The sequence below is a fragment of the Antechinus flavipes genome, chromosome 2 (genome assembly GCF_016432865.1).
Source record: "Antechinus flavipes isolate AdamAnt ecotype Samford, QLD, Australia chromosome 2, AdamAnt_v2, whole genome shotgun sequence".
Lineage (NCBI taxonomy): Eukaryota > Metazoa > Chordata > Mammalia > Dasyuromorphia > Dasyuridae > Antechinus > Antechinus flavipes.
This window is the reverse complement of record NC_067399.1, coordinates 602,832,265-603,371,664: the sequence shown is the minus strand read 5'-3', so window position 1 is coordinate 603,371,664 and position 539,400 is coordinate 602,832,265. Positions and strand designations below refer to the sequence as shown.

General features: G+C 35.8%; 3 protein-coding genes across 16 annotated transcripts; 1 reads left to right on the top strand and 2 right to left on the bottom strand.

The window, feature by feature from the left end:
• Window positions 1-55,870: 55,870 nt before the first annotated feature.
• Window positions 55,871-161,026, bottom strand: BTBD16 (BTB domain containing 16). Of its 2 annotated transcripts, none has more exons than XM_051981588.1 (16): window positions 160,802-161,026; window positions 158,624-158,690; window positions 157,336-157,484; window positions 151,687-151,760; window positions 147,395-147,538; window positions 143,812-143,901; window positions 139,889-140,003; window positions 127,492-127,561; window positions 124,750-124,880; window positions 116,357-116,476; window positions 76,002-76,093; window positions 71,986-72,068; window positions 69,634-69,660; window positions 63,071-63,169; window positions 60,306-60,494; window positions 55,871-56,029 (listed from the first exon to the last, which is right to left on the bottom strand). In XM_051981588.1, exons 2-16 carry the CDS (start codon window positions 158,633-158,635, stop codon window positions 55,961-55,963), a joined length of 1,464 nt encoding a protein of 487 aa, XP_051837548.1. In that variant the 5' UTR covers window positions 158,636-158,690; window positions 160,802-161,026; the 3' UTR covers window positions 55,871-55,960. The 2 variants fall into 2 exon arrangements, with proteins under 2 accessions (XP_051837548.1, XP_051837547.1); XM_051981587.1 differs by having other exon boundaries at window positions 69,583-69,660; window positions 160,802-161,025.
• An 8,915-nt stretch (window positions 161,027-169,941) lies between these two features.
• On the bottom strand, window positions 169,942-398,689 carry TACC2 (transforming acidic coiled-coil containing protein 2). Of its 12 annotated transcripts, none has more exons than XM_051981574.1 (21): window positions 396,634-398,682; window positions 395,916-396,026; window positions 330,514-330,636; window positions 311,539-311,685; window positions 246,136-246,272; window positions 223,924-225,238; window positions 221,290-221,325; window positions 219,142-219,202; window positions 216,335-216,638; window positions 206,527-206,588; window positions 204,648-204,763; window positions 203,117-203,282; window positions 201,049-201,189; window positions 200,007-200,096; window positions 192,297-192,440; window positions 191,735-191,811; window positions 188,169-188,212; window positions 180,972-181,132; window positions 179,889-179,995; window positions 175,556-175,676; window positions 169,942-172,427 (listed from the first exon to the last, which is right to left on the bottom strand). In XM_051981574.1, exons 1-21 carry the CDS (start codon window positions 398,589-398,591, stop codon window positions 172,362-172,364), a joined length of 5,487 nt encoding a protein of 1,828 aa, XP_051837534.1. In that variant the 5' UTR covers window positions 398,592-398,682; the 3' UTR covers window positions 169,942-172,361. The 12 variants fall into 12 exon arrangements, with proteins under 12 accessions (XP_051837534.1, XP_051837537.1, XP_051837542.1 ...); XM_051981579.1 differs by having other exon boundaries at window positions 171,865-172,427; window positions 216,437-216,638; window positions 396,634-398,681; XM_051981577.1 differs by lacking the exon at window positions 200,007-200,096 and having other exon boundaries at window positions 396,634-398,683.
• A 108,412-nt stretch (window positions 398,690-507,101) lies between these two features.
• Window positions 507,102-531,577, top strand: NSMCE4A (NSE4 homolog A, SMC5-SMC6 complex component). Of its 2 annotated transcripts, XM_051981572.1 has the most exons (11): window positions 507,863-508,722; window positions 510,707-510,787; window positions 513,231-513,361; window positions 521,514-521,665; window positions 524,077-524,176; window positions 525,367-525,457; window positions 525,710-525,804; window positions 527,463-527,511; window positions 529,503-529,594; window positions 530,063-530,142; window positions 531,412-531,577. In XM_051981572.1, the coding sequence occupies exons 1-10, from the start codon at window positions 508,464-508,466 to the stop codon at window positions 530,123-530,125; spliced, it is 1,113 nt and encodes a 370-aa protein (XP_051837532.1). In that variant the 5' UTR covers window positions 507,863-508,463; the 3' UTR covers window positions 530,126-530,142; window positions 531,412-531,577. The 2 variants fall into 2 exon arrangements, with proteins under 2 accessions (XP_051837533.1, XP_051837532.1); XM_051981573.1 differs by lacking the exons at window positions 527,463-527,511; window positions 531,412-531,577 and having other exon boundaries at window positions 507,102-508,722; window positions 530,063-530,115.
• The last annotated feature ends 7,823 nt before the right edge of the window (window positions 531,578-539,400 follow it).

Here is a 539,400-nt window from a genome sequence, read left to right as displayed (position 1 = left end):
AAGGTAGAAGAGGCTTGGATGTCAAAGTATTTTGTATTTGATTCTAAAGGTGATAGGAAATCACTGGAGTTAATTGAGTAGGGGGATGACATGAAGGATCCAGAACCATGGAGAGCAGGATGAGCCCTGCAAAAAGCATCTATTGTAACCTAAGAATGAAGAGGACCAGGGTGGAGAAAATTCCAGCCTCCTCATTTGCTGAAGCCTTACACACAGCCCACTACTATAAGTCATGGAGATTTTACCTGTCTTTGGGAGGAGGGTTACCCATTGTGCATGAAATAAGGTGATAACTCTTTGTGTGGTTAGATGAGTATTTTTTTTTCAGTATTCATTACTTTGTAAAAAAAAAAAAAAAAAAAAAAAAAAAAAAGGCTTTGAGCCCTATGAGGTTGAGCACTTTTAAGAAGAATTAGAAGTATAACTTTTGGGAAGTACCAATGGCTGACAAATTCTGTATTAGAAGTAAAGTGGTCTTTCACACCTGTCAGATTGACTAAGATGACAGGAAAATATAATGATAAATGTTGGAGGGATTGTGGGAGAACTGGGACACTAATACATTATTGGTAGAGTTGTAAACTGATCTAACTAGTCTGGAGAGCAATTTGGAACTCTGCCCAAAGGGCTATAAAATTGGCATACTCTTTGATTCAGCAGTGTCTCTCCTGGGTTTATATCCTAAAGAGATCACAAAAAAGGGAAAAGAAGCCACATGTGCAAAAATATTTGTAGCAGCCCTTTTTGCAGTGGCAAAGAACTAGAAACTGAGTGTATGCCCATCAGTTGGAGAATGGCTGAATAAATTGTGGTATATGAATGTTATGTAATATAATTGTCCTATAAGAAGTGATCAGCAGGCTAATTTCAGAAAATCCTGGAAAGACTTAACATGAACCGATGCTGAGTGAAGTAAACAGAACCAAGAGAACAACAATATTTTGTGATAACTGTGATGGACTTGGTTCTTTTCAACAATGAGATGATTCAAGGCAATTCCAATAGACTTATGATGGAAAGAGCTATTTGCATCCAGGAAAAAAAAAAACAAAAAACTATGGAGACTGAATGTAGATCACAACTTAGTATTTTCACCTTTGTTGTTGATGATGTTTGCTTGTTTTTTTCTTTCTTTTTCATTTCTCATTTTCTTTCATTCTCATCTCATCTCTTGATCTGATTTTTCTTGTGCAGCATGATTAATGTGGAAATATGTTTAGAACAATTGTAGATGTTTAATCTATCCTAGGGGTGGGGAGAGTTTGAGAGGGAGGAAGAAAAAATTGGGACACAAGATTTTGCAAGGGTAGATGTCAAAAGTTATTTTTGCATGTATTTTGAAAAATAAAAAAACTATTATTAAAAAAAAAGTTAAGTGGTCCCTAAAGTGCTATTTAGGCCAGGAAAAAGTTTCTGATACAAGAGGGCACATGTAAAAAAAAAGGGATAAGATTTATTGTGTTTAGCATAAATGAGTAGAACTAAAAGTTTATAGATAGAAAATTCATCTTTCATATAAGGAAGTGTTTCCTCAAAAATTATTGGAATAGATTGCTGAGAAAGAAGTGAATTCCCCATTGCTTAGAGCATTCAAACAGAAAAACATATAGTCATATGTTTTTAAATTCTATAAAATAGATTTGTGCACAAAAAAAGAAAGAATTGGACTAACAGATACCAAAAAAAAAAAAAAAAAAAAAAAAGATCCTCTACTGTTATGGGCCAGAACTCTGAACTTGAAACAAGGATTCTTACAAGGTATTAATTCAGTGGAACTGATGAGACAATGGTTATCTAGTTTAGCATGATTGATTTAATCGTACAACAAATAATAGTTTCCTAATGATATGATAATTGATTTATACTCAGTGTAGAGTATATAAACTAGGAGCCTCAGCCAGGTTCACTCAGATTCATACAGAGCTAGAGAAGACAATCAGACTGAAGGCTGAAGTACAAGCCTTTGGACTCAGATTCATTCCTCCCATCTCACACCACCTTGGTGGCAGGCTCTCCTCCTCATTTTTTCCATTGAGACCAAGACTCCAGAAGGCCTCTAAGAAAGCTTCAGAGAAAATAAAGGATTTGGACTTTAACCCCTGGCTACTCTGTGGTGATTACTGAACTGAAAGGAAGGCTGCCCCAGAGACCCCCAGGAAAACCCAACAAAGAACATTACACTCTACAATTGTCAAAATCTGTAAGTCATTCAGAGTGACCCTACCTAACAGTACAGAAAATCACAGGCATCCAAACTTAAGACAAGTCCACTTTTTAAATATCACATCATCTATCATCTCAGTTTAGACACTATTTCACTAATTATTCATGGATTAATAATCATAACATTTTATGTATATCTCATGAGATCACTGTTTTCGATCTAAATATGGCAAAGAAAAAAAAAAAAACAGAAGCAAAGACAGGCAAAAAAGGATGAATTAAAAAAGTGTGATATGATGAGGAAATTTGATTCCAGAGTCTCTTGCTAATTTAGGTTCCATATTGTAAATGAGACTGTACATAGGTCAATGGTTAACAAAAGAAGATTTACTTAGCCATAGCAGAGAGGATATTCAACAAGTTTGCTAAAGTTTTTAGCCAAGGTAGACTCAATCCCTTTTGCTTCTATGTGAAATTTAGAAATGTGTCTGGTTTTCAGGGAGGGGTGTGGCATCTTAAGATATCCATTAAGTGAAAAGGACTCTGATTCTGAATGGGGGAATTTTTATGTCCTTTCATGACCAAGAAGCCATGTCAATCTGGCCACAGGCCATCAGGAAGCTCCCTTCAAGGTAAATGCATTTTAGCCTTAGTTTTCTGAGCCAGTCCAGCGCTAAGGACAGTTTGTTTTCTTTCAGGGAAAAAACTCACCTGATATAAATGACAGAAAAACTGGCCTTACAATGAAACTACATTGTAGTTTCAGAGGGTCCTCAAACTATAGCCCATGGGCCAGATGCAGCAGCTGAGGACTTTTGTCCCCCTCACCCAGGGCTATGAAGTTTCTTTATTTAAAGGCCCACAAAACAAAGTTTTTATTTTTACTATATTCCGGCCCTCCAACAGTCTGAGGGAAAGTGAACTGGCCCCCTATTTAAAAAGTTTGTGGACCCCTGAACTACAACAACACAGGGATTTCATTTTTAGCTATATTGGCAGAAAGAGAAAAGCATCAAACTGTGGACTGTAGGACTATGTCTTCTGGTGCAGAAAGCACAGGTATATGTCATTTTTGAGTCAGCGACAGTGACCTTTGAACATTTGTAAAAAAACAGAAGTAGAATGTCAGGATTTGTAGAAGAATAAATTACTTTATTTTCAGAAAGAGAAAGACAGACAGACAGAGAAAGAGATAGAGAGAGATAGAGAATAATTATTATTGCCATAATAATATAATAATGCTGTGATGGGACAGTTTTAATTCAAGACAATTTCTTAAGTCACTTAAGTACTGTCCTGTTTGATGCTTCAGTACAATGAAGATGATTGCTGCTCATTCGGTAACATCAGTTGCTAAAGACAAAGTGGCACATAAATTCTACAAAATGATAAGACTCTCTAGCAGATCAATAGACACTCTCATACTTGATAATTTTAACACATAAATGGGACTAGGTTAAAATAAAGAGAAATCTATAGTTCCTGATAAAAAGAAATGAAAAGTCAAAAATTTACAGATTATTAAAAACTAGATGTCTCTATATCATGCACTTTTAAAAGAAACATAATGGGTAGGTATTGAACTTGGTGAGCACCAAATAACATCCCAAAGAAAGAAAATGAAAATGACTATATTTTAATAAACAGGGAAAATTGCAAACCTGCAGTAAATTATATGAAGAAAAGTAACTTTGAAATGTCTTCTGCTTGATTGTGATTTCTTTGGGTCAAACATTTGAACTGAATGAATGAAAACAATTCAATTTGTCGATATTTTTATCTCCCAGTTTTGCTTAGCTTCAGTAGCTTTAGAAATAGATAAATTTAGTTTAGAAGGAAGGAAGGAAAGAAAGAAGGAAGGAGAGAGGAAGGGAGGGAGGGAAGGAAGGAGGAAAAGAAGAAAGAAAGAAAGAAAGAAAGAAAGAAAGAAAGAAAGAAAGAAAGAAAGAAAGAAAGAAAGAAAGAAAGAAAAGAAAGAAAGAAGGAAGGAAGGAAGGAAGAAGAAGGAAGGAAGGAAGGAAGGAAGGAAGGAAGGAAGGAAGGAAGGAAGGAAGGAAGGAAGGAAGGAAGAAGGAAGGAAGGAAGGAAGGAAGGAAGGAAGGAAGGAAGGAAGGAAGGAAGGAAGAAGGAAGGAAGGAAGAAGGAAGGAAGGAAGGAAGGAAGGAAGGAAGGAAGGAAGGAAGGAAGGAAGGAAGGAAGGAAGGAAGGAAGGAGAGAGAAAGAGAAAGAAAGAGAGAGAAAGAGAGAAAGAAGACAGAAAGACAGAGACAGAAAGAGAGACAGAAAGAAAGAAAGAAAGAAAGAAAGAAAGAAAGAAAAGAAAGATAGAAAGAAAGAGAGACAGAAAAATAGAAAGAAAGAAAAGAAAGAAAGAAAGAAAAGAAAGATAGAAAGATAGAGAGAAAGAAAAGAAAGAAAGAAAGAAAGAAAGAAAGAAAAAGAAAGAAAGATAGAAAGAAAGAAAAGAAAGAAAGAAAGAAAGAAAGAAAGAAAGATAGAAAGATAGAGAGAAAGAAAAGAAAGAAAGAAAGAAAGAAAGAAAGAAGAAAGAAAGAAAAGAAAGAAAAGAAAGAAGAAAGAAAGAAAGAAAGAAAGAAAGAAAGAAAGAAAGAAAGAAAGAAAGAAAGAAAGGAAAGAAAGAAAGAAAGAAGAAATTAAACTTTGCTTTGGCTCATGGTTCAGGAATGAATTTTCAGGTTCAGCTGCAACTTCAGCAAATTAATGCCATTCATTCCAGAATTCAGCTCTCCTTTCTATTCCATCCAAATACTTGGTCAGCACTTTTCTTTTTTTCCAGTAACTTTTCTCTCCTGAAGTTAAGGACTAGAGCTGGGTGAGGCTACGGGAAGTGGATTTTTTTTTAATGCTTTTACCAGCCAGCCAGAACTGGCAATGAGACAGTCTAATCAACCTACTTTGCCTCTGGCAAAGGGGAGGGAAAAGAATAGATTCTAGAATTAGTTAGTCAACCAACCACTCACAGGTTGTCCTCTGCATTTAGAAAGATAAAGATATTTCAAGGAGCCTAAGGCTTGTTAGCTGATTGAAACAGGAAGTACATAATCTCTCCTGGCCTTTAGGGTCAATTGACCCCAGGTAAAAAGCAATATATGTAAAGGGTTTGCCTGGGAGATCATGTTTATATACCTGAAAAATAGAAGTTCTGGTATTTAAACAATTTAAAAATATCATTTTTACTTTCCTAGGGTAATACCCTATTTCATTGTTGGGGCAAGTTTATATAGCAAATTTATGCATCTGTACACTGTATGTTTCTGGAGTTAGAGACCAGAGGATGGGAAGATATGAGCCCACATTGTGGTTTATGAACTCAAAAATGAGTCAGCTTGAAAGGCCATATACCATAGAAGGTTTGATAATGAGCTTCTCTCTAGAATATGCTGGAAAGCAGCTGGTTTTAATCTCAGAAAATCTCTTCTAGTTGGATGATGTTCCAATCATTTCCAATTAATGCTAGTATTATCTCTTCAAGTTTCTTCTCTACTAAGAACATTTACCAAGACCAACATACATGTTATATTATAGTTCTCAGTCAAAATTAGGCAAAAAGTTTTAAAAAAATCAGTTCAGTATAACTGAGATGTTCTTCAATCATACTTTTTTTAAAGCTTTCATGGTATGGTAGAAAAATCAATGTATTTGGAAGCAGAAGAGATCTAGACTGGAATTTTACCCCTGACATTTACTAGCTTTTTGTGACCATGGGCAAGTCTTAACCTCCCTGACTCTGTTGGCTCATATGTAAACTGGGAATCGTCACACTTGTACCACCTGTTTCTTAGAGCTGCTACAAGCATCAAAGGAAATAACGTCATAAAATGCTTTGTAAATGAGGAAGTCTATATAAATGTCAATTCTTATTATGCAATAAGGATTTTCTCAGATCTCCATATAGCTTTGGGACCTCTTAATACTTCTGAATACTGCTTTAGGTCAGCAGCTATTCCAACCCATAAACACTTCAAACTTGACCCATCCCAAAGTGACATCAGTATGTTCCCCTGCCAACCTTCCCTTCTTCCTGTCTCTCCTGTTACAGTCCAAGGGTACCACCAACCTGTCAGTAATCTCTGCTCTCAGGTAAGAGTCATCCTTCGCTCCTCACTCTCTCTTACCCCCCACATCCACCCAGTTGCAAGTCCTATCAATTTCATCTCTATAATATCTAATTTATACAAGGATCCTTCTCCCTTCTAATACTTTCACTGGTGAAATCCCTCATTACCTCATGCCTGGTTTGTCTCCCTGCTCCAAGTCTCTCCCCTCTGGTTTATTCTCTCATCTGACAAACTGAACTTCCAGAAATGCAAGTCTGACCATGTCACCTTCCTCTTCAATAAATCCATTAGCTCTGCATTACCTCCAGGATCCATACAAAATCCTCTGATTGGTTTCTATGCCAGCCTAGCTGATGGTCTCCATCCATGCCCTCAGCATGATGTAGGGGTAGCCACCCTTTCATTCCATCTCCTTATTCTTCCAACTGGGTCGTGTGATTGTCATAGGAAGCCACAAATTACTTCAGTAAGAGCCTAGTCACTGCTTTAAGCTGCCGATACAGGATCTGTATAATGTGGTGGCAAAGTAGCCAGGTTAGGGGCTTATTTAAATTTAAGTGCAACTTTCTGAGAATTTCAGGATGAGAATTTTCCCTAACGAATAAGGCTTTCTCTTTGCCCCAAATATTGTTGTGTCATTGAATCCTTCCACAAGCATAACCTTTTACAGGAAGAAATAAAATACAAGGTCCTAGCATGTTAGAGTTAGAAAGAAGTTTGGGGAATAGCTGATTTAATCTATGCATTTATAGAGAAAGCAAATGGGCCCTCAGAAAGAAGAGTGACTTGACTCAGAATCACACAGTGGGCTAGTAACAGAACTCAGAAAGAACCCAGGTCTGCTGACTTCCACTGGTTAGCATATCAAGTAAAGGAGCTAGTTCCTTGAATTGTGGATTCCTTCAACAAATTAACAAGCATTTTGTTAAGTACCGTGATTTCAAATATAACTGTGCTACCCTCATGAATACTATTATTCTCCCTCCGCCTCCTCATTCTGTATAGGTTCTTCTTTGGTAGTTAGATTGTGATATTAAATAACTAAAAAATTAGTTTGGGTAGCATTGTCATTTTTATAATATTGATTCATTCTATAGATGAATAATATTTTCCCAATTATTTAATACTGTATTACTTTTGTAAACAGTGATTTGTAGCTGTACTTATTTAGTTTTTGTACATTTTGCTAGGAAAATTCCCAAATTATTTTAGAATTCTGTCATTGTTTTAAAATGGGAGTTTTCTATTTCTTTATGATGAGTTTTATTGGTATTACATAGAAATGGGGATGACAAGGATTTATTTCATATTCTCAAAGTTTCTTATAGTTATTTTTCAATTAATTTTACTTGGCTTTTTAGAATTCTTTAATCACAACACATCATCTGTGAAAAATGATATATTTATTTATTCTTCTTTTCTATGCTTATTACTATAGCCAGTATTTCTAGTGCTGAGTCAAACAGAAAAGATAACAATGGAAATCTTTATTTGACCCTGACTTTATTGAAAAGGATTCTAGCTTACTAAGTTTATCTTTTTATTAGAAAGACTTCTAGAATCGCATGTTTAGCCTATATAAGATTGTTTGCTGTCTATGGGAGAGGGTGGAAGGGAAAGGAGGGAGAAAAAGGTTTTGCAGAGGTGAATGTTAAAAACTATCTTTGCATGTATTTGGAAAAATAAAAAGCTACCAAAAATTCTATTTTGGCTATTATACATACAGTATTAGTCTTTAGCACGCACACACACACGCATATATTATCTTATCATCAAACAAAAGGTCACAATGAAAAATAGGGGGAAGAAAGAGAGCCAAGCAGCGCCAGCTCTCAAAATGCACTAGAAAGCAGTAATTCTCAAAACAATTTGAGAGGTCACTTAGTGAAGTTGATTAGGTACATAACATATGGAAGCAAATATATTTAGCATTCGATAAACTCAAACACAAGTTACTAGATTGAGAACTCACCATTTGACAAAAAATACTTCTGTGCAATCGTATGGGAGAAATCAAATGTATATAAATGCTTGAAACTTTTAAACCAAATGCTCCAAATGATGGGGCAGCTAGGGGTGCAGGGGACTGAGCATCAGACCTGGAGTCAGGAAGATGGGAGTATATTTACCAAATGTTTGACCCTGGGCAACTCATTCATGTTTGCCTCAGTTTCCTCATTTCTAAAATGATCTAGAGAAGGAAATGGCAAACCATTCTAGTATCTTTGCCAAGAAAACCTCATTTGAGGTTATGACAAGCTGTATATAATCAAAATACTCCAAATGGGTATAAGACCTAAATGCAAAAGCATTTAATGTAAGCAAATTAGAGAAGATTGAAAAAATTGTTTAACAGTTATGGATTTTAAAAAGTTAATGACTAAAAAAAGGATATAGAAATTGCAGAAGAGAAAAAGATCATTTTAATTACATAAAATAAAAAAAGTTTTACAGAAACAAATTCAACAATAAAAATATTAAATGGAAAAGAACTTGGAGGGGCACAGAATCTGTTTAACATTTTTATCTGAAAAAAATTTATCTTGTTTCCAAGACAAATTGAATCTAATTTATAAGAATAATAGTCATCCCCCAATGGATAAATGATCTATGGATATGAAAAAGTGCTTGCTTTTTTAGTAAAGAAACTCAGGTGACTTATAGATTTATGAGTGGGAATGTTGCTAATTAGAGAAGGACAAATTAAAGGCAATTCTGAGATTCCACTTCACACCCATCAAATTAGCAAAGATGACTAAAAAAAGAAAATGACAAATGTTGGAAGAGGCTTTGGGAAAACAGGTACATTGATTCACTGGTTGGTGAACCTGTGAATGAGTAAACCATTCTGGAAAGAAATTTGGAATTACATATTAAAAGTCACTAAACAGTATTTTTCCTTAGATGTAGCTTTGCCACATCCAGGCATGTATCCAAAAAATATCCCAAAAAAGGAAATGGTCCTTAAAGGTACAAAAATATTTATGGAGTTCTAAAGGGTGGCCCATCAATTGAAAAATGACCGAATACTTTGTAGTTTATGATGTGATCGAATACAATTGTGCTGTAAGACATGAAGAAATAAATGATTTCAAAAAGGCACGGAAAGATATGTGTGAACTGAAACAAAATGAAGTAAGCAGAACTAGACAAACAACACATTGTAACATCAAATAGTTTTAAAATGAACAATTCTGAAGATTTTTATAAGGTGATGAAGAATAAAATGAACAAAACATGAACAATTTATACAATTACAATTATAGAGATATTCTGGAAGCTATAATAATTTTGATCAATGTAATGACAATCCATGAATCCATATGATGAAATACACTATCTACTTGTTTGACTTGACTACATATATGCTAATAAGTTCGTTTTTCTTTCCTACTTTTTAATGAGGTGACAGAGAATATAGATTTTTATTAATTTTTTAAAAAGTTACAACAGCTACAGATGTGGAATGTTACATTCATTTTAGATGAGATCCTTCTATTGTTAATTTTACTTAGTTGTTTTAGTTTGTGCAAGAGGCTTTTCATGAAATGGCGTGAAGGGAGGAGGACAATCTGTAAATGTTTATTACATAAAAACAAAATATATCAAACAAACTTTAAAAACTCATTCTGAGAAGCGATCCACAGGCTTTACCACACTACTAAAGAGTCCCATGACACTCATACAAAAAAACCCAAAACTGTTCTAGAAGGATGCAACACTTACAGAAGAGTGATGACCAGGAAAAGATTTGGATTAGGATGTTATCAGTCACAACGATTGTGAGTGGGACCAATGTGGGAAGGGAATAAACATTTATATAATGCTTGCTGTGTGTCAGGCTTTACAAATATTATCTCATTTGACTTTCATAACAGGGCCCATTTTACAATTAAAAATAAAAACTGAGACAGGTAGAATCACATAGCTAGGAAATGTGTGAAGTCCTATTTAAACTCGGGTCTTCCTGAATCTAGATTTGGCACTCTATCATTGAGATATCTGTTGCCTTCCATAGGAAATTAAATTATCATGCCATTTCCAACATCAATGATAACATTGATTCAATTATTTTTTCCAGAGCAAAAGAAAGACATGGAATGGAGTGGGAAATTATATATTGTGTGACAGGGGAGATGGCAAGATAACAAACTGAGTAGGGACTGGTGAGGGGCTGGTTCAGTTATGAAGCAGGGTCTGAGGGGTTGAACCAGATATAATAGGTCAGTTCAGTTTTCACTACTCACTCATATTCACTAAACTTAAAATCAGAAAATTTTCACCCCAGGAAAAAATGTTAATCCTGAGTGATTAGGGGAGGGGGGAGGGAGTTGGGGAAGAAGGGGACTTTGTCCCCCATCAAAGTTTTAAAAGAATAATGGAAACTATTTCACATCCAATTATTCCTATTCTTGGCTTCGAATCCTAGAGTGGTAGACCCTTTATCTTACAGAGAAGAATGAATACCAAATAGATAAACTGTCTTGCCTAAGGTATAGAATTCAAATATCCTAATGCCTATTTTAGGGTTCTTTCCCCTAATACTACTAATATTTCCAACTATTTCAATTGAGTATTGTGATTTTTCCCCAAATTCTCAGACATAGATAAGACATAAACTTAATTTAAGATTGCCAGAAGCAACCCTGTTAGATAAGCAAGGATGTATGTATCCACAGCGCAATTTTAAGTTTAATGTGCATCTTTCCCATCACTTTCTCAAATCTAGACAATCAACAAACAAATCCAGCCCTGATTCGAAGTCTGCCAACTTCTGAGGTGTAAATACTCCCAATGAAAGATCTAAAGATTGGCTCTCAAAGATTGGTTGGTGAGAGCCAGCTCTGGCAGACCCCTGCTTAGAATCATTCCTCATATGACCATGATGTAGTGGAAAGAGAAGGGGGATTTAGAAGAACGCTAGCTGTCACTTATTAGCAATATGACCTTGAGCAAATTCTTGGCTGCCTGGCAATCTCCTCTGCAAATTTTATATTTGAATGCTCTGTCAATGGGAATGCAGACACAGAGAAGATTAAATGATCCAGTGCTTGACCTTTCTATTTGGGTTAAAGAATTGGACAACAGACTCATGGGAATAAGAATACAGTTATTCCTTCCACATCTCAGGGCTTAGCGGCACAACACTCCTGAGATCTGGAAAATCCACATAAAATTTTTTGGCCCTCATTTTGGACCAGAGGAGCCTGAATTTTTCCTTTTTCTTTTATGGGGTGCTTATAATAACTTATTGTAAAATTTAGGTTAAGTATTTGTCCATAGGCTGTGTCATCTGCTGGCCTCCAAGTGTCTGATGCTTCTGTAAAATTCTCCTCCCTCCCCCCAAAAAATCCATTTAAAAATAAAATTCTTATATTTACCTGCCATATATTAAAACCGAGATGAGGAGAGTCACAAATGTGGAAGGAGGGATAACTATATATTCTAGGGCTATTTGGAAGATTAAATAAAATGAAGTTTTGGTGAAGTGCTGTGTTAATTCACAGTTCTCTGAATACTTTGTGCCTCTCATATATTTACTATTTTCTTCCTTTTAAATGTAGTAGCCTTTCTCCTATCTTTATATCAATTAATGGAATGACAGAGAGAATGATGACCTAGGAGTTAGAAAAACTTGGGTTTATGTCACATTGGCCAAACTGCTTAACCTCTCAGTGCCCCAGACAGCTCAAGATTAAATTGTAGTACAGTTGCAAACCTAAATTGGTAAAGAGAATTCCCTAATGACCTTGAGCAAGTTCTTGGCTGCTCAGCTATCTAACCCTCAGTCCCCTATGCAAATGAAATGGCAAGACTGAAGTCTCTATCCTACTTTGTGGACACACAGTAATGACATCTTTACAAAATGAGCAATCAGCATGAATTTATTAAACATCTATTATTCTATCTTCAGTGGGAAGCCTGACTAAATCTCTCTTAATTCTAATGTCTCCCCACTCTTATTATTGTCTATTTATCCTGCCTATAGCTTGTTTGTATATACTTGTTTGTTGTTAGACTGTGAGCTCCCTGAGGGTAGGGACTATGCTTTGCTTCTTTCTGTATACCTAGCCCTTAGCTAATAGGAGATATTTAATAGATGTTTTTTGATCCACCGAGTTTGTCTTTGTGTATTGGACAGAGAACTCTTGCTCAGGAATCAAAGGGACTTATCCTGCCCTGATGCTATGTCTCAACACCTCAATTTCCTTGTCCATTAAATAAGTGGCTTAGCCTAAATGGCCTCTGAAATCTTTCCTGCTGTGGGCTATGATCTTCACATACCTGGCATCTGCTGTGTGCATAATAAATGCCCGTTGAACTAAAATCCAGCTGTAATTCTATGATTCTAGGAATTGAAGCATTAAGTAAATGTGAGCTGTTTTAAGATAGGGAAAGGGACCCCTAACCCCACTGCCTTGCTCATTTACTTACTGGGTGAGGAATAATTAAATGACTTGCCCAGATTACACAGCCAATCAGGTGACTGAAGTGCCTTCCATTAGCGTTACTAATGCTTGTGGCAGCCTGGCTGGGAAGGAGACCTGCCCTTAGGAAACAGAAAAAAAAAAAAGAAAGAAAAAAAGGCAGCTACGTCAATTTCCTGGGAATATGGAAAATCATTCCCAATCCATGTTCCCTAAAGCCAAGGGAAAGGAATTCTCATCAGGCCAGCAGACAGCCCAAATTCCTGGAGCTTTAAGAAATGTAGAGGAGATAATTCTGTCCTAGACTTCTGGAGAGTTGGCTCTGTCTCTGCTCTCACTAGGACTCTGATCTGCCACGTAGCACATGATACAGGCTAAGGCTGAAAGTATGTAACAAAATCCACTGCCCAGCTCAGAGGACCTGGCTCGGGGTGGTCCCTGGGTCCTGGTGAGTGAGGGTCACAGACTCATTAAACACTCTGTCATTAGATCAGGCTTTAATTATCCAAAGCCTCCTAGTTTAATTCTCACTCACTGCTTGTAAACCCTCCAGTTGCCATGCACAGAATGTCTGCTATCATCCAAACATGTAAACTCTTGCTCCAGTGGCCTGAAAACTTGAAAGGCAAGATTTTCTGAATCCAGGCTACTCATCTGGGGCCACAGCTGGCTGGTTTACAATTTGAGGTTATGATGGCCACTCCCTAATGGGCCCAGGAGAGGGTCCTAGAAAACCCAAGTTCATAGTTTTCAGTTTCTGAAGATTTGTGGTGGTGCTTGCTTTTTGAGCTCAGTTCCTTTCGCTACCCATTGTGCTATGTCTCTTTTATCTCCAGAGTTTTCTCGCTCCCCGTATGAATTTTTACTTCAAAAGTCTTATACCTAGTGGGCAGTCAATAAATATTTCTTGAATGAATAAATGGTCGCTGTGTTTCATAAATATTTAATGTGCTCTCTTTTCACCACTTACCATAAGAGTTCATTTATACTAAGCAATAATGTCTTGCAAAGGGGAACAGCAGGAGTAAAGGCAAGAATAGACATGGTGTGAGGTACTGAGGAGATAGATTTATGTTGGGTGGCAGTGGGAAGGAAGGTTAGATAAGGGAGGAGGTGAGGGGAAATACTGAGTTGTGATATTTTCTGATTTTCCATTTCAAAATTGAGAAATGAGATAGTTAAATGTTCCTCATCCTAGGTGAATGATTAAGATAGAGTTCTTGATTCCTGAATCCTACTTAGTTCTGAAGCTTCGAGTGCTGTAAAGAACAGTGGACCAAGAGAGCCAGGATATCTCACTCCGGATCTTCCAGCAGTTTGCTATAATGATCAAACAATTCATTTATTCTTTCATTGTTTTAAAATGTTTTATCCCTTCCCTTCCCCACTTCTATCAACAGATGGAGTAATGAAAAGAGTGACAGACTGAGAGTCAGGAAGACTTGGATTTAAATCACGTACATGATCAAAGCTTTATGGCTGGATGGAAACTTACAGGCTAAGAAGTTGAACCCCATCATTCTACAGATAGGGAAACTGAGGCGTGGCTAGGATCACAAAGCTTGTGTCAGAGGGATTTGAATCAGCTCTTCCTGACTCCAAGTTCAGTGCCCCATTCATTGAATCACATTGCCTTAAGTCCCAATAATCTTAACTTCATTTTTCCTTTATCTTCAATCTTTAGACTAACTCACTTCTTAACTCCCTTCTAGTTGGAAGACTTGAGAATTCTAATGATTAAATGTCAAAAGAAGAGTGACAGTGTTATATAGTAGTTACAATGCTGGACTTAAGATTCATTCAGACCTCCTCTCACACCTTCTTACCTGTGTGTCTGTGATCCTCTCTGACTCTCAGCTCTCTCATCTTTAAAATGGGGATAAAAGTATCTATTACAAGGATCAAATAAGAAACAGTAAATATAAAGATTTTTTTGAAAACTTTAAATTACTATATAAATGTCAGCATTCTTCATTTTAATAAATATTCATTAAGCACCTTCTGGGCAAGTGACTTTTCTATGAGCAGTTTAGAGAAATATATTACATAATGCTTATGTACACACAAATCCACAGTATATCCCAAAAACCTTAGTAAAGTTTTAAGCTTTTTTATAACTTTAAAAATACAAATGCTACAAACTTATAAGAAAATCTTTTGAAAGGTTAATTATTTATATTTCTTTTACACTTATCTAGTTTTTGAGCTTTAAATAATACATTCAACTTTTTTTTTTTGACAAGACAAGTCACCCTGTCATTATTCATTGAAGATATGACAGTTTCTGGATGATATTTCATCAGAAGTATAGATCAGTAGAAGAGGCCCTCTTGCTTGGCAACTTCAGTCACCTGCTCTATCTCCATTAGACTTTGTCCTTGTCAGATCATGTCAAAACAATCATGTATGCATCAAAACCTTCTTCTTCGGATGACTTAAGGCTATGATTACAAATGCAGTTTTTTCAGTCACTGAGCGACAGCTGATGAAAGTTTTTACCCAGTTCAAAAATCAACCAGAGTAATATATAACACAAGACAGAGATTATATTGAATTTTAAAAAGAAACATATCAATATTTTAAAATCTTAAATAATTAACTTTTGCTCTTTATGAATTTGTAACATTTATATTTACACATTGTTAGAGTACTGGGCATGAAATCAGGAAAACCTGTGTTTAAAACAGACCACCGACTATAGCAGTGTGGTCCTGGTCATGTCACTTAATCTCAGTTTTTCTCAGTTTTCTCAATTTTCCTTAAACTTCTAATATCATTAAATATATAACACCAAGACTTCTGGGGTATACTGTGTAGTACCTCAAGTTACAAACAGAAACCAATATATCTTACTTTTGTTCCTTAAGAGTCATAGTAAAGAACTAGTAAGTGGAGAAATCAAGCGATTTCTTTTGATAAAGAAACTGGAATTTTAAAAAAATCATTTAAAATCATTTAAACAAATATAATGTAGAAAAAGAAAAAGGGGAAAAGAAAAAATATTGTCATGTCTACTGCAGAACATAAGAGGATTCAAAATATTGTAACCAATACATTTCCATTTCAAGAAAATATATATTATAATAATAAAAAATTGTATGAAGAACTATCCATTTTTGTTTCTTTGTAGGTTTTCTTTTATTCTCTGCTGTGCACTTTTATGTTACCTTTTTTAAAAAACTTTTTTCCTTCCTACCTCCCCCAAGCAGGCTACAGTTAAAGCATAGATATATTTGAGTATAGACATGTGTATTTACACACATACCCAAATATATGCATGTTAATATACATATGCATAGATAACTATAATAATAGACATTTATACACATATACATTTATATACATCTATGTAACCTTGTACTATTCTTATTTGTCTTCTGTTTCACTGAAAGTGAATAACATCATCTTCTTAGGTCCAAATCTTTCCATATTTTTCTAAATATATCAATTTATCATTTCCTATGCCACAGCAGTATTCCAACCTTATACTATCAAGTTGTTTTGAAAAATCTAAAACAATATTAATATGGCTGACAAATAACATAAATTTCTCTATTTTTAATTGAAACTTTTTAAATTTTAGCTTTGAGATCAATGATTACTACCCCTGATTTTTTCTCACAAGTTCTCCTCCTGATCATTATTACTGTGTTTGTATATCCCTACTGACTCTTCCATTTTATTTCTTCCCACTAGTTTGTCTTGATATTACTTAACCTCTCTCTTCACACTTTGACAAGATCTCTCCTTTATCCTCTCTCTCCTATCATTTTCTTCCCCTTTTACTCCATTCCTATTAAAAATCTTTTGTCAAAGAATAACTAGAAACTAAAATCTTCAGTGAATCTAAAGTATGGAGTGTGTCTATAAGGTTCATAGTTCTATACTCAATATTATTGATTCAATTAATATCAATGATAAATTCTCTCTAAATTCATTTAAGAATGAAAATTCAAAATGACAAACATGACACTTAAACATATAGACATACTACAGGTGATTAATTTCAGGAGCAAGGAATAAGACTTTGTCATAGGGTAGTCATCATCTACTTGCATTCTGAATCATATAACATATTAGATCTGAAAGAAATTTTAGAGCTGATCTAGCCCAGTGGTGTTAAACTTAACTAGAAATGGGGACCTAGGGCAGCTAAATGGCACAAGAGATAAGAGTGCTAGGCCTGGAATCGATAAGACCTGTTCAGATGTAGTCTCACATACCTACTAGCGGTGTCATTCTGGGCAAATCACTTAACCCTGTGTGCCTCAGTTTTCTGATCTGTAAAATGAGCTGGAGTAGAAAATGGCAAAACATCAAGTATCTTTGCCAAGAAAACCCTGAATGGATTAATAAGGAGTTGGACGTTGCTGAAAACGAATAAGCAAAAAACCATACATACTGATTTAGAAAAACTACATATTAACATTACTGATACTCTTGGTTGCATGGCCCTCTGGCTGCATGCTGGATACCTCGGATCTCATCCACTAATCCTAAAGCAATCAAGTGACATATAGGGAAATTAGCAAGGCCTGGAATGGTAAAGTAATTTGCTCAAGATCACATAGCAAATTAGTCTAAGAGCTAGGACTCAAACGTAAGCCTTCTAGTTTTCTGATCATTACACTGCACCAAAGTGCCTAGTACTGATTAAAACTAAACAATCAAGGAATGCAAGAGTGGAAAGAAGACTTAGAAATAATCTGGTTTAGCCATTTCTTTAAACAAAGAAGGAAACTAAAGTTTCATAGAAACAAAGTGAGTTGGCCAAAACTGAGCAGCTATTTAGTGACTGAATCAGTACTAAATTTCAATATCTTTAAGTTCATATCCCGTACTCTTTTCACCCAGAGCCTAAATGTCATTGCAGGCATCAATTCTGCTCTCCATTTCTCCTGAGTCCCATCCCCCAAACTTAAAGCTGTGACATCTCCCAAAATAGAGTGCTTTTATTCACTCCTTGCATGTAAATACATCTTTGTTCCAGCCTGGCATTTAATAACTGTACTTTATATCAAAACAAAAGCTGTAATCAGAGTCTAACAATGAAAGCTGCAGTCAGTTCTGAACAATACTTAGAATTCCCAGGGTAATTTTTTTCCTATCAACCCTCAATGGGCCACACAATCCACAGCTGTGTGACCCAGAAGTTTCCAGCCTGAACTCCATTCACAATTATTCGCTCCATTTTAATGAGACTTGCTTGTTTAACTCCTTCCCTTTTTCCTTTGCCTTCTTGAGAGGGTAAGAAGAGATCAAAAGCTGCTTTGCCTGCCAAAGGCAACCAGTGCAGGTGTGCACGGCGGGGGCAGCGCCACATGGAGCATTCGAAATATCAAGCCTTGCTGAGCAGGACCACCCCTGAGGCTGGGAGACTTAAATATAGTCGTCTTTGGCACCGGCATTTCATGCAAGATTTCCTTTCAATAAAAGACTCGTGATTGTTTCAGGGCTACAGTACTGTATTATGTGCTGTGGGGACTATTATAAGCTCAGCTGAGTTTTCCCAACTCACTTGAGTACAAGAATGCTTGACATTCCCATCTTTTTCTGGTTTGCTTCTCCATCAAACTTGGGCAAATATGAAAAAAAAAAACATACAAATATTAGGAAGCCTGTTTGATGTTCTCAATTCTTTTCCCCTTATTGAGTCCCCGCATCTCTTCTTACCCTCTTGCTCTTGTCATTCATTGAAACAAATATTTGTTGAACACCAACTTTATTTAAGATTCTGTGCTAAAATCTTTGAAAGATATAGGGTTGAATGAGGTATACTTATAGAGGAGACAGCCATATGCAAAAGAAGGTATATTAAAATACCAAGGCAGTTCAAAAGAGGGAGAGGTCCCCTGTCAGCATGGTGATAAAAGAAGACTTGGTGGAAAAGGATGCTTTCAAGTTGGTCCCTAATGGATGGATAAGAATTAGACATACAGTTGAGAGTAGGGAAAAGGTAGAGTGTGGAGAGTCAGGAAAGAATAGAGGGAGCTTGTGGGACAGCAATAGTCTATTTTGAATAGACTGTAATTGACCTATGTTTGTCTTCTTAATTAGTTCCTTATTCTTTATTCTTTTTCTGCTTACTAAGGTGAATGTTTGCCAACTTTCTACCCTTGGACTTTTTTCTTTTTAAAGTTTTTTATTCCCTTAACTTTAGGTATCATTCCTATGTTGACGACTCCTAAATCTATTTTTCTCTAGCTTTGAGCATCAGACCCACAATTCTGCTTTAAAGCACTTTTAATTGGAGCATTGGTTACCTATATACAGTTTGATGTAAAAATACTCCAAATTATTTGAGAAACAATTGGTGATAGGGAAAGGAAAGGTTAAGAGAAGAAGGGATCTAAGGGGGGAGAGTAAAAGAAAAGTAAAGAATTAAAATCTAAAGAGGATGCTCATCAACTGGGGAATGGCTGAATAAATTGTGGTATATGAATGTAATGGAATATTATTAAAATATAAGAAATTAAGAAAGGTAATTTTAAAGAATCCTGGTAATATGGATTGATGCATAATAAAATGAACAGAGCTGGGAGAACAACATTTACAAGGATGATGATATTGTAAAGATTGTTTAACTCCAAAGTTGTTTATCTTTGAAAGACTTAAGAACAACACGTCAGTATAATGACTAACCATATCTTTAGAGGAACGAATTCCTGACAGAGAGCTGATATATTCCAATTGTAGAAAGAGATACATGTTTTTGTATGTGGTGGTGTAGATGTATTTTGCTTAAATATGTTTATTTGTCATGAGTTCATTTTTTTCTATCAGTTTTTATTTGAGAAGGGGATTAGGCAATTAACATTAGTGATACTCTATCCTCCACCCCATTAAGAGATCCATTAAAAAATTATTCACAGAAAAGAAAAGAGAGTTCAGAAGGAAGTACACACAAGTAGGAGAGTTTGGAAATTAAATGAGAAATTTATTATATAATTCTTTTTAAAGGCAACACTATGAAATAGCTTTCTATTTCATATTTCATATGTGATTTTTATGTTCTATATTTATACACATTTTATTTTGTTTAGTATTTAAGTTCAAATTTTTTTAATGAAAAAAGAATCACTCATTTCATTCAAGGTCAGCTCAAGTGCTAGATTCTACATGAAACTTTCATGATCTTCCCAGCTGCTAGAGCCTAACCCAATGAAGTTATTTTGTATCTCTCTGAATATGTACACCTAATCTCCTCTGGCTACGTTGCAGACTGTTTCACTTTTGTCTGTCTCAGTGCCTAATAGAAATTCTGGCACACAGTAGGCATTTAATAAATCCTGAACAACAGATTGATCTTAAAAGATGTTGCCATTAATTATTAAAGAATTAAAAAAAACTTCCACATATTTTTAAAGGCTCTTTTAAAGTCAGAAAATGCACTGTTCTGAAACAAATGGCTAAATATTCCTATCTTTTTTATCTAGTGTTTCTTGGTTCAACAGCCACAGGGGGCCCTCCTCTCCACCCTCCACCCCCTCATTCTTATCTTCAAAAATCCAAATTCAATTCTCTGTGGTGGCCTGGAGTGCTCCTTTCTCATTATTCTGAAATCTGTTATAAACTTTTCTTTCCCCCAGCACCCACACATAACAGTACCCTACAGAACCAGCCTATTGTTTGTTTTAGATAAAGGAGACCTGGCCAAGAAATAACAGATCTATCTATTCTTTTCTCTCGAACAATGCATGTATCCTTGAGTCATCCCGCCTGCACACAGGGCACACAAGTTTATAAGCATTCACCCTATAAAGGGATTATTCAGTGGGCATGATTGTGCTTTCCATTGTTCCAACGTGTCAGTAAGAGAGTGTTACCTGTCTCCAAATAAACTAGTGATTTTGATCTTAAAGAATTGTATGCAACTATTATATTGGTGGGTTTCATAGTTAAACGGTTTCCAACTTAAGGAATATATCTATTTCATAAAGTCATGAAAGTCCCCTGTCTCATCTCTACCAATAATTCTATAAGAAGAGTCCCTGAAAATCACTGAATAGAATTGAATGGAATTGACTTGCAGGTTTAATAGGAATGGAAGGAAAAATTTTCATTATTAAAATCAGTAATATCTTTTCCAACTGTAAAATTAAAATAATACCAACCACTACCACCACAATCACAATAATAACAATCACTTATATTTTAATTTTTGTTGAATTCAATTCACCAGAATTCTCTATTTATCTGTGCCAGAATCCTAGGATGCAGAACTAGAAAGGAACATGGAAATTATCTAGCCTAATTTGTTCCTTTTTACTGATGAGGAACATCAGTTCCAAAACTGAGAAAGGATTTGTCCAAGGCCACTTAAGTAATAAATGGCAGAAAGGAGACTGAAACTCAATTCTTCTATTTCCAAATGGAGTGCTAATTCCTCTAGACTCTTGTCTTGTTCAAACTGTGTTGAGAAGGTATACCCTCAATCTGTACTTCTAAAGTTATCTCCTGCTGTTGCTTCAGCGGTCAATTTGACCTATTCATTCTAATGACCATCCTTTCCAATGTACCTTGCAATTATCTACTTCCACACTTTTGTTTACACCATTTCCCTATCTTAAAATGCTCTCCTTCTTTCTATTCATCTACTGAAATCTTTCAAGGCTTCCTTCAAAGCTCAATTCAAAGACTATTTCCTCTGAGAAGTCTTTCTTGATCACTCAGGATCACTTGTTCTCTTCTCTCAACTTTAGCTCAGTGTGACTGTATCCTTCATACAAGTACTGCCTCTATCTTGGCTAGCATTATTAAGATAAAGTGTCTTATCTCCCTTTTAAGAACAGGGACAGTGCTTTAAGCTGCTTGTATCCTCTTCTCACCTACATATGGCATATATGTGTATAAAACATATACATACATACACACACATATATGTGGGTATATGTGTGCTTGTATAACAAATGTATATTGACTGGTCTTGGTCAGACTCTACCTCATAATACCTAGCAGGAAGCCAATCACTGGCAGAAAAATAATAAGGTGCTAATGGACTTGAACATCCTTTTGGTAAGAAGGGAACACAAAGTGTACCCAGTTGAGGTGGGTCTAGAAGTTATCTAACTTTATCCCACAATCAGTGGAATGCAATATATTCCAGATTGCTTTAAAATAGGCTCATTGAAATAAACATCAAAATATATTCCATCCTAGATGTTTTATAAACAAAGCCATTTTCAGTGTTCCAGTTAAACAACCCAATCACTGGACTAGTTATTTCCCAGTACCATGACTTGAAAAGATTACATACATACATACATATATTTCAAGCATTAGTCACATAATCAGCTAATCTTCTATATAGATGTACATCAAAAATTTTCATGGAAGAGAGCTAACATTACCACATTACCATCTTAGAACTCTGGCTTTGTTTGGCTTAAGATGCTCCTATTTGGAGAAACAATGACGTCAACAGGCTTGGGGAGGGTCCTTTGAACCCAAGGAGTAGGAAATAGAGAGGGGAGACGGGATGTAGCTCCCATCCTGCTAATTGTGAGAATCTACATCAGGAAATAACACCATTCCTAACTTGGACTTTGTCTGAGAAGACATACACACCCCTTTCTGCAGTATATAATGTATGGGCTGTGTCCATATAACCAGGGCAACCTACCCAATCAGGACAATGACTAGTCAACCTGGCAGTAATGGATGTTTACATATAAATTCAACATCCACTTAAAGACACAGTTTCAAAAAGATCCCATAGTTTCTTGCAAATTGCTTTTTCTTTAGACAGTCCTGGAAGTTGAAAGGAGAATGGTAAAGTCACTTCAGAGGGCATTTTTCAGATGAGGAAAATAAAACTCAGCGAAGTAAATCTATTTGTCAGAAGTCTAACAAATAGTAAGTGACAGCGCTGGGATTTAAATCTAGATTCTTTGATCTGAGCTAATTGATTTATAATCTCCATTTGCTGATGGACAAATTGAGATGATGTGGGACCATTGTGAATTTACCAAAACCTCTTTCATTTCACAAATGATTAATATAGATTAGAGGCAGTGGGTGGTTCGGTGGATAGGGCATTGGGAAGTTAGGAAAACCTCAGTTTGAATTTAATCTCAGACACACACTAGTTGTGTGATCCTGGGCAAGTCATTAAACCCTATTTGTCTAATCCACTGGGGATAGAAGTGGCAAGCCATTCCCGTATCTTTGCCAAGAAAACCCCATATAAATTAACAAAGAACTGACACAACTGAATGACTGAACAACAATCTCAAAGGCAGGAATTGTTCCTTCCCCCCCCTTTTTGGGGGGGCTCTGTGTCCCTAGGGCCTAGGAGAGTGTCTCATAAAATGCTTAATGAATGAATTTTTTAAATTAAAGTAAATTTTTTCATATTACAATAGTCAATGCAATAGTTTCATGCCTTTGGGGAGAAAAGAATAAAGAATTCTTTATGGTTGAAAAAATCAAGGCTTAAATCAATATCCTTCTAAATTGTTATAGAAGCCTTGGATTTGTAAGCATTTGATTCATAGACTTGAAAGGGGGCCACACACATGGTAAAACCACTATAGTTTAGTACTTATGCACAGTTAGTGTAGCTGCAAATTGATCTATAAGCTCTGGAAAGCAATTAGGAAATTATATGAATGAAATCTTTAACTATTCATACACTTCCACCCACTATTGGCCTAATATTGCAAAGAATAATAACACTGAACAACATTATTTTGTAATCATTGTATATTTTGTTCTTTTGATTCTGCATCACTTCATACCAGTCTTCCCCCAAGTTCCTCTAAATTCCTCACTTGAATTTGTTCAGCAACTCAAGAACTAAACTGTAATCCTAATGAATAATCTTAGTCTTAGGAAACTGATAATGAAACATAGCTTCCTCTGGTACTTAAAGAATAAGACATGTATACAAGCAAGTCAAAACAAAAAAATAGATACATTATGAGAGGCAATATGGTGCACTGTGTAACAGTTCTCAAACTTTTTGGTCTCGGGGCCACTTTATACTCTTTTTTTACAAATGATTACAAATCCACCTCCTGCAAAGAACTTCTGTTTTCAGATGAGCTTGTAGCTACCAATATTTATAGTACTAGAAATTAAAATGTCTTAGTATTATTACGAAAATAGTTCTGACCTTGTAGATGTTCTCAAAAGGTTTAGGGGATTATATTTTAAGAATCATTGATGCAGTAGATACAGAATCTTCCAGTACAACAAGAGGACAGAAGACTTGGGTTCAAGTTCTAATTTTGTCATAGAGTATAGAGAAGAGTAGAAAGGAAGAAGACAAATGGATAACTTTGAAAGAGTTGAGAGTGATAGGTAGTGAAGAGATGCTTAGCACAATACTTCGCAAATAGTAAGAGTCTGATATATGTTGGCGTGGTTTTTTTTTTTTTTCATTCATTAATTTATTCACCTAGACATTCACAGCTTTATGGAGCTACTGGTGAAGTTATACTAGTTTGGGTTACCCCATTCCAGTGTTTATTAATCTTGGGGTAAGGAAGTCATTTTCCTGTTTGTAACCCAAAGTTCTCATGTTACATTATAAACTCAATTGTCATGTTTCATCCTTATTGGAAATGGAGAACCAGTTTTCAGCATGAGAGTCTTTCATACATATACTTGGATACATTATTAAATCAGTGTTTTGTCTTTTATTCCTCCAGAAAGAGAAACCCCATTAACTTTTATTATAGATCTTCATTACCAACCCTGAGATCATCTTTGTGTAACTTGAACCCTCTAAAAGTTGTCATTGTCTTTTCTACATTTCAGAATCTGGATAGAACTGGACATCATGCTCTCCTTAGCTCAGGAGAAAGACTTCATGGAAAATCTCCCAATATAGTTTGGGGGCAAATAACTATTGCCCTGCCTTGTATTGATTTGACTTCTGTCAACTCTGGTAACAAATAACCAAAGAGTTACAGAAGTTTTGCAACCATTGTTAACTCCAAAAATACCAAAGAGTTCACATAGGTTAAAAGCAAAAAAAAAAAAAAAATTCTTTATTCCATTAAGGGAGAGAAATTAGACCCATGTATTAGGAGCCTCTTCTAATAGGAGACCTGAGGCAGTGGGGTTAAACCTTGAATATATCTGTCGCTAGATAAGGAATCAAACAATACAGTGTAGTAACAGTGGTGAAGCACAATTACAACAGTGAGGCAAGGTTGTCTAGTAACAAAAAGTCCATTCAAAGCAATGCTTCCCAAACTCGGGGACCATCAGTTCCATGATTTAGTTGCAAGTGTTCATCTAGAGGGTGAGTGCAAAGGATTGGTCTTATGAAAAGCTCAGGGCACAACTTGATTACTAAACCTTAGCTTGGAAAACAGGGTGTGTTCTAATAGTTAAAGGAAAAAAACGAGGAGTGAAAAAGAGATCCTGACACTTCTTTTCAAGTCCTTGTTGATCTGATGGAGAACATACCTATATTAATAAAATTTCAGATCCATTAAAACATTGAAGACATATTGACATATTGTTGAAATATATTTGTTTTATTTTTGGTCACTACTTTAATTTTTCATCGTCCAATTTCACTTCAGTTCTATCCTTCAAAATCCTTCTTCTCAAGCCTGACATTGGAGTCACTTGAAAGTTAATAAGAACCCTATCTATTTCCTCGTCTAAATTAACAATGACTATATTAACCAGCTAACCTCTGCCTGTTTACTCCATTCATGTAATTAAATTAACACTGGTTTTCTGAGTGGTTATCACAGACCCTTCAAGGGCCCATCTATCAGTTGGCCATTATCTAATCAGTAACCAAAACAACATGGGGTCTCTCAATTCTGTGTTGAAGCCTCCAATTTCCTCCTGACTGAAAATAATAGTGGGATGACAATATGATGCAAGGGCTCAGGCAATTATACTGATAGTGATCTGAAACAAGCCACAGATTACAGTGAAGTTATTGTGAGACTTTTGCATGAAAAGTAAGGGAAGTCTAGGTCACCCAGCTTCATCAGGAAGGGTCTTTATTTAAAAATGAGAAGATATCAGTCCTGGGTTGGGCTCTTTTTGAAAATGTCCTACTGCTTTTCCAGTGTCTCCCCAATTATTTTTAATAATTATTATAGTGATAGTTCACATTTATGTAGTGATCATGAGTAAGTCACTTAATCACCCAGGACAGTTTCTTTGTAAAATGAAGATCTTGACTTCTGAGGTCCTTTCCAAGTTTAAATCTATGATGGTATCATCCTAAATCATTTTAGAATTTATAAGGCACTTATCTCACAACAATCCTTGTGAAACAGATAGTACAAGTATCATTCTCATTTGACAGATGAGGAAACTGAGGCTTAGAAAAGTTAAATAACCTGCCTGTCACAGGCACAGAGAAATCACAGCTAGAACTTAAATATAGATTCTGACTCTATAGAGTTCATTTTAATTCTTCTACTTGGGTTATTTTCTCAACTAGTTAAAAATTCTTCAGACTGTGTCTAAAATCCATCTGTCATTTCCATTTTGCTGTTTCCTCATTTTCCAAATAAGAATTATCAGAATTATCAAAATTCACTTTTTTTTATTTCAGTTAAGAATCAAGCACTCCTGGCAACTTATTAGCTTTAAAACATCTCTTTGAAGCTTCTCCCACCTCCCTCCTACTCCCCTCCCCCCCCCCCCCCCGCCTCCACCCTCCCATCAGAACCAGGAAGTTTACAAGCCCAATATCTCGAGTGTGCTAAACATCAGCCTCCAGCTTTTAAGGCAAAGTACAGTTTACTCTTTCTCAGGGGAGGGAGTAGCCAAAGTTAAACTACACTCTGAATTCCCTCAGGCTCCCTCTCAACTGACTCTTTTTATCACAGATGTAGCTACTTTTTCAAAAGCTTGAGTGGTGTATTGTTTCTTGTCTGTATTAAATTCACTCTAATGACCCATTCCAGTGTTACTCTGAAATGGTAAGTCTGCTGAAATGTCCTGTTCAATGTCTGCTGCTCAATGTCCATTTATTTAGGGCAGGGCAGGAGTAAAACCAAGAGCAGTGAATTAGGAGGCAAGAGACTAGTCCCAGCTCCACTGCGCGTTGCTTTATCACTGTTTGGTTGTTATCCTTTGTTCTCCATGAGGACCAAAATGACATCACTATGTTACAGTATGTCGGACCATGGTAGATCAGACCAATACAAGTTTGGAATGCTCTTTTATAGATGGACCACAAATAGCCATATGAACACTTGGGGTGCCTTCTGTAACTTTGTGCATCTCCCTTTTCTCCTGGGCTAATTTAATTCTGCTTTGCTCATGGAACCCAGAACCTTCTCTGATGAGGGCACGCCATGCTGGGTGGTCTCGTGTTAGTGTCTTCCATGTCATACAATCTATTCTAAAGTTCTTAAGAGATACCTTGAGAGTGTCCTTATCTCGCTTTTTCTAACCACGTCTACGCACTTGTCCAGTGTGAATTCTCCATAATATATATATATTTTTAAATGCATATTTGGCATTCAAAAAACATGGCCAGCTCCATGGAGTTGTGCTCTTTGCAGTAGAATTGGAATGCTTGGCAGTTTTGTTTAAGAAAGGACCTCAGTATTTGGTATCTTATCCTGACAGGTAATTTTCAGGTGATCTTCCGAATCTTCCTAAAACAGTTCAAATGGAAGCAATTCAGTTTCTTGGCATGGCACTGGAGCAACAATGAGGTCAGCACAATGGTTCTGTAGACCTTTAGTTTGGTAATCAGTCTAATACCTCTCTTCTAATACACTTTGCTTCAGAGCCTCCCAACACTGACCTAGCTCTGGCAACGTGTGTGTTAATCTCATAATCAATGTGGACATCCCTGAAAAGTACACTGCCAAGGTAAATGAACTTATCCACAGCATTCAAAACTTCATTATTTTCTATAACTAATATTCCACATATGGATAATCAAGCCAATTTACCTTTCTCAACCTTGGTTTTCTGAATCTGTAAAATAAGAGGATTGAACATTCCAGCACTAACATTCTGCTATTCTTATTTCTAATGGCAACAAATCCCAATAGGATAGTATGTTAAGAAAAGGAAAGAAGTATTGGGTTTGAATCCAAATCTATTTAAACTGTGTCTATGGGCAAATCACTTAATCTTTTTTGAGCCTCTGTTTTCTTATCTATATAATGGGAATAATAATATCTGCCCTTCCCTAGTCAGTGGTCTGGGCTAAGAGGATGCATGTCAAATGTTTTTAAACCACAAAAATGGACTTTGAAGGACACAATTAAAATGAAATAAGAGCATTAAGTAGACTTGTGTATCTCATTACCCCCTCATGATCAACCCTGTCTTCCACTTACCTAACTGCCACAAAATGTTAAGGATGCATCCTCAAAGCAAGTACTGACATTTAATAGAAGATGTCAGTGATATGATGTGAAAGTGAACTGGACAGTTTATAGTCTTATCTTCTCCAGGCTAAACATTTACATTCTGCAAAAGAAATGGCCCCAAGGCAAAAACCGTAAGAAGTTTCAACATCAACAGATTAGATCTGTTAGATTAGATTAGATACCAGTGAATAAAGAGTTCATTGCTGACCTAGAGGAAAAGCTGAGTTAACACCCAGCAACAATGGAGCATAAAAGGAATGGATAGCTTTCAGAGAATTGGTGTACAGTTCTACATTTGCAGATCTGGGCTAGAATACTTTCACATATCAGAAAAGAACTGATTTTTTAAAATGTGGAAATTCAGAAGATGTTAAATGAAAAACAAGAACTTCACAGGATTTACCAGCAGAATAGTTTGTACATCTCAAAGAAAGTAGCATTTAATTCTTTCAAAGGGCAAGTGAAGGTTAGAAAATGAAGAATTTTTGGCTCAGTAAAGAAGCAGATGAGATTCAACTTTACATTGATCAGCACTTCTATGATGCTTTGAAGACTATTTATGAGTCAAAAAAGCCTTTAGTGCATCTCAACTACTCAGCACTGGTAGAGCCACATTGATCATTAATAACAACATTATTTTGGAGAGATGAACTGAATACTGCCAGAATATTCTCAACAGACACCATTATCAACCAATGCTGGAGCTACTGACTATTTTGCTTCAGTCAATCCTTTTCTGGCTGAACTTCCAACTGAAGAAGAATATAATGCTATCAAGGTCTTCTTGAGTGGTAAATGCCTGGTGCTGATTCCTTAGAAGCTGACTAAAATCTTCCAGATTATATAGCAAGAGGACATTACTTCTAGGAGATCAAGGCTGCGTCTATTTTTCATCTTCACAAAGAAAAAGGTCACAGGTTGTCTTGTTTCAACCATAGAGGGATCTCTCTTTTAGTCATTGCTGGCAAGAGTCTTGCCAGAATCCTCCTCCATACCATGTCACACACATCATGCACTGCCATTTCACAGCACATTGTCATATTAAATCACACTAATCATTCAAACATCATGCCAATGACACAATATAATATACAGTGTCAGTCCATGCTTTGTATCATGCCCTATGGCAAACATTAAAAACAGAGAGGTGAAGGTTATACAGTTGTAGGAATTAGAATTTGGTTGTTCTGACTTCCAATACAGGGCTTTTTTCCATTGTAACACACGTTAATTACTACACAGCTTTTGCCTTCAGTGATATTTTAAACACAGGGAGAAGGTCCTAGCTTTCAGAATTCTGGAGACCTGTTCCTTTTTCTGCTCTAACTCGCTCATCTCTAACATGAGTGGTTTAATTCAAGGCAATTCCAATAAAGTTGTGATAGTGCCTTCTGCGGCCAGAGAGAGAACAAGAGACTGAATATGGATCAAAGCATAGTGTTTTTACCTTTATTGTTGTTGTTTACTTGCTTTTCTTTCTCATATTTTTCCCCTTTTGATCTGATTTTTTTTGAACAGCATGGTGAATATGGAAGTATGTTTAGAAAAAATTGCACAATCTGTTTGACCTATATAAGATTGCTTGGAATTTGGAGGAGGGGGAAGAGGGAAAGTGGGAGAAAATTTGGGATTACCAGGTTTTGCAAGGTGAATATTGAAAACTATCTTTGCATGTGTTTGGAAAAATAAAATATTATTAAAAATAAAATGAGTGGTTTGGGCTAGATGGTTTCTAAGGAACTTACCAGTTCTAAATGTATGACCCTACCATCCCATCAAGACCCTTCCTTGGTCTCAGTTTCTTTTTTAAAAAGAGAGGTTCAAAATAGATGATGTCTGAAGACTTTTCTAGGTATAAAATTCTGTAACATTTCTCTTTTTTGGGTCTTAGAAACTGAATATGGGGCATAGATTTAAATTAATACCAAGAGTTCTAACAGATTCCTATTGGCATTATGGAATTATTGACTGTTCTCCCACAAATGGTCTTTTATCTTCTTCCTAAACTTGATGGAATAGCTGATTCATAGATAGGTAATAAATGGATAAGATTTTCTTTTTTCTTTAAGGGCTATTTTGGTCAGTGTAGAAAATAAAAATGACTCACATTTTCAATACTCATTTCATTGTCTGATCATATTCAACAACCTAATTCATCACATGTTGTAGAAACATGGGCTGGGTTGCTTTTGGGGAATGAGGAAAAATGAGGAAGCATTCAATGTTGTAAATGTGACAAAACAGAGGTGGGAAAGATTATTGGTATTATTTGACAAAGCCTGGGGTTGCAGCTTAATTCAAGGGGGATCGCTTTTTTTAAAATGCTCTAAAGTTAATTCATAAATATGTAAAATTAGAAAGCTATTGTATGAGAAAAAAACAGAAGAATTGCTTAGAGTTCTAGCTAAGAATGAGGCAGGATTTGAATTCAGGTCTTCCTGACTCCTTGAGGTTTCTATAGCTAAGGTGGGATTTATGTTGAGCTGACTGAGCTGTCAGGTGGTATCTACATATGGAGCCAATAGATATAGACTAGATTCATGGATATAGTTCAAACTCAGAAAACCAGAGACAGAACTAGAAGACTGCAAAGGGATGCTAACAGTCTTCACTAAATAACCCCTAGTTCTGCCAATGTTGCAGGTATTTTCCTATTGTTATTGTGTTTGTTCTTGCTAATGAATTTGGGTTTGAATCCCATTCATACCTTTTCAATAGTTTTGCGATAAATATATTTGTTGAATAATTCCATTATATCATAGGTGCTTAACAAACAAATAGGTACATAACATAGGGGCTTGTTACTTGATATTCTGGATGTTTCTTATTTGCCTTAGCTGCTATTAGGTAAGCCATCCTGAATGCTGTAGGACAGCATTCTTAACCTTTTTTTTTTTTTTGGTGTGTGTGTCATGGACCTCTTTGGTATTCTGGTGAATACCATGGAACCCTTCTTACAATAATGCTTTTAAATAACTGGAGGAAATTCTGAATTTCAGTAAGGTGTTTAGTGAAAGGGAAGATGCAATTTATTTGTCCCATCTCAGCTCATGGACCTTCTGAAATCTATCTACACACTCAAGGAACCAACGCAGACCTTTTAGGAGGAGATGAGGGTATGTTATTAAGACCCTAAGACTGAAAGGAGTTCACTTACCTTCATTTACCAGAGAAGTCATATTTTGGAGGCTCATTTGATTTACTTTTTAAAAAATAGTCTAGGCTACCAAAATTAGATAACTTCCTTTAATGTAGTAGCAGTCATGAGACCTAGTTATTGGAGAACTGGAACATAATGTTTGCTGTAGATCTTGACCAAAGTATGACAATTTGAGAGATGTCTATGAATTAAAATTAGAATGCTATTGAAAGGATTTTTTCCAATTCTATAGGCACTTGAGCTAAGACTGATAAGTACTCAAAATATTCAAAATGTTGATAGTGTCTTCATTGTGAGCTGTCTGAGATCCTGGAGCTTTCCCAGGAACAGTAAAAGTTGTCTGGAGTTGAGGAGAGCAGCTCCATAGTGGATAAAGAGCTGGTCCTGGACCTGAGTTCAAATGCAGCCTTAGATACACTTATTAGCCATGTACACCAGGCAGGTAATTTAACCTCAAATGCCTTTTTAAAATTATTATTTCCCCAGTTACATGTAAAATCAAAATTTTCTTGGCTATGCATATACATTCATTTTTTAAAAATATTTTTTTCTTATGAATCATATTGGGAGAGAAAAGTCAGAGCAAAAAGGAAAAAAACCACAAGAGGAAAAAAAGCAGAAGCAAAAGGCAAAAAAGGTGAACACAGTATATCTTGATTTACATTCAGTCTCCTTAGTTCTCTCTCTGGATTTGAATGGTATTTTCTCTCCGAGGTTTATTAGGATTGCCTTGGATCACTGAACCGCTGAGAAGGACCAAGTCTGTCATAGTTGATCATCTTACAAACTTACTGTTGCTGTATACAATACTTTCCTGTTTCTGCTTGTTTTGCTCAGCATCAATTTATATAAATCTTTCTAGGCTTTTCTAAAAATCAATCTGTTCATCATTTTTTATAGAATAGTAATATTCCAATGTTTTTATAAAATATAACTTATTCCACCATTCCCCAATTGATGGGCATCTATTCATTTCCCAATTCTTTGCCACCATAAAAAGAGCTGCTACAGACATTTTTTGCACATAAGGGTTCCTTTCCCTTCTTTAAGATCTCTTTGGGATATAAGTAGTAACATTGCTGGATCAAAGGGTATGCAGTTTGGTAGCCTTTTGGGCATAGTTCCAAATTGCTCTCCAGAATAATTGGATCATTTCACAACTCTACCAACAAAATGTTCTAGTTTTCTTACAACTCTTCCAATATTTATCATTATCTTTTCCTGTTATCTTAGCCAATCTTAGAGGTGTGAGGTGCTACCTCAGAGTTGTTTTAATTCAAATTTCTTTAATCAATAGTGATTTAGAGCATTTTTTCATGTGCCTAATATATGTCCTTAATTTCTTCATCTGAAAATTGTCTGTTCATATCTTTTGATAATTTATCAACCCAATTGCCTATTCTAAAAAAGTTATTCAGAAAAGTATTTCTTAATAACTAGTTACTATGTTCTTTATTTCCAATCAGAAATTGTTGAATATAATAAAAACAGCATTTTTCTTCTGAATGGAAGAACTTTGTCACATTCAACAATTTATAATTGGATTAAGTTAAAACTGCATAAGGAGACTGCTAGGGAGATGCACCTCTTTCTTTTTCGGCCAATGACTCCATGCCAAAGAAGACAGTCATTCAGCTTATGGATATTGCTAGCCAAATGTTATAGTTTTAGGAGACCCAGTAGGGTGTGGGGCATATTCTATGTGCCTAAGTGGAAATAACTCCAATAAATGGTCTCTGATACCTTGCTAGAATCTTTCACCAGTATGAAACTGGAGTGGTAAAGAGCTGAGTCAGGAAAATGTAGGTGATTATCTTCAAGCCTGGGGACTTGCCTTCGACATTATATGGACCATAAAGATGTAATATTCCCAGGTCACAGCACTGGACATTTGTGGAGAGCTGTGTGACTATGAAAGTTCAGAAGATACCTGTTTAGTGTTCCTAATTGTCTCTCAAGAGGGAAGGGGGAGAGAGAGAGAGAGAGAGAGAGAGAGAGAGAGAGAGAGAGAGAGAGAGAGAGAGAGAGAGAGAGAGAGAGAGAGAAACAGAGAAACAGAGACAGAGACAAAGAGAGAAAGAACGAAAGAGAAAATGAGAGAGAAAGAAGAGAGAGAGAGAGAGAGAGAGAGAGAGAGAGAGAGAGAGAGAGAGAGAGAGAGAGAGATCCTCTAGTTTTGATCTGAGGTTGAAAGGTCCATAACAGAGGGGAGTTATCAAAGGTACAATGCCTGCCAAGTATTCACATGACCTCGAGAAGATGATTTTCTCTTGGAGAGTCTATGCCAAGGGAGGGCACCCTCCTTGTTATTCCAAACTATTTCAATCAGTCAGAGAGGTAGAGACAGCACTCCTATACTCTTTAGGCAACAAAAATAGGGTTCTCCCAAAAGCCTATTGTTTAATATTTAGTGTAAGTCTTTGTATGTCAAAAATCAGCAAATGCTACAGATGAGGGCTTCACATATTGTGTTATTGATTATCTAGACTTAAAAAAGTAATGCAGAAAATATTAATAAGACAGGTTAAACTTAAAAGTGTATTCAGCATATACCTTTCTCCAGAAAACTTGTGAAACATTTGCCAGCACACCATTTCCAGAGGTGTGCTTCTTAGAATCCAATTAACCAGGCCTTCCCAAACCCTGCTGGATCCAGGCCTATTGGACAATACGTTAGTGTAACTCAAGCTTGTTTTCAGAGGGGCAAGGAGGGTCAGGAACAAAAGTTAAGAACACCTGCTTCATTTTCTTAAAGTGGCAACACATTTCAAATATAGGTTCTTCAGCACTAGTTTCAGAAAAGCTTATCTTTCCCTCTACTTCCCTATGATCTCCCATACACCCCCTTCTCCCCTTTCATAATCCGTTAATTTAATAAGCATCACCAAGAAAGAGGTCTCCCATCCCTACCCAGCATAGTAAGAAGCTCTTTGGATAGTGCTCTGATCCAGGATTTCATAAATAATTTCCTTAGTTTTCCTTCTGACATCTTTCAATTATCTTTCAAATAATTTTATTGGTCTGGGTTACTGCTGGAAGAACAGGTTTCATTATGATTTTCTAGAAATAGCCCAACTACTTACTTTAAATTAGGTGCTGCCTCAGTGTTCCATCTAGGAGGTAACATAGGTTGACATCAGTAAAAAGAAAGAACTCAGTGCTTCAGACTGCCTCTAGTCTGACTCCCAAAGCTTCTTAATCATAGGTAGCTCCTAGCTGACTCATTAATCTCTAATATGCTGAGCCTATATCTCAAAAAAAATAAATATCCATTCCATATAAAAATTAAGAGATTATTTTTGTTTCCTAAACATCACAGACCCAGAAGTGATCATTTTCCTTTTCCCTTCCCACAGTGCGTTCATTTGCTCTTCATTAATACCCTAAATAACAACAAAAGTCTTTACCATTCTGACCTCCAGAACATTTTGAGGAAGGGAGAGATCTTCAGTGGGAAACAACTTCGTGGCCATTGTCTAAAAGAAGTAGGTAAGTGTTGTATCAAAAAAAATAGCTCTATACAAAACATTCTAAAGCTTATAGAATGGACTCTGGATATTGTCCTTAGAAAGGTATTTGGAGGTGGATAATCAGAAATAAAGGGAGCCTATTCTGTGCCTGTTAGGTGATGTTTTTGGATATAAGCTTTGGGACAACAGGAAATCCTGGATCAGAGCACTATCCAAAGAGCTTCTTACTATGCTGGGTAGGGATGGGAGACCTCTTTCTTGGTGATGCTTATTAAATTAACGGACCATGGAAGGGGAGAAGGGGGTGTATGGGAGATCATAGGGAAGTAGAGGGAAAGATAAGCTTTTCTGAAACTAGTGCTGAAGAACCTATATTTGAAATGTGTTGCCACTTTAAGAAAATGAAGCAGGTGTTCTTAATTTTTGTTCCTGACCCTCATTGCCCCAAAGAAAAAATTGGGATAATGACAAAGCTTTCAGAAGTATACTGAAAACTCGAGTTTTGTGTCTCATTGTTGCATCCATTAAAGGGAAATTTAAAAAAACATTAGGGAGAATGTGGAGAAAAGAAGCTGGAAAGAGAAATTCAGTTAGTCCATGGAAAAAAATCTGAGGAATTTGGTATTAATGAAGCCCCAGGAATATAAGCACATGAAAATATACACAAAGGCAATAATATGCTGATCTTAAAATCTGTAAGATGAAAGCCTGAATATCACATACAATTCCCTTTTCTTTCTCCTAGTGTTTTTGGCTGCATGATCTAACCAGTCAGAATTAGTTTAACAGTAGGGCCCCCTATAGACTATAAGAATCTGAATCAGGAGTCCCTTCTTACTTTCCTCAAATTTAGGATAGCTTTATTTTTTGGTAATTAATTCTGTCAGTCATAGCTCAAGTCCCCACCAGTGTAATAATTTCTATTACAGACTATATGTGTCCCAAATCTTAGAGTAAAAATTTACTTAAGACATAAAAATCAATGTAAATAACACAGGTAATCAGAAGCATCATGATTTACAATCCCATAAACAAATATAGTGGATAGAATGCTGAGCCTGGAGTCAGAGTGTCTCATCTTCCAAGTTGTAATATAGCCTCAGATGATTACTAGCTATGTGACTCAGGGAAAGTCACTTAATTCTGTTTGCCACAGTTTCCTCAACTACAGAAAAGAAATGGCAAACCACTCCAGTATCTCGGCCAAAAAAACCCAAATGATGTCAGGGAGAGTCAGACAAGATTAAAAAACAATAACAACAGATGCAATTTCATAGACTCTTTAAGTTATTTAGGATGACTGGGGTAGAAAATTCCTGGGAAAAATTTCCAAGGACATAGGATATGGCTGGATAAGGAAAAGTGTCAGTTATTCCCAGATTTGTTCTCAATGGCCAATGTGATCTACTATAAATTCTGGAAGCTGGAATTGCTTCATCTTGTGGCTCTGCAGTGCCAGATTCTTCTATGTGGAATTGATCTCTTGAACATCTATCCTCTGAATGTAGCTTCAGGTATTATACTTCCTGCTTGCTAGACTATGTCTCAGCTATTAGACTGTTACAGTTTGGATCTCTACTCATGGTTACTCAAGAACATCCTGGGACCACCCATTCTATATGGCTATATCCTTTTGTTCTTTTTTATATTTTCTTCTTAGAAGCGCCCCCCAACCCCTTTTTTGAAGGAAGTTCTCTTTCTGTCTCCTGATGAAATCCCTTCTTCAAGAGATTCTGTTTTCTGAAATTTTATGTAATGAACAAAGAATTTAGCCCTTTTTGGAATTTGGAGAAAGTCTCCATTATGGGTAAAAGCAATCCCTGCTCATATTAAATCAGCATTTTTTGATGTGCCTTTAACTTTTACTGATTCCTTTTGTTTTGATCTCACTTTTATTTCTGGATATATGTCTTTCCTCCCTTTCCTATCCAGTGAGCTCTCTCTTGTGAAAAAGATTAAAAGAAAATAAAGGAAAAAAAAAACAGTTCAACAAAACCAAACAACACATTGACCAAAACTGATACTATATAGTAAATTCCATATCTGTAATCAAGGTAATGAAGGAAAAGAGGGATCAGCAATGGTTTTAATTGATTGTTACAGTCTCTGGTTGGCCAGATACTGATTTATGTGTTGTCTGCTAGTGACCAGGAAAACAGAATCTCTTAGACTTGACTGAATGTCTTTTATCCCCAGATTCAGCACAAGAAGAATTTTCTAGACTTGAGAATGCAAACAGTCTTTTTGCTTCTATAGAAACATTAGGTCCACAGGATAGGGTGGGTATTTCCCTCAATAGCTGCTGCAGAAATAGAGATAGGATATGGATAGATTGGACTTTCAGCTAAGGTTCAGAGATCTCCCCCCAAAATAACTTCAAATGTCTTAATGTAATAACATTAAAGAAGGGCTTTAGAAATATAACAATTATAACAAAATAATTTAAGTTAGGATCCAGTAGTATGGAATAAGATTATGTTGACCATGAACTATGTGGAAAATTAAACACTGACATATCAAGAAAACTATTTAATCAATAAGCATTTATTAAGCATTTATTATGTGTCAGGTACCATGATAAGTACTGAAGATAGAAAGACAAAACAATCAGTTCCCTCTAGGAACTTACATTTGGAGGCGACATGTACAAATCTATATTCTCATATCTAAATATACACAAAATAAATACAAATATGCCAGAATATCTATAGTTATCTGGTATGATCATCAAGGACACTGTAACTTCCACTTTTAAACACTCAGTATCCAACACAATAAGTGATGAACTGCAAATGACATGTAGGAAGACACAGATGGAAAGAGTATCTGGAACAGAACAAGGACTGACAATAGGAACTGACAATAGAAAGAACACAATTCTGAAAACACCAAGAGAATAGTTTTGAAGGTAGTCCAGGGAATGAAAAATATCAAGTGACCAAAAAATTATAAACAGTATTATTCAATGAAGGCATCTGAAAGGACAAAAATTACCAAACCCATATTGTTATGTTTTTATTTCTAGAAAGTCTTTATTTAAAAGCATTTGCCAGTGTATTGAATATATTTGATGAAAATGTAAGAAGAGATTTTAAAAATTTCAATTGTATTTTATTTTTCAATTTCATGTAAAAATAGTTTTCAACATTTATTTTTGTAAGATTTTGAATTCCAATTTTTTTCTCCCTCCTCTCTTTATCTCCCTCTCCAAGACAGTAAGAAATATGATATAGGTTCTGTATGCACAATCATTTTAAACATGTTTCCATATTAATCATTTTGTGAAAGAAAAATCAGAACAAAAGGGAAAAACCATGAGAAAGAAAAAACAAACAAAAAAAGTGAAAATAGTATGCTCCAATACTTATTTAGTCTCTCTATAGTTCTCTCTCTCTGAATGCAGGTGATATTTTCTGTCCCAAGTCTATGGGAATTGTCTTGGGTCAATACATTGCTGAGAAGAGTCAATTATATCACAATACATTATTCTGGCTCTACTCGCTTCCATCAGCATCAGTTCATATAAGTCTTTTCAGGCTTTTCTGAAATCAGCCTGCTCATCATTTTTTATAGAGCAATAAAATCCCATAACATTCAGATGCCATAACTTATTCAGCCATTCCATAATTGATGGGCATCCCCTCATTTTCCAATTCTTTGCTACCATAAAAAGAGCTGCTACAAACATTTTTATACATGTAGGTCCTTTCCTCTCTTTTATGATCTCTTTGGGACTCAGATCCAGTATGAAAATGCTGGATCAAAGGATATACACCATTTTATAGCCCTTTGGGCATAATGAGGAAAGATTTTTGTAGACATTTTTCTAGAGAATTGCATATCTTTAGCTATACAATCTACTTAAAAGATAAACAGAATCCTGTTGTGTTTATTGTTTACTGATTACTACATCTATGTATCTATGCACACACACATATTATAGATATATATATCTATAATATGTGTGTGTGTGTGTGTGTGTGTCTTTGTGGGTATGTATTAGGAAAACAACCTGCAATAAAATGTCTTTGATGTTTATTCTAAGATCATTACAAGATTATTTGAGAGGTTTAACCACAGTGGAACTGTTTTATAAAAATAATAGTAATAACAATTGTAATAGCTAAAATTTATATAGTTTGTCAACGACATTCACCATTCTCATGGAGAATGACTTGACCAAAAATGAATGATGACATCAGTGTAGAATTTTTTCTATTAATGTTATTAATAGAAAAAAATTCAATGACATACTCATCCATATGATAAAATCTTCTACAACATGGATATAATATTTTCTTTATAGGGTATAATATTTGGGAATATATTTTAACACACAACTTACTTGGAAAAATAAATATAGCTGTTTCAATATGAGAACCATATGGTTCTCATGGTTTTTTTTTAATGCCTTTTTAAAAAAAAGAAATACTATATTATACTAGCATTAAAATATCTTATGTTAAAACTGTTTTTAAAATTTAGTTAGGTTATTCTCACTTAAGTGGGCAGCTAGCTGCTCCAGTGCCAGGCCTGGAGTCTGGAAGACTCATCTTCCTAAGTTGTATGCTAGTTGTATGACCCTGGGCAAGTCCCTTAATTTTGTTCACATTAGTTCTTCAACTGTTAAATAAGATAGAGAAGGAAATGGCAAACCTGCTTAGTATCTTTGCCAAGAAAACCTCCAAAAGGGTCATGAAGAATTAAATATGATTGAAATAACTGAACAACAACAAAATCCTCATTATTTATTGGTACAGAAGAAGAAACTATGGTCTTGAAAAATCTGAGTATTGAGTATTGATCTCAGCTCTATTACTAATTAGCTGTTTGAGCCTGGGCAAAGCATATTATATTTCTGAGCCCCAGTTTCCTCATTTGTAAAATGAGAGAAGTTTGCCACAGATAAAACGTAAGCTCTGAAGGCAAGAACTATTTCCCTTTAGTCTCTGTATCCTCAGTGCCTAGCAAAGTGTCTCATGCAAAGTAGGTGCTTGACAATTGACAGAATAGTCCCAAAGCTAATAGAAAGACATAGTCATATGAGATATATTATCCAAGAATTATCTGATTAGAAAAGGAGGTAAAGCCAATAGACAGCATAAGTACAGAAGCAGTAGCCCCTAAATATCATAAGACCAGAGGACGACATCCAATGCACAGAAAATAATCTCTACAGAGGAATTATGGAAGGATACTGTAAGTTGCACAGTATGTGAAAACATCAATAGCTTGCGATCTGAATCACTGAAGGGAATATCAACCCAGCACCATTGGAATATTGAAATTTACTGATTACATCTGAGAAAACTAGTCTACACTAGTTTGCAAGAAAATAGTCAGGACCTAAAAGAAATATGACATCAGGCAACTGAATATTGGATAACAAATAGAATAGAATGATTCCCAGTCCTAATTCAAGGTTATAGCAGTCTATTATTCTTACTGTCATCAAATCCAATACTGCTTTTAAAAAACTCTTAAGTTATCATGAAAATGAGAAGTAATAGATATATTCAGTCATGTATATATTGTCACAGATAGTTATAAGATGATTTTTTACTTTCCTTTCATTTATCCCTTATTCATCAAAGTTTATTGAGCCTATGTTATATATTCAGTTTTGTGGTGAGTGTACAAGAAATGAATAAAAAACATCATCCCCACACTAAAACATTTTATAATCTAGTAAATGGAAGGACAATGAGTTAGGATTCAGAACACCTGGGTTAACTTTTGGATGGTGTGATCTTAGGCAAGACGCTTTAGCAATAATAAAATGAGAGGGATGAATTAGGCTGATCTCTGAGATCTCCTCTGTCTCTGAATTCTATGAACCTTTAAACATGAAGACAATGTTCTATATACCTTTATAATGATTGGTTTACTATTCCCTCAAATGAGTTAAAATAGATAAAGCCATTACTATCCAATGTGACCTTATAATAATAATAATAATAATAATAATATATAATAATGATAATACCAAATATATAGTGCTTACTATATGCTTATCACTGAGCTAAGCACTTTACAACTATTATGTCATTATTTGATTCTCATAACAACTATAGGATGTAGGTGCTATTCTTACTCTCATTTTACAGATGAGGAAACTGAGGCAACAGAAGTGACTTGTTAAGGGTCACATAATAAATGTAAAAGGATACAATTCTTTCTGACTTCAGGCCCAGCACTATAGTTTCTGACCCACTTAGGTGCTCCCAAAACTCAAAGAGCTAGAAATGACTTCTTTTATTATTCTTTTAACTATTTACACACACAAGCCTCAGGATTTGACTCGTTGACCTTGTCTTGTGGTTTTCCATCACAAGTTTATCTGGAATGAATGTATTGAGGAGTAAGGAGAACTTCCCTATAAATAACCTAAGATTAGGCTCCAGTGCTGATCTTCTATCTGCTTAGGGACATTTCACTAAAAGAGAATGTGAAAATAATATAAGGCACTGATAAATGTTGTATAAAGTCAGATAAGGGAGAGATTATCTTTTGCTGGGGGAATCCAGGAGGGCATAACAGAGAAAGTAGCATTTGAATGGCGATTTGAAAGACTGAGATGAAAAGTTTCATGTATTAATTCTATCTATCAAGCAATAAGCATTTATTAAGCATTGTAGTTGTTTCTGTTGTTGTTGTTTTTTAAGCAAAAACAATCTTGGACCTCAAAGAGCTTAGGTGAAGGGGAAAAGAGGGAAGGGGGCCGAGAAAAAAAGGCAAAAGGAGGGGAATCAACACCTTCTTACTCTGGGTGTTCAATAAATATTAAAATATAGCATTTCTCTTTCATTATTGAGGGATCTAGAAGTACTATGGAGCAAGTTGACTGGCAGAACTTAGGCTATTTCTTTTTTTTTTATTTAATAATAACTTTATATTGACAGAATCCATGCCAGGGTAATTTTTTTTACAACATTATCCCTTGCACTCGTTTCTGTTCCGATTTTTCCCCTCCCTCCCTCCATCCCCTCCTCTAGATGGCAAGCAGTCCTATATATGTTAGGTATGTTGCAGTATATCCTAGATACAATATATGTGTGCAGAACCGAACAGTTCTCTTGTTGCACAGGGAGAATTGGATTCAGAAGGTAAAAATAACCCAGGAAGAAAAACAAAGATGCAGATAGTTCACATTCGTTTCCCAGTGTTCTTTCTTTGGGTGTAGCTACTTCTGTCCATCATTTATCAGGATTTAGGCTATTTCGACAATTGTGTATTAAGTGCCTATTATAGACAAGATACTCGGTTAGGTACTGAGGCTGTGAAGCAAAAATTAAAAAAAACAGCAATAATATTTGCTTTCTGGGAGCTTACATTCACATATATGACATGTATAGTTAATTAAACAGCAGATATTTTGAAGAAGGAGATAGTATTCAGGGGAACCATGAAAAGACAGAAGAGGTGACATGAGCTAAATCTCTAAGGAAACTAAAGGCTCTAAAAAGCAGAGTTGAGGAGAGATTGTGCTCCTGGCATGGAGGATAGTCTCTGCAAATGTATGGGGTGAGAAACTGAGCACTCAGTTTGCAATTAGGTCAGACTTAGGGTTCAAGGAAGGAACTTTGCATAGCATTTTACAATTTGCAAAAGGATTCTAATTTTTAGAGGAGAACCCATCTGAGACTTCCTTCAAATAGTTTTTCCTAGTACATTTTAGCTAGGATTCAATCACCTTTTCAGAATTAGAGCCATGGCATAAAATGAAGCCCAAATATTTGGGGCATGGAAGGGCTGGAATGAAAGGTAACAAAAGGCTTATTTAAGGAAAAGGCATTATCAAAAGCTGAAATTCTAGAGAGGATCACTGATTGTAAGCAGGTAAACTGTACCTGAAGAGCAGCAGATACTGAGAGACCGAGGAATGGGTTTGAGAATGGGCTGCCATTTGAAAAAAAAGATTCTGTATTTTCTCTTAAAGAGCTCTACTTCTTTAGTGTACTCAAAAAGGTCTTTTCCCTGGTTATTTTCACCCAAGGGTTAAGAAACTACTGTTTGTCTGACCCACAAAGGGATTTACCCACAAACTGTCCTGCTTAAAAGAGTGACCCACATTAGGAGAAAAGAGCAAGAAGGCAGGAGGCCGAGTTCAAATTCTCATATCTGATTTTCTAGTTTGATAGCAATCCAAGGGCTGCTCACATAGAGTGTTTGTAGTCTTCTCAGTTTTGGTCAATATGTTTTCTGATTTAACTAACACATCATGAGTTTATGTAATGTGATAAATTTTCAGGCCATCTTAGACTATTGGACATCATGATGATTGCCACAGACAATATGAGATTTTTAAAAAAGATGGAGGGGGAGTGGAGAAAAGACAAAGGTTCTTGTCCCCTTAGTCTTACACTATGGGGAAAGGGAAGGGTTTCCTCATTTGAGAAATAAGTATATTAATATTGTTCTCTGATTGGGTTCTGAAACGAAGGGAAGCCACCATTGATAGAAAACTTCCTATTTAGAATTTGGAAGGCCTACTATACTGGATGGTATATTGGATGGATTGTAGTGACTCAGATTTCAATAGGATGCAAGACTAATGTGCAGAATGGATATATTGGGACTTTGGTGGGGAAGAGATTCTGACATCCTTATCAACACAGAAGCAGTAATGAAACTAGGGATTTAAAGCTGGAAAAGCTCTTAGAGGCTAGCTAGTCCAATCCCCTTATTTAACAGATAAGGAAACTGAGGACCTGAAGAGGTTAAATAACTTGTTTAAGATCACATAAATGGCAGGCTAGCCTTTAATTGATGCATCTGCCCAGGAGCAATCTTATGAATAGTCTAGTGTTTGCTAACCCAAACCCTATTCTGAGCTGGAAAATCTCATGTGTCTTCTCAAATCATTCTTTCTTGGAGATTTGGGGAGCTAAACCTGACAGCTTGTAAAGATGAGTGAGGCTGGGACAGGGGAAATGAGGAGGGGGGCTAATTTAATAAATGTCTAAATATTAAGACACAGGAACTTTGTAGGTAAATGTTTCTTGGATTGGTTTTGTTATAGACTGTTGGGAAACACTGACTTCAAACTTCTTTTTTATAGATGAAAATCTTGAGGTCCTAAAGAGGGAAATTACTTTGTTTGGGATTACAAAGCCAGTTAACAGCAAAATATGGACTTCATTCCACTTCTTCTAATGCTCAGGACTGTGCTCTTCTCAAAATACCAGGCTGCCTTCCTCAAAACAATACACAGTTTCAGTCTTCATAATAATATCAGACATTTATTATACAGCATTAAGACTTACAGACTGTATTCTCTATAGCACTGGGTGGAAATTAGGAAAAGCTTTACTAAGTTAACAATTATTTGTAAGATTGTATTCAGAATCCTTCATCAACTCCTATGCTTGGTTTTCATACTTTTTTGTCCCTAGAAATTGAGGTAGAATACAAGAAGTTAGGAAACAAGTGAAAGTTCCATAAAATTTGGGACATGCCTAAAGAAACTCTATTGTGGCACATCATTTGAGGATGACCTATTGGGATCTTGGAAAAAATCAGGTAGGGCATTATTCAAAGATGGTGCATTCCCGGGGCTTCAGAATTGTTACGGGACATCAAAATATAATAACTGTCAAGAACGAGAAAGAGAGGGATACAGCCTTCCCAGCTGGAATGGAGGCATCCCGTAATGGAGCAATTACTTGACCCCAAAAGTTGTAAAATATTGTTATAAAAGGCTGGAGACCTAGATTCAGAATTCAACTCAACTCAATTTGATAAACATGTGCAAGGCACAGAGTGCATGTTATCTCCTTACCTAGAGCAAAGCAGCATATACATTCTTGATTTAACCCAATGATTTCATTCTTCTTCTTCTTCTTCTTCTTCTTCTTCTTCTTCTTCTTCTTCTTCTTCCTTCCTTCCTTCCTTCCTTCCTTCCTTCCTTCCTTCCTTCCTTCCTTCCTTCCTTCCTTCCTTCCTTCCTTCCTTCCTTCCTTCCTTCCTCCCTCCCTCCCTCCCTCCCTTTCTTCCTTCCTTCCTTCCTTTCCTTTTCTTTTTTTTCTAAAAAGGCTCTCTGTTTCATTTATTTATTTAATATTTTTCCCCAATTACATTCAAAACAAAAAATCATTTACATCTGTTTCTAAAATTTTTGAGTTCTGGATTCTCTCCCTTATCCCCACCCACAATTAAGAGACCTCTTGTGAAGCTATTTCCATAATTTCCATAAAACATTTCCATAAAAGTCAAGTTGTGAAAAAAAATTATAGATCTAGCAAAATCATTCACAGCTGGTCATCCCAGAACATTGTTATACTTTGTATATAGTACATTTCACTTTTCTTGAGTTCATGGAGGACTTTCCAGGGTTTCTTTTTTTTTCCCTTCCTGAGAGCATCCTGTCCATCATTTCAAATATCAATAATATTCCCTCCTAAACACATACCATAAATATACATGATTGAGCCATTTCCCAATTGATGGCTATCCTCTCAATTTCTAATTTTTTTTTTTTTTTTTTTTTGCCCTGAGTAAGAGAGAAGAGAGCTGCTGTGAATAATTTTTGTACATACAGGTCATTTTTCTTTTCTTTTTTTTTTTCTGAATCTCTTTTGCTACTTATGTCAAGTAGTGGTGTTGTTAGGTCAAAAGACATGCATGAATTTATAGTTCTTTGGATACAGATCATATCCTTTGATCACTTATCAATTGGGGCATGGTTATTAATTTTTTTTAATAAACTTGACTCAGTTCATTCTATGTTTGAGAAATGAGGCCTTATCAGAGAAATTTGCTTCAAAATTCTTTTTACAATTACTATTGCTAACTGTATTTCCCCCCATTTATTCTTTCCTTTCATCCTGTTCCTCCTCAAAAGTATTTTGGTGCTGACCACTCCCTCCCTCAATATACCTTCCTATTTTTCTGCAGGGTAAGATAAATTTCTATACTCCTATTGAGTGTGTAAGTTATTTCCTCTTTGAGCCAATTCTGATGAGAATAAGATTCACTTTCTCACCCTCTCCTCCCCTTCTTCCCCTTTTTTTACGGCAGATAATTTGCACCATTTCTCTTTTCCCTTTCTCTTTCTCCCAATACTTTTCTCTCTTACTCCTTAATTTCATCATATTTAAAAATATATTATCCCTTCATATTCAACTCACACATGTGATCTCTGTCTCTCTGTCTCTCAGTCTCTCTCTCTTTCTCTACACACACACACACACACATACACACGCTCCTTCTAACTGTCATATTAATGAGAAAGTTCTAATGAGTTATAAATACCATCCTCCCAAGTATGGATGTAAACAAACCCCAATATTAAATTCCTTATGATATCACTTTTCTGATTACTTCCTTATGCTTCTACAGAGTCCTGTATTTGAAAATCAAATTTTCCATACACCTCTGGTCTTTTCATCACAAATGTTTGAAAATTTTCCTTTTTCTCTGAAGGACTGTATTCAGTTTTGCTGGGTAGGTAATTCTTGGTTGTCATCCTAGCTCCATTTCTCTCTTAGGTCCTTTAATGTAGAAGCTGCTAAATCTTGTGTTATCCTGACTGTGGCTCCACTATATTTGAATTGTTTTTTTGCTGGATCCTTGCAATATTTTCTCCTTGACATGGGAGTTCCAAAATTTGGCTATACTATTCCTGGGAGATTTCATTTGGGGATCTCTTTCAGGAGGTGATCAGTAGATTTTTTTCTATTTCTATTTTGCCCTCTGATTCTAGACTATTAAGACAGTTTTCCTTGATAATTTCTTGAAAGATTATGTCTTGGCTCTTTTTTTGATCATGACTTTCATGTAGACCAATTATTGTTAAATGATCTCTCCTGGATCTATTTTCCTGATTGTTTTTCCTATGAGAAATTTCACAGTTTTTCCATTTTTTTGTTTTGCTTTATTGTATCTTGATTTCTCTTAGTCATTAGCTTCCATTTGCTAAACTCTATTTTTTAAGGAATTATTTTCCTCAGTGAATTTTTGTACCTCTTTTCCCAATTGGCCAATTTTGCTTTTTAAAGACATTCTTTTCATTAGCATTTTCTTTTGCATCACTCTCAATTCTTTTCCTATTTTTTCCTCTATCTTTCTTATTTGATTTTCAAAGTCCCTTTTGAGCTCTTCCATGGCCTGAGCCCAAGTCTTATTTTTCTTGGAGGCTTTGGATGTAGGAGCCTTCACTTTGTTATCTTCTATGTATTTTGATCTTCCTTGTCACCATAACTTTCTGTGGTCAGAAACTTTTTTTGCTGTCTGCTCATTTTCCTAGTTTATTACTCTTTTAACTGTTAAAGGCTCTATTTTCAGGATGGAAGGTGCACTGTATCAAGTTTAAGATGTTTTCAGAAATCCTTTAGAGATCCTTTGAGGAACCTGATCACAAGCTCTCTTTTCTGTCCTAGAGCTGTTAAAAGTATCCCTGCTTCAGTAGCTATAAGATCTAGTGTGCTGAATAAACAGAGTTCTGCTTTGCTGATGCATGCACCCTGGGATTGGGGCCAGGGCTGTGCTGGCACAGCCTGCACTGGGACTGTACTGGGACTGATACCCTGTACCAGACTCCTATCTTGTTGCTACAATACCTCTCCACTGACCTTCCAAGTTTTCTGTGGTGTTCCCAGGCCAAGAGATCCAGATGCCTCTAGCACTACTGCTTATTCAGAAGACCCAATTTGCTGATGCTAGGAGTCCAGTTGAGGCTAGGGTCAGGTTGGGGCTGGTCAGAGTTGGGATTGGGGCTGTGCTGGTATAATTTATGCTGGGATTACAAGCTGGGCTCCCACCCTGGTTGCACAGATTTTTTCAAATGACCTTCCAAGTCCTTTTTGGTGTCTCTGAGCTAAGGTCTGGAAGCCACCAGTATTGCAGGTGATTCACAGGTCTGGCAGGATGCAGATCGGGGGCTGGGGCTGAGTCCAAGGGTGCAGCCTGCACCAGAACTGCATGCTGGACTCACCCTGCCCCCAGTGTCACAGACCTTTTCTGTTGACCTTCTAAATTAGTTTTGGCTGGAAAATGTTCTAGTCCATCGTTTGGGGTGTTCTGGTGCTCTAATTTATTTAGAGTCATTATTTAAAGGAATTTGGAGTGGTTTGGGGGAGAGATTGGGCAGGTTCCTATTTTTACTCCCCCATCTTGGCTCCACCTCTTGCATTTTTCTAAAGATAAAAGACACAAAGAAGGGGATGGCTTTCCTGGACTTCATTCTAATAAGGAAGAACTGGTTGCTAAAGTAGAAATGATAGAAACTTTGGGAGGAAATGACTTTTCCATCTGAAAGTCTATGGTAGATAAAGGTGGGGACCTAGATTTAGAAAGGCTGACTCAAAGAATTTAGAGAAAGAAATCTCTGATCTTATAATTGGCCCAACATTCCATAAGGTTAAGTCAGCCCATAAAAGTTAGGTTGCTTTCGAGAAAAGAGTTGTGATGATTAAAGCAGAAATTATTCTGGTGAATTAAAAAACTTTCAAGCCCAGAAATTTATCACTTTTTGTCACATTATCTCTTAGGCAATTTGGCAATTTGGCAATGGGTCTATAGACCCATTTTTAGAAGACCAGAGGGAAAATCTGTTTTCAAGTATTTGAAAGGCTGTCTTATGAAAGAAGAATTATATTTTTTCTACTTAATTTCAGGGCCAAGTCCCAATGCATGAAAGTTCCATTGAGATGAGTTTGTTGAGTTATATCTCACTTTTCATGACCCCATTTGGACTTTTCTTGGCAAAGAAGTATGTTGCCGATCCCTCCTTCAGCTCATTTGACAGAGGAGAAAACTGAGGTAAACAGGGCTAAGTGACTTGTCCAGGCTCACACAGCTAGTAAGTGTCTGAGGCTGGATTTGAACTCAGAAAAATGAGTCTTCCTAATTGTAGGCCTGGGATTGATATAAAAAAAATATCCTAACAACTAAAACTATCTAAAAATTGAAAAGGCTACCTTGAGAAGTATTGAAGTCCTCATGACTGTAGATCTTCAAGAAATGCTTGAAAGACTGCCTGTTGTTAAAGGGGGGTGCCTATTGAGGCCTAAATGACTTGTGAGGTCCCTTCTGTCCATAGAGATGGAAAAGAAATAAAGAATGCAAGTAAAGGTAAATAATTGGAGGGCAAAGAAAATTTTTTTCCCTTTGAACTTTCAGAGCCCAGCAGAATTCCCATCACATTGTAGTTGTTGAATCATAGTGGATTAAGAACACTGCACAGAAAAGGGGTCTAGGGTGGTCCTGCTAAGCAGTGTGAGAAGGCAGCAGAAAGACATTGTATCTCTAGGAAATAATTATACAAGGTTGTAAGCAAGAGCCCTGAAGACAAAGGTGAGGTTCAAATGAGATGATGGAGGTAAAGCACTTTACAAACCTTAAAATGCTATGTAAACATTATTATTGTTATGATTATTATTAGCCTCTAGTAATCAAGTCTCCAGGCTAGTGATGATTTCATTCCCTTAGCCTACTACTGTACTTCTGCTAAATTCAAGCAATGTTTACAGAGCAATACAAGAATATGCAAGTAAATGTTTAAAACCCAGGCTCTCCAAAAAAAAAAAAAAAGTATGTACTTACTACTTTTAAGTTTAATCTGTACTATTAACACTTTCTTAAGTCTAGACAATCAACAAAACAATAAAACAAGCCCTGATTTGTAGGTTGCCAGTTTCTGAGGCATCAATCCTCACACTGAAAATTGAACAATTGAGTTCTCTTTTTGAGCCTGTTAGAGCTGGCTCCAGCACACCCTTGATGGTATCATTGTTTTGTTTATGGTGAGTCCTGCTGCTAAGCAGCTCTATTCCTCCATGTGTTGACTCATCTAATGAGGAAGAAAATAAACTCAAAGTAGGGGGTCAAGTAGCTGAGTGTCTAGTCCCAGTTCTTCAACTAACAAGTTGTGTGTTTAAGCAAAACACCTCCCCTCAGTGAGCCTCAGTTTCTTCATCTGTCAAACATGGGATGGGTGTGTGGAATGAGATGATCTATAAGTTCAATAAGGGCTGACAGTCTATAATTTTTTATTAGTTTTATTTACACCCAATTCAGATGATTTAATTCAGATGTTTTTATTAAGTATATTTATGGCTATTTGGATGAACACACATACTCTCAAAATTCCCCAGGGTGAGACAAAGGAAAGTTGACACTTGACACATGTAACAACACATATTAACTTGATTATCCTTATTGCTACACAATTAGTCTCTTGCTAGTTATTTTCTACTGGAAAGTATAGGGTTTTTACTTTTGAGGGGGGACTACTCCCTCTAGTGGGAAATGATGGAATTAGAGGGTTACCCAGAAACTCATATATTAGAACTGGAAGAAACCTTGGGTTAGGTCATTTTATCTGACCCTCTCACTTTACAAATGATTAAACTGATGCCCAGAGAGGCTGAATCATTTGACTAAGGTCATATAACTAATTAGAAATTGAACTTAATTTACCTAATTTCCTTCAGGACCCGGCTAAGATCCCACCTTCTTGCAAAAAGCTTTCCCAAATTCCCCTTATTCTGGTGACTTCCCTCTAAGATCATCTCTAATTTATCTGATATACATTTTGTTTGTAGGTTTGTATGTATGCGTATGTGTTGTCTTTCTCACTGAACTGTGAGCTCTTGGAATATGATTTTTTTCTTTCCTCACATTCACACTGCTTAGCAGTGTCTGGAATCTAATTAAATGCTTATTGAATTCTACTGATACCTAGTTCAGTGTCTTCTCTAGAATACTACATTGGAGATGGTGAAAGAGGAGTGAGAAATATGAAACTATAGAGAAGGCATAAATGAAGGGAAAAAACCCAACAATGAAAAAAAGAGCCTTTGAGAAATGCATTAAGTTGTTCATATGAGGAAAGCTTACATTTCCCTGGTTGTAGCTGATTGGTAGTAAAATTTGATTTCTCTAAAATTCTCTTACCTGGAAACTTAAAAGTTGTTGAACGAGTAGAGCTGGATTGGAATTATTACTCAGATACCCATTAGGAAAAGATCCTCTTCTAGGGAGCCAAGTTTCTACTGTTTTTAGAAAAGGCTATTTGCTGTCTTATGCCAAAAAATTTCAGTATTGAAGTTTTCCCAAGATATTCTAAGGTGTCCCCTCCATTCTGTCTGTAGGGTTGTTGTGCATGATCATGATTAAGCACTCTGCAAATATTGAGTAAGGGAGCTAATATGGATGATTATTTATGGATTGATATTTCTTTATCCCCCCAAAAAAACAACAAAATCTTCCCAAGGTTTCACAATTGTGAACTCATCATCTTTGCACTTTTCATCAAGCTTTGGAGATTAGTTCACTAAAAGTTTCTTCCTGTTTACACATCTCAGGGTATTCTTAAGCCAGACATTAATTCAATGAGTAGTTCTGAAGGTGCAAAGAACTTAGTAAAAATCGAATATTTCTCCAAAATGTCAGTTTGACCATATCACCTTCCTCACTCCAGTCAAATTATTATTTTTTTAATTATAGCTTTTTATTGACAGAACATATGCATGGGTAATTTTTCAACATTGACCCTTGCAATCATTTCTGTTCCAACTTTTCCCTTTCTTCCTTCTGCTTGCTCCCCTAGAAGGCAGATAGTCTCATATATGTTAAATATGTTAAATATATATGTTAAACACAATATATATGTACGTATTTATACAGTTCTCTTGTTGCACAAGAAAAATCAGATTTAGAAAGGTAAAAATAACCTGGGAAGAAAAATAAAAATGCAAGCAGTCCATACTCATTTCCCAGTGTTCTTTTGCTGGGTGTCATCACTGATCAATTGGAACTGAATTGGATCCTCTCATTACCGAAGATAGTCACTTCCATCAGAATTGATCCTTATATAGTATTGTTGTTGAAGTGTATAATGATCTCCTGGTTCTGCTCATTTCACTTAGCATCAGTTCATTTAAGTCTCTCCAAGCCTCTCTATATTCATCCTGCTGGTCATTTCTTATAGAATAATATTCCACAACATTCATATATCATAATTTACTCAGCCATTCTCCAATTGATGGGCAGCCATTCAATTTCCAGTTTCTAGACACTACGAAAAGGGCTACTACAAATATTTTTGCACATACAGGTCCCTTTCCCTTCTTTAATACCTCTTTGGGATATAAGCCCAGTAATAACACTGCTGGTTCAAAGGTATGCAGAGTTTGATAACTTTTTGAGTATAGTTCCAAATTGTTCTCCAGAATGGTTGGATCCATTCACCATTCACCAACAATGCATCAGTGTCCCAGTTTTATCTCATCCCTCCAACACTTGTCATTATCTTTTCCTGTCATCTTAGCCAATCTGTCAGGTGTTTAGTGGTATCTCAGAGTTGCCTTAATTTGCATTTCTCTGATCAATGATTTGGAGCACCTTTTCATATAAGTAGAAATAGTTTCAATTTCATCATCTGAAAATTGTCTATTCATATCTTTTGGCCATTTATCAATTGGAGAATGGGTTGATTTCTTTACATTAGAGTCAGTTCTCTATATATTTTGGAGGTGAGGCCTTTATCAGAACCTTTAACTGTAAAAATATTTTCCCAGTTTTATTGTTTCCCTTCTAATCTTGTTTGCATTAGTTTTGTTTGTACAAAAGCTTTTTAACTTGATCTAATAAAAATTTTCTATTTTGTGATCAATAACACTCTCTAGTTGTTCTTTGATCACAAATTCCTTCCTCCTTCACAAGTCTGAGAGGTAAACTATCCTATGTTCTTTTATTTATAATCTCATTCTTTATGCCTAAATCATGAACCCATTTTGATCTTATCTTGGTGTATAGTATTAAGTGTCCTTGCCTAGTTTCTGCCATACTAATTTCCAATTTTCCCACCAGTTTTTGTCAAACAGTGAGTTCTTATCCCAAAAGTCGGGGTCTTTGGGTTTGTCAAACATTAGATTGCTATAGTCATTGACTATTTTGTCTTGTGAACACTGATCAACTAATCTATTTCTTAGCCAATACCAAATGGTTTTGGTGACCGCTGCTTTATAATATAGTTTTAGATCAGGTACAGCTAGGACACATTCATTTGATTTTTTTTTTCATTAGTTCCCTTGAAATTCTTGACCTTTTGCTCTTCCAGATGAATTTTGTTATTTTTTCTAGGTCATTAAAATAGTTTCTTGGGAGTCTGACTGGTATAGCACTAAATAGATTAGTTTAGGTAGTATTGTCATCTTTATTATATTCCCTTGGCCTATCCAAGAACACTTAATATTTTTCCAATTGTTTAGATCTGACTTTGTGTGGAAAGTGTTTTGTAGTTTTGCTCATATAGTTTCTGACTTTCCTTTGGCAGATAAGAGTACCAAATATTTTATACTATCGACAGTTATTTTAAATGGAATTTCTCTTTTATCTGTTGCTGTTAGATTTTGTCAGTGATGTATAAAAATGCTGAGAATTTATGTGGATTTATTTTGTATCCTGCAACTTTGATAAAGTTGTGGATTATTTCTAATAGGTTTTTAGTAGAATCTCTGGGGACTCCAGTCAAATTCTTGAGGGATTGGATCATGATCAAAAAAGGCCCTTCACAATCACTCCCTTTTCTATCTTTCCACTTTTATACTTTACTCTCCTTTGAATTTTTTTGCTGTTTCTTCTATGCCTTTCTACTGGCTATCCTGGCCCTTCCAGCCCCAAATATCTGGAATATTCATCTCCACTCACCTCTACCTCTGCTGTAATTGAGTTTGACTAAGATGGTACCCTATCCCTGCAATGCCATCTTTCTGAGATTTATCTTCCATTCACTGAATATATCCTCCATGTGCCTAGTTGTTTTAATATTGTCTCCTCCATTAGAATGTGAACTTCTTGAGAGTAGACATTGGATTTTTTATTTTTTATTTTTTTTGTATCTCTAGTGCTTTTTAGACAATACATTTTAATAAATGCTTGTTGACTGGCTGATATATGAGCCCTTTCTGTGATTGTTTCAGGACTCTTAGAAAGAGTAAAAGTAGTACATACAACAAAAGAAATAAACATGGTATGAATTACTTGCACTGATAAACATATATACATGTATTTTTAATTTAATTTTTTATTTTGAATTTAACAAATAGATCCACATGTACTAAGAGAATGTCTCCATATACAAAATAGAACACAAAATATGAAGATATATTTTTAAGTCACTTGACAAGAAGTATATGATGAGGAACTTTTAAAACAATACATATACTTTTAAGTACCATGTTAATAAAATAGTTCAACAGGACTCAGTTCTGCAGACATTTACTGTCCTTAGCTAGAATGTTTCTCAATACACACATCTGCTTGAAGATAGAGTGCACCCCTCAAGATTCAATAGATTTATATCCAAGCTCAGTTTCCTTCCAATCACAGAATTCTGTGCTTTATTCTTCAATGGATCAGGAAGATTAGGTTAATTTTGTTATATTCAGAGACACAAACTAATTCAGGCACATACAGGGACCAAACAGACTAACCAATTTTAATGAAGGATTTTCATAATTAGTGATTAAAATAGTGAGAGTATCAGATTTTCTAATCAGAAAATTTAGCTTTGAGTCTGATTCCACTATATTTTAGTTGAATAATCCTAGACAAATCCTCTATCTACCTAGTCTGAATTTCCTAATCTATAAAATGAGCTTATTTGGACTAGATGACCTATAAAGTCCCTTCTAACTCTTTAAAGTTTATAAAATAGTTGTTCTGAACTTTGCTCTTTTTAGACAACCAACAAAGTCTTACCAACTCCAGGCATATGAAATATGGCTCCATATACCACATGTACCATATACCATCAGTTCTCTTCTAAGGAGATTATCCATAAACTTCCTCTCAGTGCTTTCATAGCTCATCATTTTGGTTACTTTGATTATTGTGACATGTTGCTAAACATTCACTACTAGCTTATGTGGAAATTTTTGTCATCCCTTCACAGTGAGTGATATTCACCAAAAAATTCTGGATTATTATTTTAACGATTTTTATGTGGCTTCTTCTATATTTAGAGATGTGTTTGCCAGAGAATGGCAACTGCCAAGTAGTGGGGGAATTGAATGCTTCTCCACGTGATTATTACGCATCCTGCTTTTAGAGGATTGCCAGAATTCATTAAGATGGGCCCCAGATGATGTAGGCCTTTGATAACCACTCTTTGGGTGGTGTAGATAGAATTGTGCTTCTTTCTGCTCACATGTGACTGTATCACAGAATCTTTGAGATCATCTGGTTCGACTTCCCACCCATTGCAGGAATTTCCTCAACATCATTTGTGATAGTTGATTATTCAGCCTCTTCTTGGACACACAGAGATCTGTGTTTCTTCCTTAACATAATCATCCTCATTTGGGCCCTGAACTTCTCAGTCTTCTTTGATAATATCATTTCTCCCAAGACCTCTTTTCCTTCAATCCTTTTTTCACATTATAGCCAATTTTCCTCCCCAGGAAAATTTTCCCAATTTTCCTCTCCCCTATCCATCTATTCTTCAAAAATCCAGCTGCCTTTTGCTTCTCTTCTTATTTGTTTGATCCTTATTACCTCATATAATATTTCTTTCTCTTTCTTTCTCCTTATCTCTACCTACAACTAATTTACCAACTCTGCCATGAAGTGTGGAAGTTACTGACATTTCCTGTCTCCTTTTGCATAGTTCCCTTCATCCCCCAAACTCAGCATAAAAGACCAAACTTAGGTAACATCATCTCATTCTCAGTATGTCCTTTTCTAATCTTTATTAGTTCTCCATACCCATAGTAGATGTTTTCTATTTTTGGAATTAGATGCTATACAAAAGTGGAGGAGATGGTATCCTACTTTTGGGGTAGGATGGGTGAAGGAGGTGGTAGATGAGGTGATCTGAAACCTTCCTGATACCTTTGAGTAAGTATAACAATAAAAAGACAAATCATCTTATTTTCCTCTTGTTGAAGCAGAACACAATCTTTCCATCCCCTTTCCTCCTCTTATCTCGTTGTAGCAATTGTATTGTCTAGTCAGATGCCTACAATGCAGAGGCAGATGTTGGTTTGCCATGTCTTTATGACTGCAGAGAAACTTGGAAAGGGAGAATGAATTAAATACAATATAATAATGCACTGGCTGCTATATTTTTCAAGCCTTTATGCCCCAACTCTAGAATGGAATAATATAGAAAAGAGTCATCTGCTATTCCCCATCAACCTGCAGATAACGGTGACAAATACAAGTCCAGTGGACTTTTCACCTTAAACAGACCTGAATGTGGGTCAAAGTCAAGAATGGGACAAATACCAATCAGCAGCATAGGTTTTTCATTTGAGTGAGCCCTTTAATAGTTTGTTTTTCTTTTTATGTTGATCAGTGGTAGTAGAAATCCCATCATTTCTTCTGGAAATTGTCATGATATCGGAAAGATGAACACAAAAGTCACAAAGATAGGATTGCCCACAGTCTCGATTTTCAAGCTCTAAAACAGGAAGCAAAACAAAGGAAAGGTAAGATGGAGTAATAGTTTCATAACGTTAAAAAAAAAAAGAAAAGAAGGAAAAGGAAGGCAATGCCTTCATCAGTGTCAGGTAAAATCATGTTCCTTCTGTTGGTAGCTTCTATTGTCTTAATTTTGATATCCATAGGTTCCTAGCAGAAGTGCAAGCCCTGCAGTCCTCTTAACAAGTGCTGTGCATGAATTAAGACAACTCTGAGATACCACTACACACCTGTCAGATTTGGCTAGAATGACAGGGAAAGATAATGGGGAATGTTGGAGGGGATGTGGGAAAACAGGGACACTGATACATTGTTGGTGGAAATGTGAACACATCCAGCCATTCTGGAGAGCAATTTGGAACTATGCTCAAAAAGTTATCAAGCTGTGCATACCCTTTGATCCAGCAGTGTTTCTACTGGGCTTATACTCCAAAGAGATACTAAAGAAAGGAAAGGGACCTGTATGTGCCAAAATGTTTGTGGCAGCCCTGTTTGTAGTGGCTAGAAGCTGGAAAATGAAAGGATGTCCATCAATTGGAGAATGGTTAAGTAAATTGTGGTATATGAATGTTATGGAATATTATTGTTCTGTAAGGAACGACCAGCAGGATGAATACAGAGAGGACTGGCGAGACTTACATGAACTGATGCTAAGTGAAATGAGCAGAACCAGGAGATCATTATATACCTCAACAACGATACTGTTTGAGGATGTATTCTGATGGAAGTGGACCTCTTCGATAAAGAGAGCCTTAATTGATCAAAGATGGACAGAAGCAGCTACACCCAGAAAAAGAACACTGGAAATGAATATAAACTGCTTGCGTTTATGTTTTCCCTCCCGGGTTATTTATACCTTCTGAATCCAATTCTCCCTGTGCAACAAGAAAACTGTTTGGTTCTGCACACATATATTGTATCTAGGATATACTGCAACCCGTTCAACATGTAAAGGACTCTTGCCATCTCGGGGAAGGGGTGGAGGGAGGGAGGGGTAAAATCGGAACAGAAATGAATGCAAGGGATAATGCTGTAAAAATTACCCTGGCATGCGTTCTATCAATAAAAAATTATTAAAAAAAAAAAAAAACAAGTGCTGTGCATGGAAATGCTGTCAGACAGCTCTGCAGAGATCCTTTGAAGTTGAAGTGTTCATATGTTGGTTTCTATTTAACCAAATAGCTGGGTATGTGCCAATGTATACTTGAGTAGAATGGACTATGGCATCAATTTACCTCCCAGGGTACTGATTCTACAAGTCTACTCATGGAAGTTTACTGCTTTAGTTACAATTTGTATTACTTCCCCTCAAATTATCATTTTATATTTTAATCAGTTCTACTTTTTTTGCTCAGGCCCATTTCAACTCAATTAAACTACTATTTGATGCATGTGGATGAACCTTATATAGGAGAAATCCCCACATTATTCTCCACAAGCTCGCTAAGATCCTCAAATTTCCAACATTTATTTTTGCCTTTGCCATTTCCCTCTCCAGCTCATTTTACAGATGAGGAAACTGAGGCAGAGTTTAATGATTCGCCCAGGGTCACACAGCTAGTTAAGTATCTGAGGCTGGATTTGAACTCATGTCCTCCTGATCCCAGGCCTGGCACGCTATCTATTGTACTATCTAGTTACCCCTATTTTACTTTCACTTAAATTGAAAATCTGGCTCTCCTTTGACACCATACTGCTTCTCAGTCTTCACTAGTGGAGGTCATTTATTTCATTCAGTTTACATGACTCATGGGGCCATTGAGGAGAACTGATACATTTCTTTTTTATTAATATTTCCAGATCACTTCCCTAATACCAATCTTTAACAATCTTTCCTTTTTTGAAATACATGCTATCCATTTATACCACCGCTCCCTCTTTACATTGCTAGTTTTGTATCCTTGTATTTTGTTTTTATAGCCCCGGTGCTTAGCACTTTATAAATACTTATTGTACTAGATTGCTGCTATCTTCTCATTTTCAGGTAATTTCTACAGATTTAGAGATTTAGAGAAAGAAGGGACCTTAGAGAATATCTAATCCTGATTTTAGTATAGAGCTCATAGTCATCCTCTCTACCTTATCTATAATGACTTATTCTATAAAAGCAATTCCATTAACTTTCTTCTCTATCCCATCTTCAGCCATTTGTAGTACATATATTCTTTAGGCCTCTTGAAATCTATAGAACTTGGAGATTATACTATCCAACCATAACCTCCTGTTTTTTGCCTTTCTCACTAAGCCTAGTGTTAATACTTGCCTGATTTTTGACCTCATTTCTAGTCTCTTAATCTATCCCTTGCTTTAGCTTTACTTGACGCTATAGAGTTTTCATTCTATTTTAAAGTTTCACTGGCTGCTATCCGATAATCCCTTGCCTCCTAAACCTATGAGGTCCTCAAAATACATGTTCTTATATCTTGGTATCTTCTACTATTTGATTTCTCTAATTTTGCTCTAGGGCTTCTGGATAGTATTAAAGAAAGTCACAAAATTGAACTTTTTTAAAAACATTTTTTTATTATAGCTTTTATATACAAAAATATGCATGGGTAATTTTTTTTTTTTAACATTGAGCCTTGCAAAAATTTCTGTTTCAACTTTTCCCCTCCTTCCCTCCACCCCCTTCCCTAGATGGCAGGTAGACTGACTACAAATTTATAGTGCTCAACCTCAGTGGGTTTCTTTTGCTTTTCTTTGAGAATCATCTGCTATATTATTAATTCCCTATTTCATTCTCCAGACTGACCATTCTAAACCTTTTTCTCTCTTTTATATCCAACCCTTCCTCTAATTCAACCCCACTCTTACAGAAGAGTTTTCTTCCATAGATTATCCTATGTGAAAACCTTCAGTCTTTCCACTCCTCAGAAAGTCTCAGTATTAATACCCACTCTTCTCTCTATTCACAGATGAGATATCTCTACTCTTCCAAACATTGATCCCTCCATTTTATTTAACCTTATTTCCTTCTGTTTACTTATTGACTTTGTTCCAACAATAATTTTTTGTCTTATACATTTTCATCTCATCCTTACCATGAACTCCTTTCCATCTGCCTATAAACATTGTTTAAATTTATACTAATCAACTCTAACTTGTTATTCATCCACCTCTCATTTCTTTCACTCAACCTACTCTTCATACTTACCCCAACTCTAAAAAAATTTCCTTTAATCCTCGTATTCCTCTCAGCTACTATTCCCTTTTCTTCTCCTTAAATTCTCTGACAAATTCATTTACCCAAAATATTATTATTTCCAGAATTTCCTTTTTTTTCTATGACCAATTTAAATTTGGATTCTATTCCCACAACTCTAGTGCTCTTCTCCACTATCAACAATCCACTAATAACAAAGTACAATATAGTTTTTTCAATCTTTATTATCTTTGACCATTCAGCAGAATTTGACATAGTCACCTGAGACTTTACATTTTTTTAGATTTCTTTTTTTTCTGACCCATTCTGTGCCTCTTCATTGTCTTTCTGACCCCTTAAATGAGTATTTCCCAACAATCTATCTTTCTCCTCTTTTATTTTCTTTTTAAAAAATATGGCAAATCACTCCAACATTTTTGTTAAGAAAACCCTAAAGGAAGTCATGAAGAGTCAGACATGACTGAACAGACCAAACAACAACAAATTAAATTCTGGATCCCTATGCCAAAATTTTCCAAGAGGTCCTTCCTCTTTGTAATTTGTAAAATATCTAGTAGTGAGTACTTTTTTCATCTCCCCAATTCCCCACACTTTTTTTCCATCATAGTGCAAGGATGATGAAAATATCATTTATACAATATTGACCCTTGTATTTGGGTCCCATGTGTGCCTACTTTGGATTGTATTAATTGATGCTGATAACTCATTATTTGATTGGGCTTTTGATGTTGTACAGATATGGTATTGCTAGCTCAAAATAACTTCATAAATCACCATCAACATAATGTTACAAGGTTGATGCTAGGTGTTATGGGTGTAGAATGCTGGGCTAGGAATCAAAAAGTTGAGTTCAGACCCTGCCTCATACACTTACTTGCTGTGAATACCCTGACAAGTCACTTAACCACTTAGCCTCAGTTGCTTCATCTATAAAAGAGAATAATAATAATTATAGCATCTATTTCACAGGGTTGTTTTGAGCATCAAGTGTAGTAACTTATGGAAAGCATTTTATATTGACACTTATAACAAATGCTAACTGTTGCTACAGTTATTATTATTATTATTATTAATATTGAAAGTAGAAACTTACATGGCTTTTGTTATTTGACTTGATAAGTCCAAACTTCTGGGTCAGTGTATTAGTACTGAACTCCTCCCAGTTTCCATCCACCAGGGATTGTGCTCTGATTTCATATTTTATTAGGCGTTCTGGTCTGAGGCTAACTGGGCTCCTTTCATATACAACAGCTGGTAAGTTCATTTCTGAATATTTGATTCTCTGAAAGAATATTAATTTAATTAAGCAAAATTAAAAAGTTTGACAAAATGAAAATTATTTGTACCTACTCGAATTTCTGTGGTTCTTCTGGCGGCTTTTTTCAAACAAGAGTCATTTGTTGATGTGTGACTCTGGGCAAGTATCTTCATTTCTCTGGGGCATCCAGAATTACAGAACCTCAGAAATGGGGTGGACCTGGGAGAACATCTACTCTGACCTTTACCTTATCAAGTTTTCACTTGACAACATAACTAGGTGAACACAATGTTACCCAGTTTTTTGTTATAATCACTAAAGGGCACCTCTTTCCTCCTACTGTAGCCCATTATATTTTTGGAGAATAGTAATAGTTAGGGACCTTTCTTCTTAAAGCAACCTGAAATCTTTTCTGGAAACATAATGCTTTTAGCTTTACAATCTGGGGCCAAGCAGACAAGACTACTGCCTTTTTTCACTGCCTTCAGGACTTGAAGACAGCTCACAAGAGATCCCCTCAGTCTTCTCTTTCTTAGGCCTAATATTTGCAGTTATTTTCACCAATCTGTATGGCATGGATTCAAAGTCCCTCAGCCTCCTGATGGCCTTTCTGTGGTCACTCTATAGATTATTATTATTATCCTTAAATGTGGTACACAAAACTGAACTTCCAGATATTGTATATTCCAGATGTTGTCTGATCAGAGTAAAATACACTGGAACTTTCATTTCACGAGTCATGATTACTATACCTCTCAATAAAGCCCAAGATAGCATTAGTTTCCTTGACTGCCATATCCCATTGTTGACTCATCTTTAGAATGCAATCTGTTAAACCCGCTAGATCTTTTTATACAGTTATAGCTGTCTTCACCATCTTTTGTCTATGATTTTTTAAAAAAAGTGTAAGTCTAGGGGCAGCTAAGTGGTGCAGTGGATAGAATATCAGCCTTGAAGTCAGGAGGATCTGAGTTCAAATCTGATCTCAGACATTTAAGACTTCCTGGCTGTGTGATCCTGGACAAATCATTTAACCCCAATTGCCTCAGCAAAAAAGCAAAAAAAAAAGTAAGTCTACATTTATCCTTATGAGATTTCTTTTCATTGTATTCAGTCCACATCAGTGGACTGAAATGGAACACATCAGTCTCTGAAGAATTGAAATGAAAGGCACATAGAAGACAATGTAGAGAAAGCACATGGTAAGTGTGAATAAATGGCAAGACACATCCAATGAGGAACTCTGAAGAACACAAGCAAATGAGACCAATTGGAAAATGTATGATAGCAAATGAAGATGGACTGGTGAGGATAAAGGATAGGACAGAGAGTTTGAAAGCTCCACTGCTGTCCTTATGATGGCAAAAGAAAGAGGGAGGGCTTCTGGCATGGTGAATTAGAGAAGGTATAAATAAGCATTGTGCAGGATTGGTAGATAGAGATAGACTGTGATCTGTGATCAATGAGATCTCAGATCATTCTGAATAATCAAGTATTCAAAAGATGTAGCCCAATGTCAATGCCTGTCAGGATCTTTTAGATACTGACTTTGTCATCCAAAGTTAGCTTTCTCTGCCAGTTTCACACAAACTTCACAAGCATACTATTTATGTCTATATCCAAGTAATTTGAAAAAATCACATAGCACAATAACTCAAACTACTAGGGACCTTTTTCCAACTTGAGATTAAACCATAAATGACCACTCTTTGGAGCTGGCCATTTAACCAGTTCTCAATCTACTAAAATACCCTGTCATCTAAATCTCTCTCCATACTGCCTCTAAAGACACTGTCAATAGTTTTGTTAAGATTTGATTATATTGCATTCATGGTATTTCCTGATTTATTAGTCTAGTAATCCCTATGCTGATGACGAAGGTGAAGATATAGCTAGCATTGAAATTGCTTTAGCATTGAAATTGAAGCACTTTATAAATATTATCTCATTCATCCTCACAATAAATCTGGAAGATGGTTGTTTTTATTTACCTCATTTTATAAATGAGGATACTTAGGCAAATAGTGGTTAAGTGACTTGCCTTGGGTCACACAACTACTAAATGTCTGGAGCTAGATTTGAACTTAGGTCTTCCCCTCTGATATCTAACTTCTACCTAGTTTAATTTGATATGACTTGTTCTTGATGAAGCCATACTCAAATCTTCACCATCCCTTTAATTATAGTTTTTTAGAATTTTACCAAGCTTTTTAGCCAAGTTTATTGACATAATTTGTCAACTACATTTTCTTCATCTTTTAAAGATTCCACTTATTTTCCCTTTACAAACTGAAAAAAAAATCTCAACAAATCATGTAAGGCTGGGAGAAATGAAATGACTTGACCAGGGTCACATAGTTAATTTGTGGCATAGGATAAAAATCACAAATCAAATCTCCTGACTCATTTTCCAGGGCTCTTTTCCACATCACCATGCTCCCCCTTCAGACAAAATTAGTCTTCTTTTCCATTTGTCTGACACTAAATATTACTCATTATGGCAGGGTGATTTTTTTAAAAGGTCTCTTTTCTCAGTCTTAAGTTATTCAAAAGCAAGACTTTCACAGATTTTACTATTCTGAATGTTACCCACATCTTACCTGCATGGAAAAACTATAGGAGCAGTTACCATGTTTGATTCCCTTAATTTCAAAGAAGAATCCATAAACGCCAATCATTTCTGAGTAAATCTTGTTTTCCTACATTATGTTGAAGAGTAAAAAGATGAATGACAAAATAAAGAAAAACTTTTACTTTATTCAGGTAAATTATTCAATTGACACTTAATTTAAAAGTAAAAATCTATACTTTCAACTTTCAGATAATATGAACTACAATGAAACCCACACTGTAGCTAGAATCCAGACTGTCATTCAGTGACAAACCATGTTTGTTTGGAACCAGTTTGATCTGTTTCTGAGTGACAAAGAGAACACCATCAGGCAGGCTACCAAATGGACAAGCTATTGTTTTCTGACTTTTGGAAATAGAACACCTCAATGGATTTCTTTAAGTCCGGATAGACTCTCTAAATACATCACTGTTGCTCATCTATGATGCTGCACATCAATTTTGATTGGCGAGTTGGCCACTGAAAGTACTGTAAATGCCAGCCAAGCATGTTTGTGATCTAGCTACATGGAAGGTAACCAACAAACAGATATGGGCCCAGAGCCTGTAATTGCAGATTTGGCTGAGAGATGGGGTAGCCTTCCATAGAAGGTACTTGAGGTAATGTAGAATGGGAATGCAGCTGACAATCAGAATAATAACAAGTTTTTTTTTTTAAAATCCCAATCAATTTAAATAGCATTTTAGTGTTTGCACAGTACAAACAATATCATGTAGGAAAAGCAAGTATTATTTCCCCTATTTTAGAGATGAATAAATTGAGGCAAAAAATTTAAGTGACTAACACACAGTCGCATATCTAACAAATACCCAAGTGCTAAAACTGAGCATCTAATGAATATTCTTCCTCTTTGTATATTATCTTGGGCAAGTTAATTGATCTTTATGAAATTCAGTTTCTTTTCTTTTTTTTTTTTTAATAACTTTTTATTGATAGAACCCATGCCAGGGCAATTTTTTACAGCATTATCCCTTGCATTCACTTCTGTTCCAATTTTTCCCCTCCCTCCCTTCACCCCCTCCCCCAGATGGCAAGCAGTCCTTTATATGTTGAATAGGTTACAGTATATCCTAGATATAATATATGTGTGCAGAACCGAACAGTTTTCTTATTGCACAGGGAGAATTGAATTCAGAAGGTATAAATAACCCGGGAAGAAAAACAAAAATGCAAGCAGTTTATATTCATTTCCCAGTGCTTTTTCTTTGGGTGTAGCTGCTTCTGTCCTCCTTGATCAATTGAAACTGAATTAGCTCTCTTTATCGAAGAGATCCACTTCCATCAGAATACATCCTCAAACAGTATCATTGTTGAGGTATATAATGATCTCCTGGTTCTGCTCATTTCACTTAGCATCAGTTCATGTAAGTCTTGCCAGTCCTCTCTGTATTCATCCTGCTGGTCATTCCTTACAGAACAATAATATTCCATAACGTTCATATACCACAATTTACTCAACCATTCTCCAATTGATGGGCATCCTTTCATTTTCCAGCTTCTAGTCACTACAAACAGGGCTGCCACAAACATTTTGGCACATACAGGTCTCTTTCCCTTCTTTAGTATCTCTTTGGGGTATAAGCCCAGTAGAAACACTGCTGGATCAAAGGGTATGCACAGTTTGATAACTTTTTGAGCATAGTTCCAAATTGCTCTCCAGAATGGCTGGATGTGTTCACAATTCCACCAACAATGTATCAGTGTCCCTGTTTTCCCGCATCCCCTCCAACATTCCACATTATCTTTCCCTGTCATTCTAGCCAATCTGACAGGTGTGTAGTGGTATCTCAGAGTTGTCTTAATTTGCATTTCTCTGATTAATAATGATTTGGAGCATATTTTCATATATCTATAAATAGTTTCAATTTCTTCATCTGAGAATTGTCTGTTGGAGAATGGTTTGGAAATTCAGTTTCTTTATATATAAAATGTACTACTTCCCTTAATGGGATTGTCAAAATCAAATAAATATCATATGAAGTAGTTAAAAACTACAAAACTCTATAGAATTGTAAGGAATTACTATGATCAACAATAAAATAAATATATTATCCTGCCTCTGATACTCTGAAATTGGAGTTTAGAGGTTGTTACCAGGAGTGCTATAAATAAGTACAGGGAGAAAAGTGATTTTATGCAATAGCTTTGCTTATTGTAGGCAATTACTAAGTCTGGTAACCAGCAAGAAAGATATTACTGTGATTGGCTCTTGGCTCTTGGGATTCTGACTACCATATTTATATCGAATTCTATTTATTCTTAGCTCTGAAGAATTAAGCTTTTTGCAATCTTCAATATTGATTCAAAGTATAATAGAACAAATGAAGCTTTGTCCTACAGTGTCCACATTTGGCAGGAATGGTGTATGCTTCCTATAATTATTGCTGTGAACCTTACTTTATAATCTGCCACCCCAGTGTCAAAGTTTTCAAACTTTGAAGTGTCAAAGTTCATTTGGGTCAGTACAACCAACTTAGAATAGCCATCTTAAGTGAACAGGAGGCACAGAGGATAGAGCTAAACTTTGAGTCAGTAAGACCAGAATCCAAATTCAAGTACTGTGTGATGCTACCCAAATCATTTAACTTTGTCTGCTTCAGTTTCCTCAGTTGTAAATGGGGACCATAATTGTTGAGAGAATGAGATATTTCCAAAGTACTTTGTAAAACTTAAAATGACATACAAATGTTAGTTGTCAATTTTATATTTGCTGTGATTGGGCCTATTGTAGGCTCTCCACACTCATTCTACCTGTCCCACTTCCAAGATTTAGGTTGGGTTTTTTGTTTGTATTTTTCCCCCAGCTGAAAAAAATTCCTACTGAAACATTTTTTTGGGGGGGAGGTGGTAAGTGAAGATGCAGTTATTAATTTGTTCTATAGGTTAGTCTGGGGAAGTTTACAATCAGAAATATAACATTATTGAAGGATCTACCTGAACTGTGGTTGATAATTTTTAGAAGTGTAAACATTAGAGCAGGATAATCTGGATAATTAGATAATATTCAATCCAACTTCCTCATTCTATAGAGGAAGAACATAGAAGATATGTCAGAACTAGACTCCAGATTGCCCAACCTCACTCACTGGAACATTCATTTAACATTTGAATCTTTCCTGAGATTCTTTGTTCGTGCTCTCTCCTTGCTCAAGTCATGATGTATTATTCATATTTTGTTTTGCTTTGTTTTGTGAGCAGCTGGGATTAAATGATTTACGCAGAGTCATGTAGCTAGTAAGTATTAAGTGTCTGAGGCTAAATTTGAACTCAGGTCCTCTTGATTCCAGGTCCAGTGCTCTATCCATTCATATTGTTTAAAAGTTACAAATATCCTCCCCATAAAGTGTAAGATTTTTGTCGGCAGGGACTATATATTTATTATATATATTCTTTATATCCCTCAATGTCTTGCACAGGGTACATATTCAATAAATGTTTGTTGAATTGAACTGAGTTCAGTAGAGAGGTCACCAGTTCATACTTCTCTCACCACCTTCCCATCATCCTGGATCAGAAAATCCACAGAGGTGGGAAAGAATGCGGTACGGATGATTATCATAGCTTATTCTACTATCCTTCAAGTCCCAGCCCCAATGCTACTTCCATGATGCATTTCCCGATCCTGCCAGCTGGAACTAACTTCTCCTTCCTTGGATGGAATGGAATGGAAAATTATTTATTAAGCACTTACAATGTGCCAAGTACTGTGTGTGCTAAGGGCTGGGGATATAAATAGAAAACCAAAGCATTCTCTACTCTCAAGGAGTTCACAACCTAATTGGGAGAGACAGCACCTAAAGGGAGGCTCTTGGTACCTTTGTTGAACATCTCCTACTCATTCCTTATATTATGATTTATATTACAATTATTGGCACACACATATCTTATCTCTTCTCTAGACTGGAACTTCTTGGAAGGTATGAATTATGTCCTGTTCAGTGTTTTATCTCCCTCAATTCTTTATTCATACAGGTACTCTTTGTTTTGGAGTGAGGAGAGGGATACACACTTTTGATTTCAGCATTGAAGATGGGAAAATCCCACCAGTAAAGACTTGCAATCTACTTTTACTTAGAACCTCAGACAATTGCCTGGAGAACCAGGAGTAACATGTTACACATTAGAACTGATTTATCAGAATCTAATTAATAAAAATAGCCAACAGTTATATAGTACCTATTATGCAGCAGGCACTATGTTAAATGATTTGCAAATATCATCTCATTTGATCCTTGGAAGGTAATCACAATTACTATTCCCATTTTACAGATGAGGAAAGTAAGGCAAATAGATGAGGTAACTTTATCCAGGATGATCCAGCTAGTAAATGTTTGGGGTCATAGTTGAACTCAGGCCTTCCTGATTCTCAGCATAGCGCTCTCTCCACTATTCCACCTTTGTTGTTGTTTGAATCATGTTCTACTTTCCATGACCCCATTTGGGGTTCTTGGCAAAGATATTACAATGGTTGGCTGTTTCTTTCTCCAGCTCATTTTTTACAGTTGAAGAAATTGAGGCAAATAGAGTTAAATGACTTGCCCAAGATCACATAGCTAGTAAATGTGTGAGGTGGTATTTGAACTCAGATATCTATGAAAAATCCAGGAAAAAAAACTAAAGAAAAAATATTCTTTATTTCATTTAATTTTAGTCTTAGTCAAAAGGGTTGCTTAACATTTCCTAATGGAGACAAATATTTCAATCATTTCATAAATATCAGAATACCTACTATGCAGAAGGCACTGGGCTAGATTTTATAGAGAGCCAACAGAAATAGAAAACTTATCTTCCTGTTCTTTAAGTGCTCACAGCCAGGTTGGGAAGGTGTCACACACAATTAACAAATATTTATAAAGACCCCAAGTGCTAATTACTTGGTAATAAATAGGAAATCTGAGAAAAGGAGATAGTGGTGGAGGAGGGGTCCTTCTGGCTTCCTGGAAGAATTCCAGAATGTCAGAAACTATCAAAATCATCAAGTCTTAATCATTTTTTTTTCAGATGAAGCAAAGAAGCATGGGTAAAGGAAATAACTTGCTTAAATTTTTTTTGCTCTTAATTATGTGAGATGCTTGGTGGTTTAATCCATGTCTTCTAAATCAATGCTTTTTTCTTAATAGAATTTTATTTTTTTCCCGTTTCATGTAATCAGTTTCCAACATTCATTTTTGTAAGATTTTGAGTTCCAGATTTTTTTCTACTTCTCTTCCCTCACCCCTTCTCAAGACAACAAGCAATCTGATATAATTATATATGAACAATCATTTTAAACATATTTTCAAAAATCAGGATTTTGTAAAATAGGCAATCAGGGTTAAGTGACACATCTAGGGTCACACAGCTAGGGTCAAGTATTTGAGATCACATTTGAACGCAGATCCTCCTGATTCTAGGACTGGTACCTATCCACTGCATCACCTAGTTGGCCCCATAGGTCAATGCTTCCTACTACACCTTGGAAGTGAGTTTTAATCTGGCATTGAAAGATGGTAGAATGTAAGGAAGTAGAGGGGGGCATTCCAAATGAGAGGATAAGCAAAGGTGATTTACACCATATACAAAAATACTTAATTGAATTAAAAATTCTTTAAAACCCTACTGGATACCTAGTATTATTCTAAGTCCTAGGGTACAAAGACCAAAAATTTCAACAAAAAACCTGTAATCAGGGAATAATTCTTATCCCTAAGGAGCCAACATTCACCTGGTGAGATATAAGGTATAAATAGGAGAGAAAATACATTTGTAGAAGAAAAACAGTTGGAATAGGGAAAATTGCTGGGAAAGCTGGGTAAAGCTTCATGGAACAAAAGGTAATGGAGGGAGGAACCATTGCAACAGGGCTGTCTGTCCTTTGCCTCAGTTTCATCATTTGTAAAGTGGGGAGAAAGGTACTTGAACTACCTACTTCACAAGTTTTATGTGAGAAGAATAATAGAGGAACAAATCACTATTCCTCTATTATTATGTAACTTATTCATTATAAATAAATTATTATGTAACTTATTAATAACTTAAAAATTATTTTGATTTTTACTAATTCTCCCAACAGAGTGAATTGATGTTTTCAGTATATACTGAAAGTTTCATGTACACATACACATATACACACTTGTATAAAATGTATATGTTACAATTGGATTCTAAACAACTCTTTAAAGAGTTGGGAGATCCAGTGGCTTATAGATCATTGTTCTGGGTATTTAAAGACATTGCATATTGAAGAAAACAGTTGAAAGTTTATAGTAAAACTACAGTGATGGAAAGAAACTCGAACATCATTTAATCTAACTTGTCATGCTATATAGGTGGGGAAACTGAGGCTAGGGAGTTGAATGATATTTCTAAGGTAACAAAGTCTATTAATAGCCCAGCATAGTCTACAGCCTTTATTTTGGGAATGCCAGTTCTACACTTGTAGAATGATGGTTAGAGGTTAATAATGATAGGTTACCAGATACCAACCTGGATATTACATACCTGATTAATTAGGAGACCAAATCTTATACCTTGAGTAGAAAGATCTCTCACCTGAAACATGTCTCCACCACTCTCAAGCTGAAATATACACAAATTAGAGAGAGCAAATGCCCTTAAGATTGGTATTTGCCATGTTTCCTTCCATCCTAAAGTCCACTAATTCTAACTCAACCCCCAGAATGTTGCACTATGAGACTTCATTCATTCATAAAGGAATCAACAGCTAAGAAATAAGAAGGAGGAAGTGAGGGGAGAAGGTAGTTTTTAAGGCAGTTCCTTCTCCGTCATCTTTGTCATGTATGTACACACACGAACACACATGTGTATACATGCACACACATACTGCACATTTATGGGTATATGTGTGCATTTGTGCACAGTGTAGATAGGTATGTATGTATACCTACTGTGTATATGTGAATAAGCATACATGTGTATATCTGTATGTGCATGTGCATATACATGTACATATGTAGATATAGATCTATTGTATATATTAATACAATGCACATGCATATCTCTGCATATGCATGTATATGTGTATTTACATGCATAAAGGTAGATATATATGTGAATATGCATATATATGTATATCTTTGTATATGTGTATAAACTTGGATATGTGTGGATATGCATGTATATCTAATGTGTATATGTGAACAAATATGTATATCTCTGTATATATTAGTATATATGTGTGCATGTGCATACTCAGTATATTGCACATGTTCACACAGCATATACATATATGTTGCATAGATATACAGTTATGCTAATGAATGACTATAAAGCAATAATTTTTCATCTTTTTTGGTGTTGGGACCCCCTTGGACAATTCATTCTGGTAAAGCCTATGAACTCCTTCTCAGAATGTTTTTTAATATATAAGATAAAACACATAGCATCACATAGAAAATAAATTCTATTCAATTCTATTAAAATATAATTATAAAAATATATTTTTAAAAACACTAAATTTGTAGTCTCCTTTGAAATCTAATCATCACAGAATCCAAGATCCCCAGATTAAGAGCTCCTGCTCTAGACTTTATCATCTCCCTAACTGAGAGTTAAATCAGTAAACATGAAAGTTTCATGTACCCACACACATACACACACAGACACTTGTATAAAACGTATATGCTTACAATTGGATTCTAAACAACTCTTTAAAGGCTTGGGAGATCTGGTTGCTTATAGATCATTGTTCTGGGTATTTAAAGACATTGCATATTTAAGAAAACAGTTGAAAGTTTATAGTACACAAGATACAAATCTTCAGAATCTGTAAAATAACAAGGCATCTTCATCTCTAAGAATACAAAGCTGAAAATATATCAGAAGCATATTTATTTCCTGGGACAAGGACATCATCTTTTAGGCATGTTGTTTAAGAGAAAGACAACATGGTCTAGTTAAAGAAAAAAAAGTCTACCTGAAGAGTAGATTTTGAGATAGAATACTCAGTTCTGCCATGCAGCAAAGGCATGATTTTAGGATAATTGCTTAACCTTTCTGGTCTGCATATATATACACATACACATGCACGTGTATATATATACACACATGCATGCATTTATGTATATATGTAGACACAGTATACATATATGTATATTTAGTGTACAGTGTGGATACGCATATGTTCCTATATTGTGTATAGTATGTGTACATGCACACATGTGTAGGTGTGTATGTTGTATGTATGTGTGCAATATAGAATGAGTGTACATGTTCATAATCACACATGTATGTATTGCATAGATACACGGCACTGTGCACCTATATAGATATGGTACATGTATACATCTATATGTCCATGTGTGTATATATACATTATCTATACATGTACATATGCATTGTGTATGTGTGTGTATACATGCATATATAAATCCTGGATCTGTTTCAAAATAAAGAAATTCTGGATGTGGAAACTTCCTCCACAAAGCAGAGAAGCAGTTCTCTAACTTCATCTTAGACTTACCTAAGACAGTGAGAACTGAAAGCATTTATCTGAGACCACGGGACTAATACGTGTCCAACCCTGACTCAAAATCACGTATTACTGACTCCAAAGCTGGCCTTAGGACTCTGCTACCAGTCTTGTCTTTCGAAGAACTATACAAACACGAGCTGTTCCCGTTCACCTGTGTGCAACCTAGCAAACCAGAATAGTCAGCTTGAAACGATGCTGAAAAGCTCTTATCCCAAAGGTTATAGCTCCTTTCCAAGGTTATTTTGCCTGTTCCTTGCATAAGGCATGCTCTAGATTCATCACAATGCCAAAGATGCAGATCTCCACTATGGTTGCAGATGGGGGGGATGTGCAGGAGTGAATTGAGAAAAGGGAAAGAGAAAGGCAACAAATCCATAAAATTGCTTCCTTTTCTAAGCAGGGCAACTCACTGCATGGTAATGGTTGGCTAAGATCCGGACTATCCATGTCTCAGGGAAGAAGTTAATGTGTTTTATATTCTCCAGGTCTTTGCCTTGGGAAGAAAACAAAAGGAAAATATTTGGAAGGTTATTCACAACAAACTCCACAACAATTTCACATGTAAAAATAAGATTATGAGTTGAAGGGTTAAAAAAAAAAAGAAATGGGTGTTTTTTTCAAAATAAGTATGGTAAAGCTCAAAAAGGGTTTGTTGGACTAATATACTGATGTTTATTTTCAATTATTTTCATTCCAAAGTCATGCTGTTTTTTCTCTTTAGATTTGTCTACACAAACCTCACATGTGATAAATGAATTAACTCTAATTTGAGTATTAGTTCGTGTTTTAAAGAGGAACTTTTCTGGACTGTGTATAGATTTACCTTTTGAGATCAAGTGTCTTAAAATCAATGAGTCACTGAGAGTTAGGAGATACTTCTTCCAGGACCATAACAACAGGAAGCTATCATGGTGAGGGGAGGATGACCCATTGAGGGATCCTTGGGTCTCAAATAGAAGATTTTTCTATTATCACTCCTCTCTCAATGGTGTCTTCCTTTATGCATCTCATAATTAGTTCTTGCCCATTCCAAATTTTCATGTATCTAGTGTTAAAATTGCATCTTGTTCTGGTAACCCTGACCACTACCACCCCTCCTTCTAGTCAGCATAGTAAATAAGTTTATAGTATAGCCAGTGTAAAAGGGCAATAGCAGGAAATAAGATTACCAATGGCAAACTGCAAGTCACTCACAGGCCATCCCAAAGACCAAAGGAGCATAATTTACAAATTGTATTGCACATGAATCAAAATTCAAATCCTGATAATATGCTGAATCAGGGATTCCACCTCTAAACACTAAGGGTTCTGGTCCTGTGGTGATAGGTAAGTTCTAGACAAAATTTAGGCCACAGCCAATCCAGAATAGAATACCAAAAGGTGCTGATAACTTTGGGGTGACAGCTTTGAAGTTTTACTGATAATTGTGAGGTGATTTAGATATTTTAGATATGGCACCAATAGGAATTGATTTGTTTCCACAAAAAGCCTTATAAAAATGAGACCCCAAAGTCTTGTGCTCTATTGGATCCATGCTGCCTAATGCTCCCAGCTCAAATTCATGGCTAAGTGATAGTCTCTGCTTCTCCATCTCCCTCGTCCTTTACCCTATCTGCTTTCCTTTACCATCCCATCATGTGTTCCACTTATCACTGTTGGTCTCTGTCTTTCTGGGCTTTTTGCCCCCATATCTCCTGTTTTTAATTGAAGTATAATTGCCACTACCTTCCTGCTGCTAATTAGGATCTTTCCTGATGAGTACCTCAAGAACCATGCACATCTACCCTTACTTCATCATTTCATAATCTCACAAATTAATTATATTCATCCCTGATCCTTTTTCAGGTTATGGACTATGTTGACAGGGCAAAATATCTAGAGGATCACTCCCACTTGGCATCATCAAGGCCAAAATGAACAGCACCAGCATCCATGGGAAGACCAGCAGTGATAGCCATGAGACAAATGGCTCTTGTCTTCCATAAGATAAGTAGTTTGAATTGAGATGGTTAGACTGGGAGGGACTATGGGGCTCAGCTAGTCAACCCTTTGATTTTCAAGTTGAGGTGGCTTAAATCATGGAGAGGAGGTGATTTGTCCAAGATCACACAAGATCACAAGTTCATAGTCACTCTTCTGCTTCCAAAACTCTCACTTGTCCTTCTCAAAACTTTCTAGGTCTCTGAGTTTGCATTTGGTCCCATTTCTTCCTTGACTCAAAGTCCTAAGGACCAGAAGAGGTAGGTAGAAATGGTCTCTGCTGGGACAGCTAGGTGGTGCAGTGGTTAGAGCACCAGCCCTGAAGTCAAGAGGACCTGAGTTCTAATATGGCCTCAGACACTTAATATTTCCTAGCTGTGTGACCCTGGGCAAGTCACTTAACCCCAATTGCCTCAGGGGAAAAAAAAGAAATGGTCTCTGCTGATATCCCGAGTCTGCTGTATGACTTTTCTTTGGGGGGAGGAGTCCCCCAAATATTTGCCCCAAACAAAAGAATATTAGAATTATAATATTATTATAATGTATAATTATATCATATATCAATACATATTATATTAATATTATACATTAACATATACTATAATTATAATGTAGAATTATAATATAATAAGAATTATAATATTAGAAATATTTACTCTACAAGAGAGATGCCCAGCCTCCAGGGGAGCTTTTATAGGCTACTAGAGAATCTTGGACCATCATTTGAGAACCACTTTAAAGCTGATTTCTGATTTGAGAAGTTATCAACATGATCAATGAATGTTCTTTGTATTACTTTTTTATTCCTTCAGATATTATATCCGGTAGTAAAGGAGAGCATATGTGTACTCTTGAGCACTTGTTAGTCTCTTTACATCTCAGTTTCCTTATTTGTAAAGTGGGGCTAGTAAACATGCACAATCAACTTCATAGGATTATTGTAAAGATCATATGAAATACAATATGTAAAGGTTTTATGACAAATTGCTAAAGAAAGATGAGTGATAAAGGATATTTTGCGGGGGGGAGAAAGTCTTTTTTAAAAAACATTTTTTTTAACCTTAGCCTTCCCTGAACCTTTATTCAAGGGCCATCAAATTTATAAGACTTATAGAATATTTATAGACTAAGTAAATATATATATGTCATTATATATATATATATATAAAATGACAATGTCCTCTCCCTGAAAATATCTGTGATTTCTGACCATAGTATGTGTTACATTAAAGGCAATTCTAGACTGATGAATTAGTTTCTTATATGCAACTAGAAAACAACTTGACAAAGTTAATCTGATCCATTTATAGCTGTTGAGTACTAAGATTCTCTTTATACATTTTGATAGTAGAAATGAACTTTAAAAAGTTTTCAAAGTACATGGGGCTTACATAAATCTTATTCCATGTCCTTCTCAGAGTTATACGTACATATTCACCCATGTCACTTCTCCCCTCACGTACATCTTCAGGCCATTGGCGCCTTCTCCTCCTCTTCCTCTTCCTCCTCCTTCTCCTTTTCCTCTTACTACACCCCATGTCACTAGGCCAAGTATTTGGCTTAAGTTAATAGACCCAGTATTCCCCTCAAAAGTACCTGTCACATTATCTTGTGTTGTGAAGCATAGAATATTGGACTGTGAGAATTAAGAGGCCAGAATTAAGCAATCTCAATTTTATTAATAACTGAACATGTGACCTTGATCACACTTCTCTGGCTGGTTGTGAAATCAGTCATTTTTCAGTTCTATCTAATTCTTCATGACCTCATTTGGAGTTTTCTTGGCAGAAGAGTGTTTTGCCATTTCCTTCTTCAGCTCATTTTATAGATGAGGAAACTGATGCAAATAGACATAAGTGACTTGCCCATGGTCCCACACAACTACTATGTGTCTGAAACCAGATTTAAACTTGGGAAGATGAGTCTTCCTAATGCCAAGCTCTGCACTCTGTGCTACTTAGCTGAATTGAATTAAATTCTATCTAAAGTCCTTTTCAGTTTGAAATCCTAATGTACTTTTGAGTCTTTCTAGTCCCAGTATTCTAGGATTCTGGGAATACTGTATAAACAGAGAGAGCACATACTTCACTTCAAGGTTTTGGTTTTTTTGCTTATTTCTTTTGGTCACAAGCTGATTTCATTCAGGCCCAGAGACTGCAGATATATACTTGCTTGGGGTTTTAGGGTATAGTAGCCTAAAGTATACCTTCTCTCTTTCCCTTCCCTCCTTCCTTCCTCTCTCCTCCTTTCCTTTTTTTTTTTTTTTTTTTTTTTTGGTAATTGTCAATTAACTTGCTGAGGGACACATAGTTAGAGAGTATCTAAGGTTGGATTTGAACTCAGGTTTTTGCCACACTTTGTGAAGTCAAAGGAATAAAGGGATGCAGGACCCCTCGTAAAGGAATCATTCTATAAAGTGTACACATAGACACACAAAGTAACTTACTGTTAGTGATGCCATGTAAACGCAAGCATTGAAATACAGGCAGGAATTTCTGTCCCAGTTCCCGTTCCAAAAATGGACATTTCTTGGGGAAGCTTAGAAGAAACACAAATAAAGGATAAAAGGCCTTCAGAAATTTCCTTTTCAGAACCAGACAGATTTAGGTCTAGTTGTTGATACAAATGAAATAGCAAGGCTTTTCTTTGGTCCAGATTCTTCTTGTCATCTCTTAATCTACAGTTGTAAGCCATTATTCTCCCTTACTCAGTGGATTCAGTAGCTGACTCATAGCCTTATCTTTAAGTCAAACTCTTGCCCTCCCATCCTTATTGACTTTCATATTCACAAGAATGATCCTTTGCCCATTTCAGTTCTCATGATTTTTGTCTACACTTGACCCCAGCCCTCGACAAGAGTGATGATTATCCTTAAGACCACTATTTCCTAAAACTAGAATTCATTGAGTGAAGACTTTGAGCTCTGCAATTGCCCTCTCTGATCACAATCTCCTATCCTTGCACCCTCCCTATTGCTTCACTCCTTCCAAACTTGTTCTGTGATCTCCTTGTAATCTTTTAACAATTTAAGAAATCTTTTAATCCCTCCCTCTTTTCTCCATCTATTACCTTAACCTACTTTCACTTTTCACTCTTCACTCATTGTAGCATCTTGGCTCCAGTGTTAAAGTTTCACAAGGTACAATTGTCTACTCGAGACCCCTATCACTTTGTCCTCTTTCCTGAGCCTTTTCTATGTTGTTCTTTCTTCCTTTTTTCTCTTCTTTTCCTTTCTTCCTTCCTTCCTCACTCTTTCCCTCCCTTTTTTCTTCCTTCTTTCCTTCCTCTATCCCTCCTTTCCTTCCTTCATTTTGGAAATTGTTGTCAATTAACTTGTTGAGGGACACATAGCTAGAGAATATCTAAGATTGGATTTGAACTCACGCCTTCCTTATTCCAGAGCAGGTTATTTATTCAGTGCATCACCTAGTTTTCCTCCTATATTACTTTTCAATGTCAATGGATGACATAACTCTTCTCTTTTCTAAACATAGTATGTATGTTCATGCCCTTGAGACTGTCAACTCCTATTTTAGTAGCTTGCTTTACTGTGACTCTACATATCAACTCTTTCCCCACCCTCTACCAGCAAATATGCTCTTCCTTTGCTTCAGTCTAAATTCACTCCCTCCATTTTCTTCCCAATCACTTGTTCCTGAACAAGTTCCTTGCAATCAGACATCCCTACTCTATTGACACCATTCTTTCAAAGGTAACTGAATATATCTTTTATTTAAGTTTTATTGATACATTTTGTTTTTGTTAACTTCACTTCTGAATATTTCCTACTCTTTTTTTCCTATCTCTATAGCAAAAAATAAAAAAAGAAAGAAAAAAATAATAGTTCAACAAAACTAACCAAGACATTAACCAAGAGAATGGATGGAATATGCCATACCTTAGTCTTATACCCATGAAGAAAGTAAGTTTTCTCAACTCTTAATTCAGGGTCAAGTTTCTTGATCATTGTTTAGTGTGTGATTTCATTTTGTTGTTTCCATGTACATTTTTGTAGTCATTGCATATATTGTTTTTCTGAATCTATTGTAAGACTTTCCATACTTTTCTGAATTCTCCATGTTCATCATTTCTTATACTGCATATCATATTACATTTAAATATTACAACAGATACAGTCATTCCTCATTAAGTAGATATGTATTTTATTTCCAGTTCTCTGTTATTGCAAAAGTGCTGTTATGAATATTTAGATACATTTCAGAGCTGTGTTTTCATTTTTGATCTGCCTAGCAGCAGAATTCTAAATAAAAAAGTATAGACAATCTACTCAGTTTTTTGAGGGAGGGTCATAATTCCAAATTGCCTTCTAGAGTGATTGAACCATAGTCCTACCACAGTGTACCATTGATCTCCTAAATGCTAAATATGCTAATTCTCAATCCTCTTCCCTTTCATAGCATTTCACATTATAGATCATCCTTTCAACTTTGGTGTTCATGACATTTCTTTCTCAAGGGATAACCTATCATCCTCAGGATCAAATATAAAATCCTCTGTTTGCATTTAAAGCTCTTCATAGCTCAAGTCCTTTATAATTTTCTGGTCTTATACTTTTTTCCCCTTCCCTGACTCCACTTTCTAACTACTCAAGCTCACTTGCTACTCTTTGAACATAACACTCCATCCCCTATGCATATGCATTTATATTTTCTATCTTCCATATATGGAATACTTTATCTCTTCCATTATACTTCTTGGTAAAGCTTGCTTCCATCAAGATTCAGCTGCAATCTCACTTTTAATAGGAAGCCTTTTCCCATACCCTTAATGCTAATGCTTTCTCCTCTGAGATTATCATTTATCTCTCTATATATGTATATCTTGCATATACTTAGTTTATACATATTTCTAGGAAATTTATTTTCTCAGAATTTAGCACAGTGCCTGAAAAAGAATAAGCTCCCAATAAATTGTTTTTGATTTACTGATTGAATATGACTTTCTTTCGCTGTACTCCATGTAAGCAACAATATCTTGGATAAATCAATCAGAATTGTGTGGAACAGAATTGTATGTCTCTTGGAATCAATGAAAGCCATTGAGTGAGAGATCCAGATCTAAGAAATTTGTATAAATCTCAAAACCGTATAGATCTCTTGATATTTGCCAAAGGTTTCAAAGTAGAGAGGTAGGAGTTTTCTTTAAAAACTGTTTATAAAGAACTGAGCCAAGAATTGACATCCTTGGGGTAAGCAATGAAAGAAGAAAGAAAAGGTAGCATTGGGCTTTGGCAGATGAGGGAAAGCCAATAGCATTAAAAGCACTGGGAAGCAGAAGACTCAGACTGTTTCCATTACTGAACCCACTTATTTAGAGATTGGAGCAACTTCTCAGAAGATATATTCTCTTTTACCAGTTCCTCACTTGGTGTCTATCTGTAGACACCATAATATAATCTGCTTTTTTTTTTCACCCAAACACTTTCAGTAATCTGATTTTTTTTGTCTCAGCCACTAAAAGAGAACTTGGATTAACTAGAAATATATGTTAATTTAAGCAAAGAGTCCAATCTCTGCCTACATTTTCCTATCCAGGATATTAAAGCAACTATGATTAAATTCATAATTTTTCATCTAAAATAAAATTCCAGATGTCCATCAATTGAGGAATACCTGATCAAGTTGTGCTATATGAATGTAATGGAATACTATTGTGTAATAAGAAATGACAATCAACCAGATTTAAGAAAAACTGGGAAAGATGTACACATAATGATGTAAAGTGAAGTGAGCAAAATCAGAAGAACACCACTTAGTAAAGGCAACATTGTGTAGTGATTAACTATAAATGACAACTCTTCTCAGCAATACAATGATCAAAGACAATTACAAAGGGACACAAGATGAAAAATGTGATTCATAGGGAGAGAGACACAGAGACAGAGTGAGAGAAGGAGGAAGAGAGGTGAGGGAGGTGATAGAGAAAGAGAGAGAGAGAACTATTAAAGTCTAAATGAAAATCAAACCATATTATTTTCACTTTTTGCATATATATTTCCTTTTGTTCTGTTTTTTCTTTTATAATATGACTCATATGGAATGTTTTACATGATTGCACATATATAACCTATATCGATTTGCTTGAGAGCAGCTAGATAACATGATGGATAGAGCACTAGCTTTGGAATGAGGAGGACTAGAGTTCAAATCTGGCCTCAGATATTTAATACTTAATAGCTGTGTGACCCTGGGCAAGTCACTTAACCTCAATTACCTTACAAACACAAAATCCAACTTTTTGCTTACCATTTTAGGGAGGGGGGAAGGGAGGATAAGAGAAAATTATCTATTCAAATTTTTTAAAAAATGAATATTAAAATTTTTTACACTGAAAGAAACAAAATACTATTAAAAATAAGACAAACTCCCTAAAACTATAGAAAAGGAAATTACACATTATATTGCCTCTTGATTTAAAATGAATTTATTATTATAACAGAGTATCACAATGGAAAGAATACTGGCCTTAAATCTGAGTTTAAATCCTACCTTTGATGATCTTGCATTTCACTTTCCCCATATATGCAATGGAAGGATTAAAGTAGAGAGTTACTGAAGTCCTTTACAGCTTTTAAATCTATGATCTTTCAATGTCTAAATTTCTTTGCACAGTATCTTGACCAGCATTGTAAGAGTCTGAAAATCACAGTGGTTTCCCATTGCTAGGGTTAAGTTCAAGTTTCTTAGCCTCCTAAGTGAGACCTCTAATAATCTGGTTCCAACACACTCCAGCCTTAGCTTGTGCTCCTTCCAAGCATAAGCATTCCAGGCAGCATGGAGACATGGAAGGATTTAAGGCAGAAGATTGGGCTTTGAGTCCCTGCTCTTTTACTATGGTTTTGGTTAAGTCCCTTTCCTTGAAATTTTAGTTCTCACAGAAAAAGTGGAGGTAATGTATTGCAAAGGAAAACTTTTTTTAAATGAAAAGCGATTATTACTATAAGCCTCTGTTCATAATATTCCCTTTGATTTTTTAAAATCCTACCATTGTTTCATGGTCAAGGTCAACACTTCCTTTGTAGTCTTCCATTACTCCTCTAACACTTACTGATTTTATCCTTCTTTAAACTTTATATTATTTATGACCTGTACAGCTCATTCTGATACTTGATTAAAGAATTCAATTTAACAAGCACTTTTTTGAAATACGTATTATGTTCTAGGCACTGTGCTAGGAACTAAGGATATAAAGATGAAAATGATTATAGCCCTTACCCTCAAAGAGCTTATGTTCTATTGAAGGAAACTCATCTGCACACAGACAAGATATAACAAGGAAATACAAAATAATTTGGAGGGTGGGAAGTTCTAACAATAAGGGAACCTAGGAAAGCCATGAATTGCTTTGAATTGTTCCTCAGCTGCTTCATCTTGTGCACATCTGGCTGCCAGAACAGATTGGTCTGTTCTTAGAGAACAGAGATGGAATGACTGCACGTTACACTGTGTCTCTCTATGAGGCATCTCGAGCAATGCTGTGCATACAATGTCATCCTTTTGGATGAATGAAATAGAACTTCTAATGTATTAAAGAGTTTGCTTAAAAAGTTGATTAAAAGAGCCCAATTTTGTTAAATACTAATGCATCTGATCCAGACATAGATGGTTTTCAGAAATGGGTTGACTGAATCATAAAGCTATTCATACAGACACATACCCAGGAATAAGTTATTTCTAAAATGGCTCCTCCTAAAAAAATAGGGGGGAGGGGGGGAATTGTGCCAGACTTTCCAAGTCCCGTTGGAAACACAAAGTCACTCCCTGAAGGCACATCCCAAACAAGACGGGCCAAGGACACTTTTAGATTGTTTTTCCATGAATCAAGAGTGGTGCCCAAATCACAAAATGTCCCAGCTGAGTCAAAGGCATGATGGGGTTCTGTGTCCCACCCTTGCCTAGTATTCTTTTTTTTTTTAATTATAACTTTTTATTGACAAAACCCATGCCTGTATAATTTTTTTATAACATTATCCCTTGCACTCACTTCTGTTCCGACTTCTCCCTCCCTCCTTCCACCCCCTCCCCCAGATGGCAAGCAGTCCTATACATGTTAGATATGTCACAGTATATCCTAGATACGATATATGTGAGCATAACCAAACAATTCTCTTGTTGCACAGGAAGAGTGGGATTCAGAAGGTAAAAATGACCTGAGAAAAAAAACCAAAAATGCAAACAGTTTACATTCATTTCCCAGTGTTCTTTGAGTGTAGCTGCTTCTATCACTGATCAATTGAAACTGAGTTAGATCTTCTCTTTGTCAAAGAAATCCACTTCCATCAGAATACATCTTCATATAGTATCATTGTTGTATATAATGATCTCCTGGTTCTGCTCACTTCATTTAGCATCAGTTCATGTAAGTCTCGCCAGTTCTCTCTGTATTCATCCTGCTGGTCATTTCTTACAGAACAATAATATTCCATAACATTCATATACCACAATTTACCCAACCATTCTCCAGTTGATGGGCATCCATTTATGTTCTAGTTTCTAGCCACTACAAACAGGGCTGCCACAAACATTTTGCCTTGCCTTGCCTAGTATTCTGATCAAATTCCTTAATAACTATTTTATTGCCATGATCTCTGGAGACTCAAAGGGAAATATGTTAATTTGTCCAGACATCAACAATTGACTTCTTTACATAGGTCAAGAGGACTTGAAGCACATTATGAGGAGGAGGGAGAAAAGACAGCAAATAGATTTGGTGATGTTCACTGTGGGGGAGAAAAGCAGTTGGTACTATATTCAATCCTTTAATAAGGATAACCTGAGAAATGTAAAAATGTCAAGTAGGTAGATGTCTTCTTTTATATAAATTTCTACCTTATCTAGTTAGACCTTCTAAAAATTGTGACAAGAGAAGATAAGATGCTTGATTTGAATCTTATCTCCTTCATTTTCCCTCCCTGGATAATCAGTGAAATCACCCAATTGCAGGAAATAAAGAAGGTAGAAATGAATCATTTACAGTCTTTGAGATCATCTCTTAAAAGGCCAAGAATTACCTCTATTTAGGATAAAAAGAACCCAAGACTTAAATAAGAAATTTTCTTGGGAAAATGGTACAGAAATGAGGATGAATTAAGTTAAACACAGTTATGATGTGTCAAAGGGAAGGATAAAGATGAGAAGAACGACAATTTGTTTGGATCGGTAAATTATCTAGCCTCTAGTTCCCCTCTTTTAGTAGCTTGAAGTGGTGGGCCATGATGGGAAAGCTACTGGACTGTCTGAGAAAGAAATTTGTCATAGAAGCAACAATTTGTTTTCTTTGAGATTATATTTAAAATGTCAAAGTATTTCCTTTCTAGGACTTCTCTATATAGACACTCATATATCTGAGATGTTTTTACTATAACTCTTATTATAGGCTAGGGGATAAATGTATTGATTTCCTACTATCTCTACCAATCCTATAATATGTTCCATTTATGAGGCAAGTGTCTGCTGTGTTATTGACTTCCAAAGTTTATATAAGCCGTTACAAAGGGATACCTGAATGCCAGAATGTCTTTTAATCACTAATAGTCCAGTACAAAAGACCTTACATCCAAGGAAAAGGTGAAAGACTCTCAAAGCTGCCTTGGACATTAGCATCTCAACCATTAAATTGGACTCTTCTTTCCTGCTGGCATTCTTACATCAAGGCAGTTGGAAATAAGACTCACAGAATATTTTACAACTGAAAGAAATGCTAACAGTTATTTAGCCTAACTTTTTCTTTTAAGATGAACTGATTTTCCCAAAGTAGAGGAGCTAGGTACTAGATTCAGTTTCAAGGATCTTAACATTACCCCAGGGTATGAAATTAATGCAATGGAGTAACCATATTGTCTGCTCTCATGATTTCCATAATAGAAATTCAAATACTTTGATTATAGTTCATAGGATTCACCAGACTCACAAAGAGGTTCAAGCCAGAAAAAAATGGTTAAGAATTCCTTTAATGTCCCGACTGACCCTCAAATAGATCTCAGTTCCTTCTTATTCAAAACAATTTTGTATATTAAGCTTCTGAGGTTTCCTTTCTGTGATGTGCTACATCTATATCTTCAGAATCTAGCACAGTATCTGGCATTTAATAAACACTTGTTGAATATTGATTTTCCCTTTCACCTCAACCTCTACAAATAAAGTATCTGTGTTTCCCAATTATCAGGTATTCATATTGCTTTGTAAATTTAGAGCTGTTCCCAATATTAGCCTCACTTCCTCCATTCCGCCTTCTCTTGGGAGCCGTTTATAATTTCTGTTAAAATCCTAGTACAAAGTCACTTGCTAAGAACTTCCCTTTTTCAATGGGCACTCTTACTAAGTGACTCCTAAACAATTTTTTTGAAAATAGACGCATTTTGGCAACAGTTTACAAAAGGACAACTTGCTCCTTTTGCAATGGACAGTTCAACCCTTCAAAGATTATCACAACAGTCCTGTAAGGAAGATAATTGCAAATATTAATATTCTCATTACCTAAATTCCCCAAAGAAATATAAAGTCACTTGCCCAGAATCACATGGCTATTAAGTGGTAAAGACAGTAATAAAGACCTAAAGCTTGGGTTTTATATTTATTCTGGTGCTCTTTTTACAATATCAGATACCCAATATATATGAAATTCTGGCCATCTAGTTGTCAACAGAGATATAGAGAAAAGGGCCAGCTTCTGCAAGGAAGACTTAGATTCAAGTCTCACTTCTGATACGTGGGGACTGGGTAACCCTGAGCAAGTGACTTAATATCTCAGTGTTCCAAGAAGCAATATAAAACATATGAAGAAATTGTTATTCTGTGTTAGTGGGAGGAGTTTCCTTTTTAGGAGTTCTTGACACTAATGAAATTTCATATCTGTTCCAAAAAAAGTTCAGATCACTTTTTAAATGGTCCAGAGATGCCTATCATTTATATATTTTTTTTTCATTTTGAGAGATTGTATTTTAAAAAGTGTAGTAATCCCTTTGGGATAACTTTACCATGTTGAATGATATTACTTAGGATTCTAGAAATAACCCTGAGGGGACTAGAATTTTAATACTGTTGCTCACTAGTACTCATGTGATTGCTTCTCATTGGTTTTCAAACTAGACTTAGTTTTTAAAAAAGATATATTTTTTTTATGTCCAAAGAACATGCCCTTTGATCCAGCAGTGTCTCTACTGGGCCTGTATCCCAAAGAGATCATGAAAAAGGGTAAAGAACAAAATGTTTGTGACACCCCTTTTTGTAATGGCAAGGAACTGGAAACTGAGTGGATGTTCATCAATTGAAGAATGGCTGACTATGTTATAGTATATGAATGTTATGGAACATTATTATTCTATAAGAAACAATCAGTAGGATGGATATCAGAGAGACCTGGAGAGACTTATATGAACTGATACTAAATGAAGTGAGTAGAATCAATCATTGTACAGAGCAAAAACAAGTTTAAACGGTGATTAATTCTGATGAATGTGGCTCTTTTCAACAGCAAGGTGATTCAGGTCAGTTCCAATGGTCTTGTGATGGAGAGAGCCTTCTGTAACTAGAGAGAGGACTGTAGGACTTGAGTGTAGATCACAACATAGTATTTTCACTTTTTTGTTGTTATTGTTTGCTTGTATTTTGTTTTCTTTCTAATTTTTTTCCGTTTTGATCAGATTTTTCTTGTGTAGCATGATAATTGTAAAAATATGTATAGAAGAATTGCACATGTTTAACATATATTAGATTATTTATCATCTAGAAGAGGAGGTGGGGGAAAGGGAGGGAGAAAAAAATTTGGAACACAAGGTTTTGCAAGGGTAAATATTGAAAACTATGCATGTGTTTTGAAAATAAAAAGCTTTATAAAAAAATAAAAAAGATATTTATTAATGCAGATATACCAAGAAGAATTGTTACAGAAATTAACCTCAAGTTGGAAGTGCACTCTCCTTTTGTATATATTAGGCCTTAGGGGGAGAGAACTCAAATTTATAATAAATAATATAATAAATAATTCCTTACATGTATAAGGAATCCACAAGGAAAAAGAGTAACATTTTTCAGGATTGCTAGAAATTCTATTCACTCTTTTTGTAGCCTTCATGAAATTCTCCTGAGGAATATTCTTTGCTAGGTGCTAAAGGTCAATGTCCTTATAGAATTCTGAAGCCGAATTTCCTTGTTGTATGTGGTAGTCTTAGGTACTGACACAGATACTGCCATCAGCCACTGATACTCTAGAGATGTAGCTACTGACTCTTGTAGATACTGATGTACTTCCAGGTCTTTTGGATTTTTGAAATTCACAGGGTCATAACTTGGTTCAGTCTATCTCTGGAAACTTAATTATCTTTTCTCAGGAGAACTTCTATTTGTCATTGGCATATCTCTCGTTCTCTTTATCTCTTTTTTTCCTTGCTCTCTCTATCCCCAGAAAGATGCATTGATTTCTACTAGTCCATTTTTTATTTTATTTTATAATAACTTTTTATTGACAGAACCCATGTCAGGGTAATTTTTACAACATTATCCCTTGTACTCACTTCTGTCCCCATTTTTCCCCTCCCTCCCTTCACCCACTTCCCTAGATGGCAAGCAGTCCTATATATGTTAAATATGTTGCCTACTAGTCCATTAAAAAAAATAACATAGTCACTATATGCCAATGAGGAGGGGAAAAGCAAAGAAAGGGAAACACTGTCTTCTCTTTCCCCAAGTTCAATTCTCTCTTATTGGCCTGGGATCCTTGAATATAAATTTTAAAGTTTTCTCCTACTCAACTGAAATAAGATCCATTGTAATATGAAGCCCAAGAGGAATGATTTAGTTTTCTCCAGTCAAAGAAAAGATTCTTCCTACATGAAGCCATATGTCCTTATTCAATTACCCAAAGTCCCTATGATCTTTTGAAACTGATTAAGGTCTGTCTTATACTTAACTTTTGATTGATTGCTTTAATCAAGATATCTGGTATCTTTTGCTCTGATAAATCAAAGGAAAAGACAAAAAAGAAAGCAACTGAGAAATGTTGGGAAGTATTAAATTATTCAGGAAATTTGAAAATGAAATAGTAAGGGAGTTAGGTAGAACAGAAAAGATATAGAACAGAAAGGTGGGGATCCTAGGTGGGGTAGATGTGAAGAATGATACAGCAAAAGAAAAAAGAAAGCAAAAAGCGAAAAGAAAAAAAAGATAAAGAGAGGACTTCTAATCCAAAAAATATACCAACCATTCACACATAGGACATGGAACAACTTTGAATGAGATGACTTAATGGCCCCATGTCTGTGATTCATCATTATTTCTGGTAAGAAGATCATTAAAGTTACCACAGTTATGTATGACTTTGGATCCATGTTGGCAATTACCATTAATCAAAAGAGCAACAAGACCCTTTTCAGTGTACCCTTGGGAATATAGTATGATATAATATTCTAATATGTAAAGTAGAAGCAAGGGAGGAGGACATGTACACAAGGAGCATAGGCCATATGAAAGCCAGAGGTCTCGATATTTTTAAGTATTACGTTCAATAGTGTTGTAGGAGCATCTAACATCATAACTAGCATACATCAGATTAACCATGTCCCACCACAATGAACACTAGAATATAGAATTCTCTTGTGAAAAATTGATTATCTTTCTCAGTTACAATACTTAGTATGTGAAGAAAGAAAATAGAACTCTACTTTCAGACAAGACTCTACTTAACCTGGCTGGCAGATTGTTCTCATTAGTAGCAACTACCACCACTGACCTGATCAACTGCCTTGTTTATTGTTTTTATACATAGAAAGACAAAGATTTTTTCCCCAGGGACCCTGTTCTTCTAAGAATGTACAAATAAGACCTAGACGCAGAACCAGATCTTCAAGGAAAAGTTCCAAGAGAAACACATTAACTCATAAAACCAAATAACAAGAGGAGGAATCGAGACTGTTGACTTTCCTAAGTTGATTTTAATCATTCATAAATTAAGCATTCATTTAACATTCTTTGTATAGCCCATATGCAGAATAAAATAATGTTTTATTAGATAAAATATATAAATAACAAATGTATCATCTCAAGTGAAACTTTATATCTATGTGCATACACACATATAATATTGAAAAGTTTAAGTACTAAATAAATATCTGAAAGATATATATAGTGAAAAAGAGAGTTAGAAGGGTCAGTCATATAACAATAATCAATTAGTCAGTCAATTAATAAGCATTATCTACTATAGAAAAAAAATAGTAGAAGGTTTAGGATAGAGTCCAAAAGTATAGCTGTGTTTAGACGATAGGGATTGGATAATCCAAAAAGATTAAAAAGGATTGGTTAGTCATATAAAAAGCTAATTTAAAAGAGTAGTATCATAAAACCTCAGAAAATAGAAAATATTCAGAAGGAGGGGATGTTTCACAACATCAATACTTCAGTGCAGTTTTCAGTAATTTAGAACTGAGAAGATCAATCACTGGAGACTTGAAGAGAGGGATTTCAGTCATGTGATATGGATAGATACCAGATTGCCATGGTTCAAAAAGTGAGTAGGAGATGAGAAAGTGAAAGCAATAAGTACAGACAGATTTCTTTGTGGAGAAATTTGACTATGAACAGAAGACATAAAGGATGGTGAACCTTAGAGTCAAATAAAGTGAGTTTTTTTTTTTTTAATGAATGTGGGAGATTTGAGCATCTTTGCAGGAATCAGGGAAGATACTAATGGACAAGAAGAGGTTGAAAATTAAGGAAAGAAAGGATATGATGGATAAAAAGGAAAATTTACTGGAGAAAATATAAAGGAATGAATCAAGGACACAGGGAATGGGGTTAGTACTGGCAAGGAAAAGATCCAAATTATCTTTCAAGGGTGGGATGATGGAGAATAATATTGAATTTATTGGAAGTATGAAATTGAGGAGATGAAGGAATTTAGAATAGAAGTGAAGTCCTCTGCTAAGAGGGAGGAGGAGGAGGTGTTTGTAGGTGACTTCAAAAGAAAAGAGATTTGGAACAGTCGCTGTGAAGAGTCAACAGAGAATTAATTAGTGAAGGGTGAAAGGTTTGGTCAGTAGTGCTGAGGGCCCCGTTAAGGATGTTTATCTACCTAAGGTAGTTTACCACTTTCACTCTAGTCATGAGACTTCCTCCACATCTGCAGAAGTGGAGGAGGAGGATGATGGGAATAATCCAGGTACTTTAGAAGGGATGAGCAGCAATGCCATCTGTAATTAAGGATCAAGATTTTAAAGGAAGGAAAGTGAGAACAGAGTAAGGAAGAAAGCTTTGGGAGAAGTAAGACAAAAGGATAAAAGACTTTGGTCAAAGAGGAATATCAGGATTACAGATGATGAAGATAGAAAACTGGTGGATGATATAATCAAGATATGATCTTTATGTGTAACTGGAATGATATGAGGGTGCAGATGACGGAGAACTCCCACCCTCTTTTCAACTTTTGCTGTAAAACATTACCAGAAAATGATGTACATTGTGCCTATGGTATTACAGGAAACTGCTAAAGATAGTCTCTGCCCTCTAGAAGTTTATACTCTAACTGGGAAATATGATGAACAAAAGGAAGCTAAAAAGAAGAGGGACCTGGGGAGGGGGAGGTTGGTGAGAGAAGGGACCCTAGGCATCATGAGGGTGGAGTGAAATTCAAAGAGCTCGGGTGATGAGAAATTAAAAGTTCAGTGAACTGGAGATTTTAAGGGGAGTTTTTTGCTTCATCTTCCAGCTGTCCACTCATCAGAGGGGCAGAAGCTATTGAAGGTTCTGATGAGGTGAGTGTACCAAAGTTGAAGCAACCTGTGTGATGATGTCTTTCCTGGGGATTGTTCCCCCCCCCCCCCGGGATTTGGGGTATGGAAAGAAGTTGTGATGATGGAATGGAATCAAAAAAGTGCAGCTGATTAGAAGTTAGGGTTTTAAGGGATTATCACTGTGTTAACTGAAGTCCCCAAGTATGAAGTTGGTGTGGAGTTAGGAGAGGAAACCAATGAAGCAGATATTGAACTCACTGAAAAATATTGGAAAAAAAAACTTAGATAGAGACCAACAGAAAATAGCCACCAGGATCTTGACAGAATGTTTTATATAGATGTACTAAATCTTAAAGGAGGAGAGGCCCTTGATGGATGATGATAGAGAGAGGGCCTAGAAATGTTGGGAAGCAACCAAAGATTCCAGAAATTAGGAGAAATGAAGATCAAGAAGCATGCTTATTCTACTTCTTAATCTAGCTTGTCAGAGGAAACAAAAGAAAGAACATCTATTAGTGAAGATGATGGCTAGGAAAGTGAAATGACAAGAGATCTACAACCATCCTATGTAGTTAATGGTAGTCTGAGTAATTAAAAAATGCTTTGGAGAGGACCTTTATAGAAGATCTATGGAAAAACATGAGTAAGAATTATACAAGATAAGAAAGGGGGGATGTGATATGCATTAATTGGGGGTTGATATGCAGTATCAATCAATAAATTAATAATCACTTAGTAGGTGCCTGCCTTATGTCGAGCATTTGGCTACACAAATAGGGTAACAAAAACAACAAAATAACCCTTGCTCTCAAGGAACTTCTATTAAGGAAGATACCTGTGATTGTGGATGTATACAAAATAAATACAAGCTGGTTGAGGGAGATGGAATACTGACAGCTAGAGAGGCTTCAGAGTGGAGGAAGTCCCATAATTAAACTTCTGCAAAGAGAAGGAGTACATTCTAGCAGAGGAGCATGTCTAAATGCATGGAAGCAGATATTGGCATATTGAGTTCAGGGAATAGTTAATCATCCAGTTTGATTGGAATATATTGTTTATGAAAGGCAGTCATATGAAGTAAACCTGGAAACATAAGTCAAGGTCAAATTGTATAGGGTCTTAAATCCCAAATAGTTCATCCTTTGAAATATAGGGAGTTACATAATAGTTTGTTTTCTTAAATAAGGGAATGACATTGTCAGACCCTTGTATGAATTTGGAAGATTATTTTGGAGTGAATAACAAATTCAAGATTTAAGTCTAGTTTTATCATTAAGTAAATATTAACCTTAGCAAATTGACTTCTGTTATCTAATTCTCAGAATCCTCATCTGCAAAAATGGGAATATTAATATTACCTCCTATGCCTACTTCACAGGATTGGTGTGAGGATCAGATAAGATAATGGATATGAAAGCAATTTTTAGACTATAAATAGCCATAAAGATGTAAAAGATTGTCATTATTATTTACACAAACCTTAAGTCCATTCATGTGTGTCACAGACATTGAAAAAACAACAGTATTTGCTTTGAAATGAGAACTGAGCAGCATTTTCCAATTAAAAACTTACAATTTTTCTCATTGAGGTATTTATTTATTTGGCAATAACTGTTCAGTGGCTTTTATTCTTGAAATAAAGTATTTCAGGAAAGAGTCCATCTCCTCAAAGTCAATGTTAATTAAGTTCACCATGGTTATAAGACATAATAAAGGCTTCAGAAAAAAATCGGTTTTGTTCTGAATGCTAGCCAAGTGAATCTTGAGGAAAGAAAAGCCAGTTGTTCCTGTCCTCTTGAAGCTCATTACAAAAGACAGTGTTGTAGTTACTGTGCTTGGGCCATGATCTTTGAATTACTAGTCTGGCTTTCTTGCTCATAAAAAGTTATCATTAGACAAGACATGGAGTAGGAAATGAATTATGAAGTGGAAGGCTAAAATTTAGCTCTGTTGCTGTTAACTCATTTGAATTTATGCACATCACTTCACCTTCATTGACCCCATTTTCCTCATTTGTAAAATTCAATTCAACAGGTATGTAAATTAAGCTCTCCGTGTGCTAGATCCTGAGAATACAAAAATATAATGGAAATTTGTTCCTGCCTTCAAGAAGCTTCCATTCTACTGGGAAAATGAAAGAATCGGACTTGATGAATTCTCTAAGACCCTAACTAGCCTCCAATTTTCTGATTTTGTGACCTTAGAAATCCCTTCTCCAAGAGTCAGTATAGATTTCTTCTTCTGATGTCAATGTTGAGACAATATGTAGTAAAAAAGAAAGAAAGATACGATGGATCCAATCCATTCTTTTAGTTAAAAGAAATGATTTATTTTATAAAATGAAAAAAATGAAGCCTTAACTCTCACCCAACTTAAATTCGTTATTTTATAGAAGAAAATTTGAGATGAAAAAAGGTAAAATGACTTGCCCAAATGATAAATAACAAAGATAGTAAGCAAATTGGGAATCAAGTTCAATTCTTATCACTATATTCCAGGTTATCTCCATCACTCTAAATGGCCTATTTTATGAAATATATTCTTCACACTGTGTAAGTACATATTTGCATGGAATTTTTTTCTTCATCTGTATTTTAGAAGTTTACTGATTTGGCCATTTGTTAGAATTTTAAGTAAGAAGTGTCTCACTTGGATGCAAGATTTTTGTGAGATAGGTCAATGATCATTATTAAACTGTTGGGAGTTTTGAACTGAAAAATCTAAGTTTTTTTTTTAAATAAATGTACACAGGACCAAATTAATCATGTTTCATTTGACCTAACTGGTCAGCAAGTTCTTATTGAATGTCACAAGTGTTTTCTTGACTTCAAACACAACACATACCACTTGTACTTGCCATTTTATTCCATTCTTGCTCCACCAGGGCACACTAATTGGAATCATTCCCAGGCTAAATAAGAGAATGTTTCTGTTCCAAAGCTAGCAATGTGATCAATGATTAATCCCTCAACCTCCCACATTCAGTTGTATTGCATTATAAATGCATAAACAAAGGGGAAAAGTTAAAAAGTTGGATTCATATATTTAGAAGAGTGTCCTTGCCTAAGGTATCATAAAAATAATTCCAGGTTAAGACAAGAAAAAAAATGGAAAGCGGTCAGGAGAGCTTTTCAGGTTTATTCAGCATGTCCACTGGACTTGGTTGTTCAACTAAGATGTTACTAAGTGATACAGAAACAGTATCTAATTAGCAACTGTGTTATATGATGAATGATTAATAGAGTATTAACTGGCAGGTAAATTCTTCCTGTCAAACTGAATGATCAGATCACAGATTTTTGAGTTAAAAGGACATTAAATGATGATATTTATTTTGTTTGATTCCCTTACTTTGAAGAGGAGAAGAATGACAATAAGAAAAGGGAAAGGGATTTGCTTAAGGGCACAGAGCAGCTAGGTGGTACAGAAGGTAGAGCACTGGACCTGAAGTCAGGAAGATTCATCTTTCTGAGTTCAAATTCAATCACAGACATTAACTAGCTGTGTGACCCTAGGCAAGTCACTTAATCCTGTTTGCCTCAGTTTCCTCATCTGTAAAATGAGCTAGAGAAGGAAATGGCCAATCACTCTGGTGTCTTTGCCAAGAAAATCACAGATGGAGTCATGAAGAGTTGGACACAAATTAAAATGACTCAACAATATCAGGCTAAAAGTATTAGAATAGAATAGGAAAAGAATGCCTGTCTTCCTTGTCCATGTCTGGTACTCTTGCCACTAAAGGAGGCTATTGGTTGTGAAAGGCTATTTTGCAAATAAGGTCAGTTTGTTTGTTTGTTTGTTTTCAATTGGACCTATATAGGAGAAGTTCTGATAAGGAAACTCTTAATCTATCAATGCAGATTTGTACCTGCTCTGTAGTTATAAACTCAGAGAATTGTCTTGGATCATAGACAGATTTTTTATGACTACCCTTGTTGATATCTATCAGAGGTAGGACTCAAATTCAGGACTTTCTGACTTCGATATCAGCTATTTATCCAACATGCCAAGCTGTCTACCTTGCCAAGCAGGACTAAATGAAATCTGGAAGGACTATTGATCTAGAACTACAGGAGACTTCAGCAGTTATCTCATCCACTTCCTCATTTTACAAACGAGGAAACTGAATCCAAGAGAGGTTATGACTTGTCCAAAGTCACCAGGTAGTAAACATCAGAAAAAGGATTTGAACTCTGGTTCTTTGATTATGGAGCCAGTCTCCTTCTACTTTATATGCCTCATAATAATTCCAGCATCTAATTATTGAAAAGATCCCAACTACTAGATTAATGAAGTTTGTGTCACTAGTTCAGATCCTGGGTCTTCTATTTATTTCTTGTGTGACCTTGGGCAAATCAATTTTCTACTTTGGGACTCAATTTCCCTCTCTATAAAAATGAAGGAGTAGTATTAGATAATCTCTAAAGTCCCTTCCAGCTCTTTATTTTAGGACCTACTGACATTCTGTTGTTTCAAAAAATAAAAGCAAACTAGGTTGAAAGTAGGCTGGAAATGATTTGATGCTGTTTGACAAAGCTAATCATCATATTACTCTCATCCAAAGCTTACTCATCTACTGCCATGCACGAACCCTCATGGACAATACTCTGGACCATCATAATCAAGAACAGGTGTTGGAAGGCTTGGTGCTTAGGCTCTTTTGGGATGGAGCCTCAAGACCTGGTTAGGAGCTAGGATTGCTACAGCTTGTGGGGAATCTGTTAACAGGAACAGACAGAAGCCTTACTGTGAATGATCACTGTTGAATGACTTGCTCGTGAGAGCACCTCAAACAAGATAGTGACAAAGAAATCTAGAATAGCTTCCCCTACAGGAAAAAGAGCTAGTCATTATTTTGATTAATAAAGAAAAAAACATGAACTGAGTTTATTTAGTCACTACTCATTCCTTACCCAGTCTGTTCTTTTTCCTTGAGTTGAATGTAATATTTCATTCCATACTTTCTCTCATTTAAAAAAATACTAAATTTTTTTGGCAATATTATTACGGTCACTTTATAGAGCTCTGGATTTGGAATAAGCAAGAGTTCAAATCCTGCTTCAGATGGGAATTGGCCATTGAGATGGTCAGATGTTATGTAAGACAAATTACTTCTCAGCCTCAGTTTTCTCAATTGAAAAATAGAGATAATAAAAGTATCTAAGTGTATGAGGATGGATTTGAATTTAGTGTTGTTGTGAAAATCAAATGCAATAACATATAAAGTAAAAATAAACATATATTTAAAAATTGAAACTTAAAGTACTATATAAATAATAGTGTCATTATTAATACTGCTATTACCTATGAGATACATTGCTCTCTAGTCATGTATCAATCACTCAATCATTCAATCAATGGACATTTATTATATCAGTAATATTGTTATATACTTCTATAGTAATGTTTGTTGTTAAGTCATTTTTAGGGCTATGTACAATTATCTATGACCTCATTTGGGATGTTTTTGGTAAAGATATTGCTGTGGTTTGTCATTTCCTTCTCTAACTCATTTTTTACAGATGAGTAATTGAGGCAAACAGGGTTAAGTGACTTGCCTAGGATCACACAGCTAGTAAGTGTATGAGGCTGGATTTGAATTTATGGAGATGAGTCTTCCTGATTCCAAATCCAGTGCTCTATCCACTGTATCACCTAGCTGCCCATTGGTACATAGTAGTGTATTAATCATATTTAATCAATGAATATTTATTACCTACTATATGCCAGTAATGTTGTTATTAACTTTGAGATATATTCCTCTACAGTAATGTACCAATCACTCAATCATTCAAGGAACATACATTAAATGTCTTCCATGTTCCAGATGTTTAGCAACTTCCATCCTCTAGGGCATCAAGATGGAAAAGCAGCACTTGAATATGATAATGGCAATGTACCAAAATTTGTTTTGGAAAATACACACATACACACAAAACATCCTTTCGACTTAGAGCAAAGCAATCCTCCTTTGATACACATAGAATAAAATCCTAGAATTGGAAGATTCTTAAAATACATGTTTTCTAAACCCCACAGAAACATAAATCCCTCTATAACAACTGCAAGCTTCCCTTCGAAGACCTTCTGTAAAAGGGGACTCATTACCTCATAAGATTGGATAGTTTAAATTATTGGACACTTTCTTCTAATCTTTAGCCAACATTTGTCTGCTTCTAAATTCTACCTCCTGTTCCTTATTATGCATATTGGGTTGTCTGATCCTGTTCTACACAATAAACATTGAATATGGTGATCATGTCCTTTCTAATTACCTCTAATAATAATAGTTTCTTTGATTAAATCTCATGACACAGCTTAAGTTTACTCAACATCCTGGTCATCCTTCCCCTAGACATCTTTCGGCTTGTCAAATATCCCTCCTGTATTGTGGTACCTAGGACCAAATCCAATGTTTTATTATACTTTCCCATTCATTGTTGAACAGAGGCAACAGATCAAAATGCAAGAAGACTGTACACAATGGGGTTTCTGACATGAGTAAAACTAACAACTGCTAAGATGACCTAGAGGAAAATGACCTATAAATTAAAATGCAAAAAGAACCAGAAAAGCACAGTAATATATCTGTATGTACATATATATTATTGTATGGGATAAGGGAAGTGAACAAATAGTTTATGAGGGTATTAATATATTTTAACATAACACAATAATGTTCATAATTGGGATCCTGTACCATCAAAAATGATTAAATAATGTATCCCTAATATATTTTAGAAAGGCTTCCATTAAAATGATTAATTAGAAAAAGATTTGGACATTAAAGTACTATTGGTAGAATTGTGAATTGATCCAAAACAATTTGGAACTATGCTAAAATATTGCATACTCTTTGACCTAGCAATATCACTATTAGGGCTGTATTCCAAAGACATTTTTAAAAAAATGAAAATGACCTATATATACAAAAATATTTATAGCAACTTTTTTGTGGTGACAAAGAATTAGAAATTAGGGAAAGGCTGAACAAGTTATACTACATGATTTTTTTAAAAAATAAAAGCCTTTTAGTTTTTAAAATACATGCAAAAATAGTTTCAATATTCACTTTTACAAAACCTTGTGTTTCATATTTTTCTCCCTTCCTCTTCCTTTCCCCCTCCCCTCAGATAGCAAGTAATCCAATAGCACCATATGATTTTGAGAGAATACAATTTTGCTATAAGAAATTTCTGAAAAACCTGGAAAGACTAACATGAACTGATACAAAATGAAATGATCAGAACCAGGAGAACAGTATGCACATTATAATAGCAATACTGTACAATGATCAACTTGGAACAACTTTTCACCAATACAATGATCTGAGACAACTATGAAGGACTTAGGATGATGAAGAATGTTATTTAGCTCCAGAGGGGGGAAAAAAACCTGATGAAGTCTGAATGTAGATCAAAACATTTTTCCCCTAATTTTATTTTCTTCTTCTTGCTGTTGTTGCTGTTATTGTGGCTGGTTTTTTTTTTTTTTTTTTTGATCTGTTGTTTTCTTTCACAGCATGACTAATATGGAAATGTGTGTTGCATGACTGCACATGTATTATCTGTATCAAATTGCCTGTCATCTCAGAGAGCAGGGATAGGGAGAAGGAAGAGAGAATTTAGAACTCAAAATTTAAAGAAAAACCATAAAATTTTTTGCAGGCAATTTGCAGATAATAAAAAGAATAAATTAAAAAGATTTGCTAATTAAAAAGGTTTTTACTTTATATATTTTATATATATTAAAGTATATACTTCATATATGTATATTTACTTTATATACTTTTTTACTTTATATATATAAAGTATATACTTTATATATTTACTATATATACAGAACACTCAATCTCCTATAATGCCAGATAACTGAAACATAATTCTAAGCAGGTATCAAACCAGCCAGGGAATTAAGATGCATTCCTTCTTCATCCTCTCCTCATCTCTTCTTTCAGTACCCAAAATGATCTTGAATGTTTTTGGCTTTTATATTTCATTTAACATGTGGCATCATATGGGGAGTTGCTGTATCAGAGCCCCAGGCACTGTCATCTGTCTTGCTACCAGCCCTAAAACCCTCTGGACTTCCAGGCTTTCATATTAGCAGTACAATTGAACTCTCTTAAATGTGTTATCTTCCTTAATTGAATATGAGCTGTTTGGGAGCAGAGACTGCTTCACTCTCTTATTTATATCCCTAGAGTTCAATGCAGTTTTGGTGGTGGGGCACATAATAAGTATCTGATTTGAGACTATTGCCTTGACTTTGTATCTCTCGAGCTTAGCAGAATGTCTGACATAAGTCTGATACAAGGTACTTAATAAATGTTTGTTTGTGAACAGACCACTGCTAATTTTCTCCCTTCCCCCCACTCCCTCTCCTATATGGCAAGTAATCCAATATATGTTAAACATGGTAAAAAAATATGTAAATCCAATATAGGCAAATGCATTTTTTACAATTATCTTGCTGCACAAGAAGAATGAGATCCAAAAAAATGAAAAAAATATTAAATTTCAAGCAAAAAACAACAAAAGAAGTGAAAATGCTATGTTGTGGTCCACACTCAGTTCCCACACTCCTCTCTCTGGGTGTAGATGGCTCTCATCATCACAAGATCATTGAAAGTGGCCTGAATCGGATCATTGTTGAAGAGGGCCACATCCATCAGAACTGATCATCATATAGTCTTGTTGTTGCTGTGTATATTGATCTCCTGGTTCTGCTCATTTCATTTAACATCAGTTCATGTAATTCTCCCCAGGCCTCTCTAAAATCATCCTGCTGATCGTTTCTTTTTTTTTTTTTAATCTATTACACTTTTTATTATAGCTTTTTCTATACAAAACATAAGCATGGGTAATTTTTCAACATTTGACCCTTGCAAAAACGTTTCAACATTTCCCCTCTTTTCCTCCATCCCCTCCTCTAGATGGCAGGTAGTCCCATACACGTTAAATATGTTAAAGTATATGTTAAATACAATATAGGCACACATATTTATACAGTTATCTTGCTGCACAGGAAAAATCGAATATAGGAAAGAAGGTAAAAAAAACCTGAGAAGAAAAAACAAAAATGCAAGCAAACAATAACAGAAAGGGTGGAAATGCTATGTTATGGTCTATACTCATTTCCCAGTGTTCTTTCTCTAGGTGTAGCTGGTTCTATTCATTACTGATCAATTGGAACTGATTTGGATCCTCTCATTGTTGAAGAGAGCCATGTCCATCAGAATTGATCATCATGTAGTCTTGTTGTTGCCATGTATAACGATCTCTTAATTCTGCTCATTTCACTCAGCATCAGTTCATGTAAGTTTCTCCAAGCCTCTCTGTATTCATCCTGCTGGTCATTTCTTACAGAACAATAATATTCCATAATATTCATATACCTCAATTTATTCAGCCATTCCCCAACTGATGGGCATTTATTTAATTTCCAGTTTCTGGCCACTACAAAAAAGGGCTGGCTGCTACAAACATTTTTGCACATGTGGATCCCTTTCCCTTTTTCAATATCTCTTTGGGATACAGACCCAGTAGAAACACTGCTGGATCAAAGGCTATGCACAGTTTGGTAACTTTTTGAGCATAGTTCCACATTGCTCTCCAGAATGGTTGGATGCATTCACAATTCTACCAACAATGTTCAGTGTCCCAGTTTTCCCACATCCCCTCCAACACTGATCTTTATCTTTTCCTGTCATCTTAGCCAATCTGAGAGGTATGTAGTGGTATCTTAGAGTTGTCTTAATTTGCATTTCTCTGATCAATAATGATTTGGAGCACCTTTTCATATTACTGGCAATGGTTTCAATTTCTTCATCTGAAAAATATCTGTTCATATCCTTTGACCACTTATCAATTGGAAAATGGGTTGAATTCTTATAAATTTGAGTCAATTCTCTATATATTTTAGAACTAGGCTTTTATCTGAACCTTTAAATGTAAAACATTTTCCCAATTTATTGCTTCCCTTCTAGTTTTGTCTGCATTAGTTTTGTTTATACAGAAACTTTTTAATTTAATATAATCAAAATTATCTATTTGGCATTCAATAATGAGTTCCAATGCTTCTTTGGTCACAAATTCCTTCCTTTTCCACATATCTAAGAGGCAAATTATTCTATGTTCTTCTAATTTGCTTATAATATCACTCTTTATTAAATCATGGACCCATTTTAACCTTATCTTGGTTTATGATGTTAGGTGTAGATCAATGCCCACTTTCTGTCATACTAGTTTACAAATTTCTCAGCAGTTTTTGTCAAAGAGTGAGTTCTTATTTCAAAAGCTGGGTCTTTGGGTTTATCAAACAGTAGATTGCTATATTATAGACTATTTGGGTCCTGTGCACCTGATCTATTCCACTGATTGACTTATTTCTTAGCTATACCAAATGGTTTTGATGGCCACTGCTTTATAATATAGTTTTAGGTTTGGCACAGCTAGGCCACCTTCTTTGGCATTTTTTACATTAATTTCTTTGAAATTCTTGACCTTTTGTTCTTCCAGATGAACTTTGTTATTAATTTTTCTAGGTCTGTAAAATAATTTCTTGAGAGTTTGATCAGCATGGCACTAAATAAGTAGATTTATTTAGGTATTATTGTCATTTTTATTATATTTGCTTAGCCTACTCATAAACACTTGATATTTTTCCATCTGATTAGATTTGACTTTATTTGTGTGGAAAATGTTTTGTAATTGTGTAATTGGCAGATAGATTCCCAAATATTTTTTACTACAGAACAGTTATTTTAAATGGAATTTCCCTTTGTATTTCTTGTTACTGGATTTTGTTCGTAATGTATAAAAATGCTGATGATTTCTGTGGATTTATTTTGTATGCTGCAACTTTGCTAAAGTTGTGAATTATTTCTAGTAGTTTTTTAGTTTATTCTCTAGAGTTTTCTAAGAATACCATCATATCATCTGCAAAGAGTGATAATTTAGTTTCCTCATTACCTACTCTAATTCTAAAGCAGTTCAATGTTATTCTTAAAGAATCAACACCAATGGTTCAGTTCTGCTTATTAAGAAAATAAGGAATGAAAGTAGAAGTATTTTAAGGTGATTTAATTCTTTTCAGTGCAAATCATGGAATATTAAGATCTCAGAATTAAAATTATAAGTTCCCCAAAGGGCAATAGACAACACAGAGGGCAGAAGCAGGCTACATACATTATGTTACCCTTTATGACTTCTACACAAACTAGAAAATAAAAGAAATTGATTGGAAAGTGAGAAGGGTTTATCAGTTATCAAAAGGAGACACGGTCCTTCTGATTCACAGCTATACTCCAGATACTAAAGACACAAGATTCACTCCCTATGTGAGGTGAGTCCTCTCTAAAGGATTAAGGGCCAATTGTAGGAAATATTCAATGGAAAAAGTGTAATGTCAGGGAAACTGAGGCAAGACAGAGATTGTTTTTCAATTTTTTAATGTGGAGAGTTTTAGGCTAGCCCACTGAATGGAACTCATATTCAAAAATCATTCGGCCTTGAGGAACTGAGGCAGGGAACTTATATAACTAACTAGGGTTTGCAAACAGAATACATAACCTGAGTATACAATCTTATAGAGGAAACAAAGGCAGATAAGGGGGGCAAGGGCACTGGGTGAGTGGACAAGCCATAATTACAGGAAAGGATCATAACTTAATCCTGACAGGTTAAGAGTCAAGATAAGAAGATCAAGGGCAGGAGACAGTGAGGCAAGGGGCAATACTCAAAAGGAGGAGGAGTTATTCCAGCAAGGATTGAAATAAAGCACCTGGAGTTTTTATGATACAATGGTATGTAAAGTGGCCAGAGCTTCAAGGTTTTTCCTGATTCAATTTTCCCAATCCTAATGGCAAGGAAGAAGGTGGGGAGGTTATAATAATTTTATTCAGGGCATAACAAAAGAAAGTTTGAAAAAGTTGTGATGTGTATTTGTGACAAAAGTACATAACACTGATGAAATAATAGATTTTTCAACATACCAAAATATTTTTTTCACTGAGAGTAAACTGCTTTGTTTCTATTAGACCACGTGTAAAGCCAAGTGGGAAGAATAACTTAAAGAGATTGAAGAGGTTCTCAGGATAATAAATTTCATGCTGAAAGAAACCAGAGGGATCATCTAATCCAATTCACTTATTTTGCATATGAGGAAACAAAGGCTTATAGTAGGTAAATGATTCTCCTAAGGTCAGCAATAGCAAAGCAAGAATTTCACTTTAGGTCCTTGATCTCCTGCCACCACACTTCACTGACCATGCAACTGGGGCATCCAAAAGAGGAAAAAAGAAACTTAAAGTATCGTATTTGTTTACATAGTTGTGGAAGCAAGAAGTCTAAAAACTGAGTTCTGAAGTATTGCCCCTACTTCCACCTCCCACCTACCTTATGTCTACCACTCCCATGAACTATTATCCATTTACATGCAAATGAAATTTCAGTTTAAAAAAATAACTACTTTACTTGTCAAAAGCCAAGGAAAAAATATTTAAATAAGCCCTTATTCTGACACTAAGAATCTTGTCATAACCAAACTTGAACAAAAATTTAAGTTTAAAATTATCATTAGTAGTAGGCCCTTAATTGCTATTTTATGCTTTAGTTGAACCTCTCATGGATACAAAAGAAAGATTTTCCAAGGCTTTGTTCCAGTATCAATGAGCTTACTTCTCATTTGGCTTTTCACAAGAATACTGTAAACCCTCATAAGTATAGTTGTGAAATTTTTCTATTGAATGAGGGCATGCATCTGAAAGTATGGGTTTTAAATTAGATTACGGCTACCTTCCCCAAAAATATGGGTTAAAAATGTGGAAGCTCTAATGAAGAAGATAGACCATTCTCCTACCTAATGACTCATTAAAAGGAAGAAAACTAAATACTAACAGCAGTAATCCGTATGGCAGAAAAATATTTATTGTTTTTTTTATTCTATCTGAGTTGGGAGAATCTCCATGTTCAGAAGTGTTTTATTATCAGCAGCTTATTAAAGAAATAGTCTTCCTGAGGCTGAAATAGAATGATAATAAGAGAGATAATAAGAGTAAAAATAGAGAAAATGGAACCTGGAAATCTTTCCAAGATGAGAATATCATTCATTGAATCCAAAAGATGAGTTTCACATATTACTAAGGAAAGCTGAGGAAATTGTTGTTGAAAAATAACTCCAGCCCAGTTTCCAGGGCTAGGACAAAGTGGTTCAATTTCTCCTTCCTGTAGCACTGGCCTTGTATGGAGTTCCCAGTGATTTTGAAGGAGTTTTCCAAAGAGAAAACATCTTGGAGTGAGAAGGTTGAGCATTTCTGTATTCCAGCGTATGTCTCGGCTGGGAATAGAAGGGCAGGAGAAAAGAAAACATCATGCTGAGGTTTCAGTTTCAGGTTTTTCAGTTATGGGCAAGTGAAAATGCAGAAATGCTGAGGACAGTTCTAACTTTAGAATGTGAGATTGCCATGTGGTTAGTACAGGTGGGACCGTGTTCAAAAACAAAACTCAAGGCCAGACAGGAATTAGCAGATTCAAAACCTGACTTCCCTTCCACTGGGATCTGTTCCACACTGAGACAACTCCACTGTCTTTTAGATGAGATAATTGAGGGGAAAATTGTTCTAAATATTTGAGAGTTTTCATCTCTTTTCTGAGTAGGCATATTAGAGAATAATAGTCTTCTATTTTCTCCTTCAGACTCCCATGTTTCTAACTTATTTGGGGGGAATGGGAGTTACTCAAAAAGGCATATTTTCAGACTCATTTCCTCATTCAATTGGAGAACCTAACAACAATTACTGGTTTGGGAGCTTGCTGAATAGAATGAAATAATGGATTCTCCTTTCACGACCAAAGTTGTATCTTTGTTCATTTTTAGTTTTTCCTCCATACTCATATTGCATTTCATTCTGGGCAGTCCACAGGGTTTTTCCTAAAACAGGAGCTGCCAGTAGAAAAACCCATTAGACAAATATCTTGTCCCCTTTTTCTGGGAGCATATTTATAATATTTTGAGAGACACAATACATATTTCAGGCAATTTTTTTCTTTCAACTTGGCTTTTTAAAAATTAAATTAAATTTCTCAAAATACACATTTCTTTATGAATCATGTTGGGTGAGAAAAATAAGACAAAAGGGAAAAACCACAGGAAAGAAAAAAAAAGAAGAAATAAACATAGCATGTGTTGATTTACATTCAATTTCCATAGTTCTTTTTCTGGATGCAGATGGTCTTTTCTATCCAAAGTTTATTGAGATTACCATGAATCAGCTTAGCTTTTGAATGATTATATTGGAAAAACTAAAAAATATATTCTTATTGTTCTGTTTGTTCATTCTCTAGGAGATGGAATAAATCCTACAAAGACTTCCTGGAGATGGTTTTATTCTCAATTCTGAGAAAGAATTGAAGATACTTTAAAAGATTTCTTTTAGTTCATTCTACTATTTACCTTAGGGATGCTTTGCCTTTTTCTCAGGCTACACATTTAAAAAGGAACAACCCCTGCTTTAACCTAATTCCAATTAAATGTAACTGTTCTTTTTGTTAAATATTTATGGAGCATAATTATTCCACATAGTACTCTAGGAACAAATTTACATTTTAAATATGGCCACTATATAATTATCTTAGAATTCATTCTCCTGCATAGAAAAAAATAGTGCTGCTATTTCTTATGGTGTAGTAGTTATTTAGTTGAACTTTGGGCTATTCCCAAATAAAAATGTGTCTCAGATCACTCTGCCTTCCTAAGTATCTATAAGTGAAACTTCATAAATCCTTACCTCTACCCAACTTGAAGCAACTCTCCCTTAGTCATCCTAGAACTCTTGAAACTCAGCAGTGCATGTATATCAGCAAAAGGCCCAGTCTAGCATTCCATTCCCTTAGGTGTCGTGGTTCAGGATTGGCCCTGGCCAAACATATTCCATCAACAGATCTCAGTCCCTACTGATTATTGATCCTAAACCCATCACAAAATATGATGTAAATTTTCAAAAGATTATATATTCCAAGAGCACTACAAATATTAGTTCTTATCCTGTAAAAGGTTATTTATCTGAGAATAAAAAATAATCACTCTAAAGTCATTAAAACCAACTGAAATGTCAACATGCTTTAGGAAAGGTTTAGGAATGTCAATTTGAGTTGCTTCTGACAATCAAATAGAAATTAAATAATAGCCCAATGGGAAATATTGAAAAGACATTGGGGAAAATTACTTATCATTCCAATTCACTGTGATGTATTTGAAATGCTAGCTTGTTCATCAAGCCCTTCAGTATTCACCTAAGAGGAAATGTAGGAAATGGAACTGATGAAAGATAGTTATGACTTATGAATCACTATCTCTTGTAGATGATTAAGAGAAGAAATGTTATAAACAACTTTACAAATCAAGTCAAGATATGCCTTGATACTCAGTGACTTCAATGAGAATATAGACATAGGGGAAGACCACAAAAATTTTGAAAAATATGATTCAGAATTAAGAAGTAAAAGAAATCAAAGATTTGTGATTTGTTCAGCAGTCTAATGCTAGTATATCAGAATACATTCTTCAAGAAATGAAGTCTGATTGGTAAAAATGGGGAACGCAAAAAAAAAAAAAATCACCGAAAAATAAATTGACCATTTTAACCAATGTGAAAGATTTGGCAATCCACATGAGAGTCATAGTCAGATCACTGGATAGGCAAGGGTCAAAACTAAACATATATTAAAGGAGGAAAAAAGAAATATTAGAAGAATATATTCAATTAAACATTTTAATCTGATTTAAATGTTTTTTATCCTTAGTTCTCAAAGAGGACCAATGACATCCAGAGAGTGATGTGTTAACACGTGAATTGGATTTAAGTGAGGGAGAGCTGTGCCGTCTTTGGTCTCACTCTTTCTTCCACAGTCATAGAATCTAGAGGAAAGACAAATGTTGAGATGATTTGGGATGGTTCAGGGATACAATGGGTGATGCTGGCCTTTTTAAATTAAGATCTTTCCCAGGCTTTGGTTTGTCTGAAGGAATGTTCAGTGACTAAGGGCTTGGTAAGAATTGAAACAAAAGATGGTCTAATTTATTATCATAAAAATTTCAATATCAGAGGGGAAGACTCTTGAAGTTTCTTGTCAGAGGCTTATTTAAATAAGTGATTATCTTTGAAGGAAAAGAAATTTTAAAAAATGTTATCAATCAACTCTGACCAACATTTCTTGAAAAAGCAAGATACAAAGTAATCACAAGAAGATCTTAAAGGACTTTCTTAGCCAATGATTTAAAAAATAAATTCAAAAGATTATAAGCCAGTATTGTCTCACAAAATAATGGAAGGAAAACAAGACTGCAAAGATTATGGCCTCCAATTCAAATAAGTCAGATCATTTCAGAATCAATTACCGATAAAACTGAGAAGGAATTAGCCAATATTTGTGAAATGGAATAGCTCTGCTCATATTTCTAAAGTGATCTATTTTTATCACTGATAGACAGTGGAGGTTCAATATTAAAATTCCAACACCTCATTATTTCATGTGCCATATAAAGAGATGAGAAAATGGTAATCAATAAAACAAAATTGGAAAGAGTGACTGCACCTATTAATAGAGAGGAAACCAGAGGAAGTCAGGTCTGGAGGCAGCTGTATTTTCAAAATACTTAGGGTTGGATTTTCAAGATATATTAAAGAGGGAAGATTTTAAAAGAGTATCAAAGATCATAGACAGACGTTATATAAAAAAGAGTGATTAAGAACACCGATGGCTCCTGAACAATAAGTCTATTTATTCTTTTCTATAAAGTGCTTATGAGATATATTTATTCTCATTTTTGACTGGAATTAACAGTTTTATTTGTGAGGTACCTTTTCTGAAACTCATTATCCTAGAGTGTGACCAAGGACACTTAAGAGGCTAAGTGACTTGACAACGTCATATGAACACTGTTTCAGGTAGGATTTGAACCTGGTTCTTCCTTATTCCAAGACCTATGTTCACTAAAGGAAATCTGTCAGATATTCACTCAACAAACATTTAAGTGTTTGCTATGTAGCAGTCAGTATGCTAAGACCTAGAGATACAAAAAAAGACTTCAGTGAGGGTATATTCTAATGAAAGAGACAAAATGTAAAGAGATAGACACACAAGATACATATGGAGTAGATGGAGCATCATTTGAGAGGAGAACATATTAGGGCTGGCCAGGGGAGAGGAGAAAGAGAGATGGGAAAAGGCCTTGTGAAGGACCTGGGATTTGAGCTGAGTCTTTAAATGAATATTTACAAAAATATGAAATATTCTAATTAATAAAATGAGAAATAGAGAATTTAAATAACCTCACTTCAGAGAAGAAATGGAATAAGCCATAAATAAAACTTTCAAAGAAAAAACAAAAATTACATGACCAGATGGATTCATAAGTAAATTCTATCTAACATTAAAAGAACAATTATATAATTATTACATAAACTGTTTGCAAAACAGCAGAAGAGATCCTACTAATTTCTTCTATGACACAGATATGGTTTTTATAAATAAACAAGGGAAAGTTAATAGAGGAAAAAAACCTATATCCTAATATCCCTAAGGAATTCTGATGCAAAAATGTTTTTAAAAATATGACAAAGAATTTAAAACAACATATCATGAACATTACACACTATGACCAAGTTGAATTTTTGTCAGGAATATGTGGTTATTTAATTGCACATAAACTTAATTAACTTCTCTAGTAACAACCAATAAAAATTATATGATTATATCAACATGCAGAAAAAACTTTCTGACAAAATACAATGTGCATTTCTATTAAGAACAATATAAAACAGAGGAATAAATTAACCTTTCTTTCCTTAAAATAATAGCATATATCTAAAACCAAGACCTGCTATTATATACAAAAGGAATAAATTAGAACCATTCTTAGTAAATTTAGAAGTAAATTAAACAAGGATATCCATTGTAGCCATTCATTTAAAATAATATTAGAAATTCTGGTTATAGCATTAAGGCAAGAAAAAGAAATTGAGGGAATAATTGTAGGGAAAAGAAGAAACACATTTATCAGTTATTTTGCAGATGATTTGATGACAAACTGGAAAAACTCTAAAGAGTCAACTAAAATTAATTGAAACAATAACTTGGGCAAACACAGTGTATTATATAAATCCGTAAACCATCTGCAGTTTTATAAGACCTGGCAGGAAGTTCTAGAAATTGACATTCTATTTACTACAAACACAGAATATATAAAATCAAGAGTATACTTACCAAGATATACACAAGAAATATATAAATACAATTATAAGTCACTATTTACAAAAATTTAAAAAAACAGACTTAAAGAATAGGGAAAGATATAAATTGTTCATGTGATACTGATTCAATATAATGAAACAACCATGTTCTCTAAATTTATTTTTTCACTGTCATGCAGATCTAATTAACAAAGAATTACTTTATAGAATTGGAAAGATAATAAGATTAATATGGAAACTAAAAAGGTCAAGAATTACAAAGGATTAATAATAATAACAGATTATTATTTATAATACAAAATAATAAAATTAACAATTAATAATAAAAAATAATATGCTGCAAACTGTACCATAAATCAGTGATTCTCAAAACAATTTTTACTGGCTAAAGATAGACTTATCAGTGAAACAGATTAGATGAAGTAAATTAATATGTAATCTAGAATTTGAAACACAAAGATCCCAATTCTTGGGGTAAAGATTCAGTTTTTGACCTAGACATAAAAGGTCACATCATCAATAAATGAGAAAAACATGAAAAAATTATCACCTTTTTGGATACAGTAGAAGCAAAGTGAATGATCAAATAAGAAACAGAGAAGATCATGGAAGATAAAATTATATTTTGCACAAAATAAAGTTGTACAAATACAATAAAAGTAAAATTAAATGGAAAACAATTACATGTGTGGGTGGGAACTTTTTTTTTTTTTACAGTGAAGCCTTATTTTCAGGATATATAAAGAATGGATTAAAATTTATAAGAATGCAAGCCATTTCCCAATTGATAAGTGGTCTAAGAATATGAATGGGCAATTCTCCAGAAAAGAAATCCAGGCTACCTATAACTATATGAAAAAATGCTCAAGTCACTAATTTTAGAAATGCAAATCAAAGGCAAATCTGAGGTTCAACCTCAAATCCATAAGATTGGAAAAGGAGACAAAAAAAAGAAAAAAAAAAGAAAGATGATGATTAAACATTAGAGGGACTATAGGAAAATATCATGTTGGTGAGTGGTGGACTTGTGAATGAATATAACCATTACGGAAAGCAATTTAGAATTATACACAAAAATTATCAAACAGTACCTCCTAGCTATAGTGATCTAGCTATAATGATAATAACTAACATTTTATTAAATACTTATTACATGCCAGGCACTTTGCTAAGTGCTTTGCAATTGCTATCTCATTTTATACTCATTCGGAGAGAGAAATACTTTTATTATTCTCATTTTACAGAGGGGAAAAGTGAAGCAAACAGAGGAAAGTAAGATAAATCCTGTGTGCCCAGGGTTACATGGCTAATAATGTCTGAGACTGGATTTGAAGTCAGGTCTTTCAGAATCTAGGACTGGCACTTTATTCACTGCCTCACCTGGATGTTCTATTCATACTAGATCTATACCCAAAAGAGATCCAAGAAATGTACAAAAATATCAACAGATTTTTTGATGGTAGCTATGAAACTGAAAACTAAAGGAATATCCATCAGTTGAAGGATGGGCTGAATAATTCATAGGATATAAAGGAGATGGAATATCATTCTGTTGTAAGAAATAAGGAAATGGATGATTTCTAAAAGACAGAAAAAAATTCTATGAATTGATGCAGAACAAAGAGACCCAAAGCAGAAGATCAATATATACAGTAGCATTAATATTGTAAAGGACAAATAATTTTATCCTTTCTAAAAAATTAATATTGTAAAGGACAAATAATTTTGAAAACATTGAGAAACTGAAAGATGAAATCAACTACACCGAGAACAATTTTTACAATAACAACACTTTAAAGATAAACAACTCTCAAAGCTATAAGAAAACTATGATCAATACAATGACTTTCCATGATGCATGATTCATGATGATAAAACATAAGAGGTAATAGATTTAAAGGGCAAAATGAACATACAATCTTTTTAATAGAGTCAGTGAGGTAATTGGTTTCACTTGGTTATGTGTGTTTACTAACAAATAAAAATTTGTTCTTCTTTTCTCTTTTTTCAATCAGATGAGAAGAAGGAAGGAGAGAAAATAGATTTCTGTTTAATAAAAATGTTTTGAAATGGGGAAACTACAGGTATAGAATGTTGGATAAATTTTCAGATGAGATCATTGCTTACCAGTTCATTGTGTTAAAAAGAGTTCTCATAGGGTAGGTATAATTTGGAAATGTTTGTAATGTAAAAACAAAAACCAATATTGAAACAAAGAAAAAGATAGCTATTATATCTCCCCTTAGCCAAACAAATTCAAATATTTTCATAAAACAGCAATCATGGATAAGCAATCGAAATATTACAGAGGTAGTTTCAAAATATAAAAGACCTGGAAGAAATCCTTCAGTATATGAGAATAAACTAATATGAACAAGATTTTTACAGCAATAGAGCTGGATGGGCTACAATCTGTACTAGTGGAGGAAATTTCTATCCTGATGTTAGATCTCATGGCACTACTGAGTTACTAGAATATTTTGATAAGCTGGAGTCAGAGCTAATGCTTTTAAATAAATGTAAATCTTTCTAAACTGAAAGGTCTAGTTGGTATATCTACCTCTAAAACAAGATTTATTTGATATCATGGATAGATTACAGGACATGGAGTCAGGAAGAAGTGAATTCAAACTCATTCTCATACACTTATCATCCAGGTAACTCTTGGGCAAGTTGCTTAATCTCTACCTGCCTCAATTTCACCATTTGAAAAATTAGGATAATATCAGCACATATTTCCAAGGTTATTGTATGGATAAAATTAGGTAATACTTTTAAAATGTTTTGCAAAACTCAAATTTTTATAAAAACTCCTGGATTTGGGAAAGATTAAAACATGTGGATTGAATTTCATAAGAAAAAAGAGAACCAAAGAAGACTATAGAGTAGAAAAAATAAGTTGTGACTACAGTTCAGCTATTAGAAAAGCACGCCTAAAGGAGAAAAAAAAACATGAGAATAGTAAATGAGTTTGAATACATGAAGGAAAGTATTAAAAAATTGTTTTTATTCATGTCAATAGGTGTATGATGGGCAGTGATGTGACCCAGTGAAAAGAGTGCTGGGCCTGGTATCAGGAAGAACTGAATTCAAATTTGATCTCAGACATTTATTAGCTTTGTGATCCTTTACCCAGTATTTCTTCCAGTAATGGACTACTAATGTGCAATGAATAAAGAACTGGGCTGGAAATCAAAAAGACTTATCTTCAGGAGTTCAAATCTAGCCTTAGACATTTAGTAACTGAGTGACCCTGAGCAAATTTATTTAACATTTCTTGCCTCAATTTTCTTACTTGTAAAATGAACTAGAGAAGGAAATGGCAAATCATCCCAGTATCTTTGACAAGAAAATACCAAATGGAGTAATTACTGGAAAAATAAAAACAATACATTTTTGCCAAGAAAATCCCAAATCAGGACACAAATGGGGAAACAACTCAACAACAATAATGGAAAGAAATTGTTGAAAGGAAAGATAGAAGAAGAGCCAATGTTATATGTAGGAACATACCTAACTGAAAATTAGTAAGATTGTGGGGAAAATGAACTAGAGCTACTACAGTTTAGCTGAAGTCAGCTCCTCTAAAGAACATAAATTGTCTGTTTAAGTAAAGGGTTCTTAACCTGTGGTCTGTGAACTTGGTTGAGATTTTGTTATAGCCAGATTTCAATATAATTGTTTTCTTTTATGATCCTATGTATTTTGTGTGTTCTGAGAATAATACTGCTTTAATTTTTGTGAAGTGCTTTCAATATGTAATCTCATTAGATCCTCACAACCACCTTGTGAAGCAGGTACAGTACTGTCATCATTCCCATTTTACAAGAAAAAGGGAACCATCGGCTTCATTAGAGTACCGAAAAGGTTAATAACTCTCTCATTTTATATATATATATATAAAACCCTCCCTCTTCCCACTGTGCTGCATGCTGAAAAGAAGAGGACATCATAAGAAGACTAGTAAGGTTAATGGAGGTGGAAATTATCAGAAAATGGTATTAGAAATTTCTAAGCCAAATATACAAGAACAAACAGTTTCATCCCCCCAAGAGACATCATTTGCTTCAAGTTATGACACTAGAAATCTTTGGGGAAAATGAAATGCAGTATAATAAGGTAAAACATAATAAGATTATATAATTTAAAGGACCTATGTCTCAAAAGGCTTTTAAATCAATGCATGCTACAATATGCTAGTTATAATGTGGTTTTTAAGAATTATCAAGATATCTTCATGAAGAATAAAAAATGTTTGAGAGGGGAAAAAATTTGTGCACACTGTGCTAAACTTCAGGAATAGCCTTTGAATGAGAGTTTTAGGAAGCATATATTAAGGCCATCAAATGAAGCACATTGTCATATAATAAATGGAAGGAGATCCACACCATCACTTTCTTATTTCCCACTGGTTTCTCCCACAGTAAACACAGCCAGAGTTCCTATGAATCATTCACATTTTAGCTCATTTCCTATCTCTTAGTGTGGAGATGTTGTTTCCAAAATGACAGTCTAACTTCGAGCCAAACAGAAATTTCTTATGGTGTATATGACTCATAGGAAAGAATGTCTCATGGGGTATCAGGAAGAGAAAAAAAATAGAAAGTGTAAACACTTGGGTTCAAAGTAACATACAAAGAAATAGAGCAAAATATGTGTAATTCTGACAGCTGGACCAAAAAGAGAAGGCAATAAAGATGGATGCTTCGGTTAACATGGTGCACAGCTGTTCCAGAAATCTGACTCATTGCTTTTAAATGATACACCAACCTAGAAGAACTTTGATTAAAAATGGATGCCTATATTGGGCATTTATTAAATGTACAAAGCAACAAATAGGAATAGGGACTAGAACTGTGATTTCATTGGGATGGAGAACACCCAGTTGGGGAAGTTCCCTTTACTAATGCAGATCTACACTTTGTTTACAACATATGATCTTAAAGTCTTGTAGAATACCCAGAAGTTGTAACTTGCTCAACAATACATAGCCACTATTTGTCAAAAGTGGCACCTAAATCAAGTTCTTCCTCTAGCTATTACACCACACTATTTGAATTTAACAAATACCTATTATATTCAAGAAAGTGTGTTAAGTGTTAGAGATATGAAGATTAAAAAAGTCTCAGCTCTCAAACAGCATATATTCTGTGTAAGAATGGGCTCATTCAACTCTGAGATACCACTACACACCTGTCAGATTGGCTAAGATGACAGAAAAAAATAATGAATGTTGGAGGGGATGCGGGAAAACGGGGACACTGATGCATTGTTGGTGGAGTTGTGAACAAATCCAACCATTCTGGAGAGCAATCTGGAATTATGCCCAAAAAGTTATCAAACTGTGCATACCCTTTGATCCAGCAGTGCTACTACGGGCTTATACCCCAAAGAGATACTAAAGAAGGGAAAGGGACCTATATGTGCCAAAATGTTTGTGGCAGCCCTGTTTGTAGTGGCTAGAAACTGGAAAATGAATGGATGCCCATCAATTGGAGAATGGCTGGGTAAATTGTGGTATATGAATGTTATGGAATATTATTGTTCTGTAAGGAATGACCAGCAGGATGAATACAGGGAGGCTTGGAGAAACTTACATGAACTGATGCTGAGTGAAATGAGCAGAACCAGGAGATCATTATACACTTCGACAATGATATTGTATGAGGATGTATTCTGATGGAAGTGGATTTCTTTGACAAAGAGACCTAACAGTTTCAATTGATAAATGATGGACAGAAGCAGCTACACCCAAAGAAAGAACACTGGGAAACGAATGTGAACTATTTGCATTTTTGATTTTCTTCCCGAGTTATATTTACCTTCTGAATCCAATTCTCCCTGTGCAACAAGAGAACTGTTCGGTTCTGCAAACATATATTGTATCTAGGATATACTGCAAGATATCTAACATATATAGGACTGCTTGCCATCTAGGGGAGGGAGTGAAGGGAAGAAGGGGAAAAATCGAAATAGAAGCGAGTGCAAGGGATAATGTTGTAAAAAATTACCCTGGCACGGATTCTGTCAAAATAAAGTTATTATTAAATAAAATAAAATTAAAAAAAAAAAAAGAATGGGCTCATGGATAATCTGGGAAGAATTGTTACCCACGAGGCATGGTGAATTTTATTCAGTGAGATAGTGCAGAGATCTGGTGACTCTGGTGTGCAGAAGGTCAACTCATCCTGGGGACTCCAAACTAGAAACTTTCCTAATCCTAGACTACTAGCACCCTATGGGGAGCCTAGAATTGACCTTGCCTCTCAGAAGGCATTGGGATATTTAGCCTAGCCCCAGGTAACATCATAACATCATGAGGGTTGCAATTAGATCACTGATTTGTAGAACCTATCTTTTTTTGTATTTGGAAGGAATGATTCTTATTCCATGACTTATGACCTTGGAACAACCTGAGAAGTCAGACACATCTGGAGCCCTTTTCTATCAAGCACAAAATTTCTCACCACTAACCTAGTGGACAGCATTCACTACCTTCTCCTTCTGGAGACTCTCTTTTACAGGTTCTGATGACACTGCTCTTTCCCCACTTCCCTCTCTCTCTCTTTCTCTTTCCCTCTCTCCTTCCTTTTGTCTTCTTCCCTCCCTGCCTTCCCCTTTTCTTCCCTTTTTCTTCTCCCTTCCCCCCTCTCCCTTTCCTTTTTCCTCCTTCTCTTTCTCTTTTCTCTTCTCCTTCCCCTGTTTTCCTTTTACTTGACTTTTCCTTCTCAAGTCTCTTTCTTGGGTCATTGTTCATCATGTGAGTATGCCCCAAGGCTCTCTCCTGGAATCTTTTCTCTCCCTACATTTTCTTGGTGACCTCATGAGTTCACATGGGTTTAATTATCATCCCTCTGCCGATGACTACCAGATCTGGATTTTTGGCCTTTTTTACCTGGGCTCCAGACCTACACAATCAATTGCCACTGGGCATTTCAAACTAGACCTCACACAAGTATCTTCAACTAAACTTTTCCCAAAAAAAAGAATTCATTTTCTTTCTCTCCAAATGTTCTCCTTTTCTAAACTTCCCTGTTTCTATCAAGGATCTCACTATTCTTCCAATCTCCATACTGAACTCCTTACTGTCACTTTCCTCACATTTGCATTCAATTGCTAAATTTTGTCATTTCTTCCTTTAAAACACTCCTTACATCCTTCTTCTTCTTGGCAGTCCCATGACCACTGTCTTTTGCCTAGATTACTGCAATTGCATCCTATTTTATCTCCCTATATCATCTCTCTCTTTCTTCCATCAATTCTTCATATACCTGCCAAACTGATTTTTCTGAAGTATAAATTTGATCATATATCTTCCCTACTCATTAAATACTGTTATCTCCTTATCATTGCCATGATTAAATATAGTTAGAATTTAAAGTTCTTCACAACCTGGGCTCAAACTACTTTTTAAGTCTTATTTTATACATATTAGTTCCTTTCATGCACACTTCAGTCTAGACAAACCAGACTCCTTGATATTCTTTATATATGGCCCTAATTCTCCCATTCCTGTATTTTTGTACTGGCAGAAATGCACTTCCTCCTTACTGCTATCTTTCATAATATTTGGTTTCCTTCAAGATTTAATTTCAACACTACTTTCCACATCAAGGCTCTATCCACTGTGCCTTCTTGTTGCCCCAATTTAATTAAATTTAACTAATTTTTTATGTACTGCAATATGTACATATTATTTTAGTCTTCATATCACAGTGTAGTTACTCAGAAAATACTTAGTAAATGAAGCTGAAAGAACTGTGGATTACAGACTTGCTATGTAGAGCAACAATGATATTTTATTTCCTTCTTTTTTTTCCACAGCCTCTGCAAAGCCAATTAATAACTGAATATATGGAAGATCATGACCTCATCAGAGCCACAACAGTGAATGACTGTTCATTCAAACTCAAAGAGAAATAGAAAGCCTAGATATAGCTATTAATAAGTGCAGAATGTTATCTAAAATTATTTGCGTGAACAAATTAAAATCAGGCATTAATAAACACTGGAATAAATAAAAAAGGAGATGGGACATTTGGCAAGAGCAAGGGACAACAAAGATATGACCCAAGTGCTTACCTGGTATCCATGAAAGACTAAAAAATTTTTTAAAACATTTTTTAAAAAACAGAGAAAGGCCACTATCATATTGGGTATGATAGATTACAATTAACACTGGTAGGAGACTTTTTAAAAGATCATGTCAAACACTGACATATCCCCAAGAAACCATTCTAAGATATCTTTTCCATAGTCTTGTCTAAAAGTCTACAACACTCCTCTAAGATATCAACACTATAACCCATATAAACAAAGTTCTTAGGATCCTCAATTTTTTTTTTTTTTTGCCAAGGTGAGTGGGGTTAAGTTAATTGCCCAGGCTCTCACAGCTAGGAGCCCAATAGCCTCAACTTCAATATTTTGATCTCCTAATCATTGTCCTTATTTAGTTGCTTGGTCACCATATCCTATTCTGTTCTACTAATATAGATTAAATAACGATAATAGTCTAATTAAAATACATTTTTCAATACAAGGTAAAGACTAATATAGTATTTCTTTTCAGATATATCTCTACCTTTTAGTGCTTATTTCTGAACATAAATTTATAGAGTCATATGGTCCTCTTATAACAGCTATATTGACACTTCCAAGTAATAACCCCAAATATTGTGTTCCATAATGAAATTACATTCTCTTTTTACTGAAGGTCTTAGTTTCTTCATCTGGGAAATCATTTCATTGAAGGGACTTATTGTTGTTGTTTTCCATCATAACATTAACATTTGAATGTTGTTACCTGCCAAAAAATGCCAGGACAGTCTCATAGATTGGAATTGTCTGAAGTTTGAGGTTTAGTTGGAGATAAACCCAGTATAGTGCTGTTTTTAGAAGATCAAACTCATTGAAAGTGAACAGCCTGAGAGAGAAAGAGAGAAATTATTTAGAAAAATAGATACTTAATAATCTCATCCATACTTATAACTATGTTGAATGTTAAAACTATTCTAGAGGAGAGCATCACTTACTCATAGGATTTCTTTTTAAAAAAATTATAGCTTTTTATTTACAAGATAAATGCATGGGTAATTTTTCAGCATTGACCCTTGCAAAACCTTCCAACTTTTCCTACTCATAAGATTTCAAACAAGAAAAGCCCTTAGAAATCATTGTATATCTCCAACTTCTTCATTATCATCTCCTATTACCCCTCTACCCGATATATCCTTCCATTTTATAGATAAGGAAAGAGAGGTCCAGATGGCTACATTCAATAGAATGTAAATTCCTTGAAGACAATGTCTGTTTTCTTTCTTTTTTTGTCTTTGGATCATAGTACCTAACTCAATACCCGGAACTTAATAAAATTCTTGTTGAATTAAATTGAATTGAGTGATTTGTCCAAAATCATACAGATAATACTAAGAGACATCTATTATCACACATTTCAGAAAATGCAGACTAGATAGAGTAAAACCAAAGGAGGTTGGCTAGATCTGGAAAGAAAACTTGATGGTAGAGAAATCCTCATTTGAAAGGCTAACATAATTAAAATTATTATAGTATTATTTTACTATATTAGAGTAATATATTATTATAGAATAATTTAATATGTAATGTATATTTACATAATAATGTTATACAACTATAATTATTATGTATATTATTTTACTATTATAATGCTGAAATAGAAGATTAAATTTTAGCACTATTTAAGAAGTATGGAATTTGTTTCAGCGTTTCAATAAAAATGTAAGAATTGCCACATTGGTAAGACCCATGGACCATCTAGCCTATTATTTGCTCTAACATGTATGTTTTATGTGATAATGGTATATGAGAGAAGGTGGTTGCTCTCCATGACCACAAGCTCAAAAGGCAAGGAATGTTTCAGATTTCCCCTACCCCAAATTCAAACTTTCTTAATCTACTGTGACACTATAATCAATGAATTTAACTTAATTGTTCTTGGACTGATTCACATTCTGTATTATTGGCTGATGGTCAGCTCCTTCATTTCTATTTTGTCCTATACATGCCCATATATTCACTGCTTTGTTAATACCTCTTTCATCTGCCACTTTTGGTGGCAATGGTGGATGGAAAGCCTGTGGAAAAAAATAAACGTTTTTAGAAAGACCAGTGGAAATAAATATCACCACCATCTTATGCTATTTTTGGCAAGTGCAGAAGTGACTTTTGCTGGGTATCTGGTTTTTATGTCATCTGCTTGTACATCTGGATTTGACCTTGGTAAGAAAAAAAGCCATGTAATAATTTTAAGGCAGAAAGGGAAAATTCCTGCAGAGCTCAGTGCTGTGCTGTCCCATGGCAAAGGAATTTTTAAGATTTAAAGCACCAAGAAACTGTCAAATGATCTGTTCCCTTTTGTGGTCTAAATTAAATTGCCCAAGTTTGAGTTATGTAAGTCTATAAGTTAAGTTTTGACATGTTTCTCACTAAACAAACACATAAATTAAGATGTTGTTTCAATTTGTATTGTGGACAATAATTAATTAAACAAGACTTTCTATTTTGGCTGCTCTAAGGGGAGCCAGTGGGTTTATGCCCGTATCTGGGTGTGTCAGTGTTTCCACAGAGAAATGATGGCCTGTTAAGACAATACTTTTATTGTAAATTTAAGAGAGGATTTATTGATGAAGAGATCTGACTGAGATCACCGAATGACAGGCTCACTCATCAAGGTTCAGAAGGAACTTCATCATAAACCATCTAGTCTCAGGTCCTGTTTTTATCGATGAGGAAGCTAAATGCCTTGCCCAAGACTACTCAAGTAATAATTGTCAAAAGTAGATCTGAACTGAGGTCCTCTGACTCTTTCTATGGTACCAGAGGCACAGTGCCTTATCCTTGAAGAAAAAAAATCTCTAACAGTTAATTTATCCCATACAGCACAGCCCAGGGGCTGAAAGAAAACTCTCCCCATCCTTTCTCAATCCCCATTTTATATACAATCCAATGCTGAAATAGAAGCCTAAGAGCTTCAATGAAGCATCATAGGAGCTCAAATATGGGATATTTTAATATGTCTTAATGACTCTCTCTTCTAGGTCAAGATTGGTAGTTTAAGATTGCGAGTTGGGAAAAACGGTCTCTGCTTACATAATTTGCAGGTAATATGCCAGACAGTATGTGTGCATTTACACCTACATACCTATATTTACAAATAGACATATACATATGTGTGTTTCTATATGTGTGTGTGAATCACATAAATATAAAATAATGATCTATGTATGTTTCTTAATTATGCATGTTCTTTCAGCTTTGGAATGGTCTAACCGTGGGTACTGCTCATAATAAAAGCAAATGTTAATATATTTTAGGAATACAAATATATAGAATGACTTCCTGGCTTGTCCAATTGTCTTTGAAGTAGCATAACTACAGGTGCGAGTCACAAAAATAACGTTAACATGTTTTAGGAACATTATAAGACAGTGAATACTGGTAAAATTCTAAACTGTATTATTATAGGGATTGCTGGGGAATATCTAGAAAGGAAAGCAGTGAACAAAAAGAAGCTAAAAGATGAAACTAATTTCATTTTTAAATTATTTTAAAATATAATTCACGTTAATATTTATCAGAATAAATATACAATTTTCTATTTTATTTGAAAATCAACCTCACCAGTATGACATGGGAATGTAAGTAAGAGTTCATTTGAAAAAAGAATTATCTGGATTAAGTATCAATATTCTGCAAAGTCAATATGAGTCAACAGGGGTTGATGGTAACTGAAGAGTATATATGATTGTAAGGCTCTATTGAGAGACCTGGGGTGGTAGATGAGGGAAGAGATAACTTTGTGGCTGTAGTCAACTCTATTCAGTGTGCATTTATGTTTAGCTCAAACTAAAGATACTATGTTTTAGTATCTTTTAGATTCCTTCAGTTGTTAGTACTTTTACCTGCTTCAGTTTCTTAGTACTATATTTCTACACAAGGAATACTTTCCTTGTGACTCAGGATCTCCTGCATCCAATAAATTTTGCATACAATAGATGCTTAATAAATATTTATTGAACTGAATTAAATTTCCAATACCAGAAGAGTTTAGTAAGTGCCTACTATGTTGTTATTGTTGTTGTTGAGTTATTTTTCAGTCACATCTGACTTTTCCTGACCCCATTTGGACCTTTTGGCAAAGATACTGGATTGGTATGTTATTTTCTTCTTTAGTTCTTCTTACAAATGAGAACTGAAGCAAACAGGGGTAAGTGACTTGTCCAGAGTCACACTGCTAATAAGTGTCAAGGATCAGATTTGAAATCAGGAAGATGAGTCTTCCTGATTGCAAAGCCAGGAGTCCATTCATTTTACCATTTAGCTTCCCCATAAGTATCTATTATAGCATTTTACAAATTTGATCATATAGGTATAATTATTATTCCCATTTTATAGATGAGGAAACTGAGGCAGTAGATAAGTGGCTTGCCTGGGGTCACACAGAAAATATTTGACACAGTGTAAAATCAAATATATAAAATTCTAACTTTTTTTCAGGGTAGGAGGAAGATGGAATAAAAAGATCTGCACAGAGAATAATCAATAAATTACTATAGACATTTAAAATATTAAAATCATGTTTTCAAATATAGATAGATGATATTTTATTGCTAATGCTTAAAATTAGGTTTATATGAATTTCAAATAATACCAAGAAAGAATTTAAATGTAGTTTTATTCTCTCAAGGACACTAATAGTTAAATTTAATGAATTTAAATTTTGATGGAATCTATTTAAATCTGCCCCCTTAAAAAGAAGGAAGAAAAGAGAGTGTTTTTATAATAAAGCAGATGTGGTTTTACACTTAATTGGAGTCAACAGAAACTTGGGCTTGAATCCCACCTTGAACATTTACTAGCTGTGTCATTACTTAGCCTCTCTCCAGCTCAGTTTATTCATCTGGAAAATGGAGATAATATCTGTAGAGTTTTTGGGAGGATAAAATGAGGTAACACTTATAAAGTGCTTCACAATCTCAAAGAGCCAAATAAGTGTTGACTGTTTAACAAAAGAGAAAACAGGGTCCCAGTTTAAGGATCAGCTACAGAAGTTAGCCAGTGTTTGGTTTTTAGCTCTATAGTCTAATACCAATCTACAATAATGTATCTTTCTAATTGCTAAATAACAAAAGGGTTCAGAAATCATTAAGCTTCTTAAAGGATCCTTTTAAGATTAGGTATTTTGGCTGGATCTGAAGGCACCTACTTATGAGTCTTACAGTCTGGGAGGCAGACGAAGTTAGATCTCTTAAATTTAAGGGTTTTGAGCTACAGCACTACTCTGGTGAGTTCCCAGGAGAGGGACTATCAGTTCACCAGAAATGACCTATCCCAACTTGGAAAAGGAACAAATCAAAGTTGGACAACTAGCAGTAGTATCTAAGTGACCTCTGGACCTCTGGCAGCCAAAACAAAATAGGAAGACTCCAATCTTAACAATAATAACAACAATGATAATAATAATATCTTTAAAGGAGCTTAGTAAATTAAGCTTCAAGTCATGGAATACATGGAGGTCTTCACCTTAGTAAATTAAGCTTCAAGTCATGGAATACATGGAGGTCTTCACCATCAAGAAGGATATTTGTTTCCATAATTAGTACTTTTAGTATAGACACTACTTATTGAAACACTGATTTTTTTTTTTTTAGAAAGTGATATTATTCTGAGATGGTGTCCATAGTCTTTCATGGAGAATGAGGATTGGGTTTAGAGACATTTGGAGAGGTTTTCTCTGGTCTTGTCATTCCATAACAACTATGTGTTCCAATGAAAGACATCTAAAAAGGAACTGGGAGATTATAAAGCAGACTAACCTGGAGGTGACCTCTCAGAAGAAAATTAATTTTGAACTGAATGCCCAAGTAAACATGGGGAAAAAATACTGGAGAAGAAGTTCCAAAAAACCATGCAGATTTTGTTTCAGGCTGTTTACAGAAAGGAGAACATAAATCCCAAAAGGAACAGAAACCTATGTAATGTGGAGCGGGAGATTAGGGGAGGGAGAGGGAAGCCAAGTGGCCCCTCCATCAGCTGAACAGAGTATTTGTTGACTAGCATCTAATGAAAAAATAGAGGGACAGCTACCCAAGATAGCCCTCATTCCAAATATTAGTCATCAAAGGCTCAAGTAGTCCCCAAAGTATCTTGAGGACATTTTGTTGAATAGGGCACTCTGGCTCTCAGATGGAATAATATTGATATGTTATGTATAGAAAATCAGAATATTTGATCCAGCAGAAGGCGGGGTGTGGGGGGGAACAAGTGTACTAGCACATAAACGCCCAACTGTCTCAACATGATCTAATTTAGAATCAGGGGTGGTGATTTCCAGTAAGGTAAGAAAGAATGATGAACCTTGAGGATGGATGATAGTATTCATATGGTACTTTAAGGTTTGCAAAATGCTTTATATTTATTGTCTCATTTGATCCTGTGAGGTAGGTACAATTATTAGTTTCACTTTATAGATAAGGAAGTAGATAGAGGTTAAGTGACTCACCCAGTTAGTGATTGTCTTAGGCAGGATTTTAATTGTTATCAAGGATAGCCATTTATCTACTGTACCTCTGATTATTTGTGGTTAGGTGAATGAATGAAAAAATTCATCCTGGCATCTTCACACAAAACTCCTTTTATCGCAAAGATTTTCCTTCATAGAACAGGCCCATCTTTCTAGAATTTTTTTAATGCATTTTGCACCTGTACTAATTCACCAAGTTAAGTCAAAGCATTTATTAAGAGTTTACTCTGATCATTACATACTTCAACAACAATACTATATGATGATCAATTCTGATGGACCTGGCCATCCTCAGCAATGGGATGAACCAAACCAGTTCCAATGGAACAATAATGGACTGAACCAGCTACACCTAGCAAAAGAACTCTGGGAGATGACTAAGAACCATTACACTGAATTCCCAATCCCTATATTTTCGCCTGCCAGCATTTTGGATTTCCTTCACAGGCTAATTATATAATATTTCAGAGTCCGATTCTTTTTGTACAGCAAAATAACAGTTTGATCATGTATATTTATTGTGTATCTAATTTATACTTTAATATATTTAACATCTACTGGTCATCCTGCCATCTAAGGGAGGGAGTAGGGAGTAGAAGGGGAAAAATTGGAACAAAAGGTTTGGCAATTGTCAGTGCTGTAAAATTACCCATACATATAACTTGTAAATAAAAGGCTATTTAAAAAAAAAAAAAAAAGAGTTTACTCTGTCAGGCACTGTGCTAAACACTGGAATACAAAGAAAAGGCAAACACAGAACCAGCCCTCAAGGGGTTTACATTCTAATGGAGGTAGGTAATTTCTAAACAAATAGGTACACACAAAATCCAGATACAGGAGATGCAAAGTAACCTCAGAGTGGAAGAAAAATTCTAGCTGAGCGACTGAAGGGGAAAGGTCTTCTGCAAAAAGTGAAATTGAAGAAAGCCAGGAAAACTAAAAGCTGGAAAATCAATATTTTTAACAAAGTGAGCTGATCAATCGTACATCCTGCTAAGAGCTGCTTAGGAACCTTTGTCCCCTACCCTTTCTGATAACTCTTCACATTTCAACTTTGGAGATCATTTGGATGACAGCATGAGGATTTGGGTTGGTTATACGTTTTGGTCATCTGACTTTGTCTTCCCATAGGCCTTGGCCACTCCATCCCTAACTCATGCAGGGATAGGTGCTATTTACGTGAACACTAAAGTTAGTTTGTAGTAATTTTGGTACTTGCTGTGCAGACAGAGCTTTGGACTGGACAAAAGGAGAAAGGAGCCAGTTTATACAAGACAGTCACATCTACCCTAGTTTTGGAGACGAGACGCTAGACATTTCAGTTTCTTGGCTTCTTTTCCACCCCTGCTGTAATTTTGAAATTAATTCCTCATCCTACCTCCAGTTTTCTGGGTTATGGTCAAATGCTTCCCCTCTTCTCCCCAACCCCACCCCACTCCACTCCACCTCACCCCACCCCACCCTTGATCAAATACTACCAGGGTACAACAGCACACTCTTTCCAAGGGAGTGGGAATGTTTTGAAAGTGTAAGGGAAGACATGTTTATCTTTAATCCAACCGTTTCAAAACATTTTCTTCTCTCTACCCAGACACAGAGAGGATGATGTATTGAGCAAAGTCTTCAGCTGGCATCAGGTCTTGGGTTTTGAGTTAGTAAGGGCTTATTTGATAACAAAGCATCCTCCAGCAGAGAGGAAAAGAAGTATATTCTTCCAAGCTCATTCTCCATTACAGATGGGAATGACAGCCAACTGTCTATCCCTGAGAATACTTCATCCTGGAATTGGAACTGATTAATGATATGACTCTTAAGAGCTGTTTTGCTGGTGATTTTAAAAAGTTATCTTCAGTGAGGGGATATGAGGAAAACACTTATTTCTAATTTCACATCTGAATTCTAGTAGGATCCCTAATCAAAATTCACTCCTCCCCATTAAATAAATAGCACTCTAGGGAATTTGGAATGTTTGATCTAGGAGGAGGGGAAAGAAGTGGAGGATCACATATCCCCAATTATCTCTATAAAATCTAATGTGGAATCAGGAGGTAGAGATTTCTAGCAAGATACAGTGGAAAGAATGAGGATGCTCTGGGATAGATCATAAAAAGATGACTCCCACATCCATCCCTGAGAGGAACTCCACAAAGGTTCCCAGATCTTACTATCTGCACAACTCTGGGCTAGTAATTTAATCTCTCCCTGTTCCTCAGTTCCTTCATCTGTAAAATGAATGTGTTTTACTAGATAATCTATAGTCTCTTCCAACTTTGGATCGATGACCATAACTGAGACTATGGTCTGTTCCATCTTCCCTCTTCCCTTATCTATAAAGAGGAGAAATAAAGTCTGGGGCCTAAATAGGAGAAAAGAATTTGTTTTCTTTTAGGAAAATGAAAGCAAGATTGTAAGAGGTCTCCATATACCATTCTACATCATCCCCTAACCTGGAAAAATCTAAATTTTTAGGGAATAAGAGTGAGGATGCTAAATATTAGCAACTTCTTAAAACAAACAAAATCCCCCCTCCCTCCTCCTTTCACCATCCAATATCCAGTTCTGATATATTTCTATCCCCGTCCCAAGCCTTCAATCCTCAATCAAAGGAGATGCCCACTAAGGAGCCACCCACTGACCTTTGGGACTTCAGCACTTTCTGGAGTAGCTCTTGTGGTATTGTCCGGAGATAAATCTGCTTCCCGATCAGGGGAACCAAGTTCATTTCTAGCCACTTCTCACAGGCTGTGACCAGTAATTCTTCATTGTACTGATTGAGATGGAAAAAAATGGATTTGCCAAGGCACTTAATGAGCTCTGGGCACCACCTGGTGGTGAGACCTAGCATTTACTAAATCATTAAAAAAATAAGTGTTTTGTGAAACTGGTATGGAGCTCACCAAGAACACAGATGATTTTATATATATTTCAATTAATAAGCATTCTATTTTTTCTCCTTCTCACTTCCCCCACAAGAAACGGCAAGAAAACCAAGTCCCTATAACAAATCTTCATTGTCAAGCAGTATGGACATTACAAAAGAAGATAAAATAGAATGACAAAGGAAATTAAATATTTGCAGTGGTTCTTTTATAAGTTCTGTACATGACAGGAAACACTGGAGAAAGATAGAAAAGTCTGTCATTCTTTCAATAAAGTTTCAATGGAACTTTAGAGATCATCTAGACAAAATCCCTTGCTTTATAATTGAGATCCAGAAGATCACACAGCTAGCAGGCAGCAAAGTCTTAATTCAAATTCATGTTCTCTGATCCCTAATTCCAGCAATATTTTCACCGCGCCCAGGGGAAATTAGACCCTCTGTTTTCTCTCATTCAGTAAAGTTATTTAAACATTTTGTGCTTCAGTATTCATCTCCAAATTGGGATTAACTCTACTTCCTGACACCTATTTCTCTCATAACACTAGATGTGGAGGATCCACAAGGTCCTAGATGCAAGATTTGAAGTAACAAGCATTATTATAGGTATTTAGTTGAGGATTTTCATAATTAGGAGAAAAGCCAATCCTTTTGAGAAAGGCTACATGATGGAATGTGTTGGTAATTGTTTAATAATGCGTTCTTTGAAAACTGTATATATGACACACTTTTAAGTCTAATCCAAAAAATTTTTTTTTATTTTATCCTTTACTTTTTAAAAGTCTAGACAATCAGCAAAACAATATATTAAGTTCTGATCTGTAGTATTTACTTATTTCAGAGTTATAAATGTATGTGATTTGAAAGGTCCTTCAAAACCATTTCCCCTATTTGCCTCATTGGCTAATTTGACATTCTCATCAATCAGAATCACTTCCATATTGGTTAAGACAGCATGTATCCTACAGCAGGGATAGAATAACACCTGACAGCTACATTGCATCTTTTGTTTCAAGTCTTTTACAAATATCATTTCACTTGAACCTCAAGATAGCAAGTAAGTGTTTCATAAATGTTTTATATGTTTTATAAATGAGGAAAACAAAGGACAAGGAAGTAAAATATCTTAATGAACTAGTAAATGGCAGTGCTCAGATTCAAAACCAGTTCTGTCTGCTGACTAACTTTAGTGTTCTTTCCATTAGCATCCATTTCCATTAGTAGTATTCTAGTAAATGTTTAAAAATTGGTTCTCCAAAAACCAATCTATACACAATGAAAAGTTTACAATCAGCTTTCATGTGCTGGTCATGAACCGGTCAGGACACTCCAGAATATATCAGATTAGCCTTTTTAAAGCAGAGCTCTAAAGGTGTGGGGCAGAGAACAAATAAATTTTTAAAGAAAGAATGGGTTGGAAATGTTTAGAAAATAAAGGATTTGGGAGTCTATCTTGAATCAACTTGAAAATTCTAAAAGGCAGAAGAGTTCTAAAAAGGAAGGTGTGATACCATAAGAAAGGGAGGTTCTGTAGACAAACTTCTCCTATGTGAAAATAATCTTAGACTCTAGGAATCTGGAGTTCTGACTTTGAGCCCTAATGCTGCCACTATGTGTCCATGGAAAATTATTGCTGCCTCTTTTGGGTCTCAATTTTCTCAAATGTAAAAATAAGAGATTGAATTAGATGATCTCGCTAATATCTGTAAATTATAACATTGAGTTCCAAAATAATCCAGTAAGATCTTGGCAATTTAGAATGATCCAACATGAAATTCAACATGAAAATTAATATAAGAATAAATGTAAAGCTCTACTTATTGGTTCAAGAAATCAGTTGCAAAAGTAGGCGAAGTTATATGAGTTGATGAGGGTGAGGGGAAAATCCTTATATGTATTAATCAGCCAGGTGACATAATATCTAAAATGGGGAGACAAGAATCCTGTTGTACTTTGTCTTAGTCAGACTCCGGAGTGATTTATCTGTGAGGTTTCTCCTGTTTGGGTAGTAGAGGAAATTCTGATTCAAGAATGGGTTGAACTAAAGAATTTATGAAATCATTTCCAACTTTTCAAACCACATTGTTTTTGTTTAGTAATTTTTGTCATGTTTGATTCTTCTTGACCATATTTGTTTACTTGGGGGTTTTTTGCCAAAAATATTGGAGTGATTTGCTATTTCCTTTTCCAGCTTATTTTACAGCTGAGGAAACTGAGGTAAATGGAGGTAAGTGACTTGCCCAGGGTCACATAGCTGGTAAGTGTCTGGGGCCACATTTAAACTCAAGAAGATGAATCTTTTTAACTCTAGACTTGACATTCTATCCACTATGCCACCTAACTGCCCTCTATTTATATATTTATCTCCAAATGCTAAATAAAACACACACACACACACACACACACACACACACACACGTTGAGTATTGAGTAGAGCTAATGCTAGAAATATATAAAAAAGCTAAGTCCCCTTATATGGTAAGTCCCCATCATGAGTTACCTTGCAGGCAGCTGTGTAATAAGGCTGAATGGTACAAGGAGAAATTCCATCCTTCATCAAGGATACACACCTAGAAATAGAGAATCAAGAGTATTTCTATTATAAAAGAGTCCAGGAAGACATCAAGTGTCACGATTTAAATTTTTTTAAGGTGATATAGTATGGTGTGGTGGATAAAGAGGCAGCCTTGGAGTCATAATTACCTATGTTCAAATATTACCTGTGAAATATACTGACTGCCCTCAATGTCACTAAAAACTTCCTAAGAAGAAGAATTGCAGATATGTAGAGGAAATTGGAATTAATATTCTGGACAGGTTCTGGACAATATGAAAGGTAGAGTGTTGGACCTGCAGACAGGAAGGCCAAAGTTCAAATCTGACCTCAGACACTTATTAGCTATATGATTCTGGACAAATCACTTAAGTTCTGTCTGCCTCAGTTTCCTCATCTATAAAATGAGAATAATTTCTCTACCTCTCGGCATTGTTGTAATGATAAAATGAGACAACATACATATAGGTGCTTTGCAAACCTTAAAGCACTATATAAATATATATTTCTCACTGGAAGTTTGTCTGAAAAAATAGAAAAAATAGCAGGAGGAGGATGACCATGACATCCTGAGCAAATAACCTTATGTATCTCTCTTTCTTGATTTTGTCTCTAGGGATGGTATGATAAAATTCACCCAAGGAAGGTAACATGAAAATGCTGAGTTCTTTGGATGACTTGCTGAAGAAATGCTAAGTTTTGTGATTGCTACAATCCCCGTGGTTCAGTACATCTTTGTCTTGCAACTGTCACAAATACTCTGTCCTGCAAAAAGCATAGATCTTCTTAGAGTCAGATTGATTTTTTTTTACTACCAGACCTGATTTATAAGATCATTAGAAAAGCAAGATTTATAAGTGATGTGACCAAGAGCAAATCACTTAAGTTTCAGTTTCTTTATATGAAATGTATTTCATAATACTTGCACTACCTATCTCACAGAGAGAGCATTCTTTAATCCTCTGAAGAATCTGGGATTTCATCAATATAGATCTTCCCCCAATGGTGTACAACCCAACCATGCCTTTTCATGTTGTCAGACTTGTCTGCTTCTGCTTATAAATTTTCCCCAGACCATTCACACAATATACTAGAGACCTTCCCCAGCATCTCTTTGCAAGTTACAGAAACCAGTGGAATACGTTATCTGTTAAATCTCCTTTGCTTTTGTTATACAACCATGCCATTTCTTTTTCCCAATCATACATCTCATTCATGATGTCCTTTATTAAATTTCTGAATAATTCTTCATTGCTAATATGTGCAGCACATTTTTGACCACCTTTATATTATATTAATATACCAATCTTTATAATACCCTTTTGGTGAACCATAGTTTTAATATATTATCCTCTTACTTTTAGATGTATAAGACAATCAGCTCTTCCAACTCTTTTGAATACAAGTGAGTTATCCTTTGTTGTGAGACACAGGAGCCACCTGCCAGTGGCTGCTGGAGGTCTAACTAAGACCTGTAGAATGGATTTCTTCATGTGAGATGAATGATGATGATGATGATGATGATGATGATGATGATGATGATGATGATGATGATGATGATGATGATGATGATGATGATGATGATGCAAGGATAATGAGAAATAATTACATTCTCTGACTCTCTCCTTCTCCCTCTTGCTTCCAATTTATTTCATTCCCAATCCACAAGGAACATCTGTGAAGGCTGCTTTGCTCATCTTCAAGTTTATGATTCACAGCTGTGAAGGCTCTCAAAGAACTGACCTGTCCCTTCACTTAGGCATGGTCTTTAACAATCTTTCTGTTTAATCCCATTGTCCTTTTGTTCTCTGGTTTCGTTTATAACAATAGCATCAAGATGAATTTTATTCAGCTCCTTCAATAATATGTTCATTCATTTTATAGGAGGGGAATGAATGGCTCAGAATGGAAAAACAGTCTGTTCAAGATCCCAAACAATACAGTCAGAGGTCTAATCCACATTCTCTGGCTTTGGAGCCAGTATTCCTTTTATCATATAATTCTAACATTTTATGTAAATGTGAATTATGAATTGTTCATATGTATTCTAGAAAACAATGCCAAATATTAATATTTATGAATAAGAAGTCAATTTAACTCTCCATAAAGAAATTAAATATGTGTCCCTTTATACATATTATTATATTTGATTCTTCTGATATATCTACAAAATAGGGAAAACGAGCAATAATATACCTATATTACATTTAGAGAAACTCAGAATTAAAGTGGTTAAGGGACTTACTTTAGTTTGTATGTCAAGTAGCAAGACTAGTCTAAGCACGCAAGATTTCTAAAGCTAAGTCTTATGCTCTAGACACCACATCACAGGGTATCCTCATGATATGAGAGAGAGAAAAAGAGAGAGAGAGAGAGAAAGAAAGAAAGAAAGAGAGAGACAGAGAGACAGAGAGAGACAGAGAGAGAGAGAGAGAGAGAGAGAGAGACAGAGAGAAATGAACAACTATCGCAAATTTTAGATTTTAATGACATTTTTATTTATCAATTTATGATAGATATAATGAATTCATGCTTTACACAAAAGAATATAATGTAAGAAATTTATTATCTCCCAACTATATATTTTCAATATTTGTATACATCTGTTAACATCATTGAGGGGATTCATGTAAATGGTAAAGATGATGAAGCTTGAAACTCATTTACATATCTTATCTTGTTTAAATTTTTAATCTGTGTCTTGTCTAAAATATTCCATAGGGAGTAGCAATAGGCTAGGGATTTTCCTTTGGGTCTTTTAATATTATGTGAGTGCCAATGAAGAGCTTAGACTGACTAAAAATTAATCTTCACTCTCGGCTAGTTCATTTGGACCAGTTTGTTTGGAAAACCAAATACCATTTAGATGTTATTTTTTATGTTACCTCTTGCACGCAAGTCTTCACTGGTAATTTGCTACAACTTACACCCAACTTAACTTTCACCATTGTCTTTTAGGTTACCCACAATTTTGATTCTTTAGAGACTGTTTCAAATTCATAACCATAATGCATAGCTAATAGAATTTGATGTTAAAAAGGTGGGTTTTTGTTTCAGGAATAGTTTGGGATTGTTGACAATGCTGTGAAATTTCCCTATTAAAAGCTAAGTCTCTCTCTTCTTCCTCTTTAATTCTGAGTCCAGTACACTGCCTATCAATAGTATTTGTTCAAGGTGTATGCACTAATCATTGATTCATTGCCCTATCCACCCCAGCTTTTTATCATATATAATTTGAAAAATTGGCATTACACACTGTTTATTCTCTGTGAACTATTACACAGAATTCTTTTGAGTAGTTTCATATTCTATGAATAGGTTGCATAATATAGATGTGATACAACCTGTACAATGTTATCTATATACAGAAGCATCAGGAGAATTTTATCACCTATTAAGAATCCTTTTTTTATTTGGACTCTATAGTAGACATCTTCCTTGAGGAATTGAGCAGCTTAGATGAGCGTACATGTTCCTGTTTTCTGCCTTATTTAATATAGTCAGAAAAATGCTAGATCAGTCAATAAGCATTTATCAAGCACCTATAATGTCCCAGGCACTAAGAATACAGACTAAAAATGAAATAGTCTCTGTCCTTAAGAAATGTATATTTTAGTAAATGCATATGTCCTTAAGGAATGAATAGTTTAATGAATGTTTTATCTATATGTGCGTAATATAAGCATATTTATACATACTTATATATGTACATATATACACATATGTATACATATACACACACCCATAGACACATACACATGCAACCTAGCCATTGGGCATCTAGTGTTGTAAGGGATAGAGTGCCAGTCCTGGAGTCAGGAAGTCATCTTCCTTAGTTCAAACCTGGTCTCAGAAACTTATTAATTGTGCAACCCTAGGTAAGTCATTTAATCCCATTTGCTTTAGTTTCCTCATCTGTAAAAATGAGTTGGAAAAGGAAATGGCAAATCATACCAGTATTTCTGCTAAGAAAACCGCAAATGGGATCATAAAGAGTCAAGCAAGACTGAAAATGACATACTTATATTTATATGTGCATATGATTATATATACAAAATTTATTTATTTAAAAAAATTTTTCCTAGATATACATATATATATTAGCTTTTTAAAGTATACATTTCTTTATGAACCATGTTAGGAGAGAAAAATCAGAACAAAAGGGAAAAACCGTGGGAGAGATTTAAAAAAAAACCAGAAAAAAGTGAATATAGCATATGTTGATTTACATTCAATCTCCATAGTTCTTTTTCTGGATGCATTTTATATTCAAAGTTTATTGAGACTGCTTTGGATCACTGAAGCACTGAGAAGAATCAAGTTTTGCATAATTGTTAACTGCATAAACTTGCTGCTTCTGTATACAATATATTCCTGATTCTGCTTGTTTTGCTCAGCATCAGTTCATGTAAATCTTTCCAGGCCTTTCTAGAATCAGCTTGTTCCTCATTTTTTATAGATATTCCATTACTTTTATATACCACAACTTATTCAGTCATTCCCCAATTGATGAGCATCTACTCATTTTCTAATTCTTTGCTATCACAAAAAGAGCTGCTACAAACATTTTTGCATATGTAGGTTCTTTTCTCTCTTTTATAATTCCCTTGTATAAACAAAATTTATAAATAATTTTTTGGGGGAAGGAGCTAGCAACTAGTATTTGGAAAGACCTGTAGTATGAGAAACCACTTGAGTTTCAAATACTTGTCAATAGAGAAAGGCCTGTTGAGTAGTGATTTCTTTGACAAGTATTTGAAGAAATCTTATATGATTTTAACATATACATAAAAGATAACTTTTTGAATGAGAGCCTATATGAATCAAAAACATTTGATTACTCATTTGATTATTACTCAAATACTTTAATAAAAACCAACAAACAATAAACAGTGGGATCTGCAAAAATGTGTTTGCTGTGGAATATAATTTGTGATAATCTGCCTGTCTCTTTTTCTGTTTGTCTGTTTCTGTCTTTGTCTGTTTCACTGTCTCTATCTCTATGTCTCTCTGTTTCGTCCCCCTCTCATCTTCCCTTCTCCTTCCCTCCCTTCTTCTCTGTCTCTGTCTCTGTCTCTGCCTCTGCCTCTCTCTCTCTCTCTCTCTAATCAACAGATTGTTCAAATAAATTTCATACACATAAAAAGCACAAAAGTCACTCCTCCCAAGTCATTTTGTGCTTTCTTTTCTTTAGAATATTTTTAGAATCTATGCATTAATGTTTCAAAATTAGGTTGCCTCTGGCAGAAATTTCCTCTGTATATATTTATTGCAGTTGCTATTCTCTTTGTCTTTAGTGCCATTTCTATTTCATGAAATTCAAATATTGTGGTCACAATATCACTAGTAAAAATGTTATAGAAATGCAAAATATCTGCTTGAATTTTCATCTATTTATTGATTTGTTCAAATTTCATCTTTAAATGTTCTTCAGATAATCTGATTTAGTGGATTTCACATCAAGCTGTCTGCAAAACTTTCCCTCTCTATTGCTTTTCATTGTTTTGTGAGACACTACTACTCATAATCTCTTATTAGTCTCCTTTGAAGATTTGTAAACCAAAGTCTTTTTTTCTCTAAATTTAATTTTTCTAAATCAACATTGCCTTTGACTTTCCATTTAGGTGGTAGATCAAACGTTTGCTGGTTAAGGTGGTTTCATGACTTTTTTATTGCAACAGTTGTTTTGTGTCTATAAAGCATCTCTGTGACAAATTGTGACATTCCCTTTCAATATATTTTCCTCATTCCATTTCACACTTTTACTCTCAGTGGTTTATTTAAACAGGTTAATTTGGAGCTATCACTATTATATGTTGCATCCTCTTTATACCTTTATTCATTGTTCTAAACTGGCAATATTTTTAATCTTCATCTGAAGCAATCAAGTGTTTGATTTTCAGGTCATTTCAGTCATGTCCAACTCTCTGTGACCCCATTTGGGGTTTGCCATTTACTTTTCCACTTCATTTTACAAATGAGGAAACTGAGTTAAGCAGGGTGAAGTTGATGGAGTGCAGCTTCTAAAGGGAACTATAGCAGTAGTGCTGAAGCCCCCTGACCTTAGAAGGGGTTGTGTTCTGTTTGTCAATGATCCTAAAGTCTCCTGGCTTTAGAAGAACTATAGTATAGTCCTACAAACATTGCTCATTGCCAGATAACAATCTGTTGGTCAGGGACAACAAGGTTTCTGAGACAAATGGTGAAGTGCATACCAGACCACTCTTCAATTCTACCTTTAAACCATAAAATCAGCACATTAGTGACATGAAACCTCTCTGTCTTTTTCCTATGAATTTATCTTTTTGGTTCTTTGCTAAATAATTTTGGAACTTAGCCTGCTTCAATTGGCGTTAAAATTGTAATAAACTTTGCCCCCTTGCCTTGGAGATGGGTTCAAACCTACAAATTCTTTTGAGATATCGGTCTGCAATCCCAACCGTTTGGGGTCTCCTTCTGAACCTCAATAAAGTGACTTGCATAGAGTTAAAGTGTCTGAGGCCAGATTTGAACTCAGAAAGATGAGTCTTCCTGACTTCAGGCCCAGCTCTCTATCCATTGTACTGCCTAGGTGTCCTAACACAAATAGCAAATTCCGTGACTAAGATTCTACGTTAGGTCATTTCTTCTATTAAAGAAATTTTGTTAAATTGACCAAAAAAAAAAAAAGGAAAATAATTGATGTTGGAGGGTCTGAGAACAAGTAAGCATATTAATGTACCTTTGGTAGAGCCATGAATTGGGATAGCCATTCAGGTAAGCAATGTGGAACTATGCCTATAAAACTCTTTAGGTATGCATATACCTTGTGATTTAAAAATATCATTATTAGGTCTATTACTACCAAAGAAATTAAAGAAGAAAATACAAAGTTATTTATAATTGCTCTTTTTGTCATATTAAAAAACTGGAGATTAGGGGATTCCTCTCAGTTGTGGAATGGTTGAACAAAATATGGTATGTGAACATAATGGAATTGACCTAAGAAATGAATAAACAAACAGTTCCAGACAAACCTTGGATTACTTTTATGAAATGATTCAGAGTCAACTGACTAAATCAAAACAATTTTAAAAAACAACTCTCAAAAACCTAAGCTTTATGATTAGCATAATGACTAACTATGATGCCAAAGGACCAGTGATAAATAATGTTGCTCATCTCTTGATATAGGGTTGATAGACTAAATATGCAGATCTAAACATACAATTTTGGGTGAGAACATAGCAACATGTGGTTTGACTATGCATTTTTGTTATAAAGGTTAAAAAAATTTAGTGATAAGAGAGAGAAAATAAATATTTTTAATTGAAAGAAAATTTAGAATGTTTAAAAAAAATCTAATCACTTTCATTTTTTTTTTTTTTTGGTTCTTGTCATAGCCAATGTCTTTTTACTCTTTATAAAGAAGAGTATTCATGATTTTTAGGCATAAGTCTTCAATAAATCTTGAAAAACCTTGGCCTTTTTTGTTTCTTAAATTGCACAACCATGTATTACATCATTTGATCTTCACAAACCCTTGAGGTAAGTATTATTATTATATGCATTTTATAATTGAAGAAACAGCCTAAGAAAAATTAAATGGCATGCTCAGGATAATATCTGAGATAGGATTTAAAGTCAGGTCTTCCTCACTCCAAATCCTACTCTCTTTCCTATTGGCTTTTAGAAGGAAATACAGTGATTCCTTCTGCATTGTAAGAGGTGTTTAGGGGCATGGCATTTCCCATATCCTCACACTCTCATTCTGGCAATTTGGAAAGTCTTGCAAATTTTTTGACCTTCCCTTTGTACCAGAGAAGAAATTCGAATTATTATGGTATTAGAAGATAAATTATGTTGATATTATACAATACTATACATGTTGTATTTCTGAGTTTTGGAATTTTTTCATTGTTGACTGTTGGTCTTTATGTGTTAACTGTGGCTTTTTCAAAACTCTCCAAAAATTCCCATTTAATTTCTTATGCTAAACCACAATATATTGAAACAATGATGGGGAAAATTGTGATATGAAAGAGATAACTGTACAACTTCTGTTCTTTTCTTTTCTTTTTCCTGAACATGTAAACTTGAAATTTAGTTCTTCCTTGGACTTCTTGGGGAATCTCAGACACTTACCAGCTGTAAGTCCCTGGACAAGTTATTAATCTTAGTTTAAGAGAAGTTCAATGTACAAGAAGTCCATACACCAGTGGTGACAAACTCAAACAGATGTAGATTTCTGCGTCAGCATATTGCCTTAGAATACTTCTCACTCTGTGTGTGTGTATGTGTATGTGTGTGTGTGTGTGTGTGTATTTTGACTATTTCCTAATTATCTTTTAATGTGGTTGGGTCATTCTAGAGAGTTTGTGAGCCTTGGGATCATGAGTTTGATGCTGCTGGACCCTGGATCCCATTCACCTCACATTTGGGAGTATTATGTTCAGGTCAAAGTACCACAAATTAGGGAGAACATTGATAAAATAGAGAATAGCCAGAAATGAACAATCAAGATGGTGAGTGGCCTTGAATCCATGCTATCTGAGGATTGGTAGAAGGAATTGAAGATAATTAGGACAAGAATTGCCAAAGAGAGAATGGTAGGAGGAAGTAGGGGACAGGATAAAGGGGTCTTCTGCACAAGAGTGACTAAACTTGCTAGTCTGGGCATTAGAACTAACTAGAAATTATGGGTGGAGTTACAAAAAGCCAAATTTCAGCTTAACATAAGGAAAAGTTTACTAGTGATTAAAATTATTAAAAAGTAGAATGAATGACTGAAGTAGGAAAGGGGTTTATCTCCCTTGTCAGGCTCTTGTCAGGGCCATTTTTAGGTAATGCTTGTTCAAGTACATCTGGAATAGGTGATCTATGAGGTCCCTTCCACATCTAAAAGGCTATGATTATATGGTCTGAGTTCAAATTTTGACCATGTCTCTCACATAAATCTAAGTGATCCTGTCAAATTGGCTAAACTCTCTGAATCTCATTTTTCTCATCCATAAAATGAATGAAGTTGGATCTGATAATTTCTAAGGTCCCTTCCAACTTTAATATTAGAAACCCTGAAGTCAGCTATGATTGCTCTAGGTTTCTATTGTCTTTATTCTTTTTCTATCTTCTCCCTACCAAGCAAAACTCTTTGGACTTACAAATAGCCAAAAGTAAAAGAGGCTTGATTTTCACTTCTTTACAATGGAAGAAACATCTCCTTAGTATCAGAATACCTAGGTTACAGTATCACCTCTATTAGTAACTTCACAAACTGAGTTTCAATATCAAATGTAGCTTGAGAATAAAAATGTAGCATACATTTTACAGAGTGCTATGAGGACCAACTTAAATATTTAAGTACTTCATAATTGTAAGGTGCTACACAAATATGAACTGTTACGCTTAAAAATAACCTATATTGTTCCTTTCTTGATTGCAATGTCTGTGCTTTTCTAGATAGACATAGAAGGGGATTGCATGGATTCTATTTCCTGTGGGATCTTGCAATCTCCCATTGATAGAGATAGAAACAGGGGTTGGAGACAGGAAAATTACCATGATGACCTCTAATATTTTTCTCTAACATTCTGACTCAGAATAAAGGAACCTAAAGAGACTTAAAAATATTTTCCCTAAGACATGTGTGTTTAAATGTCGTCTAGCCATTTATCTAGTCAAGAGACTGAGGTGTGAATTCCCACATTGCTGGATGAGTCACCAGAATGACACCTGGTAGCTTCCATCATAACTGCTTCATGAACTGGACACCCAAGCTCCAGTGGAATCAGACCCAAGAGGATTCAGAAAAAATCCTTGCATTTGGTGGCAGGATTGAACTAAGTGACCACTATGGTACCTTTCAATTCTAGGGTTCCGTGATTTCAAGATTACATAGGAAGGAACAAGGGGTCATCTCTTTTTAGCTTCACAAACTAAGGCTTGCTGTTGTCAATTTTCTACCTAATTCTTGCATCATCTTTACGAAAAAAAAAAAAGGTAAAACACAACTTACTTTCTGACCTATATCTGCCCTTTTCTCTGACTTTGAATATTCTTACTATCAAATGACTGTCCTAATCCAAGTCCAAATCATTTTATACTTTGTACTATTCCCTCCTATTTTTAAAAATTGGGGGGGGGAAAGGCAGAGGAATGGGAGAAACCATATGAAAGTCAACTGATGAAAGATATAGAACATAAGCCTTCAAATTAAGATACAATCTTACATTTTAATTCAAAGTTAGTAATGATCAGTCCCTACAATGAAAGATAACAGAGTCTTCCTGATTCCAAGCCTTGTGTTCTATTCATTATGCCACTCAGATGTCCCTCAATCTAGTGGTAATTTAAAACAAAATAAAACAAAACAAAAACAAGCCACATAAGTCCTACAATGTGTAAGTACTGAAATGGGCAGTAGCATTTACCCTTGAGAAATTTAGAACCTAGATGAAGATACCAGACAATCATGAATGGAGAAGTCACCCATTTTTTATAAAATTGAGATAATCATCATTTAAGTATCTGATAAAATGGCAGAATAGAGGAAAAGAAGCAATACTTGGAAGAGACAAAATGTCATTCACAGTAACTTTGTATGTTCCATATGTATACATGTGCACGCATTATACACGGTTCACAAACATATATGTATGCATGTATAATACCATAGCTATTTACCTATGCATAGGTATATACATTTTTGAATTACCTATTTGCAGAACACTGCAATCACCAACTACTTTAAGGTCAGAGTATTAAAAAAAGATGGTAGGGACAAGAGCCGTGTATATATAAAAGACTCCTCACACCCTAGATTCTTGTAACATATCTTTTTCAATTGCTTTCACATATATATATATATATATATATATATATATATATAAGCCCTTGAAACAGATTAAGTAGAAATTATTAACTCCACATATAGATGAAAAATGATGTGGTCTGGAGAATTCTGATTCACATAGTCAGTCAATGGCAGAACTGAGCACAAATCCTAGATCTACTGACTCCTATATCAGGCTCTTTCCATTATGTCTAAAATAAAGTCAATGACTTTACACACAAACTATAAATAACATGTCTGCCTTCCTGTCTGAAAACATTCCGGCCACATTTCAAATAACATTTAGATACAAACTGACTTTAAAGGCATTTCTCTATGACCACACTTTAAATGGATCAAGCCTCTGAAATAAATGATTAATAGTAATAGCTAGTATCTGTATATCCCTTTAAGGTTTGCAAAACTCAGGGTCATACAGCTAAGAAGTATCTTAGGCCAGAATTGAACTAAAATATTTTTGATTCCATGTCCAGAGCACTTAAGCCCTATACCAGCTAGTTGCTTAACAAATTGAGTCCTTTCTGGCAGCAGAATTCACCAGGTAACATCTGAAAGGATCAAGTATCCAGGACACTAGTCAATTCACTTGCAAATACTCTCTTCTTTTCCAGCCTTTATCCAATCCCATCTGCATTGCCAACAGACAGAAGTATGACATAGGATCACTCCAGAGTCTTAATTGTAAGTGTTCCATTTGAAATTCCTAAATAGGGAAGGTTAATAAGTGAGGGAGAGGAAGGATTGGTGTAGTGTGTAAAGAGCTGGCTCTAGAGACAAAAAAATTGGATTTGAGTCCTTTCTTGTGTTACCATGGCAAGTAACTTCCAGGGTCCACCAGCAGCTCCTTAAAGTTTTAAGCTGAAGAGAAAGGGCTGGCCTACATTGATATAGGGAGTTTCATCTTTTAAGAGTTCCCTGTATCTGCTGAGAACTTGGCAAACAGGTTCCATTTGAGCAATGGGAGGAATTATCTATTACCTGTGACAACAAATGAGAAGACTCTTCTGTCTAAAAACTCCACTGAAACCTGAAATATTTTCTTTAGAAATGACTTCATTTAAATTTATTTTATCCCCTGTTAATATGAAAAAAATCACTTGATAATTAATTCATATTAAATAGAATCATTATTTTTCATGTAAGAAAACTAATACCAAGGAGGAAATGTGTAACCTTAACTCAACATTAGACAATCTGTCAGTGACTGACTCTGAATCAGGACCTAGATCTTCTTATAATAACTTTTTTTTTCTGTCTAATCTTCCATAAAACTATAAAAATTCATCACTAGGAGGGACTTTAGAAATTATCTGTCCTAGCCCCTCTATTTTTCCTTCCAAGGCATTGGGCACTGTCCAAGGAGGCAAATCAGAGAGGTCACTTGCACTTCTGGATGCAGCTAGAGAGCATTGGGCAGATGCAGTGGAAGAAAAGCCAGTGTGTTACAGAGTGAAAAAAGAAGGAAGGCATCAGAATCTCAGCTTTATGCATGTTCCTACCATGTTTCCTTACCTTTTAAACAGACTAGAGAACTGGAGAATGTGAGCAGATGCCAAAACACCCAGGACATCATCTATATGTAATATTGTCTCATTGCTGTAGAGACTCTTCAGGGCTGTGGCAAAGGCTGCAGGAAGCAACAAAGGGAAAACTGATTCAGCACGAGGTTCCTTATGGATGAACTCCTCAGTTGCCATCATCTAAAGGCTCCAAAAAAGTGCTAGTTGTCATTCACTGATCTTTTTTACTGCAAGGAGGATAGGAATGACAGTCCATGAGCAGAGTTCAGTGAAGACAACTTTTTGTACTGAATTTAAATCATTTAGACCTTTATTTGGAAAGCTAGAACAAATGGAAGAGAGGGACTTTGAATTGCTCTCTCTATATTAAATAAATGCTGGAAGGTAGAGATAGTACCAAAAAAAAAAAAAAGAGTAACTCAGATATATATTGGACATTCCCTCTTACCTTGATTTAAGATTCCATGCTGTGAAATAATTTACTGACAAGGAATTTGGGTGTTTAAATAATGAATTCTCCTTAGATGGGTTTAAAATGTATTTACTTTGACCCAAATTAAATGAACAGCATCATTGTGATACTCTGGCATACTTAATGTTCATTGGGAATGTGAGGATGTACTCAATGAGTTCAACCATTCTGACTAATGATTTGACCACATCAATTGTTTCCCATCCTGATCAATTATCAAACTGGTTTATGGGTACATTCTTGAGATAAGTAATGACACTTTGCTATCACAAAAAGAGCTGCTACAAACATTTTTTGCACATGTTGGTCCTTTTCCTTCCTTTATGATTTCCTTGGGATACAGACCCAGTAAAGGCACTGCTGTGCCAAAGGGTATGCACAGTTCTAAAATGGACATAGTTCAAACTGCTCTCCAGAATAGTTGGAACATTTCACAACTCCACCAACAATATATTAGTCCCAGTATTTCCACATCCCCTCCAACATTTGTCATTATCTTTTCCTGTCATCTTAGTCAATTTGAGAGGCATGAGAGAGTTGTTTTAGTTTGCATTTCTCTCATCAATATATTCAGAGCATTTTTTCATATACTATAGTGGCTTTAATTTTGTCATCTGAAAATTAGTTCATATCCTTTGATCATTTATCAATTAGGGAATGACTTTTATTCTTATAAATTTGATACAGTTTTTTGTATATTTTAGAAATGAGACCTTTATCAGAAACATTGGTTTTTAAGATTTCCCCCCAGCTTTGTACTTCCATTTTAATCTTCTTTCTGTTGGTTTTGTTTGTGCAAAAAATTTTAATTTAATGTAATCAAAGTTATCCATTTTGTCTTTCATAATGTTCTCTTATTCTTCTTTGTTCATGAATTCCTGCCTTCTCCAAAGATCTGATAGGTAAATTATTCCTTGCTCTCCTAATTTGTTTATGGTATAATCTTTTATGCCCCAAACATGCACCCATTTTGACCTGATCTGGTATGAGGTGTGAGATGTAGGTCTATGTCAAGTTTCTGACATATTTTCTAATTTTCCCAGAAATTGTTTGTCAACTAGTGAGTTCTTATCCCACAAGTTGAAGTTTGGATGTTTATCAAATATTAGATTACTGTAGATCTTGATTATTGTGTAGTATGTATCTTATATCTATTCCACTAATCCACTACTCTGTTTCTTAGCCATTACCAAATGATTTTGATGACTCCTGCTTTATAATATAGTTTTAGGTTTGGTACAGCTAAGCCACCATCTTTTTGTATTTTTTTTCATTAACTCCCTTGATATTCTTTACCTTTTGTTCTTCTAGATGAATTGTGTTATTTTTTCTAGTTCTATAAAATAATTTTTTGGTGAATTGATTGGTATGACACTGAACAAGTAGATTAATTCAGCAGAATTGTCATTTTTATTATATTAGCTTGGCCTATCCATGAGTACTTGATATTTTTCCAATTATTTAGATCTGACTTTGTGTGAGAAGTGTTTGATAATTGTGTTCTTATCATTCTTGGGTTTGTTTTGGCAGGTAGATACCCAAATATTTTATTTTGTCTACAGTTATTTTAAATGAAATTTCTCTTTCTATTTCTTGCTATAGGGCTTTGTCAGTAATAAATAGAAATGCTGATGATTTGTGTGGGTTTATTTTATTCTGCAACTTTACTAAAGCTGTATTGTTTCCAACAGGTTTTTGGATGATTTTCTAGGATTCTATAGGTATATCAACTTATCATTTGCAAAGAGTGATGGTTTTATTTCCTCATTGCCTATTCTAATTCCTTTAATTTTTTTTCTTATTGTTAAAGCCAACATTTCTAGTACAATTTTAAATAATAGTGGTGATAATGAGTATCCTTGTTTCAGTCCTGATCTTATTGGGAATGCATCCAGCTACTCTCCATTACAAATAAGGCTTGCTGTTGGTTTTAGATAGATATTGCTTATTATTTTAAAGAAAGCTTCCTTTATCCTTATGGTCTCTAGATATTTTTTAAAAAGGAATGAATGCTGTATTTTGTCAAAAACTTTTTCCTGCATCTATTGAGATTATCATATGATTTCTATAGGTTCTGTTATTGATATGGTGGATTATAGTAATAGTTTTCCTGATATTGAACTAGCCCTTCATTCCTGGTAAAAATCCCACTTGGTCATAGTATATTATCCTGCTGATAACTTACTGTAATCTCTTTGCTAATATTTTATTTAAAACTTTTGCATTCATATTCATTAGGGAAATTAGTCTGTAATTTTCTTTGTTTTGGCTCTCCCTGGTTTAGGTATCAGTATAATATTTATGTAATAGAAGGAATTTGGCAGGACTTATTTATTTTTCCAAATAGTTTAGATAATATTGGAATTAATTGTTCTTTAAATGTTTGATAGAATTCACTTGTGAATCCATCTGGTTCTGGAGATTTTTTCTTAGGCAGTTCATTAATGACATCCAATTTCTTTTTTTTCTAAAATGAGACCAAGTAATTTATTTCCTATTCTGTTAATCTGGACAATTTATATTATTGTAAATATTCATCCATTTCACTTAAATTGTCATATTTGCTGCCATGCAGTTGGACAAAATAGCTTCTAATTATTGCTTTAATTTCTTTTTCATTGGTGGTAAAAGTTCATCCTTTTCATTTTTGATGCTGGTGATTTGGCTTTTTTCTTTCCTTTTTCTAATCAAATTAACCAAAAAGTTTATCTATTTTGTTTTTTTTTTTTCATAAAAAACTTAGTTTTATTAAGTAGTTCTGTAGTTTTCTTAATTTCAATTTTATTAGTCTCTCCTTTGAGTTTCAGAATTTCTAATTTGGTATTGAATTAGGGGCTTTTAATTTGTTTTTTTTCTAGACTTATTAGCTGCATGCCCAATTCATTGATCTCTTCTTTCTCTATTTTGTTCATGTAGCTATTTAGAGATATAAAATTTCCCCTGTTTTGGCTGCGTACCATAGGGTTTGGTATGTTGTCTCATTATTGTCATTCTTTTAGATGAAATCATGGATTGTTACTGTGATTTCTTGTTTGATGCACTCATTTTTTAGAATTAGATTATTTAATTTCCAATTGGTTTTTAGTCCATCTTTCCCTGACCCTTAATTGAATACAATTTTTATTGCATTGTGGTCTGAAAAGAAAGCATTTACTATTTCTGCCTTTCTGCATTTGATTGTGAGGTTTTTATTACTCTTATTAAATGGTCAGTTTTTGTATAGGTGTCATGTACTGAGAAAAAGGTGTATTCTTTTCTGTTTCTATTCAATTTTCTCCAGAGATCCATCATATCTAGATTTTCTAGGATCCTATTACCCTCCTTAGTACCTTTCCTATTTATTTTGTAGTTAGATTTGTCTGATTCTGAAAACATTGGTTCTTCATACATGTAGAAATTTGATTCAATGACATTCTTAAAAAACAAAAAACAGTTTACATTACCATTTTTAGTGACTAAAGGATCATTAATCTTCAAAGAAATGACTATCTTCTTTACCGGAGACTTTTTTGTTTGTTCTTTGGGTGATTCAGCTAAGAAATTAAATGAGATATGCATGGGGTGAGAATAGTGAAAATGATACCTTTCCAGTCATAATCAATGTTCCAAGATATTTTCATGAGAGCCCACCTTCCCCACACCCAAAACATTAGCTAGGAATTATGAAAGCTCACAAAGCGTCATCACTCTTTAGTCAGATGGTCATAGGCATGTGATTGCAGAAGAGAGAGGAATATTGCTGACTGACAATAAATGTGGCTGTTACATTTCCTCCTACCTGTTTAGAGATTTAGGTTCATTGATTTAGAGCTACAGAAGACTTGCAAGAAGCTATCTAATTTACCAACTACTTTTTTTTTAATATGTGGGGAAATCGAAGAGTCATCAATCCAGTCAGTTAGTAATTCAATCAATAGGCATTTATGAAATGCTTACTATGCAACAAGCATTGTCCTAAGCACTGGTGATACTAAAAAAAATTCAAAATACACATGTATACACACATAGAAGTCTTCTACATAGAGATGATAATTGAACATATGGGAGTTGATGAAATCACTGGGATAGTGTGGATTGAAATCCAAACCCTAAGCCTCTGCAGTAGCAGTAAAATTTGACAGAGTCATAGAAATAACCATTAGTATAATATTGTGACAGTGGATATAAAGCTGGCTTCAGAGCCTTAAACATATGTAGAGTGTATGATGCTGGACAAGTTCATCAACTTCTCAGTGTTCTAAGCAATCCTTTAAGACCATCATTGCAGACACAATGCTAACCTGCCATGGTAAGAGGCAATCTCCTCCACAATTTCTTTCTTTTTTTTTTTAAATAACTTTTTATTCACAGAACCCACACCAGGATAATTTTTTACAACATTATCATTTGCACTCACTTCTGTTCCAATTTTTCCCCTCCCTCTCTCCACCCTCTCCCCCAGATGGCAAACAGTCCTTTACATGTTAAATAGGTTACAGTATATCCTAGATACAATATATGTGTGCAGAACTGAACAGTTCTCTTGTTGCACAGGGAGAATTGGATTCAGAAGGTATAAATAATCCGGGAAGAAAAACAAAAATGCAAGCAGTTTATATTCATTTCCCAGTGTCCTTTCTTTGGGTGTAGTTGCTTCTGTCTATCCTTGATCAATTGAAACTGAATTAGATCTCTTTATCGAAGAGATCCACTTCCATCAGAATACATCCTCAAACAGTATCGTTGTTGTCTCCTCCACAATTTCATGAAATCAGATTCCAGCCCCTATCTGTATTCTGTGTTGCTTGACATTTTGTAGCATTTTATATAAACATGGTCTGAACCTGGATCTGGAGTCAGAAGACCTTAATTCAGATTCCTTCTCTGCTACAACCAGACGTCCCAAATTCTTCATTTATAAAATGAGAGAGAGCATGGGACTAGTATATCTGCAAGTTCTCATTGAGTTTTAAGACTTATAAAATACTAATTATGATATAGGCCCTTCTACATACTGGAAAAATTTGATGTCAGTTTTTGGGAGCCGCAATCTCTAAGCTGATTGGCAAAGCCCAGCACTGTGATCAAATGTGCACAGCGCTCATGCAGGAACAAAATTCTCTTCTATGATTCTCATTATTGGACTACTATTTCTTATATTATTTATAATTGGCTTGATTACAGCACTAAACAATATATTAAAATATATTTAAAAATCTGGTGAGAAGGGGAATTTGGGCAAGTTAACTAGAAATGATTCCACATGCATATTCTGCCCTAATAAAACTAATCTCTCACTGAGAAAAATGATAAAGGAGAGAACACATGGAAAGCATTGTCCTTATGGGAGAGAACCCAAAGGTCTAGGAAATAATGGTATTTACCAATTTAGATTCAGAAAAGATCAGTATGTCTGGGAACCAAAAGATGGTTAAAGTATAACTAGGAATTGCCCTAAATGCCTATGTACACAGTTCTAAGTCATGGAAATAGAGGAATCAAACAATCCATAGAATTGACAAAGACCCCTTCAATCTCCATAGGCAAACCAATAAATTGGGTGCAATGGGGAAATAAGTCCTGGATTCTCTTCTAATTAGGTAAAGACAAATATATTTGAAACATATAGCGAATGGAAGGGAAATGCTTAAATTAAAACTTTCTGGGACCTCTGTGAGAATCATAGAAACAAATCCTAGAATTTGGAAATTTCTTAAAGGCAATTAAGTCCAACTTTTTCAAAAACAGAGGCCTAGGGAAGCTGATGGATTTCCTGCAGTGGTTAATCTCTCAAACCATTATTCCATGTTTATCTACGACTCCTGGCAATTGTTAATGCAAGTACAATGTTCCTGATGGGCAGCCTTTCTCTCTAAATGAGCAATAGTAGCTCATGACATGGGAATCCATGGCCATTTTCCCCACTCATCAGAAGAATTCTCTAAGCCATGGAGCACCTCCAATGACCCAGCGCTTTGCCGCCTCCCATTCGAAATACAACTCAAACTTGTGGCACATTGGCAGGCTTTGGTCTCTATGGATTTTCTGGGACCACCTGCTTCTCATGCTGGACAGGAGCCTGTGCTACACAGTGCCAAAGGGCAGCACATGGCTACATGTGGCCAACTGGGAATCAAGCTAACTGTGGAGACAAAGTGGGGGATGTTGTTTTTTTTTGAATGACAAAACTTGATCAGCACAATTTGGACCTCTAGATACAAAAAGGCAGAATGCAGTTCTAGGGTCAATGCTTCATAGGCTTATGCCTTTCTGTTAGGGACTTACCATGGGACACTGGAAAGAGCACAAATTTGGATTTTAAAAAACCTAGATCTGAGTCCCTTTGCCATTTGTTAGCCATTTCACTTCACCAGTCTCTCAGAGTTGTGAGGGTCAAAAAAATATGAAAGTGAAAACCATTTTGCAAGCTCTAAAACACTATACAAATATGAGGTGAGAGGAGAGACAGTGTAATCTGGGAATGGACAGAGAGCTGGATATTGAGCCAAAACACCTGAATACAAATATTCCTCTGAAAATGCCTGATATAAAATACGGGCTTAATAAATACTTGTTAATTGATTGAGTGACTGACTGATACAGATTATCTGACACAAGATAAGGGCTTAATAAATGCTTGTTAATTGGCTCTCTGATACAGATTATCTGACACAATGGTAAAGGCTTAATAAATGTTTGTTAATTGACTGATTGAGTGACTGATACAAACAGGTTATATGACCTTGAATGAGCCATTTATCTAAATCTTTTGGTGTTTTCAGAAATTGTCAAAACCATAATTTGAAGAGTCCTACAATCTGAATCACTAGTGGGAATTTCCATAAGAGGAATTCCCCACATGGATGAGATCATACGTCTAAATAAAAAAGTTATTGATAAAGGAGTCCTTCTTCTTCCAGCTGCCTAAAGGGAATGTCCATCCTAGATCTCTTTAGGAGAATTACATCCCGCCTCCCCCACCACACACTTGCCACCCTTTCTAAAACATAACCCAATATAGGGCTCTTGCTTCAGATGCTAACATACTTATCAAAAGTTTCTCCAATTCTCTCAGAGGATCTGTGTGCTTCTGGGACAGAGCAGATATGTAGAGCTTGGTTAGGGTCCCTGAATGGAAGAGCTGAGGCTGATGGAGTTCCCATTTGAAGCCCAAACATTCAAGTGTCACATCTGAAGGAGATAAATCATTTTAATCAAAGCATTCCACAACCTTCCTGGCTAGAATGGTCTAAGGGAAAGATCCAATACAAAAGCCTTTTCTCATTCCTTATCCTGCTGACCCTCTCTGCAGCATATGGCACCGCTGATGCTTTCTCCTCCTGAGTACTTCCTCCTTGCAAACTTTCATGATGTTGAGCTCTCTTGATTCTCTCCTCTCTGCTCCTCCTTTATTTCTTTTCTTGGATCTTTATCCAGATAATTCTCAGTAACTGCGGGTATTCTCCTAAGGCTCTGTTCTAAACCTATTCTGTCTTTTCCCTTTAAATATCTCTTCTAATTAGTCTCCCTGAATTTTTTAAAATCTAAAACTGATGTAGAGCAAATAGGTGGTACAGGGGATAATGTGCTGGACCTGGAGTCAGGAAGACTGAGACACTTACTAGCTGTGTGACTCTGGGCAAGTCATTTAAGCTAATTTGACTCAATTTCCTCATCTGTAAAGTAGCTGGAGAAGGAAATGGCAAACCACTTCAGTATCTCTGCCAAGAAAACTCCAAATGGGGTCATGAAGAGTTGGATATGACTGAAATGACTCAACAACAACAATACTATTGATGTGGATTTATCCCAGAGGTTTGGGTAACCAGACCGAGCCAGTCAGGAAAATTTCTATGAGAGGAAGCATGGTATAGTAGATAGAATTCTAAGTTTATCATCAGAGGATTTAGGTTTAAATCTCAATTTTGCCATTTGCTATTTTTGCAACTTTGGGCAAATAATTTGATTTTTCAGGGCTTGAGTTTTCTCTTCTCTACAGTGAGGACTTTGGACTCTCTAAAGTTCCTTTCTAGCTCTGGATCTATGATCCAATAACTTACTCATGATCCTTATCAACTCTGAGATTTCATTACAATTCTGAGTCTGATACTCTTTCCAACAGAAAAGCCAATGACTATGACTAGACTTTTGAGATTCTTTGGAATTGGCAGCTGTTGCTGCCCTCCTGTTCTTTTCAAGTTTTTTAAGTGTTGGTGCCCCCCCCACCAAGTCATGGGTCATTGTTGTTCAGTTATTTAAGTTGTGTCTGACTCTTTATGTCCCTATTTAGGGTTTTCTTGGCAAAGATATTGGAGTGATTTGTTATTTCCTTTTCCAGTTAATTTTACAGATGAGGAAACTGAGGCAAACAGGGATAAGAGACTTGTTCAGGGTGTCACAGCTAGTAAGTGTCTGAGGTCAGATTTTAACTTAGATACTCCATGCAACCGAGCTCCAAGCTACTAGTAAGCAAAAGTTTTCAGGAAAAAAAAAAAAAACTTTCTCATTTGTTAGGGAATGAAGAGAAGTAGATAAGAACTGGAAAGGATTCTAAAGTGAGGAGAGGAAGAAAACCCAAAGTTGGTGAGGGAGGATGCAAAAGCCACTGGTAGAATATTATGGAAAGGCCAAAAATGTAATGGCTCCAATGTTAAAAATATCAGTGTTTTCTAGGTAAAAATAGGACTAAAATTCAATGCTTCAAAAGCATGAATATTAAAGATTTAAAATCAATGTAATGCCAGTAAAAAGTTTTCATGTGCTAAGAAAAAAAAGTTACTTTATATATACAATGATATAGAAACTAAAAGGCCTCTAGGGTCCTTGTTAACTTTAATTCCTATAACTCTTATCAGTATTCCAGAAGGTATATTCTCAATCAGCTCTAGGGAGAGGTGATATCTCACAGGACAATTCCTGAGTCTATTAGGGAGCACTTTCAGTTCCACTCCCAAGTAAATTCATTTCAGTCCCACAGCCATTTATCAAGGCCTACAATGTCTAAGGTACATGTTAGGCTGGCTGGGAATACCAAAGAAAAAAAATTAAATAATGTCTTTTCTCAAGTTTATATTCTCCTAGCAATAATGGCCTTCTGACATGTCTATGTTTTAGGAATGAAAAAAGAGGAGAAAAAAAAAGCTTTCCCTAGACTTAATGATTAAAAAATAAATAAACTGCTTTCATCAAGTTCTGTTTTTAGCAGACGTGGCACTTTTAAAATATCTTACTGTACTTTTTTATTTGGCTTTGTTTCACAGACCTACTAGGACAGGGCAGCAGGACTTTGCTTCTAGCTTAAACTGTAAGTTCTTTTTGTTTTGTTTTTTTTAATTCTTTTTTTTGTTTTTGAATTTCAATTACAGATTCTATCCTTCTTCTTACCCCCTCCTCCACCCTCTAAGAAGTCAAGAAATACAAAACTCATTACAAATAAGAAGTTATGCAAAAAGACTGAAAGTTTTTTGAGAGCTAGGATCTTGTTCATCTGTGTATTTTCTACAATTAACAGAATGATTTACATATGGCTGGGACCCAGTCAATATACATTGAGTGAATAAACAAATATACCACAAATAAGACTGGAGTCCATATAATGTACTCATGGAATACGTTGTGGAATAACAATAACTTACATTCTTGTAGTGCCTTAAAATGTTCAAATTATTTCCTTTCCATATTTCATTTCATTTGATCTTTAGAACAACCCTCTGAAGTAGGTAATATGTTATTCCTCTTTTTGTAGATGAGAAAACTAAGACTAGATGAGATTAAATGAAATGTGATTCATTTGATACCAGTGTTAAGTTCTGAGGTCCTTACCAAATCTGAAATTGTATAAAAATTCTAAGTCTCTGAATATGGATCAAAGAATACTATTTTCATCTTTTTGTTGTTGTCTTTTTTCTCTCATTTTTTTCTTTTATTCTGATTTTTCTTTCAAAATTATCAATATGGAAATATTTTAAATGATTGTTCATGTATAATCTATATCAAATTGCTTGTTGTGTTGGGGCAGGTTGAGGTTGAGATTGAGAAGGGAGAAAGAAAAAATTTGGAACTCAAAATCTTACAAAAATGAATGTTGAAAATTATCTTTGCATGTAATTGGAAAAATAAAATACCATTGAGGCAAAAAAAAAAAAAAAAAAGAAAATTCTAAGTCTCAGGCTCTTTATAAGCCAAGGGGTGATATGAGTAGAAAATAAACATTGTCACATCTTTCAATTCTCCTTTGCTTTTTTCCCATTTCTCTTTCGTTCCTTCTATGTTCATTTATTGAAAATCCTTCTCTTGTTTCAAGGCTCAGTTCTGGTCCTACCTTCTTCGAGAAGTCTTTTCTTGATCTGTCTTGGTATTCACTTAACTTGTACAGGTTGTATTCTCCCAGAAGAGGAGAGTTCTTACCTTATTGAAGATAAGAACTATTTTTATTTCCATTATGGTATTTCAGGTATTTCAAATTCCTGTGACTTAGTAGGAGCTTAATAAATGTTTAGTGAATATAATTCACCAGAAATTTGTGAGGTCTTTTGTAGAAGTAGGAAGAGAGGAAATGAAAAAGAAAGACTTAAGAAGACAAAAGATGGAGGAAAAATCTAGGTGTGTTGGCTGAATACTGGTATTTAGAAAACTGAATCCATCACATTCGAATGGAAAAAGTCCTGAGTGGAAGTGAAGTAATATGTACTTCATATTAATATAGGTAGGATCAATTTCCCAAACAAATAGAATTTTCATAAAATCTTAGGAGTTGTGTTATGGGAGAAGTATTCCCTCCCTGAGTTTATGAGGCTGATAACTGCTATTAAATAGATATTTACTACAATGCAGAAATTATGGAGGTAAGAGCCTAGGTTTTTATTATTATGGTTAAGCATAAGTTCAAAGAAAACCCGAACAACTCTTAGCTACTTTAAGACAAATGTTCTTGTGCATGGATATGTGGATGTATGGGATGGACAGCTTTTGCAATCTGTTTAAACCTAAGGAACCTTTCTTAGAATAATGTTTTGGGTGCAGAAAATAAAATGACTTAGTTCCAGATTTCTTTACAGAAAAAAAGTCTTAGTAAAATATATATTTCATATTTAATCTTTCATAACTTAAAAAGGAAGGATAGTTAGTATATTTATAAATAGTATTTTGATTAAGTTGTCCATTCCAAAGAGGAGTTGTTTGTAGATTTTTGACAATTTTCTTGTGACTATAACTACATGAAAACATATTTGTTGGATTAATAGGAAATATAGATCCACTTTCATGAATTTAGGACCCTATTCTATACATATAAGTATATTGTAATTTAAGTTATTCTTATCACTATGATAGGGACTTACCTGCCAAGGTATCTTGGCTGGGTTTTCTCTTGATGGAACCAGTTAAGATTTTCTGAAGTTGTGGAATGTGTAACCTTAAGAAGAGTATTTTTTAATTTAGTAATTAATATTGACATCTGCTTTGCAAAGGCAATCATCATCATTGCCTCAAATTAATGTGATCCTATAATAATAATAGATGGCATTTAATATTAATAACATATTAATATGACTTATTTGCAAAATGCTTTCCTTACAACTACCCTGTGAGATATATAGTACAACTACACAACTACTATTTCTTTGTTACAGAGAAAACCAAGGATATAGAAGATATAACTTATAACTTCCAATGCTAGGATTTTGGCCCCAGATTTCTTGTCTTCAAAGAATAGTGTTGTTTTTTGTAGTTTGCAAAGTTCTTAATAGAAGCCAACTCATTTGAGCCTCATATTAACTCTTTGAGGTAGATAGTATTTAATTTTCACTTTACAAATAAGGAAACTGAGGGCTCAGCTATTTGACTAAGGGTATCCAACTAGTGAAAGTCAGAGTCAGGATTTGAGCCCTAGTTTGTGTTTTTCTATATTGGGTACAAGTTACCCCATCTCCAGTCACCTATTATCAAGGCATAAAGTTTCCCTATAATATTTTCTTTTTCACATTTGGGAGAGTTTGTTAATTTCACCAAGATCATATCCTCTGTTTTTGAAAGTTGACAGGAAAGTTTACAATGTCTTCATCTGGTTCTTCAATATATGATCAGATCTCATCAGAAAGTCATTGTGGGCAGCAGACTGGCATTCTACTTAGCTGGTATCTCATTTAATGAACTACTGTCAGATAATCCATCACGATTTCTAATCTAATATGAACTGTGCTAGGTGTTGGTCATCTGCCATCATCATGTGGAGTGAATTAGTCGTTGAGAAAAATATGATACTGAAATCATAGCTACCCACCTCCAACACCTCTTAGGAAAATAGAGCCAGTAGAGACAGCCAAACAACCAGCATTAATGAGCACCCTGAAAGATTTACTCTAACAGGGTTATGTCACATCCCTGAAGCTCATGGATAGAAATCATAATGAGGGCTAAAGGCAGGCTGGAATGGTGTTGATAAGTTGTCCTTTCTAAGCAGAGATGACCCTCCTGATTCATCATCTAGTAGATTTTAGCCTTTGAGATATTTTCTATTTTTAATTTTTTTTTGGATTAGACAATTGGGGTTAAGAGACTTGCCCAGGGTCACACAGCTAGGAAATAGTGTCTGAAGCCAGATTTGAACTCAGGTCCTCCTGACTTCAGGGCTGGTGCTCTATCCACAGCACCACCTAGCTGCCCTCTTTGAGGCATTTTCTTATCTGGGAAATGGGTTTATCTGGTCAACTGCACTCATTTGGCTCACCTTGTAGCCAAAGTTATATTTTCAAGACTGCTGGCAATGATTAAAGGTACAATTTGTGACCGTGGAATGGATCAAAGCTCACTTGAGAATTCAAGGATTAAATACATGATCCCAGGTACTAACTATAATCTAACCAACTGAACTAGAGAATCGCAGTTACAACACGAATTGTTATATATTGTATCTCTTGTTAAGTCACAAATGATGCAGGGACATGATTTCTTTTTTTTTTTATTAGCTGTATATCCTTTTTTTGTGGCAGATATATTTTTTTTATTATAGCTTTTTATTGACAAAACATATACATGGGTGATTTTTCAGCATTGATCCTTGCAAAACCTTCTGTTCCCTCCTTCCCCCTACCCCTCCCCCAGACGGCAGGTAGACCAATACATGTTAAATATGTTAAAGTGTATGTTAAATGCAATATATATATATATATATATATATATATATATATATATACACACATATTTATACAGTTATTTTGCTGCACAAGAAAAATCGGATTTAGGGGCAGCTAGGTGGCGCAGTGGATAGAGCACCAGCCCTGAAGTCAGGAGGACCTGAGTTCAAATCTGATCTCAGACACAACACGTCCTAACTGTGTGACCCTGGGCAAGTCACTTAACCCCAATTGCCTCAGCAAAAAAAAAAAAAAAAAAAATCGGATTTAGAAATAAGGTAAAAATAATCTGAGAAGGAAAACAAAAATGCAGGTGGACAAAAACAGAGGGAGTGGAAATGCTATGTTGTGGTCCATACTCATTTCCCAAAGTTCTTTCGCTGGGTGTAGCTGGTTCTGTTCATTATTGAACAGTTGAAACTGATTTGGTTCATCTCATTGTTAAAGAGAGTCACGAGGGACATGATGTGTTTGAGGTTTTTTGAAGAACCTAAACTCTCAGGGTGAACTATTTTAGTGTCACTAAAAAGAAATGGGCTTTAATTTTCATCCTGTACAATTAGTAGGTACTAAGTGAGGATTTAATCCTAGCTAAGACAACAGGCATGTAGGCATGTAAAAGCTTGTAGGAGCAAAGTGAGAGAACATAGAGACCACTGCATTTGGAACCAAAGGATCTGTGCCCAAATTTCCAATGCTGCACCAACTTCTCCTGCCTCCGATCCTTACTCAGCAACTCTGTGTCATTACCCTATGCCCTGCTCACAAGCCCTTTTTTCTCCATCTGTTAGCAGAGTCACCTTGTCTTTTTAGGGGGTGATTATTAAAAATTATTTTTTTAAGTCAGGAAGGGTTCAAAGTCAAAAAGCAAGGAGAGCTACTTGTCAGCTTTTCACTTTTTGTGCCTCAGTCCCTCTGACAAATTCTGTCATCTCCCAGTCAGCCAGCTCCCTCTGATTTCCCAATGCTCCATTTTTCACACTTAGTAGAAAAACATGGATCCATTTATGTTTAAAAAAAAAAACCCACTGTATCTCTAAGGAAATAATAGTTGGCTGATAGTGTTCTCAACTTCTTCCTTATTTTTCTACACTTATTAAAAGGCACAGTTTTGACTAGACTGCTCCCCTACTTTCCACAGTATTTTCAAGAGCTCCTTACCAACTTTAGGAAAATTTATTTAGCTTTGCTTTTAAAAATCTACCAAAATCTAATTTCAAAGTAATTTTCCAAATTTACTTGGTATTGTTATCTTCCCTATACTTTGCATTGCAACAAAATTGAATGACTGGCAACTCCTTAATATACCATCTCCAGGTTATCACACAAGCAGGGAATGAAATCCTTGCTCATCTCTGAGTTCAGTTCTTTATCTTCCCAAGCTCAGTGTTACTTTCTGTGGTTAACAAGCCTTGATCTTTTCAGCTGATCATGCTTTTTCCCTCCTTAACTTTTTCTAAAATGCTTTGTCTGATTTCTTTGTCTTACATTCCATACCTCATCTGTATATGGAGCATTTCTTTCTTGCACAATGTAAGCTGCTTAGGGATAGAGATGGTTCATTTTTGATTTTTGTATCCCTATCACCTGGCATAGTAAACATACTCAGATGCATCTGAGTTAATTTGATGCAATTAATGAGATGCAGGCTTAACTGTTCCTCTCAATGAAGGGAATAGTCCATTCTTGGCTGCCCACACTGTTAAGCTCTTTTCCCTCCCATAGGGAATTCATCCAAAATTATGAAGGCCTTCCTGACTCTCTCCTCATTGGGGGAAATCAGTAAAATACCTAGGTTGCTCAGCAGAAGCCCCTTACTTGTAATATGACAGAGAACAAAATACAGAACTGAAAAAAATTCAGAAAAAATATTAAGTCATCAGGCAAAAAGAAGAGCAGAAAAAAGAGTGGCCTCCTGTCCCTCCCACAATCATTTTAAGTATCAAATTATATGGTTGTTTTTTTTAAAGAGCAAGAAAATAGTAGCTGATTGGCCAGCAGAGAACATTTTCCAGAGAAGACACATAGGTTGCTTGAGATTTATGGCAGAAAGCTCCTTACATTAATCTTCAGAAATCTGAAAGATTTCTGGTCAGCACAATCTAGATCCTGAGTTAAGCATTAAGAAACTCTGGTCTCTAAGTAATAATTCTAGTTTTTCAGCCATGTGAGGATAGGTTGAAACAATGCAATTAAGCTTTCTCACATTCGAACCATATGAACTCAGAATCTTCTTTGTTGATCATTTGATGAGGTCGTTTGTTCTCTTCATTGTAGTTCCTTGTTATGTGTTGCAGTGTACTTCTACCTGCCATGCACTTTTCCATTACTATCTGAGATACTCGTTTTTAATTCACTTGGAGACCATATGACTCAGCCATCTAATAATAATGGAAGGGTGTGAGCCTTTGTCAGGGAGGACCTGGGAGTTAGTAAAGGAATTTTCCAATTTCCCAAAGAAATTTGCACCTGTCCTCCTTCCTGTTTGAAACATCTAATATACACCCTAGTGGATATTACAGCATAGGCTACTTGTCAAACTGAAATTCTGAATGTGGCAATGACCATTCTTCACCCACTTGGTTTTTCCTGGTGGATCACTCTTTAGAATGGTTACTGATCCCTTTTAAGAGACTCTGAAATGTTCTGAGGATTTATCCAACTAGAAAAAAAAATGTCATCTTCATCAAGGAGCATCCATAGGACCTTACCATCTTTAGGAATTCTTGTTCTAAGTGGACAGTGCTGTCTCTTTTTCATGACCAAGGAAGCAAACAATTTTATGCTTGCTTGATATTAATGAGCAGAGGCCTTTGGATGTGCTCCAAAAATGAAATCCTCCAATTCCTTCATTTACCTCTCCAACCAGAACCCAAGCATCAACTTTCCATTTAGCTGTTAACTTTTTATTATTGTCTTGTTGGTTTCAATTTTAGTAAGAATGACAAGATTTTGATAATTCAATTCTTCTATTACAGTGTCTATTCATTGATAAAGAACTTTTATTTAGAGTATTAATAACTAAGGTAAAGTTTATGGAAAGTCTAAACCGGTGTGAATCTGAGTATCCTCTGCCTCTTGTCTGCCACACTGTCCTACAGAGTTGAAGGAAAATTATACAAGACTAAGGATGATTTTTTAGGCTATCATAGTTAAAGAACCAATCAGCAAATGGTCAGCTGTTACCTTCCTATTGGGGAAGATAGAGCCTGGAGGTAAAGTGTATCTGGAAAAGAAAGGAAATAGATATCCTCATATGAGAGAACTTATCTATAACTCTCCGTACCCTTGGATGGTGGACAAAGTCAGGAGAGTCAGGAATATTAAAGATGTTAGTGCTCAAAATCCTACCATCCTTTTATAGAAGAGTACCTGCAGTTTTTCAAATGAGTCTCTATAGTATGAACAGAATAAAATTTAAGTTCTGATTACCTAACAGGCAGATGTTTAGAAAAGAACAGCTCTTCTCTGTGATCATTAAACACTAACTCTGCTACAAAATCCTATAGTGTCCAAAGCTTAGTGTGTCCAAAAAAAATTAGAAAATAATGCTAATAGTCTATTTTGATGAGTGTAAGTGGAAAGTTTTACTCTGTAGCTTTCCCATTCCATCTAAATAAATTTAAAAGAAATAGCTCCATCAGGATTTCCTTAGGTACATCTAAATTTGCCATAGCAAGACTAGATTATTTCTCTAATATATGTCCCTATTCTTGAGTCCTTAACAACAAAAATGACAAATACAAATTCCTTCATCCCAATTAGAATAAGTTTAGGAGTTTGACCAAGCTACTTAAAAAAATGTCTTGTAGAAGTGGTATTCTCTGTGGAAATATATGTTTACATTCTCTCTACCTGTCAAGCATCTTCAGCTCATCGCTGATATCTACTCCTGTTGCTCTAGAATACTGGGAGAGCCCCAGAAGGTCTCCTAGGTAATGTTCTCTTGGGAAGCGCCAACGATCATTTAATCCACTGATTTTACGGTCCAGCCTTGGTGGATGCTAAGTTGAGTACCCAAAGAAAGAAACAGAAAATTTTATTAACTCTCTTTTATCGTTTGGGGCTTCTAACTTGCTTCTGTCATTAAAATATTAGTTCTTACAATTATTTATTTCTTGAAAATAAACACTTTCTGAAAAATAAGTGCCCATCAAGTAGGGACAATGAATTGCTCAAATTGTGGTATATAATGAAATACTATTATACCTTAAGAAATGATGGCTATGGAAAATTTAGAAGATGAGGAAAAGGGCAGCTAAATGGTACAATGTGTGGAGCATTGGTCCTGAAATCAGGAGAACCTGAGTTCACATCCAACCTCAGATACTTAACATTTATTAGCTGTGTTATTTTGGGCAGTCACTTAACCCCAATTGCCTCACCAAAAAAAAAAAGCCATGGGAAAACATATGAACTTATATAGAATGGAATAAAGAAAAGCAGAGCTATATTATATACAGTGACTCAAAACCATGCAAATGAAGAGAAAATTGAAACTTAATAGTGTAGAACTACAATGACAAAATTTGGTTCCACGGGAGAGTTGAGAAAATGTGTAACACCTCACTTCATTACAAAGGTGAGAGACTACTGTCAGACATGATTGATGCATTGGTTGGTTTTTCTGAGCTGTTTTCCCCCCTTTCTTTCTATTTCTTTTTTATTGTTGTTACAAGGGAAGGATTGCAGGGTCAAGAATATATTTGGAAAAGAATGTGATGTAGAAACAAAGAAAAAAAAACTATCTGTAAAAACCTTTTATCCTTAAGGAAGAAAATAATGTCATACATTTTTACCTTAAAATAAATGTTTAATAACCTTTTTAAAAAAGTAGTAGTTTTGTAATCAGGGGACAGATGTCTTCAAGCTCCTAAGTAACACATAATCTAACATAAGAACATCATTAGCAAAAAGTAAAAAAAAAATTAGCTATATAAGTCAGAAGATATATTTTTAGTAGAAGTTTAGAAAAATTCACCCTCTAAAGATGAGATTATCTGTATGGAAGATATTGTGGGAAGTAACTATCTGTGAATAGGATTTGAAAACAATTTCCTGGTGAAATTTGGACCCACTTTGCAAATCACAGGTTTTCTGGGTCACAATTTCTTGGGTTTTTCCAGGACACTGATCTACATACCTGACTCAACATTTTGTCCACTGATGTGATTTTCTCAAAGTGATATTGAAAGAGTCTGGACAAGGACCTGGAAGATGGAAAAGAGGTAAAGTTGAGGCAAAACCCCCAAAGGTTTTCTTTGCACGGATTCTGCTTCCTGTGAATTTTTTCCCAGAGCAAATTAGAGGTATATCTACATTAACTGTTCCAAATAGAAGAAAGAGAATAATTAAAATTAAATGCATGTTTCTAGTAGAACTGCTCTTCTCTTTAGCCACTCATTTTTGCTTAGTTATGGCCATCCTTTACCAATTTAAGAGCAATAAATTTTAATTCCACTCGGGACTCAGATAGGATCATATCAACCATGAACTCTAGGCTAGACAGTTCTCACTGTGTTCTCTCTCATCAAGCAGAAGACATCTTGATAGAAAACTTCATGGAATCAAAAGTTCTCATGCAGGTTGAGCTTTAAGAGACTAACTGTAAAGCGGTTCATATTATGCAACTCTTAACTCTATTCTTTTTGTCTACCAATAAGCCCTAGGACATAGCTACCCATGAAATAACACTGTTTGCTCCTTCGTGTACTCTTTCTCATTCCTCAGCTAAATCCTGGCTCTGAAAAGAGATTTAATCATTCTTTTAGGGCATTTCCCCACATCTTCCCCACAGGAAAATGTAGATTTCAGTGTATATGAAAATAACAGTGTGATTGAGTCAATTAACTTCTCTGAGTCTCAGTTTTTTAACATGTAAAATGAGAGGATTCTCCATTCTCTACAATAGAGATTATTAACCCTGGATCCATGAACATGTGATTAAAAAATCTTTTTTTGATCACTGTATTTCAATATCACTGGTTTCTTTTGTAATTCTAGATATTTTTATCTTATGAATTTAAAATATTATGAACAAGGATTCATAAGCTTCTTATCAGAATGACCTCCAATGGGACCTGTGATACTAAAATAAATAAAAATATCCAACATGACTTTGAATCCTGGGAAACATCTAAATTACAAAGTTTGTAAGGGTTTATAGAACTGGTATGTCTGAATATGCAGGTCAGCTAGGGATTTTTCCCTTTCTCCACCTTTGCCTAATGGACCTCTCTTTCTCTCATGTCTTAATTAGGATGCTAACCTTGTCCTCCTCTTTGGACTAAGTGATAAATCTAGTTGTAGGTCTTGCCAATATAGGTGTAATTTCAGCAAAATGTTAGATACCTTGTACCTCCTAGAACTGATTTCCCTAGGTTTTATAAAGCAATGAATAAGGATAACAACACACTTTTACACAGCACTTAATAAGAATATCAAATTCAAACAGAAATGGACCCCTGCAAGCCTCTTATTGATTTGGTTTTTTTTTTTTGTTTGTTTGTTTGTTTTCTTGTAGGCAATGATTTCAAGGATCGCACAACTAATAAATGTCTGAAGCCAGATTTGAAGTCCCCTAGACTCCTAGGCTAGTCCTCTATCCACTGAGCCCCCTAGCTGCCCCACTCTTGTTGACTTAGAAAATCATAAATTATCTATATTGTATGACATTTTTTATTTCTTTTGTGACACATTTCCCAATTACATTTTAATCTGATTCTTTCCCACTGTGGAATTCTGTGGCTAGTAGGCTGCAAGTTTGAAATTTGTTTTAAGGTTTGCAAAACACTTTAGTCAAAAAAAAAAATACAAGGAGGTAAGTGGAGCAAGCAATATCCTCATTTTATAGATAAGAAAGCTAGAACACTGATAGGTTTTGATTTACCTATGGTCAGAGCCCCAGTGAAATCTGGACTTGGGAGAAAGAAAAGGAGCAAAAGGAAAAGGAGAGAAAGAAGTCAACTGACTTGCCTCAAGTTATACAACATTCTTGTTAGAATTGTGTTCTAGTTGTTAGAATTGGCATTTAAGACCAGTTCCACTTGAGTCCAAATCCAGAATACTTTCCTTTTTCTGGGCCCCCTTACCCTTTCATATGAGAAAATGAAAATGATTCCTTGTTCCTACTTTACCTTATCTTTCTTTCTATTAACTTTCCAAAGATGCTGGTTTCACTTTAAAATTTAATTTTAATAATGCAATCCATGTCTGGTTCATCAGTGATGGAAATAATATTTAGAAGCCCTGAGCATTTTTGTGCCATTCTTATTGATCTGCTTTTCTCTGAAATGGAATAACAAAACCAAGTGAGAGTTACCTCTGGCCAGCTCTAGAATCCTTGGATTTGAAGTCAGTAAATTGGAATAAAAATAGAAGCTGGCATAGTGTTGGTATTTAAGGACGCACTTTCAGAGTTGTTGGATTTTGGATGGTCCACCTTCCCAGTCTGTTTTTGCGGGGGGCTCATGACAACTGGAGGGCCCTTCCTTGTTTGCCCATTTTAAAATTGCAGTAAGAATTAGTCTCCTCGGTTCCCTGGGAGGCAGTTGTGGTCTCCCTGGAGATAGTAGGCAAGGTTCTAAGTAGTTCTGTCCAGTGTTCCCCTGCTCACCAATCAGCAGCCCCTTGGAAGGGAAGTCATGGGCGTCTGGAAGAAACGACCCAAGGAGATTTCTTAATCTGATACAAGGGGCTGCTTCCTAGAAAGCCTTTCCCTCAGATAGCCATTCTGATAACCTCAGATAAGGCTGAACTACATGTCCTATCTCAATCTATAATCTGGGATATACCTGTGTTTAAAAAATGGTAGTTTTAAAAATGTTTATAACAAGTTTTTGTAGTGGTAAAGAACTGGAAATTGGGTGGATGCCCAAATGTTAGGGAATGGCTGAATAAGTTATAATATATGAAAGTAATGGAATATCATTGTTCTATAAGAAATGATGAGCAGGCTGATTTCAGAAAAGATCAGAAACACCTGCTGAGTAAAAAGGGCAGAACCAAGAGAACATTGTACCCAGTAACACAAGATTATGTGATAATTAACTGTGATGGACGTGGCTCTTCTCAACAATATGGTGATTCAAGGCAGTTCTAATGGACTTGGAAATGTGTTATCCACAAGCAGAGAGAAAACTATCACGGTTGAATGTGGATCAGAGCATAGTATTTTTGTCTTTTGCTTGTTTGGTTTTTTTCCCCTTGTTTTTTTTCCCCTTTTGATCTGATTTTCTTGCAGAATATGACAAATATGGAAATATGTTTAAAAGGATTGCACACTTTTAACCTATATCAGATTGCTTGCTGTTTTAGGGAGGGAAGAGATAAGGGAAGAAGGGAGAAAAATTTAGAGCACAAAGTTTTACAAAAATGAACATATATTTATAAAAATAAAATACTATTGAATAAAAGGGAGAGCTCTAAAGAGGATGAAATGGGGAAATTTGACTCTGTGTCCTGCCATAAAAAGGCAATGTTAGTAACATATTCATAAGGTACTTTCCAGATTACAAAGCCCTTTCCAATGCAATCTAATCTAAGAAGCATTTTTTTTTAAAGCATTTAATATGCTGATTGATAAGAGGGGCTATTTCACTGTTTTTTTGTATATCTAACGTCCATAAGAGCTCTTGGCACATAGAAGGTACTTAATAAATGCTCATTGATTGATTGGTTGCAAAGCAGTAAAGATGCAAAGAACTCCTCGGGATAGATGGTACAAATTGTACCATCTCAGCTAGTATCTCCATTTTACAAAAGAGGTAATAAGTTCAAAGAGGTTAAGTTTTGGGGTTAGTGGTTGGAGGACTGGGTCAGAAATCAGGAAACTGTGAGTTTACATTAGGTTTGGATGCTTAGTAGCCGTGTGATCCTGGACAAGCCACTTAACCTCTGCCTGCCTCAGTTTCCTTAAGTATAAAATGAAGATAATAGCATCTTCGCACTCCACTCCCATGGTTGTTGTGAGGATCAAATGAAACAATATTTGTAAAGAACTTAGTGTCTGACACAGAGTAAAATTAAATAAATGCTTGTTTTCTTAAGAGTCGTCTACAGTCACACAGATAATGAAATTTATAGTTTTATAGATTGGGATCCCGAACATGATCTAGTCTAACCCATCTTTCTCCTTCCCTTCATAATCCCCACATTTCAATGAGTAACTGAGATCAGACAAGTTAAGAATTTGCATTGAAGTACACAGGTATTATAAGACCAGGCTTAGAAACAGGTTTTCTGGTTCCAAGACCAATATTTTCTATGATACCAAATTGCTTTTCAATAGCGAGTAGGACCTCAAGGAGAAGCTAGTCTATGAGATTAAAAGGAAAAAAAAAAAAAAACAAGCCTATAAACCTTGATCTCATGTGACTATAAGGATAAATCAAGGAAAGAAAGGAAGGATTTTAGGTGAGAGTGGTGGAAGTCAGGCAAATAAGGCTTATTGGACATCTTGACCTGGATGCCCTGGATATCCCAGAGACATCTTCAAACTCAAAATGTTCCAAATTAAACTCATTATTTTCTCTCCAAATCTTTCCCTCTTCTTGACTTCCTTGTTACTCTTAAAGGGACCACCATCTTCCCAGTCACCAGACTCACAATTAGGGATCATCCTCAACTCTTATTTCTCATGTCCAATCTGTCCTCCAGTTCTGTCATTCCTATTTTCCCAACTGCTCCCAGATAGCCCTTTTTGTCATCTGACACTGAAATCTATTATTGCAATAGTTTTCAATTTGATCTCTTTGCCTCGACACTCCAGAATCCAGCTATTAAAATGATCCTCCTAAAATGCAGATCTGATTGTTTCAGTTGCCTATTCAATAAACTTCAATGGTTCCCCAATAAACTCCAGAATCAAATTTAAAAATACTTTGTTTGGCTTCTAAAATTCTTCCTAAACTGGGTGCTTTCTAGTCTATTCCTCTTTTTCAATTGTCTTGATTTGGCCTCTTTTTGGATTTTCTTGGTACTGGAATAGTTTATCATTTCTTTCTCCAGCTTGTTTTACAGATAAAGAAACCAAGGCAAACAGGATTAAGTGATAGAGTCATATAGTTATTAAGTTCTAAAGCTAGATTTGAACTCAGGAACATGAGTCTGTACCATCTAGCTGTCCAATTTCTTAATTAAAAAAAATTAAATATTTTAAATCAACTTTTTAATTTTTTCAATTAAAATGTAAACTAAATTTAAAAATTAATATTTAAATTTAATTTTGAAATATAAAGTTTTAAGCTTTAGTTTAATTTTTTAAAAAAATAAAATTTTAATTTAAACTTCAAAATTAAAATTGTAAAAAGTTTTTAAAACTTAATTTAAATTTTTCAAGATTAAAGTTTTAATTTTAAAATTAAAAATTTTAATTAAGTTTTAAAGATTCTTTCTTTCCAGTCTTCTTACACTTTATTCCACTTAATACACTTTGTGAACCAGTAACATTGATCAACTTATCCTTCCTCACACAAGATGACTCTGAATTTTCACTATCTGTTCTCTATTCCTGGAAGGCTTTACTTCCACCTGCTGTTATCTCTGACTTCCTTCAGTGCTTAATTAAAATCTTATCTTCTACAAAAAAGTCTTTCCTAAACTCCTTTTATGCTTTGTCTTATTCTATGATTATCCCCAATTTATTCTATATGTTTACATGTTATCTCTCCCAATTAGATTGCAAGACCCCTGAGGGTAGAAACTAATTTTGCTTTTGTAGCCCCAGTACTAAGCACAGAACTTGGCACATAGTAGACCCTTAATACAAGCTGTTGACTTGATTACTGTTAATAACTTAGTATATAGGACCAACATTAACTAATTAGATTTATATATCTCCTCTTTGTTAAACCCTGTATTTTCATGTGCTTTTCTAAAAAAGAAAAAAAAAATTTTGAGTGTTTTTTATACACTCTCCTAGGAATCAGGAGCTAGTCTTAAGAGGCAGAAACTTAGGGTGGAAAGCAGGGTCCGAAGAGTGCTGAGATATAATTCAACCTCCCCAACTACTTGGACTGGGAAACCAAAGGCTAGTGATGGAGAGAGGGAAGTACCTCGTGATCAATGGACCAAAAGGCAGAGAATCTGAGGACTTAATACATCTTGAACACAATAGCACTCCCTGCTGGCCACTCGGTGATTCAAATAGATGAAAGAACAGGAATAATTCACAAGTCTGTAAAGTTTTAAAAATGAAATGGATCCTAGAAATTATGAAGCAAAATTTTCTTAGTTTCATAAAAGAGATAAAAGAAGCCCATGGGAGCTGGGAGTCCTTCCAATTCTCCTACAGTGTAAGGACTTGACCCTTTAATAATTTAACTTGCTTATAATTGGAGATCAGGTAGTGGCTGGGATTATGAAGCTAAATCAGGCCTCCTGCCCCCTGGACTAACATTCTGAATTTCCCTAGCACCTGATACAGTGCTCAGCCCACCACAGGTCTTCAGTAAGTATCCGTTAAATATTAAATATTTATTGAATGAATCAGACCCCTTTATCTCCACAGCTGCAAGGGTTTCTGGTAAAGTTCCTAAGTTGTACTGCAAGATGTCAAGCTCAAAACTAGGACATTGCTGGGGAGGTCTGTCCAGGAGCAGCAGGCCAACTGGGGGTGGGGCCCTGTCAAAGGAGGGCAGGAAATCATGCAAGTAAACAAGATGTGGCTGAAGTTTTAATGGAACCATGGCACTGTAGGAGGTCAGCTTGCTCACTGAACCACATCATAAGAGCTGTTCTGAAAAATGTGCTTTGCCTAAAATGTGGGAATAATCCACATCTCTGGTGGCTGGGCCCATACAAATCTGCATATTAGGCCAAAACTGCTCAATTTTTTCCTTTTAGGGAGAGCAGATAAAGAGGGTTGCATTTTCTTACTTTAAAATATTTTCTATTATGCTTTTAACATACATCAACAGACATGAATATTTTATATACAAAGAAAAGGAATTGAATATAAAATTGTGAAGTTCTGATATATATACATATATATTTATATATTTTATTCATTCATTCATTTATATTTATAATTTTATATATAATAATTTTATAATTATATTATATATGTGCGCAGAGAGAGAGAGAGAGAGAGAGAGAGAGAGAGAGAGAGAGAAAGTTAGGTTTTCTTTGAAGCTTTACTACCCAAATAGTCCTACAATATAATATTTCTGCTCACCACACTTCTGCCCTAGGAAACTACTGCAAAAAAAATTGTGGAAAGGCTGTTACAATCTGTTGCCCTGGAAACATAACATTTTAGGCATAAAAACTCATCAGCTTCGCTTCTTAGAGTTAATTCTCATGTCTTTTTCAGTTGGTGTATTGTTAAGCTAAAAAAGGCAAGATATTTTATAATCTATGAAGACAGTAAGGGACTTATTTGAACCTAAATGACAAGATCGCTCACTAATTTAGCTCATTAAGGCATAGTCATAAAAAAAACTGTAATTATAATTTTTTATATCATATATCCTGCTGGATTAAATTTTTGTTCCATCTCACATTTGAGTAACTGGAAAAAATAAAATGTGTTGAGGGAGTGGCAAGGAGGAAAGAGATCTGACAGTGTAAGAGGAAGGAAGTAAGAAAGTATTGTCTGGGGCAGCTAAGTGATACAGTGGAGAAAGCATTAGTTCTGAAGTCAGGAGGATCTGAGTCCAAATCCAGTCTCAGATACTTGACACTTACTAGTTGTGTGATCCTAGGCAAGTTAATTAATCACCACTGCCTTGCCAAAAAAAAAAAAAAAGAAATTGAAATTTAATAAAACTATCAAAAATTAATACATTTTTTTCTTATTTTTTTATTGAAGCTTTTTATTTTCAAAACATATACAAGGATAATTTTTCAACATTGACCCTTGCAAAATCTTGTGTTCCAATGCCCCCTTTTTCTCACCCCCTCCCCTAAATGGCAAGTAATCCAATAAATGTTAAACATGGTAAAACTATATGTTAAATCCAATATATGCATACACATTTTTACAATTATCTTGCTGCACAAGAAAAATCAGATCAAAAAATGAGAAAATAAAATTCAAGCAAACAACAAAAAGAGTGAAAATACTATGTTGTGATCCACCCTCAGTTCCCCCAGTCTTGTCTCTGGGTGTAGATGGCTCTTGACATCACAAGTCTTTTGGAACTGGCCTGAATCACCTCATTATAGAAAAGCCACGTCCAGCAGAGTCGATCGTCCTATAATATTAATGTTGTTGTGTACAATGATCTCCTGGTTCTGCTCATCTCACTTAGCATCAGTTCATGTAAGTCTCTCCAGGCCTCTCTGAAATCCTGCTGCTGGTTGTTTTTACAGAACAATAATATTCCATAACATTCATATACCACAATTTATTCAGCCTTGTATATTTCCTTGTGTAGCCCATATATTCTCTGGGAGTCCTCATTCCAAAATGTACTCCACTGGTATATCCTTAGAATACATATGAAAAATGAAGAAAATGAGGCTCAAAAAATAGGGATGACCTGCCCAAAGCATATTGCTAGGAAGTAGCAGGTCTGAGATCCAAATTTGGGTCCTCTGTCTCCAAATCCATCACTCTCCCCCGCCCCTCAGCTGCCTCCAGCTGAACACAGGTGGGTACTTAAAATTGCTAACAACCTTTTCTAAGCTCTTATATAAGATCACTCCTCATTGGAGGAGTAAAGACAAAAAAAGTGAGCTGCATGTGAAATATTTACATAAGTATGATGTGCTATAGGGTATTCCCAAAGTCTAAGCTGTTAAAGTTCAAACCATCTAAGACTTTTGGGACACCCCATAGAAAGTGAGCTGAGGTTGGCTAGGAATGATGGGTCTGGAGGGAAATCAAATATTAGAATTATTTTGCTAATCAATGAAGATTGTATTTACCATATGCCAATTACATCATGAGAGATGCTAAGAGGGTTACCAAAGTTACATATCTTCCCATGGAGTCTACAGGATAGCAGAGAACTGAGAAAGACTTTGATGAACTCATGCAGAATGAAATGTACTTTAAATAAAGTAACAGTGATAATATATGATCAGCTGTAAATGACTTTGCTGTTCTCAGCAAGACAATGATCCAAGACAATTCTGAAAAACTTCTTTTGATGAAAAATGCTACCATATCCAAGAACTGATTGTTTGTGAATACAGATTAAAATATACTCTTTAAAAATTTTTTTCTTGAGGTTTTTTTTGGGGGGAATATGTTTTCTTTCACAACATGACTTTCGTGGAAATGTTTTGCATAGCTCTACATGAGAAAGGTAGAGATGGGAGGAAGAGGAAGGGAGAGAATGTGAAACTCAAAGTTAAAAATAAAAATGTTTTTTAAAAAATGTTTTATTTGTAATAGAGGAAAAATAAAAAAATATAAATTGAATGGGAAAAAAGCAGGGAAGCAAGATACAAACACAAATAATATCAGTAATACTTGAGAAATAATAGAAGTATTATATTAAGATACAAAGAAGTAGAATCAGAAAAGGCTTAATAAAAAAAAATCAAGATGTCATTTAAGTTGAGCTTTTAGAAGGTGGATGGGAATTCATTAAGGGAAACAAGGAGATGGCAATAGAATAAGTGTAAGCCTGTAGTAATCCACTACATTAACAAGCTCAAACTCACCCAGCTGGCTCCACAGGCCATCACCGTATCATCTACTCTGACATCACAACTTACCTCATTCTCCCATCCCAGTTTACTACCTCTTGCATTGGGCGGAGAGATCAAGTCAATTGTATCATTACTTGTTTCTTAACTTCCCAATGACTCTATTCACTATTCCCGAGGCTCCCCAAAGTAAAACTACCTTCCCTTTCCATTATATATGTTCTCTTCTGCTTTCAGACTGTATACTCAGCCCACTATTGATAGAGAGGTGATGGATTAAAAATCAAGAATGGACCGCCCATTTTTGGATAAGGCTAATATGAAATATATTTTAGTTGGCCATGCAGATTCGTTACAAGAGGGTTGGTGTGGTTTTTTTTTTTTTTTCCCTTTTGGGGGCAGTGGGGAGATGGGAGGGAGAAAAAGTAAATGATTGATAATGGAAAAAAATTAAAGAAAATAAGCTCTCTGAGGGCAAAACTGTCAAACATAACACAGTGATATCAGGAGGAGAGGCAGATTTGGGGGCTGGAGGAGTTTTGGACATGTTTATGATGGACTCTACAGAACTATACTTAGCCTTAGTTATAGTCAATGTCCCTTGGTTTTTAAACAGTTTTAGAGGGAAGAAGACAGAGCGAGCTGAAAGAATTCTTTTTGAAATGTTCATGAAAACATACCTTATGAAACCTAGACTTCACAGAGGGGAGCTAGTTTATCTAGATTTTCAACACCATGTCAATGATTTCTTTGGGACTAAGACAATGGGTGGAATGGCAGCAAGATACTTGCAGGGGGTCCATTTGTTTACAAAAAAAGGGTATTCGGGTACTATGAGTCCTGGGGGTGAGACCAAACCAAAGATTTCAGAATAAACCTGGAGCATGGACAAAGCTGGGCATCTGAGTGGAAGGACAGACACCTTCAAGCCAGGTAGAACATAAAGGCTGCTTGGTTAGTGTCAGGTCTGATTCAGGATGGAGGGCATAGTCTGGAACGAAGTCCAAAAATACAAGCCTTAGAGCTCACAATTTGGGCTGATTACAGGGATCACAGGGTCAGGTAGGGATTTGACTTATGATTTCATATGTAGAGGAAACTCTCAGACAAAGAAACTCTTTACCAATTCAGTTCAGCACTTCCTTGGCAATTTAATCTTTGCCTGCTGCTTAGATTAGTTTTCAAATGTACTGCCCTCTCCCAAGTGGGCCCAAACCAGATTAAAATGAAATTGGGAAATATTTAACAAAATAATTTAAAATACAATAAAATATAATATAACATTTAAAGTCAATATGTGATCAGAAGGGATCCTTATGTAAAAATTAGAACCTATTTCTAACACCAGATTGGGAAAACTTGGCCAGTGTTTGCTAGAGATGGGACTGGAATACAGATTTTTCTGGCTCTATTCTCTGTGAAACTGCCTAAAACAAGCTTTAGCAATATAAGGGGCCCCCAGTGGCTATTTAGCCCATACTCCTCTTTTAAAAACTAGTCCCAAATTACATAGCATGAGAAGTGGGATTTGAACCAAGAGTCTCTGCCTCCAGAGGCACTCATTGTGCCAAGGAAATAGATACAACTATAATCAAGGTAAAGCTTGGAATGAGCTTCTCCCGGAGCCTGAATAAGTGGGAAGGTCCCCGTGACACAAGTGTAGGATTGCCTACATGAGACACTTTGTGCTCTCATGCTGGTGTGGGGGAGAGATAAGGATTAGTATGGCCTGTGGCTCTCCAGAGCGAGGCGGGATCTTGCAAGAGCAGGTCATGGTAGCTGAGAAGCAGGGAAACCCCTATAGTTACAACAAAAATCAAGAAAAAAATGACCAAGTACATACAGCCCTTCTTGGGCAGGTGGCTTTTCTACAGACTTTTAAGTTTTATAAAACACTTTCCTCACAACAACCCTGTGAGGTAGGTAGAGCAAGTTTTAAAGGCGGCAAAACCTTAGACTTGGGGTCGCAAAGCACGGGTCAGAACTGATGTCTCCCAGTTGCAAGTCCAGCACTCATGGATGGCACCATACTGCCTTGGAACATCAGGGATTTTTTTTCTTTTTGAGGTACCAACCAGCTGTACAACTCGATGCATTCAACAGGTCAGATCTTTACTTCACTCTGGCAAAAGAGAGAGAGTCAGGGAGGCTGACATTGTCCACTCTCTGGATCAGGGGAACAGATTCTACCTGAGTCAACAATACGACTGACCTTTCCTCTTGAAGAGACAGATGAGCTAATAAATAGGAAAACAACTGGTCAACGTTCTGCTGCTTCCATTGGTGAGAGAAGGCAACCCTGAAGACCACAGGTTGGGCTGGAAATGCCTCTGATTTCAATTCTTTCAATTCAATTCAATTCCAGTTCACTTCAACTGAATTCAAGCCAATTTAATCCAACAAACATTTGTTAAAGCACCTACAGTATGTCCAAGGCACTGTGGTAGATGCTAAGATACAAAGAAAAAAAATAAGACAGTTCTTGCCCACTGGGAGCTCACAATCTATCTGAATGAATAAAAACAAAGTGAACTGAAGAGAGAGAACCCTGATAACTGGAGGATCAAAGAAAGTTTCTAGTTATTATACTCCATCCTTCCCCAACTAGTCCATTTCCTGTTACTTCTACCCTTACTCAAGTAAAAGTTTAATCACCACCTTCTAATTTGGTGATTCATAATTTTGAAGCAGGAACAATTAAAAGAGTATAATGACAAACATCTCATGGGCAGTTAAAATATCTGTTTTGAATGGAGAACTGGAAGTTCTTTTCTAATATTTCAATGTTAAATTAAATAAACCAACAATGTTTTAATATTGTTAAAAATAATTAAAATAAAATCAACATTAAAAGTACAAAAAATGTTTTAGCACTGTGAAAATTAAAAATTTAATTCATTAAGCTAAAATCCATGTTAAAAATGACCGAAAGTGTCATGAAAAGATATTGATGAGCTGCGATCTACTTTATTAGAGGGATTACCCACATTATTGAGATCACAGATTAATTTGAATTTAAGTAATAATACTGATAATAACTGACATTCAAAGAGTGCCTTAAAATTTGCAAAGCATTTTATAATACGTCTAGGAGTAATACAGTAGATAAAGTGCTAAACCCGGAGTCAGGTAGACCTGAGTTCAAATCTGAGCCCAGATATTTACGAGCTATATGATCCTGGGCAAGTCATTTAACTATTTGCTTCAGTTTCCTCATCTGTAAAATGAGGATAACAATAGCACCCACTTCTTAGGAGTATTGTGAGGATACAATGAGATAATGTTTGTAAAGCACTTAGTACAATGTCTGGCACAGAGTAGGCACTGTATAAATGTTAGTTATTATTATTACTACAATGTTTATTAATTAAGGAAATTGTTTAGAGGAAGGGCAGTCTTTTTTTTTCTTTTTTCAATAAATAAAAGAGAAATTAGATTTTAAAAACCAAAAGTTTTTTTCTTATCAAGATCTAAACCATTTTGATTAATTCAGGAATTCGGCATTTTCCAGTAGCTTCACGTTATAGATAATGTATGAGAACTTCTCATATCTTCCAAGGGATACCTCTTAAGTTACAGATAGACAAATGAATACTAAATCAAAGAAAAGAACTCCATCCTTACATCCTAAGAAGCCTGAAAGAACTTTTGAAATCTAGTCTACTCTTCTTCCTTTAAAAAAGAGTAATCTACCTCTTTTCTACTAGATTTTTTTCAGGATATCAAAAGGAAGAAGGGGGCTTGAAAGAAAATGTCTTCATAGAGGATAAAACATAGCCACACTTGTTTCGAAGTTTCAAAGAAAAAAATTTATTTACAATAGAGAATTTTATTTGAAACATGCATTTTTCTTTTTCTTTTCTTTTTTTTAAACAAATCAGCAAATGCGGATCAAGTTTACACTCCTTAAGGCAAGAGTCCCCATGCAAAGTTATACGTGTTCATATTAAATCCAAAAGACACCCAACATGGGAACTCATGTACAAAGGGATAAGCTAGGATCAGCAATTTGTCATTTATTAGAGAATTTGACAATCTCCCTGATACAGGAACTCTGAGATCAACTTGCTATGAATTATACTATGAAAATGCAAACAATAGCAAGAACTTCTGATAGTCTTCTGAGAACTGCATACAATTAAATCAACCTTATTTAGAAAGAAAATACAGTAGTGCATACGAAAAAGTGAAAATATAACCTGTCCACATAAAGGTATGGACATCAGTGTGCCAATGGTCATATTGCACTCAATAGTGTAGTCCAAAAATTTGGTTCAAAGTTAGCTTTTTCCCATTTTGGCAATCAGTTCATCACAAATCTTGGTAAGTTCTTCTATTTCTTTATTCTGAAAGTAAAGGAAAGAGACTATTAGTATTAGTAAATTATTACTCTTAAAATATTCCTCATCCACTATATTCTGCTGATCCCTAGAATTACTTGCTGGCAAGAATTTCTGAGAAATATCAGAAAATAAAGCAATAAGACATTCCATGTAGACTGCTATATAACACTATTTCTGCTGGATCCAGACATGAAAAAATAAAACAAATTATGATTGCTGAATTGAGATTCTAAACTACATTGTAGATAATGTGATTGTAGAAGGAAACTAAAATGGCATTTGAATCTTTCTAAGACCTTAGTTTGCTAGTTTTTTCCTAAGCAAAAAGTATATACTAATTACTGACAGAAACTTCAACAGCCCCCCAGCCAGAATAATCCTATGTTTTCATGAACCAAAAAATATGAGAAACTTCCTCTTCTTTCTATATTGAAAGGGAAAAACAACAACAACTCTGAATAAGCTTTCTAGACAATATTATAAATTAAAAATCAGTTGTCATCCAAAGGTCAATTAAATGCAAATCTTTCCACAAACAATTTGTCTAAGTAACTGGATTATAATCGATCTCAGTGGGAGGCACCCAGTTCAACCATAAGGGACAACTCTAATTATTTGGAAACATTTCGGAGCGAGATGTGCCTTGCACCAGAGGGATTACTGATACAATAATCTGCATTAATAATTGGCCATGTCACTTTAATAAATCACATATATTTTCTATCTCAACATCTTTAGAAGATACCAGAGATTCTCTTCTCCCTCGCTCCTTCTGATTCCCAAGTAGAAACGAATCATTCTACATATTCCCAAGTATTTGATTAACCAGATAAAGTTGAATAAGACCCCAGGAGACATCTTGCTTTTAAAACTTAACCATACTAGAGCTTCTCCTCTTATATTCCAGGGCCTCATGTTAGCATGGAGTTGATGATGGACTGAATTCAGAGGGGCATATAATGAGAAAGTTGGCCAAAAGGTGCTTTTTTTCTCCCACAGGAATTCCATCTTCTCCATATGGAAGACGAATTACTGAAGTATGGATGAGTTGTGATCTACACTAGCTAAAAGCAGCAGCTCGGTAGTGGAGTGTTTAAAGCACTGAGCCTGCAGTCAGGAAGATCAAAGTTCAAATTCACCCTCAGACAATTACTAGATAGGTGATCCTGGCCAAATCACTTAGTTCCTGTCTGCCCCAGTCTCATCAACTGTATATCAGCTGTACAAGTGGGATAACAATAGCATCTCCCTTGCAGAACTGTTGTAAGGATCAAATGAGATATTTGTAAAGCACTCAGCACAGTGCCTGGTACGTAGTAGGCACTTTAATACATGCTTATTCTCTTCTCTTTTCATCAACAATATCAGTGATAATCATCTCACTAAATGATAAATTAGAGCAAAGATTCCCAGAACAAGGGTTTTTCCATTATATCATAAAAGTTAAATAATATTTGGTCATTGTCAAATGATCACAGTTCTTTGTCTTGGTTCACCCTCATTCCTTCACAGAATAAATGAGAAACTGAATTTATGCCTTTAATTTCACTGGATCTCTTGCCTTCATTTCAAAGCTTAACTTTTGTTTATGTCACGGATCTCTTTGGTAGTCTAGGAAAACCTAAGAATCCCTACTCAAAAATGTTTTCAAATAAATAAAATACACAAAATTACAAGGGAAACTTACTATATTGAAATACACGCACACACACACACACACACACACACACACACACACACACACACACACGTGTGTATAAACCAATTCACCAACCCCAGCTTAAGCTCTTTTGCCCTAAAGAGAATAAGAGACTGAGACTTTCCAAATGAATATTTCCTAGTTATCTAACAAAGGCAACTTTGGAAAACCTTGGAAGAAATGCTAGAATGCTGATGTCTTCAAGCACAGAATTCAGATTAATGCCACTAGATAAGTAGGCCCATTCTCTCTAAGGCCAGCTGGAAAAATAAAGGCTTCTGGGAAGTTTCCTTGGGTGTCCCCATATTGGAAAAGTATATCATGATATAATGGAATTCTGGATTGAGAATCCGAAGAACTAGATTCAATATCTGTGTGGCACTGGCAAAATCATTTAATTTAATTGGATCTGTTTCTTCATGTGCAAAATGAGAGCATTAGAGTGGACCAGAGATTCTTAATTCTTTTTGTGCCATGGACCCCTTTGTCTGTCTGTGAAGATGATGGACCCTGCTCAGAGTGCAGCTTTTAAGTAACTAAAGAAAATGCTAAACCTCAGTTACAAGTTAGTTTAAAAAAGAGAAAGATGTAATTTTTTCTCATTGTATTTAGAGATAATCTGAAATCTGTCCATGGACCCCAGATTAAGAACTCCTATATGATATAATTTGGTAAGGATTATAAGATCATAGCAGGCAGCTAGATGGCACAATGGGATAGAATGCCAGCCTTGGAGTCTGAAGGATCTGATGTCAAATGTGAATTTAAGTAGTTACTAGTTGTGTGACCCTGGGCAAGTCACTTAATTCTGTGTGCCCCAGTTTCCTCATCTGTACAATGAACTGGAGAAGGAAATAACAAACCCTTTCAGTATTTTTGCCAAGAAAACCCAAAACAGGTTCACAAAGACACAACTTTTTAAAAAGAGATTGATCGAACATAGATTTGAAGTTGGCGAAGGACCTTAGAGGTTCCTTGAGTAGAACCCCTTCATTTTAGACGAAGCCGGGGAGGCTCAGGGAGGCTAATTCCTGGCTCAGTTTGCATAGCTGATCAGAGCCCACAGCAGGATTTCCTCGTCTCCCTCCCCCATACCCAGGGCTTGCCCTACACCTCTTTCCCTTTCCCGCTCTGGACCCTCTGAGCAGGAATACTCCAGAGCCTCTCGGGCCAGTGCATTTCAGCTTAATAGTCAGTGGCTAAGGTTTTGGTTGAATTTATGATTTCTGGATTGAAAGACTACATGAGGGGGCTTTTTAATCTTCACGTTCACTGTTGTTACAATGGGAAGCCTTTATTCCTTTCGTGGTTTTGACATTCTCTGCTCAAGGGTAGAGTTGAGGCTACCAGAGAATTAAAGAGTCTCAGGACATCAGGAAACTTACTGCCAAAAGAGACGTTGGGAAGACAATGAAGTTACTTAACAAATTACCTTTTGTTCCAGTGTTCTTTCTAGAGCATCTACTTTCAACTGCTCTTTCCGAAGGCTGGCCTGATAGGCTGCTTGTTCCTGCTGAGCTTTTCCTCGGACTTGGGCAATCTCAGCATTAGCTCTGGAGAAATATTTCATTTACAGATGAATATTATGCTTTAAGGAAACTCTAATATTCTACTTGCCTTTCTATGATTCAATTCAATCCTATATTGTATTATATTTATTATATGATATCACCAAGAGGCTACAGAATATAGTGAATTAAGAGGAATTAAGAGCTTGAATTCAGGAAATATTGGCTGTGTGACCCTGGGTAAGCCAATAAACCTGTAATGCTATAATCATATAAATAAAGGCTTCTGGGAAATTTCCTGGGGTGTCCCCACACTGGAAAAATATATCATGATATAAACAATTCTGAATTGAGAGTCTGAAGGTTCAGTATTGGCAAAGTCATTTAGTTTAATTGGATCTGTTTTTTCAACTGTAAAGTGAGAGTGTTAAACTAGACCACAGCTTTTTTTTTTTGCTCCATGGATCCTTCTGTGAAGGGTTTGGTGAAGCTGATGGACCCTGCTCAGAATCCAGCTTTTAAGTCACTAAAGAAAATGTTAAACTTCAGTTACAAGTTAGTAAAAAGACAGATGCAAAACTCATAAGGACCTTCTGTACTAACTACTTTAAATTGCAGAGAACGACAACTAAAGAATTCTAGTCACCTCCTAACAAAGCCCCTCTGTTAAGAGATAGGTAGAATTCTTCAGTGGTTTTTCTCTGCTCTGCTGATCAAAAACAATCAAAGATTGTTGATTCTTTATTTAAATTTTTTTCATTTAATTTTTATTTTTAGTTCCACATACACTTCCTATTTCTATCCCTCTCTCTCAATAAGAAGGCAAAAAATAGGATATCCATTATTATATATACAGTTTGACCAGAGTTTTTAATTCTTTCCAAATTATTCATTTTTATAATGTTGTTGTTATTGTGTAAATTGATCTCTTGCTTCTTCTGCTCATTTCATTCTGTATCAGTTCATAATAACCTCCCTAGATTTCTCTGAAAACATCCAGCAAGGAGACTTTAGATGGAGTGGCTGCCTGGTCCTAAACAGATTCTTATTCATAATAATCAAGGCATCACATTGTTGTCGTGAATGCATCCAACCATTCTGGAAAGCAATCTGGAATTATGCTCAAAAAGTTATCAAACTGTGCATACCCTTTGATCCAGCAGTGTTTCTATTGGGCTTATATCCCAAAGAGATACTAAAAAAGGGAAAGGGACTTGTATGTGCCAAAATGTTTGTGGCAGCCCTGTTTGTAGTGGCCAGAAACTGGAAATTGAGTGAATGCCCATCAATTGGAAAATGGCTGGGTAAATTGTGGTATATGAATGTGATGGAATATTATTGTTCTGTAAGAAATGACCAGCAGGATGAATACAGAGAGGACTGGAGAGACTTACAGGAACTGATGCTAAGTGAAATGAGCAGGGCCAGGAGATCATTATATACTTCAACAACGATACTATATGATGATCAATTCTGATGGACGTGTCCATCTTCAACAATGAGATGAACCAAATCAGTTCCAATGGAGCAGTAATGAACTGAACCAGCAGCGCCCAGGGAAAGAACTATGGGAGATGACTATGAACCACTACATAGAATTCCCAATCCCTCAAATTTTGTCCGCCTGCATTTTTGATTTCCTACACAGACTAATAGTACACTATTTCAAAGTCTGATTCTTTTTGTACAGCAAAATAACTGTTTGGACATGTATACGTATTTTGTATTTAACATATACTTTAACATATTTAACATGTATTGGTCAACCTGTCATCTGGGGGAGGAAGTGAGGGGAAGGAGGGGAAAAATTGGACCAAAAGGTTTTGCAATTGTCAATGCTGAAAAATTACCCATGCATATATCCTGTAAATAAAAAGCTATAATAAAAAATAATCAAGGCATCATAACAGAAGACAAGACATCATGGGACAAAATGACATTGAGACCATCTCCATATTCCAAAAGTCTATAATGCCCATCTTTTCTGAATATTCTACCTTTAAAAAGGGATAAGATTATTTCTTGAGTGGTTTTTAAGTATATTTGGAGTCTGAGAAGATCTCTACTCTACTTCTGGTATTTTCTTATAATTCTAAAAGCTTCATGGGCTTGTTGTCTCTCATAACATGCTCTGACAACTACCTTGACAAAGTAACATTTCTTTTCTTAATGCCAATTATTATCATAGCAAATAATATTCCTAAAGCACATTACTTTCAAAAATCTTAGATATTTTTGAGAGACAACCTGAGTTACTGAGTTAAGAAGAAAACTTGCTTTTTGTTCAGTAGGAAAATCACTTTCCTTTCAGAACCAAGTATATGTTAGTTGATTTTCTGGGTGGTTCTCTCTCCTGTCTCATCTCCCAAATCAAATGCATGGACCAGACAGCTTAATTTACAAACTAAGAAAGGTCATTATATACTTCAACAACAATACTCTATGATGATCAAATCTGATGGACGTGGCCATCTTCAACAATGAGATGCTTTTTGTAAGCATCTCTCCTTTTCTTTTAATAATGAGAAATTGTAAACAAACTACCTATCCAATCAGCAGAAAATGGTTGGATAAATGTAGTACTGTAAAAGATTTAAACTTTGTAGAGTAAGATAAATATTTCCATGGATTTTCTTTTAATATATTTTGCTAATTTGTTCCATCTAAGAAAATATGTTTACATATGCATCCAATAATTTATTCAATCTAGGAAGTTATGTTTACCCACATTTATGCGTATGTATATAAAGTTATTTCTGCCCTTCCATGGATCTGAATGCTATCCTGCTGCCTTCTTTAGTCATGTTGATTTGTTGTTATTGGATTTCCACAAGAAAATTAAATTACCAGTTTTTATCTTTAAAAGCAAAAGCAAAAGAAAAAATCCCTTTGACATGAATGTTTTATTAAATTTATATAGATAAGTTGGTAAACCTATACTATAAAGGATTTTGATATTTTTTATAAAAATTCAAAACAGTCAATTATTTTTATTTACCTCTTATTTTTGATAGGCACTGTACTAAGTACTAGGGATCAAAAAAAAAATCATCCCTCTTCTCAAGGCAATCACAGTGTAATGATGGAGACTACATGCAAGCTATATATATATATATGATAAATTGGAGAGAATCTCAGAGGAAAGGTTTAAAGATTAACATGAAGAAAGTCATAATTTGTGACTACAGCTCAGATTTGAAGGAAGCCAGGGAAGCTCAGAGGTGGAGATGAAAAAAGACAGAATGTTCTAGGTCTGGGAGATAGACCAGGACTTGGAACTTCTTGTGGGAGAGCAGCAAGGAGGCCAGCATCACAAGGAAGAAGGGATAAGAGGAATGGAAATGTTGTAAAGGGCTTTGAAAGCCAAACAGAGAATTTTTATTTGATTTATATTTCAGTGATAGGGAGTCACTGAAGATGATTAAATAAGAAAATTAGATGGTCAGACTTGTGTTTTAGGAAGGTCTATATGACAGCTAAATGGAAGAGACTGAAGTGAGAAGACTTGAAACAGGGAGACCCACCAGCAGGCTACTGTAATCACCTAGATAAAGAGGATCTGTGCACCAGAATGGTGATAATGTCAGGGGAGAGAAAGGGGCATACTCAAGAAAAGTTTATAAAAAAGGCATATATATTTGTGACTCAGTTACCCTTCATTGAAACTGGTTTCACTAAAATCCACAATTGCATTAGTTTTAACAAATATCATATCTGTGGTCTCAATATAAAAATAACCATATTGGGTCAGAAATGGTCCATGCAGATCAACTGTGTCATAAAGGGAGTCAAAACCTTCCTTCCTCCTCCCCAGTTAGTTGTTTGCTCTACATGACTCTGTATAAGTGTTTTTAAAAAAGATTTACATTGTATATTTTAATAGGACAACAGTACTACATTTATCCAACCATTTTCTGGTGATTGGATAGGTAGCTTGTTTACAATTTCTCATTATTAAAAGAAAAGAAGAGAGAGAGAGAGAGAGAGAGAGAGAGAGAGAGATAGAGAGAGAGAGAGAGCGAGAGAGAGAGAGAGAGAGAGAGAGAGAGAGAGAGAGAGAGAGAGAGAGGAAGGGAGGGAACAAGAGAGAGATACAAAGAGAGAGAGAAATAAAAAGACAGAGATAGAGGAAGAGAGAGAGAAAGAGTGGGGGGGGGGTGGTTTAAGACAACAAACAATAGGACCTGGTCACTGATTGAACATAGGAAGGTGAGAGAAAGTGAAGAACGAAGGACAACATACTGAAAAGAAATTTACCTGTCCAGTTTTTCCTCTGCATGTACTTTAAGTGCCTGGTACCGCTGTTCCTCTTTTTTCACACGCGATAGATACTCTTGAGCACATTTCTTAAGCACTTCTTCATTCTAACATAAGGAAGGAAAATGACATCAGATCCCAGAGGCAGAAAGAGCTCCACAAGCATGAAGAGTAATTTGGAGATCTCACTCCACCTATCAAAAACAAAACCACTCGACTCCACAGTTCTGTAGCTAATTTTAACTCACATTTGACTGTTTTTTCAAAATTATTTCCCTGAAGCATCTAGTAACTCATTATTTTTCCCAACATGATCATTTCTAACACTTTTCACTTCAATCTTTTCTGCACACAGTCCCCAATAGCCAATTCGGAACTAGATGTACATAGCTAAAGATTTGTAAATGTTTTAAGTACGTTGTCTCATTGAGTCTCGTGCAATCCTAATGCAGTGCTGTGAGAAAGTTACTATCAGTATTTGTATTCCTTATTTCATGGGAGAGAAACAGAGGCTCCCACACCACTAGTGAGTGTTGGGGACAGAATTCAAACCAAGACTTCTCCTGACTGAAGACAGAACATCAGCTCAGGACACAAAAGGTAGTGTGGCAGAGTGGACAGAGTTGCACTTAAAATCATAAGACCTGGTTTCAATTCTTGCCTCAGATACATAACAACTATACAGTCTTGGGCGATTTACTGAATCCTTCTGTGTCCTTGATGTCTCTAAATCTATGACCTTACACTCTGTGAGCATGTTCTTTTTTTTTTTTTTCTCATTTATACTATGATCATGACACTGGTTCTACTTGCTGTTTTTTCCTCTGAGGCAATTGAGGTTAAGTGACTTTCCCAGGATCACACAGCCAGAAATGTTAAGTGTCTGAGGCCAGATTTGAGCTCAGGTCCTCCTGACTTCAGGGCTGGTGCTCTCTCCACCGCACCACCTAGCTTCCCCTTGTGAGCATATTCTTACACAATTCCCATGTCCACTAGAAAATGAGATTGAGGTAAGGAGAACTCAGCCTGTGTTCACTGAACAAATAATGCTCAGAGCTACAAGGCTCAATTCCTGAAACCTACCTTGCGGAACCCCTCCAGGACCTCTTTCATTTTTTCATATCTCCTAAAAAGATCGGCCAAAGATTTTTCCACCGAGTTGAGGTCAGCCAAGGCTTGCTCCTTCTCCACAATCAGCTGCTGGACAGTATGATGGGAGACCGACTTTTCTCTCTGTTCATCCTCTGGTTCAAAAATAGAAATAGCCAAAGAATTGAGCTTATGGCTTATACACTGCCTCACTCATAGTCTTGCTGCATGTAACTGACCCTAATGAGCAATATGCTGTTGCTGTACACTTTGAGACAGAATGACTTTCTAAAAGCTACCTGCATTCTCCCTTTGAAATGGAAAAATAAAAGGAACTCTATCCAACTGAATACTGGGCCTGATATGAAGTGGAAACTGGGTAACTTTTTAAAAATCAACTTTAAGTACATATTAAGCACTTAGGATAAGCATTATGGGAGACAGTAAGGTTAGGTAAGTCAGTCTACTGTGACAGAGCTATCAATCTAAAACAAGCGCTTCAGACATACACAAAGAACCACCCTAAGATGATACAAGATTCATCTGTAAAGAACTGCTTATCATGTGCTTCTTAGAAAGGGAATTATTGCCTGGGGTGGGGGGATCAGGAAAGGCTTCATATATGAGAGTTCAGCTTTAAAGAATGGATAGGATTTTAAAAGGTAACTATGGGAGGATAGAGAGGGGAATTCTATGCATAGCGAACAACATAAGCAAAGGCACGGAAGTTATATCACACAGAGCATCCTTCTGACATAGTCTGGTCTGGTGGATAAGTCAAGGGATAGTGGGAAGTAAGTCTGAACAGAGAGGGAGTTGACAGTTTGAAGAGAGTCTCTAATATCAAGAAAAAAGGAAAGCAACAGCGAGCCACTGAAGATCATGGGTAAGGAAGATCAATCTGGCAACAATATGAAGGATGGGTTAAAGAGGAAAGAAGAGAGGGCAACAAGGATGGTGAAGGCTTTTGAGTTGATGATATCTTGAGGATTGGTTATGAAAGCTGGTTGAACATTGAGATTATTTGGTCTGGAAAGACTAAAAGACTCATGGGGAATGTGAAGGGCTACCCTATATGAGAAGGATTAAATGTGTTTTCCTTAATAGAGGCCAGATGATCATTTGAGGCTATACTATAAGATAGGGGGTTTTATGTATGGGTCGAATTATATAGTTGATGATACTCTTTTCAATTCTCAAAATCTGATTTTCTTGGAAGTCAAGATGTAGAGCTGACAAAAATGGATAATTTATGGGACGTATTGGAAATTGGGCATATTGCAAAAGCCAAAATTAACATCAAGGTGTTAAAGACAAATGGCTAGATAAATGATATCATTTGTCTAAAACAGGGATGTCAATTTAGTGATCAATTTTTGGTAGCAGGGAGAAGATGATAAAATTGGTTTATAATAGATTAAATCCAAAGGGCTAGTTTAACATCTATGTGAAAAGGTATTGATTCAATTATCTGAACTTGGGAGAAAGGTTTGTACTAGAAATATGATTTTTGAAGTTGGGGTTGCCACCAGAAGAGAGAGGTAGAATGAGAATGAATACACACACACACACACACACACATACATGTATGACATATAAGATCAGTTGAAAGAAGGTGGATACTTAAAGAAGAAAAGATTCAAGGAAAAAATAGTAGCTGTTTTCAAATTTTTTAATGCTATCAGTTACAATATGGATTAGAACTTTTTCTGCTCAGCCTCAGAATCTAGAACTAGTTTCAGAAAAAAAGCATATTAGGCTCAAGGTGAAGAAAAAAGCCTTTTAACCACTAGAGTTATAAAAAAATGAACATCAGACATCTTCAAGTAGAGACTAGAGATGATCATTTGTTGTTCTTGGTCAGGGAGAAGTTCAATTAGATGCCTTCTAAAGGCTCTGATTCTATGAAAACTTTACTACATTTTAGGCTAAAACCCAGCCCTTGGATCAAAGTCCCATTATGCTGTAGTGTGCAGGTAGTTCTATCAACACTTAGATGAAAAGGAAATAAATGAGGAGGGAGAAGAAACTGTGTGCCCTTTCCAAAATCAGAACCCCTAAAGAAGCGCATAAGCTTTGGGCTATTTATGATAAACTAAGACATGGCTTTCTTGGAATAGTGCTCTAAAATGAGACTGACTTTTGGCCTAGATGTGAGAGATTGCTTCAAATGAAGGAAACCAGAAGAGATAATCTTGGATAAATTCATCTGTCTTTGGTCCTTCCATGCCAACAAGCTTTTATGTTCCTTTCAACCACTGCTTCCTGGGATTATTTTTAGACTAGAATCTAATCAGGAAATTACACTTGTCTTTTTATCAGGACTAAAGTCCTATAAGCTCATATCATTTTACAACTGTTAAATTGAAATTTTGCTGTGTCCTTTCCACTTGGGAATATTTATTTTTTTCACAGAATTTTTATTTCTTGAATTAGTCTTTTCTTTGACAAAATGACTCAAGAGAAGGGAGAAAGCAGGAGAAAGCAGCTATATGTGAAATTGTACACTGGGGACTCCATTGTGAAAACTGCAACATCCCTAAAGTCCCAGGTCAAACTAGGTATTGAGATACATTAAGTAAAGTCAAAACTTGGCTGCAGTGGAAAGGTTCATACAAGCCCTTGTTGAGACCAGAAAGAGTTCATTTTACAGAGGTAGTAATTAGTTTTGCTTTAAACTGGATTCAAGGGCTGATATCAAGATGTCTTTTTTTTCTTGCTATGCATTAGAAAGGCATTTGATGTTTTAAATCCCCATGTTTATAGAAACCCAGTCCCCTATATGGTGCAATTCATTTGTCTACATTCAGGAGATACTGGAGCTTGTTTGAACTTTGGAATTCAGTACAATTTTTTTTTTCTATTTAAGAAGTGAAGACAATGTCTTGCAGTGGAAAGATGAGCAGGCTGAAGGCCAGGATACCTGACTTTTCATCCATCTCTGCTGCTTTCTCGCCTATGTGAACCCTAGGTAGGTCATTTTATCATGTCGGACCACAGTTTCCTCATCCTTTTTAGAAAGTTGAACTACATTTGCTCTAGGTCTCTTTCAATTGTTAAATGTTACAAATTTGAGCCAAATTCATTACCAGAAATCCTAGAGGAACCTTGTTACAACTGCTATACCACAATTCCATAGCACACATGCCCCATATTGCAAAGTTCTAGTAAGCTATGAAATAAAGAGATCAGCCTCTAATGAGACAAAAAAAGGAGAGATCTAGAATCCCCTATTAACTCTTTAAAGTTTTATCAAGAGTCACAATAAATAAAAGGATATTTGGAGTTGCTGCAAAGGTCAAATTGCTTTCCCCTCCAAGTAGTTTAATATTTTTCTTCCCTAGATACCAAAACATATATTTTGGCTTTATTTAAATTTCATTCTGCTTTAAAATTTGTCAAAAAAAATTTTTTTTAAAACTCTTGTGTTGGACTTAGTTTTACAAGCTTTGCCTAATATCATTCCAGCCTCAATTCTAAAATAGAATTTTCTGTTCCCATGATGCTGAAGATGTAATTATTTACAAACATGAGCTTGTGTTTGTGATTACATTTTTCAGTCAGAAAATTGGCCCTTAAGTCTGACAGGTGCTAGAAAGGACAGGACAACTATGACTCCTATTTGTTCCATCTTTAGTTATACAAGAGCCCCAATGATGGAATTAAATATTTATAAAAATTATATAAAGGTGTACATTAGCTCTGGTAATGGAGTTAAATGCTTATCAAAAGTTTCAGGGAATGTAGCAAGTACACAAAATAAAAGCAAAGACAGCCAGACAAGATTCAGAGATGCTTAATGCAGTGGGGGAGAAGCGTTACTTACCAGGCTTGCCTTTTTTGTTTTGCAAGCAAATAGCAAGAAGCAACAAAAACGAAAGCAAAACAGATAATCAGGGAAATTGTTAGGAAAGCAGAAAAAAAACAGCAAAACAACCTGTAATGCAGAAAGCACAAAAGTTTTTCTTTTTAATCTTGCATTGTTAATATATAGGCTTAAGAAGTGTTAACACTTAAAACAAATTCTGGTGGAAGTCGAAAATGGCAGAAATTGAAATGAGGATGCAAGAGAACTCTGTCATTACATGCAGTTATCTGGGAACACAAAGGATTTGGTAAAGACAGACAGAAGCATTGGTTACAGCCACAAAGGTCCTGTCTGCCTAAGGAAGCTGGTTTTATTTTGAACAAGTTTTATTATAGTCCTGAACCCTGACTTTGTGGCTCCAAGCTTCCCTTCGGCATCAATTGTTAGTCATGCAAAATGCTTATAGATAGAAATGTCAAAGATGGATGAAAACAGAAACAGAAGCATGCAAGATCTATTTGTAGGATGAATGGATGAAAACAGAAACAGAGCCATGGAATCGACATAAAATGAAATTTTTTTTTCTATACAGAACTTCATGCAGTGCTTAGAGATCCCTAGAAAACAGCCTTGTTATCAAGTCTGTTTCAATTTTCAGTTAAATGAGTATCACACCATTGTTCCAAAAAGAGCTCTAAATGCAACAGTGACCTTTAATCAATTATCTACATGATCGATGTTTCTATGTTTCTGATTTTTTAAATAAAAGTTGTAAAAAGTGAAAAAGCAGATGGATGTGCATGAATAAAAATTCAGGAATGGAGGGTGGAACACACAATGGAATTTTCTTTTCAAAGGGACCAATACTTCCAAAAGACAAACAGAAATCTTAAGAAAATCAGACTGAGTGCAGGAAAGTAATTAGAACACCAGACATTGGGAGAAAGATTTGAAAATATCTACAAATGGTCATAGATTTATCTAAGTAATACTGTCTCCATGTTGCCTGGTAATATAGATCTTCGGGTGATACATTTATAAACTCTGGTATCAGTGCAGGATGAAAGGAGACTTAAAATATTATGAAAGAAAAAATTCTGATTCTTTAGAAAAGCTTAATTAGAATTCATCATTTTTGCCTAGATCTGTCCATATTCCATGAGACTGAATGGAGAGGGAAAGAGAGAAATACTCATTGGCTGGATAAAATATCTCAGGAGATTATGCTATAAAGAAGACAGCAGTATGAGAAATACCTTTTGTATCAACTAGGGCAGGCCACAAATCAGAATGTTTGTCTCATTTTCTTTTTTATTTGTTTTATTTTTTTTCTGTGTGTGTGTGTGTGTGTGTAGGGGAGGGGTAAAGAAGCAAGCAAGGAAGCTTATTAAAAAAAAAAAAAAAACAGCTGTAGAAACAAAAGGTGCCTTTGGGCAGAATTTCATTAACAAGCAGAAACTCCCCCTTTATTTCAATATTTGCTTATAATCCACACTAAAAGCAATACTAAGAAGCTATCACTCATCTGTGAAGAGATAAATGATAATGGGTTTTACTGATGTGCTCACATCAAAAGGTTTTATCAGAAGACCTTTGGGCCTTAGTAAGTTGCCAAACACTAGATAATAGAGGACACTAACCTTCTATGTTATCACTTTCAATAACATTTAACTCAAGAAAGGATGAAGCTCCATTTGCCATCATAAATTGTTAGAATAATAAATAATAAATTAGCACAAATATAGAACATTTAGCTATTTTCCCCTCTCGAAGTCACTGAAGGGAATGGACCCTCTGTTTTAAATCAGCTCATCAGAATGGCAAATGGTAAAACTAATGCCTTCTTCTCAGATGCCAAAGCTATTATTATATTAATCTTAGGCCGGGTGAGATTTTTGCAATTATTATTTTAAAAGTTTTCCTAAGTGGATCTCTTTGATAAAGAGAGCCTTAATTGATCAAAGATGGACAGAAGCAGCTACACCCAGAGAAAGAACACTGGGAAATGAATATAAATTGCTTGCATTTTTGTTTTTCTTCCCAGGTTATTTATACCTTCTGAATTCAATTCTCCCTGTGCAACAAGAGAACTGTTCGGTTCTGCACACATATATTGTATCCAGGATATACTGTAACCTATTCAACATGTAAAAGACTGCTTGCCATCTGGGGGAAGGGGTGGAGGGAGGGAGGGGAAAAATCGGAACAGAAATGAATGCAAGGGATAATGCTGTAAAAAATTACCCTGGCATGCGTTCTATCAATAAAAAGATATTAAAAAAAAAAAGGTTTTCCTATCGTCCACCAAAGGCAACTTTTCATCATGTCATCACACAGTAAAACCTTCATTACTTGGAATGCAGCAACATAATCTTCTATTAATCAGTTCCACATCTTCACACTCCCCTTTCTCAGGAGGAAGAAGACCAATAACAAGAAAATATCTAATAGCATTGATTTAGACTAAAAGGTATCTTTTTGTGGTTAATGCGAAACCTGTTATATGCACAATACTGTACAGTAATAATTAACATTAAATGGTGATCAGATGTCCTGAAAAAATGTTTAATCACCCAAAATTTGCCTTGTTTATGATACTATATTTACTAAAGAAGGGGACTTAAATCATAGTAAAAAAATTTCTCAATAAGAGGAAATTAAATGAAATACCTTTCCTGTTTTGTTTTCAGTTAATTTGCATTACAGTTCGTCCAGATATTACTGTATTCACACAAAGTTTTTACTTGGTGAGGAAATGATGCTAAGGCTTCTCGAGAACACCACTTGACAGGAGCTAAGCTTTATGGTGAAGGATTGAGACTAAACTTTGAAGGTATGAATTGGGTCTTTTCCTAAGACTTAGAACTAGAATAAAATAGATCTGGCCAGTATGTCTCTTAAAGATTTATTTTCCTTTAAAGATAGCCTGGAATGAATGCAATCTACTGTAACCTAAATTTGTTCTTTCATATGAACAAAGAGGGCACGTAGATCATAGAATACTGGCCCAACTCTATTCCTGATCAGGTAGTTTAGCTGGATTAAACAGCAGTCATAAAGATTATATCATTATTTCAGGAAAACAATTAATTTTTCATTCACATGCTATAGGTTGTATAAAAAGGCACTTTAATGATGTTTGCCTATCAAAGTGGATTTTCCAAATCAGTTATTTCTTTGAGGTAAGCATATTTTCTATAGTAGAGATCATTTGGTGGGACAGAAACTAGAATGTGAGAGGCTTATGATACCTTATTGTATCCTTAGTTCTTTTACTGGAATTTGGAGCTTGATGATTGACATAATCTTCAGACATATTTCCCCACAAAGCTTTTTAAAAATCAGGATATGAGGATGATACCCATCAGAAAGTTATTACCTACCTATCATCTGAGCGATGGTCTTTTCATACTCTGCCACTATTTTCCTGTAAGAGAAATTAAATTAGTAAACATGTTTTCCAGGGGTCTTCCTGATCCTTATGACAAATGATTTTATTTCATGAGGCCAAGAAGTCTTAGGCAGTTATGACACTGATAATGAATATTTATGGCTAAGACTTGGGCTAATATCTCTAACAAGGAAGCAACTTATAGAAATATCATTCAATAAAATAGTGTTTACATTTTTCTGATTGCAATAATTTTCATAAAATTATAAATTTTCATAAAAACAATTCTAAACATTCATCCCATCCACTTATTCCAGAAAATTTTAGGAGCTCCATGTTATCTTCAAAGGAGTTCAAACATCTTAATTTGGCATTTAACTTCCAGTATGATCCAGCCCCTTCCTACCACTTCAAACTTATCTCCCATTTCTTTGCTTAATGACAGCCTATGTCTACGACAATCAAGTTAAACTACTTGCATTTCCTGAGTAGTTACTCCCTGTGTTTCCCACACACATATTTCATTCACTGATGTTGACCATGTAACAATTTCACAATTATTGCTAGATTACTTCCTAATAATAAACTTAAACTAAAATTTCTTATTCCAGTAAGAAAGAGAACCATCATCATTATAAGTCACAATAACCATTGCATTATGGTTATGACATACATTCAATTATATCCTATAATTCTCATTGCAGTCCTAGAATAGATAGTACAAACTGTATTATTTCCATTTAACTAAACAAACAATAACAACAAAAATAAACAAATAAAAACTCTAAGGGCTCAAAGCATTAATGAGATTTTCCAGGTCTTCTGACTCCAAAACAAAACTTCTTTCTTCTATGCCATTCAGTTTTTCTATTAGCCACATTTCCCATTTTATGTAAAACCCATCACAGGAAAATCATTCTGTTATTATATTTTGGCTTACCAATCTAATTTAAACCACATAGATACATGTTGTATTTTCTAAGAAGAGCAAAAGACATATCTTTTCAAGCTAATTCCTTTGCTCCTAGCATTCATTGTAACAGTCACCCTTCAAGGTCTTTTCTAACCACATATCTTGAGTTTTTCTTCTTGAAAACAGGTCAGGCAGCTGATTCATTCCTGTCTAAACTTTGCTACATCAACGAGATGAAACCAGCTTCTTGTATGCTATGAAGAATGAATTAATTACTGAACTCAATCCATTCTACAAAATAAACCAGACACATTCTGGGATTTTCCCAGGATTTTTTTTTGGCTTGGATTTATTCAGAATCATAAAACTTTCTTTTTAAAAAACCAGCACAATTTAAAAAAAAAAAACCAGGACTTTTTAGGAAAAGAGAATCATAGGCAAAAAGTTGAGGAAAAGGAAAGAACAAATATCAATATTCCTAAGAAACACTGAGACAAAAGCTAGATCAAATAAATCTAAAAGGCAGCTCTAGCTTTTAAAAATATTTTTCATTTAGGAGTTGAAAAGGTGGGGGGGGGGCAGTACCCTACACATAAATAATAGGATGATGATTTTCATCAACTTGACCAGGAATCATCCTGCCCACCACTAATAAATATCTCAGATGCAGGTCTGAGACATATGGTTGACAAGCAGAAATGAGCCACTGGCACTTATCACAGTACCCTGGATAGCTGCTTTTTCAAATTTCTGTGACTATTCTGTGACCCACCATGAGGGATGGGACAAGTTACACTACCAAAGATCAGGCCATATATTAAGAACAGACATTTGCAATTTCAGATGTGGCCAGAAAGAAGCAATCAGAAGACATATGTCATCAATAGGAGGGAAAAAGAGATACTTTTGCGAGAGTGGAGCCAAGATGGCAGAGAGCAGACACAGCTTTCTGTGACCTCCTCCTAGCTTTTCTCAAATTAACAGTAGATTAAGCCTTTGAACTGGTTTTGGAGTGACAGACCCCACAGATATTTGGAGTATGACAAATTTCCAGAAGAAGACGCTTTGGAAGAACTTCAGAACAGGTCTGCTTCAATCAGGTAAGGGGAGAGAGCCCAGACCTCAGCTCAGGGAGTCTGGGACAAAGAGCTGGGGTGGGAGCCAGGGCGTTGTGGGGTCCACGCCCTGGAAAATTTGCTGTGAGGCTCTTAGGCTACACTCTGTCCTGGTTGCAAACAGATGGTTTGGCAGATTTGCTGTAAAACATCCAAAAGTCAATACAAAAGAGAAATTGTGAGCCTCTGAGGTCAGGAAGAACTTAGGATCAGCCATGCTTACCCAGACCCAAAGTCAGTCAGCAGAACTGCCCCAGGGCAAAGTAAAACAGCTATCACTCCTTTGCTTTAAGAGTAGACCTTTACCCTTCAAAAAATGAGCAAAAAAGCAAAAAGAACTCTGACCATAGACAACTTCTATGGTGAAAGAGAACAGACCTCAACCCTGAGGATCCTAAAGGCAAGTCAGCTCCAGATGCAGCCCCAAAGTTTGATATGATTGGTCCCCATTTCATAAGGCTCTCTTGGAAGAATTCAAAAATGATCTTACAAGAGTTAGAAGAAAAATGGGAAAAGAAAATGAGATCTTTGCAAGAGATTATAGAAAAGGAAAACCAGAAATTATCTGAAGAATGGAAAAAGCATCTAACTCCTTACAAAATAGATATGAAAAAGAAAGAAATTCATTGAAAAAAATTGAAAAACAATGCAACAAACAAAACATTTCATATAAAAGAGATATTTTTGCTACCTAATGCATATAAGAGAAAGAAAACAATCTATATTAAAGTCTAGCTGCCTTGTTTGTTCAATAAAATAGTAACAAATAATGTGTTGATTTAGGGGTTGAGGTTTAAAGTGAACTTAACAGTTTTACTTTGAAAAGCCTTAATGTGAAGAAATTCCATATATACCACAGAAGCCATATAGAATACCGAATAGAGGAAGAACCCAAGAATCAGAATGATCTGGATTCAAATCCCATCTTAGACAGACCCTCTCATTGCTTCTGGTGAGTCTCCATGACTATAAATTGCAAAACAGTTGTGATCTGTATTAATGGAGGGAATTTTCTCACTGAGGGTTCCCTACACTGAGAAACCACATGTCTGAACAAAACAAACATGCTATTTCTAATCCCAAAAGAAAAAGACAATGAATTTTGCACACAAGACTTTCTAAAAATAATTCATGTAATATTCTCAGTAGAAATAAAAGAAAAAAAACCAGCTATGACACATATACTGTATAAGGATTACTCACTTTTTGGAGTGGTTCAAGCTTTGTGATTTCATCAGTGTGGAAAACTTCCAGTGTGGAAACGCCTTCCACTGATACAGAAGAACAACTCGCCTGTAACTTACAGTCTTTAAGAGAGCTGTCTGGTGCACTGAGAAGTTAAGTGCTTGCCCATTGTCACACAGCTAGCATGTGTCACAGGCAGGATTTGAATTCAGGTCTTCCTGATTCTGAGGCCAGCCCTCTATCCACTACTCCAAACTGCCTCAAATGGTTACTCATACCACAAGAATTTTCAGGGCAACAAGAAGACATATCTTTCAATTCTGGCTCTCGGACTTAATCACTGACCTCATTTCCATCACTTCTCGTCTACTTTCTTCATACTTGTCTTTCCATTCTGAGACCTCTCTTTCCTTGGTGATAATCTAGTATTGGAGAAGAAAATATTAAATATGTTAGTTTAGACCCAAATAATGTTTATAGAACAAGATACATGGGGAAACAAAAAAGCAATCCAATTAAACCTCTCTTGAGAGGAATAGTTTATTCTAACCAAGCTGCACTTGTGACTAGGGAACACTGGGTGAGACAAATAATATCTATATATCTATCTACACATAGATAGATATATAGTTTATATATGACATATCTAATTTATATTGGGCAATGTCTGATCACAGAGAAGGGAGACTGGGAATATTTCTGGTCACAAATCCAGTTAAATCCCATGGATCTATTTCACAGTGATTGTGTCAAAACCATCAAAACCTAGCTTCCTCATCCATCCCTCCGCCCATGGTATCCAAAGTAAAAATAAAATTGTCAGAGGCAGCCTTTGTTTATAAGTTGTGGGAACCGGATTGTTAATGGGACTCCTGAAGGGCTTCTCCAAATCCCACACTGGAAATACCTCTTCTCTAGCGATTCTCAGTGAAGCATCTAAATCCGACTGCTGATAAAGAAGGGCTGGAGGTTTCTCCGACTCAGAGGTCCCAAGGCGAGAATACAAGGCAGTTTTAGAGATGGGGACATCTGCTGGGAGTGCAGCCTCTCTCTGTGGAATTGTTGTTAATTAAAAAAAGTAAACATTAATCATAAGACAAAAGATCACATCAGTCCAGTTCATGAATGAGTCAATTGTGTGTGTGTGTGTGTGTGTGTGTGTGTGTGTGCGCGTACATTGGGAAGGATGGGAAGGGAGAGCAATGGGTTTTTTATGTTTGCTTTTTTTTTTTTTTTTGGGTAAATGATGAACACAAATAACTATGAGAAAATGTGAAGAGTCATGATAATGGATGGGAAAACTGTGAGACACAACCCATGAAAAATCTATCATTGTGCACCTGTGCAGGAAACAATGAAGTTAGATAGGGGTACAGTTTGCCATTAAATAGACTATATGAGAAGTCTGTTTATCATATCCATTTATCAGGAATAAAAAAACATTTAAGCAGAACAAGCATGAACAGAGTCATTATTTAACAGGATCCTGCTTCTTCAGCACACATATGATAGAAAAAGAGAAGAGGGAAGCAGATGTTGGATTTCATTCTAGGTTTTCCTACTTTATAATGGATGTGCATTTGATCACCTTTGTTAGACTGCCTACATTTCACTACTATGCATGCCCTTGTGAGATTCAGCTTCTAGATCAGGCAGTATCAATGAAAGGTTCCCAGCGGAGTAACTTTCCATCAGATAAACTTCCGAAAACATTCTATAGTCAATCAGTTTGATCTTGAAAAGACATTAATATTCCCTGTTCATTAAAAGGTTGGCTGATTATGACTGGCTGAAGCAATGCTTTCATCATAGATAGATTTACATGATTAAGAACTGGAAAGCAAAACTTATTATGGTAACTAATTTTTTAAATACATCTAAACAGGTTGTTTGTTGTTGATGGGTGTTTTTGTTTTGTTTTGTTTTGGTTGGTTGATTGGTTTTTTCTTCTACTGACCAGCTAGATCAAATTGACTGGGGATATTTTCGATATGAAGTCCTTACAGAACCAAGATGGTGATAGAATATTAATGACAATTCTGTCCTGTGATCTCCTCTCCCAGTCTTGGGTAACTTTCTTCTAAATACTCCTATGACAATGTTTAGGACTGTGAGAGATTGTGAAAGCATGGGTATTGTGTGTAGAGACATGACTGGAACCAGACACTAGTAGAATGAATTATGGAAGTGAGAGGTTTATATACTTCATTGCAAAGTAAAGGATGAACCAACTATGATTTCAGTCCCATTCATTAACCTTTAGCTGCTGTTGTTCATTTTAAAGAAGAAAATATCCACTGTGGCTGCCAGAACTGGAGGAAACAAAAAGAACCAGCCCAATTCTACTCCAAGTATTACTGGCAGGTGTAATCTCACAGGTTCAATGAACCTCACTGGATAAAGAAATACATGAGAATAAAAGGATCTGTTCTGCTCCCTTTGTAGCTGTCATATGTAATTTTTTAAATTCTGTGATAACACTATATTATAATATTGGTAATCAAGAAAAAAATGTATCATTTAAAGGTCAACAGTCATAATTTGAGAACCACTGTTCTCAAATAGTTCTGTGAGCAGAAAGGTAATAGCTAGAAACACTAAAGAATAATTTCTTATTTTGTCTTTCGAAAAAAATTCAACAAGTGGCATTAGTATTGGCTGAATTATTTTGATGAAAATATAGACTGCCAAGCATAGTCTCATTACATTAAGGATAATTACTTCACATAGTAAAAATAACAAAACTGAAACAAAAGTTTAATGGATAGGACTGGAGGTGTTGAAGCAATTTGTTATGTCTAGTTAGTAATACTCATGCAAAGGTAATAAAATTGCTTGAATTTGGATTAGAGATGAACTTCTACTGGTTTGGTTTTTCTCTTATAACTTGACCAAGAATACTCAGCAATGAAAAGACTGCCAATTTTATATGGAAATGTGTCTAAAACAACTGCTTTTTTACTCAGATGGTGGTATCCCTAGACCTCAATTTTTAGAATTATAGAGATGAATTTGACATTCTAAGTAACATCCCTATTAATACTTAGAGATGCACAAGCGTGCAAAATATTAAGATGTACTAAGAACTCACTCATATCACTAAACTATCAGAGGAAAAGTCCAAATGCTCAAAGTCATACATGTAGAGGTAAATTCCACTTTTCTTAAAATGTCTTTCAATTTATTGAGTACAACAAAACTTAATTATCAAAAATAGAAGATAATAACACAGAATTTAAAGCTAAACACATGAATAAATTAGATAAGATCATAAACAAAAAACTTCTGTATGAGTCTTATTAGGCTCATCGATCTAGATAGAGCTAATGGGATCTTAGAGGTCATTCAGTCCAATCCTCTCATTTTACAGATAACAAAAGTGAGGCACAAGGAGATACAGCAAGTTGCCCCACATCACACCAGGTAATAATAAACATCAATGGTAGGTTTTGAACCCAGGTCCTCTGACTCCAAAGCCAGTGCTCTTTCCACTATATAATGTCACCTCCCCTTTTACTAACAAAAAGTCATTTGTCCACATGTGCTAAATGGTCATATTAAACAAGAAAGAGATTAAGGTGGTAGAATTTCAGAATATCTGTGTTGGAAGGGACCTTAGAGTGCTAATCCCCTTCTCTTATGGATGTGGAAACTGAGGCCCAGTGAAATACAAGAAAACTGCCTAATGGTCAGACTGCTGCAATTATCAAATGAGTCAATCTTGAATGAAAATCAAACTCCCTGACGCATAATCTCAGATTAATTGAATTTAAGATATTTTACTAGTATTAGTCTGAAACCAATGATAGTTAGACAATGATGAGCTTTCTAAACAAATGAAAGCTAACCCTGGCAGGCACAGTGATTCACTGTCACCTTTCACAGCAGCCACCTGGTGTTTTCTGTAAAAGGAGAAATGATCTCACAACCAATTTGAATGAGTGAATGTGCATCTGTTTGTTAATGAAATGCAGCCGGTGAGCTCTGGGTTTCCTGACCCCAAGGATTTCCCTTTCACTGAAGTTAACAGCTTTGCCTCTCATTTATAGTGTTTTAAGATCAGATTTAGATTAGGCTTTTGCTCATTCAAACAATCCTGAAATTGCTCTTTCAGAGGAACAAGAAAAGTTAACAGACCCACAAACCATGAACAAGCTTGCCTTCGAAGAACAGTTTATGAATCACACACACTGTGATTGCCAACCTGGCCACAACTGGCACTGCTAATTTTCTACACACCTATTCAACTGCTTGAATGAAAAGATCTCTTGATGGTTTATTATTTGATTAGATAAATGTTCTCTGTACCTGGGAGCTTTATCAATGGCTGAATTATTTTCATTAAAAAAATAATAAATCATGGAAACTCCATTATTATAAAGCACAGAACTGATAGATTACTGATTGAGACAGACCAATGAAGTCTTTTGAATAACCTTATCAGACAGATTAAAAAGGCCTTTCTATGAAAGCAAATAATTTCATTATCTTCAACATGCTCTTTTTTGCTTGGGGCAGGGAAGAGGGGAGGAAGGGGAAGCCAGAAACTCACTTCAATAGTGTAGGGAAATCCTAGGCTGAAACTCCCTTTAATTTATGAAAAAAAAAAACCAAAAAACAAAAAACAAAAAAAAGCCAACTTATCTATCCTAGAAAGTTGCCTGCCACTTAAGAAATTTAGTGACTTGCTCAGTATCTCACAACTGGTATTAGTCAGAGTATTATGGAAGGAATTTAGAGATGATCCAGTCAAGCACCCTCATTTTACAGTCCAGGACCTCCTGAAATCCTTCTTCATTTCTGCTTTCATTTAAAAAAAAAAATTCAGGAAAATGAGAAAAGAAAACATTCACTTTGGAAAGTCTTATGTACACTAAAATATATATAAAATTATTTTCATGGACTTGACCAAAGATCCAGCCAAATTTGTTTTTTGGTATCATGTAGGTAGTAAATTTAAATAGTAGCCTGATTTTTTCATTTTAAACAAGTTCTTACACAAATATAGCATGAGTAACTGTTGAAGTATTCACACAATATTGGCTGCTTTGAAGATGTAGCTTCCAGGTAAAGCATAAAAATATTTCTTTGGAATATCGTCAATATTTTCAGTTTTTAGTTAGGAAGTCTTCCAGGACAGACAAAACCAAATATATACATATTTGGAAAGAAATTATAAACTGCTTGCCCAACTTAGTCGAATATCCATGATGCGTGGGAATTATAAAACTTAGTAGATCTGGCAAGAAATGATGGCATTTGATCAAAGTTGTCTGGAGCTGCCAGGTGTGGAAATCACTATATTATACCCACTTGTTCTAGTATTGACTATGTGAAATAGCTATTGCCCTATCTGACCAGGAAGGCCAGTCATTAGCTCCATATCAATAGAAAGGCATTAATAGCCTTCCTCCCTGCTGTAAATTCTCTTCTGTCTCTTATTTATCTCTTTTTGACCATCTTCATTGAATCCTAATTTCTATGAATGATACTCTCCAGTCCTTGATGACTCAAAATGGTGAGAGTCCTGTGTCAAAATCAGGGTCTTCCTATCCCTCAATGTTTTCTTTCTAACTTAGCACAGTTCCTATTATACGAAGTGCTTAATAAATGCTTGTTGACCTGACTTGACTTCTGTTTACTTAACATCATGGTTCCAGATGCCTTTTTTTGGCTTTCCCAAATCCAGCTTACCACCCCCACCTATTTGTCCAATATCCATGTTGCTTGTATAGATTATGTTTTCATTAATTTGTTCTAAAATTAGACAATAAGAGAAACAAAAGTAGTTATCCTCCCTCCCACCTCTATCTCACGCCAATTTATTTTAAAATTTGATTCGTAATCATACTTTAGAGGCATTTTTTTGAATTTCACAGTGTTGATTCAAGGGCTAGCATCTAGCTCTTGTCACAATGTGCAGTTTGCACATTTCTGTCATCAAGAGAAGAATCTTAGAGGAATAAGCAATTCTCATGGAAAACAAAATATTTCTCCTAATAATATGCTTCTTATCTTGTTTCTTCCAAAAACATATTCATAGAATTATCTGGTGATATGCACAATTAGATCTTTTAAAATTAGTTTCCTGTTCCAGAAAGGCTATCTGTTTTTAACCAGAATTGGTTAAATACTTATTTGAAATTTATGTCTTCATTGTTAGTATCTCATGCAAACGTGTGCAGAAAATACATTAAGGTTCTGTTTATATAGAAAGCAAAAGAGCAAGCTGAAAAGCTCAGTGTCAAATGTGATCACATGAGGATAAATTAATAAAGTCTACCTTGTTTTTTTTTTAAACTGAATTCAAAGATGTTTAGAGAGATAAAGATAAAATTCCAATCAGGCAGTCTGACTGCTATTGATGTTTCCTGATGGGGGCTTCCTTTTTAATGAAAGTCAGATAAATCTACTTGTTTCCTGAAAGATTATGTTCCTATAGCTTAATTGGTGTCAGTCTAATACAAATTGAGTCTACTTTACAAAACTGTGTGTAATTCACACCATATTATATTTCATTATCACTTACATATACACAAAATTTTAATTCCAAGAGATCCCAATTAGTATTAAGTCTGAACTGGCAGAATCTATGTTATGTCAACCTACAGCAAAAATACATTTGTAAGAAAAAGAACAAATAGTATAAGCGGCTGCTGTTTTCTTTTTCTATGTATCAGCACTTTCCAATAGAATTCTGTACCTATATGCTACATAGAGGAGATCATAGAACAACTTGCCTATGAGCTAGAGACTCAATGGAATCTTGAATTTATATAAATTGAGTTACTCTCATATTACTGCAGCTTAGGGAATGACTTGTTTTAAAAATCATGGATTGTTGCAAAAAGTTAAAGATGGATACTTCTTCCACTTTGTATCATTATAGCACTGGACAAATAGCTCACTGAGTTAAAGCCCATTAAGTGATTCCAAATTTATTCTTTAACCTTATTTTTTTTATATTAATTTAAAAGAAGTTTGAATTCTCAGCAATTTTCACCTAACAACAGCAGATCAAATCATGACTTGAACATGATCCATAGTTCCAAAGAGGTAAGAGATATCTATTCCTATCAGTATTCATTATAAGTAGAAATTAACACTATTTAGGGAAAAAGTCATACAAATTCACTTAGGTGAAACAACTCCTTTCAGAGCAAATTCATTTTATGATAACAGAGAAATAAATCTATCTGAAGCAATTTCCCCTGCTTTCTTCAATTTTAGAGTCTCCTATTTCAAAAGAATTTAAGTCAATAAAGAAGTTGGGGGTCAAACCAGCAATTCTTTGTTTTGGTAATAAAAGGAACAAGATATATACTGAAAAGGAACAAGATATATATAAAAGGAACAATAGCCAGTAATTGTGACAATTTTCCCCCCTGGGTCTGATATTGTCCAATCTAAATGCTAGAAGCCATAAACATTCTCATTAAATTGTAAAGTTCTCCAAAACATTCTTCTTGAGAACAAGACATCCCACTTGCTCATGGGCATTGTTTGAACAATGAAATTATAATCAAACAACACCTAGATACTTACAACTGGCATATCAGGAGCAGGTGGATAAAATGAAGAATTGCCTGCACCATTAGGAACAGAATGGTTTGAACCAGGATGGAAAGAGCACTGTGAGGAATCAGGAGATTTAGGGTCTGGTCTTGGTTATAGCACTGATTCAGTGCTTATTCTCTGGCAACTCACTTATCTGTAAAATGGGAGTAATAATATCTCTCTAATTCACTATTAAGATGGAATAAAATAATGAATATATCAAAGTACTTTGAAAAGTATAGGTGTAAGCTAATTATATTTCTTTTATCATTAGCATTATTATGATGATCATTATAATTATGGATGTCAGTGATGAAAATAACAAAGATAACTACCCTCAAAAGCTGGACTGAGACTCTATTAGTGATCAATCTCCATTATTATAATCACAAACCATATGGAATTTTAGAGTTGAAGAGGATAAAAGAGATCACCAACTTCATCCAACATCATCCTTTCGTAGATGAAGAAATTGAGAGAGGTGACATGATTTGCCCAACATCAGAAAGGGCTGAGACTAGAAACTTCTCTTTAATCTCAGATTTTAATTGTCTAGGGCCGAGAGAAGCATTGAAACTTTAAAATCCAAATAATTAGTCCTTTTTCTCAGTGACAGATCTGTACTCTACTATCAATAAACATGTATTAAGTGTCTATTATGTGCCAAGTACACACAAGCACGTACACACACATATAGCTGCTCAAGAATAAACTCTGCATTTAGGACTTAAAATGGCTTTTCATCACCACTAAATTACACTGGCCCGTAACTGCTGACAGCATTCTTGCACCGTATTAGAGGAATCTGGCCGAGGCCGAAGAGTTCTGCAAGCTGTGCCGGGATTTAGCTCCTGAGTTTAATCTGCAGGGACTGTGTCGCTCTCTGCTCCTGCGAACATGCTGTTTTGCAGGCTCCCGGCATCACACCTGTGCATCACACCTGTGCATCACACCTGTGCATCACACCTGTACATCACGGTTAGGAAAGCTGCCTCCTGCCTCGTTACTGACACACATGACACACCCAGGTAGCAGTGCATTCCAGGCAGGGAGCAGGTACCTTGGTGTCTAAGGAGCTGAAAGAAGCCAGGGCAATCTGTCTGGCTAGCTTCAGCGCTTCTATCCTCATGACCGCAAACTCTAACTCCTCCTGTTGGGTGGTGGCGTTATGAGTAAACCGTGGGGAGAAAAATGCATTAAGACAGGATGTAAATGTTGTCCACATCCAGAGAACGGATGCCACACTGAAACGCGTTGTGATGACAATTCAGATATAACACACAGAGTCAGTGTTCTTTTCATGAGAAACACCTCAGCAGCCCAGAACAACAGAAGGCTGAATTCTTAAAAATTAAAAACAATGCAGAAGCCTTTCAAATAAATAACTGCCAGAAGACAAAAGTATTGCACTTCTAAAGATATAATGATTTTTTTTCAAACTTTCTAATTTTGTGAAGTTTTTGGTTGTTTTTGTTCCTTTTCCTATATGTCCTAAAATACATTTTTAATATAGTTTCCCAATAATTTCAATCACTTAAGCCTTATCTCTTACACTGCTCTCATAATCTCTAGAGAGCTGTTCATTAAGAGAGTCCTCTCACATAGTGAAAAGCAATTCAAATTGTCAACTTTAAATTAGATGCTAGATAATTATTTTGGTTCCAGATGTTGTACCATATCCAGATATTATTGCAATGGGAGTTAGAGAAGTTCTCTTGTCTATAAATAGCCCACTCAAGGGTGATTTAATACAGTCTGTCCAGTGAATAAATTACTAGAAATGTCTTTAGGGATATTGAAGTGACCTCTGAAAAATGGAGCCGTAAGGTCTATCCCCAGATTTAAAAGTAATTGTCTTGTTAACAATATAATCACAACATTCATATCATTTTGACATTTATAGAGGTAAAAATTACATAACTGGCTATGAAGAAAAGATTTTTATTTGGAAGACTTTTGACTATCCCCACCTCCTTTTACCCCCCTTTTCATACCCATTTAATTCATAATTTGGTTTTCTTTAGTGTATAGGACTTCATTCTCTACTGAGGTGTGATAAACTATAGAAAGGAACACTGACAGGATACACTTGGGCTACAAACCTGAAGTTTCTGAGCAAATATTGGGGGATTCTTTTCTGCTAAATCAGGTTCTAGATATTCAAGCGCATCACATATTGAGGTTTGATGAGATATCCTATTGAGGAGAGCTTCAGCAGAGACATAGGAATCTTCAGGAGCTGTCTACATGGTAAGGAGGATATAGAACAGAAAATAGAGGAGAGAGAGAGGAATAGCAAGTCTAGGTGAGCATCATCTACTGACCTGATATTTTTGGTTTCATGCTAAAGAAATTATTAAATTCATTGCTAATTCTTTAACAGGTATGTAGAGATTAGTTAGGTAGCAGGGAGAAGTAACTGCTATTTGAACTGTTTTGACAGTCAACACCCTCCCTCCTATGACCCATTTGTAAAAATAAAACAAAAACTAATAGGCAACTTGACTACTGGCTACAAACTGGATGGGGGCAGTTTAGGGCTGGGGATGGGGAAAGAATTGATCCATTTATTGGCTTTTCAAACTATAAGTAATAAACATATAAGCACCATCATCAAATTAAGTAAGTTTTAGCTAGAAAGGTAAATGTATTGAAAAACAAGAAAAGAGGTTTCAAATAATAATAAAAATAGCTGGCATTTATATAGGACTTCAAGATTTGCAAAGTGCTGTATAAATTTTATTTTATCTTCATAATACTCCTAAGAGGTAGATACTACTGTTATCCCCACTTTACAGATAAGAAAATTGAGGCGGGAAGAGGTTAAGTGACCTTTCCATGATCACACAACTAATGAGTGTCTGAAGTCAGATTTGAAGTCTGACTTCAGGTCTTCCTGACTCAAGGGCCTGCACTGTATCCACTGGGTTATCTAGATGTTTCTCTAAAGAAGGTAGGAGATCATTAAAAGAAAAAGTCAGCTTTTCATTTAAAAAAATGTATTCAGTTCAATAAAAGTAAAATATTAAATCTTGAAGGACACTGGTTTCAATACGTGTGTGTGTGTGTGTGTGTGTGTGTGTATATATATATATATATACACACAAACATACATATATACATATATGTGTGTGTACACACACAGGAACACAGTAGTATGTGTGTATATTATGTATATAAAATATGTATCTATTTATCTATCTATAAGCAATGAGCTTCTATATTTACTCTAGCCAGCTTCTTTTCTTATAGATTACTGGCACATGAAGGAGGAAAGCATAAGGGAGTGACTAGTGGATTCAACCTCTATCTTCAGAGAGAACGAAGAAGAATATAAATATATTTGTTTATGTATGTGTATGTGTGTGTGTGTGTGTGTGTGTGTGAATACACACATGCATACAATTACTGGAAACAGAATATCCTTCAAGATTTAATAATTTACTTTTATATATTTATATATGTGAGTGTGTATGTATACACACACACACACACACATATATATACATGTATATCACACATATAATGGGTGTTACACAGGGATTTGAACAATAGATAAAAACTTTTCTGATACTTAAGAAAGCCTATGGATAGTTGAAGAGAATGGACTTCTCTGTGTCAAGTTTCAAATTGAATTTACCACCAGTTACCTCTAAGCTCTAAGATTTCAATGTGCAAAAGGAGACAAGAATCTTTTGTTTTATATGGGTTCTAAATAAATCCCTAAATGAATCAAATGGGATCCCAGGCCTGGTTCAATCTATTGCTCACTTCAGAATATTATCTTTCTTCCTTAGCATACCTATTAATATCCTAAACAACCACTGTAAAGGATGCTAGGGAGAGTAAAAGATCAGGAGATTTATGTCTGTGACAATCTAGCCATAAGGACTCAGAATAGAAAGCAAAAACATCATCATGGTAAATAAAGCAAAGAAAAATTTAAAATAACATAGATTTACTCCTAGAATGTTCTTCTCTTCAAAGGTAATATTAAAGAGATATGACAGCATATTGTTGTTAGGCTTTGGAACTCACTATCTACTTAGTTTTTTGGATGCAGCTTGAGATGTTGCTTTTAGTCCACTGGATGCCTGCATACTTATGAGATCTGATTATCTTAGACCTAAATTTGCAGTTGTCCTTTGGACTTATTAGGTCACTACTTACTCTTTCGAGAGCATCTGAAGTCGTTCCTAAGTTCATGGGCTCTTTCTGATTTGATTTCTCTGAAGCCTGTAAGTGTGTCTCTTGATTGGGAACCAGGACTCGTGAGACCGGATGCTGGATTTTCATGCCAGCATTCACCAGAGCTTCTGTTTCTTCAAAACTTGACCTAAGAGGAGGAAAAAATTGTCTTTCATCTTTTTCTTTAGAAATCTCTCCAAAGTCAAAGAGATAATAAGCTATCATTTAGGCCTCCTCCAAGAATATTTAGCTTTCAAATGTATTCTCCCCAAATAAGATGGCAGATATTAGGGAGTCCCTACAATTTGGTACAAATTGTACCATGCACCATGCATCTATATATGGTAGAACTAAGAGAAAGCAAGAGCCTATCTACACCTCTAAGAACTGAGGGCTGCTTTTAAATCATCACACAAGGGTGAGGGGAGTCAGCAATCAGCTTCTAGATCTCTTCCGGCCAGATGCTTTTCTTAAAGATTATTAGCAAATAAAGAAAGCAAATAAAGTTTTTTGAGACTCCGGGTCTATCTAGTAACATACATTATTTACATCAGAACATGAACTAAGGTTATATATATATATATATATATATATATATATATATACACACACACACACACACACACACACACACACACACACATATATACTAAAACAAAATTAAAAGGGAGAAAAAAGTCCCACATGAGAAGCAACTAGGTGGTTCAGTGGACAAATACTATGCCTGAATACTGAATACTGCCCTGAAGTCAGGAGGACCTGAGTTCAAATCTGGTCTTAGACACCTAACATTCCCTAGTTGTGTGACTCTGGGCAAATCACTTAACCCCAATTGCCTCAGCAAAAAAAGCAAAAAAAAAAAAAAAAAAAAAAGAAGTCACACATGTATATATTTTAAGAGATTTAGCCTTAATTCAAAGCATACTTATTCTCAAAATGATAAATTTTGCTTATCAGGTCTGGTTAGGCTAGAGGTTGGAATAGGGGTTGAAAGGTCAATAACACAGAACCACTTCATTTTGCTGCTGTTTTTAATCAAATTGGATTCTTTGTGACCTCATTTGGCAAAGATACTGGAGTGGTTTGCAATGTCCTCCACCAGCTAATTTTACAGATGAGGAAACTAAGGCAATAAGGTTAAGTGATTAAGACCAAATTTGAACTCCGGGACATCTGACTGCAGGGCTGGTGCTCTATCCACTGTGTCATCTAGCTCCCTTAAATGATGATAATTCCTAAAGGTCACTTGGACCTTATTATGCACTTTGAATTTGAACTTTTCCATAAGTGGCTTCTTCCCAAATAGAATGTAACCTCCATGGAACAGGAAGAGACTTACTTTTTTATTAATATCCTCCCCAGTTATTATCACAAGGATTGGACCATAGAAAGCATTCAATACTTTTTCATTCATTCATTAAAGTAGAAAATATTTTAGTATCATTTATTTACATTTTTTAGTAGCTATCAGTATTTAGTAATAGGCTTTTTATTTCACATAAGAATAACGTACCCTGAACATGGAGTTGGGGAATCAGATAACCGAACTGGAGGAGATTTGACTGGACTCTCCTGAGGGGCATCGAACATAAGATACAAAGATTGTTTCTTCGGGGTTCCATCATCATGCTGTGAAAAGAAATGAAATTAATTCTAATTATTAAATGAGTACAATATGGGTAGAAATCAATGTGAGAGAGCAACTGGTGACAGACAAGAGCAAATTATTCCCTAAAAGAAATCACTTTTTAATATAAAGTCTTTACATCCTTTGTTAAGCAATCAAATAATTATGACAAACAACAATTGGATCTTAAACGGATGAGTTAATACAGCCACTATCTATGCCCCCAATTCTAGTTAATTTCTCTGCAGAATTGATTTGTATGCAATACAGTGGATTCCTCTTTAGAATCTTCTCTTCTATGGGTCAGTCCAATTGAGGGTTGGATAACTCTTTAGCGGTGACAGAAGAAGTAAAGATAGTGGTAATGACAGATAGTTGCAGATTCCCATTTTATAGAAGCAACAACATGTCTCTCTCTATTCCTAAATGTACAGATACACTGTGGCCTGAGGAAAGTACTAAAGGAGTAAAGTATGTGGACTAAGAAATATAGATTTATTAGATAAACAAGCTATGATAAACCAGGGTTTGGACCCATATACAAACAAAAGAAAACTAAAGAATTCACACAAAACCACAATCTGGGCCCAACATGCCGAGTCATAAAGTTCAAACACAGAGTAGGGCTGCATCTGTTGCAATGTTAAAAGCTTTACTAGAACAGGGACACTGGGCTCAGACAACCACTTGTAGGGGGAAGTGGTCAGGATGGTAGGATGGAAGACAGAGACATGGAGGCCTTTAATTATAATTATATTTACATATAATTTAATGCAAGCCAGAGGAGCTAGGGAGTTAACTAAAGGTCAGGGGTGATAAAGAGCTTTCATTACCCAAATTTTAACAACAATGATAGTAATAGTAGCCGACAATTGCGTTGTTGGCTAGATGGCATGGGCAGCCAGGGGCTGCGGCCCATAGAGTGATGGGCTTGGAATTAGGAAGACATCTTCCTGGGCTGAAATCTGGCCTGAGACACTTCCTAGCTAGGTGACTCTGGGCAAGTCACTTAACCATTTTTGCCTCAGTCTCCTCTTTTGTAAAATGCATTAAAGAAGGCAAGGGTAAGCCATTCTACTATCGTTACCAAGAAAATTCCAAATGGGGTCATGAAGAGTCAGGTCCAACTTATTTGACTCAACAGCAAGAAATTAAAACTTACTATGTGCCAAGAACTGTGCTAAATGCTGAACAATTATTATGTTATTTACATGTTACAACAATCCTGGGCCATTATTATTCCCCTTTTGCAGATGAGAAAACTGAGGCAGACAAAAGTTAACTGACGTAGGTAGATTCAAACAGCTGGTGTGTATCAGGCTGTATTTAAACTCAGGTCTTCCTGACTCCAGCCCCAGTTCCTACCTAACTGCCCTGAAGAACCCAGGGCCACCTACAAGGATGAGACATCAGAGTAGATTCTATTGGATGGGAGTTTTGTTTATCTTAAATAAAATAATTCTCTTCTCAGAAAGCTTAAACTTTAATTTCACAGAGTAAAACACTCATGTGATGTGATTTTGTGGAAGAAAGTGGTCATACTCCCTTATTTATTTCTTAAGATTACTTTGATTTATGCTGGCTACTAACACAGACACTAAACCCTGAATTTTCCATTGTCATGCTTTTATTCTGTCTGTAATAAGAGAAACACACTCAACCTACCATTTGCTCTTGATTCTTATGTTCTCATAACATTTACAGTATAGAACAGTAAATAGAAGCATAATAACTGATGTAACATTTAGCAGGTAAAAGAACTTACAGGTAAGTTGGAGCCGATTTTCTCCATATATTCTATTTCATAAGAGTTTCGATAATCCAGCTCTGCAAAAGGAACAAAGACCAATGTCAAGATCATTGAAAAAAAGTCCACTGGCCTATACCCTGCAAAGTGGGGACAAGTCTTGTTTTCAAAAGAGGCCATCTTGCTCCCTCCCCCTGTTTCAGCGCTGGTACCCTTATAACAACTAAAAGCCTAAATGCAAGAAAAAGGAAATCATTTCCCTATTTGCTGTTGATAATCTGCCGAGAAACTGCTGCCATATAAGATCAATAGATGCTTTAAGTAAATTAAATTGTAAGTTAAAACTGTCTTCATGTATGGAAGTGATCATATCTCTTCTTAAGTTTACAGGATTACAGAAAATTGGGGTTATGTAGGCTAGGAATTCTTAACTTGGCATCTACAAACCCCTAATTGGACTCTTTGGTTGAATAGGAAAAAAAAAGTAAATATGGAGAGAAGAATTGGTGAATTATCAGAGTGAACTTGGATGTGAAAATAAACAAATTATCCCCTGATAAAAAAATAAAAAATTAATATTATTTTCACTAACAACTAAAATTTAAATTTCCTTTAATTATGAATTTTAAAAAATCATTCTAAGAAGGGGTTCATAAGTTTTACCAGACTGCCAAGTGACACAAAAAATGTTAAGAGTCCCTTATTAATAACAACCCTTTTACTTAACGAAGAGGAGACTGAGAGCTATATATCATATGATCATAAATTTAGAATCATATCAATCCTCTCATTTTGCAAATAATGGAAAGTAACTTGCTCGAAGCCACACTGGTAGCAAGTAACAAAATTATATTTTCAAATCACTTGCTCAATCAAAAAACTCAAACATATAGCTGATTCTATTGTATAGATGATTCACATGAGCATCCAACTTTTTTGAAACAGTGGAATTTCCTTGAAATGCTTACAAATAGCACAATTGACTCTTCTTTGAGCTCTCAATACACTCCTGTTTAAGGGTAGGCATGGAACTTTTAAATTTAGACTTTTATAACTTCTTCCTGGCTACCTTAGGTAATAATGATATTTTTGTCAATTGTAAAGACAAAAATTTCTCAGTTGGATGGAGAATACACTGAGATTATTTCTCTAGTCTGCTTTTTGTTCAATCTCATATTTATTTGAAAATAAGCTCAGAAATTTTAGGAATATGTTAGAATATTGCCAGAGTCCTAAACCAGATCTGTAATAGGCAGCTTTAATTTTCTTTAGAGAAATAAGGATTGATATGGAAAATCCTAATCTTACCTGGAGCACTAGATCTGTCTTTTGTTAGTTGGAGATGGTAGCTCTGACTAAGGGTTTTCAACTTAACTTTATTAGGGAGAAATTTTGGCCACTATATCCTAGCTGAGATGGTTGTCCTGGTCCTGAAGGAATGAATGTGCCATTGCATATTATAAAAAAGCCCAGAGCAGCAAGGGATTCAGTGAGGAGCAAGCTCAGATACCATGCCTAGAAGAAAAGCCTCAGAGACCCCAGCGCAGCAATTTACCAAAACAAGAGCAGGCACATTAAGTTCAATAGAGCAGTGAGTCAAGTGAGGAGCAAACACAGAAAAGTTTAGTAAAGCAGAGATCCCAAGCAAGATAAACAGCTATGTGAGGACATCTCTAGACGTCATCAGAGTTCCTTCAGTGAAGGAGGAGTTAATCTCTCTTCCACATACATTCCTCTTATCTGGACCTCTTACATGTAATCTCTATTTATAATCATTGTCTTCACTTATGGTATATGTATTTATGGCAGTCTATGTCCTATCCTAACACAAAAATGTTCAATTGCAAATCTTTTTTTACTCTCCAACTTCATTAAGGGTCTGTGCTTTGAACTAATACTACACTTTGAACTACCATACTACACTGCTTTATGACCTTAAATATCATTTGAAACATTTCTAAAATTCATTAAATTATTTTAGAGTTGATCCCATTCATAGGTTTGGATGTCTACTTAATTTCCAACCCTTTTAAGGTAATTTTTAAAACAGATATAACCAGACAGTAAAGAAGAATCCTCAAACATTTTTACCTGAAATATACAATTACAACTTATTTCAATTTCTTAGACTCAATAAATAGATCATTTATGTTTACAGACTTAGTCTAAAATCCTCAGCATTAACACCTCAGGGAAGTTCCTCATTGAGTTCTTTAATTTTTATTGATTAATCCTTGGGAATATAATTTTTAAAATAAAATATTACTTAATAGGATTTTAATACAATTTCTCTTATGTGTTGTCAAGAGTCAATAAATTAGGATGCCAAAAGATGTCAGCAGTTGTCAGGACTCCCTCTATTTCAAATAATTTTTGCTTTAAGGAATCAATTACTCTTGAGAACAAAAATAAATATGTGAAATAATGGAATCTAAAAATAGTTTCCATCTTCTTGTAGGCCTTAACCATTATTGATTTGTATTTCTTGGTGAATCACTTAAGGAAAAAATGATGGAGAATTAGACTAGCTGGCGTCTCACTTCCTTTCTAGCACTATTGTTGAATGATTTTATAATAAATACACACATATAATATGATGTTGACAAATAAGAAAAATGTTATGAACAATATTCTTTATAATCTAGGACCAAGATTTGTCTGTTGCTTAAATCATAGAAGTTATGTTATATGAGCACTTTCAGTCCTACTGCTTTTTATTAAATTGGTGAGAAGAATAAATGAATTAGCCTGTGCCCAACCTCATGGTATTGTTAATGTGACCCTGGAAATGTATGTCCTTTAATTATTCAAAAGCAATAATCTAGATCCTCTTACCATAGCTGAAAGCATGTATATTAAATGTGATCCCCAAAAGGAAATAAAAAGGTTTTCCAAGAGACTTTTCTTTCAGTTTCTAATCATTGAATCTGAGTCAAGTTTCAAACCTTCCATCTCATCTGATTTATTTCTCCTGTACAACTGCCCAATTTCATCTGTTTCCTTCCCAGCATGGGAAATGTTAATTCAAAAATAGGGCATTTAGACGAATAATAATGTGTTGAGTCAGCTTAGAGGAAGCTTAATTTTATATATGATCATCCCTTCTAATTATGATTGGACTTCTCTATGAACCTAAAGCATTCGTGTATCTATGTCTCATTTTTAGCTATATTCGGTCTCTTATATATAATTATAGAATTATGATTATGTCTATATCCAAAGTGCCTTGTACACAGCAAACTGAGTACATAAATGTTTGTTGAACTGATGAGTCAAGTTAAGACCCAAAGATTATGAGGCAGCTCTTCTATTTAGCAATGCCCTTTCCATATAACTTTGAGAAAATATCCCAGCTGACTTGGTGTCCATATTTTAGTGGTGTTTCCTTTGCCTTCCCTCCATAACCATCAAAGGAAAGAGGGACCACATTAGATGTACATCAACCCCAAGACTGACATTGAACATCATCACTATGAATTCTGGAGACTGAAAAACCTTAACCTCACTTCCTTCAAATACCAAAAACTCTTGTCTCATTAAAGGAATAATACTGTTATTGTTAAATATGGATGTTTCAATCACGCATGCTTAAAGATGAAGAAAGGAAAAGAAAGTGAGAAGTTGTTTCAAAACAAGTCCCATCAGTGATTTCATCACAAGATTTTTGGTGAGTGAGCATTTGGGATCATGACTAATTCACCTTTGTGGGACAACTCCAGAGTCATGGCAGAACCTTTATCATAGTAGAGTAGAGGGGGAAAAAAGAGCATAGTGGAGGACTTTTAAAGGAAATCTTCATGATGATTCTTTACTTTTCTTATATCAAGGTACTATTGGGGGTAACTAGATTTTCAGAAAAAGGCTTGAGCTAGTGAAAAATTATCAATTCTAATTTCTGGATGGTTTAAAAATGCCCTTACATTAAGGAAGAGGGATAGACCAGATCAGTGTTCCTAACTCCTTTTTTGCAGAATTTTCATTATTTTAGACAATTTTTGCTAACCCTATTTTAGGACTTTTAAGAAAATGGATTTAGAATTAAAAGTGACCTCTGAATTCAACAAGTCCACCCCTTCATCTTACAGAGGAAGTAAGTGAGGTCCAGAGAGCTTAAGGGATTTGGACAAAGTCACACTAATAGCAAGGAGAGACAATATTCAAACCAAGTCCTCAGACTTAAAATTCAGAACTCAGGAGAGTGTGCTATACTGTGTTGAACTTGAAAAATGGGAGAAAAGAGCTTTTTCATGGGAGAAAAGCGCTTGAGGAGACCTCATAGTGTAGCTAGTCCATCTCCTCTCATTTTACAGATGAGAGAGGTGAAACTAAAAAGAGTAAGTGTTGACCCATGGTCTCATAGTAGGCAGAAGACCCAAGATATTCTGATTCCCAAGTCAATATTATTTCCACTGTATTAAGTCTTTACTCCTGGGTTCCTAATTCTTGCCTCTGAGCTAATATATGAAAAGGTGTGTTCCATCATGTAGTAGGGATAGAGAAACACTGAAATGGATGGATTTCAAAGTGCTTTCTAGAGTTGGGATTCTAAATACTCCTGGTCTTCATTAGAAAAAAAAAAGATTCAAAAGACACATTTACAGGGTCTCATGAAATGAAAGGAGACGTCAGAATCATATAAGTTTCTTCCTCAAAAAATCATTTGTATGCATTTGGCTTGACCTTGAACCTCTCTCACTTCCCTTCCCCATTCCACTAGCTTCAGTGACTTGCATTTTCAGCATAGACTGATGCACTCTTGAAATCCCTGATTATAGCACCAATCTTCAAGTAGATATAAAGTAGATATAACCAATGATTAAATTACCAATACATGGTCATATACCTGGTATTGTTGGGATATACCTGATTATATCCCCAAGTATCATGAATTCAACAATTCAACTTCTGCCTCCATATACTTATACAAGTTATTGCTCAGCCCTGGAATCTATTCCCTATTCACCTTTACCACTTAGAATTTTTAGTGTACTTTGAAGCTCATCTCAGTTGTCACCTCCAACTCAAAATTTTCTTAATTCTGGCAATTATTGGTGATCTTCTTCCTGCTCTCTCCCTCTCCCCACTTTGTCTTTTTCTGCTTCTCTTTTCTTGTCTTCTTTTTTCTTCTATATTCATCATTTTTCTCCTCCCCTTTGCCTTCCTCTCCTCTCCTCTTTCTCTTTCTCTCCCTCTCCTTCTCTTTCTCTCTCTCTCTTCCTGGAAAGTAGGGCCTTCCATTTCTGCCTTTGTGTGTCCACCATCTAGCATAAAGCTTTGTACATGGTAAGCATTTCATGAATATCTTTTGAATTAAATGGATGTAAATGTGGAAGATGATCCAGTAAAGTTTTGGATCTAGTTTTTCCATCATTTCATTGAAAACACACATAATCAAAAAGTAGTTTATAGTGGTCAAGACATCACTGGATCATAGATTTAAAACTAGAAGGTATCAATCTCCTAGTTTTCTAGATGAGAAACTGAGGGAGGCTATAGAGATAAAGTGACTTGGCCTACCAAATGGAAGGGCTGTGACATGAAGCAAGGTCCTCTGATTGTATCCTTTCTCTGTCCTATGATGTATCCTAAAGCTGTAATTATTTTCATCCAAATTACAACAGACTGCTAATTTATTCACTATGTATTAGCACTTCACAATTATATAAATGGACCATTTTCAACTCCAATGCTCATCACAAACATTTACATGTTGGGAGCATTTTGTTTCTGCTGCTGCTGCTGCTGCTAGAAATGAATGCCTGTTACATCAATCACAGCTGGAGCGAAGCTATTAAAATATTGGGAGATAAAGATGAGTTTCAGCAGCCAAAGTTTAACAACCTACTATCCTATAAACTTCTGTTAGGAGGCTTTTCCCCTCTTGAAAAAAGTGCACATGTTTGATTCCAATTAATAAAACTCAGACACAAAACATACACATCAGAATTAGTTTGCAGATTTGTTAAAACCTAGTTGCAACAGCAGAAGAATAAGAATGGTATTGAAATGCTTTTCTTAGTTTAATGTTGTCTGAGAGATGAGAATGTTTAGTATATAGCAAACCCTAGGGAATAATTAACCAGCAGAAAATCCCTTAACACAACAGGTGCCATTGAAAATATCAAAATGGACATGTGTACCTGCTGATATAACAGTGTCTTTTGTCCCTGAGATTAAAAACCTTTCCTCTTTCCAGACATCTAACTCCATTAAGTGGTCAAGTACCAACAGTACTGCCAGTAAGCTCTCTCCTTCAACAGTGGAGGAAGATTGTGCTTTGTTGATGAAATATTCCCAATCTGAATGTAGTAAATATGAGGAAGACAAGTTTCCTTTCAACAACTACCAAAATAATTAAGGGGAAAAAATTCCACCCTCTTATGAGAGTTCAAGGAGGAAAAATATGGGGAGTGTGCTTTTTGTCAAGCTCCATAAAGGCAGCTTTCAGAGATATTCACACAGTAACAGGGAAATGTATTAAGTGACTCACAGAGGAAATTTTTTTGTACAATTCAGAGATTTCCCATAGTAAAAATCAAACTACCAAGGGGAAGCCCAGTTATTTAAGTAATCTCAAGAGGAAGCATTGTATGATATAATTACTGTTATCTGGATTTTTTGGAACATCACACCACTCAGCACATAAGGATGGTATGGTCATTAGCATTTAATTAGAATCTTGGTGCTCTTTCTATTATTAGCAAAACAGTTGGAAAGAATGCCTTCAAATGGAATAAAAATTCAAGTTTCTATATCACTGTAAAGTTTAAACTGTATTTTCCTAATAATAATGTTATCCTTTCTGGTACTATTTCCCAAATGGATTTTGAAATCATTTTCAAACCAAATGTTATTATTGAGGCAATTCTTGTGTTATAAACAATAATGAGAAGTTAAAACTGCTCATGGAAAGCACAGGTTACTATGTAGTTACTATATACTTTACAAGTTACTATACTATACTATATAATATTAGATGGGTTTCTACTGTATTAAAAGCTTAATAATATTGTGATTAAATGTTACATGTGTAAAGGGCTTACTTAGCACAGTACCTGGACATAAATATGGATGTTTGTCCATTCTCCCTTAATAAAACCATGGATGGAAGAGTTAGGACATTAGTAAGGACTTAAGTAAAGCTTCTTTAAGAGTAATTAGTTTATTACCACTCATATGAAAGAGTGTTCCAAATCATTATTGATCAGAGAAATGCAAATTAAGACAACTCTGAGATACCACTACACACCTGTCAGATTGGCTAAGATGACAGGAAAAAATAATGATGAATGTTGGAGGGGATGCGGGAAAACTGGGACACTAATGCATTGTTGGTGGAGTTGTGAACGAATCCAACCATTCTGGAGAGCAATCTGGAATTATGCCCAAAAAATTATCAAATTGTACATACCCTTTGATCCAGCAGTGTTTCTATTGGGCTTATATCCCAAAGAAATACTAAAGAAGGGAAAGGGACCTGTATGTGCCAAAATGTTTGTAGCAGCCCTGTTTGTAGTGGCTAGAAACTGGAAAATGAATGGATGCCCATCAATTGGAGAATGGCTGGGTAAATTGTGGTATATGAATGTTATGGAATATTATTGTTCTGTAAGAAATGACCAGCAGGATGAATACAGAGAGGACTGGCGAGACTTACATGAGCTGATGCTAAGTGAAATGAGCAGAACCAGGAGATCATTATACACTTCGACAACGATATTGTATGAGGACATATTTTGATGGAAGTGGATTTCTTTGACAAAGAGACCTGAGTTTCAATTGATAAATGACGGACAAAAGCAGCTACACCCAAAGAAAGAACACTGGGAAACGACTGTAAACTATCTGCATTTTTGTTTTTCTTCCCGGATTATTTATACCTTCTGAATCCAATTCTCCCTACGCAACAAGAGAACTGTTCGGTTCTGCAAACATATATTGTATCTAGGATATACTGCAACATATCCAACATATAAAGGACTGCTTGCCATCTAGGGGAGAGGGTGGAGGGAGGGAGGGGAAAAAAAAAATCGGAACAGAAACGAGTGTCAATTTAATGTAATTATTAAATAAAAAATTAAAAAAAAATTTTATCGATGTTCCACTAACAGCTTAATCATTATCTCTCTTTAGAAAACTCCCAGATCTAGATATCCATATCTCATCTCTCTTCTGAGTTCTAATTCTATATCACTGATTAATTATAAATTTGTCAAAGAAAATTGGTTTGGCAAAAGTATTGGAGAACTTTGTATAAGAAATGTGTATTTCTTTCATATTTGGTAATTAAATATTGTATCAAAACCGAGAAAAAAAAAAGAGTAATTAGTTTATCTCTTAACAAATTTCTGAGAGTCCTTTTTAAACTGGCATGACTATGGCTTTATCTTGGGGAATTGAATTCTGAGAGCACAAAAATTTAACACATATATTCCCTTAGTATCCTAAGAAGTCAATATAATAATTAATTCCTCCTCATCCACTCAAATGAACTTGTCATTATTTTTTTTTATTATTTTCACATCATAAATTACAAAATTGATTTTTTTAGGATGCAATTTATGCAACCAGTACAGGTTATCAAAAGTCCTAATTGCAACTCTAACTTTCAGGAATGGATCACTATGGTCAAAGATTTTATCGTTCCATAGACAGTCTAAAGAAGTCTCAATCTATATATTACTAGGACCACATTCAAATGATGTCTATTCTGGTCAGACCTGGCAAAATTTTCATTCTGATAGTCTAGCTTTGGCCAACCAAGTGTAATCTTTATACCTTCATGAAGCATCAGAGTAGGAATAATACGCTTAAAAAGAATAATGATAACACCTTCTCTTGATGTAGGCCTTTTTTTCCAAATACGTGCAAAGATAGTTTTCAACATTCACCTTTGCAAAATCTTGCGTTGCAAATTTTTTCTTCCTCCTTCCCTCCCTCCACACTCCCACAAACAGCAAGCAATCCAATTTAGGTTAAATACGTGCAATTCTGAAGCATTTATTAAGTGCCAGGTACTCTAAGTGCTGGAAAAATGAAAAATACACGTGTGTTTGCGTGTATATGTGTGTGTGTGTTTCATTATTATAGGGAACTCTTCGTGTAGAAAGAAACTCCCCATCTTGATAAGGGTCATTCACATCTTAGAGAGTTATCTGGGCCACTGGGTTTTTAGAAGCCTGATTATGGTCAGACAGTTAGAAGGTATCTGAAATGGGACTTAATTCTAGGTCTTTCTGGCTGATGTATGCACTGGGCCACATCTCGAGATACGTATTACTAATCTTGTTTTACAGCTACTGAAACTAAATCTCTGAGAAATGAATGAAACTGCTTCCCCACGATCACAAACAGGCAGGTGTCCCAGTATGTACCTCTCCTGAATTTCAAAAATCTGTGCCTCCAATTGGGTAGGTAATATGTTTTTTGATTACTTTTGGCACACTTTATACTCATTTGAAATTCATTTTTCTCACACTCCACAGAATTAGGAAGAAATCTAGGAATCCAAGAGGAAGTTGCAAGTTTGTTTAGATTTCCTCTCTGACTGTGGGTTCTCAATTGAAAATTCTGACCTGGTCATTTCAACTGCCTCAGTCCCCACACCTCGGCAGCCTCAGGGATCATTAGGAAATGCCAGGAAGCGTAGCAAAGGCCAGCCTGGTGCTCAGTGCCTCTCCCCTTCGGGCCTGGGCCCCTCACAATCACCAGCGATGCATACATAGAACAGCAAAGCTCGGTCAGTTGCTGGGCTCCACGCATGTACCAAGTGTAGCTTTAGTCTTCAGGACTCAGAAAGAACATGCAAAACGGTGGCCCAAATTACCTGGCTTCTGATTTTCTTTATGGTCCTTCACTGCCTGTTGCTCTTTTGGAGCAAGTTTTTCCAGGTTGGGGTTGGGGTCCATATGGCCATTAATTTGCTTACCCTCTGTGGGAGAATTGAATTTGGTCTCATTTACAAAAGTTGACAGGTCAGAGGGCTGGGGGTAATCTTGCTTGTCTGCATCTAGCTCCACTGTCATACAAGTCCATTTCTGATTGGTCACTGCTAGTTTTTCCTCATCAGTTGCATGCACCACAGTAGAGATCACTGGGGGTGTTTCTGGCGTAGGCAGTGGAGTGGGATCCTGCAAAATACAAATAACAGCCGGTTTTTATTCATTCTATTTTCAGTCAAGAATGTCCTTTCCCTCCCAGAGCTATGGGGTGAATCCTTCAATGGTATATTTTATATTAAATATTTAAATTCCTCTTCCTCAATTTTTCCTGACTTTTTCAGAGTGTAAATCCTGATTAAGGTTTACCATTTTGGTAAAGGAAATAGACCCCACTTCATTAGAATTTGTAACAGTCTTCACTGTTGAGAAATATAAGAAACATATATAAAGACATTATTCAACTTTGAAAATACCTTTCTTAGCTTTGTGAAGGTAGAATTTGCTTGTTTCCACTACCCATAGGAAAACTCAAATAATGCTTTAACAATTTATATACTTGTAAGGCAGCAACTTCCTCTGTTATCACTAAAAACAAACACAAAAATGATAGTATAATAGCTTTAGAGCTGGAAAGGACCTTGTATCTAGCTCCATCATTTGAGAGATAAGAAAATGGAAGCTGAAAAAGGTCAAGTGATCTGCTCAGAATCCTATAAATAGCTAGCAAAAAGGGTCAGCTTCTCTGTCTCTGAATCCAGGGATCTCTCCTCTGTCATTATGCCTTAGAGAGCTAATTCCTTGAGAATAAAATTGTCAGGAGGAAGAAACTCAAATAAGAAGTGCCTAAAATGTCAGAAAATGAGCTACATATCTATATTCTTTAAGAAATTATTTCTTTTTCCTCCCATCAAAACTATATGTTTTGAAGGAGAAGAAAATGTAGTTATCTACATAATTAAAGTCTTCCTAGAAATTCCCCTAAGCAGTTTTTGAGCAGAAGGGTCTCTCTCTCTCTTTCTTTCTCTCTCTCTCTCTCTCTCTCTCTCTCTCTCTCTCTCTCTCTCACACACACACACACACACACACACACAGTGCTTCCCTAACCATATTAAAATGTAATTGGAAGATATTTAACAAAATAAATTAAAATGTAACACAATATAGATAATGTTCATTTGTGGTTTTCTTAGTCAATATGAGTTGCTTTCAGGGATCTGTTTCTACTTAAATTGGACACCAATGGTTTAAAAGTTTCCTTTTCTTTCTACAGATCGTTATCATTTATATGCTCACCGTACATTTCCCTGTCTAGTCTGACCTTCAAAACTGAGAGATTTTCAAGTACTTCAAAGACTAGTCAGAATAGACTATAACAAAATACACTGCACTTGTTCCTTCAGAGGCCCAACTAAAGTTTTCTGAAACTATCTGCTTATTATCCAAAAAAACCTGATCTTCCAAAATTAGAATGGATCTAAATAAAGTTAAGGGACAAGATATGAATAGAAATCATTGTAACATGAGCTAGAATAATATGAAAAGGACAGGTCAAAGAGAAAAGGATGTCAAGGATGGAAGAACCTCTTCTGGCAGGGAGATCTTGAGGCAAATCCAAGGACTAATTCTTAACAGCCTATACATCAACCCTGGGCAATAAAAGGATGGAAAGATTTCAACAGAAATGTGGCAAGAGTCTTTTCCAGGTTCAGAGGATAGGTATAATACAAAATTCATGGAAATCAGAGAAGAAAGGACACACTTAGAAAATAAAGGGAGTAGTGAAGGCCTTGAATGTCAGTGAAAGTTTATGTTATATCCTCTATGTGATAGGTAGCCAAGGAAGAAATAAATTCTAAATAGGAGAGTAATGGGTTTGTGGGCTATGAAAATTATACTGGCAGTAATGAAGGGTGTATAGGAGAAGGAAAAAACAGAAGGTTGGGAGACTAGTCAGGAAATTATAAAATAGTTTAGAAAGGAGTAGGTGATTAGGGCTTAAATGAGAATGAAGGCATCAGAACTGGCAATAGGAAGGATGGGGAGGGAAACAGCATATAGACAGAGTCTATGGGGCATGGCAACTGAAGGAGCAAATTTTAGTTCAATATGAATTAAACTTTCCTAATAATGGAAATTACCCAATGGGTGACCTTGAGGCAAGTGGTATGTTGCCATCTTGCTAGAAATGGATAACAAGCAAAGATTTGATGCCCATGTGTCAGGATTATAGCAGAGGGAATAACTGCAGGACCGGGTTAGGCGAGGTGCTTTCTGAGGCCCTTTTCATCATTGAGATTCTGTGAGTCTGTCATCCAAAGCAAGCATATTAAAGCTCACAACAACAGCCCTGATACCCTAATATGTCTTGCATATCACAAAGTTTTTACAAAATATGTACACATCTATTATTTCATTTGAACCTCACAGCAATCCTGTAAAATACACCAAGACCTTTTTTACAGATTCTTTTTTACAGATGAGGAAACTGAGACCTAGAAGTATCATGTATCAGTGCCAGAGCCAGAAAAGGTTTCTTCACTAACCCCTCCATTCTACTTATTCAGCCCTCCCCACCATGAAATTGATCCAGACTGATGGAAAATATACACAGTGCTGGCAGTAAAGGGTTAAAAATATCAGATCTTCCCCATATGAGCAATAAAATTATAAAAACAAGAAAAATGTTATATACCTGTGAAGGTGGATCAGACAGAGGAGACCGTTTTGGCGACTTTTTCACCCTAAATGTATCACTGGAAACAAAATTTAAAATGTAAACACAATAGCCAAAGGTACAGAGAACCCGCCACAATACAAAGTGGACTACAACCGCCATTCCTGCTAGCCCAAACTGCTCCATATTCCCATATGCACCACACCAGCATCTCTCCTGAAAATAAATGGTATTTTTAGCAACTACTATTTATTTGTCCCCAAAAAAAAGTAAAATAAAGCTGCACCTATAACAAAGGGATGCCATTTTGGAGAAAGGATCCAGAAAAGTGAAGCTGATTTAGGCTAATCTTGGGTCATAATTTCCAAAAGCCAATGGTTTAGCCAATTAATGTACTTGTTTCATAAAAGAATATCAGACCAGGAAAAGGGAGGATAGATAGACTCGCCTAATTTTTAAAACATTCTCCATTTAGTGGATGTGCCATTTTGTTCTTGATTGTTACCTTGCTTGAATTCACAATGTACTTATGAAGCAGGTATCACTGTAGTCTTTTTATGGTTGGCCACCTGGGGTGAAACTTGTGCCCACATTGGCAGAAATCAGCAGCAGACTTTGACAAATGGTAAAAATGAGATGATTTTTCAAAATGCCACATAGATCTACAGATTACACTGGTATAGTTTCAGATTCTGGATTTCCTATCAATTCAATTTACTGAGAATCAAGAAGTGTACAAGGCATCCATTCCTACATAAGACAAATACCATGCAAGCTTAGGAGGGAAAGCCCAAAATTACACCTGTCCAAGTAATGAGAAATGGATAGAGATAAGGAAAGAATCTGGGAAGTAGAGAATTATATATTAATAGATAATAGCATGTGTATATATATATCAGGTTATTTTTAGGCAAGTATAAAATCGATTTTCATATTCTATAACAGCCTTAAGAAACATTATTATATATATAGCTAAGAGTTGGGCTGTGATTACACAAGGGAAGTGACTGCTATATTCATCATAATACTTTTTAACTCTCCCCCCTTTTCTTAAATATGACTTTTGACAATCAAGTTCTTCACTTTCTTTCAGCCAAAATATTCCAACAATGGCATTGTTGTATTAAAAATAAAATGCTAAAGCAATAGCCCTTTCCCTGAGAATAGTTAAAAGTCTATGAATATATTTTTCAATCATATAAATATAGATACAGCATATGCATATTATTTATATCATAAAAGTATTTCTGAAAGATTAAAAAAGTCCCTTTAACAGAAGAGAACCAAATTAAGCAAGCACTCCTCCTCCCACAAAGCTTTGCATGGGGTTGCCAGGTACTTGCTTAAAGTCATGCTGGTTTTTATTATTAAAAAAGGGAATAAAGAGAAGCTACTTCCCTTTTATCTACACCTGAGTGTGTTTAATAGAGCTCTGTAGGCCAGGGCATAGCAGCAACAGCTTAGAGTTGGTCAGCTCTGCTTTTATCAAAGCCTAGCGTGACCGTACATGGATGCCAAAGATGCATTCCAACTGAAAGCTGTCAATGTAGACAAGGAGGGGAATGTATGAAGGGCTATAGATTGCTCTAACATCCGTGCACACTAGATTTAAAAAGAAAGAAAAAAAGATTTCTGGTCTGAGGGCTCAGCACCTTCTGGATCTGTGCATTTTTTTTCATTTTGAAATTGCTTAAAATGCTTAAACTCTGCTCATTAGCAAGAACAAATCCTATTCAAGGGCTGGCTATGTACCCAAATTTATGCATTCAAATCTTGGTGGATAGTTGTAAATTGAGCCACGGTATTATCCAAAGCAATCTTCCACCCATCTAAGTGATAATGAAAGGGTAAAATATGCAAAGAAAAAATAAAAGAACAGGTTTACATGATAACATTGAATATGAAGAGAAAAAAGTGTCAGTCCCAAGAAACAGGCAAGCAATTTCATTTGTGCTAATCATAACAAATGAGAAAAATGACTCCCACTACTGTGAAGCCCCATGACTTATAATTCCCCATCATGCCACAGAAACATGGATGGAACAGCCATGAATTATAACAAGGAGAGCATAAAAGCCAGAAACAAATGGGGGAGGGGTGAAATATGGGGGTGGAGAGGGGAAGCCTTTTTAAGCATAAGAATTTGAATCCATTAAATTTACTTACAACAGAGAACATACAGACATCACATCTTCTACCATCCTAAGACAAAGAAGACAGAAAAAGAGAGACAGACAGAAGGAACTGACAAAAAAGATAAATCTGCAGATAATTGGTTATTAATGTGTTAGGGAAAAATCACCGTCCACTGTGGATCCCGTTAGAAAAGCTATAAACATTCAAAATTGTAGGAGAAGTAGGATTCTCTGGGAACATCTCCATTTAAGTCTCCTGGTATTTCTTGGCAGATCTTTGGGGCATTTCCCAAGCCATAGAGTGCCCCATGCACATAGCAAATGACACTTGGAAGGTGGAAGTCCGAGATTGCTTAGAAAAGCTCCATCTTGTTTTGACCTGTTTTGTTTTGTTTTTTTCCCCAGTGACCAGCACATAGTAGATGCTTAATAATGCATACTGACTTGACTTGTTGACTTGACAACAAATGCCCACAAGCTATCAAGATCGATATTTTGACTAGGAACAATAAGATAATGCACATAAAAAATTGGTTTTCTTTTAGCTTATGTCAGCTCCATTGATCCCTTAACTTTCCCTCTCCTCACCAAATACTCCCTGCCTTTTACCCTTCCTCCAAAAGAAAAAAAAGCATTTTAAATGACAAGAACATGCCTTCTTTCCATTCATAGCCTGGGGAACAATGACTCTTCCTTGTGATTCTGACTAATTCTTTTTTAAAAAGGTGTGTTTGGGGAAACAGAGCCAGGAAACATTGTTAATCTATTTCCCAGCTTGTCTGATCCTGCTCTAATGTTGAAGGTGATCTCACGGCTGTCTGACTGTGTCAGTCCTCCTGAAACATTCTGAATCCCTTGCCTATGTTAAATGCTGGGTGTGGTTCAGAACTCAAGCTGAAAGGGCCACCTGTTCTCTATTCACGGTGAAGTGGGCAGATAGAGGCCCGCAGCTGTCCTTTGTTCTGTGGCTGCCCAGTGGGATGACTGGACACAAAGGAATTGTGAAATCTTCAAAGGTTCCAGGCCTGGAACCCCACTGGAGGACAAGTGCAAGGCTTCTAAGCGATAACAGCCCTAGGCATATATTCAATACCTTTCCTAAGGTGCCAGCTGGTCTCTGAATCTGGAATACATGTCACAGGAGTCCCTGTGAATTCCTTTTAGGGAGACTCATTGGGACTGACCTGTGATTTCAAGGATAAAGAATCTCACAGGATCACAGCTATAGAGAAAGAACTTTAGAGGCCATCGAGCGCGACCCTCTCATTTTAGAGATGAGGAAATAGAGACCAGAGAGGTGACGTGCCTGAGGTCACACTGCTAGGCAACCAGTGGCACAGTAAATAAAGGGCTTGAGATGGAGTCCAGAAGACCTGAGTTCAAATTTGGACCTAGTCACTTACTAGTTGTAAGTGGGCAAATCCCTTAATCTATATCTGCCTTGGTTTCCTCACCTGTAAACTGGGGATAATAATACTCTCAAAGATTCTTGTGAAGCTAAAATTACTTATACTTATAATATATATATATTATACTCACAATATACTTATAATACTTATAAATGCTTATAATACTTATAAAATGCTTTGCAAACCTTAAGCACTTTAAGAAAATCCTAGCTTGCTAAGTAATTGTAGCAGTGGGGAGTAGTAGTAGTAGTGGTGGTGGTGGTGGTGATACTACTACTCTTTTTCTTCTTCAGCTGCTGCTGCTGTACTACTACTACTAGCTGACATAATATCTGAACCCAAGTTTCCTTGACTCCCAATCTATTTGCTGCATAACAAGTAATGTCCCTACCAATGCGGGACTGCCCCTTCTCCACAACTTATTATAGTTTTATGTCATTGCCTAGAGAGCTCACCATATTCAATCTAAATCTAAATTTACAAGTTCATAATTTCGAATAGTTCTTTTTAGTGAACTGAGAGTTTGGTCAAGACTGTTTCCTCTTTCAAAGTTTTATTTGTTCCCTTGTATAACTGGACTATGGGACTTTTGATTGCAAAGCATTTTAGGGTAAGGAGATATTATGGTGCTGACCTTTTTTTCTTCTAAGACCAAAAAGAATAAATAGATTTAAAAACTGGGTCTGTAACAGAGATGGTTCCACATCTTCTCAGAAAAGAATCATAGCAAAAAAAAAAAATTACTAGTATTTTATAAATAATGAATATGCCCAGGCAATCTGATCACTAAGCCATTCCAGGAAACAAATTTATACATGGAATATCCAAGCAGGGGCATACGGCATGATGAGAAAGTTTTTCCTCCTACGTAGAGGAAGTGTTTCTTTTCTAAAGGATTCCATGTTTGTCCTACATAAAGACATCATACCTATCACACAGAATAGTGGTAGGATCGTGGCTAAAAATAAACAAATCTTAAAAATATTAATTCATTAAGATAACAGCTCAGAGAGTCAAGCTCTAAGGAATTTCTTGATGGTAATTCTTAGATGTGCATCCTTTACATGATTGGGAAAACGCCACTACAACTGCTGCAAAGAACAGGACAAAATATTCTATCTGTCTAATGTCATTTCTATAATGAACGATGGTCAGACCCAAAGCTGTCATAAATGTATCCAAGCATTAAGAAGAGAATCACTCTAATATTTGCTATGTCCTCTGGAATCCTGATCCAACTCTACCCTTGAACTTACGTCTTTAGCGGCGTCTTTTTTTTCTTTGCAGGCTTGTTTAAGTTGTCTCCTTCCACACCATTGGTCTCAACAGCACTGGCTGGGATCTCAAAAGAAGCTGGGGACTTAGAAGGTGAGCCAGAAATCTTAGAAGATGTCTTAAAAGGGTCTATGGAGTCATCACAGATGTCGGCATCAAAGTTGTATGTCTGTTGGGGCAGTTTGGGAGACTCTTGTATTTTTGTAGTGGAAGAAAAGGGGTTAAAGTTGGGATCGTCCCATTTATCTATATCAAAGGTATAGGAGCCTTTGGAAATGGGGATTTCATTAGGGTCAACAGGGGACTTAGTGGGTGAGGCAGGAGCATTATCAAGTTTTTCCACTGTCTTTTTAGTCTTTGGCCTCCTTAGCGGCATCTTGGCCACTGGCTTTTTACCTATCTTTTTGGGAGGAGGGGGATTTTCCAGTTGGTCGTCCCAACTTCCTTTATCTTCAGAATAGTCAAACTCCAGCCTTACAGAGGCTTTGGCTGGGGAGTTCTCCTGCCCTCCAGTGTCAGATGGGGTCACCTCCACTGCTTCTGGGGCTGTGTCCAGAGGCAGAGTCTTCTTTCCAATTGGGGGTGAGTTCTGTACTTTGCTGCTGCCTATGTTAGGTGGAATATCCCCCTCGGCACTATCAGGGTCCAGGGGATAGGTAGCTTTGGATCCAACAGTAGTCTCCAGTGGGCTTTCTTCAGGCACTTCTGGGCCTGAACCTTCTGTCTTACTTAATTCAGTTTTTGTTTCAGATGCTGGGTTTTCCTCGCTGATAACAGGACTCTCCTCCACTGGGTCTTGCTGAGTTTCCTTTACCAGTGATGTTTCTGTAGGTTTTTTGGTGGTCTGCTTCTTTTTTAAGGAAGGGGGTCTGGGTTTTTTAGTTCTCTTAAGAGTACTGGAAGCACTTGTGGTACCCGTGCTGTACGCGTCAGCTGCTACTGCCCCTGCCTCATTATTCTCTAGAGAAGCACCAGCAGCACCATCAAAGTCACTAGCTTGCAAACTGAGAGAGCGGGATAAGGTAGATTTAGAAACAGGGACAGAATCTGTCGATTTTCTCCGGACGTTCACTTTGGAGTCCCGATTCTTGGCATCTGGAGAGCTTGGTTCCAAGGTCTGCAAAGTATCTACCACCTCAATGTTATCGAAGTCCAAGTTGTACGTCCCGCTGCTGGCTATTGGTTTGTCTTCATCAAAGACTGTAGAGAAGGAATGTGATGGAGGACGGAAAGGGCTTCCTTCCACTGACTCACTCTGCGGCACATCTGTGATGGAAACTGTCTCAGAACACAACCCTGAAGGAACAGACAAACAGATCACACTTAAGGAGATATTCGATTTCGACTTTTCCTTTCTTTCCCTCAGCCAGAATTCTTAGTTTTCAGAGCTAATAAGGACATTTCAAAGCAATAGCATAAGCTAAAAAGGGGGTGCAACTCTTTTTCAGGGGCCCACTGGATGCCTAGTAGATTGGGTTCCACAATTTTCAGATTCCACTTTTCCAAGTTAATAAATTTCAAGCAAATTCTAAAAAGAGGAAATAATGAATTGCTTATAAGAAACTACTGGATATATGTCCAGTGACCTGAAAAAGTATATTTTCCTAGCTAGAAGAGCTTGGAATTTCCACATTAAAAATCAGATTGAGTAAGTTCTAAATAGTAATCTATAGCCCAAAGAGTCCTCTAGAGCAAAACTTCTTAAACTGTGAGTCATAAATCCATTTGGGGTCATATAACTAAAATATTGGGGTCAAGAAATTATGATTTATTAGCTGTAAATGTTTGATCACTATATCCATTTTATATACCTATATATCCAGGATCACGTAAAAATTTCTTAGCCAAAAAGGAGTCAAAAGTAGAAAAAGTTTAAGAAGCCCTGCTCTAGAATCTTCTATCTGTAGCCATGCACATCTCTCTGAAATTGGGAGGACAATGATCTCCAATTAGCCTCAGTAGCATATAATGTAGATTAATTTTTTTTTTTAAATTGGGGCACGATGACCTCTATTTTGGCAATGTTTCCCCTGAACTACTGAAATAGTATAATGACCTTAATTTTTAATGGAAGAATCTTATTATTTGGTTCATTCTTCCATAGTTTAAAAACACTAGGAGACAAGATCTTGTTTCCTAAATTATAAAAATAATCTTCTATAACCTTCCTATAATTTAGAAATTGGTTCTATTTTCTAATATCCCCATATTAAAAAGCTAACTAAAAAGCCAAGTATTAAACTTAGAGAAATCTCTAATTTCCTTCATTTAGGAAAAGATCAAAATTCGAAATCAACACCAAAAAAAAAAAATTATAGGATCACTGTTTTTTGCCAATGCATACCCATTTAGGGTAAAAGTTAAATTGCATAGTAAAAAAAGGAAATCAAGATTTTTTCATATTGTCTCAGAAAATTGTCCTACTCCAGGCCCATCAAAGAATGATTTAGTAGGAGGGCAACAAGGGAGGCTTGGGGAAAAAAGGGAAACAAGGAAACAGACTATAGAAATAATAAACAATGATTAACATGATTTTATTCTATCATGAAATACTATGAAAGCTGTCTTCTTTTATACATATACATATGGATGCTATAATAGTCCTCCAACCATATGGCCTAACTTCTCTTGGGAAAGAAAATGACCACAAATTGCATTTAATATCAGTAAAAACTCCCACAATTTAAAAGATCTGTTCTGAGCAGATGGAAAAGCTCATGGAAGAACAATTATTAATCCAATATCCAGTAGGACAAGGTGGGTGGCTAGCAATGAAGCTTAGCAGATTCCAAATGTAACATGATAGCTGATCAACAGTAAAATAATAATAATCATTATCATCATTCCATTAGGATCCCAGCCCAGAAAATCCAAATAAAATGTTCCTTGTAGCCAATTCCAACTTTCCACATTTGGGTCCAGCTGATTTGAATTGGACAAGTTTAGCTTAAAGTGGGTTAGGATGGCCTTTGGATGCATCCAACCCTACATCGTCATGCACAGGTTACAAACTTTGCCAGCTCTTGGCCATGCAACCTGAGGAAAGAACGATCTTTTTTAAACCTCTTACAATTTTCTCAGTATTGGTGCTGGTCAAGAATACCACACCACCTCCCAAAGATAAATATGCAGATATATAGTCACAAGTTAAAACAGAAGAAAGGAGAAGATGCTCACAGGAAATTCAACAATCCAATGTGGAGTGTACCTTTGGCTGTATCAACACATGAGAAAAAACGGTCAATTCAGACAGTTCAGTAATAAAAAACAGACCCCCCCCCTCCAAATCAAGCTAGTGATGGAGTATTGTATACATCAGGCTATAGGCTGCTCACATAACTCCTACACAAAGAAATAAATAACCTAGTTCATAGAGATAACATAGACCTATTGTACACCTGAGTAACTGAAATAACTTGAAGAAATAAGCCTAGGAAATGCAAAGTGATGCCTGAGTTTTATGAAATGGTTGGTTGGATGTGAAGTCTGAATGCATTATTTTCTCCCTCTATTAATCACTAAAATCCAAAAAGAAAATAGCATTAAAAATCATACATTTCTTTGTTTTAGTAAAGAATATAGTGACCATAATGTATTTTTTCTAGATGTCTCCCAATAATTATTATGAATAGTGATACTTGTATTTGTCTGTAACAGCAATGCCCTCAGGGGCTACTGAAAAACACATGACTCAATTTGTCTTAATATTGAACGGCTCTTCTGGCTGAGCAAGTTATTTGTTTTGTCTCTATCATCACAGTTACTCATTTTAAAGTTATTTCGTAGCTTGTTCAGTGGGTCTGCTGCATACTTCTTATTTTATGGTACCTGGTACCATCAGGATCCAATAATCCAGGAAGTTTAAAGTTATCTATGTCTCTTATCTTTTCCTTACTTCTTCCCCCAGATGAGAGTTATCTTTTATGTCTATTGAGTAAGCAGCCTTTCCCTTCAATTCTCTTTTATGTCACACTCTTCTCTCTTGTCCAATATTTTCTCTTGTTTAGTTTCTCCTTGTCCTGTCCTTTGTACCATATTTTCACCACCTATAGCCATTGCTGGCCAATGCAAGTTTTTTCTTTGTGATCAGTGATTCCAGCACTCACAGGGTCCTCTTTATATCTTTGCCCAATTTCAGCTATTTCTGTCAATAAACTGAACAAGTCATTCTTCTGAGTTTGTTACAGTTGTTCTGGGTCGTTAAGGATTGAGCAATAAAAATGACCACTCAGTAAATGAAGTGTTATTGAATGTTCTGTACAGCATGATGCCCAGTAAAAGCATAAACATTAAAATAAGTCAGAATAAGAAAAAAAGACCATGCTGGAATAGAGTTACTCTATAGTTGAACTCTGAAAATCTCTAATTCCATGATCCAGTTTTGTTAGGAGCAGTGTACATGTCACCTTTATGTTAGGAGAAGTATAAATTGTAATCACTGAACTCTTTTATCCCCAGATTTTTTTATTCAATGTTGCTCTTCTGATAAGATGTATATTATATCTAGAGTTTTGAGAGCCTTTCAGATGCCTCCTCTTCTTTCAAGATTCAGCTCAAGTAACACTTCCTTCAAAAACGCTTTACTAATTCTAATTTTTTTTGACATCATTAGAATGTGAGTTTCATGTTTTGTTTTGTTTTTTGCTTTTGCTTGCATCTCAGCCTTTGGAATTGTGCCTGACAGTAAATGACATGTATGTAAAAGAGGGTGTAGAAATCTACATTACCCTGCAGGAAAATAGGACCAGAATGATATATGGAAAGAGGAAGAGGGTGATAAAAGAGAAGATATATGGGAGAGGGAGTGGTCAGTATCTAAACACTTTTGAGGAAGAACAAGATGAAAAGAGAGAGTGAATAAATGGTGGAAATACAATTAGCAATAGTAATTGTTAAAAAATACTTTCAAAGCATGTTTTTCTGATAAGGCCTCATTGCTCAAACATAAAGGGAACTTAGTCAAATTTATAAAAAAAAAAAAAAAGAAGAGCTATGCCTCAATTGATAAATGATCAAAAAATATGATTTATGCCCAAAGGGCCACAAATTCATATACATCCTTTGACATAATAATATCACTCCTAGGCATGAATATCAAAAGAGATTCAGAAAAAAAGGAAAATGACCTGTATGTACAAAAAAAATTCATAGCAATTCTGTTCTCAGACAAAAAAAAAAAAAAAAAAAAAGAAATTGAGGGGATATCCATCAATTGGGGAATGGCTCAATAAAATGTATAATGTTTCTATGATGGGTTATTATTGTTCTCTGAGAAATGATGAACAGGATGCTCCCAGGAGGAAAAAAAAACCCTGGAAAGTCTTTTACGAATAAAATGAATATACACTGCATACAAAGTAATAGCAATGTTCTGGGATGATCAACTTTAAATGACTTTGTTATTCTCAGTAGTAGTGAAGAACTTATAATGAAAAATACCATCCTTACCCAGAGAAGGAACTAATTGTGTCTGAATACATATTGAAGCATTCTCTATTTCTCTCTTTCTTTTTAACTTAATTTTTCTTGAGGGTTTTCATTTTCATTAGGGTGAAAGCTCTATGTGTTCTTTCACAATTTGACTTTTATGGAAATGTTTTATATAACTTCACCTGTGGTTTCTTAATTGTGGAAGGGAATAAGGGGGAGTTTTGAATGTAATTGGGGACATATAGTAAATAAATAAATGAATTTTAAAAAGAAAAAAAAAAAAGAATTGAGCCTGATAAGCACTTAATAAATGCTAATGAATTAACAGATTCAGCTCAAAGTACATTCTCATCTCTTCACATGGTACTAGATAATTTTATTTGGAACTCTGTTTTGATCCTATCACACCATAATTTGTATTCTATTTATCTCTATGCAGGTCACATCCCTTCCTTCTAGAAGAATGGAAACTCCTTGAGAATAGGGACTATGACATGTTTTTTTCTTAGCATTCCTACTGCTTAGAATGATTGTGTTATATAGTAAGCATGTAATAAGTGTTTGTTGTTCAATTGTATTTTATTTTTGTTATTCAGTAATTTCAGTTGTGTCCAACTCTTTGAGACCCCATTTGAAATTTTCTTGTCAAAGTTGTTTGCATTTCCTTCTCTAGCTTATTTTATAGATGAAGAAACTGACATAAAGAGAGTTAAGTGGTCACCTAACCCCAAATCATACAGCTAATAATTGTCTGAGGCTAGATTTGAACTCATAAATATGAATGAGTCTTGCTGATTCCACACTTGAAACTCTTATCCACTGTGACACCAGCCTGCTCCTGGCTAATTTTGAACAAAGTAAATTCTCATTTACATTATAACAAGTTGGCTTTACCATGTCTATTTATCATTTCTATGATAGACAGATGGAAAAATCTAGTTCGTGTTTATTAAAGTATTTTGAAGATATTTTTAAATTCACTTTACTGATTCCCTTATAACTTTTGTTTCTTCAGAGATATGGAAAGAAGTATTAATGAATTCAAACTTTAGAGAGTTCTTCCTCCTCCTCCCAATTTTAAATACAACTCGAAATCACTGAATCAATCAAATGGCCAGCAATAAAATATTACATATTTACTATATGCACTGAAGAGAAATACAAAGTATTATGATCCAGTTCTTGTACTCTCAGATTTTATAATCTAATTAGAAACAGGGACAAATTATGCATTTGAACTGATTAGGGAAATATTAAATGCTAAACTGTGTGCTACTGATAAAAAGTGAAACAGGAATTTTTTAAAGGGAGACTTAAAAATCGAATTAATCAATATTAGGAGGGCTGTGAGAAGTCAGGCAAACTAACAGTGTAGGTGGAGCTGTGAATTAATCTAATCATTTGGGAAAATAATTTATAATTACATGAAAAAATTCACTAAATTTTTCATACTTTTTGACTCAGACATTCTATTACTTGGAATATATCCCAGTAAGGTCAACAACAAAAGGAAACAAAGCCCATGAATAACAAAATACTCATTGCTCTGACAGAAATGGGAAAAAATACCTGGAAATACATAGACTGTGCATAAATCAAAGAATGACTTTAAAAAATGTAAAAACATAGGAAAATTTATGCAAAGCAATTCAGAGAAAGTAGAACCAAGAAGATAAAATATACAATGATTACAATAATGTAAAGGAAATACTAAAAGGCAAGAGTACTCAGATTAATTGCAATGAACACTGTGGGTTTCAAAGGGCAAAGGATGAAACCCATATCTCTTCTCCCAGTGGAGAAGTGGGAGACCACAAGTGCAGAATGTTGTATATATTTGAGGGTTCTGTTAGTTCTGTTTAACTGCTTTTTTTCCTCTACAAAGTAGGGTTTAGTGAAGGGAATTTATTACAAAATGGTGGTGATGTTTTTAAAAAAACCCAAAATATTATCAATTTTTTTAATGGAAGGAAATAAAACTAAATAAATGAGAAAAAATAAAAACTGCCTTAGAAGAGAGCAATGGAGAAGGCAGGGTCAGAACAAGACTTTTAAGAAAAGATTTGACAGAAAAACAGAATCTCAGATTTGAAAGCAATCTTTAGAAGTCATACAATGCAACCTATTCCTGGAAAAGAGTCCTCACAACATCCCCAACAAATAGTCATCTAGTTTTGTTTCCCCCTATGTGAAGGAATATGAGGGAATTCATTTCCTCCAGAGGTAGCCCATTCCAACTCTTAAATATCTACTTTAAGTTGATCCTTACATCAAGTTAGAATTTGTTTCAATTAAAGTCTTATCCATTGCTCCAAGTCTTGCCCTCTCAATGGATACTGATTTCCTATAGCCTATAATTACTCCAGGATGGTAATAAGATGCCTGCAAGTAGAGTATTTATCACTTCTATAATAAACAGCTGGAAAAATCTGGCTCATATTTAATAAGGTATTTTGAAAATTTGCTTCAATTCACTTTTCCATATGACAGCCTATGAAATTCTTGAAGATCACCATATTGTACCCTTTATATTTTCTCTACTCCAAGTTAAATATCCATGATTTCAACAGGTCATGTGACAAATTCTTAAGGTTCTTTATCAACTTGATTAGTTTCCTATGGATATTCTTCATTTTAACAGAGGGGATAAAGCATTTATTAAGGCCCCATTATGTGCTAGGCACTTTTCAAATGTCATCTCACTTGATCCTCATAACAACCTTGTGAAGTAGGTACCATTATTGTACGCTGTTGAGGAACTGAGGCAGGTGATGAGTAAATAATGGCCAAAGCACACGGAGCTAGTAAATGTCTGAGGCCAGATTTGAAATCAGATCTTTTATGTACATATCACTTTTATAGTATTGTATAATATTTTATACAGTATTTTATTTTTTAAAAAGTATCTTTTTCACTGGGCTGTGTAGCTGCCTTTTGCAATGTTGTTACTAAAATGTGGTGCACTAAATTGGATAGAGTTTATACATAGGAATCTATGTAAAAATCTCCAGGGGAGATTAGATGAAGGCAAAGGATTGCAGTTCTATCACCTTCTCCATATTGGATGCTATACTTCTCTTAATGCAGTCAAATATTGTCTTAGCAGACTCTAGAATCCAATGGCTCCTACTGATTTATCCCTACTAAATTTCATCTTATTTTGCTCAACACAATGTTCTAATTTGTCAAAAATTTAGGTCATCACTGACATCTCCCTTGTTAGATATCCATTCTAGCTGTCCCTCATCAGTAAACCTGATAAACATGTTCCCTACGCTTTGATCAAGAAATGATCAATATCTCAGAGTCAAGCTCAATCCTGGGGCACTCCATTATTGACCTCCCTTTTAAATGACACTGAACCATATACCAATTATTACTCTTTGAGTCTGATTGTTTAGACATTTGTGAATCCACCTAAAGTATCAACATATAGTCCACATCTCTTCATCTTTCTATACGACTAACAAGAGAGGCTTTTAAATGCTATGCTAAAATTGAAGTAAAACTATCTCAACAATACTCCTTGACCTGCCACTTTAGTAACCTTGTCAGAAAAGAAAAGCAGAGAAGGTTAGTAAGGTTTGTTCTTGTTGAAATCATGCTGTTTATTTCTGATGAAGGCTTCTTTTTTTCTAGATATTCACTCACCACTCTTTAATAATATATTATATAGTTCTACAAGAATTAGGGTCAATTTACTGGCTTACAATTTGCAGTCTTTGCTCTTTCACTTGTTATTTCCCTCTCCCTTTTTCTTCTTTCCTTTTTTTCTGTTTTTTTTTTCCCTATTTCCTTTCCTTCCTTGCTGCTTTCCTTCTTTCTTGTCCTTTCACACAACATTTGCCTCCAACATTTGCTTTCTAGACAGGCAAGCAGCAGGAGGGGGAGCATTAGTGAAAAGAACATTAACAAAGGTTAAAAAAAAAAAAAGGCAGGCCATAGAACAGTGATAGGATAGAGAGGAACTCTACCTGCCTGCCAGGAAGCTATCTGCACACTGTTTTCTAATGAGAATAAACGTTCTCTGCAACTCAAAGATGTACCACAGTCTCAAACCCCTTTTCCTTTGTTTACATTGCTTCCAAAACTGGGAGAGCCTTCTTTGCCTGCAGAAGTTTCAGGTCGCTATTTCCCGTACAAAGAAAGCCCTCATGCCTGAGTGTGAATAAATAAATAAGCACTTATCAAGGGCCTACTATGTGCCAAACACTGGGAACACAAATCTAAAGGGAGGTAGCCTTTAGCCCTAGGGAGCTTGCACTGTCACAAGCAGAGACAACATCTTGGAGGGCGTGGTCAGGGGAGGAATGTCTGGCTGGGGAATCAAGGGACTGGGATTGGAGCCTGAGGGAAGGTGATTGACTGATTGGGAGACTATGGTCATCCTGATTTCATCAATACAGAGTTTGGGCATAGAAGAGAGGGAATATAAACTACGTGCATTGACAGAACAAGTTGCCTGTGATTATAAGGAATGTGGATCATAGTTTGGGGATGGAGAGATTTAGTAGATCTATGAATGTGTGCTCACCAATTAGACAGCTGAGCCTTGGGGTGGAGTTCCAGAGCTGAATGAATTTGGGGGAGTGGAGAGGGAAGGAGGGTGTCTGAGGGTGGATCTCGAGGGTAGTACCTCATTTTGCACCTCATCTGTGTTTATGTGCTTTTTCTAAGAGCTCCAGGAAGCCTCAGGAACAAGGTGCCCCTTCCAGGGCTAGCTGACCACCTGAAATCCCCTCGTCATATCGTTTAACTCAACCTTGGATACAGTGAGTACCTTACCAACTTCCTGAGACTTCTTTCCCCTTTGACAGGAAGGCTGGAAGATGGAACACTAAACTCCATCCAAAGCCTTCCTTTTAGAGAGCAGAATCTGAATCATTTTGTCTCTGCATCTTTGCTTAGTTTCACCTCCACAAAACAAGATACCCCGAGCCAGATACTTCTGGTGTCCTGTTCCCTCTACCCATTCCACCCTGTGTTTTGTGTTTTCTTATCCCATTAGATTATAAGCTCCTCGAGAACAGGGACCATCTTTCTTTTCTTATTTATATTCCCAGCATTTAGCATAGTATCTAGCACATAAGTGCTTAATAGATATTTATTAAGTTTAATTTTCTCCTAATGTCTATCAAGGTGCTTAATAAATTATTATTAAATAAAATAGGAAAATGAAGTCCATAAAGCCAGATAGGTAAAGAGATATGAAGGAAGCATCTAGGGTCCCTCTGGTGTCCCTATTGTGAAGCAATAGCACACCTCTGAATCACACAGTGCTCAGCAGATATTACACTTAGCCATCTGTTCATTTTTATCCCCAAGAACAAACTGCTGCTCAGCAGCTTGTCATGATTTTCTTGTCTGGACCTGACATCCACTAATTAAATCATCATATATTACAAAACACATTGTAAATGTGTGCCTAGCAATGTTTAGAGGATATCACTCTAAACATTTCATTTTGGTACAATAATGACCTATTTATATTTTGTTTAGATGAAACATTTTTAAAAAAAAACTAGCAACTAGGACTTTAAGGACTGCAAAGCATTTTATGTATGTTGAACCATTTGATTCTCATGACAGTGGACCCAAGGACATGGATATTACTAATATTTCCATTTTTACAGATGAGGAAATTGAGGTTGAGAAAGTTAAGTGAATTGCTCAGGGTCACACAGCTAGCAAAAGTATCTGAGACAGGATTATAATTTAAGTCTTCTCAACTAGAAATTGTACCCATGGGAATTTTAATTGTGGCATTTTAACTAATTCTAAGGAATAGTGTCAGAGTTTGATCCTTAATTCCTCAACTATACTCTCAATAAACACTCACATATAATCATTTCATTTCTTTGTATCAACAAAGTGCCTCATAGATACTTAACAAATATTTTCTGAGGAATGGAATGAATGAATGTGCAGTTTTGATCTCTGCTTTCAAGAAGCTGACATTCCAGGCTGTGTCTTTTGTCATAAATACCTTCTGCCCTAGGTATGGGCTATTAACTAAACTTGATGTATGAGCCAGGATTTGTAACTCACATTCTCAAAGATTAGTCAGTGATTTCCTGCTATGAGAAAACAAAAATGTTTTAAATTTGGTCATTTTTCAGTGCTGAATTGTCTTCCTTCTCCTTTCCCATTAAAAAACAAAAGCTAAAAAAACAAATAACAACAACAAAAACCTGTTACAAATATGTAGAGTTAAGCAAAACAAATTCTCATGTTAGCCATGTCTTTAAAAAACAAGCAAAGAAAGAAATATAAATGAATTTACACTATAATCACCTCTTTGTCTGGAGGTGGGAAGCATGTAGAAATGACTTGAATGATCTTACGATTTGAAGAAAAGTGTGGTTAATTTCAAACATTTGGAAAACTTGCAGGAACCTTGGTAAAAGAAAGTTAAACTCCAATTTCTACTCTACTTAACTCAACACTAATAAAGAATAACTCATGTAATCTGATTTTTTCTTTTCTCCAATGACAATATCCCTCACTCTCCTTTGATTGTTGTTAATTAAAGCTCTCCTTGCCAGCTGAGTTGCTCACCTTTCCCACAATGAGACCATTTACAGGAACAGGATTGTGCATTTGGTCAAGAATCACCAAAAATACATGTCACATAAATCACTTCTATTGACAATTGACTTCTACTTGGCCACAATATTTCATTCACCCAAAATTTAATGCTCATTCAAGGATGATGTATTTGAAAGAGTAATAGTCCTGAAACAAATACCCAGATCCTGGTACCAGTTCTGCCACTGATCCTGAGTAAGCCGCTTAATTTCTCCACAGTATAGTTTCTCTATCTCTTAAGTGAGAAAGCTAAATTCTCTAGCTCTCAAATTCTATGACACTATAGGTACCCCCAATAATCCTATTATTGGGAACACACCTTAAAAATGTTAGCAAAAAGAGAGAAAAGGGATGTCTGTTAAGATAGCATTTGTAATTGCTAAATAAATAAACAAACAAATAAATAGAGTGGTTATATGATATAGAGTATTGGGCAAAGAAATTTATTCAGTATTTCTGCAAAAACTCAAATGAGGTCACAAAGAGTCAAGCATAACTGAAACAACTGAAAGGATGGATACATATATACATGCATACATACACACACATACATAAAACTGTAAGTGATCTAATGTCCATCAATGAGGGAATGGCTGCATAGGTTGTGGCACCTTGATGGAATAGAATACAGACAATAATGAAACTAAGACTAATAAATAGGAGAGATAAAAAGATACTTCAAAAGATCTTTATTTTTTTAATACCTTTTGCAAAGTGAAAAAAAAAACAGAAATAGAAGAGAGAACAATTTAACAATGGCTCTCTTATGGGGAAAAATAAAGGACAATGGAAAAAGAATCCTGATGAAAATTAAGATGTGACTCAAAGTTATGGCACATTATACTTTGAAACGAGTCCATTGGAATGCAAACATTTGCAAAGTGAATTAGTTAATATTTAATAAAGCTTATAATAAAAAATTCATAAATAAATAAAATTAATATCTCCCAGAATAAGTTAAAGCTATATAAGGATATTTAATAATATTCTATTTCTAAAATGATCTAATATTCAAAAGGAAAAAGCCCCATTTTCTAACTGTATGAATAATCTCTTGCTGCAGTTATTTAAATGTGAATATATATTAGAAAAATCTAAAAATTATTTAGATCAATTAGGTATAAATAAAACATTACAATATTACTTTTTGTTTGAATGATCCAGAATTTTCTTGTCATACTCTAGCTCACCAATTTATTTGGGTCCAAATCATGTTCTTGCCATTGATATTGATGCCAAGGATATTTTTTTACATCTTAAAAATATCTTTAAAGATTAAAAAAATTTTTTAAATATTTTTAAAATCTTGATATTTTTACCATGGGGCAAGGAAGACCCTCGAGCATCATTTTATAATTAAAAAGAAAAACAATTCTGTAGATTTGTGATTCATAGTTACTATTATTAGAAATAATAACAATAGCATTTATACAATGCTTTAAAGTTCTCAAGACTTTTACAAATATTATCTCATTTATCTTCACAATAATAGGGAGATATTTTACAGATGAAGAAATTGAGGGTTAAGTAACTTGTTCAGCATCACACAGTTAGGAAATATCTGAAGTTGAATTTGAACTCAGGTTTCTGTGACTACAAGTCTAGCATTCTAGCTACTACACTACCTAGCTGCCTCAAAAATTGTTATTTTTATTATTTATTAAAATTGCTATTTATTTCACAGGATCCATGAAATGATATAGGAAAGGTGATCCATAAACTTGGGAGTGCTACAAAAAGGCCAATTATAATTATTTTTGTCTCCTCTAAGTTATTCAATTTTTATGTATTTAAGATGTGGGATCCCAGGAGTGGGAATGGGAGGGGGTTGGTAACTTATTTCTTATTTTATCACTTTAAAGAATCACAACAAAAATTATAAGCTAAGAAGAGTCAAGTAACCTTCTGTAAGTAACATCTTTATCTTAGATGATAGAGGCTGATCCTCATAAAGAAGGGTTCGTGGAATGGCAACAAATGACTGTGGTATACTTGGAAGTTCATAGTTCTAAGAAGGAGGTTTCTACAACTAGAGAAACATATAGTATTTGTCAGAGAAAGCAGGAAAAAAAGAGCATCTTCATTATATAATCTGAGGTCAAAGATCACTAGGACAGCTAGGTATGATAGAATTCTGCTTGGGATCAGGAATAGCTGTTCAAATGCTACCCAAGAAGTACTCGATGTATCATCCTAAGCAAATCAATTACTTCCTTAATACTCAGTTTCTTCCTCTGCTAAATGGACATAATGATAATAATACCTATCTACTTCACAAGTCTGCCATAAAGATCAAATGAAACAACTTGTGTAATAAATTTTACAAACTTTAAAAAATTAAGCGCTATATAACTGCCAGCTATTTCTGACATAAAATGAAGATTTCCCTGGTGGTACTAATTTTGCATTCATATCTAATATCCCCCAGAAATCTCATTTGCATAGCTTTGGGTTATTGATAATCATAATCATCACACTGCAGCCCTTGGGGCAATGGAAGTGTCTCCATGATGGGGATCATGTGTTATCTGGCCTCCTGGGTACATGGGACAGCTGGGCAAAGACAGTTTAATATTCCTCTGCTTTCTCTCCATTCCCCCTTTGAATATCTGCTGAGTAATAAGTCCTTCCCTAGGACAGGAAGGCAGCAGAATGTTAGAGCTGGGAAGGGAACTAATAGCAGAACGAGTTGAATAGGGCCATAAATCTTACAAATATGTATATGTTCTCAAATGCACCTGTTCTCATAAGTCAATAGAAATGAGGAGCCCAGCCCCATGAAGCAGAAGGGCTGCAGGAGTGTGTGGGGAGGGGCAAAGGGGAACATGTGGGAGGCCACAAGATTGGGGAGCAGGTAAGCGCCTACAAAGAATATGACTCCATCTCAATTTGGGAATGCCTGAAATCCTATTCCAAAAGCTCCCTCTTTAGCATAAAGTTTTGATTCTAGTTAAATGCAAGTCTTTCTCCCCACCCCCATAACACTTTGAGCTATTAGCCATCACATCTTAAGTAAAAAAGGTTCAAATAATTTTCAAGAACGGTTTTGATAGGGTGAAGACAAGAGAAATGGGTGATTTGGGGGTCACTTCTGCATTTAATGGGTTACATACCAACTCAATAGCAGGACATGATCAATGATGACTTATTTAGAAGTAGTAATTAGAGATATCCAGAGAAATGAACATTTGGAGAAGGGTAGACTAATCATGTAGTGAAGAAGAGATAGCAGATAGACTTGAGTTCTGCATTATATCTTCAAAATGGTTAAAGGCTTAGAGGAAGGCTTCCAGCAGAAGAGAGAGGCCCTTAATAGAGGATTTATGGGAGGTCATAGATAAAACAGGAGATATACCCATGTATGGGTTGCATGTGTAAAGAGAGAGCTCATGAGCATGATGAGATAATGAATCCACCAAAGGATCAAATAAAAAGACAGAAAAAAGGAGCTCTATGGAGAATAATTATAACAATTTTGGCATCAATGACATTTATGTATAGTATTTTAAGGTTTGCCAAGCACTTTATATAAATTGTCATTTAGTCCTCACAATGCCAGGAAAATTAATTATAACAGCCCCACTTTGCAGATGAGGACATTGAGACAATAGAGTTTGAGTTGAGAGTCTTTACAACTCTAAATCCAGAGCTCTATTTACTCTTTCAACTAGCAGCACAATCTAAGCAGAATTGTGTGCATGGAAGGGACCTCGGTGCCCATCTACTTGAATCCAAACCTCAACAATATCCCCATTAAACAATATTCCCAGCAAGTGGTGATTCGCCCTTTGATGTCCAGTAAGGGAGAACCACTCTATCCTAAAACAGCTGATTCCACTTTGGTCTAATTGTTAAGGTATAAATGCTTTTCCCATATCAAACTTAAATCTGCCTCTTTGCATCTTCCATCCATGCTCTCACTATGGGGTCAGAATAACCTTTGTGAAGAACAAGCTACTGTAATAGTTATGGATGTGTCTGCTGCTGGCTTGCCTCCAGAAATGAAATAGCCTTAGATTTAATGGTAGTAGATAAAAAGCATTGATAATCAAAAGGCCTACCCAACTGGGTAAAGGGCCGAGAACTGTGCTTTCTGATGGGTGCTATTTAAAGTTAGTTTCAAAACAGTAAATCACAATAAAGTAAGGACATCATGTGGTGCACACATAAATATTAACAAGCTCATAAAATGTGAATTCTTCACTCTCCATAATTAGCCTCCTCTTCTTTTCTCTCTCTATCTCCTCCTATTTCAATAAGACTGGCCCAGAGTACCTAACCTCTTTCATCTTCTTCAGGGACACTGATGGAGGGTATGCTGTGTACTGTGTCTTATCATCTCCTCCTAACACATTAAACATCCCAATTTTTTAGAAGAAAAAGTGTATAGAAATATGCCAGCATTATCAGTGAAAAGGAACCCCGGGCTTTGTACTCTGTGGTCAGCCTAACTGAGCACATTCTTCTAAATAAATTAGGTTACAGGGGCACTAAAAGAAACCTGAAAGCCATTGGGAATGTTGTTGGTGTTCTGGTGAGCCATCATTTTTCATAAGGTGCTGAAGGCAAAGTTTCAGGAAAACATAAACCTCAAAAACCCTGATAGATGAAAAGGGGGCTGGTAGAAAGGACTTTTAAGCCAATGGTTTTGATGATTAACCTATATCACACTGCTGTATAGTAGGTTTTTACAATGTGTAGGAAATGACCAAGGCTGTAGATAAAGTCAAGGAAGAAAGTTCATTCCTTCCAGATGGAGGGAGTTAAGGTCTTTGGAATCCATTCCAGAAATTTCATTTTAAAATATGGGGCTTTTATTCTGCAGACATTTTCCATTCCTACTGAAATGTTGACTCTGGAATATTTGTAACACGGGCAAGGTTACACTATGTTACTGTCACGGTTGACTCTTCACAACCCTATGGGTCACAGTACGCCAGACCCTTCTATCCTTCACTATCTCTCAAAGTCTATCCAAGTTCATGTTCATAGCTTCTCATCCTCTGCCCTTTCTTCCGTCTTGAATCTTTCCCAACATCAGGATCTTTTCCAATGAATCTTATCTTCTCATTATGTGGCCAAATATATAAGCTTCAGCTTCAGTATTTATCCTTCCAATAAATTGTTTGAGTTAATTTCTTTAATTATTGACTGATTTGGTCTCCTTGCTGTCCAAGGAACTGTCAAAAGTTTTCTTCAGCATCCTGGTTCAAAAGCATCTATTCTGCATCATTCAGTTTTCCTTACAGTGCAACTGTTACAGCCATACATAGATGCTTATTGCCCTCTGTGCTAATTATCTAACCAAGATGAACATGACCAAGAGTAAAAACTTCCCTGAAGACCTCAAGGACGACAGTTTCACTATTGTAACTGAGGATAGCTAATAGTGTTAAAAACCCAACACTATTGAGCATCATAAGAACCATAAGATCTATTATGGGCCATAAAGAAGCCTGTTCCAAGAGGTTCATCATTGGAAGGTTTAACTACCATATGATGAATTTTGAGCCACAGTAACTCATAAAGACTGTCCACTGAAAGAGTCATCCCCGTTACTGAAAACATCCCCTGAAGTACTGGTGTCAGGCTCAAGCAGATGAGAAGAAAGGTGGGGGACAATCCTGTTACATAAATGTACATCCTTTCTGGTTTTGATCAGCATACAGACTCATTAATATAACAAAATGTTTCTATTTGGCTTTCCCTTACTCTAAATCTGTCTTTATCTTTTAGAACCCAGGCAAAATCCTGTCCTTATAAGATCCTATGTCTCTTATCAGGTGGAGAAGATTATAGATTAGTAGCCCATGAACAAGCTTAGAGTCTGTGTGACAGATTTACTAATGATCCACAGTCTTTTCTAAAGATAACAATTACTAATCTCTATATAATGCTTAAAGTTTTCAAAGTGTTGTATTGTATGCATATATATATATAATTGTGTGTATATATATATAAGATATATAATTTTGTGTGTATATATACATAGATATATAATTGCGTATGTGTGTGTGTGTATATATATAATTGTGTGTATATATATATAGATATATAATTGTGTGTGTATATATATAAATATAGATATAGATATATAATTGCATATGTGTGTGTATATATATATGTATATGTGTTCCCAGTATACACGGCGCACATAGGACCACATGAACAACTTGCTATTGTACATAGTTTGCCACCTGGTATCACTCTGCTTCAGTCTCAACACAGGTGGTCACCACCCCCTGACTTCTCAGGAAGGCAGAGAGCCTTAGGGGAGATGGGGAGCTGAACCAGACCTTGTCAGCAGGTTCCCCCTGGGCTGAAGAGTCTCACACCTTATCCAGAGTTCCCCCACTGTCTGCGGCCCTGACAGTGCACTGTGCAGTGTCCCGGGAGAGATTCTGAAGTTCCAGTTCTGAAGGCTGTGGCCGGCACAATTCTGGGAGTACTGGTTTTTGGTGCTATCTACCATGGATGCAGGAAGCAGTGAACCAAAGCTTTGGGCCAGCCATGCTCAGTGGGAATGAACCTTCCACCTAGTGGAGACAGACTGTGAGGGGATGTTTTTTCCACTGGATGTTATTTTCATTCAATAAAGCCCTCTCACCCTGTCAGTATTTTGCTGAGTATCACTTTTGGCACCTTGTAATTTGAGCCTACGACAATCAGCAAGTTAACACAGAATCATGATTGAGAACCGGAAGACCACCTAGTCCCATTTCATTTTACAGACGGCCCAGAAAGATTACATAATTTAACTCACAGGAATTAAGTAAAAGACCAGGATTTTGAAGCACAATCATTAGATGCCAAATATTTACTTTTAAAAAAAGTCACACGGCCTTCTTTCCCTGTTCTTCCCTTTTACAAGGTACCCCTCCTGAGATGACATTCCCTTGTCTTAGGAGCTTCATTAACAAACCAAGGGCTATGTGGAGAGGACCTTGCATTTCCAAAATGCTAACCACGTGAAATCTTGTCATGTAATTATATACAAAGCTGGGAAAGCTGGAGATCTGAGCTATATCCCCTCTTAACACAGTTCTGGGTAGAGTTGCGGGGATTGAGGGTTAAGTAGAAACCTTTCTCCTTGGCATTCTAAATCCAGAGGAACAAATAGGTTTCTGGTTTAAAAACATTGTGCTTTCTGTGACTGTCATATCATTCCTAAACCTTTCATCCTGGGACCCAGATCATAGATTTGATCCAACCCCTAAGTCTTCAAACTTGACTACAAAAATAATATTAACTCATTATTGGAAGAAACAAAAGGCAGTTCTATTGCCAAATGTCAAGGCTGTTTAGGAATGGAATTTTCTATTATCTTTATTCCCTAATCTTAGTCGCAGATTTTGTCCTCCCTCACATTTCCAGTTTAGAGAGCACTTGTGGTTGTCAGGATCCTGGCACAGATGAGGTTAACAGCCTGACAGTTATTAGACATAATCTGAGTGCAACAAGATTAAGAAAGCTTTGGGGTCTCCTGTGCCAAGAATGACATCATGTGGCAGAAGGAGACCATCTGAATAAATTATCCTCTCTGCCTTGGGCCCACTTATCTTTTCACCTGTGACAACATTTGCGCCTCCCCTTGCAACTCTTCTGCTTCATTAAACACAAAATTGGCAAGGGCAAGGTCATTGACTTTCAGAATACCTTGATCTTCACTCTGGCCATGGTGAAATTGCTTGATGGAATTAGTGAGCTTGAAGGGGAGAGGGGGGAGCCGGTGACTTTAAGATGGGAAATCTAACATTTAATAATTGCATGGCCTTATACAAGTCACTTCATCTCTTCCTTCATCTGTAGAGTAGCATAATAATACTGATGCCCTGGGATATTATCATTTTAAAATGAAGTAATATCTGCAAAAGCACTCATAACACTGTATAACATCATATAGATGTAAAATATTTGTATTATTATAATTTATTTATTCAATTTCTAACTGAACTTGGCATGTGCCCTTGTCTTTTCTCTAGAGCAAGGATTCTTAATCTAGCACATATAAATCCCCAAGGAGTTCATGGGAAGATTTCAAGGGATCTGTAAATCTGGATGTGAAAAATTACATCTTGATTTTTATCACTTATTTCAGTTATGAATGTAAGAAACAAGCAGGTTTTTTGAGACAGGGAACACAGGCTTCAACATTCAGGATACAAAAAATGTACATAATTCAGAGTAGAAAAGCAATTAATCTGGGAGTCAAGATATCTGGCTTCTATCTCCTTCTCTGTCACTAACTCCTTATGTCAAACCAAATCATTTACTTGGGCTTCAATTTCCACATTTGAACAAATCTTCATGCAGAATATAAAATCAAGTCTTTTTTGGCCCCAAGTCTAGCATACTGTGGACTATGCTACCTGGTTGCTTTAAGAAAAAGATAAAAAGAGACTAGAGCAGTTCAAAGAACTCTAAACCTCTGAGACTTGGACAAACTGAGTTTGGGTTGGAATTTGCCAATATCTTAAGTGATCTTAGATCAAGGTCTTTCATTGCATACTTCCTCATCTGCAAATTAAAGGGATGTAGCAGATGATTTCTAACATTCTACTAAGCCTCTAGCTTTGCAATTTTCTAAATCCTCTTCAAAATGTTGCTTTAATAATCTGACGAAAAACATTACATTCCTACACCTGTATATATTTCTATGAATCAGATTTTCCTGCTGAGCTGAAACATAGATGCTCAATACATTACAATCTTCTTTCTCATCCTTTTCTGAATTATAATATGCATTTTCATGAGCAAAACTTATAAACTCAACAAAATTATATTTTTATTTCTCTCTTTGAGCTACAAAATTCTTAGCAAACAGTGATTTTTCATGAAAAGTTAAGTGTTGCATGTTTTTTAAAAAATTCATATAAATTTAGTTCCATTCAGCTTTTTCCCCATGAGATTTACTATTGATAGAAAGCAACAAAATTAAATTTGTTAAAAAGAAAACAACATGAAAACAAAAGAATCCCTATAGATTTACTTCCCATTTCACAATCAAATAAATAAAAAGAAATTACCTTATTTTTGAGAACAAGTTCTCAAATTTGCTAAGAATATTTAGATACTGCTATTGATTGATTGTACAACCAAAGAGAAACTGCCAGCAAGAGTATTAAAATTGCATTTGTCAACTTGTAACACTCCTTGAGGCATTTTTTGACACTAGCAAAAGCAGTGGGTTTTCCTTGATTTTTTTTCCTTCTTACTCATCAGCCCAGGGAACTACATTTGCTCAAGAACAAAGCACTGCCTGATATCGATTGCTTTTAAAACAATGACTTGCTCAGGTCTACAGATCCAAAATGGCACTATATCTCTTTTGTAAAACCAAAATCCAGGGAAAATACAGTTTTATTCTGGGCTTCAACATTTTTTTTAAACCAGTATGATAGCTATGGGCATTTCCTTCCTCTTTTAATTTTTCCCAAATAAATAGTCTTCTGAGTATGCCAGATATAAATCAAAATTCCTGCTTACAGAAAGAAATTCAGATACAAGGATATGGATTTCAGATGACCAGCAGTAGGTTATAGCATGGATGCTTAGGGCCAGTGACATCAACATCTGAAATTAGCACATTTCTAGCCATATTTTAACACATCATTAGAATAGCGTGAATGAGAAAGAATAAGAGGATTTCAGAAACATAACAGAAAATAAGGGATTAATCAGTGAACAAAGATTTTTAAAACTACATTAAGATGTAACTCTCATGAATATTCTTTCTGTCCCCCTTTCAGTCCTATATTACCTTTTCTTATTTTTAATCTCCAAATCCCTTTGTCTCCTACAGACTACATGGGTGATTTCACTAGAATTTTTTTAAGGCCTTTACAAATGGGTAGAGCTGATGTTTTGAATCAAATAATTTGATGTTTTAACTTGCTGTGCACTTAATTGTATTAAAAATACATGAGCTCAAACTCTCCTCACATGTATCCTTAAGCAAACAAAAAAGGCTGATTTCATGGTCCAGATTGCAAAAAGAGCTCAGATTACATTTGGTTCCCTCCTAAGGATATAAATGGGCTCCTGGGGTTTGATGTTCAATTTTAGCCAAGTTCCCAAGCCTAATATTGGAATCCTTCCTTTCGTTTTTGGAATTAACAATCACATGGCTGATTCCCTAAAGGTCCTCCCTCCTAACCACACATCCCTTTCATTACCTGGATCTTCTGGAGGTGGCTGTGGTCTGATTTCTTGTTCTGTGACGATTTCTGGAGGTGGAGGTGGTGGGGCTGGAGGGGCTTTGACAGGAGTTGTTGATTCCGGAGTCTCAAATGCTTCTTCAGAGTCCGAACTCCTGATCAAAACAGAGAAAATCAACTGATTTTCATAATTGGTTTAGATGGAAAATTTCATAGCAACTATGGTAAACAATGGAGCTTTCCAACATCACTGATCAATTAATAAGCAATTATTAAATATCCACCACATGCCACTGGGACAACTAGATGGCTCAGTTAGTCCTGGGCCTGGAGTCAGAAAGGCTCATTTTCCTGAGTTCAAATCTGGCCTCAGACACTTCCTAGCTATGTGACCTGAAGCCTATCTACCTGTTTCCTCATCTGCAAATGAACTGGAAAAGGAAATGTCAATTGCCAAAAACAAAATACAACAACAACCCCCCCCTCCCCCAATCTCTAAATGGGATCATAAAGAGACATGACTTAAAAAAAAAAACCCAACTAAACAATAATACCATGTGCCACTATAGTAAAGGATAGAAAGTCAAAAATGAAATGAAACCATTAGTAGCTTACAATAGTTGTGTGTGTATGTGTATAACTATGTAGAGGCATATTAAAAAATATGTAATAAGACAATATGGGAGAAAGATACTAGCTGCTCTTATGTGGAAGAAGAGGTTGAGAGAATCAGGAAGAGTTTCATGTAGAAGGTGGAATTTCTTCTAATCCTTGAAGAAAATTAACCTAACAGGAGGAGGTGAGAACGTAGGGCATTGTGAGACAACCAATGAAATTGCACAGAGGAAAAACATGGAGAGCCACATATGAGGAACAGTAAGATGTCCAGTTTTGGTAAAAAGAGGAGAAATGTAAATGTAAAAACACACACACACACACAAAAAAAACATAAAAACTTTAAAATCACACTATGAAGGGCTTTAAATGCCAAAGGAGTTTATATTTGATTTTAGAAATAAAAAGCAATCACTACAATTTATTGAGTAGGTAGGGAGATAGATGAAGGTGGGGCAAAGGCAGGGTCACTGTGGTTTAAGAAAATCATGTTGGCAGTTGTGTGGGAGCCAGACTGCAATGAGGAAAGACAAGGTGAGGCAGGGAGGTCAATTAAGAAGTTATCTGACTAATAAATGTTAGCTCTTTGAGGAAAGGAATGATTTCATTTTATTTTTCCTTCATACCTTAGTATCTAGCAGAGAATCTGATAAATAACTGGAGCTTAATGAATGTTTGTTTCTTGAGTGATAAACCTGTGGATACGTTTCTCAGTTTTCAATCAAGCTGCATGTAGGGTAAAAATTAATAAATTCATTTTGCAGCATGCTTCTTAAGGAAAAATATCATCAATTCAGGTTTTATGTTGCCCTATTCCTAAATGAATACTCACTTTAAACTCAATTCTACTTGAGATGTGTATTTCCCTACTTTGCAAGGAAAGAAAATACAATAAATTGTTGTTGCTGTTGTTTTTAATGAACTTTAAGAACATTTCTTGGAACAGAGCAATGGAAACAATCACAGAAAAAAGAAGTGGATTTGGGCTTGTGTGTCTCTTTGTGTGTTCCAAGGAGCATTTTTTCTCGGGTTTAAGTATTATATAAGACCAAGAGGTTTCTATATTATAATAGAAGACCCACATGGTCACAAATTCAAAGCATAAGGGCTTAGCCAGTCACAATATAAGACAAAAAGGTGTGATCAAAGTACTTGCAATGATTTTCACTGTCAAAATAGGTGTCCATTCAAACCAAAACCACTGTAAGTGCCCAAGATGACTACCCTTTGAAATGAAAAGAGTGACTATTTTACTCAAGAACATTGATCGCTATACTTGGTTAAAAAGAAAATAAGATTCAAAAAGTTCTTTATGTACAATCCCTCCCTAATAGAATTCCCAATGCTGTACAAAGTACTTTTCCCCTCAACATTCTGGTTCACTGTCTATATTCCTATGAAAATCCTATCCTAACAGATGAGAATGAGTTCCCAAGTCATTTATATCAACAAAAAAGCATCTATAAAGTTGTTATCAGTACTTGGCCCTATGCTAAATGACATATCACAGGTCAACCATTACGGCAGCAAGAGAGTCAAGTATTAACATCAGCTTTTATGTCTCCCATTTTGTTATTTTCTCTATTCAACCAAATTACCCAAACCCAGTCTACAGTAATAACATATTTAGATCAGTCTATCCTCAAGACCATGTCACAGAATCATTAAAACTGAAGCTGGAAGTAGTTTATAGCTGCCAAGTTCAATTCCCTCACTTTGTAGATGATGAGATTAAGGTTCATAGATATGAAGTAATGACGGTCACGTAAGTAACAAGAAACAGAGTAAATACTGATTCCAGGTCTTCTGGAGTCAAATCTTCCATCAAATCTTTCACCAATCCCCTATAGCTTACAGTAATCTGACTCTCCCATGAACTCCAAAACATTTCTTGTCTTAGCACTCATTTGGTACTTTCACATATTTGTACAGACAATATGGAATAATGGGTAGCATAATGATTTCAAGTCTAGAACTGGGTCAAGTCTAGAACCCTGTTTCTGATGAACTGAGTCGTTTTGGGACAATGACTTTGGGGCCTTAGGCAGGCTCTCTTTATCATATGTTTTGACCCACACTTAACAAAGTCATAAGTCCTTGAGGTATTATTTTCTATCTCTTTCCTCCCTGGTAAGGCTATCATTCTTCCTAAAGACACAAATAGTCTATTATATATTTTTACATCATCTAGAACACCTTAACCACAAGTGCCACTGAATCAATATTTATTGTTTGGGTGATATGAAAACCTTGATTGTAATGCCCAGTAATGAACTAGTTTTGATTTTTAAGTTTTCTGTTCTTAAGATGTCTAAATTCTGTGCTCCTAAAATACCCATGGTTATCTATGCACACAGTAACAAAGGAAGGATTGAGACAAAGAAATTAATATTTTAAAGGAGAATCCATATGGCCAAGAGCCAATGGAAAGTAATGAATCCCTTCATATTCAGTAAACATACCTTAATTTATTAACCAATTTAGAATGGCGAAAGAGTTTTCTACTCCCATCCCCTTTCTAAACTGCTTTCTAGTTACCACCATTAAAAATAATAAAACAAAACACTTCAGAATAGGAATGGAAGAAGGAAATACCAATGAGGAAATGGCAGGTTTTTTGTTTTTAATGCACAAGTGAATTCCTACTTTGTACCAGAAATAAAAGGAGAGATGACATCTTTTTATAAACATATATCAATACCAAAAAAGAACAGCCTACAGACCACACAGACTTTGCATGATCATAAATTCCTTGAGGGTAAGGAACGAGTTCTTTTAAACTTCGATTTTGCCTTGTCCATGGCACAGGTACATCCAATATATGCTTAACAAATATTTGTTGTTTTCTAATTGTTGTATTTTGAGGGAGAATAGTGCAATGGGAAATAAACTGACTTTGAAGTCAGAAAAAACAAGTTCAAATCTCACCTCTAATACATATTCCTTAAGTGGCTCTGAGAAAATCATTTCATTTCCCTTGGTCTCAGTTTCCTCATCTGTAAATAAGGATGTTGAACTAAGTACTCTCTTAAGTTTCCTCTAGATCTATGATCATATAATTTTGTGAACTCTATTCAAGATAATATAAATTTAAAAAAATATTTACTTGTAGGAAAAAAATGCAAAGTAGCTACAACATTGTAGACCCAAAGAGAAAATAGATTTTACACATTTAGACTCAATAGCCTTAGCGTCTCCACTTTATGTCTGACCCTAAGTCACACATTCATTCTTACAGATCTGCAGGACACAATTACTACACATTACAACAGTGAACTGAGATAAAGTTCCAATTTGCTTCCTTTCTGAGATTCCCTGCAGGACTAAGAAACTGTAGTCTCCATTGCTTCTTTCAGCTGTTCACATCCAACTCAATGGGAGACCAGACATGCAAGGAAGCGAAAGCCATCTTACTTGAAGAAAATACCCCATTAACTAATGCCTTTACTGTTTGCCTTCTACAGAATCCATAGTTCCTTAGATTTCCCCAGTGATGGGGCAGGGAACCTCGACAATTTAACTGATTCCTCAGTTACCAATTTCTTGGACTTATCCAGGTTCTTAGATGCTTTTATACCACTCCACACCTGTAGAAGCAGAAGCAAAAAAAAAGTGTATTGTATTGCATTTGCTTCTGTCTCTCTCTCTGGGCCAGCAGCATGTGGTTATTGGAGCACAAAGAACTCTGGCTCTTTATTGACAACTCAAGTGGCACGATGGGATGGGTGCCCTTTAGATTCTCTGTTGAATTCCAATGAGTTCTGGGCTCCTGCAGCTGTCTAGACCCTACCACTTGTAGTGGAGATGCCCATCCATCACAGTACCTGCATAGAGTCCTGTCAGGGGCCAGGGGGACACAAGCTTTTGTTCCTGCTGCCTGTTTACTCCAAATTCCTGCTTAAAACACTTTGCCACTATCAATGATTAGCATTGCATCAACTTCTTTCAGTTCATTCTTTGTTTCCAAGCAGAAACCCCTGCCCATTTCAGCAAACTCTCTGGGTAGCAGAGAGCAAGTTAATTAGAAGAAGTGGATGGCAGCTTTTTTAATGAGCTGTTTTTCAGTATTCAATGGCCTTGTGCTCAAAAAAAGTATTTCGAGATCAGGAATCTCTGTGTTCCACCCACAATGAGTCTGCACATAAAAATATAGCAGCATTTGTAAGTCCCAACAGCACAGAAACAGTCATTTTTATTTCCCCTACTAGAAAAACAATGTTCTCTCGTAGCTCCAAAGTGAGGTTGATTTCATTTGCCAAGATTGAAATTGGCGGAACTGCGTGTGTATCAGGGAAAGATACAACCACGCAACTTTTCCAGATTATAATGACATCAATTTACAAATGTAAGGATAGAGTATTTGCTGTATGGTTGGCATGTTGCCACACTCTCAAAAAAATCTAACTTCATTAGTTTTGAGATTTCCTCCAGAGGTAAACGGCCTCCATGCCTCAATGAGCAGCTGCTATTACAAAAAGAAAGGGGGAAAATCACCATCGAGCAACCAGTCTTTTGTTGCAGAGCCTCCCTACTTAGGTCAGTTTGCATATGACAAACTCTCCAATCCATAACTTATATGCAAAGCTGTACCAGCCTCCCAGCTTAGCTTTCACTAGCAATGTCTTTGAGAAGCAAAATTTACCATCACTAATGGGACATCAGAAGAGAACTTTATTAAAGAAAAATAGCATCTAGGGAACATAAATATACATATTAGCTAATTCATGAATATGATTTTAACCAAATCAAAATGCAACACAGAATAACTTTCCCTGAAATAGCAATAATATCACTAATAAAACACATAGGGGCCAATGCATGTTACAAAATGGAAAGTATAGATAGTGGATTATAGTGGACATAAGGAAGGGTAGGTAGAGTTCCAAGACTGGAATTAAGACTGGAGTTCAAATCAGGCCTCAGATACTTACTAGCTGTGTGATCATGGGCAAGTCATTTAATCCTGTTTGCCTCAGTTTCCCCATCTGTAAAATGAGCTAGAGAAGGAAATGACAAACCACTCCAATTTCTGCCCCCCCAAAAACTCTAAATGGGGTTACAGTTAGACAAGACTAAAACAACTCAATCTATTTTCAAATTAAACTTAGAATCATAAATTGTTGTTGTCTGCCTTTCTTTCTCAAAAGGACCGTGATATCAGGGAGGGGATGCCATGACATGCAAGTGAACTGAATTTGATGGAGAGAGGGCTGGGCAAGATCATCTGCCTCACATTCCCACATTCAGAGCCATCTGGGTGCCATGGCCAGATATAGATCAGGACTGGATGCAATGGGAAATCTTGGTCTTTTTAACCTAAGGTCTTCCACAGGTCTCAGTTTGAGGCTGAACCCATTCTGTGGGTAGCAATTGAGGCAAAGAATCTCTTTAGTCCAAAGGAAAAAAAAATCTAAATAAATAAATGGATCTGTGGGGAGAAGATTCTCTGGGTTTCTGCCCAAAGCATAAATAATTGCTATTTTACATCCAATCCAAGTCCATCAGGACTCAAGTGACCAACTAGAATCAGATTGGTTTGGGTTTAAGGCCTGGTCCTTAAAAAAGAAATCAAGAATGGATAGCATTTTTCCTCATAAGTCCTGCAGAATTGTCTTGGATCATTATTGAATTGCTGATCATCCCACAATGTTACTATTACTGTGTACAAGGATCGCCTAGCTCTATTAATTTCACTTTGCATCATCAGCTCATAAAAGTCTTCCCAAATTTTTTCTGAACATATTTTGAGTTTCTCAAATCACTTCACTTTACAGTTAGAAAGGAAACTTTGAAGTCCTTTGCCTTACCACCTATTGAAACTCTTTCCATCCATTAAGGCCAAGCAACTTTACCATCTCCTTCCTAATAGATGCAATCTTTCCCTCTCTCCTCTGGATTATTTTAGAACTTCATACCTCCCTTAGGCCTCTTCTACTTCCCTATATCACTTTATTTATTTGTATTTGTTTTTACTACTCTATTAGATGGTAAATTCTTTGGGAAACAAAGATGTCCACTCATCTTTATGCTCCTCTCACCCCCCCTCCCCAAATGTCTCTAGCAATAAATGCAATAAAATTTTTATTTTAAATTATTGAACTGAGGAGTGTTGTTAGGGTAGTAGTCAGTTAATAACAAGCACGTGATCGTGAAACCATAGTAACAGAAAGCACTTGTGGTAGATTGGGTCATTTGACACAGTATTTATGAGGTCATAGGTTTGGCCCTTGTAGGAAGGAGGTAGTATTTCTATTCCAGACCCTCTATTTGCTTTTGATACAAGAAAACTGGATCAGAAGGTATAATGATGTATCATAAATCTATCCCTCTCTACTAAAGATAGCAGAATTTATGGCAAGGGAATGAGAAGATTGGAATTCAAGTCCAGCCTCAATCTAATCGTGCCATCCTGTATAAGTCGTTCCTTCTTTCTGGGCCTCAGATGACTCCCAAGAAACTTTCCAATTTTAGGACAAACTGAGTTACTAAGTAGGAGGGGGAGAAAGTGCAGGGAGGGCAGGTAAAGGAAACATAGAGCTATGGGGGGCTCAGACAGTGGTGGTGGGAGTACTGATTTTGGATCATCATAAAACTAAGAGCAGTAAAAAACCTCAGAGATTATCAAGTTTAACTATTTTTAAAGGAGAGGAACTTTAAGTCTCTGAAAAAGGAAAGTTATTTATCCAAGATCACACAAGAGTCTGGATTCCAACCAAGGAATTCTGACCAGATTAGTGACAAGGCAAATCCTTAATTGAATTTAGAACTAGAAGGAACTTAGATGTCATTTAATCCAACTTGCTAGTTGGAGAAGTTAATAACTTCTCCAAGATAGTGATTCTCTGACTTCCTGGCAACTGTTCCTTCATTCTGAGTTGCCTATATAATTAGATACTTTTGCTTGAATACAGACTACTAGAACTAGAAAGTGCTGTCATACTAGCAATTCTTAATGAAGAGGAAATGTAGAAAAAGAGGACTGAAACAATTACCTATTTCTTAAATGTCAACTGATTGTCATGAAAGTATTTTTCTCAAAAAAAGGGGCAAAGAAACAAATTTCTGTAATGAAATCCATCAAAATACTAACCATTAGCTCAATATTCTGGTTCAATGAATAAAATACGGGAATCCTGAGTTAAAGATTCAGTTCTGTTCCATACTAGAAGTGAGCATACAGGTAAGTCACTGCAGTTTTCTGAATCTCAATTTCTTCCCCTTAAAATGAGGTCACTGATCTAGCTAGGTAATACCCCAGGATGCTTCCAGCTATCGCCATTCTAGAAAGGGAATGCAGAAACTATAGGCAGAATGGAGTGAAAGGTGAGGGAAGGAACAGCCCCTTTCTATTCTTTCAATACTTCCATCTTGTATACTTTGCATGAATAAACATCTGATTAAATAATGTTGTAGGTGACCATGGCCTATCTTATGTCTCCTGTGGATTCTCTAATCATTTCCCCATGAAGGCTGAGTTCAGGTACACAAGAGCACTTTATGGATCCAGTACTTAAAACAGGATAAAGCATTTTTGACTGGCAATATCTGGACCAAGGTAAGGCAATGCTTCCATAATGAGAACATGAGATGTATTCGTATTTCACAAAGTAAATCCTTACAAAACTGACTACATACTTGTACAGTGACAATGATAGTTTCATTTTTATCTTCAGGGCAAGTACAAAACTAATGACAACATGCACATTTAACCTATGATTCCCATGAGTTTGTGATGAATTCAAGATTGGAATTCAGGCCTTTCTAGAAATGAAAAGTCCAGAGATCTTTCTCCATACTATACTACTTCTTAATTATTATCATATCTTGGGTATTAGAAATCTATTGCTAAAGAGACATGAGCAAAATATCTCAGTAGTCAGTACCATCCAAACTCCTTTCAAACTGTGGCTCCACATCTGCATCCATAGAGAGGACGATGGAGACTGAATGTGGATCACAACATAGTATTTTCACCTTTGATGTTGTTGTTTACTTGCTTGTTTTTTCTCTCTAATTTTTTCTTCCTTTTTGATCTGATTTTTTTTATGTGTGTAGCATGATAAATGTGAAAATATGCTTAGAAGAATTGCACATGTTTAACCTATATTGGATTACTTGCTGTCTAGGGGAGGAAGAGGGTGTGGGGGGGAATTGGGAACACAAGATTTTGCAAGGATGAATATTAGAAACTGTCTTCTGCATATGTTTTGAAAAAATAAAAGGTTATTATAAAATACAAAATAATTTTTAAAAACTCAGGATCAAAAACAAACAAACAAAAACAAATTGTGGCTCCATTCTTTTGCTGATGGAATTGTGTGATACAAGTGAAAAGATGATATTAACTTTCATAAGCAAAAAAGCTAAGGGAATAAAGTAAGATGTAAGCATTCTAAAACCATGCATACCATCACTACATCAGCAAGTTAAAGCAAAGAGTATAAAATTTAAAGAAATGGACAAAAGAGGAGAGATGCTAACCATTTAGTCTACCTACTAACAGGTTATATTTCTTAAAAAAAAAAAAAATACCCAAAGGTTAAAAAGATGTAGAAACTTTGAAAAAGTTTATCTACTTCTACCAGGCTCTTAAAAGTGAGTAAAGTAACCCCAATTAAGGTCAACTATTCTGTGATCTGTGACTTACTTTTCCTAAGCTGCTAATAACTCAGCATCAATACTTCCACCTTGCTTGGAGATTCAAGGTTTGTCACCTCTCAGAATGATTTGCATTTTCCCCTCCCTGGGTCAAAGCTGCTGACTTTCACACAACAGTGAATTGAAAAATCCCCAAGGAAGCCTAGATCAAGGAGTAGGAAATCTTATCCAGCTCCCCCTTCCTATTTCCTAAAGGCAGAATCTAGTACAGTGGGGATTTAGTGGTTATTTACCAAGCATTTACAAATTAAATTAGGTCTTTATTGCTCTCAAGGAGCAATAGCCAAGAAACATCTGCATGATAGAACATTTTGACAAAGACAGGAGTTTGGGATAGCTTTTTCTGTAACTTAGTGTCCCTGGGAACTCTTATAAATCCACATTGTTAGAAAGAGCTTATTTACAAAATGACACAGATCCCTAAGCTAGAAGAAACAAAGCTGTTGATGCTTACAGCACAATTGAAGGAAATTCAGAAAGAGTTTTGAATTAAACTCCTCCTAGTTCATGATTTAAGCTACTTGTAATTCAATTTCAGTGAGTCCCCCCTTTTTTTTTTCCAACAAGCTTAGCAGACTGACTAGCTTGTTTACAAGCCTCAAGAGAAAATAATAATCCCTCCATCTATTGGGTCTTAAAGTTAAAATAGTATTTTCTCACAACAATCTTGTGAAATGGGGAGTCAAGGCCTCTTTATCTCCTCTCCACTCCCAGTAGGACTTTATAGATGCTGATTCTGTTAGCATAGATTGAAGGGACCTTAACTTTTCAGTCTGGCCTCACAGGTACCCTTTGCCCAATTCGCTGAATTAGCAGACCTAATTTTGGGGTACCTATATCCTCTCTCACTGGATACAAGCAGTAGACCACGATGCCCAGGGCTTAATCCTTCAGAGCTGCTTAGGTAGCTATCAGGGCTGGCCAGAGATCTCAGAAATCTAGGCTTCCAACCTTATCTTTGAGGCAACTGGTGATACAGTAGATAAGAGTGCTGGACCTGGAGTTAGAAAGAATCAAATTCAAATTCAGTTTCTGATACTCACTAGCTGTGATTTCATGGACAAGTCAATTAATTTCTGTTTGCCTCAACCTCCTCAACTGAAAAATGAGGACAATTATAGCAGCTACCTCCTAGGGTTGTTGTGAAGATGAAAGGAGATAATATTTATAAAAGTTTAGCACAGAGCAGGTATTTAATAAATGCTTATTTCCTTCTTTCCACATCAGGTACCACCAGCTCTGGTAATCACAGCTTTGTGGGGAAGAAATGGATTGATATAGGGCTAATGACCTTAGGAGGATTCCTCTTTGAAGCAAAAGGCAAGTAATTAGCGCATTGCTTCCTTACAAAGCCTGTCTAGTTTTAAGCTATTCAGTTTTAAACTTAAGGCGTTGGGAACACCTTACATTCAGTCAAGAGGAGAAAGTGAAAGGGAAGGAGGCAGAGAAGACAAAAAGAGAAGGCGGGCTTGGCGATTACTTTCATTGAGAAGCCTCAAATCTCACTTTCTTGGGCAGAGTCCCTTTCTTTGCAATTCAGTAAACATTAAGAGCTTTGGAGCATGACAGGAAAATCTCTAATCCCAAAGCCAGAAAGCTCAAATAACCAATTTTTGCTTTGCTCTTCCATAGTACCATCTAATGATAACTGATGTTCACAATGATGACCCTATATATAGGTTCTGATGCACTGAAAGATTTAATTATGTTTGTCATGGTTTTGTGCTTACTACACAATTTGCTATATGGCATTTCTCAGAAAATTAGTAGCCACACTCTCACTACCATTTTTTTTAACTGCTAAAGCTCACAAAGGTAAGCAGCAGTAGTGGGCAATCCAGCATAGGACTCCTGAGTAGGAGTCTCAGTTCTGCTAGTTGACGCCATCTCTTTGCATTAGCTTGCCTGTTAAATAGAAATAATATTGCCCAGCCAGCACCTGTCAGGATTTCTTAGAGACTCAGATGAGAAAGTCAATGAGAAGGCAATCTGAAAATCGCAATGCATTTGTTGTTGTTGTTGTCACTGCTGTTCAGTTGGGTCCAACTATTCATGACCCTGTGGACCATAGCATGCCAAATGGTCCATGGTTTTTTTGTTTTGTTTTGTTTTGTTTTGTTTTTTTGCCGGGGGTGGGGGGGAGGGGGAAGGGATTGGCAAAGAAAACCTGCAGTGGTTTGCTTTTACCTTTTCCATTGACTAATAGATGATTGGTAAATGCTTGAGCAGCTAAGTGGCACAGTGAATAGAGCACTGGGCTTGAAATCAGGAAGACTCATCTTCAGGAATTCAAATTTGCCTTACTCCCATCATCTGTAAACTAGGTTGGAAAAGGAAATGGCAAATCACTGCAATATTTCTGCCAAGAGAACTTCAATTAGGGTCATCGAGAGTGGGACACAACTGAAAACAACTGAACAAAAATATATACTTATTGACTGAGTGTCGTGTTATATGAAATGAAAAATATTAAAAATATCCTGCATACAGTAGGAGCTCAATAAATGTCTATAATTGATGTTGAACTTAGTTAATGAGAATATTTAATTAGCCAGAACATCCCATTACCTGATCATGATGGATAAGTAGGGCAAAAATAAGGAATTGCTAAACGTGGAAATTTCAGTAGTTATAATAGTGATGTAGGAGAATGTATATGACCTGAAGATAAAATGCCTGGCTCTCCAGACCCTCCCCTGAAAAATTTAATGCTCACTACTAAAATGACTGTGGAATATAGCATCACGATGTGAAATAACAAATTTCACCTCAATGTTCATTGAATTATAGTGCAGTGACCTGGACAGGAATCGAAATCAGCAAAACAAGAGAATGCTGAATTTCAGTATATAGGATATAGTTGCTTCTGTTGAGCCCCCTGAAAATCATTTAGAAATCTGAAACTTTGTAGAATGGTCTTCTTACATCCATCTATCATTTTAAGATTTTTATTTTTAAAAACACACATGAATATAATTTAGGCTCCATGAGAGTCAAAGTTAATGTTATCACTGGAATTGATGTACTTCTAACCTCCACATAAACTTTTCATTCCTGCAAAATGTAAACTTACAATTTTGGAACTAAATTCCTGGAATGGCTTAGGCAGCACGTTACAATTTGCAATGCACTTTACAAATTTTATGTAATTTTCACAACAACCCTAGGAGGCACATTTTATCCCCATTTTATATATGAGGATATTGAGGCTAAAAGAGGTTAAGTGATTTGTTCAGGCCCCACAGCTGATAACAATTTGAGGTTAGATTTGAACTCAAGTATTCCTACCTCCTAGTTCAGTACAGCTAGTCTCCTAGCTGATATATTCAAGATTTCATATTCTTCTCTTGATATTTATTTATATGAGCTAGATGTTTCCTCCTATAGTGTCTGTCTCAATGAGAACTATTTTAATTACTCCTCCTTGAAATTTTAAAATGAAAAGTTCCAACTAAGGAGCCTTCATGGATTCCAGAATGGCCATTCTGTTGCTCTGTGATTCTGATTTGTGCCTCATGAAATAAAATTTAGCCTTCTTCCTAAGATGAATCAGACTCTGGGACCTCAAAGGATTCTGTCCAATTTCCTCAGAAGCCTGATTGTCATGAACATAAGAAAGTCTTTCTTTGATTTATCTGAGGAAATCAAGAACCAGTGCTTTGTTCCTGCATCCCATGGACTGCATAAGGAGCTATAAGCACTTGCCATGATGATAATATTTATATTTCTTTAGCATAGACACAGAAAAAGGACATGGAAAATACTACTGTAAATACACTACCTGGTTTGAAGGGAGTATAAAACAAAATTTCTAAGTAATTTAATCAAATAATCAAAAAATGCCAGCTGGGTACATGGCAAGAGGAAGGGATAGATGATAGACAGCATACATCCTCCAACAGTATCCTCACAATATCAAGAAGATATAAGGAAGCTGCCTCCACTCCGACTTCTACTGGCTATTAAATGAGCTACTTTTGGTGAATCTATGGAAGGAATCTATGTAAAAGCTGGGTAGTATGGTTGGGTTGAAATCTGCTTTGCTGGAGGGAATGGTGAAAAGTGAAGACTCTCCCTCATAATAAGTCTTCTCCCCTCACTCCTCAACCAAAGTCACAGCTAACTTTAGTAGCACACAAATCCTGAGGGTCTTCCCCTTCCAGATATATTTTTAGATTTTTTTGGACAAGGTGAAAAGAGATTCTTTACCTGAATTGCTACCCAGCCTTAATCACGTACTCGATGCAAACAGACTGTTCAAGACCTTAGCTTAAAAAAGTCAAAGTCTCCCACAGCATCCAGGACCATCTCCAGCCATCTTGATCTCTAACTGGCCACTGGTCTCAGATGGCTCTGGAGGAGACAATGAGACAGGAGACCTTGCAAGCCCTCCCTCATTTAAATCTAATTCACTTGCAAGTCATGGCATCAACTCCCTGATATCATGGCCCTCTTCAAGAGCGAAGGACAAACAATAACAACCCTCAGTGGACATGATTTACAGACTTTTGCACTGCCCACCTCACAAGTGTTCAGATTAACAAAGCATTTCCCCACAATAATTCTTTGAAGTTAATAGATAAATAGTCTCATTTTACAAAACAGAAAACAGGAGTTCTGCAATGATAGACAATTTGCTCATGGTCACACAACTGGTAAAGTATCAGTGTCACAATTCTACCCTAGGTTTCCTGAAGTCAAGTTCAATGCTCCTGCTACTCCAAGTCCAAAGTGGAGCCGGAAAGACTGTCTGAAACGTGTGTAAGATGTACTTAGCTATACTAAGTAGCCAGATTGCATTGGTAAGGATAGTTTTTCTATCCAGGAATATTCTGTATCAATGAAACCACAGATCTAGTGTCCATCTCTATCTCATGCTGTACTTCAATTAAATTCAATATTTATTTAAAAAGTACATCTTGGTTCCCTTCCTCTACCCACCTCCCACCATCACTAGCCTCTTCCCCTAGGAAATTACTACCTATTCACACACATAATACATAAATATGTACGTGTGTGCATGTATATATGTATATACATATATATTGTATTTAATTGTCTGTATACATTTTCTATTCAAACAATTCAATGTAATCTCATTGAAGGCAAGGTCTATTTTCATTTGTATATTTGTAATCACAGTGCCTATTACAGTGCCTGGCATGTAGAAGGTACTTAAGAAATATATATTTTTTTAACCAGACTTGGTGGAAAAAGTTCCCAGAGAGGATTTTTCTCTGTAAATATCTGCTTTGCAACCTCTAGTCTTTTTTTTTTTTCAAAGATAGTTTTCAACACTCATCCTTATAAAACCTTGTGTTCCAAATTTTTTTCTCCTTCTCTTCCCCCAATCCCTTCCCTAGACAGCAAGTAATCCAATATATGTTAAACATGTATAATTCTATACATATTTAAACATTTATCATGTTGCATAAGAAAAATCAGATCAAAAAAAGAAAAAATAGAAAGAAAACAAAAAGCAAGCAAACAAAACAAAAATGGTGAAAATACTATGTTGTGATCCACATTCAGTGTCCACAGTCCTCTCCCTGGATGCAAATGGTTCTTTCCATTATGAATCTATTGGAATTGACCTGAATCACCTCATAGCGATCTCTAGTCTTAAAATCTAGCCTAGAGCAACAAGGAATTGAGAGGCTTACCTAAAGTAACCCAAACAGTATGTATCTGAGAAACACAATGCTTAGTGAATATGTGCACACTTATTATATACCAGACACCACTTAGTACATAAAGAACAAAGACAAATGTAGAAATTATAATTGCCCTTGAGGAGTTAAATTTCTCTGGTAGATATATAGCCGGGAGTAAGTTTGAGGTCATTTGAAGAAAAAAAAATTAATAAATAGGAGAATCAATAAAGCTTCATAGAGTTGGTATCCAAACATCAGAGAGAGGATATCTTTAAAGAAAGATTAGGATGTGGGAGTGAAGCTGGGAGGAAGTATATTCTGGGAATGGGGGACTATTTAGGGTAAAAATGGAAGGTGGTACAATAGTTAATAGTTAATATAGTAATATTCAAATGCCATATTATGAGATCAGTTTGACTGAAACAGTGTATATATGAAGCAGAATCCTGGAAAATAAGACTGGAAGAGTAGACTAGAGATGTATTATGGAGAACTCAATATCTCAAGCTGGTCAGTTTGTATAATATTCAATCTTAGATGCCATTAAAGATTTTTTTTTAATAAGGGATAGTGACATGTGCCTGAGGAAGATGATTTTAATATCTGTGAAGAAAGTGATTAAAGAAAGGAGAGATTAGAAGCAAAGAGACCAGTTAGACAACTATTACAAAAGTAAATATCAGAGGAATAGTCCAGGAAAGGGATGCTGAGTCACTGAGTTAGGGCTTAGAGATCCTTCCTATTAGAGGAAAACCGACAGATTTGAGAGATTAGTCATTAACTCTAATGACTAGTCCATCATCAGCACAGGTCTTTTCATTATTAACATTTTATATGAATTGATAGTTCTAAGAGCTGCTGATTGGGTTAGCCAAGCTGCTTTGACAAGAGTCTAAAAACAATGATGATTTTATAGCTTCCAGTTTTAGATAAAAACACAAGAAAACTTATAATAAATATCAGCCACAGAATAATCTTCATTCCCTCACCCCTGAAAATTTCAATGTAAGGAAACATGCAGGGAGGAGATGAATCAGAAACTCACTAGCTTTTACTAGACATTTGTCCCAGAGAATCCTTAACTTTCTTTTTAAATAGTAAGATATTACTTAGTGAGAGACAAGAGTTTCACACATGTCACTTAAAACAACTTGGGCTTTCAGTTCCCAAATTCTTGATTATTCATGAACAATTACTGTGTCATGAGGATTTCCCAAGACAATTTCACTTTATCCTAAAATAATGGATATATTTAATATCTCCTTCCCCGAAGGAGATGCTATCAATCTACTATCATTCAAGGTGTCTGGAGGAGAAAGTGAGACTGACAACTCTGCACAGCTCTGCCCTACTCATATCCAACTTAGGCACAAGTCAAGACATTGTCCTCCTGATGTCATTGGTCCTCTTCAAGAACAAAGGATGAATAACAGAAGATGAAAAAATTGGTTTCCTGGTATTTGGACATACTCTAGATTCTCTAGGGTAGGGCTAGACAGAGCCAATCATTTCTTCAAAGGAATCTGAAGACTATTCTTCCAAAGCAATGCCAACTCTTTTTAATAGAAAGATTTTTTTTTGAAAGTCAGCTATGGCCTTCATTCTCTATCTACATCCCAGCTGGAAGCCACCCACAGAAGAATTTCCTAATCAGACTGCACATGTAGATCACTACAATGTCAAATTCTATTCTCCAGTATGGTGGAAAATCCCTGGAATGAAAATGGAACACAATCTGATTGTGGAGAGGGGAACTTTCTCCTCCTTAGTTTATTTCTCACAGGGAGGAGATGGAGGACCCTAAAGAATCTTCCTTTAGCAGGGTTCCAGGGTGACCTAGGGAGGAAAAATGTTGCTGTACTGGGAACAAGTAGTCCACCTAATTAAAAAAAAAAAAAAAATCTAACAACAACAAAACAGGCATCAAAAAAAAAAAAGTATTATTTCAGAATTGACTATCAATGTAACAAAGTTTGAGTCACTGCTCCAATTGACCATTGGTTTTTCTTTCAACTATACATAATTTCTTTACCTTGGTAGTGTTTTTCCTCAGTTCTCCAGCAATATGCTTAGAAAGCCCAATCATGGGACCATCCTTTGTTTTTAAAAGGCCACATGCATAATCACTTCTTTGTTTTTCATATTACAACCAACCTTCAAATGCAACTTCCTTTCTTCCCTTCTGAAGCTTCCTTCCTTATAGTTACTAATATAAGTTATATATAATATATAATACTAATATATAAAATAATAAGTTACTAAAATAAGTTTTTTTTTTCCTTATCTACAAATACTTCAAGGAAACTAGGAAGATTTCTATGAACTGATGCAGGAAACTAGGAAGATTTCTATGAACTGATGCAGTGAAATGATCAGAATCAGTAGAATTAACAGCAACATTCTAAAGAAAAACAACTTTGAAAGACTTTAGAAGTTTGATCAATGTTGTAATAAATCATATTTCCAGAGCACCAATAACAAGGAAACTACCCACCTCCTGACTGAAGACTAATGGATTTAAATGCAAAACAAGACAGTTTTCTGGACATGGTCAATGTGGGAACTGTTTTGCTTGACTAAGCATATTTGCTTAATTGGAGGAAAGAGGGAGGGAAAGAAAATTAATTCCTGTTTATTGGGGGAGATTATAAAATAAAGTGAATTTAAAAAATTAAAACTAGCATTACAAATTTTCTAAGATGATTATTATTCTCTTTCCTTGCAAGTTCACTATAGTTAATCTTATAAAAGCAAATTTGGGCTTCATAGAATCAATTAATGTCTTTTAGAAAATTTTTCTCTGTATTACTAGCTACATGGCCAAAAATACATCCTTTAAGGGGGGAAAAATTGTCTATAAAGTCAGATGATAAGAATAGTGATAGTGAAATTTTCTTCCAATTCAAAAATAGTCAACTGAATGGAGTTACTTATTTTGTGGACTATACCAATAAAGAACTATTATTCCAATCTGGTCTCTACGTATATGGAGACTTTCTTTTATAATTATAATTTATAATTCCTTTAAAATTAAAAACCAGAACTATTTTTTATTGTAGTCTGATGCAGCAGAGTAATGTCATCCTCGAAAGTGTTTAAGAATTCAGGTTGGGTATTAAAACAGAGCAGGGCCTGGGGAAAGATTCCAGGATGGCCATATTGCATTTCAAAATTTAATCCTTAAGTACAAAGATGAATTATGTTTCTCAAGGAACAAGGATCAATAAAATAGAAAGCCAAGGCTAATTTGACTATTAAGCTACAAATCTTAAGACTCAGGTGTGAAAGAGAGAAAGAAGACAATGTGATGTGGCAGAAGATCTAGACAATCTCATTCTTTCCTTTTCAATTCTCCACCCTTCCATTTCCATCCATTTGACCAAATGGGCACTCTGGATAAAAGTTTGTGATCATTTTTTTTCAGCGTTTGTTGATATTCTTTGTTTTTATATCACCTGCATTTATGGATCTATCGCTCCTCCTTTTCTATTTCTTGTAACACAAAATAAAGGGAGATGGAAGGAAATAGTTCAGCAAAAATATCACAACTATGTCTGACAGTATATACCCTTTTCCACATCCATAATCTCTCACTTCTACAAAAAGGTATAAGAAACTAATCCCTTTTATTCTTTCCTTCATAACACTTCTGCATAAACAATAGTATATTACAATGTTTCTTTTAAAGCAGTAAAAAAGGAATAGAGGCAGGTTTTTTTTCTAGTCAGCTCTAATTAGCTTGAGACTTTAATTTTCAGTGTGAGCACTTACATTTGAATATTACAAATTAGGGCTTGATTTACTATTTTATTGACTGTCTAAACTTTAAAAAATGATGGAAAAATGTTAATAATACCGATTAAACTTAAAAATATGCCCTACTTTTCAGAGACCTGATTGTTAAATGTTTATGAACACATCCCTGAATAGAAATGTTGCATCACTTTTTTGGGGGAGAGGGATTCTTTATTTCCCTCCCCTACCTCACTTTAGCTATTATGAGATCTCTTTTAAATTTTTAATCATAAAAAAAATACAGATTTCAAAGATGGTTATGTCACCTCTCTTCTAGCTCTCATACTCATCAATATAATCACAGTAGCAAAGGAACAGCCAATTCACTGGCTTAGCCACTAGTTTATTGTGTGACCTTAGAGGATCACTACTTCTCTGGACTACCTCTCTCTGGAAAAATGAGGACAGTTGATTAAATGATTCAGAAAATGATATCACAGGTAAAACATTGAAAATAGAATTAAGATGGTTTGAGTTCAAATCCTACTTCATATGTAATTATATAACCATAAAGCCCAATCATAAAAATCACAGAATTAGACTACATGACCTCTAGAGTACTTTAGAGCCCTAAATCTCTGATTAATCTCTTTTGTTTTCTAGGCCTACCCATAAAACACACCCAAAAAGAAGAGCTAAGAAAAAGCAGTATCTAAGTCTGACAGTATCATCCTAGTATGGAACAGTAGACTGCAACTCAGAGTTGGAAACAATAAGACCTGGATTTGAATCCCATTTCAGAAAGCTCATAGTTGTGTAATTCTGGGCATGTAATTTAACCTTTCTAAACCTCTTTGTGGGGATCAAGTGAAAATACCTACAAACCTGGATCTGCATTTGAAATATGAGAAGACTTTCCTAGCTTACTCTCTTGCAGAGATGGAAGTCCCACAAGAGTTGCACATATTTTCAGACTTTTTCAATGTACTGATCAGTTATACTGAGCCCCCCTTCCCCTTTTTTTCTTTTCTCTGTCTTTAAAAAAAAGTCTATTTGTCATATAGAATGACTCTGGAAAGGGGACAGGAAAAGAAACAGGAAGAAAATATGGTTTTGAAAAAAGATATCAAAGCTTAAAAAAAAAAGAGGTATGTAAACCTATCACTAATCAGTAAACATTGACAGCTAGAGATACTGAGGAGTTATTGGGCTAGCATTACTCAGGGTTTTGGACAAAATAGATGACATCTCCAGTTACAATCTTATTCTTATTCTCATCCATTCTGTTCTGCCTCTACACCTTTCCTGCTTTCAGAACTCTAGACTAGAGATTTTCACTGGCAGCTAAAACCCCATTACTGTTTACAGCAGGTTACAGAGATGAGTGGATGACCCCATGTAGCCTCATGGGGAATCAGTTGTATAGGTCAAGGAAAAACATTCTAAAAACTGCACATGCTTCACATAAGGAGGGGAAAGGTTACTTCCTAACATCCTGATAATCACACCTAGAGAAATGAGAGGAACTCATCTCTTCTGAAGGAAAAGGCAGATTCAGTTGGTTTCTACTACTTGTCAAAAAGGTAGAGTGACCACCCTTCCCCATTCTCTCTGTCCTCCCCCAAAAAAACCTGTCCATCTGACACCTTTGTTTCTCTCCCCCCCCATTCCCACAAAAGCCCAGATAATAGTAGGCAATGGGAGAACAAAGGAACTAGGAGGAGTAGAGAGTCCAGTTGTCTGCTGGCCAATATTGTTAATGATGGTTGAAGGCAGAACTCTGACATGACTTTCTTTGTATTTCAGAATAATTATTAATTTTTGGTGGCCTGAAACCAAATATCCTAATTTTTTTTCTTTTCAGGGAATGAAGGGGAAAGAGACCTAATGGGTGGTTTCAAGGGCTTGAGGTAGTCACTATAATGTGGCAAGAGTGGAATCAGGACCAACCAATCTATTTTTCCACTTGAGCCTATGAAAAGGAGATTGTGGAAGGAGAGTAGAGAAAAAACATTGACAGAGGAAATATTCAGAAATGGTAGGTGGTTTTAACAGAAAGAGAGCTTCTTAATTACCTAGCCCAATACCTCATTTAAAGATAACAAATAAAATAAAATAATTCAAGAGCAAGTCTTTCTCTAAGGCCACACAGGTGGATTTACTGAAAGTCATCTAATGAGAGTCAGATGACTGAATTCTTGGTTTGGGACATTACAGTAACAGTGATTCTCTATCAGAGATTACAGACCAAATGGGTTCTGTAGTCTCTTCTAACTCTGAGATTCTGCAATTCAATGAATTGAGAATTCACCCTAGACCTAAATCTAGAGCTTGCAAGCAGCAACTGGAACCAGAGTCCTCTGACGCTCACCCAGCACTCATAGGATGGTAAATTTCCAGTCTGGATTGTGACCTCCCCTACCCACTGATTCCATTAACCTAGAACCAGGCAAATAAGACAAAGGAGGGGAAAAGAAAAGCACCTGAAGCATAATGGCAGTTCATAACCTAGATATTATCTTGGATTCTTCCCCCTATTTATGGTGGAAACTGCCATATCCCGGGTCTATCAATTTTTCCTTTGCGAGATTTTTGGAATATGTCCCCTTCACTCTCCTGACCATTTTAGTACAGGCCCTCCAATCAGCCACTAAAATAATTTTCCTAAAATGAAGATCTGATTCTGTCAGTTCCCGACAATATGATAAACTCCAGTGGCTTTCATTGCTTCCAAGAATGAACATACAGTGAATGTTCCAGCATTCAAAGTGTTTCATAACCTAGAGTCCTTCTATCTTTCTAGTCTTACACCTTACTCATTGAAATGTACTTTGATCCATGTACTTTGATCCAGCTACCCTGAGCTATAAACAAGACACTCCATTTCTCAGCTCCAACCATTCTTCCAGGCTATTCCCACTCTTCCTCCTCCAGACAAAAGACCTGGCTGCCTAAAATTTCAAAGCCTACAAGAAGCCTTCTCTAAACTATTAATTCTAATGTTTTTCTTCTTTAGCGATTTCCTATTTATTCTGTAAATAGCTTGCTTGGAATATATTTATTTATTTCCCCCATTGAATTGTAAAATCCTTGAGGGTAGGGACTGTCTCTTGAGTTCCTTTGTATCTCTAGTACTCAGCCCTATGCCTGATGAGGTAGGCATTTAAGTAATGTTTATTGAATTAAACTGAATTCTCATTTTCCTTAAATTCATCTTCTCCTAGTCAGAAGCTCTCTGGAGCTAATCATTTCCATCCCAGGAGCAGTAGAGCTCTAGTTTACAAAACAGTCTTTGCTTAAACTGTAGAAAAAGAGTTCTGGAATAGGAAACCCAATTTGATACCTTATTTCTACTGCCTCCAGCCCACAACTGATCTCTCTGCTCAGTCTTTCCCCTCTCAAATCCATCTTCTACACACCTGTCCAAAAAGTTCTGCTAAAACATAAATATGATAAGATATCTCCCTCAGCTGAAAAAAGATTTAGTGGCTCCCTATCAACTTTGATAAATGCATCAACTTCTCTGGCATGTAGACCTTTACAAATTGGCTCCCACTGCTCATTTCCTATGATTTCCAATTATTTGCAGTATCTTCCTATTTTCCCTTTCACTCACACTTTACATTCTGATTAACTAGTTGACCTGCAAATATTCCCTGCACATAATATTCTAATTTTGACTTCCATGCCCTTGAATGGGAAAAGATCTGCCATCTACAGAAGGTCATTTCTGATTCTACGGGTTCTTGGACTTTCCTCCTCAAATTTCTTTGCAAAGATTTTGCTCTTGCTATCCTCTTCCCCTGTTGGCCTCCCTGACCAATGATGTGGCCAGATGGAAAAAAAGTATCCAAAGGTTCCTTCCCTTCTCTTCATCTTTCCCCCACCCTCCGATCTTAGAGGTACAAGAATTGTTGGTGAGGGTGCCCCTTCATACTCTAAAGCACTGCCTCTGACACACTGATGAAGTCAGGACTTCTGGACCTTGCTGTTCCCTCTGCAACTGAATTTCTCTTATATGGATCGTCTCCTCTCATTTGTGTGTAGCTCCTTCAGAGTCTTCTTTTAGTACATGTAGCCATAAGATTTAGCACAGTGCTTGATACACAGAACTTAATACTTTTTCAATCATATTCATTCATTTATCAATTCATATTTATCTATATCCCCAACTTCTTAAATTGTGAATCATGACTCCAAAAATGATTTTGTAATTGAATGGGGGGAGTCACAAAATTATCATTATTACTGATAATGTACAAGTCTTGTACCTGTACATCTATTTTCTATACCTATGTGCCCAGGGTCATGTAAAAATTGCTCAAATGAAAAGAAGTCGCAAGTGGAAAAAGTTTAAGATGTTCTGATTAATGCAATCTGTTTTCTCCTACCTACCTACTCCCAGTAAAACTTAAAACTTCTTAAACACAAAACATTTTTAATTTTTGTCTTCAAATTCTTAACATCTGGCACACAATAGGCAGTAAATAATTTGTTGTTAAATTTAAATGAATTAACTGGGAAAAAAGAAAAGATCACTATTGTCTTACTTTTTTTTTGTTACGGGGAGGAAGGTGGGTGGAGGGTGTCAAGTAGGAAATGGATGTGAAATAAAAGACAAAAAACCCACTAATGTAAAATTTAAAAATAAATTGAGATGGAAAAGCTAATCATTATTTATTTCTTCTCAGTTCCCCTTTTTCTATTCTTGATTCTCTTTCTAAACTATGGTAGGTGCCTTGGACCATTGATCCTGAATACTTTAAGGATAAATGCCATAAGAAATCACTATTACAATTATGGGGATTCAATCATCCATCTCCCCTGTCCCATAGATAGACACACACACACACACACACACACACACACACACACACACTGCTTTAGGAGCCAACTCCCTACTTTAAGGAACTGAGCATAAATTATATACATAAAGAAAGACACAGAGAGAGAAAGACAGACAGACAGAGAATCTGGTGAGGAATTCTTGACATATATGATAGAAAGACCTTTCCCCCCCGAAAGTATAGCTAGTATATCCAACTTTTTTTTCCTGAAGTGAAAAAAAAAAAAAATCAGAGCACTATATCAGTGCCCCTTTAATGTATAACAATGAAGAATTAGTGAGTTTAATCAGCAGGCCTGGTGGCTAACAGAGAAAGGAAATCTCAGAGGCAGGAGCTTCCTTTGATCTAACTACTTTTGAAGTTCACATAAAAACAGGAGAAACAGGCATAAAACTGATCCACACTGAACACCAGGAATACCTTAGGAGCTCTATAGAAAAGACAGTCTCCGTGAGGGGTGGAAGTTCCTTAGAGGCCCATAACTCTAATTGTATATTTTTCCCACATCTGGATCACAATTTAAAAAGAGGCAGCTGGAGGTTTTCCAGATGACAAACTTTATTATAAACAAACAGCATGCTAAACTATAGGACCTGTATAGGCAATGGAAATGCCAGAAAACACTTAACTACTCTCCATCACTGTTCTTTTCCAATGTGGAGCTCAATTTGCTTGGATTCTTTGGCTGTCCAGGGTTTTCTGTCTTCGGAGAGAGCAAGTCTCAAGAACACATGGTGATGACCTGCTAGGTGTTGATAGTGTGATGATTCTTGAATTTCCTGGGACCTCCTACTACCACATAAGAAACTCCTCGCCAAGGCTACTCAGGCTATTATGGGTAATGTGTGACAGGAAGCTTGGAACAATTAACCACTCCCATAGGTCTTTTCCTTGTCTTTGAGGAACCACTGGGGGAAATCTTGAAATATGAGGCACAAATGACTAAAGATATAGCACAACCGAGGCTGAACTTGGGGAGATTTCAATTGGCTATACCTCATATGCTGTGACCACTCCTTAATTAAGCGCTATCACAGAATCAGGATGAGACCTATAGGTGAAAGAAACCTCAGAAGCCATCTATCTGCTCTAATACTTCACTAAATGGAGGAGGAAAATGAAGCTCTGGACATTTATGATTTATTTCTCTCCTCTACACCACTAACTGTACATATTGCTTAAGGGAAAAAAGAAAACCCAGGTCTAGGGTGAAACCAAAATGATGGAGTAAAGGCAGGGACCTGCCCAGGCTCTCCCAAATTCCCTGCCAAGCAATGTTAGAATAACATGTAAAAATATATTCTAGAATAGCAGAACCTTGAGGGTGGCTTCTAGAACTCTCGGCCCCCAGATGCAAGGGGTTTGGACAGTGGGTCAGAAGAAGATTACAGAGGTTTGCTAACACTGGGACCAGGACTCTGTGAGTTGCCCCAGTGTGGTTCTAGGTTGTAGTCCCAGGGCCAGGAGGAGAACTATCAGGCGGGAGGGTGCAAACTAGCAGTCACAGGGTGGTCACTTACAGACCAGAGCACAGGCCTAAAGAACAATGATCATACCTTTCTTTTAATCATATCACCTTGAAAAAAAAAAAAACTTACAGCCCCCAGAACTAGCTCTGAAAACAGCAATATAAAAAACCTGAGGCTTGAGGCAGTGCCTTCCTCCAACCCAGGAAGAGAATTCAACTTTAACTTAAAGTTAAATGTCAATAAATAGGCTAGAAATATGAGCCAACTACAACAGGAAGAACCTGATCATAGAAAACTACTAAGGTTACAAGTAAAATCAAAATACAAACTCAGAAGAGGACAACAATATCAAAACAGTTAGATGCAAACCCTCAAGGCAAAAAAATAAACTGGTCTCAAGCCCAAAAAGAATTCCCAGAAGAGCTCCAAAAGGATTTTAAAAATCAGATAAAAGAGTTATAAGAAAAATTGAGAAAAAGAAATGATAATGATGCAAGAAAATCATGGGGGAAAATTAACATTTTGGTAAAGGAGGCACCAAAAAATATTGGAAAAAATAACATCTTAAAAAAATAAAACAGGTCAAATGATAATAAATGCACAAAAGTCTACTGAAAGGAAGAACTCCTTAAAAAGCAGAATTTACCAAACAAAAAGGAGATGCAAAGACTGAAGAAAATAATTACTAAGAAAATATTAAAACTAGAAAGAAGAAGCTAATGACTCCAGGAGAAAACAAGAACATAAAACAAAATGAGTGAAAATAGAAGAAAATATAAACTATCTCACTGGAAAAAACAACAAATTGACATGGAAAAATAGATCCAGAAGAGACAACTTAAGAATTATTGGACTACCTGAAAGCCATGTTCAAAAAAAAGAGCTTATATATATTTCAAAAATTATCAAAAGAAATTGCCTTGATAACCTCAAACCAATAGATAAAAAAAATCTACTAATAACTTCTTGAAAGAGATCACAAAATGAAAACTCATAGAAATGTTATAGTCAAATTTCTGAGCTCTCAGGTCAAGGAAAAAATATTGCAAGCAACCAGAAAGAAAGCATTCCAATATCATACAGTAACAGTTATGAAAACAAAAGATTTAGCAGTTTCCACATTAAAGAAATGAAGGCCCATTCTAGAGAGCAAAGGAGATAGGATTATAACCAAGAATCACCTCTCAGCAAAAATGAATATAATTCTTTGGGGGGAAATTGGCTATTTAATTAAACAGAGTACTTGAAAGCATTCTGAAAACACCAGAGCAGAATAGAAAATCTGATTTCCAATACAAGACTCAATAGATCAAAAAAAAAAAAAAAAAAAGTAAATACACAAGAGAAATCATAAGGAATTCAATAAGGTTAAACTGTTTATATTCTACATGAAAAGATATTACTTGTAACTCCTAAGAACTTTATCATTATTAGGGCAGTTAGGTGGGACATATGTACAGAGGGCACAGGTATACGTTAACTATGAAAGAATAATATCCAAAAAAATAAAGGGATGAAAAAGAGGTATTCAATAGAAGAATAAGGAAGAAAAAAGTAGGATGGGGTAAATTATCCCACATAAAGGGGAACAAAAGAGTTTTTTACAGTAAAAAGGAAGCTGGGAGGAGGGTGGGAGGTAATCTTTGCAACTTATTCTCATTGGAATTTATTCAAAGAGATGACATTCTGTTGGTGTAGAAATCTAACTTGCTTATGGGGAAGTAGAGGGGGAAGAGAAAAAGAGAAGAGAAGGAAACTGATAAAAGCATGGGCAGATTGGGGCAGGCAGTGGTCAGAAGCAAGCTACTTTTGAGGAGGGACAGAATGAGTGGAAAGAGAAAAAGAGAAGGATAAACAGTGAAAAAATAGGATGGAGGGAAATACACAATTAGTAATCATATCTGTGAGTCTGAATGGCATGAACTCATTCATAAAACAGCACTAAATAGCAGAGTAAACTACATGATTTAGACATAAAGGATTATACCATAAGCAAATTAGGGGAACACAGAATAGTTTCCCTATAAAATACATGGATAAGTAAGAATTTATGATCAAACAAGAAAATAGAAAGAATTTTAAAATGTAAAATGGATAAATAAATTAAATGTTTTTTTGCACAAACAAAACTAATGCAGTCAAGATTAGAAGGAAAACAGAAAACTGGGAGAATAACTTTACATCAAGTTTCTAATATAAGACTCATGTCTGAAATATATAAAGAACTGAGACAAATCTATAAGAATACAAGTCATTCCCCAATTAATAAAGGATCAAAGAATATAAACAATTTTCAGAAGAAATCAAAGCTAACTATAGTCATATGAAAAAAATGCTCTAAATCACTATTGATTAGAGAAATACAAATTATTATAAGATTAGCTAATATGACAAAAGGAAAACAACAAATGTTGGAGATTATGTTGGAAAATTGGAATACTAATATACTGTTGGTGGAGAACTGATCCAAGTATTCTAAAAAACAATTTGGAACTGTGCCCAAAGGGTATAAAACTGTGCCTACACTTTGACCCAGCAATACCACTACTAGGTTTGGATCCTAAAAAGATTTTTTTTAAGGAAAAGGACTCTTATGTACAAAAATAATTATAGCAATGTTTTTGTAGCGGCAAAGAATTGGAAATTGAAGGGATTTCCATCAATTGGGAAATGGGTGAACAAAGTGTAGTATATGATTTTGATGGAATACTATTGTGCTATAAGAAATGATGAACAAGTGGATTTCAGAAAGACATATACAAACTTATGCAAAATAAAACGAATAGAACCAGGAGAATATTGTATAGAGTAACAGTAATACTGTACAATGGTCAACTGTAAAAAAAGATTTAGCTACATTCTCAGCAATATAATGATCCAAGATAATTTTGAAGAACTTAGCATTTTTCATTATGCTATCCACTTCCAGAAAAAGAACCGATAGAAATCTAAACACACATCATGGTTTTGGATTGGTTTGGGGTTTGGTCTGTTTCCTTTCACATATGACTAATATGGAAATATGTTTTGTGCAACCATACATTTATTACCTATATCAATATATCAAATTACTTGTCTTATTAATAAGGAGGGAAGAGGAGAAAATTGAAAAATTAAGTTGGAAAATTGTCATTGAAAAAAAAAGACAATTACCACCTGCACTTATACAATAGGAGTGAGTTGATTTCCAAATACCTATAGTTTTTTTTTCAGTTAATCCTGAGATCTGTAGCTGTAGAGTTAAATGGTAGAAATCTCCAAGGCTCCGGGAGAATATTTTAGTATTACAAAAAGGAGATATTTGCCTTTTAGCAATCACAAGCAGAAAGCTGGGCCCCAAATCCCATCTCCACAGGCTGTTTTCAAACCTCAGCCCAGGCAGGGTGCTTCTTAAGAAGATAGGAACTGGTGCCACTCCATTTAAGGATAAGAGAGAGCAGTCAGCTAATCAAGAAAAGCCCTAAGGAATGAGCCCTCCTAAATAAAGAGACTTGGCAGCTGTGTAACCTTAAAAGACTTCAAAAACCCTCAAGAGTTACTTGGGACCTATTGTGTCAAAGGAAGCCCAGTCAATTTCATAGAATCTCTTTTTCTCTTCAAGACCCCAATTTAGACAGCAAGGAAAAATATAATAACAATACTTAGAGAATCATAGAATTCAGAGCCTGATCATAGAGATCATTCAATAAGGTCTTCTAATTTTACAGGTTAAAAAAACTGAAATTCCTGGAATTAGTGATTTTAGTGATTTACTCATAGATAATACTAATCTATCTAACTACCAAACTATCTATCAAACTATCCATCCATCTATCTATCTATCTTATCTATCTATAATATGTGTGTATGTGTAATATATGCATATATATGTATATATTACAAGCCCATTAGACATGTCACAACTGGATTTATTAAAAGAGAAATTAACATGCATGTGAAACTGCAGGTGCAAGGATTTCTAAGGTACAAATCTAGGAACTGCACCCTAGTCCTCTGCACTTCCAAATCTGCCTTTATATGCCGTCCCTCTATAGGCCATTTTCTCCCAGGTTCTTCATGAGTGCTCATTGGAGTGAAGATAGGGAAGGGAAGTAGTTTTCAGGTGATATCTTTTCTGTAAGAAAGAGGAGGGAGGGATTGCAGAAACCCTGCACCCTGGAACGAGCAAGAAGATGCTCTGAAGAGAGGAGTTAGCATATGGATCCAGCACAGAGACTCCCCCAGAGAATGAAGTACATGGTGCTGGGGTAAGAAACAGGAGAATGAGAGAAATTAAACATACAAGAAAGAAAGGAGGAAAAAAGTAGAAATATTTGAGACTTTCAGTATTTTATAGGAACAGCATCCATACTCCTTAAAATGAGCAATGCTCTTATCAGCTAGGAGTTATTTTTAATTCTTTATTGGAATGCTTTTGTATATGTGATTTTTGGGAAGACAATTAATCTAAAAACATTTATTAGGCAACTACTTATGTGCCAGGTTGGGCAGCTAAATGCTGAGGTGGATAGTGTCAGGCTTAGAGTCAGGAAGCCTCATCTTGCTGAGTTCAAATCAGATCTCAGGCATTTACCAGTTGTCTGATCCTGGGCAAGTCACTTACTCCTGTTTGCTTTAGCTTCCTTACCTATAAAATGATCCAAAGAAGGAAATGGCAAACCATCCCATTACTTGCCAAGAAAACTCCAAATGGAATCACAGAGAGTCAGACATGACAGGAAAACAACTGAACAACGAAGTCATTATGAGGCCCAGAGAGGTCTTTATATACAGTTTAATGACCCCCCGTTTTTATTGGAGTTGGACACCACTGGCCTAGAACACAAAGATGTTTTGCCCAAGATCACATAATCAATGTATGTCAAAGACAGGACTTGAATTCAGATCCCCTGACTTCAAGGCTGGCTTTTTCTTCATTAGAGCATTCCTCTCCTATACAAAGAAGATATAAGATATTAGGGTGAGAAAAAGCACTAAACTGGAAGATCAGGAAGCTTACAATTCACATTGAGCCTTGAAAGAACACAGGGGTCCAAGAGGCAAAGATGATGAGGGAGTGAGTTTCAACCAGCAGAGATAGCCATTGCAAAGGCATAGAGCTGGAACTAGAATCAAGCATCAGACAGTAAGAGGCTAGTTTGAATGGGTGTGAAAAGAGATGTGTAATAAAGTGAAAAGGCTTCGTTGGAGACAGGTTGTGAAGGACTTTAAAGGTAACAAGGAATTTGTATTTGATCCTAGAGGTAGTACTAGGGAAGCCACTAGAGTTTGCTGAATTGGGGAATAGCATTATTCAAAGTTTAAAAAAACTTATTAAGATGTCGACATAGAAGATGGATTGGTGGTGGGAGAGACTTAAGACAGAGAGACCAATTGGAAAGTTATGGAATACACTAGGCAAGAGATGGTGAAAGCCTATGCTAGTGCAATTTTTCTGGGAGTAAAGAGAGATATACAAGTTAAAACAAAGAAATCTGATACAGAGTATGAATGAGGGTGAAGAATCAAGGATGACACTGAAATTATGAGCCCAGGAGACTGGAAAGATGATGCTATATTCAACAGAAATAGGTGGACTACTATTGTGCAATAAGAAAAGGAGAACAGACAGATTTCAAAAAACCTGGAAAGACCTGTATGACCTGATGCAAAGTGAAATGAGCAGAATCAGGAAAAACACTGTACAGAATATCAACAACTCTGTATGATAATCCATTATGAATGACTCAGCTCTTCTCAGTAACACAATGATCCAAGACAAGTACAAAGGACTCAGGAAGGAAAATGCCATCCATATCCAGATTAAAAATTGATAGACTCTGAATGCAGATTGAAGCATACTTTTTTCACTTACTTTATTCTTTTTCATATTTTCCCCTTTTAATCTGTTTCTTCTTTCATAACTATGACTAATATGGACATATACATAACTACAGCAAATTGTTTACCATTTTGAGAAGAGGAAAGGAAAGGAGAAAAATTTGGAGCTCAAAATTTTATAAAAATGAATGCTAAAAATTGTCTAAACTTAATTGAGAATAAAATGAAATACTATTTAAATTAAAGAAAAACAGAAATAGAACTATTTAGAAGAAGGGTGAGTTTGTGGGGAAAGATTCTAATTTCTGTTGTAGACATGCTGAGTTTGAGAAAGCTAAAGACATCCATTTCAAAGAGAGACTACATTTAGAATTAGAAAACCTCAGGTCACATTTTGGCTGTGTGTGATGTTGAGTAAGTCACTTTACAAAATTTGTTAATGAGGAAGCTGATTTTAAGAGATTTAGACTTAATAATCTGTGTTGATGGACACAAGCAGAAAAACCATTAGGGAGATAACCTTGCAGACTTGGCTTTAATGCTTGGATACCTGACTGTTTCTTCTATTTGGTGGTAGTGAAAGCACACAATCCAAACTCTTGAAACAACAGCTAAAAGTAATTGATAAATAAAAATGGGAACAACTGTCAGCCCAGGCCACCAACTTTCATGACAGGATGGATATATATAAGCATTTCTGGCTGACTCAGTCTTTTAAAAATATTCCTTGTGGCCAAACTCATTTCACCCAGAATAAAATATTATACCATGAACAATCAATTTCACAGCTGACTTCTTAAAAGCAATCATTTAGAGTAACTAACTCCTAGTTGTTAATCTTAAAGGATGAAAAAGGGATTGTTCAAAAATCCTTTGCACACCCAAGATGCTGCTCCAGCTCTGGAAATCAATTTGACTAGATTAGCCAATCGTATTTCACCCTAAAGCGAGTTCCTAGGCAACAAACAATATAGCCACAGAAATAGGCTGCCAATGGTAGAAATAAGTGAGGGGGGAGGGAAAGTAGGGGGAGAAAAAGAGGAGGGGGGGAGGGAGGGGAAAATAAGCAAAGGAGCTGGGCTCTCAAAGGTGTCTTGAACTAGAATACTTCATTGATGAACAGTTTCTGGCTGTTTGACCTCAATAAAAATAGGCAATCCAATCTTAATAGCTCAGCAAGGAGTTACAAGGTGATTCCTTGGTTCATGAAGAGTACAGAGATCAAGCCTGTTACATTGATGAACGTATTTCTTTATTGTAGACAATATTCTAGACAATATTGTAGAAGAATATTTTATGCCATTTCCTGGTGTATATATTGAGAAAAGAGAGGAATATAGAGCACTTGAATGAATGATTAAAAAAAAAAATGTCCCTAAGTATAGTAATCTGAGCTTTATCAGTCATTGAGTTTGGGGTATGTCAGTCACAAATAAGCTAAAAATTGAATCCCTAAGGCTTTAAGCAGGAGCTTAATGAAAGAATCAAGAGAAAGCATGAGCTTTGAAACTAGAAGAAACAAGACTCTGATGCTTTTAGGAAGGAACTGATGTAATGCAGTCCAATTCCAGAAGCATGAGAATGGAGAAGACCAAGATTCAAATCCCAATTCTGCCATGGTACACCTGTGTGACTTTCTTTGAGTCCCACTCTCTTTCTGGAGGTCTTCAATTTCCCCATGTCTAACATGAGTGGAATTGACATTTCTAAGACCACCTCTTCCACTTCCAAATCCTATGAACAATAGAATCAATCTTCATGAGCATATATCTACTGGAGGGATCAAGTATCAAGATTCTATTCTAGAACAAAAAGCAGACTTTGACCAAAGTACAGAATTCTCCTTAATAACTAGTTCCCGATTATACATCAGACAAAACAGACAGAACAGAGATAAATGGGTCAGGAACAAAGTTAGGACTTTCAAAGTTCTGAGAAACAGAAACATTCAGGAAAGGAGGTAAATACAGTATAAGGAATAGGAAGTCTGCAAAGGGGTAGGGAAATGTGGGGAGGCAGCTAAGGATCCAACTGAAAGTCTACTCCCAGAGATAAGTCTGATTTCTGGTTCTGGGGCTAGGATCTGTACTCCATGTCAACTCATATCTTCATGGTAGGAACCTGGGAGCTTGGCAAACACAAAGACCAAAAGAGCTGAGGTGAGTCTAACTCCAAAGGCAAAAATAAATTCAGTGAAAAACAGAAGCTAGAGAGACAGAGAGATAGATCCAGGGGCTTGGATCCAACCACTTTTCACTGAAGATCAGAGTCTCCCCACTAGAGGTATTTAAAACTTCTGCAACTTGCAGCTTTTGTTTCCCTGTGCTTTCCTGCAGTAAAAAGGGCAGCTAAGTTACACTGTGGATAGAGTGCTGGGCCTGGCATCAGGAAGACCTAAACTCAAACAAATTTAGCCTTAGATACTTACTACCTGTATGACCCTGAGCAGGTCACTTTACCCTGTTTGCCTCAATTTCCTCATCTGTACATTGAGGTGGAGAAGGAAATGGTAAACCACTTCAATGTCTTTACCAAGAAATCCCCAAATGGGGTCACAGCTGGTCAAACAAAACTGTACCACAGTAACAACCTACAATAAAACCCCTGATGGGAGTTCTTAATCTGGGGTTCAACAACTTTTTTAAAAATAATATTTCAGTAGAACTGGTTTCCTTTGTAATCTTGTGGATTTTAGGCATTTAAAAAACATAGTTCTGAAAAGGGATTGAAAGGTTTTGACAGAATGTCAAAGGGTCACTAATAAAGGAAAAAGGAGAAGGAGAAAAGGAGGTAGGGAAGGGAAGGAAGGGAAAGGAAGGAAGGAAGGAAGAGTGGGAAGGAGAGAGGAAGGAAGGAAGGAAGGAAGGAAGGAAGGAAGGAAGGAAGGAAGGAAGGAAGGAAGGAAGGAAGGAAGGAAGGAGGAAGGAAGGAAAGGAAAGGAAAAAGGAGAGAGGAAGGAAGAAAGAAGGGGAGGAAAGAGGGGAGAAAGGGACTGAAGGAGGGAAGAAGGGAGAGAAGAAAGGAGGAAGGAAGGAAAGGAAAGGAAAGGAAAAGAAAGGGAAGAAGGAAGGGAGGGAGAGAAGGAGAAAAGAAGGAAGAGAAGGAAGAAAGAAGGGGAGGAAAGAGGGGAGAAAGGGACTGAAGGAGGGAAGAAGGGAGAGAAGAAAGGAGGAAGGAAGGAAGGGAGGAGGGAGGAAAGGGGGAAAAAAGAGAAAGATTAAGAACCCCTTGCCTTTGAACATCTAAAGGGTCATGTGCTTATTTTGGAGAGAGCGAGAAAAGTTATAAGCCTTTCTTTTTCTGTAAGGATTGTAGATGTCTAAAGAAAAATCCGGCTGAAAAATAATGGATGTGATGGTAGAGAGCCAAGGAAGCCAGAAGCTCTGACCCTGGCTCAAGAGAAGTGGGACATGGAGAGCCTGAAATTATCTCAGGGATTTAACCCATGGCAGAAGGGCCCACAGGTGGCAGTTCCACTGGTGAGCTCAGACTGTCTCCTCATTCTGTTCCTTTCATAAGGGTGATAGTACAGCTGTAGGAGAAAAAGAGCAAAGGAGAAAAAGAGGGACAACTCTCTAGGGCTCTAATGAGAATCTCATTAATCACATGCATTTGTGTACACACCCACACATCTTAGAAAGAAAGTGAACTTTTAATTTTTTTTCCAGATTTAAAACAACAACCACCTTACTTACACTAATCAACTCTAAAGCTTAGAAAGAAATCTACATTCATCCCACTTTCGGAATAATGCCAATTTATCTAAAAACTACATAGTCAAGTGTGGCCTTAGGCAATGAGTTTCTAAGAAAGATTCGATGGAATCTAAAGAAACCCAATCTACATTACAATTCCCATTCTTTGAATCTAGCCAGAGGAGCAGGTAGTTTGGAGGTGTAATATTTTCTCAGCATTTGTGCCACCTTTAAGATCTTCAAAATCCTTTCATATCTTATTATCTCTGATTCTCACAGCTAATGTGAGATCAAGGAAATAAGGGATTATTTACTCCCATTCTTTATACAGCATGAAATTTAGGAAGGTGTACCTAAAGTCATTGAGCTGATGAGAAAAACCGGACTAGAACACAGATTTCCTAACCAGTAAACCCTCTGCTGCTGCTTCTAAATTATCCTGCCTCATTTAAAATCCCATAATTTCAATTTTCAACTCTATAGGAATGAGTGTCAAATCTGTATCTCTACTGTTGAGCTCTCTCCCAAGGTCTAGTTTTACATGTCCAGTTGCCCATTGGACTTTCTTACCTGGATGTCCTACCAAAAATTTAAGTTCAATTTATCTAAAATAAAATCCATCATTTTCTCAATTTCTACCATTCACCTTCCCAAGCAGTGACTTCTGACTTCTCTATTTCTTTCTGTTAAGAGATTCAATAATTTCTCATTTTCTTAGGCAACTGACCATATCTTTGATTTTTTTCCTATCCATCATCCCTTCCACTGAATTAATCCTTCTTCAAATATCTCTTCCATCTGTCTCTTTCTTTTCAAATCTAAATCACCACTTTAGGTTGGATGTTCCATGTTTCTTGTCTGGACTGTTGAAATACTCCCTCATTGGTCTTCCTGCCTCCCAGTTTTCTCTCCTATTCCAATGTAACCTGTAATCTGACAACTACCAAGTTAATTTTCCTAAAGTACTGATTTGATCAGATTATTTCTCTGTTCAAAATTCTTGAAGGGTTCTCTTCTTTGAGGCATTTATGCTCTCATTGACATGGCTACTCCCTCCAGCACCATATATTGTAGCCTATCCACACTCTGTGTGAATCTTGTTAATAATATCCTCTCAAATTCTCAGGGTAGCCAAGGAACTGGTCCTGAATGGTGGGTGTGGTGGTTAGAAAGAAACTGAAGCATTGATAAAATTATTTCTTGGGTCAGGCAGGAAGAAGGCTCTGATAATGGAAATCAATTTAGTTTCATGGTCTACCCTCTGTGAAAATAATCCAGTCAGAAATCCAAGTTATGTCTCCTCCGCGAAGCTAAATTTTCCATATAAATCAGCTTATGGCCCATGGCTTCCACACTGCATTCCTTTGGGTCAATCTACATGTCATGCAGTCTTCACTAGGGAACTTGCCCTTTCCATCATTAATTATTAAAACCCTTTTCTATACTCTCCCAGTCTTATTTCATATTCACCATTCCTGGTATCTATTGTACCCCTTATTTTGTTTGTAACCTCTTCCCCTACATAAACCTACCTTTTGTCAAAGAGAATGGCCATTGAGAAGTTTTTACATGACCAAACCCCAATATTTGGTGCTTCTCCTAAAGCACACTATCTGGTACCCCGTCATTTGCTACATCAGCCACATCACCTAAAATCCTTTTGCCTCATAGACACAAATGGAACATACAGACCACATTGGGGATCTCCCATTCTCACCATGAAGACTCTCTATTGCTTACCACATGAAATCCAAAATCCTTATCCTAATATTCAAATCCTTCAGCTCTGATATGGTTTTAACATGCATTTCAAGCCTTCTCTATTAAAACTAAAAGAAGCATATATGTTATGCAAACTATTCTAAACCTCATTACTTAATAAATTTGCATGTTCCTGCTTCTACAGATTAGTTTTGTGACACTCTCCATCTTCACTTATTAAAATCTTACCTAATACTCAAGTTCCATCCCCAATGTCACCTGCTTCATGAAACCATCCCTATTTATCAAAGTCAGAAGTGGTCACATTAGGTATATATTTGAATTACTAGCCTCTACATGCCTTCTCACCTTTTTTAGACAGCTAAGCTTCTTGAGGTCAAAGACAGTGGCTCATATATCTTTATATTAGGCATCACACATTGTCCATGAAAGGTGATTCGCAAGCATCTGCTAAATGAATTTAAAATTAGACATCTCTCTATTTTCAATCTATTTTTGCTTTTCTCCCCATCATCTGCCATGAACTTCTATTTTAATTCTACACTATGAACAATAGGCTATGATTTACAGAGATATTCTAGAATAATAATAAGGAATTTGAAAACTATTTAGACTATATAATACAAAGCAAAAACCTTCTGGAGGACATTTCCTGAATTTCTCATTGAGTTAACAATACCACAGGAGGCTGACTTTTCCTAAATATACTTTGTGGCATAGTAGGCAAAATCTATACATGAAAAACTACATTCCAAGACAAATTTGTGTAAAGTTATCAAGAGAGTGTGGCAGAATGCATAAAGAGTCAGTCTAAGAGCGAGACTGAACTGGATTCAAGTTCTGACACATACAGACTATTTGACCCTGATCAATTCACTTAACCTTCAGTAACCAAGGTAAACTAAAAGCTGCTGAGCACATGCAAATTGGGATTGGAAAAGGAAGTCTCCTGATTAGAAGTTTTCTAAACTAGTAAAATAACAATTTAAATAATTTAATTCAATTAAAACAAAAATCATCAATTCCTTAATAAAATCTAGAGTTGCAAAGTACCCCCAAAGCCATCTAATTTAATGCTATTGGAGAGATGGGGAAACTGAAGCACAGAAAGAGATGGCTTGCCCAGGGTTGTGTAAGTCATTGCTAAAATCAGGACTCCTGGCTCTAGATATACTCTACGTATACTCCAGCTCTAACATGCTACTAATGTAGATTCTATGATTTTCTCATTCAATTATCTTTTTGTTTCTTTGAAACAGCAACTAATAGCATGACTAATACTATGATTGGACTTGACCAAAGGAAATAAAAAATTAAAGAAATATCTATTTGTTTACACTGGCTCCTCATACTCCAATAATCCAACTCATTTCCCCCTCCACTTCTTCCTCTGAGTTTCCAACCTGCTCTCCAGTAGATATTGGTGACCACAAGCCTCATTCCCCATTACCATCACAGCTTCCATCCCTATGTTGAGAGAGAATTGACCTTTTGCAGTTAGGAAGACTCATCCTCATGATGAGTCTTCTGCCTCACACACTTATTAGCTTTGTGACTCTAGACAAGTCACTTAACCTTGTCTGCCTCGGTTTGTGGAGAAGGAAATGGCAAACTACTTATACCTGCCAAGAAAATTCCAAATGGAGTTACTAAGAATTTGAGTAAAGTGAACAACAATAATGATAACCCTCAAGGAGTTTATATGATAATAGGGGAGACAACAGGTACATAAGAAATACAAACTGGGTAGATGGAAGTTTCAATTACTTGATAATCATCTACCTCTTCTATCATAGCCTCTTTTCATAACTACAAAGACAACTTCATTTAAACACTTTTTTCCTAAGATAAAGAGAAATGTTAGACGATTCATTTTAATTTAGTCAGGATTGCTCTGTGACAATAAATCCAGGTTATTTAGAAAGGGGTTGATAATGTCAAAGATGGGCTGCTAAGGATAGCAGTAGACAAAAATCCAGATGTTTGCATAATCCTCCTCCTTTAGAAAGAAAATGAGGAGAGAGAAGAGAAAACTGTGTGGAAAAAGTACAGTATATACCCAAGATCTATGTTTAGAAAAGTTTTAGAAATTGGTGTTATTCAAATGGGAAAAGTATCTGATGGGAATCATAAGAGTATAACATATGGAACAAGTCTATTAAAAAAATTAATATGCATGCCCAATTAAATTGAGGATATTTAATTCTGAAGTTTTATTTTATACCACCATCCTTAAAGTGTTGAGTGCTTTGAACTTCATTATCCTAAAATGGTGGGACAGTTATTCTAAAAGATCAATTATGTAGGTAAAAATGAGTTATTTCTTTCACTCAAGTGACTAAAGAGTCAGGAAATAGATACTGAACAGCTGCTTTTCTAATGATTTCACAGAATAATCTCCCAAACACAGTCAATTGGACTTCAGGTACTTTAAAAGGTCTGTGCTGAATAGTACTACTACTGCTGTCTTTTATCATTTATTGATGAATTCTTTGTTAATCTCAATATGGAAACCAATGATGAATTAAAGAAAATACTCTTTTCCAAACACACCAGAATCCATGATACTGAGAACAAAAAATTCATACTATAGAAAAATTAGATTGTATTAGTTCATGGTCAAAAATAATATATTGTTCTTTTTTTTTAAGAGGATGAATTCTAAATCCATAAGGAGGAAGATACAATAGTGCTATGCAAATCAACACCAAGCTTTGATTACTATTGAAAATGAAGCCACAAACCTAGGAAATAATGTGGTTTTTAACACATAAGCATAGCTGAGCATTGCATCATTTCACTGAGTGTTTCTTCTGAGATGCTTTAGTCTCAAGAATCATTGGAAAAGACCCATTTGGACAACACTCTCTGCCACAATTTGTTAGGTTTTGTCTTTTAAAGATTTTGAACTTTCATATAAATAGCTATTTCACCAATCTATCACTCCCCCTCCCCCACTCCTTAAAATATTCTTCCCAGAAATACATTTATCTTAGGTTGCATTGAAAGGAGAAGCGGGTAAGATTAGGACATGGAGTCTCATTATGGATGCCAGCCTGACTCCCTGAAACATGAGCTTCATAGACATCTCTATTTAATAAGTCCCATCTTCCAAACATGAACATTTACATTAGGGGTTTGGCAATAATAGGAAGAGCGATTCTCACAAACTCCCATTGAACATCAAGGCCACTCTGTTCTGTGGTTTAGAGGAAAAGATCAGATTCCTGTCTCAGTGCACAGCTAAGGCCTGATACTATAAATGACAAGGCTATACAGTTTGGCTCACCCTTAGCAAATGGATGTGTTTTTAGGATTGCCTTTATCTATGGAAGCAAATAGGTGTTTAAACTAAAGCAAACTGATTCCTGCTAGGGAGCCTTTCGTGCAATTGACAAAGTCACATGGATGACCATTAATAACAGTCATTTCTCTCTGAGTGGATTTATCATTTACAATTGTCCTCTGCAGGAAAAGATCACTACCGATGCACTTCCTTGCAAGAAATAACTCCAAGGAGCTGTGACTACTGAGCCTGATGAGCTGATCTGAAACATGTCTGTTTCATGAGAAGCCCAAACACTGTGCAGAAATGATGCCTTCTGCTCTGCAATCTAAATCGGAACTCTTAAGTGATTTCTTCTCCCCAGGACACATACTTGAGGCAGCTGAATGAAATAGACCACAAGAAGAAGAGCCTCTGGCTAAAGATGTATCCAAGTTCTGGCATGACAGAAAAACGGGGCTTGTGAATCTTCCCCCACTGCCCACTGCAAGCCCATATCTGCACCTCCGGAATTAAAGCGACATTAACAAAGACCCAGCATGAAGGCAAGCAGCGTGGTAACGGAACTGACAGGATGCCTGTGAGAGAGAGAGAGAGACAGAGCGAGAAGAGAGGAAGATATACAAAGAGGAAGACCGAGAGAGAGAGCACGAGAGAGCGACGGATAGCTAGAGAAAGACAGAATGGGGGAATGGAACCAGGAGACAGAGCACTCACATTGCTTCTGAGGGTTCCCGATTCAGGCTGCTCGTTGGGGCCTGCTGGAGAGACTGAGACCCTCCCATCCTCGGCTTGCCCTTGAGTCGAGGCTAGCTGTGGGGAGCAGAGCCAGCTTCCTTGCTAAATTCCCCCAGCAAGGAGCCCCGAGAGCTCGGCTTGGCCTGGCCTGGGACAGATACTGCACTGCAGATGGAAACAGCTGCTTGCATCAGTAGCGGCAGCAGCCACAGCAGCAACAGCAGCAACAGCAGCGGAGACCCTTCAGCGGCAGCTTCCCTTCCCTGAACTGGAGCCAGGTTGGTGTGTCTGTGTGTGGTCCAAGCGAAGATTCTGTTCTTAGTTGGAAAGGGGGGGAGGTGGTCGGGAGCCGAGAGAATGATTCCCAGCTACTGTGTAAGAATCGATGACGTCACCAATCCCTAATCAGCCACGTTTGAGCCAGCTGAACAAGCAGCACCTTTGCAAGGCTCTGCTACTGGCTTATGAGAGAGAACGGGAGTGGAAGAGAGAGAGAGAGATGAAGACCCTCCCTTTTAAGCATACATTGTCAGCTACTGTGCTGTGCCGCCCTGGGGGACCCGCAGGCAGGACCATTGCATTGTGTGGCTAGCTCTAGGCATTTGAAATGCAAATGAACGGGGTAACAGATCCAGTGTGCCCAGTTCCTATTATCAGAGGAGCACAATGACCATCTTCCAAAGTTGATGCGGGGAAAGTCCTGGGCACAGATTACGAGATCCGAATCCAGTCCATTGTGTGGTTCATCCCTCTTGAAAAAAAGCAATGGACTCTCCCAAGAAGGAAAGTAGGCAGGATGGCATGGGTAGCCAAGGTAAACAAGGCAGTGTGTGAGCATCCTGGGGCCATATGCTTGACATCTCAGTTAACCATTTTCTCTCTCATCAGGAAGCTTGCTTTTTAATTTTCTCCTTCAGGTTAAATGTGAATTCAGGAAAGATTCTGACTGCCATACTTAGAATGGTTGAACTCGTGATGGGTTGCAGGCTCAGAAGATAAACCTCAATTCGTCCCCAATCCAGAAGTGTGCCCATTTACGGCAGTCTTAGGGGCTCTCACCAGGCCAGCCAGAGAGAAGGGAGAGCACTGATTCTCCATGTGCTACTCATACCATATTTGGCCAAAAAGCCTGATTTCTCTTTAAAGCAAAAACACATTCCTAGTGTTCACACAAACTGAGGAGCAATATAGTCATTTAAAAATCAAAGCATTGCACTAACTGCAGTGATAAAATACAGAACCCGAGGGCTGTGGAAAAATAGTCAGAAACAAATGAACTGTTTAATCAAATTTTCTCTGTAAGCAATTTAATCAAATATCTCAATGACCTCTGATTTTAAGTACAGATAGTTCACAATGGAAGACCACTCAACTTTAACATAACCCTTCTGGCCTTCTGATCCCTACATTTCTGAAAATGGGAAACATAGATTTACCCAAGGTCACATAAGAGTAAGAACTTGAGCCAGGATTCAAATCCAGGTCACCTGAATGCAAATCCAGCACATTTTCCACTTTACTCTGCCAGAAGGGAGTGCTGGTCCTGGGGATTCATGGCTTAATATTCAAAGTGGCATTGTGCAATACAACAGCACCTTAGTTTCAAACATAGACCCAGAAGAATGAGCTCTAGTCCCTTAACTGCCACTTACTATTAGGCAGATGACCAAAGGAGAATCATTTAGCTTCCTGAGGCCACAATTTCTTCATTTGCAAAATGAGAATGTTGGACTAGAAAATCTCTAAATTTGGTGGTTCTATTATGTAGGTACAAAGATCAAGTGTGCTTAAAAGTTTTCCGGGTTTTTAGAGATTTAGTCTAATGTGACCAGTATAAACTCAGTCAAACTGTGAGTTCAGTGAACTTTCATGAGCTAAACTTAAAGTTATGGTTTTTGTAGGAGGAAATGCATTATAAACAAAGTTTTAGAACATAGCTTATTTAGAAATCAGGAACTATTCCTATAGCTTAGCTTGTATAACCTTAATCCACAATAGCTATCAGCTCCTTTGTTTCTTAAGCCACTCAGAGATATATCTAAATAAGAATGAAAGCAAACTACTATCAAAAATGTGTTCTTCTCCAAAATATTTTAAGTTCCACATTCCATATCCCCATTTGCACCCCACCACCTTAAGGTTGAACTAATGGTACAGATAAGGAAAGACAGATCACAGCATTTGGTAAGCACCACTTGGGATGAGAATTTTTAAAGCTTAATAAAAAGCTGACTTTTGTATGCTAATATTTAACATCAGTGTCAAATAGAAAACCAGCAAATCCAAATTATTTCCTGAGAGAGAACAACATGGAATTTCTAAGAAGCATTGAGAGGATTTACTTCCCATTAATGTTAAAATAATAGCTAATGAATATGTCAATCTCCCAGGGAGCCAGCAGTAACTGTCAGAGGGCTGGGATGATGGAGATCTCAATGGAGAATCCACTCTAGAAGAAGCTGTCACTCAACACCAGCTCAATGCACCGTCCTGTACAACTCCCATTTAGCACTCATGTGGCTATCATCCTAAATGCCCTGGAAGTTTATTTTCATACTAGAAGGAGATTTCCAGGTCTCTTAATTTCTGCTGGCTTTTGGTCTAAACAAAATAGTTTCGCCATGTCATGCTGGAAAAAAAAATGTCAAGACCTTTAAAGATTGTAAATTCATTGAGGGAAGTGATCATGGTCTCACATTTTTCTAATACCTCCCAGTAGTTTAACACAAGATAATGCGCAATATGTTTTCTTATTTGATCTACCCCAGATGTACAAAAAAAGTTAAAAACACACAATCTCAGGGCAGCTAGATGGCACAGTGGATTAGAACTCTGATCCTGGAGTCAGAAGGACTTGAGTTTAAATCCAGCCTCAGACATTTAACATTTATTAGCTGTGTGACCCTGGGCAAATCACTCAGCTCCAATTGCCCCACTAGAAACAAACAACACAGAGACATGTACACACAAAAATATATCCTACATTTCATTTATTGACCTATTCATTTATCCAACTAAATTGTGCAAAGTACTATACTAAGAACTGGAGAGATGCAAAGTTTATACATGATATGGTTCCTGATCTCAAATATCTTACACTCTCATAACAAAATAATTCACACAATTGACAAATTTACCAGGGCATCCAATGTGGTTTTTATGTTTAGTATATTATTTTCAAGGCAAATTTAAAATGTGTACATATATAAAATATACACATATATACATATACACACATCCATGTGTGTATTCAATTGAATTCAATAAACATTAAGCACAAATTATGTGCCAAATACTCAATACATACTATATATATATATGTATGTGTGTATATATATACATATATATATTTGTGTGTATATATGTATATGTATGTGTGTGTATATATTTATATATATATATAAAACACATGCATAACTATGTATGCAAACATAGTTATATATACACATATGTGTGTATAAAGTATATAAAGTTTTAGTCAATAAACATTTATTAAGACCTATAATGTTTCAGGCACAGTGCAAACAATGGGGTTGCATACATAAAGAAAAACAAAGACAGAAATTTACAATCTAATGGGGGAAAGACAACTTATAAAAGGGAACTGAAAAAGAAATGACATATATAAGCAACTATCTGCTTTTTCCCCTAAGTCTAAGATAGAAAAATGGACTACAATAAAATACACCTTTTCTTTAGAATTCAGATAATGATAGAACCTTATTTATCCTTCAGTTTCACCTATTAGAAAAACGAGAAAAAAGATTTCTGGACAGCCTGCTAACCTCTCCAACATTACAAAATTCTGATAAATCAAATTCCAGACCAGTCATTTAAAACACTGAATCTCGATCAGCGAATCTGACTTCCAGCCTCGGTCCCAACATTTAACCACCTGCAGGATCTTCAGTTTCTTCTGCAAAATGTTGTGCCAAACATATATTGTATCTAGGATATACTGCAACATATCCAATATATATAGGACTGCTTGCCATCTAGGGGAGGGGGCGGAGGGAGGGAGGGGAAAAATCGGAACAGAAATGAGTGCAAGGGATAATGTTGTAAAAAAAATTACCCTGGCATGGATTCTGTCAATATAAAGTAATTATTAAATAAAAATTTAAAATAAAAAAAAAAAAGGATGAAAAAAAAAATGTTGTGCCAGATGATCTCCAAGCTTCCCCCTAGTGCTAAGTCATATAATTCTATGAAATATTACCTGTGTGACCTCTTCAGCCAAACCACTTCACTTCTCTCTCCATAGACTATATCAATGTGATAGAATCTTTAAACCAAATCTGGGTAATTAGTTTGGACCAGCTCTGGATATATATATATATATATTGTAAAAGAGACCTATAAAATGTGAGAGGGTTATACCAGCTGATCTCTAAAACTTCCAGCTACAAATCCTGTGAATATTCTACTATGTGCTTGACATAATGGGGTGAACAGAAGATCAGTAAAAGAAGCAATCTCTGTTCTGAAGTTGCTGACAATCTTTTTTAGAGGAAGGTATACAAAGCTTACCCAGCTGAGATAAGGAGAAAAGAGAAACAAAAAAAGATATAGGTGCACAATAGCCTGATTCAAACATAAATCCCACCAGCTTCAGTAAAGGGAACAACCCAAGTCGACTGAGGTGATCAAGGAAGGCACATCATAGAAAATAAACTCTATCATAACAAAAACACATGTTAAGCTCTACTATCACAAACTGGAGTCTCAGAAAACTCCTCAGTTGCCATAGCAGCAGAAGCATCCAAATACTGCTCATGGAGTACCCCCTAAGTGCTAATTAGCACAGATCCACAGGCCTCAAAGAAAGTAGGTCACACCACAGAGAAATCCATTTGGAAACTAGTAAGAATGTTACATGAAAAAAAAGAATATGACCCATGGAATTAGTATTATGTTTTGTTGACCCACTGACTGCTGCCAACCGATGTAGAACAACAATTACTGACTGATGTAAAAGTGGGAAAAACAAGATTGATGCCTCCTACTCTTCAAGATCAGGTAATCAAACTTTTTATTATATACCGATTATTTTTTCTTTTTTTATTGTTCTAAACTTTTTAACTTAACTTAATAACAAACACCAAATGAGCATTTCCATATATACTAGATGACAGGAAGAATTGGACACAAAACTGAATCACTATTATATAAAATTTGCTTTTCTTTTAAAGTATATAATAAATTTATATTCATAAAATTTATTTTTGAATTTATATTCAAAAGCCAATCAACTATTCTCAAGGAGTTTACATTCAATTGGGAGAAGACAATATGAATCCATGTAACTATAAAAGTAATATATACAAAATAAAATGAGGATTTTGAGGGGAGGGAGGAAAAACACTTATTAAATGCTTACTATGGGAAGATGTCATGCTAAATCTTTAGTAATGATAATAATAGTTCCTATTATTAATACAATAAACAATTGGCATTTCTCTTATGCCTGGAAGGCTCTCCCACTCCATCTCTTTCCTCCTATTAAAAATCTTAACCATCCTTCAAAGTCTAGTTTAAATAACCCCCACATAAAATCCCCTGCAATGCCTCCAGATGGTAATGATCTTGCTTGCCTATGGATTTTCATAGTGCACTGTTCATCTTTTCTGTACTTGGTGCATTCTGAGGTATGGTGGAAAAAGTATTGGTCTCAGCCAAAGACTGAGGTCACATCCAACTCCAACTCTTCCCAGCTATGAGTTACCCTTTTGAGAAAATGAGAAAACTGAAAGAAAGAAGGGGCACAGGTGATAAATTGTATGATTCAGCTTAAAAATCCCCATCAAGCTCCCACTAAGCAAATGGACAAGCTGCTTAATATCTTCTGCCTTTTATATTGCTCATCTTTAAAATGAGAACAATATATTCTCCAATCTTATATTTGGAAATTCTAAATCTCTCTTGTTATTAAATATTCACAAACTTTAAAAAAAGAATAAAATAAAACAGATACTAACACTTGCTCTATCTACTACATTAGCTCATTGTGAAAATAAAATGAGGATAAAATATGTGAAATGATAAAGTGGTATGTAAATATAATGTGACATTTTTTTCCATGCTCCCTATTCACTGTGTGTGTATTAACTATGATCTCTAATATGGAATACCTTTTTCTTCTCCCTTTTTTTGCCAATCCATCATTGATAATTTTTGGGGGGAGGATAAGAAAATGGGGTTAAATGACTTGTTCAGAGTCACACAAATAACAAAGTATCTGTGACTGGATCAGGCCCTCATATCTTCAGTACCAATGCTCTATCCACAGCTTCTTCAAGTGTTCTTTGCCAATCTTGAAGGCCTGTCTCAGGCCTAGTCTCTTCTAGGCCCCCCAGGCCTAGATGCCCCCAGGACACAGGAATTTCTCTTTAGTCCCTGATCTCTTCAATGGTCTTTTGTAGTTATTTATCATAGAATTTAGTTTAGAAACATAGTCTAGCGTTATCAGGAATCTTGGTGGACAAACCTCCTCATTTAGCAGAAGAATAAAGGTCCAGAAAAGTTTAAAGTCATCTATTCAAAGTCATACATATAGTAAGTAGCAAAACTGGCTTTTGAAACCAGATTTTCTGTCTCCAAGTACAGTGTTCTCTCTACTGTACCCATACTTCCTTTTTTGATGTGTTTGCCTTTTCTCCCATATTTATCTGTAAGTGCTATAAAGTCAAGGATCATGCTTCTGGTCTCATCACTACCACTTAGCATAGATCTTTGCAGAGAGTAGATGTTCAATAAGTATTTGGAAATTGTTATGAAAAATGATCTGGATACAGCCTCTATGTTGTTGTTCAGTCATTTTTCAGTTATGTCTGACTCTTTGTAACACCATTTGGAGTTTTCTTGACAAAGATATTAGCGTGGTTTGCCATTTCCTTCTCCTGTTCACTTTATAGATGAGAAAAATGAGGCAAACAGTTAAGTGATCTGTCCAAAGTCACACAGGTGGTAGATGTCGAAGATGAACTCAGGAGAATGAGTCTGTTTGACTTCAGGTCTGACACCACCTATTTTGCCACCCAGCTGCCTTACACAGCTTCTTGGGAATCACCAAAGAATCTCAGAGAAAATAGCTGAACCTCTCAATCTTAATTAAATTTAAAGATAAAAAAATAGTTTTGTTTTCATTCCAGATACTATTGACATCCTTTGTCCATTGTACTCCAGATCTCTTTGCCTACAGTTTACTCCATAATCTCTGGGTAGTCCATATTTTCTTTGCTTTTTATGTCACATTCCTTTCTGAATCTTATGTGTGAAGCTGTAATTGGTTTTGATGCCAGTAGGGGAAATTCAAGCAGTATCTCTTTTCCTGTCTTTTCCTTTGTTAAGATTTTTTTGACCTGATTTCTACAGTTCTGCAAACAGCTAGCTTTTAAAGGATATTTACTGAATTGTTGTGCAACTTCAGGAAGCTCTCCTACTGCTACTTTCTGACTCAAACTTAACCAGATTCAACCATGGTACCTTTAAAATAGGAACAACTCTCAATGGCATAGTTCTCTGGAAAATGAAACCAAATCTCATTCTCTTGATTAATGAAACCACAGTTGACAATGTTATTATCAACCCCTAGAATGGAGCAATAAATAAATAAGCGACCCTAAGAAATATTCCCCAAAGGAGGTTAGTGAAGTGATAAGGCTCTTTTATATAAAAAGGAAGAATACAAAAGGAGTTTTTGAGTTTTGATGTCTAAAAGATCAAAAAACTAGTCTAACATTTTATAGATTTGACCCTGAAATACCAAAGCAATATAAGAGTATACTTATATTGGAATAGGCAGGAATCCAAATACCACATCTACTAAGACTGGAAACATTCAAGACCCTGCTATAATACTTGTGGTAAAACATTCGACCCCGTAAAAGATCACCAGTTAAGTGAAATCTTGGGCAATAGCAATATGGTAGAGCAAATAAGTTGCCTATAGAATTGTCACACAACTGAATAATGGTTCAGCCTACGCTCACGATCAGGTTTTTCTCATTTCAAGAACCATGTGCTTTGTACTCTACCTTACTTCTTCAAGGTTTTAAAAAACACACAAACAAAACCCCAAACAATCATTTACAAAGCTTTAACTAGATATTTAATTAAATTGCTAGAAAGTTCACTGAGGAAATCCACAACTTAAAAGTTACTTATATAAAAGGCTATTTGTGCCAGAGAGGCATTGGTAACTGGCAATGATAATGGTTAATATTTACTTAACATTTAAATATGTAGAAAAAAATTTATAATATCTCACTCAAACCTTATAACAACCCAATCAGACAAAAAACTCACTAATATCCTTATTTTGTAGATGAGAAAACTAAGGCTGAGGAAGATTAAGTGTGACCAGGGTTACATCACATAGTAATTATCAAAGGTCTTCTTGATTCCAACTCCAACACTCTATCCACTAGGAAACTAGCTCTCTCCAAAAAGATGTAATCTCTTAACTGCAAACATAGCTGAGAAACAAGCATTAAACCTGACAATTTTTTTTAATTATTAAATAACATGTCTGACTTGATGATATTGTTAAGTCAGGAAAATTTTCCAGAATCCACACTCTTTCAAAGAAGAAAAGGTTAAAAAAATTTATAAACCTTACTATCATTTAGGCATCTTCTGTTTTTGAATTGGGACAGCTATCATCACTTTTCTGGATACTTTCCTCCTGGTCTCAGTGAGGTCAACCATTTAGATCATAGAAGTCTTCAGTTGTTCAGGTTGCAAATGACTTTCCATATGCTTGTGGGTAAACTCTTCAAAATCCAAAATTGTGCTGTCCTATTTTTGTATCGTGGAATGAATTGCAAACATCTTGGACTTCTAAAACATCCTAACTCCCAGGTTTCAAATCAGACTGGCCCAGAATTCCTGGAGTTGGAAATAGTATCAATGCCTCTATTTTTATCTTAATCTAAGAGTAGACTGGATGCTACCAGTAAAATATCTCCATATTTCATAACAAATGCAACAGGGCAACTGCATCTCTTTGTTGTCACCAATACAGGATTAAATGAAGTATGAAATTTTAAAAACACGTTTAGGCTCAAATGAGATAACATCTATAAGATACTTTGCTAACCTTAAAACATTATATTAAAAGTTATCTATTATTGTTGTTGTTGTTGTTTTTCCTTAAAAAACCAAGTTTCAGTGGAACTGATTTGTGTGTGGAAATGATCCATCCATATCAAAAGATTTTCCCCTATTGCTAAATGATGGAATTATATCACCCAACTGACACAAAAATAATGTTACGATGTTCTCACTGTAAAAGTGAACAATTGTTTATATTCATTATTTTTTTCCTGTCTATTATGGAACACTGGGTGTTAAGTAAATGCAATTGTGTATTTATATGGTTCCCTCCTTTCTATTTAACCTACTAATCTAGAAAGAGTGAAGAGACTTAACAAATCTTACACAAACATTTGAACAGCACCCCATGGAAATAGTTCTAATCCTTGTTATTAAAGCAACAGAAAACAGAATGATTGATAATGACCTTCCTCATCATTCTTATGCATGTTAGCATAGTCTGTGTACCAGGAATGGAGTCGGGAGGCGAAAAGAAACATCTAGATTTGAATTCCAGCTCTACTGTTTATGATCTGCATAACTTTGGGCAAATGTTTTGACCTTTCAGGACTTCACTGTTCTCATCCATATGAAGAAAGGGTTAAACCAGATGAACTCAAATGCAAATAAACAAAAATAAATAAATTCAAAGAAAAGGTCCAGATAAGAACAAGCTGATCAATTTCAACTGGGTATGGGAGGAAGGGGTAAATGGAAAAGATTCATGGAAGAGACAGACTCTAAGGTGGGTCTTTAAGAAAAAAGAACTTTTAACTATCAATCATGGAATACTGAAGAAGGGAATTCTTAAATTTCATAGATTTGTGGAATTTATAGAATAGGAAGGGACCTTAGTAGACATCTAATTCAACACACACACACACACACACACACACACACACACACACAAAATACTATGATTCTAACCCTTTTAGCTAAAATGCCTTGAAAAATCAAAAGCCCACGAGTGAAAAAGTATAGACAACACTGAAATTTAGGATTTTCTGTATGTCCCTTGTAGATAAAGGATATTATCTCATCTGGTCTTTAAGTGACCTAAAAGTACCATCAAAACCCTAATATTTTTAAGTTTGGAGGGCTTAAAGATGATCTCATCACTTTAAAGAAAAGGGAACTGAGTCCCAACAAGACTACATGACTTTAACTAATCAACAAGCACTTATTAAGCAGCTATTTGTGCCAGGCATTAAGAAGACAAATACAAAGAATGAAAAAAAAAAAAAAATCCCTCACTCTCTAAGGATTGAGTCATTCATCAGAGAAGGGATTAGAACTCAGTTTTCCCCACTTTGTCTACTTAGTTATCTCTCTAGTAAAAATCATAGAGATAAAAAGGATCTTTAGCCACTATCTTGTTTGTCTCACTACCTGCTGATTCATGAATCACTTGCATGTTGTTTTCAGCAAGCTCTGTAACATGAGAACTTTGGTTGTAACTAGATCCTAACCTAAGGAGAGTGGAGAAATTGGACCTTAAGTCATTCTGCTCTCAACTTCATCTCTCATAATAGTTATTTCTTCCTTCTTTTTTGCCCTCCTTTCCTCTCTCTCTCCCTTCCTTTCTCCCTTCTCCTTCCTTCCTTCCTTCCTTCCTCCCTCCCTCCCTTCCTTCCTTCCTTCTTTTGTTCATTCCTTTTTTTCTTGCTGCTTTCTAAGAGATCTGAGAGATTCTTACATAAAGTACAGGTCAAATTTAAGCCTCATTAAAATAGTTTTATTCCTAAGCGGGGAGAGGGCAGACAATTTTCTGTAACAGATTTCCTTAGTCTTCTTTGAAAATTCATGAGTCAGTTGAAAGTTGAAGGATGAACATCTGGATGTTCCTTCCCCTCAGGCACCTTCTTGGAAGAGTATTTTACTCCAATTCCTCATTGTATCTAGGCATTTCTGGGCTCTCCAATTCAAAATGTCTTCACTCATGCAGAAGATACACAGTTAAAAGCCAGACTTTAAAATCCTTTAAAATGGTTTGAATGAAAATGTCAGTTGAATATTTTTTTAAATGAAATAACTCATTTTTCTCTCTTTAAGTGAGTATGGAGAATGTTTATATATTTTTCTTGTTAATATCTTTTAAGTAAATAATCCTTTGTAAAACTAATATTCAGTGGTATAGTGGTTAAATGAAACTGGGGATTCCTAATATTCAGGGAACCAAATCAGTAGGGACTTGAGTCAGTGGCAGAGATTTAACACTTAAAACCCTGGCAAAGGTATCAGGAACCCCTAAAGAAAGGGTAAAATTTAACATATCTCAACTTTAGGCTGTTAGGACTAAAGTACTATTTATTATTACATGTGGGAGCCTGCAGGTAACATCAATAATTTCAGCAAAATATATAGCTTTGTTTAAGAAATGCAGGACTACGATTCTTTTTGTACAGCAAAATAACTGCATGGACATGTATGCATATATTGTATTTAACTTATACTTTAACATATTTGATATGTATTGATCAACCTGCCATCTGGGGGAAGGGGTGAGGGAAAGTAGGGGAAAAATTGGAACAAAAGGGTTTTGCAACTGCCAATGCTGAAAAATTACCCATGCATATATCTTGTAAATAAAAAGCTATAATAGACAAAGGCAGGACTATATCTTCATAATTCTGTACATATCTTTAGAATGTAAACGTATAAGTGTTGTCTCCATGTCAAATCTCTATCACATATGTATTTATCATTTCAAAGTATCCACTACAAACTTCCAAAAACAAATTTTCCTAAAATAATTAATAAGATCTATAATCTCCATAGTTTTAGGTTGAAAATAATGGCAACAGAAGGTACCATATGTTATATTTATAGATAAAAGTGAATTCTGAAACTAATTTTTCCAATGTTCCTGTAGTGGAAAGCTTTAAATTTTAGTGAAGTAAATTCTTTTAATAACAAACCCACATTAAATTTTTTTTTCTAGAAAACAAACTAAAATCAGCCCATTGTATTTTTATGATTCTTTCTGTCTCAACTCTCATTAGTTTTGGCCCACTCATCCCCATTCTATGAGCTAATCTGTACAAATATTATATAAAATCTGATCTGATGGTCAACAGTCCTTTCACTGTTAAAAGAGGAAAGAAAAGACCAATTATTACTTTGTTGACAATGAACTCTAGCAAGATATTAATAGACTATTACTTTCCTCTGGACTAAGATGTCTCCACCCTAAGAATGCTAGCCCTGAATCAGTTTCAAAAGAAAGCAACTTTACAAATTTTAGGTCATATTGAGGATATATGTTCATATGCTGAAGTGAAATAAAGGGAAGTGGGATGGAGGGAGTCTTTGAAAAGAGTTTTTCTATTTTCAAATGCTCAGCTAAAACCAATTTAAAAATGATCCTAGGAGAGCGAAATAAAAATCATGGGGTGGAGTGACTGTAGAAAGATCAACTCGGGAATGGGGAGAAATAGTAACAATTTGGAAGACTTTTAGATTTACAAAGTGTTTTCTATCCTACAGCTCTGCTTTTCTTGGGGTTCTGAATTCATTCAATTCCACAGATATTTATGTACTTCCTACAGTTGCCAAGCATTATGCTGGCTGTTGGAAAAATAGGTAGAGAACTGGTCTTGTTTTCAATTCTGATATGAAGGACAAATACACAAATAGCAGATTGAAAGTCAACTGCCATAAATACCGTGGAGAAATCCAGGCAAAGTGATCTGAGAGATGAGAGACTCTTTCCTCTGGAGAGAAGGAGTAGTCAAGGAAAGGTCTAATGAGAAAGATGAAAGGAAGCTGTGCCTTGAAGGAAGAAAGGGACTTGAACAGTCAGAGATGGAAGCAGTTAAAAGGAATCCTTCCTAGGGTGGGAGAATGAGCTGAGCAAAGGTATAGGTAAATGAGATGAGGGGACAAGAAGAAAGAACGGTTTGAATGAAACATAGAGAAACTTTTAGTATGGCTGAATAGGCAAATTGGAAACGGACAACAAAGAGTCTTGAATGTGAGAGGAGTTCGTATTTTATTTAGCAATAGGGAGCTAGTGAAAGTTCTTGAGGATAAGAGTACCATGATTGTAGCGATAGAAAGATTACTTGGATCTAACCAAAACAGTTGTCCCCATTTTCTTCATCTTCTGGTTGGTTCTTCTCAAAAGAAAAAGGGGGAAAAGTGAGGTCTGCAATAATCAAAAAGAACATTGAGATTTGAGGCCAATATAAGCTGAAAATATAATAAAAATGAGGCTGAAAATATAATTTAAAAAATTAGAACTTGAGAGAGTTGAGTTCCAAGCCTATATTTGCTCACTGCAGATGTGTGACCTCAGATACATTGCTTCACTTCATTTTGCCTCAGTTTCCTCATCTGTAAAGTTAGATTAGATTATCCCTAAAATGGCACCATGATGCTGTGATTCTAGCTATAAGACCCTAAGCAGAGTTAGAGTAGAAAAGAACCTCTAAATCATCAAATCATGATATCATAGCTATAGAGCTGAAAAGGCCTTTATAGGCCATCTAATCCAATCTCTTCCTTTTACAGATGAGGAAACCTGAGCCCAGAAAGGCTGAGTCCAAGGTCATATGGGTAGTAAAGAAGCAGACATGGGACTTTAACCCAAATCTTTGTTCTACCATTGCCCCATACTGCCTTCCCACCACCTCCTTGACATTTTGAAGAGGAGGAAGCTAAAATCCCTGCCAAAAAATTAAAGAAAGTTGCCCAAGATCATCCAGGCAATCAATAACAGAGAGATTTGCAAGGACTCTCCATTTAGTATCCTTTCTACTATACTCTCATCTTCAATGTCGATAACAAAGGAAAGGAGGTTTAGAAGAGAAAATTGTTAAAATCCTCCTGCTAGCCCTAGCATTCAATGCAAGATTCCCTACCAAACTTTCTAGCAGTTTCTGAGAAACCCCATTTAACTCTAGAACCAAAATTTTCCCCAATCATATCCAGCTCAAGCACTCTACACCCAATCCATCTCCAAATCCAGAAAACATCCTGTAGGACCCCAAGGATGGAAGTTTCCCCCAGTCCTTGAGCAGCTGCCCAAAGGAAAGAGTGATCTCAGCTAAGTCTGCCTCCAGCTGTTAAAAAGCTGGTGCTTCTTAGACCGGAGTCTGTTGTTGCCCCTGTTTCAGTTGTGGGGTGCATGACTTAGTTGTCTGATGCCTGTAGTCACCACCCCCATCCCCCCAGTGGCTGATGATCCAAGAGGTTTTATGAATTATTCCCAAGAGAAACCAGAATTAATTCAAGAAGGGAGAAAGGTGCCTGTAAGATAATTTGGGGCTCTTTTACATGCCTTTAGAGAGAATTTTAACCCTTCTTAACTAGAAGCCTTTTCTTTCATACTTCCTTCTGACTTTTCTAGTTAAAATCCCACCGCCCTCCTCCCCTTTCTCACTTATATTAGATCCTCAGCTTTGGCTTGCCTCCAAACACTGATTCAAGAATGTCTGCCTTGACTACAAAGAATAGTGGCTTGGTCCCAAGCTTCTGTCTTGAAAAGATTTTTTTTTTTTCCTCAGCATATTGTTATCTCAGATAGATCCCTTAGCTTCTGAGAGTGCTAAGTTCATAATGGGTCCTTGCACTAATAATAGCCTATGTCTGAAGGGCAGCTTTAGATTTGCAAAGTACTTTCCCTACAACAATCCTGGGAGGGTAGCAATAGAAATATCCTCCCCATCCCCCTACCGCCCCACACTGATTTCCTGATAGAGTATTAGTATTATAGATCTAAATGGAGAAGGAATCGCAGAGGCTATCTTAACCTACCGCCTTATTTTAGAGATGAGGAATCTGAATTAAGTCCAGGAAAGTTAAGTATTTGAAGTGTTTTGCCCAAAGTTACACAGCAGATAAGTGGTAAAGCTAGAATTTGGACTCAGAATTTCTGCCTCTAAGAATGTGGTGCAGTAGATGGAGGACAGATCCTGGTGATCTTCAAACACTTACTAGCCGTATGACTCTGGGCAAGTTATCTCTGTCAGTCTCAGTTTCCTTCAACTGCAAAAGGGTTACAATAATAGTATCTACCTTCCAGTGGGCAAATTACTTAACTTCTGCCTGCCTCAGTTTCTTTAACTGTACAATGGGGATGGTAATAAATAACACTTTTACCTCCTTGAGTTGCTGTTAGGATTTAGAGATAGTATTTGTAAAACACTTAACTACATTGCCTGGCACATAAATAGGTGCTTGATAAATGCCTGTTCCCTTTTCCCCTTCAGATTGTTCTTTCCCACTGCTTAATACTGTTGGCACTACATAAATTATTTTTTAATTAGTATTTTATTTTTCCAAATACATGCAAAGATAGTTTTCAACGTTCACCTTTGCAAAACCTTGTGTTCCAAATTTTCCTCCTTCCATCTCCTCAAGACAGCAAGCAATCCAATATAAGTTGAACACACGACATAAATTCTAAACTGTAAACCAAAAATCTCCCATATTAATAAGAAGCCAGGGCTCTGGGCTACAGAAATATTAACTCTTATTGATTTTCAAATCGCTGTTTTAAATATATATTTTTGTCAAAATAAATGCAGTGACCATGCCCCATTTTGAATGTTAAATCTTTCTAACTAAGTGTCCTGAATGTGGTATGTGCTCAAAAATATTTGTGGAATGAATGGATAATAATCAAGATAACAAAATTTTTCCTGGGGATTTGTTATGATGATGCTAAACTATAAAGTCAGGGCTAAAGGTACACAGCTTTACGCTGGGAAAGCTATCTTCAGGGAGTCAGAAGCAAAATTTTACTTTTCTCTAATATATGTTAATCAATTACTTAAAAACTTAGCAGAGAATATAGGAACAAAAGATAGAGAAGTCCCAAAGAGAGAACATTGGCCCTGGAATCCAAGGTCCTGGGTTCAAACCTTACTTCTCACAGTACTTATAACCTCAGCTCTGTGGGACTCAGTTGCCTCATATGTAAAAAAGAGAGAATTAGATAAGATTACCTCTGAGGCCCCTTCCCTATGGTAAGTCCATGATCCAATATTCCCAGTCACCCAGAAAAAAAGTAAACTGATTTACCACCAAAGAATAAAAATATTCCAAAAGAGACAAGAGAGTCCAAATTGTTCCACTTATGTTCACATTACTCATAACTTCACATTACTGAGAGCACAAGTCACTAGCTCATGTCTTGTTTTAATGATATCAATTGTACCTATTTGGAAACTGATGTGATTGCTAAAGATATCTCTGACCAGCTACTGAGGGTGAATAATCCATAAGGGAAATATTCTAGTGACAGATTCTTTCTTTTGATATCTCTGCAAAGTCAAGTACACAGAAGATGCATCCAAAATTAACTTTGTATTGCTTCCTCCCTTACTTTAAGGATTCATTTTTCTTATCACTTTTAGATCTGATTCATTTTATAAGTGATTTGCTCTAAAGTCATTCTTCCTTTTTAATATTTGCAGTGGAACCTATGAATTCAAAGGAATATATCTGTCTCAAAAGAAAAGCAGAAGTTATCCAGGATAAGCATCCTCTATTATCTGAAAATAGAAAAACTGAGAATAACAGATACTTCCCATCCTCACTACTTTTACCCACTATATTTGTACTGACACTATGTTTGACCCTAAGATGTTTGCTGTCCTTTCACAACTTCATTTATGTAGTTGAAATGGATGTTTTTTCATTAGATACTGATCCTTTAACTAGAATATACCACCACTCTATAGTGGAAGGCATCTTGTTTCAAAAGACCTATTGATCTAAATTATCGGTCTTAATGCCAACAGTACATAATCAATTAAAAAAAGGAATTATACAGTGAGGTGACTCAGGCCAGTACCAATGGACTTGTTTTGGAGAGAGCTAACCGCATCCAGAGAAAGGACTGTGGGAACTGAGTGTGGATCACAACATAGTATTTTCACTTTTTTGTTGTTTGTTTGCATTTTGTTTTCTTTCTCCTTTTTTTCTTTTTGATCTTATTTTTTTGTGCAGCATGATAATTATGGAAATGTACATAGAAGAATTGCACATGTTTAACATATATTGGACTATTTGCTGTCTAAGGGAGGGGCTGGGAGGAAGGGAGGGAGAAAAAATTTGGAACACAAGGTTTTGCAAGGGTGAATGTTAAAAAACATTTATGCAAGTGTTTGAAAATAAAAAGCTTTTAAAAAGAAAAAAAAGAAGAGCGCTTATACCAAAACAAAATACAAGGCTTGTTTCCAAAACAACTACCCCTAGTTATACCTTTGAACATTCCCCTCACTTGAACCTTGCTTCTGCCATGCAAGCTTCCCAACTCTTCCTTCTGAGCTTGGTTTCAGCCCCTATTTCAGGACAGCTATAACCCTATCATTATCCAGTAGCCACAGCTGTAGCTAAACAAGTATCATTGGGAAAATCTAGATACCATCCAATCCATATCCCATTCACTGTCCCCCCTCCCAGTGACTTCCTGGCCCTTCAGAGAGTGGAGCCTACAAGTTCTCTACTCCTAGAAAGTGACCAGTAAGGAGAGTTCCTTCCATTTCTTCTCATTACAAGTAGGACAGAATGAGTTTGAAGGGTTTAAGCTGGAAACGATGGGTTGTAATCTATACCCCTAATTTCATTACATTCTCCTTGCCACAAATCATTTTAAACACAAGTTAAATAAGATTTGAACTACAGATTTGCAGTGATTTCCTAATGTGACAGATACTCAACAGGATAATTGTGAGGACCTTTTTTTCCTGAGGGTTAAGTGACTTGGCCAGGCACAGCTAGGAAGGAAGGAAAGAAGGAGAGAGAGACAGACAGAGAGAGAGAGAGAGAAAGAGAGAGAGAAAGAGAGAGAGAGAGAAGAGAGAGAGAGAGAGAGAGAGAGAAAGAGAGAGAGAGAGAGAAAGAGAGAGAGAGAGAGAGAAAAGAAAGAAAGAAAGAAAGAAAGAAAGAAAAGAAAAGAAAAAAAAGAAAAGAAAAGAAAAGAAAAAAAAGAAAAGAAAAGAAAAGAAAAGAAAAGAAAAGAAAAGAAAGAAACCCATGGGGGGGAAAAATCCATAATGAAATATAACACCCTCAGGAAAGATAAATGTGTTAATTGCCAATTAGAGCCCTGCTACAGACACACAAAAAAATCACAGAATCTCAGAATTGGAAGGACTCAGAGACCACCCAAAAACACTCTCTATAACATTTGTGACAAGTGATCAACCTCTGATTAAAGACACTACCCCTTACTTGATGAGGCAGAAGCTTTCCCCTACGCCTACCTCTTAACATTTCTTGATAGCTCTTTATAAAAAGTTTTCTATTGTGCCAAAATTTCTCTCTGTACCCTCCTTCCAGGGCTCCTAGTTCTGACCTGTCATGGGAAATGTGAGCCCATCAAATGAAGCCCTCATCTGCATGACTGTCCTTCAAATACTTGAGTATGGCTCTGCTACCTCCAAGCTTTCTTTTCTCCATGCTTTAGCCCAAGAGTGGCTTCTAGTTTTCTCACAATCATAATGCCTTCCTCTGAACATGCTTTTGCTTTGTCAAATGGTAAGTACACCATGAAATAGGATGCCCAGAAGCACATCCTTCTGTATGGAGTTTTTAGTACTCCAGACATCTGGCCAGAGCAAGTTCAGTGTGTGATTGTACATTTTTTTTTATTGTGCATGAGCAATTTGCCAAAATTATTGCAACCCACAATATCTTAGCTTTTTAGATTACCATGTTAAACTACTGGCTTATAGTAAACTCCATTTTACTAACTGTGAAACCTTTTTCACACAAATTATTTCAACACAAAATGTTGGAACCTTTCATCTTTACCCTGGTCATTTTATACAGTTGATTTTTAAAATTCAATTGCATTTATCCCTATTAGATTTTCAGTTTTTTTTTTTTAAATTTGGCCCCTTATTCTAGTCTACCAGGGATTCCAGCTCCTTAGCTATTTCTCCCAGCTTCATGTTTGTAGATTTTATTACCATGCCATCTTGCTGAAATCTAGGTATATTATATCTGTGGCATCCTTATGATATACCAGTCTAATCACCCTATCAGAAAGGGAAATGAGGTTTGTCTGGCCTCATGTGGCCCGTGGCTCTTAGGGATCAGCACTTCCCTTTCTATATGTGCATAAAGCACTTTTTAAATAACAAGTGCTAGCATTCTGCTAGGAATAGAAGTCAAGGTCAACAGCCTATGTGGCTGGAAAATCTCCACCTCTTCACTCTTCCGGAAAATGAGAACATTATTTTTGTTTGTCTCTATTCCTCCTTCAGCACCTCTCCTACTCCTCATGGGTTTCTTTGTTTCATTGGGTTTTATCTTTTTGGTTTATTGGTTTTTGCCAAGTGTGGAGCTCAGCAATCACATCCTCCTGTCCTTTCAGTTTCCGGGGGTATATTGCTTCCAAGGCAGATGAAGTTGAGGGCATCTAGATGCTCTCTCACTAGCTTTTCATTTATTTGGAGGTTTTAACTCCCTATTTAGATCTTTCATTTCAAATATAATAATGTGCCCTGGCCAAATATGATAATGATCCTACACAGGAAGACTATCAAGCACCTAGTTTATTAATATTTGCACAGTCAGAAGAATTGTAGAACATTAAGTCTGGAAGAAACTTCAGAGATCATAATTGGAATAACTCTATCTTCCTGGTTTTTTGCATTTGCAAAAGTGGATTCCTCCTTTGCCTGCAATCCCACTAAATCTCTAGCTTTCTCCTAATCATCACTCAAAGACTTCTTCTTGGTAAATACTTCCTATGCTCTCTCCTCTTCAAATAATTTTTATAATGCTTTGTATTACTCATCTAGGCATATTTTATCCCCCTCCTTGAAGAGAATATATATTCCTAGAGAGCACATAATCTTTATTTATCTTTGTATCCACAATGCCTTGCATATTGTATGCATTTAATACTTTTTTTAAATTTGAAGTGAATCCAGTCCAGCCCTTTCCTTTTATTGAAGGGGAAAACACTTCTCTGAGATGCAAACTTTCCAAGTCACTTAGAAATAAAAGGCAGCATTGACTTATTATGAGTAAGGAGAGTGTTTTTTCCTTCCGTTTCACCACCAGGACTTAGCACAGTGCCTAGCACATAATAAACTCTTTGTTGTTCAGTCCTATCTAAAAATCCCTGAACCCCATTTGGAGTTTTCTCAGCAAAGAAATAATTTACCATTTTCTTCTCCAGCTTACTTTGTAAATGGGGAAACTGGAGCAAACAGGGTTAATTGACTTGCCCAGGATCACACATCTCTTAATAAAGGCTTATTGGTCAAATGACCAACATTAGATGCTTTGATTTCAAATCTCAGCTTAATTGCCCATGTAAATCTTTCCCTCTCTGGGCCTCAGTTTCCATATCTATATAATGAAGGAGTTAGACCAAATTATCTGGAAGGTCCTTCCTAACTCTCAATCCTTTAGTTCAATGATACCAACAACTTCTCCAAGTTATTTATTCCCAAAAAATAAAGAACAATTAGTTGAATAACATTGCTTAGGAAAACATTAGGAAAATCAGTATATTCTAAGTCAACAATATACTCTGAAATCTAGACTAGAAAGCATTTTCTTTGCTCATTAAAATGGTAATATTGTGCAATGTATTAATTAGTTATCTGCTATACCACAGTTGGAATGAGACTAAGACAATGATTAAAAAGCATTATTTATGTAAATACATTCTGACACATCTTAAGACCCTTTAGTTCCCCATTCCATGATCTGTGAATAAAAATTTCAAAGCTTCCTTATACAGACATTTTATATAGTCAGTAAGAGTGGGGTCATAAGAAGCTACTCATATAAAGAAGGCATAATCTAAAATTCCAGTTTCAGTATCTTAATAGCATTTTCACCAAGGTCAAATCACTAAAGTTTCCTGAAACTGTTTCTTTATCAGCAAAATGAGTAATATTTGTTCTATCTCACAAGACTATTGAGAGGAAAACATTTTGTAAAGCTGTAAAGTGGTATAGAAACATGAATGTCATTATGTTACTATCTCATTTGTCTTTATCTTTCTCAACAGGGTTCAGGTAGAAATGGTCCATAGGCAAGATGCTGTTCTATTACCTTTAAATATTCAATCTGTGAATTATTAAGTAAAAAAACTTTTTCTGTAATTGAGTTAAAGTATTGAGATCTAACTTCACCTGAAAGCATCTTTAGGATGAGTTCTACAATGGGCAAAATGGTGGGATGAATGTACCTCATCCCTGATCCCACATGGCTTTGATATTTTCCACTCTATCTTTCTATTTTGAAAACTTTTAATTTCTATATCATTTAGAACTTATCGATATTTGGCATAGTGACATCTGTGAAAAATACTGTTCTCAATTTTTAGTAATCTACATCATGTCTGAGTGATTGTAGACAACAATCTCTTCTGTGAAGATGTTCTAGTTCCAGTACAGTTTATTTGAATTCTCAAGTATATTTTAAGGACTGGATTATAGGATGGGGATGTGTTGTTTGTGAGTTTGTCAAGAATAGCGTGCTTCTGAAACATAATTTTGGCTACCAGGTTGTGTCTTGCTAAATATTTTGCAGCTGTGAAATGTTTGCCATCAGTGGCAATATCCTACAAAGTTTCTACCATTTTTCATATAATTCACATTATTTAATGTCTAAACAACTTTGGAATAATTTTCTGTAATTTCTTACAGAAATGATTTGTTCTTGAGTTGTTTAATATAAATCCATTAGTTTCCATAAATGCATATGCAAGATTAAGTTGTTTATCAACATTTCTAATTATTGTTGACATTATTATTTCTTTCAGGACTATTTTTATCCCAACCAATTCCTTTCTACTTTTGCTCTGTCAGTAATAATATTTATTAATTCATACGGGATTTTACATTTACATAAATTCCCTTATTTAAGGGATTTCTGAGTTCTCAAGCTGCAATGCTGAGCTTTACATAAGGAAATATATTTTGAATCCAATTCACTTGCAGAAAAGAAGAGGATCCCGGCCCAGGAGTGTCCAAAATAATATTTGTTTATAGGTCTCTTTGTCTCAAGGATCATTGGCTCCTTTCCCACTACCATTTATGTGAGAATACCCTAGCCATTTTGTCAGAAGGACCCAACCACACCAGAAAAAGAATTTTCTACTTAATAAAGAGGTTTGGAGCTCCTTTTCCTTCAGTTCTTTCCACCAGATGTTCTTGTCTGATTTTATTCTGTTATAAGAGGTTAAACCAATCTCTCAGGTCTAGCCATAATTAATTTACTTTCTTTCCTCCTGAACAGAAATGATAGAATAATGGCATCAAGCCACATGGTGGCCATCTTCCATTTCTCAATATTTCTTGGTCCCTTGAATAGCTCAATTGTTAATCATTCCCAGAGGTGAGTTATCTTTCTCTTGGGACATGATTTGGCTTGAGTCACATATAATATAGAAGAGTTAGGAGGCAGAGTGACTTGAACTCTTTCTCCTTACTATATCTAACTCTCCCATCTCCCTCAGTGCCACATCTGTTTTCTGTGAAACTTAGAAGTCTTGTATACTAATGAATATCAGTAATCATAATGTGGGAGTGTAAAAAATCCTGAAGAAAAGCCCACATTTCAGCTCAAAATGTGGGATGATGTCATGATTTCTGTAGCAGATATTGGATCAACTAGAATGTATGGGCTCATCGGTGGCAGGAAGTCACCCTGCATAGCTGTGGGACCACAACATCTGGTTGATTCTGTATAGAAATTCATCCTGAACTTAAGAAGGCAAAATATGTATCTTTACCCTCCCAAAGGAAAGAAATAGATGTTAGCAGTCCTTATACAGATGAGTCAAAAGAAAACTTCTATATTCCAAAGGGGCAAACACTGGCTTGAAACTTGAACTGACCAAGAATGAATCATCAAGATCTTAAATGACCAAACAGCTTTCCTTACAGCCCTGGTGAATAATGCATGTTTCAATGAAATGATGTCACTTCTTCACATTAAAAAAAGAACCTACTTCAAAAGCTTCATGAGCAGCAGAAGGTAAAAATAAAATATCCATTTTGAAAAAAGGTTAAAAGTTGGGGCTTCTAATGGCTCAAAGTTGTCACTAAGATTAAGATGCTGTAGATGGCAACAACAAGGCAAGCTGAAATCTAGATATATTAACACAAGCACAAGCAGACCAGTGGAACTAGTTTCAGGACATGGGAAGCCCTGACGTCTGTCACCATGTGACTTAAATTAGATGGGAAACTCAAATAACTGTGGTATCTTTACAAAATCTAAATAAATGTAGACTTCAAGTTTCCTGATCTACAAAATGAGGGAGTTATACCAGGTAAGCTGAGTTCCAAACCAACTCTGACATTCTACTCTACTGACCTAAGACTTATTAGTTTTGCCACCTGGGGTGGGAACAACTTAATAAAGCATCTCCTCACCTCTCATTTCAATACACACTGGTTTTTCCTTAGAAGATACTGAGACTATTCTTGACCATTAACTTGCTTAACAACTAAAAGCTCAGGCTCTGGATATCACTTTCTCACTGCTCGAGTACAAAGCAACAGGAAGAGCTCTCTGATGTGTGGCTGGAAGAATGTGATGGGCAAACAAGGCAAGTAGCTTCATTCAACTGAATCAATTAAAATATATCTGTTTTGGTTAATCTACTGCTCTGGCTGAGTAGATTTTGTTGTTGCCAGTTGAATGATCTATGAGTATCTCCTTATCCAACACTGAATCTAAATTAAGGGTACCAGCTTCTTTATATAACTATATATATTCCCAGTGTTTAAGCTCTAGGTTATAAAAGTTAGTACAGAATCTTAGAGTTGGAAGGGCATCTAGTTGTAATCCATATTTGACCAGAAATTCTCTCCATGACATGCCTAATAAGTGATCATCCAGGTTGTGCTCAAGGAGTTCAAGTGATAGGGAACCCACTGATTTCTAAGAAATCCCACTCCACTTTTGGGGAACTGTAATTGTTAGGAGCTTTTCCTTATAAGGGCCTAGATCTGCTTGTCATTTTAACCCACTGTTTTTCATTCTGTCCTCTAGAATTAAACAAAACAAATCTTGAGCAAAGAGATGAATAGTTCTCTCCTGATGCATCTCTCCACTCTGAGTTATATAAGCTCATTAAGTCAGGGTAACTGAATTGGTGAATAATATGAACTATAGCTTGTAGATAGTCAATAGCTGTTCAATTAATACATAATCCTGATTAATCATGTGCAAATTAAGTTAGCCTATTAATTTTTTTTTCTACAACATTCTGTCCACATTCCTGCCTCAGGCCTTTACTCACATTGCTTTCTCTCATCTGAAACATCCTCCCTTCTTCTCTACCAAGGCAAACCTTATCCATCCTTCAAGACCTCACTCAAATCTCATTGCCTCCCTAAAGGCCTTACCGATCAAACCAGTCCACGATGACCACTTCTGATGATCTACTGCATGCATCTCCTTTATCAGTTATGGAGTAACAAATATACCTTGTAACACCTCTAGTATTTTTTTTTTACCTACATTATAATTTATTCTTTCATGTGTCTATCCCCAAGCAGATTATAATCTCGGAAACAAGGACTGGGAACTGAATCTAAGCAGTCACACCTACTTTGATATTATTCACATACTGAATATTCAATAAATATTAGTTTAAATTTGAATTTGAAACTAAGCTAATATAGAGTTCCCCAGAACAGCGAGCTCCTTTTGAGACTCTGCTTTGAAGAATCCAGAGGATAAATCATTATTAGCATACTCTATTCATTTCTAGAAATATTTGTTGAGTGTCAATATACAAGGCATCCTGAACAATATAATAAAAAATTTGATTTCAAGATTACAATGTAATAAATTGTCAATTATTTGCATGTAAATGGTAAAATTTATACTTCTTTTTACTATTCATTTTTATTCTGTATGAAAAAGAGGCTCAGAGAGCAAAGCCCAATTAACAAATATTCTGTGACAAAAGGGATAAAGCCTGGGACTAGATCTGCCACAATAAGCGTTACATCCAAAGAACCTAGTGTCTGCTGCCCAGTTACAGTGGTATGCCTTGATTTAGTAAAAAGGAAAACATAATTTCTGTTTTAGCTTCTCTTCATTCTCAGTTATATGAGGTTTTTCTGAGAGGTCCATTCTCAGACATACTTGAAAAAATACCTCTTAAAGTCCTTCTTCAGATCTTGGCTTTGAGAAGCTGGTAACTCTGCATCATTGGCTGGGGTGGGAGCCAAATGTAAGTCCTCGGAGGATGCAGGAACAATGTTCTCACAGGTTGCTATTACCCCAGAGGTCCTACAAAAACAATGGAAGAATTATTTTGAATGGAAGTTTTGTTCCTTAGTGGTCATATTCATAAAACTTTACCCAACTATGTTCCTGCCCCTCCCTAAAAAAAGACTATTTATAGAAACAATGCTGTTATGATATGCCCTAGAAAACTTATTTTTGAGCAGTAGAAAATGAAATTTCAGATACAACTAAATAGTATAATGGATTATAGGACTTGGGAATCAGTATGTCCAGAGTATAAATACTGCCTTAGTCACTTACTAGCTCAAGTCATTTAACTCTTCTGTGCCTCAGTTTTCTTATTTTTAAAAAGGGGGACATGAAACTGATGACCTCTAAGGTTCCTTTTAGTCATAAATCTATGATCCTATCAACCACTGTTATGCTGCTACTACATTGAATTGTATCCCTTGTTATGATAAACCAAAACTTGACATTTCTTTCACTCAAGCAGTTCAGGTATACAAGAGAATGTAATTTATTAATATTATTTAAATATAATTCAATAGTCCACATAGTGAAATAAGAACTTTAAAAACTATGAATTCATTTCAACAAACATGTAGAGATGGCTCCTATTAGAGATGAGGCATTGTGCTTTTTTCCAAGTATAAAATGCAGTTTAATTTTCAAAAAAGTTTTGATTTAAAGGAGAGAAAGGAGAAGAAATATTAAGAAACAAACAAGGAAATAAGAGTTTTCCAAAGTGACAGGGGCAGCCCATGGGGAAGCCGTGTGTCCCTCTTACTGAAGATTTTCATCCAAAAGCTAGATCTGGGATATCATAAAGGGGATTCATGTTCTCAATACAGGTAGAGGCCAGACTAGATGGCCTCAGCCAATCCTTGCAGCTCAGAATCTGGGTATCAGCACCATGGAAAGGTCCAGGAAAAAAGAGCTATGAGAATTTGGAGGGAGAAGATGATACCTCAGGGTGTCTGCTAGTGAAGGCTAAGTCCTAGAGCAACCAATGGAGTACACTGATGCATTCGTAGGAAGACTGTCCTTTCCTCTGGCAGTATTTTCACAAAGCACAGAGAATGGAAATGATGTCTTAAGGACTGCTTAGTAGAGATGGTGAGAGAAGGTTTTAATATAAGAGTGTCCTCTACTGGACAGACATGGTAACTGTTAAGTGTTCAGGTAGCAATCAGAAGGGACATTTAGCCTACATTAAGTGTTTTTGGAAAAGATCTGTGTTTGGCCAGGGGTCAGGAAGTGGGGAAGGAGTATGGAGGGTAGTTCGGGAGAGAGGAATATCATATGATCCAGCAATAGGGAAACATACCCTCAAAGCCAAAAGAGCAAAAGTCCTGTTTTGCAACTCAAAATCAGTTTTAATTTCTCCAATTCAGCAAAAACCAAAACTACAATGTCTATACAGAGACAAAACTGTGAAGTTTGTAGCTGAGTAGGCCAGGAAGGAATTTGCTTTCTGAACCTCATTCCAGCTGTCCAAACGAGCTGAGGGAGAGAAAAAGGAGCAGGAGAAGCTGCGGGCTCCAAAGCCGGTCCATGGGGCTAAAATGATATGACTCAGCAGTTGAGGTCTCTGAAACCCAGCCACTAGGTCACCATTCGGGAGCCCTGACGATGGAGATTTCACAGCCTTTATCACAAGGAATGAATTCCTTTGCCTTCTCCTAGGTTTCTGCACCTGTTGTTCATTTCCAAACATATAGTTAAGGCATCATTTTTATTTAAAGAACATTTTGCTTATTTACATTCTTTCAAAATTTAGCTTGTGTTGGCTTTCTAGGATTTAAAGATTCCACTGTAAGAAGTCTACAAAAACCAGCATAAGAAAGCATAGATAAAGCTCAATCGAGTATAACCTTGCTATTTCACAAATGAGAAACTGAGACTCAGAATCTTACCAGTTTTGTAGTTTTTAGCAATTTCCTCATTGGTAAAATGAGGTTGGACCATATAACCTTCAAGGAACCTTCTAGCTGCTCTGAGATGCCATAATTAAATGCCTTTCCTGAAGGCCACAAAGCTAGTCCCAGGTCTCCTCATTCCCAATCTCAGGCTTTTTCCAATATGCAGGGTCTAGCATATAGCATATAGGGTCTTAACATATGTCTGCTGACATGCAGAACATCAGGGAAAAATGTATAAGAGAAGCTGGAGACCATGGTTTATACTTGGAAATATGGGAAGGGGAGAAGAGGGAGCAAATCTTTTTATATAAAAATACTTTTGATTGTTCATGAAGACAAATGTAAAAATTTTATTTGGAATAAAATAAAATATTAACAAATCAGACCCCAGAGGGAGCATGTTACAATACATAGAGGGACTGCCTCAAAATCTGACACCCTTGGTTCAATTGCTATCTCCAATATATACTGGCTCTATGACCCTGGACTAGTCACTTAACTTCTCATCTTCCCCATCCCCACCCCCATATAACCCTGATATGTCTCAAAAACTTTTATTTACGGAGAAGGTGCCGTACTCTGTGTTGTAGAAAAAGCTCACCAAGAGCTCTTTTACAATCACTATGACCACCACCAGTGACAGCACAGCTCTAGTATGTCTCCACACCCACCAAACCTCACAAATTTGGCTTTTGTAAACAGCTGGAAACTGGGTGGGCTAGACTCTACTTTGGAAGGGAAGAAACCCTAGATAAAAACTTAATAAAATAACTAATATGGAGGGTGAAAATTTTAAACTAGGAGAATTGCTTTAGAAGTAAAATACAAATAATGGATAAGCTGGGAGCAGGAAGGATGAATTAATAAACAGAATGTTGAATTGGAATCAGAAGGGAACTGGTTAAATCCTTCTTTGGACACTTACCATTATTTGACTCTGGACCAGTAACTTAACCCTTGAGGGTCAACCCTGTAGGATTTATTTTCTAAGTCAAAGAAAGGTTGTGGTCTGTCTCCTCTATTAAAGTCCAAACAGATACTGATGAAATAGCAAATCCTTAGCACATCAATCTAATGAATTTATAACTATAAGCTATTTTCACTTATTTATTCAGTAAACATTTATTGTCTAGTCTACAGCTAGAACCCTGGTTTTTGCTACTGCACATGCTCAAAAGTAATCAAATGTCATTTTAAGAACACTGTATCATTCTGATGCCTCAATGATTTAGATAGTACTTATGTCCCTTACCCCTGTTGCCCCAGCTGCCATTCTGAATAAATATACAGTCTGATTCCACTTGCTAAGGCTCTAAGAATTCCAATTTTGCTGCACCTCTGTTGGCATCTTTACAAACTGTTAAGTCATTAGAATTGATAGAGACAATAATTATCTAATTTAGCATGGTTCAGTATGATTGATCTGATCTTACAAGGAGATGTTTTGGGCCAGAACTTGAAACAAGGTACTAAGTACAACTGATAGAAACAATGCTTGTGTTCAAACTTTTAGAGAGCTCATATAAGCAAGAAGTATTTAAGTACTCATTGGAGTTCACACGTATGGGAGATTCACAAAGTAAACTTTGTAATTTTGTGAATTCACACCTCCCATGAAGATCTTAGGGCCAGAGCACTCTGGGAGAACCCATAATCCCACTCTCATGAGGATCCCATAATCCCACTCTCTCAGAGGAGATCATAAATAAGAAGCAGACAGAGGCTCAGTTAGTTAGTTCAGCTGAAAAGATTGAGAGGGGAGCGTCAAGTGAGTTCAGTTGAAAAGATTGAGAGGGGAGCATTGGTCAGTTCAGTCAGAAGCCCTCTCTCAGAGGCAAGAGAGATTCATTCCAACTTTCACCTTGGTGCTGGCTGGAGACATTCGGAATTGAGCTAGAGGAGTCAGATCCATTCCATTTTCCACCTTTGTGCTGGCTGGAGGCTGAAGGACAAACCTTTGGATTTGGAGACATTCGGAGGGAGCTCTTGGGACCAAGCAGAGAGATAGGCCACCAAGAAAACTAACCGGACTATTTTGGAGGAAGCAATAAATGATCTGAACTTTTATCACCTGGCTGCGTTTGGGTGATTATTACTTTTAACTGAAACTAAGGCTGCCTCCAGAAAACCTCTCCAAGAAACCTGCTCCCAGAGAAAACCATTATATTATATAAAAGGAGAACACCATATACTTTCTTTGGTTAAAGGTGTACTCCTTTAGATCTGATTCCATATGAGAAAGCAGTGATGAGTCAAGAGAGAAAATCCACATTAATATTGAGAAAGAAACATAAAAAATAAGTAATGTGTTCCCTGCAAACTAAGGGAAAATATGAGGTAGAGAAAATACCAATCAACCCACAGGCAGCTCCAGTAAAGAAAACCTAAGAGTATCTATAAGATTGTAGGGCTCCTAGAGGCTCAGATGTTTAAGGGGGGAAAGAAGTCCATACCAGCCAAATGAAGGATGTAAATCCATTGGCTCTAGCACACCAAATGCCAGTCATAAAACCTTGCATCACATGGAGTTATAACACGTTACTTTGACTTCTTCACTGTTCTCTTTTTTGCTAGTTTCCTATGCTGGAAGATACTGTGAGTCCTGAATGAGTCACTGAAATCTCCCACAGGGCATCCCAACCTCATAGCTCTCCCTGTATCCTTCCATCTTATTATCCATGGAATTCTTCACCACCACACCCTTCCTGCTCTGGTCTGCATTGCATTAGCTCAATTGGTCCAAACAAATCACTCAACAATTAAGAACAGTAAATTCTCATCCTTCCCTCCTTCCTACCTCCCACTCATTTGTTTCCCTCTTCTCCCAGCACTCACTAATAATTGTCAGGCTCAATAAGGTATAGAAAAACAGAGCGACTCGATACACTGAGGATATAACCAAGTCTCAAAAAGTAAATTAAAATAACAAAACACAAATTTAAAAACAGGGAGATATCTGCCAAGAGAAAAATAGCCCAGGCTGAGATTTTTCTGTTTAATATGTGAAACTCTTCTGCTCTTCACTATATTAAGTTCCTCCAATACATGGAATGCAGTTTTCATGTGTCCTTAGCTGGTGTTTGAAACATCTGTAGACTCAGCAAATATCCTTGACCAGAGCAGCTTCTAACCAGAGAGAAGAAGATGATGATGACTTAAATGTGGTCTAACTCGTCTTCAGTGACCTGATTATGTCACTCATATGTCAATCCTTGTCATTTGGTACTCAATTAATTAAGCCCAAGATGATTCTGGGATGTCCACCGCATCACTTGGCAAGTTCCCTTCCAACATGGCTGGTGCTCAGACATTTGCTAACTATGTGACTCCAGGCAAAACACTTAACCCTTGCTTGCCTTGATTTCTTCATCCATAAAATGGGGATAATAATAGCACCTATCTCCCAGGGTTGTTGTGAGAATCAAATGAGATAATAATTATAAAGTGCTTAGCAAAGAGCCTGGCACATACTAAGTGCTACTATCTACTAACATTGAGTCATCCAGCTACTGTTAAGTGCTATATAACAGCTAGCAGCTATTAGCTAAGGGCTTACCTGGATTGATCAGCCAGAGGGCCTTTCTCCTGGAGATGCCTAGCCTTTTAAAAGTGAGATTCCAAGGGGCCACTGAGGCAATGCTAAAGTTTACTATAGAATCTACCCCACCCCACTCTATCTTTAAGGATTAAAGAATATTTAATGGAAAAACCTAAGAAGAATCTTGGGGGAAAGTTATAGAACTGAGGTTTCATCAACAAAGAGGGGGCATGGATAAACAAGACACAGAAATTTAATATTTAACATGTCTAAGTTATGCAAAACTAATGAGGACCCATAAACTAGTAATGCTTATTTCTCTTGTTCAGTGCATCCTATTTAAAATGTGCACATTTCAGTAGGGCAGGTCCTAGGAAAACACACATACTTGGATTTAGTTTCAAAGGATTGGTGAAAATTCCCCCATACCCTGTCCAAAATTTAGCTCCCCAGTTATCTCAATTGTGGTGTTCTTTTCTCTTCTTTAAAATAATATAAAGGTTCTCTCTGGGAGCGAGTTGGCTTCTCAGGGAGGTTTTCTAGAGGCAGTTTTAGTATCAGTTGAAAGTAATAATCACTCAAAATGCAGCCAGGTGTTAAAAGTTCAGATCTTTTATTGCCTCTAATACAGCCCGGTTAGCTTAGAGGTCTATCTCTCTGCTTGGTTCCAAGAGCTCCCTCCAAATGTTTCTGAATCCAAAGGTTTGTCCTTCAGCCCAGCCAGCACAAAGGTGAATCTATCTTGCCTCTGAGAGAGGGCTTCTGGCTCTCAATCTCCCAAAGTGCTCTGCGTCTGCATCAGATTGATCCTCTCCAATCTAATTCAGCTGAACTCTCCTCACTGGGCCTCTGCTTTCTTCTTACATATCAGAGAGCGGGATTATGGGTTTTCTCCCATAGTGCTCTCTGGCCCTAAGAGCTTCAAAGGAGGTGAAAATTCGGATATTTCATGCTAAACCCTGAAATCTCCCAAACATGTGAACTCCATTGAGTAAAGGTGTGAACACAAGCATTGTATCAATTAGTTCTACTTGGTACCTTATTTCAGGTTCTGGCCCAAAACATCTTCTTGTAAGATCAGATCAATGATCTATCAACTCTAATGAGTTAGCAGTTTGTAAAGATTCCAACACTCAATGATTTCTGATATTTCTTCAGCAATGGGAAAAACTTTCATTCTCTAATGAGAGACCAAATTTAAAATGCCTATACTCTGGGAAGAAATCAACCACAGGTTTAAATTGTCCCTGAGGAACAATGCCTAATGTTGAATCCTTGCTGAAGAATAGGTTTGGATTTTGGGAATACTAGATATGAAGAAATTGTATCTAGCATAATACAGAGAAGGATAATTTATTTCATTTGTAGCCACATCACCCCATTCACCTTTCAAAGATTAAATCAACTTGCTATGTGAATCCTTCCCAGCCAGCCAGCTAGCTTGTAGTGAGTAGTCTAGCCTCCTTTGAAATCTTCCTATAATAACAACACTTAGCATTTATACAATACTTTTTAAGGTTTGCAAAGCACTTTATAAATATCACCTCATTTTGCGCTTACAAAAAACCCTGAGAAGCAGGGGTTATTATTAGCCCTATTTTAAAGTTGATAAAACAGAGACCTATAGATCTTAAGTGACTTGACCAGGATCATCTGACTATTAAGTATTTGAGGCTATATTTGAAAGCAGGTCTTCCTAACTCCAGATCCAGTGTTCTAACCACTGTACCACCTTATGGGCATTTTATATGTACTTCTCAGTTGTTAGGAATATGCTGTATTCCATTGTTAATCACCTTTATGTAATTTGATAAAGCATACCTTCTAGAAAACAAAGACTATCTATCTATCTAAATGTATCTATGTAAATATATAAACATATATGTGCATATATGCATATACACCTTCTGTTTCTCTCTTACAGAAGAAAACACAATAATTTTCACATAGGCGGTTCTCAATAAATGTTTAGAGAGGAGGGAGAGGAGGAAGGAAGAGAGAAAGAAAGAGAGAGAGAGAGAGAGAAAGGAAGGGAAGGGGGAGAGAAGGAAGGAAGAAAGAAAGGGAGGGAGAGAGAGAAAGAGAAAAAGAGATGAAAAGAAAGAGATGGAAAGAAAGGGAAAAAGAAAAAAGAAAGAGAAAGAAAAAAGAAAGAGAAAGAGAGAAGGAAATAAAGAAAGAAAGAGAAAGAAGGAAGGAAAGAAGAAGGAAGGAAAGAAGGAAGGAAGGAAGGAAGGAAGGAAGGAAGGAAGGAAGGAAGGAAGGAAGGAAGGAAGGAAGGAAAGAAAGAAAGAAGAAAGAGAAAGAAAGAAAGAAAGAGAGAGAAAGAAAGAAAGAAAGAAAGAAAGAGAGAAAGAGAGAGAGAAAGAAAGAAAGAAAGAAAGAGAGAAAGAAAGAAAGGAGGAAAGAAAAAGAGAGAGAAAGAGGAGGAAAGAAAGAGAAAAAGAAAGAAAAAGAAAGAGGAAGAAAGAAAGAGAGAGAAAGAAAGAAAAAAAAAAGAAAGAGAGAGAAAAGCCAGGTTTGTGCAAAATCAGAGACATATGCTGACTCCTAACTCTGCCCTAGGCTGGTGGCATTTCACCAGCTGAAAAAGGTAATAATGCCTTTGTGATCCTATCTTGCAAAGGCAGAGTACAGCATCATTTGCCTTCAGGATAATGAGTAAGGCTTCCTTTTCCTTTCCTGTCCAGTTAATTCTTCCTTGTATAGCTATCTACAGAAACATTTGTGTGAATGCAGTAATGTGAACATACTATTCGGTGCCTTGAAATTTACTAAAGTATCAGTGATGGGAATACATTTATTTTGGTATATACATATATATATATATTATATATACACACATACATACAAATAGATAGAGATAGATAACCAATGATATGTGATAGAATTGATATCCTTATACACATAAAAATTTAAAGCAAAAAAAGAAAAATGTACAACTCTTTGATTGTTTTAACATTTCTAGACTAGGTAAGTTTATAATAATCTATTGGTTTTCATGCAAAGCAAAGTTGCGGGAAGAGGTACAGGAATTCTCAGGAGACAGCATCATTCTGTGGGATGACTGACTCATTCATAGGAGTGGTTATACTACTTCCTAAAAGATAAAAAAAAGTGTGGGGGAGAAGTGATGTTGAAAAATCCAATATTTTAGTAGAGTTGTGACATTGCTGATAGATAGTTATATAACTTTGGGCAACTCATTTCCTTTCTCAGGGCCCCAGCTTCTGTCTCTGTAAAAAGAGTGGGTTGAAAAAGATATCTAAGGTCATTTCTATTTCTGACATTGAAGGATTCTAAATGATTGACTGAAAAAAGGTTTATCAGTTTTGTTGCTCTAACCTATTTCAAATATGGGATGGCAAAGGAAATTGAGTCAGGTGGGTTGGTCTGTATTTAGATTTGAATTTTTTAAATATCCATTTTGGATCTTATGGAAAGAAATCATAGACAGAAGAAAAGGAAAGGGAGAGATGGGAGAAATAAGAGAAAAAAGGAGAAAGGAGAGGAGAAAGAGAGACAAAAAAGAAGAGGGGGAAAAGAAAGAGAAGGAAAGGGAGAAAGAAAAAGAAAAGGGGTAGAGAGGAAGAGGGAAAGGGAGGAGAGAGAGAGAGAGAGAGAGAGAGAGAGAGAGAGAGAGAGAGAGAGAGAGAGAGAGAGAGAGAGAGAGATTGTTTTTTGCGGTGTTGGTAGTCATCAAGCCATAATCCAGTTACACATGTAACCTCTGGAGTAGGTAAGTAAATTTTTAAAAGTTTTCCCAGCAATTATTTGGGTTCTGTTTGAGAACAACACATGTCCAATTGTAGTGATGTACTGTCAACAACTGGTGTTCTTTTGTTCTCTGTACAAAGGCTTTTGAGTATTTCTTGGCAGATCTTACAGTGAACTGATTGCTAATTTCATTTCAGGGACTGGCTAGAGTTGCCAAACCAAACCTCTCTCCAAGGACAAACACTAAACTGACCTAAGGGGTGAGCATTAGGCTATCACTGTAGGGGGAGATAAGTGCCCCTGAGGTGGAAACCTAATATATAATTCCTTTATGGGACAGCTGGAGTGACAGTGCCTTATCTCCTATTTCACATCACCATCTGGAAGATATTTAGCATAATGGCCTTTCTTCAGAGACTGCCCTTTTTTTTTTCCTTTCCAAGTGCACCCGAACACAGAATCATTAGAGCCAAAACTAAGCTCAAATTAGTAGTGAAAATGTATGTTGTAAAGAAAAGAAATGCTTTGAAACTGAACTTTTGACAAACTTTAGGCCTATCAATGACAGGCTCTGGGCAAGTGGTCCAAAGAGGATTTAGAATTTAATTAAACTCTCTTGGGAGATCTACAATATCAGAGCAGCCCGGACTCAGAAAAGCTTGTCTTTGAAAAGCTCTGAATTGGAAATCAGAACATATGTTGAAATGGTGATAAACTGGATCAAATGCTGTGCAATGAAACTCTTTTTTTTTTTTTCAAGTAAAACCAGCTAACTCCCATCACTAGCAGGACATGAGCTGTACATATACAAGTGCTTATGTGTACATAAGTAAATCACATATATGTGGTCAATGCTATCAAATATTTGCTGGAGGGTTATTCCCAAATATTTGCTGGTGGATATACCCAGCAAGTTCTCATTCCAAACTGGTCTCCTAATTCCTTTCCTATTAGAACCTTCCTGGGTTATACTATCTCCTTCCCCCAATAAGGAATATAATTTTAAAATTGGCTTCTTCCAAACTGTGAGAAAGGAAAACATTACCCCAAAAAAGAATGAAAAAAGGTTCCAATATCTAAATGACTACTGAATCATCTATTATTTCTGTCCTTTCCTCTTGCTAAACAAACGTTATCACTTATTTGCTATGTGCTTATTGTGTACAAATCCCTATATAAAGGATTATTCAGGGACACAAAACCAAGCATACAGTTCCTGATATCCTGGAATTTCTCACTTATTTGCAGAAGGGAAAATACACACATCTAAAGCTTCTAGGGAAAAAAAAAAACATTACACATATTAAGCTGCTAAAAAGAAAAAAAAGGAACAGTATGAAGCAGTTAGATGTTCTCTAAAGACTTCTCTATCTCTAAAAATCTTTGAATCTGAATATAAATCAATGAAGCATGGACAAGATAATCAAGATTCTAGTGTGTTGCATAAATATACAAGTGAACCTCAATCTATTCAAGCTAATTTCTGGGAAACAACAAAGCAATTATTTTTGATCAAACAAAATAAATTTTAAAATGCACCATACCGAGTAAATTGGCTAAAGAAAACCTGTGGTGATTTCTTTTGTAAAAATGAATCATCACTTAATTTATCTGTTTTGTAAAGTCTAATTCTGGCATAGCATACCATTTTCATAAAATTAGCAGGTACTCTGGTGCAATGGACAGACTCCTAGGGTTAACATCAAGAAGATTCAATTTCAAATCTGTTTCTAACTACCCATATGACTACAGTTAAGTCACAACTTCCCTGGGGCTCAGTTTCCTCATCTGTAAAGAGATGACCTTAAGGATCTCAAGGAGCTATAAATCTATGCCCTTGTAGGTCTCCCTAGGCAACTCCCTGGGTCTTATCCTCTGACTCAAAAATTTGGTCTACATTGGGGAAGAGAGAGAGTTTCCACACAAGGAATTCCCTATACTTCTGAAACAACATTCTTGGAGAATGTGATCTCATGTGTGTGACAAATAGAGCCCTAAATCACATCAAAATACAGAAAAACAGAGTTATCTAACTGAGGTGGTGATAGGCAAAACAAGAAGGCAGAAACCAGGACCACTTCTCAGAGGAATGACTTCTGAAAGCTTTGATCTCTTTCCCAGAGTTTAAATACTGATTTAAATTCTACAACCTGCTCAGTGTATATGTGATTTTTTTTGGCAAAGCTTTGACAGTATAACAGCTGGCCCAGCTACTTTGTTGTAAGCCAGAGATCCTACCTTCAGACCAAAAAATCAATCACCAGATATTTATTCTATTCATATGTGTCTATATACATGATACATATAATATCTACACAGGAATTTGCATATCTATGTATATGTATATATATAATATATGTCAATAAACATTAAGTGCCTACTCTGTGTCAGGTACTATAATAAGCACTGGGGAATATAAAAAGAAGCAAAAGACAGCTCCTGCCCTCAAGGAGCTTACAATCTTGTACAAACCTATAACATTTATTTTAATATACATATGTGCACATATACATATAGATAATATATTGTGCATGTATGTATGTACAAGTATGTATACATACATACACATACCCATACCTGCCAAAATTTATTAGCTTTTGAGGGAGCTGAGGGAGTGTATGGGGTGACAACCAAGGAATTATCATTTAATTTCATGAAAATGAATGAGATAACAGTAAATCTGGGTTTCAAGGATTTAAAGTAGGAGATCATGGGATAGATAGTCTCAGAATCCCTGTAGGAAGATCTTAAGACCAACAGGGAGGTTGGGTGGGGTATTACAAGTTCCTCTTATTAACACATTCCAAAGGTAAAGCTAGATGTGTAGCCACCACTATGTTTGATGTTCTGCTCAGTTCTTCAATAATAATCATATTCATCAAAATTTGGTCTTATTAGAAGGCTGATTTTTATAGGGAAAGTAAGAATTTATCTTCCCTTTTATTCAGTAAAAACAACTGTTAGAGGGAAAGTTGAGGCAAAAGAGCTACAACGTCCTCCCATTCCTTTTTCTTCAACAAGGGAAAATGAAAGAGAGAAAGACAGACAGATTGATAGAGACAAACAAAGACACAGAGAGAGAGACAGAGAAGGGAGAGGAAGAAACAACAGAAGCTTTTTGTTCTTTCAAGACTGAGCTTTTAAAAATCTCTAACATTAGGGTGGTTCCAAATTTTTAAAATAGGCCTCTACGTAATCATTTTTAAAAACTAAACTGGAATTGCTCTTTCATAGGTTTTCAACAAAATGAGGTAAATGTTAAATGAAATTAGAAGAAAAAAGTCATTCATTCTTTGTTCAAATACTTTATCCACAAGTTTCTTCCTCTCCATTAGTTACCTTTCTCTCCCCACTTCAATAATGCAACCTATTCTTTCTAGTAGGACAAATGCAAAGTGCTTTATAAACCTTATACTATATAAATAGTAGCTATTATTAGTAATAATTTTTATTACTCTTATTTTATTTTTCTATTACAAGTAAATATATATATATAAAATTTTTGTCCTAAATTCTCTCCCTTTCTCCTTTTCTTTACCCTTCTTTGAGAAGGCAAGTAACTCAATATAGATTATATATGAATAGTCATGCAAAACATTTCCCTATTAGCCATGTTGTAAAAGAAAACATAGATTGAAAAATAATAAAAATAACCAAAGAAAGTAAAAAAAAAGTATGCTTCAATTTACATTCAGAAGCCATCAGTTCTTTCTCTGGATATGGACAGCATTCATAATGAATTAAGCATAATTCATAATAAGAATTGTTTTAGAACATCATATTGCTGAAAATAGCAAGGTCATTCACAACTGATCATCATACAATGTTGCTATTACTGTGTACACTGTTCTTCTGGTTCTGCTAAATTCATTCTACACTGGATCATATAAGTCTTTCCAGGTTTTATCTGAAAGCATCCTGCTTATTATTTCTTATAACAATAATTACTGCATCACAATGCTTAAAGGCAGCTAAGTGGTAAAAATAAGTAGAGCATTGAGCCTCAAGTCAGGAAAATCTGAGTTCAAATCCAACCTCGAACACTTGCTAGCTGTATGATTCTGGGCAAGTCACGTAACCTCCATTTGCTTCAGTTCCTCATCTATAAAATGAAGAAACACTGAAGAAGGAAATTGTAAACTGTTCCAGTATCTTTGCCAAGATGGTCACATACAGTCTGATGGGACTGAACACAATTCAATTACAACCATACACTATGACTTGTTCAGTCATTCCTCAATTGATGGGTATCCCCTAAATTTCCAATTCTTTGCTACCACAGATATTATTATTAATTATTAAAAATAAATAATCCTGCTCCTATTCTGTTGGCTTAGAAATGAAACTAGTAAGTTTTAAAACTAAGTCAATCCTTTGTCATTTGCATCTTCAATAAATTTTAGCCATTCTTGCTCAGTGTCATGAGATTGTTAAACAGCTTCTTTCCTAGACATTTTATATTCAGCATGATTTGAGGAAAGCAACTTATTTATTAATAAATAACTATAGGAACCAAGAAAAATCGCTCTTGAAAATGGGAGATGACTGTAGAAGTCTCTCCTAGTTCCATCACTCTAGTCATAGAATTGCAGAGGTGAAAAAGACCTCACCAGTCAACAAGTCAAACCCCTACCTGAAAAGGAACCCCTTCTACAAAAAACCAGTAAAAAGTCTCCCAGCTTTAGCTTGAATACCCATCTACCAGTTTCAGAAGCAGTTCACAGGTTAACTGAAAATAAGCAAAATTTTCCTTAGGCCCAGATTTGTCCCTTTGCAACTTCTACCCGCTGTTCCTTAGCTCTATCCTCTGGGACTGTATCCCAATACAAATATTATATCTGTGTGTGTGTGTGTGTGTGTGTGTGTGTGTGTGTGTGTGTGTGTGTTTCCCTATTCTTGCTAGCACTTTGTTCATTCTCCTCACTAGTCCAACAAGACCTCAATTTTAAAAAAATCTTAAAGATCTGTGGCCAACAAGCCTCCTCAGCTGCAGGGCCCTGACTGTACTCCTTAACTAATTATTTACAAGCTATTTGTCAACCTGACCTTTTCTGAGCTTTATTAAGGGTTGACCAGTGGGCAAATAAAGGAAAACCGGATCACTTTAATGAAAAGTCCAGAAATCACAGCTCATCCAAGAGAGTTCATGACCAGCAGGACAAACAGAAGGCAGCATTCCTGAGGAGCTTTGGGGGGGAGGGGGGGAGGGTGGCAAACGGGGGTGGGGGGTGGCAAATGGAACAATGAAAAGGAGGCCTCACTAATTGCAGGGGCAGGATCACCTTCCACCTAAGATTCAGAGTTCTTTTACCTGGTAAAAATCTCATCTCTTAGTGTTTTTTTCTGAAAGAGGCATCTATATTTATTGTGTGACCATGGACAAGTTGTAGTGTTAAGGGCAGTTCTGCAAAGCTATGTGACAGTGGAGTTACCATTCTAAATTAGTGGAAGAAGTCATCCCGACATGAATAAAATCACAGATATAAACCACTGTTTTGCTTTTTAAAAAATAAGTTTTAAAAATGTGACTTTTCAGTTGGTTAAAAAATCTATTAACCCAAATCAAAATATATATGCTGTATATATCCTGCATATATCATTTTATGTATTGTATGCATGTACATGCACCTATGCTGTATATCTTGTATGTATACCAACTTATGTACATGTTGTATTAAGTATATGCACATATGCTGCATTTATCTTGTATGTCCCATGTTGGATAATCTACTATTAGAATGTCTGGTCCTTAATAAGGGAAGAGGATGTCCTTGCTTTTTTTCTATATCCCTAGAAGTGTCTGGAACCTATGAATATTTATTGTTTTATTGATTTATAGTTCTAGGAACATCTGTTTCCTACTCTAAATAAAACTTCCCAAAGGAGAAGTTGCTCCCAATAAGCAGCAAGTCTCTAATTTTTAAAAGATTTGACATTTCTATTAAATATTACATTGAGTCTAAGTATGACTTTTTCCATTGTCTCCAGGCAATTCTTAGAATCAGAACATCCATCTCAATAAACTGCAAAGTCCTGAACTAACTATATGCACCAGAGGCAATTTCATCATCAGTCAGTACTTTTGCTTCTGAGTTGCATTCAGTCAAGTCATCTAAGCAGTTTTATCTGAAGAGACATTTTCCAAAGGTCTTAGTATTGACCATGTTTTGCCTCAAGCTGCCTTTTCTCCATGTCTCTCAACAAAGTGTCATTTTCTTCCTTTTTCAGTAAATAAAATGTCTTCACAAGAAAGGAGGAAGTATTTAATAAAAGATAGGTCCCATATACACCAAAATATTTCTAGCAGTGATTTTTGTAGTGGCAAATAACCGGAAACAAAGTAGATGGTGACTGACGAGAATGGTTAAATAAATCTGGCACATGAATATGTAACAGAATATTACTGTCTGTAAGAAACTGTGAATAAGATGAAAATAGAGAAGCATAGGAAGATTTATATGAATTGATACAAAGTGAAGTGAGTGGAATAAGGAAAACAACATATGGAATAATTATAATCATGTAATGGAAATAACAATTGAAATGGAATTGATTTATGAAGAACAAGTTTGGCACCAAAAATGTCTCTCCCTTATTTGTCGATATGGATAAATATGGGTGAGACATTACATATCATGTCAGTTATAACTGAGATCTTGGTTCATTTTGTTGAACTGTCCTTTTCCCCCTATCTTTATTATTAAGGATGATGCTAGGATAGAGAAGAAAGAACAATATATTGTGAAATCATGGGGGAGGGGAGTAAAAACAAAAGAATAAATAAAAATGTTATTTTGAAGGAAAATATTTTTTAAAATAAAATTAATAGTGACTCTTGAACTTTAAAAACCTTAGAAATACCACTAATGTGATCTAGATCATTTCTTCATCTTTTTCAAATTAGGGTTCAATTTGTTATCCACCTTCAATACAGGGTTTAAATGTAGTGATGAACTGAGTAAATAGGCCACCCATTCAGCTGTGCGCCATACGCTTAAGAAATATGTATTCATCTACTTAGTTTTTATTATGTAGTTTATTGCTATTGTGTATTGATGGATCTAATTAAAGAAGGCTCTATAGTGTTTCTGGACTTGGTGTAATAAGCAAAATGCCACCCACAAGCAAAATAATTTCATCATCATAATATCATTCCTCCTTCATTTATTGATCTGCACATAATATCCTCCAAGATACTGGCAAATTCCTTTGGTAAGATTTCTGAATTGATGTCCTCAACCCTAACCTCTCTCTCTAAGGATCTCAAGTTTCACATCACCAACTGTCTGTTGGATAACTTAGTCTGGAGGCATCTCAAATTCAGTATATTGAAAACATATTATCTCCCCGCAAATAAGATAACATCTCCTTTAAACTCTCCTATTTCTCCTGAGGATACAAGCAAGAGAATCCTGGTCACCCAGATTTTTGCTTTAGTGTAATCTTAACTCTTCCTTCCTTACTCTCAACTCCTACACCCACTCCACACCAAGTGAAATCAGATGTCTATTGATTCTACATCCATAAGATCTCTCACATATGTTCCCTTCTCTTCACTCAAGAATCATTATTCTAGTGAAGAGCCATATCATTTGTTATCTGGATTATTGCAACAACCACATAACTGTTTTCCCAGATTACAGGTTCTCACCTCTCTAGCCCATCCTCCACCTAGCTGTCAAAAGAATCTCTTAAAAGCTTGGGTCTAACCATAGTTAGCTTCAGTATTTCCCTTCTACCCCTAAGAGAAAATACAACTTGCCCTAGCCTTTCACTACTCCTTCACATATTGTGTGATTGAGCCAAGCTGGGCTTATTGTTTGCAGAAAACAGCATCTCCATAACTTTGTAGAGGCTCTCTCTCATGCTTGGAATGTTCTCCCTCTTCACCTTTACTTCTTATAATCCTTGACCTCCTTCCATATGCAGTTCAAGTACTTCTTCCTTCACAAAACTTTTCCTGATTCCTCAGGAATCTTCAAGTTGCATTTTAATCTCCCAAATGGACACAAGCTTCTTCAGAACAGACATTTTTTTTTGTTTTTATTTTGAATCCCAACAATTATGCCGGGATCTTAACAGAGATACAAAAGAAGCCATGGAGATCACCTTAAAGGGATGCTGTTTGCTCCAGCAAAATGCTTTTTGAAAAATTTGGCAAGGAAGGGAAGCCAAGAGATAAAGTTATGCTTTGTTAAACTCTGAAGATATGGTTTTACTCTTTTTTCATATATTTGATAATTTTTTTTGACATTGATTAAGCTTAAAAATAAATAACTAGATAAAATCTTTTCACTAAGGATACCTCTGATACAATCATTCTCAAAAAGATTTTATAAGAATAAGAGAGTAGGCATGTGGGTCAGAAGTTCCCAATTTCTATTCCATCACTTCCCCTCCCCCCTTTTTCAGCATAACACCATATGTGATTTTTTCTATTCTTTTGGAAACTCTCCTTTGAAATATCTTAACTGATATCTGAATGCTTTTCAAATCATGTCACTTCTAATATTGACTTCTTCTGCACATTTTGAGTCTCTTCCAATCATTCTTCAGCTTCATTTTCTTATGTGTCTTTTCAATTCTCTATAAATCCTCAGAAACAAAGGTATCACAGTTCAAATGGGGGCTGTTCAATTATTGATAATAAGATCAAGTTGCTCTAAAATGCTGAGATCTATTCTACTTCATTATCTATTTGTTATCATCCTAATTTTATCTATAAACAGATGGAATGATCTGCCTTAGGTCTTCTGTCAAAGCTTCTACAGGTTACTTTTTCCTCAATTACTTATCGCTGTTTGAGAGGTGACTGCTTGTAATATTTTATCACTAACTTCTGTAATGTTTTACAAGTAAACTTCTATTATAAATTGATGTTTTTTTGTCTGTCGTGTCTCTCCTTGGCAAGATGATTAAATGTTTGCCTGGGGAGGAGGCAGTTTTAGGGTTCTTTTAATTTCCTCACTAAAGTGATTTATTTTATAGTAGTTAAACTTCTCTAAGAAAAGGCAATAAGCCAAGTCATTGATGTTAAATTTTCACATGTCTCAGTTTTCAAAGACATTAGTTTCTTTAATTAGGTCATATAATCACACCCAGTGTTTCTTTCTGTATAATGAGAATAATAATAATAATACACACACTACCTACACACAGTTGTTGCAAAGAAAGCCCTCTGTCAAACTATAAAGCATTACACAAATGTAAGCTATTAGCAATCTTTATCTTCAAGGGAATTTGCCTTTTACTAAGGGCCTTGAAGACCACGATGGAATGAATCTCTAATGATGGATTTTTAGACACTAATTAAAAACCAGAGTGGGATGACTAATATGGAAATATATTTAACATGATTTTACATGTATAGCCTATATCAAATTGCTTGTTTCTTGAAGGAGAAAGGAGAAAGAAAGAAGGAAAGAAGGAATGGCGAAAAATTTGGAGCACAAAATCTTACAAAAATGAATGTTGAAAACTATCTTTACATGTAACAGGGGAGGGGATACTATTATGTGCAAAAAAACAAACAAATAAAACAAGAGAGAATAATGTTCTGCATCCCTCACATGACCACATGGCAGGCTATTTATACTTTTATAATAATAACCATCTCTTAAACCAATCCAGCTAAAGTATAGATGGAGAAGAAGCTGCACATCATTGAGATTTTGTAATCAGATCTCACCATACCTGGAAGCAGTCAGCTCTGCAGTATCTGGGACTGTAACCTCACAGGGAGAAGAATCAACTATAGGCTGCCCTGATGGATGATCAACAGATGCTGTCAAATGAACATCATCTAATGCAGGAGAACTGGAAAAATGGGGAGAAAGAAGGGAAGAGAGCAGAAGTCAAAACTCAGATTTTTGTTTGTTGTTGTTTGATTATTTCAGTCTGACTCATCATGACCCTGTTTGGGGTTCTCTTGGCCAAGATGCTGGAGAAGTTTGCCATTTTCTCCTCCGGCTCATTTTACTGATGAAGAAACTGAGGAAAACAGGGTTAAGTGATTTGCTCAGGGTCACACTGCTAGTATCTGGAACTAGATGAGTCTTCCTGACTCCAGGACTGGCACTCTATCCACTGTGCTACCTAGTGCCCTTCAGATTCGGTTAGGTTTTTGTTTTTGTTTTTGTATTTTATAGATGGATAACTATGTTTGTTACTAATTCAAAATAATATTCCTTTTAACAAGCATTTTATCCCAATCTAAAAAAGATCATGGGCTATGAGACAATTATTGCCCAAGGTATATATGGCAACTTCTCATAGAGATACAAAAGTTCTTTGAATATGTTAGTAATAAAGTCCTTTGGATTCATTCCAATATTTCCTTGCCTCATAATAAATTTCATTCTATGGTAAGGTTCCAGTATGTGTGACTTGCTTTAAAATGGTGCCAAGTCAAGCCATAATCAACTATAGCACACTGGACTCCACTAGGAATTATTTTCCCTAGGGCCACATCTGGACAAAGGATGAATCTACTGCTTTTGTATCTATGTAGAAATCTGTACTTTATAGCACATAAAAGTTAAAGGACTTGCCCAAAATCATATTAGTTGTAAAGTAACTGAACCAAAATTCAAAATCAGGCCTTCTGGTGTGAAATCCAGTATTTTACCCAGACAAAATGAATGTTAAAGAACTTTAAACAATTTTAAAGAGCTACAATTTGAGGCTATATTAGTAGTGTTGCTATAGTGTTAACATGGTAGCTTGTGAGGAAATAAACTAGGGAAAATTAAGAACAAATAAATAAAAATAAGGACAAAGGGAGAGAACTAGAAGTGAATAGTGACCCTTATAATTCCCTCGTAGATAATTATTTGGGAAATGCTGAACTATGGAAATTGAGTTCAAATTTAAATAAAAACAAAACTCAATATGCCTGATTCATTGAAACACACAGATGCCATGAAAGTTCTGTATTATTATTATTATTTTAACATTAAGCAGATTTGGACTTCTTGTTCTAAACTAGAGAAGAATCCAATAACACTGTTTAGCTAACATCAATGAGGAATAATGGTTAACAAAGATGGATTTTCTACATAATCAGAATATTTTGTTGCTCAATGTTAAAACGTTGTTTTATTTATATTTATTTATTTGTATTTATTATCTATTATTAATATATTTATATATATTAAATTAATAAATTTATATTTATTTTATTTATTTATAATAATATTCATATTATTTGATTTAATTAATATTAATAAAATAATATTTATGTTACTAAAATTATATATGTTTAATAAATATAATAAATAAATATAAGATTAATAAATAAATTAAATATATTTATTTATATTTAATATGTACACATTGAATATGAGTTAACCTTTTCTCAATATAGTATTATAGATTCCTGCCCTGGACCATAAAATACTGATCTGTCTGTTTCTTGCTGTCATTTGTTTTCTCTATACTTTCTTTTATTATTCATATCTTCTAATTTGCTGGAGGCTAAGAAATCTAAACACCATTATTTAGGTTATTTGTAAATTAATAGTCAGTAAATTTTGAATAATAGATTAAGGACCTTTCCAACAGAATAAAATGTACAAGTTTTAGGATCTATCTATTTTAGGGGCAGGTAAATTAAAATGATGGAGATAGCAGAGAACTTAAAATCAAGATCTGAGTTCAAATCCTGCCTGAAACACTTACTAGTTACTCTGTGACCCTGGAAAAGTTATTCATTTCTCTCATTCTCAATTTATTCATCTATAAAATGAGGTTGATTGTATAATCTATCTCACTTGTTGTGAGGATTATAAAGAATAACACATGTAAAGATCTTTACAAACTTTAAAGTATTATATAAACACAAGCTATTATTATATTGCAGTTATTATAGCCACAACTCAAAATATTATTGCCTGGATTTTGAAACTTGGCACCATCCTCACTCTATCCATATGTGATCGCTCCCTGCTCTGACTGCCAGTGCACTTTGTAAATCTCTCTAATCATGGTTATTACCTTCCTCCCTTATAGTCCCATTATTTCTTTATATGTCTTATCCTCACATTTTAAAAATAACATTTGTGAGGGCAGTAATTGGGCTTTAATTTTCTTTCATTCACTCTCTGAACTATTTAGTAAGTACCTACAAAGTGCACAGCACTGTGTTAGGCGCTGCTTCTTTGAATCCCATACATGATATTTTATACAGAATAGGTGCTAAATAAATGCTTATTCAATTGTATTATTCCTTCCTAATTTAATTCAACCACAAAATGAATATTACCTCTTTCTCCTCCCACATCATCCTGCCCCTAGTCAGTAATAATCCTTGTCCCCTAGTATTTCAACAAGAATTTGGTTTTCATCTTGTGGGCATTTATCATTCATATTTTTTGCAATTGTTTCTATATAGTGTTTTTACCATGACCACATACATGTCTCATTAGATTGTAAATTCCATGATAGCATCGTCTAATCTAGGAATATACTGGAGGCATCTAGAACCCTACTCTAATGGTTTTGGAAAGCCAACTGTTCAATTTTCATTACCAACATTTATACTACAGAAATCAGTGAACATCACAAATCAGGGTGTGGTTTACTGTTTTGCTGATTATCTAAACTTAAGAAAGCGATAGAAAAAATGTTAATGATACAGATTAAACTTAAAAGCATGCCTTTCATTTTTGAGATCTTGATGTTAAATATTTTACTAGTACATATTTCATAGTAGCACCTAGGTGATTTAGTGAATAAAGTTCTGAGCTTGAAGTGAGGAAGATCTAAGCCCAAACCCTGACTCAGATATTAGTTGTGTGGTGAACAACTTATTAACCTGTCAACCTCGCTTTCCTCATCTGCAAAATGGAGAAAATAATAATATTACATATCTTACAGGACTGTCAGTATCAAATGAGATGACATGGAAAGTTCTACATAAATGTTAGCTATTACTGAATCTTTGCTTTTCCCTCAGTGTTCTGCACAAAGTAGGTTCTAAATAAACTGTCACTGAAGTTGGTCCCCAGAGCATTGAGACCTTCTTATAAGTGGGGTGTTACTAGAATAACATTTCTCACCTGGCTAAATATATTCAGGAAGGAAGAGTAGTAAATCTACTTCTGCAAATATTTTTCTAATTCTGTTCTGATGGCTGTGAGGTTAACATGACTAAAGTATTTTTTCTTTAACCCCCCCAAAAAATCCATTATGGTTTCACAATCAGCTGCTGAAAAACAGCTGCAAACAGCCCACTGTAAGCTGAGTCAGGCAGCTGAGGGATTCAGCTCACTAGTCAAATGTAATCAAAATGAAGCTTTTATCAACGAGAGCTTTTCCAAAAAGAATCTGGAGTCACTAAAATTTCAGAGAGTGAGTTTCTAAAACTTATACTAGAGCACAAAGTAAAGTTTATCAGAATGGTGACTGGTATTCAGGTCAAGATATATTAATGTTGGCTGAAGGAACTTGCAATGTTGAACCTAGAGACGAGAAGATTCAGGAAGGACATGATAATTGTATTGAATTATTAGATAGATGGTTATATGGAAGAGGGGCTTCTAGGTGGTACAATGGATAGAGCGCTGAGCTTAGTGTCAGGAACACTCCTCTGGCCTCAGGTACTTACAGGTACTTACTAGCTATGTGTGTTTAGGTAAGTCTCTTAACTCAGGGTTGTCTCAGTTTCCTCAGCTGCCAAATGAGCTGGAGAATGCATTTATCTTTGCCAAGAAAACCTCAAATGGGGTCATGAAAAGTGGGATATAACTGAAAAGTGACTGAACTAAGTAAGATTTTCTCTGCCAATGCACACCAGCACCTCATTGAAACGAAAGAGTCTTGGAGATCTGGATGAAGCACTGAGAAATTAAATAATTTGCTCAAATTCAGTATAGGGCAGACTGCTGAGATCTGAACATTCTGAGTTTCATCTTTTTGCCTGGATTATTGTGATTCCAGGCTACATTTGGTGATGGCATGAAACAGTAAAGACATTCCTAACAATTAGATTGGTTATAGGCATCATTTTAATGATTCTGCTCTAAGAATTTGGACAGTGTTCACATTTCTCCAAGACACCTGTGCATTGATTGGTTTTAGATGTGAATTCCCAGATACTCAGTTTAGTAGGCCTTACAGAGAATGGCTGGTGTTGTCATTGAGGGTGAGACAAATAAGGCTTCTGCCCCCTTTTAAATTCCTTAGATTACTCAAAATCATTGATTCATTAAATAAAGTCCCTAATATTTTTAGTATTTCAAGTAGGTCACAAAGTACCTTGTGAGGCGTAATAGTCCTGTGAAACTGATGCTAAAACTCACAGAATTTCAGAGTTGGGAGAGAATTCAGGGGATATCCAGCACAACCCACATTCTCCAAAAAAGAATCCCTTTTACAAATATCTGAGAAGTGATCATCCAGCCTTTGCTGGAAAACCAGCTTTAAATTCATCTAATTGTCCTATCTACTTTGTTCTCATCTCTCCAAATTTTGTACAAAAATAATATAAAGAACTAGCAAATATATTGCTAAAATCTGACAAATCTATTCACTGCTTCCCCCAATAATCTATCAGTTTAGTTTTAAAAAAGGAAAAAAGGAAGGGAGAAAGGAAGAGAGAGAAAAGAGAGGAAAGTAGAGAAAGAAAGGGAAGGAGAAGAAAGGGGAAAGAGAAGGGAAGGGAAGGCGAGGAGAGGAAAAGTGAGGAAAGGTGAGGAAAAGAGAGTAGAGGAAAGAAGAGGAGAGGAAGGAAAGGGAAGGGAAGGGAAGGGAAGGGAAGGGAAGGAAGGGAAGGGAAGGGAAGGGAAGGGAAGGGAAGGGAAGGGAAGGGAAGAGAAGGGAAGGAAAGAGAAGGTAAGAGGAAGGGAAGGGCTGAGAAGGGAAGGGAAGGGAAGGAAAGGGAAGTGAGGGATGGAGAGGAAAGAAAGGAAAGGAAAAAAAAGTTACACTTGTATAATCCTTTCTTGGTGAAGTTTTACTTCTTTTTTTCTGATGTTCATTAACCATCCTGTTTGTAATTCAGTCTTTCTCTCCACCAATCCCCTCCTCAACCTCCCAGGAAATCAAAGTCAAACTCCTCGGCCTCTAGATTGCAATTTCAATTTTCTTCCTTTTTTTGAAACTCAAGGCAACAATTGCATATTTCCCCCATTTTTACATGAAATCTAAAGTCCAGAAATGTAAAGAAAATTGCCCAAGATTCCACAAGAAATAGGTGGTAGAACCAAGATTCAAACCCAAGCTTCCTGCTTGGCTGGGTTGAATGGCAGCTAGGAAAGTTAAGTAATGATACACTTGGCTGATGAAGATGAAGTAGTTTAGTTTAGGACCAACTATGGACCTTGTTCTGCTAGGATACAAGATAGATTTCCCCACAGACTTCTAGGAAGTCTTTGTTTTGCTTTGTTTTGTTTTGTAAATAAAATCACAGAACGTTAGAGCTGAAAGGATTTTAGAGATCATCTAGGCAGCTAGGGACACCATGTAATCCCCTGGAATCAGTTCATATCCAGCCTCAGACACACATACTAAGAGTGAACCTGGGTGACATTCACCCTCTATCTGCCTCAGTTTCCTCATATGTAAAATGAGAATAACAGGACCTCTCACTTTATTATGAGGACCAAATGAAATAATGCTTGTAAAGTATTTAACACAGTGCCTGGTAGATAACAAGGGTTATAGCTATTATTATTATCTAGTTCTAAACCCTTGATTTTTTTGTAGATTAGGAAGCAGAGGACCATGATCACACAACTAATTAGTGGTCAAAATGAGCCTAGAATTCTGGTTTCCTGACTCTGTACCACCCTGCTATTATCTTATACCTTTCCTCTAGAGATCTTGGGACTTTCTTATGAAACTGTCAGCCTTACATATTATGTGGAATTTCAGCTCATTTCTAGGAGGTAAGAAAGTAACCTCCTCATTTTATAACTTGAGGGATTCAGTAATGCAAAGTCAGTCAGCAAAAGTGGAGATAGAATTCAGACCCAGATTGTGCTTCTTGAGGGCATGTGAGCATATCTAAATATTCTGAAACATGGGATCACTGAAAGGAAGCTTTTTCAGGTTGAAACATGGAGTCAGTGACTTTCTCATTCTTGCCTATTAGCCTAGATGCTCCTCAGGGCCAGAATATGAATCACATTCTACACCCTAATGAGCTCAGGCAATTGGGACTTCAGAAAAGTCTGTATTTTCAGGTTGAACATATTCCTAATGTCTACATCTTTTTTTTAATTAAAGCTTTTTATTTTCAAAACATATGCATGGATAGTTTTTCAACACTGACCCTTACAAAATCTTGTGTTCCAATTTCCTCCACCTTCCCCTAGATGGTAGGTACTCCAATATATGTTAAACATAATAAATATAGATAGTATATCCAATTATATTTCTACAATTATCATGCTACACAAGAAAAATCATATCAAAAAAGAAAAAAATGAGAAAAACTAAAATGCAAGCAAACTTCAACAAAAAGAGTGAAAATGTGATGTTGTGGTCCACACTCAGTTCCCATAGTTCTCTCTCTGGGTGTATATGGCTCTCTTCATCACTGAACAATTGGAACTGGTTTGAATCATCTCATTGTTGAGAAGAGCCACGTCCATCAGAATTGATCATCATATAGTATTGTTGTTGAATTATATAATGATCTCCTGGTTCTGCTCATTTCACACAGCATCAGTCCATATAAGTCCAGGACACTCTAAAATCATCCTGCTGATCATTTCTTATGGAACAATAATATTCCATAACATTCAGATACCATAAGTTATTCAGCTATCCTCCAACTGATGGCTATCTAACGGCTACATCTTAAGAGAGATGACCATAAACTGCATTCACAACTCTGTTTAAACTTCATTTCTTTTAGATACTGTCTTGCCCTCTTTGAACAACTAGATAACGCAGGGGATAAAGTGCCAGGACCAAAGTCAGGAAGATTCATATTGAGTTTAAATCCAGCCTCAGATACTTACCAGTTGTTTGCCTCAGTTTCCTCATCTGTAAAATGAGCTAGAGAAGGAAAATGTCAGACTACTCTAGTATCTTTGCTAAGAAAATCTCAAAGGACGTGACTGAAATGACTAAACAACAAAACTGCCCACTTCAAGTCACACATCAGCAGAAACTCTAATACAATCAATTAAAATTGGAGTCAAATAAACAGAGCAAAGAAAACCAAAGGAATTAAACAGAAAACTGCCTATATAGAAAAATAACTTGAAGAGAACCTTGCTATTGAAGGATTACTACTTTGGGCTCGGGAGATCCCAATACCAGAGCTGACATTTACACCGATTTGCACTGTCATTCCCTTTTGAGGGAATTGCTCAATTCTTTCTTCTGAAATTTCTGTGATTTGTGAAATGAGGTTATTTAAAGGTTTTTTAGTAAGATACCAAGAAAGATACAGTATATATAGTTTGCCACAAGAGGCTGAGAAAAAAGATATTAGCTTTGCATATTTTAAGACCAATGTGTCATAAATTATTAGAACATTACAAATTAGAGATCATATAATCTAACTTCTTCACTTTACACAGGAAGAAACTGAGGTCCCAGAGACTTGTCCATAGTAACAAAATACCAAATTCCTTAGTTCTTGATAGAAAATCATCAAACTATAAAATGTTAAGAGTTGTCAAGGACTTTAGAAGTCACTCAAATCAAACTCCATATTTTACATATGAAGCAACAAGGGTCTATGGAGATGCATTAACTTGGCCAAGGTCATTCTGGCAAGATGAAAGGCTAATGGCTAGAACTTTGGGGTAAAAACTAAGGCTTACATGACTTTTTTGTGTCCTGGATCATTGAGTGCCCTTGAGGAAAAATCATTTCATTTCTTAGTATACCTCTAAAAAAATCCTATTATTGTGAAGGCTTTCAGGATTAATAGAAGCCACATGGATGAATGTTTATTCAGTTTTTTATGGCATGTTGAAAGAGAAGATGTTTCAAAACTGAAAAGTACAAAACTGGTCTGAATCAAGCCATATCTCTCCCCCCACCAGCCAAAAAAAAAAAAAAAAAATCTGGCTTACACAAAACACAATAGTGCCAATAATCACCCTCTTGGAGAACAACACAAATAATAAATGCAAGAAGATTGATGGAGACAAAAGTGAATAAAGTAACCAAAATAAATGGAAAAAAAGTATTTTAATAATTCAGCAAATAAAAAAGTAATATAATAACATATGTAGTTGCTTATCAGTTTGTAGTTATATATTTACTTGTTTTTAAAAAGATTTCATTTTAAAGCATAAAATCTATATTTGGAAGAATGATATTTTTGGATATGGTATTTCTTTAGAGGACCGGTTTACAACTACAGTAATTGTTTTCTTTTTTAAAGGAAAAATAAACATGTTGCTATAGTATAAATCCCAATAAGTTCCAAGGATAAACCCCGCTGACAATACTATTACAGTGTGATACACTGCAAATAAATAATGTATTGGTTGAGTCATGAAATAACTAATCCCAGATCCTCTCACACCTTACATTTCACTGTCTTATATCTTTCATATTCACATATTATGCAATATAGCCATTAGTGGAGGTTGTGCCATCAGTTACTAGATTGAAAAAAGAGCAATTATTGGCATGAAATAGGTACCATGAAAACTGCACTATAGGGGAGTAAGACCCAGTATTTTTGTCTGTAACCAGCCTTACCCAAAAAACTGTATCTTCTCTAAATTATCATAGTAAATATTTAATGGATGAATGCTGTATAATTTCAAAAAATAATGCTTTCCAAAATGAAAATGGGCTTAAAAGTTTGTTCAACCTACTGCTAAGGTTTATATATCTATTAAAAAATAACTAACAAAAATAGTCATAAATTTTTTAAAAAATTTCTTGCCTACAGAACTAGTTACCTGCCTTTAATTCAAGTTAGGAATTTTGTAAATAAGTATGAATGAGTCCTTTTTTTATTTAACATAAAAAGAAAGATGAAGAAGAAGAGATTCATCAAAAGTTACTTCCATCCTATATGTTCTCCCTTCAAACTAAAACCAATTTTGGTTCTATGTATCTATGGATTATAATTATGCAGAAAGGCAATTAGATATGAATGACAAGAAATTGCTATAAACTCATAAACTGTTAAATCAGTTCTGGTTTTGAAAAGCTACTAAAGACTGTCTATGTGATCCGGGGCAAATTTCTTAATCTCTCTAGCCTCAGTTTCCTCATCTGTAAAATAATAGGATTTAAAGTGAAATGTCTAAATTCTCTTCCAGATTCTATGATCAACTTTTCATTTTTTATATTTGAGGCAATTGAGGTCCAGAAAGACATAACTAACATCCCCTTAATATGAACAAACAAAATATTAGTTTTTCTTCTCTAATTTTCTTAGCTCTCCAAAAATTTATAAACAGATTCAGTAGTTGATGATTCTTAACTGATGCCTTTAACTGTTCTCCATCATGTCCAGCCAATCACTTAAACATTTTAAAAAGAAAAAGTACTAGGTCTTATTCCCCAGTAGTGGGGTTTCCATGGTGCCTACTTCATGCTATCAAACACCTCCTTTCCCAATCCCTTATCCCCAGGGTGAAGAAATGCTTCTATTGCTCATACTTTGCTGTCTTGACAATCCTTTTGTGTTTCCCTTGAGCCCATCCAAGGGATCCTTCAGCAAATTTTTTCCTATTCATAATTCTCAGTCTCTATGCTAATTGCTAGAAGGCTTGAGACATCAGAAACTCTGGGCCAAAAGGTTGCATACAACTGAATTACAAAAACCAGCAAACAAAGAAACAAAAATGTTCATTGTGTTGGAAAAAGTAATAGAGAGAACCAGGCCAGAAGTGGTGGCAAAGCTGTAGAGCTGTAACCAGAATTTTGCCCAGTTAAAGAAATTTAGAGGACGCTAATGGCACCATACTGAGATGTGCTTCTTCCTTTGATTATCTCGCCCCCCAATTCAAGTTCCTCCTTCTGTAATGTGCTGTGTCACCAGTGGCAGTGATGACAGCTCTATTCTCCCTTCAACAGTTTATAATCTCAGTATTCTAGGAAATGCTCCCTGCTCCCAATGACCACATCCTTTTTTGGACTGATCACCTTGGGGCCAAAAATTCCTAAATATGGCTCAAAGTGGTAACAGAACAAAAGGAAGAGAATGAAAAGTAAGCATGGAAGTTATGGTATCTAAGAGCCTTGGACAGAGAAAGCACATTAGGGGAAGGGAAAGAAATGGGCATTTACATGGTACCTCCTAGGTGCCAGACATTGTGCTAAGAATAAGAGATATTGGTTTTGGTGGAAAAGAACAAGGAAAGAGATAACATGGCATCCTACTCTTCAAAAACCTTACAATACTTAAAATAAGTTTTTCTTTGGGTTCATTTTTTGGCATAATATAAAAAGCAATCATACTTGACAATATATTCAATATTTCACATTCATAATTTCTCTCTTCTACAAAAAAAGGGGGCAAGAAGTTGTCATTGTGTCATTTCAATCATGTCTGACTCTGCATGATCCCTTTTGGGATTTTCTTGGCAAAGATACTAGAGTGGAACAGTTCCTTCTCCAGTCAAATAACAAATGAAAAAACTGATGCAAACAGGTAGTAAGTATCTGAGATAAGATTAGAACTCAGATTCTTCTGATTTCAAGGCTAGGAGATATATAGATTTTTTCCATTCTTCTCTAGGGATACACATGGTCATAATAATTATATGTTTTTCAATTTTTGTTTTATATTCCTTCCATATTTATCACTTTAATCATTGTTTTCTTTACTTTGCTTACTTTTCTCAGTATCAGTTTATATAAACCTTCCAATGATTCTCTGAATTCTTCATATTCATCATTTTCTCACAGTACAGTAATATTCTGCTACATTAACAAACACATACTTTGTTTACATCTTTGACCATTTATTTTGTTTCCAACTCATTGCTATTACTAAAAAAAATTACAGATAATACATACACACACATAAACATACATATGTGTGTGTATATGCCTGTGTGTGTATTACTATGAACACTTAAGGGAGACATTTCTTTCCTCCTGCCTTTGACCTTTGAAATATATACCTAAATGTGTGATGTATGAGTCAAAGAATAGATATTTTAGTCTTTTTTGTACAATTTCAAATTACTGTTTTAGAATGGTTGGATCAGTTACTCTCAGGTTTTTATTCATATATCTCCATTCAACTCTATCCTGTATCACTGAAGTTGATGTGGGACATAGACTAACTCAACTTAGCTGATAGAGAGATAGTGCCAAGCAACTTAATGATTAGTTTCAAAACCTCCCAAATCTGCCAAAATGTTTTGGCAGTTCTGTAACTTTAATTATTTCTGCAGACCTAAATTAGCCAGTTCTAAGTCAGATCTAGAAAAATTAGTTTTTTCACAGAATTAGTCTTTCTTCTCTCTAACTTAAAAGCTATTTGTGAAAGTCCAATTATGTATAAGACAAGCACTTTTAAATCCCAAATAGCTAGATCTTTTCCTTTGTAATTCAATTGACTGAGAGAAACGCAGAAGACAAGACACAGACACAGACACAGACACAGACACAGACACACAGACACACAGACACACAGACACACACACACACACACACACACACACACACACACACACACAAACTGCTTTTCTAAATCAATGGAGTAGAAGTGAGGAGGGGAGTTCTGAAGCCATAACCATAAGAGCCCTATGCCAGATATCGAAGGCTCCTTTCGACTTATACCCAGCTCTCAGGGGATGGAGAGTTTCTTGAGGGGGCACCTGTCCAAACAAAACAACAGTACTCAAACCTTATATATTTTGGTACTTTATCCCAATTCTTTCTAAAGAGCTATCTTACTGTGACAATAGATAGAAGAGCCACCTAGACCGTTCCTTTTCTAAGTTTTTCTGTTTCTTGTCCTCTTTAATGGAGGACTCCCCTGATCTTACCAAAGGAAAATCAAAGGGAAATAGGAGACTTTTATAGATCTTAACTGCCTAACTCTCCCAATACCAATCTTAGTCACTTCATCCACTCACCAGTTCTTGGCAAAGGGAAAGTCCTTTTATTCCTTTACCAGGGTTGTGCATAACTTATCTGATTTCAAACTTTTCTCAGCTGGCTTATCTCCTGGGTTGAATTAATTCTCCATCTTTGCTAGACTACTTCTGTTTTTGCTTTCTCCAAGTGACTCTCTTCTGAAGTTTACCTGTTCAAAGTGGGAATTCCCAAACTGAGTTCAAGAAGCACCAGAGAGCTCTCCAGAGGGATCCTGCCCAAGGATTTTATACAAGAGACACCTTTCATGAACATCTCAGATGGGCCCCCAAACTGCCTGGGACAGGGAACCCAAATTAAAATCAGAGACTCTCAGAGTAAGAAAAGCAAAAAAGGTTTTATTATGATCTCAAGAGAAAAGGCAACTTCAACAGACAAGGTTAAGTAGAAAAGTGCAAAGTGCAAACAGGATTATACAGACCCTAATCAGAAGCCCCAACTCCACTTCTGACCTTTTCTCCTATTGGCTGAAGAGCTCTAATTTACCCAAAGACTAAAGATGGTCTCAGAACACACTTTATCATATTAGATTCTTAAATGCTAATGAAAAGGGGTGGCGGAAGAGACAAGAAGGAAATGTTTGTTTATCTAAGATAATCACCTACAACCTTTAACTGTAGCTCAATTTCTTATTGAAAAGTCTCAAGTCACAATTAAGGCATAGGTTGAAGCCATATCCTTATGAGAGGTCTTCACTCAGTTTCTCCCATTCAGATGCTTAACTAAACTTTCATTTTATTGATTTTTTTTTTAGTATAAATACTGCAATGTTTCAGAATCACTGTTTTTGAACAAATTTCTCCAACCCTCTTGCCCCAGGGTCCTAAAATCTGCCATTTCCTTAAAGCCCTGTAAATAGACTTGAAAGGACAGTTTTCTGCCACCTTAAATTTTGGGGCTGTGTATTTAAACTGAAATTCTGATTCTAAAAATTGTATGAGATAATTACTTTTAACTAGTGAGTGCTTAAATTACGAACTTGTTTATTCTGGCATAAGATTTTAGAAATATATGTGCATTGTTTCTAGAAATTTAAATCTGTATTTGATTTGATTTTAAGTTAAAAATTTAGGTTCTCTGATAACTTACCAAAAGAGGTCCCATGTTTGTTATCTTCTAATTAGATGAAATATATTAAAGCTACCATTTTGCTTGCTAAATTGTACATTGGGCAATTTGTAAAAACTTGTATGAGCTGTGCTTTAACATTTTGTCAGCCCAGCTAAGTATAAGCCCTTAGATGAAAGAGAAAGATATGTGGCATAAGTTTTGTGAAATTTGGTCCAAAGTTATTTAGACATTACCTATATTCTGAATCTTATGGTTTGTCTTGCTTTCTCCCTTTAACAAAGAAGTAAAAGCAATAAAATTTGCCATATGGGGATTTGTGTAATTGCAATTATTTCTAAAACTGTGTATCTGAAAGGTATGTAACATGTCTAAAGATGAATACAAAAGGTGTCCCTCTGGAGGGAGAGAGCCTGGCTCTAAAATGTTCCGATTAGGGTTAAACAACACTAGTGGAGAAAGTGAGATAGAGGGAATGAATGGAAGCTTTTCCCTGGGCTCTGCTTTAAGAGAGATTAGTGGAATAACATTGGAATAAATTGTACCTAAGTATGAATTTGTAGAGACATTGATTCTGATAAAGGAATATATTTTACTTCTAAGGTTTTATAAGAAATTATGGGGAGGGATGGCAAATTGAGTTGCAATTCCATATATCTGGGCATCTGCTCTCATCAGAGAAAAGTAGAAAGAATGAAACATATTCTTAAAAAACATTTTACTAAATTGATGTTAGAGACTAAATTGCTTGACCAAATGTTTGCCTATTGTTTTATTATAGAATTTGAACTGTTCCCAGAAATGACCTGGGACTTTCACCATATGAGATTGATTTATTTTATTTGGGAGATGAAAGAGAAAGACCCTCTTTTAAAACAAAGGAAAAATTTTTAAGAAATTATATACTGGCAATGTCTTCATCCCTTTTTAACTTTTAGGAAATAAGGATTGCTGACCCAGCCAACACCTTTGGAGTTTGCAGTGTGCAGAAGAGTGGGTGCTTACTAAGTCCTGGAAGAAACAGAATGGAAGGATCTTACCAGATACTACCAATGACTGAGACTGAAATCTGGAGGCTGAGAACACAAGGCTTAAAGGTCCTGTGGACCTCAAGGATGGATTGTTGTTAAGGACAATTTATAACTTCTACACTTAGTTTTGCAATTAGGAATGTTTTGGTGGGAGGAGAGACTAAGTATATGCTTAGAGGAATTTTAACAATATTGATGTTGTATCTGTTATTTATATTTCTAGAAAAGTTTATAGGGACTCCTCCATTGGAGGAAGTTAAATTAGCAATTTTAGGATGAAGAAATTATTAATGTTAATTCTGATAGGGTTCTTTAATGTGAAATTAGGACAGTATATTCTAAATTCTATGCAAGTTTAATTGGTTGGAATGAGTCATTTTAAATTTATTCCCATTGTTCAGGGAGATTCTGAGAACAGTTGTCTATGTCTTTGTTCCTTTGAATATGGTTAATATCTGAACATATTTAGATATAAATTAGCTATTGATCAACTTAAAGTAAAATGATTTGTGTAATGATGAATTTAAAACCATCTACTTAGATATAAAGATAAGCTGTGAACCTTCTAGGATGAGTCTTTAACTGTTATCAATGTAATAGTCAGTACTTATTTTGGATATGTGATCCTTGAGAACTAAATTCACCTGGAGCTTTGATTAATGAGACCTGCTATTTGAGATAAAATTTCTTGAGACTGTAACTGATATTATTTGGAGTTTTGAATTCAGATATGATTGTCTAATGGATCATCAAGCCAGTAATCTACCATATGAAAGGAATACCCACAAGCTACTCAGGGGAATGTGATTCTGAATTGTCACAAGTGGATGTTTTATCTGGACAAGAGTTGGAAGGACAATTTTGTCCTCCACTTAAGGTGGGATCCTTCTGACTCAGTTTCCCAATGGTTCCTTTGAATAAGAACTCATCCGATTATTCCTGAGTCTGGCTATAAGGTGGAATTATTATTGCATACAATTAGTTAAGGACGCTTTATCCTGTCATGTATGTGCTGTCAGACTAAGGCCTGAAGAGCCTGTTTTGATGCTATTATTAATCATGTACCTCCTTTTTCCTCTTATAGAAAATTTCTATAATCAGGCAAATGTTCAAAGTAAAAGCTACGAGCACAGTTCAAATATGTAAGATCTTGCAGTTTCCTATCTGAAAATATGAAGTCATTATATCCTAAATAAGTATGTAAGTAAGTATTTCACCTGGTCATCTGTTTGTTGCTAGATGCACATATCTATCTCTTTCTTATAGCATTTTTGATGTTACTGACTTTTCCTGACAGGCATTTTTTTTTTATTTATGAAAGGTTATCTATTCCAATTACTAGGGACACAAATGGTTAGGTTTTCTCACTCTAAGAGTCTCTGATTTTAATTTGGGCTCACTATCCCACACATTGTAATACCATATTAGACTGAGGGGTTACAAAGAAGAAAAAAGACATGATCGTACTTCCTGCCTTCAAGGATTTTATTGTCTAAAGGAGTAAGGGTAAAAGAGAGGATACAACATTTATAAATTAATTATATTATCATATAATTAATATAATACAGAGTAGAATATGACAGAAGCAAATGGTGTCAGGGAAAAAGTCAGTTGAGAAAGGAGAGATCACTTTCACCTAGGGGTCAAAGAAAGCTACATGGAAAAAAGTGGGCCTTGATGGACACTGATCTATTAATCTCCATTCAATGGGATCAGTCATTCAATAGTTCTTGTATTTATGTTAAACACAGGAACACATGTTAATGATCACAGAACCAGCAGGCTATGCCCAGATCAATAAAAGATGCTGAGATGAGAATTTTAGTATTGTTAATCTTAAAGAAAACCATATTTCTGTAGCCAATTTATAATGCTCTCTTATGTTAGTATGGAGAGAGTGAAATCCATGTATCTAAGAAGCTCATTCTAGACAACAATCATACAGTGATCGAATCATAAAAGTTTGAAAATAACTTTACAGTGGAAAACTCAGCTGCACAATGTTGGAAAGAGTCAGAAGAGATTTGGATTCAAATCTCTATGATATTTACTAGGCCCATAGAAATGGTAAACTACTTCAGTGTCTTTGCCAAGAAAAATCCAAATGCAGTCACAAAGAGTAGGGTATGACTAAACTAACTTAGCAATAACTACGGACAAATTCTTTTATCTTTCTGAGTCTGTTTCCTCATCTGTAAAATAGTGATATTTGTCCTATAAATGAGTCATGGGATGGCTACAAGAAAATCACTTTGTAAACTTTATAAAGTATTATTATTTTCTAATCCAATTCATTCTATAAATTCAACTCTATTTCAACAATAGGGGAATCTGAGGTCTGAGAAAAAAAGAAGCAACTAACATCAGCTAACTAGGTACTGGCAGAAGAAAATCCATGTTCTTCTAACTCAAAGATTCTTAAACTTGGATAATAGGGTCATGTAGAAGTCATGAAAAATTTGGCAATGATAAAAGATATCAAATATTCCACTAAGATTTAATTCTTTACATAAAAATAAATAATCATATCCACATTATTAGTGTACAAATTTGTTTTTTCTTTAATAAATGATAAAATTATGTGTATACAAAGAGTTGTTTCAAAATAAATTTATTTATGATTTATTACCAGTAAATGTTTGATTTGTATACCTGTTTCATGTACATACATACCTGGAGTCATGCAAAACTTTCTTGGGTGAAAAGAAGTTGCAAATAGAAAAAATTTAAGAAATTCTTTTCTAACTCATGAGTCAGAAACTATTTCTTTTCTGGAATTGCTTACCACTAAAACTGACATATTAATAATAATCTTTGAGTAACTAGTCATATGCAGGATGAAAAAAGTCAATTTTATAATACTTGACTAAGTGTTTAGTCATATAATAAAAAAGCAAATTAGAATATTAACACAAGATACCTCAAAAATTTTAAGCTCTAAAAATGGCTATTGCACAAGACTTTTGGAATACTCTGTGTATAGTAGTAGATTACTACTCAATATACACTCATATGAAGTGAGAATATGCCAATAGGAGTTGAAGCAATCTCTCTCCTCTCCCTTACTCCACCATGAAATGCCAGGTCATCCGCCATGTTGAAGTGTAGCCAGCAGGAAGCCATGTACATACTCTTTGTGCTATGCCGAGAAGCAGAGACAAGAGTCTCGCTGTGGACAGAAAGCACTGGACCGGGACCATGCACAGGACAGACCAAGGGATCCACACACCTTTGGCCCCAGTCACATAGACCCATAGGAGACTGAGGAATGATGTCGGACTGGAAGGCTGCACAAGCCGAGGAACCCAGTGGGAAATGGGGTTGACTGGGATGAGATTTCTGTTGCCAAAACCCAGGTAGAAGCTAGTAAACTGGTCATAATATGTTACACTTCTGTTATCTTGAGGACCTGAGGCACATTTAAATACACAAGCAAGATCCTGATGTTCCTGAGGGGACTCTGAGTAGGGCAGGAGATTTCAAGACTAACTAGACAAATTGAACCTGATCACTCCTAGTTCAGGATCTGAAACGGATATATTCTAATCCCAGTCCCCTTCAAGTCTCACTCAAGTATCAGAGTTCTTCCTCTTCCCTGTTATTAGTGGATTTCTTTCTTCCTAAAATTATTTTGTTTTTACTTTGAATACTTTATATTTGCTTGTTTTTCCATGAGAATGCAAGCTACCAAAGGGTTTTGCTCTTAAATAGTCTCAGCACCTTGCACAAAGGAAGTCCACATAAATGTTTGCTTAAGAGAATTAAAGAGGAAAGTTATCCACCTAGCCTTAAGAAGGAAGGCCTTCAGGAAATGAGAGCTCTATTACAAGAGAAGTAGAATTTGAAATGAGAGTCTAATAGTGGATCTTATTTTCTTTTAATTATTTAAATGCAATTCACAAGCCAAATGCTGAAATAATAACAATATATCAATAAATAACAACTTAGTTACATAGAATATAATACTTTCCTTACAACAACAAAAGTAGTATGATAATTTTTACTCCATTTTTTTGGGGGGGAAGAGGAATAAAACCCAGAGAAGTTAAGATATTTACCCCAAGTTTGCTGTTTTTCAGACATATCTGATTCTTTGTGACCTCATTTGTGGTTTTCTTGGCAAAAATACTGGCAAAAAAAATCTCCTTCTCCAGTTCATTTTACAGATGGGGAAACTGAGGCAAACAGTATCAAGCAACTTGCCCAGGGTCACACAACCTTCTATCCACTTTGCTATCTTGCTGCCCAGTTGCCCAAGGTCATGCAGCTGATAAGTCACCAAGCCAGAACTAGATCCTAACTGTTTTTTGGCCCCAAATTCAGTTCCTTGTCTATGGGATCAATCTATATCCATTTTGTAGTGCAGACTACTAAAAGGCTTTTGAAATGTGTACATATTTGGTTTCTATAATTACCTAAAAATGAGAGCTCAAATAAGTTTGAGAGAGGAGAAAAGTTGTAACTGAGATAAAATTTCCATTTATAAATTGCTCAAGTATCAAATCAGTTCAAAAATTCTCTTTCTCACTTTATATTTAGAAAATAACTTTCTTGTATACTTTTGTTTCTTTATGGTTCCTCCTTTTATTTACTCTCCTGTCTCTCAAAAGATTTCATAATTCCAGAGATGTGTTTTGCTGATACAACATGTTGCTGTGGAAATAGTTATTGATGGTGTAAACAAAGGATTAGGACCTCAATAGGGTAGAAAGCTGGTTTCCACACGCCTTAACAAAGCTGGAAAAGGTTAAGTGAAAAGTGGTAAATGAATGTAACCCACTGATCAGTTGTAAGGGAGGCACTCTACAATCTACAGACTTCTTTTCTTTGGAGAGCCATGCTCACTTGCACAAATCACTTAGCCTGAGAGTCCTAGTTCCCTCAGCTATGAAATACAATTCAGTGCTAAGGGAACCATGGCCCAAGCAATCCAAAAACCATTTCCATTTGGCTGCAGAATATAATCAGGAGATAAAAAAGAAATCTTATTTCAATAGCAAATTAGAGTTTCCTAGAGTTCTTTCCTCTTAACTACCCTGTGAAATATAGAACAAGTCAATAAGTTAGGAGGTCCATTGGATCAAGAAATCCTTCATTCAAAACCTGCGGTAGACATGTCCTGGCTGTGTGACTCTATGTAAGTCACTTAACTTTTTAAATCCTCAGTCTCCTCATCTGTAAAATGGGAATAATAATACTACTACTTCACAGGGTAACTGAGAAAATATATAGAAAGTGTTTTTTACTTAAAGAGCTATGTAAATGTTATCATCATTATTATTATTCCATTTTAAAGATAAAACAAGTTCAGAGAAGATCTACTCATCCGTTGTCAGAACTATAATTCAAACTCAGATCTCTCCTGATTTCAGATCCAGTACCATTTCCACCAGGTCCTATCTAATGTCACAGACACACAGCACTAGTGCACATTCCAAACCTGATCTGCTTTTAGGATCCCAGGCTTTAATTAGGCCTAGATTATTTTATCAACTGATACGGTATCTCTGTAGTGACTTTTCCTCTCCTAACCTCCCCTGGCATTTTATCTCAGGTCTCTTAACTCTCATAGCACTTCTAGACTGCACCATTCACTATAGCAATTACATATTATCTTGAATTTTTAGGATTCTGCCTACATATGTGTTTATCTCTCCAACTAGATTATAAATTATCAGAGAGACATCAACAGTATCTTGTACTTTTTTGTGTCCCCTATGATGCCTAAGACAATGCCTGACATATTACAGGTGGTCAAAAATGATTTGTTGGCCAAGGGGCCATAGATAATCTGTAGTAATAACAATAATTTTGTTCTATTATTTCAGTCATGTCCTACTCTTTGTGCTCCCATTTGGAGTTTTCTTGGCAAAGATATTGGAGTAATTTGTCATTTCCTTCTCCAGATCATTTTACATTTGAGGAAACTGAGGCAAACAGTGTTAAGTGACTTGCCCATGGTCACCCAGCTAGTGTCTAAGGCTATACTTGAATGCATGAAGATGAGTCTTCTTGACTCCATGATAAGCATTATCTACTGTGTTATCTACCTACTATAATAATATAATGATAATTAATAATAATACCTGAAATAACATTATGCCTAATAATAATATCTAGCATTTATATAGTACTTTAAGGTTTGCAAAAGCACTTTACAAACATTATCTCCTTTAATTCCCACAACCTTATGAGCTGGATTCCATGATTATTCCCATTTTACAGATGAAAAAATTGAGACTGAGAACATTTAAGTGGCTTGCCATAAGTTACTTGAATCAGGATTTGAATTCAGGCCTTCTTACTCCAGTATGATATCTATTGTTCTACAACTCTGAATGACTGAGAGTTAGCCCTAAGGTGCCTACAACACTTTTTAAGACATTCCCAGGGCAGCTAGATAATGCAGTATATAGATTACCAATCCCAAAGTCAGGAGGACCTGAATTCAAATTTGGTTCAGACATTTAACATGTACTATCTGTGTGACCCTGAGTAAGATACATAATCCCAATTGCCTTGTAAAAAGAAAAAGAAAAAAAAAAAAAAGACATTCCTACAAAGGAATATTCATGATCTGATAGATCCATGCTTAGAAGATACTTTAATTCCTTTAAGAAAGAACCTCAAAGGGACATCCCTCTAAAAGGATTTGGACAAGACTAACCCCATTTATTAAGAGGAGGCAGTGAGTGGTAGAACTGGAAATCTGGGAGCTCTGAGCTCCAATTCAGTCACTGACTCCCAAAGGAGCTTCCACAAGTTCCCTCTCTTTAAAAAGTTTCCAGCTGTCAAACAAGATACAGCCCCAAAAGCTCCAGTCACTAGTACCATGGTAAATATTTAAATTTAGAAATCAGAGTCAAAGACTGTTTGCTGAAAGGAAAAGGGCCTTAGAGAGTATAGATCTTAAATATTTCACTTTACAAATGAGGAAAATGAGGCACAGAAAATGGAAGTGATTTTCCCAAACTTACTCTAAATCACTTGGAAGCACAGCAAGAATAAGATCCTAGGGCTTCACTATTAGGCAAGGTCAATTATAATTCACCCAGGTGAATGAAACTATGTATGAAAGGAAGCTTTCAGAATGTTTAAAGATCAAACCCCAAACAAAGTTGCTTCCAAATAAAACATGAACACCTTCTTCAAACTGCCTATTATAATCACAGAGAAACCAGAGTCTCAATATCCCATGCTGACTAAATAGACCTGAACCTTTGATTCAGAGGCAATTATTTTGGCCATACTCCTTAAGGAGAGTTTAAAGTGAGACTCTGATTTGTCATTTCCTACCATATCAAATACAGACAAGCCCCTTTCCCTCCTGGGCCTTTTCTCTCATCTGTGGAGAGAGTTAGCTCTAAGACCTTTTTTAATTCTAAAATTCTGAATTCTGTCAGAGATAAGAAACATAAATACCCCCACATGTAGACTCTACAAACATATGTTTACTAGAGACAGTTTTTTGGAGAATTTCTTTCACAGTGCAATGTGTTGAATGAATTCCGGGCTTTTGACTTCTTGTTCATCTTCTACACTCATCAAAATGTACCTCCTTTTTCACCTCTACATCCCCTCATTTCACGCCTTATACCTCTTTCCCCGCTATTTTTATAAACATTTTCTTCATCTTGTCCATCTAAATTACACTACAAAAAGGAAAAATTACCTTATCATTAAAAGACACAAAATCTGAGATAATTAAATCCCATTCTAAGAGAATATTAATTTTAAATATAAAACTATGAAGGTCACTACATTAATAAAACATTTTATACTAATAAGCCAAAAGCTTTCCTGCAAATCCTGCTCTCAAAAATGCAATAATTTCTACCAGTTTATTTCTTTGGTGCTTCAGTCCTCAAGAAACTCTCTTGAAATTGAAAAAATGCTTCCATAATTGACTTAACTGGAGTCAAACAGACCAAGAGAAGATAACTGAAGGTCACATGCTCCTCTAGAAGCCCTGAATTACACTCAACCCTGCTGACTTAATTATTAGGGAATTTTAAAGTCCCCCAACTAAAAAGGAAGTCCAAAGTTTTATGACTTCACCTAGAACACCGGGTCCTCTGGAACAGCCTGAGGTGCACTGGTATGTGCCAGAACTCAGCAAAACAAAAAGACAAACTAGGCTTATGTCTGCGCTATCGCTCCAAACGAGCCCTTCCTAGCTACCAGCAACAAACATTAATGCACATCTGGGGGCGACGGGATTCCTTAAACGTCCTGGCCACTTATTTCAGACCACCTAGGAACGCCCAACTTACTAGACTTTAGGAGCATGAAGCCCACTCGGTATCGTTGTAGTTGCTGCTGTTGTTTAATATCACCATTACTAATTACTTTTTTTTTAATCGTGTCATTTGTGAATTAAATATCCCATTCGTTCCGGGAGTGACTTGCCGCGGAGAACTGAGATTACCTTGTCTGCCTGCCCGCCTTTGAGCCCAGTAAAGTTCCCCGCGGTCCCCGCCACCCTCACAAACTGCACTTACCAATTTCAAGGTAGGCGAGTGCCCAGGGCTGAAGCTGAGAACCATCCCCCTGGGACCGGCAGGGGAGGAGAGAGGACAGGACGAGACGGGAGGGAAATAACCGCACCGAAACAATTCCTTCCTTCCTCCGGGAGGTCACTTCTAAAAAGCCACCATTGCTCCGGGGAGACTTCCGAAGTCCGGGCGCGCTCCCACGCTGCCGGCTGCCTGCTGGCAGCCCTCACGGCAGAGCCCTGGGCAAGGACGAACTTGCCGCAGCCGGCTCCGGCCTCGTCCCCCAGCTGCGCGCTGCTTGGGGCTGCATGTCTCCGGAGCGCTTCCCCTTCTGAATGAAGAAGGGCGGCTTGGAAGTGGAAACGCACAAAGGGCAATGACTCTGGAACAGCAGCCGTCGGTCAAAGGCTCCTCCCCCGAGGCAAGCCGAGGAGAGGCTTGTATCTAACTCACAGGAGACTGCTCCAGAGGCATCCGATCTGGCTCCTGGCGGGAGGAACTGGGGGTGGCATGGCTGGCTGCGGTGCGGCTCCCCCCATCCCTTCCCTCCCTCCACCTCTTTAAAAACTCCAACTTGCCTTAAAAGCCCAAAGGAAGGGGTCTGCTCTATGATGAAACTCCCTGCCTGTTACGAAGGGCTGCCAAGAAGTTAGAAGAGGGAGGGAAGGAAGAAGAGAAGGAGGGAGGGAGAAAGAAAGGGAGAGAGAAGGAGAGAGGAAGAGGAGGGGGAGGAGAGAGAGAGAGAGAGAGAGAGAGAGAGAGAGAGAGAGAGAGAGAGAGAGAGAGAGAGAGAGAGAGAGAGAGAGAGAGAGAGAACGAACAAACACACGTGGTTTCCATTCTTTTCCCCTTGAGTGCATTACAGGCAACCCTTCCAGGACTTTTTGAGTCATGACAAGTTGATAGCTGTTTGGGTCTTTCCACAACTCTTTCCATTCGGCATGGCAAGGCAAGTCAATGAGGACATTGACATGTGAAATGATTAAAACAGCAATGAACAAACGAGTTGGCCAAACTATGCAGATTATGAACGCTGGTTACAATTTCACTTGAGAGCCTCTGCTAAGAGAGCGAGCAACTACAGTGGAAGATGTCAAGCACAAAGGATCCCAAAGGGGAAACGGGGATAGCTTTGTTTGACTCTTGCCCAATTATATCCAGTCCTTTCTTCACCAAAGAGATAGCTATCCCTTCTATAGTACTTACAACAGCCATCTGAAGTAGACTATGTAAATATTATCCTTTCCATTGTACAAATGAGGAAACAGATTAAAAGGTGCTCCAAGTCACCTAACTAATACGTGGTTGGGAACATTTTGGATTCAAAACCAGGTCTACTGAAAGCAAGTCCTTTCCTCTTTCCCACTAGAGTCCTGTGAGATAAGCAGAGCATAAGGTCCTAATCAACAAAGACTTCTGAGCTTTTTTTTTTAAACACACAGAACAAATTAACTCTTTTCATGCCTATCCCCTGCCAACTGAAATATACCTGTTGTTCTTTAAGGAAATTAAAGGTTTAGGGCTGGACTCACAAGGTTCTATGGACATATTAGACATGCCTATTTATGTTAAAAAAAAAAAAACTCAGTATATTTTGCACACTGGAAAACCAAAGGGCAAAAGACTCATAAATGATTCAACATTTTATTTCCTCCTCTTAAAGCAGAAGCTTCATAAAGTTAGTCACCCATGTAAGTCTAAATCAAAGGTTTGTTTATGACTATCAAGTTCAAGGTCTTAAAATGGACAAATGGGGGGGTGGGAGAAAGAAGGAGAAAAAAAGTAGAAAATTAATAAAGCACAATCTTTGCTGTCAACAAAGTTAATGTCTAGCAAAGAAGGTAAGACATGTACACATACACCTTCAACCCTAAGAAGAATGTAATATGAATGAGAGTTCAGAGTGGGCTATGAAATTTCAGAGGAGGGAGAGATCAGTTCCATTTGGGGGACTGGGGATATCAGTCTCCTGCTTTGTCTAGAATAAAGCTTCTTAAGCTGTGGGTTATGACCCTCGATGGGGTCTCATAACTGAATGTGGGGAGTCATGAAAAATTTAAGAAAAGGTATCAAATATTCCGCCAAGATTTAATTCTTTATGTAAAAAATTTTTTAAAGCATCTATCTCATTAGTATACAAAGTTTTCAACTTTAACAAATGGCAACATTATATGTATATCAAAGAATCATTTTAAAATAAGTTTCCTTATGATTTATTATCAGTAAATGTTTTGTTTGTATACCTATTTTATATACTTGATCTACCTAGGATCATTTAAAAATTGCTCTGGCAAAAAGGTAAGAAATGAAAAAGTTTAATAAGATTTGGTCTAGAATAGGGGTTCTTATTCTGGGCTCCACAGACCCCCAATGGATGATGTGAATAGATTTCACCAAATCTGTGAACTTTAATAGGAAAAAAAATACATTTTATTTTCACTAGAATCTAGTTGAAATTAATAATGATTTCAATTCTTTCAATTACTTAAAAATGTTATTCTGAGAATAATAATAATTAATGTAAAAAGGAGTCAAAAGAGAGAATGTGGAGAGAAAAGAAAGAAAGCTGAGACCATAGGCTTCCCCAGACTACCAAAGGATTATGAATCCCTGCTCTAAAGTATAGAATAGTTGTAGTTTGAATTCAGACAGGTTGGAGGACCTTGATTGCCAAGCTAGATTTATGATCTCATTTCCAAGACAATAAGGAGCTATTGAAAGCTCTAAACAAGACTACAATTGGCTCAGGTCTCCATTTTAGGAAGATTAATTTGACAATAGCACATTGGAAGGACTGGATGGAAGAAGAGACTGGAGTCAGGAAGATGCAATAGTAGCTTTTTGCAGTGGAGGGCCTGATCTAGAGGGGTAGCAAAGGGGATGGAAAAAGTGGAGTAGATGTTAGCAGTACTATAGAGATGAACTGACAGGGCTCTATGATTAATGAAACATGGAAAATGAAGAAGGGACAGTCAAAGATGATTGTGAAGGTTGGAACCTGATTGGGAGAATGGTTGTGCCATTATGGGAGTAAGGAGAAGAAGCATGTTTTGGAAGATGATAATGAATTCAGCTTTGGAAAGAATGAGCAAGGGTGCTGGCAGGACATCCTCATAAAGCTCTCTAATGAGCAGCTGGAAATATTGATCTGGAATTCAAGTGAGATGTTGGGATGGGTGATGTAGACTTAAGAGTCATTTGCACAGGACTGCAGCTGATGCTTAAATGTGAAAGACAGTCAAGGGAGAAAACATGGAGAGAGAAGAAAGAGGACTGAGAACATAAGCTTAAAAAAGACTTCATTAAGTGATGAGAAGAAAGAAAAACTGGAAAAAAGGCAAAGAAAAAACACAAACAATTAGAGGTAAGGGGAAAATCTGATATTTACATAGCATTTACAAAGCTCTTGAGAGAAATTATTTCACTTAAACCTCACATTAATTTCATGGAGTAGTTACTCCAGTAATTCCCCATTTTACACAATAAAAACTGATTTTAACAAGATTAAATAACTTCCCTATATCATAATAAACTAATAAGCAGTAACCAGAGGCAGAAATCAAACCCACATCTTCTCTGACTTTAAGTCTAGAAGCCAAGAGAGAAGATAATATTGGAATATTGGAATATTTGCAAGAATACTTTTAGTAACTTCAAGCTTCTCCTTGGCACAATATCCTACCTTTTCTGAAGGTCAATATTCTTTCAATGTTAGTATATGGCTGTCTACCATGGAACGTCACAGCCTCTAAAGAATTCAGGTTGTAGGTTGCTCAAAATGCAGTGCAGAAATATATGATTAGTGTGAGTAGCCTATTGCATACCAACCATGATGTTTTGCATAGGAGAAGGAACATGAAAAATATTTTCAAAGCTGTCCATCACAGAAAAGGAGGTGGTTAACTCCTTTTAAGGAGTTAAGAAATAACTAAGGGAGAATCCATTTTTTCCGTTGGCACTCAGGGAATAGCATGAAATCTAAAGGGAGAGCATGTTGGATGACAAGGTATAGATCATTGCAATATTCATCATGGGTATTAGGTGATGGGGGATATCTAAAAAATCATAAATTTAATGCTAGAATAGACCCTAGATTTCATCCAAGGTTCATTCCAATCAAAAGACAGATAAAGAACTGATGCACATAGAGGTCAAAGTGACTTGCCTAAGGTCACACTGAGATCATAGGTCCATTGACATATTAAAATCAATGAAATAGTTTCAGAAGAAAATTAGGTCTCTTTCTCATTAATCAGTCTTTCTCATTCTCAGTCCCAGAGCTGTAAGAAGTCTTCCTGAGCTAACTATCCCTGCCTCCAGATAGGTCAGATCAGAGATACTCTGATTTAAAAGGGAGCTTAAAAATCATCTAGTATTAGTATTTTACTTATGAGATGATTAAAAGACAGAAAAGTTAATTAATTTGCCTAAAGAACCTAGATCTTCTAATTCCCACTGCTGCATGACATGTATATTCAGGTTGAGAAGGCAACATGGTACACTGGAAAAAACATGGTGACCAAAATGGAAAATGGCAATTGCAAGAAGAGATATGGGAGAAAAATTATTATTTTTTATTAATGTCCTTTTAGTGAAGCTGTGAAATGATCCAACCATTCTAGAAAGCAATTTGGAACAGTATTCCAAAAGTCACTAAAATATACAATACACTTGATTCAATCATATTATTACCAGGCATTTATCTTCTCCACTCCATCTCCCACCCCTACCCCACATCCCCAAAAGATCAAAGGAATAGGCAAAAGATTTGTAATTTATGCACATAAAGCATCACTTTTTGTCTACCAAAGAACTGGGAACATAGTGAGTGCCCATTAACTAGGGAATGACAACAAATTATGGCATATAAAATGGTAGAATTCTATTGTGCTTTAAGAAATGAAGAAAGGAATGTATTCTGAGAAACTTCAGAAGGCTTGTTTAAACTCATATGGATTAGAGTAAGAAAAATCAAGAGAACAATTTATATATTATGTTTTATATATATGTGTGTATATATATATATACACACAACTTTGAAAGACTTAAAAAATCTGACTAATGCAATAAACAAGGATGACTCCAGAAAACTGATGAGACAACATGTTTCACATCTCTTAAACAACAAGATGCAGAATATGACATGCTTTCAGATATAGCCAACTGAAGGATTTATTTTGGTTGGTTGTACTTACTAATTATAGAGGAGGGCCTATTTATTATTTTTTGGGTGATGGTAGAGTTGTAGGGAAGTGATAGAGATAAAAAAGAAAAGAAAGGGTATCAAATATTTTTAGAATACATATAAAAGTTTCAGAAGGAGACATAGGCTAGGACGGCAGTATTGGTACTATCATGTTTAATTTAATATATATTTTAAAAATCTAATTGTAATAGATCCATGATTTAATATACAACATTTTTCTATTCTTTGTATGTGGAAATGTTTGAGTATGTTGGTTTTTGTCAAGTTCCCTAAAAAGAAAATAAGAAAAGATAAATGCAGATTGATTGGTTTAGGCAGAGTGGTTAGACATGTACGCACATAAAAGGGATGTAAAACAACATAAGATAATCACATAAGATCAGTTCAAACAATATACTATTAAAGTCTTAGATATAAAGATAATTTTTAAAAGGGAAACAAGAAAACTTCATGTAAATTTTTTACATTACTCTCTATCCTATGTTGTATTTTTCAGTCAAACTGATCTATGAGATGTTCCTCATACATGACGCTCTTTTCCATTTTGTGTCCCCTACACCTTGAATGCTATTCCTTCTTAGCTCATGCCCCTTGGAACTCCTGGCTCCCTTCAAGGTTTATGTTTAAATATTATCTCCTGTTGTACAAGAGGTCTTTTCCAGATTTCCCTGGTTATTAGCATTCCATCCATTCTCCTTAAATCACTTCATATTTGTTTTGCATCAATTTATTTATGTGTTAAATGTAAGCTTTTTATGGGTATATCTTTTTTTATTTCTACAATACCTGAGCTTCTAGCAAAGCGCATAGTAGATGCTTAATAATTATTTGGTGTAATGGATTGAAGTAGTATTTCAACTAGATGTTGAAGCATCAGTAAAATATCTACAAGTAGTTATAGAGAAAGGCACAGTAAGAGAAGAGAACAAAGGCACAAGGCAAGAAAGCTTGGAATGCATCTGGAGGATGGCAAGAAATTGTTTGCTGCTAGATGGAGACTAAGAAAAGAGTACAGATTATGGCTGGTCTTAAATGCCTAAGTTTGGATTTTATTTTCAAATTAATGTGAAAACTCATTATTACTACATAGAACATGAGACTACTGTCTAACTGAAACATACATGCATTCACCCTCTAATTGGAAATATAAGTTAAAACAACAGCAGTATAATGGGAGTGAGGGGAGGCACATTACTAATTAATAGTAGATTGGTTGAAATCATTGCTGGCATAATAATTTTCTGAGCCTGTCTTCTAGGCCATAGCCTTTGTAAAATAGTCTCTCTGGATATATTTTCCAGCAATTCCATTCTAAAGATAATTTTGACCTCGAGTGCTCCTTTTGGAGCATTCTAATAATTAGTCAAATATAAAATGTTTCTCAAAACTCACATGATCAAATATCAAATGGGCCAGCAAACAAGAACTTCTCATTAACATGAAGATATTGAATAAAAATATTGACCATTAATAACAAGATGATAATCTGAAATTTTAAGGTGATACAAGAATGAGATATGACTGAAAAAAGTGGTAAGCCAATCAGGTAGTGAGACTGTAGAATAACTGATGGACAGTTTTTATGATACATTAGTCTCCAAGTGATTATAATAAATCAAATCACCAGCATAGTTTCATTGAACACCTCTCTGTCCAGCAATGAACAAGATGCCTTCAAGTATTTAGCATCTAACTAAAGAGGCACAAGATAAGCATCTGTGGAAAAATTAGAAAATAAAAATGTGCTAAGCTATGATACTGAGCAATAGAAACTAAAAGAAGAATTCAGAAGTCACAGGAAAAGTTATTTCAGCTAACGACCAATTTATCTTTTCTTTCTCTTTCCTAACCCTAGCTCTAGACCACCTTGCCAAAGGGGGGTGGTGTTTCCTATTTCAAATAGAGAAGTATTAGAAATTAAGGATTAAGGCTTGAAACTTGTGCATAAATTCACTGATAAATTGATAGAGAACAAGTTACATAGAGGATCTCCCTAAGCAAAGATCATACGTTAGCAACCTGCCTAGAATTGTGTAGGTATTAGGCCAACTCCATAAAATGTTGTCTTGGGGAATATCTTGAAAAATGCCCAAAGGGAATCTTCGTCAAGCATAGTTCCCAGCATTGATCATCTTGGACTCAAAGACTTATAGGTCTGTTCAGTCTATCTTCCTCTGCCCAGATAGAGCAAAACAACCCCACCAAACCGATCTAACTCAACATTCTGTCTTCCCATGGCCTCCACTCTAATTCTTAGACTCTGTAACTTTCATCAGTTTCTTATGTGCAACCTCTTCCAATAGGTTCCAATAAGCAAATATATACTTTTCCATTCCATGTAGTAAACCAGTATCTATCAATATTTATTAAGTGTTTATGACGTACCAGGAACAAGGAACAATAATAGAATGAAAGTTCTTTGGAAACAAGAATTTTGTTGTTGTTGTTGTTTTAAATTCCATCACCTAGGAAAGTGCCTTGTACATAGTAGGCACATGCTTGTTCCATTATATTAGATTCCCAGAGATGAAGTAAGGCCTTTGTTCATACACTAAACAAATTTTTATGGAACATCTACTTTTGCCCAGAACCATACTGGGAACCTTGGAAAACGTCAAGGATAAGGAACACTCCTTTCCCTTAGATTTAGTTACCATTGAGAGATATGAACTAGAAATTCAAATCCTTCAGTGGAGTCCCATTGTCTACCAGATAGAAATTTGAGACTTCTTAATCTAGCATTCAAGGTCTTCCATAATCTTAGTCTCAGTCAACCTAACGAACTTCATTTCTGACTGTTACCCATCACCAAATCTCTGCTCCTTCTCAAGTTCTCTGTACATGGTACAAATTTTCTCTTGCATTTCCTCTACCTTGCTAACTCTCATTTATTTAGGCGCAGCTTAAACCCCATATCCTTTGAGATCACTCTAATCTACAGAAATTGCTATTTCTTTTGAACTTTCATCCCTTACTTGCTTAATCTCTACAAGAAATTGTCATGTGTTATATGTTGGGTGTTTTTTTATGTATAATTTATTGTCTTTTAAATTTTTTTATATTTTTATATAGCACTTATCATATATCAGACACCATACTTAAATCTCTACAAGTATTATCTCATTTGATCACAAAGATAGTAAATGATATTACTTGACATTATATAATAGGTAGCATTTATATAGAAAATAGATTAAGGTTTACAAACATTCACATATATTCTCATTTGATCTTATTAACATTCTTATGAAGTAAATGCTATTACTTTCCCCATTTTACAAATGAAGAAATTAAAGTAGAGAGAGAGGTTAAAATTTTTTAGGGTGACGCAACTAGTATCTGAAGTAGGATTTGAATTCTGATCTTCCCAACTCCAGGCCAGCATCCTATCCATTATATCACCACCAGCTTCCCCTGGAGTCAATGACACTGGGTTTTCATCAGTGTGGATATTCTTTCAATTAGCACAGATTACCATCCATTCACAACTCCAATTCATTTGAATGCCACCAGCATATATTAAGCACCTATGTGTTTGAATACCATGCTAAAAGCTGGCAATAAAAAGACAAAAGGAAAATAGTCTCTTTTCTCAAGGAGCTAACACTCTTCTAATTTCAAACAACACAGACACAAATAAGTAAATACAAATATAGAACAGATAAATAAAAAATAATTTCAGGAAGAAACACTGATAAAAGGGGAAATCAGGAAAGGTCTCATCTGTAGGAGATACTGGTATTGTTCTTTGTCTGATTCTTTGTGATCCCATATGAGGTTTTCTTGGCAAAGGTCCTGGAATGGTTTGCCTTTTCCTTCTCCAGTTCATTTTAACAGATGAGGGAACTGAGGCAAACAAGGTTAAGTGATTTGACCAGAGACACAGCTGATAAGTATGGCAAGTTGGATTTTCTTCCTGACTCCAGGACCAGTGATCTATCCACTGAAGCACCCAGCTGTCTCATAGCATTTATCTATTCATACAGACACTGGGCAGGACATCACTGGGGACATCAAAGAAGTAGAAGAGACAGTTATCAAATGATGAATTTACAGTATATGTTTCTTCTTTCCCAAAGCAACAGCTGGCTATTCTCAAGGATTTCAAGAATGCTCATCAGCAACTGGGTCTAGTGATGTATATACAAGCAGATTCATCTGTTAAACTTCATAGTAACAGTTGTGATCTCCCTCCCTCCCTTCCTTTCTCTCCTGCATTCCTACCATCCTCTTTCCTTCCTCCTTCCTTCTTTCCTTTCCTTCTTTTCTTCCTTCCTTCAATTCCTACTTTCCTCCTTCGCTCTCACTCTTTTTTCTCCCACTCTCTTCCCTTCCCTTCCTCTCCTTTCTTCCTTCCCTCTATTCCTATCTCTTTTGCCCTCCTTTTTTCCTTTTTCTTTTCCCTCCTTATTTTCTTCTTTCCCTCCATTTCTCCCTCCCTTCCTTTCTTTCCCCTTTTCCTGTCATTTTTTAACTTCTTTCCTTCCTTCATTTTTTCCATTCCTTCTTTCCTTCCTTTTCTTTCTCTCTCTTTTCCCTCTCTCCTTCCCTCCCTTCCTCTCCACTCTTCCTTCCTTCCATTCCTCTCTCTCCCTTCCCTCATTCTCCTGGGATACCACCTCTCCCCTGTATCCACACCTGTTAAAATTTTGCAAAGTTTATTTGACATTATACCTACTCCACACCCACATATGCACACATCGTCCTCCAAAATCACACAATAGTTCTTGGTACCATGCCATAAAGCAACAGGATGAGACAGAGACAGTAGTAACAATGGAATCAGAAGTCCTAGATTCAAGACTCATCTCTACCACTTACGAATCCTGGACTCCCATGCAAATCCCTGTCTCTTGGAACCACAATTTCCTCATTTGCAAAACAGGGATTATAATATAATATACCCCACAGATTGTTGTGAATAAACCTAAAATACTACTGAATATGTGGTATACTTTTTACTTATCTGTAAATTCCTTGAAAGCATAGATTGAATTTTATTCATCTTTGGATCTCCCAGAGCCCTCAGGTATAATTCCTTGCAAACTGTTGCACCTAGTCAACATGTGTTCAGTTGAATTGACTTCTCGATACTTTTAATAGTTATGTACAGCTCCACTATTTAGGAACTTATCCAAACCCTTTAAAAATCTATTTATGTTTCCTGTCATTCCCAGTCCTTGAAATAATAAATGTTCTCTTATTTGTGCAAGGCATCCATCTCACAAATATGCTCCAGTTTTAGTATTTTCTGATCTGGTGAACAGATTACCATATTTATTTTAACCATGCTGTTCCTAATTTTTATGGATTTCACACTATTTTAGAATCATATTATTCTAGACCCAGAAGGGAACTTAGAAATCAACTCTCTCACTCTGTAGATAAAGAAAATGAAACATAGAGAAGCAAAAGGATAACAGAATGCAGGGCTATTAACTCCCCATCCTATATCCCTTCCTCTGTTATATGGGTGGAAATTAGAGGTAGTCAGATTTCCACTCAGAATAAGGAAAAACTTTCTAACAATTTTCTAACTATATAGAAAGGGAATGGGGTAGCACATAACAATAACAAAAATAATATTAACTAGCATTTTATATATTATTTTATTTGACCCTTAAAGCAACCCTGTGAGGTAGGTGTTACTATTGTGCCCAATCTAGAGATGAGGAAACTCAGTCAGAAGTTAAGTGAGTTGCCCAGGTTTACCCAGCTAATTAGTTACTAAGGCAGTGAGTTGTCTGTCATTGTATGTATTGCAAGCAGAATCATTGTAGAAGCCCCTTTGTGAATGGCTGGACTAGAATAGCATCTAAAGTGATTTCAAACTCTAAGCTTCCATGAATTGATGCATTCATCTTTCTCATACAGTCACAAAACCTCCATGTTGCCCAAAGTCCATCTAGAATGACATCCTCTTCTTCCACTTGTGGGCTGTCAGATATTCACCAAGCCTTGTCCTGTCTCACCTTCCCCTACTTAGTGCCTTCATTTTGAGATTATGTTCATTTACTATCTATCTACTATCTGTCTATCTATCATCTATCAATCTGTCCATCTATTCTCTCTTTCTTCTTCTTCTTCTTCTTCTTCTTCTTCTTCTTCTTCTTCTTCTTCTTCTTCTTCTTCTTCTTCTTCTTCTTCTTCTTCTTCTTCTTCTCTTTCTCTCTCTCTCTTTCTCTCTCTCTCTCTCTCTGTCTCTCTCTCTCTCTCTGTTTCTCTGTGTATGTGTGTGTGTATTTCTCTCTGTCTCTATCTCTGTGTCTCTGTCTCTGTTTCTCTCTCTCTCTGTCTCTGTTTCTGTGTCTCTGTCTCTGTTTGTCTCTGTCTCTCTCTGTCTCTCTCTCTCTCTCTCTCTCTCTCTCTGTGTGTGTGTGTGTGTGTGTGTGTGTTTCTCTCTGTCTCTCTCTCTCTCTTTCTCTCTCTCTCTCTCTCTGTTTCTCTCTCTCTCTCTCCTCTTTTTCTTTCTCTCTCTCTCTCTCCCTTCCTCTCCCTCCCTCCCTCTCTCCCTCTCTGCGTGTCTCTCTCTCTGTCTCTCTCTGTCTCTCTCTGTCTCTGTGTGTGTGTGTGTGTGTGTGTGTGTGTATCTCTGTCTCTCTCTGTCTCTGTCTCTGTTTCTGTTTCTCTCTCTCTCTCTCTGTCTCTTTCTCTCTCTGTGTCTCTTTCTCTCTTTCTCTCTCTCTCTCTGTCTCTCTGTCTCTGTCTCTCTCTGTGTCTCTTTCTCTCTTTCTCTCTCTCTCTGTCTCTCTGTCTCTGTCTCTCTCTGTCTCTCTGTCTCTCTCTGTCTCTCTCTCTCTCTCTCTTTCTCTCTGTCTCTCTCTCTCATGCATAGTATTGTATGTTATCCCTCTCTCCCTTCCCATTAGAATGTGAAGTCTTTGAAGGCTGTGACCATGGTTTGTTTTGTTTTTGTTTTGGCCTTTCTTTGTATGCCCAGCACTTAATCCAGAGACAAGCATATAAATATAAATATATTTATTTATAGAAGTCCAATACAAAATGGTCATCTTAACAGGCTGTCATCAAACACTTGTAGTAGCTAAACTCCATAAAAAATTATATCATACTATCACTTAGCAACCTACCCTCTACTGTTACTATAAGTCAATATTATTCATGTTTTTAAGGGGTTTTTAAGGTTTGAAAATAATTTTTAAAAATTCACTAAGGTCTAAAGTTTTTGTGATTATTTGTGTGCATAGAATTCCTTTAATTTGAAATTATGTCCATAAAAAGCATACAGCTTGAGAAGTTTAGGGAATGTCTGCCTGGTTTGGGCTCTGTTACATGGGACCAATCTTTGTATCAGCTAATAAAGGCCTAATTTCCCCTTTCTATAGCTTTCTCCTATCATTTTCTTAGCAAACTTTTAATGGAACTATTTTCCGCAAGTATGCTCTTATTTGAGGTCAAAGATACATACATAGGACCCAGTTCTTCCTTCATGCACAACAAGGTGAGGTCCAGCATTGTTCCCGGAGCAAAACTTAGCTAACAAACAGAGACTATTGTGCTACAAGGTGGGGGTGGGGGGAAGGATTGCAGAGAAATACAGAGAAATATTTATAGGCTAGACTCAGGCCTTCAGAAAATTCAGCCACTATCTCCACCCATGCTAAAACTAAATGTCAGCTTGGACACAAATTTACACACAGAAAAATGCGTGGGCAGTATTCCATGTAGTATCAGCCTCACCCAGATTTTCCAGGCACAGTGTTGGAATTTTCCTTGAGAAGACAAAGTCAACTTGGCACACCAAGGCCTCCATGAATTAAGCACTTCACCAGGGAAGGCTGGAATCTTATTTGATCAGCAAAGGTTCCAAAAACCAAGTATATTTGACAATACTTCCAAATGCGTTGCCTTCCTGAAGACTCAGATTCAGCAGGCTCAGAAAAAGACTTGAGCAGAAAATATCTAGTCATTTGAACCTGTCCTAGTCCTGATGTTCAACATTCAAAGAGCAAGATTAACTTGCAGTGGCAAAAAATCACAGCTGCTGCTGGCTTCCTTAAGCAAAGAGATCTCTCCCAAGAGGTAGGCCACACAATCCACATGACATTAAACAACTGGTTTAAAAGTCAGAAATTCAGAAAACTAAGGGGGTAGGATTTTCCTTTTCTAGTCTTCAATTATGCCAAATGATAAATCTGAATAATTTTTTTTTTCCAAAAGACCTGAGCAGTTGTTTCACTTAATAGAACTAATTTTCTGATTATTTTTATGACAGGAAAAACCTACTCAGTCTGTCAAGACTGGCCCATACTGGCCCAGTTCCTGCACTAATCAATGAATTGAGACATTTCTGAAATGACCTCATCTAGTCCTATGAAATAGGCTAAGTAAGCAGAATGTTCAGGCAGCGTTTCATGTGGAAGGCTGATGTTTCCAAAGTTATTCTTAGAGGAAGAATCACCATTGTGGTGGAAAGAGTAAGCTACTTAAAGAGAGGAAAGATGATTCTCTGGTCCTGGATCTACTACATATCAACTGGGTGACTTTAGATGAGAAAGACCTTTTAGAGTTTTGGTTTCTCATCCATAAAATGGAGTTACTAATACTTGCACTACTAACGCCTATGGTGTTGTTGAGAGGAAAGGGCTTTATCAGGCTTAAAGCACTATACAAATGGGAGTTTTAAAAAAAAAAAAAAAAACTTTCCCCATTCAAAACTTGTACACTACATGTAAAGTAGTATAAGAGTTCCAATACATGATCAACACAAGAAAAGGAAAGGCTAAGGGAAAGGAAACAAGCATTTATTTACCATCGATTGTGTGCCAGACACTGTAATAAGCACCTTATAATTATTATCTCATTTGATCCTCATAAAACCTGTGAGTTAGGTGTTATTATTATGTCCATTTTGCAACTGAGGAAACTGAAATAGAAGTTAAGTAACTTACCCAGACTCACACAACTAATTTCTCAGATCAAATTTAAATTCAGGTCTTCCTGACCATACACCCTCCGCTCAATCCTGTATGCCATTTAATATGATCATGAAAAGAAACAATCAGAATCTTACTTCTACAATTCCTGCCCTAAAATATCTGTTAGCTTCTAGGTTTCATAACCACATTAACTCAACTTTTCCCCCAATTGTTTTTTTTTTTTTTTGAGCTAAAGAAAAAGGGATTTAGGACAAAGTATCTAAAGCATCCATTGGCAGACTTGAAGAACAATACTTTTTTCCAGTAACTCGGGCAGTGATGCAAGAAATTTTAAACATTATCTCGAAAAATATGGACTTTGAGATTTTAAAAGAAGGCAAAACTAAGTTGGGTGAAAGCATTGAGCCCATTACAATTTGACTTTTCCTCAGAGAAAAGTACTTCTCCTGCAAAGTACGAGGCACCCATTTTTGAGTTAACAAGTGTTTGCCCCATGCTCAGTGGGTGCCTAGCGCATACAGCTATCTGCAGTCAGAAAGAAAGCACAAGTACTTGTAGGGTGTATTTCCCTTTTCCTAACATTAACCACCAAAAGTAACCAAACACTGAAAACTGACTGCCTTGTATATTCTCCATTTCTCTTCCTTTAATTTTCTATACAAATACATGAAAATAGGATTTGGGGCTAGAAATGAACTTGTTTTTGTTGCTGTGTTGATTGGTCATGTTTAATTCTTTGTGACTCCACTTAGGGTTTTCTTGGCAAAGAAATCAGAGTGGTTTGCTATTTCCTTTTCTAGCCTATTGTAAAGAGGAAGAAACTAAGGCAAACAAGGTTAGGTGACCCCCGCCCAGGCTCACACAGATAATAAGTGTCTGAGGCCAGATTTGAATTCAGGAAGATGAGTCTTCCTTCCTCCAGGTCCTGTGCTGTAGGCACTATGGCACTACCTAACTGCCCCAAAAGGACATTAGGGGTATCTCATCCTGTTTCTTCTTTTTACAGATGCACAAAACAAAAGCTCAGAGTGGCTGATTTGCTCAAAGTAATACTGAACTTAGATTCTAGCCTAGGTCCTTGATGCCAAATCAAGGGCCCTTTTAACTAGATCAAGACAACTTCTCATAAATCATTTGGGTTCAAAGACTCCAGTATGAGAAGACTTGAATTGGTTATGAGCCAAGACTTCCTGATAAACATAATGCAGTGGGAAGAGCACTGGATTTAAAATAAGCAAATTTACATTTGAATTTAAATTCTGCTATATCAATCAGTCCATAAAAAAAGCATTTATTAAGCACTTACTATATTCTGAGTAATGTGCTAAAGCAAGTAGAAACACACAAAAAAAGTCCAAACTAACCTCTGCTCAAAAGGAGCTCATAATGTAAGGAGAGAGACAATAGGCAAATAAACGTGAACAAAGAAGATATAGACAGGATAAGTTGGAGATGATCAACAAAGAGAAGGCACTAGCATTAAGAGGGATTGGAAAAGGTTCCTTGTAGAAGGTAGATTTTAGTTGGGCCGGAGTCAGCCAGCATCCCCAGAGTTAGAAGATGGAATGTCTTGTGCAAAGAACACCAAGGAGTTCTGCCTCTGTAGCTTTTGGGTCAGTCACCTCTCTGGGGCTCAACATGATCTTAAGGTCCCTGTCTCTATGATTCCACCATCCCAGATAATACCTCTTAGCTACTTGTTTATCTACCTCATAGAAAAACTGAGAGGCTATGATCTGTATATGCCTGATATTGAAGGTAATGCAATTGATAATTTGCAAAAGAAACTCAGGGCTGTCTCAGAACAAAGGCAGAAGCTTAATTCATTTTCCACAAGGCTCAGGAACTCAGGAACACACATGTGTTGCTCATCAGATATAATCCAATGCAAAATAAAGGAAAAAGTGGGGAAAGTTAAACAAGTTTAATTCACAAGGAAACCCGATCTGTCATCATGGATCCAGTCGCCCTCATCAATTAAAGTTATCTCCATCAATGATACCATTCATTGGCCAATGATGCCCACATTTCCTGAGCTCTTAATTGTCATCAGCAAATGATTCCCCAGGTAAACCAGATTTAGAGGATAGAAATTTCTCTACAAGGCTAACTGTAGTTTGTGGGGAGTCTCTCTAAAGTCCTTTGGTGATAACACACAAAGGCAGCCCCAGGGCTGATAACATAAGCCCACACTTGGCACTCCCCTTCAGAATTCTCATTTTCCAGCCAACTGTGGTCTCACATGTTTATGCAGCAGCCACTTGGTCATTTGCCCAGACAAATCTCCTCCAGATCATTATTTTTGAAGAGTCTTATTTTCTATGCTTCAATGTTAGGGTCTGAATGCTTCCAATCCCACCCCCCTGCTTGTCATTAGGGTACTTTGAAAAACAGACAGTAGCTCAGGGTCTTTCACTCGGGTAGTGGGAGGCAAAATTTGTCCAATAAAATATAGTTAGAGCATGTTACCAAACAGCATGATTTATTGGTTTTTAAACATACCCTTGGCATCTTCCCACCACAGTTTGGGCATTTTTACAGTTATCTATTTTGTAACATTAACCTCAAAGGCCTGATTTTCTTAGGAACAGTATATTTGGTATATTGATTGTATAGTCAGTCATCTTTCACAGACCTCCACTATAATCTGAACATGCAATAAGAATGATGGAAAGAAATGGAATATAGTGGCAGAAGCACGGGTTTCCAAGAAGAGTTGGATTTGAATTCTATTTCTGACTGTTATTAGCTATGTGGATAAGGACTAGTTACTTAGCTTTTTATTTTTCTCAGTTTCCTCATCTATAAAATGGGATAAAAATACTCACCTTAAAGAATCTTAGTTAACACTACGTGAAATAATATATGTAAAGCATTTTATATATATTATATAGATTTGCACCTTGAATGCAATTATTGAGATGATGATAATGCATTATTAGCAGAAGAACAATTTCTCTAGGGATTGATATAGTCATATGATACTAATTGCAAATTCAAAATAATCTAAGGCAAAAGGACAAGGAATGTAATATGTATTGGAAATGAATGATACCTATTTGGGGTTCATTTGATCCAAAAAAAGAAAGATATTTGCCCAATGAGCATAGTTTTGATAAGAACTTAGATTTAATTTTTGTCAATCTTGTGGTAACTGAGTGGTGGCTCTGAATTTACATCAACTAGAGTAAACTTTTGGAGTGCCTCACAATCTCTTTGGGTTATATTTCCCCTTTTCTCCAGATAACATCTGAATTTCCCATGCCATGTCCCAACTCAGAGTTTCCCCTGGGAACATCAGACTATGGCTCATGTGTTTCCCTAAAAAGGAAGTGAATTCCTATGCAAGCACTCCATCTAAGAAGACATAAAAATTGAAAAAAATTTAGTTTGTCCAACAGAAAATATAAAAGACCCCTATCTAAACCCCAAAATAGCCAAAATGTATCTACTGCCTTCTCTTATTGGAGAACCACAGTACTAAATGAGAACGCTTAGGTTTAGGGAGGAGGGGGTTGTTGCCAAGAAGTTCCTTTGTAGATGGGTGTCAAAACTGTGGTATCAATAAAATAAGATTTTTAAAAAACCAAACCAGTAGGTTCAAAGGACACAACAGCCAATAACTTTAATAATACAATGTTTGACAAACCCAAAGATCCCAGTTTTTGGGATAAGAATGCATTATTTGACAAAAATTGCTGGGAAAATTGGAAATTTGTATGGCATTGACCCACACTTAATACCGTACACCAAGATAAGGTCAAAATGGGTTCATGACGTAGGCATAAAGGATGAGATTATAAATAAATTGGAAGGTCTCAGACCTGTGGAAGAGGGAGGAATTTATGACCAAAGAAGAAGAAAGAAGAATTATGACCAAAGAGATCATTATTGGTCACAAAATAGAAATTTTTGATTATATCAAATTGAAAAGTTTTTGTACAGACAAAACAAATGCAGACAAGATTAGAAGGGAAACAATAAACTGGGAAAACATTTTTACAATCAAAGGTTCTGATAAAGGCCTCATTTCCAAAATATATAGAGAATTGACTCTAATTTATAAGAAATCAAACCATTCTCCAATTGATAAATGGTCAAAGGATATGAACAGACAATTCTCAGATGTAGAAATTGAAACTATTTCTAGCCATATGAAAATATGCTCCAAATCATTATTAATCAGAGAAATGCAAATTAAGACAACTCTGAGATACCACTACACACCTGTCAGATTGGCAAGAGTGACAGAGAAAGATAATGATGAATGTTGGAGGGGATGCGGGAAAACAGGGACACTGATACATTGTTGGTGGAATTGTGAACAGATCCAGCCATTCTGGAGAGCAATTTGGATCTATGCTCAAAAAGTTATCAAACTGTGCATACCCTTTGATCCAGCAGTGTTTCTACTGGGCTTATACCCCAAAGAGATACTAAAGAAGGGAAAGGGACCTGTCTGTGCCAAAATGTTTGTGGCAGCCCTGTTTGTAGTGGCTAGAAACTGGAAATTGAATGGATGCCCATCAATTGGAGAATGGTTGAGTAAATTGTGGTATATGAAGGTTATGGAATATTATTGTTCTGTAAGAAATGACCAGCAGGATGAATACAGAGAGGACTGGCGAGACTTACATGAACTGATGCTAAGTGAAACGAGCAGAACCAGGAGATCATTATATACCTCAACAATGATATTGTATGAGGATGTATTCTGATGGAAGTGGATTTCTTCGATAAAGAGAGCTAATTCAGTTTCAATTGATCAAGGATGGACAGAAGCAGCTACATCCAAAGAAAGAACACTGGGAAATGAATATAAACTGCTTGCATTTTTGTTTTTCTTCCTGGGCTATTTATACCTCCTAAATTCAATTCTCCCTGTGCAACAAGAAAACTGTTCGGTTCTGCACACATATATTGTATCTAGGATATACTGTAACCTATTCAACATGTATAGGACTGCTTGCCATGTAGGGGAGGGGGTAAAGGGAGGGAGGGGAAAAGTCAGAACAGAAGTGAGTGCAAGGGATAAGGCTGTAAAAAATTACCCTGGCAAAAAATAAATGGGTTGGCACAGTGCAACAGGAAAAAAAAAATAAAAATAAAAAACCAAACCAGGCAGACAGGTCCATAAGTAGAAGAAGATAGTGCCTGAATTAGAATACTATTCAATCATTCACTCATATTTGATTCTATGTGACCCCATGGATCATTCTTTCCATGTGGTTTTCTTGGCAAAGACACTGTAGTGGTTTGATATTACCTTCCTCAGTACCAGAATCAAGGTAAAAATGATAAATCCTAAGATATAAGACATAGCAAATGATAAATAAAGCCCAGGATTCAGGTAGCATTAGTTCTATACCAGGGAAGTAATAGGGAGGTAGTGTTAAGATAAAATTATTGCCATTTGCAGTGCTTCATTGGTCTGCCTACATATGTGTTTTTAAACTTTGCCATTTGAGTCTGGTAGTGCCTTCCAGTTTTACAGGTGCTTAAAATTGGAGAGTCCATAGTGATGGAATGATTTGTAAGACTTGCCCTACCTAGTCAATCTTACATTTCCAATTTTAGTAATTTAAAGCATGTTATTTTATTAGGAAATGTACTTACTTATCAAAATGATATATGTCAAATTTGAATTTATTATGCAAATATTTCAAGGAGCTCTATTTCTTAATCAAATTTTTGATGGCTACTTTTTTTTAGAAGTAACTATACTTTGACAAATCCATAAGTTCATGATATGGGAAGTCCCTCCACTAGTACAAATTAAAAACCCCTTCACATCTTCTTAATTCACACAATATTTCTATGTGTCTTTTCAGAAATCCTCTATAAAGGATCCTCTCAATGTGTCAGAGGTGTTTTTCTATGTTATATTTTAATTTTGGTTGGGGAGAGGGAGAGTGGAGTTACCATTATACCAAACCATTAACATATTGTTTCTAATTCTATGTGGCCATAACCATCACACTATAGCAAATGTAAGTGATACGTCTTATCTCATACACTAAATTTGCTGAAATGCTTAAAATTCAATACAGTAAGCATTTTTCTTTATCATGAACTATATCTAAATATTGTACTAGATGCTAAGCAAATAAAGATAAAACAAAAAATAATCCTTCAAGAGGATTACATTTTTTTAACTCACAATATATGATATTTTAATCAGATAAATACAATATAATTTGATGAAGGAGAGAGATTGCTACTAGTTAGAAATACCAAGAATGAGCTGAATTTTGCCTTGAAATAAGCTGAGGATTTACGAGAAGGGAGAGTGTATTCTAGGCAGACAGGGCATCTGCAAAGATACACAGGTGGGAGATGGAATGCCAAGCTTTAATGAAGAACATGTGAAGAGGAATAACAGTGAAATGAGTATAAAAAGATAGAATGTCATTTTAAATAAGACACAGGAAAAATAATAGCAGATGAAGAAATTCTAATTAATTTTCTATCAAAGATTCTGAGGAAGAAGTGGTATAGAGCAGGCGGGTGGGCTATGAGGTCCCCAGGAAACATCCAGCAGACCTCGAGATGTGAGCTAGAGGAGAAGCTAAGAAATCCTGAAAAGCATGGGTTTTATGTAGAAGGGAAGCCATCCAAGTCTCAGAGGTCTGAGAACAGGGCATTCTTGAATTAATCAATCAATCAATATTTCTTGTAAATCTACTCTGTTCCATGCATTATGCCAAGTGCATGGGCTATGAGTATAACTGGAAGATGTTGTATGACTCTGTGAAAGTCAACAATTGTACATACTCCTACTGACCCTTTAGGCTGTTGTTTTCTCTGCCATGTTCCTTCTTGCCTTTATGGCTTATTCAAACAGATCCTCTTCCCTGAAGTTCTTGTCTCTCTCCTCTACAAAGAGTTTGCCCATGTTTCAAAGGCAAGATTTAGTCCAATCTCTTCAAGAAAGCCTTCCATAATTACCCTAGTCTTCAGAGAGCTCCCTTTTCTAAACTTAGGGCAAACAGCCTGTTCCCCATAATTTATTTCTATCCTGTTCTGCAATGTCTCTTCCCAAGAGCTAGTCTTTTCAGCACAACTGGATCTAAAAGGTCCTGATGGTAGGAGTAGTGACTTCAATTATTTTGTATCTTTCACCTAAACACAGAGTAGAAGCCCAAAAATGTTTGTTGAACGATCAATGAGTCCTCTTTAAAGGGTTCATTTAAATTCAGCAAATATTTATGTAGTGGACATTATGGACAAAATACTGTGATAGATACTATGGAAGGTACTATGGGTAATAGGGATTGGGGGGAGGGGAGGAAATTCTATGTACACACACAATCCTTATATTATGTGAAGCAGAAAAAGGAGAGAGCTAGCCAAAATGTCCCAGGAGAACTTGAGGAGTGAGTGATGCTCTAGAGGATGGGTTGGGAAAGCTTTATGGGAAAAGTGGCATTTGAAGAAAGAGATGAACTTTTAACAGGGAATGAGGAGGGAATTAATTTTAGTCATGAAGGGGCAAACTGTATGAATGCATGGAGGTGGAAGACAGCAAACTAAGATCAGAAAATGACACTAATTGTCCATTGTTTAGAACATAGAAGTACATGAAATAGAGTGATCTGAAATATGACTAGAAAAGTGAATGGGAGCCAGGTTATGGAAAGACTTTTAAAAAGACTGGAATTTAAGAATACTTCTAAGGACCAAACACATTTTTGCATTGATTGATACTTTTGGACTTTCTAGGATAAACTAATAAGCTAGTAAATTAATCTAGGGTAAATTAAATATCAGGTTAAGTAAGGAGTTTCTCTTTAAATCCTACAGGTAATAGGGAACCATGGAAGATTTTTGAGCTGGGGAGTGATTTGGTCACACTTGTATTTAAGGAAGATTTTTTTGGAAGCTATGGGGAGGGTGGATTTCAGAAGAGACAGACTAGAAGGCAAACCAATTAAGAAATTGTAACAAGAATCTAAGCTGTCTGCTTCATTTCCATGCATTTTCTCCAAGCATCATGCTTTTTTTGAAGTTACTATGCTAGAGATCAGAGAGTCTAATACTTTTATTTTACAGAGGAGAAATCTGAAACCCAGAACATTAAGGTGACTTATTTAAGATCACACATCTAATTGGTAGCAGAATCAAGAACATGCTATCCTGACTTTCACCTTAGAACTTTTCCTTAAATCACACTGACATACCTTAAGGAATTTTTTACTCTGCAGCACTAGCACCTATGCAGCAACTGATCCTGTATATTCTCTCCCTCCTTCCCTCCCTTTCTCTCTTTCTTTTTCTTTCTCTCAGTCTCAATCTCTGTCTCTGTCTCTCTCTGTCACACACACACACACACACACACACACACACACACTCTCCAAAGGAGAGAGCTGGGCCAGTCTCCTGACACTTTTCTTCCCAAATAACTACCTTTCCAAAGGAAAAGGGATTAAAGAGGCTTAAAAGTATCAGTAATCAGATCCTGCTCCAATGTGTGCCTGAAAAAAAGGGAAAGAGTTAGGAAATCCATACCTGAGTCAACAAACCTGTTAAAATATTTAATACTGGATTATTTACTATGCCTGAGGAAACAAAGGGTAAGCCAGACCCCTGGTATGTTAAGCCACATTTATACAATAAGGTACTTTTCCAGCTCTTTTTCCACCAATAAGTGTCTTGGAACATTAACAGCCTAAGGAAATAAATTAAAAAACCCACATCTTTGTTCAGAGTTATTTAGTGAGCCACGCAATGCAGAGACAAATGATCAGATGATTTATGAGCCTGATGAGAAAGATGATTTGAAGAATTGTGCTTGTTGTAAGCCAGTTTTCATATCATCATGGTGCTACCCCTTCTTGCTATTTGAGACAATGGTGGAAAGAATCCTGTTTATATTTAGAGCGTCTGAGTTACAATCCTGATTCTGCTCCACACATTCTGTGTGACTGAAGTCCTGATCCTGAGTTAATTTCCTCATCTGTACAAGGAAAGGGTTGGTTAAATGGTCTCTAAAATTCTCTTAGAAGCTCTAAGGGCGCAGGATGAATACAGAGAGGACTGGCGAGACTTACATGAACTGATGCTAAGTGAAACGAGCAGAACCAGGAGATCATTATATACCTCAACAACGATACTGTTTGAGGATGTATTCTGATGGAAGTGGATCTTTTTGATAAAGAGACCTAACTCAGTTTCAATTGATCAGTGATGGACAGAAGCAGCTACACCCAGAGAAAGAACACTGGGAAATGAATATAAACTGCTTGCATTTTTGTTTTTCTTCCCGGGTTATTTATACCTTCTGAATCCAATTCTCCCTGTGCAACAAGAAAACTGTTCGGTTCTACACACGTATATTGTATCTAGGATATACTGTAACCTATTCAACATGTAAAGGACTGCTTGCCATCTGGGGGAGGGGTGGAGGAAGGGAGGGGAAAAATCGGAACAGAAGTGAATGCAAGGGATAATGCTGTAAAAAATTACCCTGGCATGGGTTCTGTCAATAAAAAGTTATTAAAAAAAAAAGAAGAAGAAGAAGAAGAAGAAGCTCTAAGGGCAACTAGGCAGCAAGTAGAGAGAGTGCCAGCCCTGGCCAGAAAGATTCATCTTCCTGAGTTCAAATCTAGCTGTGTGACCCTGGACAAATCATTTCACCCTGTTTGCCTCAGTTTCCTCCTCTGTAAAATAATCTGGGGAAGAAAATGTCAAACAGTTCTAGCACTGTTGCCAAGAAAACCCCAAATGGGGTCACAAAGAGTCAGATGTTACTGAAAAACAATTCAACAGCAACAACAAGAAAACCAAATTCCGTTACCATTTATGCCACTTTCCAGCTTTAAATCTAATTTTACTTTGGGGCAGCTGGTGGTGCAGTGGATAGAGCACTGATCTTGGAGTCAGGAGGACCTGAGTTCAAATCCAGCCTCAGCCATTTGGCACTTACTAGCTGTGTGACCCTGGGCAAGTCAATTAGTTCCAATTGCATCACCAAAAATAATAAGTAAATCTAATTATACTTTGATACTAAGAGCCAATACAAGTCAATACATCAGCCGACTTGATACAACAAATACCAACAGTCTAGTTACTTGTGCTGCATGCTGACGATAGATAAAGATGAAATTAGAAATGAGTCCTGATTTCAAGATGCTTACTGTCTAGGTGAAACAGCATTATAAAGATAGCCTCCAGTTCTTCTAACAATAACATCCCCATCCAACTGGGGCAGCTAGGTGGTACCATAATAGGGCCCAGAACTTGGAGTCAGGAGGGCCTGAGTTTGAGCATCGTGAGCAAAACTCTGTGCCTCAGTTTCCTTAACTGTAAAATGGCAATAATAATAGTACCTATCTCACAGGGTTGTGGTGAAGCTCAAATGAGTTAACCTACATAAAGTCTTTCAAACATTAATGCCTAAGATAAATGTTCTTATTATTATTATGATCATTATTAGTATGATATTCTCCAGGCCCTGAATATTTGGACATATTATTTTATCACTCTAGATTTTAATTTTATCATTTGCAAAATGAAGCAATTGGTCTCCATGACCTCCAAGGTTCCTTCTAGTTCTAACATTCTATAAACCCATGAATCTATACCAGATGGTGAACCCCATCACCTGGGCCATTAGATTGCGTCTCCCATATATTCATTCCATTCACTAAGATGCAAAACCGTGGGCTCAGTCTTGCATGATCCACTGTGGAGGTTGCGTCCCTCCTAAATAATAGCCTATTCCAAAATATTGTTGCTAAAAATAAGACTGTATCTGAACCCGATGTCAGAGATTCAGCCAGGTCATGGTAATTAAAGGTTCCAGAAGAAAATGGGGAGTGATGCGTCCATGTTTGATTTGGGTAATTACCACTTTCAATTCTAAATTCCCCCAAGACTTTTGAATGGCTGTTGGATTCTCTTCTCCTCCCATGCTGGCTTATAGGGTCCCTTTAAGTCTAGAAGATAGAGTAATATAAGATGTGGCTTTCAGATCCTTCACAACCCTAAAGGCCCAGATTATTATGACATTTCCCCTATAAGGTAGTAACACCCTTTTATAAAGATTCAGTAGGTACCAAATAAATAATAAGAATAAACATCATGCTCCAAAAGAAGCCAAAGGTATAATAATTATCAAAAGAACTGAAAAATATTAAAAGTCACATGAAAGAATGATTCAAATCATTAATTAAAAAAAAACAAATCACAGCAAACACTTTCACATCCCATAAACTGGTAAAGATGAAACAAGATGGAAATAGTCAATGTTGGAAGAGTTTGAGAGAGACAGGTACAGTAATGGTATACTCTATTGTACACCATTATTTATTTATTGGTGGCTCTATGAATTGGTACAAGCTTTCTGGAAAAATTTGGAATTATTCAAATAAAGGGACTAAAATGTCCATAGTCTTTGATCTGAAACTCCCACTCAGTATACTTTATACCTCAAGGTAAAAAATAAGGTCTCTACAATTCCAGAATTTTTATGGTAGTATTTTTTGTGGTAGCATAAAAGAAAATAAAGTAGATGCCTATCAGTTGAAGAATAGCTGAACAAAATGTGGTCTATAACCATGTGTGGGTCAGAAACCATTAATAAAACAACCGGATAGATCTCTAGAAGCAAAGCAAAGTTTATTTACATTCTCGAGAACGAGCATCCCACCAATCGAGCAGACAATCGAAGGGAGGAGGCACCGTAGGGGGTAGGGCTGTTTTCCCTAATGCAAATTCCCTCTCCCACCACTGACCCTCATCCTTATTGGCTGAGGATCTTATATTCTAAACTTGGGAACTATCCAAGAAATTGAACTTGACCAACAAGTACATAGTTGCCATATTTGGCTGAAATAGGGAGGATAACAAGAAGGGGACTTAAGTATGCCCTTTGGGGGCTAAGAGGGAGGGGATAGCAGGAAGAGACTTTAAGTATGTCCTTAAGATAGCAGGGAGGAGACACTTTGCAGGGAGGAGACACTTAAGTATGCCCTTGACCTTAAAGTCCTTCAGGCCTACTCAAACTTTGAAATAGATGAAGCCTTACTCGATTTTCACAACTATCTTGAAAGATCTCATTTTATCTCGTTCAACCGTAATTGGATATTATTATGCTTTAAAATGATAAACACAAAGAAGGATAAAAATGTGTGAATTGACATGAAACCAAAAACTAGGAAAACCATATTTACAGTGAATCCAACAATGTAAATGAACAACAATAAAAAATTGAAAGTGAGTGCTCTGAAATTATAAAGATCAAGCTTAGCTCCAAGGAAGAGATAAGAAAAGATATTTCCCCCTATTCTTTTGAAGAGATAGTATACTTGGCTGTGCAATACTTCATCTACCATCAGATGTTTTTCAATATGTGGCCCAGTTTTTTTGTTTTGTTTTGTTTTTAATTATGGTTTTTTTATTTACAAGATAAATGCATGGGTAATTTTTCAGCACTGGCAATTGCAAAACCTTTTGTTCCAACTTTTCCCCTCCTTCCCCCCACCCCCTCCCCAAGATGGCAGGTTGACCAATACATGTTAAATATGTTGAAGTATAAGTTAAATACAATAGATGTATACATGTCATACAGTTATTTTGCTGTACAAAAAGAATAGGACTTTGAAATAGTGTACAATTAGCCTGTGAAGGAAATCAAAAATGCAGGTGGACAAAAACAGAGGGATTGGGAATTCTACGTAATGATTCATAGTCATTTCCCTAGAGTTCTTTCACTGGGTGTAGCTGGTTCAATTCATTACTATTCTATTGGAACTGATTTGGTTCATCTTATTGTTGAAGATGGCCACGTCCATCAGAATTGATCTTCATATAGTATTGTTGTTGAAGTATATAATGATCTCCTGGTCCTGCTCATTTCACTCAGCATCAGTTCATGTAAGTCTCTCCAGACCTTTCTAAAATCCTCCTGTTGGTCATTTCTTACAGAACAATAATATTCCATAACATTCATATACCACAATTTATTCAGCCATTCTCCAATTGATGGGCATCACTCAGTTTCTGGCCACTACAAAAAGGGATGATGTGACACAGTTTTAATTAATTTTTTTTCTTTTTTAAATTCTTTGTTATGAGGGACTCTTTTGGGGGAGCATAAAGGAAAAGACTCAGAGAAATCTAAGCAATGTAAAAAATACCAACAAAAATATTTTTTAAAATAAAAGTATTAAATTATGGAATATAATTGTTTTGTAAGAAATGATCAACAGGCTGATTTCAGAAAGGCCAGGAGAGACTTACAGGAACTGATGATAAGTGAAGTGAATAGAACCAAGAAAATATTGTACACAGCAACAAGAAGATTAACTGTGATGGATATGGCTCTTTTCAATAATGATGTGATTCAGGGCAATTCCAATAGACTTATGATAAAGAGAGCTATTGGTATTCAGAGAAAAGATATTGGGGATTGAATGTTGATCATAACATAATATTTTCACCTTTTTTGTTGTTTGCTTACTTGTTTTTTTCTTTCTCATCTTTTCCCTTTTGATCTGATTTTTCTTGTGTAGCATGATAAATGTAGAAATATATTTAGGAGAATTGCAAACATTTAACCTATATTGGATTATTTGCGGTCTAGAGGAATGGAAAAGTGGAGAGGAGGAGAGAAAAATATGGAATGCAAGGATTTACAGAGGTGAATGTTGAAAAGTATCTTTCCATGTATTTTGAAAAATAAAAAACTATTTTTCATTATTATTATTTATTAAACTAAGCAGTAGTAAAAAATGAACTAGAGTCTCTGAGTGATGAGGGGTTTTGGGCAAGTCAATCATTCTGGGTCTCAGTTTCTTCATCTTCAAAATGAGGGGGTTGAACTAAATGACTGCAAAAGTTCTCGTCATCCCTGAATCTATGATTGTATGACCTTTGATCCTTCCAAATATATGTGTGTGTATGTGTGTGTGTGTGTGTGTGTGTGTGTGTGTGTGTGTGTAATACATATGTACATCAGAGGCTATTCTAAAATAAATATTCTTTTAATTACATATTACAAAAGTTATAAGATAGCTACATTTTTGAAAAATCTGAGACCTAAAGATAATTTTGCAAAAATGTTACATCTGTTTCTAAGGAAGGCTTTTATTATGATACATATCATTTGCACAGTGCTTTACTTTTCCAAGTACTGTTCTCTATTATCTCATTTTGTTCTCATAACCACCCTGTGATATGGAATAGATATATTATTATCTCTATGTTATAGACAATGCAATTGAGGAACAGAGAAGTCAATAGGCTTGACCCAGGTCATACAACTAGGTAGAAGAGGAGACAGAACTAAAGGGCAGAACTCTTGTTTCCCAGTGCTGACAGGATCTAAATTGAGATTAACTTAAAGGATTCAATCCTATTATTTAATTTTCAATAAACATGTTAACAAATACATTTAGTTTACATTAACTTTAACATTTAGTTAAAGATAAAAAGTGAGTTATACTATTATCATCTTATATCTTAAGATTATATCACATTTATAAAGAACTTTAATCAATGTTTTTTAGGGCAATGTCCTAGATGATTTAACCTCTCAACTCTGCATCTAAGGGGAGTGACTTTCCTGAGAGGTGAGTGTGTTACATGGCCCCAGCCATGCTGATGAGCTCATCTTCTTGCTTCCTGATGCCATGAATATGATGTGATATAACATATAAGTAGTACAATATAATTATTCCCATTTCTATGCAAAGAGACTAACGGTCAATTAAACTAAATTCCTTGCCCAGCCAAGTATAACTAGGACAGAGCAACTACAGCTTTATCCCAGCGTGTGAACATCCAAGGGAACCCCACTTCATTTTTCCATGCCTCATGGTGTTCCACTGGCCCAATCCATATTGCATGTTCAATCACACCTTATTACCCCACCCATTGCTGAGGGCAGCTATTCCAAGACATCATTATCATGATGTAGTTCTCTTAGGACTTGCCATGATGTACCTCTCCTAGGACTTGTTTTTCTATCCTCCATATTCCTTCTCCCACTTCTTCAATTTCTTTACCTTCTCTAGTTGGGTGATTATGTACCATTAGTCAGGACGAGGGGCTATAAACTAGATTTTCTCTCTAACTCTCACTAACATCTAGAGTTTCTTCCTCTGCCTTTTCCCTTCCCTGAATTTTCCCTGAGCATAAGAATTCCAAAAATGACTCCGCTTGCCCATTGTCATATACATAAAAAAATCAGAGTCAGAATTTGAACACAAATCTTTCTTTTCCACCATACCTGCCATTCTACTAAAGAGATTATTTAAAATTTATCTTGCTCTTGAATATGCCATGAAATCTCCAAAAAAAAAAAAAAATCCAAAAGAGACAATATATGAAACAATAATAAAAAATACCTGACCTCAAAGTCTTAACAAAGTTGCAAAAATAATGAGACTAGTATTTTCTCCTTTAATTTACAAAGCTGTGGCTATAATTTAATACAAAATTATTATTATTCTTAAGCTGTAAATCATAGTAGTATAGCTATTTCTTTTAAAGAATACAGTTGGCAGTAGAGAGGAAAGGGGAAGGAGAGACAAACAACAGGGAGAGAGAAAGATCTAAAAAGCCAAGGCAACGAGGTCCCAAAACTATTTTGGAACCAACACTGTATTTTCTCAGCAAATTATAATCTATCTCTCTTTCCCCTTCCCCCCTCCTATTGTAGGTTTTTTTCCTCAGATGGTTTAGTCTGGGGTCATGCTAAAGCAAAGCAAGCCTCAGTGATCACTCAAACTGCTCACAGAGCACTAACAGTCAAACTGGGCTGTCTAAATTCAGGGACATAATTTCACCACTTTGCACAAATGAGAAAACTCTGTGGTGATAAATCTGGCATGGCCATAATTGGTGAGACGAAGACTCTAGAAGTGTGTTTAGTGAGATCAGCTCTTCTGGCTCAGAAATATAAACAAAATTTCCAATTTTAGGTTCCCCAACAATTACTGTTCTCTTATTGTATATATACACTGTCAGAAGCAGTCTCTATGCCAGGTGTTTTTGCTTAAGTATTTTTCTTTGTTACAAGGGAATGTTCAACCTGGAAGGACATAGAAATGATTGTGATGTAAGAAAAGAAAAGAAAAAAAAAAAAAAGAAAAGAAAACACAAAGACATCACTAAAACATTCTAGTCAATGAATCATAGAAGTCATTGATAACAGAGCAAGAAATGGACACCAGAAGATGAGGACAGAAGAAAAGCATAGGCAAGAACAAAGAGAGGGTTTCAATGACCTCTTAAAGAACAAATGAGAAAAACTGAGATGGAAAAACTGTTATGTCACCTAATCTAACTTCCTCATGTATGGGATATTGAAGTCAACACAGACAATGTTAGTTGATTTTGCTAAAGTGATTTTTTCTTTAATCTTTGTTAAAAGAGATAGCTATATTCTAGAAAGCAATTTGAAATTATATCCAAAGAGTTATAAAACTGTGCATACTCTTTGATCTAGAAAAGACACTGCTAGGTCTATATTCCAAAGACATAAAAAAGTGGGGAAGGAACTATGTATATAAAAATATTTATGGCAGCTCTTTTTGTGGTGCTAAGAATTGGAAATTGAAGGGATACCTATCAATTGGAGAATAAGCTGTGGCATATGATTGTAATAGAATATTATTGTGCTACAAGAAATAACAACCAGAATGATTTCAGAAAAATCTGGAAAAGACTTACATGAACTGATAATGCAAAATGAAATGATCAGGAGAACATTATACATAATAACAACAATATTAGGCAACAAAAAACTGTGAATGACAATTATTCTTAGCAATATAACGATCCAAGACATTCCCAAAAGACTAATGATGAAGCATTCTATCATCCCCAAAGAAAGAACTAATAGTGTTTGAATACAGATTGATGTATGCCATTTTTCAATTTCTTTCATTTTTTTCTTTTGAATCTTCTTGTATAAAAGTAACTAATATGGAAATATTTTACATAATTGTACATCTATAACTTATCAAGGGAGAAGGAAAGGAAGAAGGAAAGAAGAAAGAATTTGGAACACAAAACTGAAAAAAAATCAAATGTTAAAATTTCTTTTAATATGTAATTGAGGGAAATTACATATATATAAATTTTCAGTGATTCTATTTTTTTCTTTTCTTCTTTGCTTTTAAATCATTATTGCTATTCTTCCTTTCTCAGATTATTTTTCTCCATTAAAAAGCAAATACTTTATGGCAAACATAATCAAATCAAGCAAATCTACACTAGTAGATGTTTCTAAAAAATGTAATTTTTTTCTGTACCTGAGTCTATCACCTTTTTTTTCTAGGATGGGGGTAATATGCTTCTTCAAGGCTCCTCAGAATTTATGGCTAACGGGTGGACGTGAAATTAAGAACAATAGGAGAGAAGAAAAAGTTTGGAATAGTCATTGTAGAGATGAGTGACAGCAGAGAGCCAGCTAGGATTACACCTAATGAATTTGAAGTAGGATATACAAGAGATAACACATGAATATTACCACATTTTCATGTGGCATACACACACAACACTTTTCCATGTGACTATTCCTCTTTGTACAAATTGCAAATTCTTCCAGACTCAGCCAGACTTTCTTGGTCATTTAAGAACACAGATAGAGATCATGGAAAAAAACATCCTATCCGTGAAGGATTGTTGATCAACTATCAGCCTGTCCAAAAGAAAGAAGGAGGAGGGAGGGAAGAGAAGGGAAGGGAAAAAAGAGAAGAAAGGAAAGAAAGAAAAGAAAAGAAAGAAAGAAAGAAAGAAAGAAAGAAAGAAAGAAAGAAGAAAGAAAAGAAAGAAAGAAAGAAAGAAAGAAAGAGAGGAAGGAAGGGAGAAAGAGAGGAAGGGAGAAATAGAGGAAAGAAGGGGGAGAAGGAAGAAGGAGGAGAAAGAGAGAGAGAGAGAGAGAGAGAGAGAGAGAGAGAGAGAGAGAGAGAAAGGGAAAGAGGGAAGGGAGGAAGAAGGGAAGGCAGGTAGGCAGGCAGGCAGACAGGAAAGAAGGCAGAAAGACAGGAAAGGAAGACAGGAAGGCAGGTAGGAAGGCAGGAAAGAAGGAACGAAGGAAGGGAGAGAAGAAGGAAGAGAGGAAAGGAGGGAAGGAGAAAGAGATAGGAGAGAAATAGGGAGAGAGAGGAAGAGAAGAAGGAGGGAGGGATAGGAGAGAAATAGGGAGAGAGAGGAAGAGAAGAAGGAGGGAGGAAAGAAAAGAAAAGAGAAAGGGAGAGAAGGCAGGAAAGAAGGAAGGAAGGAAGGAAGAAGAGGAGGGAGGGAGAGAGGGAAAGGAAGGAGGAAGGAAAGGGAGGGAAGGAAAGGAGGGAGGGAGGGAAAAAGAGAAGCAAGGAACAAAGAACAGCCACACATAAAAGAAAAGAGAGCCAAGGGTACGATTCAGTTTAAGTCCAAAGACTCCTGCCTTCTCTGCCTGGGAGCTATAACTATGCCATTCAAGTTTAACGATACCTTAAGTGAAGAAAGGATTGCACTAAAAGCAGGTCCAGCTCTGCCCCTTAATAGCTAGTAGACCATGGGCATTTACATGAGCAGAGTCTCAATATCCTTATTTTGAAACATGGAAGCTATTTCACTACCAAGTTTGTAGGGTTGTTTTGAGGATGGACTAATAGAAAGAACTAAATCCCTTTTAAAGGGCGCTAGCTTATAGTTCCATCTCTGGTAAGGTGTTCTAGGAAAACATGAAGAGGAGTTGCCCAGGATGGGCGGGGACAGTTTATAATTAGTCAGCATAATTGGAGGGAACTCCCACATCAGTGACATCATAGGTCCACAGAAGTATTTGAGTAATAATATGTGAATTTTATTTGTCTCTTGATTGTACTACACCTACCGTCCTTAGTACAAATACCCAGCCCTGAGTAACACGTGACTATTATTGCCTTTCTCACTACCTGGAGGAGCTAAAACAAACAAACTAACTGCTATCTCCATCAAGTTGCAGGATGGTAGACAAACTCTCAGGAGGGTAATGACTCAGTTTCCTCACAGCAGGATTGGGTGGTTTCAGAAAGCATTGCACCAAGTTTTACAAGCTAGATTACCAGTCAAGGAGACATTTGCCTATGATTTCTCAATGTAAGAGACTCCACTGGCCAAATTGTTCTGATGGTGATTTCTCAGAGTCATTTTATTTGCTTTGTCTTGTTGGGTTTCCCTTTAATGTATCAGTAGAATAAATGGAATAAATAATGGAAGCCTTGTGTGCCTTGTGTCTGGGTTCCAATCTACTAGCTCCTTTAAGATACAAAGGTTGCAAGGCTTGGAATATGATGTTGTGGAGAGCAAAAGGAGATCGGATTATAGTCAAGAATCGCCTACCCAGCAAAACTAAGTATAATTGTTCAGTGGAAAAAGTGGAAATTCAGTGAAATAGAAGACTTTCAAAAATTCTTGATGAAAAGACCATAGCTGAATAGAAAAATTGATTTTCAGATACAAGACTCAAAAGAAGCATAAAAACAGGAAAAGGACATCATAAGGGACTTAATAAAGTTAAACTGTTTACATTACATTATTACATTTATAACATAAGAATTTTCTCAGTATTAGGGCAGTTTGATGGAGTATATATGGATAATTGGTGCAGTTGCAAGTTTAATATGAAGGGATGCTATCTAAAAAGTAAAAGTAAAGGGTGAAAGAGAAATGTACTAGGAGAATAGGAAAGCAAGAGGCAAAATATGGTAAATTATTTCACATAAAAGAGTCAAGAAAAAGCTTTTATAATGGAGAGGAAGAGAGGGAAGGTAAAGGAAAGTGAGTAAACCTTAATCTCATCAGAATTGACTCAAAGAAGGCAAATATACACTGTCAACTGGTATAGAACTCTATCTTACCCTACAGGATAAAAGGAGGAGTAAAGGAGATAAAGGGTGGTGGTGATAAAAGAGAGGACAGATTGGGGTGGGGAGTCAGCATCAAAACACTTTTGAAGAGGGACAGGATGAAAAGAGAATAGATTAAATAGGTGGGTCAGAAATGTGGAAAGAAATTGAGGCAAGTTTCTCTGATAAAGGCCTCTTTTCTCTCTTTTTTAAATTAAAGCTTTTTATTTTCAAAACTTATGCATAGATAGTTTTCAACATTCACCCTTACAAAAACCTTGTGTTCCTAATTTTTCCCTCCCTTCTCCCCACCTCCTCCTCTAGATAGCAAGTAATCCATGTACAATTGGTCATAGTTCTAAATTGCTCTTCAGAATGGAAAACCTCATTTTTCAAAAGAGAACTGAGTCAAATTTATGAAAATAAGAGTCATTACATAAATTGTAAATGATCAAAAGATATGAACAGTTTTTATAGGAAGCAAAGCGATCTATAGCCATATTTTAAAAATGTTCTAATTCACTATTGCTTGGAGAAATGCAAATTATAACAATTATGAAATACCACCTCATACCTCTTTGATTAGCTAATAGGGCAAAAAAGAAAAATGTCAAATCTGGAAGGGGAAAATGAGCCATTATTGTACTGCTGGTGGAGTTGTGAATTGATACAAACATTCTGTAGAGCAATCTGGAACTATACCCAAAGAGATATAAAACAACGCATATCTTATGGCCTAGCAATACCATTACTAGGTCTGTATCCTAAGAGATTAAAAACACAAAGGAAAAAAGACCAATATGTATAAAAATTTTATAATAGCTCTTTTTGAGGAGGGCAAAAAATTGAAAATTGAAGGGATGCCCATAATTGAGGAATGTCTGAACAAACTACATCATGTGATTATGATGGAATATTATTTTGCTATAAGAAATCATAAGCAAGATGCTCCCACAAAAATCTGGAAAAACTTCCATGAGCTGATGCATAATGAAATAAACTGTGTACAAAGTAACAACATACTGTAAGATGAGAAGCTGTGAATGACTTGGCTATTCTCGTTATACAATGATCCAAGACAATTTTGAAGGACTTATGCTGAAAAATGCTATCCATTCTCGAGAAAGAATTGATGGTATCTGAAAACAGACCAAAACATACTTTTTTACTTTATTTTTCTTGAGTTGTTTTTTTCTGTCTGTATTTTGTGACTATTATGGAAATGTTGTGCATGACTATACATGTGTAACCTATATTAAATTGCTTGCCTTCTCCATGGGGAAGGAGTTAGGAAAGGAAGAAGGGAGAATTTGGAACTCAAAATTTTAAAAATTAATGTTAAAACGTCTTTGCATGTAACTGGGAAAAAAATAAGTTCAAGTCTGGGAGTGGTCTCGTGTAGAGATATTTTCTCTGTCTAAGGGTAATATGATGATGGGTGACATCAGCCCTTCATTGGAGTGTATATAAATTATGAGCCCATTGCCATGATTGTCTTTGGTCAAAGAGAGATTGCCAAATGACCATCCTTTTATGAACACTTTGCTAACCTTATTAATAAAATAATCAAATTACCCAGATGCAAAGGTTGTTATAATCAGTCTTTTCCACCACTTGATAATAGGCATATAGTTTCTCCTATAATACCAAACATGGTTCTTGTATTTCTGATTTCTCCCTAGTTTCTATGTCCTGGTCTTTTTATGATGGTTCTCATACATCCATACTCCATACAGGTTGGGCTCCTCTTCAAATCCTGCCTTTTTGAATGAATAACGTTTGGTTTCTACTCTTAACAACTTCCTTGGATTTGGCATTTCTTTTCCTGTTCTTGAGAATTGCTTTCTCATTGCCACCACATTAGAAAGTGGTAACCCACAGAATTTCTGTCCCCTTTCTATCCTGTTCTGTCCCCTCCCCAAGTGATATTATCCACTTCCTCTCACAACTATGCTCAGTATCTTTGTTGACCACTTTCTGTTCTGTAAGGGTTTGGGGTAAAAAGAATTAAAAAAGATCTCTGTCTATATCTTTCTAGAAACTTCAGATTCTCCCATCGTAAAACTGAGAATACAATGAACTCTCTTTTAACATCTAACCTCAATAATCCAAACTCTTTTTTTGGAATACTAATTAAATCTTGAGCCTGAAAGATTCTAAACTAAAAGTATAAATATGGATTTCATAGAATGCACACATATAAAATATTGGCATTTATAAGTCTGAGTCTATATTGAGAAATTTCCAGGATAAATTTATATGAAAGAAAGTTGGAGAGATAAGATGCTTTAAAAAAAAAAAAAAAAAAAAAAAGATGTGAAGGGCAATTAGTTGGTGCAGTAGATGGAGCACCAGCCCTAAAATCAGGAGGTCCTGAGTTTCAAATCTGGGCTCAAACACTTAACACTTCCTAGCTGTGTGACTCTGGGCAAGTCACTTAACCCCAATTGCCTCAGCAAAAAGAAAGAAAAATGTGATAGGCATGGTGGTACATAGTGCTGGTGTATTCCTTGAGTTTGGGAGTTCTGAGCTTCAGTAGGGCTAAAGTTGATGGGGTACCTGAATTAAATCTGGCACCAATACAGTAAACTCTAAGGAGGGGTGGTAGTAGGTCAGATTAGACTCAGAGCAGGTCAAAATTTCTGTGTAAATCAATAATAGAATCATCCCTTGAGTAGCTGCTGTAGACAGTAAACTTAAGCAAAAAGAGAATAAAGGGAAGATAAGGGAAAAGAAAAGAAAATATCTGATAACACTCAGAAGAAGACAGGAAAGCACGTGGCAATGCCAATAGTCAGGTCACTGACACATGAATCAGACTAAGGATAATAATCATAACTAATATTTATACAGCACTTACTATGTGCTAAGTGCTAGGCACTGGATTAAGTACTTTGGAGTAAGTACTTTATAATTATTATCTCATGTGACTCCCCAGGATAAATCTGGGAGGTAGGCACTATTATTATCACTATTTTACAAATGAGGAAACTGAGGCAAATCGTTGTTAACCTGACTTGCTCAGGCTCAAACAGTTAATAACTATCTGAGACTGGATTTAAACTCAGGTCTACCCAAGTATAGAATAAACATCAAGTCCCTTCACTAACCTCTGAAGAACTTTTTTTATGATAGAGAACCAACCCAAAGCTCACCACATTTAGCAAGAAAGAAAAGCCAAAATTCATTTTCTAACCCAATGGCTATATCTTTTCATGCCAGATATTCACAAATCATTGTAAAGGAATAAATTATCAATTATTCATCTGAAGAGGATCCTGGGAAGTTGGCAGAATAGGTTGATAAATTTCAAGCTCTCCTTATTTCCCCCTAAAATAGAACAAATCTGTGCCTCAGGACAAACATAGAGTAGTGAAAAATCAAGACTGGGGCAGAACAGAGGCCCTCAGTATACAATCCCAGAAAATCTGAAGAAAGGCCCCAGGCTAGGGATTAACCTGTGTGAAGTGCAAACACCTCCTGCCCAGCTCAGCAGAGATACCAAGTGTGTAGCTGCAGCCTCAGCAGGAACCACAGATACTGTCACCTCCTGGACTGTTTGTGTAGCTGAGGCATCATGCCGCCACCCCATGATTAGAGACCTATATTAATACCTCTTATTTTAAATAAAATGAGCCAGCAAAGAAGGAACTCCACCATTGTAACATATGGTGGATATAGGGAAGACCAGGGTTCATCGTCAGAGGAAAACACTTTGTTAAAAAAAAAAAAAAAGCTTCTATTACAAAGAGTAATGTGAAATGGCTTCCCCTTTCCCCCCAGAGAGAATTTATAGAAGAATTCAAAATAATTTAAAAATCAGATGAGAGACATTGAGGAAAAACTAAAAAATAAAAATAAAAACCATCCAAGAAAAATAATATTATGAAAAAAAATTAACCAACTAGAAAAGGAAGTACAGAGTCTCAAAGATGAAAATAATTCTTTGAAAATTAGAACTAGGCAAGGGGAAGCCAGTGAAGCTATGAGAGACCAAGAAATAACAAAACAGATTTAAAAGAATGAGAAAGTAGAACAGAGTGGGAAACATCTTTTAAGAAAAATGACAGATCTGGAGAACAGATCGAGAAAAGAAATTATAAAAATAATTGAACTGCCAAAAAGTTGTTATTAAAAAGAGAACCTTGACATAGTAAGATAGGAAATAATCTAAAAAAATTGTCCTGGAGTGATAGAACATGAGGGGAATGTAGAAATAGAAAAAAATCTACCCATTTTCATCTCACAGAGATTCCTGGAAAACACACAGGAATATTATTGCCAAATTTCTAAACCCCCCCACATCAAAAAGAAAATTTTGCAAGAAACAAAAAAATTCAAATATGCTAGAGCTACAATTAGAATTGTAAAAGACTTATCAACGACTACAATAAAAGATCATAGGTCCTGGAATCATTGCTACTGACAATTAAAAGAACTAGCCTATAGCCAAAAATATCATATATAATATCTATAATTTTGAATCAGGAAAATGGACATTTAATGCAGGTTTTCAAGATTTTCTATCAACCACACCTGAATTTAACAGAAAATTTAACAAATAAGAGCCAATATCAAAGATCAGTTTTAAGGAACTCAACATGGACAAATTGTTTATGTATTCGTTACATAAGGGGAGGGCAGCTAGTTAGTGCAGTGGATAGAGCACCAATCCTGAAGTCAGGAAGACCCAAGTTCAAATCTGGCTTCAGACATTTAACATTTCCTGGCTATGTGATCCTGGGTAAATCACTTAATCCCAATTGCAAAAGGAAGGAAGGAAGGAAAGAAGAAAGGAAGGAAGGAAGGAAGGCAGACAAAAGGCAGAAGGCAGGAGGAAAGGAGAAAAGAAGGAAAGGAAGAAAGGAAAAAAGGAGAAAAGAAGGAAAGGAAAAAAGGAAGAAAGGAGGAAAGGAGGAAAGGAGGAGGGATGTGTGGATTGGGAAGCAAAGGGTAAGGGAAGAAGACAAGGGAGGGATCCTTGGGTGGGGGAAGGTGAAGTAATAGCAAGGCAAGTTATGGAGCAGAATTTAAAGAGGATAGGAAAGACATGTTTGTATATGTGAGGTGTGTGTGTGTATGTGTGAGTTGTATGTATGTATATATCTACATATACATAAAAATATCTTTTCTTAACTGTAGCTTGCTTGAAGGTCATAGGGAAGATGAAAGAGGGAAAAAGAATAAAGGTGTACAGCAGAAAACCAAAGAACAATTTACAAGGAAATAAAGGAAAAAAAGGACATTCATGAACATAATTTCTTCTACTAACAGATGTGTGTGTGTGTATGTATATATATATATATATATATATATGCTTTCTTGATCTGGTAATTTGTTGTTATGTTTTGAATCCTCCCTAGTGTTCTGCACTTATTTTGTTTTGTATTCCTTTTCTATTTTTCTTTTTTTCTAAAAATAATTAAACTAAATAAATTTTAAATATATATTTTAATTAGAAAAAAATATAATTATCCATCTAAATAATTAAAGCCCGAAGTCTCACTTTTCCTTTCATTATGAGTACATATGCAAGAATCATGGATCATAGAATCAGAGAGACAGAGTTGGAAAGTAATCCACAGATCTCTTGGCATAATATCCTTACTTTACAGATGAGGAAACCAAAGCACAGAGTAGATTAATAGATAAAGTACCTAGGTAAGGAAGACCTGAGTTCAAATTTGGCTTCAGAAACTTAGTAGTTTTGTCACTTAACCCAATTTAGCTCAGTTTCTTCAATTGTAAAATGGGGATGATAATAGCATCTACCTTGTAGCATTTTGTAAGGCTCAAATGAAATAATATTTGTTTTTTTTTTAAGTGCCTAGGATAGTGCCTAACACATAGAAGACATATAAATGCGTATTCTGTTCTCTTCCCTTAAGTAACTTATCAATGATCACACAAACAATAAGCACCAGAGGCAAAATTTTAACCCCTAATTAAGCTACCATTTTCCACATTGTTTAGGACTCTTTAAAGAATCGTTGTCTTCAGATTATGAATAATTTTTAACAAGAAATTTTATTTATAAAATCAAATCATTTACAGCAATATATATGGTATTTTATTCAACATAACTAGACCCAAACATATCACCTTTTCTTAAAGCCTACTACTCTACCCAACTCTTCCTATTTTTATCAATAGTATCAATTTTCTTCTCATCTCAAAATCTCAGAACTGGCCTTAGCTCTATTTTCCTCCTTCTTTCTTTCTCTCCCTCCTCTTTTCTCTCCCTCCCCTTCTCTCTGGGTATATTATTCTTTCCTCTCCATATCCTATCAATCACCAAAGCTTGCCGGTTTTTCTTTCAAAAGATTTCTTACATTCATTCTTTCTTGAGTTTTCCCATCTGTAAACTGAAAGAATTTTACCCAAAATAACCAATAACCTGTCTAAATTAAAAATCATTAATTGCAACACAAATTTTATATTGAAATAAATTCAATTATATAAATTCACAGCAAATGAAAAGCAAAGATTTATGTTTTTATCATGTTGCCAAAGAACAGATTATTAGCTCATCCCATCAATTTTTCAGGCTCTCAGCTATTTGTATTCACAGGGGACCCAATCTGTTAGTCAGGCAGTCCATCTGTTGTCCATCATGATGACCCACCCAGCATCTTTTACACATGTATACTTTCTCACATTTAAATGATACTCTATAGTAAAAAAAATGATTTCCTCACAAAAGACCCTTAAAGTCTGTGGTGCATGTATTACTCTCCTCATTATAAAGATTAGAGTCAGAGATATCAAATGACTTGCCCATTGTCATATGGCCAGACAGTGAGGAAACCAGACTTGAATCCAGGTCTCTTAATTCTACATCTTAGGTTCTTTCCATTCCAACATAATACTTCCTCATATTTAAGTGCCTACTAATTTCAGGATCCCATGCTTTTGCTTATGGCAAAACTCACAGACTAATAAACAATTAAACATCGGAAATATATGTGTATGTATGTATTTATGTGTGTATATATATACATGTATGTATTATGCATATGTTATTCAGTTATTTTTAGTTATGTGCACCTCTTCATTATTCCATTTAGGATTTTCTTGGTGGAGATACCAGAATGGTTTGCCATTTCCTTCTCTCATTTTATTCATGAAAAATTGAGACAAACACGGTGAAGTGACTTTCCCAATATCACATAGCTAATAAATGCCTGAGGTTAAGTTTGAACTCAAGAAGATGAGTTCAATAGTAATTATAATAATATATTTATTTTATCTACGTATCTATATGTGAAAAAGAAAAATACCCACAGCCCTATTCTTTTCCTGCTCGGCAAATGCTTTCCTACGCCCTAAGTGGGAATGTGATAAATACATACCAGCAAAGCCCTAAGGAATTGTATGACAAATCAGTAGCTGAAACAAGTGCCAATTGGAGATTAATTTTACATATGTTTATGGAGAATATGCGTACGTCTCACTGGGCACCTGCACATTCAGGGACCAAGTTAATAAGAGTTGCTATTGTAGGCCACTGAAGGCAGCTGGCTCCAAAGGCAGAAGTGTTCAGACTTGAAAAACAGGTGATTGTACATTCTTAAAGCATGTGCAAAATATTAATCAAATCATTTATAAAATGCCAGCAGCTGCTTGCTATGATGCATTTTGCCAGCCACAGGTACTAATTTAAAGTCTGGTATGCAGCACATGTATATTCACACAGAGAACCACAAAAAGAGTTGAAGCCTTAAAAGAATTTCATAGTCTATTCATGAATGTGTCTTAACTTTGCACCGTTCTTTTCCCAGCCCAGAAAATCCCAAAGGAAACTACTTTAAAGGAACATCTTTTCTTAACAATACTAAATGACAATTCACTTAGAAAAGAACTACTGGTAGCAGGATGGGGGTCTTCACACAGCAGGCAAGAGAAACACAGTAGGATTTAGAATAGGGTGAGGTGGAGGGTGGTCAAGTCTGGGATTCCTAGGATTCTGGTATTCTATAGATTGAGATCTGGAGGGGACCTTAGAGACTCTCAAATCCAATCCCTTTGTTTTAAAAATAAAGAAACTGAGGCATAGAAAGATTTAACTGATTTGCCAAGGTCAAAGTCTTTTTTTTCTCACTCCAAAGTCTGTACAGAAATATATGACTTAGAAGAAAGATTATTTATTATCTTATCAAGATCTCCTCATTTTAGGGATGAGAAAACAGAACCCAGAGAGGATCTTGGGAGATCAAGACCTATACGAACAAATGGACTTACTGACACAGAATGAGGTAGTAGACCAACATTTAACAAATTTATCTCAAAATTAAAATGGGCTTAAAATGAAAAAAAACATTCTTTTTTAACACCTCAGGAAATGAATTAAAGAATTTTTTTGTTCTGTTTTTGTGTTACTAGTATAAATGCTAAAGCATGCAGAATAGCTATTTTCTTCTTTTAAAAAAATAAAAACCCAAAGTTAGGAAGCCTGCATTACTTTCTAGGATATCTAGAATATTCATATTCACCGGCGGCATGATACTTCTTCAAATAACTGGGGTTTGTCACTGTACCTTTCTACTCTGTCATCCTTGTTGGACTTGGTTGAACCAGTAGTAAGATTTTCTAGAGCATCCTTTTCAGGTACCAGAGGGAGAAGAGAATGATCAGGCTCGGAACTCTTTCTGAAATGATGGAAGAAAGCAACAAGTACAATTTGTTAGTTTTCATTTCTCTGTTTCTTTGAATGAACACATGTTTTCCAATGAGGGCTTCGTGCAACAGTTGAACTAAAATGCACAGGAAAAAATTAAATTCATACACTCAACAACTCTGAGGGAGTTTTGAAGCATATCAGCCTCCCCCCCAAAATGTGTTCCTAAATAAATCCAGATTAAAAAACAGATGTATCTGAATTCCCATTGGAACCAAAAACATGCTCTATGAATGATTGCTAACCTATGACACTACAATTCATAGGGCATAAAGTAAACATTTCATACTTTAAAACAGTTTTAAATTAAACTGAAAAAACTGAAGAAAGCACATGATAAATTAGCAATTGTCATGATTCCTCAAATATTTCCTATCTCAATTGTTTATGTTCTAAGTCTAAATTGCTGTAAGTCAAAGAGATTAGCAGATGAGAATTTAGGCAGTTGGATAAAGGGGGTAGAATTCCCTAAAAATCCACCTATATGCTATATTGATTTTTCTAGTCAGGAGGTTAATCTCTAATGAATTTTGAAAGGGCTATGATGATTCCCACAAGAATTAATTGATTTTAAGTACCTTTCTGTGAGTCCCTCTTCTGAAATAACATCTTGAGGTTTCTGGACTTGTCCTTTATCTGGCTCAGGAGGTGAGCAGACTGGTAACTTGAGCTCATTTTCAGGTGGTGTGAATTCATGCTCAGAATGTTGGTCAGTCTGTTGGTTCCCAGCTTCATTCTCTAAACATTGAGAAGCATCCTTCTCCTCCATCCCCAGAACTGCCTTCAAGGAGCCACACTGGGCCTCGGGGCCTTGATTGGAGAGACTCATTTGCAGAGCTGAGTCACAAGCTGGGCTAAATACCATTCTTGTAGTACCTGTTTCAGGGCTGCCTTTTAAGGGCTGGCTCTCAGAAGAGTGAGCTTCTGACTCTATTTCAGTAAAAGAAACTTCACTTTTTGCTTTTGGAACTTTTTCTAACACTAGGCCAGGTTCTTGTAGGACACCTAACTGGAAGTCCTGCAAACCTAACTCTTGTTTGAAGCAATCAACCACAGAGTGTGTTAATAACTCACTGGGGTTTGGTAAATCCATAACATTTTCTGTTTTTGGGGTCTCCAAAGTTCTTGAATCATCATGAGAACTGTCATCACCTTGGGGCCTCTTTTCATTCTTTGGCATGCTAGCACTGAGCTGCTTATTGCTTGCATTAGGAGAGACTGGAATGTCCCCAGGTGGAGACGAAATTTCCTGGTAATGTCCAAGTTCTGGGTTGTTGTCCACTTCCTTGGTGCCAATAGAAGCATAGAGCTCATCATCTCTGGGCACCTTTCTGCTGGAGGGTATTTTTTGCTGCTGGCTTCCTGCAGCAGTCAGACCCTCTTGAGATAAAGGCACCTCTGTATGTATCTGAGAGATGATATAATATTCTTCACTCTTAGAAAGGGTGGTGTTTTCTGAAGGTTTTTTCTGCCCAGAAATGTCGAAAGGGAGGCTTGAAATCAGTCCCTGCTTTCCTTCTCCCTGAAGCTTTTGATGCTCAAATGTAAATCCTATATATTTCTCATCAGCTGTTTCAGACTTTTCTGTTTTATTTTCTTTTTGCAAGACACCAGATGCAATTCCATCCTTTTCCAAGTTGGTCTTTAGCAGGCTCTGTTTCAGGGTAGGAGGAGCTAAACCTGGTGACTTTTCTATGGCTGTACCTTCTTGACAAGTTAACTTGTCTGGGTTTGTTTGGCAAGAGGCAGTCTCTAAAGTCAAATCTTCCTCTTTACCTTGTGTGTCTACCCCTTGTCCATCATGAGTAGTGGAAATCATGATGTAATCTTCTCCTTGACCATGATGTAAATGCTTCTCTGTGCTTAGCTGCTCCAAAGAGTCCTTTCCCATTGGATTCCATTCAAACCTATCTTTTTCTTGCAGTGTAAGCTGTGGACGGTCGGCAGTCAATGCACCAAGGACAGATTTCTCAAATATTTTGCTGATATGTGCCTTGAAATCAGGGAATCCGGCCATCATGCTAGGTTGTCCCAAACTGCAGTTCTCACCGTGGGGTGTGTCCTCAGGCACCTTGGAGGTATCTCCTACCTTCTTATTACCTTTCTCGGCATCTTCTCCTGAGACCTCCGCCATTTTCAGAATATTTTCCCCAGAACTTGCCTGGGACTTGAGGTTTCTCTCGTTTTGGATCTCTTTGGATTTAACTGCAGATATATCCTCCCTTGCCTGGGCAGGTTTCAATATGGGTGAAAGGTAATCTGTAAGTAAATTTGCAGAGTCCTCACAAGTGAACACAGACTTTCCTTCAGGACAGGAACTTTCACTGGAAACACTCGACTCTTTAATGGAATCAGTCTTTGTCTTACTATCTTCTGATTTTCCTCCAACAGCACGGTTTGTATTGAGGTTAAGATTCTCAGGAGCTACCTCTATGGTCTGCCTGGATATCCCAGCAGTTGGCAGCTCTGGCTGCTGCCTGTCTGAGACGGTCTGACATGCTGAAGCACTCAAGACATTACTGACAATTCCACCCATTTCACTTTTGAGCCATGAGTCATTCTTGAAGCTGCCAGACTTCTGCCCAGCTTGGCAGAGACTACCTGAGACAAAGGTGGCTCCATTCTCCCCATCACTGGGAGCTGGCTCAACATCCACCTTAAGGTTACATTCGGGCTGAAGGAAATCCTTGTTTGGAACAGCTTCTCCCGGCTCGTGTGATACCAGACATGTAGCCAGGATTCCTTGGGCAACGTTCTTTCCTCCTTCAGCAGATACACTTTCAAAATTCTCTCTGACATGGTCCTCCTGGGGGCTGATTTTGCCACTGAGTGACAGATGCCCTTGAATCTCCTGGTTTGAGGGGGCTGAAACCTCAGTTTTCTCCTGTGTGTCCGATAGAAGCTGACTGCTATTTGAAGTTTCATCAAGCACCTTCTCTGGGGCATCAGGAGGTGTAATATGGAGTCTGTCAGTTGATGGAGCAGGCTGAATGTCGGCAGCAGCATTAATGGATGGTGGTGCACTTACATGACAAGGCGGAGCCCCGACCTCATTTTCACTTGTGTTTTCTGTATTACCTAAGCTACTGAGCTGTGCATACATGTCAGCTGCCTGAGAAAACCCATTTTCCTGGCATGTTCCTTCATGCCGAATGTCTGAGATCAAAGCACACTCCTTCTCCTGCTGGGGCTTGTCAGGTATCTGTCCAGGGCAACAATTTTCTTCTGTTTTGACATTTGAGTTATCTTGAAGAGAAGAATCTTTTAAACTGACCACAGTAGGAGAAGAAATACCGAAGGACTGGTCACCACTGCACTGTTTCTCTTGGTCCATCACTGGAGGCAACTTTTCTCTTGTTAGTACTGATGAATCCAACTCTTTTGTTGAAGGATTGTCCAAAATTTCTTCCTTAGAATCATGCGCACCTGAACTTTGGATCCCATTCAAACTTTCTCCATACTGCATATTTTGGAATTCTGATATCGGACTTGGCTCCTGTTCACTACAAGGAGGAGGACAGCTCAAGTTTTCTTCAACTTCTGTGGGTGGTAAGTTTTTTGGGATATCTTCAGTCCTGGTCTTCGTCCCTTCAAGACCATCTGGAGAAGTCTCTTTCCTATTTTCAAAGGGAGAGTTGTTATCGTTGGAGTTTGTTGAGACAGAAAATTCTGAACATGAGTGAGATTTTTGGAAGCAAGTCCCTGCTGATGGTTCAAGGTTTCCCAACGGAGTGATCCTTATGCTGCTGTTACTTGCAGATGATGCATTTCCCTGATGACTCTGCACTGGCCTTTGACAGTCTACTCCACTTTTTTTACTCAAGGTCTCATCAGCAGGATGATTTTTCACATCTGAGTTGAATTTCTGTCCAGCTTCATTATTTGCAGGAACACTTACAGGTTCAGCCATAGGTACCAGAAGGTCCTCAGTATCCTTATTACAAAGCATCTTAGTTGATTGGTTATCCTCTTTTTTATTTTCAGCTACCTGGGTTTCAGAATTAGCATCAGCTCCTGGAGATACACACATTGTGGATTTCCCAGGTTCTGCCATAGGAATGGATCCCATTTTTTCCCTTTCTTTGGGATCTTGAAGAGTGTCTGGGAGCTCAGATTTTAGCCCTGTAACCTCTAGAATAGTTTCTCTAGAAGTAATCTGTTCACCATCTTCATGTTGCTCAACGTGCTGGACATTACTGTCCCCACAATTCCCGGGCAGTAGACCACCCATACCCAGAGCACAGTTTCCATCAGTCATCTTGTAGTCCAGGGAGCATAATCCTGAGGTTTCTGATTGACTTTCAGGCTGCTTCAGCTCCATGAGATCTCTATCTTTGGGCAACTTTGGGCAATCTGAGTCTGGATGATGAAGCAAGCTGGGCTCCAAATTTGGAGAGTTTGCTTCACTCACTACCTCACTGGGTCTGCCACTGGAATCGAGTGAGATCTTCTGTTCTGAAGACACAGGTTTTATGGATTTAGCATCCTGTACTGCAACTTCATTTTCTTGAGAATTGTTTCTTTGATTTTCTTCTTTAGTGCCATTTTGATTTTCAGCATTAACAAGTACCTGGCCTTCATTATTCAACTCCAGCTTTCCCCCCATGCTTTTATTTAAGTCACTTGGAGACACAATAGGGACTGTTCCTTGTATTCTCTCTGTTCTTCCTTCATTCAAGGGAACTTCTGTTTCACCTTTAGATAAATAGACAGGATCTTCTTTAGCACTCATCTCAGGCTGTTTGCTCTCTCTCCTTAAATCTATATTTCCCAATACTCTTCCTACATCTGTCATGGGATATCCTTTTTCTGGGTCTGGAAGAGCCTCAGTAGCTGAAACAACCAGAGTCTCTGTGACTGAACAGTTGGGTCTCATTTCAGCAACAGTAGCAGCTGGATCTGGAGTATTCTCTGAACTCACACTAGAAATCAAATATATTTCCTCTTTTTGGGAAATTACAGGTTTAAGCCCATCTCCTTCAGCACCAATGTCTTGTTTATCAGATAATGTTTCCTGTGTCCCACTCTGAAGGAGATTTTGAACATCAGTTATGGTAACAGATTCCTTTAAAGGATCTTTGATCTTTGGATCCAGGACAGGATTCTGGGGTAAATTTGGTAGGGGAAGATTAGTTGCTGTTGGCTCCTGATTATATTCCAAAGGGGCATCATTTGCCTTAGTCTCTAGGGCAGCTTCTACATCCTTAAAATCTTGGCAGTAGGCATTGAGGACTTTGGAATCATCAACCAAATTCTGAGGTTTCACAAGCACTTTGCTTTCCTCTCCATCTGATGTGCTTGGGGCTGTGTTGTGCAGTAACAGGGTCTCCTGTTTCAGCAGCAGACCAGCTACCCCATCTGTGTTATTTTCACCTCTCTGGGTTACAGCTGGGGCCTTCTGATTTGTTTGCAGGGGCTCTGGATTTTGCTGGGCCTCTTGAGTGGTAACATAATCACCAGCTTCTTTCCCAGGGGAGGAGGAGCTGCCATGTGGATCGCCCTTTCCAGACAGCTGTGCCATCGGTTTTAATGGCTCCAGTATCCTTGAATGTGTCCTTGGATCCCCTTGTAAGAAGGTAATGTGATCAGAAGAGTCTCTGACCCCTTCCCCTGGTGCACTTTTCCCATCATCAATAGGAACAATCGTAGTGACCAGACTGTTCTCCACACTGCTATCTGCCTGTGGGGCAAGTCCCACTTGGTCTTCCTCTGGAGTATCCGGCAGGGGCTCCCCTAGGTTACCATTAAGGATGTGCCCATCTTTGCTGGCCAAGGCCTGATTTGTTTGGATAACATCTTGGATATGTTCTGCAAAAGGCATGGAGACAGGGATGCTGCTCCCTTGTGTTCCTTCAGCTGGGTGGGATGAGGAGTCAGACACTTTTTGTAGGAGATTTCTCTGTCCAATCACCTCCAAAGACACTGCACATGAGCTGGAGTTAGTTGCACCCTCCACTGTGTAGCCGCTGGTGATTCCATGATTGATGCTGCCAACAATGGAAACGTTTCATTGGTTCATTATCATTGAGGATAGAAGAACAGAACAAACAAAATTCTCCAACCCAGCCAAAAAAAGCAACTAAGGTATCGGGTATCAGGGTCATTCCTGCCATGCAGTCAGACTTACTGTGGAGACAAGTTAATAATATGTTAATATTGGAAGGGTTCTTAGTGAGATAGTGTAACCCTAATAAATTTTATAGATGAGCAAACCTGTCTAAGGTCACTGAGATCCTGGGAAAGATCCAGGACAGGAACCCAGCTCACTTCATTCAGGAATCTTGACACTGTGTGACACTCCCTCTATCCTTAAAAATGCCCTCACCCTTTTACAATAAGCAATGCCAGAAATCTCGGCTGGGTTGTTCTGAGATATTTTATGCTAGTTAGCATAGAATGGAGAAGGGGATGGGAAGAGAATAAACATTTATCTGATGCATGCTACTACATATCAGGCACTGTGCTAAGCACTTTTACAATTATTATCTCATTTGATCCTCACTATAGTTCTGGAAGGTTGGTGCTATTATTATCCCCATTTTACAATTGAAGAAACTGAGGTAAATAAGTTAAGCCACATATCTGATAAATATCTGAGCTTGGATTTGAACTCAGGTCTTCTAAATTCAGAGTTCTATCCACTGTGCAACTAGCAACATTGCTGGGGAAAAAAAAAAAAAAAACCTTACACACACACACACACACACACACACCAAAAAAGAAACCATGAAAATCAGATTCAAACTTCAGAAAGCAAACTATGAAAACACAATTTCAGCTACAACTGCATGTCTGGTATTTTCAAACATACATCTCATATGTTAGAAGAAAAATCCATGTGCATAAAATTCTGCTTTAAAACTAATGTCCATTTGTGTGAGGGGCTAATCAGGACAACCTGAGTTCAAGTCTTTTCTCTGACACATACTGATAGTATGTTTCAAGACCAGTCACTTTCCCTCTCCTATATCAGGAAATTTAAGACTAAATATTCACTGATCTTTACTGGGAGAGTAAAACTATAGCTACAGACTCCAAAAATTCTACATGTGCAATAAGTTTGGAAGGATTTATTATCCTCTTTTTTATAGATGAAGGATTTGAGTTCCTGCCTAGTAAAGCAGGCAGAACATTAAATGGGAGTCAGGAGACTTGGCTCTGACATTTACTGGCTCTCTGACCAAAGAAAAACCACTTCTTCTCTGAACCTCATTTTTCTAATCTGGAAAATGGAGGTAATAATATTATGATTAAACATAAAAATATGATGAAGAAAGTACACTATAGCTCTTAAATCACTTTGGAATTTGAGTTATCATTATCATTATCATAAATACTGACCAAGGTCATATAACTAGTAAATAGCAGAGCCAAGACTCAAATACACTTATCAATCAGGGAGAAATTGTCCTGGAACTCAAAATTTTTGCCTGAGATAATCTATACAAATCTATGCAATAGATCAGTCATTGAATTGTATTAATTTTAAAAAGTTTTTCAGCATATCCAATACCTTGGCAATCTTTTAAAGCCTTCCTATGACTTTTCTATCAGATCAAACTACTTTGGTTAAGTCAGTTAGATTCAGTAGGAATGTTTCCTCAAGCCCATTATGGGTTGCTGTCTCAGAGAAAAACACTAGAGGAATTTGAGAAAATGCATTCTAAATCATCACAGCAGTGGAAAGGATCTTAGGGATCATTAAGTCAGTCCAACCTTGTCAGTTCTCAGTTTTTCAGTTGAAGAAAACTCAGGTATTGGTAAGTGCCAAAATTGCTCTTTATAACATACTCAAATATATGTAGAGTGACAAAACAGCCATGTTAGCATGGATCTAGCTAACAGATATTGGATATTCCTTACTTGAAATATGTCAGGGGGATCAGTCACTGACTAAGGGTTCAAATTGGCCTTTTTAATTGGTCAAAGGACATACCAAGGAACAATGGACCCATTTCTGCTACACGTACAATATTGGAGTATCTACCAAGCAGGAAAGATTTGAAGTTGCTCAGGTCTTTTGACTGTGGCAATCCCAAGTGTAGTCATGAGTGTGAGTCTTTTACATAATAAGCACTATTAGCTATTTAATCACAGCACTATGGAATAATTACCTAACAGAGAGCCTTTCAGTATAGGTAGTTTAGTGAAGTACCTACCTTCAAGAAACAGAAAGGCAGCCCAATAAGGTCCATCTAACCAGTCTGCATCAGGCAAGAAAATATTGAGATCTAACCAACAACAACAGGGTAATGAAGTCCTAATATACCTAAGCTGGGAAAACAATTCCATATCTAGAGAGTGGGGTAAGTTGTGAAACAACTCCAATCTGACTCAGAAAGTCACATAGACTTCTGTGGTCTATGCTAATAAGCTCCCTTATTATACAAGTACAAGTACATATACAGATATCAGCTTCTTTTAGATATCATCAGAGTGAAAATTTGCTTTGATGTTGCTGCTATGAAAATTGAAGAATTCTGGGCAACACAAATTATTGTATTCATATCTGTACATATATGAAATATATATGAAAGCAATATTTAAGATATAAAAACTAACCTGTAAAATATGCTCAAATCTGAATAATGCTGTTTCTTTTTATGTATCACATTTCTATAATTACAGTATAGCTAGTAGAAAAGAAAAAGACCTGTAGAAGGAGTCAGTACGAGTAGGTATAGGGTTCTATACCCACCCCATGTGACCTTGAACAAAGTCATTTTCTTTCTTGGTCATTAGCAATTTTCAATTCTTAATGTTCTGCAATACTAGCATAGTTTTTCACAAGTATTGCTACCCATTTTTTTTTTGCAGGGTTGGGGGGGAGTACTAAGGAAGATTGCATCTTCATCTGTCATTTTAACATTCTTTGTTGCAGCAATAAAAGTGAGGAGAGGGAAGTGAGTTATAAAACGAGAAAGGGAGGAAGAGAAAGGGAGGTTGAGAGAATTATACCTAATATCTTATATTCTGAAATGACAATCAAAGAAAGAAGAACCCAGGGGAAGCTGCCAACCTTCATAGGAGGTAAATACATCCCAAACGATTTGAGAAGTTTCTATTGACTGGGCCAAGATTTCTTAACCCGAGATCCACAAACCTCCAAGGACTCTATGGATAGATTTCAAGGGGTCAAGGAATTTAAAAATATATATTTTGTATTGATTTCTTCTGTAATTATATATATATATATATATATATTTAAAATTATGCAATTAAAAACAATATTTTGAGAAAAATAAGCTTCCCTGGACTGTCAAAGGAGACCAAGATACACAAAAAGGTTGAGAACTCTCTACTAGACTGTCCCAATGGCACTCACATCAGTCAACAAGGTTTCCATGAAATTCATCCTTCCTATCTACAGTAGTCTATTTATTAAGCATTTTTCTACAGATTAAATCACATTAATCTCAGCCCATAAATTTTCATTTTAACAAATGTTGCAAATTTAATTACACCCTATTCATTAAACTAATGATTGAACAGTTGAGTGGTTCATGAATGTATTTCAGAAATGGAGTATCCTCATTTAAGTCAGTTTTAACCAATAAATATCCAAATATAGCCTAGCCCAAGAGATGTACAGACAATTAACTGAGCCAAATCACTACTCACTTACATTCCTCTGTAATTAAAATTACATTTTAATTAGGTAATGATTATAGTCAAGGTTGGTTTGACTAGGTTGAAAGGTTGAAATGAGGTAAACAAGGAGCAAGGCTATAAACTTAGTCCATCTAGAATCTTAAAAACTTATGCAATATCATCAGAGATTAGCTGGGTACAAACATAGCAGTAAATGGGCAACTTTGAAAGAAAAGAGCCTACATTTTCATCTATGTGAGCTGGCTGCTGGTGATTTTCTTAGTTTGGTCTCAATAGCTATTTATGTCAAAGCTAGATTAAAAGCCACACACTAGGAGCAAATTTGCCAGAGGGAAAATTTTTTTTCAAAACTAATCTGTTTAGGTCTGTGCATTAATTACAATTCACAAAATGTTCTTTTATGCTTCTGTGATTTAGACTCGGTGTTCAAATTGGTAGGACATTATACAGAATAAAACTGAGCACTCTTGTAGACTGGGTAGACATCACAATGGAAGGCATTCAGTCTTTACAATGGGCTCCCTTTCTGAATAAAGTCTGTGAGGCTACAAGGACTAGACCACATCCTTCAAACTTTTTGCATGAAATCAGAATACCATTATAATAAGTGGAAGTAAGCCAGAAGTAAGCAAAGCCTTCCAGTAGCAAAAATAGACCATTGGCAACATAGCCAATTTTTAGTTCAATTGTCAAAAGTAAGAGAAAGAGCCTCAAAACTATCCTGACTGGAAACAATGACAGGGAGGAATTCATTCCTAAAAGGGCTGATGACCCTCTAGGATTCTTCAGAAATTTCTGACCTACTCTACCCTCTTCCCAGAATGCCCCAGGCTTTCCCACCATAAATTCTCAACATATACATACATAGGAACTTGTAAGTAAACAAGTATGAATGTTCTCAACAAGTCTTCTAGGAGAAAATAAGATAAATAAAAATCATCCCTAGAATCAGCTCACATATGAGCTCATAAAAAGTATATATGATATTATAACAATATCCTACAAATTTTTTTTGCTCATTTGAATAACATTGTAGCAAAACTAGCATCATCATTTTTAAATAGAGTTAGAAGGTACCTTAAAGTTTAAAGCCCTCATTTTCTAGAAGAGAAAATTAATTTAAAATGAGGTTTTTGGTTGATCTGAAGGTTATTGAATAACACTACACAGTAACACACACATACACATATACACACAAAAATACCACGTGTGGGGGGAAAGAGAGGGAGGGAGTCAGGGGCTGGATTACTTATTGATATAAGGAATTCCTAAATGAGGAAATTCCATCTACCAATGTATATTGGCACTTTCTCTGTAACTTATCTTAGAAAGTTATCCTCTAGAAATGAATGTAAATTTTTGTTTTTCTTCCCAGGTTATTTTTTACCTTCTGAATCCAATTCTTCCTGTGCAACAAGAGAACTGTTCAGTTCTGCCCACATAAATTGTATCTAGGCTATACTGTGACATATTTAATATGTATGGGACTGCTTGCCATCTGGGGGAGGGGGTGGAGGGAGGGAGGGGAAAAGTTGGAACAGAAGTGAGTGCAATGTAGTAAAAAAAAATTACCCAGGCATGGGTTCTGTCAATAAAAAGTTATAATAAAAAAAAAGAAAGTTATCCTCTAGATTAGATACACACAACACAATAATCAAGACCTATAATAATCTCATATTTGATAAGCCCCCAAACTCCAGCTTCTGGGATAAGAACTATGACAAAAATTGCCAGGCAAACTGGAAAATAATGTGTCAGAAACTCAGCGTAGACCTACATCTCACACCCCAAACCAAAATAAGATCAAAATGGGTATGCAATTTGGGCATAAAAGGTGATATCATAAGCAAAATTAAGAGAGGAAGGGATAATTTACCTATCAGATCTTAGGAGAAGGGAGGAATTTATGACCAAAGAAGAACTAGAGAACATTATAAAAGGCAAAATGGACAACTTTGATTACATTAAATTAAAAAGTTTTTGCACAAACAAACCCAACAGAAACAAGATTAAAAGGGAAGTACAAAGCTGGGAAAAAATCTTTACAGTCAGTATTTCTGATAAAGGTCTAATTTTTAGAATATCTAAATAACTGTGTCAACTGTGTAAGAACACAAGTCATTCCCCAGTTGACAAATGATCAAAGGATATGAACAATTTTCAGATGATAAAATTAAAACCATCTATGGTCATATGAAAAAATGTTCTAAATCACTATTGATTAGAGAAATGCAAATTAAAACAACTCTGAGGTACATCTCTCAGATTAGTTAAGATAAAAGGAAAAGATAATGATAAATATTGGAGGAGATGTGAGAAAACTGGGACACTAATACATTGTTGGAGGACTTGTGAAATGATCCAACCATTCTGGAGAGCAATTTGGAACTATGCTCAAAAGGCTATCAAACTGTGACCCCTTTGACCCAGAAGTGATACATTACTGGGTCTGTATCCCAAGTAAATAATAAAGGAGGGAAAAGGACCCAATGTGCAAAAATATTTGTAGCATCACTTTTTGTGGTAGCAAGAAACTGGAAAAAAGATGGCCATCATTTGGGGAATGGCTGAACAAGTTGTAGTATATGAAGGTAATGGAATATTATTGTTTGTAAAGTATGGGCTAGCTCCTTGGAAGGCTTCAGGGTCAGCCAGAATCAGGATGAATTAAAGTCCTTGGTCTTTAGAGGGAGAAGTGAAGGAGGCAGACAAGCAAAATTCTGGATCTTGGAACCCAGTGTCACCAACCTCTCTTCTCCTCATCCTGCCTCCCTCCCTCTGCCCTCCAATCCTTGCCTATGATTATCTTAACACCAAACATTCAGTAAGCACCAACAGTGAGAAGAGCCATTTATATAAATATATGCTAATAGAGTCATTGTCTCACATCAAATAGGTAATTATCCTTAAGTGCTTGGTTGTCTGATTCAAGCACACCTTTTTGGAGTTCCAGCCCTCTACAATTGTTCTATAAAAAAAATGATGAGCAAGCTGATTTTAGAAAGGCCTGGAAGGATTTACATGAACTGAATGAAACAGGCTGAACCAGGAATACATTGTACACAGTAACAGCAAGAATGTGCAATGATCAACTATGAAAGACTTGGTTCTTCACAGTGGTTCTGTGATCTAAGGCAATCCCAATAGACTTGGGACAGAAAATGGCATCTGCATCCAGAAAAAAGAACTATGATGATTGAATGTAAATCAAAACATGCTTTGTTCATTTCTTTTTTCTGTTTTTTCCCTCTTTTGTGGTTTTTCTCTATTGTTCTGATTTTTCTCTCCCAATTGGATTTATAAAGCAATGTGTATTAAAAATAAATTAATTAATTTTTTAAAAAAAAGTTGTCCTCTAGAGCACTGAGTGGATGAGCACCTTGCTGAGAATAACAGCCAGTAGGCGTCAAAGGCAAGGATTCTAGGCTCCCTCAGCATCCCCCATTTCAGGCTGCTGCTTTCATACCTGTGTATAGTAATAATAATAATAATAATAATAGCAACTTATGTCTATAATTGCATTAGAAGATTTAGAAGTACTTTGCATACATTATCACCTAGATGACCCTGAATAAATCACTTTCATTATTTGCCTTAGTTTTTTCATCTGTAAAATGAACTGGAAAAGGAAAAGACAAACTAGTATCTCTACCAAGAAAATCCCAAATGGGGTAATGAAGAGTCAGACATATTTGAATAACTAACTGAACATTTGAGCCTCATGCTAGAGGTATTATTACACCCATTTTACCAATGTACATAGAGATATGATGATGATGGTGATGATGATGGTGATGACGGCAATGAACAACAGCATTTATATAGTGCTTACAATGTACCAGGCACTGAGTTAAGCATTTCACAAGTTGATCCTTACAACAGTGGGAGAAGAAAAAGAAATGATTGTATCCAAATATAGAAGCATACATTTTTTAAACTTTATTTTTCTTGAGGTTTTTTTTGGGGGGCATCTATATCTTCTTGTGCAAAATGACTTTTGTGGAAATATTTTTGGATAATTTCATATGTGCTTTTTCAAAGAAGGATTGTGGAGGAAGGGAGAGAATCTGGAACTCAAAGTTTTAAAAACAAATGTTAAAAAAAAAAAAAGATGTTTTACGTGTAACTGAAAAAAAGAAAATATTAAAATAAAAAAATAACAACAACAACAACAACAGCAATCCTGGAAGATAGATGCCATTATCACTCCATTTTACAAATGGGGAAACTGAGGCAAACCAAGGTTAAATGATGTGCCCAAGGTTACCCAGTTATTAAGTAGCAGAGGCTTGATCAAAATCCAAGTTTTCCCAACTCTAATAGATAAAACAGAACTAGAGATTGTAGACACTAAAAATTGATTGAAGCAGTCTAGTAATATCTAAAACAAGCAGATTTCTAAGTCCTTCTCTTGATCAACTAAACTCATTTTAGTTTCTTAAAAATGTGAACCCATCTTTTGTAAATTATCTCTCTGATTGGACAACCAGTTACCTGATTTATTCTGTGGCTGTAATGGGGGCAATGAGCCTTCCTGATAGTAAATCTCAGAGTTTTTTTAAGTGAAATATAACTTTTTCCTCCCTATAGAGTTCCTCTCAGTATAGACCTTCAACCATCAAAGCTGATAAACACCTTGTTGGTAAGAAGTCAAATAGCTTGACCAGGATCATGTAGCCAGTATCCACTACTGGAAAGACGTGGATATAAATGCTTTTAGTTTTTGTTTTTATTTTAAGGTCAGCTCTCTACTACATCAAATTGCTTCTCACCTTGCACACAGTAAATATTTAATAAATGTTTGTTGAATTTAATTGAACCCCATACTCTTAGATCTTTCTTTCTCTCCTCCTCCACTCTGTTTCTCCAAATTAAAACTTGTCTATGAAGTATCTTCATCATAGAAATTTACTAAGTAAATGAACCTAGCCGATTGAAACCCAGTTTTAACTAGGATAAAAGATGGCTGATAAATAGCTTAATGTACCTTCCAAAGATACAATCCAACAAGGGCTTTTAATTAGAATCTCAGAACTGAGATGGAACTTCAGAAATCATGTAAACCAAGGCTCTTAAACTGGGGTCCATAAACTTTCTGTGGTTTTTCTTTTATTTTCTGACAACTGAATTTAAATAATAGCTGTTTTTCTTTGCAATCCTATGTAATTAATTTTATGCTTTTAAAAAACATTCTGATAAAGGGTCCATATCTCTCACTAGACTGATTAAAAGGTTAAAAATCCCCCATTTGTTTTAACTCCCATATTTAACAGAAGGATTTCTGTTAAGTTTGTTAAGACCAAGATAGGTAAAGGGATTTGTTCAAGGTCACACAGGGAGAAATTTGGGACTCACATTACATCTTTTGGTTCCCAGTCATTTCTCCATTATATTCCTCAGCCCTTTTTTTAATGATCAAAGAGTGACTGGCATAAAAATTCAGATCTATTTTGGGATAGAAGGTCATTTGAGTGCCTTTTAAGTCAAACCATATACTGTAATATTGATCCTGCCTTGTCATAGAAATACCCTGATAATTTTCAGCCAAATCAAATATATATGCTTTTGTTATTAGGTCATTTCCATCATGCTCAACTCTTTACAACCCCATTTGGGGTTTTCTTGGCAAAAATTCCTTGGCAAAGGAATGGTTCACCATTTCCTTCTCCAAATCATTTTACAGATGAGGAAAATGAGGCTAAGTGGCTTGTTCAGGGTCACACAGCTAGTAAGTATCTGAGTCTTGATTTGAACTCAGGTCTTCCTACCTTTAAGCCTGGTTCTGTATCCACTGTACCATTTATCTGCCCACATATATATGCATTTCTCTGCTTTTTTCCCCAAAGGATTTAGTTTCAGAGCTTAATTCACAGAGGGTTGCTTAGTGTATGTTTTTGACTGACAGGACAAATGTATATTTCAATTAATACAAATCAGGGTAGAAGCTATCTTCCCTAAAATAAATGCTAAAAGAAGGAAAAGAAATCTTACTCTGTTGGCAGGGCCAAGAAAATTTCAGTGTGCTTAAAGTTAGAATGTAATATTTAATCGAGAGAGGAACTTCTGTGGAAAGACCTTCAAAAATCTTGACAAAGTGGATTCAATTAAAAATCCACAGGCTCTCACTTATCTAAACACTGCTCAGTCAGAGGATGTCTGGGGACTCTGCTGACCTTGGCAGCACTATGGGGCTTAGCCCCAGATTTTAAAATCCACTTTCAACTCACAGATACTCATGAGGGACAAACTACCCAGCATTATTACAACTCATTTGAGAGGTCAAAGTTGAAATACCTGTTAAAACTCAACAACTAAATGGTGGGAGACATTATCTTCAAAATTTGAAAGTATCAACTATTCTGTGTAGACCTTTAAATATGAGAGCCATGAATTATATCCTTTCTCTTCCCCACAAAATATTCAAAACTGAAGAAATTCAGTATTTATTTATTATTATAAATAATAATAATTTATTTAGGCACCTAAATCTATAGGGCATTTGCCAAGTTGCTAAGGAGATTCACATTTAAGTAAGATATGATTCCTGTCCTCATAGAACTTACAATCTAGAAGGGAAATATACATATATTTGAATAACTTAAATACACAGAAATACATAAGAGAGATGCAAACAAAATATGGGTAGGAAAGTCATTACCAACTTGGTAGAGAATAAAAAGAGGATATGAAGAGATTTCATGGAGGAAATGGCATTTGAATTTCATGTTAGAATTCAATACACAATGGAGCGAGGAGGATAATGATAGACATTTAAGGCATAAAGATACAGGGCAGGAAAGTATATAGATTGTTGTCATTTGTCTTTTTTTTTCAGTTCTGACTGATTCTTCCTGATCCCATTTGGGGTTTTCTTGACAAAGATACTGGAATAGTTTGCATTTCTTTCTCCAGCCCATTTTACGGATGAGGAACTGAGGTAAGGAAGATTAAGTGACATGCTCAGAGTCACACAGCTAGGAAATGTCTGAGGTCAGATTTAACTCCTGATTCCCAGCACCATCTGGCTTCTCTACATAATAAAGTTTTATTTCAGCCAATGGTTTTAACTACCTCCTTCCTGGTTCTTTCCCCAAGAACAAATAAAGGAATCCAATGATTTAATTAATGACCAAGGATCAAAAATCAGCAAGAGAAAGGCAAAAGGTCTAGATTACCTAGAGCAGGATAGAGGCTGAACAGTAAGTCTCTGAATGATTGAGGGGAAGGAAATGAAATCCCTTCAGCCCTGAACAGGCCTTTGTTAGCAGCAAAAAAGGCAAGGGTGAATGGACTTCATGTGTATTTGTTGGTTCATAAAATCTAAGGTAGAAGTATCAGAACTGGATTTCTAGTTCATCTCCATTTGCTTCTGACAAACTTCTTGAAGTATAGCCCTTTTTACTTCCTGCCTCGTGTATATAATAAAAAAGCACTTCTTTCTTATGAAAACAACTCAGTTTTTATTTCATTTTTGTAGGAGTTATCAGGAGGTTAAGCTCAGGGTGACTCAGCTTACCCATTAAATGTGTGAGTAGCAAGTCCTCTAAATAAAAGGGCCATGAACTCAAACACATTAATTGACTTTCTGCTATTGTGATGTCATGACCAGTAGAGTGACCTCAGACATACCATTTTTCTCTAGATCTTAATTTCCTCCCTAAATCAATAGGATAGAGCTAGATTACCTCTAAGATGTCTGATGGCTCTAATATTATAGGATTCCTGTGATATTACTCCCGACCCCTCTCCCCCAAAAAATAAGAAGAAAGAAAAGGACTGGGTATTGCAATCTCTCCCACTGTGTGGTTTACTTGCCTCAATATTAAAGGATTTTTTTCACCAAGACCTAACAAGGAAGCTTCTTATAAACCAAAAACACAGAAAACACCAGTCAGTATTTGTAAACTGTGGAATTATTTGCATGATGTAAATATTAAATCATATGGGGCAGCTAATTAGCATAATATATAGAATGCTAATCCTAGAGTCAAGAGGAATCAAGTTCAAATGTGGCCTCATACACTTACTAGGTATATGATCCTGCACAAGTCACTCAGCCCAGTTTGCCTCAGTTTCATCATTTGTAAAATGTACTAGAGATGGAAATGGCAAACCACTCTAGTATCTTTGACAAAAAAAACCCAAATAGGTTGAGCAATTAAATGCCAACAACAAATATTAAATCTTAGGAGAGTAAAGAATATGGGAAACCAGTTTAAAATAGAATCTCCTAGTCATGACACATTTTTTAAAGTTATAGAGCTCTCTCCAAGCCTGATGACAGCAATATTAGTGAAACTCACGTATTAGTAAACACCTACTGTCTATACAGCACTGTGCCACGCACTAGAAGGAAAAAAGAATATATTTTTATGACTTGTCGTTTTTTGTTTGTTTTTTATGGAGGGCATATGGGCATTAACAGAACAAGGTTAGCCAGAAGGGGAAAAGGCAGAGAGTATTAAGATAAAATGGTATATGTATAAATATAATAGAAGATAGCTTAGTATAGAATATATAATAGTATATAAATGTAATAGAAAATAGCTTAGTAGACTGGGGCTACAAAGAATGTCCTCAAGGTACTCACAATCTAATGGGAGGAACAATATACAAAAATTATGTGTTAACAAGCTACATAAAAGATTTTTTAGAGTAGAATTGTATGCCTGGCAAGGAGGGAAAAAGTCTCTCTGTACTCTTGTGCATTAGTCAAATCATATCTGAAATATGATATTTGGTTTGGTGTGCCTCATTTTACATTGATAAGTGGAAAATGTCCAGACAAGGGCAACCTGAATGGTGAAGGTTCATCTTATAAAAAGGTTCAGTTGAGGGGATTGAGGAGATTTAGCTTGCAAAAAAGAAGACTAGTAATAGGACATGGTCATTTCCTTCAAGAGTTTAAAATGCCTCTCAGCATGGAAAAGTACTTAGAATTGTACTAGCACCCAGGTTGCACCATAATATGGAGAAAACTGTGCAAGGAGTCAGAAAAACTTGAATTAAATCTAACTTCAAACACTTGCTATGTGACCCTGGGCAAGTCACTGTTTGCCTCAGTTTCCTCATCTGTAAAATGGGGATAATCATAGCACCTGCCTCCCAGCATTGTTGTGAAGATCAAATGAGATATTTGTAAAGGCACTAAGCACAGTGCCTGGCAAATAGTCATTTAATAAATGCTTTTTTTCTGTCCTTTCTTCTTTCATTCCTTCCTTCCTTTCTTCCTTCTTTCCTTCCTTTCTTCTTTCCTTCCCTCCCTCCTTCCTTTCTTCCAGCTAAAGTAACTTGTCCAAGGTCAAAAAGGTAGTAAGCATCAGGGGTAAATTTGAACCCAGATCCTCTAATTCCAAAGACACTACATCACACTGACTTCTACTAACCCAGTTGCAGCTAAGAACAATCAAAATTGCAGGGAAGCTAAGGGACTAAGGAAGAAGACATATTGGAAACAAGGAGACAAATATTGTCCACAATGAATTGTACGCAGGCAGTAATAAAAAGGGTGATGAATTGTTTTGCTCACACTAACTCATAAAAGATTTTTACTAAAGTATGTAAGACTCTCCACTGGCAGAGGGCATGATGAAATCTCCTAACAGAAGGAAATATTTGATACTTGTGCTTCACATAGCTAGACTGTACTTAGTATTAGGAATGAGGGGGTTTTTGGCTCTCCTTCATCAGGATGAAGGTCATCATCATTGGGTTTGTTTTTTGTTGGATTTTTTTTGAACCAAGGATACTATAGATACTAAGTCCTTACTCCTCAAATTACCCCCTGGAAGTAAGTTAGGGGCTTTTGGAACATTACAAGAAGTCTTTTAGGCCAGTGTCAGGCAAATGACTGACTATCTCTCCTCATAAGGTTTCATGGTGTGGTACAAAGGAAAAAGATTGGAATCTAGGAGATTGAGGATCAAATTCCAGCTCTGTTATTTACCACTGCTTGTGTGACCTTTGGCAAATAATATAATTTCTCTGGGTTTCAGTTTCCTTATCAATAAAACAAAAAGGATAGAGTATATGACTCCTAAGGTCCCAATTACATTTCTGTGACCCAAAGTTTTCTAACTTACTTCCACAATATAGCAGACACTGTGAGAATAGGGGGTTACCATTCATTCTGTGCCCCAAAAATGGAAATAATTAAGGAAATTGTTTGAAAGTTGATGATCATTGAATTTCTTTTCCCCTGTAGGTTAACAAAAAAGCCATATGAAAGGAACCATAACTCAACATGTAATGTGAGCACGCCTCATATCATGCACGAAAAAATAGAGGCAGTTTGGGATAAAGGAAAAAGTCCTGAATTTGGAAACAGGAGGACCCTATGGTCAAGTTCATGGTCTACTTTATTTTTAACTTACCTAATTTTCCATTATTAGCCTCAGTTTCCTCACTTATCCAAAGGCGATGATATGGTCAAGTGGTCAAGTTCCCAGAATCATATTGGGAATGGCACTACGTCAGCTGTGAGGCACTGGATAAGCCCAAACTAATGTTCTTGAAATGGAAATAATGCCAGTAGCACTACTATTCTTGCTGGAGTGTCTGGGGAACAAATGAGATCATGTTTCATAAAACACTTTCTTTAAAATTGTAAAGTACCATATAAACTTTAATTTTCATCACCTCCCTTTTTCTCATAAACTGAATAAAGAAAAAAAATCAAGTGCCTTACATAATATTTAGTGCAGTATTTTTTCATCCATCTCTAAATGGGAACATGTCAGCAAATAGATTAGTTGGGAATAAGCTGGTTAAAGGTCAGAGACTCCTCAGTATATCACAAGTAACTGTGTGGTCTTGAGGAAGTGACTTTCTATCTCTCTAGATCTCAGTTTCTTCATCTGTAAAATGAAAATAATGGGGCTAAATGGTTGCTAAAATCCCTGACCTCCTTTCTCAGGGGGCTTATAGAGGGCAAAGTAAGAACATTGAAGGGAAAATGAACGGAGACCAAGTATGACATCTGAGATTATAAAAAGTCATCACTCAAAAGTCAAAATGTTTTTGAGACAGCTTCATTGAGAAAAATATCTCTTCATTCCTTAGACTTCCTTTTCAGGAATAGGCCAAAAAAAAAAAAATGTCCTAGTAAAGCCTAAAAGAGGGATTCTCTGATTTTTATGTTTTTTTCCTAAGAGCAAAAAGGGGCATTTCTGTTTCAAGTGGGAATCTAAACAACCAGCTGAATGTTTCTTTGGCCTGTCCAGTCACTGTTATTAAAAGGAGTTATGTAAAGGAATGAGACCACTGCCAGTGGCTGAAACCGAGAGGGCTCGGCTGTTTGGAGATCTTGGAACAGCTGCACACCAGCCTGCAGCCTGCAAAAGGAGGCGAGCCGGGGAGCAGGCAAATGTTTCCCTCTTTCCAAGCTGGATTTCCTAAGCAGCTCTTCCTAAGTGCCCTCATTTGGGGCCGCTCAGTGACAATAAGCCTGAAGCTGGCAGGCCGTTTGGATGAGATAACATCTTTTTTTTTGGCTCTTCAAACCAACTAAGGTTTTCGGAACATTCTTTTCACTGTTGTGTCCTCAGGACTTCAGTGGGGCTGGAACTGGGTTCTCAAGTAACCTGTGCTTGTGACATCTGCAGCCGAATTGGAGAAGGGGAAAGGCCTACTTGGCCTCCCCTCTCCACCTGGGACTGCCCTGGCACCCAATCTAGTGCCAGCGTGAAGTGGGATAGAATTTCACCAATTTCTAGGCTTAGAGGCCCAGTTCTACAAGAATTTGTTTATTTCCTTAAGGTGAAGTCACTGAGCAAAAAAGCTAAAAACAGACAAGAAATCGACTATTTTGATCTTATTTTTGTTTGTCCAAATAGATGACTAGGTCAATGTAGAAAACTTCTGGTACTCCCTCTACTATTTAAATCAAGAATTCCTCTATAATTTATAGTCTAAGGGAGCTGTCTGGCATTGCTCGTGGTTGCGTGGCTACTGGCCTGCTATCTGTTCCTTCAATAGCCTCTCCCTTTACAAATGGGAAAACAGGCTCACGTACCCAGTCATATAGTTGATCAGAAGCTTGACTGAAGTCATGTCTATAAACTCCGTGGAGCTGAGACTTTGGCTGGATATCTGGGATGGGAACGTTTAAAGTTTGCTAGGTCTCTCTATCCAGAAAAAGCAGTCACTAAATTATACTAGGAACCAAAAAGGAAATTTGCTAATTTGAGAGTTAAACACCCTACATGCACCCAATATCCAATATCTCCAAGGTAATTACTTTTTCATCCATTTGGCCATCTCAGTAACTGTTCCAAGCAGGGAATTATGAACTTTTATGTTCACTAGCTTCCAGATTAGCTAAAAGATACCTAGAGACAGCTATGGAGCAGAAATTTCATTTTAAGCCAGACATTCACACCCCCCCTCCCCACCCCTTTTACTACCCTAGGTAGAAGAAGAAAAAAAAACTCACTAAAGGTTTAGAATTGCAATTATATTCTCCCAAAGGTACCATACATGAACTGAGAATAATATATAATAAAATTGCATGTCATTCCTGCAGTGCACTGGAAGGATTAGTGTGTTAGTCTGAAAGTTTTTTAAAACTGGGATCAAGTCTATGTCTCCATCTATTTTTTCTGTGTTTTTAATAAAGGATATATATATATACATATCAGGAACCAAATGTTTGACTTTAAGGAACTTCTGGGATCGTATTTACAATGTGACCTGCACAAGACAGGATAAAATATTGATTTCTAATCCTGGAAAATGCCTTAGAAAGTTAAATTGCCAAATGTCTCTGGCAGCTCTGGACAAGGTTGACTTTAACCCTTAGGGTGGGTGTGATTTCAGAAACTATAAAAGGTTTGGAGGTTTGCCAAATACCTTCCCCACCTGCTGGCTGCTGCCTGAAATTCCAATAGAAGGCAGCCTCATTCCTTTAGCTTTAAACTTTGACCCTGGTTGAATAGTCTTATTCCCAGGAGAGTTAAACTGTTATCAGTCATTTCCACTTTAGTGTGAATGTTTTGAATGCTCCTTCATGATTAAGAGAAATAAGAAGGTTTGGTTATGTGATAAGAATGGGAAGATAGAAAGGGAAGATAACAACCCAAATTTGATTTGTTTTGAATTTTTTTCCATGGTCCAGCATGACTTCTTTGCATAGTTCATTCATATTTGGATAGACAGAATACAAAATTTAGTGGGAGGGGGGAGGTCAGAAATCTAGGTTTAACTCCCTTCTCTATCAATTGTGATTTGTGGGCAAATCAATTGGCCCCACTAAACTCCAATGCTTTTATCTATAGAATGAGGGTGATAATAAGATTAGATCTGCCTATCTCTGTTAGAAGGGGGCACAGCTGGATGGTATAGAAGAGCCTGGACTCAAGAAGTTCTGAGTGCAAATCCAGCCTCAGACATTTACTAGCTGTGAGACCCTGGACAAGTCTCTTAACCCTGTTTTCCTTAGTTTCCTCATTTATAAAATGAGCTGGAGAAGGAAATGACAAATTATTCTAGTATCTCTGCCAAGAAAATCCTAAAGGGGATCACAAGGAGTTAGACAGGACTGAACAACCAAACAATAACAAAAGACTAGGTGAATGAAACAAAGGGACTGGTGTGACTTTTTAAAAGTTCAGGAGATATCATTTCTGGGTCATTAATCATTTCATTAGTAATATTAGCATTTTATTAATAAAAGAGAATCAGTGACACTCTGGAATGCCAAAGACCAATCATGGTGGTAGGTTTACAATTCATGTGCCCTTGGAAGTGTGGGTATTCCTGAGGATGGTAACCAACTCTGATTGATTAACAATTAACAAGAGAGAATAAATATTACAATGAGAGGTGGGACCTATGTAACTTTGGAAATCTAGACAAAGAATCTATATTCCCCCACTCAACCCTGACCAGAAGAAAATGGGATAGGAATTTCATGTTAGTTTCAATTCCTTATAAGATTGGTTGGGGTAGCAATATCTAAATTAAGGAAAACTTTAGTCCTATCTATTATCAGTCCTGTCCTTCAAAAGTTGAGCTTTAAAATGAGGACTTTAGAAAAAGGGGAAACTCTGGATGTCCCCAAATCATTGGTTATTAATAATCATTTCTTTCAGGTGCCAAAGAAGTTTCAGAGGTGGGGTTAACAAGACTTGGCAATTTATTGGATATAAAAGCTGAAGGAGAGGGACAAATTTCAGAAGATGACATGGTTTTACAACTGGGTGTCATCAACAGAAATGGGGAAGTTTGGTGGAACAGGGGAAGGTAAGAAAATAAGGATTTATTAAGCACCTACCATCTGTCAGGCACCATGCTAAGCACTTTATAAATATTATCTCTTTTGCTAAATCCTTTCTGGGACTAAGCCCTCTTTGAGGTATTCTCCCTCCCTCCCTCCCTCCTCATAGTGTCTTCCCTTAAATGGAATCCAATTAGTCTGCTACACTCCTCTATGGATTTAATCTATCAGTTAATGGCACAAACTCAGGCTTCATGGTAAATTCCTTTAATGGATTCTTCTAAACTCCTTTTCTTGGTAATCCTATTGCTCTCCCAAATATATTTCATATTTGCCATTCTTGGTGCCTATTTTCTCTCTTCATTTTTTCTGTAACCTCTTTTAAATAAACCTACCTTTTGGTAAAATATATGTACATACATATAGATACATGCACAAACACACACACACACACACAATTTCATTTGATCCTCACAACAACCCTAAGAAATTGGTCCTAATGGTAAGTTTTGGGGAAAATATTTATTTCTCCTTTGGACATGTTGGACATACGATATGTATGGGATACCAGGTGATGTTCAGTCTCTCATTTGATCTCTTGCATAATAATACAAAAAGTTATACAGGTATCTAATTGAATTTTTTAATACTCATTTGAAATTATTCTTATTGGAAAAATTATACACTTGGCATTAATTACTTTGTCTTCCAAGTAAAGAGAGCACCTCATATTTCTTTTTTCTTTTTTTTTTGTGCTGAAGCAATTGGAGTTAAGTGACTTGCCCAGGCTCACACAGCTAGGAAGTGTGAAGTGTCTGAAACCAGATTTGAACTCAGGTCCTCCTGACTTCAGGGCTGGTGCTCTATCCACTGCACCCCCTAGCTGCCCCAGCACCTCATATTTCTATCAAACTTTCAGATTCACAAAGTACTTGCCTGGCACCTGGCAGACACTTTATAAATACTTGTGCAATTGACTTTTCTCATGACACTATGAGATAAAAAGTGGGAATATTATTTTCTCAGTTTTAAAAATAGCCTCTAAGTGGTTAAGTGACTTGGCCAAAGTAACAGTAAGTAGGAAGGCAAGATTCAGAAACACGTTTCCTTACTTGAGGCTCAGTACTTTGATCTCCACACTCTGTCTTTCAAAAACTATACAATGAAGAGAAGGATTCTTTATTCTATATAGCTACACCTTTTTTTTTTTTTTTTCCTGAGGAATTGGGATTAAGTGAGTTGCCCAGGGTCAGCTAGGAAGTGTTAAGTGTCTGAGATCGGATTTGAACTCAGATCCTGTACTCTATTTACTGTGCCACCTAGCTGCCCCAATATAACTACACTCTTTTAAAACTTATTTTACAGAGACATCTAGTTGGTGCAGTGAATAGAACACCAGCTTTCAAGTCTGGAGGACCTGAGTTCAAATCTGGCTCAGACATTCAACACTTCCTAGTTGTGTGACCCTGGGCAAGTCACTAACCCCAATTACCTCGACAAACAAACTTATTTTACTATATAGTGAAGGAAAAAGTCAGTAAAAACTGAATCAAATCCAGCCTGAGACATTCTGTTAATTTCAGTTTCCTCATCTGTAAAATGAGGATAATAAAAATAGCACCTAGGTAGCCAGATAGTAGAGTAGATAAAGTGCCAAGTTTAAAATCAGGAAGATCTGAATTAAAAATCTAGCCTCTGACACTTAGCAGCTGTGGTTCATTTTATCCTACCTGCCTCAGTTTCTTCATCTGGAAAACGAGTGGAGAAGGAAATTATAGACCCCTCTAGTATCTTTGCCAAGAAAACCCCAAATGGAATTACAGCATCAGACATGACTGAAAATGTCTCAACAATAAATAGTATCTACTTCATAGGGATATTGAGAGCACCAATTTGTAAAGTGCTATCTAAATGCTAACTATTGTTGCTGCTGTTTGTTGTTACTTAGGAACTAAAGATCCAAAAGACAGGTTACTAGTGTAAAGTTAATAAGATTATTATAATTAGGCTATTTCGAATGTATTTCCAAAAAGGGGGGGGGGCTGACTTGATCTTTATAAAAAGAGAGATCTACTGCACACTGAGACCTCAAAAAAATGGTTAATTGATTGGGACAAGGCAGTATTTTTATCATTGGCCCATCTTAAAGAGGGATTTGGAAAATGCACTGCTATACAGACTTGCTATGCAGGCTGGTTAGACTTTATTAATCAGTTTTAAATTATCTTATTTTTTAAGTACAGATCCCTCATAGAAGCATCATGGATGTATGTGTTATACAAAAAAATTTTCTCCAACTGGCACCAAAAGACAGCTGTTCTTCTTAAGGACAACATCTCGCTCAAAAAAGTCACGCCAAAGAGCACTTTGGGAGTGTTTACTTCCTGTTGGGATGTTAATGAGTCAGCCACAGAACAGGGAGGGGTGAAGGCTGTATCCCATCCCATCCTATCCTGACACATCCTGGCATGTCAGGAGTATGGGCGTGGAGCAGAGGCTTTACAAGAGTGTCAGGGAGTGGTAGAAATGAGCAGCTTAAAAATGCTGGGCATTTATAAAAAGTTTCTCCTGGACCATCAGGCAAGACTTGCTATTTCATAACCCAGATCATATATTAGGTTTTTTTTTTGGAGGGGGCGGTGGAAGAGCATTGTTTTGTTTTGTTCTTGCTAAGACAAAGAAATTTCATTTATAGACTGTCTTCTGATAATAGATTGAATTTGCACATTTTAATTCAATTAGCATATATTAAACACCTACAATATGCCAGGCATTGGACTAAATATGTAGGTCACCATGCAAATGGTTTGGGAAACATTCTTTCTTTTATTTTCCTCCTATTTTTTCCTCAAGTCATTTTGTGTTTTTTCATTTATCTTTCTTTTCTTTGCTCTTAAATTGCTGCTACCCAAAACACTAAAGGATTTTTAGTTATAAATAAAAATTCTTCTAAGGAGTCATGATGATGATTTTAATAAGTATATCCATTATTATTCCTGGAGCTAAGCAGAATCTAGAAAGTCATGATGATGATTTTAAGAAGTATTGCCATCATGATTATTCGGGGAGATAAGCAGAATCTACAAATTACAGTTAAAAGTTGACAGAGTCTGTCATTAATCATAACAGTATCCCACAAATGGACTGGAAGCAGGGCTAACAAGATAAGGAGCATTCTCTATCTCCAGGGCACCAGTGACATCTAGACTTTGGAATGGCAGAGCTGAGAGAGATTCTAGAGAGTTCACTTTCCAGACGATGACATGAAGAATCAGGCTGAGTCACCCTGCAACCCCTTACCCCCACCCCCATCCCTCGAAGGTCACTCAGCTAGCTGGTGACAGAAGGCTGGCTTCCTGGCACCTGATCCATCTCCTTCTGGATTCTGCTACATAGAAACATCTGTTGATAAACAAAGTTATCAGCACACCGACATGTTGGCACACTGAAAAGTCATTATGATTCTATTTCAGGACAAAGAAAGAAACAGCCACCCAATACTGGAATTGCTGATATCCTAGTATTCAGGACATTTAAGGCAGGAAATAATGGATCTGTCTCTTAAGGACCGGTGATAAGTAATATTATCTTTCCTTTGCACAGAACACTGACCTACCGTTGGTTTTGATTCTGTTTTACAAAAATCAGAATGAGTTGGAGTTGATCCACCCACAAAGTGCCACCTTGTGACAAATTGCATGACAGCTGCCTGGGGTTGGACATGCAGTCCAGCTATGATGAGTCCCCAAACAGCCCCTAACACCAATATAGAATGTTATTGCTTTCTTTGCAACCACCCTATATAGCACAACTATTTTTATCTCTATTTTACAGAGAGAGAAACGGAGGCCCAGAGATTAAATTACTTGCCAAAAGTAAAACAGTTATTAAGTGACAAAACCATAACATAGACCCAGTTCTTCTGGCTGTAAATCCTTGCTTTTCTCTCTATACCACAGTCACCAGCAATGTTTGGCTTAATTGCCCACTAAGAAACAGAGAATAATGGGGCAGCAAATGGCACAGTGGATAGAGCCCTGGTCCTGAAGGCAGGAGGACCTGAGTTCAAATCTGACCTCGGACACTTAATACTTCCTAGCTCTGTGACCTCCTAGCTTATGCTAAGCAATTCAGTTAACCCCAATTGCCTCAGAAAAAAAAATTGGGGGTAAACATTTTTAAGTACCTATTAGTTGTGCCAGATACTGGACTAAGTACTTTACAAATATCTCATCTGATGATCATAACAACCTCAAAAGGCAAATACCATTATTATCCCCATTTTATACTTGAGAAAATTGAGGCAGACAGAGATTAAATTACTTTCTCATCAGAGGCTGAAGTTTTTGATTCCAAACCAGTGCTCTGCCTAATAAGTCAGCTATAAAATAATAACAATAATAATAGCAATAGCTAACATTTATATAGTGCTATGTGCCAGGCAAAGTGCTAAGTGCTTTACAATCATTGTTTCATTTGCTTCTCACAACAACCTTGAAAGGTAGGTGCTATGATTATCCCCATTTTATAGTTGAGGAAACTGAGACAGACAGAGGTTAAATGACTTACTCAAAATCACATTGTTAATAAGTGTCAGCGTCTAAATTTTGACTCAGGTCTTTCTGTCTCCAGGGCCAGAAATCTATCTACTGTGTCAACTCTAAAAAATACACCAAAAACGTATACATTTTATTTTAAAAGCTTATGAAAATGATCTACCAAAAAACTACAATTCTAGCTCTACAATCAATCCTTTTAATTTTAATTTCCTCTATCCCCAAACTTGAATTTCTCTTAGAGTCACTAATCTAACTAATAGCACAGTGATCCAAATTTTGATTTTGTTAGTAAACTTAAAAGAGCCCATAGTAAGGCTTACCATGAACAAGATCCAAACTTTGATTTTGCTATTAAACTTTAAATAGCTCAAAGTAAGGCTTACCACGAACAAGAAGCAGAGCTCAAGAACTGGACGAGGTCCCAGAGCCCATTTTGTCCCACACCCTCATTTAGAGTTGAGTAAACCGAAGCCTATACAGATTAAGTGACCTGCCAAGGTCACAGAGACAATAGGAAGCAAAGGCAAGATTTGAACTGATCTGTAAAATGTGTAAAAATACACATTACATTGGAGGTGTGTATGAATATCAAATGAGATTGTTTATTTTGCCAAAGTAAAGTGCTTTGCAAACCTTAAAATTTTAAGTAAATGTCAGTCAACATCATAGTTATATCTAACTGGTGAATTGATCTCCTTGTCTCTGATTCCCAACTCAATCCACTAACACTAAGGTTAATCATCTTACTATCAGTTAATTACATAATTAAGCTTAGCATGCATTTCTGCATGCTAAAGCCCAAGCTTCTTAGCTTAACATTCAAAGTCCTCTAGAGTTTAATTATTATTGCCTTCACTACTAGTAGTAATTAGCATTTCTGCAGGATTCTAAGATTTGCAAAGCACTTCACAAATGTTATCTCATTCGATTCTCCCAGTAGCATTTTGAGGGAGATGCTATTATTATCTCCATGTCACAGATAAAGAAACTGAAGTTGAAGAAGCTAAATGACCCAACTAATTGCTGGTTGAAGCAGGATATGAACTCCTGACATATTTCAGCATTTTCCTGAATAAAACAAAAGCTCCTGCTTATTCTCTGTGACCCCAGTTTGTATCTTCTGACTCCTTCATCATGGAGATCCAATGTACTGAGAGCCTCCCTAGTGTTGGATACCTATGAAGCATGTGGGGCATCCACCAGCCATCTCTCTTCTTTCATTATGTAAGAAATTGCTTTCTTCTTTCCTCCTCATTTTCATGCTTTCCATGACTTCTCCTTGGTGATTCCTTATCTGAAACACAGTGCCGGCTGATTATGTCCACTGCACAGCTCTGTACCTCCACAATTTCTTCTGTGTCTGCCACATTTTTCCCACTGATATAGCCACTACTCAAGTTCAAGCCCTTGGCAATTTTTTGCCATCGTGGATAGTGTGCAGGTCTGGCATTAGGAAAGCCTGAGTTCAAATGCAACCTCAGACATTTACTAACTATATGACCCTGGACAAGTCACTTAACCCTGTTTGCCTCAGTTTCCTCATCTGTAAACTGAGATGGAGAAGGAAATGACAAACTACTCCAATATCTCTGCCAAGAAAACCCCAAATGGGGTCATAGAGAGTTGGACATGCAGCAACAAATTGAAATTATCTCCTAATTGGTCTCCCTGCCTTGAATGTCTCCCCAATCCAACCAATCTTTCTCTCCAGGTACCACAGTGATTTTCCTAAGATGCTGGTCTGACATGCCACAACTCAATAAACTCCAGTGGCTCTTACCTCCTCAGAAAAATAGAAACTCCTTTATTTAACATTTAAAGTTCCTGAAAGTCTCATTCATTCCTTCCTTTCCAGTCTTTTTTCACTTTACTTTCTTCCATATTCTTTAAGTCCAGCTGGTCTACCAAAATCCATATGGTTCTCCCATATGACATTCTATCTCCCACTCTTTGCACTGGTTCTCTCAACCCTAGAATGCTTTAGCCCCTCACTTCTGCCTCCTTGCTTCCTTACAATCCTTCAAAATCCAACTTGAAACCCACTTTCTATAACAGAGTTTCTTCACAGAATTTTTACATAACCTCGGTATGTTGGTATATAAATAGGTATACAAATCAAACATTTGCTGATAATAAATCACAAAGAAAATTATTTTAAAACAATTCTTTGGCATGCATATACTTTTACCATTTATTAAAGTTAAAAGCAATTATGCATACTAATGAGATGACTACATTTCTTTATTTTTATATAAAGAATTAAATCTTGGCAGAATATTTGGTACCTTTTACTGTTGCCAAATTTTTCATGACCCACAGATTCATTACACAACTCCATACGGGGTCACAACCCACAGTTTAAGAAGTTTCGTTTTACTGAGCCAACCATTCTGGAGAGCAATTTGGAACTTTGCCCTAAGAGCTATCAAACTGTGCATACCCTTTAATTCATCAGTGTCTCTACTAGATCTGTACCCTAAAGAAGTCATAAAAAGGGGAAAAGGACCCCATGTGCCAAAATGTTTGTAGCAGCCCCTTTTGTAGCATCAAGGAACTGCAAACTGAGTGGATGCCCATTAATTAGGAAACGGCTGAATAAGTCATAGTATATGAATGTTATGGAATATTATCGTTCTATAAGAAGTGATTAGCAGGATGATTTCAAAGACACCGGGGGAGACAAGTGAAGTGAGGAGAACCAAGAGATCATTATACAGGACAACAACAAGATTATGTGATGATCAGTTCTGATGGATGTGGCTCTTTCCAACAGTGAGGTGATTCAAGGCACTTCTAACAGATTTGTAATGGAGAGAGCCACCTGCATCCAGAAAGAGGACTATAGGGACTGAATGTGGATCAAAGTCTAGTACTTAGACCTTTTTGTTGTTGTTTGCTTGATTGTTTTTTCTTTGTCATTTTTTCCCCTTTTGATCTGATTTCTCTCATGTAGCATGATAAATGTGGAAATATGTTTAGAAGAATTGCACATGTTTAACCCATATTGGATTACTTGCTGTCTAGGGGAGGGAGGAAGGGAAGGGAGTGAGAAAAATTTGGAACACAAGGTTTTTCAAGGGTAGATATAAAAAAAAAACGATCTTTGCATGTATTTTGAAAAATAAAAAGCTATTATTATAAAAAAGAAGTTTTGTTCTACAGAACAGCTTTCCTAATCCCTCTAGTTTCTAGTGTCTTTTCCTCTGATATTAGTTTTCATTTTCATATTCTCTCTCTCTCTCTCTGGTATATTAGATAGAGCCCCAAATCTGAAATCAGAAAGACCTGAGTTCAAATTCTACTTTAGCTGTTTAATATCTGTGTGACCCTGGGTAAGTCACAACCTCTATTAGCCTCAGTTACCTCATCTGTAAAATGGGGATAATAACAGCACCTACCTTGAAGAGCGGTTATAAAGCTCAAATGAAATAATATCTGTAAAACACTTAGCTCAATGCCTGGCACATAGTAAGGCCAACTTGTTCTTTGAAGGATTTTCATTTTGTATTCTTCAGAAAGGATAGGATTCTATGAATTAATGCTAAGCAATAATACTAGAAGAATATCAATATTTAAAACATGATTCCTCACTTCAGGGAGAAATTTGAGGCAGGCATTAAAAGAACTTTGCAGATCCCCAAGGTAGTTCAGCCCATTCTACCCCTCCTGCTTTTATGACTTATGAAATACTTTTCATATTCCCCTCTCCTTTCTTCTTTCCCCCCATTTCTCTTTCTCTCTCTCTCTCTTTCTCTCTCTCTCTTTTTCTCTCTCTCTCTCTCTCTCCATATGTATATATACATACACACACACACACACACATATATGCATACAAACACAGAAAGAGATAGAAAGACAGAGAGAGAGAGAGAGTCAGTGTCTTATGAATCTAGTTACTTATATGTTGTCTCGACCCACTTGGGATGTAGATAGGTGGTACAGTGGATAGAACCCCTGAGTCCAATTATCATCCATTTCAACCTATGTTCATTTTGCCAAATATCCCAGCAGATAAGCTCAATGGTCTGTTTTTATCACTGCATGCCATTGTCTGATGACACAAGGTAGCTTTTGCTCCCTTTTCCATAATTTCCCAACCAGATTGTCAGTTTTTCAAGAATTTAACATTAAGCTTCTGCTCCTGTGTTTTTGTAGTCTTGGTGCCTTGCACATAATAGGCATTCAATAACTTTCATCTCTTGTTCATGATAAGGATTTATTACGGCAAAAGGAAACTCCTTTGGGCAATTAGGGAAAGGGACTTCTTTCCTATTGCATTTCCATTTCAATAAGAGGCAAACTTTCAGAAAGGAAAAAAAAATGTGCTGGAGACTGGGATCCTGAGAAGTAAGGGAGCTCAGCTCCTATGCCCTTCCAGATATGAGGCAGAACCAAAACCCAGATCCTAAACTACTGAAAGACTTGCTCAACCACAATAATAAAAAGAATAAAACATTGGGTCTCTATCAAGGGTGATTTCTGTTATACATAAATTCCAGGGAAAAAATTAGTCATTAATTAACTTCATGGCCATACTGAGCTAATTAGGTTGTCTGGTTAAAAAGAAGAATTAAAACCACCATGTAGCTACTAATGCTAAAAAATATTCTAAAGTGGAGCAAGCTTTAAAAAAGGAAAAGGGGGAAAGGAAACACCAAGTACAAGAGAAGGGTGAAAAGTGACACCATTGTGTGAGATTGGTTTCCTCACTGGGACAACACCACTCAGAATCCCAGTTGCTTCCATTTCCCTGCAAAAATCTTCCACTCATACCAAGAGTAACTAGTCCCTCCTCCCCAAACCACACAGCTAAATCACATAATGAGTCATGTTGGCCACTTGCAGAAAATGAGGGGGGAGGTAATGAAGGGAGAGATTGAGATTTCCAAACACCTGTAGTCAATTGTATTTATTTTAAGCAGCCAAAACCCAAAATTGGAACCTCTTTGCAGAGTTGCTGTGGTTAGAATCTTTTGGGAATGGCTAAGGCACAGTGCTTGTATACCTAAGGACGGAAAATCGCCTGTACTGGATAGTGTTGTATAGCAAAGGAAGCAGCAAAGCCTCTGCAAGCAGCTCCACATGTGGCCGGTCTCTTGGGAAAAGAGTCACTGGGGATGTTCTCGGTATGTTGAACGTGGCCAAGAACTGACTCCATAAATCAAGCAATCTGGATTTTAGTCAATTCCTGGGCTATGCCCATCAATCCCATCTGGGACATTTGTTTTTTGCCTGAGTTTACCACCCAAATGGTACTTTGTCTACTGCAATAATAAGCCCTGCCACAAAGAGAGCCAGGATGCGGACACTTGAGAAATTTATCAATTTTAATTTCAAGATCTGCACTTAGGAATATATCTGAAAGGATGGAGGGAGTAAGAGCCTATAATTTTCACATTTCCTAGATGGCTGGAAGAAAACACTCCATCTAATAGACAATATTCACCTTGATGGCTTGAAACTGGTTTTTTTTTTTTTTGTTTTTTTTTTTTTGCCTTTGTATCCCTAGGGTCAAACACAAGTGCATGCACTGATTAAATGCTCATGATTTGAATTTTCTAATATTCTGGCACAAATTGATTCTAAAGAGAGAAAAGAAAAGAGGTGAGGTTTTCATCTCTTTCCTGTGGGATGTCTGGTATGATAGTGGATTGTCTAAGCAACAAGTGTTCGGGCTGTCAGATGCCAGATCATGCCGTGACTAGGTTTTCTCAAAAATATTCCTACCTGGTAGCATCGCTCAGTAACGTCGGCGTGGTCTCAGTGTGGGGCACAGCCGTAGTTGGCCAGACACCAGGGGAGTTACTGCTGCTACTGGTGCTTCCAGTTTTCTTTCCCTGTTTCTGCTTTGTATCATAACTATTTCCAGCAGGCTGGGCTGCCTCTGGGGTAGGATGTGGGGACACCTCCTGAAACAGAAAAAAAAAGGGTGGGGAAAGCAACAAAAGGGAATTAAGTCATACATAAAGAGAAGAGCAGACATTAGCAGATCACTGGGCTCATAAAGCTTTCCAGATGAGAAGTAATCCAGGTTTGTCTATTTTCACCCTCTCCCTAATACCAACCAGGAATCAGCCAGAAATCTTTGCGCTCCTAGTGATGATTCACATCTATCAGTCCAGGGCTCTCCATGTGTATTGTTATGGTCATTGAATTGCTTTGGTGTTGTCTGGGTCTTTATGACCCCATTAGGATACTGGAGTGATTTCCCATTTACTTCTTCAGCTCATTTTACAGATAAGGAAACTGAGGCAAATGGGGTAAAGGGGCTTGCCCAGCATCAGACAGCTAATAAGTATGTGAGACAGCATTTGAATTTAGATCCTCTTGACTCCACTATGCTATCTACCTGCCCCAACATACAGCAAAAAGTAAAACAGGGCAAACCGAAATTACTTTCTATAATACCTGACACAGGAGTTTAATAAATGTTGATTGATTTTCTAGGATAAGAATTCTCCAGCCTTGTTCAGTAGAGAGTTCACTCTCTCTAATTTCCTAGGTTCTAGAACAGTGATTCTCAAAGTGTAGTCCAAAGAGACCTGGGATGTCTGAAACCCTTTCAGAAGGTCTGCAAATTCAAACTTAGCTTTTATTTCTAATATAACTATCTATAATATAAATATAACCCACATAAACAAAAACTCAAAAGTTTAAGAACCACTGCTCTAGACCCTGGCACCCAAGAACTTTGCTTTCTGTTCATTCCTCCCAGTTGTAGCAGAACTTAGATATTGCTAACTGTTGTCTAACTACATTTGTCTAATCTGCTTCAGTAGACAAAAAGAGGCCTTATGTTTCTCCTAATTTTGACCTCTTTGGACCTTATTTGGACGTGATACTGGATTCTTCTTGATTAGCTATTAGAGTCTAGATTCTACAAATCCTTAATCTTGGTTCTATGAACTTTAATATATAGATATAGGTAAATATATCTATATAGATATAATTTTATAATTGTATATAGATATCTATAGATATCTATATAAGGGATCTTAGCATTCAACTATCCAACCCACAACCTGAGGCATGGATTCCTAACTCCTCTTTGGGGGTTCTTGAATAGATTTCAGGGGGGTTTTGAACCTGAATAGAAAAAAAATACATCTTTATTTTCACTAATCTCTAAATGAAATTTAGCAGTTCCTTTAATTATTTAAAAATATTTTTGGAGGAGGAGTCCACGGGTTTCATTAGATTGTCAAAAGGGGCCAGTCTCATTCTCTCTCTGTCTCTCTCTCTGTTTCTCTCTCTGTTTCTCTCTCTCTCTCTCTCTCTCTCTCTCTCTCTCTCTCTCTCTCTCTCTCTCTCTCTCTCTCTCTCTCTCTCTCTTACCCATACATACACACCCAGCAAACAAAAGATGAAGAACTTTTGCCCTAAAGGAATTTTTACTATAATTTCTGCTGTAAATACTTGTCCAGTCTCTGCTTGATAATCTTCAAAGGAGGGGAACTCAGTAGTTCCCAGATATCCCAATTAACAGAATAAAGGTTGTATGAGGCAAGGAGGGCAGAATCAATGATGGCTGATGTTATAAAGTTGAGTGACCGGAATGCCCTCAACAAAAACAAGGAGTTTGAAGGATGGGTGAAATTAGGAGGAAAAGAAAATAAGTTCCATTTCAGACGTGCTGAGTATGAGATAAGTAGAGGACAGCCGTTTAAAGATGTTCTGCAGGCAATAGAGTTGTTTGTCTTTCATTGTCAAAGAGCGACATGACATCAGGGAGGTAGTAACATGACATGTGAGTGAATTGGGTTTCAGTGAGGGAGGGCTGAACAAGGTCACCTGCCTCACCTTCCCCTGGAATAATCTGGTTTGAATGGTTAGACACAGGTGAGGATGAGTGGAGATGGCCCTGGAGAATAGTGGGTCTTTTTAAGTAAAGTTCTTTAACAAAGTCTCAGTTTCACTGAGGCACCACCCAAATAGTGATTAAAGCTACATAAGAAACAAGGCAGAGAATGGCCTGTTTTACCCTAGTCAAAAAAAAAAATTAAATCTACCTGGGAGAGAGAGATTGTATGTGGACAAAGAGAAAGGAAAAGGAAAAGGAAAGGAAAGGAGAAAGGAGAAAGAAAGAGGGAAAGAGGAAAGGAAAAAGTCCTTCACCAAAGCCCTAAGTCTTCTCCTAGATGTATATTCCTAGTTCCTTCAAATGGCATTATGATTGTCTTTTTCCAGATGCTTTCCAGTTTAACAATGTTTTTCAGTTATAAAATAATTGTATTTTTAATTGTCAAGCCAATTTGGGGATCCATAGCAACATTACTACATGAAAACCAATAATTTTTCCCAGTTTGACCTGGTTGTCCCCTCCATAATCATCCCTATCCATTCTTTAGATCAGAGATTCTTAACCTCTTTTGCATCATGAACCTTTTTAGAAACCTATATAGAATAATGATTTTAAATTCATAAAAAGAAAATACATAGGCTAAGATTACTAAGAAAACTAATTATATTTGAATATAGTTATATATTTTTTAAAACAGTGTCAAATATCCCAGATTAAAAAGGAAACTAAATTTTTGAATTAATACATTTAACATTCTAATAAAGAGCAAACAACAAAGATATCTACATTGGGAGTGAGGGGATCAGGAGATCACTTGCTTCAAATGTTAGTTAGCTGAACATACAAAAATATGGCCTTATAGGCATATAAATAGTTAATGGACTTATATGTATAGAAGAATAGGCCTTGGAAATCATCTAGTTCAGTTCTCTCATTTTCTGTTGTAGTTGAGTTGTTTCAGTCAGGTCCTCCTCTTTGTGATCCCATTTGGTTTTTTGTTTGTTTGTTTGTTTTTTTGGCAAAGATAATAGAATATTTTACTACTTCCTCTTCAAGCCCATTTTGCTGAAAAGGGTGAAGTGTCTTGTTCGGATAATAAGTGTCTGAGGCCAGATTTGAATATAGAAAGATGAATCTTCCTGATTCCAGGCCCAGCACTCTACTGGGCCACCTAGCTGTACCCTCCCCCCACATACACATTATTACAAAATTACAAAAAAGAGTTGAGAGATTAGATGATTTCTAGACATCACAAAGTCAAGCCCAAGGTCTTCTGAATTACAGCCTTTTGCTTTCTTCCATCACACCATATTGCCTCTCACCTGCAAATATAGTTTCTTATGCTTGCTTGGGTTAAAAAGATCATTTCCATGGAACCAGGAAAGGAAAAATGTGAGAAGATAAATAGGATTGTTAGAAGCCAGGTGATGAGAAGATAATTCCCTTGACTCTTAATACTTTTCCAAATGTGAGACAGCACCAGAGAAGGAACCTACATAAGGAAAGGCCTTGTACTACAAGTTCAATCTGAGTTAACAGAGTGATGCTGCAGCCACAAAAGTTAATGGGAAATTAGGCTCTTATTCATGAAAGTGACTCTCCGGTCTCAAAAACACAAGCAAGAAGCAGAAAGCCAATGGGTATGGCTGGGCTTGGCCATGAGTCCATTGTCCAAGGACAAGCTTAGGTAAGCGCTAAGAAGACAATGTTGTCAGACAAATGACTTTGTCAGAGGCTCATGAAAATGTTTCTTAAAGCATGGAGAGGCTGAGATCTGCATTAGTGAAAGGAGTTACCACACTTACAAAGTGATAAGTCAGTTGCCTAATTTAGCATGGTATTTAGCAAATTCTTTAGCTCACTAATGTATTTACATACTCTTTGGAGTTCACACTTTGGGAGATTCACAAGTCAGTATTCAGTATGAGATTCACAAGTCAGAAACCCACAATTCCACTCTCTCAGAGAAGGAGTGAACTTTTGAATTCACACCTCCCATAATCCCACTCGCAGAGGAGGAGTCAACCTTTGAGAGAGCATAAAAACAGCTGAGCTCAGTCAGCAGAGTTCAGTTGAAAAGATTCAGAGTGGAGGAGCATCAGTTCAGAAGAAGCCACAAGTCGGAGTTGAGCTAGAGGCAGAGCTAAAAGCAAAGGAATAGCAACAAGGGTTCTTGGAACCATGGAGGGAGAGAGGCGGAACCAGATTCATTCATCCCATCTCACACCACCGTGGTGGCAGGCTCTCCTCCTTTGCTTCTCCACTGAAAGACAGGCCTCTAAGAAAGCTTTCCAGGCCCAAGGAAAGAAAGACTTGGAGGGAGAAAATAAACGTTTGGATTTTATCAGCTGGCTGCATTTGAAGTGATTATTACTTTGAACTGAAACTAAAGCTGCCTCCAGAAAACCTCCCCAAGAAACCTGCTCCTAGAGAACCATCATATTATCTAAAAGAAGAGAAAACCACAGAGATCTCTGAAATAGAAAGTATCTAAAATGAGGAAAGTTATAGTCCCATTGAACTCTGCCTCATCCAAATCACATCCGGAATAGAATATTCAGTTGTAGCCACCATATTTTTTAAAGGTCAGTGATGATTTTGAGCATGTCCAGTGGTGGACCAGGTTGATGAGAGGATTAGAAACCATGACATATAAGGATTAAAGAAACTGGAATGTGTAACTTGGAGAAAAACACTTGGAAGAATGTCAGAATTGCCTTCAAATATATAAATAGATGTGTTTCAGGAATCAGATTCAATTTTTCTTGTCCCCCAGAGGGCAACACCAGGATCAATAGCTGGAAGTAAAAGAAGAAGATTTCTGTTCAATTGGAAAGGAAAAACTTCCCAACAATCAGATTTGTCCAAAAGTAAAATGGACAATATATATATATTGCTTAGGTAATTGGGATTAAGTGACTTGCCCAGGGTCACACAGCTAGGAAATATTAAGTGTCTGAAGCCATATTTGAACTCAAGTCCTCCTGATTTCAGGACTGATGTTCTATCCACTGCACCACCTAGCTGCCCCTGTTTTCTTGGGTCACAAACAAAACCCCCCAAACCATCATTTGTATGGGACTAAGAAGGGAGAAATGTAGAAAGACCCAAAGAATTGATGGAAGCTAAGTAATGAGATGGGTAGCCAGGTAGCAAAATCACAGAGTGCCAAGCCCAGAGTCAGGAAGACATCTTTCTAAATTCAAATCCACCTCACTTTTTAGCTCTGTGACCCTGGGCAAGTCACTTAACCATATTAAATGTAAAATGAATTAGAGAAGGAAATGGCAAACTATTCCAGTATCTGCCAAGAATACCCCAAATAAGGTCATAAACTGAAGTTTGTTTAGGCATAACTGAAATGAATGAACAAAGAGAAGATATATCTTTATCTTTGAGGCGATATACCCTTGTCAGATAATTCTCATGATCTATAACCATGGATCGTCCCATTCTTTGTATTTGTACCCAGCACATACCTACTACCTGTTAGGCATTTAATAAATACCTGTTGATTGATTGGTTGATTATCAGAAATTCATCAGCGCCTGACACCTAATGAAGACTTGTTGACTGACCTCCCAATAAAATTATTCTCCATTGTAAGATCCCCAGCCAGAAACTGAATGGATAATTTATACAGCTAAGCCACATGATGCTTCCTGATGCTATAGATGAAAGGACAACACTGGTGAAGGAGGCACCCCCAAAACAACAACATTGATATACCAGGCTAACATTTGTGAAATGCTTTAAGGCAGGGGTCCTCAAACTATGGCCCGCTGGCCAGATGCAGCAGCTGAGGATGATTATCCCCCTCACCCAGAGCTATGAAGTTTCTTTATTTAAAGGCCCACAAAACAAAGTTTTTGTTTTTACTATAATCCGTCCCTCCAACAGTCTGAGGGACAGTGAACTGGCCCCCTATTTAAAAAGGTTGAGGATCCCTGCTTTAAGGTATACAAAGACTTTTTTGATCCTTACAATAATCTTCTGTGGGCACTAGCAATACTTGAATCCAGTTCTTTCTAGGCTCCGGGGTCACAGATTTTCCCATTATATCACATTGCCAGAAGCTACCTTAACCAACAAGCACAATTTATCTTTCCAAATGCAAAAACATAGCATCCAAAAGCAACATCTATTCAAAATACAAACTTATTTTGTAAAAGAGTTATCAACAAGAACAAAAGATGATGAGGGTCTGAGCTAGGATGCTAGCCATGGGGGTGAAGAGGAGAGAGATGGGAGAAAATTGTAAAGATAGTAGTAATAACACTGATTGGATGGGAATAGTGTGGACAGTGAAAAGTTAAGGTTGACTCCAAGATTGTAAAACTGAGTGACTAGAAGGATGGTGGTGTTCTTGACAGCTGGGAAATTAGGAAGAGGGATGAGTTTGGAAATCTCCAAAAGGCATTTGGTATTACCAGACTGGATCTCAGAGACAGAGACCAGAAAGATAGATGTAAGTGGTTGACATAGTGATAATAATTGAATCCATGGGATCTGATGAGGTGACTAAGAAAAAAAAGTGTAAGGAAAGGCTCAGTCAGGGCCTTGGGGGTAAAACCCACAACTAGAAGCAAGATATAGATGATGAGTTTACAAATGTGTGAAAAGAAACACCAAGTCAGGCAAAGGAGTCATGAAAACTCAGATAAGAGAAAGCACCCAAAAAAGGAATATAGTCAAATGTGTCAAATGTTGCAGGGAAGTCATAAAAGATGAGGACCAAGAAAAGACAACTGAATTTGGCAATTTAGAAATCACTGGTAACTTTGGAGAGAGCAGTTTCAAGTGAGTTAATGAATTTAAAAATTAGACTGCAAATAAAATAAAATAAAATTATTTTTATTGAAAAATAAAAGGAGAGGAAGTGGATGCAATAAATATAGACAACTCTTTCTAAGAGTTGGGAGGAAATGGGAGGAAAGATATAGGAGGTAATAGTTTGAGGAAATGATAGGTCAAATAAGGCTTTTTTAAGGATAGGAGAGATAAGACTGGATTTAGATAACTGGTATACATTAGTTTCAGTTCACATATAATTTTCTGTTCTTTATATGTGAAAATGTTCTTGTCATGTTTGTGAAGTTCAAAATACAAAAAAAAATAATTTTTTAAAACATTGGATTTAGGAGGAAGAATGGTGTAAAGTTAGAAATTAGTGATAGGATACAAGAATATGAGAAATTTTGATTACTGAAATTGTGGTAATAGCAAGATTAAGAATATGCCTTTGTTGGATAGTACAAAACACTGGCCTTAGATACTTAACAACTATCTTGCTATCTAGGCAAGTCACTTCATCCACTGCCTTGAGAGAAAGAGAAAGAGAGAGAGACACAGAGAGAGAGAGAGAAGAATGATAAACTGGATATCTGAGGAAATATCAGCCTAAACATTAAAATACACTAGAATGAGATTAGGGGTCTGAATCGGGAGGGAGTCAATAAGCCAAATATTAAATTCCTTGAGAAAGAAGGGAGAATAACCTTTAATAGATTGATTGATAATTTGATAGATAACTGCCTTGAGAAAGTGAAACGAACCTAAAAAAAGATGATGTTGCAAAAGGATAATGTGGAAGTAGTAATAGTGAGCAAAGGGTCTGTTTACTCCTCTTATTGGACTAGTGTGTCAGGAACATGAGAAAAGGTACAACTATTACAAGTAAGGATGTTCAGAAATATAGTAGATTCTGAAGGAGAGCTAAGTCTTAAGGAAGACAAGAAGATGAAAACATGAAAGGAAAAAGTCTAAGGGAAGGGAAATTTATTGAAGATAAAACAGAGGACAAAATAGAAAGTAAATATGTGTAACAATTACATTTAATGAGACATCATAGAGGACTAGCATTCTGAATAGGGGAAGGGAGGGAAGGAGGAATGAGTACTCATGCCAGCAAGATGATGGATACATTGAAGTATGATTATAACTTTCCATTTGGTTTTTATAACCATTGAGGAAGATGCTAAGATGGATTTTTCCCCCACTTGGTTCTTATTTTCACACATATTTTCACATAACAGCTAAGTCAATAACTCATCACTGTTCATACTTGATTTATGAAGTTGGATTTTACCATGTAGCCATATGGAAATATTCATTCATAAGTTTCCATTCATGTAAAATCATATCTCTGTTAAGGTCCTACTATATACAAGGTACTTGCCTAGGTATTATAGGGAACATAAATATGAATAAGATATGATTGTAGTCCTCAAGAGGCTCACAATCTGATAGATGGATGAGATATATAAACAAATTTTTACAATTCATGGCAAGATATAGTTAGTGCCACAAGAAGCATTGGACTGAACTGTTATAGGGATTTGTAAGAAAGAGCAATCTATTCCAATCTAATTTGTACAGACATTTCATAGAAGGACTGGAAAAATTTTATGGAAGAGATGACATTTAACATTGGGTCTTAAAAGACTCAGAAGCCATTTCAGTCAGAAGAAAAAGTACATATGAAAGCACAGAAAGTGTAGAGTACTTGAAATATGGTATGACTCAAAACTGCCCCAAGAGGGAAAGGGGAAAAAAACCACCCAGCAAATGCTAAATGACAAGAATATTCACAGATCCAAGTAGATGGCAGGCCATGGGGATTTGTTTACATTCCTAGGAACTGGACCAACCTGGGAATCTCCTCCTGGCAAAAATATTTTATTTGGCAAAAAAAAAAAAAAAAGCAACATGAATGAAGTCAAAATGTCAGAAGTTCAAGAAAACAGAAAAAGCGAATTCTCATATTCCTTCAACTTATAATGAACGTAATTCAGCGCAGCACAGAGACAAGAGAAAAAGCCAATATCAATCTGATCATATTGCTATTGTCTTTGCCAATTTGTACTTACCATTTGTAACCCTACCTCCTTCCAAGAAGGTTTCTGACAGCTGACAGGTTAAAACACAATTGTTTTGTTTATTTATGGACAAGACACATTCTGAAAAAATACAAAACAAAATTCATCTAAGGAAGTAGGAATAGGTACTACTAGGAATTTTAGAACACTATCTGGCACACACTGACTTAGACAGCAAGTTTTCTTCCAATTAAGGCAAAAAGGGAAACACAAAGGACTACCTCCTTTTTGATTTCTGATGAAAAAAGCACACATTTTCTCCTAGAATTCACTTGAGTCAAAAGTTACTTTAGGGATTCTTATATAAGCAACATTAAATCTCCTGAGGGATAAATATCACAGACTACAGTTTTGCCCTCCTCCCAAAAAAGACTGATGAAATCACAGATCCACCTTTAAAATTTATGATCATAATACTAAAAGAATCATTTAAGATGATAATCTTAAGGAGAAAGAGGAAGAAAAGAAAGAGGAGGAGGAAGAGAAGGAAAAGGAGGAGATGGAAGAGGGAAGGAGGAAAAAGAGAAAGAAAGAGGAGGAGGGGAAGGAGAAGAGGAGGAGGGGAGGGAAGGGGAAGGAGAAAGAGAAGGAGTGGATGAGGAAGATGATGAGAAAGAGGAGGGAAAGGGAATGATTTTTTTTTTATCTCTGGAGATTAGTACAATACCTAGCACATATTAATCACTTAATAAATCTTTATTGATTATTTACAATGAGAAAGTATGGATGGTCGGGATTTATATTGATGAAGAATACATATATAAGATCAGAATACATATATAACATAACTACTGATGTTTTACAAATACTTCTTGTCTAAAAAGGACAAGTGATACAGTATCTTAGATTGTTAGAGCTAGGAAGAAACTTGGAGGATAATTAGTCCAACCTGCATTTTACAGATGATGAAATTGAGACCAAGAGAAGGAAATGACCACCTTCCAGCTTAGTTAAAGACAGAACCAGGAGTTGAACACAAGCTTTCTGACAAGTTCAATACATTTTCTTCTCTGCTACTTGGGCTTGGAAGAAAATTTTTTAGAATATTCTGGAATAAAATCTTAAGGATCTCCCAGATCTGTTCCCAAACTATGCAGGGGATATCTCATTTCAAAATGGCTGACATGGGTACAGACAGAACTTAAGGGGTTTTTTTGGTTTGTTCAGTATTTTAATAATTTTCAACTCTTCATGGCCCCAGCTGAGTTTTTGTTTTGTTGTTGTTGGTTTGTTTTTGTTTTTGTTTTTGTTTTTTGACAAAGGCACTAAAGTGGTTTTTTTCTTTTTTTTCCTTTTCCAAATCATTTTACAGATGAAAAAATTGAGGCAAGTGAGGTGAAGCGACTTGCCCAAAATCACACAGCCAGTATGTGCCTGAGGTTGGATTTGAACTCAGAAAGATGAGTCTACCTGATTCCATGCCCAGTGCTCTGTACACTCACGCCCCTTAGTTTGCCTCAAGAATCTCCCTTAATTCAGGATGAGAGAATTCAGTTAGTATGAACTATAGAAAAGAGAATTTTGGCTCTGTTTAAATCTTTAAATGGCAAAATGGCAAGGAGATGAGCAGATATCCTCACCTGGGAGAAAGAGAACATTCTAGTAATTGGCAAGACTCATTGTAGGTAGTTAGGCTCATTGGCATGTTTGCTGTATAAATGGATGTCATATAGAATAATGCTGAATGTCAGATCCCAGGATGGTTTTTGCTATGACTTGGTTTCATGACTTGTAAAAAAAGAGGCAAGATCTCTAATGGTCCTCCAATCAGAATACTGCAAAGTTTAAATTGACTTCAAATCAAACTAGAATAGCATCAGACAGTTTGAGAGAAGGATAAAAAATGAATGGTATGATTTTAAATTTTGCTGTAGTGATTCAATAAATGAAAGACAAAATCATTTTTGATAAGCAGGGTTGCTGAGGTTTTAGAATTTCAGATCAATGCTTGATCAAAATTTCTGGGCTTTATAAAATTTACTCTTTCAGGGGTTTGGCAAATGTGAATTCAATTACCAGCAGAGTTTTTTAAAGTTTGGTGCTATTTAAAATCTTAATATAACCAAAAAAGAAAATGCGATTTTCTGAAAATTAAATAAATCTGCATTCTTTTTCAACAATCCAGGTATCTTTAAAATAATCCTAAAGTGATTTTGACATATCCATAAGAATTAAGACCGATACAAGCAACACGTATATTAAATAAGGAGACCTTTATAAATGTACCAAATTCAAAATTTCTCTAAGCAAAGAAAATACAAAAGCTCAAATTAGTGTTTGAGAAGCAAAAAGACAGATATTTTGCTTTTCTCCTTTCTATAATCTCTACCCCCAAAGGAGTCAGATCTGAAAAAACACTGTCATTTTTTTTTAAAGCACATTTGTGGTCAATCAAGTACAAAGCAATGAAAAGGAATGACATAGCATTCTGCTTTAATACTGTAGCCTCTTCTGCAAATCTTTAGAAAAATAAATATATTTGGATATCTGTGTTCTCTCCTGCTATATTTTCTACAACTACCATTGAAGCTCCCATCCTAGCAACAGCACTAAGCATGAGGCTGTATTAAGTTACAAGATTCCAAGAGGTCTGCTGTTTCAACATGAACCAGGCATCGTTAAAAAAAAAAAAAAAAGCATTTAAGGAGTTATCATTTGTCCTTAAAAATAGAGAACTGAAATAAAGAGAGAAGCCAGAAAAAAATCAAATCCCAATAACAAACTTATTCTCAAGTTGCTTCTACAAATCTTTTTCTTCTTTCTCTGTTTTGTAAAACATATAGCCTTTTTTGGGAAGCAAGTGTGTAAAATATACCAGAATCCTGACTGAAGTTGAAAACAATTTTTTAACATTATACCAATTTTTCATTCTTAATGACTACACTTTTTTAAAAAGCTCATTCCTCACCCCAGCTCCCCACAGATCCCATTGATATTACCTCTTAAATTTTTCTCTCCCTGTAGCTCTCTACCTTTAGACGGCAGCTTCCTGGTTAGGTTGACCTGAGTGTTCAAATCTGTTCAGAGGACCAATCCATTCCCTCTTAGGCAAGCCCTTTCTTAAGGATCTTCTATAGGGAACAGTGTGGCTGCAGGTGAATGCTGGGAAGTAGACCAAAGGTCATCCCCATGGCTTCAGGAATCAGATTTCAGAAACAACTGTCAAGCTGACCAAATATGGAGGGTGAACACATGGTAAGAGTTAGAGCAGCAGGTCGCCCATCCTTCCCGTCAAGGGGAGATGAGGGTCCCACGTGCGTAGGATCGAGCAGAGGGAGCCAGGAGGTATGTTCAGGACAGAAACTCTGCCTCACAGCTCAGGGGAGGTTGCTCTTTCATGACCCGCGGCTCTCCTAGCATGTTCTTTCTTTACTGTACTGTCTCTCACTTATTATATTAGCCCTGTCTAGCCTCCAGCTTCAAGCTCTGGGTTTAAAATGCCCCATTTGACAATACCACAAAAATAAAAAATGCTGACTAGTGCTTGGTCCTTAAGTCTTAGGTCAATTACTTTGTATCAGCTGGGTAATGTTAGGAGTTAGTTTACTTTTATACATTGTTGCGTACTATGGATATCTGTATATATGCTCAGCTCTTAGACTGAGCTCCGGGAGGACAGGGATTATCACTCAGAACAATGTTCACTGCACCCAGTAGGCTTGTGTTTGAATCAGAATTTTTTTTAATAAAAGCTTTTTATTTTCAAAATATATACATGGATAATTTTCACGTCTACAAAACCCTGTGTTCTATTTTTTCCCCTCTCTTCTCCTATCCCCTCCCTTAGTTGGCAAGTGATCTAACACGTTAAACATGTGCAAGAATCAAAAATTCTAAGCCAATTATGAGGTTTTGGGAAAACTCCTAAATTTTTCTGAAAACAGGTGATATATAGGACAGGACAAAAGTACCTAACAGACAATACACTGGTAAGGATGCAAATCTTGGAACAGTTGGTTAGAACCAGAGATGGGGGTGGGGTCGGAGAAGGAAGCATTGAAAGCATTAGTCACATTGGAATATTAGACATCCCCAGATGGTCATCTTTCTTCCCTATCCCTATAGATATGACCAGGACTAAAATCCCAAAAGGGCAAAACTCAGAATTTGTAAGAACATCCACATCTCAAAATTACAAAGCTTGATATGGCCTGATATGGGACTTCTCTGGATGCATATTTGTGGTTTTTCAACTTTTTCTGACTCCATTTGGAGTTTTCTTGGCAAATTTACTGAAGTGGTTTACCATTTGTTTCTTCAGCTCATTTATCAGATGAGGGAACTGAGGCAAGTGGGGTTGAGGCACTTGTCCAACGTCAAATAACTAAGAATCTGAGGTCAGATCTAAATTCATTTTTCTTAAATCCAAGTCCATCACTCCATACACATACTATCTACCTGCCCTTTAAAAAGTTTAGAGCAGTGATATCAAAATCAAATAGAAATGGTGCCACTTAATACAGTAAGGATCCTTGACAATTGCATGTTGACTTAGAAAGCACATGTTGCCATTATCTAGGTTCTTTTTGTATTTTTATTTTGTTTAATATTTCCTAGTAGCATTTTAATCTGACTCTAACTCTGGAGTACCTAGACAGCATATTTGACCTTGGTATAGAGCGAGTAAGGGACGTCCAGAGTCACACAAACAGTATGTGTCTAAACACTTCCTATTCATTATCCTGTAACACTGTTATTAAAAAGAGAGAAAAAGTCTTCCCTTCATTTATTAAGGATAGTGTAAAGTGATCCAGCCATTCTGGAGCGCATTTTGGAATTATGCCCAAAAGTCTATAAAATTGTGCATATTCTTTGATCCAGCAATCTCATTACTGGGTCTGTATCCAAATACATCATAAAAGAAGGGAAAGGGCCCAGCCCACATGGGAAAAATGTTTGTGATAGTCCTTTTTGTAGTGTCAAGGAACTGGAAACTGAGTGAATGAGTTGGGGAATGGCTAAAAAAATTATGGTATATGAATGTTACAGAATATTATTGTTCTACAACAAATGATGAGGAGGAGGATTTCAGAAAAACCTGGAAAAATTTACATGCTGAGTGAAGTAAGCAGAGAACCAAGAGAACATTGGACAAAGTAATAGCAAGATTATATACTCGTCAGCTGTGATGAACTTGGTTCTTCTCAGCAATACAGTAATTAAAGACAATTCCAAGAGACTTGCATGGAAAATGCCATCTGCATCCAGAGAGAGAACTATGGCGATTGAATATGGATTAAAGCATAACATTTTCATCTTTTTTTTGTTTATTTGTTTGCTTTTTTTCTCTCAGTTTTTTCCCTTTTTCACTTTTCTTGTACAATATGACAAATGTAGGAATACGTTTATAAGAATTATACATGTTTAATTTATATGCAATTGCTTGCAATCTTGGGGAGGAGGGAGGTAAGGAAAGGAAGGAGAAAAAATTGGAACACAAAGTCTTACAGAAATGAATGTTGAAAACTATTTTTACATGTATTTGGAAAAATAAAATACGATTGAAAATTGTTTAAAAATAAAAAATAATAGTTATTTTTCTATAGCTAAATCACCAAACACTTTAGAAACAAGCCCATTGAGCCACAAACCACTCCATTAGCTACCTTAGCCCTTCCTAAATGGGAATCGGTCCTAAGAGAAGAGAAGGACAGTAATTGGCACAAAAATCAAGAGGAGTTAACTTAGTGAAATTGATTTTCCATTTGACGTGATGCTGCCTGGCTTTGTCTTCTATTTCTCTTTCCATTATTAATAATAATAATTAATATATATATAGCACTTTAAGATATGCAAAGCATTTTGCAGATATTTTTGATTTTATCCTTCTCAGAATACTGGGAGAACAGGTGCTACTGTTATCCCCATTTTATAGAGGAGGAAACTAAGGCAATGAAATGCTCAGAGTCACACAACTAGTATCTGAGATCGCATTTCAACTAAAGTCTTCCTGACTACAAGTCCAACGCTCTATCCATGTCATTCCCTATATCAAAATCCCTTACACTTGCTTTCCTTCCCATCTTCCTCAATAAAAATATAATTCAAATAATTAGCTCATTACTTTTGTCCCTGCAATTGTCTGGGAGTCAAGAGAGTGCATCCCAACAAAGCAAGGTTATTTTGTAAACTATGTGTATTATTGATCAATGTTCACACACAGGTCTCATTTATAAGTTCATATTCTTATGCAGTCAAAGCCCCAGAAATAAGAAGTGTGTTTGGCAAAGGAGAAAAAAAAAACATAAATTAAATGTCATCAACTTTCCCAATGTGTCTGTGCTTCTTTCTTAACATTCACTCTCAGAGCCAAGAGGGTTGTCTCTTCTCTGTCCTTCCTCTGAATTCCCTTAAAACTTTGGTCCTTTCTTATTCACACGTTTCCTGTTATTATTAAAGGCACAGCAGAATGGCAGCAGCTCTGAGGCTAGGGCTTCCAGTGTTGTCCAGACACTTACTAGCTGAGCAAAGTCACAGCCATTGTGGGCTCTCCCTTTCTCCTCTGGAAAAAGTGAGGAAACCAGTCTACTAGCTACCTCACCGAGTTGTCATGAGAAACACAGTTTGTGAGCCTTGTAAAATGTTCTGCCAAGTGTTATTATAATTCTTCCTGTGCAACACCTGCACATGACAGGTCCCTTCCTAGATTATAAATTGTTCTTTGTGTCTTGCCTTTGATTATCTGTGGATGCATTTAATTAAAAGCTAGACTTTCAAAAGTCGTCATTGTTTGAAGGTTAAAAGAGTCTGCAATACACAATATTCAAGATCTCTTCACAATTAAGTCCCAGCCATGATCCATGGCTGGTTTCACACGTGCATCTCCTCTTCAGAAAAGGAGGGCTCCTTGAATTTTTTGGAGTGAAAGGAACTGGGACATGATGGCTGGGAGGTACATCAGAGAAAATGCAGCCATCTCCAATGGGACAAGGAAGTCACAAAAACATCTTCTGGGCTTGTCAATATCCCTTCCCAACTATGCCAATAGTTCCCAGCTATTGTCCTCTTTCTCCATGAGCTCATTTGCTATATTGATGGAAAATGGATCGACTTCAGGACCTTTTACTTGTTCAATCTTATAGAGAGATTTGCTTCAGTTTCTAAATTTGTTTTCCTGAACTTTCTCCCAGTGACAGAAAGAGCAGCAGCAGATTATAAGAACTTGGATTTAGGGCTGGAAAATACTTGAGAGGTCATCTAGACCAAACTCTCAATTTAAAAATAAGAAAACTGAGGCTATGGAAGATCCTAAGATCAAATAATCAATAATTACCTGCCAAATACCAGTTGCTAAGGATGCAAAAAAAAAATAAGTTTTTGAGGTGGAAAGACTTGGAAAACATTTTGTCCAATCTTTTCATTTTATGCACATGGAGACGAGGCCAGAGAAGCCTCAAAGTCACTAGAGTAATGAGTAGTGAGTAAATTTGTCCAGTACCATTGTGGTGGTAGACAGAAGAGGGGAAATGTGAGTCTGGGTTCCCCTGACCCATTTAACTAGACTGGCACAATGCCTTTTTGGTTCACTTAGATGGTTTTGGATAGTTAAATTGGACTAAAGCAGATCTGTGCCATTCTAACTACAAATGGTAATTTTTATTTAGCCCATAATCTGGCTACAGATTTATAACAATCACTTTTTTTTAAAAAAAATGATGCCTTAAATATATAATGGCTCTTTGTAAGTGTTTGGTAAATGAATGAATGACCCCATCCTCATTTCTTTAGGCTGTTAGCCTGCAGGTTCAGGTTGATGAGATATGGTCTAAAACCTACATTTCATCACAAGCCCAAGTCATGTTGCAACACTTCTCACCAAAAAGCTGGAAGAAAGAACTTTAGGAGCTGTCCTCTCCTCTCTATGCTCACCTCCTCCACTTTTTATACAGGGGATTCACTACATCTGGCAGCACTCTGAGACTTCTCAAGAGCATCCCTTTATTTCAAATAGAAGACATTCTGACAAACTATCTTTCCCTACTCAAAATCCTCCTCTCCTAAAATAAATTATTGTATACTGCAAAAGAAGCAAGAAATTTGAGAGACTGCTATTATTATCTTTCTGTCTTGCCTTCACTTTCTGGAGAAAGAAAGGCAGCAGCAGATTAGAGTTGTTAAATCATAAATTGAGAACCAGAATTTGGAACCAGTTATATACCTGAATCCATTGTATTGGTACCCCTCCCCCATTCCAGAGAAAACAAATAATCATGACAGCAAACTTAGGTTTCCTTCCTGGGCATTTTGATATCATAAGTCAGACTTGGTTTACTGGGGCCAACCCCACTTCTTAGTCCTGGATTAGCTGCCTGGAGAGAAGCTGGAGGAACAATCAGGCCCCAGCATGCAACAAATCATTTTCACAAGGGGGGCAGGGTTTGCAGCTGAATAGTTGATTCATCTTATTAGACAGAATCAGCAGCAGCTGGCAATTTTCTAAATCAATAAAGCGATTCTAAATGGAAACACAAACAAAAGCCAGGTATTGGTGAAGCTAGAAATTGTAGTTTTAAGTGCTTTGAAATTCAGAAAGGTCCCTTCCCTTTGAAATAAAGTGGGGTACACCCTCTTTTAATTCAGACAGCAAGAGATCATTCCTAGACTAGCCTAAGAAAACATGTTAGTTTTTTTCCCAAAGAACACAGTAGGCTGTAGTTAGAAGGCTACAAGTGAGGGCTGGTCTAATCTAGGTTCATGTCTTATCTCTGACATATACTGGTATTGGGACTGATTCTCAACACTCCAATGAAGGCTTTACAACTATACCTTCTAAATTTTGCCAGTCTAAAACTATATCCACAGAGGGAGAGCTATATGTAGTTATTTACTTTTTTAAAATTTATTTATGAAATAAAACAAACATTTCCATAACATAGTATAATAAAAAAGAAGATTGTATATGAAACTGCAGATCCATTATATACATCTTGCTATTTCCTCTAAATATATGAGTCTTAGTGAGTAGACTAGATGTAGGTGTGTCAATCCATTAGGAACAGATTTGTATAAACGGAGACTTCTTCATTATCTTGGAGTAATTATAAATTTTATTCTATTTGTTTCATAGATTAGGACTTGGACCAAGACAAGAAACTCCTCATGAAAAAAAATTACCTTAAAATAGTACCTGAGGCATTTGGCCTAGTGACTTCTTAACATGGCCACACATGTAGTATATGTCAGAAGCAGTCATTGAAACCCACTCTTCCTAACTCCAAACTAGTCCTCCATCCACTAAAGCATCCCAATTGTCAAATTATATTATAGGTTGTAATTTCTCAGGCCACAATTTCAATGTGTTACCTGCTGATACAAAATAAAGGATATTAAAAAGAAAGGTTTTTACAGAACCTAGGGATGATCATTTATACAGCATTTTCACCTAAGTTATGCCATTTAGACCTAATTAGTACTTTTTTAGAAATTTAATTTTTCAATTACATTTTTGAGGCCCATTTGAAAACTGAGAAATGGATAGTTTGCTGTTTAGACTTCCAAGTATTATCTTTCTGTTACCCTTTCTGTTCTTAGTACTCAATTCTCTTTCTTCCCATTCAAGGAGTCAAATAACTTCTGAATCTTTTCCTCCATCCAGAGGAAAGGAGAACCAAAGACAGAGCTGATATTCTCACAAAGGTATGTATATGCAATGACTTCTTTGGGTAATAATTTTCTCATCATAGCCTCTACTTCTGGAAGTATCTACTGCTCTGATAGGTGAGCTTTTGTCCTATCCTGCCCAGAAACCAGCTTCCAACTCATTTCCTAGGTACCATTTCTAAACCGTCACCATGGGTAACTCCTACCTCTTCCCAGATCCCCCTTCTATGTTTCTTCCCCTATGAGAATATAAGCTCTTAGCTTTCTTGTATTTGTTTCCATAGCACTTAGCACAGCACCTGACTCACAGTAAAAGCTTAATAAATAGTTTATTTACCATCTGTAAAATAAGAGGTGGGACTAGCCATCTAAGGTCCCTGCCTATTTTAAATCTATATCCTTATGACTAATCAAAGCTGAAAGCATTTCAGAGACATTTGAATTGTAAAGGGAATAAAACTTTAAAATTAAGGGGATAAATCTGAAATGATGCATGTTGGGAATCAATGGTTAGATGACCTGGCAGCAGCCTATGAGATTGCATCACAGGTAGCTAGTTGCCTCCTCTTAAGTCAGCTTCAGAACATGGAGAACTACATAAAATGATAAACTATTAAGTGGAAAATGGGGAGACTTTATCAAGTTGTTTCCAGATGTTGTCATAAATCATTGAAAAACATGTTATCTGAGCTTCTAATTTCACACTAGATTGTTTCCACATTTCCTGAGGTTTAAAAAGCTAAGTTTGGAGTCATAGAGACTTGGGTTCAAATTCTGCTTTCTACCTGCATGACCCTGGACAAGTCAATTCATGTATTCAGTAAGAATTTGTTAAGCTCTATATTTATACCCTGTTTAACATATATTGGATTACTTGCCATCTAGAGAGTGAGGGAAGGGGAGAGAAAATTGGAACACAAAGTTTTCCAGGGGTTAATGTTGAAAAATTATCCACACATCTGTTTTGAAAATAAAAGCTTTAATTAAAAAAAAAAAAAGGAATTTGTTAAACTGTTACTGTGTGCCAGGTACTGGGCTAGGAGCTGAGGATTCAAAAATAAGACAGTTCCTGTCTCAAGAAGCTTACATTGTTTTGGGAGATAAATAAATGCAAAGTCATTTGCCAGGGAAGAAAAGAATTATACCTATAGAAATAAATAAAGGTCACAGGTATTACTTGAGCTGAAACTGAGTTGAACCTTGAAGGGAGTGAGGAATTCTGTGAGGCAGGAGTGAGGAAGGCAATTGTTCTTGTTATGGGAAAAAGTCTGATAAGTCAGGAGAACAGGAGATGTAATGTCTTGTCTAGGAAATGGCAAAAAAAAAAAAAAATCAGTGTGGCTGGAACATAAAGTTTAAGAAAGAGAATAATATGTGACAATCCTGAAAGTCTGTGAAGGGGCTATAAATGCCAAAGGGGTGAGAAGGGAAGGTCTGTGTTTTATCTTAGAGACACCAGGAAGCCACTAGCTACTCTTAAGCTTGGGAATGATGTGATTTGAGAGCCAAAATTTCAGAATATCACTTTGGCAGCTATATGAAAGATGGATTAGAAAGGGGATTCATTTTTAAAATAGGGAAGACAATTAGAAGGCTACTTCAGTAGTCCAGAAGAAAGGTAATGAGATGGCCATGTGAACAGATATAAGAAACTTTGTGAAAATCCAATCAACAAAATTTGGTGACTGATGAAATATAGAATGTGAATGAAAGAAGAATCAAAAATAATTCTAAGACGGCACTGTCACCTGGATGACTGAATTGATAAAAGAAATAGGGGAATTAGAAAAAATGGAGTAGGAACTCATTGTAAAAATTGAGGGATTAGACTATTGCAGGAGAGATATTTGCTCCTCTGACCACTAAAAAGAGGAGAATACCCAGATTTTGTGTTTTTCCATCAATCTCCTAATTTTTTTTAAACTGAGTTATTATGATGGCGCCAGCACTGATATCTACTGATTCAAAAAACTGATATGAACATAAACTAAAGGATACTCGTCCTTCGTACTTTCCCCCTATTTCAATAAACATTTACTAAGTGCAAGAGTTGTTTCATAAGTTAGATTTATCTCTGTGGAAAACTTATAGGAGAACATAGCCGAGAGTTGTATTGGACAACTGGATGGTTGGAGAATTGCATCACTGGAGGAAACATCTAAATCACTGAGGTCACAGATACATTTGAGTTTTTAGACATGTTCAAGGGACTAGGATACATATATTTAAAGGAGGAAACAAAGCATCCCTGCCCTCTGGGAACTTATTTTATACTAAAGGGAAGCAACAAGAACACTATTAAGTAACCTTATGGTAATCTGTTCTCTCAGACTTCCAAAGCCATTCTCAGAAATTTGTCCTGAATCCCTGCATGAAGATCTGACCGTGTTCAAGCAGGAAAAGAGCTTAGTTGAATATCTGCATGAGCATCTTATCATTTTAATGTTTTCACCATTCTTAGTATTGTAAGAGAAAGACATCCTTCTGCAAAGGCTGCTTTCTGTGCCACATGTCTCCTAGGAAGAATCTAGACCACTGTGAGGATTTTGGTCACAATGTAAAAGAACCAGCAATAGGACTATTATGCAGTCTGACAAATACAAACATTCAGGAAATTTGAATTCAAATCCAGCCTCAGACACTTACCAGTTGTGTGATCCTGGGCGGTCACTTAACTCTTGGTTTTCTCGTCTGTAAAATGAGCTGGAGAAGGAAATGGCCAACCATCTATGTATGTGTCATAATAACAAGGACTATGTCTTATTTGAATTTCATCTTTTTTCTCAATACTTTGTTGTTACATCTGATAAGGATCTGTTAAACTTAACTGAATTAACTGGGAGATAGCACCAACCTTATATTAAGATCTAAAACCAGGGAAACATATGTGTGTGATTGCATGCCCGTGTGTTTGTGTGTAGGTGTGTGTGTGTGTGTGTGTGTGTGTGTGTGTGTGTGTGTGTGCATGAGGGAGAGAGAGAGAAAAACAGAGAGAGAGAGAGAGAGAGACAGAGAGAAAGAGAGAGAGATAGAGACAGAGAGACAGAGAGAGACACAGAGACAGAGACATAGAGAGAGAGGAAGAAAGGGAAGGAGGGAAGGAGAGAGAGAGAGAGAGATATGAACTCTTTTAGCCGTCTGATGAATCCTATGGGTTTTTTCTCAGAATGTATTTAAATGCATAATATAAAATTCATAGAATTACAAAGGAAACCAGTTGTTTTCAAAGCAATCATTGTTCTAAACAGACTATACTATAATGGCTCAATCTTCCTTTTTACATGTCAGTGAAATTTGGTTTTTCTAGATTCAAGAAGAGAAGACATCTGGATATAACTATAGGCATGCAGATCCCCAATTCCCATCACTCCTACAAGATGTTTAGAGTGAAGGTCCAGAATAACCTTCTTGTCCTGTCACAAGCCAACAGAAACATGAAGAGAGTTGAAAGGAAATTTCTCACTATATCCCAAATAGTAAAGAGCCTGAGGAAGGTGAAAGTACTTTTTAAAGATATTCTGATTCTAAGGGCTTTTGTTATGTTGATTGGATCCATCTGTGAGTTAGATTTATAAAAATAACAACAAAAAACAAAAACTTGAAGTAGTTATGTAGCTAAGGACTAAAAGAGCTGTTACAGAGAATCATAGAATCTCAAGAATGCTACATTACAGCTATAATTCAGTGGGAAAATGAGTAAATAACACCAGCAACCCTAAAAACAGCAGATGATATTAACAGTTTGTATTTCAGCTGAGAAAATAGTCCAGAAAATGACACCAGTTGCTCTGCAAAGAAGCAGCAAATAGTAATTTTAGAGGCCAAAAAAAGTACCAGCTGGAATTGTATTAGGATGAAGCCCTAGTAACATGAGTTGTTCAGGCTATGGATGTTTCTTTCATATACAAATGACACAAGAACCTGTAGCACAATGTGCTCTCATTTGTCTAGAGTAAATTGCTATTTATTTTTCTTTTCTAATATATTTTAAAATCTTTTTACTTTGAATTATTCTTGTTTGGTTTGATAAAAGAGAAAGATTGATGGGATCTTGTGAGCTGTGATTTTTGAGGAGAGACCTTGAACTTAGGTATGTATGTCTTTCCAAGATTTACATTTGAAGGCATTCTAAGTAATATGGGTTTATCAACTAGATTCATTAGGGTCACTAGTGAAACATTCTTGACATTAAATAGTGAGTAAGAAGGGCTGAAAATGCTGAACCAGAAGCATAGAAATGAAATTTGCTAAAAGTAAAATGTTGTGTAGAGAGCCAGAACTCTGGAGAAGTATACTTGAAACAAGGTATTAACTCAATGGAATTGATGAGATGATTGTCTTTAGTTCACATACATACTTAGTACTCAGTATGGTGATGTAATAGTTCTAGTTCTCTAAGTTCACACATAATCAGTATGCTGTAATGATGTAATTATAATAAGGCATATAAGGCTAAGAAGGACTGGAAGGGAGACATTCTATCTTTGACTATCCTCAAGATGGCTCTCCTGCCTCCTACACTATGGGGGGAACTGATTCAGGCTGGGAGACTGAAGGAGACAATAAAGACTTTGGCCTTTATTCTTGTCTATTCTGGTGGTAATTATTCTGCTGAGACCAAGGCTGGTCCCAAAGCCCTCCATAAAGCTAGCCCGAACATTACATTGTTGACCTTACTGCATGATGGATGACTAAAGGTGACTTAACCACCTGTTTTGGGGTGAGCAGTGTGGGGGAGGTGGGATAGCCATGAGTGGAAAGAGCATAGATTGAATGTCAGGATACCTTCATTCTAGTTGCAGCTTGAACACTAACAAGCCAAATGACTTTAGACAAATCATTTAAATTTCAAGGCTCTTCTTTTCTTCACATAGAAATTGAGGAACATAGGCTCCCCTCCGATCTAAATTCTTTAATAGATCAAGTCAACAGACATTTATTAAGTGCTAAGCACTAGGATCACAGAGGCAAAATCAGTCCATGTCCTAAAGGAGATAACATTCTGATGGGGAAGACAAGATGCAAACAACCCTATATGTACAGGATTTTGGTTACTTCTTCATTCATTTCTTTTCAAAGAAATCCATGACATTTGGGAGGGGATGTCATGACATGCATGTGAGATGAATTTAAGTGAGGGTGAACTTTGCAAAGTCACCAGCCTAAGCTCCTATTTAAATTTATTCTGAGTCAATCAGGGCCCAATGACCAACTAGACTTGGCCTGAGACCTATTACTGGCCAATCAATGAAAGCCACAGAGATCTGAGTTTCAAGAATAATGGTCCTTAAGAAAGAAATCTAGCTGGGTCAGCTCCAAGTATCTACGAAGGTTTTAGCGATTAAAAAAAAAAAATTACATTCCTTGGGGCAGAGCACCTGCAGTTAAGGAAGGAAGGAAGAAAGAAAGAAAGGAAAAGAAAAATCTTCATTGACTTTTTTAAGTTAAGGTCTTGAATAGAGCTCAGTTTGATTGAGTCAACAGCATTTTATATATAGAACAAACTCAGAGAGAATCACTAATAACTGAGAGGAACTGACAGAGGCCTCTTGTAGAAAATGAAATTTGAGTAAAAGACTTGAAGTAGACCAAGAAACCAGTGTTTCTGAAAGCTGGCACTAAAATACATATCCAATTTAATTGCCTACTAGACCAAGTTATACCTAACAAGATGGGCCCCTATCAGGAAACTCTACAGAAAATCAGCTAGGAGGAGGGGGAGCATTCATTGAATAAGGATAGTCAGTGAAAATGCACAAAGACAGGAGATAAAATGTCATGTGCAAGGAACAGCTAAGATGCCAATGTTGCTGGTGGTAGAGTATTTTAAGAGGACTAAACTATTAAGATTGAAAAGGTAAGAAGAACCAGGTTGTAAAAAACATTAAAAGATAAAGAGAGGATTTATATCAGATCCTGGAGGTAATAAAGAACAACAACAGTTACTTCCTAAAATTTGAATAAGGGTAGCCCTTTTTTATTTTTTAAATAATGAAGTCACACCTCTGTTTCTAGCTATCAAAGTAGCATGGAAAGGTCAATAAGAGGCTCCATAATTTATTAAAGGATTAATTTGCCATTGAATTAATTTATTCAACTATGATACTCCACAATCAATGCACACAAATCACATAAAAATGATAAAACTGATGCAAGGTTTTGGCTCATTTTTGATCCTCAAGGTTCCCCAAATTACTACTATTGTAAGGTAAAGAAGTATGACCTTTGGCCTTTATAATTTCATAAGGATATTGACTTGAAATGCCAGTTTTTTACATCAGTTTAGTTTACCCTGCTGACATGAATCAAGATCCCAAACTCAACTCAGGGGATCTAGCAAAGAGCCATCTGATAAATGGATACAACACCCACTATCTATTTTACCATTGAGAACAGAGACCTTCACCAGTCTCTGGTGCTCCATACAGCATATTATTAAAAAAAAAAAAAACACTTAGGGGGCAGCTAGATGGCTCAGTGGATAGAGCACCAGCTCTATCAGGAGGACCAGAGTTAAAATCTGATTTCACACTTAACACTTCCTAGCTGTGTGATCCTGGGCAAGTCACTTAAACTCCAATTGCCTTCAAAAACAAAAACAAACAAAAAACCCACTTAACTACATATTTAAAAGAAAGCAAATTTACATTGTTTCATGACTTGCTGGTATAAGAAGGGAGGGGGGAGGAAAAAAAAGGCTCCAAAGCAGATATGCCAAATACAAAGTTGGAAAGTGTCCACAAATGCTTTCAAATGGTTGAAATGCAAACCATGCATATCAATAGTATTTTCCAGTACCTGTGGTACACCTGGGTTTGGTGGCAGCAGGATGGTGTTATTTGAGCCAGCATCCTCTGACTGAAAACAAATATAATGAAATGGTTATAGTAAGCAGCACATGAGCTGAATCACCTGTTGGCAACAGCAGTGATAGTGATATAGGGTTCAAGGTATTCCCTACACCATAGAGGAGCCAGAATAAATTAGATTTTGTGAGCCTAAGTTTTAGATAGGTAAAATTAAGTCTCAATGATTGCTTAATTGGCATTAAAAGGAAAAAGAAAGTACCATGATGCTTCCTTGAGTATCCCAGATATTGAGATCACACAGGATTCTCTTGCTTCCCTCCCTTCCCCTGTTGTAGGCCTAATAAAATCACTTAGATTTAGCAGATCCTAGGGACAGGGCTGAAAAAAATGAAATCTGAAAAAAGGCTTGAAAGAAACTTAAGGAAAAAGAGGAAGAGAAGAAAAGGAATTACCATGTGTCAAATGTGACAAGAGAAAAATGATAGATGCATTTAAAATTTAAATCTCTTGTAGAATATGTTCCTTAGGAATAAGAATTCAACAAAAATCAGAGGCAGAGAAAATTTTTTAGGTCAACAGTCAACACAAATTTCATAATTTTTAAAATTTCTAGCTCACATCTGTTTGTGCTACTATTATCTAAATCTTTTTGTCCTTTCACAAAGATTTCTTAATCTATATGAAGAAAAAAGAATGAGCTACATAAAATATTAGTACCATAAACTAGAGTGGTATGCCTGGAATTTTGTCACAAGGTGCTAGAATTTACAAGGAATTAACAGCAGTTTTGTTCCTTCAGCAGTTAGAAATAATGAAGTTTAGCACCCACTTAGCTAGAATCAAGGGAAGCGACTTTGGTCATTTTATTCAATTTGACATTTACAAAGTACCTACTATGCCTCTTTCTTCAAAACCTAACTCAAATATTAACTCCTTTATGAAAACATTCCTGATCTTCCCCTAGGTGTCTGTGCTCTATCCCCCTTCTGTTTTCTTTGCATAACTTGAATAACTATTGGTAGTCATCCTCCCCATCATCTCCTTGAGATAAGACTGTCTTATCTTTCTCTTTCCCCAATGCTTAGCACAGTGCTTGCTGACTAATAAACTCCTTAAAGACAGAGACAATTTTATTTTCCATTTTTGTAAACCTACAGTATTTGTATATAGTAGTCACTTAATAAATTCCTGTTGGATTTTATTGAATTAAAATAGGAAGACCCCAGATAGGCTACTTCCTTTCCTTCCTTATGCCCCATGTGATTGGACCCCAAGTGAACACTTCTTCCTTTTGTCCCACCCACTCATCCTCATGCTACCTCAGCATCACTGTCTCTTTCCTATATGATATAACAGTCTCTTCTGTAGGATCTGTGTCTTAACATACAGCATATCTCCCTGAGATGTTTCCTAAATTCAACTCGATCAAAAGTATTTTAAGAAGTTTATTTGATGCAAATTAAGACATCTCCTGAAGTACCATTTCATTCCTCTTAGACTGTTTAAGATGACAGGAAAGAATAATGATGAATGTTAGAGAGGATATGGAAAAATTAGGACATTAATACATTGTTGGTGGAATTGTGAACCATTCCATTGTGGAGAGCAATTTAGAACTATGCCCAAAGGGCTATCAAACTGTGCATACCCTTTGATCTAGCAGTGTCTCTATTGGGTTTGTATCCCAAAAAGATCATAAAAAGGGGAAAGTACCTACATGTGTAAAAATGTTTGTAGCAGCTCTTTTTGTGGTGGCAAGAAATTGGAATTTGAACGGATGCCTATTAGTTGGAGAAATGACTAAGTTATGGTATATGAATGTAGGGGAATATTATTGTTCTTTAAGAAATGATGAGCAGGCTGATTTCAAAAAGGCCTGGAAAGATTTGCATGAACTAATACTAAGTGAAATGAACAGAGCCAGGAGATCATTGTACAGAGTAATAAAATATTATATGATGATCAACTGTGATAAACTTGGCTCCTTTCAACAATGAAGTGATTCAAGACAATTCCTATAGACTTGTGCTGGAAAGTAGCGTCTGCATCCAGAAAGAAAACTATGGAGAATGAATGTGGATCAAAACATAGTATTTTCACCTTTTTTTGTTTGTTTGCTTTTTCTTTCCTATATTGCTTTTCCCTTTTGGTCTGATTTTTTCTTGCACAATTTGATAAATGTGGAAATATGTTTATAAGAAATGTACATCTTTAATCTACATCAGATTGTTGTTGTCTTGGGGAGGGAGCAGGGGGAGGAGAAGGAGAAAAATTTAGAACACAAGGTTTTGCAAAAGTGAATGTTGAAAACTATCTTTGAATGTACTTTGAAAAAAATAAAATGCTATTTAAAATATATAATTTTTTTAAAATTTGATTTGAGAACCTTTTAAGTTGCCAGTCCCACACTTGTAGTACTTGTCCAAAGCATCCAAAATGACCAGTCTTCATGCATACTTTCCAGTTTGTGTTTGAGATCCTTGTTTCAAAGCATCCCATCGTTCCCCAAACTATGCCTCAAGTAAGTCAAAGCATATATGTCTCCAAAGCTGAACTGAAATTGCCAAAGAAGTATTCCTCTTAAGAAAATCTGTGTCACTGGGGCAGCTAGGTGGCGAAGTGGATAGATCACCAAAAAGTCAGGAAGAACTGAGGTCAAATGTGACCTCAAACACTTAACACTTCCTGGCTCTGGGCAATCACTTAACCCAATTGCCTCAGGAAAAAAAGAAAGAAAGAAAGAAAGAAAACCTGCATCGGAAGGAGAAAAATGAAGTAGAAAACCAGATGAAGAATGTCAATTTCCTTAATCTAATTTTCTCATCTGAGGAACTCAATACCATTACATTCTAAATCTGTTCTATGCTCTTGCTATATTAATTAGCTAATTGAGATTGTGCCAAGACAATTGATTAATATTACCAGAATTTAATTTGTTTCCACTCTAAAACCTCAATGGATAAAAAAAATCCTACATCTGTATGTTCACAAACTAATGAAATCCAATCTTCAATTTTAGAATGTTTTGGGCTTAGAAAAGCTATTGAAACCTTATCTATCAGGCAGACAATCTGTTTCACATTCCTTAACAGCTCTGAGTAATATAGATTTGTTTCCTTAAACAAAACAAAACAAAACAAAAAACAAACAGACAAAAAAATACCTTTCAAGAGTCAAAACTTTTCTGGAGCTTTTAACCCCTTAACTACTGGAACTATATGACTATTAATTACAGAGTGCAAAAAGAATTTGTGAAATCTTTTTCACAAAGGAAAGAGTAATATAGATGTAAGAGAATGAGAATGAAAATGCTCCCCGTTGTCCGTAAAAAGAGCTTACACCATAATTAAGATAGAATGTCGGAAAAGACGGAAGTGGTAGCGGGTGCCTATTTTTAAGCACAAGGTTCATGTTACCCTTTGTCCTTCAACCCTGCTAATGAGCTGCTGGCGTGTTGATGATGCTGCTGATGATGACGGCTATGATGACGACATCGTTTCAGGCAGAAAAAAAAAAGTAAGTTTTAATAGAGAGTAAACATAGGGGTGGGAAAGGGGAAGGAAGGGAGAGTGAGGTAGTTTCCAAACACCCACCTGGTTGTCAGTGGTGCTGTTCTCGTTCCCCATCGTAATTGGCTGAGACTCTCTCAGCAGACCCTCCTTAATTGGGAAAAGATGAGCGACTGGAAGAGATGAAAAAGAATAGAAATCTTTGTGAAACCCAAGAAAATAGGAGTCCTCCTTTGGACGTTCTCCTCTGCTCCAGCTCCGGATGTGCTGAGAAGGGAGTCGCACTCCATCTCAACAGACTCATCATGGAAAATAGCTTTGGAAAACTTTTCCTTGAGAGTGAAGTGCCACCCAGGAGTTTTTTCCTAATACGGATTGGCAGTTACTTGTTTCATTTTTTTAATTTTTTTTTAACCACCTCAAAGTTGGCAGAAGCAGCCGAAAAGCCAGTTTTGTTACTGTGTTCTTGGACAACAATATGAACAGAGACATGATTCTGCTAAAAGTGCTGCGTTAGAGGCAGAGGCTGCGGCTGCCAACCTGCTGCCCCTGCCGCTTTCCAGCCAGCTGCTTGCTGCTCATTGTCCGTGTTCACTGTCCAAGTAGAACGCCTTTTCCACAATTGGTGACAATACAACTCAGTGGCAAAGTTGCCAGCAGTACTTAAAAATCTTTAAACAATGTTTGATCAGAGTGATTGACATAAAGGAATGTAGATATATTGATGGATACACATGTACATATATACACATATATTAACACATGCTTTAATATCTATCTCTACCTATTATATATACATATGTATGTATATGTGTGTGCATGCATACATATATATGTATATGTAGTGTGTGTATACACACACATATATATCTACACACATTAAAAACTCTGGTAAGAGACTTTGAAACTGTCATTTTGCTCTTCTGTTTTAAGAAAAATGGGGTAAGGGCTATGCAGTGGGGAGAGCACCAGTCCCTTGAGTCAGGAGGACAAGAGTTCAAATTTAGCTTTAGACACTTAATACTTCCTAGCTATGCGACTCAGGACAACTCAGTTGCCTCTCAAAAAAAAGAAAAGAAAGGAAAGGAAATGGGATGGCATTAAAGCCCAACTTGAGTATACAATCCCCCTTTGACAATTGAAAAAATTTTGATTCAGAAAGATGAAGGAACCTGTCTGAGCTCAGGAAGGTAGTGAGTGTTAGAAACAGGAAGTAAACCCCGTTTTTTTCACTTCACAGCCTGAATTAGACTACCTTTATATACAGGGCTGTCTTGCCAACTGAACTAAAAATGCATGTTAATGTGTGTGTGTGGAAATATAGTGTTGTTATTAATCATTATAATAATGATGTACTTTGCATTTATATAGTTACAAAGAATCCCATAGGTATTTGGCAATATTTTCTCCAAAACAGTTATGAACTTAGATTGCAAGTTGATTCAAAATCCAGCTTGTTTTTTCAGTATTTACATTGTTTTACAATCTTCTAATTATTAAAACACACACATAACCACATCCATTTACGTCCCTTCCCTTGGGAATATATCAGTTATGAAGAACATAAAGACCATCATAGATCGTAGACTTTAAAGGGATCTCCAAAACCATGTAGTCCAACTTCCTCATATTACAAATCAACAAACTGAGTCCCTGGGAAATTGTCACTTCTGAAAGTCACATACATAGTAAGAATCAGAAGCAGGATTTTAATCTACATCATTTGTTTCTTTCCCTAGTATAAGGCTACTAATGCATACTGTGTGATGCAAAGAAGTGATGCTATTTTCATTTTAAAAATTGAAATATCAAGCCATAGAACAGTTAAAAGGATGATAGAACCTCAAATCATTTAATCCCACCCTCTTAGTTACTGTATTGAGGAGGCAAATGAGGACAATTTTGCCCAGCTACTCAGTGGCAAAATTTAGATTTGATTCATGGTCTATTGTCTTATCACTGGAAAATATCATTTCAGTTCATCATAGTAGGTTGTCACATGTTTCATTAGATGGCCTGGAGGTGACACTAGAGAGTCAGTGTGGAATAGTGGAAAACCTTGAATTTGAATCAGGAGACATGGATTTCAGTCTTAGTTCTGAAACTAACTGGGCATTTCTCTTCACTTCTGTGGACCTCAGTTTCCTTATCTGTTAAATGAGGAATTCAAATAAGATGACTTCAAGATCCATTTTGAAAAACTAGTTCTTATGGTATGTATGATTTTTTAAAACAATTTTCTAAACACAAAATCATCTGTTTCCTTTTCCTCCTTCCCTTGAAATGTATCACTTATGAGGAAAAAGAAGAAATTAATTACTTGAATTTACTGTAAATAAAATTTCATCAAAAATCTGGTAGCATGTGATAGGTACCTGGCATCAGGAAATCCAAGATTAAATCCTCCTTTAGATATTTGCTTAGTTGTGTGATCACAAGAAAGTCCCTTATCTCTCAATTACTCAGTGTTTTTACCTTTAAGAGAGAGATAATAACTACCTACTTCAGGAATTGGGAGAAATGTGTGGCAAATCTTTAAATGCTACATTTAGATAAATCCAAATAAATAATTTGGATATAGCCAAAGAAAATGGATAAAATATCTATTTGGAAAGTATTTCTTAGTTGCAAAAAACACAGTACACCAAATGTCATACCTCTCTAAATGAATCATTTTCTTATACACTTTAATTTAATAAGCATTTATTAAGTGCTGAATACAAAGATGCAAAGACAAAATTAAGCAGTCCCAGACATTAAAGTATATTAAAGTAAATAAAATTAAGCATTTGGTTTTAAATCTAAAATACTTCAAAGCAATCAAATAGACAAATAATGGAGAAACTACTTCTGAAGGGATGTATATTTCAAAAAAAAAGAAAAGAAAAGAAAAAAGAAAAAACCCAACTATATGGAAAACCTGTGTTTTCCTAATAAATTGTGAAATTATAACTTCCCCCTTATTTTCCAACAACAACTTTTATCAAAGAACATAACTTTGTTTGGTACTTACATTAAAGAGAAGAGCTGGGGGCTCGGCAGCCTCTAGCTCCACCAAACCCGGATATTTTACTTTCAGCTGGTTGTGATTTCACATAGTACTTTCTACTCCTCCATTCAGAATCGAATGAGATTTCAATTGAGCCACCTTAACCAGTTTAACAAACAGTTCTGTCTCCACCCTCAGCCAGCCCTGGATGACGGAAACCAGCTCTACTTCATACCTCCTTAGACAAGGCATGCTTTAAATGAGGTTTCCTGAGAGTTTGTCTAATACAGAGCTGACATTTTAGAAAACTAATTGCTGAACACATTAGCTCTCATAACTAGCTCATCGCCTTCACCACTGAGGCCTTTCCCAAATATTTCATCAGCAGAATTCTTTTTAGAAAGGGCTTATCCAAATTAAAACTATGTCAGTGATTTACAACAGTGCTGTTGAATGTGAGAGCATGAAAACACTTTGGAATACTATATGCTTACTGGCCCTCAGCACATTAAAGCAGGAAACTAGAGTTTTCCTGTCTGGAGGAAAGGAATAAAATGTACTATTTATACATGGGAACTATTTTGCAGTAAATAATGCTAAAAAGCAATAAACACTTTTTAAAAAGATGGTGATGAAAAGTCTGTTACTTGTTTGTAATTAATATATGACTGGTTTTGACACGTATATGCACAAAAGCATTATGTTTACAGAGAACCTTGATAGTTGGGACCAACCCATATGTGAAAAGAAATTGCTGGTTATGAGGTAAATTTGGAGAGTTGCTAAAGGAGTGACCATTCTTTCCTCCTCAAGCCCTGGCATAGTACCTGAAATAATCACCACTGTGTCATTAAGGAAGTTTGTTTCTCCAAAAGGCCCCTCTTGAAAGACAATTTTGGATTGCATTTTTGAGCTGAAGTAAGAGTGTAATATAGTGAAAAGAACCCTAGACCAATAGTAAGGAAACTTGGACAATAATTCTTGCTTGGGTTACAATCCTCTAAAAGCTTTTGTGAAATTGGGCAAATCATTATCTGGCTTTGGGCCTCAATTGCTTTATGTGTTATGTGAAGAAATTCGATAAAATGATCTCTGAGATTCCTTCTAATCGTTCAACAAGAATTTATTAACATCATAAACAAAATCCAAAGTTTCCAAGACAAAGGAGGAAAAAATTCTATTAAGTAGCTAAAAATAAAACGAATTATAGTGAGAAGTGCAACTATTCACCTATTTCCTCTACTGATTTTCTATACTTTCTCCACGCTGTCATAGTAGCTTTCTTACCCTGGATATTCATTCTGCCCTTGTGGCCCCTTCTTCTAGTTGATAATTTCTTTCCATAACCTCAATTTTAAAGAAAATGTCCAAGTCTACAACGTCTTCATTCCTCTCTGGGCCCTGCTTCTGAAAATCCAGACTTTTTCTATCATGTCCTCTTAATGATACTTTCCCTTTCCCTTTCCCATTCCCACTCTCTTTTCCCCTCCCTTATTTCTTTCTCCTCCTCCTTCTCTTCCTCCTCCCCCTTCCCATTCCCACTCTCTTTTCCCCTCCCTTATTTCTTTCTCCTCCTCCTTCTCTTCCTCCTCCTCCTTTCCCTTCCCTTCTCTCTCCCTCCTGCTCTTTTCGGCTTCCTTTTATTTGCTGCCTTCTTCCAATAAAATGTAAGTTCCTTGAGGACAAGAAACGTCTTTCTGTATACCTAATGTTTCGCCCCAAACCAGGAACACATTAAGTGCTTAATAAATGTTTGTTGACTTTTCTACTGGGATAAAGAGTAATCAAGTCAAATCTTAGTAAATACTTTTCCAAAAGTCAAACAAAAAGTTTACAACCCTATAATATTAAGCTTAAAATTATAAGGGGAAAAGTGGATCTCTAACAGAAGACTTTCAATTTTTCCTGATCAAAAGACTAGAATTAAACAGAAATTCTGAAATGAGAACACAGGGGTGTCAAAAGAAATGTGGAGTGGTAAATATATTTAGCAACTGGAAAGTAAGAAATATTGATGAACCACTTACATTCTAATGAGAGGGCTGGAAGAAGAGACAAGTATATCTTCAGAATTCTATTGATTAGAAGGGTCACAGAGGAAGTTAAGATAGTTCTTTAAATAAATGCAGGGACTAAAGATTGTTTTGTTTTGATTATTTTTAGAGAAGGAAAATGTAATACTCTAGAGAAGTTACAAAGAAGAAAGAGATGGAATTTATTATTCCTTATAATTGAGGTGCTCGAAACAAAAACATATAAACATGAAGTATGTGCTGGAGTAGACATCTCATGACTCTGAGTCTTATCTAAACCAAAGGAAGGTTGAATATGTAACATATCTATTTGCATAAGCACTCACACATATATGTGTAGAGAATATAGAAAAACAGGAAATAGAAGAGAGAAGTTTAATTGGAAGAAATGAGAAACATTGGAGGAGATTTCTCTCTAATATTCTGGGCTTCTTGCCCTCACATATCATACAACACTTACTGAAATGCACATAAATCCAATGAATAAAAGAGAAAATATTTAAATTAAAAGCTAATAAAATTACTAGGAGAAATGGATGGTAAAATATTATAGTTGGGGACCTCAACAAGCACTTTCAGACTTAGACAAATTTAACAAAAAGACAGACAAGAAAGGAGTTAAAAACCTGAGCAGTGTTTTAGAATAGCTATATGTGCTAATTCTCTAGCAGTTACTGAATGAGAATTGAAAGTAATATTCATATATTTCAGATGAATATGTCATTTTTGTAAAAATTTTCTATAGCCAAGGCTTTTAATGTCATAAAAATTCAAAAAAACCTGAATTATTAGGTATATAATTTAATAACTATACTGTAATAAAAGGTATAATTAATGAAGGACAATTGAAGAATGTATTCATACTTAAATGGAGAGTAAATTATTTTATTCAAACTTAAATGGAAACTAAATTATTACTTTTTTTTTAAAAAATGGGTAAGGCAGTCCTTGGGGAAAAGGGCATATATTATGAAAATTAAAAGCAAAAATAGCATCAAATTGATAAAACTAGATAATAAATTAAGAAAAATTAAGAAAATTTAAATTAATTTTAAAAATTAATAAAATAGATAAAGCATTCTCTAATGCTTTAGAAAAACAAATAAAAAATCCAAAATGTCAATATAAAAATGAAAAATAATTCAAATGAAGAAAATATAATGAAAATTATTAGAAACTATTTCATCCAATCATATGCCAACAAAACTGATAAATTAAATGGATGAACTTACAAAAATATAAAATATCCAGAAAAACAGAAGAAGAAATAGAAAATATAAATGACTCAGTCTTAGAAGAAGAAATTGAACAAGTCATAAAGACATTCCCAAAATTGGGGGTAGGGGTACTTAAGAAAAAATGAATATACAAGCAAAATCTGTCAGATATTCATATAACAATTAACAATAACATTATGCAAAAAATTTTTAAATGAGAAAAATGTCCTTCAAAAATCATTCTATTTATAAAACAAACAAACATGGTTTTTAATTTTGAAACCAGAATGAAATGGAGCACAGAAAAAAAATCATAAATTTCTTTAATGAATGTTGGAATAAAAATATTAAATAAAGTATTAGCAAAAAAAAAAGTAACATCAGGGAGCAGCTAGGTGGCACCAGCCCTGAAGTCAGGAGGACCTGACTTCAAATTTGGACTCAGATATTTAACACTTCCTAGCTATGTGATCCTGGGCAAGTCACTTAACCCCAATTCAGAGGGAAAAAATAATATCAATAGATTAAAAAAATTAAACACTAACACCAGGTTAGATCAAGAATCTAAAGTTGGTGAAATATTAGGGGAAAATATATATTTGACCTATATATATAATTAAAGGTATAAGAACAAGACATGAAGAGTTTTGAAAAGGCTTTTCAAAAAATACAATATCCATTTTAAAAAACAACAACACTAGAAAGCATAAGCAATGAAGAATGTAAATAGTCCTTTCCTTAATAAGATAAATAGGATTCATTTAAATGCAAAGGTAGATTATTTGTAATAGAAAAATACTAGAGTACTTAATAATTAGATCAGGAATAAAGTCTATTCATTGTCATCACTATTATTTGATACAATTCTAGAAATATTAGTTATAGCAATGGCAAGAAAAAAAGAAATTGAGGGAATAAGCACATACAAATAAGCAAAATTATCTTTTTTTTTTCCAGATGACATGGTGATTTTTTAGTCCTAGAGATTCAAAAAATGAATGGGATCAATAACCAATAAAATTGCATCATATAAAATATACATACATATGTATGTCTAAATACTTAATATTAAGTTGTTTGATAAAGGAAGGCACTGACATCAGATCAGGAAAGGTTTCATGTAGAATGTAATACTTGAACTAAAATCTGAAGTAAATAGAAATCACAAGTGGCAAAGGTTAGGGGAGAGAGCCTTCCAGGCATGAGATGGGCAAAGGAGTAGAGCTGGGATATGGAGTATCTTATAAGTGTGTATGTGTGTAATAGCAAGTTGGCCAACAATATGGCAAGACTATGCAGTACATGAAGAAAAGTGATACTAAAGAAAACAGGAAATTTAGGAAGAGGATAGATTCTGAAGAGCTTTAGGTGCCAAAAGATGAATTTTTCTATATGATCCTGGAAATGATTGGGAAGCTATTTCTAGCTTACTGAGTAGATGAATGATCTGGTGAGGGCCATACATAAGAAAAATTGCCTTGGTAGTTGAATGCCAAATGAATTGGTGAGAGGAGAGTTTAGAGGGAGGAAATCATACACAATGATGTACTAATTTCTTGAAGAAGCAATAAATTTGATATAGTTTTGATAGCACTAGTTTCAAATGAAATTTTTGTAAAGGTGTTGGCAAACTTTAAAGTATTATATACATGCTAGCTATTAATAATAATATGTGACAACAATATATTTTAAATAATTTTTAATTTTTTGCTCTTCTCAACTTGACAAACATCAAAAAACTGGCATTTATACATGCAAAAATATTGCATATACTATTATGATTCTCTCTTATGTACGATTTATTCTTTTATAGATAATAATAAATTCAACATATCAGAGCTGTCTTATTTTTCTCTTTTTGAGTTTTGTTTTGTGCATTATAAAAATACCTCATTGATTCTCTTTTTTAATATATATTACTACCATTCTTTTCTTTTTCAAAAGATTTCCAAAATTTAAAATAAATCAAACTAAAAATACCCATACAAAATAAATATACACATTAATCAAGTTCTATCTCTTTCTGAATTTTTAGTCCATTACTTCTTTGTCAGGAATCTATATTGGTCTTTTGGAGTCATAATCATCCACAATGTTGTAGTCATTATGTAAATTATATTCTATTTCTACTTCATTCTGAATTAGCCCATGCAATTTTTCCAAGTTTCTTTGAATTCATCCCTTTCATTGTTTCTTATGATGCAATAATATGCATCGCATCAATATACTACAATTTGTTGAACCATTCCTCAATTGACAGGTACTCCCTTTGTCTGCAGTAAACTGATGCAACAGAGACATATAATTCCTTTCTTTTTTATTTGATGATTAAACCAAATAATGGTGTCACTTGGTCAAGAAATATTACTAAACTCAAAGTTTAGTGATTTTCTGAGTATAGTTCCCAGTTGTTTTCCAGATGATTGGATCAATTCACAGACCCACCAACAGTTCATTCATGAGCATGTTTCCTTGAAGCCTTCCAACATCTGTCATTTTACTTCTTTTCTTTTTTGGGGAGCTTGATATGGCACCTCTGAATTGTTTTAATGTGCATTTCTCTTACTATTATGGATATTCCATGGTTGTTGATAGCTTTCTTTTTTTTAGCTTGCCTCTTCATATCTTTGACCCATTTATTTATTAGGGAATAACTCTTGTTCTTATATACTTAAATCCATTTTCTGTCTGTCTTGAATGGGGAAATTTTATGAGAGAAAGTTTTTCCTGCAATGACAATGTTTATGCAGAAGCTTTTCAATATCATATAACCCACATTTTCCATTTTTTCTCCTGTGATCTCCTCTATTTGCTGGTTGGATAAGAATTTTTATTTTATCTAAAATTGTAAAAAAAAATTTCCTTTTATCTTTCTTGAATTTGTTTATTATAAAATCATTTATATCTAGGTCCTATATCCATCTGTGTTATATTTTTGTGTGAATCTAATTTCAACTAGACTACTTTCAAAATTTCCCAATAGTTTTTGTCAAGCCTTTACTGGATAGTTGAGATCCTTAGTTTATTAAATATTGCTCAACTGTTTCTATCATCCTGTGCTTACCTGGGCTGGAAAAATGACCCACTATGACTTTTTGGGAGGGATTTCCCCATTAGCATTCAATCTGGCACATTTTCTAGATTTGTTTGAAAGAGTTTGAAGAGAAGTTAAGCCACACTGCTTCCTGTTGTGCCCAAATCTTGGCTTCTGGTTTTCTTACATCAAGAACTTAAAGAACTTAATCAGAAGTCTACTTAAAGCCATTTGCTAGGCCTTCCCCAACTTCCCTCTCCCCACATAACCCATCTTTAAACTTTAGTGGAAAACCTGCTGAACCTAAAACCACCTGAGTTCAAATGCTATTTCTACTACCTGTGTGACCTTGAACAAGGCGTTATTTTCTCTAGGTCTCACTTTCTGTTTCTGTAAGAAGGAGGAGGGCACTGGAAAAGTCCTTCCAGTTCTAGATCTATGATCCTATGAGCTTTGAGCCTATGACTTTGTATAGAAAGTTTGTTATAAAATGTATAAAGTGTTCTTCTCTGGACTTTGTTAACATTTAACAATGGCAGAAAAAGAAGATGAATTCAGATGAGGGGATAGTCAGAGATCCAGAATTACACTGATTAGGGTACTCATCTTTACTTTTGGGGGTACCCATATGGCACAATGGTTAGAGCCCTGGATCTAGAATCAGGAGGGCTTATCTTCCTGAGTTCAAATGTGATCTCAGATATTTATTAATTATGTGACTTTAGGCATGACACTTAACCCTGTTTGCCTCAGTTTTTTTCATCTGTAAAATGAGCTCTCTGTTTCTGTCTCTCTGTGTCTCCATCTCTGTCTCTGTCCATCTGTCTGACTCTGTCTCTGTCTGCCTTTGTCTCTGTCTCTGTCTGTCTCTCTCTGTCTCTTTCATGTAATTTCCAGAAAGATGAGAAATATTTCATTTTTTTCTTTACATGACAAGCATGCAACCTAATTGGCTTAATTCATGTGACATTAAAATGTTGAACAGCAAGGGACACAGACAAATCTTTATGATACTTTATAAGAGACCACCTTCTCTATAAGAACCCCATTAATACTTGTTCTTTAAGTCCAGTAATTTAATCAATTACAAATCCAACTAACTATACATAATGGGCTTGGAAATGGAGAGATTTTGAAGACTGAAAGAGGGAGGAACGTAGGGAATGTAGGTGTGGAGAGATTGTTGAGAAGAAAAAGGAGACTTGCCATGGAAATGTATTTGTTTTGATCACTTATCTAGCCCACATTTCTCCTTATCCAAAAACAGCAAGAGACACTTTGTGAAATGTTATACTGAAATCAAAGTATACTGTGTCTACAGCATTCCTTTGGTCTACCATTCTGTTAAAAAAAAGAGGAAACGAGGTTAGTCGGGAATGAACTATTCTAGATGAAGCCATACCAGCTTTTACTGATGGCTACTTCCCTAAGTACTTACATATCTGTATTTGTTATCAAAATCTGGATATTGTCCCCCAATAGGATTTGAATTCCTTCAGGATAAAGGCTATTGAATTCAAATTTTTGCATCTCATACATCTAGTACTATATTTTGTACATAGTAGATTCTTAATAAATGTAATTTTTAAAAAGTTAAAGTGAAGCTACATGATGCATGTTATATATTGAATATAACTAAGTATGTGTATATACATACATGCATATAGTTATGTATGTATATATATGAACTTATACACATATATATACACACATACACACACATACATATGAAATCTGCAGATCAGAAGTTCCCAATTCCTCTCACTCCTACAACCCAAACCCACATACTGATTTGTACTAAAAGGTCTTTTTTTTTCTTTTTTAAAGAGCAAATCCTTGATGAAAATTTCAAACTTCAGCTTTACATTACTCAGTTTCACACAGGCTAGAAATTAGAAAGATTCAAATGCTTTATGAAAACAAGCTGTTATAACCCACAAAAATCCAGACATTGATGTTCAACCCAAAAGTTGAGCCATGCAGTCATTTGGAAAACTCAAGGACAAGAGAAATATAATGGGATGGGGATAAAGAGGGGATTTTGGGAAATGAAAAAGAGAGAAAATGTAGAAGGATGAGGAGATTTTGGGGAAGGGGAAGGGGATTTTGTCACTTTATCCTGTCTGACCAGAATGTTTAGGTATAAGAGGGAAGATCTCTGAGACAAAGAGAGTCATGGCTATTTACACACAGTGCAAGTGAACTTACTGCAAAAATGTCCACCCTGTACTTCATAAAGGGCAAATAGGAGAGCTTGTTTTTTGAAAGAACTAAGACCAGGATAATCCTAAGAAGGATAATTGTGAATGATCTAGGAAGCCACTTCTTTAGACTTTGTAAAATATCCCTTAAAAAAAAATTTCCTCAGGTTTCTACAATAATCTTTGAGCCAATCTATGCCTTTCTTCATCATGTACTTCTTGGGTAAAAGAATCACATTTTAATCATTTTTTTTAGGTTTTTAAGATTATCTTTCTTAAGTGAGCTCTTCAGAAGATGCTGGATTTTCAATGTATCTGAGGCACATTAAGAACATGAATACTTTTCCTCATTTGCTTAATGACATCTTGCATTATTATAGTGATTTCCAGTGATAAAGTTGACATCTATAACCACAATGAACTTTCATTACATAATATATAATTATGCACAAAATATAATGCATTAGGGTTGCAAAATACTCTACACATATGATACCATTTGAGCCTCCCCAAAACTCTGGGAGGTAGGTACCACAGGTATTACTATACTCAAAATACAAATAAGGAACAGGCTTAGTTTATTAAGTGATTTGATCAAGTTTACAAATCTAGAAAATGAAAGAACTGGTATTTGAACCCATATTTTCTGATTTCTAGCATAGTGTTCTTTTCACTATTTTACATTGTCTCATCTCTTAAGGATTTTTAACTGTTTTAAGTGTATTATAAAGAGCAAAAGTGATCAGTCTGATCATGGATGGCTCCCATAATTCATTGACTGTAATGAAAGATAGCATGCTTTGTTGATGTTATTGCATTACCTAAATTATATATCATGCCCAATGTTACTGTTGTTGTTGTTGTTTGTCTTTAATTCTCAAAGAGGACCAATGACATCATGAGTGATCTTGATTTACATGTGAATGGGATTTGAATGAGGCAGAGCTGCTAAAGTCTGCTAAAGAGAGCCTTGCTCTCTCCTCCAGGATCATTGGGGTCCAGTGACAAGATAACAGTTAAGATCACTGGCTATGGCTGAGGATCCATTGGGCGACATTGTCCTTTCTAAATCAAGGTCTTTCTTAGGTCTGTTTGTCTGACGCATACCCATTCAATGACTAAGGATTAGGTAAGAATTAAGACAAAAGATGGCCTCTAGAGGAGAATACATGGATCATGCACAATAGGTGCAGGATGATTGTCTAGTTAGAGTGCCCTCCTGAGGCTGCATGTTTTAATAACAATTGGTCATTCAAAAACTACAATATTACTTTTAATCATAGCATTGATTCATAGACTGCTATTTCAAAAGGAAGTAGGGAAATTCTAGAGGTCAGTTAGTCCAAGTTTCTTTTAAAGATGAGGAAACAGGCCTAAGAAAATAAAGTGATTTTCCTGAGGTTACACAAAGGCAGTAATGAGAATTAGAGGTAGAATTTCAACTTTGGTCTTGTACATGACGATCTGAAGTATCACATCAACCTAAAGGATGATGCATTGCTCACCCATGTCAGCAAATCTGAACATAGTTTTATTGCTAAGTACACATTTTCTTGTTGCTTTGGCTTCATTAATTTCATTCTTGGTGAAGTACTAATTGTATTGTTGAATACTTAAATTCAACTGTCTTCATGCTTTCATATATAATTCTCCAAACAAGCTCTTTAAGTCCTGACTGGCAACAGCCATCTGCTATAAGTAGATTCTGATCCACTATTTTTGGAAACAATTCTGATCCCCATCTTATTAGCTCTACCCCTAATAACTGATTATGAAACTTCATAATTTAAACTTTGACGTATACTCTAACCCAACTGGTTATTCCTGATTCTGGCTCTGAGACTTTTGGTAGAATGTTCTTTCCTGGCTTAATATGGGACTCAATATTCAGTAGTACATATAAGATATTCCAAAACCCAAAAAACATATAAAACAGGTTACTATCAAGAGAAAAAAGGCATTTCAAAATCATACCCTAATCAGGAAGCAGTCCTGAAGTAAAAAAGATGAGTTTTAATCCTGCCCTAGCACAATTTTAAAATATTCTGGGATTCATTGCTAGGTACTGCTGCTACTAATCATACTTATCAAGACACAACTATATTTTAATAATTGTTTTCTTTTATGCTCAGCATAGGTCCATGATATATGAAAACCAATGGGCCATGAGTAGCATTTCTAAGTGTTATGTAGGACAAGGCAGGACAGATACAGATAGAATTTTGCAGAGGGCAAAGGGCAATGTAATAGGCTAAAGCTCTTGAGTCGTTGCACTGAGGTCCCGAACACTTGAGGCTAATTAGCAATTGGACAATACTCTATTAATATATGCTTGGAGAAAGAATGGCCCTGCCATTCTCTGTGCAAGTTTGATGTGTTGTATAGGAGATTGCATAGAGGATTTGGTGGGTGGAGTGTGAGAGCCAGAGAAATTTCACTCACTTCGAATCGCCATTCCCCTTCACTACCACAAAGAATAAAGATCAAGCATTTTCCCTTATCTTCCGGCTGATTTTAATATACATGGGTGATAAATGCGGTCATTACAGGGCAACATTAATATTTACATATAAAAGAAATGAGAGCAGAAAAGGAATATCTATATCAAGTAAAATAATGATCATATCAACAAATATTAGGGGATTTTAATTGAAGGTCGTTGACAGAACAGGAACTAACCAGATCACCAGATCTAAAGGGAGATTTATCAACTAAAATAATAAGAGTAATAAAATGGAGCCAGAAACTTTTTATCACTAACCAGAGCTAAACTTTTGAGGTTTCAGCTAAATTTAAAAAGCTTCAGTTAATTATATGATTTGCTGTCAAATAAAATGGCAGCTGTACTAAAATTCTCTTATGATATATACATATTGGCTGTGTGATTCTAGACAAGTTATTTTATTTTGTAGTGTCTCAGTAGCTACAGGGATCTTTTTATGTAGTAAGATGCAGAATTTTGATGATCTACATTGGTAGAGAGAACTTCCATACTATAAACTCCAGACATCTCTAAAATGACACCAAATGCCTCTACCACCATTTCATCAGGAATAAAGATGACTACATCATGGACTAATAGGAGATGCCTCAATTCCCATTTAAAATAAAAATAATAAAATAATCCCATCAGGTATGAGCAACATGTTGGTTTATTTTGCTTAATTGTGTTTTATTATTAAAGTAATCTAGGAAATGGCAAGGATGTTGTTTAAAAGCATTGCTAAAACTTTTTTAAAAATAATAATAATGTTTTTTCATCATCATTTTTCACAAGTAAAAGTTTTTTGTTTTGTTTTTTGTCTGTTTTTTTAATAGCTAAGAAAAAATAATTCAAATATCAAGGAACCACAATTAGGATTACACAAGACTAACTGATCCAGCCATTCTGGGGAACAATTTAGAACTATACCCAAAAGTCTATCAAACTGTGCATACTTTTTGATCCAGTAGTCTCACGACAAGGTTGGTATATCAAGGAGATTATAAAAGAAGGAAAGGGACCTACATGTGTAAAAATGTGTGTAGGTGTTCTTTTAGTGGTAGTAAGGAATTAGAAATTGGGTGGATGTCCAATAATTGGGGAATGGCTAAAGAAGTTATGGCATATGAATATAATGGAATATTATTGTATTTTAAGAAATGATGAGCACGCTGATTTTAGAAAAGCCTGGAAAGACCTACATGAACTGATCTTGCGTGAGGTGAGCAGAATCAGGAGAACATTATGCACACTTATAGCAAGATTATATGATGATTGACTGTGATGGACTTGGCTGTCTCAGCAATGCAGTGATTCAAGACAATTCCAATAGACTTGGGGTAGAAAATACAATCTGCATCCAGAGAAAGAACTACTGGTAAGAAGGGACAGAGGGAAAGAAGAAAGGGCAAAAATGGAATAGAGGGAAATGCACATTAAGTAATCATAAAACATCAGTGGATAGCAGAATGGATTTAAAAGCAGAATCCTACAGCATTTACAAGAAACACATTTGAAGCAGAGAGAAACACATAGAGTGCAGGTAAAAGGCTGGAATAGAATACATTATGCTTCAGCTGAAGTTTTAAAAAATAGAGGTAGCAATTCTGATCTCAGGCAAAGCAAAAGCAAAAATAAATCTAGCTAATACAGATATGGAACAAAATCATATCTTGTCTTAACCATAGACAATAAAGTAATATTATACTAAATATATATGCACGAACTGTTATAGCATCTAAATTCTTACAGAAGTTAAATGAGGAAGAAATAGACAGTGAAACTATACTTCTGGGAGACCTCAAATTCTCCCTTTTATATCTATACAAATCTAACCACAAAAAACCCCCCAAAAGACAATAAGGAATTGAATAGAATTTTAGAAAATTTAGATATATGATAGCCCTCTGGAGAAAACTAAATGGGAATGGAAAGGAATATACCTTTTTCTCATCAATATATGGGATCTCCACAAAAATCAACCTCATATTAAGGCATAAAAATCTTAAAAATCAAATGAAGAAAGTGAGAAATATTAAATGCATCCTTTTCAAAACATGATACAATAAAAATCACATATAATAAAAAGTCATAGAAAGACAGATTCAAAATTAATTGGAAACCAAATAATCTAATTCTAAAGAATGAGTGAGTCAAATTAAAATCATAGAAACAATCAATAATTTCATCCAAGAAAATGACAATAAGGAGACAACATACTAAAATTTATGGGATACAATCAAAGCAGTTCTTAGGAAGAAATTTTATATTTCTAAATGCTTACATGAACAATACAGAGAAAAGGAGATCAATGAGTTGGGCATGTAACTTAAAAAAAACTAGAAAAAGAATAGATAAAAAATCCCCAATTAAATATCAAATTAAAAACTCTGAAAATCAAAACAGATTAATAAAACTGAAAGAAAACTATTAAATTAATAAAAATTGAGAGTTTATTCTAAGAAAAAAATAGATAAACCTTTTGTTAATTTGATTAATAAAAAGAATGAACAAAAGCAAATTACCCATATTAAAAAATGAAATGAGTGAATTCATCACTAAGGAAGGGAAAATTAAAGAAATAATTAGGAGTTACTTTGCCCAACTATATGCCAATAAATCTGACAATCTCCATGAAATAGATGAATATTTACAAAAATTTAAACTGCCCAGATTAAAAGAAGAAATAGAATATTTCAATAACCTCATTTTAGAAAAAGAAATTGAACAAGCCAATAACGAACCCCTCCCTCCCCATCAAAAAAATTTCCAGGATCAGATGGATTTTCAAGTGAATTCTACCAAATATTTAAAGAACAATTCCTGTATAAATATGTTTATACATATTAGATTTAATATATATTTGATTGCTTGCCATCTAAGGGAGAAGCTGGAGGGAAGGAGGAGAAAATCTGAAACACAAGGCTATACAAGGTTCAATGTTGTCAAATTATCCATGCATATGTTTTGAAAATAAAAAGCTTTATTTAAAAAAAAGAACAATTAATTCCAATACTATAAAAACTATTTGGGAAAATCAGTGAAGGAGTAGTCCTACCAAATTCCTTTTATGATACAAATGTGATGCTGATACTTAAACCAGGAAGAGCCAAAACAGAGAAAGAAAATTAAATCCCAATTTTCTTAATGAATATTGATGCAAAACTTTAAAATAAAATATTAGCAAAGAGATTATAGTTTATCATAAGGACAATATACGATGGTCAGTTGGGATTATTATACCAGTAATGCAGGATTGTTCATTGTTTGGAAAATTATTGGCATAATTGATCGTATTAATAATACAACTAACAGAAATCATATGATTATCTCAATAGATGCAGAAAAAGCTTTTGATTAAATACAACATTTAATCCTATTTGGGAAAAAAAAACACTAGATAGCATAGGAAGAAATGGAATTTTCCTTAAAATGATCAGCAGTATCTATTTAAAACTATCAGCAAACATTATATATAATGGAGATAAGCTAGAAGAAGAAATCTTTCCCATAAGATTTAAGGTGAAACAAAGATGTCCATTATCACCACTATTATTTAATATTGTACTAGAACTGTTAGCATTAGCAATAAGAAAAGAAGAAACTGAAGGAACAGGCAATGAAGAAACAAAACTATCACTCTTTGTAGATGATATGATGATATATTTAGAGAATCCCATAGTAAGAACTAAAAAAACATTTTGATACAATTAAAAACCTTAGCAAAGTGGCAGGAAAAAAATAAACTCACACAAATCATCAGCATTTCTACATATTATCAACACAGTCTAGCAGCAAGAGATAGAAAATGAAATTCCATTTAAAATATCTATAGACATTATAAAATATTTGGAAGTCTATCTGCCAAGATAAATTCAGGAAATATAAGAGTATAATTATATAACACTTTTCACACACATAAAGTCAGGACTAAACAACTGGAAAACATTAATTATTCATGGATAGACCTTGCTAATATAACAAAAATGACAATTTTGCCTAATTAATTTACTTATTCAGTGCCATATCAAATGAAATACCAATAAATAAATTTATAGAACTAAAACAAAATAATAACCAAATTTATTTGGAAGAACAAAAGACCAAGAAAATCAAGGGAATTAATGAAAATTAAATGCAATGGAAAGTGGCCTAAACCATACCAGATCTGAAAGCATATTACAAAGTGGCAATCATCACAACTATTTGGTAGTGTTTAAGAGAGTGGTGGCGCAGTGTTAGGTACACAAGATCAATAGTCAATGACTTTAGTAATCTACTTTTTGATAAACCCCAAAATTCCAGCTTTTTGTATAAGAACTCACTATTTGAAAAAAAAGTTCTGGGAAAATTGGAAAACAGTATAGCAGAAATTAGATATAGATACACCTTATAGAAAGATAAGGTCAAAATGGGTACATGATTTAGATATAAAGGAAGATACCATAAGCAAATTGGGAGAGCAAGGAATAGTTTATTTATTAGAGCTATGAAGAAGACAAGAATTTTTGACCAAACAAGAGATAGAGAACATGATGAAATGTAAAATGGATGATTTTGATTACATTAAATTTAAAAGGTTTTGCACAAACACAACCAATGCAACCAAAATTAAAAGGAAAGCAGAAAATTAGAAAATAATTTTTATAGCCAGTGTTTCTGAAAAGGCCTACTTTCTCAAATATAGAGAGAATTAAGTCAAATTTATAAGAATACAAGTCATTCCCCAATTGATAAATGGTCAAAGGATATGAACAGTTTTCAGGTGAAGAAATTAAAACTATTTCTAGTCCTTTGAAAAAATGCTCTCAAACACTATTGAATAGAGAAGTGCAAATTAAAACAACTCTGAGGTAGCAACTGATACCTATCAAAATGGTTAATATGAGAAAAAAGGAAAATTATAAATGTTGCAGAAGATGTATGAAAATTGAAACACTAATGAATTAATGATGGAGTTGTAAATTGATCTAACCATTCTGGAGAGCAGTTTGGAACTATCACCAAAGGACTATAAAACTATGCATAGCCTCTGATCCAGCTATACTAGGTCTATATATACTAAGTCTATATCCCAAAGGGATCATAAAAAAGGGGGAAAGGTCCACATATATAAAAATATCTAAAGCATTTCTTTTTTGTGGTTTCAAATAATTGGAAATTTAGGGAATGCCCATCAATCGGGGAATGATTGAATAAGTTGTGGTATATGAATGCAATGGAATATGATTGTTCTATAAGACATAATGAGCAGAAGGATTTCAGAAAAACCTGGAAAGATTTACATGAACTGATGCTGAATAAAGTGAGTAGAATCAGGAAAACATTGACAGAGTAACAAGATTGTGTGATGATCAACTATGTTAAACTTGGCTCTTCTCAGCAATATTGTGATCCAAGACAATTCCAAAAGACTAGTGATGATTATCTACATCCAGAGAAAGAACTATGGACTCTGAATGTAGATTGAAGTATATTATCTTCATTTTTTTTGTTGATCTTTTTCAGAGTCTTTTTTTTACAACCTATTGTGGAGATATTTTTAACATGATTGTACATGTATAACCTATATCAGATTGATTTCAGTCTTAGGGAAGGGACTGGTAAAGGAGGGAGGGAGAAAAATTTAGAATTCAAGATCTTACAAAAATGAATATTAAAAATTATCTTTAACATATAAAAATATACTATTAAGAGAAAAAAAATTTACAGCTAAGAGATCCCTTAAGGTTCATCAAGTCTAATTTCTACAGTTTATTTGTATATCTTAATTAGACAGAGTTTATCCCAAGCCACACTCACCCTGATATGTCAGGTTCCTTCTTTTCTAGTAGTTCTGAAACTAGTTCTACTAGTTTCTAGTAGAATCAGAGATCTATTTCTAATGTTATCAGCTTGAGTCCTCATTCTGGTATACTCTTTCCAATATCAGTCACCATTTGTAGGTATCCTAGTGATTTATTTCATTTATTGGCACTTTAGTATCATTTAATCAGTTATAGTAATTTGCTTTCATAAAAGTGGCATTTGCCAAAACGACATAATAAGAACACAGGTTATAAAACACCCCTCACCCCTAATACTTGAGCTTATATTCTCTACTATGGCTCCTAAAGAGTGGACTCAAAAGTTATTGCTACAAAGCATTGGTGCCACCAAATTAACTTCTGAATTGTTGCTGAGTCAGTCACTTCCTAATTTCGGGGTTCAGCATCTGAAAATCCACAACAGTACTGGGTCAAGTAAGTCACTGGTGCCACATAAGGTTGGCTGCTGGTTATCCCTAGCACGGACTTCAATACCTGGACCTTTTGAGATTTCACAAGGCCCTGTACCAAAAGAACAGAAGACGTAGACAGACAGGAGACAGAAACCTGAGCTACATGATAGGAGTCCAGATGAGGAGCCTCCAAGATCCTTCCCTCATAGGAGAATGAACATTTTTTGCCTCACTTGTTCTGAAAAGACTTTAAGCTGTCCCTATGAAGCCTTTTGTGTGCTCAATGAATCATGTTCAACAGAGACTTTTCTTCTGACCCCTCGATAAGCAGATGTTAAATGGTTATAGAATGTCTACAAATTCTCCAAAGTCCAAGGGAATCCAAAGGATTTTCAGGAAAAAAACAAGACACATACTCATGAGACTTTGGTTATTATTGGCCAGTCCCTCTCACATAAAGATAAGGAAACTGAGTTAAGTCCCAAAAAACAAAGACATGTCTGTATAGCATAAATAATAACTATCAGAACTCAAATTTGAACTCAGTTTCAATGTTTCTTCCACTTCAACATATATCTGCCTTTGAAAAAAGGCATCTACAGGGATTTTTTCTCCACATAGCAAACTAGGGGTCTCTTTACTTTTTAATAATCCCTGGAATTTGATAATCATCTGTCACCTAGTCAGATGTCCCTTCTTCACAATAGATAAAATGTCTTTGTTACTTTCCCACTTTCCTTTCACTTTGCTTCTTTCTTTCCTCGAAGAGCTTCACCTCCTCCTTCCCATTCCATTACAGCAAGTTACCTCAACCCACACTAAGAGAACCTTAAATATTGAATTTGTATAATATGGTCAAGTCTTATAGACTGAATGGATAATGATCAGCAGTGTGTTATAATCTTAAGGTATACCCAGAAAATGGCTTCATGGGCTTTCACTCCTAGACTTCTTTATATTTTAATAGAAAATTCTCAAAGATAGAAAAGCTCTCAATATCCTTAGTTATGAATCTCAAATAGTTGAATTTCTGGACCTTAGATGAAATTATTTTGATGGGAGGCAGAGAGGCCCTATCAATGTCCCTGAAATCTAGTAGCCTTCTTCTATAGAAAATTGCCTGCTCTCTCCTACTTGTGAGGGCAGCCCTGAATCTAGACTGATCTTTTGCACAATGTTGGAGGGGATGTGGGAAAACAGGGACACTGATACATTGTTGGTGGAATTGTGAACATATCCAGCCATTCTGGAGAGCAATTTGGAACTATGCTCAAAAAGTTATCAAACTGTGCATACCCTTTGATCCAGCAGTGTTTCTACTGGGCTTATACCCCAAAGAGATACTAAAGAAGGGAAAGGGACCTGTATGTGCCAAAATGTTTGTGGCAGCCCTGTTTATAGTGGCCAGAAACTGGAAAATGAATGGATGCCCATCAATTAGAGAATGGTTGAGTAAATAGTGGTATATAAACATTATGGAATATTATTGTTCTGTAAGGAATGACCAGCAGGATGAATACAGAGAGGACTGGCGAGACTTAGATGAACTGATGCTGAGTGAAATGAGCAGAACCAGGTGATCATTATATACCTCAACAAGAATACTGTATGAGGATGTATTCTGATGGAAGTGGATCTCTTCAATAAAGAGAGCTAATTCAGTTTCAATTGATCAAGGATGGACAGAAGCAGCTACACCCAAAGAAAGAACACTGGGAGATGAATATAAACTGCTCGCATTTTTGTTTTTCTTCCCAGGTTATTTATACCTTCTGAATCCAATTCTCCATGCAACAAGAGAACTGTTTGGTTCTGCACACATATATTGTATCTAGGATATATTGTAACCTTTTTCACATGTAAAAGACTGCTTGCCATCTAGAGGAGGGGGTGGAGAGAGAGAGGGGAAAAATCGGAACTGAAGTGAGTGCAAGGAATAATGTTGTAAAAAATTACCCTGGCATGGGTTCTGTCAATAAAAAGTTATTAAAAGAAAGAAAGAAAGAAATATGCAAGAAACTACTATAAAAAATGAATGAGTGGGTACGAGGAATAGTGATAGTGGTAGCCTTGGTAGAAACTCAGATATATATCCTTTATAGAAAGACAGTAGAAATCTCAGTTGTTTTTCAGCCATTCTTACTTTTTCAGTAATAAATAACTAGCTATCAAAAAAAAAAAAAAAAAAACTAGACTAATCTTTTTAGCAGGACTTCAGGAGCTATGCTTGAAGCAAGTCCTCAGAGCATATCTATGTTCCTCAAGGAACAGCCTAGAAGCCCTATTTCTGCCCCTCCATCATCTTAAATCCTTTTATAAGTTTTATTGCTATACTTTGTTATACATTATAAACATTTACAGATTATTCCACTTTGTGAGAACTCTCTTGTGACAAAATAAAACATTTCAACAAAACTAAATATAGTAATTTCATCAGAAATATCTTATCATTCTATATCTGAAATACCTCCAAGCTCTCTTTAAGAAAAAAAAATCAGAAAACAATTTTCTTTTTCTCCCTCTCCATACCACACTGGAAAAAAGAAAAAAATTCTCTTAATAAATATGCATAGTCAAGCAAAACAAATTCCCTTAGTTGTTACATAAAAAAATATGTCGTTCTGTACCCTAAGTCCTTTACTTTTGTAATGTATGTTTCAATCTAAAATTATGATGGATGCACAAATGAATTCTGTCATTCAAAGAATCCAATATTATATAAATTGTCTGCAAAAATAGCAAGAGAAGAGATACTATCAAATTCTTTCTTATGATCTTGATGTATAATCCAAGGAGAATCAAAACAGAAAAAGAAAGTTATAGATCAATCAATATCTCTAAGAAATATAGTTATGACAATTTTAAATAAAACATTAACAGAGGGACTAAAACAAAATATCATAATGATTATACACTATTACCAAGTTGGGTTTATACCAGGATTATAAGTTGACTTAATATTGGGAAAACTATAAATTTAATCAACCGTATTAGTAAATTAAAATTTAGACTAATATCTTATACCACATATATAGATAAGCTTTGTTGTATTTTTGTTGTTGTTCAGTTATGTCTGATTCTTTGTGATCCCTTTTTTCTTGGCAAAGGTACTGGAGTTGTTTTACCATTTCCTCCTCCATTTCATTTTACAGATGAAGAACTGAGGCAAACAGAGTAAAATGACTTGTCCAAGTTCACATAGCTAGTAAGTGTGTGAGGTCAGAATCGAATTCAGGAAGAAGAGTCTTCCTGATTCCAGCCCCAGAACTGTGTCTACTATACCATCTAATTGCCCATACGAAGCTACAGAATTATAAATCTTCATTTCTTTGCTGACCCTTGATTGTTTTCTAGCTATAGCCCAAGGGAGCCAGGTGACACAGGGTATAGAGTTCTGATTCTGAAATCAAAAAGATTTGGGTCAAGTCCTGCCTCAGCTATTCAAATGTATGATCCTGCGCAAATCATTTAACATTTGTTTGCCTGAGTTTTATTGTGAAAATCAAGTGAGATAATATTTTTAAGTTGCTTACCATAGTTTCTGGCACATAGTAGGTGATATATAAAGGTTTATTTCCTTTTTAGCCACGATTCTATTCAAATTTATTGAATACATTATATATGCTAGGGATTGGAAACAATATTTTAAACAATATTCATAGTTTTATGATTTATGTTTGGAGTAGGGCGAAGTTGATAGACTACCAACTGTGTGCAGATAACTAAGCTATAAGATGATGAGCAAGGTTGGCAGAGGTGTGTTACAAAGTGTACTGAATAAAAAGAAACCTGAGGTTTTTCATCTGTGAAATAGGAGAATGAAATGTTTTCAAAAGTAAATTGAAGTCCTGAAGGCAAGGAGGAGGCATTAAACAGTTGCCAAAGAGTGTACTTCTCATTTGGCAATGCAAACACTAATATCATGAAATGCTCTTCAAAGAATTGGAAAATATGAGCAAGAGATCTTGTGACTGACCTACAATCCAAGCATTAGCTGCCTCATCTGGTTGGTATGAAATTTGAGACATGAAATAACTTTGTCAGGTTCTAACTTGAGCTTTATTATCAATTTTAGCAAAAATGTGTTCACAGACAATGTTTACTGAGTGCCTGAAAGTGAGCAGATTTGCTACACACTCTATGAAATTTAGCCATTGTCCACTTAGTTAACTGATTCTATGGATCTATGAAAGTTAAATAGCTGCCCACCCAAACATATGGAGATTAGAAACCCTGATTTGCAGAATTGGGAAACAAAGTCAGTCATCCTTTGAAAAGGTATATTTAAAAAAAAAAAAAGGATAAAAGGAGCTTGGCCAAGAGATGACGTGTGAATAGATTGTTGATGAGAAAAGAGTCTTCTGAAACCCCCTCAGGGAAACACAAATCTCAAGCACAGCTAAAGTAAATAAATCCTTCTTTCCAGCACTGTACTGTAATGTGAGGTAATGTTGCTTTTGGGTGACTAACAAATCCTGATCGCTTCAGTAAAGAAAAGTAACCAAAACTAAACTTGGGGTCTACCAGAATCTCCTCCAAAAAGCCACTAAAATATGAGTGATTGCAAAAGAAGCCGTACTGACCCCGAACTTTATTGTGTCATGGGAAAGATAATGTTTACATAACAGATTGGTCTATTTAGAGACTAGAAAAAGGAAAAATAAAGGTTAAGAATTTGTCCTGGCTATTCAGTTCTGCTGGGGGAAAAGATGCTTGGATTAAAGATGATCTCCATTGCTTCTTTGGGGGGAAATATAGGCAAAGTGGAGAAGTACCATTTGGCACATCATCCTAACTTGGTGGAAATAGTTAACAACATCCCACTCCTTTGGTTTCAATTCTATGTTCACAAACAACATTCTGGCTTTGTCAATTGACCTCTGAGTAGATTCATCTAAAAGGATTTCCCTGATTGGATCACTTGGAAGGAATACTTTATGTAAAAGATAAACTTCAGTTCTCTTGTCACTGTAAATTGACAAATTGGCCTTCTGATTTCTAAGTTAAACACCTAATATTGTATGGTCGAATAGGGTGAGTCATCTTTCCAGAGTTTGGTACCCCTGGATAAACTGATAAAATTGAGTTTCCTTTTAAACTTATAAAACTGAGAATCAATGGGGCTAGTTTTGTGATTTCTTAATATTTTTTATTAACTGCAATAACTCTGACACCTACCTGACTTGAAAAAATTCCCTAAAATTTTTGCATACACTTTGCATGGTATATTGAAAAAGTGATACATTTTGAATCAGAAAGACCTGGCCTTACTTCTCACTTTTGACACCTGTGTTTAACTGTGGCCAAGTTCCTTTAGTTTCTTGGAACCTCAATTTCCTCATCTGTGAAATGATTATCTTGTCCAGCAGAATATTGTAAGATTTAATAAAATAAAATAAAACTCAGTTTTGGACTTGGAATTATATCTCTAGACATATCTCTATAAGAATTAAGGTATAAAAATGGTTATAGGGTTGTTGTGAAGATGAAATGAAATTATGTATATACAGTGCTTTGAAGACTTTAAAGTAAATGTAAACCATGATCCTTTGAGTCTATTTTTTAAATTATTATTAGTTCAAAGTCCCTGCTTGTATGATGATTACCAAGTCTTATCTTAAAGGAATTGAAAATTTCCCTCAACTCCTAGCACAATGCTCATCCAACACACAGACGATTAATTTTTGTTGGCTTGAATAAAGAAGCTTACCAGAAATGTAGTAGGCATATATATTCTTTGTGCTTCAGGATTTTTTATGTATATGGATAGGAGATGCTAGCTACTTCTTCAATGCCACATAATAGTGAGACACAATACGTTGTAATCACCACTTGATTACAAACAGATGTTAGCTGTTTGATGCTAGAAAACTATCCCTTTTGCCTGATCCTATTTCTCCTATTTGATTTACAACACTGGTGTATTATGCTGGCGTTAATCTGAAGTTAAAATTCATGAAAATCAATCCTGATTGCAGTGCAGGTTGTTCATAGATTTTAATCTATCACAATAAAATTCCCCTTTTTAGTTATGTACTAAAGGCGCTAATCACACTGTGTCCCTTTTAAACACCATTAGTAATAATATTTCAGAAGCCTCAGGTGTAATCTTGCAAAAATACTCTCATTTTTTCTCTACCTAAATATTTCACAAGGGACAGAAATGTAAATATAAATTTATCCTTACTAACTACAATTTTTAAAATGTGTTTATATTTATTTCTATTAAATCATCTTGGCTTCGCATCTTCCTTCCAACTGAGACATTGGCCAGGTCCTGTTGATTTTTCAGATGTCCCTTGAATCCATCTCTTCCTTTCTGATCCTGTTGCTACCACTCTACTTTAGTCCCTCACTGTCTCTCACCTGGTTTCTGCTGCCATCATTTTTTTCCTTCTTTTGATCTGTTTTCCAACCTGATGCCAGATCAATCTTCCTAAACATCATTTTCTCATGTAATTTCCCTTCCCAAAACTCTTCCTGCCACTTTTTCACTGCCTAGGATAAAATTTAAATGCCTTTAGCTAAGATTTACTGCTCTCCATCCCCTCTTTTCAGGAGCTTCCTGATACAAATCCTCTACTCTCACTAACTATATATGCTATACCTTTTTCTTTTCTCCTAGTATCAAAATCTGGATTTTCATTTAAGTCCTAGCTCAACTTACACCTTTCCCCAAAATCCTTTTACTTTCCTTTTCTTTCTTTTTTTTTTTTGGTCATAAGCTCATCTTTATATATCTCTTGTTCTTGTGGCTCATTTTCAATCTAGTATCCTAAATAATCTTCTCTCTAAGTTTATCTCCTCCCCAACTAGATTATAAACTCTTTGGAGAAAGGCATGAACGTCTCTGTTCTTTGAATCCTCCACAGCAAACAGTGTAACTACTTACACATAGTAAATGCTCCATAAATTTGTGTTTGAAAAATATTAGGCGATGCCTAAGGGAAATGAGTTTTTCTATCCCAGGAAAAAAGGAGATGGAGAGAAAATTTACTACTAGCAGAACCAAACATATTGATTGACACCAAGATTTTAATTATAATTTTACTTTGAAATAAAAATTTTCATTCTATCTCTATTTTATTTGCCTTATATTTAAAAAAAGAATTCACTATCAAATGACACAGCTTGATGGTTTAATGTATCCTTACATTCTATTCCTTCTACAAATAATCATATGAATATTTCCCCTGAAGGCAGGATGAGAAGGGTAAATTTATGGAAATAGATGAACATATTTATAAGACAAGATTTGAAATGGGAGGGTATCATGGATTATTGTTCATAGGCCATTAAGAAAGGGAAGTTATCTTTGGGGAATTTTTTGAATTGGCACTACCTGGAGTCAATGAGTTGGACTAAGTGGGCATTAAGGCTTCTCTTCTAGGACTACAATTGCATAATTTTTGTTAACTTTAACTTAAGAATATATGCAATTCAAATCAATTCTGCAAGCTTATTAAGCAACTATTCTGTGCAAGTCACCAGACTAGGTATTGGGATTCAAAGACAAATAGAAACAGTCCCTGACTTTAAGAAACTAATCTACTGGGAGAATACCACATGCACCTAGATAAGTTAGTATAAAATATAGACAAAATCAATATAAAGTAAAATACAAAGCATAATGACCTGGGGGATCAGAAAAAGCCTCATGTAGAGCAGGATATGGCATCTTATCTGAGATTTGAAAGAAAAGAGGGGCATCCAATGCAAAGACATTGAATTGGTAGGTGGACCACAATATGAAAGGAGGAAGAACTTAAGCCATTTGAGCTGAATTTTAGAGGACAAAAGAGAGAAGTAATATGACATCATTCTAGAAAGCATTCAGATTACAAAGGACTTTAAAGGCTAAACAGAGGAATTTGTACATTATCTCAGAAGCATTAGGGACTCTGGAGTTTATTAACCAGAGTGGTGACATGGTCAGACCTGTGCTTTAGGAATATTAATTTGATGGCCTTGTGGAGGTTGATTGGAGAGAGGTGAGATTGACCACAGGGAGATTAGATAAGTGGTGATGAGATAGAGGGGTGGCTGTATCCCTGAGATGGGGGAATTGTACGTGAGAAGTTGAAGAAGTAGGCTAGACAAGACTTGGCAGTTGAAAGATGATTCAAAGGTTTCTAGCCTAAGTGACTGGAAGGATGATGATGTCCTCGACTCAAATAAGAAATCTGGGAAGAAGGAAAAATTAGGGGTAAATAAAATTAATTTAATTTTGGACAAAATGAGTTTGAGATGCATACATGTAAAGCTTCGCAAGATACTCCTTTCCTTCCTGTAAAGAAAAATAGCAAATTTAACTTTTCATTGATATCCTGTAATATTCTAAAGATATTGAAAGATCCAAAAGATCCTAATGTAAGATTTATATTTGTAATGTACCTTATGACTCATATTGCCTCCAATCTCCTCATTTTGCAGATAAGAACACTGAAACCCAGAAAGGCTAAGTAAATTGCCCCAAATCACCCAGGGAGTAGTAAGTGGCAAGCCAGCATTAAGTTCAAAATCATCCAACTCTGAGTTTAGGACTCTTTCTATTTTAATGCCCTGTTTGAGTTTGGTTTAACATGAAGTAAAGCACTTAAAAAAATCCTTTCAAAAGTTATACAATGGCATGTTTTTTACTCTTTTCAAGGCTATTGAAAGAGCCCCAAGAACTTATCTAATATTCCAAATACAAACACAGATTGTAACAAGATTATAAGGAGTCCTTAAAATTAAATGCTTTGCTGAAATAATATGGAGATTGTCCCAAGTTTTAGGTTCAGACTCGGGTAACTTTTGACCTGTCAGTGTTGCTAACAGCTACCACTGAGAATCATTTTAACAAACACATATTTTCTATGAATGTCATGGTAGCTTAAAGAAATAATCCCTTCTAAAATAGCTTCAGAGGAACATGGCAATTAGAGATCATCTTGTCCAGATCTCTCATTTTACAGATGAGGAAATCTGTCAGGAAAGTTATTTTGTTGTGTGAAAGTCCAAAGAAGAATATGTTCAAATGTAATTATAAGTCAACATGATTAAGAGCTTATAAATAACTTATTTTCCATAAAGTCTTAAGTTGAAGTACTTCTTAAATTACATTGTTGCTTAATTACAAATTTGTGATATTAAGATTTCTTGTTGATAGAATCATTAAATTGTAGCATTTTAAGGCTGGAAGGGAGTGACCCTTACTCATTTAATCCAATACTTTCATTTAAAAAATGAAAAAAATAGAGGCATGGAGAAACTGGAACAGTTGTCAGTATTTTGTTTTTAAAAACCACTGACTATTTGGAGGGGGGGAGAAATAAAAACTATTTTATTTTAAAAAACAAACAAAAAGAAGAAATACAAAAACGCTTTAAATTTTTCTATGTAAGAAAAAAAAAAAAGACTTTTCAACATTTATCTTTCTAATCTCAATTGCCAACCTAGTTCAAAGTACATGTTCATTAAAGGAATAAAGAAAATAGGATCCGTGGCTTACTTACCCAGTGTTCTTCTAGCATGAATAAGAATAAGGAAATGACCCTCTCTTCCTGATTTTATAATTTTTCACCACTGTCTTATTCTCTCACGACTCATAGCCCCTCTTTTCACCCCTGGATCACATGAAAGCAAGTGTTCTATAAATGTGAGTTGGCTTAAGGTTGAGAACACTATGCTGGATGGCGGCGAAGTGTAAGGAATCTGACCCTGGGAGTTTTACTGCTGTGACACGTCAGTTCTTAAAAGGAATTTTCAGTCGCAAGATGAGAATAACATGAGAGTCAGCAAGCTCTCAGGTAGAGCTGAGGGGGGACTAATCCTTTTCTACGATTGTATATTTAGGGTCATTGTGCTGCCTCTTTGGAAAATGAAGGCATCCTGGACAACCTTCTGCAGTAAGATTCATTTAATTGAAACAACCCTGTACTTTGAGTTGGCTAGATTGTACTTTAAACTAAAACTGGCAATGAGGCTTAAGAGGAGACAACCTGAAAAGTTAATAGACCACCTGATACACAGTTGCCGGTCAGATTGATCCTGTAGGTCTCTGTAGGTTTCATAAAAGAGCAGTTGTCTTTTTCCTGGAATCCCTTAAATAAATCCTTCTTTATTGAATTCTGAAAGTCAACCTGTCATATTAAAAATATTTAAGCTTTTTAAATTTCTATTATATTTCTTGGTCCCAGCCTAGGAGATAGAATATTGCCTCTGATACGTAATAGTTGTGTGTCTGTACATGAGGCATTTAACCTGTCTGATCTTTAGGCACCTCTCTGAGCCTATAAATAGGTTTTTTTTCAAAAGGGATTTCTGTATCATATTACAACATTTTTGGACTGCTCTTATAATTTTTTTTCTCTTAAATTTTTTTATTGATATCTTATTTTGTTTTTCAAATTAGCAAGCTAAGTGCACAAAGAATGCAAAAATATTTCTGTCTTCAAGAAGTTTGTATTCTATTTTTTTGGGAGAGGAGGAGATTAACATATTTTTGCTCTGAACTTAAGAAATAAAACAAATAGGGACAGCTAGATGGCACAGTAGATAGAGCACCAGCCCTGAAGTCAGGAGGACCTGAATTCAAATTTGACATCACACACTTAACACTTCCTAACTGTATGACCCTGGGCAAGTCACTTAACCCCAATTGCCCCAGCAAAATAAAACAAACAAATAAATAAATAGATGAATGAATGAATAAACAAACAAATAAATAAAATAAAAAATAAAACAAATCATTTCCATAACAAAGTAGAATAGAAAAACAGAGAATTGCATCTGAAACAACAGGTCCATTATGTACAACTTGCTAATCCTTTCAAATATACAATATGTTAGTTCTTTCTTTGGATGCAAATAGCATCTCCCTTCACAGGATCTTTGCATTTAATTTGGCTATTTGTAACAGAATGGCTTGGTCACTCAAAGACAATCCTGCAGTTCTCTTGGTTCTGCTCATTTTGTTAGACATTATTGTGAATAGATCTCTCCATGCTTTTCTAAAATCATCAAATTCATCATTTCTTATAGCAGAGTAATATTCCATCACAAATATATACCACATATATGAATAATATGGAATATTATTGTTCGGTAAGAAACGACCAACAGCATGATTTCAGAAAGACCTGGAGAGACTTATACAAACTGATGGCCCTGGCCCTCTTCATCAATAAGATGAACCAAATCAGTTCTATGGAGCAGTAATGAACTGAAACAGCTACACCCAGCGAAAGAACTCTGGGAGATGACTAAGAACCATTACATCGAATTCCCAAACTATATTTTTGCCCGCCTGCATTTTTGATTTCCTTTATGGGCTAACTGTACAATATTTCGGAGTCTGGTTCTTTTTGTACAGCAAAATAATGGTTTGGACATGTATACTTATTTTGTATTTAATTTATACTCTAATATATTTAACATCCACTGGTCATCCTGCCATCTAGGGGAGGGGGTAGGAAGAAGGAGGGGAAAAATTGAAACAAAAGGTTTGGCAATTGTCAATGCTGTAAAATTACCCATGCATATATCTTGTAAATAAAAAGCTATTAAAAAAACAAAAACAAATATATACCACAAGTTGTTTAGCCATTCCCCATTTGAAAAGCAACCCCCCAATTTCCAATTCCTTTGTCACCACAAAGAGAGTTACTATAAATATTTTAAAACATATAGGTTCTTTCCCTTTTTCCTTTACCATCTTAGGATATGTAATGCCAGAGAAACTGAGGCAGGAGAGAGATTAGAGAGTTTTTAATATTTTATTAATGGGAGAGTAAGATTGACTGGACAGGACTCTCGTCTCAAATTATCCAGTCAGACAGAGATAAAGATATACTGGGACCAAGGAATTCATGTTGGTCCCAGGTCTGGAGGAGACTATCATCTCAAAGAATCCAGTGTCCAGCATCCACAGCCAGCCGCCATTCTCCAGCAATGAATGGAGAATCTCTAACCTTTATATACCTTTTAGAGACAAAGAAGAGGGAAAAAGAGCGGGAAAAGCCCAGCTGGAAAAGACTATGAATCAAAAAGGAACCCAGAGATAAAGATGTCAGTGAAATATCTTGGAATATTTTAGAAGGATGTTGTAAATTCTCAAGGACAGAAGATAATCAGGAAGTCTACTCTCTTGTTTATCTTGCTTGGGCTAACAATTTATATACTTAGACTAATTGGTCCTCAGCCTTCATGGACCAGAGGGAGATTTACAGCTTAGGGGAGTAATTAGGAAGACTGAGACAAGGGAAACTTGTACAAGGAAACTGAGTCAGGACAGTTAAAGAGAACTGTGGCATAACAGATACAGACCTAATAGTAGCATTGCTAGGTCAAAGAATATAACAGTTCAATAACTCTTTGGGCATAATTCCAAATCATTCTCCAAAGTGGCTGGATCAGCTCACAGATTCACCAACAATGAATTAAGGTCCGAATTTTTCCACATCCCCTTCAATATTTGTCACTTTCCTATCATTTTAGCCAATATGATAGGTATAAAATTATATCTTACACTTTTATATCATTCATATTCCCAATCTATTCTTGTGACAATTATTCAGTATTCCTCAAATTCAAGTAAACATGACTCAAATAAATAGGTCTTTCTCAATTTTATAACTTTTTTCTTTTTTATTACTTTTGATTCCTTATTCACCCCCTAGGATCGCATAAAAGCATTCCACAAATGTGAGTTGGTTTAAGGTTGAGAACTCTATGCTAGATGGAATGCTCCTTCCAGAGAGCTATCCCTTATAATAACAAAGAAGAAAAAAGAAAAAAAAATCAGCAAACCTCTTATATCAAAAAGTCTAATAATATAGACAAGGACCCTAAACTCAATATCCTATCTCTTCAAAGAAGCAGGAGAGGAACACTTTCATATTTTTTCTTTGGAGTCACTTCTTTTTATTGTTGTTGTTTAGTTGTTTAGTCATATCTGACCTTAATGACCCCATTTGGGATTTTCTTGGCAAAAACACTGGTTTGTTGTTTCCTTTTTCAGCTCATTTTCACAGATGAAGAAACTGAGGCAAACAGGATGAAGTAACTTGCCTTGAGTCACACAGCTAGTAAGTATCTGAGGTCAGGCTTGTCCTTTATAATTTCACTGCATTCATCTTGAATTATTTCATTTACATTATTATAATCATTTGTGTTAGTTTCATGGTTCTGTTTATTTAGCATCACTTTATATGTCTTTCTGTATTTCTCCATATTCATCATATTCAGTGATTTTTACTGCACAGTAGTACTCTGTTACCTTCATGTAATAGATACTAATCAATAGATATCATTATTTTTCTTTTTTCTTTCCTCCTTTCACTACTACAAAAAGTAGTGCTTAAAATAGTTTGTGGTACACAGGGTTTTTCTCTCTGTCATTGAATTCCTTGGGCTAATCACCTAGAAGTGAATCTCTTGGTCATCCTATAATGCAAATATTTTAGTCACTTCTCAGCTTTCCAAAGTAGTTGGGCTAATTTACAAACCCACTAACTATGCATTAACGTACCTTTCTTTCTACAACAATCCAACACTGATCTCTAAAATCTCAGAGGGGCACAGTGGATAGAGCATTGGGTCCAAAGTGGGGAAGGTCTGAGATACACTTCCCAGCTACTCTGGACATCCGAGAGAGGACCAGCACCCAAAGTCTGACTGCTGCAGCAGCTTATCCAACTTTGCACAGTAAGGTCCCCAATTGCCTGTTTTTCTTCCACCTTCCTGCAGTTTCTATTGTGATACAGAATCTTCATTTCAAATGGTCCATAGCTCATGTTGCCGGTACCTGTGATTCCCCCAGTGGAGCCCATCACTTCTTGTCCCATCCAGTCAATATGTAAGTACTTAATGTCTGGTGAAATAATCACCTCATTCCCTTCTAAAATTCTCCCAGCTGCTGCCAGAAGCAAGGCCATTTCCATTTCTGCTGTGCTAGCCAATTTCACACCAAAGCTGGCAATCACATTCAGATCCAGATGATGCAGGCCTGTTCTTGAGCTTCCCATAAGCTCCAAAGAATGCAGGATCTGTAGGAACTCCTTTTCAATGTGTGGTTTCCTCCCCATAGATTTATAGCTTGTATTTTTTTGACTGAAATGTGTTTGGTTTTCAAGAAATTTTTGCATAGTGACAAAATTAAAACGTTCCTTAAGATCTGCTACATGATCTTCATTCATGGTCCTTCAAAACAACTAATCAAAACACAAGGCAGCTTTTGATCTTGCATGATCTTTTGTTGAAATTGTCTTTGAGAATTTCTGAAAGATGTTATTTATTTGATGACTCTGCAAAGTTTCTACCGAAAGAGAAAAATAAAAATTAACCAGGTGAAGGATGCCATTAAGGGGAAGAAGTTATGAGGTCATAGTACACCATGGTGGACTAACCCTAAAAGAGATTAGCATCCCAAAAAGTTAGCCACTGCCAGTGTTTTTGATAAAGGCCTCATTTCTAAAATATATAAAGAACTGAGTCAAATTTGTAAGAATACAAATCATTTCCCAACTGACAAATGGTTAAAGGATATGAATAGAAAATTTTCAGATGAAGAAATGAAAGTCATCTATAGTCATATGAAAAAAAAGGCTCTAAATCACTATTGATTAGAGAAATGGAAATTAAAACAACTCTGAGGTACCACTTCACACCTATCAGATTGGCTAAGATGACAGGAAAAAATTATGAATGTTGGAGGGGATGTAGAACTGAAACACTAATGCATTGTTGGTAGAGTTCTGAAATGATCCTGCCACTCTGGAGAGCAATTTGGAACTATAACCAAAGGGCTATCAAATTGTGTATATCCTTTGATCCACACATGCTCCTACTGGGTCTGTATCCCAAAGAAATCACAAAAGATGTGCAAAAATGTTTATAGTGACTCTTTTTTGTGGTGACAAAAAATTGGAAATGGAGTGGATGCCCATCAATTGGAAAATAGCTGAGTAAGCTGTGATATATGAAAATAATGCTATATTATTGTTCTATAAAAAATGATGAACAGGGTAATTTCAAAAAGGCCTGGAAAGATTGAACTGATGTTGAGTGAAACCAGCAGAACCAGAAAAACAGCAAAGCAATAGCAAGATTGTGAGATGATCAGCTTTGATAGACTTGTTCTCTTCAGCTGTTTAGTGATCCAAGTCAAGTTCAATAAACTTTGGATGGAAAATGTCATTTATAACCAGAGAGAGAACTATTGTGGCTGAATGTAAATCAACACATTCTATGAACACTTTTTTCCTTCTTTTTTTTTTTGTGGTTTTTTTTTTTTTTTTTTGTGTGTGTGTGTGTGTGTGTGTGTGTGTTCTGATTTTTCTCTCAACATAATTCATATGGAAATATGTAAAAAATGAATTTGCATATATAATCAAAAAAGAGATAATGCATATATATGTATGAGATGTGTATGTATATATAGATGTGTGTGTGTGTGTGTGTGTGTGTGTGTGTGTACACACACACACACACATACATATGTATTTGTGTGTGGGTAAACAGACCTGTGCTTAACTGTAGCCTGCTTGAGGGAGATGAAGGGGAAAAAAGGGGAAAAAAAGAATAAAGTAAAAAGTAACAGCAGAGAAGAGCAAAAGAAAACCTACAAAGAAGAAAGATGATCAGTTTTGAATATAATATGTTCTATTATTATATACACTTTCTTGAAATGGAAATTTATTGTGATATATTTTGAATCCTCTCATGTTCTGAGGTTTACATGACAATTTTTTTCTATTTTCTATTTGTTTTAAATTTAAAAGAAAGAAAAAGAAAAGGAAAAGTTAAAAAAAAGAGAGAGAGAGAGAGAAAAAGACAAGAGAGTGTGGAGCTCAGTTCCATGGCACAATAGATATGGATCAGGGCAAAAAGAAGATATACTTCTCTGATCCATACCTTTGGTAGTTATGTAATATATTGCTATAGTCAAAAGGAGTTAACAAGTACATAGGAGGGGCATTCACAATAGTCACCACCTTTCCCAGTCAAAACATGCTTCCTCTCTAGGCTATTTGTTAATGAGGTAGGATCTCTGAAGAACTGAAATTGGGGTTCATTCAAAGGGCAATAGTCCACAGCAGGTTGTAACATTGTGAACATGGTTTTGCCCAAAAGAAGCTGTGATGTTAAAATAAATAAAGGGAGAGGGTGGTAAATGATATCATTAAAGAAACTAATAATGGAAAAGATCATCTGGTCATGTGGATAGAGTGAGAGTTAGTTATATGTTCCACTGATACTCTTGATTTCAAGAGAATATGGAATCAAATGTCTCTAATATGGATCTAAGATCCAGAATATATAGACAACTAATTGAATATAAAAGACCACAAGCCATTCCCCAATAGATAATCAATGAATTTGAACAAATAATTCTCAAATTAATTGTAAACAATTAATGGCCAGATGAAATAATGTCCTCAAACCCTAATTAAGATACAAATGCAAATCAAAACAACTCTGAGATTTTACTTCACCCCCGCAAATTTGGCAAAATATGGGAATAACCAATATTGGAGAGATTATGGAAAGGTAGATACACAGATGCATTTTAGTGGCTCTGTAAATTAGTGGAATCATTACTGAAAACAATTTGGAACCATACTAAGAAAATAGCTAAAACATTCCTATTCTTTGGCCCAGAGATTCCAGAGCTAGCCATATCCTAGGCAAGGAGGTAGTTGTCAAAAGAAAGACCCTGATATACACCAAAACTACTGTAACACGTTTTTTGTCTGTCAGTAAAGAACTAGAAACACAGATGACCATCAATGGCTAAATAAATCATGATACATGAATGTAGTGGAAGATTACTACATATTAAAATTAACAAATGACAAATACAGAAAAGCATGAAATATCTTACATGAACTGAAGCAAACAGAAGTAAGCAGAACCAGGGAAACAACATACACAATTGCTACAACAATGTAAATGGAAGGAATGATGATAACACAATCAAAACAGAATGCTATGAAATTAGAATGACCAAATTTATCACCAAAGAAGAAACATGAGATAACAACTCCCTCCACATGTTTGTAGAAGATTTTATGCAAATGTAAAGAAGCTGGAAATGGAATGTCAAGTTTGGCTAGGACATTGTTATGTGACATAAGTCTAGGAAAGTAGTTTGGAGTTATAGTGTAGAGGTTATTAAAAGCCAGGCTTATAACTTTATATTTTACTAAGGACCATACCTTAACCCAGTTGGCTATTGTTTGGGCCCTGATTGACTTAGAGTGAATGTAAAGAGCAATTTTATCTGGTTGGGTCCGAAGCCTTGAGGGTCTTCCCCTCTGAAATTGGATTTCTTTTTTAACTAAGTAAAAAAAAAAAAAAAAAGCCATTCTTTCTCTCAATTCTTCCCTACCCTTAATCAGTCAAACGGGTGTTGCTTCAGTCAAACTTGTGTGGGAGAGAGTACTATCACAAAAACAACCAGAGATTCTTGAATAAGAAAAAGTAAAAAGTTTATGCCGTACAAACTGAGTCTTGTTAAAGACCTTAGCTTAAAAAGGTCAAGGTCTCTCCCCGAATCTGAAGACATCTCCAGTCCTGATCTGTACCTCATCATTGGACCAAGACAGCTCTAGAGGAGTGAGGCAGGTGACCTTACCCAGCCCTCACTTAAATCACTTGCGTGTCATGGCACCCCCTCCCTGATGTCTTGGTTCTCTTCAAGGACAAAGAACAACAAGAAGTAGTGAACCATAAGCATGAGATATTAACTATAATTGACTTTTTTTGTTATTATTTAGTTTTACAGAACTCTTTTTTGTCTTCACATTTTAGTATTAGGGATGACTTTCTAGGAATCAAGGGGAGTATTACAATGGCAATTAAAGGTGACATAAAATCAAAAGTTATCTATAAAAATTTATCTTAGAAAAATAAAATAAATATATGAAGAAATTTCAAGCATGTTGTATAAACTACCTTATTTTTGAACTCATAGGAGAACTTGGACAAGAATCTCACGAGTGAAGCCCATGTTATAATCTTTATTATTAAAGGAAATACATTTACTAGATTACAAAGATGTTGGCATAGTGACGTATGGGAGTTATGAGGCTGTGAATTATTCATTATGCCATGATTTCCTGGATTATAATTTAAGCCAATGGGAATGTTTAGGTAGATAGTTTGTCATCTGCTTTCCAAATTCCTTTTCTTCAGACACATATGAAGATGAAGTTTCTTAAGTGGAACCAAATACAATCTTTTTTTTTTTTTTTTTTTTTTTTACTACTATACAAAGAAAAGATTTTATCAATTCAAATACACCTTGAATCCTACTTTAACTTTTAGAACTGGTCCTGTATCATTCATTTACCCAATCATTGTCATCCATTTCGCATATAATGAAAACATTTTGTAAAGATGAGTAATTCTTGCATAAATTTTTAACCTATACCAGTTAGTACTCTGTGCATAAATCTTTTTGGCTTTTTCTTTGAAGAAGAGATCGTTACATTTTTACCAACTTCAAAGCACTATCCAAAAATATCTGGTTTAATAGAATAAAAAATCCATTTCTTTTCACACAAAGATTTTCATTTTAAAAATGTTTGTAGTAATAAGACCTAGCCTGTATGTAATGTATATTGTAGTGAGTATCGTGGACATGGAGTACGTTAGGTTTGACTCAATATTCAATCTTTCCCTCATTTAGAATCTTAAGAATAATTTTTTTGTTCTTAGCCTTCCAAACACTTAAAAATCATTGGCAGTCTTCTGAAACTTTAGATAATTTTTTCCTTTGTAGTAATGACTAATGATTAATTCTGTTTTTTCTTTTTTTTTTGGAGGGGGCGGTGAGAATTGGACAAACTCACAGTCCTTAATTCTTCATATATCCTTTACTTCTACATAAAATCAATTATCAAATCTTGTTGATTCTGCATTTATATTTCTCATTTCCATCCCCCTTTCTTATTCAAGTTTTCATTACTTCTTCTCAAACTACTGTTGTTCTCTGTGTCTCAGATTGACAAGGGACCCTCGAAACTCTAAAACTCCTTGAAGGAGAGATTCTCCTTGAACCCTGCATCTGTGGGTCTCGTCCTAGGGAAACAAGATAAACAGCTTCACTCTGTTATGTAGGTGGGGCTAATTGAGTCAGAGGTGGAGAATTCTAACCCTATTGAATTAAAGAGACTCATTCACTTCTATTCAATTCCAGCTCAAACTTCACCCACAACGTCCCACAGGGAACTGCCCTCTGCTTATAGCCAAGGCTTCTATTATAAAAAGAGCCAATCTTAAACCCTCTCCTTGCAGAGGATCTGCCATGCCACGCTATGCCAAGGAAACCTCTGCCTGCTGGAATGATATTCTCTTTCAGCACGGCCCTCTCTTTATCTTCACCTAAGACTTTATACTTCTCTGTAGGGATTTGTCTACTAGAAACTTTATTCCCTTGTTGGGGCCTTGCCACTAAGGAATTCAGCCTTTCTATTCATGCATAGCAAAGGCTGACTTCCCAGTGTCAATAATAAACTTTTTATCAGTCTAGTTTTTTGCGTTCGTAAATTCCTTTATAAAGGACCTCTGTGCTGAGAGAAGGAGGTTCCCAAAACCTTGCGAGAATCTTAAAGAGGATTTAGGGAAGCCAAACCTCTTCATTTGGTTCCCTGAACCCCGAACCTGCCACTAACCTCATCATTTAACGCCCTGACCACCAGGGACCTTAATCTCATCACTTGGTTCCCTGAATCTCATCATTTGAGGGGAGTTGAAGGGAGACTGCCCTGAATCTAATCTCATCAAAATGTCTCTCCTCCCCAGTTTATCCTTAATATGGCTATAAAAGTGATCTTCACAAAGCAATGGGCTGATCAATGTCTCTCCACTACTCCATAAACTCCAGGAGCTTCTTGTTACCTGTAGTATCAAATAGAAATTTTTTGATTTGCTACTAGATTTCAGCCTTCTTGCTTTAGGGCAAAATATTCTCCTTTACAGATTATCATTACAATCATATTGGGTTTTTTTTTTTTTGGCTGATCTTCATCCACAATATTCCAGGTCTACTCTATGTGCATTTGCATAGAATGGCCTGCATCTGTAATGTACACCTCCCCTCTAACTCTTAGAACCTCCTTCAAAGGTTAGTATAAATACTACTTTCTATATGAAATCTTTCTTGAACCCCTATATACAAATGCCTTCTCTTCCCCCCCCCACAATTATATATAGAGAGATATAAATCCCCACCTTTTAACAGGTAAGATTAGGACAGTTCCCAGAAGGACAGCATTGAGCATCAGGTTTTGTAGATGGAGGAAAGCCTGAGTCTTGATTAGCCAAGAAGCAAAATGCTGAACATCTGTATAATAGGTTTGCTGAATTTATTCCAGATGTTCTTGGAAAGAATACATAAAAAAAGGACATTACTTGAGGTTGTGGAGAGTAAAAGACTTGAATGACAGAATGGAGTCCCCTGAAGAGTAGACATGTATGAGAGCTGATCCCATGATGCTCCTGGGTCTGCAATTCTATTGTTACTGTTTTTGTTCACTTGTGTCTGACTTTTCATTGACCCCATTTGGAGTTTTCTTGGCAAAGATACTGGAATAGTTTGCCATTTCCTTCTCCATCTCATTTTACAGAAAAGGAAACCGAGGCAAATGTAGTTAAATTACTTGTCCAAGGTCACATAGCTAGGAAGTGTCTGAGGCTGGATTTGAACTTAGGAAGATGAGTCTTCCTAATTCCAGGCCCTGCACTCTATAGACTGTGCTCTAAAAGAGCTCCCTGAATGAAATCATTCTCTCTTTCCTAGCTTTAGTAAAGATTTTACTTTGCTCTCAGCTGAAGAACTCAATTACTTTTCTATATATCTCGTGATATATTTTAAACTAGAACTCCAGTTTCTATTTACTATTTTTTTAATACTTGGATTTATTTGATATTCATTATTTTTGATAGCTTTTTGTATAATTAAGCAATTGGTGGGGAGAGATTAATTAAATTAAGAACATAAATTTAGGGGGCTATCATCTTCCTTAAAAGCAATTCAGTAAGTGGTTTCCTTTTGAAGCCAGATTTGTATCCCTATGCCAAAGATATTTGAAGGATAGCAGATAGAAAGATCCTATGTTGAATCTTTTGGAGTCTCCAAAAGAGAGATAGAGAAAGAGACAAAGAGAGACAGAGCGAGAGAAAGAGAGACATTCAGAAAGACTGGAGACTGTCTTCTTTTGGAGACTGAGAGACTGTCGAGCCTTGGTTGCCCAAGACCTTATGTTTCTCTTTCTCCCTCCCTCTCCCTTCTCCCTTTCTCTGTCTCTTTGTCTCTGTCTCTCTGTCTCTTGTTTCTGTCTGTCTCTCTTTCTCTGTTTCTCTATCTCTCTCTCTCTTTCTGTCTCTGTCTCCCTCTCTGTCTCTCTGTCTCTCTCTCTCTCTCTCTCTCTCTCTCTCTCTCTCTCTCTCTCTCTCTCTCTCTCTCTCTCTCTCTCTCTCTCTCTCTCTCTCTCTTCTCTCTCTCTCTCTCTCTCTCTCTCTCTCTCTCTTTCGCTATTACCCTCTCTCCTATTCTCATTTCCAACACTCATTAGCTGTGTGACCTTGGGCAAAGTTATTTAACCCTGTTTGCCTCAGTTCCCTCACCTGCAAAATGAACTAGAGAAGGAAATGGCAAACCACTCTAGTATCCTAGATACTCTTTAGAGCTCTTTAGAGCTATGTCTATTCTAGACTCCCCTTCCCTTGTTACATATTGGGGATGATCATGTTACAATAAGATCAATTACATTTGAGTTTATATATACTGTAGGTACAATCTACTATTATTGGCATAGGCTCATGTCAAATGAGTTGTATTGTTCATTTCTTCTCAAATATATGAGAAGAACTTTTAAATTATTAAAAATAGAACTCAAGAAAAATAAAAAACATTTAGTGTTTTCAACAATTAAACACATTTCCTTGTGTTTTTATCATTTCTGGTTTTTAAGTGAAATAATATCCATATAGATAAAAACAACTATTTGAGGAGAAAAGCCAGTGGAGCAGCTGAAACCAGGATAAACAAGGACAAGACAATTTAAATAGCAATAATACAAAAACACAAATGACAATAAAATTTTTAAAAGAGCTGCTAGGAGGCTCAATAGATTAGAGTGGGGCCAAAAGTCGAGAAGACCTGACTTCAATGCTGCCTCAGACACTTACTATGGGACATTGGTAAGCCATTTAACTCTGTCTCAATTTCCTCATCTGTAAAAAGAACTAAAGGAGGAAATGGCAAACTACTACAGTATCTTTGCCAAGAAAATCCATACTAAGGTCCTAGAATTGGACATGACTAAAAAACAAAGAACTCAAAAGTTTTATACTTTAAACAACAAAAGTCAAGTTTTAAAATACAATCTACTAAATTTATCCCTTGGATTCACCTATATTGTTATTGATGGAGAATAAAGACCACTATGATTGTTTTGTATGAATATTTTAGCTGTAAATAGCATGAAATTGAATCAATTCAAATAAGTTAGAAATTTATTTACACACAATACATTGACAGTGCAAGGATATTTTTCCCCCCAGAGAAAAGAGGTTTCTAATAACAAATCCAAACTTAGTAAAACCACATAAGCAACATCAAAATGACAACATTTTGTGAGGTTGCTTATAGAATTGTTAAGTGTAAAAAGTCCCAATTGATGGCTAGAACATTGGTTCCTCTTATACTTTATCAAAATAATGCTTTTCTAATCATATGCAAAGCAACTCTGAGTGTTTTCACTTGTAATATTATGATGAGAAAGATAATTGCTTCTATATCTGAAGACTTTATGATTGATTAATTGAGAAATTAAAATCTTCCCACTTCAAATAGCAAGTGGTTGAAGGAGCAGATGTAATTAAAAAGGATAATTTGATTACATTTTACTCTATTATCTGGAAACAGATTTTAGGGAAGTTTGTTGTAAACTTACTAATGACAATACCATATCAAGAAAATAATTTAAATATAATTGATAGATCTTTAAAAATGAAAATGATGCATTATCAGAGATCTGCACTGATGGAGCTCAGTTGATACAAAGATGAAAACAGGTTGACTGATGAACACTGGCTTATAATTTGACCTCTTATGCAATTTTTATACAGTGTATTGCACAGGGAATTTAATCCATATAATTAATTTACTTTTTCAATTCAATAGTAAATATAGGAATAAAAAGTAATAACCAGACAATAAAATATAAAATTAACTTAAAATCTTTATGGGGCAGCTAGATGGCACAGTGGATAAAGCACCAGCCCTGAAGTTAGGAGGACCTGAGTTAAAATCTGACCTCAGACACTTAATACTGCCTGGCTGTGTGACTTTGGTTGGGCAAGTCACTTAACACCAATTGCAAAAAACCCCAAAAATCTATATCCCTTTACAAAACATGATTTTAAGTTTTTCGTTGATATTATTAGATGGGGCTGGGTGGTAATTGGTCATACTTCTTATGGCCTCAAGTGAGTAGCATTGTGGAGTGTCCAAACTCTATTCTCTGTCCCCAGTTATTTGTTAGAGTTCAAATGTTGGAGTTCTTGTTCTTCTCAAAACGCAGCCAGGTGATAAAAGTTCAGATCTTTAATTATCTCCAATATAGCCCGGTTAGCTTAGAGGCCTATCTCTCTGCTTGGTTCCAAGAGCTCTTGCCGCTTTGTCCTTTGCTTCTGCCTCTGCTTTCTTCAGCCTCCAGAGCCAGCACCACTCTTCATGTCATTGTGGTGAAATCTCACAAAGTGCTCTGTGTCTGCACCAGAGTGCTCCTCTCCAATGCAGCTGAACTTTCTTCTGCGACCAGCCAGCCAAGAGGAAATAATGTATTCTGCCATAGAGCCCTCATCGCTGGCCTTTTATCTGACTCTTCTGAGAGAATGGGATTATGGGTTTTCTCCCATAGTGCTCTCTGGCCCAACGAGCTTCAAGGGAGGTGTGAACTCATTGAACTCCAATGAGTAAAGGTGTGAACACAAGCCTTGTATTAATTAGTTCTACTTAGTACCTTGTTTCAGGTTCTGCCCAAAACATCTTCTTGTAAGATTAGATCAACTCTAATTAGTTAGCAGTTAGTAAGGATTCCAACAGTTATTCACTTATTTTTATCCATGTGGACCCATGTTTCATTCAGGATCTACTTTTTCCATTGTATCCTTCGCCAAATTCTCCTTGGAGGATTATGTTATGCAATCTATGATATCTTTCAATTATACAATTTAGATCTTTATTGCAATCTTTAGATCTCTAGAACATTTTCCTTCCTCAATGAGTTCAGTCTTTTTCATCACCAAAACTCCTGTTTTTATATTAGGGAACTTTAACATTAAGTGCCTATTTATTGTATATATACCTTGTTTGTAAATATTTACTTATTTCTTCCTCTTTAGATTGTGAGTTCCCTGGTTTTTGCCTCTTTTTGTATCTCCAGAAATTAGTGCGCGCATGCGCGCACACACACACACACACACACACACACACACACTGAATTATTTACCTGTTGACTCATTTTAGAATGTGAAGTGAGTATCTGAGGACAAAAATGGTTTTTGTCTTTCTTTGGCATATAGCAAGCACTTAATGCCTCTTGACCGACTGATCCTTGCACCTATATCAGAGGGCATCAGTGCATCAGGATATACTATGGGGACTTCATTCAGGACATATTTATTTTCTTTATGTGTTTTTAAATATATATTGGAGACATCCTCCATCCAGGACCCTCATTTGTTACCATAAATTTTCACTGGTTCAGTAGAGAAAATTTAGCACTTTCCCCCTCATTTGGACTATATTTGAAGTCAGTTTTCTGATGTATTTCCTTTACCATCAGGCTACTTTTTTTTTTCTTTGCATTAACTTCAGCATGATTGAATGCTTGAGTAGATATAGCTGTGGTAATGTTGGATCAATTTTGAATATAATGGATTTTTCCACAATGCATTATGGAGAGTGCATCCTTAAAATGTTGGTGCATCTAAAGTATACTACAGGAACTGACCCAGTAAATTCCAGCAGGTAGCACAGATAATTGTTCTCAATGGAAACATAGACATAGAAAGGAGACACATTCCAAGCAAGAAGCAACTTCAATAAATAAAACTCCAGCAGCAAAGACAGCTAACTTTGGATTCAAAAGAGAATTAACTCTGTAATTTGAGAGCTTAGAAGTAGAGAGGAACAGACTCTGGGAACCCAATAGAGTGGTTCACCCAGCAATGATGCTTTCTCTAACAAGTAGTAGTGTTATGGACCAGAACTCTGAACTTGAAACAAAGGATTCTTACAAGGCACTAAGTCAGTGGAATTAATAGAGGCAATAGTTATCTAATTTAGCATGGTTCAATATTATTGATTTAATTCTACAAGGAGATATTATGGGCCAGAACTTGAAGCAAGGTACTAAGTGAAATTGAGGAGACAATGGTTAAATCTAGTTTAGCATTGATTTAATCCTACAACAAAATATTGGTTTCCTAGTGATGTAATGATTGGTTTGTACTAGTGTGGGTTATATAAGCTAGAAGCTCTCAAGGCCAGACACACAAGACCACTCTTGGAGGAAGAGACAGATTCATTCCATCTTCCACCTTTGTTGTGGCTGGAGGCCGAAGCACAAACCTTTGGATATTTAGAGAGCTTTAGAGGGCAGAGAAGGAGGCAAGAGCTCAAACTCAAGGAACCAAGAAGAGAGGAAGGCCTCCAAAAAACTAGCTGAGCCCCAAATGAAGGAGATAGGACTTTGAAAGAGACAATAAAGGTTTTGGACTTTAACATTTGGCTGCATTTGTGGTGATTGCTGAACTGAAAAGAAGGCTGCCTCTAGAAACCCCAAGAGAACATTACATTTTAAAGAGAATATTATATTTTGGCATCCAACGTGGGGCAATAGTAGAGAGAAGAAACAGAGACATTAAGACACTCCTCCAAAAACAAAAGTGGGGGGAGGGGGGGGACACAGGTAACCCTAGAGAACTTCTAAATTTAGCTCTCTATACCATTAATTTTTAAATTTTTGATAAAGATGCACTGGCTCCAGCAGACAGGTTTTATAACCCAACAAAAGGGCAGTGTCCAGTGCAAGCAGCTCTACTATCTTTAGCTAATTGCCAGGTGATGTGGAGAGAGCCAGAAAGAGGTGAATGGAAGGGACCAGATAGGTCAACTGCTTGGAGAAGAGGGTTTGCTTGCATTTCTAAGATGGAGAAAGAATCAGATGGGGGTGCCAATGAGCTATATTCGCCTTGTCCATCAGAAACAGACAGAAAAAGAAAAATCTCGAAATAAAGCATATAAAAACATCTGATACTGAAAGAGCAGGGCTGATAATGAGACTGTTAAAGAATTTTTAAAACCAGCAGGAATTATTGGATTCCCTGAGATGAAAAATTGATGAAACTATTGCAAGATTTCAAAACCTGAGGAATTATTGGCTTCCTGGCACACGAACTAATGGATAACAGATTCCTTTTGGACTATTTCTAGGACTTATGGACATGTATAATTCCTCATGTTGATTCATGTTATTATATCAGTATTAGCCTGTGTTACTATGTGCTTATGTAATTTCTGTAATTATGTGTAATACCTCCCATATTGATGGATTTATGTATACCTGTTTTGAGAGTGAGACCCTTCAGAAACCCACTAATTTGAATTTCATTTCCCATTTCCTTTGGTGTTTTCATCTCCCTCCCTGAAGATGTCAGGGAGAGCATGATCACCTTCTTTTATAGTGTTTTCACCTCTTTTTTGAGCAGTCAAGGAAGATGTGATCACCTCCTTTTTGGAGGTTCTCACCTCCTTGAGAAGTCAGGGAGGTCATGACCACCTATGTCCTAAAACAAAAAAAAGTGGGAGATGTTATGGGAGAACTCTGAACTTGAAACAAAAGGATTCTTACATGGTAGTGTGAAAAATTTAAAAAAAAAAAAAAAAAGAAAAATATCTCTGATCCCTCCTTCACATAATACATGAATTTTGCCTCAACGTATTCCCTATGTGTACACTTCACTACTTGTATACTCTGTTCCCATTCTTCCCACAGATTCTGTAATTGTGGGAGGTAGGTCACAGATTTGTGTGGGGAAATGTTTTATAACTTGTTTTTTACTATGCTATCTTATCTATGCCTTTGCCATGAGCTAATTGTGTCTACCAGACACTGTTAAAGGCTGACTGTTAAAGGCTCACCAATGGATGTCCATAAGCTCTTTAGGAATGTGAATCCACCAGTATCCTTAGAATCTGAGAATGTCATTCCTCAGAAGAAAAAAACAGTGTGTAAGTACAAGCTAGGAAATTTGCCTAAAGGAAGTATAATCTAATTCACTGTATTGAGAAATATGAATGAGTAGCTACATATAGTTTTTCAAGTTTGAACAAGACTAACCAAGTTTTTTTTTTTTAAGTCCATTAAAAGGAAGTCTATGGATTTTATCACATGAGAACAGAACACAAGTAACTTCTACATTGCTCTAATATACTCTTAGTTTTCTTGGATCAAAGGACTTCGAAGAGTGAGCTAAGAGGAGAAATTATTTTTCTTTAGTGATGATAAAGATCCAATAGATTCATTTTATGACAGAAATTTTCTCCTGAAATTTGCATACTTTAAAAAATACACTTGGTTTTCAGGATCAAAGGATTTCAAAGAGTGAGCTAAGAGAAAAAATTACTATTTTTCTTTAGTGATGATAAAGATTCAATAGATTTAATTTATGACAAAAATTTTCTCCTGAAATTTGTATATTTGGTGAATAATTTAAAAAAATTTTTTTAAAATACTTTTTATTGATAGAACGCATGTCAGTGTAACTTTTTACAGCATTATCCCTTACATTCACTTCTATTCTGATTTTTCCCCTCCCTCCCTCCCTCCACCCCTTCCCCCAGATGGCAAGCAGTCCTTTACATGTTGAATGGGTTGCAGTATATCCTAGATACAATATTTGTGTGCAGAACCGAACAGTTCTCTTGTTGCACAGGGAGAATTGAATTCAGAAGGTATAAATAACCCGGGAAGAAAAAAAAAATGCAACCAGTTTATATTCATTTCCCAGTGTTCTTTCTCTGGGTGTAGCTGCTTCTGTCCATCTTTGATCAATTAAGGCTCTCTTTATCGAAGAGGTCCACTTCCATCAGAATACATCCTCAAACAGTATTGTTGTTGAGGTATATAATGATCTCCTGGTTCTGCTCATTTCACTCAGCATCAGTTCATGTAAGTCTCACCAGTCCTCTCTATATTCATCCTGCTGGTCATTTCTTACAGAACAATAATATTCCATAACATTCATATACCACAATTTGCCCAGCCATTCTCCAATTGATGGGCATCCATTCATTTTCCAGTTTCTAGCCACTACAAACAGGGCTGCCACAAACATTTTGGCACATACAGGTCCCTTTCCTTTCCTTAGTATCTCTTTGGGGTATAAGCCCAGTAGAAACACTGCTAGATTGGTGAATAATTTTGAAAAATTGAGTACTAAATAAATCAAAGGATGACTCTCCAATTCATTTTTCATTATTAAATAGAATATGAGAATTGCTATATTTCCACATATGGTTTTATGAAAAGTGAGGACGTATAAAAGGTAATGAGAGACAGTGCTAAACAGAAAGTATAACCCTCCTCTTCCCCCCCCCCTTCCCCCTCAGCCTGGGGCATCTACGTGGGACGTCAGCTGCAAACTCCTGGGCACAGAGTCTTCACTCGGGGTCCGTAAAAATATTTTTCCACGAGGCAATCAGGGTTGTGTCTTTAATTGAATTCGAACTCAGGTCCTGCTGACTCCAGAGCCCTATCTCTACTCTTTGTAACTATCCCTTGCTATTATTTAAAAAAAAAAATTCTGGTAACTATTTCCGAAGAATTGGCTTCTATTGCAATCTTATGCATTTTATTTTCTGCACTTGAAAACATTACGAGAAGAATCTACAGGCTTCACCAGGACACACAAAAAGGTTAAGAATCATTGGAGTGGGGAAGCCGTGACAACCTTCACCCACAGGGGGTGCACCCAAGGACTACGTTTATAAATCAAACGCGTTTTGTGCCTCCTGGACCACCGTCCTCCTATTAATTTGGAACAGGAAGAGCCATTATCTAATCTAAAAGCGGGAAGCCACGGGGAGATACCGCGCATGCGTACCACCGCAACTTTCTCCCTTCCCCCTTTCTTCTCTCAGGTTAACAGCTACTCTTCTCCGGGAAGAAACTGCGGGTATTGGGATCATGTTGAGCAACTACGGCCGCGGCACCCCCCGGGCGGGCACCAGCCGGCAGCGGGACTCGCTCCCGCCGGCCCCACGAGAAGCGAGCGGCTGTCGGACTCTGCAGCGTAGCCAGGGTATCGACGACCGCGGCGATGGCGTCGAGGCAGCGGAGGATGAGACCTGTCCGGCCCCCGATCCGAACTTCGAGCTGGAGGGCGACGACGGCAAGCGACGCCTGATCCGCCACCAGTACCGCGAGCTCATCCACAACGTGCAACGTGAGCGGGGGGAGGGGAGGGACGGGGGCGGGGCCATTCGCTCTGCCTTCGCATGGGGGAGTCCCCTTCCTCAGGCCTTGGGCTGTGATTATTTTCCTAAATGGGGCAGCTGCTTTGGGCCACTTGCTGTATACTCCCTCCTCTCTTCTCCCCCCTCCCCCTACCCCCTCCCACCATGTGTTCAGTCCCGCCTAGTTTACCCCCTGCTGCGTGTCTCAAGTGCATGCTTAGGGGCGCTTTGCTAAGTTAGCATCTCTTTTGATCCTCTCTGCCCCTCTGGGAGGAAAGGGTGGAAAATGAGGTTGACCTATGTAGTGACTGACTGGTCCAGGGTCACCCTGTTAGGCTGTTCTGAATTACCCCGTGTGCCACCTACCTTCCCCTATCCTGAATCATAATAATGAGTACTTGATAATATGCATCTAATTAGCACCCTTTCTGGTTTGCTAAGAGTGCTTTACACACATTTAATTTGTGCTTTTTAAGGCTTACAAAACACTTTTCAAACCAGCATCTTCTATTGTCTTCGTAATCAAGGTGCTATTATCCCCATATTCCTGATGAGCAAACTGAGGCAGGCGTCATCTGGTCACCCTCGCTAGAAAGTGCCTGAGCTGTATTTGAACCCGAGATTTCCTTCCTTCTTTCCTTCCTTGCCGCCAGGCTCCTGTAGTCCGCTGCCATAAATAACATTAACAATGTGTAGTACTAACCCGGGGCATTAAAGTACCTACAAAGACCCTATCTCACCTTGCCAGCCACCTGGAGAGGTAGAAGCTGTTAGCCCCTGCTCCTGATGTGGGCCCCACGGGGCGCAGCTACTCCTGTCGAGCCCGTTTTCTCATCTCTGAAATAGCCTGGGTAGAAGGCAGAGGGGCTGTAGTAAGGGTCGCCTGCATGTTTGCTATCTTGACTACTCCGAATGATTGAAAAAAGTACTTTATCAGTGTGCCCTTTTTGTTCTGCTTTTCTTCCTTCAATTTTGGTTGCCTGTGCCCGAGCCCGGATTTGTGCCTAGCAACTTTTGAAACAAAGATCACAAAGATATTGTGCTGGTGGGATCTCAGAAAATAATCATCCCAAAACCAAACGAGAGTCTCGGAATAGGAGGATGCAGTGAGAGGGGCCTGGATTAAGCCTGCATCCTCATTTTCTCATTCTGGATCATGTCTAGGGCCTTTCCTGCTCCAGAGAACTTTGATGTAGCCCTTTGTGATTTAGAGTGTACTTTTTCAGACTATTTAAAGAGCAGAATGATGTTTATTTAATCATAATAATCATGAATCAGTTTGCATGATAATGGCCCACCATGCAAGTAGAGGAGCAGGGTATAATGGACTGAGATCTGACTTCTGAGACTGGAAGACTAGTTTCAAGTCCTATCTCTAATATATATGGACTGGGTGACCCTGAACAAGTCCTTCTCAGGTCTCAGGTGACTGAGATAAAAGTTGCAGAACAGTTGCTATTCTGCATCAGCAAAGGAAGTTGCTTCATTGGGAAGTTGTTTACTCCAGTGAAATCACAGATCTAGACCATTTTTTTTTTCTTTTAAGTATTCTTAAGTTTGAGTAAGAGTAAGTTTGTCCCCATTTTACATTTATAGAAACCATGGCTGAGAGTAAGTTACTTGATCAATATCACAAGGCTAATAAATGCAAGACTTGGTTTAGAACTCAGTTCTTCTGGCTCCAGATCTAGTCCTATTAACCCTACATACAATCCACTCTCTGTAGGTTACTTGTATAAACGGAAGATCATTAGGTGTAGGACAAACCAAAGGGTTGGCAAGATAAGGGGTAAGGATTCTAGGCTCTTTTAAAGCAATAAATGACCTTCATCCTTATGTTTCCTTTTCTCATGGTTAATTTCTGAGAAGGTGGGGAGCAGGACCTTTGGAAATAGTTGCTGTTGATGTTGCATTTTATTGATAATGTATCTGTAAAAGTTTTGATTTTTTAAAAAGTATATCTTTTTAAAATAGAACAACGAGAAGATATGTTGAGTTCAAAAAGCAACAAATTAACAGATGCCCTTGAACAAGCTAACCAGCTGTTTAACAGAGGTAAGTGGTATTTAAGAATGCCTACTTTTAAATTTAAAAATATTTGGATAACCCAGATTGATAGGTGGTATAACTTGATTTAAATTAGTGAAATCTAATTTTTATCATGGAGAACTGTGTAAGGAAGGATTGAATGTATTTATTTTTCAGTATTGTTTTGCGTTGTATCTTTGTCATTTTCTGCTTTCCCTTGGTTCCTGTTTTCATTGCTCTTCATCAGTTCTTACATTTCTTTTCAAGGTCATCCCACTACTTTCCTGTACCATGAGCCATTCACTTAACGTTGATTATTTCTATTTTTTACTCTTTCTATTAGTATTATTGCTCAATAGCAGTTACTCAGTATATGTTTATTAATGGTAGTAATCATGATTGGATGGAGAGGGAAGATAATGAGAGATATATTCGTTTCAATGTGTTGAACTGTGGCCACATTTAGGATTTTCTTAGCAAAGATACTGAGCTCGTTTGCCATTTCCTTCTCCAGGTTATTTTACAGATGAGGAAAATGACTCATCCAGAGCCACAGCGCTAGGAATTGAGGCCAGAATTGAACTCAGGAAAAGGAGTTTCTCAGCTCCAGGCCTGGCTGTCTATTCCCTACTTCATCTAGTTGCCATAATCAGAGATGACAAGATTTAATTAGGCTTCAGTGGCTGGAAAAATATGATGACATTAACAGAAATAGGCAAAAAGGGAAAAGAATTTTGTGTTGATAAAGAGATAAGAGTTCTGCTTTACAAAACCAATTCAGACAAGATTAGGAGGGAAATAGAAAACTGGGAAAAAATTTTTTACATCCAAGGATTCTGATAAAGTCCTCATTTCTAAAATATATAGAGAATTGACTCAACTTTATAAGACTATACCATTCTCCAGATGATAAATGGTCAAAGGATATGAACGATTTTTAGATGAAAAAATTTAAGAAATTAAACATTAAAAAAATTCTAGTTATATGAAAAAATGTTCTAAATCACTATTCATCAGAGAAATACAAATTAAGACAACTCTGAGGTACCATTACACATCTGTCAGATTGGCTAAGATGACAGGAAAAAATAATGATAAATGTTGGAATAGTAGGACCTAATACATTGTTAACTTGTAGACTTGTGAACTAATCCAACCATTCTGGAAAGCAATATAGAACTATGCTCAAAGGGCTATCCAACTATGTATATACCCTTTGATCCAGCAGAATATCTACTGGGCCTGTATCCCAAAGATATCATAAAAGAGGGAAAAGGACTCACATGTGCAAAAATGCTTAAAATAGCTCTTTTTATAATGGCAAGGAACTGGAAGCGGAGTGGATTATCATCAGTTGGAGAATGGCTGAATAAGTTATGGCATATGAATGTTATGGAATATTATTGTTCTATAAGAAATATCAGCAGGATGATTTCAGAGAGGCCTGGTGAGACTTATATGAACTGATGCTAAGTGAAATGAGCAGAACCAAGAGAACATTGTACACAGAAACAAGATTATGTGATGATCAATTCTGAAGGACACGGTTTCTTTTTTCAACAATTTCAATAGACTTGTGATGGAGAGAGCTATCTGCATCTAAAGAGAGGACTATGGGGACTGAATGTGGATCATAATAGTATTTTCACCTTTTTTGTTTGCTTGCTTTCTGTTTTCTTTCCCCTTTTTTTCCCTTTTTGATTTGATTTTTCTTGTGCAGCATGATAATTGTGGAAATATGTATAAAAGAATTGCACATATATTTATATATTGGGGGGTATGAAGGGAAAAGAAGAAGAAAAAATTTGGACATAAGGTTTTGCAAGGGTGAATGTTAAAAACTGTCTTTGCATATATTTTTAAAATAAATTTTTTAAAAAAAGTTTAGTAAATTAACTTTAAATAAAAAGGTTGAACATCTGTTCTGTGTAAGACAGTGTATGAAATTATAGACATGTAGAGAGAAAGATGAAAGAGACCCCATTAAAGAGTTTAAACACCATGTGCATAAGTAAATAGAAAGTAATTTAAAAGGTCACAGAGTACAGTGAAAAGGAACACTGGCTCTAGACACAAAAACCTGGGTTCAAAACCCACCTTTGACATGTATTACCTATGTGGCATTGGGCTCAAGGCCTCAGCTTCCTCAGGCATAAACTGAGAGGCTAGTCTGGGTTTTTTCTAGTTTAGAAAGAACACTAATGACTAGCGGAATCAAATGAGGCATCATGAAGGATGCCTTCGGTTGAGCCTTAGAGAAAGGATTCCAAAAGATAAAAATGAAAAGGGACCATGTTGCAGACATAGCTTTAAAGGTAGAACATCCCTTTAGGAGAAGATGATATTTAGTTGTGGGAATAGCATTTTTTAAGTGAAAATGTCCAGCAATTCATTAGTTGCAGGTATAATATCATGACTAATATACTGAATTGTTCTATTATATCTTGATATTTTTTTCTTTTTTGAACAGTGTCCCAAGCACGAGAAGCAGCCCTTGATGCTCAGTTTCTTGTTCTGGCTTCCGACTTGGGTAAAGAAAAAGCAAATCAGTTGCATTCTGATATGACCTTATTTGATCCAACATCATATGCTGAAGATTTAGTAAGTTCAAAACCACTGAATTTTAGGAACTCCTGTTTACCAGATTTTGAAAAAGTTTTTAAATGGCCTTCTGCCTCAGACTTATGTGTTAATACTCCATTTCCCTTGTGGTGGAATCAAACATGGAGCTAGTAAATAGGTTTAAAATAATGACTTGGATATTAGATATTTACTATAATCATAGAGGTGTATAGTTTTACTATAATGTCTGATTGCTATGGGAGAGTGTTTGGTTTGGAGTCAGAGTGAGAACATTCACACAAAATTCTTTCTCTCTCTCTTTTTTTTTTAATAATTATAACTTTTAAGGGAAAGGGACCTGTATGTGCCAAAATGTTTGTAGCAGCCCTGTTTGTAGTGGCTAGAAACTGGAAAATGAATGGATGCCCATCAATTGGAAAATGGCTGGGTAAATTGTGGTATATGAATGTTATGGAATATTATTGTTCTGTAAGAAATGACCAGCATGATGAATACAGAAAGGACTGACGAGACTTACATGAACTGATGCTAAGTGAAATGAGCAGAACCAGGAGATCATTATACACTTCGACAACAATATTGTATGAGGACATATTTTGATGGAAGTGGATTTCTTTGACAAAGAGACCTAACTGAGTTTCAATTGATAAATGACGGACAGAAGCAGCTACATCCAAAGAAAGAACACTGGAATGTGAACTATCTGCATTTTTGTTTTTCTTCCCGGGTTATTTTTACCTTCTGAATCCAATTCTCCCTGTGCAACAAGAGAACTGTTTGGTTCTGCAAACATATATTGTATCTAAGATATACTGCAACATATCTAACATATATAAAACTGCTTGCCATCTAGGGGAGGGGGTGGAGGGAGGGAGGGGAAAAATCAGAACAGAAACGAGTGCAAGGGATAATGTTGTAAAAAAATTACCCTGGCATGGATTCTATCAATATAAAGTAATTATTAAATAAAATTTAAAAAAATAATAATTATAACTTTTTATTGACAGAACCTATGCCAGGGTAATTTTTTACAACATTATCCCTTGCACTTACTTCTGTTCTGACTTTTCCCCTCCCATCCTCCACCCCCTCCCCCAGATGGCAAGCAGTCCTATACATGTTAAATTTGTCACAGTATATCCTAGATACAACATATGTGTGCAGAACTGAACAGTTCTCTTGTTGCACAGGAAGAATTGGATTCAGAAGGTAAAAATAACCCGGGAAGAAAAAAACAAACATGCAAAGAGTTTACATTCATTTCCAGTGTTTTTTCTTTGGGTGTAGCTCCTTCTGTCCATCATTGATCAATTGCAACTGAGTTAGATCTTCTCTTTGTTAAAGAAATCCACTTCCATCAGAATATATTCCCATACAGTATCATTGTTGAAGTTTATAATAATCTCTTGGTTCTGCTCATTTCATGTAGCATCAGTTCATGTAAGTCTCTCCAAGCTTCTCTGTATTCATCCTGCTGGTCATTTATTACAGAACAATAATATTCCATAATATTCATATTACCACAATTTACCCAACCATTCTCCAATTAATGGGCATCCATTCATTTTCCAGTTTCTAGCCACTACAAACAGGCACATACCGGTCCCTTTGCCTTCTTTATGATCTCTTTGGGATATAAGCCCAGTAGTAACACTGCTGGATCAAAGGGTATGCACAGTTTGATAATTTTTTGGGCATAATTCCAGATTGCTCTCCAGAATGGTGGATTTGTTCACAATTCCACCAACAATGCATCAGCGTCCCAGTTTTCCCGCATCCCCTCCAACATTAATCATTATTTTTTCCTGTCATCTTAGCCAATCTGATAGGTATGTAGTGGTATCTCAGAGTTGTCTTAATTTGCATTTCTATGATTAATAATGACCTGGAGCATCTTTTCATATGGCTAGAAATAATTTCAGTTTCATCATCTGAAAATTGTCTGTTCATATCTTTTAATAAATTGGAGTCAATTCTCTATATATTTTGGAAATGAGGCCTTTATCAGAACCTTTAACTGTGAAGATGTTTTCCCAGTTTGTTACTTCCCTTCTAATCTTGTTTGCATTAGTTTGGTTTGTACAAAGGCTTTTTAATTTGATGTAATCAAAATTTTCTATTTTGTGATCAATAATGATCTCTAGTTCATCTTTGGTTACAAATTACTTCCTCCTCCATAAGTCTGAGAGATAATTAACAAAATTCTTTCTCTTTCTCTTTTTTTTTTTTTTTGAGAATCAATTGGGGTTAACCAACTTGCCCAAAGTCAAACAGCTAGTAGTAAGTGTTAAGTGTCTGAGATCACATTTGAACTTAGATCCTCCTGACTCTAGAGCTGTGTGTTCTATTCACTGTGCCATCTAGCAGCCCCCAGGATTCTCTTTAAATCAAAGCTTTATTTTGCCAAAGTAGACAGGCCAAATAGCGTGAGAAACTAATTAGCAACTGGAATTGGGGAAGGAAAGCTTTTGTATCAAAATTTTGATTTGGGGATAGCGAGGTGGCACGGTGGATAGAGCACCAGCCCTGAAGTCAGGAGGACCTGAGTTTAAATCTGATCTCAGACATTTCACACTTCCTAGCTGTGTGACCTTGGGCAAGTCACTTAACCCCAATTGCCTCAGCAAAAAAAAAAAAAAAAAAAATTGGTTTTAAGCCATGTTAGGGATACTAAGGCTGCTAAAAACAGAATCTTTTTCAAACAGTAGCCTAGCCACAGGGTCTCTTAAAAAGCATTTAGTCAAAACAGTAACTTGGTTACTTAAGTCTATGGACCCAGCAAGTCTAATTATGCTTATGTTAGTGATTTTAGAAAATCTTTATGTTAGTAATTTTCATAAGCTAGTTTAGGGTCCATCATGTTCCCTTTATGATGGCTTCTTACCTTGTAAACTATAAGATTTTCTTTGTGAAAATGGAAATGGATGAATTTAAAAGGTTATTTAGAATTTCTATTTATTTCCTTTAATAGACCAAAACAGCCAGCTAAGTTAAAATTTATAGGCAGTTTAAAAATGGATTCTTAATTCATCTCCCCCCTCCTTCCCCTCCCCCCCACTTTTTTTTTAACCACACTGACACTGTCACTCTAGAACCTAAAAGACACTTCATGGTATTGAAGACAGGACTTCATGGAATTGAAGACTTTTATATTTTTTATTTGTTTCATAAATTTCCATAACTAAAAAATTATTGCTAAAGAGCCAACCTGCTAACAATGAGCCTTTCTTTACTGAGCTGGATTGGTCCTCAGAAAAGCATATACACATTCTGTTGCCAAAATTGATCTTGAAGCCTCTCCCCATATATTAAACCAACAAGAGCTTACATCCTTTTGGCATACCTTTTGACAGCCCAGGAGCACCTCTATACCACAGTGAAGTAAGACTAGGCTTTTGAGAAATATTCTGATGATACATAGTGAATAATTGGTTAGATATATTGCTGGTACTCTAAATATGAATTCCTTGTCTGATGACCTATAAGTGAACATAATAGTGGAAGAACTGCATAGTATAATTCTTGATATACTTGGTGTAAATGAAAATAGAAGACAGAATGAAATTATAACTAAAGGGAAGGATGGCTCACAACTTCTTGAAAAGAGGTAAATAGAGGATTCAGTTTTATTGTTCATTTTAAGACAAGAAATTCCCATTAGATCATTCATTGGTCATTGCATATAATAATTCTGTGATAATTATTTGTACAAAGAATACTGTGAAAATTACTACATGTCATGCATAGACATTTGTTGCACAAAGATAAAGAGGTGAGAAATTATCTAAAGGATTAGATTTAATTTTGAAGGTCTTAACATATATTTGAATATTTAGCAAAACACAAATATTATGGTAGAAATAGGTCAAGAGGATGAAAAATGCTGGAAAATAAGATCTGAAATAACCCAGTCAGTCAATAAACACAGAATGCTCACAATCCATGCATGTTAAGCACTGGGATCATAAAAACAAGCAAAAAGAAAGAGTCCTTGCCTCCAAGGAACTTCCAAGGGAATTTTAATAGTCAGGAAACTATGTGTCATTGATGTAGGAGTAACTTAAATCAGCTGTTTTGGGTTAGTCATATCACCAGTTTGTTAAAGCGAATATCAAAATGAATACAAGATGAAAACAAATTGGATGTGACTTAACATTTCCCACTTTAAAGTTGGCAAAAAACAAACATACAAAAAACCAAACCCATGGAAAGGACCCTTGTTGCAATTTCATAAAAAATTTAACCAATGTAAATGAATTGCCAAAACAAGGGGACCAAAAATAAACTAGAAAGTGCCTCAGTATAAGAGATATACAAAAGCTAAGGAAAACAGTGGATTATGATGGGAACTTCTTTGTTCAGTCTTACAGAGAAGGATGGTGGCATTTGATAAATATTCCCTCTTCAAACAAGTAGTGTATAGTAAAACCAGTTAAAAGGGAGCTTTATTGGAATGAAGCAATCTTATAAGCAGAGTCATCCTGAAGGCAGCAGCAAAGCAGACTACAGATTTGTCAAAGTCATTATAGCAAGCTTTTGCCATCATCAAGAAGAGAAACTTGCCTCACTGTGTGTTAGTCACAGAATCCTCAGATAGAGAGAAGAATGGGTGCTAACAGAAAGAAAGTGGCTAAAGTCGCTGGACCAAGTGAGTGTGCACAGTTTGTGCTGGAGCAGATATCTTTTGGAGGCCAGTGAGGGGTCCCTCTCCTGGAAAAGGGAAACCCACCAAAGGGGTCGAAAAAAGGCAGCCATGACAAAACTGTCTTTGGGGTCAGAGGACCCAGATGCAAACCCTAGCTCTTCTACATCTTATTATCTGGCCAATGCTGGAGATATGCGCTGCTTCAGTTCTTCTGAGGTTTGGGTCTTATTATTATTATTATTATTAGTAGTAGTATAACTCTCTTCATTGATGAAAATCATAGCTCATCTCTGCCTTTTCTGTTATGCTGCATGTAATTCTTATGTCTATTCCTTAACATGCTTGAGGACCTTGAGTTCAGTAGGTTTTTCTTGGATACTGATGGAACAAGCTAATTGTCTTTTAACAATATTTGATAACAAGTATAAATTAACAAATATTTATTAAACAAGTATTTGGCATTTTATAAGAACAAAGATATAGCAAGCTTCTGTCCTCAAGGAGAATGCCTTTAGGAACAAGTGGGTATGAAACACAACATTATATTATATACAGCAATATAACATTATATATTAGATACAAGTACATGAATTTCCAGGGGAAAAGATTGCATGTGTCACAATAGATTTTCTGAAGCTGATGGCACTTGAGCTAAGATTTAAAAGAAGTTAGAAAGTCTAGAGAGAGGCAAAAATAACAGTTCATTCTGCTTATGGAGATAATGTTTGCAGATGTATATTAGTAGCAACTGGAGTGTTGATAGGGAACAATAAGTAAACTAATGTTCTAGTCAGTAGGGAAAAGGCTAGTAACTAGTAAGAGGTTGAATATGTAATTAATAGCCAACTTGAGTATAATGTTTAAATTTTGCAAATACTTTGTATATCATGTTCTGTATAGTATTAGTGCTGTTTTAAACTTAACTTCAAAAAATATAAATGCTACAAACTTAGAAAAAAAATCATTAAAAGTTTGAATAAGGTGGGTCACCCTTTCATTATGCTCTGTGTGTGCCCAGTTTGGGGATGATTTCCTCAGCTTGTTGGATAGGTAGAGTCCTCTTGCTTTGCTCACCTCAGCCATCTTTTTTTGAGGGCCATATCAGAGCTGTTATATATGCATAAATAACTCATCCTTGATAGTACTTTAAGACAAGAATTGCAAATGCAATCTTTTCACTGAGCAGCAGTAGATGAATGTTTTTATAAAATTTGAAAATCAATTAGAGTGATATATGATCATAAGATGATGATTGATCAAGAGGATGATTTCAGAGAAGCCTGGAGAGACCTACATGAACTGATGCTAAGTGAAATGAGCAGAACCAGGAGATCATCATACATGGCAACTAGAAGACTGTACGACGATCAATTCTGATGGATGTGGCTCTCTTCAACAATGAGATGATTTAAACCAGTTCCAATTATTCAGTAATGAAGAGAGCCATTTACACCCAGAGAGAGGACTGTGGGAACTGAGTGTGGACCACAACATAGCACTTTCACTCTTTACGTATTTGTTTGCTTGCATTTTGTTTTCCTTCTCAGATTTTTTTCTTTCTAGATCCAATTTTTCCTGTGCAGCAAGATAACTGTATAAATATGTATACATATATTGGATTTAACATATAACATGTATTGGGTTACCTGCCATCTAGGGGAGGGAGTGGGAAGAAGGAAGGGAAAATTTGGATAAAAGATTTCGGAAGGGGTGTTGAAAAAATTACTCATTACAAAATAAAAAGTTATAATAAAAATAAATGTATTAATTAAAAAAAAAGATAGGTACAACAGCTTTTAGTGTTCCTATTTTACAGAGATAATACAATTGAAATTCAGCAAGCATAACTGGCTTATCATATGGCTAGTGTTAGTAGGCAGCTTTATCTTCCTATTTCCTAAGTCCAGAAAAGATCAAATTGGATAAGATCCCTAAGGAAATAGAAAAATGTGATAAAGTAGAAAAGTGACTTTGGCAAGGAGACTAGAAGAGTGGAGATGTTGAGTATAAAGTACTAGTGATCTTGATGAAGATGAATTTGGGATAATTTATACCTTGTTAATCCTGGATTCATTGAGACATAGAGATTGGTAAATGAGTCTGTAGACATGATATAATTAGAAGGTATATATTTTACATGACCTGAAGTTGTTCAAGGTGGTTGGCAGACAGAAGATTTGGAAGTAGTGATGGGGAGTAATGGGTATAGTCAACTTTTCTTACTAGTCCTGTATATCCTATATATTAGAGAAATCTGCCAAGTGTTGTAAAAGGTGGTAAAGAATGTAGTTTTAGTTATTGCCAAAAGATGATAGAGGTGGAGAACGAAAAGCCATGATAGAGTAGGGATCCTAGATGTCACAGTGAATATGGTGAACCAAGTAGTGAAGAACCTTTGAAAATGGTTTCTAAACTAGATTGTGATTGGGAATTTTAGTCTGGGCAGATTGTGATTTGGAGTCCCAGGGATTTGAGGAGCAACAAGTAGGAATTAAACAGCCATAAGGTGACTTCAAGGCTCTGGTTCTACATCCCAAATATTTTGAACCTTTTTTTGATAGCATCTAAAAATTTAAATAATGCCCTTTCATGATCTTTATTCAAATGTAATAGGATGTTTCTAGTTTTCTTGTATTATTAGCAAAGAATTAATGATGACTTTACATGTAGGGCAAAAATTGATCATACATCTGTCTTTGACTTTGACACCATTTTCACTTCTATTTGCATTTAATGTGTGTTCTTTTCAGTTATGCTGAATTATAAACAATTACATACAATTCTGCAAGGCACAGGAACCAGATCTTAAAATTTTCATCTCAAATACTTAGTAACATGGTTCATGCTTTTCAGTTAATATTGTTTAATCAATCTGTTTATTTCAAGAGTTGTGTTTTAAAAAAATTTTGGTAATGAATAGTATAATGTGGATAGTTCTGTTTTTAAGGTTTTTTCCCTAATTTAAGTAATCTCTAAATTTTGTTATTATTGTATCACTTGCCTTATTAAAAATGGCCACTTGCATCTATGGCTCTTCCAACAATACTGTAATCTCTGGTCTGAGGACATAAAGTATTAACTTTATATGTGTAGAACAATCAGAAAAGTCTTCTACATGTATCAAATACTTAGAAATTGATTTGAATTTGAGCTAATAAAATTTTGTGGCTTATTTCCCAAAGTGAACTGTTTGTAGACATGTACAGGAACATCTAGTACACATTATGCTGCTGAGAAATAGCACTTAAGATGCTAAAGATTTAAACCATTATCCTGGCATCCCAAAAGTTCATAACTTAGCTAGATAATTTTTCTTTAAGTTCAAGATACAAATGTTTCCTTATATGGAGCATACAATTTATTTTGTGACTATTCATAAATTTATTTAACTGCTATATTGTAGCTGTGTGTAGCCCTGGGATATAATGTAGTTTTTGGCCATTTAAATGGGAGACTTAGGAATGTATTTCGTCTAGTAAATGATGGAATTTAGCTAAATTAAGACCTTTTACCCTATCGTTTCAGCTTAAGTATATGGGCCTAAATCGGCTTGAAGTACAAGAAAGTGATAGTGAGGAAGAACCTCTTCATATTGGATTTTTACCTGAAGATTCCTGGCTGAGAGTAGGAATAATATCAGTAAAATTCTTAAAATGGGCTCCAACATTCCATTTTTTGTAAGTTTATTTGGGGCATGGCATGGCAGAAGGGTTGATATCTGACAAGTTCTCTGTTTTAGAGATAACTAAATAAAACACCTAAAAATGTTTTTTTCACTTAACAAGCATTTATTTTCTTTCTTGGCAATTCCCCTTTTCCCAAAATGAACAAGGAAAAAAAAATGGAAAACCTTTATAACAAGTATACATAGTCAAGCAAAGCAAATTCCTGCATTGGCCATGTCCAAAAATGTGGTCTGCAGTCCTCTAGAATTTTGTCATTGCATTAGTTCAGAGATCATGTCTTTTAACCTTTAAAAAAATGTTGCTTTATAAATCATTTTTTCTAGTTTTCACTTTACTATGCATATTATATACCCATTGTCCCAGATTTTGGGGAAAACCATCCATTTTTTCATTTCTTATGACAATAAGAATTTATTTAATGTCTTCAATACATGGTCATTTTCTTACTTTCTACTTTTTTGCTACTACAACAAAAGAGCTATTTTATATATATATATATATATATATATATATATATATTTTGTATGTATAGGTCTTTTTAAAATTTCTTTCATATTTTGGGGATTTAAAGCTAAGTGGTCAATATGCATTATGTAATAACTTTTTATACCAATTCACAGCTGTACCAAAAGTGCATTAGTTTATCTCTTTTCCCCAACCTCTTTAACAATTGTCATTTTCTTTTTTTTTTGGTCAACTTTACCAGGCTGATAAGTATGATATAGTACATTAGAGTTGTTATAATTGCATTTCTCTAATTAATAATGATTTGGAGTATTTATTCATGTGATTGCTTGGATTTCTTCCTTTGAAAGCTGCCTGTTCATATTCTTTGACTATCACTTGAGGAATATGTTTTGTTCTTATACATTTAAGCCAATTCTTTATCTTGGATATAGACCTTTATCAGATAAACTTGATGCAGAATTTTTTTTTCTAATTTGTTTTTCCTTGTCATTTTAATTGCATTTTGTTTTGTGTAAAAATCTTTTAAATTGTATATAAGCAAAATTGTCTATTTTTTTGAGCAGACCTATAGTGTTTTGAGTAATTGACATAACTCCACATAGTTTGTCTGTGCTCCTATAGTCCATTTTATCTCCTTAAGTCCTCTCTATCTCTTGTTTGATCATGAAATCTTTTGCTGTTCATAGATCCCAAATGTAATTTCTCCTGACTCCAGGGCTAGTGCTCTATCTGCTGTGCCATTTTGCTGCTATCCAGACACAGTGTCTTCCCTGTTTGTCTAATTCCCTCCCCTCCTACCCTTTTCCATTATTTTGCTCAAGATTCTCAACTTCTTGTTCCTCAAGATTAATTTCCTAATTATTTTTCTAACTCTAAAATCATTTTGGTAATTGAATTTAGATTTATTTCAAATATTTACATTTAGATGTAATTTAACTTAAATATAAAAACACTGAATTTAATTTAAATTTAGGAAGTATTGTCATTTTAATTATATTAACTTTCTCTAGATATTAAGGTCTCAATATGTTCATAAGTTATGTTTTATAGTTTATTACTCCCTATGTACATCTTAATAGATTACTAAATATTTTATATATTATGTCATTACTTTGAATTAAATTTTTGTTTTCCCACTGGGTTCTTTCAGTTTTAAACAGGAATGCCAATGATTTATGTGTTTTTTTCATAACTTATGACTTGAATTTATTTAGTTAATTTTTTGGTTTGATTATTCTAGAAAAACCCTCATTGGTTTATGTTTATTACTTCCCTTTCTTTTATTGCTATAGCTGTAATTCCTAGCACATTGTTAAATTTTAGCACTGATATCAGAGAGCTTTGCTTTATCTCTGATCTTATTGAGAAAGCCTCTAACTTTTTTACTTTGTTTTATGTTTGTTTGTTTTGTTTGCTTTATGTTTATTTTTGGTTTTCTATATATGTTACTTATCAAATTAAAGAATGGACCATTTATTCTTATGAGTTCTAGTATTTTTAACAGAAAATTGGAAAGCTTTCCAGCTAAGTATTAAGTATAGACATATATTTCATATAATATGCCAAAATTTTTGGATTTTTTTCAAAAATCTTTTTTTTAGCATCTTTTAGAATAATCATGTAGTTTTAATTTTTGTTACTAAATGTAATCTGTTTTGTTTATAGTTTTCTTAATATTCAACCAGCCCATATTGTGAGTATAGCTCCAAACTAGTCATGTCATTTAATAATATAGACTCTTATTAACATGTTTTTGCATGTTTGCTCATTTTTATCAAACTTTTTTCATATCATTGCTCATTAGGTAACGACCTATAATTTCTTTCTCGACTCTGTCTCTCCCTAATTTAGATAAATGTTGAGCAGGAGTAACTTAATTACTTTGGTATATTAGCTTGCTTGAACAAATAATTTTTTTCCCTCATTCTAATTAGGTTTGGTTCATTCAAGACTGATCCTCCTGTGCCAAAGCAACGTAGTGAACGTCAGAGAAGAAAAGATAAGATAGAAGAAGAAAGGGCCATGCCTGATGAGGTTTGCTTATTGCAGTCATTAGAGTTTTTCTATTTAGATAAAAGTCAGCCATTTTGTATGTTTCCAAGACATCATGTTTAGGAGGAAGATCATAAGATATGAAAATGGGCTGCATTTTTTGAACTGTTTTTCTTATCATTTTCTATCACTTATATTTTGATGCTTATTTTTTAATGGGATTTTGTTTTGATTAATTTTGTAATTCAGTTATTAATTTTTATAACCATTCTAAGAATTGTTTTTGTTAATTTTATTGTTTTCTTCTGTTAGTAGTAGGGATAATTTTTTTCAAATCTGATTATTAGAAATGGAAACCTCACATTTATTCCTTTTAAATATAATATTTATGGTATTTGACAAATTTATGCTTGGATATCGTCCTTACCTGGTAAAAAGTGGTTTGTAGCTAGGAACAGTAGATGATCATAGTATCTCACATTTGCAAGGATTCTCAGAAATAACAGTCCAAACCTGTACTTGGATAGGAATCTCTTCTACAATATCGATTTGAGTGTCTGGTCCCTATTTGAAAACTTTCCATGATAGAATATTGCTTTCTAAGACAACTTATTCCACTTTGTGACAACTTTTAATTATTAGGAAGGTTTTTTTTTTTTTTAATAACATTTGCCTCTACACTTTCTTCTGATAGCTCCTACATGTACTTTTTGGAGTTAAACATAAGAAATCTAGTTAACCTTCTGTTTGGCAGTTATTTCTAACATTTGAAGACAGTTAATATGTGCCACCTAAGTGTTCTCTTCTCTGGACTAATTAGCTTCACTGCCTTCAAGTTACTCATATGTTCCGTGATTCCTGTGCACTCACCAACTTGGTTTTCCCTTTTTACACTTTATGTCAGTAGTCCTCCTCAGATGTGATATCAAAATCTAGAATTAATACTTGAGAGGTGGTCTTACCTGGGTAGTATACAATAAAATCACTATATGTTGTCTTTTATATATAATATTAGCTCCTGTTAATGAAACTTAAGATCCCATTAGTGTTTTTGGTTTTCCATATCCTAATAATATTGGGTCATTTGAACTGGTGGTTCACCAAAACCCCAAGCTTTTCATAGAAGTTTGATCAGTATGAATTGCCATACGAGGGGCTCAACTTGTTTCTAGTACAATTTTTCTGTATAATTGTGAAGATGAACATTCACATTAACTTCTTGTACTTTCCAGTTGAAAAAAATGGAAGAGTCACAACAAGAGGCTACAGAAAAAGAGGTAGAAAGGATCTTGGGATTACTGCAGACCTATTTTAGAGAAGAGCGTGAGTGCGATTCAACTTGAATAGGATGCATTTAGAAAGTACTTAATAAATTTTATATGAAATGATTAGTTATTTTCTTTTAAAAGCCATTTTATTTTTATCTTAAACATCTATTTAAAACTTGATTTTTAAAGTATTTTTATAAAAAATTATTTGCCATCTTTCAGTTAATACAACTTCCCCTTTTAAGGGAATGTTGTGCTGACTTTGGTGAAGAGTAACTTTTTCTTTTCTGTTTTCCTATATTTATAGCTGAGACTCCTATATCCTTCTTTGACTTTGTGATTGATCCAAATTCTTTTGCCCGAACTGTGGAAAATATTTTCCATGTTTCCTTCATTATAAGGGTAAGGCTTAATTACAAATTTTTCAACTTTTTTTTTTTTAATTAAAAGAGCTACAAAATAACGTATACAAGAATTGTTAAAGCTTGTTTTGCAAAAACTCTTACTGTTGCTGGCTATTTAAAAAGATATATTTATATGTAAATAGGCAGAATTAACCCAGATATGTACTAATTGATGTTCTCTGTAACACTGGTTTTGTCATTGTCAAGACAGAAATTATTTAAAATAAATTAGTGTCATGAGTTTGCTACTTTGAAAGTATAAAAAGGTATTTTGAAACATCATAATAAGAATTAGATATAGCTAGTCATTAAACCAATGTCAAGACATTTTCCTTAAAAAGATATAGACTAAATCTAAATTTCTCATAGAAATTGCATAAGTAGGAGATAGATTTCTGATTGGTAGCATTGTGTCCACTTTCAAATAGAAAACATAGTATTACGTATATAAACGTACTTATATACCATATATATAATCACTTGATTTATATTTACTTTATGCCACAACACAGATTTCTGGATATCAGAATTATAGATTCATGAATGAAAGGGGAAAAAAAAAAACATTTTTAAGCATTTTCCTTTTATCAAAAACTGTACTAAGTGTTGGGGATACAAAGACAAAAGGCTAGATAGTCTCTACTTCTAAGGAACCTGGAACTCCACTTGGGGGAAAGAACACATAAAAGCAAGTTCAGCCATGGAGTGAATGGGAAAAACCAGAAATCCTAAAGGAATCCCCAGTGTTCTCACCCACTTGAATCCTAGAGTTGATAAAGATTAATGAGATCCATATGTATGTTGCCTCTTACAAGTATTAAAAGTAATATGTGTCTCCAAAGAAGACAAACGAAAAGGACATCCCCCTTATATCTCACTCCTTGCACTAATAGAATATTCATAGAATGTGAACCGTTGGATATGTTTTCAAACTTTTTCAATGTATTAATCAGTTTTGCTGTGGGAGAAAGGGTTTTATCTTTTTTTTTTAAATTTTTTTTTATTTTTAAAATTTTTTTATTACTTTATTTATTTATTTATATGTACAATATATATTATTTATTATTTTATTTAATTAAAACTTTTTAAAAAAAATATTCTGTTAGACAAATTGTCTCCTTGGGAAGGAGAAAGGAGGATGATATTGGGATAAATTTTGATCAAAGATACCAATAAATATATTTTGTAAAGTCATAAGATGAGTATAATTTGCAGAGCATTGGTGTTACAATGGACAAAACATTGGCTCTTGAGTCAGATAGATCCTTCTTCTGTTCATCTCTTGCTTGGAGACTTTTAATGATAGGCCTCTACTTTTGAAGGCAGGCTTCCCCATTGCTGGACAGCTTTCAGTGTTAATTCTTTTCTTAGCGTAAAGCTGGATTCCTGACCTGCCTAACATGTGACTGAAGTGGCTGAGTCAGACTTGACGAAGATTTGTATATTTAGGTCCTCTTTAGTGCAGAATACCAATATTTATATAACTGGCCATAGTACTACAGGGAAACTAAGGAAAATCATGCTTCCTAGCCATTATTCATACTGTTACCTTTTCTAATGCCATATTGCTACCATTTGAGAGACGTGCATTGAAAATGTAGTGCTTTCTCATCTTAATAACAGGTGGTAAAATTATGTATTACATTTATATTTTAGGATGGTTTTGCAAGAATAAGACTTGACCAAGATAAACTGCCAATAATAGGTAATGGTTCTATTCAAAAATTTTAGTTTTTGGAGACTTGGTCTTTTTAATTAAAAGTGATGAATTTTATGTTGCTAAAATTTTATCGCAAGGTTTATATTTTTTTCATCATGCCTAACAGTTGAAAACTGGAAAATATAAGATTAGTTAAAAATAATAAACATAATTTATAGATAAAATACCTTGTCATATTAGTATTATACTATCTTTATGATACAAGAGAAAAAATAACTGAATAGGGTATTGGGCCTAGAGTTAGGATGATCTGAATTCAAATCCAACCTCAAACATTTACAGGCTCTATGACTAATCAAGTCACTTAACTTTTGTCTGCCTCAGTTTTCTCAACTGGAGATAATAAAATAGAGGAGAACCTATCTCTCAAGGTTATTATGAAAATCAAATGAGATAACATTTGTTAAAAAAAATTTTTTTTCTTAGCACAATGCCTGGAAACATATAAACTTTATTTAAATGCTTTTTCTGTTCCTCTAAAAGATGGTAAAATTTCCTTAAAATGCTTAAGTTTTAATTTTCTTCCATTTTCTCTGTTCCTTGTTTTTATTGGCCCCTTTTCCTTCAGCCCTTTATTACACTACTTGGGGACTTATATGTCATTCCTCTGCTCTTTTATATCTTCATTTTCAAATTTTCAGTTGTCCATAAGATATCATCACCCAAAACTTAGCTTGTTGAAAACTGGACCAGTAATCATTTTGCCCTAAATAAGCACCATTTCCACATTTTCCTTTTATTTTTAGTCATCCAAATTCTTAATGCACAAAAAACATTAGTATGTATTTTCCCTAGCCCGCTAATTCTCCCTTACATTTTAATTTGATTGTCACAAAGTCCTATCTTTTCTTTCCCCACAATTTCTGTTCAGTGAGGTTGGATGAAGCCCAACCTTGCAGGAATGCTTTTAGTCCAAATGTTTTTTTACCTTTTACTTTCACTGGTATAAGTGCCTAATCCACTTGATCTTTCTTTAATCTCTCTCTCCTACTGAAACTTCTTTATATTTAAGTTTCCATCATGTCTTTTTATTACTTAAGCCATAATAGTTTTCCCATTATCTATCACATATCAAGAAATTTCCTGACTTAATAAATCTGTACATTAAGTAGCATGTTTCCTTTTTGCTTATTCTCTGATTACTACCCAAAATTGTTCTTTTGTTCTATACTGGCAAATTTGTTTGGCCCATCCCTTTAAGCATTTTTAGTAACTTTCAGATTCATAGCTTTGCTCAAACCATTTTCTTCACTTAGGATTCATACTTTTTTTCTATTAATCCATATCTATTATTTCCTATAATATGTAACTCCAAACCCATGTCACTCAAGAAAGGTAAATTTGACCACTCTTGCTCTATTTCGTTTTCTTTAAACTTTCACACATTCATATATGTCTCATAATATATGTGTACTTATATGCTGTTTTGAAATTTTCCTCATTTTAGTCAACTATATTATAAATTCCTCAAAATCAATGATAGTTCTCTCCTTCCTTAGTATCACTCAAAGTGCTTTTGTATTGCCATGCATTCACGCATGTTATTTATAAAGGAAAAAATAATTATTTACTTATATTTTTTCCTCTAAAAATATCAATACCCAATTACTGTTGAAAATAAAAGCAGGCAAATTCATGTTGTTATAGGGGTAACGGAAGAGGGATGTCACACAGCTAATGTCTGAGGTCACATTTGAACTCAGGTCTTCCTGAGACCAAGGTTAGTTGTCTATCCATTGAACCATCTAGCTGCCCCAATCTCCACTGCTGTTGCAGTAAATTGAGACTATGTTGACATGTCACATGCCATTAGATTGGATTGTTAAATTAAGTACATTTTAAATTTAAACAAAGTGGCATGTAAGTACTTAATTCAGTAACAAATTCTATAACAAAATTTTTAAAGGTTATAATTCTGTTACTGGTGAAATATTCTTCTGATTTAATTACTTTTGGAAATGTTCTCTTTCTAACAGAGCCTATTACCCAGGGTAATGAGGAAAGTGAACAACAAAATACCCAAATCAGGCACCAAGATGTTATATCACTGAGTTACCAAGACTGGAAGGTAAAGCATATGTGTTCAGTTTACAAAACCTTGACTTTTTTTTTTTTTTTCCAGTTTTTTCCTCACTTAATAGTATTTTTCCCCCAATTATGTATAAGTATAGTTTTGAACATTCAAATTTATAATATTTTTGAGTTCCAAATTTTTATCCCTCTCTCCCTTACCTCCCTCCTTTTCCAAGACAGCAAGCAATATGATATAGGTTATACATGTATAGTAGTCATGTTGTCAAAGAAAAATCAGAACAAAAGGGAAAAACCATGAGCAACACAACCCTCCCCCCCCCCAAAAAAAAAAAAAAAAAAAGAACCAAATGAAAATAGTATGCTTCTATCTGCATTTAATCTCCATAGTGCTTTCTCTGGATGTGGATGGCATTTTCCATCCCATCTTAAATCTTGACTTTTTACATTTAAGTTAAATGGCATTTTCTTTAATGTTTTTTCTTTTTCTTTTTCTTTTTGCTAGGACCTTGTGAGAACTTTTGAAATTTCACAGCCTATGATCTCTCCTCCATGCTGTAGCAAGTAAAATCCAAATTTCTTTAGGTATGATTCCATGTTTCTTCTATGACCTATACCATTGAGGTCATTGGCTCAGTCTTTTGTACTTTTATGTTCCTGTAGTTGAATATGTGTCTCCCTCGGTTTCTTCATCTTGTTGACTTTAGGCTGCTGGCAGGACTAACATGATCAGCTAGCAAAGTTTATGCTTTGGTGATTCTGACAGAGAAAATTATATTCATGTTAAAAACAGGTAAAGCAGGACTTTATGAAGAAATATCAAGATATTGAATCTTCCCACAATTTTGATTCTTTTTACTATCTTTTATATAGGGGAAAATTTAAAAAGGTGAAAAATTAGGAATGATAGACTTTGGTTACAGTTTTAAACATTCCTTTTATCCTCCCTGGTTTCCCTCTCTGATGCCTGATTGTTACTTTAAAATCTTTAAAAATTAATCGTTATTTTGATGTTATATTTATTTTTCATTAACAGTAACTTTGGAAGTTGTTGAGAGATAATTTATAAATACCTAGTTACAATGAATTATATTTGCAAAAAGAATTAATTTTTCAGATTAAAATTTTTCTGTAATGAAATCAGTTGCTAAATTGTTTATGGAAAGCTTTTCATTTGTCAATTATTGTGCAATTTAGATTCTCAAGCTTAGTAATATTTAGGAATGGGTGAAATCACATTTTTATTGAAGCAAATTTGCCATTAATTGTTGACCATTCTATTACTAAAATATAATTTAGCTTAATGTTTTTACTTTAGTTTTTTTCAGAATATTGTTTTTCATATCTACAACTTTTGTCAGACATGTAGACAAACTTCTCCCCTTCTCCCCCCAGTTATCCTTCTAAGTATCTTCCAGTAAATATGGGAATAGCACCAAAAATTTGGAGGGAGAGCCCTGAGGGATCTCTGCAAGACACTAACAATTTCACTTCAGTAAATGGATGCTAGGAACCCTGTCTTTTCCTAGCTCTTTATGAGGGACGCTATTTAGTCAGCAGCCAGGAAATGACTAGGAAAGCATTCAAATGGATGAGAAGAAAGCTCGTTCTGAAAAAGAACAACACTTAGTATATATCATCAGCTCATAAAAATTGCTATCATCAGTGTGGCTAATCAAGTGGAGTTACCTTTGCATAATTCTTCAAGTTTTTATATGTTAACTGTTTTCCTGCCACAAGGCTATCATTGGAATTTTTGTATTAAAATGAAATAGGATCTTTGGCAGGTGATTTAACTTGGCTTTTAAATGGATTTCATTGAATTTTTGTTGATTGATTATCCCTTATTTTTAGGTGTCCCAAATGAAAACTGGCAACTCAGATGGAAAGAACATATCATTTATTGTATTATGAAATGTGTTTTCGAGAGAATCAGATGTTGAGACTTTTTGTTTACATGTATTTTATTTTATTATGAAGCTGCCTTGTTTTCGTATGATTAAAGAAATTCACTGCCGTATTTGTTACATTATTGTCTGTCTTTTTTATTGATTCTTCCAATATTATATTTTATAATCATTTAACTTCTTTTGAGTTATTTACTCCATGGATCTTCATAGATCTCTTGCACGTGACTCACATCTTTACATTCAGTAACACTCATCCTGAAGCTTCAGTACCTTATCACTGCTTGATCTATTAGATATAGCAAACTGGGAGTTACAGAAGCATCTCTACATGAAAACTGGATTCTTCCCCCTTCTCCCGCCCCTGCCTCTCCCCCAAGACTTACCAGCCTTCCAAATTTTCCTAGTTCTTTGGAGAACTACTGGTACCACTGTCTTTCAGTATCCCAAGTTTGTTACTTTCTGAATCTTAAGTGCTTCTGTTATCACAACATTTCTTGTATCTGACTCCTTATATCTTCTCCCACTTTAGTTCAGTTGCTCATCACCTCCTACCTGGATTATTGTAGTGGCCTTCTATTGATAGAAAATTTCATACATACTGTCATTCAGTAATCTATTGATTTTGCTGAACTATTTTTTTTTAATTTTTGGTTTAAGAGGATATTCACTGGAGTAAGGGGGAAAGTGAGATTCTGAAGTAAATGTGAAAGCAGTAGTAAAACCATAAACAAGTGAACCATGATTGGTTCAAGCTGTGGCAACTATTTTAGAGAAATAAACATCAGGGCCACAGTGCTCCCAAAAATAAGTAAAAATCAAATGAATGAGCATGAAATTGATTCTAAGAAGATAGAATTATTAGGGATAAAACACTTGGGTTTGAAAAGTCAAGTATAGTTTGGAGACAGCATGATTTATTTATATTGTTTTATTTTTGTAAGATGTGATTAAGTATAATGGTTTCAAAAAATGGAAAGACTGAGTGGACCACAAGCATAATATGAATCAAAAATGGTAATCGGCTAACAATTTAAACTTAATGTAATTTAGAAGAACACAGAGCCTGGCTTAAAGTAGTTGCTTTGTTGGGATCAACTAGTGCTTCTAATCTACCTTTCTATTTCACCACTCATTGTATCTGGTCCCTGTTTGGATTAATAAAGGTCAATTATGGTTAGTGTATAAGACTTTGGGATAGAATATTAAATAACCAGTTCTCTGATTCTCAGGGATTACACATTGGGTTCCAGTAAAAATAACACTGGTTCTAGAATCATAATTCATGGGTTCAAATTCTATCCCAAATACTATCAGTATGACTGGTCAATTCCTCTCTTAGCCATATTTTTCTTAATTATAAAATATGTGACAAAGAGACCTAACTCAGTTTCAATTGATAAATGATGGACAGAAGCAGCTACATCCAAAGAAAGAACACTGGGAAATGAATGTGAACTATTTCCATTTTTGTTTTTCTTCCCAGGTTATTTTTACCTTCTGAATCCAATTCTCCCTGTGCAACAAGAGAACTATTCGGTTCTGCAAACATATACTGTGTCTGGGATATACTGCAACGTATTTAACATATATAGGATTGCTTGCCATCTAGGGGAGGGAGGGGAAAAATCGGAACAGAAGCAAGTGCAAGGGATAATGTAAAAAAAATTACCCTGGCATGGATTCTGTCAATAAAAAGTTATTATATAAAAAAAAATATAAAATAAAATATGGGGGTTTAATTATTAGTTGGCGTCTATTCTTTTTGATGATTCTTCTATCTAGGTTTTCTACCTAGTATTCTAGGTTTTTAACCTAGATGATGATTCTATCATTATGAATCATCAAACTGCAGTAAGTTCAAAAAGAACTTTTTAGCACATAAGTTAAGAATGACAGCCCTTTCTATATTAAATAAATTTAAATTAGAAATTTTTCCATGCCTATAATAATGGTATCCTTTATAGAACCATGAACGTGATTTTATATTTCAGTCCAATAGAACTGTGGTCTATTTGACCTTGACAGCCATATGCATAATATAGGTAAATAGCTGTCTGCTACAGAAAAGTTGGCCCACATGTGGCATGGATAGAAAAATTCCGGAATCCTGCTCATCTCATTAAACCTGAGATCCCTGAGAATCATTGTGGAGAAGAGGAAGACCATGGCTATACTGCTGATAGCTGGAGGATGGGGAGGAGAGCAGGATGAAGTGAGAAGAAGCCAAAAAATGTTCATGAAGGGGTATGAGGCTTTCTTAAGGGTTTAGAATAAAAGCTGCTTTCCATCTAAGGGAAAGTTATCAATGAGCTTACTTTGGGCAGCTTAGCTCCTTCCTATCAAATGCTTGGTACACAAAAAATAGCAGATAGTGAGCAAATCCATTTATTCCAAGCAAATGATAAATAGCAATCAGTGAAATTATACAGATTAGAGCAGACAAAAAATATTTAAGAGTTAAGTAAATTCTTTGATATAAAGAGTGAAAGATTTTACCAGGAAAAAAACCTGGTCAGCTGTACATGATATCTTTAGAAAAATTAACACAGTGTACAAAAAGCAGAAATGTGAAACACATAATTTACTGGAACAAAAAGTGAATAAAATTGTATTCCATAAGGGCCACTGATGGATTCACTGCTCAAACTACAGCCTGCAGGCCAGATGCGGCAGCTAAGGATGTTTATCCCCCTTACCCAGGGCTATGAAGTTTATTTAAAGGCCCACAAAACAAAGTTTTTGTTTTTACTATAGTCTGGCCCTCCAACAGTCTAAGGGACAGTGAACTGGCCCTCTATTATAAAGTTTAAGGACCCCTGGATTAAAGTAAAGACCATTTAAAGCAGTGGTCCAAGAACAAAAAATAGAAAGTTAATTATGTTAAAGATAATGACAATAATGAGACAACATATTAATATTTTTAGGATACAGCCAAAGAAGTACTGAAATGAAAACTTATGTGTCTGAACATTTTTATTAAACAAGAGAGAAGGAACAGATCAATGGCTTGATTATGCAAGCATTAAAAAATACTAGAAAACCAAAAAAAAATTTAAAGCCTTGGTAAAATGCCAATATAAAAATTCTATTTAAAAAAAGGTAAAAGATTAATAAAATTGGAAGAAAAAATAATAAAATCAGGAGCTGTTTCTTTGGGGGAAAGTGAGGAGAGGGAAGATAAAGTATTAGCTAATTTGATTTAAAAAAAACAAACAGGAAGACCAAAATAGCATCAAAAGATGAAGAGAAATCACAACAAATGAAGAAATAATGGAAATTGTTAGTAATTTGTACATTTATATGCCAATAAAATTGGCAACTTAGTGAAGTTATAATTTTAATTTTAAATGCCCAGATTAGAAGAACAAGAAATATAGCATTTAAATTACTTAATATCATAAAAAAAAATTTGTGAACTCCCAAGGAAAACACTCTAGGACCCAGTAGATTTACAAACAAGTTCTGTCAAGCATTCAAAGAACATTTCCAATATTATATAATCCAAATAAATATATTTTCCCACCAAATTCCTTCCAAGATACACATATGGCACTATCACTAAACTAGAAAGAACAAAAAGAAAAAAAAAAACTATAGACAAATATCCTTAAGGAATATTGACATGAAATTAAAAAAAAATTATAATAAATTGTTATGGGCCAGAACTCTGAATTTGAAACAAGGATTCTTACAAGGTGCTAACTCAGTGGAATTGATCAAGACAATGGTTGTTTAGCATGGTGCTTAATGAGTTCTCTAGTTCAGTATATGTACTTAGTACTTAATATAGTTCTACAAGATTCATACCTATGATGAGAGAGCATATAAGCTCGGACAAACTCAGCTAAGTTGATTCAGAGAAGCTGGCAGAAGCAGAGAAGACAAAAGGACTGGCAGCAGGAGCTCAAGCTCTCAGAACCAAGGAGAGAGACAGGCCTTTAAGAAAGCTAACTGGGCCCCAGGAAAGGAGACAAGACTTTGAAAGAGATAATAAAAGATTTGGACTTTAATCCCTGGCTACTTGTGTGGTGATTACTGAACTGAAACAAAGGCTGCCCAGAGATCCTAAGAAAACCAAACCAAAGAGAACTTTACAATAAATGCTATAAAAATATATGAAAAAGGATCATATAAACTAGTCAGGCTGGACTTATATGAGAAATGTGGGATTAATTAAATATTAGAAAAACTGTCAACAAAATATAAATAACAAAATTAATATGAATATCTCAAATATGGAAAAGGCTTTTAACAAGATACAATACTTATTACAGATAAGACCCTAGAAAACAAATAAATGCACCTTTTCCTAATGAAATAAATCCTATCTATCTAAAACCAAAAGCTAGAGTTACATATTAGGGCACAGAGACAAAAGTTTAATAAAATTATGGATAAAAACATAAAAATATGTGGTAAAAATACCACTTTTGTTTGATAATATCACCAGAAATACTAATTATAACCAGAACACAAAAAAGAAATAAAAGGGAAAAGGGAATAAACCTAAGCAAAGAGGAAACCATTGCTGCTTTTTTTGTAGGTGAAATTAAGGTCTGTGTAGTTTCTTATTTTGTATGATAAATCTCTTTGCAAGTTTTGAAGTACATAGACCTCTTTTCAAAATTATATTTTTAAATGCCTAAAATAAAATATGCAGGATTAGAAAGGAAAGCAATTATATTGAAAAAGACTTGTGTTTTTTTAAAAAAAAATGCACATAGCATGAAGAATATGGAAATATGTTTATAAGAATTGCACATGTTTAACCTATAACTGATTGCTTGCTTTCTTGGACAGGGGGGAGAAGAGAGAGAAAAATCTAAAACACAAGGTTTTGCAAAGGTGAATTCTGAAAATGATTTTTGTGTGTATTTAGAAAAATAAAATACTAATAAAATTAAGAAAAAATTAAGACCTTCAGAGCTTTAAAAAAATTGCATAGATTCCAGGTTAAGAACCCCTATCTAGAGAACCCAAAATAGTAAACTAAAAATTGATGAAATAACTTGAACAAAGCTTAACTATATTAAGTAAATCCACATATTTATCACTATATCTGTATATTACTGTTAAAATTTATCAGGGAGATATAGAAAAATTTCTATTCAAAATAACTGGATTGTATAAAATATTTGGGTAGCTACAACATATAGAATCATATGAATACAATTACAAAAGCTCTTTAGAGAAATAAAGACAAAGATAAAAAAAGGAAGAAATACTAATTCATACACACAATGCCAATATATTTGAAAAAGAAAATGCTATCTGTAATTTACTTGTTCAGCACCATACTAATCAAACTACCTTGATCACTGGTTACTCTTGATGGCATCACTATCCTTCCAGTCACCTAGTTTACAACAAATTTGCCACTTTGTCTGCCCCCCCTCCTCTAATTAGTTTGACAAATCCTGTTGACTTTATCTTCATCCCATCTCTGTGTGCCCTTTTCTCTTAGACCCTGCTAGCTCTTTACAACGAGGCGATCACAAACAGCATGGTGATTGATTTCCCTGCCTCAAGTTTCTCTACTACAATTCATCCTTCAGTTAGTTCCAAACTGACTTTCTTAAAGTATAGGTCTGACCATGTCATCTTCCCCATTCAATAAATTCTAGGGACTCCCAGTTAGCTTCAGGATTATTTAAATGCTCTTTTTAGCTTTTAAAACCTTTCATAACCAGATCCCTTTAGACCTTTCATAACCAGATCCCTTTAGATCTTTGCTTTCTTCATATATATATTTCTCCATGTACTTTTAAAATCCAGTAACACTGGCATCCTTCCTATTCCTTATATAAAATGCTCTATAATCTGACTTCATGTATATTTGGTTCTCTACTTTCTTCTACCTATCTCCTGGCTTTCTTGAATTTCCAGCTAAATTCTACCTTCTACAAGAAGTCTTTCCAGAACCTACTTAATGATAATTCCCTCTGAAATTATTTCAATTTATCCTGTATATATATATATATATATATATGTATGTATCTCATTTATACATAGTTGTTGGCATGTCATCTCTCCCCATTGACTAAGTTCTTTGATATTAAAGTCTGCTTTTTTCTTACTATCCCCAGTATATATAGCACAGTTCATAGCACATAGCAGGCATCTAATAAATGCTTACTGACTAGACTAAATGATTATTTTGAAGAGCTAAAAAGAATAAATTCATTTAGAAGAACAAAAGATCAGGAATCTCAAGAGAAATAATGAAAAAGAAAATAGAGAAGAACCTAGCACCACAAAGCTATAGACTTCAATATTGTTTGATTATGATTAAAAAATAAAAAAGTTAATCAATAGAACAGAGTAAGTATACAGTATTATATGGAAGAAAACAAAGTAATATAATGTTGACAAACCCTAAGACCTTGGTTACTAGGTTAAAGACTCACTTTTTAACAAAAACTACTAGGCCAACTAAGAAGTAGTCTAGCAAAAATTAGATTCAGAGTTATATTTCATACAATCTCTGCATGATTACATGATTTGGATTTTTTTTTTTTAAATTAAGTCTTGCTTTAGAGAAACAAGGAAAAAATTAACTATTATAGCCGAGAAGAGTTCAGCTGCCAAAAGGGATAGAGATAATGGGTCATGGAACATAAACAAATTTAATTATATAAAATTAAAAAGTTACTATACAAGCAAAATTGGTATTAAAATTGGAAGGAAAACAGCTAACTGAGAAAGAAAAAGAGAAATTAGATTTTTTAAATTAAAAAAAAACTAAATTTAAAAAGAAGAAAGTTATATTAGGAGCAAGAGAAAGTTCAATGTAGAAATCCTATTTTCCTCAGATGATGCAAAGAAAATAAATAGCACAGAGTAATCATAACTATTCCACGTCTATTCTGCATGTCTATTAAGTAAAATTATATTTAAATTAGTAAGTACGGAGTAAAAATAGTTAAGACATAACTGAAATATAAGATAAATAGGACTATGGTATGAACCTGTTTGCCCTCAATTAGTTTTTAATCTGGTTTCAACTGCATGCATCTTTCTTGGGCATATAGTTACAATTGGGAAGGGGCAGAGAGACTTAGGCAAGGTAGCAGTAAATGGCACAACCAGTTTATGAATGTGGGTCCTTGGACTCTAGATCTGCCCTTTTTTGTGTGTATGAAACTTAGTAGGAGAAAGAGAGGTGACATTTTCACAGAAACTACCTAGAAAACTGTTTGAGCCAGCTGTTTTATAAAAAAGCAAGTTTGCCCAACTCTTTTTCCATTTCTGTCTAGAAGGGTAGATCAGGTATTTGCTATAGACAGCCATTACTTCCATTTTATTTCCTTTTAAACATTGTTATTTTACATCATTTCCCATTACTTGTCCCTTACAGAATTCATAGGCAACAAAAAGTCATTGACTATGTCTGAGGGTATTTTGCTTCTATAGTAAAAGGCCTCTACTGAGAGGCTCTTTAATTTTAATGCCTCCTCTTTTTATAATATTCAGTTTATTCTGTATCTTGTTGGTTCATAATTATTAGCATGTCATTTCCTTCAGAATGAGTTCAAGTGTAGGGAATAACTTTTAGCTCTTTTTGTATCCTTATTATTTAGCACTGTACAAGGACACAAAAAAAATGCCCACTACATAATAGGCACTTAAATGTTTATTGAATAACTGAGGTATAATTTTATCATCAATCCTCTGGAACTAAGATTGGTCATTAAATTCTGAAAGTCTTTTTGTTTTAACTTTACATTATTGTAGTTATATATATTGTTTTGGCTCTGCTTTATTTTGTATTTATTCAGTACCCTCTGACTTAATATTTATCATTTCTTATGGTTCACAATTATTCCAGTATATTTATATTCATATACCACAATTTTTTTAGTCATTCCTTACTCGAGGATCACTTTTCTAATTTCAAATTTCTGACTACTTAAAAATGACACCATAAATATTT

Coding starts and splice junctions, on each gene's coding strand:
- BTBD16 (XM_051981587.1), bottom strand. Junction 151,761..157,335: donor GAGCTGAAGATGCTTGACAG/GTAGAGAGAATG, acceptor ACTCTTCTTAAG/GTTACACATTCCACAACTTC. Junction 76,094..116,356: donor GTCCTGGCATTTTTTGGCAG/GTAACAACATTC, acceptor GTTTCTTCTAAG/CTTCCCCAAGAAATGTCCAT.
- TACC2 (XM_051981574.1), bottom strand. CDS start 398,591: ATGGGTGGAATTGTCAGTAATGTCTTGAGTGCTTCAGCATGTCAGACC. Junction 216,639..219,141: donor TGTCTGATCCACCTTCACAG/GTATATAACATT, acceptor TGTATTTTGCAG/GATCCCACTCCACTGCCTAC. Junction 201,190..203,116: donor CTTCAGATGCTCTCGAAAGA/GTAAGTAGTGAC, acceptor CTTACCATGTAG/ACAGCTCCTGAAGATTCCTA.
- NSMCE4A (XM_051981572.1), top strand. CDS start 508,464: ATGTTGAGCAACTACGGCCGCGGCACCCCCCGGGCGGGCACCAGCCGG. Junction 524,177..525,366: donor AAAGGGCCATGCCTGATGAG/GTTTGCTTATTG, acceptor TGTACTTTCCAG/TTGAAAAAAATGGAAGAGTC. Junction 527,512..529,502: donor AGATAAACTGCCAATAATAG/GTAATGGTTCTA, acceptor TCTTTCTAACAG/AGCCTATTACCCAGGGTAAT.